This window comes from Ambystoma mexicanum, chromosome 13 (assembly GCF_040938575.1).
Source record: "Ambystoma mexicanum isolate Mex_15411 chromosome 13, UKY_AmexF1_1, whole genome shotgun sequence".
Taxonomy (NCBI): Eukaryota; Metazoa; Chordata; class Amphibia; order Caudata; family Ambystomatidae; genus Ambystoma; species Ambystoma mexicanum.
The window spans coordinates 606,771,999-607,348,714 of NC_090938.1; the positions used below are offsets into that span (position 1 = coordinate 606,771,999).

Here is a 576,716-nt window from a genome sequence, read left to right on the forward strand (position 1 = left end):
AATCCAGCAGAGGGTGGTAAGTACCAGCCGATCACAAATGTTCCTTTTATCCTGAAAATGTTGGCTAAAATTGCTTATGGTCAATATCAGGCTTTTGTTGAAGAACAAGACATACTAGCTACACAACAGTCCGGATTCTGACCCAACCACGGGACCGATACGGCATTGCTTGAAATCTCATATTGCCGGCATAGTCGATGAGGGTAATACGGCTTTGCTGTTGCTTTTGGACCTGTCCGCCACGTTCGATCTTGTTGATCATCAACTCTTGGCAGACAGGTTAAAGTGAGTTGGCAAATGTACCAAAGAAGCAACGGCTTGGTTTAACTCCTTTCTGGGTCCACGAAATATGAGAGTAACCAAGGATAACGCCGTTTCCATCGCTTCTACTCTATTATGTGGCGTTCCTCAGGGGTCGTGTCTTTCGCCCCTGCTTATCTAGTCACTTCTCCTCTGTGCACTCTTGTCGGCCATGGGCATATACTTTCCCAAATATGCCGCCGATACGCAGATTGTTGTTGAACTTACTGGTGAGTATCAAAAAGATCTAGAGCGTAGTTGTTCATTTTGGGCACTCCGCAGCGGCTAAAGAAGCTGGATGTGAAATATGATAACTTCTTGATTGGTCAGCATGTTATTTACGTATCAAAAAACGTAAAACCTCTTGGGGTCTTCTTTGACCCTCAGCTGTCTCGGCAGACTAACTATCTTAAGTCTTTATGCTATTTCTATATTCAGCTCCTCTGGCAGATTCGGCCCCATCTGTCCAGAGAAAATCTTGCATTGATAGCAGCTGCAATTGTGAACTGTAAGCTGGATTACTGCAACAGCCTTCTGATTGGTATATCCCATGCCAATCTTGGAACACTGCAGGCGATCCAGAACAGTGCAGTGCGAGCTGTGCTTGGACTCGGGCGCAATATGTATGTCTCTGAAGCTAGGCGCTATCTGCACTGGCTGCCTGGTCAACAACGGCTACAGCATAAGGAGCTGTCCATTGTGCACAAATGCCTGTATGGCAAGGCCCTGTCATATCTTGTGACCAGGTTAAAAAAGAAACCTGTTGGTCGTTTATTACGATCAAATAACAATATGGCTCTGATCCAACCCTTGTCTATCTTGAAGGGATTTGGAGGAGCCAGTTTTAACTCCTGGGCTCCTGCCCTATGGAACTCCATGCCAAAACATCTGGCTGATAACAGCTCATTAACTGTTTATAAGAAAGAACTAAAAACTCTCTTGTTTGATATAGGCCATGGGTAACGTTTCCTCTCCACCTGCTACTGACACTCATCCCTACATTGTCATCTTTTTATAACATCTCATGATTTCTTTCTTCTTTGTAGGGTGAGTTTTGTCCTCCTATCATCATGTCCTCTTTGAACTTTGTTTTTTGTTGTCTGTCTTTTTTCCTCTCTCTTGTGTGCGCCCTGTGTCCTTGGGGTTAGTGGCGCAATACAAGATCACAAAAACATTTTTTTAAATCACACAGGTCCATATGGAGGTGTAAACAAATCTTCACTCTCATGCGGTCAGGGCCAAGGCAACGGCTGTCGTCTTCCAGATGCATGTGCCATGTCAAACAATCAGCAGGGCAGTCACCTGGGCTACCCCCTCAGCATTCTGCACACATTATTGTCTAGATGTCAGTGCACGATCAGATGCGGCCTTCGGGCAAGCATTCCTGAGGAACCTGTTCTCTTAAGGTCTTCAACGTCTTACCTCCCTGGGGCTTCAATCAATGGAAACTCACTGTAGTGACTAACATACTCCTATTCCATAGTCCCCTTTCCTCCCTACGTCCCACCATCCTCCCCCATAATAAAGTGTTGTTCGGCAGTTTAATCTAGCCGACGTTCAAAAGGGGACTGAGGTGTGGCACCAGAGGGCGGAGTCAGGGGAACGCATGCCCCCGGGCCACGCCCACATGCGTAACTAAGTTTAAAGGGGAAAGACCTTTTTTCTGGTGAAAAAGGTTCCGTTCCTGTCTGTAGCGAGGGACGCCCATGCAGTATGGAGGAAAGGGGACTATGGACTAGGAGTACATTAGTCACTACAGTGAGAAACTTATAATTAATTGAACATCAGGCCAATTTTAGTAAGATACTGGACCCAAGGGCTGGAGTAAAGTCCAGCAAAGTGTCAGCGATAGCCCTGGGGAAGCCAGTTCTACGACTATGCCGCCTGATGGGGGAACTAAATGCATTGGTGGGAGCAGTCTCAAGTGATGGTCTTGGAACTGAGCCACCAGGCATGTGGTTGCTGTTCAAAGGGTTGTCTCTGCTGTGAGAAACCTGAAGGTGTCTCCCTAGCTAGTGCCCGGGGGTCTGTCATCCAGGTGGCCAGGAGACGGCCATCGCTATTGGATCCAGTTCCTGGGGGTGGACCAGTGAAGCGAGGATCACCTGGATACGGAGTCCTCGGGGAGTCTGAGTGGGACACCGACTGGTGAGACGCGGTATTCCCCTTCCTTTGATACCTTTTCCCCATCCTCTCAGGTTGGACATTCCAAACCCCCCCCGCTTTCCAAGACAAACACTTTTGCAAAACACAAAGGACAATAGACTAATACCAGAGCCGTTTACCTGACATGTCCCAATGCAAGTGTCAGGCAAAGTCAGGCAATTGATCAGAATCACACACACCCACACATGATGTCCCTTTCCCTTCCCCACAGGGATAAAAGATGGAGCCAGAGAGCACAGTACAAGCACGGCAGACAGCACAGCAAGATGGCTAATCAGGCGCAGCAGTTCAAACAACGGAGAAAGGTGGCAGGAATCGAGAGAGAGGAGGGAAGTGTCCTTGCCCTTTCCATCCCAGACCCACAGATCTTTTGAGGAAGAAAGCCTAAGACCGCGAACAATAGCACAAGTGTCTTGCAGCAGATGTCAACGGTACACGGGGCAAGCCTACGCCGATAAGCAGGAGCGAGGGAAGCTGCTGGCACCGTGGTACTGGCCTCGACTCCAATGAAGAGGCTAGCCAAGCGGTTCATCACAGCCTGTGAGTCGAGGGGAGAGCCGATAAGAACCGTGCTGTGTTAATTGATAATCGCAAAGTGGCATGTTTTGAACCAAGTTCAAGGAACTGTGAAAGCCACCGGAATAGGTAAAAGTGGTCATACTGAGGGTCAAGCAAAATCACTGTACAATCGAAAGACTTTGATCTACAAACTAAGTGAAAGAAAGGGAAGCGATCCCAAGAGGGGCAAAGTCTAAAGTCCCAAGAAACAGAGTGTTGACAGACGTAAAACCCGATAGAGGGCTGTCCACTGTGAACTGTTTGAAAAGACATTGAGAAAACAAGGGAAGTGAATCCCGCTAAAGAAAGGCAAGAAGGGTCAGAGCCCAGAAGCCGGGGACCCAGGGGTGAAGTCATCACTCAGCGAACATTGGCAACTGAACCTCATTTGTTTGTTAAAGGAACTTTTGTTTTGTTAGTTGAATACCTCAGGTCCTCGAAGGCAAGAGACTTTCAAGGGTAAACGATACTTGGCCATCGACGGTCCTGAAAGCTGCCATTAGAACTGCTGTTTCATGCTGGAGAAACCTGAGACTGTGCTGTGCTCCAAGATGCCACCTTACACCGAGCTCAAACGTGGGGAAGGGAGACCCAGGCTACCGCATCCTGACATATTATTTGAGAACACTTCTTTCTTTTCTTGGAAACTATCCCACACCCTTTCATATATTAGTTGTAAGGTTTGGAAATAGGTTACTTAGTATAGGCCCTTTTATTTGACATGACACCACTGGGACTGCCTTATTTTTCATTTGATGGTCAACGCTTGCTATCATCTTAGATTGCAGTAATCACAATCCTAACTGAAAGGCAGTCCAGTCCCTAAGAAGAGGGGAGCCTATTGCTCAAATGTACTTGCAATACTGGTGCACGCGCTAGTGCAGATGGGCAAAAACGGGGTCTCTTGTAGGGTCTGTAGCATCTCAGGAAAGTGGGTGAGGTGATGCAGAATAAGTTCCCACTATTCATAGAGGGTCTACCTAAAGGGGCAGAACCGGTTCCAGGAGTTGGGAATGGTTCGATAGCTCATGCTATCTATGGAAAGGAGAGGGGCCCTCGGGCCACTTGTGTGTAAAAACAGGTGGAGGCGCTAGGGGCCACCGGTAAGGGTTGTAAGTACTCACTGACCCCTGGCGCCCACCGGACCAAGCTTTGGCAGTCCAGTCTAATTCGGTTGCAGGTTCAAATGCGGCAATACTGCGTCTTTCAGCAGCAAAGTTAAAGCGTTGATTCCCAAATGGTCCAGTGGTGATTTCTCCACTCCTGGTGGATGGACCAGGGCAGTTTCACTGTAGCAGGTTTCAGGGCACAGCTGCAAGGCACCTGCAAGGTTTGTCACCACGGCTGGGCGATACGGTAACCGCGTGCAGTCCGGTTCCAGCGCTCTCTCTTTACTCCAGACCTGGGAGCGCAAAGTGTACGAAATTCGGTGTGAGAGTGCTGTGAAAACAGAGCTTGCGATGTACCAAATTTCAAGTGTCTCCTCGAAACAGCGGCGATATCGGAGCAAAGGTCCTATGCAAGCTGGACAGCCCACTGTTTGGCTGCAGGGTTTGATGAAGTTGCCGAGAATATTTGGTCCCGCTATTCAAATGGGTCGAAGCGTCTTCACAGACATGCTAGTTCAATCAGATGGAGAGGGATACAGCGGGCTCAGGGTGCCAAACCTTTCAGCAGGTCACCAGCGGTTCCTCGACTCAGCTTCTTAGTTTCAGGATACTTGGATCCTATCCTTCGTTCACTGAGAACTCAAGAGATCGACATGGTATGGGTGTTTGGAGCCTTCTCTTATCCAGAATCTCATTCGCACCAAAACGAAGAGGACCCAATGGGAGATCTGCTCACGTACAGGAACACCATACGTGGACCAATCATGGACCACGGTGGTCCCAGGCATTCACAGCACACCAGACTCTCTGCAACCCAGGATGTGTATTGGAACCAGACAGTCCAACCCACATCCTGGAAGCACACAAACAAGGCATGCAGAAGCCCGCAAAAGCTTGGTATTTCGTGGGAGAATGCATGATCTGATATGATATGGCATTTATAACGCACCTATACACAAGTGTTTCAAGGCGCGATGAGGCAAGGGAGGGGGAACAGAGGGAAGACAGAGACAACGATCTTGCTAGGCCAGGTGACATTGAGATTGCACAAGTGCAGGGGCAGGAGAAAGGGGGAAAAGTGCTGGGGGAAAAGGGGAGGGGTCAGTGCAATACATGAGATCAACAGTAGAAAATATATAATAAATAGAAAGACATAGGTGAAGGGAGCGGCCAGCTGGTGGCAAGTGCAAGGGTAAGTGCTGACATCAGGTGTCAAGTGCAGGTAGTGGACTGTAGGGACACAGGAACAGTCCACAAGTGCGGGGGTTGCTAGGGAGACAGTGCAGGTGTGCAACTGGCCGGGGAGGGGACCTGGCTCGAGATCCGAGGATGGCCAGACGACAAGTGCAGATTCAGTTTCATTCAGTTCAGCAGGGTAGAGGAGGAGAGAAAGCAGAAGCAAAGAGGAAGGTTTTGAGGTGCTTCCAGAAACGGAGATGGTTCTCCTCAAGTTTCAAGGGGGCAGCGAGGCTGTTCCAAAGGGAGGCCCCGGCTGAAGACAGAGATCTACCACCAACTTGTTGTGTGGAGAAGCGACTGACCCTGAGGGAGTTGGAAGCGGAAGAGCGAAGAGCTCGAGAAGGAAGATATTTAGGAAGAGAGAGTTGAAGGTATTGAAGCCCCAGGCCCCAGTAGAACTTGTGAACAATGCACAGGGTCTTGAACTTAATCCTCACAGCCACTGGGAGCCAATGCAGAGATTTCAGTCCTGGAGAGATACGGTCCTAGGCTTGAGGCCAAGGACATGTCTCGTAGTCCTGTGCTGGATGAGTTGCAGAGGGCGGAGAGTAGAAGCAGGCAAATGTTTAAAGAGGCTGTTACAGTAGTCCAGCCTAAAGAGAACCAGAGCTCTGGAGACTGTGAGCTTCTGGGGGAAGGAGAGGAAAGGAAGAATACCTCTGAGGGGGTGCAGCTGGTAGTGTGATTTCTTAGAGACGTCTGAGATGCGAGGAGAGAAAGAGAGTGTGGAGACGAAGATGACCATGAGGTTTTTTTGCCTCACAGGTGGGAGCAGGAGGAGGGCCAAGAGAGGCCGGCCAGAGAGCGAAAGGAAAGGAGGGCACTGGTGTGCCAATGAGGAGAATCTCAGTCTTACTGGCATTAAGGCAGATATCATTGGCAGCACACCATCATGCCCAAATAAGGACTGACCTGGGTCCTGGGGAAGGTGAAGGGGCAAGATGGCCAAAGGACAGGACAAAGAACCTCGTGGCATGGCCATTTTGGAGCCAGGCTACCTATTAGTGCCAAACGCTGTAAACGTGGTTTATCTGGCAGGAAAGGGTTAAAAATATATGAAAAGATAAGCTGCCACCAGCCCTGGCAAAGGCACATCTGCACTTCTCCTAAAAAAAAAAAAAACTTTCAAGGGTGTCTAGAGCCTTTAGAAATTACAGGAAGACCCAAGCACACTATACTGTAAGGTACATTGTGCACTTGCAACGTGTTGCAGAAAAGTTGCAACATTGACAAGAACTAAAGGAAACAAAGTCTCCCAGTACTGACTTTCTTTAAGGGCATGTCAGTTTCCCCATAACAAAGTGAACCAAAAGCCCAGGGGAGTGCAGCAGAAGGCTTTGCTCCACTGGCAAAGTCAGACTATGGTGTAAGCAGCAAAACGTTGGCAGATACACAACTGTAGGGAAAACTTCACATTAATGGGAATCTTTCCTAACACTGTTACATCTCCATTCCATATCAGGACTTAAATCTGTGGCAAAGAGGGTAAATCCCTTTCAATTTCTTCACAATCAACAGCTATACCACAGTCTTTGAGATGTTTTATAATTAACACCACTGGATTAATATACTCCCTTACATTGTTGTGGGTTTCAAAACTAGGCATCAGTGCTTTACAGGGTATCATTGTTCAATAATGTGTTGGAAGTTGAAAGGATTAGCGTTGTAGGACCCAGAGAAAGCCACGTTGTCCACAATCCTATCACCGCTAGCTCTACCGGTTACTCTATTTATTTATTCACATTTGTTAAGCGCACAGCAGCCCGTGGGCATTGTGGCGCTGGTTACAGTAGATGTTCATATCTTAGTTGCAGTCACGTATACAGAAGCAGGGGAAGTGGCTTTGTGGCGCTTGTTACAATAGGTGTAGGAAATATAGCTGTAAGCAATGTACAGACAATGAACTAGCAGCTAGTTGAAGAGGGCAGTTTTTAGGTTTTTGCGGAAGGCATGGAGAGAGGTTTCAGCTCTGAGGGCTGTGGGGAGCGCGTTCCATAGCTTAGGTCCCAGATAAGGGAATCCTATTCCACCTGCCTTGGCCCTAGTGATTCGCGGCACTGTAAGTTGGTTGGTGTACCCTAGTCTGGTGGGTCTTGTAGATTGTGTTCTCGCTAGCGTGTCAGAAAGGTAAGAAGGTGCGGTCAAGTTGATGCATTTGTGTGTGGTGGAGAGAATCTTGAAAGTGATTCAGTCTTTTACTGGTAGCCAGTGTACAGTTTTTCTTACTTCAGAGATGTGTTCTCTTTTAGGAATACTGAGAGCTGCTCTGAGAGAGTTGTTTTGGGTGGTTTGGAGTCTGGCTAGATTTTTTTTTTTGATGTACCAGCAAGGAGGGAATTGCAGTAGTCCAATTTGGCTCCTATGGTGGCTCTAGCAATGGTGAGGCAGTTGTCTTTTGTTAGAAATGGCTTTATGGCATTGATCAGTTTGGTACTCAGAGCGGAGGCCAATACAATGGCGCTAACTTGTTTGTCCATGGATAGTGTAGCATCAATGTGGACTCTGAGTGTTTTAACTGAGGACAGGACTGGGATGACACAGTTGTCAATGCAGAAGTTTAGATAGGTCGGACCCCGTTTGGCTAGAGTGGATTTTTGACCAAGAATGAGGATTTCAGTTTTATCCCCGTCAAAGCATAAGCCATTCGTGGCCATCCAGGCTTGGATTGTGGAGTAAATTTGTTGAAGGGTTGATGCGTCTTGGAGATAGCTCCCGGTGAGGGGAGGGAGCACCTGGGTGTCATCAGCATAGTTTGTGTATGTGATCCCATGTGCATCCAGTTTATCAAAAAGAGGCTTTGTAAATAGATTATAAAGCATGGGGGCGGTACAGGATCCCTGGTGGACGCCACAGTGTATGATAGTGGGCTCTGCGTTGGCTATATTGGAGAACACTTTCAGGGCTCTGCCTTCTAAGAAGGAAGTGATCCAAGTTGCTGCGTGAATGGAGAAGTGCACTGCATGCGTGAGGTGGTTGGTGAGGGTGTTATGGTCGACCAGATAAAACGCTGCTGAGAGATCTAAGAGCAGAAGTAGGGCAGGCTTGCCCTTGTCAAGGATGGTGGTGATTTGGTTTTTCAGATCTAGTAAGGCGGTTTCTGTTCTGTGTCCTTTGCAGAACCCCGATTGTCTCTTTCCTAGGATTGAGTTGGTTTCGAGGTACAGTTGGATTTGTCTGTGGGCAGCCTTATCTAATATTTTAAGAAGAAATGGGACTGTTGTTATGGGTCTGTAGTTATTAGGTTGAGAGGGGTCTAGTGTGGTTTTTTTTAGGAGCGGACGTACTCAAGCCTCTTTGTGGCAGTTGGGGACTATGCCTGTTTTGAATGAGGCGTTTATGAAGGCGGTAATAAGAGGAGCGAGTTGCTCAGCGCATTCTTTAATGATTTTAGGGGGGCATACATCGCCCTCACATAGCGAGGGTTTGAGATCTTTAAGGATGTCTAAAACATCTACCTTAGATAATTCTGAAAAAGAGAATTTGGGAGGGTTAATACCTGCAAGTTTGTGATGGGTTTGCTTCTGGTGGTTCTGTTTAGGTAGTGCTTTGTAATGGTCTGAGATTTTGTTCTGGAGGAGGTCTATTTTTTTTTTTTTTTTTAGCATAGCAGCTTGTATGCTGGAGCACCAGGCTTCATCTTTAAAGATTTCGCCAGTGCTGCAAGTGGAAGGTACTGTTAATTATTTAAAGATGGTAAAGAGTTCTTTGGTTTATGAGTTGGCCGAGGAGATTCTAATATTGCAGGCTTCTGATTTGGCTTTGAATATGGAGTCTTTGTATTTTTTTTGCGATGGATTGGAAGATATCTTTAGTAGCGTCACAGGGGTTCGCCTGCCAGGTTTTTAGCGCCTGACGTTTGGAGTTGCGCAGATTTAGGAGCTCTTCTGTATCTATCAACAGGGTACTTGGCATTGGCAATTTGTAAAACTTCTGAGTCTCTGGCTTTGCCCTAAATTGGCCCCCCTGGTCTCTACACTCCAGCTTTTATCCTTCTCCTGCTTCTACACCCCCTCCTCTTATCCTTAATCTTGCTCCTTGATCTACTACACCCGCCTGTTCACTACAAACTCTCTCTACACTGGAACACCATCCTCTTCTCGCAAACATCTAGTCCTGGCTGGCAGACCTTTATAGTGTTGGTAGGAGGGTGATGGGGACAACACATGCTCTAATATTTTACCCTGCTTATTTCTAGATTGGTCACCTCTTTCCCCATTCATCTCCAGGTGAAGGTAATTGTAAACTATTGATGCTCGCCTCCTGCAATGGTCTGGCATGTTCGGATCAGACAGGGGGGGTTTGCCTGTATTCCATGCCACACTACCACCTACCTAGATAATCAGGAATTGGCTTCATGCCCCTGCTCAGGCGTGGCTGCAGGAAAGCTGCAGTTTGTGATCATGTGTCTTTCTGTATCTGCGATTTGTCCCTCAGCCACGAGCCTTGCTGGGACTTGCTAGCTGTGTTTGGACCTGCCCATCTCCGTCGCACTCGGTTGTCTTTCTCCCTCCCACTATCTGCCCATATGTCTGTCTCGAAAAGTCCCATCCCAGCTATTAAGTGCTTGACAGATATCTTAAGCAGGTACAGTCAAAGCTCGGATGTGTTGCAAAATAGGGCAGGTGGTTCCCCCTGACTACAAGGGATCTGCGGTCTCCTTTTTCCGCTATTGATGCCTATGACTTTGTCACACTCACTAGTTTAAACCTATCTGCCCATCCCTATTCCCCATGTTGTTATTGGAGTCTGTCCCAGTACTTTTAACTTCATCTGTGATCTATCGGGACCAGCAATAGCACCCTTTCATAGCATGGCTGTTGCCAAAGTGAACATTTTCTTCCCAATTGAAACAACCTGGGAAGACACCCTGCTTCGTGCCGCAAATGCATCCAACTGTTTGGCAGCAGGGGAAGTAGATGCTCACCGAATGAAGAGGACTGTCACCCCAGTTCTGCATTGTTGTCCAACCAGCAAGGGATTTGAACCCTCCATAGAGAGAATCCAGCAGACCGCCAACAGGAAGCTGTGATGAGAAGGGCACCAGAGATAGACCTAAGAAAACCGTGAACCTCTGGTGACCACCAGAAAAGATCTAGCACCCACAGTCTTACCAATCACGCCAAAGCAACAAACTGAAGATTGCCGCTGGAGCTCTGGTGGAAGCCTCTGCCTCCACCACTTGCACTATCCGTTGGCTATGCCGAACCCCTATGCTGGGTCCCCCGTTTTAAAGAACTAGCCAGTACTACAATGGAAAGGTCAATGTTGGTACCCAGTAATGCCATTGTCCTCAGAAACATGGGTCCCCAGCACAATGCTGGCATCTTGACCAGACACTGGTAGCTGCACCTCCCGTACCAAAACCCCTCTTGAAGTGGGAGACCTGTAGAGCTACCAGAGACATGACCAGCCTTTTGCCATTCCACTTGAACATTTCTTACTAACCATGATGCCCAACAGTTATGAGGGATTCCGGAAACAGCCAGTGCTGACTGCCATAGCAAGGCAACATCCTGATTCTTCTCCAGAGCCCCAGCAGCAAGAAAACCATAATAGCAACATTCCCAGTACCATCCAAGTACACAGCCGTTGCCTGCTGTGTATATTTGTCTAGCCATGGTTAACCTTAACTTTGGTTAACAAAGTATATGCACAAACGTGTGCACAATCTTCCCTTTGCCAAAGGATAACATCACTGCATAAATGAACACTGGTCACGTTCTCTTCAAATGATGCAGGACTGCTACCTGTTCTGTAAACCCTGCTTGGGGTCTGAACGTGATAATGGTGTGGGCTAGGGACTTCTAGCTTTCTTTGAAGATATGTGTCTTTGTTGTACTTCAATCCTCTCTCTCTCTCTCTCTCTCTCTCTCTCTCTCTCTCTCTCTCTCTCTCTCTCTCTCTCTCTCTCTCTCTCTCTCTCTCTCTCTCTCTCTCTCTCTCTCTCTCTCTCTCTCTCTCTCTCTCTCTCTCTCTCTCTCTCTCTCTCTCTCCCGCAACACGCCCCCAACCCCCTCAGGCTTCGATTTCCTGATCACAGCTGCACTAGGTGAACAACATCAGTTCAGGCGATCCTACCAAACAATTGCAGGACCACTACTGCTGGCTATCCTGCAGTGTGTTAATAAAACTCTTCCGGCACTCCTCTATTAATCTTTTCAGTTTCACTTTCCAACTGAGGATGGAATGCCAAAGACAAATCCAACTGCATTTTCTGTAGCCCCCCTTAGTGGCTCCAAAACTGGCTCCAAATCTTTGATGAGCATTGATTGATACTATTACTCCCAAGGTATGAAAACAATGGAGACAATAACCTTGCTTCCAAAAGCACATGTGCTAGCTTGAAAAAAGATAGTCCTCTTTTGTACACACTCAAGGCCACGGTACCATTCTGAAATCGGGTCACAAATATCTTTCGTCTGCTAGGATGTCAGGCAAACAAAATATCCTGCCCCTGTGACCAGGCTTCCTCTTGCATCTAGTTCACCTGTACCACATTACCTTCTCCTTGATATTGTTCTGCCTCTTCATTTATTTGCTCCAGGACATCTGCTGGAACTGACATATGTTTGTGTTTATCCGAGGCTACTATTTAAACAAATTATGTTACTCTATTAAATGAAATCACAGGTAGTGACTAATGGAGACTGTACGTAATGTAAAAGCACTCGCTTTCCCATTTATAATGTGAGGACTGAAGGAGAGAACAAAGCTCATTTTGAAAAAGAATAGCATCCATTTTGCCTGATGTTGTTTCACACATTCTATAGCCTTCATACCTACAAACTTGTGTTGTCAGGAAGAATCACTACAAGTCTCCAGAGTCCTTTATGGTGTAGTTGTGCTGACTGGGATTGGACATTTAAGAAGAGTGGGCCACAGGCTGCACCTGACCATCAGACTGAATTTGAGAAGTTACTCCACCCGGTGTGGACTATGAGCATTAATCCCCACAAAGAACTGTTCACAGGAATCGGGTTTTAGTCGCGCAGATGGAGGACAGAGGTCGTTATCAATCCCTGGAAAGGCAATTCTTCTTCTGGTGATGTAAAAAGCAAAGAGGACACAGAGAATTGGAAGACTACTAGACTTTGCCATTGCAATGTCTGCTAGGCAAATGGAATACCCTGGATGGTTAAACCCATCATGACACTTCTTGGACTTCCTGAATCTAAACCCTGTGTCCTCATTGGAGAAATATCAAAACTTTGTCTTAGTAATACATTCCATCTTCCCAAAAATGTGTCCCCGGTTCCCCATTTCTGGACACACTTTGATTTTTTCTTTAGGAAACTGCTGGCCCTTTATTCACAACTACTCCAGTTGATTTCCAATTAGAACTCCATTGGCTCACAGCCTACTTTATCTACGTTTTACCTTGGAGCCCATAAGTGCAGGTGTGTAACGTTAATGTCCCTTGCAAACTGTCATGTAACACACCATCTCTCTCTCAGACACACACACACACACGCACACCTTAATTGCACCCTCGACAAGCCAATTATGGGTCACCCATGAGACTTGCACAGTAGTGGTGGGTGCCACTATGGGATGATGGGTCCCCAGATTTATCTTTAGGGCACCACTTGCAAAGAGTCTAATGAAAAGGTACTATCCTGCTCTGTACATGCAAACACAGGCTACATTAATGGCCAACAGATAGCATGTACCTGTACTGTCACATGAGGCTCTCTTAATCCTAGTAATGTTTCAGTGGAACAGGGACCACTTGCCATATAAGCTAGTCATTGAATCCTTTGAGAAGACCCCCACCAGAAAAGGTGCTTTTAGATATTTCCAGTAATTTTCCATTAAGCATCCAGCCTTACAATGCACAGGCATAGCTGTCATACAAGCACCAGCAGCGATTATTTCATGCTGTGGGATACCAGAAGGAGCTGCCTCTTGTATAGGCAAACATCAGCAAGTGCCTTCACAAGTGCCTGTTAGGCCTGGGAATGCTGGAAGCTGCTGTTTTCATCTACTCTACTCGCTGTTACTAGCTGTTGCAAACAAGTTGCACCAAGCTCCGCCCACAAAGACCTAAAAACCCTACTTGAGGCATGCACGCATCAGCACGCGCACCTAAGGAAGTGCTTTCACAAGTGCCTGTTAGGCCTGGGAATGCTGGAAGCTGCTGTTTTCATCTACTCTACTCGCTGTTACTCGCTGTTGCAAACAAGTTGCACCAAGCTCCGCCCACAAAGACCTAGAAACCCTACTTGAGGCATGCACGCATCAGCACGCGCACCTAAGGAAGTGCTTTCACAAGTGCCTGTTAGGCCTGGGAATGCTGGAAGCTGCTGTTTTCATCTACTCTACTCGCTGTTACTCGCTGTTGCAAACAAGTTGCACCAAGCTCCGCCCACAAAGACCTAGAAACCCTACTTGAGGCATGCACGCATCAGCACGCGCACCTAAGGAAGTGCTTTCACAAGTGCCCGTTAGGCCTGGGAACGCTGGGAGCTGCTGTTTTCATCTACGCTACTCGCTGGTGCAATCAAGGTCAGCGTTATAACAGAGGGACTATTTTAGCTTAAATATGCTATATGGACTTGTATTTGGACTATTAAATCTACTTATATGGTTAATTTATTATATTTTTTGTTACTTTTTTTGTTACTTTTATAGTTGTACCAAGCTCTGCCCACAAAGACCCCGAAGCCCTACTTAAGGCCTGTTTGGTCGGTGGGGTCAGAGTTAGGAGCGCCGGGGTACTAACAGCAACAGAACCCTTGGAGGGAGGGCATTACCGGTCTGGTAATGGCTTGGGGCTACATTGAAGCCCTCACTTCGCTCGGCCTTGTGACTATCACCCCAGGGGCATTACCAGACCAGTAATGCCCCACACCCCCCCACCCGCCGGCCTCTGGTCCTATTGCTTCAATAATGCCTACTCCTTCCCGGATACTTTAGAGAGTTTCACACTTGGGGCTCTTTTTGTCCACTTAGTACTAATGAAAATAGGATACAAAATTCAACAAGGTATGCCTTTCCTTTGTTTGTCTGATAACATGTTTAATGTCCGTATTAAGTATTGGTAACTTCACTGGACCTTCAAAAGATGTATATGCTGTCTTTCGTTTTGTGCCCTTTTATATGCAAAATAATGGCATGTACCAGGTTACATAAAACATGAAAGCCAATGGTGTGTGTGTGTTAGTTCTGTTGTATGCTCATTTCTGTGTTGGCTTAATTCCGGGGTAATTTCGAAAGTTGGTGATACAAGAATGATCTTTGACCAACAGTTGATGTGATCCATAACTGAGTTTGATTATTTTTCGAGTAGATAATATCTTTTGCTTCCTTCTAGGACTCTTTATTTGTTTTTATGTAAAAGGCTGTTCGGTGACTCGTTGATCGAACACATGCTATGTGCCAAAAGATAGCTCTATTTCAGGATTCATCCAAGCAACAACAAAAATATTTTAACTTTTGTTTTGCTCTTTCTGTCTTGTTTTCTGCCTTACCTCCCAATAATTATCCTTGGCCTCAAGCCCAGGGACCACATCTCTCTGGTGCTAAAATCCCTCCACTGGCTCCCCCATGACTGCAAGGATCAAGTTCAAGACCCTCTGCATTGTCCACAAGGCTTTCTGGGGCCTGGGACCTTCCTATCTGAAACGATACCTTTCGAATGGATTGTGTCCTCCCACGTATTCCTCATCTTGTGATAATTCGTTATCTCCAGCTTCGCTGCTTCGGATAATTCGTTATCTCCAGCTTCGCTGCTTCGGAAAAAGAAATTCTCGGCAGAGGGCGCTGTGCTCGAGGTTGTGGCGTCGATTGTCCCTCGACGTACTCCGTACTCTGTCGACGTCACTGATGGTATAAATAGCTCGAGCCGCGCCCGTTGTTTCAGTTCCGTTTTTCCGATTGCTTCGCTATCGAGAACGGCGCGCTTCTATTTACTGTGAAGAAAATTTCGTCATCTTCGACACCTTCGACACCCAGGACTGTGTTTAAGAAGTGTGCAGATTGTGGATCTAAGATGGCGATCACCGATCCCCACCGTATTTGTCTCTGGTGTCTCGGTTCCAGTCACCGAACCGACGACGGCGGGTCCTGCCAATCTATGACCGAAAAAGCTCTTAGTGAGAGGAGAGGTAAACTGTCAGTGGGGAGGGAGGCCTCAAAAAAGGTTTTGTCAAAAAGACACAAGAAAGCGACTGATTCTAAGGAATCGGATCGCCATAGGCACTCAAAGAGATCTCGATCCAGGAGTAGATCGAGACACTCTTCGTCGTCATCGAAAAAAATGAAGAGGAGATATAGATCTCCCTCATCATCATCATCTTCTTCAGAGTCGACCGAAGAAATTCGTTGTCCGACTAAATCGGATTCTCCCAGTAAGTGGGAAGAATTCCACAAAAAGATGGAGGTTTTCGAGAACGTGGCCCGACCCCCTCGAAAGACCCTCTAAAAAGCCATACCCCTAAAGTCGCTCCATTGGACGACAAAGGGAAGTCCAAGGCTACCATGGCTAAGACCGGTAGCGTCGAGGAATCCAAAAAACCTCGAGTCGGCATAAAACCGTTGAAGACTCTTCGAGAGCCGAGCACTTCTCCAGCGCCATGTAAGAAACACAAGTCATCGAAGACTTTGACAACTTCGTCGACGCCTTGGACGTCGATAATTTCGACGCCAAAGCCAAAAGCGTCCTTGACGCCATTATTGAAGTCATCGTCGAAAACTTCGAGGGATATGCCAATTCCTTCGAAGCAGATGGAAGAGGAAGAAAGGAGATTCACTCCTTTGCCCAGGTCAGACTTTTTCAAATCTATGTCAGCAATGTATGAAGATTCTGCTTCAGAAGAAGATGAGGTTCGTCCTTTGGGAGTTACTTATGGTACAAGACAAGTTCCTGAGGAACTTATTGACCAGGAATCTAGAATGAGAGACCTGAGTGATACTCTACATTCTGAGGGTGGAGTTGACACATCCCCAGAATTAGAGTTCGCAAAACCTGATCCTGCAAAGCATGCAGATGCTGGGTACAGGGGTCTTATGACCAGGGTAGTTGAATATATGGGTTGGGGTAATACTTCACCCATTTTTTAACAAGATGACATGACGGATATAATTGTCAAGGGACCTCATAAAAGATCCTGTTCTCCCTTTCCACAGAGCCCTCCAAAGGACTGTGGAGAAAAACTGGGAGAAGCCAGAAAACTATTGCTGCTGCAGATAGCACTTTTCCAAGAAAATATAGACCGGCTGGAACGGATCCTGAATATTTGAATAAACATCTGACTCCAGAGAGTTTAGTCATTCAGGCAGCATCTACTTCAAAACAAACTGCTTATCCAACTATCCCTCCAGATAGAGAGAATAAAAAAATTGATGCCTGGGCACGCTAAGTTTTCACATCAGGCAGTATGGCACTTAAGTCGGCAAATGTCACCTGTACCCTAGCCAGGTTTACCCATACCCTGTGGGACTGTATTTCGGCAGCGGCTGATTATATTCCGGAAGGCGAGGAAAGGGAAGGCTTCCTGAATATAGTAAAAGACGGGAAGGAGGCAATGGGGGAATGTCTCCAGTCTGGACTGGATACTGCTGATAGTATCAGCAGATCCATGGCTGCAAGCGTTGTGCTACGCAGATTTGCGTGGTTGAGGAAGTCGGGGTTTGCACCGGACGTGCAAGACAGACTTCTCAACATGCCCTTTGATGGCTCGAGGCTCTTTGGCAGAAAGGCTGATGAAAGCCTAGAAAAACTTCAGACCTCGAAAGCGGCAGCTAAATCACTTACCGCCTCTTTGCACCAGCCTCTAAAACCCTATTCCGGCTCATCTTCCTGGAGGGGTCGTTCTTTTCGATACTACTCCTCTTTTGGTAGGGGAAGAGGACAGGCTTCTCAAAGGGGAAAAAGAAACTTCCCTCGTGGAACACGAGGAAGAGGTGCAAAATCAGCCTCAGGAGCGGCATCTGTACCCTCAGCCACTCCTGCAGCTGCCTCCAAATCCCTCTGAGACCTTATTACACAAAACACCAGTGGGAGGCAGGATCTCTCAACATCTGAAGGAATGGCGGGGCATTACCTCAGTTGTTTGGGCACTGGAAACAGTAGCCCAAGGTTACTGTCTCCCCTTTCTAAAAAGGCCTCAGAATCATCCACCGGGAGCCAACTCCGCCAAATTTCCAGATCCACACCTGTGGCAGGAAATTTTAAACGTGCTAGAGAAAGGTGCCATAGAACCGGTACCTGTAGCCGAGAGGAACAGGAGTTGGTATTCCCCATATTCTCTCATCCCAAAAAAGGACGGAGGACTGAGACCCATCTTGGGCTTCAGAAACTTGAACAAGTTCCTCAGGAAGGACAAGGACAAGTTCAAGATGGTGACTCGTTCTCAGATCCTTCAGGCTCTCCAACTCCAAGATTGGTTGGTATCATTGGACCTTCAGGATGCTTACTTTCGTGTGCCAATCCATCCAAAGCACAGAAAGTACCTGAGGTTCGCGATTGGCAATTCTCATTATCAGTTTCGAGTTCTGTCATTCGGGTTGACCTCCGCCCGAGGGTTTTCACCAAACTGTTGGCGGTTGTGGCAGCAAGTCTCAGGAGAGGAGGTATTCACATATATCCCTACCTGGACGACTGGTTAATCAGAGCAAGTTCTTCAGAACAAGCTCAGGAATATCTTTCGATCACCTGCCATTTCCTCCACAAATTGGACTTCTCCCTCAATTTCAAGAAGTCCCACATGACACCATCCCAGAAACTCCAGTTTATCAGAGCAGTCTTGGACACTTCATCGGGAAAAGGCTCGCCTCCCGAAGTGAGAGCTCTCCACATCCAGCAGATGGTAACGAAGTTTCAGAATGCCCAACGTCTACCGGCCTTCGATATTCTCAGGTTGCTCGGCCTCATGGCATCCTGCATTTTCCTAGTACCAGAGGCCAGGTTGAGAATAAGATCCCTTCAGTGGGCACTCCGAACTCAGTGGTCCCAGTTCTCAGGGAATATGTCGGATCTTCTGCAAGTCCCGAGCGCAGTTGCTCAGGATCTTCTATGGTGGGCTTGCAACGACAACATTCTCAAGGGAGAGTCTTTTTGGCAACCATGGCCGGAGATAACAGTAGTGACGGACGCCTCACTCACGGGGTGGGGAGCACACACCAACGATCTGACAATCAGCGGTCGTTGGTCTCCATCGGAGTTCAAACTACACATCAACCTGTTGGAGCTGAGGACAATCAGACTAGCTCTGAAGGCCTTTCTGCCCTCTGTACAGGAAAAGAATGTCCTGATAATGACGGACAACATGGTGGCCATGTACTACCTCAACAAAAGAGGAGGAGTAGGGTCTCTGCCACTGTGCAGAGAAGCAATGCAGCTCTGGTTCTGGGCAATACGAGAAGGAATCTCTCTATCGGCAATTCACCTAGCCGGAGAGAAGAACACGGCGGCAGACGCTCTGAGCAGGCAGAGCACGGTCTCTCACGAGTGGGAGCTGGCTCAGGAAGTCCTTCTGGAGATCTTCGCCCTTTGGGGAACCCCTCAAGTGGATCTGTTTGCCACCGCGATCAACCGGAAGTGCGATCAGTACTGCTCAAAGGAATTTCCTCAAAGAGGAGCTCTGGGAGACGCATTCGTAGTAGAGTGGAAGTTTCCACTGCTGTACGCGTTTTCCCCAGTCCCCGTGATTCCTCAAGTAATCAGGAGGTTGAGAAAGTTCAGGAAAACCATGATCCTAATTGCCCCGGATTAGGCCAGGAGGACGTGGTACCCGGACCTTATAGACATGTCCATCTGCCTTCCAATACGTCTTCTGCAAAGAGAGGATCTTCTCCCGCAAGAGGAAGGTTGGATTCTCTATCCAGAGGTCAAGACACTCAACCTTCACGCATGGTTTCTGAGAGGTTGAGATACAAGGATTGGGATCTTCCGGATGACGTAATGGAAATCTTGCTTTCGGCCAGAAGACCAGCAACAAAATCTTTGTACCGATGTTGCTGGAACAGGTTTAGTAACTGGTGCAAAGACAAGGATGTGGACCCTTTTCAGTGTGGCATCCCAATGGTGCTCTTTTCTACTACATCTAGCTAATCTGGGGCTCCAGATAGGAACAATCAAAGGATACCTTGCTGCGCTGTCCATTTTCAAGCGCTCCTCGGAAGAGGTTTCATATTTCAAAATACCGCTAATAATTCAATTCTTAAAGGGGCTTACTAATGTATACCCTCCAGTACCTTTTCATGTACCAACTTCGTGTAACGCTCATCTGATTCCCGTAGAGGCGCCGGTCTTGACTGGGAGTATACCGTATCTTCAAAGGTGATGTGTAACACACGGCTGGCTCTTTGGGCTGGACCTCTGTGCACTGTATGTCTGACTCGAAGGGTAAGATGTCTGCAGATAGAAAATATGGGATTAAGGAACTGGGTTATTGAATGTCTCTCTCTCTTCTTCCCTTTCTCTTCTCTTGTAGAACCCCAAAGGTTAACGCTCTCACCTTAGGTAAGTGAAGAGCTGTCACTGAAGACCGTAATGCTAACCTGTTCTTTCTTGTCTTTATAGGTGTTGCTGAAGACTGGATTCAGGATGGTAAGCCTTTTTCCTTAGGCCCAGGATCAGATGCAGAAGACACGATGAGCGTTCTGCTGCAGAGGATGCAGAATAACGCAAAGCAAGATTCATCCATCGGGTGTGGTTTAAATAGCCTCCTGTAGTGCTTAGGTGTCTCCTTCCACAGCCACGCCTAGGTAAGAAAAGAGTTCCTGCTTTCCAGAAGAGTTCCAGTGTTCTGAATCTAGGGAGTGGCTCCTGCCCCACCCAACAGGAAAAGTAGTTCCAAACAGAAGAGGATCAGAGGCTCAACTGGCAGGCAAGTAAGCAGCATGGTCTGCTGCAGGTAAGTCCACCCAAGCATTATGAGCCCGGCGCTTCCAGCGCTGGGACTGGGCATATTTATGAGCCTGGTGCCACTGGCGCCAGGACTGGGAACAAAAGGTCCCAATTGGGACTGGTTGGCACTCGGAACCTGGGTTATGGATCTGCTTCCAAGGGAGTTGGGAAAACCCTGACCTTTTGGAAGCAGAGATCATGACACTTGGGACTTAAATTTAGTATTAAAATTCTTGACTTGCATACCTTTTGAGCCTCTGCACTCATGTCCATTGAGGCTTTTGACTCTAAAAACTGTCATCCTTGTGGCCCTATCATCAGCCCGCAGGGTTAGCGAACTTCAGGCTCTCTCATGCAAACCACCATATACTATTTTTTATAAAGATAAGGTAGTCCTTAAAGTTAAACCTTCGTTCTTGCCAAAAGTAGTCTCGGACTTCCATTTGTCACAAAAATAGTACTGCCAACCTTTTATCCTCCTCCTCATCTGGGCAAAGAAGAGGAGAGATTACACAGATTAGAATCCAAGAAGGCTCTTAGTTTTTACATCTCAAGGATGGCTAAATTGAGACAAGATGACCAACCTTTTGTGGGTTATACTGGTCATAAATTAGGCTCATCTGTAACAAAACAGACTATTTCCCGCTGGATCATATTAGCCATAATTGAATGCTACAAATTAGCGGGAAAAGAATCACCAGATGGGCTTCGTGCCCATTCTACAAGGGGAATGGCTACTTCTGCAGCTCTCAAGAGCGGAGTCCCAGCAGCAGATGTTTGTGCAGTTGCAACCTGGAAAACAATGCATACTTTTGTTAAACATTATTGTTTGGATACTGCCTCCTCTAACGAGGGTTTATTTGCAAAGGCAGTTCTTCATTCTGTCCACGAAAACTGAAATTGATACTCCCGCCTCAAAAAAATTGATACTGCTATGGGAGCCTATCACAAGATGAGGAATACGTGGGAGGACACAATCCATTTGAAGAACAAGTTACTTACCAACTGTAACGTTCTTTCGACTGGATGTTCCTCCCACGTATACCTCATCGACCCTCCCATCCTACCCCACAGTACAGTTTACGTTTCTTACACTTTCCTCTTACGAAGAATGTATCGGTCAACGGACACCCCTGGTTGTTCCTCCTAAATATATATATATATATATATATATATATATATATATATATATATATATATTTCATTGAAAAAACAGAACTGAAGCAACGGGCGCGGCTCGAGCTATTTATACCATCGGTGACGTCGACAGAGTACGGAGTACGTCGAGGGACAATCGACACCACGACCTCGAGCACAGCGCCCTCTGCTGAGAATTTTTTTTTCCGAAGCTGGATATAATGAATTATCCGAAGCAGCGAAACTGGAGAGAACGAATTATCACAAGATGAGGAATACGTGGGAGGAACATCCAGTCGAAAGAACGTTACAGTTGGTAAGTAACTTGTTCACCTAAATACTGTCCTTCCCGAGCCTGCTGCTCATCTACCTCCAACCTTCTGTGAGTGAGACGGTTCTCCAAGCAGAGATTTGGAGGAAGATCTTTATCCTCAGCATGGGTCTCCCTCTGGAATAACCTCCCTGCTGACCTCCGTCTTGAGCCGATCTTCTTAAATTCCGGAAACATCTTAAGACATGCCTCTTCTCCTCTTCCTTCCTTACCTCCCCTTCTACCCTGCTAACTTCTCTCTCCTCTCTATCCCTCTCTACTTCCTTCTTTCACACAACTTGCCGCCTGGCCACCGGGTGTACCTCAGAGTCTCACAGGTCCCTAGCACCCTCGCCAGTACTCTCGCACTTGCCTCCGGGCCTGCACTTGCCACATTGCTACTGCACATGGTCAATGACCCATAAGAGTGGCATCTCTCAGCACTTACCCCAGTTCCTGACTGACTGGGCACACTTGGACCCTAACTCTCCTCCCCCTGCACTTGTCTTCCCCTCTGCCCCTCTCCTGTACCTCTGTGCACTTGCACGATCTGAACGGACCATGCCTTGAAGATCGTCTATCTATCTTCCCAGTCTCCCCTCCTTGCATGGTGACGCCTCAATGCACTTGGAAAAACGGCAGAATCGTCGTCAGACCTATTTGCTGTTCTCTACACTGCTAATTGTATTATATGCACTTACTCTGCCTGTGTAGACTTGTACCATCCAGAAATTCAAGGGCTCTGAATGACTGTTGTTTTTTCCCCTGTTCCCTCCCTCCTTGAGCGCCTTGAAACACTTGCCTTGTATATAGGCACTTTGCAAATATACATTACCATACCAATCAAAATATACAAAATAACTACTCAGGTTAGTTCAATATTGTATTTAAAAAAGAATCGTAAACACGTTATTTGCTTTACTACTGCACGTGTACAAACACTTATAGACACAGACTTCACCACCAAGAGGCATATTTCACAGATGCACATTAATGACAACAAAACGATCCTTTTTGTGTGAAATTGTTGTCAACAAACAGATTTAAAAATAACTGTTCAAACAAATGACACAAAAGTGTAGCCTTTTCACCTATTGTTTTACTTCCATTCCAGTACAAATTTCTTGTTTGGCAAAATTGTGGACGTGGGATCATCTTTACAATGTTGACCTGGCTAATTGATTACAAATACTATCTATCTATCTATCAAAATCTTTTTGTTTGCTTTCTTAAGGAATGGAAGCTAATTTGCAACAAACAGATCTTCATATTTTGCAGTAACGTGAATCTGTATTTATTTATTGTTTGCTTATTAGGCGCTTATACAGCAAGTAAAATACCGTTTCAAAGCACCCACAGGGCGAGGGGAGGGACCAAGGGAGTGAAATACATTACAAAACACAATATTTAATAAAAGCAGAGAAGGGAAAAAGAGGAACAACAAACCTACTATGCCTTGTGAGCATTCAGAACATGCAAGTGCAACAAGCAAGAGGGCAGAGGCCGTAAGTGCTGGGGAGTGTGGGCTCATGTGTGAGCCACAGATGAAGTGCTTTGGTTGTTGAGTGCTACATGGCCAGGGACAACGTTAGGACGAAGTGCGAACCTCCAGGGCGGAGGGTGTGCCAAGGCAAGTGCTAAGGGTAGATAGGTCCTGGGCCGATTGGGTGTGGGAGGTCCGGGGCCCCGAGGATGCATAAGGGCCCCAAAAACACCAATCACAGCAACTGTGGGATTAGCAGAGAAGAAGGGAAGGAGGAGGTAAAGAGGAAAGTGTTGAGGAGCTTCCAGAATTTAAGAAAGTCCTGCTCAAGGCGCAGTGGCAGGGGGAGGCTGTTCCATAGGAGGGAGGCAGCTGAGGAAAGCAAAGTTCCTCCTGCCCTCTGTTTAGCAAAACGCTTTACACACAATGAGTTGTTGCCAGAGGAATGTAGTGGTCCAGAGGGAGAGTATTTAGTAAGATAAAGTTGAAGATATGTCATCCCCTCGGCCCTGACAGCCTTGTGGATGATGCAAAGGGATTTGAATTTAATCTGTGCAGCAGCCGGGAGCCAATGAAGATTTCTTAGGGCAGGAGAGATGCAGTCCCTGGGCTTAAGGCCAAGGATAAGTCTTGCTGGTCTATTCTAGATTAGCTGGGGGGGGGTCGCATAGTGAAAGAAGCTAGTTTTAGGAGGAAGCTGCTGCAATAGTCGAGCTTAGAGAGAACCAGGGCTCGGGTAACATTGAGCTTTTGGGGGAAGGTGACAAACGGTAGAATTCCTTTGAGAAGGAAGAGCTGAAAGTGCGACTTCTTAATGTCCTGAGTGCGAGGGAAGAAGGGGAGAGAGGAGTTGAAGATGACTCCAAGGTTTCTGGCTTCAGAAGGAGGAGCAGGCGGAGAGACCATTCTGGAAGGCCAGAGTGGGAGGAAGAAGGAGGGAGCAGGGGTACTGATGGGAAGGATCTCAGTTGTACAGGCGTTGAGGCAAAAATCGTTGGAGGTGCACCAGGACTGGCGGTCTACATTACTTCTTTATTGCACTTTCTCTATGGTCAAATGCATTGTGAAGTTGAAAAGGTGTCCTCTGCTTTATCTTTGGGATGTAGTGACATCTACCAATATAATTTGTAAGTCCAAACGTGCTGAATTGAGCTACCCAATCCACTCAATCTGCTCCTCTATGTGAAGCATAGGGTAGGCATCAATTGCTGGGATTGAGTTTACTTTTCTGAAATCAATCCAAAAGCCTAGGTCCCATCTGGATTTTGATGCAAAACAATGTGAGATGTCGATCACTGACTGACCTCTTCATCACTCTCATCTGTTATGCCTTACATGGCCGTAGTGTCGACTTCCAGCAGCAGAGGTGTAAGCACCAAGCAGTATGACCGATCACTGAAAGGGCTACAGGACAAATATTTGGCAGTGATGTTGTCTATTACCTTTCGTTATCTGGTTTCGCTCTATTAAGGCATACTCGCCGCCCTTTACCGAACACCCAGTTGTTCGGCATCCGTCTTCACATGTGGTGCTCTCTTTCAAGGACTGTTTTTTTTAGACGAAGATCGTTGTGTTCAGTTATCAGGAAGTCAGGGAAAATAGGTATCGCTTTTCCTTCATGGACATTATTGGGGTGGCCCTGTGTAGTAAGAGCTCGGTTTGGCTTTGGATGATGGGTGTTTGGCAATTAAAGTTGCTGAGTCTATAGAAAAAAAAATGTGGGGCTTTTCTTATGGTTTCAGAGTTTCTACCTCTTCCATCGTGAGGTAGAAGCTATGTTTGTGGATCGGTTCGACTACTGTATCACCAATATAGCACTCAAAGGGAAGATTCCAAAACTGAACAACAGGAGGCCAACTTTTCCTCAATAGTTTTCATCCATGGTCAATGAAGTTCTCCAAGTCTAGTCTGAGTTGGAAAGTGATCCTCCTAGAACTTTTATTTATTTATTCATTATTTGTAATGCGTACTATACAGCAACACATGTGTTTCAAGGGGCAACAAGATGGGGGAGCAGAGGAGAGGGAATAAAACAAAAACCTTCTTAAAAGGTCTTGAAACACTTGGAATTGGCAAGTGCTAAAGCATGAGAACAGGAGATAGGGGATGAGGGGGAGGGCATGAAGTGAAGGGGAATGGAAGAAGAGAAAAACAATAGTGTTCCGGCTAGGTCTTGAGATGATTTTGAACGTGCAAGTTCTCAACATGAAAAAAGGGGGCAACGGGGGGGAGGAAAGTTCAAGAGGGGAAGAGGTGAGAGGTACAATACAAACCAAGTTCAAAGTGCAGGAACAAGTAGGTAAACTGCATTGAGGAAGACCAGAAATGCAATTGTGTAAGGCAGGTTTGAGTGACTGCAGTCTGGAAAAGCCTCGCCCCATGGAGTGAGTGGCTGCATCAGGCATACAGATATGCAATTATGGCATTCGGATTGTGCAAGTGCTGAGCATGCAAGCAGGTCAGAGGGGGGGGAAGGGGAATGCAGAGGGGAGGCAGGCGAATACAAAAGTGAGGGGAAATGCAATGCAATGCAAGGGTGGACTGAAGAATGGGGGCACAGTTGGAAAAGCCTCGACTCATGGAGGAGGGGGCTGCATCAAGTATGCAGTTAAGGAAGTAAGGCAGTAATGGAAGTCCTCACCCTGAGGTGCAAGGGCCTACAACAGGTATCGCCTCAAGTAAAATGCAACACAGCACATTTAATTCTAGATGATGCGGCGGGTAAATCACAGTACACCGTCCAGGCTGTGAGAAAAAAACACAGTTGAGGCAGGCAGGAAAGGTGTGATGCACAGCACAGCGTAGGCTGCGAAAGTCGAACAAGATGATGCAGGCAGGTAAGCTGTGGTGCATCGTCTGGCTGTCCATCTGAATTGTACAGTGGGATGAGTGGGGAATCCTGTGGATCTCTCACCAAAACCCTGCTTGAAGTCTCCTCACAGGTGTCCAGGAGAGGGCAGATGCTTCCTGATCACAATCCTGGGGGGGTGGTGTACTGCGGCAGGATCACCTGGGTGGAGACAAGGCCCAGGGTGATGGGCAGATTCCATGGGATAAGACATGGTATTTCTCCTCCGAGAGGGATTCTCTGGCTACTGAGTTAAAGGAGGAACTGGCTTATTGTCACTTTTATATATCTCGACCTTCTGGTGAGGCTGAAAGGACAAACTCCAAGGTTGTAAACCCGCAACATGTTGCATCAAAAGAACAGGTCTTTTGCATCCCTAAAATTAAATATCTTCTTCAATGCCTAAGGTATATCAAAAGGAATGACGGAAATGTAGCCTTTTTAACACCTTATGTCTCTAAAGAAGTTAACCCCACAATACCTCTTCTAAAAATATGAAGAGAATTAAAACCAATATTAAAAGTGTAAAAGAAGTGGAAACCCCTTATTTCTTTAAAATGCACTACGTGTCCCAGAATCACTCAGGAACTGTGACAAAGAAGAGGGCTGAGGAGGCATGCATAAGTAAAGGACCGGCAAATAAGCCTAACAGCATTTGCCGGGCCCAGGCAATTGGCATTACTGGCCTGCACCTGAATCAACGTCACCCCTGAGAGGCATAAAAAGCTGCAGCAGGAAGGAGCAGGAGCTGGAAGGTTTGAGTAGTAGCAGAGGCTGGCATTTCACGAGGAAGTGTGACCATTTAAGGGATGCCGGAACGAGAGAAGAGCAGATTTCACCTGCAGGTTCTGAATTGGTCCTATGTTGACAAAACCTGTCTGGCTATGGCTACATTGAGAGAGACTTGGAGAAGTTAAAAGTTTCCTGAGGTGCGCCTAATCGCTGTCACAGCAGAGCTGAAGTCGTACAGCTACATGAGGCCCATGAGCAGAAGCAAGCCGAGGGAAGTAGAAGAGAAGGAGACTCTCTGTCAACGCTGGATTGGAGACACCCATGCTGCAGAGGGGTGTGGGTCCCAAGAGTGCCAGAAGTAGTAGTAGCAGAGAGAAAAGTCAGTAAGTGAAACCCGCCCGCAGCTGCAGTCTTTTTGGTGCCGGTGAGTGAAACTCCATGCTCCAATGCACTGGAAACTCCTTGCTGGTAACTGTATGCAGCTCAATTAGGTTCTATGTTCATTCTTCAACCATTTTTTGTGGCACTTTTTTGATAAAAAACGTTTGCCGAAAAAAATCATTTATTATTGATTTATTTGGGGGGTTCACCCAATTCCCCCGCCCCTATTATTTATCCCAATACACCACCCCACCCTACCACGTATATGCCCTCCCCTCCCACCCCATATTTTGTCATGTTTTTTTGCCAAAAAGTGCAGTGGAAAAAAACGGGGGATGAATGAACGTCGTGCCCTCAATTAGAAGTTGCGTAGAAGTGAGTAAACGTTGTTCGTTGCTGTGGGAAGTCTTGACAACAAAGGAAATGTATCACCCAATTCAAAGTGCTTGCATATAAGAAAAGCCTTCTCTTTTCCATTGTTGTATTAAATAACTTTACCGGAGTCGTCGCGTGTCTCCTATTAAAAGGGAGAACGCTGGTTTGTAATCACTTGAAAGGTAGCCGCTGACTTTGCTGAATTGTTACAAGAACTCTTACATCAACGAAAGGTTGCGTTATGAATGATGGTGATTCCCGATCCACGTTAAAGCAGCATTCTGTGTGAATGAAAGGAAACACACGTCTTTACAGTCTTTAAAGTTGAAATTCTCCATCAACGAGTGGTCACGTGTACCCAATTCTGTTTCCCTTGTGAAACCTGAATCTTGTAACATTCAGAAGAAGAACTTTGTAATTGTAAAAGTTGCTAAAGTAACGAGAAGAGCAAACATTATTCAAGACAGTAGGCAAATCCTTTCTAACGTGAAACCAGCTCCATTAAGATCTAACCAAATTTATTTTGAAGTTGTCAATTTGTTACAAATCCAGTTTCCTCTGATACAAGGGTGACAAAGTTATCCAAGGCTGGAAGAGTGGAAACACAGCTTTGGGGCTACTGCTGGAAACATGAAGGTGTACATAAAGCTGGGGAAGGGAGCTGGGTGCTTGTTAGAAGAATTGATCAACATTCTGTAAAGCTTAGACTGTTGAAGCTGAGAGAGAGCACCAGTCTAAACGCCAAGTCAGATTCTAGTGGTAGCTGTAAGACAGACAGAAAAGGCAAAGAGGCTGCCCTTTCTTATGGCATAGGAAGGAAGGGTGCTGTGCCTACCTGTGGAGGTTGAGGTGGTTGAAGCGGTAGTATACTGAGAAACAAAGGAGCTTTCACAGTGCCATTAGCAGAAGGGAGTTGTCAAGAGAAAAGCAACCGACTTAGGGGAAGCATCCTGACAAGTTATACCAAAGACGCTGCAGAGGTTACAAAAAGATGGACAGTTGTTGAAGCAGAAGTAGTACTTTTGTTTTGAACTTTGTGAAGTCTATCCTGGAAGGATGTTATCCATGATTACCATTGGTGCTGTTTTCTTTGTGGAAATTGGAAAGGGAACTTTTCAACAAATGGAGAAAGAACTGTTACCAGTGGATTTTTGTTTGGATGAACTTTTATATCTTTTGGCACTTTCAAGAACTGGTTCAAGACTTTGGGCCTCATTACAGGTCAGGCGGTAACCCTGCCGGTGCTACCAGCGGGTTGCCGCTGGACCCGTAATAATTTACCGGCATCTGACTTCCCAGTGCCATATTGGCAAATTGTTAATGCCCATTCCCATAGAGTGCAATGGTACTCTATGGGAGTAGGGGCACAGCGGCACCGGCACCGTTAGCAATGGTGCCAATGCTTCCGTGAAGAGACTGCCTACCGTGGCCACTGGGCCCGGCAGAGTCAGACCTGTCGGGCACAGCGGCCACGGCAGGTAGACACAGAGTTTGCTGATGCGGAAACAAGGGTGCCAGTGATTTTACCGGCACCCTTGTTTCCAGACCGGCAAACTCATAATGAGGCCCTTTATTTTTCTTTGTTAGAGATTGACTTTGGACATTCCTGGGAAAGGGATCTACCCAGGACAGGTGGACGTCATCCAAGTCACTGGCTATTTGGTAATCATTTATTTAAGTTGTTTATGTTTTTCTTTGAATGTTCTATTGTGTAGTGTGAGGTGAGGGCCAGTTTTGTATATGCTATGAGATTTTCCCATAGACCCTAGACTAGGTAGGGAACTCCCTGGTAGTGTAGGCTTAGTTCGGTTTTCTTTGCATTTTCTTTCATTAATAAAATGTCAAATACTAAGAAAACTGCAAGCAGTTGTCTGCCTCGCATTTCTCACCCCTCACAGCTGTGCTGGGATGGAATATTCATAATCAACATACAGATAAAATCCTGCTGATTTTCATCATCCTCAATTAAGAGCATAAGCGTGAGATGTGGGTTTGTTAAACCTCTGGACTCTGCTTTCTGTGGTGGCTATAGCATTCTTAGTCCCGTACTCCCCCGGGTTGGACTTCTGAGTCCGGTCTCTTTGAGTGCCACTAAAGATACCATTTGTGAGAGACCACAAGGTTGTTGGGAATGAAACTTGCCATGTAGGGTTTCGTTGCCGGTGGCTTGCTTTCTCTGTAAGCTTTAATAGCTGGTAATGTTTTTTGACTTACATTTCAGCATATTTTGTGTAGGGCAGGCTCTCAAAATGGTCTGTATATATGTGTTGTGCCAGTAGCACCGAATGGCCAACTCACATCAGTGTGTGTTCTAATTTATTATAATGCATGGGTCTAAGACCTGCACCTGTCCAGATGCTTTGCACTGTGAATCCCATGATCCCTCTCCTTTGACCATACTGGCTAGGGCTGATGGGAGTTTTCATAGAAAACATCTGGAGAGCCAAAAGTTGCAGAACCCTGTCATGAAGAACATCTCCATTGCAGAAGCCTCCTCGAGTAGGGCAGAGTAGCACAGTGAAAAAGTACATGTTCACTGAATGCCACACACACAATGATACTCATATCTGTTACCCCTCAAGTTACTGTCCTCTTCAGTCGGTTACAATTGTATGCCGTTTATCTCCCTTTTAAGCTGCTTTAGGGATGCTTACTCTAAGTTTTAGCATGCATTGCATTCCTTGAATTTCTCCTTCCCTATGTGCTCCAGAAACTCACACACTCTGTGTATAGCATGCTTTTTTTAATATGGCCTTTTTGACAGAACTCTCTACCATTTCCAGAATGCAGTGTGCCCTTGTAATATGGCTCCATGGCAGACAACCTCTGAATCGCTGCAGCTCAGCCGCTCTCCTTGGATTCTCTGAGTTGTGTGCTCACATTGCGCCTTCTGAGTCAAGGATCTATAATCCATTGATGTTACACTAGGCACACAGAATACAACCAGTTAAAATAAGCAGGAACAACGTGACTTACCGGGACTGCAACTCTGTCCTGGTTCAGATTGCTGTGCCCTGGTGTGATGGAAGATCCTATGATGATTGGAAGACCTTCCTAGCGATCAACTCCACTAGCTGAGTAGAACCTAAAGCCAGCGCAGTGGATCACTAGAAAGGGCGCAGCGTTCCGTATTACAGGGAGTGCCAAGATTGTAGAGTTGTGGTTTCTACAGGTCTGTAGATTCTCCTAAAAAGAGGAGGACTGAATTCAGTATGGACCTGCTAAACCAGCTAACCCACAACCTTCTTGCTATCATTAGCAACCAATTCAGAATATCAAGTTATACCACAAGTCTGGGGTTAGATTTTGTGCCAACTGAAAGCGTTTCCATGCGCCTGGTTCCTATTACAATTTTAGCAAATGTTGCAGTTGGTGTGGTTCAAAAAAGGGGCTTGTGACCCCAACCCCTCGGAAAGACAGTTAGAGATAATGCTCCACACTTCAGAAACTGCGCCACACTTTTTGTTAAGCGGTTGATATTTATTGTGTTGCCCCATAGTGATAACACGTGTTTCGACACATCAGTGTCTTTTTCAAATCAGGGCTAATAGTAAAGCTATATTTCAATTCGAAAATGTTCAATTAATTATAACAAACTGTCATGGGATAAATCCCTCCTTTAATGTGTCATTACGGTTCACACAAAGAATAATGTTCTTGTTGTAAATGAAGCACTTTTAGTCTTGGGCTCAATCCCACCTGAAAATTCTGATGCTCGCGCTACAAGCGTCGGGTTTCCTCTGAGGAAAATTTTCGAATGTATGTAGCTTCATGTTCAGGTGATTCTGCACAGAGGAAGATCACGCAGTATTAAGAAATTATATGAACACCTTGCTGTACATGAGACCACAACAGACAAGTTAGAGCTGCGGTGTCCAAAGCCCAGACCTATCAGATATTTATAATGTACTAGTCTCCTCTGACTGGGACCCAAAATCCTATCAGAACAGCACAGACACTCAACTTCCAAAGCCTGGGCCAAACACGCTCTTCTTTGGGTCTCCAAGGAAAGAGCTTAAAAACGATGGCAGTCTGTAACTTGAAAACATTGCATTACAGTGGGACGTGGTAGTTGCCTTCTCTCATCCCCGGAGTACCAGAAATCAAAGAATGTCTATGAAAGAATGACTTGCATTAATTCTTTATTTAATTTGTATTTCTTCATTAGAAGTACATAAAATACTACACATAGTCAATAGTTGGCACCCCTCATTATACCACACATTTTGACGAGGCCGGGGACCCCCTAATTTCCTCAACCACCTTCTTCAAATTAGGGTTATTTGAGTAGCCCATACAGACGTTAAAAACATTGCAGTCAAATCTGATGTGCGCCTGAGTTTCAATAGTGGGGATCCCCAATTCTAATCGTAGTGCGCTATTTGGAGCGCCTTGGAGAAGGCCAACTAGGTTTTTCAATATTCTATTTTGGATCTTCTCCAAAATTGAGCAGTTGAAATGGCCCCAAATCTCACTTCCATATGTCATCATGGTATGGACCTTAGCTTCATACAGTGCAAGGCATTGATCCAACATACGCCCTCTGTACATATAGTCAAATCTAGGCAATCCGCCCAACCTTTCTGCCGCCTTCTCGGCAACGGTCGATATATGCCCTGGCCGTTTCCCATTCTTAGTGAAATGTAATCTGAGGTAGCAATATGATTTAACTGCCTCGATAATTTCCCCATCGAGAGCCCCAGATGAATGATTTAAAAAACCAGGACCTAGGTGTTTGTCCTGTTCAATTTGACCCCATGGGCAAAAGAATATTCCTCAGCATAAGAAAGACTTTATTGAAACCCCCCCTGGTGTCAAGTCTATCAAAAGACTATCAAAAAAAGTCTATCAAAGTCTATCAAAGCAGTGTCACCTGCAAACAGAAATGATCCAATAGTACTACCATGCAGGGGAATGTGAGGGGGGGGGGTGACCTTGGCACCCAATACCTCACAGTTAAAATCAGAAAGATACAGGATGAATAGCATTGGCTCTAGGGCAAAAGCCCTGCTTCACCCCATTGTTACTTTGAAATTGGTGTGTCAGCTGTCCACATGATGATACCCACACAGAAGCATGTATGTCTCTATAACAAAGATGTCATGAATTCAAGAGTTCATCTGGAATTTTTTATGCAACTTGCTTGCCCCAAAGCTTATGCTTCGGAATTGAATCAAAGGCCCTTTTCAGGTCAATGAAGGACATGTATAGCATCCTGCCTCTAATTAAACAATATTTTTAAAAGAAATCAAAATTTAAAAAAAGAATGATTTACTGGATACTGCTCTGCCAGAAAATTCCACTTGAGCAACATAAATACTTAACACTTCTTTATTAATGCCCCATTACATACAGGTAATCTTAATTACTCCTAGTCCTACTCTTCCTTAAAATAGTACTTACCTCTGAGGCCCTGCCTCCATTCTAGGGGCCTTTTCTTTCCCTTGGAGGTATAATACCTCCAATTTACCCATAATCCAGTACAAACCCATTTCCCAAGCTGGATCCTGGGACCTTCCCCGCCCAGGGAGGCAGAGGAGGGTCATCAGTACTGTGATGAGGAAGAGTAGAACTAGGGATAATGAAGATTATCGTAAGTAATCTGGGCATTACTTTCACATCCCTCTGCCTCATCCCAGTACTTACCTCTGAGGCATACCAAACCATAGGAATCTGGAGAGTTCCTAATGGACACACTAAAACCAAAACATCTGCTTCATCCCATCACCACTATGTTTCCCCATAAATGCAATCAACCCTTGCCAACAGACAGCACACATCCCCCAAAGGAACCATTCCTGGGTTATCCACGTTCAGTCTAAAATGCTTAATAAAAAATTTCTGATCAGCCCAAGTGGCGTCCCTGCTTACCTTCTGCAGAGACACCCCCTGAGCATCCACCCCAGGAGGCTGCAATTCCTTGAGTAGAACTCCCCTAAACTTGATCCAGAGTGGACAAACCTGCTGATACATATGCCACTGAAATGATAGTCCAGATCCATCACCTAATGGGCACCACTGAGGCCTTTTTGCCTGCCCCGCTCAACCAAAGTTTATCAATAGGCTGTCTGTCTGAAACTCTTCTAGAAAGGTCGTCCAACGCAGCTCCTCTTACATAGATAGAATGACATGATTCTCCTTCATGCATTTCAGGGTTATGAAAGAAAGTAGGGAGAACCACATCTTGAGATGTAGGACAACACTTTCGGAAGAAAATTTGGGTCACAACGTAGGACAATTGCCTCTGGGTGTACTCACAGAAAGAGAGGGTGACACAACAAAGCCACTATCTCACTCAATCTATGGGCCAAGGTAAAAACTATCAAGAATGTACTTGAGCGTGAGATGTTTGATGCCAATCTCCTCAATAGGCTCAAAGTGAGGAGCCTGTAGAAATATCAACATCAAAGGCAGATCCCATGGATGAAGCCCCTTATAGGATCAGTGGTGAGAGGAAGCAAGACTTTTCAGGAATGTTCCTACAAGAGATTCCTCTTACATGTTGCCCTCCTGGTTTCCCAAGAGAGCATTAATCGCTTCCCACTGCGAGCTTAAAGTTGACACTGCCAGCCCCTTGTCCAATCATTCCTGGAGGAACTGGAGCACAGAAGGGAGACCACAATGAAGATGAGATTCATCCGATCCCCTACAACACTTAAGAAAATGTTCCCTGTGCCCCTCATAGGCTTTCAAGGTGGACAGGGTGCCTGGCATGAAGGATAGTGTCTGCCACCTGATCAAAAAACCTTTGCTCTGTCAACTTGGTCCTTTCCATTTCCAAACTGCCCATTGTATCTTGACGGTTCCAAACCCTTGATCCACTTGCAGAGGGCAAGGCCACCACAGGATCTTCCAAGGCTGACATTGAAGATCCAGAAGAGAAGGAAACCATCCTCTCCAGGGCCAAATGGGGGCCGACAAGAGTACAGTTTTCCCCTCTGCCTCACCTGATCTTTTGTACCACTGTCGGGATGAGAGGAATGGGAGGGAAAGTATACAGAAGAACCTTGGGCCAAAACTGTGACAGAACTCCAAGAAAGTTCTGTATGATCAAACAAACTCCTAAGAGGAGGGGAACCTCCTGCAGAGGTGATCTGCCTCAATGTTCTCCACAACTTTGATATTGACCGCTTCCGGAGAGATCAGATGATTCTTTTCCCAGACTGTATATCCCTGGCCATGGCATTAAGGTACTTAGACCCTGAACCCCTCTGACGATTCACATAAGCCAAAGCAGTGGTACTGTCCAGTCTGACCGGAACGGCCCTGCCTGTGATCAACCAGGATAAGTTCATCAGAGCTTTATAAGCTACAGACAGTTCCCTCAAATTGGAAGACCTGAGAAGGGCCTCAGGACTCAATTTTTCCTGCACTGTCAAGGACCCCAGAGTGGGGTTCTACCAAAGACTGCTGGCATATGTAAGGAACTCATGGTGGCAACAGTAAAGACAGACGCAAGTGATCACAGTTCAAGGGTGTTTATTAAACTGTATGCAGAGGTGAGAAAAACGCCTCATCTAAACCTAACGCTAAGATGGGAGCATGCTACGAACATCAAATAATAATAATGCATTCCTAGTAGCGTCTTGTCAAATAAAACCGGCCTATACTAAAAAACCTATTGCCAATCCTTACCAATAAGTTACAAAAAGAGTGAAGGATAATGTTCACCAGAAAAGAAAGCAGTCATCTCAAAATGATAAGTCAGGATGGTATGGCTGGGTCTCACTTCCCCACATTTCAAGCATGAGACAAGGCGGAACTCCTAAGCACTGCACACTCTTGGGCCTCTCCAGCACGAAAGGTTCACAAGTCTATTCAACGATACCAGAACCTTCAAGGGTCAAGTCTCTTTCCTCAAAGTCTCTTGCCTTAGAAGGCCTGCTGGATCAAAAACAACAAACAAATGTTCTTTTGGTGGTCTTGCACCTTGGGCAATTGTTCTTCACCCCTAGGATCTCCCTCTGCCAGGCTCGGATCCTCCTTGAAAAGTGGGCCTCCCTCCGTCTGGTTCATTGCGACCTTCTTTAACACAGTTCATATATTTCTAACACAGTTCATGATTTGCTCAGTTTCATCAGAAAGCGTGGGTTCCCTTCTGCTAGCTTTCTTTCGGCATCCCTCTGTCGGGTCCATACTAGCCTTATTTCACAGTTAACACTTTTTTCAGGAAGCAGGGTTCCCTACCCCTTTCTTTCTCCTTGCAATGGGTCAGACTTTTGATTGTACAAGGAATTTGACGTGACCCTGGTAGGACCACACTGACATCTCATGCCGCCCTTTCGTAGGGCCTTCTGGTGTTTGGAGTATCAACACAAAACCAAAGGGGCCAGCGAGAGTCCTTTGAATGAGCACTCCTGCGGTGCCTGACCACTCTGCAGCTGGCCCTTGTCCAGGCTTTCCCAAAAGTTCAAACACACACAAGTTCTTTTTTCTCAAGTTCCTTGCATTCGTATAACGTTGCCACTTTGCAACCTTGCACTCAACACAGTTCGGTTTGCTATCAGCTTCCTCCGACTCACAGCTGTGTTCAACCCGCTGGCTTGTGTTGCTTCTGGGGTCAAGGACAGTACCACTCTAGCCATGTGCCTCCCCGCCTGTGCTATCAATGCAGGAGGCCCCTGTGCACCATTGACATTTGTTCCTCCACATGCCAGCTGTAACTCCCTGTCTTATGATTTCCCTTCTGGAGGCTACGTGGGTCTCTGTGGAAAAGGGCAAGTGCAGTTCCCCCTTTGTCATGCCTCCATGTCTCACGCCCTTATCCTTCATTTGAACTGATTGGTTCGGTGTAGCTGTTTCCTCGTGCATTCAGACTTGCTTGTAGTGTGCTCTCCTGCTCCGCCTTTTATCCCTGTGGGGGATGGTAAAGGGCCGTCCGGTGTGTATGGTTGTCAATTGCCTGACTTTGCCTGACCCGTGTGTTGGGACATGTCAGGCAAATGGGCCTGGTGTTCGTTTGTTGTCTGTTACAGTGCAAGAAAGTGTTTGTGTTGGAAAGGGAGGGGGGGTAGAGCTTCTAAATACCCTACAGGATAGGATTGGGAAAAGGTGTTACAAGGAAGGGGGTATTTCGTCTTAACCTTCGGTGTCCCGCTTCCATTCCTCGAAGACTCCTCTTCCAAGTGATCATCCCCCACGGGTCCACCCCAGGAACTGGATCCAATAGTGATGGCCGTGTCCTGGCCACCTGGACGACAAATCTTAGGGGACTAGCAGGAGAGACATATTCAGGTTTCTCATACATCTGTAGTAAGGGTGTTTTCATGGGGGAGTGCTCTAACCCAATTAGCCTTCTGAGGTTCTTGTTGAGCAACCACCACTCCAGATCCTACCCTGAGTCTTCGGTCACTGGGATCCAGGGTTCATAACCTGAGAGTCTGGGCTCTAATGAGTCAGAACATGTGTGACTAGTGGCCTCAGGTGGCGAGTTGTGCCCAGGGAAACAGGAAGATGCAACATGCCATGTGTCCCTGAACCACCAGCAACTGCTTTGCACAGACCCACTATTTCCTGCGAACAGTGGGCAAAGCGTTTTTGAGAAGCAGAACCCTTTTAGGAGGTAAGAAGACCTTCCCTGTCTGGTTTAGAATTGGGCCCATGTGAAGACCAGGTCTTGAAGGAGACAACTGGGATTTCTGCCAATTTATCTGGAACCCCCCATTGTTGAAGAGCCTGACAAAACAGATGATGGTGGTTCTGTACCCTCCCCCTGAGATCTGTCCTGATAAGACAATCATTGAGGTAAAGGAAAATGTGGATTCCTTGTAAGTGAAGATGAGCTTTGTAAACCTCCACGGAGCAGTCTTCAACCCTAAAGAGAGAACCAGGAATTGAAATTGACTGCTCCACACTTCCACAAAGGCATTTTTACATAGCTCTCCTTTTGACCAAATTTTTTTAAAAGGAGACATGCGTATAGCTGACTGAACAGGAGGGGCCAGAAGCACCACTCGATAACCCTCCTGGATCTTCTTTAGAACCCAGGCATCTGAGCACCACATGTCCCATATCGGAAAAAAGTGCCAGACTCTTCCACCCACTGGCCTGCTGTGAATGTCAGGACTTCTGTGACTAGCCTGCAGGCTTTTTGGCTCTTCTGTGGGATTTGAGCCCATGTGATTTTTTTGAAGGACATTGATCTGTTCCTGAGATGGTAGGATGCGGTCTGGAACTCAAGGACTTCTTTGATGTAGATGAAGAGGATTTTCACCGAAGTTCAGCCGCATATTTATCTACATGGAAAACGTTGTGGACTTTTTCTTCCAAGGTGTCACCAAACAGTTTCATTCCTGCAAATGGAATTTTTAAGGCTGTGGATTTCTGTGAGCCCTCTGTCTCCAATCTCTTGTGTGAATATGGTGCCAAGCTGAAACACCAGGCCTCGTTGCCATGGCTGTTAATCATACACCATCATAGGACAAATCTGACACTTACTTATATAAACATGCCAGAATAGGTGCAAAAGCGTCTAATTCCTCCATAGCTTTCTGAAGTTCCTTAAAGTCGCCTAGCACAATCTCAGCCATGTAAGACCCATACACATTAGCACTGAGAACTAAATGAGCCCCTGAATGGACCTTCTTCAGGGCTGAGTTAGCCATGCGATCTACTGGATCCCAGACTGCTGCCTCTTCGGCTGGCCTAGAAGACCTCCCAACAAGGCTGGCAAGGAGGTCATCAATCTCAATAGTATCTGGGATGAGGTCTTCTGTGCTTTTAAGAGGATACAGTTTTGCCATAAATAGTGGCATGTCAATATGTTCTGGATCCTTCCATTCCTTGAGGATTTTATTTTTAATGTCTGAGATGAGAGGAAGCCCCATATTAGAAATATATTTATATTGTCTGATCTTAGAGTCTGTTAACCCCACCTGGGCCACGGGTTCAGAAAAGCCAATGCTATCCCACACCTGGCAAAGCACAGCCTCCACTTTCTCAGTCTGGATACTTCCCTCCTGCTTCATTTTCATAGAGGAGACACTTGAAGATGAGGATGTAGGATTCAACCTCAGCAAAAATGATGATGAAAAACTAGAGGAAGAACTTTTCTTCTTCTTCATACCCTCATGCACATGTATAGCATGTTTCATGAGACTTTTGATCTCTTTCTGTGAGAGGTAATATTTCAGCTCATCTTCTTTTTATGTGCATGTTTCCTCTTGGGTCTGCTATCTTGACTGGAAGAATCCTCAGTGATTCCAGATGCTTTTTCTTTATTTCCCCATAATAGTGACAGGAACTAGAACATAGCAGAATCAACTTCTATAGAATGTTTCTGCAGAGGACGTGGCAACCAGTAACCATAACAACCGGTTGCATCTCCTAAATATTGCTTGGTTCACTGGGGAACCAATCCAGTTCTCCGGAGAGAGCCTGCGAAGCCACATGTGCAGGGAGCCATGGAAATGTAGGCGGCATGGTGGTCCTGGGCCTTCCCCAACATGCCAACCAGACCCAGAAGTCAAGTATGAGAGGCCACCGGGGCCGGCCAACACAGACCCCAATAACCAGTCGCTGCATACATGCCAACCCTCCTGATTTGGGAGGGAGACTTATGATTATTTTCATCAAAAATGTTGCTATTTTTTTTTTTATTTGATTTATTTGCATTGCAATTTTTACAAAAAAGAACAAGGAATTTAGAAACATTCCATTCCATCTCCCGATTTCAACTTTCCTTATTAAAAGAAGAAAATTCACTTCCACAGTGAGTTCCCCTTACAAACCCTTATTGGTGTGCAGTCTACTGAAGAGATGTTTGCTCCTCATGTGCTTGGCCAGTCCAAATATTTTGGTTGTAAGGCCTATGAACTTTGGACTTTGGACCGTCGGGGCCCGGTGCTCTAGATGGATTCAAATTTATTATTTTTGCCCAGATAGCCTCCACCTCGTATTCAAACGGCCAAGCCTTCTGTCCGTAAGATGATGTTCTTTAGGTCGATTGAGGTCAGTTGGCGTAGGTTCGGTATACAGTGGAAAACTTGCATCACAGTCTTCCTGTTTAGGATCAGCTTTTCTCCTTTACCTAGTTGACTTTCTAACTTAAATGTAGGCTTACTTCCTTGATTGGATTTTGTTAGTTGTGGAGTTTGTCTTAAGCTGAGTGCTTTCTCTGGTCTTTGGGAGACTTTGCTCTTCTTTTGTCACTTCTTTCGTCTACTTGTCTGCATTCCCTGTGCTTCCTGCTCTTACTAACCGGAGAACTATAATTTCGTTTCTTTACAGATCGGTTGTTATTTAGTCCTTGTTGTTCAGGGGCCCGTTCTCTTTCACTCTCGCTACTAGCAGAGGTAAGTTCTTGTTGATGTGTAGCAGGGGAACTAGAGGGTGTGGATCTTACAGGGCTCTTCAGTTCGCTCCCTGTGAGATTCCTCCTTTTTTTCGACAAGGTCACAGTGTGGGCTAGTCGGGATCGACTTCTTTATCCGGGAGGTGATTTTGTTCCTCTCTTGGCATGTACTCAAATCGTCCTCTTCCGTCTCCTTTGGTACTGGGAGGTCTAATTCAGAGTTTTCTACCGAGTACTGCGATAAGTCCATACGATCCATAGATTCTTCCGCTTTACCACTTGATGTCCGGGCAGTAGATCGAACTGGATCCCCTTTCTCCCCTGTGTCTGCAGATGTTACTTCTAAGACTATCCAGTCCGAAATGGGCATCCTTAGGGCTGCTTGAGGTAAAGTCCTAACCCCCTTTTTTCCATCAGTTTTTGGGTAACAGCGATGATCTTGTCCTTTTGCTCTTGTGTTTTGTTTGTTCTCTCCTGTACACTTCTCGTATTTCTTTTATCAAAGATCAAGTAGTCTTTATTACCACCTTCGCGTTGGGAGCCTGCAAGGGTAGTTGTTCTGGATTTTAGTGGCAGTGGAGTTTCTCTTGTTATACCTGTTGATGTTCGAAGGACACATCCGTTCTTTTCCCTGGAATGACTAGAGGTTGTCTGTGCTAAGGGCAGTGGAGGGTCCTCTTCGACTTCATTGTCTTCAAGTTGGCAAGTAATATTGGGCTCTGTGTTTTTTTATCTTTCAAGGGAATTTGTGGATTTCCCTTATAAAGGTCAGATGTAAGATCAATATGGGTGCATAAGTTAGTGCCTCTAGACTTCAGGTGCTGCTTTGGGGCGCTTGAGTCATCTCCCGTTGTCTGGCATCCCCTTTCCGCTTGCTTTAGTTGCTCTCTAATTGCATAGATTTTCCCAGAGCTGTGATAAAGCCTTCCAAAAATACCAACTTTGTGTGCATCATGGCAATTAGAGTCGTATGGTCTTCATTGCATCGTTCAACAATTCATAGTTTAAAAAACCGTCCCAAAGCAATCATCACTGTGGACATGATTGATAGTAAGTCGGTTTCCTTGATGAATCATTTGTTCTAGTTTCCTGAGATTAATCTGATCTTGGTTCTCTAGGCCATGGGGTGGTCATATTGGTTTCGAGGCCTTCAGAATTGAAGCCCGTTCCAGAAAACTGGTCAGAATCTCTGTTCTGGTGTCTGGGTGTTGGTGGTTCTGGGTTTCTACTGGAGGCTTGGTGGCGGCCTCCTGCCACTGGTAGGTTCTTGTGTGGTATTGTACAGGTGCCCCGTGGTTTCTCTCCCTCTATGGGGACTACTGTTAGCGAGTCAGCAAGAGTCTGGAAGGGGACTTCATTGTCTGATGCTGTTGACCGATAGGCCTGAACACTATTGGCTTCGGCCCCTTTTTTTTCACTAGTTGGGACCCTTCCAGTAACTAAGTTAGAGACCCATTGTTGGGCCGAAGGGTATTTGTCTCATTCCTCGATACTAAATGTATTTCCCTATTAGACGCATTAGGCGCCTCTTGTATCTCCTCACTGTTAAGGTGGATGCTCTTTATTGAAGGCGAGTTCTGTTGTTTGTGCTCTCTCCTTGGAACGTTTTGATGAGAAAGGCACTTTGCGGGGTTTGCCCGCAGTCTGACTCTCCGTTAATAGGCTCAGTTGGTCGCAACTCTTGTGGAGAAGCCGCTGTTACTTGATGATCATGGGCTGCTGCCATTGGCAGCTGTGGCTAGGTTTGGCCGCCACTATCCAAAGTGTCCCCTACTCCCTCAAAGAGCTCAGCATCTGAGATTTTATGAACTGATTCTTTGAATGACTCATCCATACCAGACTTGTATTTCAAAAAGTATTTCATCAGGCTTTCAGAAAGAAGCAGAGGACCTTCTGGTTTGATTTTCCTGTAAGTTATTTTATTGGGCATCTCTTCCCCTTATCTGTGAGCCTTTCGATTCTGATTTAGTAACTCTCTCTCACTTTGCGTTTTCCCAGCAGTCATCGAACCTTGAGAATTAGCTTTTATTTTCTTTTTCCCTTGAGATCTTTGGGACTTGACAGTTGATTTCAACAGCTTTTTTTCCTATGGGCTGCTGAAGGTCTTTTATCATGTTTTACAGGGGCGGTAACTGGTGCCAATATCTGCGTCTTCGTTGGTTCAGATACAGCCCCTATGATCATGTCTGTGTTGGGCAAATGTCATAAGTTTCTTCTGTGATGGGTGTGTCAGAGCACCCCGGTTAACCAACTCAACATCACTCAGCACTTCCCGTTGGGCTTGTGTAGATCTTTGGGGCTCCCCGTCAATAGTTTCTCCAGTTTCCCCATTTCCGGAAACACTGGGCTGGACTTTTGCGTTCAGTGCATTGGATGGAGGCAGCAGGTTATCTGTAATGGAATTGGATACGTGAATTTGGGCTCTCACTTGCACCTTAAAGTCCTTAACATTAACGCTGGATGCCATTGGGGTTGTCACCTGTAGGTCTGGGCTGATGTCCATTGACACCGACGGAGCTTCAGAAGTAAACAGCTTTGTTCCGTTCAAAGTCTATTGTTTTGCCGTGCCAGCTCCGACAGATTGGGGCGACCCCCTCATCGTCAGGTTGTTAGTTTTGTTGGACTTTAGGGCAATCTAAGATCGGCGGAGCGGCTGCCTCGGTCTCCTCTCCATGATAATGGCATTCATTGGTGTTAAGTGCAAGCGGGTTAACCCCTCGAATGAGTGCGAACGGAGTCCCAATATTTCTCACGATATCCTGTGGATGTGCCACGGGACTCGTGAGCGAAGAGATAGAGAGTGCGGAGAGGGTAGGGGAAGGCGGGGCCGATGGGGAGGTAGACGCAGCCTCTGAACACACTGTGACTTAAATTCCCCCGCCACCCTCATCGCCTGCACTCTCGCTGCTGAATCAGGTACCCGCTGCTCCACCTTCCTCAGTTCGCTCTCTCTCCTTTGTTCTGTCTGATCTCGGCTGGCAAATTGAGAGTCAGGCACAAGGCCCCCATGATCTGACGATGTCAGGGACATATTTGCTCGTTCTCTCTCCTCCTCCTCTCTTCTGGAGCTGCGTAGTGGGCGGCGTTCATCCATTCTGAGCAAGGAACGTTATGAAGTAGTTCAGAGTATGCATGCAGTCCATCGTGCGGCAGCAACAGGCTTTTTGTAGTGTGGGTCCACCCTCAAAAATAAAGACAGCAAACAGACTTCAAAGGCACAGGAGTCTCTGATTCTCTCCTGCAGGACTGTAACTCTGCTATTTTATTACTTTCTCCCACATTAAATATTTGTAATCCCAATTCACTCCATTAGGAAAATTCTATTCTCCCAATTTCTGTTACAACATCTCCCTTCTAGCTGTGGCAAAATGTTGGCATATATGACGCTGTCCCCCTAGCCTGGCAAGCAACCTACATCGCAGGAGGTCACCCGCTGCCATCCAGAGCCCACTTGTCAACCCCAGGCGCAATGACCCAGGCTCATTTCCAATGCTGTGTCCTCAATCAGTGCCCCTTGCCCTGCAGGGGGGCCAAGACGGACTTATTGAGCCAAGCGTTTGTCACTTAACTGGATTGTTAGCCCCAAAGGGCGTCCAGGAGCGCGCCCTTCCTGTACCAAATCCACTGCCCACTGGAGGAGCCGTCCAGGCTGCCACCAACAGTGCTCTCCAGTGCTTATTGCTTTAAGTGGCACTGGAATATGAGCAGGGGCTCATTAAGGGGGCGTGACCTAAGCATGGGGTCGCCTGCTGGCTCATTAGACCACGCCCCCTTGATGAGCCCCAGATGAATGGGCTACAGGCACTGCGGCCAGGCACCCTTTTATAGAGATCAGCACCCTCTCCCTGCATACATGCCAACATGAAGACGCATCATTTCTTCACAGAAATAGGGAGACATAAATGTCCCCCTAGGAATGCATTGGGGAAAGAATTATTTTAGGTGGGTGAACGTGAACAATTGCAGCATTTTTCACAGAATAATCGTGAGTCTCCCGCCTAAATCAGGAGGGTTGGCATGTATGGTGCTGATCTCTGCATTTATTTGCTAAAGGCTTGCCTGGCAGGGGAACGCGCCTAGCCTTTTAACCCTTAATGGTGGCTCTGCCCCTCGCCAGGCTGGGGAGGGGCAGCGTTACCATTAAAGCTGAAATGGTGAGGCCGCTGGAAGCCAAGGCTTTTTTCCTAAAGTCAGAGACTCCTGCGAATGAGCGGGAGCTTCAAGCTTTAGGAAAAAAAAGGCCTCTGCTTCCGGCAGCCACACCTTTCTTCTGTAATGGTGGCGCTGGCCCACAGGCATCTCTTGCTTGAATGGATGCCTCGAAGGTGTGGTGCCACCATTATGGATTATAGGCATTTTTTTATGAAGCCTGGAGCTCTCGCACATGAGTGCTTCAGGCTTCAGAAAAAAAGCCTGTAGCGGCCGGGGCTGCCAGGGGAGATTAGTGTGCCCCAGCAGGGCACCGCCTCAGCAGGGGATTTCTGACCCTGCTGGGTCTCAGTCCTGGCTAGCCCTGGCCACTTAAAGTCCTGCCAGTGCCCCATACCAGAAAGTCTCAAGGGGGTGGGGGATGGTGCCTGGAATGAAAGATATGCTTCAGAGTTAATTACTGAGACGAGGAAGAGGGGAGCGGCGGTACTTCTTGGGTGATGAGAACTGATGGGGGCATTTGTTATTTTGTGTCTGAAATCCCACCCAAATATCCAGTTAGATATCCAACTATGTTCCTTATGTACTATTTCACAAAGTTTTAAACTATCTCACGTTCATGATGTGCACTTAGTTGATATGCAAAGACACAACCACCATTGCAGAATGCCTGACATTTTCATGCAAACGAAGGCAACTCTTAAATAAAAAAAATGTAATTAACTAATTGATTCATCGCCTGCTGAGGCCGCACTTTTTATTTCAAATTGCACAGACACGGTTCAACTATTTTCAATAATGGCCGCCTCCTTGCCTGTGCCGGACCAAGGCACTTTAACTAGAGGCCATAATGTTCGTCTGTTTTTTGTGTCTATCGCATATATTGTTTGGAGACTTCGCTCTTCCCTAGCGGTGTTTTAGATGAGGCCACGCCCCCTGTGTTGATAAACTGGGAAGGATTGGAGCAGGTTCATAATTGACGTCGTTTAGTCGCACGTGACGGCTGTTTTCAGGAAGTGTTAGAAGGTAAGCGATAGAATAGTGGAACCAGAAAGAAACGAACAACTTGTGGGAGGTATAGATAGAAATTCTATAAATAATCCCCAGTCCTGGCTAGACGTTTTAGCGAGCTACCCACCCAACAGCATAGAAGGATGTCTCGGAGTTAGTCACGCCCCCTGGTCCGGTCTTGTCTGAGGTCTTGTTGGCTGGAGGATTTTCAATAGGAACCTAGAGTTCAGTCAGCCACACCTGCAAACGGAGGTGCCAAGGGCTGTTGCTGTGATTTGTATTCAACAATATTAAAGGCAGTCACTCACCCTCTGACGGCCAAGAATAACCATGGATGCATATAGCATACAATGTTTATTATATATTGTGAATATTAGCGTGTTCACACTTAGATAGAATTGTGATTTTTAGCATGTCCACACTTGGACAGAATTGGGAATATTGGCCTGCGTTGCATCTAGACAGGACTTTGAATGTGACTTAGATAGAATTGCGAATATTAGCATGTCCACACTTGGACATAATTGGGAATATTAGCATGTCCACACCTAGATAGAATTGCGAATATTAGCATGTCCACACTTACATAGAATTGTGAATATTGGCCTGCGTTGCATCTGGACGGGACTTTGAATGTTAGCATATCCAAACGTGGGTGGAATTGTGATTATTAGCATGTCCACACTTGGACAGAATTGTGAATATTAGCATGTCCACACTTGGACTGAATTGTGATTATTGGCTTGCGTTGCATCTAGATAGGACTTTGAATACTAGCATGTCAACACTCGGACAGAATTGTGAATGTTAGCATGTCCACACTTAGACAGAATTGTGAATATTGGCATGCGTTGCATCTGGATGGGACTGTGAATGTTGGCATGCCCACACCTAGATGGAATCCTAAGCAATGGCCTGCGCTGCATCCAGACAGAGTTGTGAGGGTCAACAGGTGCCACACTTGGATATAACTGTGAATGTTATCATGCTAAAGGTCAGGTAACCCACTAACCAATATAAGCTCAAACTCTGCATACTTATCTCACTCAAAAACTCACACAACCATCTCTCGCACAGCAAGCCGCACGCACTTCTCAACACTGCAACAACACATAAACTGGAGCAACAGCACACGCGGACTGACACTGATCCAATACCCGCACCAAAGCTCAGTATCTGGTGTATACCGAGCTGAAGCTGCCAACAGAACACCACTCCTCTCACTATCCTACTCCCTCTTCACCTTACTAACCCTTCCCACCTTATCATTTGCAGATCTGCCAGAGCGCCTGGGGACCAATTCCGTTGGTGACGGTGCGCGGTACAAATACCTTTAAAGGGATGGTCTAGTAAAAAATTTTATTTCAAAAATAGATAGGCCACATAAAAAAAAAAAATACTAGCATCCTCCGTTTTAAAACTTCCTATGTAAAATTTTGAGCTATTCAAGCTCAAAATTCGAAAAAGCAAGCACAGGGGCGCAGCCATTTTGTGAAATGGAGGCCCTCCTGTGCTGGCTTTTGCTTTTGCGGCACTAATGAAGGAAAAGCCAGCCAGCTGTAGTAAACAAAGTCTACCGCTGGGTGGCTTTCCCTTCATTAGTGCCGGGACTCGGAGGACGCGGACCGGAGACCAGAGCAGGAAAGCTGCAGCTGAATCTCGGTAAGTGCTATTTATTTTTTTTACAAAAAATAAGCACTAGCTGCGTTTTTTTTTCTAAGTTGTCCGGGCTGGAGGAGCCCGGAAAACTTAGAAATAAAACCGCAGCTTTAAAAACGTTGTATTTATGTTTGCGGTCGCTTTTGAAGCGACCGCAAACATAAATACAACGTTATTGTGTTGGAAAACGCGTTGTATCTGCCTGAATCTGCTTTACCATTTGGGGCTCCAAATGGAAAAGCAGATTCAGGCAGACACAACGCGGCATTGCGGAAAACAACCGCATTTTGTCTGCCTTAATCTGCTTTTCCATTTGGGGCTCTCAAAGGTCGCTTCAAAAGCGACCGCAAACATAAATACAACGTTTTTAAAGCTGCGGTTTTATTTCTAAGTTTTCCGGGCTCCTCCAGCCCGGAAAACTTAGAAAAAAAACCGCAGCTAGTGCTTATTTTTTGTAAAAAAAATAAATAGCACTTACCGAGATTCAGCTGCAGCTTTCCTGCTCTGGTCTCCGGTCCGCGTCCTCCGAGTCCCGGCACTAATGAAGGGAAAGCCACCCAGCGGTAGACTTTGTTTACTACAGCTGGCTGGCTTTTCCTTCATTAGTGCCGCAAAAGCAAAAGCCAGCACAGGAGGGACCTCCATTTCACAAAATGGCTGCGCCCCTGTGCTTGCTTTTTCGAATTTTGAGCTTGAATAGCTCAAAATTTTACATAGGAAGTTTTAAAACAGAGGATGCTAGTATTTTTTTTTTTATGTGGCCTATCTATTTTTGAAATTAAATTTTTTACTAGACCATCCCTTTAACATATAATATTCACAGTGACTTTTGTCGAACGTCCATTGCTACTGTGCGTCCACCTTTATAACCGTAGTCCCTACGATTTTTAAATACATATTCCCGTTAGTTGTCTCCTGGCAGACATTGTTTTTTTTGCATTTCCTTTTTGTTATGACCTTTTCGATGTTGCTTTCACCTTTCCCTTACATCCTAGCTCATACGCAATGTTTTTTTCCCATTTCTGAAACAACTACAAGTTCCAGAATACAGGACAGGCAGGGCCGGCGTTTGCCTTGACAGCGCTCTGGGTGAAACATATTTGGTGCCCTCCCCCACATTAACAATATCTTAACTCCTGTGAAAACATCTATATCTAATACTCTATAACAACATGACATGCCTTGATTTTCCTCCCTATGCTGTATTTCATATAAAAAACCCTCCAAGGCTCAACTTTACGGGGGCGAAACAGAAAGATTTATTAAAACGGGAATAAAACTGAGAAGGTGTTCATAGCAAAGTTTGCTGATTACTGCAAAACTGTTACCGTTAACGCTACTCTGTAGCACAGAGTCTCAGTGGGATTACGAGTGGCCGTAGCACAGTGTTGGTCGCCATTTTTAGAGTCAATAGGCCTCATTACGAGTTTTCCGGGAAAAAAAGAAAATTACCTGCATGCCAGTGATACCGTGTCCGTGTAGCACTGTTGCCGGAATCTACCGTAGACTCCGAGTCAGCGTGACACGCATTCCGGTATGCCGGAAACGATAGCACTGGCATGCCTGTAACGGCCCCAAAACCCCCGATACTGGCATCTTTGATGCCGCAGACTCCAGCACGAGGAAGCTGTAACTACCGGCACTGGTATTACCGTACTGGAAACGTCATTGCGCCGGAACAGGAAATGCACCGGCGGCCATTAAAACACAATCCATTACAATCCTCAATCTGCAGGAGTGTATTTCAAAATCCAAGAACATAGTGGTCCTGTGGAACATGTCAGCAAGGCAAGCTGCCGTCCGTCGCCGCAAACCACGGTTCAGTGAACAGGAACTGAACATGCTGGCAGACACACTTGTGGAGCATACTGATGTGGTTTTCTGTGCTGATTTGTGGCGCCCTGCATAGCTTAGAAAAAAGGCCATTTGGGAGGATGTGGCCCGCAAAGTCTCAGCGGTGGGGGACAACACCCCGGATGATCAGAGCTTCTAGGAAGAGGTGGGACGGCCTCTGTCTCCGTGTCTGCAACCTCCTCACTGCAAAGCACAGCCAGCAGCTGGCCACAGGAGGTGGCGCGCTATCCCCTATCAAACTGCAGGCGTGGGAGTAGACCTTCAGCACCGTCCTCCACATGGAGAGCAGAGAGGGAGTTGGAGATGCAGAGACTGGAGCAGCGACGTCTGATGATGCCAGTGAGTGTCCGTAACCATAATCCCAAAGTCACATCACACATCTTGTATCCCCAATGCCAATGGTCAAGTCCAAATGTCTAGTAAGTGGCACCAGATCCCTGCTGCCATTCCACCCACAGACAACCTCCTTCCACATAAGTACAATGTGCCTGGCAGGAAGACGAGAAACAAACCCCACTGAACCACCCCACATGTGCCATGTATTGCCCACACAAGTACCATCTGCATGCACACAGACACACATCACTGTCCAACTGCTGCCATCTCCGCTGTGCCACCACATGGCCAAAGCCATCTCATGTCAAGATGCACGCATCAATGACACCAGTCGTACACTTGTCACACCCACCATGTGCCTTCCCACAGAGTCAACCTCAATGCAGCAACGTCCACAAGTGAAACACATCTGTTTCACAATCAAACTCTACATGTCACACAGCCCCTGTGCCCTCCATCATGTTCTTGACAATGCACTTGACTCTGAATGTACTAGCATTGATGTCTGTCAGATGGATTCACCCCCATTACTCATGCCCTGCCTCACTGTCCCCCAAAGGCACATCTTCTGACAGCGAGGGTTAACATGCCACCACACCCTGTCCACTGGTGCCAGTTCCACCGGCTCTAGCCAGGAGCCAGGCACTTCCATGGCAAGACGAGAGCGTACCACAACATCTTCTGCACACCCCCCCCCACACCCTCCCTGCCACCAGGTAACACCTGCTGCCCAGCAGCCCCCAACACCTGCTGGCAAGCAGCCCTAGCAGGCAACACCTGCTGGCAAGCAGGCCCATCAGCCGACAACACCTGCGGCCATGCAGGCCCATCAGCAGGAAGAGCCTGAATCCCCAGACCACAACCTGCACGAAGAACCTGAATCTCCAGACCACACGCTGCCGGAAGAGCCTGAATGCCCAGAGCACACGCTGCAGGAGGAGCCTGAATCCCCGCGACCCAGCCAGGCACACAAACCTGCAACACAAACAGAAGGCTCTGGGGCACACAGCACTGTGAAGGCCAGTGGGCCCGACACACAAAGCAACAGTGGCCATGAGGACGAAGCTGTGTTTACTCCCCTAGGCCCTCAGAGCCCACCTCTCTTGCCACTACCTGGACTGTGGCACATAAGAGACATGAAGAGCGGCAGCAGGCAATGCACGCCTTGGTCACCCAGTACCTCACCGAGGCACAACTGACACGGCATACTATGCAGGACACCTTGCGTAACACAGGACGAATGGTAGGCGGAGGGTGTGTACCACCTGGCGAGGCGTGTGCGGGAGGGAAATGGAGTGATGTCTGCTATGGCTGAGTCAATTAACATGTTGGTGAATGCTATAGCCGAACAATGGCACATCACCACCCCACTCGGCCCATACTCTAGCACAACACCGACCAGGTCCATTCAGAGTAGCCCTGTGCGTTGGTCACAGCGACTCAATTGCCCACCAGAGGCTCACCCCATCCTCCAAAAAGGGGGCGAAAATAGGACAGCTACTAGTGCATGTGGAGAGGGAGTAGTTGGGAAGGGGTTGTGGGTGTAATGGGGGAGGGGTAGCGGGTGTGGGGTTGCTGGGGGTGGTAGAGGAGGGGCTGTGGGGGTAGAGGGTCGGGGGTAGTGGTGTAGGGGGTAGTGGTGGAGGGGCAGTGGGGGACGGTGTGTGGGGTAAATAAAACGGGATAGTAGTGTTAGGCAATACATCTGTACATAGTTCATCTTTTTGTAATGCACCTGGTGTTCCAAACAAACATGAGTGGACATTTCTTATTCAGTGTGAGTCTATTTAATAATGTACAGTGCCCAGTGTGACCCATGCCCAGTGCCATGTCTTTAACAGTCCATTAAAAGTAGTGGTCAATTCATTCTTGCCGTCTTGCACGTCTATCATTGCCATTGTGGCGCAGAGGATTTCCTCCATCTTCTTCATCGTCATCCTCATCCACTGGTGGCATCATATCCATGTCAGGGGGCAAGGGGACGTTGCGCCGGATGCACATGTTGTGCAGCATGGCACATACCAGCACGATTTTGCCAACCTTCTCTGGCCTGTAAATGAGGGCTCCCCCGACCTGCTGAGGCAGCAGAACCGGGCCTTCAACAGGCCAAATGTCTGCTCAATGGTGACGCGCGTGCGTACATGTGCACGGTTGTAAGCCTCTGCGTGCCTGTTGTGTGGTTGCCTGATGGGGGTCATGAGCTAGCCCATCGGGGGATACCCAGCATCACCTGCATGGGAGTGAGAGAAAAGGTACTTGTGGTTAATTTGGTCATTCCATGTTAGCACTGGCTGTACAGTGTTAATTGAAAAATGCAACTAGGCACATGGAGTCATAACTGTACATGGCATGTGTCATTGTCTATGAACCTGGTAATTGAACTTGGGGCTGATCCATGGGTGGGGGGATGGGTGCAGTTGCTGTCACATGGCCCAATCAATGTGAACTTACACTCTCACTACAGACCACAAAACACACAATTTGCATTATTGTGTTACCAATGGAAATGGACTGTGCATATACAGTGGCAACTCGCACATTTGTCTGATTTGTTTTTTGTGATACAGTGGTATCCCCGATATGCATTCAACACATACAGTTCTTTATGTGCATATACATCGACACCTTCACGTATATGACTAGGTCACATATCAATTGGTAGTTTTTGTCACGGGTGAGGGGCTACTTTATAACAATACGGCTGGGTGGGTGTTAGCATAGTGGAATGAAGCTACATTTGATGAGTCCTGCATATATTGGTGGTAGTCAATAATTGTGGTTTGCTTCATTTTCATCCTTGATCCATTGTACTTGAAGGTGTCCCTTGAGGTGACATGACAGGCGTACTGATCTGCGGTGTACCTGTGGACTGTGAGTGCAGTGAGTATTATTTGAGTGTGGCAGATGGTTTTCTCTCTGGCTGAGCATCATGACTTGTAAATTGCTTTGCTGGGTTCATGTATTTCATGCATTGTCACTACAGAGTGGTGCATTGTGGTACATCTGTTTGTATTGCGATGTTCCTAATACATGTGCTCATGTGAGCACTTTGTCTGTTAAATGCATGGAGACAAGGCTGTGAAGGCCTTGCACTTCTGCATCCATTTGCTGTGTTGCACATTCTGTTGAATTTACATAACTCACAGCACAGGGCACCCATTACGCTGTGCCTGGTCTTCTTCCATTCAATGTGTGAAGTTTTATGTTGTGCAGGTTGGGAATGATGAGGTTACTTGGTGTAATTCCTCATTTTACCTAGCCTTCTATTGGCCTACCCACTGTCTCTGCACTTCAATGGATACCTGGTAATGGTTACAGGTATTTTGCAGGAGTGATGATGGATTTATGCATGCCGTGTGCACATGTTCTCCTCGTGCATGCTATGCTATGTTTGGACACCCCTCGTGGCCCTGTGGTTAGACTCAACCAGCAGACAGGTTACCTATGCTGTTAACTCCCCCCTCGAACCCCAATTCAACTCCCCTCATGGCCCTGTGGTTTCACTCACCCAGCAGACATGTTGCCTGTGCTGTTAACTGCCCCCCCTCCCCCAATTCAACAACCCTCATGGCCCTGTGGTTTCACTCACCCAACATCCAGGTACGATGTCCAGCGTGTCGTGCCATGTAGCGGGACAGCGTGGAGTTGTGCAGCACCATGGAGTCATGTGTGCAGCCATGGAATCTTGCACAGCAATGTGTAATTATTTTGAGGGCATTGCACACCATCTGTACATGAGGGAATGGTACAGCTTCCTGTTGTTGTACACTACCTCTACTACATGCCGGACAACTATCTCTACATGTGTACAGTCGAGCGCACCTATTACATTAGGCATGTCTGCATGTCTGCAAGCTATTTTGGTTATTCTCCTCTGCAGTCTGTGGTCGGCTAATGTGGTTGTGTATGTGGGACAGGAGTGTATCTAGCACCTGGGTGAGCACACAGGAGAAACGAGGTTGGGAGATTCCATGCAGCTGCCCCACTTTGTGCTGATAAGTGCCTGTGGCAAGGAAGTGTAGCACACACACTACCTTCAGCAAGGGGGAGGGGGTGGATGTCCAGATATTGATTAGGCTCACCAGGTCATCATCTATGAGGTCCACTATAGTGGTGATGGTGTCCCTGTCCAGCCGGTACAGGGCGTGGATCTGAGCAGGGGTTAGATTGAATGGGCTGGCCCTTAGGCGAGAGATTGATGGCTGCCTGCGGGGTACAACTGGCTGCACATTGGGTATATGCTGGCCCATTATCACCCTCCTGCGCCTCCGCTGCATCCTCTGGCTCAGTGACTCCTCAGTGAGTAGCTGTGCAGGCATGTCCTCCAGCTTCAGTACTGCTGGTGCTAATGGTGGCATTGTGGATTTGGAAGGGGTGTGGAAGTGCTCCTTTTGTGCTGTGCCACACTCCACTTGTGCTGATTGTGTGCACCTGTGGCAGGTTTCTACACACCAGATTCCTATCACTGCTTGGTCCGCGATGCTGGTGTTTCCGGCATCATTTTATCCCTTATTACCGGCATCTCCATGCCGGTATTTGCATGTCCGTACACCTCTTAATGTGGACTTATTTGTGGCATGCAGGTGTCGCTGGCATGGCTGTCGCGTGTGAACGCTGATACCGGCAACGGTGTGGACGGCCACGGTGGGTCCCTGCCGATCGCGACTCGGACTACTCCGGTCCGGTGAAGTATGCCGGTACGGTAATACCGGCATCGATTTTTACCAGAACAACATACTTGTAAAGAGGCCCAATGGGACTCTGTGGGGATTTTGGTGGATTTATATCAAGTAGTATTTCGGCCGTTGTAAGTCTGAGTTTTGGCCTTGAAGTTAAGGATTTGCGGTAAGCATCCTGTTGGAGTTAAATCCTTCACTTTAAACCAAAAGTATAATTCAGCGGTGTGGTGAAAGAGACGGTTCCAAAATGACTGCCACTTTTTTGTAAATCATATAGCTGACCTTTCTAATGGACCGCAATGTCTCTTATCAAATGCATTTTGAAGCTGCACGTGTTATACACGCACTTGTTACCATATGTGTGCTATGGATTTAATGAGCAAGGTGTGAATGTTATGCATTGCATAACATTCTTTTGTGCCTGCATAAAAATAGTGCCTACTTATTTTCTGCCATTTTTTTTTTTTTTACACGTTACCGGATTGTCAAATAAAGTACATGTAAACAGCTGGATCCAGTAGACGCCAACTGAGCTATAGCACTCTTGCTGTGATTATCCACTGGTGTGTCATACTTTTACCTGAAGGCTGGGTGCCCTGCTATACATTTCATTTGATTCTTTCCAAATGTGGTTTCTACTGGATAAAGCTGCTCACACATGAGTGTCTATACATCTGCTGAATTTCTATCAATATAGGTCATGGAGTTGTTTCATTTCATCATGTGAATTCCATTATTAAAACCCGCACATTACACCTGGAACCAGTAGAAACCATATCTTAGATGTGAATTGGAAGTTTCACTAGCATAAGGTAGTCACAACTGGCTTAGTACCACTTGAGATCTGTCATGCCACAACCAGCATTTGCTGTGTCTGTTTTTTCACTCTGATGGATACTTTTGTTGATATATGGGGTTTTGTACATCTTCTGAATGCAATTTTGCACCCGGGAGGTGTTGGTTCGGCTCCCGCTGGACCAGGCCTCCCGGCTCCAGTCGCTCCTGAGGGTTCTCTCTTGCTGATCTTGGGCTTCGGCCAGTGACTTTTTGTGTCTCTAGGGTCACATGGCTTCCTGTGTCTTTGTGGTCCCCTGGGCTGGCTGCATTTGAGACCTTTGGTGTGCCACCTACTCTCCCATGGGCGCCCGGTGTCACTTCAATGAATTGTTGATCCTAGTCTCTCCTGCCCTGTGGACGTTGCTTTGCTGGTGGTTGGTCCGGTCCCAACTCCAGAGAGGTTTGCCCTTGTCCCTGGCCTTGCCGATCATTCTGACCACTGATATGATATGGCATTTGTAACGCGCCTATACACAAGTGTTTCAATGATGCCAGTGGACTGGGCTGGGGGGAGCGACTCTCCTGGACTTGACTCATCAGGCAAGGTGGTCTCTTCTGGACTTGGGGAGGTTCTCCAATTGGAACAAATTGGCTGTCGTTTGGTGGGCCCTGTTGGTCTTCCGGCCTTCTATCCTGGGGAAGGATGTTCTAGTTACTGTTGCCCTAGCTTAGATCAACCATCAGGGGGGGCATGGGGTCCCGCTCTCTGGAAAATCTGGCCTTGTACATCAGGTTCTGGGCAGCGGCTCACCTGGTCTCATTGCGGGCGGTCCATATCCAGGAGTGGACAATGTGACTGCGCACCGTCTCAGCAGGGCGTTTCCGGTCTTGGGTGAGTTGTCCTGTCGCCCAAGGTGTTTCTGGAGGTGTGTCGGCGGTTCGGACTTCCCTGGTTGGACCTATTTGCTTCCCCCTGCAACGCTAAGCTTCCCTGGTTTTGTTCCCGGACTCTGTCCCCTGGGCCCTGGGGGATGGATGCTCTTTCCTTCTTTATGCCTTTCCTCCAATTCACCTAGTTCCGCGGGTCATCAGCAGGAGAAAGGTATCACCGGGGGTGTTTATCCTGGTGGTCTCTTACTGGCTTAGAAGGGAATGGTTCCTTTGTCTTCTGCAGAGGCAGTTGGCTCCTCCGTTGACCATCTCCCTTGAGGGTGTGCGTCCCCCTTCTCTCGCTCTCTCATCCAATGGGGGGCCTGGAAACTGAGATGAGGGGTGTGTGGGTATTAGGCCTTTCGGCGGCTGTTCCTGCGACGGTCCAGAGGGCGTGTCGGTCCTCTATGCTTAAGTCTTACGGCTATCATTGGGCCAATTTTCTGTCTTGGTGTTTCCTGCAGGGTTTTCTGGCGCTGGTCTCTGTGCTGCCTGACATTTTACAGTTTCTCAATGAGGGAGCTGAGAAGGGATTGGCTGTTTCTAATCTCTGTTCTCAGAGTGCCGCCATTCGGGCCTTTCGGTTTCCTGGTCCCCTCCGGCGGTAGGCTGTTGAAGGGGATGGTGCAGGATTGGGGGTGGCGCAGGATTGGATCCTCCTTGGCACCTTCATTTTTACAGAAGCCTCTCTTTCAGCTGCTGGACGATGTTGAGCTGAAGTGGTTGATGCTGAAGATTACCTTTTTAATTGTGGTCACTTCTGCTCCTCATCTCGGGGAAATCAGAGCCCTCCTGTGTCGGCCTGTTTCTGGTGGTCTGGGAGGAGGCCTTGGTCCTGTGGTGTGACCTTTCTTTTGTGCCTAAGATCTCCTCTCGGTTCTATCGGTCTCAGGATGTGGTTCTTGCTGCCTACTCTGTTCTGCCCTCTCCTGAGGAGAGGAGGCTTGGCATTGCTTAGATGTCAAGCGGGTGGTCTTGCAGTACCTTTCCCGGACAGAGTACTTTCGTCTCACTGACCCTCTCTTGGTCACCTTTGGGGCGGGGGACTGTGGCCGCAGGGCTTCCACTCATACTACCAGCCGGTGGATTAAGGCCTTGATTATTCTAGGATTTGATTCTGCGGGCCTCTGCCCGGCGGTCGGGTCCAGGACCGGTCCTCTGGGGGGAGGGTGGCCGCTTCCTGGGCAAACTTACAGAAGGTGCCCTTGCTGGACTTTGCCGGGCGACCACCTGGGCTACACTTTCATTTATCATTACCAGTTTAACGTGGAGCGGCACTGTTCCACTTCACTTGGTGTGGGAGTTCTGGTGGCTGTTTCGGGTTGAGGTGGTGGCAGGGATCTTGGTCTTCCTCCTTTTTCTTCCTTAAATAAATTGGTGTTGGGTTGGTTTCGTATTACCCTTGGTGTCTGTGTCTTTTGTGGTGTGCATGGGCACCCTTCCTGTTTCTGCTTTGGTACGACTCAAAGGTAGGTAATGGGACAAGGAAGAGGGACGTGGAGGTAATGCCCGGATCACTTACTGGTAATCCTCATTACTCCTAGTCAAACTCATCCTCGTCCCAGTACGGACTACCCTTCCCTCCCGCCCTTGACTTGGCTTTGAATTTACTGACATGTTTTGGGTAAGTGGGAGGTTATACCTCCTGGGAGGGGAGGGGCCAGAGGAGGCCAGCTTGAAAAAGAGTTCCAGTGAGCATGGGCATACTCAAAGGTACTGGGACGAGGAAGAGCAGGACTAGGGGTAGTGAAGATTACCAGTAAGTAATCCAGACATTACCTCCCCATCCTTGTCCCAGTACTTACTCTCTGAAAGTGCTCCCCCCTGTCTGACTGTCATTTCAACAACCTCGCTACCAAGTTTGACTCCTCCCCCACCCATGTAAAGGGTGGCCACTCACCTTAGTACTTTGATTTTACTTTTTTGTCCTCCAGACTGACGTTGTTTGGTTAGTCTACAGGCCCCTTTATTTGCTATGGTTTGTTGCTGGGCTTCCCGCGAGGATAGCTCAGAGACCAAGTGCACGCCTTGGAAGAACCTCTGGGTATTAAGCGTGTTATAAATAACCTATCATATATCCTGTATATATCACAGAGACATTCACAGTTCAGTAAAGATTCACTGGGTGTGCATCCCTGTGTCCTGTTTGTTCTGAAGCGAATTGGCTGTTTTTCTGTTGCTATACTTTAGAGAGTACGGACTGGTAGAGGTAGGGGGGATATGGCAGTAATGTTCGAATTACCTACCAGTAATCTTCTTCACTGCTAGTACTTCTCTTCCTCGTCCCAGTGGGCCTTGTCGTCCGGATAACTCGATAATTACCATGAAGCTCTGAGGTCAGTGCCCTTTCCTTATAGGGCTGGTGGGGGAGGAGTGAAACTTGTATTTAGGTCATTGCAGTGACTTTTAAGAAGAAGCACCGTTGGACAGTAAGTATGGTACAAGGTAGAGTTGGGTTGGACGAAGAGAAATTAATATTATTGATCGGTAATCAGAGCATTTTATAGCAGCAGCATCGAGAATACGTGGTTATATACATAGGACAGTATGGTGTATAGAATTTATTGAGACAAGAGAACAGTATCCAGTTGGTTTACATACTTCTGATTTTGAGGCACACAGAAGGAAAAAAGTTATGTCCGGGCCACGTTGTCTGGCCGAGTACAGAAGCCAGAATTGGGGCAAACGTCTCAAGATTCCAAAGTTAGCAAATTATCCTCTTCGCAGTACCTCCATTTTAGCTATAAAGGTGATGGATGGATGTCTGCTTCAGAGGAAATTGGTTTGATATCTCGGTGTGAGACAGCCACCAAAGAAGTGATTTAACGGGTAAACTGCCTCAGAGGCTACCGTACATGTTGCCCAGGGGGTGATAAAGCAATTGTAGCGGCACACAGCCTTGTAATACTAAGTGAATAATAAATATGCAGAGTGCGTGTGTTCTATATGAGTCCTTCACTTGTCATATTCAGCATGCCTTTCATATTTGGTAAACTATCAAATTACCTTCTTATCTAAAAACAATACGCTTTGCAAGCAATCATTCTGTTGGCGAGTTATGTGAGACATCCCCAGACAGACAGACATTTTGCAACTTGCAACACTATGTCAGTGATCTACGGATTGAGATGTGCCTGCGGTATTCTTTACGTGGCACAGACTGCGAGGAAAATACAGAAACGATGTAACGAAAACAAAAGCAACATCAGGACTAACAATACTCGCTCACCTTTGGCTAGACACTTTTCAGAGAAAAGACGCAACGTAGCACAACTCAGATTTATGGTACTTGAGATTGTCTACAAATCACCAAGGGGAGGTGATCACTCCAAGAGACTGGATCAAAGAGAACTATATTGGATCGACAAGTTTGACAGTCTTAATCCCCATGGGATGAACGAAGATTTACATCTTGGTGCTTTCTTGTAAACCCTATTATTAAGTCTAGTCAATTGACCCCTAATTGCACAGTTATGACTATGACCGTTCTCTGTTGCCTTCATGTCACCACTTAAACTATTGAAATTTCTCCTGTATCTTAGAATACTAAGTACCTAGGGAATACTTTGAGGAACTGCTATCCAGTTTATACATGCTTATAGAAGATAAACAAGAATTGTCCTCAAATGCATTTTTTTTTTTTTTTAGCATAGGATGTATGTATTTTTTTCATAATTGATGTTAATGTTAAATGTGTTAAATATTAAAGGTATTTATACCGCGCACCAACACCAATGGAATTGGTCCCCAAGTGCTCAGTCGGATCTGCAAACAGGGGGCGGGTTAGGTTAGTCGGGTAAAGGAGGAGTAGGAAAGCGAGAGAAAGTGAGAGAAGTGATATGTTTTTGTTTTTATTATAGACAATATATTTGCAATAAATGACTATACAGAATGTGGCATGAGTGCCCACTGGAAACCCAATTAGATATCCCTTCCCTCTATCACTCCAAGTGAGGGCTCCCCACTGTTTTCAATTGGACTTCTAGTGTCCAGAGCCTCACCCTGCGGTGCAGCACGATGCCGTCATTTTTTTACATGTGACGTCACCATGCGGACGCACAAGGCACATGCACGATTTCCATACTCTTCAGCAGCTTCAACTTGATGCTGCTTTAGGAAGTACAGCCCGACAAGAACCGTGCAGTTTTTCCAGATTCTCGAGACTAGCACCTGACGAGGTAAGCAATGGGCAACTGTCCACTACTATCTTAAGTCACAATGCTTTCCGAGCACCTTATTGATTATTCCACACTACACGCAGGTCACGTGTCCCAGGGCGATTCACTCGACCAGGACACTGGGAATTGCCAAGATTTCTATTCCCCAACGTGGCATGCTGCACATTTGAGGGACTCTCGTAAGATCCTACACCTATTAAAGCCTGAACTTGGGAATTTGGGAACTTGATGCTGCTGCAGTAATCGCAGCGCACAACAGATTGCACATATGCCCAGATTTGAGAGAGTACACCCAACTAGGTAAGCAATGGACATCCGCCAATTATATTTTTTTTGTTGCAACGTTTTTGAGCAGTTTCAATTATTAATTTCTAACACACCCTGGTAACGTTTTGCTAATCGACTGGTGCACGTGTGAATAGCAGCATCATCTGCGACCCTGAATGTGATGTTGGTAGCGACAGACAGGGAGAGTCGCCTCCATTTTGTCACTTGCTGTCTTTGACGTCAGATAGCTTCTTCCTTTCCACGAGTTCACAAGGTGCAGTCCTTCACGATTTCTGCATCTCATATAAAGGATGCCTGACTTCTGAATCTCCACCGGGTGTTGCATGAGCAGTCACTAATTAGGAAGTGTTTAAAGGAAACTGTGAGGACTTTCGCCTGGAGGACGTCTTTTCCGCGAACACCGCGGCTTGCCTGTCCCATAGGCACTAAAAAAGGTGACTGTTCTTTACACGAGTGCCTCGTGAGGATTTACCATATACGTGTATTCTACGTGTACGTGTATTCTATGAGTTCTATGCGCATTTAACTGTAGGCGGTGACACGTTTGCCCAAGTACAATTGCTTCAACATTTTATTTAATTAATGTGATACAGTCTATTTAATAAACTTTACACATATTGATAGCTAAACACATATATAAAATAAGCTTCAAACAAACAAAATAGAAGCAATATAGCAATATGATAAAGAATGAGCCATTTACATATATAAAATCAATCTAAAAGCTCAAGTAGCATGTAAAAAGAAAGAAACAAGAGACAATACAAATTTACACAATAACACCCACACAATTGCTTCAACATTATATTCTGTCTCCCTTTCTGTTTAAGGACTTGGTGTTGTTTCCGCCTCCTGTGGATTGCGACGCCCCTCCTTCCTATCACCGCCTACTTAAACCCTTCAGCCTGCGCACTCGCGCGTGCATTGTGGGAAGTACGGGAAGTACGGTTTACTGTTAACTGTGCGACGTGCGGTGTGCAGGCTGTGGGGTAGGTGTGTGGTTTCCACTTTTATTGATTCCAACTTATTTGGCTTGTGAAACAGCTTATGTAAGATAATTGAAATGGTGAATGGCTTGCGCTGTGGGCGGATGATTCAGAGAGAGCGGTAAGAACACTGATATATTTAGGTACCTACCAATAGTCGAAATGTCTGTCCACAAAGGGAAAATAATACAGAAAGCAACGTTTGTGCCTAATATTCTGACGCGTCGTGCAAGCATGGCATTGGCTGTAGCGACAGCCCTGCCTGGTGCGTCAGACACAGATGATGATCTAATTGAAAGTGCGCAGTCGTGTAAAAATGTCTGTGGGAGTGCTTCAGACATGAGCAATACGGTTTTTCCTGTCTCCTCCCAAAGTCTGTATGAAGGGGATAGTACCTTGGCTCCCGATGATACATTACCATGTGATTTAAACTCAAGTATGCCGTTTGATAACACGCCCCCTATTTTTAGTACAGCAGATCAATCCCTAAGGGGAATAACACAACATCTTGAAACTATCACAGAGGATGAGGTTAACCAATACTCTAGCAATGTTCAAGGAAATACAAACAATGAGCATGCTAGTGTGAATGCGCTCATGTTTGTTGAGCTCAAGAAGCAGTCTAGACTACTGAATGAAATTGTACTTGCACTAAGAGCCTTACCCGAATTGTGCTCTAATATAATGAATGAGTGGGAAGAAAAAGGCAACAAAAAAACCCTAAATCAGGAATTGGTGTATCAAAATATTTGTACAGGTAGCTTACCAACATGTAATCAGGACGCTAGTAGGGCACCGCTACTTATTTCTGATAACACAATTTTGGGCCAGGATGTCCGAAATGTACCTATACTTATATCTGATAATACAATCCTGGACCAGGAAGAAGTACTTGCACAACAGTCCAAAGTAAATGCGTTCTCAGATGGCATGGAAGATGGTGAGATAGGACTGAATATGGTGAAATGACCCTGTGATAGCAAACATTTCTAAAAAAACAAGCGAAAAAAGCAAAAAAGAAAAAAAATCTTTTTCAATCTAAGGCTTTAAACAACAGCTCTCTTAAGTTTGAGAAATCTGGACATGCGATTTGATGGTGATGACCTTTGTAACAACAAGGAACCACGAACAAATTCTATGCCCAGTACTGTCAGAAGGAAGCATATACCATATGAAGGTATAACAGAAATAGGAAATAAACCTGAGAAAGATTATACTGAGGGTGCTAATAGACTAACAGATGCTTTAAAACACAAACAGGTGACAGATAGGATTGATAAAAATCTTAGGCTTATGGAAAGAGGTGTGACTGACATATTTGATATTTTTAAAAATCCAGAAATGCAGTCACGCACCAATACACCATCCTCAACAGGCATCATGTATCCTTGTGTACCTCCTCACTTGATGAATGATAACGTGGTTAGTGTTGAGGATCTGCAAATACACGCTGTATCCGGGCCTGTAGTCAGCGAAATTCCGAATACACAACTAAGAACTGTTACTCAGATTCCTATGGTCGAGCAAGACACGATGAATGTATCCAAGGTGGTTGGACGCGCGCCCCCCCCGAATGGTCTTACAGAGCAAGATGTTTGCTGTATGGTTGAAAACATCTTAAAAAAACAGAGGCTGAGTGTAAATACGGTAGTTTTGCCGAAAGTCACTAAAAATACTCTGTATGATGATAAACTGAATGACATCTTGGCTCAATCTTCAAGTGGGCCTTTGAATATAGACCTACGACCTAAAAATGAAGAATGTGTGCAGACCCAGAAGGGTCTCACTGAACAAGAGGTTTGCCGTTTGGTTGAAAATATACTAAAAAAACAGAACTTGAGTGGTAATGTGGGTGCCTTGTCGAAGGTTACTAAAAACATCCTGCATGATGATAATCTGACCGATACCGTGGCTCAAACATTATGTGACGACCGAAATGTAGACTCTCGACATATAAATGCAGAACGTGGGCAGACAAGTAACCCAGAACCAGAGGCAGCTATAAAAGATGCAGGTCATGGTCTTGAAGGGGTCTCGGAACATAATCTGAGAATTATCGTTGATAACATCTTAAAAAAGAAATATACCACAAGTTATAATGGTTATGCTTTGAATGAACCTAACGAAAATTCTTCTTCAGGGGATTTTGTAGACACTACTCGTATGACTGAATGGGCCCGCGCCTACAAGACATAGTGTGCAGAACGATCCGCCATTTGGACATTTAAGGGCACCGGCTTTTCCAGAGGAGCATAGTTTAATTATGTATTATGTACTTGAAGAAGGTGGTCCTAGTTCTTTGAATAGACCATATATATTGAATTTATTTAATGAAATCCCTGAACTTTGCCTGATAACATCGGCGGATATACAACTTCATTCATAATCTGAGATATGATTATGTAAGGTTGACTATCAAATCTCCCCTGATTAGAGCGCTTCTCTTAAAGGAGGTAGGCTCCTTACAGAGGAGAGGCTTCGATGTTATACCTTACAATAATTCTGGCAACTCTAAGCTGCCAATGTACAATGGAACTCCCGAGATTAGAACATCTAAATTACCTCTAATACAAAATGAAGGGATGGTGGCTATCAATGAAGCTAAGTCCTGTTTAAAGGACATGCAAGAGTGGCGTTGGCTTGCACTGTCCTTACGAGAATCCATTGCACAACTGAAATCGGTCCCTAAACCACTTTAGCACGAGGTCTTATTTCCAAGTTGTATTATGGAATACAAGGGGATATAAACATCTTTTGTTAGACACTGTGCAATGTGTGAAATTTAATGAATATGACTTTGTGTTGTTGCAAGAAACCTGGGTCACCTCTGGCTTGTACATTGATGGTTTTAATACCCTAGGATTAGCTGCAAAAAAAAAAGATAGAGGTAGACCAAGTGGTGGTTTGCTGCTGGCTTATAGAATTCATACGTGTATTAAACTTCTGGATAGTTCTTTTGTACAGGATTGTGCCATAAGAGCTAGTTGTGAATTGATAACAGAGGCTGGAATTGCTCATTTGTTGATGTTCAATGTATAATGGAATACATGTAATGAGAATAGATGTGAATTACATTTTGTCTATCTAAATGAAGAGATATGCAACTGGCTTGATTCATACCCACAAGGTTTTATTTTGCTTGCGGGGGATCTGAATGCGGATTGTTCACCTACAAAAGCTGAACAGTACCAGATACGTGCCTTTTCATCCAATCTGGATAGTAAAAAAACTAGAGGTTGTCAATGGTTGGATTTTGGAAAGAGTTGGGGCATGGAACCAGTCTACACTATCATGCCTACTTGGGCTGCTCGTGGGTCATGTTCCATACTAGATTATATATTTGTGACCTCTCATGAGAAACTGTACTGTAAAAAGCTGGAAGTTATAGAAAATTGTAATAGTGATCATGCAATGCTAAAGCTGGAACTCCCTTGGAGTAAGGGTAATAATGAAACCATGTCCTTTCCTATTCAAATTGAAGCATTTAATGATGGCAAACATGTAAAATGGAATCGTGGCAAAATGGAAAAGGTTAACTACATTTTTTCACAGGACTTTGCATATTCAAACTATGAGAAAAAGTTGATCTGCTACTCGGTCGATAATTTTGGTGATTATATTGAAGATATCCTACATTGTTGCAAGGTGCTCAGAAGTGATAAGACAGAATCAATTAAAGTGCACACACATACATTTGCTGAGACTGTAAAAAAAGCAAAGATCACTTTGAGAAAACATCAGAAATATAAAGAGAAAAGATATGGGGGAATCAGAGAGGAGTCTAAAAATTAGGCAATGTAAACAAAAATATAAGAACTAGATCAAGAGTATCAAAGGCGGGCTGGCTCAAAAAGATGAAGAGGCAATGTTAAAGACCATGCATGGGAATAATAATACCAGTTTTTGGTCTTTAATAAATAAAGACCACAGTAATCAACAGTGTTTACAACTGAACCCCATTGATGCTGGGGTATGGTCCAAGTACTTTGCTTCTTTATATAAGTCTCCGGAATATTGCTTGTGGTCTGAGGTTTTCATAGATGCTGTATGGCAATTGGACACATCCATTCTGAATATCAGAAGCCTAATTAAAAAAGCGAAGCCTACCTCCACCCCGGGTCCCAATCTTTTATCTTTTGCCAACCTAAAAAACAATATTGACCTGTGGTCTAAGATCCTACATTTTTTATTTGTGGACATTTGCCTTAAAAAAAAAAGATCCCAAATAACTGGAAAGTGTCATATGTTTTGCTTCTATTTAAGAAAGGTGATCGTCTGTGTCCCAAAAATTACCGCCCTACTTCACTTATGAATGTGGAGTCAAAAATCTTTGCTGGTATGGTACATGAAAAACTGAAAATGTGGATTGATAACAACAATATCCTTGACTATAGGCAGATTGGTTTTCGTAAAGCCATAGGTACTGATGCTGGAGGTCTGCTGATGGTTGAGTTAATGAGTGCGGTCAAACAAAAAGTTATGAAGCATTTATATATTGCATCCATGGGCCTTAGTTCCGCATTTGATCTCGTTGACAGGCCCACTTTATGGAAAACCTTGTCAATGTTAGGCATAGATAAAGACCTGTTGGACATAATTATTCATCTTTATACAGAAACATCAATTAGAGTCAGACTAAACAACAAAGGAAACATGTCTGATATTATTCCCACTGAGAATGGGTTTAAACAGGGCTGCAGATTAGCTGCAACACTCTTTAATCTGTATGTGTCTAATGCAGGCAGGTCCTTGGATTCTAGTGGTCTAATTGGACCCAAAATTGGAGGCTCAATTGTTAGGTGGGTGTCATATGCTGATGATTTTTTATTAATGGACTGCACAAAAATCGGCCTGCAAAAGCTTATAAATGATTTTGGTTTGTTTATTGAAGAAAGAAAACTGAAAATTAACCCGAGCAAAACCATAATCTCTCCCGTGGGCTGCAAAAGTCCAACTCCATTTTTTTCGTATTGGACCTGTAATGGTGCTAAAATCAAAAGCCAATCTGTCCTAATCTGGTTGGGGTATGTTTTTTCCAGTAACTCCAGTAAAGTAATAAAGACCAGACTGATAAAAAAAGCAAAAGTAGCTCTCAACCAAATAAAAGGCATTGAAAGAACATATGGGAAATTTACTCTCGAACCTTGCATCTTGTTTTATAGGCTTAAGGTGTTGCCAAGATTGTCCTATGGGTGCAAATTTTTCTCTAAAAACATGTGGTCCTTTTTACGCCAACTGGAATCTATGATATGGCGAAAAGTTCTATACTATGTTCCAAATTGTATTCCTTTAGAGCTAATAAGATACGAACTTGGTCTACGATCACTCAATAGTATCATGTTTAATAGAAAATTGGCTCTATTAAGAAAATGTTTGGTCGCTGAAAATGACACAATTTATGCTCATCTGAAACATGCGTCAAATGGAAATTTTATGCTTAATCTAAAAGATGCCTGTGAGAAGAAACTTCTTGATTTGGGTCTATCGGTAAATACACTTATCAAGTTTCCACACAAAGTGAAGGAGGTTGTTTATGCATTTGATTGGTTGGAGAACAATGTAGTTCTGCTAAATTCGAAGCTATACACTGAAAGTGTGTCATATTGGAAATTCTGTCCTTACCCGGAAACATATCTGAAAAAATATCCTTCAAGAGAATTTCAAAACTATTACATGCGATTCAGATTTAACGTTTTAAGCACAAATGAGATTCTCTTTATTCGGGGGTTGAGCTCCTGTGGGACAGAAGTTTGTCGGTTCTGTAAATCAAAAGACGTTGGTGAATCCCTAAAACATTTACTACTGGAATGTCCAAATCTTCGTGAGAAGAGATTGGAAAGCTTTGCACATTTTGTCTATAATACAGCCGGGGTGGATAGAAATAAACTGTGGTGTGAAATGCTTCATGGTTCTTCTATCGCCTTGAAAATAAAAGTCATCAAATTTTTGAAAAACATTTGTATGTTGACATAAACCTTTGGTGCCTAAATGGATGATGCAGAATGTGTTATAGTTTAAAAAGGTCAATGAGTTTGCAAGGTGGTTATATATTTTGGATTGGAGTAGGTTATTTCTGTATGTTGTATTTTAATGAAATTGAAATGTATAAATAATGTATTGTGAAATTTATTTTCTTTAATGAAATCTGTTTTCTGTACATTGTGATATCTGTGTTTATTGAAATCTGTTGTTTTTTTGTATATATTTCTCTTTGTAAAGGTTTGAATAAACCAAAGCAAATAAATAATAAAAAAAATAGAATGTGATGAGGAATAGATGAAGGACTCCCATGAGACCTATTATTCTTTGAATCTTCAAATAGAGAATCAGGTAGGAGAAGACCACCAATAGGTTCAGCTTAAGGCATCATTGAAATATATGTTCTTCACCTCTTACCCTAGGACAGAGGTCTTCAAACTGTGGGGCGCGCCCCCCCAGGGGGGCGCGGCCGCATCCCAGGGGGGCGCCAGAGCCCAGCATGAAATGTAAAAAAAAATAATAATCATTTTTTTAAAATTTTTTTTTTTAGATTGGAGGAAATGGGAAGGGCCAGCTGACATGGTAAGACTGGGCCCTAAAACGGTCTTAGGCACCAATGAAAAAATGTCCAGCAGTTGCAAATGGATATTCAGTGTTTAGTCACAGACTGTTTGAACAGTACCCAAGGGGTTGTTTTTTGTTCAAATGTAAACAAATGGTGATATTTAAAGAATATTTATTCAGCAACAATGGTCAAAACTACTAGCTGCATAGTGAAGTAACTCCTCAAAATGGCCCACATTGGCCAAAAAAGTGGCCCATTTTACTGGCCTAAACTAGCATTTTGCATTTTCGGTACGGTCATCGCCCTATTGCTCTATAGGCCAGTCCAAGCCTTCCGGCTCATCCATAATGGGTGAGGGGGCGTCCACCCACTGGCCACCTCACCCATTATGGAGGAGCCGAAGAGCCAGCCCAGTGAAACACTGAGCACTCCCTCAGCTGCTTTTTCCAGCTGAGGGAGTGCTCCTGGGCTGGCTGAACTGCCAAAGGGAAACTCTGTTTGCCTTTGACAGTTCATTTCCCCAGCCGCACATGATCACTGATCCATGCAACCCTGGGGGTGTTTTGCTTCGCCAGCCTTGCATAGCTCATTGGAAATGCTGGCTGGGGCACTGCATGTATGTATGTATGTGCGAGGGCGTGCGCCTGCGCCTCCTCGCACATACGGGCAGAGCAACCTGGAGCGGGGCATTTTAGCAACCAAGCAAGGTATGTTTATGGCGATTTATTTTTTATTTAAATGTGTATGGATGTATGTATGCTTGTGTTATGGGACTGTGGTGGGAGCAGGATGGGCAGCAGCACTGGGATAGTGGTGGGAGTAGGGTGGGGAGAGCCCAGGGTCTGTACTGGGAGTAGGGTACGGTGACGGCGCGCAAAAGTTCATAGCGATTTCTACATACTGTCCATCTGGCACTTTTGGGGGGGCCCGGCCTGCCATACTTTGCTCAGGGGGGGCCCAGGCCAAAAAAGTTTGAAGACCACTGCCCTAGGCCAAGACATTACAAGAGGCAGACGACCACCCACACCTTCTTTCTTCTTCACTTGGAGGGTGTCCAGGTGTCTCACGAGAGGTTACTGTTCTAACATGCTATGATCTTTTGCTTATAGATAATTGTCATCTTACTGAGAATAGCTAATATGCACTTTCTCCCACTTTTTATGCAGATCCTGGAGTTTAGAAATTTGAAAATGAAATACAAAATACGAAAATGATATGAAATGAAGCTCCTGAAGAAGGGATCTTAATCCCGAAACACTTAGAGTTCATGGTTTTCGTTATTTGGAAGTCGAATTACATGGACTTATTTGTATGGTTTAATATGATTTAAATAGTACAGATAACTTCTGATATTCAATTTTTTCGAATTAAAAACACTTATGAGTGTATTTTGATAACAAATTCATACCAAAACGTTTTTTTATGTGGTAACCCCACCTCCCTAAAACCTTGTTTGATAAACTCACTTCAGTAATCATCATTAGAAATTGTTGTTTTTGACAAACCTAGCAAGTGTGCAGGGGACACGAGAGTTCCACAGACAGTGGACACCGACTTCTTCAATTATGTTGGCCTGGCAAAATGCCTTCCTCAAGGGTGTGAAATTTAACTATAAGCAGAGTATGATTAGGAGCAAAATATTGACCAAAATAGTTTTTTACCTTCAAGTAGCTCCCCTAGCTCGCTCTGATTGGATACCATTTTAAAGCATCCAATTAGCTAATTGGACTGAGATTTGAATAGCAGTTAGACTTGCTGGTTTGCTGCATAGAGATCTTATACTATACTCAGCATCACCTAACCCTTTTAGGACCAGTGCTTGAAATAGTACATCTTTCCATCCTGTAAAAAAATTAGGTACAACAAGTTCAGAGATCTGTCCTGTCAGGTGGGTGTAGGGACCGCTACCATTCAGGATTAATGCCAGAGACAGTTCTTCCCTAGATGCGGGGTGTGATGAGATGCCATCTGGTAAGGTTGTAAGCCCTGGCTTTTTTGATGTTTTATTAATTAATAAAATGATGCAGCTAATTCCATGTCTGAAATGGTAATCAGCCGATCAGATTCCCCTTTCATAAGCACCATGCCAAAAGCATGGTGTGTACCTGTAACCTGCTGCATCAGTATACTGATCTACAGCCCCTGCTCTACCAGTGTCCCAGAGCAGGTTCACAGAGGTCACAGTTGCCGATTTGACAGCTGCAGTGACAGCTAAATCTCTGCAGCACAGGGTATGCATTTAAGTGTCACAGGTTGATTACACGGCACACGCCAGCTATGGAACTCCTTCCCCTACAATGAATGCAGCACAAAATAAAACGCTTTTTATTTTGATTATACTACGAATTATTTTGAGTAGGCCTCCAACCCGTCTCGCACCCAACCATCACAAACACCCCGTGTCACAAGGGACTAGGAACCAGGCTGGTATGTATTTATAAGATATTTTATTCATCTATTATTCAATGTAATTGAGGATAATCAAAATTCAACCGCCACCAAAATTGTGGCAACACAAATGCATTATATCTAGAGCGACCAAGTGGAAATGGGCTGTTACACTCGCTTTTGTTATAATAACAAAACAGGAAAATACAATCGGGTTGAAATAGACTGTTGCATCCGCTTCTGTTTTAATGACAAACAGGAAAATAACAATTCCACACAAAGTGATGGCACCTACAGTTAAGCACTCCCCATGCAACACTCACCCCCAAACATCAATTGGACTTGATTCCTTTGAATGGAAGGCAGTGGCAAGGAGTAGGAATAAAGAGAAAAAATCGGTTTTGGGGTAAAGTCCACTACCGCAAGTTGGGAAGCCAGCAAAGAAAGGGAAAACCTGTTTTTGGAGAAAAATGGAAGAATCGGTTTTTACTATTTCTCACAACTGCTGAGGGACAGAATAGAAGAAAATTCATATTGCTTACTCTTAGGAGATAGGACAAGGTTTAGAGAATACTCAGCACACCAGGGCAAAATAGAAATGGAGTAGGAAAATCGGTTTTCAGTGACTAGGACAGAGGCACATAACAGGTAGACTTCTAGACAAGCGGGATTGCTCAAACTAATGAAACCAGTTAGGGTTTAAACTGACAGATGCAGATACGAATTAATTTGGTACTGCACACAATACACAGACAAATTTGGTTTTCAGCTCACAGTGGGAATAATGTTTTTGGGGCAACTTTTTAATGACTATAACAATTAAATAAAAACACTCGGAACAACATTGTTTATTTGGAATTGCAACGATCTTGATCCATGAATTTCAATGGGGGAATTAATTGAGTTGCTTACAAAAATACTAAGGATTTACACAGACCATTGCAGAGTTTTTAATGGGGATATGCTAACATATACAGGCAAACAAGAGATTCTTCTATGGGGAGATGATTGGACTGCATGGGCAATTGGGGTTTTCAAATGGAAATATTGGATGTACTGCTACACAAATTAAGGGTTTATGCAATTTAGGGCTGGGGTTATATGCTACTTACATAACAAGCCTTAGTTTACGATTCAGGAAAGCCAGTTGAATCTCAGGACACTCTGGACAGATAGGGCAAGGGCTCTGGTCACTCACTCTCAAAGATGGTAAGGTTCATCAGCCTTCTCTCCGTCCTCCTTTTTCTGTCTTCCCCTGGTTGGTGTGTGTCCCTGTCCTAGTACATTCCCCCTTATATAGCAGAAATTACATCACTAACTTTACAATCTAGGGGAAGTACCCTGTAATTATCCCTGCCACTGGGATTGGACAGTTACTATCCCTCGCTCCGCCCCCAGCCAGGATTGTTTCAGGGGAGGAGAGCACCCATCTGTCTTTACCATTTTTTTTCATCATCCTTTGTTCTCCTTACACGTTTTGGCAAAAACTAGTTATGTATCATAACTTCATAATTGTACTAGCATACTAAACAAATATTCAGCTTTAGCTGGTCATGGAGAATTAGATAAGCCGACCGCCCAATCTGTGCGATGTAGCATGGCCATATGTCACATTTCTGTCATTTTCATAAAATGTACAATAGTTATGAATATGTAAATCATCAAGCATATTGCTAATTTCAGTTTCCACCTTTTCATCAAATCTCATGATTGTCACATGTTCAGGTCAGCCAGAAACCAAGTCTAACTGGCCATTACAGTTCCCAGAGCCACAGGTAAATACAATTTAGATCCTTAAAACCGCTTGGAAATTACATGAAAAATGGCATAAAAATGGAAATCAATCCTCTATCAGATGGCCTCCCTGGGCTTGCCTGTGACCAGAGTTGTTTTACGAGTCCCTGTCATGATGCCTACCCCCGGGGAACCAGACCAGGTCCAGCAACCCCGGAAGCAGGCATCAAGTTATTTTGAGCAAGCCCAAATACCCCTGCTAGGGGCTGTTTGGGTGCGGTCCTGGCGCCTATGGCACCAGGCTCATATGGAGAGTCAGTCCTGGCGCCATAGGCGCCAGGCTCATAGAGTAGAACTTACCTGATGCAGACCATGCTGCAAGCTTACCTGATGCAGACCATGCTGCAGAGCTCCAAGCCAAATGAGGCTTGGAAGGGACTATTTTACCTAGGGACTATTTTTTACTCGGGTGGGGCTGGGGAGGAATACTTACCTGGGACTACTTTGGAGGCTATTTAAACCACACCCGAAGAGCAGCACACGCTTCGCGTTATTCTGCATCCAGCAGCGTAATGCACACCGTGTCTGCAAGCCTGCATCCAGTCTTCTGCCACGCCCGCCTCAAGTCTGCAGCTCCTAGAAAAAGGGAGGAACAGAAGGAGAAGAGGTTAGAATAAGAGCAAAACCTTTGATCCTTACCTGAATACCGGATCCACCATGCCTTCGAGCTGGAAGAAAGAAGGATTTTATGCGTGCCGCTTTGCCTGCTGCAGCGCCGCGCTGAACTCGCCGGCCTTCGCAACATCCTCACGATCCACCGCATCCTTCTGCACGTTCCCGCCGCACTCTGGCACCTTAGGGGAACACAAGAACAGCAAAGGTGAGCCAAGGGAATAAACAGAGGCAATAGTAACTACTCCCATAGACTTACCTGATTACCGCCGGGGGTACTATTCCTCTTCACGGTTCGGCGCAGTCTCCATTGCATCCTCGCCGTACCCCGGCCCCTAAGGGGAACAAAAGGACAACAAGGTGAGACAAAGGGACAAACAAGGGGAACTCTTCTCACCCCAATAGACTTACATAATTTTACCGCCGGAGGCATTATTCCCCGAACTTCATATTTTCTCTCCACACCTGAATAAGGGAGCAAGCAACAGGTTACATTCTGGCCTTATTTTATTGAACTGTGTAGGATAAGCCAAATCCTTACCTGAACTTCGTCAGCTACCACGAGGAACTCTTCGCTGGGGTCAAGCTGCAAACTGCAAGGAATCAGACAAGAGTGAAAGTCGGACATGTGAACTCTTACGAACTACATACTTTTCGCAGTCAATATTGTTCTGGAACTCACCAATACCTTCGAGCCAGTGAAGCAACTGGTTATCAACGCGCCCCTGCGCTCAATGCAGGATGGAGAGCTCATCTTTTCAAACCATCAGGTGAGACTATAGGAGGGGACATCAAAGGTGATCTGTGGGGAGAACAGCGGGGGTGGGGGGATTTACGCTCAACTCCACGGGTGGTTAATCCCCTTTCTCCATTTGCAGAAGAATATTCCTACGGTCCAAGCAAACGAAGCTAGGTAGTCCAGTCCGTCATCTCGGCCCTAGGCGTCACATTGGTGGAGACCGCAGCTGTCCAGTTCAGACCGACGCCTCTGTGGGAGCCAGGTGAGCGTAACAGTCCCTTTGAAATTGTCAGTTTGCTCTTTGAAGTGGGTGCTACAATTACTTGCACCATCTTGTCATGTTTCAGCCACATTTTGCCTTCTTTTGAAATCTCTGCATTCCTGCCATCATGTCTGCAGAACAGGGAATTGTGACGCCTCCCGCAGCATCACATTTTATTGCGGGGTTGTTAGAGGAGAGGTTGTAATATCCAGCTGGAAGTGAAGCTTGTCATTGTGAAATTCCTGCCTCAGCCAGAACCGGTTTTTCCTGAAGTAATGTCTCTTCACAGGTTACTGGAGTTTTGTGGGGGAAACATGATATACATTTGCCTTGGTCACCCCCACATCAGGTTCTGCTTCCCTGACATTTTCTGTGTGAGCAGTGATATCTTTTTCCATTGTGGTTTTTTAAAGCCGTTTTTATTTGCAAACACCTGTGCAGGCCATTTTTGCTTTTAATGTTAAAGAAATCTTGTCTTGCAGGTCACAGGATTCTTTAATTCCTCCTTCAGCTGTGAATTACACTGCTGCTTGTCCATTGATGATGATGGGTAGGCCCCTTTCCACATGGTTCTTTAATTTGACACGAAACAAAAGAAAAAGCCAGGCCGTTATTGGCTGCATTGTTTTAAAGGGCTGCTGTTCATGTGAAAGGGACTTCTGTTTGGGGCCTTTAAATGCACATCCACGTAAGATATGCACCCATGTACCAAAACTGATGATCACAAGTAGCCCATGCTGGTGACGGGATAAGCCCTAAAAAAAGCTGCGCCTGAGTTCAAGCATGGTGCATGGCCCTACTTATAATGATTGCAACCACAGCCCACATGTGTCGGCTACTGTGAGTCAGCTCTGATGTGGTGTCGGCTACTGTGAGTCAGCTCAGATGTGGAAGTGATGTGTATTCTGGCCAGATAGTCTGATCTTGCCAAAGTAACAGAAACCTGCATGGCCATACCTCATCTTTGATCTCCTTGTGAGGGTAGCTAACACCCTCCTCCAGACACTGTGGCACAACAGGCAGCTGTCCTGGGCCCGGGCATCAAAGGAGCACACCCTTTCAAAGGGCCTAGCCTCACACCAGGTTGCTGCATTTCAAAAGGCCTTTGATACTAGTGAGAAGGGAAGGTGCGGGTTAGTATAGACAAGAGCGCTCTGTACAGTTGAGGCAGACTTGCATCTTGTTACTCTCTGTGCCTCGCTCTCCTTCCTGTCCCTTCCACTTCCTCTAGAGCAAAGCACTTTGGGTGTGATGCCAGAAGGGCAAAGTCTTTTAATATCAGGAATTGGACCACTAAGGCAGCATACATTTAGTCCAATCACCTGTGGGCTTTTACCTTTACAAGTAGGGGTCTCGTACCACTTCTTTGAATCATCTTTTGGTCTACATCCCTTGAAGAATAGTTCCTTTAGACCCTGCTGGGAGAGCAGCCCTTTCCAGAGTACTCCAGTTGTGAGATGAAGGCAGGTGTTCCAGGGCAGATGTGAGCTATCTACCCTAGCCATCCCCAGGGACCATTGAGCCTGCTGCTGGAGGAAGACCTACCTCTCTGCCAGCCACAGCGGTATCCTGGATCTTACCATGTTGAAGGACCCCTACAGTTATCTGCCAACCTCTCCTTGTTTGGGAGCACAAGAAAAGAACTAATCTTGTCCCTAAGCCGCTGGATTGGGACTCGCATCACCCTGAATGCAAGGACTGCTAGGATCCTAATGTTGTTGCCTTTGAATTACTGGAGCTGTTTTCAAGAACCGTTCCAACACATTTGAACTACCTGGACCTCCTGGTGCTGTCTTTTGCACTCTCTCGATCTTCTACTTGTTTGCACAGCGCTAAGACGTCTGATTCGGCACTGCTTTACCACCAAGAACTACAAAAAGATACTATTGTCTACTAACTATGCCCCTTGGTTCATTTTCAGGCCCTGCAGACTGGTTAGGTCACATTTATCCCTTGTGCACTCAAGAACCTTTAAAGAACATTGTGGCAGGGTTCGAAATTGAGGAGCTGGGAGCTATTTAGCACCTGCTTGTAGCCTAGTAGAGCCTGGTTAGCTTGACACCAACAGCAACTAGGAGCTACGTTTGGCTTCTCAGGCCAACTGGTGCCGAGCAAATATACCTCTGTGACATTAACTCTGTGTGTTTGGGACAATCTATAAATAAGTATTAGGACACATCTATACAACATATAAAGCATAAGAAGTCATAAATAATTAACAAATTGTAAATTTATGATTTTATATGGAAGTTAGATTTGTGGAAGACTATAGTACTAGCTCCTCCATCCTCAGTGGTAGCCCCTGCTCGCTTCTAAATGTAAGATACCCAGGAGCTGTATTTTGCTCCTGCTGATCCAATCTGAATTTCAATCCCTATTGTGGTTCTGCCTTACACCTGAGTTATTACTCATGCTGCATTTTGCTCTCTTTGCTTATTCTGTGTTCTTTCCTGAGGGATGGGTTTTGCATAGCGTTTTTCTAGTTCGTGAGTATTTAGTTAAAGTATATATTTTTTATAGAAACTTGATTGCACATTCCTTTATTTGGACTGTTATACTACGATGTTTGGGTTGCTACTGACCCACATTCACACCCCTCTTGAGTATAGCTATCCCTCGGCCCATGTTACCACAAAAGGGGAAAGGAGGTATAGCTCTTAACTGTGGCTGTTTTACCTTTGATTGTGCTGGCTCTCGGTTTGTAGACGTATGAGGGATGAGTAGGCACTTTAGCCTCTGCTTATCTTTGAACTCTTGCAGCGCAGAAGTCAATTCATCACACAGTGTGTGGGAGTTGAGAAAGCTCCAGTTCCTACCCTTCCGCCTGGTTGAGTGACAGCAGTACCACTGTCTTGTCACTGCATGCCTGCCCAGCACTGTTTTGGCTAGTGTCTTTCTCTTTGTCTTGCAGGACCGATAACTTCAACAACAGCAATAAATCAGTCAGTGAAAGCCCAGAGAGTAACCAAGATGAACAGACAAGAGGCAGAATGAATAACGCCGCAGCAGAGACTAAGTATGCTGCTAAGCAACATGCTACAGAGGGTACAACACAATGAGCTCTAGCAAGGAGTGTCCTACTAAATCCACCCACAAGAAGACAAACCATGCCGGCAGAACGACAGCACAAGTCGGGCCCAGAACGCCCATAGAGACTATTTCTAACAGACCATATGCTAACCTGCATGGGGTTGCAGGGCGACACCTTCACCAATCTGGCATACATGAGCTGTTTTCAGGCCCTTGCACGATTTGAGGTAGTGACTGTTGCTAGCAGCCAATGCTGTAAACCGACAGTCCAGTGGTCTTGCAAAGGAGGCAGGACTTGCAACCCCTTTTGAACCTTTGCCTGTCTCTAGCACCTCCCAGAGGAAATGAACAGACAGCGTTGGCCTGGGTAACCTGCTGAGGAAGAGAGCAATAGAGCAGGAATGGTTTGGATATGAGGGAGGGTAAGAAGCACGAACTTCATTGGGTGAGGTCATAAGAATAGCAGTAGGACCAAGAGACCAGCTGGAGGAAGGATGGATCAGAGGAGCGTGGATGAGATTTATTGAAGGAGTGTTGTGGTGGAGTAAGGATTCGGACAAAGGGTTGGCATGTTGCAACAGAGTTTTATTTAAGAAATAAAGAAAAGAACCTACTACTTCCTATCTTTCAAGAGTTATCCGTACCTAAACAAATATCAATTTGGGTGCTCGTCATCAGGATGTTTGTCCAAATAAAAGGTGTCCGTCTTCTGTACAAAAACCTACTCTAACCCTGCCATAATCTACAAAAGGATTCAGCATCCAAATGAAGCAGGTTTAGTCTTTATTTATTTTCCAACCATCCTTTACACTAGCTTCTGATTCAACAAAGAGAGTATTGTCAGGAGAATGACTCCCTTCTCCTCACCCACCTTACACAACCTTGAGGGCTGTCTTTGGAAAATCTTTGGCAATAGTACTCAAGTCTCTTCACTTCTTCCTAAGGGCTTCTGAAAGCTTGCTTTACAGTTCCAGCAATTGTTCCACGTCTTATGACGTTATGACGATTACCTCCAGACAGCTCTTTTTCTCTAGTTTCCTCTTTAATCCTACTTGGATTATCACTGTGGTGACAAGGGAGAGTCCTCCTGATGTACTCTTGACTCTTCGATCATTTGGAAAGCACTATTTTGACAAGGGAGATTACTCCCAAGGTTCTATTGTTTGGGTGTCATTTTGATGAGGAAGATTACTCCTGAGACTCTTGACTCTTGAGCTGTCCTAAACCCCTACTGGGTCTCCCGCTACTCCCATTATCTGTAGCGTGCCAGGACTGCGACAGGGGTGTTAGGCTAACTCATATTGCTTCCTGCTTCCTTCACTCCACTCCCCATTTGTCCTTGCGGATCCATGGAGACCTGGGCCACACGACCCTGGCACAGTTGCAGGGCCACATGGTCCACCTCCACGAGGTCACACCATGTCATGATCACTGCTTCCAAGGGGCTAGGACCAGCCCAACGTCCTTGGAAGCAGGCCTCTAACCTTCATCCTAGGCACCAGCCGGTCCCCATTGGGACCTTTTGGACCTTGTCCTGGCGCCGGTGGCACCAGGCTCATCAAAATCACTGGTCCCGGCACTGGAAGCGCCGGGCTCATAACATGTATAAAGATGCTTGGGTGGACTTACCTGCAGCAGACCATGCTGCTTACTTACCAGCCATATGGGAATCCTCTACAAGCCGTGACTAGTTTCTTACCTGGGTGGGGCAGGCTCCACTCCCTGGATACAACACTGGAACTCTTCTAGAACAGGAACTCTTTTCTTTCCTGGGCGAGGCAGTGGAGGAAGACGCCTCATCACTCCAAGGCTATTTAAACCACACCCGATTGATGCAACGTGCTTCGCGTTATTCTGCATCTGCAGCAGAACGCTCACCGTGTCGGTTCCAGTCTTCTTTCTTCCGATCCTGAACCTGTGAGAACAAAAGCTTACCTTTCTTGTATCCAGCCTTCAGAAGCACCTGCAAAGACAAAGAAACAACAGGTTAGCACAGCAACCTTCACTCGCAGCGCTTTCCTTACCTGATCCATCGGCAGTTACCAACTCTTCGCGCTGCTCCTCCGCCATTATAAAAGCCTGTGAAGACAAAAGCATAATTATTCCTGTGGGGAATTTACTTACCGGCACCCCTCGAATTCCGGTTTTCTTCCACGCTGCATTCCTGCACCTGAAAGAGAAAAGGAGAGACATTAGGCAGGCTATTTACTCACGCGCCATCGCGCCCTCCACATTTAGGCGCCTGCAAATACTCTGGCGTTTTCCAGAGTCTCTTCAGCATCCAAACTCATACCTGCAAAAGAAAAGAGACAGTTGGAGTGCATTTCGAAGGCAGGCAACAGGCACTTACTTACGCACTCCCAAGCGCTTCATTCCTATGCGCTGGCTCGAACTCCGGCTCTCTTCAAACCACCATCTTCCGCCTCAAGAGCCCTGCAAGACAAAAGGCACCATTTGAAAAGAACATTATACAGAGCCCTATTCCATACTAACGTGCCCACGCACCTAAAGACTGTAAGGACATTAAAGGGGCCCGGAAACTCCCCGTTCGTGCAGTTAACGACGGTTAGAAATCCTCTGAAGTCAAGAGGCCTACGTTTCAACCCAGTTAAGGAACTGGTAACGGCACCCTGCACCAGACGCAGATGGAGAGTCCAGCATTCACCTATCTAAGGTGAGCACGTTGACCTTGGGGCTCCACGGAAAAGTGAGAGGGGGAGAGAGAGAGACACCCGACAATCCCAGGTCATTAACCCCATATTCTTTCACCTGCAGACATCTTACTCTTCGAGTTAGACACACAGTGCGAAGAGTCCCAGCCCCGGAAGCCAATCGAGTCCTGCACTTCACTTTTCAAGATACAGTTACCACCCTGCCAAGACCAGCGCCTCCGTGGGAATCAGGTGAGCGTTACACACCACCATTGTCTTGTTTCCCACTCTTCCACTGGTCAGGAGCTTGGCTTCCACCCCAGTGCTGCGCCAGCCATTCCTGGAGGATCCCGCCGCTGGGGATCAGCATTCTTGCACCTTTGCGTTCCCAGGTTTGAACTTCCCGGGTTGGGCTGGCTTCTCCCTCTATTTCAGACTTTTCGCTATCTTTATTTCCTGTGGCTGGATCCTCCTCAGCGTAAGGTCAAAGCCCCTCTTTACTGTTGAGATCATCTTTATTCTCCTTGTGACCAACCCTTCCAGTACTAGATAAGGCAACCTGTTATTAGTATGCTGGTTTCTTTGGCACTTCTTCATTGGTCATATTACTTTGTGGATCAAAAACAGAAGAGACATTACCTTAACAGACAATAGTGTTATCAGGGATTTCTGACAGTGACTTGGTCCCAAGCGAAAATGGGTCACGGAGTTCCTTCATGGAACGTGAGTCCTTATGCCCATGAGGGTAGTCTCTCCTGTGAGGTCCTACTTTTCACCACTCCTAGGGGGACTATTGCTATCAGCCTCACCTCCCTAGCCTCACAGGGAAGGGCTCCCCCTTGAGGAGAAATGACAAGATCCTGTGAATCGTCGCAGTGTGCAAAGGGACAGAAAGTGGTACCGAAGTTTGAGTATGCTTGAAAGGTGTGTGAGTTGTATTAGTAGTGGGAGATTAGAGAGTGAGAGGAGAGTGACTGAAGGAGATGGTCTCGGTGGAGTGAGTAGCAGTGTGGTGAGTGGAGTGAGTGGTAGTGTAGAGAAGAGAGTAGTGGTAGGATGAGGGGAGTAGTACAACATTGGAGAGAGGGCTAGTAGTAGTGTCGAGACAGAAGTAGTGAAGTGGAGAGGGGAGGGTACTGGGGGTAGTAGAGGGTGGCGAAAGAGAGTAGTAGGGAGTAAGAACGAAGGTTGGAGGAAGTAGAGGGAAGAATATCAGTGGGACAGAAGAGGAAGTGACCGGGGAGAAAGATAAGATGGTGGGTGGAGCAGGAGGGAGGAGAGGAGGAGGAGGAGGAGAAAGGGAAAGTGACAGCAAGACCTAGGGAGAGGAGTAGTCTGGCTTGTTAGGGTTAGAGAAAGGCAAGTGGGGCCCGAGTGTCTGGAAGGCTCCAAAAATCCAATCTAAGCCATCTCTGGGATTCTAGAGCTGGGACCACCTGCACTGTTCTCTGAGGGAGTCTTTGATAGTTAAGGTATACATATAGTAAGACAGACTTTAGATAGTAGGGGTTAACCAACCTCTTGTGACCATCTTGGAACTGAGCGACACCAGGGTTTGAGAGGGAATGCACATTTCTAGATTATTTAGAAGGAGGGCCCTTATAGAGCCCTCTGAATAGTAAAAAAATAACCCTTGAGCTGTCTTCAAGTGTTGGTGTGTTCTTGAGGCCATCTGTGACATAGGGTAAATGTAAGCTTTGATAAACTGCTGTGGAGACCACACTGAGACAGTCAGTTGTAATAGCTCTGAAGCCTTGGTCACAAGTACTCAACTTGAGACCCTCAAGGTGTTTTGGGGTTATACTCTCATTAGCCATAGACAGCACAGTTAGTGGTGAAGCACCATGGGGGTTGTAGTGCAAAATAACTCAAGGGCCACAATTTGAGTATTTGGCAGTTTATACCTAAGGTCGCTATCTAGGGTAAAGAAAGAAAGTATGGTGAAAAGAATGTGAAGCTTCTTGAAATATTTTGTTAACTATTCTTGGGGTAGGGAAGCAGAAGGGATATTTGTATTTATTGTGTGCACAATCTTGTGGGGATAGAGATGCTGTGTTTAGTGGTTATTAATGAGACTGACCGCTATATACTAAGGGTCACATTCTGCTAACTCTCTATATAGTACGGGTCACATTCTGCTAACTCCATAGCAGCCCTGCCCACTTTCATGTGCACCACTCCCCGTGAATCAAAGCACTTCTGGAATGCTTGCTTTTAAGCATAGAAAAGGGAGTACATTTTAAACAAATGTAAGGGAAGCATGGAATCAGAAGTATGACACTGACATAAGAGGTACAAGTTTCAAAACGTTTATTCAATTTTCGGGGTTTGGAAAAACTCCTGCTGTGCCCTATAGCTATGATGGGAGTAGTCTCTACCATCAAATAATAAAGAAAACAGAGTCCTAGTCTGTCTTTGTCAAATTAAAATGACCTATACTAACAAAACCTAATGCCTGCCCTATCTCTTATACACAACATGTGTAAAGGGGAATAATTATGCAAAGTAAAATCAGTGTTCTAACGTAAAGGATCAAAGTGACTGAGCCAGCTGTCCTCCCCGCGTTGGACAGCACGGAGTAAGGCAGCCCCCATAGACAGGATGACGCACTCTGTCTCAGGTTCTCAAAACAAAGGCAGCTCAAAACAAAGGCAGCTCACGTTAAAGTCACTTATTCCAGCATTCAAAAAGTTCATGTAGGTCTCCCTCTGTCTGGCTCAGATGTTTCAAAGCTTTAACAGTTCACACAGGTCTCCCTGATCCAGGCTCGGACCTCCCAATCATAGCACTTGCAGGGGTTCCCTTCCCCAAGCTTAATTCACCTTCGTTAGGGATTCCCTTCCCCTAACTTATCACACTTCTGGTCTACCTCAGTCGGGCTTGGACCTTTTTTGTGATGTCGAAGACTTTCAAATGTGCGAGGCTTTTGTCATTTTATTTATTTTAATGTGTTTTTATTGGCATTTATAAAATACAATTGTTCGCATATCAATTACTTACATCATAGCAAATGTGTCCATGTTGTCATAGCAACATTCCAATATTAACAATAAACAAGATAACCACAAACAACTTTCTTCACTTATCAGGCATTTTAGTACATATCTTTTTTGTGCGGGTGCAGTGTGGCAAGAGGCCCAGTAGTTGTGGATACTATCAACAGTTTAGCAGTGACACCCTAGTTTCCTCTAATTATCCAACAGTCTTATTCAATCCAGTGATGGTATTCGCCGATAGAGGGCATAGTAGTGTACAAGGGGGTTTGTGTCTGATAGGTGAAACATGTTCCAGACCAACAGTTTCCACGCTGCACACCTGTTGCTTCCATCTGTGCCAATTCCGTGTGCCCCCTCCAACCAAACTCTAGTCTCAGCCTCAGCCCAGCGTTCAAATTCTCCATACCAACACGCATATAGTGGGTCCCTAGCTGATTTCCAGGCCATTGCAATGGATCTTTTGGCCCATATGCACGCCATATCCATAAACCTGACTTTATGTTTGTATTTACTGTTTCTGGGGTATGCGCCTAACAAGCATTCTTTCAGTGTCCATTCATGTCTCAGTATCCCAGCCTTCCTGCAGGCTTGTTTTATCGCTGCCCAGAACTTTTGCCCTCGTACACAGCCCCAGAACATGTGTATCAGGTCTGCATCACCCAGTGCACACCAGGGACATATTGGTCGTGTAGTATTGCTGAATGTAGCTATCCTGTGCGGGGTCATGTACATATGATACAGTACGTTCGTTCAGTTGTATCAGCCTGAAGCGGGAGTTCCTTGACACTTCCTTGGGATATATGAATATCCTTTCCCATTCCTTTTCCGTGATATCAGTACCTAGATCCTTTTCCCATTTCTCATTCAGCAGTGTGCCTCTGGGGTTTGGTCCGTCTGTTATTGAGCTATACAGTCTGGACACCGGTCTCCAGTTGTCTCCCAGATTGTGCATTAGTGTTAACAAGGGGTTTGGTGTCGGCTCTTCTGGCCATCCATCCCATTTCTCCCTAGCCACCTTCCGGGCTCTCTGGTACCACAGGAACGGCCCCCCAGGTAGCCCCTCTTTCTCTCGTAGGGATTCAAACTCTCGGAAGGTTCCATCTTCATACAGGTCGCCCCAGGTGTAAATACCACACTTCTTCCAGTCTTTTGCCACTATCACGTATGTGGTGATCTTACAGACATCAGCTGCAATCGGGTTCTCGGAAAGTAGGGGCGCACCATTTTTAGCAGTGTCATAGCCCTATTCCATACCCTTCTGCCCAGTGCCACCAACATGGGAACGTTCCCTAAGCAACCTAAATGCACCCATAATATTTCTTTTAAGTGTTTTGGCGCCACCAGACATGGTAGAAGCTCTGTTTCTGACGTGGCTTCGTCGGATAGCCACTTAGCTATGAAACTGAGCTGGGCTGCAAGGTAGTATTTCTCGAGATGCGGCAGCTGCACCCACCCTCTTTATAGGGCAGACACAGTGTGACAAGTGACAGTTTGTGACGGGCAGTACCCCACAAGAAGTCGCACAGGAGTGTGTCTAATAAGCAGAAGAAAGAGACCTTGATGTGATAATGGACATTGTGAAAATAATACAGGAATCTTGGTAAAATAATCATTTTGGTGATGGCCACCTTACCCATTAAGGATAACAGCAGTTTGGACGAGAATTTCATGTAGTACCGCAGGCCCTGTATTACTGTTGACGTGTTGCTCTCATGGATCTGTTCTGGTGTGTCTAATATTCACCCTACGTATTTAAATGTTTCCAGTTCCCATCTGAGCGCTATTTCCAGTAGTTCACCCTTGTCTTTCCCCTTTAGGCCCGCTATTGGAAAAATGCAAGATTTTTCTTTGCTAAAGCGAATCCCAGACACCTTAGCATAATTCTCTAGGACATCGAGTATCGTTGGGACTTTGAGGTGAGGATGCCTCGGGTACAGTAACACGTCGTCCGCGCATAGCGAAACCAAGTGGTTAACACCCCCTACCCAGATGCCAGCCTCTGGAAACTGCTTCTGCAAATAGATGCCTATCGGCGCAAGCCCTAGTATATATGACATGGGTGATAGCGGGCATCCCTGCCTGGTACCTCCTTCAATGTCCCAGACCGGCGACACCACCATCCCAGATTTAACTCTTGCCACAGGCTTGATATAGAGTATTCGTACCCATTTAACAAATTGTTCTTCGAACCCAAATTCTTCTAACACTGCCATCAGCCATTCCCAGTATAACGAGTCAAATGCTTTTATGGCATCCAGCAAAATTCTGACCTTGTGTGCCTGTGAATCCGCTGTTTGCGCTAGTACGTGTTGTAGCCTGCGCAGATTTAATGCCGTCTTGCGGCCAGGAATGAAACCGTTTTGGTCTTTGTGTACCTAATTTCCAATAACCTTGGTTAGCCGCTGGGCCTGTATAATAGTAAGGATCTTACTATCATAATTTAGCATTGCTAGTGGCCTATACGAATCACATTCATCAGTAGGTTTCACAGGTTTGGGTATTGGTACAACCAGAGTTTCCCTCATACTTCCCGGTAGTATTTCTTTCTTATATGCCTCCTTAAATACCTTGAGGATTATGGGAGTTAGGGCTGACTCGTATGTGTTCTAGAACTCTGGGGAAGTCTGTAGCTCCCTGGTATCTTGCTCGTGGCCAGTGATCTGATCGCCTCAGATATATCTTTTGCTGAAATATCCATATCCAACCCCTCGCGCTACGCCGTGTTCTACTTAGGTAGGCCTATTTCATCTAATGTGCCCAATATGTCTTCCTGCGGAGCCCGGTTTTCGTGACTATATAGGGAAGAGTAAAATGCCATGAAGGTGCCATTGATCGCTTGTGTTTTGTGTGCTGTGCCTGCCCTGTCCTTAAGTTCTTTAGTCGGGTGCCTCGGGTGTTCCCTCTTGCACAGCCACGCTAGTAGCCTGCCTGGCTTATCCCTTTCTGCATGGGCTCGAGTCATTTTAACCTTATAATCAAATTTTGATAACCTCCCCTAGGCGTCCTGACAGTTGCGTCTTAGTTCCAATAGTCTCAGCTCTTCCCCTGCCCCTCCATTCCCGGGCGCTTTTGCTTCTGTCTGATTTCCTCCTCTCACTTCCACAATTCCACCCTCAGTGTTTTCCTGATGCCACCCGCACTAGCGATAACTTCCCCTCGGACCACTTCTTTCATTGCCTCCCACACCGTGCCCCATTCCTTAACGCTACCCACATTCCTTTTTATATATTCTTCTAGTTTACATTGCAATTCTTCCCTAAAGTCAGGGCGTCTATAGGCATGCGCCACATTGGTATGGGGGGGCGCGGACCCAGCATATTCCATTCAAGCATCAGTGGCGAGTGGTCAGAGATTGACATGCCAAGGTATTGTATTGATTCCACATGTGCTAGGTGGGTTCTTGCCAGGAATAGATAGTCGATCTGGTATACAGGCTATGGGGAGAGGAGTAATACGAGTAACCCCTGTCTTCTGGGTGCAGCTCCCTCCATACATCAACTAGGTCCAGTGTTGTGTTCAGTGCCTCGGTGGAGGCTACTGTCTGGGTAGCTGGCGGGTTGGATCTGTCTAAGTTCAGGTCTCGTACACAGTTGAAGTCCCCACCCCAGATGGAAAAACAGTTTAGAAGTGGGACTATCTTAGCACATATTTTGGTAAGGGGTGTTGGGATCCCACAGTTAGGAAAATAGTTAATTATGCATAGTTCAACCTGTTCTACGTGGCCCCTCAGTATCAGATACCTCCCACCCGGGTCAGCGTCCATCCCTAGTAACCGGAATGGAACCGCTGCACTTATCCATGTAAAAACACCCCTTGCATATTTAGAGTAGACCGCTCCGTAACCTTGCCCGCCCCAGTGGTCCTTAACCTTAGCCATGGTGTTTTGTGTGTTAAGTGGGTTTCCTGCAGCAGTGCTATAGAGATTTGTTTTCCTGTGAAGGAAGGATTTCACCCGGTTTCTGCGCAGATACGTGCCCAGGCCGCTAAAGTCCCATGTCAGTACCCTGATGTCAGCTGCCATGGCAGTGTGAGGTATCCCCACGCCCCCTCTCCCTGTTCCTCACCCCCTGCAGTATGCACTCTTTCCTCTCACTTTTTCACTTGGGAGGCCACTGCCTCTGCATATTCCCCCGCCCAGCCAGCGCACGTTTTATCCCATATCCCATATGCCATTGCCTGTGAAGAACTAACAACATTCCAAATAACAAACCAAACCAGGAGGCTTTTGTCATACACCTCTGCAGGACCACTTTGTCTTCAGCTCACACTCTTATGTTAATTGCCCCAGTGTCTCTTGGTCTTGGTAACCAGGACTAATGTCTTGCTGAGGGACTCCCAGGACCCCCTTGTTAATTTGCATATTTAAGTAATTTTGGATGTCACCCTAAGTTACTAGGGGAATCCAGACGTGGACGTCTTGCTCACTTTTCTTGGAGAGGCACAGCTCCACCCTACTAATGAGGTCCAACCAGACCGAAACACATGTCAGGGGTTGCTGTTGGTACTCTTGTTCAGAGGAGAATTGCCTAGCATTTCGGTTCTGGACTGCCCAGGGCAGGACAAAGACTGATATGTTTGGGATATTTCTTCTCTGTGAATGATAGTGAGCTAAAGACTCTGGGTAAGTCTCTCGTAACCAGGACTAATGTCTGGCAGAGGGACTCCCAGGACCCCCCCTTGTTAATTTGAATCTTGGTAGTTCAGTTCACAAGTTAATCTTGACCTTTACGCATCTCAGAGTTCGTTTACTTTGCCGCTTTATAACACACCATTTCACATTTTGCTGAGACTTTCGAGTGGGCTACTTCCTTTCGCCGAACCACTCCACTACTCTGCATCACTGGCTTCACAGTTATCAGCCACTTAAAAGTTCATCACTGGTTGTCTTTCTTTTGCGTCTCATCAGCATGTGCGCAACTTTCACTTGTGAGATACACTGTTGTGGCTTCAATCTTTCTTTGACACAAACCGGCCTTTTGTGTCTTCCACGAACTCTGGTTGTGCGAGTTCCTTTCTTGTCTCTGCGGCTTTGATTCACAAGTCAAGGTTATTACCACAGGTTTGGCCTCTTCTCCCCAACTTTGTTGTTCACCCGGGAGGGTCGATGGCGTCCTTGAAACACAATGCAGGTTTCTTCTTGTTTGTGATGGTTTCCTGTCTGTAATGGCTTTATTCACGTCTCCTTCATGGCTTCCCGGAGGCAACTACCTCCTGCAGGGAACTTCAGGGGTTTCTCTACCCTTTTCTCTAGTACCTCGATTGGTCGCTGTGCTCCAGTAGGTTCGCCTTCACCCCAGAAGATCTGCTCCTTCTCGTGTTCCACCTTGCTCAGAGTTTTTCTCTATGTTCCGCCTTTTATCTCTGTGGGGAGAGCTAATGGATATCAGATGTATGTGATTAAAGTCAAGTGCTTGACTTTTCCTGACCTGATTAGCGGTACATGTCCAATGTAATGCTCGGGTGGGAGTGTGCCCTTCCCCAGAGTGCACTGTCTGTGTAAAAGTGTTCATGTAGGCAAGTGGGTGGGGAGTTGAAGTCTCAAGCTCTCCTACCTGGTAGGTGTAAGGAAGCCATGGTATCGAAGTAAGACGGACACAAGTAATCACAGTTAAAGGGTGTTTATTAAACTTTATCAGGGGTGTGAAAAACACCTATGTAAACCTAAATCTAAGATGGGAGCAAGCTACAACCATCACCTAATAATAATACAGCCCTGGGGGAGTCTAGTCAAATAAAAAAGGCCTATACTAAAAAATAAAAAAAAAACCTATTGCCAATCCTTACTGCTATGCTACAAAATAGTGTGGGATAATGTTCACAATACGAAAGAAGTGTTCACAAAATGACAAGTCGGGTTGTTAGGCCGTGGGCCTTCCTTCCCCATTTTTAGCACAGGACAAGGTGGGTCACTCGAGCACAGCACACTCCTGCGCTACTCTGGCACGATGTCACTGTTTCTTTCATCGACATCAGGGCCTTCTGTACCCAAGTCTCTTTTGTGAAAAGTCTCTTGCCTCAGAGGACCTGATGTACTCCTTTCACAATATTCACGTCAGGCGATTTACTCTTCACTCTGGCTTTACTCTTCACCCTTCACTCCCTCAGCCGGTCTCTGATCCTTCTTCCACCATTAGCCTCCCTCAGTCCGGTTCAGACCAACTTCACTTTGTAGGCATCCCTCAGTCGGGTTCACACTTGCCTCAAACTTCTCGGGTGCGTTACTGTTCACCCAGGATCCCCCTCTTCCTTGCTTAGACCCCTTTTGTACAATTAGTCCCCTCAGCTGGGTTCAGACTAACTTCAGTTTACATACAATCAAAGACTTTCGAGTGGACACGGGATTCAACGTAACCCACCGCAGGACCACTTCGATTTTACAGTTCAACAATTATTCCTCGCTCAGAAGGGGGCGGCTCACCAAACAGAGACCTTCGAGTGAGCACCCACAGGGCGCAGGACCACTCTGTATCTACCTATCTTGGTTTCACAAAGTTCAATTGTATTCCAGTTCTCTTTCTTCATACAATGTTGCCCCTTGCAACCTTGAGCATAACACAGTCCGGTCTGCTATACATTTCTCCAACTCACCGGCTGTGCTGAACTCATTGGCGTTACTTTGCTGTTGGAGTCAAGGACAGTACCACAGTGGCAATTGCTTCTCCCCACCTTGGCTATCAATGCTGGAGGGCTCCGTGTACCTTTGACACACGCTACACCGTTCATCAGCTGCAATCCCTGGTCTTATGTTTCTTTTCATTGATGCTTCTTGAAAGTCATGGTTTTGAGTTGAAAAGGGCAATGGTAATTCCCTCCTTGTCATCCTCTGTGATCTCGCTGCCATTCTCCTCGGTTTAAACTGCCATCTCGTAATTGCTGCTTCCTCGTTTGTTTTGCCTTACCCCAAGTGTGCTTTCATGCCCTGCCTTTTTACCGTGTGGGGAAGGGTGATGGAAGTCGTGTTTGTGTGTGTAATTATCAGTAATTGCCTGACTGAGGCTTGACCCTTGCGTTGGGACATGTCGGGTATACAGCTCTGATGTTAGTCCGTTGTCGCTCACAATAAATTGTCCGTGAGAAAGAGTTTGTGCTTGAAAAGGGGGGGGGGGCGGTTTCAGTTTCTAGGTATCCTACCTCGTAGAAGGGGGAAAAGATGTTATACGGGATACCGCGTCTCACCCTTTGGTGTCCCACTCCCTGAAGATGCCCCATCCAGGTGATCCTCCCGCACTGGTCCACCCCAGGAACTGGATCCAATAGCGATGGCGTGTCCTGGCCACCTGGATGACAGATCCCCGGGGACTAGCAGGTGAGACACCTTCAGATTTCTCACATAGGATTGGGTAAAGGTGTTGAAGGGGAGATACCTCGTCTCGCCAGCGGGCGTCCCAACCCCACTCCCCGAGGACCTCTCACCAGGAGATCCTCTCGCACTGGTCTACACCCAGGGTTTGGATCCAAACACGATGACTGTGCCCTGGCCACCTGAGAGAGAAAGATTGATTCCCGGGGACTAGTAGGCGAGAGACCCTTTAGTTTCTCACACAAAGCAAAAGATTAACTGCTATCTTGACATTGCAATAAGTAACAAGCAGGTGCACAAACATAACCATGCAAAAGCCGTCTCCCAACCAAGTGTCGCATTCACTCAATCTTTGAACTGTGTGCTTTGTGTTTCTCTTTATAGTCTCAGGAAGATGCTTCTTTCAGTGGCTCTTCTGATTGTCGTCCTGGGAGCAGCAGTGACTTTCCTGGTCTGGAATCGCAGGTCACCAGAGCCCAAGAGGTCCCTGTCTAGCCTTGTAAAGCAATGGATCGCACTCCGTCTGATTGCCTGGCATGGCGCTAGGCAGCGCAGTTATCTGGAAATTGATACCCAGGATATCTGTCGAGTCCAGGAGAAGATTCTTCTTCAAAGACTCCAGCAACACCAAGACACAGAATATGGCCGACTGCAGCAGTTCTGTGATATTAAAGGTAAAACACTTTTTGAAAGCCCTGTACGTCTTGCTGCCATTCATGGTCTATCATAGTCATTGTATCTCTGGAAGTCCCCTGTTTTGACCAGCAATGTGCTTGATATGATATTTAAACCTGCATTGCCAGGAAATCACTGCCATACATATTACATATTCTTGACATTGTTGAGATTGCCCTACATTTTCTGTGAACTTGATCTAAGTAAGACACATTTTACCTGAAATAAATAAATCCTAAATTGTACAATAAACAAACAAACAATTGTGCTCTCCTACAACTTGTAGGGTGCATTCTGGAACAACCCAACGTGTTATTCCTAAAATTAGTTTTCTAAACTTGCACTGTATGGAACAGTAACATCAACAAGAAGACTTTAACACTAAAGAACATGTCTAAATTGTTCTAATCAAGAAACAAAAACAAAGTGACTTTTTGGTGGGTGCAAACAAATGCTTTTTATAAATATCCAGGTATCGATATATATTGAATATAAATAGATTTTGATTAGCAGGGGCTAAAAGCACCTCCTTGGAATAGAGCATAGCCCAGTAACCAAGGCCTTTGTTGGGGAGTGAGAAGCTAATATAAAGGGTGCCACAAATGAAACTTCCACATGCGATGGCAACTATAATTTTGTGTTCGTTTTAGATGAACTGTTGCACTTTAAACGTCTTATAGATTTGCCCTAATGCTCCTTTTTAAACATTAACAAATACGCAGACTTCATGTTACTTAGGTATGTTTGTATTAAATCACCCAGGTCACAAAAGCACAGTGTGCTGTGTGCTGGGCTTCTGGGTCTGTAGTATCTAGGAGGCTGATAGAGCCTGCTGTAGGTAAGTGGGTGGGGTGGAATGGGGAAGGTGGTCAGAGATGGACTCACAGCAATGGAGGACTCTGGGGTGGGGTGAAGCGTGTGGGAGCGGTGGGGAGGGCCCAAGAGAGCTTGCCCCAAGAGGGCAAGTTACAAAAAGGCCACACTTGCGGACTGCTCCCTTTTTGTGGTGGAATCAGCAGGTACGGCCTTTTGTAAGTGGCCTATAGACATAGATTTGCATGAGCTGCATGGCACTTGGATGATAGTACTGTGCTTATGCGAGAGGCCATGCTCCTAGTGTTTTCATTCCAACATCTTTGCATTAGAATAAAGTCCACATAAAAATTAAAAGGAGCCAATGGTGGTATTAGACCCTTCCATGTCGGGATCTACTGTTTAGGGGGGCAAGGAGGGGGGTTTGGAGCTGCAGCAAAGGTGATGTACTGTCTTACTCCATGCAATTCCAAGGGTTATTTTCTAAGCAGTCATCCTTGGTGGAAATAATCTTTTTCAGAGGTTGCACGGTCTATGCACCCTACTAGATTTTTTGCCTATTTATTTTTTGTGTGTGCTTTTCTTCAAACCAGCAGGCAATTGATGCATACGAGATCATGAACTGGACCTACTGCATGTCCGTGCATAGTCTTAGATTCCTCCTTTTTTTTTTTAAGTGCTAAGTCTTTTGTTATTGAATAGGAATTGCAGCACTGTGTGAGCCTTACGCTTTTGAATGAACCTCCAACGCCAATTCTAAGCTGCTGGCTCTTGCATTGATTGAGCTCTTCTGCTTTAGAAGTAGCTCACTTTAAAGATGAGGGCGCTTGCCTTCTCTATATCTACTTTAGCTCCAGAGTTAAGTGATCCCCTGCTTCACACTTGAAAGGCTTCTCCTGCTTCAGATCTGAGCTGGTCCCAGAGCTGATAGATCTCCTGTTTCAGCACTCAGCTTGTTCCAACCTTCATAGACCTCTCATTCTAGGTCTGTGTTGGTACCAGAACTTGTAGACCACTTTTTATTTATTACATTTGTGTGGCGCCCAAACCCAGAGGTATCACAGTGCTTATACATAATAGGTAGGTGTGCACAGACAATGTAAAGGAAAAGTTACAGATCAGATTAAATGTACAGATTTATCATATTTATCGAACAGCCAGATTTTCAGGAGTTTGTGAGTTCCACAGGGTTGGAGCTGTGATGCAGAAGCTGGGACTGCCTGCTTGTTTGTGTTTGAATCTAGGAGTTTGGGGAGTGAGGCTGGATGAGGATCTAAGGGAACACACAAGGTCTTAGCAGATATGCAGAGATTGAGGTAAGAATGGGCTTTGTTGTGGACACAGCGGTGCATGATCACTAGAGTTTTTAACTTGATCTGTGCTTTAAGTGGTAGCCAGTGGGCATTGCGTCTCATGGCAGAAATGAGGTCTGAGTGCTTTAGACCCAAAGCTGCCTTTAAGGCCTTATTTTGTAAAAGTTGTAGCTTGGATACGTTCTTGGCAGAGGTGCCCGTGAATAGAACATTGCAATAGTCCAGTTTACTACACATGATTGCTCGAGTGAGAGTCAGACAGTTGGCTGGTGAAAGGTATCTGCTTATGGCAATACGTTTAGCCGTGTAGGCTGTGGAGGAGGCCAAAGCATTTATGTGTTTGGCCATGTTGAGTTCTGAGTTGATATAGACACTAAGTGTCTGTACGTGCTTAGAGGGTGGAATGATGGTGTCATCTGTGGAGAAAGAGGAATAAGAAGGCTCCAGATTTCTTAGATGAAGGGGGAGCACACAATGAGTAGTTTGGTTTACTCATCTTTGAGACACAAGTTGTGGGAGGCCATTCAGTTCTGGATGATGTCGTAGATCTGGGTAATAGCCACGATTTCCTGGGTGTAATTTCCTGAGATGGGTAGGAGGATTTGAGCGTTGTCAGCGAATTATATACATATATATATAGTTTTAACAAATTTTGTTATTTTTTTGGTTCGCAAAAAATTCAGTTTATTTTTCATTTGTTAAAATCACTGAATACCGTGGAGTTGTGGCAGGAAGGAGGTAGGATTGGGTAGCAAGTGAGTGTAAACTGGGTGAGGGTGGGCAGATGGGGGAGATGGGGAGATGCCGTGAGAGGGGTCAGGAAGAGGGTGTGGGTTTAGGAAGAGGCGGCTGTGCCTTAGTAGGCATTGTTGTGATGTGGGTGGGTGTGCTGCGATGCGATGCCTATAGGGCACGTCACGGGACTGAGACTTCCATGCTCGATCTTAAGGCAAATCTAGCGGCTATTGTCAATCTCGGTCATCCTGCACTCCTGATGCTGCTCTATCTTTAGGCCACTTTTGACTTGGTCAACCACAAGCCTTCGGCTACTAGGTTACAATCTCTGGTGGGCTGCTCCGATCTATCAACGCAATGGCTTGACTCCTTTCTGGGTCCACATATCGCTAGAGTTGCACTTAATGACGCCTTCTCCTGTCCCACTCTTCTCACACGAGGTGTACCACGGGGCTACTCTTTGTCACCTACTCTCTTCAATGTTTATATTCTTCCTTGTCTTCTCTTACTTGATGACCTAGGTGTCCTGTATACCAGTTATGCCGATGATCCCCAGGTCATCCTGGAACTCTCTGGTACCTATTCTCTGGATTCACAGGCCATTAACGTCATCTATTCCACCATCCATTCTTGGATGGTGGAAAATTCCACCCTTAATACGGACAAGACAGAGTTACTTGTTGCAGCTTCGAGTCATATGCAAAACAATCTCTCTCCAGAGTATGTGTCCTTCACAGTTTCCAATGCCTCTGTTCCTGTTGCAGAGACTGTTAAGACATTGGGTGTTACATTGGATGCTATGAGGCCACATGTTGCGAAGATCCGTGCCTCATATGGTTGGATTAATAAACATCTTGCCTACTTACGCCCCGTACCTTACTGTTTAAAAAACATGTCCATTCTTGCTTCTGCCCTAGTGAACTCGACGTTAGACTGTTGTAATAGTCTGCTGGCAGGATCGGCTCAATCGTACCTTTCAGCACTTCAGGTTACGCAAAATGGGGCGGTCAGAGCAGTATTGGGCATCTCCAATAGGCAGTCTTATTACTGCTGCCAGGGAGAATCTGCATTGGCTGCCAGGCAAGCACTGTGTATCCTTCACAATCCTTACACTCACTTTTAAGTGCTTGACCCAGATGGTGCCTAGCTATCTCTGTGAATGCATCCATAGGTACGTTCCTACACAATCCCGGAGGTCCTTTAGATCAGGCCAAACTGTGCCAACCCAGGTTTCGTTCAGTCAAGTTTGGAAAAATTACTTTCGACATCTTCGCTCCTGCCACTTGGAATCCAATTCCTTTGGATCTTAAAACCGTCACATCATTGGATGATTTTTTAATAAGAAACTAAAAGCCTTTCTGTTTAAGGCTACTTAGGCCTGTTCTCTGATATCCAGCCAATTCCTTCAGCCATTTTGATTTTCTATTGTTTGCTTGTTCGTTGGTTTGTTTCCTGTGCGCCTTGAGGCCTGCGGGCGATGTGGCGTGTTTCTTCTTTAAGAATGGAAATAAATAACATGTTCTGCTGGCTGTCTAAAAGGGGCAGCGGTTTGCTTAGCTTTTTTTTGCTGTCAAAGTAAAGCCATTTTGACTGCTTCATAGGTCTGATCCGGATTCACTTTTATTGTCATAGTGACAATAACTAGTGCACCTGACGGTTCAATTTAAAGGTGTTTTCCAGATCCCCCCCCCCCTTATAATTTACATATGCCTGGGATAAGGCAAACATTTCCGTTTTATTTAAAATGCATGCATCATTACATCTTGATAGCCATCTGGTGGGCATTTTTGAAATCTACACAGTGTGGCTATTTGTGGAGATTTCGGTAATAAAGTGGTCTTTGGTCTAGTAGATACGCAAAACACGTTTTAGCGTTATGTATATGGTACTAGCATCGTAACCTAGGCAGGGAACAACTCAGCACTGTACAGATTTAAGAAGGGGATCCCTTAAGTTTTTCTTAAGGAGTAACATGTGGGGTGTATTTTGTTAGGAAGGGGTTGAGGGAGCAAGCTGTAGTTACTGAAGGGACCGAGCGCAGGTTTTTTTTTCAGTGTTGGATCAGTTTCTTGACAAGGGTTATATTGCGCCCTTTTCTGCTTTGCGGCACCGTTGGTGCAGGCTTGATGGGGTTCATGGTTTTGACTCTTGAACACAAATGGACGTGTCAAACCATGACCTTGTAATGTCTGTCAACATTGTAAAGATATGTGGGGTAACTATGCTAAAAGAAATATAATGTGAAAGGTACATTTGCATATTCTCACTACTTTCCCAACACGTTCTGGACTTTGCCATTGATTTTCATTTAACTCCACATACTGTGTTACCCTATGAGCAGCTCCTCGTGTACGAGATGCTACAGTAAAGCATTATCTGTACTGAGCGATGTCTATAAATAAATAAACCCACGTTTTTCGCAATATGTACGTGCACGTGCTCAAACTTTGAATCTGTGCCCTACGCCAAACTCCTCATAAAGTCCATGTGACCAAAGCTTAGAGCACTGTGTGCCGCGGTTCTGAAACACCTCACCGTATTCAGCTCTTCAAAATGTCCTCTTTGTTCAAAAACACAACTCAGCGTAGTGAAGCGCGAAGGTGCTATTGTATCTTTAATGTTCAAGATCTTCATTTAAATTCTTCACACTCGGTTTCTTTTTTGGCATGGCGATAAGTCTCTCTTTTTTCTATTATTTGGAAGGTACTCTTAATTTTCCAGATTCAATATTGAGTCTTTTTCACTTTTTCTTTAATGCAGTGTATTTACACCCAGAAACGAGCATGCACTTCAGTACTTTAGTAGATGTCCCAGATTGCAGCATCTGAACTCTGTCTCTCTCAAAATTCTTATCTGACACTTTTGCACGTCTCATATATTTCCCTGAATGCAACACCAGAGCTCTATTTCTCTCAGTTGTTATTAGATGCTGGATTACATTTTCTGTGTTTCGCAGATTGCGCCACCTCAGCTCTATTCCTATCACAACCTTTATCAGATGTATTGGTGTTACAGAATGCCATATGTGAGAGGGGAATAACCTAAGATTTCTCTGAAAGTGCATTCTGCTAATCGGATAGCACTTTAATAATGCTACATGCTGAAAAGTATATTGCAAATATGTAACTGAGCCTATCTGACAACTCCCAGCAGCTGCTTTGTAGCTTGGCAACATGGTATTTACCAAGTGACATGTGCATTCCTGCCAAGAGCTGATTGAAACCAAAGTTCCAACAGCCAAAAATGATAGAATTGTGTGGTCACAGAGCCTGACGGTAGATGAAACTAAACTATAGGCCATGTCTGGTTTTGAAGGAATGTCTCTAGGAATCTACAATTATACTGGCATTCAATCACAGGGCCTTATGTGTATCAGCATCTTGGATGGGTTTCACCCAAAACACCCATTTTGGCCCAACTCTGGAAACCCCTCTTTGATCTCTTTGGGGAGGCTTTTCATTATCACCTGAAAACACACAATCTCCCCAGGGCTTAGCTGGGAACCACTGTTTCAAATGCCTGCCCTGCCAGGACAATGGATAATGCATACAAGGTTAATAGAGACTCTATTATGTAGTGGTGACAGTAGAGAGGGCAGAATTAAAAACGTTGTTTGAGAAGCACCAGTCCACAGAAGGTTTCTATCATCGTGGATTCTCCGAGGGCTCCCGCACTTTGTGTTCCTGCCCACGCCCTGCACACCAAGCACTCTGGGTATGACATCACCTGGTAAATGATTTTGAAACGACAGCCAGGATTTTGACCTTTACAGAAGGCTTGAAGGCGACTAATCTGCTGTAGCAGATTGCTTGTTTAAGTGAGTGAAATCACCACCATCTTGAATCATCTTTGGACTACTGAAGAAGGACTTTGTTGGGGGGTACAGTTTGTCCCAAAAGTCCCCTTCAGTAGAGGAGAAAACAAACTTCTAAGAAGGGAGAAAGACCCTGCCCTCACCCATCCCAGATGAATATTTGGGGTTATGTGGTGGCTGGACAAAGCCTTCTGCAAGCTGAGACTGCTGGTACCCAGGAACCTTCTCATTGGAGTTGACAGCCCATGCAAGTGCTCCTTGGAAGCTATCCTATCTGGGAAGTGCAGAACGAGGACCCATCTTGCCCCTGTAGCCTGGATACGATCTGCCAGCAAGAAGTCGAGAACCAGTTATGGGTGCTGGTTGTCCACCTCAACCTGTTTTTGAGCTGGCTGAACTACTTCTAGATGTGTGTTGGGCCACTGCAAGCCACTGGAGCTTCTTATGACACTCACTGTTTTTCGATCCACTATCAAGTCAGCGAGTCACTGGCTCGACCCATCGCCTGCCTGCGCTCCAGCTGTTTTCAAGCCGATCCCACTGAAGAACCGCATCACATCATTGGACCTCTTTGAGCAGACTCGACTGATTTGAGACGTCGACATGAACATTGTGCCCCTGCTCTTCACGCGGTTCAAGCCCATCACCACTACAGAATAGCAACACGTCACTGAACCGTCTCAATATTGGGAACAACAGACTTGAAATGTCTCTACGCTGATTTGAGCCATTGTAAAGCACCTAAAAGCCTGTCTCGATGTGTCTGTCCACAAGACTAAGACTGTAAGGTGTTGCAAGTGGTTTTGTTCCTTGGGGCTTCCTTAAAGGACCCTAGTCATTATTAAGACCCCACTCTCTGCCTTTTTAGAAGACATCATCAGTAAACTTGAAATTGCTGCTGAAATGAGTGCCTGTGCACCCCTGTCTTCAGCACCAGAGTATCCCCTTTCATAACAAAGTCTGCATATTCTTTGTCTTATTTTACAGGTGTGGGTTGTAGTGTTATTGATTAAATGTGTGTTTTTACTTTTATTTTAAATGAAGTACCCTGTTTGTATCAAAACTTGGGTCGACATTCTTTTATTTTGATTGCAGTACTATTGTTGTTTGGACTACTGTGCTAGCTCACATTCCTCCTGAAAAGTATAGCCTTCCATCGACCCATGTTATACAAGAGGCAAAGGGTGTATATCCTTTGGACTATGTAAGTTTCACCTTTTTGATTGGGATCACGGCTGGTTTAGTAGTAGTTTGGGGCCAAGTAGGTGTTTTATCCAATACCCATCCCTGTGCACCTGCAGAGCAGTACTAATTTTGTCACATTCAGTATTTCTACTAGGTGTCCCAGAATGCATTATCACATCTGTATTACTCGCACAGTTTTATCAGGTAGTTTGTTACGCCTCCTCTGTTTCACAGAATGCAGTGCCAGAGCTCTATTTCTCACAATCTTTGATATATCCATTGTTACTGTGGCGAAGAGACATATCCAATGCAGTCAAAATGGTGATCATCAGTGCATTTATTAAATTTAGTTTACAGTAACATGGGCATAGATGCTGCTCCACAGGGGCTGAAGAGACAGAAGAACAGGGTGAGTTGAAAGTAGCTGACTTAAATAGACATGAGAGATGGTGGGGGATAACATTAGAGCCGGCGAACAAGCAAAGTGGGAGGGCAGAGACCATGCCAAGCAAGCTTCCAAAGTTACAGCGAAGAAGATCAAACCAGCTGTGCATCGCAGCATGAGAACACATCAAGAGTGAACTGCCTAATGACAATTGTTATTATGTCACTGGTGCACAGACAGCAAGAGTGAAGTGACTGAACAACAGCATTTGATACTATGACACCAACAACAGTGTCTGATGTCAGTTGAGTGTCTGCCACCAAAAACCAAACGTGAGGTGCGCTGAGCTTGAAAGAGAACCCAGACAACAGAGTGTGGTGCATTGACAACAAGAGTGAAGTGTCAAATGGGAGTTGTGGTCCTATCACTTTGCAATAGCTGAAAGGTGTGCCAGGGCTAAAAGGCAACCAAGAGTGCATGCAATGTGTGGTGATCCGCTAGACGAATCCTTGGATGTCGTCACTTCTCCACAAGGGGAGCCCTTCCCATTAAGCCAGGGAGGTGCGGCTGGTATTCAGCAGGAGGATCTCATGGGGAAGGATCCCCCCTGTGGGAGCAGGGATGACTACCCAAGGAGAACGCAGTATACTCCAATCCTCCTCACCTACCCCACCCTTGTCCTATAACCCCATGTACATTTGTCATGTAGCCCGAATTGTAAGTACTGGGACGAGGAATAATCTAGTTAACCCAAGGGAGAAGTATAGTATAAAAACTGGGACAAGGAAGAGTCTAGGCGTGCCAAATCGAGGACTAAAGGACAGTTACTGTGACAAGCAGGTAATGTGGTAGCATGAAGAGCACTCCTGGTACCACTAATGAACATTCTAGTGGTTCCTGAATTCCTATTGGTCAAGTCACATTCAAAACAGAACAGGGAAAACAGGAGAGGAAGTTCAGCCCTCCCTGGAGGAGCTGCAAGAAAGTCAGCGGTGTGGTGGAGAGAAACAAGGCGGGAGGGGACATCAGGCGAGAAGGCAAAGTGTCACCCGAGGGTCAGAAACTGAAAGACCGTTCTCACTACTGGAAAGCATCTGACTTGATGACAGAAGAGGTACTGCAGGGTCTGTATCGGTAGAGTAGCCCAGAGGGAGCACACAGCTATGGTGCCACCGTAGCTGGAATGAAGTCAGTGGAGGGCATGCCAGGACTAAAGGCGGGTCCCAGGACCAACCGGAGCACTCAGCAACGTTCCCTAATGGTAGGGGCCAACAGGTGGGGACAGAAGAGAGGCTAGTGGTCGACATATGAAGGGTGGAGATACCATGGGAAGAAGGGCTGTTCAAATAGCCTGGGAAAAAGACTGTGGTAAAGTAATATGTGAAGTAGTACGGGTTTAGGACACACACTCACAAGAAGGAAGGTTCATCAGTCATCTTCTAGTGAACTACACTACAAGCAGAGAATCCTACGGGTCTGGGACCCACACCCACAAGTTTGGAAGACAAGTCTACTGTGGGGAAAAGTAATCCAATCCTCAAGAGACCAAGGGGAGTCAGTCCCCCTGGTGTTGTGAACTGTGAAGTAAGTCTGAGTAAAAGCCAAGAGAGTGTGCGAACAAAGCCCAGGGAGCCCAGGGGAACTGAGTCATTCCCCTGGCATTGTGAAACAATGAGAGCAAGATGCCTGGAGAAGGGAGGCATTCTACAGAAACCCAATAGTTAAGAAACATCTATGGGCGATAAGGGATTGAGACCTGGGGAAGGGAGTCATTCCCTCAGATAAAGATCCCACCTAACAATTGGAACTGTGATCCGTTGCCCAGAAGAAGGGAGCCATTCTTCTAGACCAAGATCATTTATTACCTCTTTAGTTTAGTTATAAGTGTAAGGGACAGAAGTAGGTTTTTGAACAAAGGACAGTGGACTCTTGATTTACATGGACATCCTGACCAAATCCTTAGTATTTTAGGTAATGTAGAGAAACTCCTCTTAGAGTTAGGGGGAAGTACGTTTTCTCTAGTTCTGGTATAATAAATGTTTATGCCAACAATCATGCCACCTGTGTGTCAGTCTCTTCCTTCTGCACCATTACATCTGACAAACCATGTGAACTCTCTGATGTGAGCACTTACGTCCATAAGAGTGTGTTAAAGGTGCTTATTCAGTGCCAGATAGTAGGATGCACCTACCAACTGTGGGAGTAAAGAAGATGCACAGTGAGGGTGGCCCAATGGAGAATAACACAGATAGTCTGAGCCACAGACACAGTGTATAAAGGACTTCACTAGAAATGGTAGGGGGTAACGATACATTGGATGTAAGCCTGGCCCAACACATTGCTCTATGATTAGCTAGAGGAGGGGAGGGACAGAAATAGCACAATCACAAATACGCGTAGTGGGAAATCCCTCGGAATGTGCTGGATCTGGGAACTTTTCCATTTAAAACACATGACCACAATGACAGGGATGTGCAAAGGGGGAGGAGAATAAATGTACTCATCATATGGGAATTAAGACGACCGGAACTGGATGAGGTAACTGCAGGGTGGTCAGCCATATAAGCTGCCCTGCAGGGTAGCTGGGGGGGGTGGCTCTGTACCAGCGTGCCTGTCACATGAACGCTGATGCCCATCGGCAGGTGGCAGTTGGAAAGGAACACTGGAAGGAGTGGCGTTCCTGCGAGTACCAATCAGGCTGTAAGTTCCTAAACTCTAACGAGGGGGCCAGCACAAGTATCTACTACAAAGTCTGCAAAGGTCTGTGACAGTGTATAGGCAGTGTAAAGTTCCAGCGGTCAGCACAAATATTGCTTCATTAATAACAAGATGTTCCGGGGTGGGTTGTGAATAAAATGTGGTGCCACATGGGGAGGTGAGGTGATGTGATACTATTGTACTGATTGCTCTAATGACACTTTCACTAATTGATTTAATCGAGGAGGAGGAGATTGCAAACAAATCAAATCACTGGGAAGTACGAAAAAACAAATCCTCCAACTTGCAAGTGTTTCTCCTGACTTCTGACTATTCTATTTCTTGTTATAAAACTGCTGTTCATGGTGCATTCAGATGTCAGCCTCTCGATCAGAGCTAATCCACTATTCTGTTTGATTTGTGCTCACCAAGCTGTAATGACAAGCGTTGCTTCTTGCCCGGTTTGTGCTCCATTTTTTGAGGACATGGTTTTTATTATGCACTAATTAGTGGGCCCCTGGCTACAAGAGCACCAAGTGTACATTGTCTGGTACATTGAAAACAAAGCTAATGTTGCCTAATTCTAACCTTAAGAGAAACCAAAACAACTAAAGACCAGTGACTGTGTGAAACCAGAATAAATACATTTTTTCTTTATTTCATATGTTAGGTTTGAGGGGTCCTTATTTTAAGCTTTACCTTGCCCAATATTTAAGGTTCACGTTCTATTTCTTCCAGTCTTTAACCTATTCTTTGGTACTTTGATATTGTTTCCCATTATACATCAATTAGACGTAAACAGCCTATGGATAGCACCAAGGTCCCTGGTCCGTTCGGCCATCCCTCTACATTTCCTGGTCCCTCTCTGCTTTAATTGTGAACTTCCACTATTTGTAGCTTGTTTGGCTATTTTCAGCACCCTTCTCCAGCTCACGCTCGTGCTACACTCTCTGATGCTCAGGATCTCCGCTGAATGTCTCCTCTTCCAACAAGTTTCTGGACAGTCCCTCTGGTAGTTTCTCCACCATACCCTGCTTCATGGCTGACCATGGCCTCGTGTGATTTCTGAGGATCTCAGTGGCCCTCGGATCTCCTCTTCCTGGTAACCCACACCATTTCAGACTGCCTCGGGATCCTAGCCCTCTTAGAGTCATCTCTCCACCATGCTCTCTCAGCTGCTGGCTATGTGCCGCCTTCATCACGTCTCCATGTATTCTCCCTCTGTATGTTGTAGCGCTCCTTTCTCGGTTCCATGCAATTGGTTTAGAATGTGTTTTGTTATCCATGTTACCATTGTGTAACCTTTCTGCTCACTGCCATGTGAGTTTGGTGTTGGTCGTATAACGGGAATGTGGCACAGCCTGAGCTACCTGACACTTATTGATCCCCCCATGTCAATCAAATAACCTGCTTGACTGAAAGCAGTCCTTTATGTCTGCACTTACCTTTATCGAGTGCCTAAGTAGAAAGCCCTGCCAGACTGACTCTCAGGGTCAGTCACACCCATCTTAAGCTTAAAAATAAACATAATATCATACACATCAGAAACTTACAATGACACACTCTTCTTTGGCATGTCAATGATTGTCATTAATTTGGCAGGATAACTATGTGCATGGGATTAAAATATTCCAAGCTCACAAACTCATAGGTGTACACAGGTCTTGGGGAACCTACCACCTGCCAGTTCTCATGGGCAGGTCTGCACTATGCATAACGTCAATTCATTTATCTAAAATGGTGACGACCTCACCCAAAACTCATGTAAGTGATACATGGGCAGTCAACTAGAGGCACTAAAGCGGCATCTAATTCTCTTGAACAGCCATATATTTGGGACACAAAGGTGGGATGCATATATTACCTGGAGGGCCACTGACACCTATCTCTCATCCTCGGCGGAGTGAGAACAACGGTGCCGCGCTATTACCAGAGTGGGCAAAGAGGGTGTATTTCAGACAGTCCTTGACTTTTGCCAATTCTGCCTTCTTAAAGGTTCCCTAGATATGTATTGTGACATTAAAACCAAACGGACACAACGCATGCAAATTGCACACAAATTTATTATATTGAAAAAAAGCAATTAATAAATTAGAGTACATAAAAAGAAAAGCATCGAGCATGCAGATATTTCTTCTTACTTCCCTTCACACCCCTTATGCTCTGCTCTGCAAGAGAGACCCTTGCTGAGTTAGCAGACGGCTTCAGGGCTTGGCAGGAGGAGTTCCAAGGCCTTCCTGCTTGCACCAAGGAAGGCGTCCTTCAATGTACTCACTGTCTCAGTGATTAAGTGCTCCAGTACACTTCTTTACTTGGCCTTTCATATGATGCCAATGCCGAGATGTCTTCTGGGATCCTTTTTCCATGATGCCCTTCTTCTGAAGCACGACCCCCCTGCCTTACAGGGCTCTTGGTGCTGTTTACTGGCTCAAGATCTTGCAGTTGCGCCCTGTTGTCCTAAGGGTTTCCTCAGCCTCATACTGAGGCAAGATATTGCAACTTCTGACTCTTACCTTGGGGGAATCATGGGTAGGATTCCCCCACCTACACATGGGTCCTTTTCAGGGCCCTATACTATATAACTATATAACTAAAAAAGATGGTAGAAGGAAAGTCCTTCTCCTACCATGCTGCCAAACTCTGGAGCGCCCTCCCCTCCTATATCTGCCATGAACTTTTCCTACTCAAGTTCAGAAAACAATTAGAAAACCAGACTTTAACAATGAAGCATGTTACAGATGCAAAAATAAATGCAAAGTTCCAAATGCTCTTTTCACTTAGTATGACGTCTCTGTGACAGACCCATGGTGCAAGCCCTGCTGTGGATCAGTGCTGTCTCTGCGGCCACGGGGTGTAGAAGTTAACAGTGGCAGCTTTGATTTGGTGAGAAGAGATTTGCTCTCTTTCCTATAGTTCCTCGTTACTCCCTCGTCACCAATGCAGTGATAATGTTGCTCAGAAAACATCCCCATTATTGACAAATGTGGAAAAACGAAATTGATAATGGATTGCAAAACGAGGTTTGATTTTTGCAATGCGTTTGAAATATTGTATGGAATAATATTGAAATATTCCCGCTTGTTTGAGTAAAGCCCATCATTCAAAAGCTAACCAGAGTAAAAAGTAAAAGATTCCAAATATTTGTCAATCATGCAATCTGCTATGATTTGCTGTGAGGGTGTTCCAAATGCAGTAAATGAGAAAGCCTTTCCTTTCAAGATGTCTGCCATTTTTCGGTGTAGCGTCTTAATGCTCTTCATGTTTTACTACGTTGCATTATTCTATTGGTCTGTGTAGCTTGACTTTTTCTCTATTGATTTCTGGTTTCTTTAGACTCTCATACATTTCGCAAGCGCCACCCCCTGACTCAGTACGGACACTACAGGGAGTATATCCTAAGCGTCTCAAAGGGACAGGGGAATGTGCTGCTTCCTGGGAGGCCGGACACCCTGCCCACAACCTCTGGGACCTCCGGGACCTGCGCCATGCTGCTAGGCACCATAGCTGCCGCTAAGGAATTCTTCCTTCAGGTACTGAGTTCGGAACCAGGGAGCACATGCTGCCCATTGCTTTTGTCTATGAGGTTTTGATTTACATTTTGCCTAACAAAAAGGGACGTTGCAACTCTTTATAGAAAAAAACAGTAATAGCTGTAAGTATGTTGTCATGTGCAATTTATGTAACAGTTGAGAATTATGATGAATCCCTTGGTATTGTCACTGCTTCGATGGGGTAGCCCCTTTGCATGTGGCCTGGGAGGTGAGGCTGCAATCCGATAGTCTCCCTGGTGGTGGTACTCAGCGGGTGGATCTCCTGGGGGGAGAAATCCTTCATGAGACCAGTGATGATGGCCCTGAGAGAACGTGGTATTCACTTACCCCTTTGGTACCCCCACTTTCCTTATCCTCCCACTCAGGCCACTCTGGTCCCTCAGTAGAGTCGAAAGTCTCATTGACAATACTAGGACAAGGGAGACTTACCCTAACTTAAATAACACTGAGACCAAGAAGAGGAAACAAGGAGGCAAAAGCCCACCGTGGAACCAACATACATGGTACTGCTGTCAAGACGTAGCCTCAATCATAAAATAGAAAAAGGGACTCAGTGGTGCATTGAAACAGCCCAGGAGGAGCCAGGAACGAGATGCTTTTTCTGTGGTAGGGGACCCGAAAGCTGGAAACCGGAACGCAGAGAGGCCTGACTCTCTCTCTGAGAGGTCCCAGGGAGGAGGATCTGGCTGGTGGTAGAAAGAAAGAAAGCCAGACGGGTGAAAGCAAACTAAGAACGAAGATAAGCAGCCAGTGACGTGAGGAACAGCCTGGAGCTGCATAACCACGAGAAAGAGAACACAGCTCACAGCAGCAACAGAGAAGCTTTTCTCTACCTCCCGAAGAGATCGGAGACCGCCCCAAGACTTCCCAAAGGTAGGGAATGGGTTGGACTGGTTGTTGGTGCATTGAAGGAGCGGAATGCACTGAAAAGCCTTGTGAACCTATCCCAGAGAGCACAAGGGGATAAAAGAGGAGTCATTCAATTTGATACAGACTTTGTAAACCATGTAAATCTATCTCGAAGAGCAAAAGGGGATACAAGAGGTATTTTACAACTTGAGACAAACTTTGTAAACCAGATAAACACATCCCAAAGAGCACAAGGGGAAAACCAGACGAATCGTACAAGCTGAGGCGCACCTTGAGAGTAAACCTATTTGTAATAGTACCTGGCAGGAGAGTATACCAGGTCTGTCCAAGTGGAAGGGCAGCATACAACAAGGGCTGGGACCCAAAAGTAAACCGGGCACGGCCCATCGGTAAAGTATTTAAGGGTCAAGGACCCACATCAGTGCAAAGAAACCTGCTACCAAGGGGCTGAAACTCAGAAGTAGTCAGGGAGACCCAGAAAAGGGATAAAAACACCAAACAGGAAACCAGCGCAAGATTAAACATCTTTTGGAACTTAAAGTTGTGAAATCAAGTCTGGCAGTTTAGTGAACGTGACTTGATACACTATTGGGAAAGTCGAGTGTCTGGTCTGGCAGGTTAGTGACCCAGGCCTAGGTTTTTGTTTAACAGACAGAGGATTCCTCCAGAAGGTTTGGAGAACTGTGTGTCCTTTTGGTTATAAGTGGAAGCAAGAACCAAGGGAGATTTCACTCCCAGGAGATTGAGGAACTGTGTTCGCTTTTTGTTAGTTTGAGCGTACAAGGTGTGAACATTTAACTACGTTTTCTCTCACAAGAACTGTGCCTTGGTGTCTACATCCAGAATGCACAGGCCTCCTTTTGGATTAATGAGAGATCCTGTCTTTCGTTAGTTGAAAGTGTTAAAAGTCAGAAATGGGTTTAGACACAGGATGGTGTACAATTTACTTACGGATATCCTGACTGAGTCCTTAGTATTTTTGTTGTGGTAAGGCAAGCTAGGCTTTTCCTTTTCTTTTGCTGTTGTAAATAAGTCTATGCCAACCATTTTGCCACGTCTGTGTCAGACTCTTACTTCTGCACCCTTACAGAATGAATCTTATGCATTCTTGTTTGTATATTTATATGAATACATGCCAACACGTTCTTTTTGTATATTGCGCAGAAAGATGAGAGGCCATGCATGCAAAATGAATTTATTTAATCTGTAGTTGAATCAGGTTTTTGTGGCAGCATAAAGTGCTGCCCTAGCAATCCTTCCAGACTTCTTCTAGTGGGTGAAAAAAGTAATCAACTCAAAAGATTGGTTAAATGAGGCACACATAGGAGGCTATTTCTTTCTTTCCCAACAACCTTTATCCTTCGGCTGTATTAGCCTTGTATTGGGGATTCTAACCCTTTTCCCCTTGCCAGAGAAACTTTAGTGTTGCCTTGATCTCCACGGGAATTACCAGGAATGACCAGGAATGACAACAGAGAGCATGGTAGGAAGAAACAGCATTCTAGGCAATACATTAATTTTTACTGTATTTAGTCTGCCCATCCAACCCAACCCTGGCAGGCTCCATCACTCTAAGCCTACCTTTATATTCCCATAGAGGTGGGAAATTGAGCTTGAATAATGTATCTACTTCTCTTGCCAGCCTAACTCCCAGGTATTTCAGGTCTGTTTCACACAACCTGAAGGGGCGCTTAATTACCGTTTCCCATATTGCCTCTGTATCCTGGCCGAGGGACATTAAACCTGACTTTTCCTTGTTGACTTTAACCCCTGATATTTTCCCATAATCTTCTATTTCTCTTATTAGGATTAGTATTGTGAGAGAGGACCATGGGTGGACAATGATAAGGGCCCTCAGCAAAAAACACTGTTTATATTTGTGTCCCTGTACCGTAAAACCCTTTGTCTCCCACCTCTGATTCTTTGCGCTAGTGGCTCTATTACAAGGGTGAATATTTGTGTGGGTAGTGGGGAGCCTTGTCTTGTCCCTCTTCCAAATCTGAATCTACAGGAAGCAAATAGGTTAATAGTTAACCTTGCATTTGGGGTCAAGTATATTCCTCATATCCTTTTTTTCCAATGTAGTCCAAATCAGAACCCATCTATGACTACCTCTAGGAGGTTCTATGTCATTTCATCGACGGATGTAATTTTGATGGTTTTTCTATGAGTATTTTTTACTGAAAATACTCATCAAAATTGATGTATTTTTTATTTTTGGGGAATCCACTCCCCCAAACCCCCATCCCCTATTTTTTATTTGACCTATTCCCGAACCCCCCACCCTTTTTATATACACTTTTCCAACCCCTGGTATATTTTTCAATTCGTTTTTTCGGTAAAATGTACTCGTGAAAAAAACCCATTGAAATTACACCTGTCGATGAAATAACGCTATACCCTCTAAGAACGCCGATTGCACCCTATTGAATGTATTTTCCACATCCATTGATGGCATTACCGGGTTGCTATCCATTTGTCTCGCATGGTTTATTAAGGTAATCATCCCTTTATGTTGTCAGCTCTCTGGTGTGTGGGCACAAAGCCGACCCGGTCCGAGTGGATTAAAGTTGGTAGCACCGTGTTTAGGAGGGTGACTAATATTTTAGTGAATATTTTGACATCTGTATAGGGAGGGAGATCGGCCTGTTGGAGCATATTCCTGGGAATCTTGAGCCTCTCTGGACATTACAACTATTATTGATTCCATGCACGTAGGGGCAATCTTCTCACCCTCCAAAAGTCAATTGAACAGTTCTGCCATCTAAGAAGCCATCCGAACTAGGAATCATCTGTAGAATTGGGATATATAACAATTTGTGCCAGCTGCTTTGCCAAACTTAATTTCCTTTATAGGCCTCTCACCTTGTACTCTGTTGTAGATTACTCCAGGTTTGCTTGTAGGTTCTCTGTGATTTTAGGTAGATGGAATGGGAAGGGTGTGTTGCTGCTGAACCTGGGTTTCCTTTGCACATAACTTCTCATAGTACTCAGCAAAACCTTCTGCTATTCCTCTGGGGTCTGTCCATTTTCAGACTGCCTCATCATTAATCACCTATCGCCCTTCTTTGAGGGCCCTGCTTTCTAATCCTTCTACCTAGAAGGGTACCAGTCTTGTTACCTTTCACGTAGTCCGTCAGAAGTCGTTTTAACTTTTCCATTTTATCCTTTATTCGTTTCACATCTTCTTTGTCTGTGACCTACTACCTTCCAATTATCTTCCAGATCTCCCTCCTCAACCACTACTCAATCTTTTTTGTATTTACTTTTTTCAGTTTTCTTCAGCTATTAGAAATCCTCCAAGGACGCCCTTTGTGGTGTCCCAGATCATTTCCGGCTTGAAACACCTTCATTTATCTCAAAGTAGGTCTCGATTTCTTCTTCTATTGTGTCTCTGATCACTGGGTCCCTCACCAGTATATCTTTGTATTGCTAATGTCCACCCCTTCTGGTTCCCAATGTTCACCTCAATTGAAACTGCACTCATTTGTATGTAATCTGACCATGTGATGGGCATCACTTTTGCACATCCGACCTGGTGGGTGTTTTTCTCTTCTATTAATATTCAGTCTATTTCTGAGAACCTCTTATGGACCTTGGAAAAGGTGGTGTACCCTCTTGTGTCTCCGTTGGTCACTTTCCATGGGTCAGCCCATACATACCTTTTTCTGAAGGTGGTATAGCAGAATGTCTTCTGTTACCTTTTTATTACTTATCCTTTCTCCTATTGTTAATCTTTCCTTATATGAGTTTAGCACCAGATTGAAGTCTCCTCCCTGGATTGTATGACCGTCTGCCCACCTGTTGCACTTCTGTACCACTCAAATCACGAAGTCTTGTTGTCTCTGATTGAGGGCAGGAGGTGTACCAAATGCAATGTATTGCCCTTTATAGTTGCCTTTACTAATTAGAAGTCTGTTGTTGAGTGCCTTTTAGTACCATTAACTCTGTCAACTCCAGTTCCTTGGCTAATCCAATACCCACTCCATCCTTCTTAGTTTTTTGTGAAGGCCAGAACGATTTCCCTTTGGCATGGCATTGGAGATTTCTCTGTAGCACGTTCCTTGGAGCCTTAAGATCTGTATGGGCCATATATTACATTCTCTGATTAACACGGACCTCTTTTGTGGGTGGGTGTTCAGACTCTTCTCTTTTAAGCCACCTTCCACCCCCTTGAGGTGTTGTCACCATCTACCATCACTCCGATAAGCCAACTGCTTGTGGTGTATATTGTACCCTTGTTTAGAGGTCCATCCTGGGTGCCTTAGCATATTACCCATTTAATATAGAGGTTCAGCTTCTCCTCACCTTTTCCCTTCTCCCCTTTCTTTACCTTTTATAGATTAAACCTATATTTTTGGGTTGCAAAAAAGTACCTTTGCTCTTTTACTCTGTTTACCAATTGGAGCTTTCAAGTTTAAGTGGTCAAGACTACCTTTCCACAGGTCTGTGAGTCAAGGTACATAAAGAGGGGATCCTCCCACCAACCTCCTCCTAATAACCCCTCCAGGGACTGTTTAGCTCTAGAGGCTCCACCCAAAAGCATCACACTGTCTCCTCACCCGTATCCCCTTTAAAATGTTCACTCTTCCAGTTAGTGACATCTTCCCCCTACAATGTTATGGGCTCATGGTATCTCTTTGCCGCTTTGACATGCATCTATGGGTCTGGTACTGCCTTCTTTTCTATCAGCTTAACCAGAGTCTCTCCTCTCAGTCCTCCCTCTGTGGTTGTGGAATCGCAATCTTACTCCTTGCTCAATCCCAGGCTAGGCCATCTTCATGGTATTTTTTGTTTATCAATTTAAACTCTTCCCATAGCGACCCTTTCTGGGTTTCCGGTCCCTGCATCCACGCCATCATCGTCCATACATTTGTCCAAGAGTTTGGCCATTAGTTGTCCAATGTTATCTGAGCCCTTCAGTTTGTACCGGTCGTCACCAATTTCAAACTCAAGGGCAAATGGATATAACCATCTGTAGTTCTCCTTCTGCTGCTGGAGTCATGTTGTTATCCCTCTACATTCAGCAAAGGACGATGAATCTTGGAGGAGAATAATTTTCCTTCCATTATAGTCAATGAGTCCCCTTTCCTTTTTGAAATTGGGGAGAATGAACCTGCTTAATTTCTCAGACTACCATTTATCATTTTCCATTCGGCACTTGTGCAGAATTGTTGATTCTGGCGATGTACAGTCTGAACATTCTGGGAATGCAGTCCGGTTTCCCAGTTGGATCCGAAAGCACTGCTGACTACTCAGAAGATCAAAAAAGGTCAGCGTTCTCACTTCATTCTTGCAGGCCTGCTGGTGTGAGCTTTCGAACCGTATGAGTGCTAATCCCTATGTAAATCCAGATGCCTCCATATGGAAAAATCCAGCCTTGAAGTATCAGGGTAAGGTCCTGTTTTGGACAGAGTGGTTTGTGGCTGGCATCAAATACATTGGAGATTTGTTTGAGGGAAACAGATGGTTAACACACACTCAGCTTGGCCAGATGTATGACATGGCAGAATGCTCATTTGCTGAATATAGAAAATTGAAGATTATTATTTCAGCCTGTGTTGAGGTGCCACAATTGACTGTTCAGAGCCCACGGCATGCTTGAGTGCTTCACACCCTGCTTCTACCATGTATGGTTTCTTGAAAGCTACTTGGAAAGGTGATCCAAGGTTACCAGCAACTTGAGCTGAGGACTTGGGAGAGGATGTTAACGTCAGATGTTGGCGGAGGTGCTGTGAGAACACTCGTCTTGTGAGTTTGGATTGGGGCCTCAGAGCATCTCAAACGAAATTGTTGTTTAGGGCTTATTGGATGCCGGAGAAACTGTTCAGGAGGCAGCTGTTGGATAATAACCTGTGCTGGAAGTGTAAGTGCTCCAGACGATCTGTCATTTGATTTGGTCCTTTCCTAAAACGAAGCAATTCTGGGCAAAGGTTTGTCAGAGGTTAAGTCTGGTCTTAAACATCGCGATCCCCATGAATGCTTCGTTACTGATTTTAGGTGATGACTCTTTGCTGGATGATATTGACTTTGGTAATAAGGTTTGGTTGCTGCGCGCATGTATGATTGCTAAAAAATTCATTTTGCGGTCCTGGAAATCAAGTAATTCCTTTAATATTGATGATTGGGTGGAGGAGTTTCTTACTGTTTCAACGTATGAAAAAGCTATTTTACAAGAATACAGATGAAATTGACAAATTTTGGGACATTTGGAGCTGTTTTCTTGAGGTCTATGGATGAATGTGAACTTTTATTCTGGAGCGATACATCCCTAACTTTGAATATTGATTTTATGATTACTTACCTGTAATTCTTTTAAACGATCTTGTAATTACCTTGTATCTATTGCATTGTTTGCTGCATATGTAATTTTCGGTCTTTGGTTTCAATGTTTTCTTTCTTTTTCCTTTTTTCCTTTTATTCTTCTTCTCTCCGTTTCATACACCTCGTTTCTTTCTCTTATATTTGATATTTGGACTTAGTTTATGATGAACTGTTTAATGTGTTTGCTTTGGTTGACTATGCTTGTGGTTAATAGATAAGGAGATGTTTTGTTCTTATTTGTTGTTGTGAAAATAACATTTTTGACCCTAATGAGTCCCCTTTCCTTTAATCTTTTCAGTATCATCGCTACACTTTGTATTTATGACAGCGCGCCACGACTGTTCCCGGGCCCTCTCTCAGCTTGCCTCACCTGTGAACTCTGTCAAATTTCATATTCATTACTCCATCCCCTTGAAATAAGGTGCTCACAATCTTCTGCATTTCTTTTTTCAATAGCCTGAGAGGTTGCATTTTGTGCTTTAGGTAACCCAAAGACCCTTCTATTACATCTTCTCTCTATACTTTCAATATTTTCTCTGTGGAGTTTTTCTGCGACATCCAATCTTTTCTCATATTTGAACTCCAATAAGTCTGACAATTGGTTGTGTTCTAGCACCTCAATTTTATCTTCAGTCTTTTCACTTCTCACTCTGAGCTTGGTAATTGAGGTTTGCATCTCTGACCTTATTGTGCCTTGTATGTCCCTTACATCTTGTTTTGTGGCTGAAATAGAGGCATCCGAGCCCCTGTCTAACATGGTCCTTTTCCTTTCAATCATCACCATTTCTTGTTGTCATGAAAATTCGTCCGGTTTCTCTTTCCAGGAAGATGCTTGCTCATCCACACTCATTAATGGGAGAGTTAAGTGGAGCAGAGCAGCACGTTTGTGACATATAGCCACAATGCTATTGTGCGCTAGAGGATTTGGCATGTTCGGAACCCTCCAGAAGTCCATGGGAGTGAATCATCGCCAACTTCACATGGGTTACTGCTCTTCTTTCTTGCCTGTGGTGTGTCTGAAGGGTCCGGTAGACTTAGTCAATTTCCTTGGGCCGCAGTTGACACAGGTTCCGATGGGTTTGCCCTATTAGGGCATGACCTAGGCCTTGTTCTGTCCTCCGACAGTGTCTTGCTTACCACAGCTGCCGTTCGCAAGTCAAAAAAATCTATGATTTCCGCAACCAGGATAGTTACCTGTGTACCTCCTGCTCTCCCTCCAGAGGGTTTTCCCCGAGGTCCATTGGCTAAGGTCTGACCAGTACAGCTGTGGAGTGCGGCCTCTCTGTGGACAGCTCTCGTTTCATTTTCACTCTTGGGTGCACCACAACCTTATGGTCCTGTGCAGCACGCAGCTGCTTTACTTTACTCTCCTCGACTTGCTTTGCACCCCCACCCCCGCTCCCTAACCTAAGCAGACTGGAGATGTTGTACCTATAAAGGTACAGGCGCAGCTCTCTCTGGCAAATGTGCTCCTTCGGTACTCATCCCAAGTGCGGCCCTCTTTAGTTGCAGAACTGCTCTCTCCACTCCTTGGAAAAAACATGTTGTGGTGCAGCCAATGAGGTGCTGAATATGGGTCGCTCCCACCAGTAAGTCTTGCATGCAGCTGGCAATCATTTTGCTAATGGCCCTGCTTTGCATGCCCACTTCCGGTGGGCTCCTGTGTTGCACAGCTCTGGTATTCAGCCTCCTCCCAGAGACCCATCCGTACTGGGTAAAGGACTCGGAACATTGCTTGGTATCTGGGGAAGCTGCCTCACCACTCTAGAACCTACCAGTCCACCATCCTTTCCCGTCTGCTCACCTTCGTGCAGTTGTCTGTCTGCAGGGCACAGGAAACATGTTCCATTTTGGAGGTGGTGAGAGCTTTCTGTTCAGGCACCCATCTTAGCTGCTCCACATGGTGGTCCTTTTGGCAACTTTCTTAAAGGCACTGAAGTGAGCTAGTTTGGTTAATATGTCCACTACCACTAAGACCACTGCATCTGTCAGGTTTTGGTAGTTTAATGGACATAACAGTCCCATGTGCATGGTCTTGACATTTTGGCTCTGGACCGTACAAGATTGCACATAGTTCACCCGTTTCCTCATTTGTTGCAGTAGCTCTGTGGTGCAATGCTATTCCAGGATGTTTTGCTAGTGGTGTATCATGACACTATTCTAAAGCCATCCCTCAAGTGGCCGCTCATGGTAAGAATGACATTGTTTTCTGGAGAATGCTTTCAAACCCACCAGTTTGCCTGTTGATCCCTGCTGCAACATGCTCCTCACACCTAAATTACCCACACATTGGCTAAAGAAGATATTTACATCAACTCCCATTCTCTGGCATCTGGAATTAAGCCTTCTCTTTGTAGTAGAAATTGATGCCTTGGCTAAGGCCATTGGTGCTTTCACAAAGGGTTGAGGGGTCTGATGGAACTGGCCATCGGAGAAGCATTCATGAAATGGCGAGAATATCTATTGGTGGAACCATAGGCCTGTACAAGTACAGACAGACCATAAACACCTGGGATTCCTTAGAACAATGAAATGCTCCAATCACAAACATTCCTGTTGGATGGTGTTTTTCTCCAGGTTTCCATTTATCATTTCATAACGAACAGGCAATAGACATGGAAAGGATGATGCCTCACCAGGATTAGGAGAACAGGACTCAGCCATGCACCCTGAACCTTTTATTGGATTATACTATTTCTGAAAAAGTATTAATGAATTTCTTGTAGAAAGGGGCAAACCACAAAAACCACTGCACCTTTTTTTTTCATGGAGTTGGGTGTTGGCCATTTATGTACAGGTTCCACCTTGTATGGATCCATTTCACCAAGATACCGAACCCTAGAAAGGCCAATGCATCAACTTAAAATGGTCAATTAACAAATAAAATGTGTTTTTGTAATCTGCTCTAAACTTCCTGTGCAGGTCTCCCTTGAGCTTCAATGGTTTCCGAAAAAATCAAGAAGTCATCAAAGTACACAGTAATAAATGTGTTGAATAGATTTCGAATAATATCGTTGATGAAGTGTTGGAAGGTGGCCGGAGTGGTACATAGGCTGAATGTCTAACTATTCAAAGTGGCCATATCTTCTGTTAAATAGATCTTCTATTCATCTCCTTCTATCATCTAGGCTAGACTATATGCCCCTCCCTGGTTCCATTTAGAAAACATTTTAGTCGTACATAACTGGTCCATGAGTTTCGGTATGAGTGTTAAGGGATAACGTTTTATTTAACCATATTCAACTTGTGGTAGTTCATAGTGGGCCTTAATGACCCGTCAGCTTTTGAAACAAGATTTTACATCTAGATGTTTACTTAATTTTGCGTCTTCCTTCACAATTGGTACAAAGATTCGGCCATGTGGGATATTGGAGTTGGGGACCCGTTGAATTTGACAATCATACTATCTATGGGGTGGTGACCTTTCAGCATCCTTCTCTGAGAATACTTTTTGGAATTCTTGCAATTGTGGGGAAAACTCCTGCTCATTTTGCTCCATTATCACTCCTACCATCTTTTGTTGGCATGTTTTCCCGGGTTGGAGGCTACAGTGTTCCCTACACCATTCGGAGGAAAATTCTGCTTCACTCATACACAGATTGTTTCCTCGGCCATTAAGTGCCTTGTATGACTAGGAAATCTTGCAAGTGTATTATATCATAGCACATTTTTCAAGGTGCCCTGCTTGATCAAGGGTTTGTTTTACTTGAACACATCCACCAACTTTAAAGGTTTCCCCATCCATGGGGCGTATGGGTTCTGGCCATGGTTTTGGTACAGAGGAAATCCCATGGATTCTTTTAAATTCTTAATCAGTGAAGTCCAATAGTGCTACTACTGCCGACCAGCCTACCATGAGGGAGAAGAAAATCTGTAGAAGAAAATGCTATTTACCAGGAGTGTGGCGACTTGATTTTGGCTTCGACCGATGCCCTATTTCCATGGTCACGCTTTGGGGTTTCACGCCACCTCAGGACAGTTCTTTACATAGTTATGCCATTTTTAACAATATATACGTAATTCCCCTGCCTACACCTTTCTCTTTCTGACTCAGGTAAGGTTTGTCTTTCTTTTCCAATCTGTAAGGACCCTTTTCTTTCTTCCACCCTGGTTAACATTGGTAGCCCAGCTCCTTTTATCCATACTTATGCTCTTTTCTTCTGTTCCTGGCCTCTTGAATGAGCCTGCTGTTCAAACGTCAGTGTGAGAATGATTAACTCTGTCATAGTAGTAGGTCTGTTGACTACTAAAGACAACAAGACCTTTAGCTCTTCTTTTAACCTGCATAAAGGGTGGTGGAAGAAGAGGTATCAGTCCACTGTATTGCTTCTTCCAGTTGCTGAAACCTTCCAATGTGTGCCTCCAAATCCATAGAATCTGGCCTTAAACTGAGTATTTTCTTTTTTTTTCTTTTTTTAAAAAAATGTTATAGTTTAATTTTTTTAAACTTTTAATTTGTCTCCAGTTTTCCAAGGTATGCTTTTAACTCATTACAGGTTTGCCAAGGCTTAGAATTTCTTGTAGAAATTGGCATATTGTAAAGATGAGTTTGTGTGATCTGCCGTTAAGCATCTCCATCCATCTCTCTTCTGTCTCCATCGTCTGTTCGCTGATCTTGTAGTAGGTGCCAAATCTGGATCTTTGTTCATTCAGAAAGTTTCTTACATTCCATTAGTAAGTGAAGGAGTGTTTCTGGTTGTTGAGTGTCTGAGCAAAAGCGGCAGAAGTGTTCTGTTGCAGGAATTTGTCTGGTTTTGGCTAGATAAAAGCGGGTTGGTATTATGTTCATTCGAATTTTCAAGTATATTGCTCGCATTTTGGCGTCAGGAAAAATGGTCAGATAGGCTGGTAGCTCATTAATGGATCTGATGTCTGTCTTGCATTGTAGATTGAGGGTGTATTTTGTTTTCTCTTCCAGGGTTTTTATCTAATCGTTTTTCATTATTTATATTTTTGCGTGTTGTGGGCGTAGCGTGAGCATTTCATGCGAAATTTATTCTGTTTTCATAGATTGCTCAATATTGTCTTTCCACTTGGCAAGTACTGTGTTATTCATTGCTTCATCATGGGTCTTCAATATTTGAATTGCCTGTGTTTTCTCGTCAGTGAGGAGCTTGCGGTATAGGTCTAGTTGTTTCCATAAAATGGTTGAGCTGATGGACTGTACTGCTACTTCGTATCTGATCCTAGGCATGGGGAAAGAAAGTGGTAGCTGCAGGATCTTACGCCAGAAGGAGGCTTCTAGTTTTGTCCAGTCATAGTCCATTGCGTTTATCATTGCTTCTGTTCCATAGACTATTGTCGGAATCACCTTTTGTTTGTAGTATGTGGTTATGGGTTTAAATGAGTATTTGCCAAATTTTCGCTGGATCACGCAGCCTTGTCTAGCTAGAGATTGGATTCTTTATTCTAGTTTCAGAGTCCACTCTTTTTTGGATTTGGATTGATTTATGTGGATTCCCAGATATTTTAATGTTGTTACTTCTTCAAGCTGATTGTGATTAAGATAGATTTTTAGTTGTTTCTCGTTGTTTTTGGTCGATTTGGTCAGTTGCATGGTTTTTGTCTTCTTTGTGTTGATGGTAAGTTCATTGAGGTTCATGTAGTTGCTTAGTTGGCTGGGACTGTTTTGCAGGCCTGAAGGTGTCTTATCCAGTAGAATGATGTCATCCGCATATGTCAGGATTTTGACCGGGTTTGAATTGATCTTAGGCGGGTTGAGGGCATCAGATTGTAGATGAATCTCGATGTCTGCAGTGAAGAGATTGTAGAGTGTTGCTGCGAGAGGGCATCCTTGTTTAAGTCCATTTTCAGTTGATATTTTCGGAGTTGTATGGCCTTCTCGTGTGAGTCTTATTGTTATGGAGGTGTTTGAATAGAGTTGTCTGATTGGCCCAAGATGTCATCTGGGCATTTCCATTTTTCGAGTTTGTTCCAGAGTTTTTGCCGAGATATCCCATCAAATGCCATGTGTAGGTCTATGAAGGCTGCATAGATTTTTTTTTTTGTTTTGTTTTATATTGCTTCGTGTTTTATCAGGTTTAGCAAGAGTAAGTTGATGTTTGTCCCGACATTTGGGGTAAAGCCAGTTTGTCTTGTAGAAAAGCGATGTGTCTCGGTTGCCCACTGATTGAGTTTTTCTAATAGGATCGACGCAAACAGCCTTCCTAAGGGGTCAAGAAGTGCAATTGGGCGGAAATTTGTCGGATCATCTCTCGGTCCTTGTTTGTGAATGGGTACGATGGTTGCAGTTTTCCATGATGTTGGTATCCGGTTGACCTTGTTTATGAGCGTCATGATGTTCCTCATTAGGTTGGCCGATGAGTGCGGATCTTTCTTTATCATTGCATTTGATGTCCTGTCAGGACCTGGTGCGTGGGAGATATTGAGTTTTTGTATCATGTCGGAGATGTCTTGATAGTTACAGATTACTGTCCACTTTGTATTCTGTCTCTTTGCTTTGGTTTCAGTTTCTGATGGCCGGGCTTTGTATATTTTGGTGTAATGTTCGTTCCATCGCTGTTCTGTCACATTTCCTGTCAGTTTTTGTTGGTGTGCTCAGTTGTTGTTCAGCAGGTTCCACAAGTCACGGAGGTTGTGTGTTTTGTAGGTTTCTAAGATTGCTTCTGCGTCTGCTTGAAGTATCATCATGCGATGCATTTTAATCCAATTGTTATAGTTTTGTTTTGCCGCTTTTATTTTGGTGAGCGATTCTTTTCTTTTCTTTAGTTGCCGCACAGTTTTTCTCAGTGCCCTTTTCCTTTCGGTAACATCCTTGTTGTAGGAGTGCCGATGAAGCTGTGAGGTTTGTTGTATGGTTGGTTTGTAATACGGTTGAAGTAGCCATTGGTAGTTTAATTCCTGATCTTCTGGTAGGGTGGTTTGTATGAATTGTCTTGTGAGTGAGGTTATTGCTTGTGGAGTATGCATAGTTTTTTCCCAGCTGTACAGACTTCGAGCGGGATAGGTCGAATAGGCTGTGATCGGTGCGGGATGTCTTGTCCATGTACGACTAGTTGGTTATGGTCGCTTCGTGTCGTTGGTATTATGCTTGCTGTTTCAACTGTGGCTCTCAGATCTTTCGAAAGATGGATATAGTCGATTATGGCAGATGATTTGCCTCGGGACCAGGTAGGTAGAGGTTTGTTTGTTTCATCTGTAGGATAGTCGATAAGTAGTAGATTACGGATGTTCATTACTTTTGTCCATTTTTTTGCACGGATTGTTAGTTTTTCATTAGGAATAAATTGTCCGTCTTTTTGCCATAGATGGAGATTTAGGTCTCCGCATATTATGAATTGGATTCCTACATATTTGCAGGCGAGGTTATCAATTGTTATGAAGACACCATCCAAGAAAGCTTCGTTATTGATTGCAGCTGGGTTCCATTACAAATTCATAATTAAAATTTTCCTTTCGTCGTGAGTTATAGATGGGTCAGAACCTGGGCATTTTCTTGTTGTTATTTTTATGACTGTATTTTGTATCCATGGGTTGATGTTTGTGGTTTCCAGTATAGACCATGTGAGATCGATCTTGATTAATGTTAGCAGACCTGAAGAGGGTCTGCCTTTACTTCTTGTTGGGGCTGGGTTGAGAAAATCTAGAAAGCCGTCACAGCATGGAGTGTTGGAGAGCCACGTTTCTTGGAAACAGATGATCTGGTATGATTCAAATTCCGGTGATGAGTCGTTGAACAGATGGGAATTTCCCCGTGTATTCCATGAGCACAGGGTCCAAGTGTTTATTATGTTGTTTGATGGTTATGAGTTGTTGCTCAATTCTGTATCATCTGAGTAGGTTAGGCTGTCTGCTGATCCATACTGTCTGATCGGACGATCGTTATTATAGCTCAACCTTGTTTCATCTCTGTTGTTTGTACTGTCCTCTGGGGTATGTTGGTGTCCAAGTTGGCGATCTTTATTGTTGTAGGTTGCATCAGTTTGTTCTCGTTTGTAAGTGTAGTCTGTGGTCTTCTTGGAGTGGTCGGACCTGATTGCGAGGTTACTTGTGCTGTTGTCGCTCCTTTTGTTGGTTCCTGGGATGTTCTTGTTTTTGTTTTGGTGTAAAGGTGCTTCTAGGGTTTTCTTCTGTGATAATTTCTCCATATTTTGTTTGGATGTTGGACGTGCAGCTGAAACCAAGTTTGTGTAACGCATCTCTTGATCTTAAGATTTGGTCCATGGTTGTTTTATTATGTAGTTTCAGCGATGTTTTGTCATTGGAGTTATCGTCTACAAAGGTGAGTAGGTCGATATCTCTGGAGCGAAGTTGAATCAGGTTTGGGATTGCTTGAAACAGTATTAAGATGTTTGCTCTGTTTAGAACCAGTTTGGTCGACCTGTTGATGATATTTTCTATTTGCACTGTGTAGTTTTCCGTTGACTGAAATGGATTCAGGAATTTTGGCTGGGGTAGATCTGTATGTACTCTCAGGTTTTGGGTTCCGGGGTTTTCTTGCATTGAACTGGTTGTTGAATAGGTAGTTCCGGTGCTACGTCTTGTTTCGTTGGCTAGTGAGGTTGAAGAGATTTCATCACATGCTGACTGGCGGATTGAGACGTAGCTTGAGTCGATCAGTGATCTATCTGAGATTTCTTCGCACAAGATCGTATAGCTGACAGAGTGGTTTGGTTGATATTCGTCAATAACTATTAGACTTGAGTTGTTCAGTTGGTTTTTCGTTTTCATTTTTTCTTGTGTGGGTGGGTCCTCATGAGTCGTCTGGTTGAGTAGGTCGTCCATTTCCGGGCTTCGTTCCTTATGTATTATTGCAGTTGGAGCTGCTGATTTTTTACTTTGGTTTTGTATTGGTGGTTTCGGTTGCTTCGATGTAGATTTCCTAGGTTGGTTTTTGGGTGTTTTTTCTGTAGTTAGATTTTTGGCTGTTTTTTCCGGGACAAGCTTTGGTGTTGACAAATTTCGAAGGAAGGCTCGTGAACCCGTTTGCTTTTGTTTAGTGGGTTTCCTTGTTGGTTCTTTGTCAGTTTTCTTTGTCGGGCCGAAGATCCCAAAGGTATCATTGCCGGTCATGTTTTTTCGGTCATTTGTCGGCTTTGATTTCTCTTTGCATGCGTTCGATGGGTTTGTTTTTTGGGTCGGTGAGGATGTTGAAGGTTCGTTTGGTGTTGATCTGTGTTGATCAAGGTTCAGTTTTTCTGGTATCATACAGGCTGGTATGTTTTCTTTTGTGGTATTTTGAGGTATGGGCATTTGTTGGTGTTGATTTTTGAGCAAAGCCATGAGTTCTTTTGTGAGTTGGATCTTTTCTTCTTTATCGCCTCATGCTATCTCGAATAGTCTTTGCTGCCAAGTTCGAGATTGTTCTGCTTCAAAATCTAGGCATTTTCCTATTGTGTTTATGAAGTCTTCTGTATGTATTTGCTTGGTATGAATCATTGCCAAAAGAGTGGCTTGGTCTCGTATATTGTCTTTTATTGCTTCGTGTCGTTTGAGAAAGGGTACCATGGATTGGGAGACCACTGCTAGCAGCATGTTTTGTAGTTCAAGCATTGTTGTTGGAAGTCTCTGACTTTCGTTGTAGTCATTCTGTGGAGCATGCTTTTCTCTGTCGCCAGTTGTTGGAGTTGGGTAATTTGTGTCGTTTCCTTGCGCTGGCGTATGAAAGGATTCTTCGACATCATACTCGAATTGCGTTCTTTTTTGTTCCTTTTTTATTTTGAGATGCGAAAGATGTGGTGGTTCTTTGTAAGGTCTTCGTTTTTCATGTGATTCGGAGTTCTGCTGGTTGGGTTTATTTGGTAGTGGCATCGAGGTGCAGGGTGGTGTTGCTGATTGTGTTGGATCGCCAAAGACTTATTTTCTTCTTTCTGCACTATTCATGATTGATTCTATCTCAGTAATGTCTAGGGATAGACGGGCTGCTTTGCCTGATGCTGTATTCAAGGGGAGGTTGAGGGGTTCCTTTAGTAGTTTTTGAGCAGCGTGGGTTTGTAGCCACTGTAGTTTTGCCTGTTTCGCTTTTTCTTTTTTGGTCATCCCAGCCATCAGTGGTCCCGGAGTTTTCGTTTGGCTTGATTGTTTAGATGGTTCCTCATTGTCTGTTCAATGTTGGGTGTTCACCGATGTTTGAGTTAATGGCAGAATTGTAGTTGTGTTTACTTGGCTTTCTCTAGTCGGATTGTGGGCGATGTTCGTTCGTGTTTTGGGTTGGACTTCTGTGAGGATTGGGTCTATGACTATCTCGCTCCGTTCGGTTGTGTCTTTCAGTTCATGTTGCGTTTCTAGTTGTCTGTTAACTTGGGGGTTCTCGTTTTCTTCAGTGTGTATCTTGGGGGTTGGTTGGTCAGTTTGATCGTTGTGTTCTGTAGTTTGTTGATTTTCAGTTTGGTCCCAGCTGATTGGGATCTGTTGGTCTTGGATGATTTGCTTTCCTTGATTTGTTTCAGTCAGGTGTTTGGTTTGTGAGCATTCTGGTTGGGGTGAGAATTCACCTAGATTTCCTGAGGTATTTTGTTCCAAGTCTTCTGGTTGTTTGATTATTTCATGGTCTGAGGTGTGTGTTTCTGGATTGTTTTGGGGGGATCGATTTCCGGAAGGATGTTTATTTGAGTTCTTCTTTTGATATGCCTGTTCCATTGTTATTTGTGAGGTGTCTAAATGAAGCTTTCCTCTGAGCCTTGTGTTTGGCCGTGCTGTCTGTTTTTTTTGCAATGAGGCAGACCTGTGGATTTTTGACGTCTCTAGGCGTTTCACCGAATTTGGTATTGGGAGAGTCCCAGTTTGCAATTCAGAGTGGAGATGTCTCTTGAAGCAGCAGTAGAAGAATTGGTGCTGCTTATGGTTTTCTTGTTACAGCGTCTGGGATAGGATCAGAGTGGTGCAGGTCCCTGCAGTCTCCTGTATTCTAGTAGGTTCAAGATCAAATAGGCACTTTGGGCGTTATAGTGCTGCACAGTGTGCTGGGCAGGATCAAAGGGGATGAGGCCCCTGCAGTCTCCAGAGTTGTGCGAGTTTTGCGATTTCTTGGTGTAGCACCTAGGATAGGATCAAAGGGGAGCAAGCCCCTACAGTCTCCTGTATTCCAGTTGTTTCAGATATTCAGATTGGCCAGTGCAGTGCAGCAGAATGTTCTGATCAGGATCAAGGGGGAGCAAGCCCCGGCAGTCCCCGGTATTCCAGTTGTTTCGGGTATTCACATTGGCCAGTACTTGTTGGGGCACCTGGGACAGGATCAAAGGGGAGTAAGCCCCTGCAGTCTCCTGTGATTCAGTTGTTTCAGATGTTCACTTTGAACAGTATGGTGCAGTACAATGTTCTGGATAGGATTGAAGTGAAGGAATTCTCTGCAGTCTCCCCTGTTTTGGTTGATTGTAGTGTTATTTCGGTGAGAGTGTTTTTCGTTTAACCAGGATGGGGAAGTGCAGGTTGCTGTATAAGATCAGAGGGCAGGGGGCTCCTACAGTCTCCTGTCTTATGTAGATTTCAAATGAATCTTAGTTCGCCACCCCAGCACCCCATAGACGGGGTGGCAGAATTCTGCAGTTTTTTATGTTATTGATACTTGCACTGTTCTAGCCGCACAATGGAGCACTAGATGCTGGGCAAGGTCAGGGGGAAGAGAGCTCCGTATATTGTTGTAATAGCGTTGAGGTTTCTTGGTATGGTGGTGGTAAGATGCAGGGTCAAGGGGAAATGGACTCCGCAATCTCCTGCCTAAGTTGCAGTGAAACTTTCCTGATACAGGATGCAATACTGCTTGTGTGAGCACAAAGAAAGATTCAGATGTGGAATCTCAAGGCCAATGGCTGCAGAAGGATTTTCACAAGGTCTGCTGTGTAGTCAGCGCTATAGTAAAGGAATATACCCGCAGATGGCTCCAGGGGGGCGTTGATGCCCCAGCACTTGCAGTCTTCACGAAGCTCAGGTGAGGTCAGCCGTGTTTTGTAGTTTTGGGGGGGCAGACGCGTAGGGCGTGTGTTCGTGGAGCGCTCTGCAGCGTGCAGATACTCGAGCAGGCTCAGCAACGGGTGGGTGCGGTAGCGGGCTCGCGGCTCGCAGTTCAATCGGTCTCAGTAGAGCTGGTGGCCCCGGCGTGCGCAGACGAGGGAATCGGACTCCTGGGACACGCCGGAAGGCGGTCCTCTCAATACGGAGAGAGCTGGAGACCCGCGCAGGGCGTGTGTTCGTGAAACGATCTGCAGCGTTCAGATACGCGGGCAGGCTCAGCAGCATGTGGATGCGGTAGCGGGCTCGTGGCTCGCAGTTCGACCGGTCTCAGTGGAGCTGCTAGGTCTGGCGAGCACAGATAAGGGAGTGAGGCTCCTGGGGCGCGCCGCGAGGCGGTCCTCTCAATACGGTAAGAACTGGAGTCCCGGGGGGAGCACGGGTGTTCCGTCTGAAATTTGTGTGAGAGGGCGGCGGGCAGGGAGGAGAGGTTGCCGTCGCTCACAGCGGGGATCTGTATGCACCGAGGGAGGGGGGTGGCGAAGAGTTGGAGGGACATGCCTGAGGAAAGGGTGGTAGTTGGTTGGGATGGAAGGGAGGGGAGGGATGATCACTCACCGCAAGGAGGGTTGGGATGATGAATTGTTCGTGAACAGTCAGCAGTGAGTTCTTTTTGCAGAAGTCCCTTGATCTTCTTGGGGAGTTGAGCGGGGCGGCGCTGCAGAGCCTGCAGAGCCTAAAGACCAAAAGACTCTGCAGCAGACTCCGCGGCCGCTCCGCGGCTTCCTGGGTATTTTGAAAGCAAATTTGATGGTAATAGAAAGAGGACTAGTAGGTTCTTCAGGCAAACTGGAGCAAAGCAAATAGAGTCCTGCACTGTCACTGTTCCAAAAGACTCTGCAGCAGACTCCGCGGCCGCTCCGCGGCCGCTCCGTGGCTTCCTGGGTATTTTGAAAGCAAATTGTCAAGGAGTTCTCCCCCTTCTCACCTGAGTTGGATCGTTGCTGGATTTCTTGATCGATGCCTTCTTGCATACTGCTCGAGTCCATTAGTGCCTGGAATGAGTTTGGGCGAGCCACTCTGGCCAACCCATCCTTAATCTCCTCATTCAGTCCCCTCCTGAAAAGGGTAAAACTCGCCTCCGGGGACCAATCAGCTTCCTTGACTAACTGCTTGAATCGGGTAACATAGGTGAGCATATCCTGGGATCCTTGCTGAAAGTCTAACAGGCGTTCCTGGGCACTATAGACCTGTTCTGGACGGTCAAACATGGTCTTAAGGGCTTGTATGAAGCCATCATAGTCTTCTAGAAGAACGTCGCCGGAATTAACGAGGGGCGTGGCCCAGGTTAAGGCGTTTCCTGAAAGATGGGAAATTATGAAGCCCACTTTAGCCCTGGGAGTTGAAAAGTAGTAGGGCTTAAAAGTAAAGTCTAAGATCAAAAACACAAAAGGCAGATCCAAAAAATAGAACGGCTGGAATAGAAATACGAAGATCCACGGAAGAATGTTGCCAAGCAAGTTCTTCAACTTCACCTTGAGTCTGCATTATCTCATTCAGTCCCGTTATCCTTGAGTTCTTTGTTTGTATTACTACCCAAGATCTAATCAGTGTGCCATCTTGAAATGGTGTGGCTACAATAATCTACATACTGGAACCTAAAAGGATTTGCTACTGTTTTGTCTCCTGACTATTTTACCACTCAATTTCCACTTGTGCTAGACTTTCCATCCCCTCTCTGGTCATTTCTTTATCCTGATCCTTCTTCTCGTCTTACGAATCCTGACAGGAAGCATTTGGAGAGAACTGGTGGCACGTTGTGCAGTAGGAGCTGGAAAGGGTTTGAAGGAGACCAAAGAGGAGGGGCTAGAACGCCAGAGGGTAAGGCGACCTGATGGAGACGGTGAGGGTAAGGAGGTGAAGGTTGAAGTTACATTGGAAGAGCTGGGGAAAGACAAGTGGCAGTGGCAATAAAGCCCATGGAAGGTTGATGTGAAGTGATAAAGGAGGTGACTGAAGGTGTGTGTTGTGGGAGAGGGTAGAAAAAGTGTTTCAAAATGTGCTTCAAGAAGAGCTGCAAAGAGGGAAGTGTGGATGAGTATGAGGAGGGGCTTGGAGGAGAGAACAAGGGGATGGAGCAGGAGAGTCAAAAAGCTATTTTAGGAGGAGACCCTAGAGTACTAAGGAGGTGCGTAGAGAAGAGGTACAGGAAGAAGGGGTTAGGAGGAGAAATGAAGGTGGCAGAGGAGGAGAGTCACACGGAGGTTAAAGGTGGAGAGATCAGGGTGGTGGAATAAAAGTGTCATATGGTGGTTGGTTATAGGAGTAGAGACCAAAGAGGTGGAATAGGAGAGATCTAAGGCAGTGTTTGGAGAAGACATTGAGTAGGTTGTGGTGAAGATCAGGATCACTAAAGTAATCCAGTGTAGTCACGAGGAGGGTAAGTGTCAGATGAGAAAAGGAGAGCTGAGGAGATGGTTGGAAAAGAAGAATAGTGGTTGAGGAAAAAGAGCGAGTTTAGAGAGCCTGCTAAGAGAAATAGATGGAAAGAATATTAAGGAGGTGATTGGAGGAGGCTGAGGAGGCTGAGGAGGAGAACGGTACAGAGACCTTCCAGAGTTCAAGGTTTTTGGGGTGTTTGAGGAAGAGAGCACAGTGGTTTCAGAAGAGGGTGCTGATGACGTGCTAGAGGAGGAAATAGCAGGAGGTATTAGATATTAGAAAAGGAATGGGAGAACATCATGTGGTGGACAGAGCTTGAGAGAGAGGACATGGTGATTAGAAATTTGAAGAAGCTAAACACTGAGCACACTGGAATTACCAAAGGAGAGACCATTGTAGCTGGAATTCCGACAGCAAAGAAAGAGACTGAATTGGGAAGTAACCCAAGGAGGGAACCAACTTATGAGCTTTGAGAGACTTTTTAGTTGCCTTTGTCCCTTGCATCTGTTGTTTTGGCCCCAAACTGTAAACAACCTCTGAATAAACCCTTGTTGCACTTCATATTTGAACATTAAGCAAAAGCTGACTCTAGTGTAAGTGTACCTCAGGGTAAACGAGAGTGGTTAGAGCTAATTCAAAGAAGGTCCCTATGCTGGTGACACCACGTTCTATGCTGGTAAGATAGTTGAGTGGATCGAGCACTCACTGCTGCAATCTGTGTGTGATCTGCAGGTTGCAGGTTTGATTGCCGGCTAGGCCAACGTAGCCTTTCATCTTTAAATAAGGCTCAGTAAATGAGTACCAACTGCAGTTGGGTGATATCTATGTAAAGTGCTTAGGCATAAGCGCTATATAAAGAACACATCATTATCTCATGTAGAAGGTGACTCATTAAAAAGCTGCTAGTTTAATTAGGATTGTAAGTTACAATAGTTGAAAAAATCAAATCGAAAAGGGACACAACCTGCATTTCTCATGCTGTCATTCATACAAATACATGCATCTCTTAACCATTGATTCATCAATATTTAACAGTTGTTGTCATACCAAAACAAAGAAAAATATGTTCAATCAAAAGGAAATCAGTCCTGTATACAATGAATAAAAACATAATTAAAGAGTAATTTGAGCGAACTTTGGGAACAGATAAAAGTGATTGCTCTGAAATGAATTAACCAAATGCTAATTGCCAAGAGTCGGCTATCTGGTGAGTAGGTCGTCAATAGGCCAGCACACTTAGGAATTCTCTCCCCTCTACTTGGGTAATTTCGAGTTGAATTTCTAGCCCTCTTCCTATGACAGAACTGGAAAGTCTTTGTTTATTTGATCTGGTGGCTGCCTTACTCCATACTCCAACCAGGGTCTGAACTACATGTGCCCATCTGTCAGAGAAGGGGATGTTAAATCCATTTTCTGTAGTTCTATTCTTGTGAGCCTTTCTCATGGACTGGCCAGTGGCAGTTCTCCGGATCACCCTACTTTTCTTGTTTTTCTCCTCCAAAATCTCTCAACAAGCTTCACATTGGTGAGTGCTATGATGAATCACAGGTATTGTTTTGATTACAAGGATACTTGAGAACTTAGTTGCAGTGATACACAGAAATAGACAGTAAGACAATTCAGCAATGTTAGTCTAAATGTAATTATACAGTTATTACCAGATGCCAGCGGCATAGAGAGCTAAGTAGCAATCAACCACAGTTTGTAGTCTCAGTAAGGTCAAGTGAGAAACCTACATGCTAGCAGTGGTGGTCGAGGTCAGATTAGCGGTGGGCATAGTCGGAGAGTGTCACTCAGGGCGAGTGGTTCAAGTAGGAGAGGGTAATCACTTTAGATGTCATTCGATCGTATCCATGAAAGGGCCTTCCGCCTAAAACTTAGGTAAGGTGGGTCCTTTCTGAGTTCTAAAGGGAGTTTGTTCCAAGTTTGGGCGGCTATGACTGGAAAGCTAGTGCCACCAGCTGTGCTTTTTGTATCTAGGCACCATCAATGTATGGGCGTTGGTCATTCTTGTTGGGCGGTTTGAAGTTCTCTTGTTGATTTTATTGGCTAGATAGGGGGGAGCTATATTGTTGATGCATTTGGATGTGAGCGAGAGAGTTTTGAGGGTGATCCTGTCTTTAATTTTTAGCCAGTGGATATTCCTTCTGAAGGTGGAGACATGGGCTCCGTTAGGAATGTTTAAGGCTACTGTAGGAGCGTTATTTTGGAGTGTTTGGAGTTTGTTAAGGATATACTTGTTGGACCCTGCATATAGGGCATTACAGTAGTCCAATCTGGATATGATAGGTGCATTAGCTAGTGTAATGCAGCTAGCCTCTGTTAGGAATGGTCTACATGCTCGGATCAGTTTACAAGTATATGCTGTCAAGGAAGCTAGGGAGTCGATTTGTTTCTTAAATGTGAGTGCTGATCCAAGTAGACCCCAAGGGGTTTGACTGCGGGCATCACTTTAATGACATTATTGTCAATGTTGAATGAAGCATAGTTCGGGTCGAGTTTTTTGATCGCTGTCTCTGTGCCGAGGATCAGAATCTCCGTTTTGTCGTCATTCAGGCAGAGGCCATGTATTCATCCCTTCTCCCCAAGGGGGAGCCTCCCCATTTGAGGCTAAGGAGGTGAGCCGTTTAGCGCGACCCTCCTGCGCAAATGGAACTCACTGGGAGAGACTCCCCCCTTAAAAGACAAAACCCTGGTTCCTGTGAGAAACTCCTTAAGCCACACACCATAGTAGCCCATATAGGATTATCTGCTAGGAAGAATACAGTGTCAGAAACCTGAAGGTGTCTCACCCTCTGGTCCCTGTAGATCTGTCATCCAGGTGGTCAGGACACGGCCATCACTTTTGGATCCAGTTCCTGGGGGTGGACCAGTGCGGGAGGATCACCTGGGTGAGGGGTCTTAAAGGAGTGTGAGTGGGACACCGGTTGGCGAGACACGGTATCCCCTTCACTGTAATACCTTAACCCCATCCTACCAGGTAGGATACTTAGGCACCCAACCTCCACCCCTTCCCAACACAAACACTTCCTCATGGACAGCTCACTACGAGAGAAAACCGACTAACACCTGAGCCGTATACCTGACATGTCCAAATACAATGGTCAGGTAGGGTCAGGCAATTACTGCTGACCATTACACACACCTGACTTCCATTACACTTACCCCAATGGATAAAAGGCGCAGCACGAAAGCACACTCTGAGCAAGGCAAAGCACATGAGGAAGCAGCAGTTCCAAGATAGCAGTTTCATACAAGGCAAAAGACAGCAAAACCGAAAGGGAACCCAAGGAGAGAAGTGCCCTTGACTTTTTCAATGAAAGACTGTTACTTTCATGAACCTTTCAGAATAGGAAACATAATACCAGGAATCAAGGCTGTTGAATCCTGCAGTGTGTGTCGGAGGTACCCGTGGGTCTCCTGCTTCGATAGTCAAGGTGGGGGAGAATAGTTTGCATCCGTGGTACTGTCCGTGGCACTGTCCTTGGCTCCTACAACAAAGCAGCGCCAGTGAAGTCAGCACAGCCGGTGAGTTGGGGAGACTGATACCAGACCGGTATCTGTTGAAGTCAAGGTTGCAAGCGGCAACATTGTATAGTGAAAGCTGAAGAGAAGAGTGTATGAAGCGTATGTGGCAAGCGACGCAAACACAATTAAACAGATGAGTGATTGAACTTTGAAGCCAAGATACGATACCTTAGAGTGGTCTGGCACCACGTGTGTACTCATTCGAAAGTCTCTGTTAGGCATCCAACTGAAAGGTGGCAAAGGCTAAAGAGTGATAAGGAATTGTGAAATCTAAGTGGTCCTGCAAAACCCTATGCACATTCGAAAGTCTTTGATAGTAATAGTATAAAGAAAGTTGATGACAAAGTAGATGAAGTTGGTCCAAGCCTGGTGGCGGGAGATCAGCTAAGAGCTTTGGTTGAAACACGTTTGTGTTAAAAGTTACATTGGAAATTGAAATTGGTCCGAGCCTGGCAGAGGGAGACTAAATGTATATTGTATTGGAAAAGGGATCTGAGTCTGGCTAAGTGGGGTCCAGGGTGAACTGTGAATCACCCGAGAAATAATTGGCCGGAGCCTGCCAGAGGGAGACTAATTGAACATTCTGTTAAAAAGTATCTGTGCCCGGCTGAGGGGGATCTGGGATCTGAGCCTAGCTCAGGGGAATCTGGTGTGAACTGAATCACCTGAGAAATTGTGTACTTGTGAAAATCTGAAAGAGGAAAATAACTGTTTGTTGCATCAGCCCCTCTGAAATAAGACTTTGAAAGTCAAAGAGACTTGGGCAAGGAATGGCCCTGATGCTAATGATTGAACTGTATCCTTGTGCTACAGAAGCCAGAGACTGTGTTAAGCTCAAGTGTACCGCCTTATTCTGTGCTGAAAACGTAGGGAAGCGAGGCCTCCGGCTTGAACATCCCAACATACCTTTTTGTGAATGCTTCTTTCTTTTTCGTAAAACTGTTTCCCACACTATTTGTATTTAGAGGTAAGGATTGGCAATAGGTTTACTAGTATAGGTCCTTTTATTTTGACAAGACACCACTAGTACTGCATTACGATTATTTGATGGTTGTAGCTTGCTCCCATCTGCAGATTTAGGTTTAGATAGGCGTTTTTCAAAACCTTTTTGAAGTTCAATATACACCCTTGAACTGTGGTGACTTGTGTGTCTGTCTGACTGTTGATACCATGCCTTCCTTACAACTGTGAGCTCTGCAGGCAATACTGAAACAACCCAGCCTGAAAAATGAATATAAGATGTCTCTTTAAGAAGAGATGAGTACTTAACTGAGACAAATGCAGTTTCAAGGAGAAGCAGAGAGTATAGAAAGCATGGGAAGCCCCTGGCGGGATAACGCCTTGGAGAGGTGGACCTGAGATGAGCCGCAGAGCCCGCAACTTTCGAGAAGGAAGAGAACACCAGTCTGATACAGTGGAGATTTGGCACATCCAACAATGGAAAAACAGTTTTGAAGCTGGAGAGCGGAATCCTGTAGCAAGTGGTGGCAGGACCACGTCCATATCGTGGTGGGCAGGACACTGTAAGGAAGGCATGGTATCAAACAGTAAGACAGACACAAGTGATCACAGTTCAATGGTGTTTATTGAACTTCAATGGGTTGGTAGGATGCCTATCTTAACCTAAATCTAAAGATGGGAGCAAGCTACGATCATCAAAGAATAATAATGCAGTCCTAGTGGAGGCTCTCAAAATAAAAGGGCCTTTACTAATAAACCTATTGCCAATCCTTACTTCTAAATATAGAATAGTGTGGGATAACAATGTATGCAAAAGAAAAGTGTTCAAGAAATGATCAGGATAGTTGAGCAGTTGGCTTCCCTTCCCCACATTTTCACCACAGGGCAAGGCGGCACGTGCAGGCTTTGCACAAACACTCTGGCTTCTTTGCCACGAGGTAACAGTTCAACACATAGGCATCATCAGGGCCTTCTGCCAGTCTAACCTCACAATGACAGTCTCTTATTTACAGAGGGCCTGATGTAACAAACAAAACGCAAAAGTTCCTTTCCTTTGTCAGGGTTTTTACTTTCACAAATTTCAGGCTGGTCTCTCTCATTTGGGCTTGGACCACAGGTCCCCCTCGTCCGGGCCCAGACCCATTTTATATAATGTTTACAATTTGGTCTCCCTCGTTCGGGCTCGGACCATACATCCCCCCCTCGGCCGGGCTCAGATCCTCTTTTCCACAATGTTCGCAACTTGGTCTCCCTTGTCCGAGCTCAGACCTTGGATCCCCCCTCGTCTGGGCTGATACGAGAATCAAAGACTTTCAAATGTGCAATGGGTTTTGCTTAAACCGTCGCAGGAGCACTTTGATTCACTTCACACAATGTACACTTCACACCAATCATCTACTTTCTTTTCTCTTGTCAGGATGTCGTACAGAGACCTTTAACTGAGCACATTCACAGTGCCGGACCACCCTGTCAATGTTATTGTATCTTTCCTTTTAATGTTCAAATATTCACCCGAAATTTACATTCACTTGCCTCTTTTCACATGCGATTAACAATGTTTGTTCAATCAATCTTTTTACCATGTTGCCACTTGCAACCTTGACTTCAACACAGACCGGTCTGGCATCGGCCTCCCCAACTCACGCTGTGTTGTTCCTTGTTTCTTCTTTGTTCTTGGGTTCAAGGGTGATACCACAGCCTCTCCTGCTTCTCCCCGCCCTGCCTTGGTCAGTTCTGCAGGAGGACCCTCTGTATCTCTGACACACAATGCAGGATTCTTCTGCCTGGTTTGCTGGTCTTACATTTTCTGCCTTGAAGGTTTCTTGAAAGTAACAGCCTCCTGCCAACAAGGTCATGGGTGTTGCCCCTCTCACGGACCTCTCGTCCCTGGCCCTCTTCCTCCCCTCGTTCAGCTGCCAACTCGAAAATGCTGTACTTTCGTGTGTTTTGCCTCGCTCAGAGTGTGCTCTCGTGCTCCGCCTTTTATCCGTGTGGGGAAGTGTAATGGAAGTCAGGTGTGAGTGATTGTCGAATATTGCCTGACCCCACCTGACAATAGTATTGGGACATGTCAGGTTCACGGTTCGGGTGTGAGTTTTTTCCCCCCAGACCGGTCTGTCCGTGTAAAGGTTTTTGTGCAGGAAAAGGGGGAGGGGCGATGGGGTTGAGTTTCTAAATATCCCTTGAGGTAGGCTAGGGTAAAGGAGTTACAGGGAACAGTGGGATACTGCGTCTCACCATCCGGTGTCCCACTCCCCGAGGAGCCCATACCCAGGTGATCCTCCCATACTAGTACACCCCAGGGTCTGGATCCAAAGCCGATGGCCGTGCCCTCGTGTGAGGAGGTACCTGCAACGGACAGGGGGGATGGAACCGTCAACTCCCAGGGAACGGGTGGACATGAGGAGCAATACGAAGACGAGCCCAGCGAAAACAGCAGAAGCAGAAGAACCGCAGCAGAGAGCTGCAGCATGGGTAGTTACTTACAATGTTGGAATCCCAACCCGGTGCGGCGGGCTGGGAGAGGGGCGGGAGCAGTGGCAGGGAAGTGCCCGCGGCCGACATGACCCGCGGCGGAGGTCGGGCGGAGCCAGGGAACAGGAGCGGGAGAGTGCGCGCAGCCGGCACAGCCCGCGAACAAGGTCGGGTGGAGCCTCAGACGTCCGGAGCCACCCATATGTGCCTGGGCCCCGGCGGCACTTCAACGGCGCTGGCGAAAGCACCCTAGGGCTTCCCACTATGCTACAGGGGCAGGCGGAAGTGACGGTGGGGAATCCCAGCCTTAAAGGAGGTGGGCCAACGGCTTCCCCACCAATGACAAACAAGTCGGACAAGAACACTGCTGATTGGTGGGGCTTTGAAACCTGGGTGGAAAACAAAAGCCCGCCGTTTCTAACAAACACTGTCTGTCATATCCACAGGACGCCGAGACGGAGAGTGCAGTCAGCCCAGAGTGGTGGGCCTATCCGGATCTCACGCATTAGGAGACAGTCCGCTTTATCAGGAAAGCATTGGGGAAGAAGAACCCACGGTAAAGGAAACCGCTTGGACTTTCAGTTAATTGACTTTTGGTCTTGAGTTATACAAGAAATAAATATTATTTCAGCAACTCGCCTTGTCTCCAGCCTCATACTTCCACAAGAGGCGACAAAGGTGGAATTGACAGCGGCGCGATGGAGGCATTAATAAAAACCCTGTCGGAAGGACAGCAACAGCTGCAACAATTGGTGCAGCTACAAACCCAACAAGCAGCTGCCGATCGGCAAGCCTTCCAGCAGGCTATGCAGCTACAAAGCACTGTACAAACCACTGCCCAAGACAAGCATCATGAAACCATTTCTAGGCTCACAGAGGTGGTTGCTAGTTCTAGAACTCAACCAATGGTCCCATCCGCCTTACCCCAAAAGTACAAGGACGGCGAGGACCCGGCATTCTTTTTTACTAGTTTCGAAAGAATAGCGAGAAACGCACATGGGCCACCAGAGCGATGGGGGCAATATGTCGCCCCCCTTCTATCCGGCCTCATGCATGGAGCCTATCAGGCGGTAAACCCCACCAGCAACACTCCGTATGCGGAAATTAAGGCAGCTGTATTGGATCGCCTTGGCCTTGATGAGGAGGCCTATCGGATCCAATTAAGGGACACCAAGCTGCGGGCTGGCAAGAGCCCACGGCAGTTATATTACCGCATAAAGGACTTGGCGGAAAAATGGCTGCTGACCCCAACCCCAGCTACGCAGCCGGTCCTTGATAAAATCATCCTCGAGCAGTTTGTGGACGCTCTTCCCGGACAGATGCAGAGATGGGTGAGGCAGCATCACTGGCCATCTCTAACGGAAGCCGTGGACATTGCCTCGGCATATCAAAAGGCTGGGTACCACAGAGTGCCACCCCCCGGAATAACAGCACGCATAGCAGTCCCAATAACTGACCCCCACTTGACCCGGGGAGTCAGACCCCAACAGCTGAGATGGCGACCACTGGACGAGGGCATCCGGAGACCAGACGATAAGAAATACGGGATTGAAGACCAACCCGCTGGGACCAATCCAGGGTATCAGCAGCCTCAATGCTTTGAATGCAACGAATGGGGCCACATAGCCTGATTCTGTCCCAGGAGAAGAACCGCTGAGCCCATGGATATCGGATATCTGAACCCACTACCAGCAGAAAGCCTACCTGGTCCCTATGTGGTGGATATACGAGTCGACGGCCGACCCATACGCGCTCTACTTGACAGCGGCAGCAGGCAAACCGCCATATCACCCACTGTAAGTAACAAACCTAACTTACTTAATGTGTCTATACCTATTAAGTGTATCCATGGTGATATAAAACTGTATCCGATGAAAAAGGTAGCCATTGAAGTGAACGGGGAACTGTCACCCTTAAGGGCTGCTGTCCTGCCTTTTCTGCCTGCCCTGGTAGTCATAGGTACTGATTTACCTAACTTTGACCAGGCCCTAACCGGCCGGGAGGGAAAGGGGGGAAGCAGGACCCGAGCCAGACATAGGAGAAGCTACGACTACCACAGGAACCCCGATCAATAAAAGGAGATGAACTCGTACAGAGTGGCGTCAGGCTAGTTATATGACTAGACCCATTGACTGGAAGATAGACGATAACGAGGAAAGCATTAGCGGAGAGACCCTAACGGACAACACCCTCAAGATAGCTCGAGAAAGGGCAGCCCAAGAAGAGGATCCAGATGTCTCCAAGGGGCCAGGTTTTGTACTGCGGCAGGGTTTGCGATACCGCAAATACAAGGGTGACGATGGGTCGGTTAAGGAACAGTTGGTGCTACCAAAAACCCAACATACCGTGGTCATGCAGTTGGCCCACAACCACCCCTGCGGTGGCCACATGGCTTCGCTAAAGATGCAACAAAACATACTCAAACGGTTTTACTGGCCAGGACTCTATGGCGAGGTAGCCCAGTTCTGTAAGAGATGCCCCACCTGTCCGCTAACGAGCGGGGTAAAACCGGCTAAAGCTCCTCTACAGAAGATGCCCCTTATAGCAGTACCCTTCCAAAGGATCGGTATGGATATTGTCGGACCATTAGATCCAGCCAGTAGAGGATATAAGTATATGCTCGTCATCGTTGACTACACCACCCGCTATCCAGAAACATTTCCCCTCAAGGGCACATCGGCCAGGCATTTATGTGATCAGTTTATACCCTTCTTTGCCCGAGTCGGCTTACCCTCAGAAATCATCACTGACCAAGGGACAAACTTCATGTCGGCACTGCTCCGGCAAGTGTGTGAACGCCTACAAATCAAACAGCTAAGAACCTCTGTGTACCATCCCCAAACCGATGGGTTGGTCGAAAGGTATAACAAAACAAGAAAGAAAATGCTCAGAAGAGTGACAGGACCAGACGCCAAGAACTGGGATAGGGTGATACCTCTTGTTCTGATGGTCCTAAGAGACACGCCCCAGTCCTCTATGGGGTTTTTCCCCTTTGAGCTGTTGTTTGGAAGACAACCCCGTACGATCCTAGACTTGGTTAAAGAGGAATGGGAAGCCACCGATGAAATGACCTTGACCGAATACACAGAAGAGCTGAAGGAACATTTAACCGCACTGAGAACTCTGTCGGAAGCCAACCTCTCTCTGGCCCAGACAACTCAAGAAAGGAACTACAACAAGGGAAGCAGAATGAGGAGTTTCAACCCAGGTGACCAGGTACTCGTACTCTTGCCTACCAGCACCAATAAGTTACTGTCCAGAAGGAGAGGACCATACAAGATCACCGAGGTTATCAGTCCCGTGACACATAGAGTGCACCAACCCGACCGAAGTAACCCGGATCAAATATATCACATTAATCTATTGAAAAAGTGGAACGAACCTCTAGTGGTGGCCCTGGGAACAACCGGCGACATAGACCATCGAAACAGCGAACCCCAATTCTTTGGACCACGTCCAGTGGGGAGATGCACTATCGCCAGCCATGAGAGCAGAACTGTTGGATAAACTGCTACCCCACCGAGAAGCCTTTTCCACCTTACCAGGGCGTACCAAATTGATCGAACACGAGATAAAGACAGAGCCAGGGAAGATAGTACGTCTCAGACCCTATCGGATACCTGAAGCCCGGAGGCGCATCATAAATACCGAAGTGGATGAAATGCTGCAACTAGACATCATCGAACCGTCAAACAGCCCCTGGTCTTCACCTATAGTACTCGTCCCTAAGCCAGATGGCTCCATACGCTTCTGTATGGACTACAGACAACTGAATGCCGTGTCCCGATACGAGGCATACCCGATGCCGCGGATGGACGAGTTACTGGAGGGACTTGGAGCCGCCCTATAGCTGAGCACCCTAGATCTAACGAAGGGATACTGGCAGATCCCTTTACAACCCAAGGATAAGGAAAAAAACGCCTTCTCCACTCCACAAGGACTCTACCATTTCAAGGTCCTTCCCTTCGGCCTACATGGTGCACCAGCCACCTTCCAGAAGCTCATGGACATCATACTACGACCTCATCAGGGGTATGCAGCGGCCTACCTGGACGATATCAAAATATACAGCAAGTCCTGGGAAGATGACCTAACTCACTTAGAAATGGTCATAGCCGATCTACATAGGGCAGGGTTACACATAAATCCCCGAAAGACTATGATGGGGGCTCACAAAACTAAGTACCTCGGACATCTGGTGGGGGTGGTGTTCTAAAACCGCAGATGTCCAAAACGGACGCCATACATAGAATCCCAACGCCCGTGAACAGGAAACAAATACGAGCCTTCCTGGGACTCATCGGTTATTATAGAAGGTTTATTCCCGATTTCTCCTCTGCAGCCGCCCCACTCACCGATGCATTGAGGCTCAATGGAAATCCAAACTTGACAAACAACGAAGCTGCCCTAAGGGCCATAGCCCTGCTAAAACAAATGATCACATCAGATCCCGTACTGTGTTGTCCAGACTTTCAGAAACATTTCTTCCTTCAAACTGATGCATCAGACCAGGGCCTGGGCGCCGTTCTCTCTCAAGACCAAGGAGCGGAGCTACGACCCGTATGCTTCATCAGCTGGAAACTGCTGCCAAACGAGTCGGCCTACTCCACGGTTGAGAAAGAATGCCTAGCCATCAAATGGGCCATTGAGTCGCTAAAATACTATCTGGTAGGACGCCGGTTCACATTATTTTCCGACCATGCGCCCCTCCAATGGCTGGCCCGACACAAAGATACTAACCAGAGGGTCCTCTGCTGGTTCCTCTCTCTACAACCCTTTGACTTTCTGACTTTGCATAGACCAGCCAGGTTTCAGTTAGTAGCAGACTACTTGTCCAGATGTTCTCACTGGCCCGATCGGCCTGAACCCGGGGTGGGTATGTGTGAGGAGGTACCTGCAACGGACAGGGTGGGTGGAACCGTCAACTCCCAGGGAACGGGTGGACATGGGGAGCAATGCGAAGACGAGCCCAGCGAAAACAGCAGAAGTAGAAGAACCGCACCAGAGAACTGCGGCATGGGTAATTGCCATGTTGGAATCCCAACCCGGTGCGGCGGACGTCCCGGAGTCGCCAGCCCGGGCTGGGAGAGGGGCGGGAACAGTGGCAGGGAAGGGCCCGCGGCCGACATGACCCGCGGCGGAGGTCGGGCAGAGCCAGGGAACAGGAGCGGGAGAGTGCGCGCAGCCGGCACAGCCCGGGAACAAGGTCAGGTGGAGCCTCAGACGTCCGGACCCGCCCATATGTGCTCGGGCCCGGCGGCACTTCAACGGCACTGGCGAAAGCGCCGTAGGGCTTCCCACTATGCTACAGGGGCAGGCGGAAGTGACGGTGGGGAATCCCAGCCTTAAGGGAGGCGGGCCAACAGCTTCCCCACCAATGACAAACGAATCAGACATGAACACTGCTGATTGGTGGGGCTTTGAAACCTGGGTGGAAAACAAAAGCCCGCCGTTTCTAACAAACACTGTTTGTCATATCCACAGGACGCCGAGACGGAGAGTGCAGTCAGCCCAGAGTGGTGGGCCTATCCGGATCTCACGCATTAGGAGACAGTCCCCTTTATCAGGAAAGCATTGGGGAAGAAGAACCCACGGTGAAGGAAACCGCTTGGACTTTCAGATACTTGACTTTTGGTCTTGAGTTATACAAGAAATAAATATTATTTCAGCAACTTGCCTTGTCTCCAGCCTTGTACTTCCACACCTCGCCACCTGAAAGAGAGAGATCTGCGGGGACTAGCGGGTGAGACACCTTCTGGTTTCTTACAACACCTAATGAACCATGCCGAGACAATTGGAGAAGGCAGCACGAACCGGTTCCTAAAACCAGCGACCCATATATGGTAGCAGCCAGAAGGGAAGCCGAGAAGGGGAGACCGGCGAAACCACAGAACGAGAAGGCAAACATTGAAGAGGAACACCTGAGCGAAGGCCATGCACTGCAACATTTCCCTGCATGCAGAGAGGTAACGGGGAGAACAGGAGAAGCGGGAGGCCGCCGGAGCAATGTTATACAGAGAGAAAAATTCATCCCAGTAATAACAAGATGGTAAATATAAAACTGTTGAACTGGAACTGTGCAATGCATATAAAGAGAAGAGCGAATACCTCTGTATGGGAAGTAGATAAAGACTGGGAGCAAAGACCAGTGAAAGAAGGGAAAATACCCTGAGTGGAAAAGTGAAGAATGGAGAAAGTATGGCAAACAATCATGTAATAAAGAACAGGAGATAGGACTATCAAGTAGTTAGTATTAGGTCATTTATATAGTGCCTTTATCCCATTAGTATGGCCTCAAAACGCTTGTGGTGGGAACGCCCTTGGGGGACCGAAGTCCAAGGTATGGGAAAATTGTCAGAATGATTAGAATGCCTGTGTGCATTTGGCCAGTGTAGGGAGTTAGGTGGGCTGGCCGAGATCCAGTAAGCTACCCATGACGGTCAGGCGTGTTGATGGCTGCTGAGGTGGGTCAGGAGAATGCGTAAGTGCAAGAGACTCATTATGTGTACATTTAGTCAGAATTTCATAGGCTATTGTTGCAATCTGATGGCTGAGGTGTTGTGCTTTGTGTTTTGCTCTGGTGTATGAAGGCTAATCATTGTGTCCAGCTAGACCGAATTTATTTTGTACGTTTCTGCTGCATTCTGATGCATGTGGGTGGGTAGCTGTGCCTGTGGCAGATGTCCACCTAAGTGGTGCGTGAATACGTACTGTAAGGGTGCAGAAGTAGACGCGGGACACAAAGTTGACATGCCCATTGGCACAGACCTCCTTTTAACAGAAAATAAGCAAGAACCCTACCTGTCCCCACAGCCAAGAGGGGCTTTCCCAGCACAAACAAAACCAAGGATGGTGTCAGAATGTCTGTCAAAAACAAATAGTCCACCTTCCTATGTCCCAAACCCACTTATGTTCCTTACACTTCAAAAGAAAACTATAAAGTAGGCTGCACCCTGACTCCAACAGGATGACGCCCTCCTTCGGGACGATTTTTAGTCAGTTCATGAACAATGGGGGAATATCTTTCTTGCCCTAGCCGTCACTAGGCTTTTCTGTATTGTTCCACACAGATGGGGATGAGGTCTCTCTTTTCCCCATACCTTCTCAGGTGATTTGCTTCTGGTTCCAAAAAACAAGATATATCCCTTCCCCAAGCCTTGCTTAGCCTCATTTGATAGCATCACTGGTCACCTGGCCACCCTCTGTTCTCGAGCCCAGGCCCCCCCAGTTGCACACCTGCACTGCCCCCCCTGGCAACCCTTGCACTTTGGGGCTGTTTCTGTATCCTTACAGCCCCCTACCAGCACTTGACACCTGATGCCTGCACTTGCCCTTGCACCTGCCACCAGATTGCCGCACTTTATTTATTGTTCCTATTTATTGGTTGTACTTATTTACTGTTTATCCTATGTACTGCACTTCCCCTCCCCCTGCCCCTCACACTTTTCCCCTTCCCCACCTCCTCTGCACTTGCCCAATCTTAATGTCACTTGGCCTAGTAAGATCATTTTCTATCTTCCCTCTGTTCCCCTCCCTTGCCTCGTTGCGCCTTTATCACTTGTGTATAGTCGCGTTATAAATGCCATATCATATCAATATTGTCTGGATTTCTGCCAAAGGATAGATCTTCCTTCCTCTGGTCTTCTTATATATTGTGCCAAAGGATCTCTTTTCTTCCCTTGGTCTTCTCTTCATGCTTTGGTCTTCTCAGCTTTGTAATCTCTCTTACTGAGGCCCGGTTCCCTAACCTGCCAGGTGTTAACTTGCATGTACAACTCTGTCTCTCAGTGTTCGGGTCCCAGACCCCTTTCTCAGCTTTGCAATGTCTCTTACTTAAGCCTGGTTCACGATCTTGCCAAGTGTTATCTCGCAAGTACAATTCTCTCAGTCTCTCATTATACAGGTCCCAGAGCCCTTTCTAAGCTTCATAGTGTCTCTTATTAGAGCCGGTTCACTATCCTGCCAGACCTCACTTTGGGTCTCTCTGGTGTGCTCACTCACCCAATATGTCCTTATTTGATCTCTCTGTTTGGCTGCACTGGGATGAGGAAGATGGTTCTGCACGTCCTCCCAACCAGAGCCTCTGGGGGTCTCCCAGTGCTTTCCCGGACCCCCTTGCGTACCTTAAAACTTGGCCCACAGTGCTTGGCAAAACTGGTAAGCTTTTCCATCTTGCCCTGGGCTCTTGCGGTTTGTTCTCGGCAGCTCCGTCATGCTGGTTTCTCCCTGCATGCCGGGTCCCGCCTGGACCACTCAGGTGGCTGCCTTCCTACCACCGTACATCGGGTTTCCCAACCTTCAGCGAACTCTTGGGTCTTCTCTGCCTTCTTGGTTCCCACCTTCCCGTTCCAGGCGTTCAGGTCTGCAGCACGTCCTCTGCTTGGCTTTGCTCCCCAGTTCGATGCACCTCTGGGGCTGGACTGACATTGACAAGAGTCCTTTGTCTGTTTTTATGGCAGATTGACTCTCAAGCCTCGGATAGCTAGGGCTATTAATTGCCATGCCCTTCCTCGTGTCAGTACTTTTGTAGTCATCCATACTCGCTCTTCCTTGTTGCAGTATCTTCTAGCTGATATACAGGGCTGCTATGTATGAGGTAACTAGCAGAAGAAAGAGGAGACCTAGAGGGTAGGAGTGCTTGGGTCCTATTCATGCTGTTCGATGAATTACAAGAATTAATCAAGGAGCTAGCCAGAGACTATTATAAAAGATTGTGTTAGGAAACCAGCACAAGAAAGAGAGACATTGATATAAAAAGACTATTGGACTTCGACGCAGGACATTATTTTGTTTGGGACTTCCTGTCAACAGACAAGCACCTGTAGTTTCTTTACATAGGCAGGGAAATCGCTCTAGCAGCAGGGAAAGATAGGCCTTCTTATAAATGTATTAAAAACAAGTCAAAAGGTCCTTATCGTGTCCGACTCCTTCTTCTGACCCCGGCCAGTGCTCTCAGCAGTTCCCACCTTTTAAACACTCCATCCACTTCAGAATGTGTATGTTGTGTCCTTCATTATGGCGTGCAAGACATTTGACCTCATGGCATAAGGTGTTGATAAACTGGTGATAAGGAACTCCAATTTTCTCATTGCACGTATGTTGGCCACGGGGACAAGTGAGCTGTAACCGCTTTTTGTTCCGAGGACCCCAACCATCTTTTTGCATGAACAATGTGTTTTCATGATCTTTCCTTTTTCACAAGATCATTTTGGATTTCCATGCGAGTATGGTGGCACCAAACCAGGCAGTCCAGCCTTAAATGATTCCATTGCATGTTTGCTATTGTCTTTCAACTTTAAGCCATTGATGCGCTTCTTCTGCCAGACATTATCAATGCTCATCATATTCTATTAGATCCAGACAAGGTGAGAAGTACAGGGATTGAGCAGGCGCTAAAAGCCTGTTTTCAAGGCCTTAACAAGGAAGGGGCATTGGTAGAGGAGAGGAAGCTCAGTCTTCAGACCTATTATAGCAACAAAGACACAAAGTACCCAATTGCATTTCTTTGACTTTGCACCTAGTGTACTTCCTTACTAATCCTGCCCCACCAATAGTAGTGTTACCTTTTTAGTAGCAATAGTATTCCTACCAATAGATGAGGCACTTCTACCTGCAGTAGTAATATTACTGTTATTACCAGAAGACGTGCATTTAGAAACAATGGCAGGGTTACCAATACAACTAGTATTATTAGTACTATAACCAGTGCTAGTAGCAGCAATATTAGCATTAGTGTTAGCATCGGTAGTATTGGTACTACTACAACTGTTAGTACTAACAGTGCAGACAATATTTGAAATATTAGTACTACTACTATCAGTGCTACTAGCACCACAATCAATTGCATTAGTAGTAATATCAGGGGTACTAGTACTGCTTCCACAGTACTACTGTTATATTATGTTAAAGGACATTTGTACCGCGCACTGTCACCACCGGAGTGGTCCCCTGGCGCTCTGGCGGCTCTGAAAGAGGAGGGGAAGTTGAGTTAGTGGGAGGAAGCAGGAAAAGTGCAAGAGAGCAGTGATGTGCTGTTGGCAGCCTCAGCCCGGTGGGTCCGTTGGCTGGGCCTGGGGTGTTACGGCCGGTAGTCGTCGTGTACTGTTGTGCAAGTCTATGTGTATTTTTGTTTTGTTGTTGCAATGTAGTGAAGTTTGTGTGGTTTGTTGTGCTGTAGGTTTTGGTTGTGTTTGGTTTGGAGTTTGAGAGGTGTATGCAGAAGGGGACATTGTTAGTGGGGTTCCTTACTCCTCTGGCCCCCACTTCTATCATGCTCTCTCATAGCACCCCCCTGTCCTCCTTTCACACTCCTGTGGCCCGTACACCTGCCCATGTCAACATCTCAGGTAGTGTGGTGATTGCCAATATCTCGACAATTCCAAAACACTCCTGGTACCTGGCAGTAACTACGGGGCGGGCGAAAGTGTTGGTCGGGTTGGCTGGGGTAGTTGACTCAGTCTCCATGCGTGTCGCCTGTGTTCCAGTCTATCCGGTGTCACCCGTCCAGGTGCCGTGGGAGCTTCTCTTTTGGTTCGTACTATTACATGTGCAGAGGAGATCCCAGACATGGCCTGCACCCCTTCCCCTCATTTCGAGGTATCAGGAGCGTACTCGCCAAGGTATGTGACGTATGAAGAGCAAATGAACCTACAAAGAGCTGCACTGGGACTCTGCCCAGTATACATCAGAAGATCCATACCCGTTGAAGCACCCATAACCAGACAACCCTGGGCAGCACGGTACCCTAACAAACAGCCATACCAGCCGCTGATACGAAATGAGGAGTACCTACATACTGTCCACAAAGAGACCCCGAAAGCCTTAATGGAAGGCCAGTGGAAATGACACAAGGCCTGAACAGATTTGTGAATGAACAAAAGCGGCTATCGAAGACAAGCACGCCAGTGCGAGTAACTACAAAAAATAAATGTAATAGACACAGAGAAGACAGACAATGTTAAAACGTAAGGAAATGGTGCTACAAGACAAGATGGAAGCAACCAACCTGTTTAACGTGTGTAAATAGGCTTGAAACGCAAGATGCTAAGAAATCGATGCTGCTTGCAATGCTTAGTAGAAGATAGAGCGGCAAGCGCCAACCATATATCTACCTCAATAAGGCACATTATACAAGTGCGACTCCATTTTGTAAAATCAGAAATGTACCCAGGCAGCCAGAGGCCTGACAGGCCAAGTTTCGTAACCCAGCCAAAGGCAAGAGAAGGAGCGGAATCGAAACTCAACAAAGAGTGGCTCATGCCTAGGAAATCGAGGTCAACCAGAGAAGGAGAGGAGAGCGTCAGCTAACAAGACTTCCAACTTCAGAGCATACCAACCTGCCTCATGAAGGTCAAGATAAGGGGGCCCCATGCAGGTGGCGAGGCCGAAACAGAATTAAATGCACTAAAAGCTAGAAACTGAAGCAGATTCCTGGTGAACTAACACGTGACCAGCCAGGCGCGAAGTACCACCGCCTGATGTCATCCAGGACCCGAGGATGCCATAACTTTTCCCGATAAGAGACTACAGTTTCGAGGCCATCCTTAGCCAACTAATTGACACATCGCCCTAAAACACTGATCGATGTAAGGGAGGCAGGGTGAACACTTGGGACACCAGGCACAGGGGGGGTCCATTCTGCATGCTGCTAATTAAAAGTGGACATTTATGTCTAGGGGTGTAACCTGGCCAATCACAATGGACCAAGTTATCTGAAGTCCTATAGATATTGTAACCAATAAGACGTCATAGTTGTAGTGACGTCTATTACGCGTGATGTAGAGGGATGGGCGTAGACGCCTACCCGATAAGAGTTATCCAATCCGCATGCCCTATTATCATAAACAGATATAACAACTATACTTAAGTTACCTTTCCTAACCAATAATATTGCATGATGATTTTTTATAGAATTAGATGTCAGTGGTGATGAGTTTTGCCTATAACAATGACTGTTCGACTGAAGTTCGAGGAAGTCGGAGCGAGACAGGTGATCGCAATGCTGCTGATTTCCATTTGTTTCTCTGTTTGATGTACTTCTCATTAAACAGACTTCCCTTTGCCAACTTACTGAGTCCTCATTATTCAGTCTTGTTGGAGTAAGTGAATCCTGGACCCCCTTTCCTCACATGGTGCAGCTATCTTGTCTTACAAGTTCTAGAGGGTGAGCGCTGACCTATGGGCCGTCAGTGATTTCCTCTCCTCCGGAACACATGTACTACTGGAAGTACATGTAATATTACTACTACTTTCACTGCTAGTACTACTGCCAGTAGTAGTCCTATAAATAGTACTAACAGTAGTACTAGTACCCCTGCCAGTAGTGCTGGTTATAATCCTGTTTTTAGTACTTTGTCTAATAGTAATAGTAATGCTACCACTGGTTATGGTAGTAATCCTACTACTACTGATAGTGCGATTACTATAAGTACTATTGGCAGTAGTACCAGTACTGTTTTTGGTAATACTGTTAGTAGTAAAAGCACTATTATTAAGAATAGTACTACTACTTCTGGTACTGCTAATATTTCTGGGGCAGGCTTAGGTCAGTAAACTTGCTGGTTTAAAGTAAAAGAAAAAGAAGACTTGTACTGTGCCCCTTTGCTATGATAGACTACAGATTACACTTCTCTGATATCACTTCCTCTTAAAGTGTCGAAAGCATTTTACAAAACGCAGCATAACCATTGCAGGAAAAATGCCTACAACATTTTTGAAAATGAGATGGATAGGAATGTTTTTTTCCTCTGGAAAATAGACCGATGATAATACAATAACAATTAGGAGAAGTTTTTTTCGTTTTTGTAAAAATCGCATGTTCTGTTTAAATTAAAATTACTGTAGTGTGTATGTGCTTCAGTTTTGGAAGGCCTCTCCTCGGCCTGGGGTTGGGGGGGCTTTCGGGCTAGGAATGCATCCATTTTTGTAGTATCTGTATAGCTCCTCAAATGTTTCTAGATTTAACCATATTTCACCCATTCGTCGTACAGAGGTGGCACCCCTCCTCTACACTTTGGCAGATCTCGAACCTACAGATGCTGTTAATTGCATTTCATTTCATCTACCTTTTTTGTTTCTTTTGCACACAGGGGACAGCAGTGTGTTGGAATGCAATCTTCACCTCCTATCCCGAACTTTATGGAATGCAGAAGATGGCCAGATTCTCTTTCAGCCAACCCAAGCGGTTGTCCGAAGCAGGCCTTCTTATTGGACCTGCCACTACTATTCCAGCTGCAGCCTACGCCAGACACGTGTATTCTACTCCAGCTACTGCCTCAGAGATCACATCCAAACCAGAGGCTCTTTATGTCCAATTGTTGTTCGCCCTTCGGGACCGCAGTCTGGGCATACTGGAGGCCACTAGTACTTGGAGCATCTCTGAGGCTTTTGTGTTATTGCGGAAGGAGTGGAATGCTATGGCAGAAGATGTTTGCATCGGGCGCATAAACCCCCACCTGGCACTACCGGACAGCGTGAGGCAGCAGCTAGACGCTCTGCTGAAGCCTGATGCTCACCGTGCTTGGGAGTTACGGGTTGAGTTTGAGAAAGGCTTCCAAGGAATTGCTAAGAGACTGTGGCCCCGGCTTCATGCAGTCATAGCAGGTGATTCTGGAGGCAGCCCTCTGGATGGGGACAATCTTCGGGACATTTACTGTCGAGGGGTTCCAGTCTACTCCCCCATGTACGCAGCAGCGGAAGGTATGCTTGTTGTTTTCATTATGATCGGTTATGTGAACAGCCCACCAGGTGCGGGCCTTTCTAGGTACTCCTAGGTGCTTAAAGGCATGGTCTAGTAAACATTTTTATTGTCCCTACGGGTCGGCCATGATTTTTTAAGCCTAAGTGGCTCGATTTTAGAAAACTTTCCTATGGACCTTACCCGAGTTTTCGTCCATTAAACGCACGCGAAAACAAGCACCAGGGAGCCGCCATTTTCTGATAATCCTATCTTTTCCCCGATCGCCCTGGCTGACCTGCTTTTGCGGCACTAAATCAATTCCCCTGCCCCTGAGCCTGACATTATCAAAACATTCATATTCCCCGCCTCTCTCCGTGACATTACTGTGCTGCGTAGGCAAACGCGCCCAGTCGTCTTCTACGCGACTCCACACAGAACCCGGAAACCAACACAGACCATCTCACAACACAGCGCACCACAATTCGGAATATGAAACTGTACTTTAAAATCAAACAGCAACACGGTACATTTGGTAAAGTACATTTATTTTACATTAAATGTTTAGAGAATATTCAGCAATTGCCATATGAACTCCGAAAGCCATTTATTTTCTTTTATCTGTATCCGCCATGGTACACAGGGTGTTGCTTTTCATTAAAAGAAGCACTTTGGAAGCACGGTGAACCGCAAGGCTGTTCAATCAACTATGCACTAGTCCATCGTAAAGGTTGATATGTTGCTTCTAGCCACTAGTACAGCGTAAGGGCATGTGGGCCCTTGGCGATCGTCCCATAAAATTGTCAGTGTGCTCCAGTTGTTCACACGAAGCTGCAGGGGTCTACTGTAAAAGCCATCTGCTGGTGTCTCAAACCGATGGCATTAGCAGAAGGGGAGCAAATACCTGTTATGAAAACAAAAAAATTATAATTATTCTCGCCAGCCGATCTTCATTAATATTACTTATTTTATTTATTACAGCCAATCAGAAACTATTTGCTTGCAAGGATAGTTCAATGGAGTATGTTCGGCTCTAAAATCAATGCGAAAAGTAACGAAATAAATCGAGGTCAACACACAATGATAAACGACAGTTAGTCTACATGCGTGAGGAATGATATGATATATGATATGGCATTTGTAACGCGCCTATACTCAAGTGTTTCTAGGTGCGACGAGGCAGGTGGGGAACAAGGGCAGACAGACAACGATCCTACTAGGCCAGGTGTCTTTCTGATCGCGCATGGGGAGGGGGGAGGGGGGTAAAAGTGCTGTACATGGTTAGTTGAATACAAATTAAATAATAGGGCCAGCTGGTGGCAAGTGCAAGGTAAATGCCGGGAGAAGGGGCTGAAGGATACAGAGACAGTCCCGTAGTGCAGATAGGCAGTGCAGGGAAAAGTGGCTGGGCCAAGGACTGAGTTCAGTGAGACCAGTGGCCCTTCACGCCCATGTGCCCACTATGAACACGTTTTACTTGCTTTTCCTAGCTCTTCATTCATTCATTTATTCATGCATCCATTCATTAAATCTTCATTCCGGTATAAAAGCGTGTAAAGATTTACTTACATTATATTTGATATTTCCATTGTGTCTCTTCGTAATGCAGTCTGTAAAACGGACCGTGCTCTTGACAACGATTTTCCGTATACTGAACTAAAATGAAACTCGGTCTAGTTTCTGAATTTTCTGCCTTATCGTCTCTTACGTTATTGCGCACCCCCTTCAAATGTAGTTCTTTCGGCATGGTCCCTGTCTCAAGGTCAAAAAACAATAGACCCTTATACTTCCAGTGCGACTTGTGGGCCTCATCTGGGCGCTGTCCTTCGCATTCTTTATTTGCAACATCACGTAGTATAGGCATCTGTGAGAACTTGAAGTTTAGAATCCGTCTATGTAGTGCGCCTCAATGTGCAAATGCGAACTGGCTTCTCTCCCAAATGCCACTGCCCGCTTGGCTGGCGCGTTCTAAGTGCCCCAATTTTGTCCCCGTTGTCTGCAAGCTTTGCAGCCCAAATTGAGACATTTAATTTTTGGCGGAAGGTCAGGGAAAGTATAAAGTACCACAGGAGTTGAGTTAAAAGTGAGATTTGTTTGTTTTATTATTTGCAACACGCAAGCCTCCCCTCCGTTAACAGTGCGCAGCATTTACATTTACATGAGATGAGACATGAGAAAAATATATACATACACATATGTGAGGTGAATAGAGAGAATTCAAAGATGACACCCAGCTTGTTCGCCACCCATGATGGTGAAGGTAGGGGTTAGGTTTACAGGTACACTGTACAATAACATTTATTTACAAAAAGACAATTGTATTGCAATTATTTAAACCGGGATTTGTACTTCACAATCAGCTGTGCTTCGGGTGGGCATGGCACAGTCGCAATGTTCGGTGGCAATGGATCACTGCTCTGCACAGAAACGTCCGAAATTCCATATCTGTGCTTCTCTAACAAAGCAACAATAAGGCCTTTCACAAAGTCGAACTGCATTTCATCATAGACTGGTTTGATCACCCATTGCTTACTTCGTTTTGAAAACACCTTAGTGTAGCGAGGCATCCTTACTTTACCCCTAGTCCTAGATTGTTCACGTCCGACATAGCTGTTATGGGCCAAGACCGCTAGTAGAGTGCGATGTTTCATGCCCCGAAAGCTAAAATGCAAGCGCTTTGGCCTGTACTTTAGGCACATATTGTGGAACACCTCCAAATCTCCTGTGTGACAGAATTCTGTCAGTCCTCTCAAATCTCTTGATAGAGTTTTGTCGAAAACAATCTTCTCAATGGCTTTGTGTGTCGGTGAAGATGGAATCAACCACTTCTTCTTCCGTGTCTCCTCTGGGGACAAAGGGCCATGTTCACATTGGTGGAAATGTTCATTTGCTGTCCAGCGGTGAACGTTGGTACAGTGGTGCATCAGTGACCGCCATTTTTCAAGTAGTATTTCCACTGACCCCTCACAAGTTTTTTAGCTCCACCAAAGATGGTTGGTGATAGAATGCGACCACTGCAAAATACTTTCAAAACCTTTTTTTTTCCCCTGCAGCCGAGATTTTCTTATTGATTGATTTAGCAAGATGCCATACGTCAAATTGATGTTTAATATGTGGGAACTGCTCTCTCATTGTCTTGGCAATTGAAACGTGTCTATCCGTGGCTATGAGGTCGATGTGCATTCCCCTTGATTGTAGATATTCCACTGATTTTATAAATCCTAGTTTCTCCATGGCCACTGACGATGTACATTGTGTTACCTGCATGACCACCAAACTCACAATTTTCTTACTATCCATGTCCTGAAAGTGGTAGGTGCAGTACTTGGCAGAAAATCCAGGGCTGTCGCACTGTCCATCGCCGGCTAGCCTGAATCGTTTGCCTTCGAATGTACTTGCTAGAGACAATTGTTCAATTTTCCAAGCATCACTAATGGCCGGAAACAGATAATCACGTTGGTATATGTAGTACAGCGCTTTAGAAATGAAATGGAGTCCCACAAACTGAAAGAAAGACTCTAATTTTCTAAAACTGGAGCCACTAAAACGTGATGCAGCTGCACACAGTAGATTGCCTGCTGGCAGTTTCCCCAGCATCGGTTATGCAGACCATGAGAACCTATGATTTAATCTACAGGCGGCATTTATTTTGACGTTACTGCCTTTTATTTGACCAGTCACATTAATCAATGGCTTCCCACATACTTTCCCTCTAATGGAATGCACACATTTCAGCATACTTATAATTTCCATCAAACAACTGTCGAATACAATGTATTTGCTCTCTTTCATTAGACTGTCATCCTGCGTCAAAGTTGTTTCGGCCTGTGACGTTGTGGAGATTTCAACACATTGGAAAGTAATATCGCTGATATCAAGTTCTGATGCGTCTATGGATGCTGCGGCTGGTTCATTCTCTGTCATTTCGACATCTATTACTTCAACATTGATGGGAGAAAACAACAATGTCGACAGGTTTTTTGGTGGCAAATTTTTGGCTGGTGTAGATTGTGTAAATTGATCTGCCACTACTTCAGAGCTATCTTCAATACATTCAATAACATTGTAACGCTCACCTGACTCCCACGGAGGCGCTGGCCTGGTTCGCGCTGCTGTGACCTCTTCTAAGGTGATGCGCAGGGTTCGGAAGACGGACTGGACCGGGCCCCCAAATCTGGCTTGTCTGGCTCGCAGAAGTATCCTTCTGTAGGCGAAAATAGGGGATTAACTGTCTGCGGGGTAATGCAATCAGCCTCCCACTTCCCCTCTCACCCTCCTCGAAACCCTTCTGTGATTCCTCGTAGCGTCTCACCTTAGGGTCTGGAAGGACGAGCTCTCCATCCTGCTTCTGATGCAGGGGCGCGTTGGTATCCAGTTACTTCACTGGATTTTCGGATTGGTGAGAACCAAACTTGCTTGGCTTCCAGGTAATTTTTTTGTTAAGAGGTTCCCCTTGTGTCCATGCATTAATGTACTAATGCTAGTGTCTTTTTCCCCATAGGGGCCGGGGTACGGAATGCCGGGGAACAGGCACCGACCCGAGATGAGAGGTGAAATCCTTGTAGAAATCAGGTAAGTCTTTAATGAGCGTTTTTTGTTAATGTCTTTTCATTCGCTCATTAACGCTGATGTCTTTTTTCCCCTTAGGGGCCGGGGTCCGGAAATGCCAGGATGCGGCGCAGACCCGAAATGAAGAGGGAATGAATCAACAGGTAAGTCTTAACATGGAGATTTTAGCTTTCCTTATTCCCTTCTCTCTCTCACCTTTTGTTCTGGTCTTTTTCTCCCTAGGCGCTGGGGCCTGACTGCGAATCCGGATGATTGCTGCTGAACATGGAGGCGCCCTGTAAAGGTGAGTGGAATGCGGCGCTGCAGCGATCGACGCGATGAGCTTTTAAATAAGTCTTCCTTTTCAGGATTGTCGGCGAGATGTCTCCGGGATGCGGATTTAGCAGGTAAGGACTTTTCCTTCTTCTGTTCTCTTCTTCTCTTCCTTTGCAGGTGATCCAGGATGCTGGCAGGCGTGGCAGAAGTCAGGATGCAGGAGCAGACACGGTGAGCGTCCAGCTGCTAGATGCAGAACAACGCGAAGCACGTGTGGCTGTTCGGGTGGGGTTTAAATAGCCTTGGAAGAAGTTCCAGGTATGTATCCTTCCTCCAATCAGGTATGTATCCTTCCCCGGCCACGCCCGGATGGTAAATTAGTCCCACAGGTAAAGTAGTTCCTTTCAGGCCTCAAGGAGGCCGGGATCCTGCAGCATGGTCTGCATCAGGTAAGTGCACCCAGGCACTTCCATAATGAGCCTGGCGCCTATGGCGCCAGGACTGATGTCTTTTATGAGACTGGCGCCATAGGCGCCAGGACACTGTCCAAAGGGCCCCTATATGGGGTTGCTGGGTCCTTCCTTGGGGACTGGATGTCCGCTTTCAGGGACGCAGGGCTTGAACGGCTCCCCGGGAGCGGGCATCATGACAAACATCTTCTTGTGGTGGTGCGGTCGCACTGTAGCTATGGTCCAATGCAACTTTGCTGTAGTCTCCAAACACAGTTAATTCATGTTCTGGCCATTGGACATGAGCATCTCGAGCCTGAACACGCCTCGCCTCAATTAATAGTTCCTCCATAGTGTACACGGTCTGGCAAGCCACATCTCTCATTCGCTTCACTGTCTGTGTGTGTATAGTTCTGACACCCACGGGTAACTGGAGGAGAGATTGGAAAAGGGATGTTCAGTTTAAACACAAGATGGAGTGTAGTAGAATTGACTGGAAAAAAACATAAAATAGTCCCCAGCACAAACATTTTTTTAAAGTTATGAACTGTTTGTAACTAACCTTTTTTTGTTTTTTTTTATTTGCAACTTTTTTGACTCGACCTTCAACATCTGCACTCTGTAGCTCTGATTCGTTTCCGCATGTCCTCCCTTCCTCTTGCGCTGCAACGACTATATTTTCTGTATCCGCATAGACAGCACGGAATGAGGCTCCATCGTCTCCCTGAAACATAGTACTTTCATTACTATGTATACAAATATTGTTAGCATAAAACACACGTTAGCACGAACACACAGGTACATCTCAATAGCCAAACACGATTTAAACATTGTGTGCAACAATCAAACGACAAGTATTCGACCAGTGATGATCTATTTCGATGGAACTGTCAGTATCCATACCTCTGGCTCTGCATGGACTGCCATGAATGGGTGTATTGGAGAGGAGGCATCCGCATCTCCCTGAAACACAGTACTTGCATTAGTATGCTTTTCAATATTGGAAACATAACACACACTTGGGGTTGAACGCACAGGTACATATAAAGAGATAACCGCAAATGATGCATTGTCCAAAAGAATCAAGGAAAATCTAAATATGATCACATTTCATCGACTTATTTCTCCGATTTATTTACATCTGCATCATCTAAATTGGATGTTGTGATTGTAGTGGAAGCTTCGTCGTCTCCCTGAAACACAGCACTTGCGTTAATAGGGAAGAAAGTATAGCAAATGGAATCACGTTATATGATCACACATGATGGAGCTGTCATTATCCATACCTCGTGCTGCTGAAGAATATCTATGGATGTTGCAAATGTAGTGCGCACTTCCAAAAGCTGTTGCGCCGATTCGTATATGCATGGTCCCGCTTCCACTGGAATTACTTGAATGTCAGGCTCTGCATCAAGTGCAGGGGTTGACGCTCCATCAACTGCCTGAAACATAGTACTTGCATTAGTGAGGATTACAATAGTGAAAACATAACACACACCTGGGGTCGACAGCACAGGTACATATCAACGGCTAACCACGAATGAAACATTGTGTAGAACAATCAAACGATAAGAATTCCAGCTCTGATGATGACGCTCGATGGAGCTGTCAGTATCCATACTTCCTGCTGTTGAAGAACATCTAGAAATGTTGTAGATGTGGGGACGCTTCAGCATCTCCCTGAAAGACAGTACTTGCATTAGTATGGATAACACTAATTATAACTGAAAACAAACACCAGTGGACGATAACTAAGGTGTATATCAATTGGAAAGCACTAACCAAACATTCGATAAAATGATTACACGATAAAATAAAAATATTACTTGACATGCATAAAACAGGTCTGTAGCAGATTAGCCTAGTAAGATTACCTGATACGCGCTAGAAGTGGTTGATAACTGCGACCACGTCAATGATGTACAATGTTCTTGCTTCAGATTCAAGGGATAGTCAAGAAGTTGTAAAGGTAAATTAATGATTGATAATGAAATGCCAATATTAAAAATAGCCATGTAAGGCGACAGAATACTTGTAAAATGCTCAATACAGCACAGTTCCCTGTTCCCATATATATACATTGCGTTTGTGGTTTATGAAATCGAAAAAGAATATATTGGTAAATGTCATTATTCAAAAAACTATACAATCATATCAATATCGAAATTATTACAAGGGATAGAACACCTACAATATCAATTAATCCGTTCGGATACCTACACACTACCGCAAGGCCTACAGCTAAATCCGGACACTTGACTCACCGGTGGCGGAATGTGGACGAATAGAGTGGGAATAGCGTTTTCGAGCAATTTCCGTGTCGTTCGCCGTTTATTCTTCTTTGTTACCCAAGATGTTGTGTACATGTCCAAGGAAAAGTGCCGGCTGCAGGTGCGGTATCGATCACCCCTCTTGTCCTGTAAGACTTGTTGGACTCTACTTTCCAGCTCATCCAGTGGATATCCGCAATGTCTGACCCATTCTCTTATTCGATCAACAGTTTTCGGGAATACATGCATTGTAGTGCCTTCAGATTTCGCATGGGTCTTTGAAGGGCAACTGCTAATCGAACAGGCAGGCATTGTTGATAAATCTGAAAAGTAAATATCGACATTATTATACAATCTTCAAGAATAAAGATTTGATACAAAAGTAAATGAATCATACAATGATCAATGCAAGGTTTGTTTTGGTCGCAGGAACTATACCAGTTCATTATGTGCGGCTTAGTATTTGCATAAGTTGCAGAAATGTATAAATGATGTGACTAAAAACTGAACATGTGACTCATCCCTTGGATGTTCTGTATTGCACGAGAAGGAAGCATGCTTACATCATAGAATAGACCCCCGAAGGATGCAATTCGATGACAATTGACACAGATGAAAATAAATAGATCTATTGATAGCATAGCAATGGAAATTCAAGTCAATAGCAATGAGACCAATGAACATAGCACTATTGGGTACTCTACCCGCAAATAGATAGAAATTTAAAAATCTGCGAAATATGACCAGGATACATGGCCTTACCTTGACCAACAAACAGTTGGATTCAGCAAGCAGAGCAGTATGTTGCGGGAGAATAGGTGGATGGCCACAGGTAGCGCACTGATGGGTATGCTCGAAGCGGTCACAGAAGTTCACGGATAGCACGACGACGAGCAGATTAGCATAGATCTCAGTGGTTCCCAGGTAGCACGTTCAGGAGTTGACTTGCAAAGCACAAAGATGTTCTCATGAGACATATCGAGTGGTTTTTAAAGTATTATAAACTGGGGTGTGTTTGTGAATGAATGACGTATGTCGTGGTATTAGGGGGGCGGCCTGCTTGAAGGGGAGGCCTGCATGGAGACACAGGGGCTGAGGAGGCCATGTGACCGATGGCCCCTTGGCGTGGGACACCTTTTGAAGTGTACATGTAGTTTGGCACCTTGGCCTTTTGCGACCCTGACAGCCCCCCATGCCAGCGCGCATCCACCGGCGCAAACCGCCTTTGATACAGGGGGGTGGGATGGATGGCCCTGGGGCGTGCAGAGAAGGCACAGGAAGACTGCTGAATGGAGACACACTTATGTGGATTGCAGGGGGGCGGCCTGCTTCAAGGGGAGGCCTGGCTGGAGACACAGGGTCTGAGGAGGCCATGTGACCGATGGCCCCTTGGCGTGGGACACCTTTTGAAGTGTACATGTAGTTTGGCACCTTGGCCATTTGAGCCCTTCACAGCCCCCCATGCCAGCGCGCATCCACCGGCGCGAACCGCGCCGGTGGATGCGATATAATATATTTTGATCAATATTTATATCAATGATAGTATATCCTTGCTTATCAATAACAAATGCCACATACCAGAGATTCTTGTGAGCACAGACCCACACTTCAACCGGTGTATTATAGTGGTCAAGACCCTAAGGCCTGTATAATCCAATGGTAATTGTTAGTATAGATATATATGTGACTTTTATAGAGACATAACCTACTGAAAGACTTTGAACAAGTGTTATTTAGTGCATGCATTATCGAGAATATGTTATCTTAGCCTAGATAGATAGTGACCACCCTGTTTCACAGCGACCAGACCTTCACCCATTCGGAGCACAGATGTCTGACGTCCATCCTTGAATGGAGACACACTTGATTCATTCAAAAAATCGAAACAAACGTTGTTAAAATATATGTGGTGTTTTATTTTGTATCTTATTTTCATGACACAAAAATACAAGACTTTAAAGATTATACAGGTCAGGTTGCAGCACAGCGAGAGAAAATCCCCTGTACTGACCGCTGTCACTCGGGAACGTTTCTCTAATGGCACGAACGGCACAGGTGGGTATCACTCTTCGAACGCGGTGTCCAAGCCTCCCGTGGAGCCACCATGTAAAGGAACGATAGGCCACCAGCCTGTACCGCCTGTGAAAAGGAATGAAACAAACTGTTTTTAAATGACCAAGATAAGTTTAATAAACTTTTGTTGTCAATGACAATTCTTGTAACTAATGGCATTCTGCACGGACAAATGCTATCTAGACAATGCACACTATTGAACGACTTACATGCGTTACAATATGTAGATGTAATTTTGGATATTATAGAAGAAAATTAAATAGGAGTGGGATGACAAGCAGAGTATACTTACTCGTTACTCTGATTACGAGGACGAACAGTTGCGCGAAGTTCGTGCATAAGCACCATCATTATTCTCAACACGGCCCGTGTGAGGCAGGCTGCCCTGAAGTCTGGCAGCTCGGTGATGCATTGCGGTCGTGGCTCGCCTTCCGAAATGTAGGCCAGGCATCCCGAGTTATCTTGGCAGCAGCAGTTCTCGTCCTCAGTTGGCATTAGCTCGCACCGATTGCATGTGCACCAGGTGGAGACGCCGTCCATTCGACTAGGCCCAGGCTCTTCATCTGTTGATTCGTCCTGCCAACTGCCGTCCGAATCCCCATCGTTTTCGCGTGATTCCCTTTCCAGTAGTTCCTCCTCGGTATACTCGGGCTCGTACATGTAGGGCATTATTGTAGCCATTGTGTGGTAAACAGAGTAAAATAATTTACCGAGATGGTAAAGGTGTTCATACGGGCTACAAGCGGCGAAGGTAGCTGACCAGAGCACTGAAACGAGTCACAGAATACTCAAAGTAACACAGAGAGAGGAATGGAATCGAAAATCTGCTGCTGTGTGTTGTGAAACGGTCTGTTTATACTTATTGAGGAGAGAGGCGTCCTGCCATTTCCATGGTGACACGTCATTAGCTGAAGCGCAGCGAATGTTGACACAAGACGTGCTTTGGCGTTGGGAAATGGGCGGTACGAGTCTGATGATGACCGTCTCAGGGGCGGGGGATTTGATTTAGTGCCGCAAAAGCAGGTCAGCCAGGGCGATGGGGGAAATGATAGGATTATGGTGCTTGTTTTCGCGTGCGTTTAATGGACGAAAACTTGGGTAAGGTCCATAGGAAAGTTTTCTAAAATCGAGCCACTTAGGCTTAAAAAAACATGGCCGACCCGTAGGGACAATAAACATTTTTACTAGACCATGCCTTTAACATTTCAGTGACTCTACAACCTTTTACTATCTTTGCCGCAAAGTGTTGCAAGTCTTCTTAATTGACTTTTAACATTGGAATTAATAACGTCCTATTCGGTTGACATCCTTTAGTGTACAGGCGAGTCTTAGCAATGCAGTTTTATACCATTACAAAAAGGCTTGCAGTGTTTAGGCTTGAATATGGAGAGACTGTGAAAGGTAGCATCCTGCAAATATTCAGAACACAAGAATGTACAAAGTCCCATGTTAGATTATGTACAGGTGCTTTTAAAACTGCACATGTAACATCAAAGCCAGCTTCAAGCCCATCTGATCTAATACTTGCTGTCACCACTAGAGGAAACTCTTGCCTTACGCTATAAAGAGACTATGCCAATCTGCATAGCTTCGTCTGTTGTCACCGCTAGAGGGAGCTGTTGTTTTAGGATTAATAGTTTTCCTACTGTGTTAATGAAAACCTGCCCTTTGGCCCGTGTACACAGGCTTTCACACTAGTTAAAGGATAGTTCTGGGACTTTTTTTTTATTGTCCCTACGGTTCGGCCATGTGTTTTTAAGCATAAATCGGTAGATCGTAGAAAACTTTCCTATGGACCTTACCCGACTTTTCGTCCATTAACGCACTCGAAATCAGCCGCCATTTTCTGATAATCCTATCATTTCCCCCCATCGCCCTGGCTCACCTGCGTTTGCGGCACTAAATCAAATCCCCCGCCCCTGAAACAGACTTTATCAAAACGTTCATATTCTCCGCCTCTCTCTGTGACGTTTCTGTGCTGCGTAGGCAAACGCGCCCATGCGTCTTCTACGCGACTCCACACAGAACCCGGAAACCAACACAGATTAGCTCACAACACAGCGCGCCACAATTCGGAATATGAAAGTGTACTTTTAAATCAAACCGCAAGATTGTAAATTTGGTAAAGTACATTTATTTGACATCAAATGTTTAGAGAATATTCAGCGATTTGCATTTTTATTTGCTCACGTTCCAAAAAGTTTGTTTTGAGGCACGCGATGTTCCTTTGCTGTACACAGGGTCTTAGATCATCTCACAATACAGCGCCACAATTCGGAATATGAAACTGTGGTTTAAAAGCAAACGGCAAGATTGTCCATTTGGCAAAGTACATTTATTGGACATCAAATGTTTAGAGAATATTCTGCGATTTGCATTTTTCTTTGCTCTCGATCCAAAATAGTTCGTCTTGAGGCAATCGATGTTCGTGTGCAGTACACAGGGTGTTGGTTTACGATAAAATAAGCTCTTCGGTCGCACTGATAATCGCATGGCTGTTCCAACAACGAGGCACTAGGCCACCACAACGGTCTGTATGTTGCATCTAGCCGTTAGTACCGCGTAAGGGCATACTTGTACTTGGCGATCGTCCCATAAAATGGTCAGGGTGCTAACGTTGTTCACGCGGAGAAGCAACTGGCGGTTGTAGAAGCCATCCGCCGGTGTCTGGTACTCGTGACACAGACAATAATGAAGGATGTACCTGTTTTAAAAACATAAAAAATGAAATTAGTCTCACCATCAGATCTTTATTAAAATTATTCATTTTATATATTAGGTCGGGAAATTATTTCATAGCTAGGAAAGTGCAACTGGGTATTATACGTCAAGGGGGGGCTGTAGGATACTGAGACAGTCCCCCAGTGCAGGGGTTGACAGGGAGGCAGTGCAGGTGGAGAGTGGAAGGGCCCAGGACCGAGGTCGCAGACAGTGGACCAGGTGTAGCAGGGGAGAGGGAGAGAGAAAACAGAAGCAAAGAGGAAGGTTTTGAGGTGCTTCCGTAAAAGGAGATGGTTCTCCTCAAGATAGTGCGCGGTACAAAACAATATGCCACATAGAACGAACAAGTACAACTTAACCCGTCTTTAAAGCTACTGTATAGTAATTAAATTGCGGTATAAACTCATCTAAAGAGTTACTTACATTATATTTGCATTTTCCATTGTGTCTGTGCGTAGGGCAGCCCCGAAATACCACTCCTTCTATGCCGACGTTATTTCTTCTAATGAACGAACATTAAATGGCTATCGTTTCTGAAATTTTATTCATTATCGTTTCTTACGTTATTGCACCACACCCCCAAAAAGAAGTCTTTCGGGATGGTCCCGGCCTGTCAAGGTCAAATAACAATAGAACCTTATACTGAGTCGTGGGCCATTCCGGCACCCGAGCAAAAAAATCAAAGCAGCTGACCTTCACTTTGAACGAGCACACATTCCTAGTTAGCTACATTCAGTGTAAGGCCATCTCACAGGACTTGAAATTTACACTCCATCTTTGCATTTTGTCTGCGTGCTTTGCAGCCCCAGAGAACCATAAATACGGAGACATTCTATATTTTTTGAAAAATGATTTATATTACTGTTTGGTTTAATTTAATGCGCAAATGAACAAGGTTGGATAGACACATTGCATGTACACTGACCAATCACTTTTATTTACACAATACATAGCTACACATATTCAATGGGCCTGCGACATGAGGAGACTCGAGAGCAAAGTCACAGGTGACACCCGGGTGGTTCGCACTACTGCACGGTGAAGGGAGGGGCAAGGGTGGAGAGACACATTGCATGTACACTGAGCAATCACTTTTATTTACACATTACATAGCTACACATATTCAATGGGCCTGCGACATGAGGAGACTCGAGAGAACAGACAATCAAATTACAATCATTTAAACCGTGATGTGTATTTCTCAATGAGCTCTTCTTTAGGTGGACATGGAACAGAGGCAATGTTGGGTGGCAATGCAGTTGTCCCCTGCACAGGTTCGTTCACAACTCCATGTATGTGCCTATCTAGGACATCAACAATAAGTCTCTCAATAAAGTCATATTGCATATCCTCAAACACTGGTTTGATAACCCATTGTTTACTTCTTTTTGTGAAGGCCTTATTGTAGCGAAGCGTCCCTAAAGTTCCGGTCGTCCTACTTTGTTGACGGCCAACATTATGGTTATGTGCCAAGACCGCTAGAAGAGTCCGATTTATCATGCCCTCCATGCCAAAATGCAATCGTTTTGGCCTGTACTTTAGGCACATATTGTGGAACACCTCCAAATCTCCTGTGTGGCAGAATTCCGTGAGTCCCCTCAAATCTCTTGTTATAGTTTTATCAAATACAATCTTTTCAATGGCTTTGTGAGTGGGTGATGAAGGAATCAACCACTTCTTCTTCCGTGCCTCCTCTGTGGACAAATGGCCATGTTCACAATTGTGGAAATGTTGGTTTGTGGTCCAGCGGTGAACGTTGCTACAGTGTAACATTACTGACCGCCATTTTTCCATTAGAATTTCCAACTACCCTCCACATGTTTTTGAGCTCCACCAAAGATGGTTGCTGATTGACTTGGACCACTGTGAAATACCTTGCATATCTTTTTTTTTACCTGCAGCCGACATTTTTTTATTGATTGTTTTTGCAAGATGCCAAACGTCAAATTGGTGATTTATATTTTTGTACTCTTCTCTCATTGTCTTGGCAATTGAAACGTGTCTGTCCGTGGCTATCAGGTCGATCACCATTCCCCGCGATTGTAGTTCTTGCAATGATGCTACAAAGCCAACTTTCTCCATGGCCACTGAGGATGTACTTTGTGACACCTGCACGACCACCGAACTCACAATTTTCTTACTTTCCATGTCCTGAAAGTGGTAGGTGCAGTACTTGGCTGAAAATCCTGGGCTGTCGCACTGTCCATCACCGGCTAGCCTGAACCGTTTGCCCGCGAATGTACTATCAATAGACATTTTTTCCATTCTCCAAGCTTCGATAATGGCTGGAAATAGATAATCGGTTTGGTATTTGTAGAACTTAGTTTTCGCAATGAAATGGATTCCCACAAACTGAAAGAAAGACTCTAACTTTTTAAAACTTGAACCACTAAAAAGTGCAGCCGCTGCACAAAGTAGATTGCCTGCTGGCAGTTGCCCCAGCATGGGTTGTGCAGACCATGAGAAAGGATGATATTTTGTACAGGTGGCATGTATTTTAAGGTTAGTGCCTCGAATTGCACGAGTCACATTAATCAATGGCTCCCCACATACTTCCCCACCAACCGAATGCCCACATTTCATCCGAATAATAATATCAATCAAACAACTATCGAATACAATGAATTTGGCCTCTTTCCTTATACTGTCACTCTGCATCCCAGCTGGTTCGGCCTGTAACGTTGAGGACATGTCACTCACATGAAAGGTAGAATCTCTGATATCGTCTTCCGCTATGTTCAGTGATATTGATGGTGTTTCATTGTCGCCCACTTCATTCTCTTCCATTGCAACATCTGTTCCTTCTCCGGCGATGGGTGAATAAAACAATTTCTTCAACTTTCTCGCGGTCTTAGTTTTTAGTTTTTGCGGGTGTGGATTCTGTGAATTGATCTCCGACTGCATCCGAACTACCAGGAGGACATTCACTATCAATGGTTGGATGTGGTATAGCTCCGTTGTCAATCACTTCATATTCTTCCCATTGGCACGATGCATCTCCAGTCTTAAGTCCCTGCCAAAAGGTTTGACAAGCAACATCTCTCGTTCGCTTCACTGTCTGTGTAGATTTAGTTCGTACACCCACTCGCAACTAGAGGACAGATTGGAAAAGGGATGTTCAGTTTAACCCTTTAAGTGCCATGGGTATTTCTCCCCAGTGCCAGAGCCTTTTTTGGTGATTTTGGTATGTGGCCATTCAATGGCTTGTAACTTTTTTGTTACATGAGATATCTCGGCCAAATTTGGCTCCTTTTCTTCCCACATGTAGGCGGTCGTAACGCCACCCAGGAATCCCAGGTTGCTGTAGGGGGGTGAGAGAAAATAAGGAAAATGTGCGAAAATTTTGGGTTTTTTCAAAAAATGCCAATAAAATGATGCACAAAGAAGCCTGTGGTTTTTTCCTTGTAAGAGCTAGGAACAAATGGTTTGCTGTGCTGAGTTCCCCAATGTGTTGGCTTTCAGGAACAGGTTGAGTGGAAATGGAAAAAAATTATTTTGATGGGGATATCAACCGTTTTGTGAGAGGTAGGCGATTTTTGCCATTTTTGCCAATTGGACATGCATGGACGGAATGGAAGAAAAGGGCAGGAAAGCCAAATTGGAGGACAGAAAGGCATATATTTCTGAAAAGTAGACAAAATTCCAAGTTTAGGAAGGGGTGATTTGTATAGGTCAGGCAACAACTAGGTAGGGGAAACTGCCATCGAATGGGGGAAAAGCGGGAAAATGACTGAAAAAAAAGGTATGTGTTGGACATGGTTGGCTTGGTACGGCAATGGCTTCTATGAATTTTGAGAAAAGCAATGCTCCGCTACATTCCCCCGACTCTTGCAGTTAGGAGAGCATACCATTTTTGTAGTGTTTGTACAAAACAAGCAATACCACAAGCCAAACACTGAGCCATGGTACACAGGAGTTTTACGCTCACGGCCTGACCAGACGCAATTAGCATGTGTAAATTGGGAAAACCAATGTGGTGAGGAACGGCAGCCATACATTTTTTGAAAGAGCACAGGCAGACCTTTTCAAGGGTAGGTGACTTGTGCAGGTTACAAAAGTGTATGGTGGCTAAAGCAGCGACTAAATGTAGGTCACATTTGGGAAAAGAAAGGGTTGTGAGACAAAGGGCTCCAGCAAATGGGTCAAAACGTTATGAAAACCACACAAACACAACACATGGCCTACCGTCCCGCGTTCCCACAGGTGTCCCGATGAAAACGGTACCTCACATGTGTGGGTGCACCTACCTGGCCGCCAAGGGGAAAGCCCAAAACACAAGTAACCCCAAGTCTGTTTTCACACCGGAAATGTCACACTCTCCCATCATACAGATATGGGCCTCGGGTGTCCAAGCCACCGAGGAAAACAGGGAACCCCATGCATTTCCGAAAAGAGGACACCCGTGGGAATCCGCAGAGGTATGATATGCCCAAATTGCCCCAGAATTTATTACCCAGACACCCCTGCAAAGTCCGAAATGTGGGGAAAAAAACGCTTTTTCCGCACATTTCGCTCGACGCACCCATCGAAACACGCCCCCAACAACACATGGCCTACCGTCCCGCGTTCCCACAGGTGTCCCGATGAAAACGGTACCTCACATGTGTGGGTGCACCTACCTGGCCGCCAAGGGGAAAGCCTAAAACACAAGTAACCCCAAGTCTGTTTTCACACCGGAAATGTCACACTCTCACATCATACAGATATGGGCCTCGGGTGTCCAAGCCACCAAGGAAAACAGGGAACCCCATGCATTTCCGGAAAGAGGACACCCGTGGGAATCCGCAGAGGTATGATATGCCCAAATCGCCCCAGAATTTATTACCCAGACACCCCCGCAAAGTCCGAAATGTGGGAAAAAATACGCATTTTCCTCACATTTCGCTCGACTCACCCATCGAAACACGCCCCCAACAACACATGGCCTACCGTCCCGCGTTCCCACAGGTGTCCCGATGAAAACGGTACCTCACATGTGTGGGTGCACCTACCTGGCCGCCAAGGGGAAAGCCTAAAACACAAGTAACCCCAAGTCTGTTTTCAGAGGGAAAACTCAGACATTCTGCCGACCGGCACAATGTACAGATATGGGCCTCGGGTGTCCAAGCCACCGAGGAAAACAGGGAACCCCATGCATTTCCGAAAAGAGGACACCCGTGGGAATCCGCAGAGGTATGATATGCCCAAATTGCCCCAGAATTTATTACCCAGACACCCCTGCAAAGTCCGAAATGTGGGGAAAAAAACGCTTTTTCTGCACATTTCGCTCGACGCACCCATCGAAACACGCCCCCCACAACACATGGCCTACCGTCACGCGTTCCCACAGGTGTCCCGATGAAAACGGTACCTCACATGTGTGGGTGCACCTACCTGGCCGCCAAGGGGAAAGCCTAAAACACAAGTAACCCCAAGTCTGTTTTCACACCGGAAATGTCACACTCTCACATCATACAGATATGGGCCTCGGGTGTCCAAGCCACCAAGGAAAACAGGGAACCCCATGCATTTCCGGAAAGAGGACACCCGTGGGAATCCGCAGAGGTATGATATGCCCAAATCGCCCCAGAATTTATTACCCAGACACCCCCGCAAAGTCCGAAATGTGGGAAAAAATACGCATTTTCCTCACATTTTGCTCGACTCACCCATCGAAACAAGCCCCCAACAACACATGGCCTACCGTCCCGCGTTCCCACAGGTGTCCCGATGAAAACGGTACCTCACATGTGTGGGTGCACCTACCTGGCCGCCAAGGGGAAAGCCTAAAACACAAGTAACCCCAAGTCTGTTTTCAGAGGGAAAACTCAGACATTCTGCCGACCGGCACAATGTACAGATATGGGCCTCGGGTGTCCAAGCCACCGAGGAAAACAGGGAACCCCATGCATTTCCGAAAAGAGGACACCCGTGGGAATCCGCAGAGGTATGATATGCCCAAATTGCCCCAGAATTTATTACCCAGACACCCCTGCAAAGTCCTAAATGTGGGGAAAAAAACGCTTTTTCCGCACATTTCGCTCGACGCACCCATCGAAACACGCCCCCAACAACACATGGCCTACCGTCACGCGTTCCCACAGGTGTCCCGATGAAAACGGTACCTCACATGTGTGGGTGCACCTACCTGGCCGCCAAGGGGAAAGCCTAAAACACAAGTAACCCCAAGTCTGTTTTCACACCGGAAATGTCACACTCTCACATCATACAGATATGGGCCTTGGGTGTCCAAGCCACCAAGGAAAACAGGGAACCCCATGCATTTCCGGAAAGAGGACACGCGTGGGAATCCGCAGAGGTATGATATGCCCAAATCGCCCCAGAATTTATTACCCAGACACCCCCGCAAAGTCCGAAATGTGGGAAAAAATACGCATTTTCCTCACATTTCGCTCGACTCACCCATCGAAACACGCCCCCAACAACACATGGCCTACCGTCCCGCGTTCCCACAGGTGTCCCGATGAAAACGGTACCTCACATGTGTGGGTGCACCTACCTGGCCGCCAAGGGGAAAGCCTAAAACACAAGTAACCCCAAGTCTGTTTTCAGAGGGAAAACTCAGACATTCTGCCGACCGGCACAATGTACAGATATGGGCCTCGGGTGTCCAAGCCACCGAGGAAAACAGGGAACCCCATGCATTTCCGAAAAGAGGACACCCGTGGGAATCCGCAGAGGTGTGATTTGCGCCCATCGCCCCAGATTTTTTTACCCAGACAGCCCTGCAAAGTCGGAAATGTGGAGAAAAAAACGCTTTTTCCGCACATTTCGCTCGCCGCACCCATCGAAACACGCCCCCCACAACACATGGCCTACCGTCCCGCGTTCCCACAGGTGTCCCGATGAAAATGGTACCTCACATGTGTGGGTGCACCTACCTGGCCGCCAAGGGGAAAGCCTAAAACACAAGTAACCCCAAGTCTGTTGTCAGAGGGAAATCTCCGACATTCTGCCGACCGGCGCAACTTACAGATATGGGCCTCGGGTGTCCAAGCCACCGAGGAAAACAGGGAACCCCATGCATTTTCGAAAAGAGGACACCCGTTGGAATCCGCAGAGGTGTGATTTGCGCCCATCGCCCCAGATTTTTTTACCCAGACAGCCCTGCAAAGTCGGAAATGTGGGGAAAAAAACGCTTTTTCCGCACATTTCGCTCGCCGCACCCATCGAAACACGCCCCCCACAACACATGGCCTACCGTCCCGCGTTCCCACAGGTGTCCCGATGAAAACGGTACCTCACATGTGTGGGTGCACCTACCTGGCCGCCAAGGGGAAAGCCTAAAACACAAGTAACCCCAAGTCTGTTGTCAGAGGGAAATCTCAGACATTCTGCCGACCGACGCAACTTACAGATATGGGCCTCGGGTGTCCAAGCCAGCGAGGAAAACAGGGAACCCCATGCATTTTGGAAAAGAGGACACCCGTGGGAATCCGCAGAGGTGTGATTTGCGCCCATCGCCCCAGATTTTTTTACCCAGACAGCCCTGCAAAGTCGGAAATGTGGGGAAAAAAACGCTTTTTCCGCACATTTCGCTCGCCGCACCCATCGAAACACGCCCCCCACAACACATGGCCTACCGTCCCGCGTTCCCACAGGTGTCCCAATGAAAACGGTACCTCACATGTGTGGGTGCACCTACCTGGCCGCCAAGGGGAAAGCCTAAAACACAAGTAACCCCAAGTCTGTTGTCAGAGGGAAATCTCCGACATTCTGCCGACCGGCGCAACTTACAGATATGGGCCTCGGGTGTCCAAGCCACCGAGGAAAACGGGGAACCCCATGCATTTTCGAAAAGAGGACACCCGTGGGAATCCGCAGAGGTGTGATTTGCGCCCATCGCCCCAGATTTTTTTACCCAGACAGCCCTGCAAAGTCGGAAATGTGGGGAAAAAAACGATTTTTCCGCACATTTCGCTCGCCGCACCCATCGAAACACGCCCCCCACAACACATGGCCTACCGTCCCGCGTTCCCACAGGTGTCCCGATGAAAACGGTACCTCACATGTGTGGGTGCACCTACCTGGCCGCCAAGGGGAAAGCCTAAAACACAAGTAACCCCAAGTCTGTTGTCCATTCTGCCGACCGGCGCAACTTACAGATATGGGCCTCGGGTGTCCAAGCCACCGAGGAAAACAGGGAACCCCATGCATTTTCGAAAAGAGGACACCCGTGGGAATCCGCAGAGGTGTGATTTGCGCCCATCGCCCCAGATTTTTGTACCCAGACAGCCCTGCAAAGTCGGAAATGTGGGGAAAAAAACGCTTTTTCCGCACATTTTGCTCGCCGCACCCATCGAAACACGCCCCCCACAACACATGGCCTACCGTCCCGCGTTCCCACAGGTGTCCCGATGAAAACGGTACCTCACATGTGTGGGTGCACCTACCTGGCCGCCAAGGGGAAAGCCTAAAACACAAGTAACCCCAAGTCTGTTGTCCATTCTGCCGACCGGCGCAACTTACAGATATGGGCCTCGGGTGTCCAAGCCACCGAGGAAAACGGGGAACCCCATGCATTTTCGAAAAGAGGACACCCGTGGGAATCCGCAGAGGTGTGATTTGCGCCCATCGCCCCAGATTTTTTTACCCAGACAGCCCTGCAAAGTCGGAAATGTGGGGAAAAAACTGCTTTTTCCGCACATTTCGCTCGCCGCACCCATCGAAACACGCCCCCCACAACACATGGCCTACCGTCCCGCGTTCCCACAGGTGTCCCGATGAAAACGGTACCTCACATGTGTGGGTGCACCTACCTGGCCGCCAAGGGGAAAGCCTAAAACACAAGTAACCCCAAGTCTGTTGTCAGAGGGAAATCTCCGACATTCTGCCGACCGGCGCAACTTACAGATATGGGCCTCGGGTGTCCAAGCCACCGAGGAAAACAGGGAACCCCATGCATTTTCGAAAAGAGGACACCCGTGGGAATCCGCAGAGGTGTGATTTGCGCCCATCGCCCCAGATTTTTTTACCCAGACAGCCCTGCAAAGTCGGAAATGTGGGGAAAAAAACGCTTTTTCCGCACATTTCGCTCGCCGCACCCATCGAAACACGCCCCCCACAACACATGGCCTACCGTCCCGCGTTCCCACAGGTGTCCCGATGAAAACGTTACCTCACATGTGTGGGTGCACCTACCTGGCCGCCAAGGGGAAAGCCTAAAACACAAGTAACCCCAAGTCTGTTGTCCATTCTGCCGACCGGCGCAACTTACAGATATGGGCCTCGGGTGTCCAAGCCACCGAGGAAAACAGGGAACCCCATGCATTTTCGAAAAGAGGACACCCGTGGGAATCCGCAGAGGTGTGATTTGCGCCCATCGCCCCAGATTTTTTTACCCAGACAGCCCTGCAAAGTCGGAAATGTGGGGAAAAAAACGCTTTTTCCGCACATTTCGCTCGCCGCACCCATCGAAACACGCCCCGCGTTCCCACAGGTGTCCCGATGAAAACGGTACCTCACATGTGTGGGTGCACCTACCTGGCCGCCAAGGGGAAAGCCTAAAACACAAGTAACCCCAAGTCTGTTGTCAGAGGGAAATCTCCGACATTCTGCCGACCGGCGCAACTTACAGATATGGGCCTCGGGTGTCCAAGCCACCGAGGAAAACAGGGAACCCCATGCATTTTCGAAAAGAGGACACCCGTGGGAATCCGCAGAGGTGTGATTTGCGCCCATCGCCCCAGATTTTTTTACCCAGACAGCCCTGCAAAGTCGGAAATGTGGGGAAAAAAACGCTTTTTCCGCACATTTTGCTCGCCGCACCCATCGAAACACGCCCCCCACAACACATGGCCTACCGTCCCGCGTTCCCACAGGTGTCCCGATGAAAACGGTACCTCACATGTGTGGGTGCACCTACCTGGCCGCCAAGGGGAAAGCCTAAAACACAAGTAACCCCAAGTCTGTTGTCAGAGGGAAATCTCCGACATTCTGCCGACCGGCGCAACTTACAGATATGGGCCTCGGGTGTCCAAGCCACTGAGGAAAACAGGGAACCCCATGCATTTTCGAAAAGAGGACACCCGTGGGAATCCGCAGAGGTGTGATTTGCGCCCATCGCCCCAGATTATTTTACCCAGACAGCCCTGCAAAGTCGGAAATGTGGGGAAAAAAAAGCTTTTTCCGCACATTTCGCTCGCCGCACCCATGGAAACACGCCCCCCACAACACATGGCCTACCGTCCCGCGTTCCCACAGGTGTCCCGATGAAAACGGTACCTCACATGTGTGGGTGCACCTACCTGGCCGCCAAGGGGAAAGCCTAAAACACAAGTAACCCCAAGTCTGTTGTCAAAGGGAAATCTCAGACATTCTGCCGACCGGCGCAACTTACAGATATGGGCCTCGGGTGTCCAAGCCACCGAGGAAAACAGGGAACCCCATGCATTTTCGAAAAGAGGACACCCGTGGGAATCCGCAGAGGTGTGATTTGCGCCCATCGCCCCAGATTTTTTTACCCAGACAGCCCTGCAAAGTCGGAAATGTGGGGAAAAAAACGCTTTTTCCGCACATTTCGCTCGCCGCACCCATCGAAACACGCCCCCCCACAACACATGGCCTACCGTCCCGCGTTCCCACAGGTGTCCCGATGAAAACGGTATCTCACATGTGTGGGTGCACCTACCGGGGGCGCAAAAGGAAAAGGGTAACCGACTGGGAACCCCAAGCCATTCGCCACTGCCCATTTTGTTCATGTGGGCAACCTACAGATTTGGGCCTAGGGTGTCGCAGCCAGCAAGGGAAACAGGGAACCCCATGCATTTCCCAAAAGAGGACACCCGTGGGAATCCACAGAGGTCTGCCTTGCGCAAATTGCCCCAGTTTTTATTAGCCACAATCCCCGACAAAGTGTGATATTTGGTGGGGAAAAAACACAATGTTCACTTTGTCTGGGGTTCTGGGTAATAAATTCTGGCCCGCTTCGCGCAAATCAGACCTCTGTGCTTTCCCACGGGTGTCCTCTTTTGGGAAATGCATGGGGTTCCCCGTTTTCCTTGCCGGCTTGGACACCCTAGGCCCAAATCTGTAGGTTGCCCACATGAACAAATTGTGCTGTGGCGAAAGGCTTGGGGTTACCAGCGGGTTACCCTTTTCCTTTTGCGCCCCCGGTAGGTGCACCCACACATGCAAGGTACCTTTTTCGTCGGGACACCTGTGGGAACACAAGAAGGTATGACATCTGCTGTTGGCGACGTGTTTCGGTGAGTGGACACAGGGAAATGTCTCTGAAATTGGCCGGAAATGAAGACAATTCTCAGACATTTCGCTCTGGCCACCCACCGAAACACACCGCCAACAACACGTGGCCTACCTTCCCGTGTCCCCACACGTGTCCCGATGAAAACGGTACCTCACATGTGTGGGTGCACCTACCGGGGGCGCAAAAGGAAAAGGGTAACCGACTGGGAACCCCAAGCCATTCGCCACTGCCCATTTTGTTCATGTGGGCAACCTACAGATTTGGGCCTAGGGTGTCGCAGCCAGCAAGGGAAACAGGGAACCCCATGCATTTCCCAAAAGAGGACACCCGTGGGAATCCAGAGGTCTGACTTAAGCAAATCGGCCCAGAATGTAATACCCAGAACCACCAGCAAAGACCCACATGGGAGAAGGGTGCCCAAGGCCAGGGATATTACCGCCGACTTTGCTGGAGCCCTGGCTGCCCTGCGTTACAGCTTCTCCCCACCAAGGAGTCTCGGCAGTGTGCCAATACCTCCCCGAAGGGAAAAGCTGTAATGCAGCCCGGCCGCAACTCCAGGACAGTTGGAGGTGATCTGCCCAGACGGGCCATTCCCACCCACACCACCAACAATCCAGCCCCAGTCTCACCCACCCCACTGACAGTGGGCCCTAACCATAGAATAATAAAAAACAGTACTCACATAACGTTGCAGCTGCTCGGGTAGAAAAAGCTGTAAACAAAACAAAGAACATGTGTTACCTACGGTCACACCAGCAAAATGTAGCCCTCCCCGGGGGCAGATAGGGGGGGGGGTTGTCCTGCACTCCTCCCTGGGCTCAGGCGTCCGTTCCTAGGAGCAGATATCTGGTCCCAGGAAGGGCTGCATGACTTGGCACCCACTCCATTGCGGGTGGGGGGGAGGGGGTCAACGCCCCATCCCATTAGAAAATTCCCTGACCCTTTGGGGTGCCCCACCGCCCCCCCTAAAAAGCGTTCCACCATTTTCATTTTTTTCCTTTGGTAACCCAACTCCCCTTGGTGCAGAGGGTCACATTGGTGTGCCAATCTGGCGCCGGGGTGCCCAAACCTTACTGCCCCACCCACTGGGGGGGGCCTGTCCCACCATTTTTGGGGGCCCTCTCCCCCCTCACCCCAAATGGCTGGGGGACACACCTCATGCAGGCCTCCCTGGGCCTCCTCCAAACGGCTGCGTGAGGTACACCCCACCTCCATTTGGGGTGAGGGGGGAGAGGGCCACCCCAAAAGGTAGGGCAGGACCCCCAATAGATGGGGCAGTAGGGTTTGGGCACCCTGGGGGCAGATAGCCACACTAATGTGGCCATCTGCACCAAGCAAAGTTGGGTAAACAAAAAAAAATATACAAAACCACAGGCTGCTTTTTAGGGGGGGCTGAGGGCCACCCTAAATTGGCAGCGCATGATGTACCGCAACAGGGGGTGGCCCTCAACCCCCCCACCCCAAATGGAGGGCCCCACCTCATGCAACCCTCCCTGGGGGCAGATATCTGCTCCTAGGAAGGGGCATCTGACCCCAGGGAGGGATGCATGAGGTGAGGCCCCCCCTATCTGCGCCCAGGGAGGGTTGCATGAGGTGGGGCCCTCCATTTGGGGTGGGGGGGGGGTTGAGGGCCACCCCCCGTTGCGGTACATCATGCGCTGCCAATTCAGGGTGGCCCTCAGCCCCCCCTAAAAAGCAGCCTGTGATTTTGTATATTTTTTTTTGTTTACCCAACTTGGCTTGGTGCAGATGGGCCCATTAGTGTGGCTATCTGCCCCCAGGGTGCCCAAACCCTACTGCCCCATCTATTGGGGGTCCTGCCCCACCTTTTGGGGTGCCCCCCCCACCCCACCCCCAATGGCTGGGGGACACACCTCATGCAGGCCTCCCTGGGCCTCCTCCAAACGGCTGCGTGAGGTACACCCCACCTTCATTTGGGGTGAGGGGGGAGAGGGCCACCCCAAAAGGTAGGGCAGGACCCCCAATAGATGGGGCAGTAGGGTTTGGGCACCCTGGGGGCAGATAGCCACACTAATGTGGCCATCTGCACCAAGCAAAGTTGGGTAAACAAAACAAAATATACAAAACCACAGGCTGCTTTTTAGGGGGGGCTGAGGGCCACCCTAAATTGGCAGCGCATGATGTACCGCAACGGGGGGTGGCCCTCAACCCCCCCCCCCCCACCCCAAATGGAGGGCCCCACCTCATGCAACCCTCCCTGGGGGCAGATATCTGCTCCTAGGAAGGGGCATCTGACCCCAGGGAGGGATGCATGAGGTGAGGCCCCCCTATCTGCGCCCAGGGAGGGTTGCATGAGGTGGGGCCCTCCATTTGGGGTGGGGGGGGTTGAGGGCCACCCCCCGTTGCGGTACATCATGCGCTGCCAATTCAGGGTGGCCCTCAGCCCCCCCTAAAAAGCAGCCTGTGATTTTGTATATTTTTTTTTGTTTACCCAACTTTGCTTGGTGCAGATGGCCACATTAGTGTGGCTATCTGCCCCCAGGGTGCCCAAACCCTACTGCCCCATCTATTGGGGGTCCTGCCCTACCTTTTGGGGTGACCCCCCCACCCCACCCCTAATGGCTGGGGGACACACCTCATGCAGGCCTCCCTGGGCCTCCTCCAAACGGCGGCGTGAGGTACACCCCACCTCCATTTGGGGTGAGGGGGGAGAGGGCCACCCCAAAAGGTAGGGCAGGACCCCCAATAGATGGGGCAGTAGGGTTTGGGCACCCTGGGGGCAGATAGCCACACTAATGTGGCCATCTGCACCAAGCAAAGTTGGGTAAACAAAAAAAAAATATACAAAACCACAGGCTGCTTTTTAGGGGGGGCTGAGGGCCACCCTAAATTGCCAGCGCAGAATGTACCGCAACGGGGGGTGGCCCTCAACCCCCCCCCCCCACCCCAAATGGAGGGCCCCACCTCATGCAACCCTCCCTGGGGGCAGATATCTGCTCCTAGGAAGGGGCATCTGACCCCAGGGAGGGATGCATGAGGTGAGGCCCCCCCTATCTGCGCCCAGGGAGGGTTGCATGAGGTGGGGCCCTCCATTTGGGGTGGGGGGGGGTTGAGGGCCACCCCCCGTTGCGGTACATCATGCGCTGCCAATTCAGGGTGGCCCTCAGCCCCCCCTAAAAAGCAGCCTGTGATTTTGTATATTTTTTTTTGTTTACCCAACTTGGCTTGGTGCAGATGGGCCCATTAGTGTGGCTATCTGCCCCCAGGGTGCCCAAACCCTACTGCCCCATCTATTGGGGGTCCTGCCCCACCTTTTGGGGTGCCCCCCCCCCACCCCCAATGGCTGGGGGACACACCTCATGCAGGCCTCCCTGGGCCTCCTCCAAACGGCTGCGTGAGGTACACCCCACCTCCATTTGGGGTGAGGGGGGAGAGGGCCACCCCAAAAGGTAGGGCAGGACCCCCAATAGATGGGGCAGTAGGGTTTGGGCACCCTGGGGGCAGATAGCCACACTAATGTGGCCATCTGCACCAAGCAAAGTTGGGTAAACAAAAAAAAATATACAAAACCACAGGCTGCTTTTTAGGGGGGGCTGAGGGCCACCCTAAATTGCCAGCGCATGATGTACCGCAACGGGGGGTGGCCCTCAACCCCCCCCCACCCCAAACGGAGGGCCCCACCTCATGCAACCCTCCCTGGGGGCAGATATCTGCTCCTAGGAAGGGGCATCTGACCCCAGGGAGGGATGCATGAGGTGAGGCCCCCCCTATCTGCGCCCAGGGAGGGTTGCATGAGGTGGGGCCCTCCATTTGGGGTGGGGGGGGTTGAGGGCCACCCCCCGTTGCGGTACATCATGCGCTGCCAATTCAGGGTGGCCCTCAGCCCCCCCTAAAAAGCAGCCTGTGGTTTTGTATATTTTTTTTTGTTTACCCAACTTGGCTTGGTGCAGATGGGCCCATTAGTGTGGCTATCTGCCCCCAGGGTGCCCAAACCCTACTGCCCCATCTATTGGGGGTCCTGCCCCACCTTTTGGGGTGCCCCCCCCCACCCCACCCCCAATGGCTGGGGGACACACCTCATGCAGGCCTCCCTGGGCCTCCTCCAAACGGCTGCGTGAGGTACACCCCACCTCCATTTGGGGTGAGGGGGGAGAGGGCCACCCCAAAAGATAGGGCAGGACCCCCAATAGATGGGGCAGTAGGGTTTGGGCACCCTGGGGGCAGATAGCCACACTAATGTGGCCATCTGCACCAAGCAAAATTGGGTAAACAAAAAAAAATATACAAAACCACAGGCTGCTTTTTAGGGGGGGCTGAGGGCCACCCTAAATTGCCAGCGCATGATGTACCGCAACGGGGGGTGGCCCTCAACCCCCCCCACCCCAAACGGAGGGCCCCACCTCATGCAACCCTCCCTGGGGGCAGATATCTGCTCCTAGGAAGGGGCATCTGACCCCAGGGAGGGATGCATGAGGTGAGGCCCCCCCTATCTGCGCCCAGGGAGGGTTGCATGAGGTGGGGCCCTCCATTTGGGGTGGGGGGGGGTTGAGGGCCACCCCCCGTTGCGGTACATCATGCGCTGCCAATTCAGGGTGGCCCTCAGCCCCCCCTAAAAAGCAGCCTGTGATTTTGTATATTTTTTTTTTGTTTACCCAACTTGGCTTGGTGCAGATGGGCCCATTAGTGTGGCTATCTGCCCCCAGGGTGCCCAAACCCTACTGCCCCATCTATTGGGGGTCCTGCCCCACCTTTTGGGGTGCCCCCCCCACCCCACCCCCAATGGCTGGGGGACACACCTCATGCAGGCCTCCCTGGGCCTCCTCCAAACGGCTGCGTGAGGTACACCCCACCTCCATTTGGGGTGAGGGGGGAGAGGGCCACCCCAAAAGGTAGGGCAGGACCCCCAATAGATGGGGCAGTAGGGTTTGGGCACCCTGGGGGCAGATAGCCACACTAATGTGGCCATCTGCACCAAGCAAAGTTGGGTAAACAAAAAAAAATATACAAAACCACAGGCTGCTTTTTAGGGGGGGCTGAGGGCCACCCTAAATTGGCAGCGCATGATGTACCGCAACGGGGGGTGGCCCTCAACCCCCCCCCACCCCAAATGGAGGGCCCCACCTCATGCAACCCTCCCTGGGGGCAGATAGGGGGGGCCCCACCTCATGCATCCCTCCCTGGGGTCAGATGGCCCTTCCTAGGAACAGATATCTGCCCCCAGGGAGGGTTACAAGGGGTGCCCCCTTTCTACTTTGGTTCGGAGGGCACCCCCCCCCCCCCCTATGGGGGGACATCCCCTCCCTTTCATTCAGTAAAAAATCCATGGTGGCTAGTGGCCCCCACCCCTTCCCCCAACCCTGTTTCCCATCATTTCATTTTTATTTTTTATTTTACATTCCCTTGGGGCAGATGGTCAGCCATCTGCCCCAGGGTTCACATACACGTGCCCCCATGCTTTGGGGTCGGGAGGGGGGAGAGGGCTGCTTACTTGAAGCAGCCCCCTTCCCACCCCCCACCTCACAAAGAGATCCATGGTGGTCTAGTGGGTTGCTGGTCACGGATCGAGCGCTCTGCGCCGATCCGTGACCAGCAATGCCTCATATGTGGTGTCCTTGGAAAGGGGACAAAGTCCCCTTTCCAGGGACACCACTTTCTGCTCAATCCCTGGTGGCCTAGTGGGCCCCAGGACCCCAAACCCCCTCCCACCTCCCCCCATCCCTCGGATTATTTTCACGTTTTCTTTTATACATTTCCCTGGGGGCAGATGGTCAGCCATCTGCCCCCAGGGTTCATTTTCATGTGTCCCCATGCTTTGCTGACCGGGGGGGGGAGAGGGCTGCTTACCTGAAGCAGCCCCCCTCCCCCCCAACTCACAAACAGATCCATGGTGGTTCAGTGGGTTGCTGGTCACGGATCGAGCGCTCTGCGCTGATCCGTGACCAGCAATGCGGCATATGAGTGGTGTCCCTGGAAAGGGGAGAAAGTCCCCTTTCCAGGGACACCACTTTTAGGTCAATCGCTGGTGGCCCAGTGGGCCCCAGGGCCCAAAACCCCCTCCCACCTCCCTCCTTCCCTCGATTTTTTTTTTTTTTTTTTTTTCCCCACCCCTGGGGGCAGTGATCATCTGCCCCCAGGGGTCCCTGGCGCTGTGGCCCCATGCTTTGGGGCCACGGGGAAAGGGGGCCGCTTACCTAGTAAGCAGCCCCCCCTCCCCCACGCGTCACAAAAGGATCTTCTTTGATCCGTGACGTTGCTGCCCGCGGATCGAGGCGCCCTGCGCCCGATCCGCGGGCAGCAAAGCCACACAATGGGTACCGTTGGAAAGGGGAGAATCTCCCCTTTCCAACGGTACCCGCCTCGATCTCCGGCTTGAAATACAGCCGGAGATCGAGGCGGAAGAAGAAGGGGACTCACCTTCTCTCTCCAACGCAGCAGCCGAAAATGGCTGCTGCGTTGGAATTACTTTCAGTTTCACGCCGACGTGCGTCACGCACGTCGGCGTGAAACTGAAGGAAATCCAACCCCCGGGCAGTGAGGGGGGACCTCCCCCTCACATAGCCAGGGGGTTGGTTTACAGTTTTGAGCGATCCCTGCTTTGCAGGGATCGCTCAAAACAAGGTGCCAAAAAGGACGAGCTATCTCGTCCTTGGCACTGCGTGTGCACTTCCAAGGACGAGATACCTCGTCCTTGGCACTTAAAGGGTTAAACACAACTTACAGTATTGAACTATTAACAGTGAAAAACAACATAATATAGTGACCAGGACACTAACCTTCTTTTGCTTTCTTTTCTTTGAAACTTTCTTGCCTCGAACTTCAACATCGGGACGCTGTTGCTCCGACTCGTGTGTGCATGTCTCCACTTCCTCTTGCGCTGCAACGACTATATTTTCATGATAAGCACATCCATCACGCACTGACGCTCCATCGACTCCCTGAAACATAGAACTTTCATTAGTATGTATAATAATATTGAAAACACAAAATGTACTTGGGGACCAATACCCACGTACATCTCAATAGCAAAACACGAATGAACGCTTTCTGTAGAACATTCAAACGACAATTATTCACGCATTGTTAATCTAGTTAGATGGAACTGTCAAGATCCATACCTCGGGCTCCTCATAGACTTCCATTGATGATATTATTGAAGATGATGCTTCAGTAACTCCCTGAAACACAGTAATTGCATTAGTATGGTTTTCTATTTTGTTAAAAAGAACAAACTTTGTGCAGGCGTCAACGGCTCATCTAAATAGACCTGCACAAATGATCAGTTGTCTAAAATAAATAATGGATATCTAAATATGATTCGATTTGCTCGATCGTTGGAAGTGTCACCACCCAGAGATCTGCATCAACTACTAGGGGTGATGTTCTTGTAGAAGAAGCTCCGTCATCTCCCTGAAACATAGTACTTGCGTTAATAAAGAAGGAAGTATAGCGGATGTAATCGCGTCATATGATTTTGCTTGATCGAACTGTCAGTATCCATACCTCGAAATGCATAAGAACATCAAGGGACGATGTAACTGTGGTGCACACTTCTGCAAGCTGTTGCGCCGACCCGTAACTGCATGCTCCCCCTTCTTCTTGGACTAATGCTCCATCGACTCCCTGAAACATAGGACTTTCATTAGTAATGAACACAATATTGAAAAAAGAAGGCACATAGGAGGGCGATGACAGAAGGACATATCAATGGCTAAAAACGAAAGAAACATTGTGTGTAACAATCACGCTACAAGAATGCAAGATCTGATGGTCTCCATCAATGGAACTGTCCGGAAACGTACCTCCAGCATCTGAGTGACATCAACGGTTGTCGTCAATGCGTTGGACTCCTCAGCATCTCCCTGAAAGACAGTACTTGCATTATTTTGGATAACAATAATTATAACTGAAAATAAAGACTAGAGGACGAGTACAAGGGTGTACCATTAGGTAAAATAATCACACGATAAATTAAAACTATTGATTTACATGCCTAAAACAAGTCAGTGGCAGAATAACTAAGTAAGATTACCCGATAGGCGCTTGAAGTGGCTGATGACTGCAATAACGACACGGATGGAGAATCTTCCGGCTTCATATTGAGTGGATACATAAATGGGGAAATTATTGTTAGCTAATGCTACACACTACCGCAAGGCCAAGAGATAAATACATAAACTTGACTCACCAGTGGAGGGATGTGGACGAATAGAGTGGGAATAGCGGTTGAGAGCAATTTTCGCTTCGCTCGCGGTGTGTTCTTCTTTATTAGCAATGATGTGGAGTACATGTCTGAGCTAAAGTGCCTGCTGCAGATGCGGTATCGATCACCCCTCTTGTCCGCAAAGACTTCTAGGACTCTACTTTCAAGCTCAGACGGTGGATATCCGCAATATCGGACCCATTCTCTTATCTGATCTATTGTCTTAGGGAAAACATGCATTATAGTACCTTCAGATTTACTATGAGTCTTCGAAGGGCAACCGCCAATGGAACAGGCAGGCATTGTGGAAAGTTCTGAAAAGTAAAGATCAACAATTCTCTATGAATACCAATGTGTTAAAAAATTAAATGACACATAAAAGGTCCAATGCAAGGTTCGTTTTGGTTCTTGGAACTATACACGTTATTCACATGCGGATAAGTATTTGAATAACTTTAAAAAAATAGAAAAATAATTTGACTAAACTCAGAACATGTGACTAGTTCCTTGCATGTACTGTCTTGAACGAAAAGAAATTGGACGCAAAATGATTATGGTACATGGCCTTACCTTGACGAACAAACAGTTAGATGCAGGGATCAGAGTAGTTTCTTGTCGTAGAACAGGGAGCAGTTCACAGGTTGCAAACTGACGAGTTTCCTCGAAGTGGTCACGGAAGTTCACAGAGACGAAGAGCAGATAACCAGCACCTTCACGGGTTGACTAGCAAAGCATAAAGAAGTTCTCATTAGAAATATGAAGTGGGTTATAAAGAATTCGAAACAGGGGTGTGTTTGTGAATGAATGACGTGTATATGTCGTGGCATTATGCGGTTTGCAGGGGGGCGTCCAGCGTGAGGGGGGATGCTTGGCAGGAGACACGGGGTCTGGAGGTAGACATGGGAACAACAACCCATGCTCTATAGACCACTTTGAAGTGTACATGCTATTTGGCACCTCTTGGCCTTTATTGCTCCCTGACAGCTCCACTTGCCAGCACAACTACCCCGGTGCAAAGTGCCTTTGATAGGGCGGGGGGTGGATTGGGGCGGTGGTCGTGCAGACAAGACACAGGAAGACTCGTGAATGGAGACACACTTATGTGGATTGCAGGGGGGCGTTCAGCGTGAGGGGGGATGCTTGGCAGGAGACACGGGGTCTGGAGGTAGACATGGGAACAACAACCCATGCTCTATAGACCACTTTGAAGTGTACATGCTATTTGGCACCTCTTGGCCTTTACTGCTCCCTGACAGCTCCACTTGCCAGCGCAAGTACCCCGGTGCGAACTGCCTTTGATAGGGCGGGGGGGTGGATTGGGGCGGTGGTCGTGCAGACAAGACTCGTTTGCCGCAGGGCCTCACCAAAGAGAGGCCATCTAACTGCATGTAAGAGGCAGGCTGCAGGATCTAGTACATGGAAGGCAGGGGGGTGAGTTTATAAATACCTCAGCCTCCCAGGAGAATATATGGGTGCAGTTCACCCTGGAGACCCTGGATGCCTAGGCAGTTCGTCAGCAGCAGGCTGGCCTGTGGTGGCAAGGCGGCACGGGCCAGAGGGGGTCATCTCTGTACCCGGTGCCCAAAAGGATGATTTATTATGATCAACCATATTGATTATTTACCTATAACCATGTTTTGTATCAATAAAATCCAACGGCCTTTTATTGCCAACGCTTGAACAAAGTGGTGTGGTAAGTATTTTTGGGGGAGGAGGCAAGGCCGGGAGGCTTGTTGCCAACCCGCAAAATAACATATGTATGTCTGCTGCATATGGGTTCAACGGTTATGTGGATTGAAGGTGGGCGGCCAGCGTGAGGGAGGATGCTGGCCAGAGACATGTGGTGTGACAAGACAAGGCACAGGAAGACTATTCAATGGAGACACACTAGATTCATTTAAAAAATCAAAACAACCATTGTTAAAATACATTTTGGGTTTTATTTTAGATCTTATTTTCAATTGAACATAAATAATAAACATTACACATTGTAAAGTTCCGGTTGCAGCACATCCAGGGAAAATCCGCGGTATTGTCCACTGTCGCTGGGGAAATGTCTAATGGCAAGTACCGCACAGGCAGGTATTACTCTCCGAACGCGGTGTCCGAGCCTCCCGTGAAGCCACCAAGTGAAGCAACGATAGGCCACCAGCCTGTACCACCTGTGAAAAAGAAAGATGCAATGGAACCAATTTACATGCGTTCGAATGATATGTAGATGTAATTTTATATGTGGGAGACGACCATGAAATAGTAGTGGCATCACTGACATCACAACCAGAGTATACTTACTCGTTACTCGGATTACGTGGACGAACAGTGCCGCGAAGTTCGTGCATAAGCACCATCATCATCCTCAACACGGTCCGTGAGAGGCAGGCTTCCCTGAACTCTGGCAGCTCGGTGATGCATTGCGGACTTGGCTCGCCTTCCGAAATGTAGGCCAAGCACCCGGAATTTTCACGGCAGCAGCAGTTCTCCTCAGTTGGCATTAGCTCGCACCGATTGCACGTGCACCAGGTGGAGACGCCGTCCATGCGACATGGTCCAGGCTCTTCATCCGTTGACTGGTCCTCCCAACTGCCGTCCGAATCCCCATCGTTTTCGCGTGCTTGCCTTTCCAGTAGTTCCTCCTCGGTGTACTCGGGCTCGTACATATACGGCATTATTGTAGCCATTGTGTGGTAAAGAAAGTAAAATAATTTACAGAGATGGTACAGGTGTTCACAAGGCCTAGAAGCGGCGAAGGTAGATGACCAGAGCACAGAAACGAGTCACAGAATACTCAAAGTAACACAGAGAGAGTAATGGAATCGAAAATCTGCTGCTGTGTGTTGTGAAACGGTGTGTTTATACTTATTGAGGAAAGAGGCGTCCTGCCATTTCCATGGCGACACGTCATTAGCTGAGGCGCAGCGATTGTTGACACGAAACGTGCTTTGGCGTTGGGAAATGGGCGGTACGCGTCTGCTGATGTCAGGCTCAGGGGCGGGGGATTTGATTTAGTGCCGCAAACGCAGGTGAGCCAGGTCGATGGGGGGAAATGATAGGATTATCAGAAAATGGCGTCTGATTTCAAGTGCGTTAATGGACGAAAAGTCGGGTAAGGTCCATAGGAAAGTTTTCTACGATCTACCGATTTATGCTTAAAAACACATGGCCGAACCGTAGGGACAATAAAAAAAAAGTCCCGGAACTATCCTTTAAATATATTGCAAACGCTGGGTAGGGGCTTCTTCTCCATGAAAAGGGCAGGGACTGAGAGGGGCCTATGGCAGGCTTTAAGCTGAGCTTTATCTAGGTGATTTTCATTTAAAAAATGGCTCTGAAACAATGGTGGTAAGCTAGTTTATTGTTTGCATTTTCTTTAAAAATGTTGGTTCTTGAGCATCTAAGTCCGTAAGTGTCTAAAAATCACAAAACAAGGTAGAGGATGTTTTACAAATCGCATGGTTCCTACGACTTTTTTGCTTAACACCTATGTTGAGCTTCATTGGGGGGTAAAGCAAATTGCATGGAATGTGGAACTTGCCCCATGTTTGTGCTTGAAGCTTGTTGTAACGCTTTGAAATATAGACTGCATCTCAAACCCCCTTTACAGGTCTGATTGGGGTCAATCTTTGGCCGGAGAAGTCCGAGCGTCACTACCTGCTGTGCCCTCGGTCTATGTTCTGCGAGTTCATCCCCATGGGAGTCTGCGAGGAGGCCCAGCCGCTCACGCTGGCAATGCACGAAGTGAAGGAGAACGAGCTCTACGAACTGGTGATCACAAACCACGCTGGGCTCTATAGGTGAGAGATGAGCAGATGCCCAGAGCAGCAAAGCCTACAGGGTGAAGGGTGGAGGGATGCTATCCTGCATGCGTACTCATGCAATGGGCTCCAGCATTCTCATGCATGTCACAGTTGTATAAACCAGTATAGACCTGTAGTCGTCCGTCACATCTTATTCCCACGATGTCCACGTTCTGCCATTAGCTAGTGCTGTCTATGGGCAAGCTTTTTACAATATTGCTTTCTTCAAATACGTTTACACATTGATTGTATATGCCTCCTATGCCCTCTGTGAATCCAACCCTGTTTCACATCAGACACTCTGTCACACCTTTTTAATGCCTTAATTCCCTCTGATATATGTTCCTATACAGTGCACTAGGAGAACACTTAATGAGACAATTTCCCAGTGCAAACTTGCTCTGTAGAGTCTGTGTGCACCCAGCCCCTCTTTACACAGCGGACCAAAGACCAATGCAGCCCAGGGACAGCCAATATTTCCTGACCTCTGGTCATATTTATATTATCTTCCCATCTTCGATTACTGTTTCCTACCACTGCTGAAGACAGCAGAAGAACATACTTCGACTGCTGGTGGTGTGGCCGAGCCTTCCGGCCGACCTATACAGTAGAGAGAGTGGGGTCTGGGGGTTTCTATTCTTTTCAAGAATCTTTCCTTCTCCCCTCTCTTTGTCCCTTTGGTTTTGTCGTCGCTTTAATATCCCAGAGCTATGGACAGGACTCAATTTAAATTTTGCCCTTCCTGTAAGGGAAGATTCCCATGGAAAGAAAAGCACCAGCTGTGCAATAAGTGTTTCCCCTTCAATCACGACGAGGCGTCCTGTAAGTACTGTAAGCTCCTACGTCCTAAGACTATCGAGGAGCGTTGTGTGAAACGGTGGGTACCCTACGCTATGTCGCAGGCTGAGTGTAGCAGCTCTGCAGCCGCCAAATGTGATGAGGACCTAAGCGACGACCAAGGTTCCAGTTCGGACCCATTGACCTTACATCGGAGCGCTCGCGCTCCGCGACGTCCGTTCCTGGCCCTGCTAGGCACGACGGAAGTCCTGCTTTGGGGAATGTACATCCCGGCGACAGGGAAGCATCCACAAATCGGGGAACAAAGCACACAACCCCCGGTACTGCCTCTGCGTTACAGTCGAAGCAGACCAAGGTCGCCAACGGGTACGCGGGGTTCCTCGACGGCACGCGCCGATTCACATGATCAGCAGCCCTCCCTGCAACTGCGGCAGCGGCATGCGTCCTGTCATTCTGCAAGTAAGGACACCAGCAGCAAAAGCCATAAGGCAGTCGAGACGCCTCCTAAGAGCGCGCCAATGCTGCATAAAGCCGGGGTTGCGTCAAAATCCACGGCGCAACCGCCTACACAGTCCATACACCTCCCAGTAACGCCGAGCATCAGCGAGAGTCTCACTAAAATCATTTTGGTGGCTAAACAGAAAGACGAGTCTAAAGACCCGTCGATAGACACGTCGAAACACCTGGAAGGGCGGAAAGATTACTCTGAGAGTCCCCAAGCTTGATCTAAAACTCTTAGTGATGAATCTAGATGTTCTAGGGAAGAGAATCTCCAGGAAGAGCCCTTTCCTCCTCTAGACACCTCTGGCTCCTCTTCATGGAACAGGGAGACGTTTGAAAGTTGCATGAACAGACTGGAAAAGTTTGTGGACTTTTCTGAGAGGTTCACTCCTAAGAGGCTTTGTGAAGAGGGCCCTTTTACACCAATAGCAAAATTCCAGAGGCCCTCTGACCCACTCCATGACAAGGGCTTTGACCTTACAGATTCAGAAGAAGTTCCTATTGACCCATATTTACAGGATGATGATCACTTTGATGATCCCACTGATCAACCCCACCGGTGGGAGGACAACCTGCTGGCAGATAACCCACCTTGGCTGTCCCCTCCCCATACCCTGATAACTTAAGTATGGACTCCCCTTCCTCCCCACCACTGCGTCAGGTATCTCCTGTATATGACCAAATGACGTTTAATGCCATTTTAAAGAAGGCAGCAGACCACTTCCAAATTGCCACGCAGGAGGCAGTACCAGATTCGGATTTTGTGGAAGACATTTTAAAAGAGAATCCCCCTGCCAGCCAGGCTATCTCCTTACTTAATTCTATTAAGAGGCGCATTGCCCCTTCACTATTAATGCCTTCGCAGACCAGGGCTGTTAATCCACGAGTGGAAAATCTTTTTTGTCCCCCCCCCCTGTTGACCCCCTTTATATTAGCGGGCATGCCACCCCAGATTCTCTTGTGGTCATGACGACAAGGAAGAGGGCAGGTGTCCCCTTGTCCACAAGCGAGACACACCACCAGACAAAGAATGTAATAATGTAAGAAATTGTATGCTCTGTGAAAGAGTAAATTGTATCTCAGGGCAAGCAGGTGAACCATAACATTCTCAAAAACACTTTAGAGGCTGCAGAGACAGCGGGAAGGACTTTTGGCCCAGGGTACCCTGTTAAAACGTCACACCTGGCTGAAGAATTCTAGGTTCAAACCGGAGACACAGGTGTCATTAATCAACAAGCCGGTAGAAGACTCCAACCTGTTCGGAAAGGCTGTTGATGAGGCTCTGGAAACAGCAACACGAGACTTTGAAGACTTTGAATCAAATCACTCAAAGACCCTTTGAACAGAGTGGGGGAAGTTCTTGCTGCTCCTTTTGTGGCCAGTCCTATTCTCGCCGGCACACAGGATATATCTAAGGTTTGTGATAGAGGACAAACGCCATCAGTTCAAGGTCCTTCCCTTTGGCACAGCCTCAGCCCCAAGGGTGTTTACAAAGGTACTTGCAGTGGCAGCAGCACACCTGCGCAGGCAATCCATCCCAGTTTATCCTTACCTCAACGACTCGCTCATAACCGGGGATTCCTACAGAACATGCCTGTCAAACACTCAAAAGACGATAGACTTCTTATTCAGTTTAGGATTCTCCATAAACGAGAAGAAATCCAGCCTAACCCCCAGCTAAGTCGAGCAGTTTCTGGGGGCCCTAATTCGAACAGAAGACAGCCTCGGCTTCCCCTCCGAGAGGGTCCAAAACATGCTGTTTCAGATCCCTCAGTATGTAGCCATTCAAGAGGTGACGGTATGCAAGGCCATGCGACTGTTAGGGATGATGGCATCCTGCATTTACTTGGTTCCTCACGCACGGTTGCGCATGCGCTCCATGCAAGAGTGGCTCAGCAGCCAGTGGTGTCAGGCCAGCGGACAATGGGAGGATCTAGTGGTTGTCTCGGCAGCCCTCGTTCTCTCTCTGCAGTGGTGATCGAGGGAAAACCTCTTGAAGGGGAAAACCTTCACCACGCCCGCAGTAGAAGCCACTCTCATGACAGATGCATCTCTTACGGGGTGGGGGACTCACCTCCTTCAACAGACGGCACACAGCGTTTGGTCCCCAGCAGTAGCATCCAACCACATAAACCTGTTGGAGCTGTTAGTGGTGTTCAAAGCACTGAAGGCCTTTCAACCATAGTTACAGGGAAAAACGGTCCTGATCCTCACAGACAGCACCACGGCCATGTACTACCTGAACAAGCAAGGGGGCACTCACTCTCCAGGGCTGTCCAAACTGTCGTAGAACATTTGGATATGGGCTCTCGAACACAAGATGTTTCTATTGTCTCAATACGTTCCAGGGGAACTCAAATCTTCTGCAGACATGCTCAGCAGAGACTTCCCATTGCCCTTGAAGTACGAATGGTGTCTACACAAAGACATTGTCTCAATGTTTTTGCAGAGGAGGGCTTCCCAGGGATCGACTTGTTCGCAACTCTGGAGAACACACAATGCCCAGATCACGCCTCCAGGTACCCTCAGAACCGATCCAAGGGGAACGGTCTCTGGATAACATGGTCAGGGAAATTTGTTTACGCCCCCCCCCTCGACTCCCCTACTCAACAAGATTGTGCACAAGATGCACCAGGAACCAGTCACACTGATATTGGTAGCGCCGATGTGGGCACGCCAACCCTGGTGTTGCCATCTGATGGAGATGTCTCGCTCTCCTCCGATGAAACTACCTTGCCCATACAACATGCTATCTCAGGACAGGGATTAAACTCTTCATATATGCCCGCAGACTCTCAAATTAGCGGCCTGGCTCCTGAAATCCTAGAGTTAGGGCATCTCCAACTTCCTCCGAGATGCATGGATATACTTGGAGAAGCAAGGGAGCCTAACACCAGACATTGCTACTCCAATAAATGGAAACGCTTCATCATCTGGTGCAATTCCAAGAGCATCAATCCCATTGACTGCTTCCCTACTCAAAGTGTGCTATACCTAACTCATTTACTAGACTCGGGTCTAGTTTTTAATTCCCTGAAAGTCCACTTAGCTGCACTTTGGGACTATTCCATGTCCCAGCGAAAAGTGTTGTGGTGGAAGATCCCAGTAATTAAAGCTTTCATGGTTAAAATAATTCATTACCACTATTTCTAACCCGGCTCCCGGATGGGATCTAAATGTGGTATTAACCAGACTAATGGGGTCTCCCTTTGAACCTATACACAAGGCAAGCCTCAAGGCACTCACTTTCAAGACAGCCTTTTTAGTGGCAGTCACTTTTATAAGGAGAGTCAGTGAACTACAGGCCCTTTCGATCTTGGACCCTTTTGTCACAATTCACAGAGATAAGGTGGTTCTGCGCACTCACCCTTGGTTTGCACCCAAATTCATTTCTAAGTTCCATGTGAACCAGTCTATAGAACTATCCACATTCTTCCAGAACCCCACTAACATGGCAGAAAGAAGCCTACACACACTGGATGTGCATAGAGCAGTCATGTACTTTCTGGAAAAGACTAGACCACTAAGGGGAAAAAAATAGTTTTTGGTTTCAGTGGTGGCTGGTAGAGAGGGGGACCCTGTCTCTAAATCAGCCATCTCCAGTAGGATTGTTAATTGAATCACACTCTGTTACCCTCTTGCTAAGGGTAAACTGCCCTTCTAGTCAAAGCACACACTACTCGAGGCACTGTGGTTTCCATAGCATTGATTGCAAATGTTCCTCGCAAGTCCATCTGCAAGGCGGCAACCTGGAGTTCCGTACACACCTTTACAAAACACTATTGCCTAGACATTCTAGGTCTGATTCTCAGGTGGGACAAGCAGTACCAAAAGATCTTTTCACTGCTGTTCCTTCTCACATCCCACCTCCAAATCTGGGTACTACTTGCTAGTCTATGCACACCTTGTGATTCAAAGCAGATGAACAAGTATCAGAAGACATGCATTACTTGCCGTAATAGCATTTCTGATGATTGTATCTGCTTAGTCGGACTATATGCACAGCATGTGAATCTAAGCAGATACAATCATCATGAATGCTATTATGTTAATGCATGTCATCCCTTTTTAAGAACGTTTTTCCACTGAATTTTATAGGTTTTTATTAGTGCAACTAAACCATAACGTCCCTTTACCAATGTTTTTTCTCTGGATTGCATGGGTTTTTACCAGGATAACCTTAATTTTCTACGTGTCCCACTGACCACCCCTCTGCTCCCATTCTGATAGCCACACAGTCTGTGGACTGTGCGACTGTCCGCGGACTCCGGACAGCATTCACGCTGCCCAAAAGCAGAGATGTTACCTTACATTGTTGTATCCTGCAATGGGTAAAGACATGTACATGAAATAATAAGAGATATATATGTAACACATCGAAAAATAAATAGGTATACAAATTCTGTACTTGAGAAACCAGAACTATGTTTTCATAGGTTACACAACATAATGGAATGTACCAAGCACAAAGCTGAACTGTACACCTAACAGTATTACCTCAGTGGAACCTTGCATACACAATGAGAAGCAGGTGGAAGTTATTTCAGAAGAAACCCTTACAAAAATAGTAAGTACACTGTATTTCTTACTGTAACTTTACAATGGTCCTCATTACAACTGTGCCGGTCCGGAAACACTGGTGCCGGTAAACCTACCGGCACCAGTGGACCGGCACAGTACGACTCTGCGGACGGGTGCCGTCCTGCCCGCCAGGGTCAGACCTGGCGGGCGGAACGCAACCTGCCTGCAGAGTTTCACAGAAGCACTGGCACCGTTATTAACAGTGCCAGTGCTTCTGTGGTCTCCCATTCCCATGGAGTGCCTGACTTCCCGGCCACCACGGTTGTAATACCTCTGTGTTACCGGGAAGTCAGGAGCCAGTAGTTTCTTTGGAGTCGGGCAGCAAGCCGCCGGTATCACCGGCAGGCTTACCGCCAGACTCAAAATGAGGCTCAATCTGTTATGTGTACATAACTTCTAAGGCATAGCAGTATTGTTTTCTTTCAACATAAATGGCAAGCACACTGGAGTGGTTGCAAGAACACATCCCCAATGTTGAAATGAGTGAAAGAAACAACTCTTTTTAACAGTACATAGTGGGAATGAGGAAAGTGGGCCGGAATTACAAATAAATGACCGTGAAGATGGCCACAGACAGTCCTTAACAGCAAGTGTAGAAAATGAACTAATGAATCTAGCTGCAAAAATGGATGAACTAAATAATAATTTTATACAGTTGATGACATTTGTTAAAAATCATGTCTGATACCACTGCCCCATTTGTACCTGTGTCCATTCACCCTGTCCCTACTAATCCTGTTATGTTATGTTAATCCAACTTGTGAAGCGCGCGGTCACCCAAACGTATCATGGCGCTGAGGTGAGAGGATCCTAGTAAAGCCACGGAAACCTAAAAAAGAAGAGTTTTTTTGGCCTTCCTGAATGCTAAGTAGCTATGAATTTTATTTATGGTCATTGGAAGGCCATTCCACAATACTGTGGCAGCCACAGAGAAGGCACGTCCTCCAATCCTTCCCATCAAATTCCACAAATGAAGGACGCTATGATGAAACCTCTGTCGTTCCTTCCCTCATGAACAGTGCATAGAGAACCCCAATTCCTCCATATGTTTCCCATTCTGCTACCCCATCTCTTTCCAAATAGCTTCTATGTGATTGTTTGAATAAATATGTATGTATGTACTGTTGCGTGTTTTTTTAATTCCAATTTGGAGTCCATGGATGGTGCGACCGTCCGGGCTGTCTGTACCCAAAATGGAGGTGCCACCAGACATCGCGCATGTTTGGAAATGTCTGCTCGTTTGTGTCGCACTTATAATTAGTTCAGGGAATCCAACCCTGTCCTACGGACACGGGGGCGCTTGCGCAACTGACCCGGTTGTGCCCCTGGACACCTCACCTGTCTGCACATGTCTGCTCACATGTGTCACAGTTTTATTTAGTTCAGGGACTTTGGGCCTGCCCTATGGACACTAGCACGCCTGCGCATACCGTCCCCCTTGCTACAGGTGTCCGCAGGACAGGCCTCCTTTCCTCAGCCGTCCGGGGACGTCCTCATGTGACTGAACCCGCACTGTGTGTCGGAAGTACCCCCGGACACTGTCCGTACCCCCAGACACTTAAAAACTGTATCTTTGTCCAATCCACGGTGTTTGAAGCTGAAACTTCCCCCTTGCAGAGGGACCATGTCTTAGTTGATCTGGCAACTTTCTATAACTTTTGGAGTCCTATCTGTGGATCGAAGTGTCCATGGACAGTCTTGCCGTCTGCGGAGAGCCCCTCTAAATGGACCCACTCACTACTGCTCCTTGTGTTTTTGGCTGACCAGGAGAGAGCACCTCCTGCTGGTTCTGCTGTCTGTTGGCTATCTTTACTTCTGTGCATCTTCACATAATGGCTTCCATGGCTACTGCAGCTGCTCGTCCTCCACCACCATCATCTGGAGGGGCTGCAGAGGGGAATAGGCTTGGTGATGCAGAGGTGGATCAAGAGGAGGATGAGGGTGAGGTACAGGAAGTCCCTCTCTTAAGCTCCCGACGTGAATCCTGGGTGTGGCAGCTTTTTACTACCGTTGGGGGTGTACCAAAGGCTCGGGCGGGCAAGGTTAGATGCACTGAGTGCAAGGTTGTAGTCGGTCATGGAAAACCGAGTCTGTACAGCTATGGGACCACCTCCATGCAGCACCACCTCGGGTCCAATCACAAGGCAGCAGTTTGGAAGGTCGTACCTTTCGTAGGGGCAAGCAGGCCTTCGGCCAGTACTGCACCCTCATTATCCGCTCCCGGTACCACAAGGGACACTCCTGTGGGGCAGAGGATCTGTGTGGAAGCCTTGCAAGCCATACAAGACAGTCGACTCATATCTTTCGAGGGTGACAGTGCTCTGTATGTACTGTGACACACCGCTCTTTACAGGGGGACATTTTCAAAGTGCTTTCGAGGCTGCGGTCAAGGAGCATGAGAAACACTGTCCACTACCTGATTAAGGGCCACCCAACATCTTCCTCTGTCCACCCGGCCCTTCGTCCCTGTGGTTGGTGCCCCTTCTCTCCCTTCCCTCCCGTCCCTTGTGTCTCCTGTGAAAAAAAGACCCCAAAAATATAAAACCCAAACAATCAAAAACAAAAAGGTTCTTTTCAGAGCCACCTTTCACAGTTCAAAAATTCAAGTACCACAAAAAAATACAGGCTCCTATGCAGCCTGTGAAGTCCGCAGACAGGGCTGTAGTCCACGGACATCTATAAAATGTGGGTGCTGGTGGCATCAAAAACTTTTGTGTGGGAAAGTGGTGTCTCTGAAAAGAACCTTTTTTTGTATTTTTTGTTTTTCAGAGTTTTTTCAAGTTTTAAAGTAAACTAAGAAACATTGTACTGAACTAAACTTTTTCTTTCAACTTACAAAACAGTAGGCATTTTGTTTTTTCTGTCCTTCCATGCATTTTTTTCCACCTACTGGAAAATGCTTTCTATGTTTACAAAAAGTGCTTCACAGCATTTTTAATATTTTGCAGAAAAAGCTGATTACCAGCATCAGTAAGATGAGATGTACTCCATCTCTGCGGAAAATATTGGCAATGTCAAATTTAATATTTGCATTATCGAAAGACGTCATGTCAACATCTCTCAAAAATGCACAGACCGCTCATGGACAAGGTCGAGTGGAACTCCACCCCACCCACCAGCCCAGTCTAATTCGTCATGTGAAATGACTCATTTGTAATATTCCACAATGTCTAACCTCCACATTCTGAGATGTTTGTAAGAGTTATGATGTAATGTCTAGACGTGCTATTAATATGTTTGCTTGTTTCTGCATAGCCTGTGCTGTACCTATCTCAACCTTCTGCCAATAAACAAAATAAAAAAAAAATGCACAGACCGCCTTGTTTACATTGCGTCTCGCTTTCTCCATATGCGGACCAAACCAAATCTATCTGTGGGCAATGCGAGAAAAAATTAGTCGAGAGTTCGGGAACATTTCCGTCATTTTGCCAAATGTCTCCTTAATTGCAAACTGCAGTGAAATTCCAGTTACATGCCTTAACCTGTTCTCCACAATGAACAACGATAATGTCCAGATGTTGGAGTGTGACCAAATTGACACAAAATGGGAGTCAATCCACCCACTTCATGGCACGCACTCCATACCATTCCACATGATCATCATGAAATCCAAGATTTTCAGCCACTCCACACTGCTCTGCATACACCTGCAACCAATGGATCCACGAGTCCCCCAAAATCCACACACTTCGCCTCCTGAAAGACATAGCCATAGCCATCTGCACTCACTCCTTGTGCCAAACTCTTTCCTTGCAAACCACACCCAGGAAACCGTATTGGCCAATCCCTTGGGCTGCGCAGGCTCATTTCCATGCCTGGCATCCTCAAAAGACCCGGCATGTGCCGTCTGCTGACTACCGCGGTGTCTGCGGACAGATCATCAAATTCAAGGGGGTGGGGAGAGAAATTAAATGCAAGGTTTTTTGTATTTTGATTTTCTTTTTTAGGTCTTTTCAGATTTTATTTGCTATACCTACTCACATGCACTCTACATCATTTTCCAGGAACATTCTGAGTGCATTTTGAATATTGGCAAGAAAGATTGCATTGCCACAATCTGTAAAAGTGATGCCATCACTAAACAAAGTACGTCCACCATCCACCAGAATGTTCTCATTTGGGAAGGATGACATCCCCACAGCATACAAAAATGGACATAGCCCTCTGTTCACAAGCAATCTTCCTGCCTTTTATTGAGGACAAAAGACATAAGTGCATCTCCATAGTGCCCTACTATGGATATGTGAAAAGATTATCTTTCCACATTGAAACAGCTCCACTAGTGCCTTCAGCAATTCTTTCACTGCACTCTGCAAACTTATTGCACTAATATACCCCAAACCGTGTCCTCCACAATGCACCACAGTGACATATGGAGTTTGGAAAACAGACATATTTTTGCAATCTGAAAATAAACTCTTTAAGTTTTGCCCAGGCACACCACACCAAAAAGCCTCCACTCCCGCCAATCCAAGGTTAGCAGAAATGCCACACATTTCTGTGTACCTTTTGCAAATTCCACATTAAAGAATCTCCCACCATCTACACAGTAAGCCTTTTCATCTCTACAATCACAGCCATCTTCCCTACGCAGAGCAATTAAAAAATACCCTCTCTTCCTATAAAGCACTACCTGAACACCTCATTGGCTAATCCCCGCAGTCCCCTTTCCATGCCAGGCATCCTGAAAAGACCTGGATGTGGCACGCCCTGTCCGCGGACACCGTAACACAGAGCAGCCCTTCTTACCTTTCCACTTTAATCTTTGAAGCAGTCCCTTATTGGCTACTGTAAAGCAGTCACACACCCATCCACCAATCACATCCAAAAACTCTACATCTAACTGTGTCATCTCAGTTCAACTACTATAAAAATCTCCAAGATTTCTATTTGCAGAGTCAACCACATCTGCATCCATCAACACAAAGTACAGGTATGCATATATTTTGAAAAGTAAATTTCCAACTCTTTTATGAATGCATATAAATAGGGCTCCTGCCAGTTAACCTGCATAACCTACTCAATAATCATACTCTCGTTTGTCCCACCTCCTGACATAAAGTGGCAGTTACTTACAATGCTGTGTGGTTGAAAATGTTTCTTTTAATGAGCATATTCCTGCAAGTTTCAAAACACATATTTGCAATTTCAGCAGCACTGTTTGTTTCTTTTGTGAAAGAAAAGAAAACCAAATTTAAAACATTTCCACAGCTTGTTTAAGTGCCAGATCCTGTCTGAAAGTTCAATATATTACCAGGACTTGCATACTTGCCCATATTACCCATTACAATGTACAAACTGTTAATTTCTTCTTTCATTCTGTCACTTTTAACACCACTTGTCCCACTAACAAAGTTACACTAAAACTCCCACAATGCAAACGCAAAACAAAGACTGCATGTAAACAAATGAAACATAGAAAAAATGTGTTTAAAATGATTTAGTTCAGCACTATTTCAAGTAAAACAAATAAATGCATGTATACATTTACAACAGCGCTGTGTCTAATTATATATAAATTAATTAAAGAAAAAGGGAAACGCATATTGCAAGAACACTGTGTGTCCAATTTCATTAACTTTCCCACACATGCATACTTGCTAACATTCTCCTTTCTAATCTGCACATGCGTATTGCCTTCTTGATTTTTCTCTGCATTCTGGGACTTGCAGTGCACCTTTTCTTTTTTTCAACTAGATATTTTATTAGGTTTTGAACAAAATAAACAGACATCAGCATTTGCATATCATAATACGACACAACACATTATCTGCATGGGATCCTCGGTCCGTTCAGAGGCTTGGGATGGGGGTCTCACATTCCAAAGGGAGATGTAGCCCCTGCGTGGGGGTAATTCTCAGCCCCACGGGTCAGTCCAGCCAGCGGGTTAGCAGGGGCTTATGCGTGAGACCAGTGAAACGTTCCGCATGGTCCATGAAAGGGGCCCAGACATTTCAGAAGAGGTTTATGTTACTCAGGCGAAGTGTTGTAATCTTTTCCGCTGCTATAATATCCTAGCACTTGGACTACCACAATGGTATGGAGGGTCCCTCTGGGTGCTTCCAAAGTCTTGCAAGGGCTATCTTGGCTGCTGTTAGTAGGTGAGTACATAGGCGGGCCATATGGCCTGATAATGGTAGATCCCCGTCTCCTGTGTCCCCCAGCAGAACGATCCCGCGTTCCCAAGGGACAGAGAGTCAGGTAATCGAGTGGATATGGTTCAGCACGCCTCTCCAGTAGCTTGTTGCTTTTGGACATTCCCAGAGGAGGTGGAAGAGTGATCCCTCTGTGGGCCATCCTCTCCAGCAGTTCAGGGAGGGGGAGGAGCCAGATTTGTGCAGCTGCACTGGGCTGATGTAATATCTGTAGCACACTTTATATCCTCACTCCCTATTGGTGATGCACTGGGTGCTTTTATGTAGTCTTGACCATATCCTGTTCCACATTGATGGGTCCAGTTCGCGCCCTAGGTCCTTTTCCCAGTTGGACATGTATTTCTCCTTGCACTCGGTTCCACTTCTCCAGGAGCTGGTACAGAGTAGAGACTTTCCCTTTAGGGGGGCTGCTGTCAGCGTGAGCTCTTAAGGTGTTAGATTTCTGAAGCCCCATTCTTTGATGACTCGCTGGGAGATCCAGTGAAGGATCTGTGAGTAGTGAAATCTTTCCCCCTCAGCAATCTTGAACTTTGCCTTGCAGTTCTCAAACGTGAGGGGATGACCTCCCTCAAGGAAATCAGAGATCTTCTGAAGGCCTCTGGCCTTCCGGGCAGAAAAGCTGTGATTGCAGAGTCCCGCAGAGAACCCTGGGTTGTCCCACATCGGCATCAGCAGCTCCAGCGATCCTGTGACTCCCCATTTACTGGCAGCTGTCTTCCAGCTCTGAACCGTATTGCGTGTTGCGGGAGCGGGTTTAGGTTGGGGGGGTTTTCCAGGCTTGCATGTGTGGAATGTCGGATAGGGGTGACTTGCACCATCCCTCCTCTGTCGCCAGTGCAGCCGATCTGTGGTTCTGGAACAAGCAAAAGCGTGCAACAGTTGGGCCGTGTGCCTGTATCTAGATACGTCGGGGACTCCCAGACTCCGCATGCATCGGCTGCGGGTCATGATTATGCGGGTCATGATTTTCTTTGTGATGCAAGGTCTTTTCTCCTTCCAGATAAACTTCATTATCTCCCGCTGCAGGGAGTTGAGGTCACTCTCCGTGATGTGAGTTGGGAGCGCTAGGCATTGATAGATCAGCCTGGGGATCAAGTTCAACTTTATCGCCGCAACCCGACCCAGCCAGGAGATCTCTTGGTTATTCCAGCCGCTCAGGTCCAGACGGAAGTCCTTGAAGAGCTGTGGAAAATTGCATTGGCAGATCTTGGCGCTAGTTTTGGGAATGCGGACCCATAGGTGTTTGATTGTAGAGTTAAGCCCATGGGATGGGAAGTCCCGGAGTGAGGAAATCCTTTTGTTGTTCTGTTAGGTTGATCGGTAGAACTGAGGACTTGTCATAGTTCACCTTAAAGCCAGAGACCGCTCCAAAGGCATCAAGCTCCTCCAGCAGGGGTCGTAGGGAGGTGTTTGGGTTAGTGATGGTTAAGAGAACGTCGTCCGCATAAAGTGCAGCCTCATATTCTGTCCCCCCCACAGTGAGCCCTCTGATGTTTGGGTTTTTCCAGACCCTTTCAGCAAACTTCCATGGACAAAGCAAACACTAAGTGAGACAGCGGGCAGCCCAGGCGCGTGCCCCTGGATATGGGGATGACCGCTGATCTAATGCCATTAACTCAGAGCTCAGTGGATAGGGTCTTATAATTTGCCATGGTCCATTTTATAAAGTTGTGGCCTACTCCCATGTGTGTGAGCGTTCTTTGAATGTAGTCCCAATTCACCAGATCAAATGCTTTATGAGCGTCAAGGGAGATAACCAGTAATCCCTCCCCCTTTCTATTGGCGGATTCGATGAGATTTAGCGTTCTTTTGATATTGTCATGTGGGCCTCTACCCGGAATGAAACCTATCTGGTCCCTGGATACCAACTTGGGGAGAACCCTTCCTAGTCTGGATGCTAGAACCTTAGAGTAGATCTTCCCATTCGTGTTCATAAGTGTTATGAGTCTGTATGAGATCGCTTGCTCGGGGTCTTTCCCCGGTTTATGAGCTAATATGGTAATCGATTCAGCCATGGATTTTGTCACCCTTTCCAGTGCTCAGGAAGGAGTTAAATGGGAGTGTTAGGTGGGGGGCTAGGATATGTGCAAACGTTTTATAAACTTTTGTTGTCAGCCCGTCTGGGCCTGGGGCAGTATTTTTCAGGGACTTGATAGCGTCGGAAACCTCTTCTAAGGAGATTAGGGCCTCCAGCAATTCATAGGGGCTAGCGGTGGTGTAGGATCTGCAGGACTGGAGATATTGGTGATGCTGGGCCAAATCCTCCGGAGATGAGGGAGGACCTGTCATGATTGATCTGTGATACCTGGTATTTCCGTCCACCCTCCCTGAGCCGTGAGATATTGTTCCGACTATGCACCTTCTGCAATTTATACGCAAGTATGCGGTTTGCCTTATTACTTTTGTGGTAATAGAAATGTTTTGTGTAGACGAGCGCCTTAGCGAAGCGATCCGCCCAGGGTATCTCCAGGGCGCGCCTGGCTTTTTTCAATTCCCTTTCAGCCTTCCTAGAATTGTGGGCTTTTAGGTCCTTTTCCAGGGCAGCGACTCTAGATTCCAGGGCCAAGGTTTGGATCTTAGAGATCTGGAATTGCTCGGCAGCTACACTAATGAGCAGCCTGTTACGCTCACCTGGTATGCACGTGGACGCCACCCAGCCCTGGTTGGATGATTTTCACTCTCAAACCCTCTCCCAGTCCCTTGGTAAGGCCTCTGGTTAAAGATGGGTCTGCAATATAGGAGAGCTGGATTCAATACCAGATTGTCTGTTTTCACACCTCCCTTGGCCTCAACTCCTTCCTCCCCCTTGGGCCTTCTCCTCACCTTAATATTGTAAGAGGTGGATTCTCCGTCCTGCTCCTTGTGGCAGGGGCGCGTAGATGTGGGGGGGCGAGCAGCGACCAAGTTACTTCACTGGTGCAAGTCCCCTGTGGGAATCCAGGCCTGCTGCGACTCTGTAGGTTTGCTGCTTTACAGTCATTATATGCAGTTCTTATGTTCCTCTTAGTTCGAATAATAATGTCTTGCTTCTTTCCTTTTAGGTATGGAAAGGTATTTTGGTGTTGTCATGTAGTGTGAAGATGAGCATGGGCCGGTAGGCGAAAGCGGGGTGTGCGCGATGCTGTCCGGTGAATAATGCGCGATGCGCGGCGCTGTTTCGCCTTTTATATTGCTAACCTGTGTCTTTTCTCTCCTTGCAGGTTGCGATGTTCCTCACCGAGTGCCGTAATGTTCCAGCAATGATACTAACCAGGAGATGACTACCCAGGTAAGAATTGTGTGGCTTTCTTCATTCGGGAGGAAACGTGAGTAAATGCTTACTAATGCTGTCTTTCTTTCTCCTCTTTCCAGGTTATGGTATTCCAGGATGCATGCAGTGTTGGATGATGGAATTCGTACCTTCAGGTGAGTGGAGCTGAAGTCAGCAGTGGATTGAAGACAGGATACTGTTCCATGTAAGTTTCGTAGTGTTCTTTCTCTCTCTGCAGGTCCTTGGTTTCAGGTAAGCTGGCATCAAAGAACTGGACACGGTGAGCGTTACGCTGCCCACAGCAGAATAACGCAATGCATGTTCTGCTGTTTGGGTGTGGTTTAAATAGTCTCAGGTAAAGTAGTCCAGGTAAAATAGTCCCAGGCCTGCCACACCCAAAAGACTAGACCGCATTGCTCAGTTCCTTGTAACTGAGCTATGTGTGTGCCTCCATGTTGGCTGACCCCCCCCAACCCCTCCAAAGGTAAATAGTCCCAAGTAAATAGTCCCATTCTAATGTTGGTCTTCATGATGGTTATGAGCCTGGCGCCAAAGGCACCAGGACTGACTCCAAGAGAGTCTTGGATGAGGTTTTAAGGCCTTTGATCTGGCCCTAGCTGGAAGGCTGACTTGCCAATGAGGGCCAGGGGCAAGGATCATGACACCCCCCCCCCCATATAACCGGCTTCATAGCCTCCCATTTTGTCTCAACTGGAGTGTTGGGTTAGAGTTTTCCTTAAAATAATTGGTTAATGACTCACCCACTTCTCCCTTAATCATCGCGTCTAGTAAAAGGGAGTCATTAAGCTTCCAATACCTAGGGGGTGGGTTCCGGGCACTAGAAATCGAGAGGTCAGCAGAGACTGGGGCGTGGTCAGATAGCATGCGTGCATGAATTTCAACTTTGCTCAGGCAGGGGAATAGTGCTCCCGTAATCAGAAGGACGTCAATCCGGGAATGTCCTTCGTGCACTTTAGAGTAGTAGGTATAATCACGGTTCTCTGGATTAGCTACTCTCCATGTGTCAACTGTGACTCATTCTCTCAGTAACCTGGCTAGGGCCAGGGCCTGAGCGAAGTCCGGATTGGACGGTGGCAGTGTCTTATCCTTCATGGGGTCAGGGACTGTGTTAGTCTCCCCAATGATAAGGTATCCCAATGCAAATGTTGGTAGCAGCTCTGATAAGAACTTATCCTGGCCTGTGTTGGGGGCATAAATACCTGCTATGGTGATCGGTTGCTCAGCGATTTGCCCTCTCAGTAGGAGGTATCTGCATGCTGGGTCTTTTTTGACTGAGATGTTAGTCAAAGGGAATTCATCTGCATGGAGGATAGCTACCCCCCTATTTTTCTTGCCCGAGGTAGAGAAGTAAGCCTTTCTAAATCGTTTAAATCTGATACGGTGCTCATCAATTGCTAACAGGTGTGTTTCCTGAAGAATTACTATGTCTCCACCCAACGCGGCCAGTCTACTCTCCACTGATTTGCGTTTCCTAGGGTAGTTGAGACCTTGAACATTCCATGTCACAACGCGGACGTCCCTACTGTCATCCGATCCCATGGATTGTAAGAGTGGTCTCAGCTCGGAGCATCGTTGCAATGCGACTAATCTTGGACTTCCGAGGTATACCCATAAACAAGTATCGATGTGTCGTGTCTGGAAATGTCTGTGTGATGAACTGGGTTGCTAACCAGGGGATCCGAGACTCTGAACTGTTCCCGGTACCCTCAACTATCCTCACCCTCTCCACTTCCCCTCCCCTCCAAACCTTTACGGATGAAGGAACACTCCTCCACGGGGTCGCCAACCAACCCTGCTGTCTACTAACTAAGGCCTGTGGGCCGGGGAAATGGTATATTGGTAACTAATGGGCTAAGCATCGGGCTGGACCTATGCCCTCTGTGGGAATGATGTTGTGGGCGCAGGTTAGGGTGTGTTAGTGTGCCCTGTAGGGTGACATGGAATCCCTACAGTGATTTAGGCTTGTCCCACCCTGAATAGGGCAAGGCCCTGTTTGCTGGTGGGCACCCAACGGGCTGCTAGTGGGTTATGCAGGGGGTTAAGGCACCAACCTTCCAAGAGGCCGAAGAAGCAAACAGCAGTTACTGCAGAGTCAACTCTGGTCAATGCGCTTCCGGGGACCTCGGAGCCTACGGCGTCTGGTGGGGACCAGGGGCTGGACGAAGATGATCTTGTTTGGGTTTGTGCTTGTGAGTCTGACTCAGAGCCCTCGTCGGCTGACCCCTTTCCCAGGAAGTAATCCGCCTCTTTTGGGGTGTGGATCTGTCTACGAGTTCCTTCCCATGTGAAGTTCAGAGCAGTATGGAAGCTCCAGCGGTATTGCACCTTCTGCGCTTGCAGCCATTCTGTGAGACTCCGGAGAGCTCTGCGTTTCTGGAGCGTTGCGTTTGCTAGATCTTGTTACAGGTAGATGGTCGCTCCCCTGAAGAGAATTTGCTTTGTGGATCTAGCCTCCTTCATTATTTCGTCTTTAACTTTGAAGAAATGAATTTGCGCAAGAAGGTCCGGTGGGGATGTTGATGCTTGTCTCGGTGCTGTGCGATGGACTCTGTCAATATCCAGATGAGAACTGTCCGGTAATGTTAAGATGAACCTGAGTCGGCTATTGCAGTGGGTATACCCCACAGGGGGATATTGTTTCGCCGAGAGCGATTCTCTGAGTCCTCCTGCTTGGCTTCGAGTGCGTCACACCTTGCTTCCAGAGATGCAGTCCTATTCAAGCCGTGCTCCAATTCGAAGGCATTGTCACATAGGCTGTTCTCCTCCCCTTCAGCGCACTTTTCCACATCCTCGACATGCTTGTCCAGTGAGGAGATATTTCTGGTGACCTCATCAGTGCCTTTTTGGATTTCTTTGGTTAGTGCGGATAATAGTTCTTTGAAATCTGACTTGGTGGTGAATTGGCCAGAGTCCGGGACCACTGGCCCAGCTGATTGGTCGGGCTTCTTCATTTTTTCATGGGTGGGGTTGCTAATCATTGTTGCAATGTCTGCTTGCTTTGCTGATTTCCCACTCTTTGCCATGGTGCACCAGGGGGATACTGGGCTGACTGTAAGAAGTGAGAGTTCCCGGGCAGCGCAGTTGGCACTGCTTGCAGTGTGGGGGAAGGGCCGAGGCGCAAGGGTGCTTATCAGGATCTTCTTGTATCACCCTACGCAGCGGTTTGAGTCCTAGTGCTGCTTATTGCACGATTGCTGGTGCCACGTTGCGCTGTTTCTGCGCATCCCTGTGGTCGTGGGGGATGGTGTGGATGGCGCTGGTATCACACCCCAGGCTTTTTGCTATGCCCTCTGTTCCGCACAGACTGCTCCCCCAAGGGACCCTGGAGTTAATAATATGGTTGTAATTGGAGTTCTCTCAGGGCTTCCTGCTCCAGCCCCTAGGTAGTGCTCCAGCTGGTTCAGGGTTGGAGGGGTGAGATCACTGCTCACTCTGCGGCTGTTGTAAGCCTGAGAGATGGTACAGGTGCCGCCTGTATATCATCCCAGGCATTTGCTATAACTGATAGTGCGGCACCGGCTGCTCCTCGGGGCTCTAGAATTGCTGAGAGGGCTGGCGTTGATGTGGGGGGCAGAGCTGTATAGGGTGCAGGTGGTGCTCTGCAGCCGTCGAGCCCCTCGTCCCCAGGTCTTGCTTCAGCTGGATTGGCAGGCCAGGCAAAATGAAGCCCTCATGCTCTCCGCAAGGGGCCGTTGGCTCTGGAGTGCTCCAGAGACTGTTCCTCGCTGTGCCGGGATCCTGATCGCTTAATCCTTTTGATATGACAGCGGAGACGATGGGGCAACAGTGCGCCCGAGCGGTGAGCACCGTAAGGGTGGTGGATTGCGCTGGTGCACCCCCAAGCCCCCTCTCAGTCGGGCATGGAGGAAGGAAGCCCACACTCAGAGTGGCAATGGGGGATGCCTAGGGGAGCACTGAGAGGCCCGTGCGGGCCAGGAAGGTCTGCGGGGGGACGAAGTGCAGCTCGCTGTGTCCAAGTAGGCTCCAGACAGGGAGCTTATCCTCCGGGGCTCACGGGCATCCGCAGATCGGCAAGGCGTTCTCCCATTTGCTCCGATGGGGATTGCCCAAGAGTGCGTGCACTCAGAGATGTTTAGGCACACCCTACGCCTCCCACGGGATGCTTGCTTCCAACGGGCAGGGGCAGATGGTCCAGCTGCGTTCCACTTATTCCAGATTGATCCAAACTCTTAGTTTGATGGAAATTCAGGCAATTTAGGGGAGTGTGACCCCTCCTCTCCGCGGCCCGTTGTAGACGGCCGCCATCTTGATTCTTCCTCCTCGCCACGGGGCTCAACTTTCGCTGCAAATATTGGAGCCGATGCTGAGTTTCGGAGACAAAGCCCCGGTGATTCGGGTGTAGCGGGAGGTTTGCAGGGCGATTCGGTGGCTCCAAGCTGTAGAAATAGGATCCGATGGCGGGGCTGGGCAGGAGCATTCACAGAGCCATGCTTTCCAGTCGGCTCCCAGCCATGCCCCCCGCAGTGCACCTTTTGTAATGCAAATAGTGCAACCACAACACAAACAAAAGAATCATCATTTAATAAGCAAGTACACATTACAATACATCCCATTGGCAAGCATGCATGTTCTGACAACATAACAAACCTTGACACAAGTTCCATGTAAGTGTTCTACACACATTTTCAATATCCATTTCTTTTTTTTAGAAAAAAGTTACACACCGTACTGCTGAAAATCCACAAAACCACTTTTTACCTTTCATGTCCAGCCTCCCAAAAATGACAGACTTTTAAACACTCGGCATTTTCCATTTTCAATTGTATAAAAATGTCACACTTTCTTGCTACAGCACCGGAGGGCATACTTATCACAGAACCACCAGCCCCATTAGCAACGCTGCTGGTGCTTCCGTGCCCCATTCCAATACAGTGCTATGCAACTCCACTGAAATGGGGATTAACATTTTCCAGCACCTAACTTTCCAGGCCAACAGGACCTGTAATGTCCTGGTGTCACAGGGAAGCTAGCTGCCGAAAAATTATTAGTAATCTGGTGGTAACCCATCTCCAGCAACGGCAGGGTTACCACCATACTCGTAATGACATCCAATGCTACTAACTCTTCTTCCCAACAACTCCTCCTACATTCCACAATAATGTCTTATTGTACTAAAATTACTTCACCATTACCATACATACCCACTAATGTTCTTCTTTCCTAATTGCAGTGAAGAACAACCTCCTGGAAGACAACAACCTACCTCCTAGAAGACAGCAACCTGAAAAAAACTACTGTTCACATCCTACAAAGTAATTGTAGTAATTGTACTAGCGTAGTAGCATTCTTTCTGTTAGTGTAGCCGCACAGTAGCCTATAAAATTCCTTTCAAACCAACATTTGCTTCACTCTTATTCATTACACCGTAGCAGGTACACTCTTTGTATTCTCATCTGAACATCATTATCATAACACCCACTATTATTGTGAAAACATTGTAATGTCCTTACTTGTTCATGCACACTAGCACTCTCTTACGCACTAACCCAAGCACTTCACACATTTACACACACAGCTACTCTTACAAACTTCCCAACCAGAAACCAGCAGCCCATTGCACAATCACCCAGCCCTCTATTTATGTCTGCCCTCATATTCACACTCATTCACAATGCACGCAAATACATTCCAAAACTTTCAAACCCACAACTTCCTTTTTTCTCCAACAGACGCAACAGAATGCCTACTAAAAAGCAGCTCCATAGAAAACAAAGAAGAAATAGAGCAGATAAAAATAAAAACATGCACAATACTCATCCACCTCTAGCTAGCAGAATATATAGCACATATTCAAACATAACTGCTAATACAGTCAGTCAACAAAGCTGAACCAGTTAGCACTAAAAATACTAGGGCCCCCTCTTCCAAAAAGTAAAAATGAATGTATAAAGAATAAAACTACTAATAACCTTACCACTATATCTACCAATGTTAACATAGCCACAGTTAAGCATTCCAAATAAATTATTTTACAAAATATGTTCCACCGTACAGTACTTCAAAATCTTATAAAAACAGCGGAAAAGTCATGCTTGACCCTTAAAAATTACAGCAGAAGACTAACCCTGCAAGCTCTCATTGACAGCGCAATGCTACTCAAAAGAACATTTTTATATTAATTTTAACCAGAATTAAACCACTAACAGAATTATTCTGTAAACTACAAAAAGTACTTCTAAACATGCGCAATGTCAACATAGACACCTTTGCGGACTTCTGTGCAGGTGAATGGATTCACACAAGCAGCGCAGAACCATATTTCAATGAAGAGGCTTGTAAACAAGAACAGAAAAACCCAATTGCCATACATAGTAGTGGCGAATGCTATGAAATGCTAGACAACACCATTATGGTACAAGAAACTCTTTTTGAAAAAACGTCCCCAACAAACTTGCAATCAACTGTTCCTTCCCCCCAACCAATCAGTCCAGTCTACAAATGGCCATGCACCTCAATGTGTAACATACGGAACCAATCCTTCAAATCTTTACGACAATTCCTCAATCACTATGTGAAAGTAAAAGACAAAATTAGAATAAAAAGTTTACAAACCATGGACTCCTGTCCAGTGCGCAATTACACTGGACTGTGAGGACATTAATTTGGCTGCATTTCGGGACCTGCTTGCAAAAGCACCGTCTACCACATCAATATGTTAGCAACACAACATTCCACTATACGGAATCGTCTCCAGAGACTGTGCTATGCAAAACAGTCCTAATTTACAATTGCAACATGTTAATAACATTCTCCTACGTAGGACAGCCAATGAACTCCTTCAACAAATAGACTACATCCAAAGTAAATATTTTGGAAGTGAAGATCACTTAGAAAATTCAGTGACTTTAGAGAACATTAATGGAAACCTTACAATTGCCAATCTTCTAACAAACACGCACAAAAAAGAAATAGCAACGTTTCAAAGCACATCTGCTGAAGTGCCAATCCAAGTATGTGTGTGTTGTCGCAGAACCTTTTTATAAAAAGAGCACAAAAACTGTAGGTATGACTTATAAAATAGAAGGCAATGAGGAATCCCAAGGATTCTAATAAGCTCTATATCTTATAACAGAAAACAAATACAAAGTAACTGACCCATCAATACTTTACGCATACTGCAATTCAAAGCTTGATAATAACCAAATGCCTTCGCGGGCTATCACTATTAACTTGGAAATACCCAAACCTCTCCAGTAGCTTAATTTGTATGAGAACATTATAATCCAAACAGTACACCCATTTCAAGCTATAATACGCCTTGAACCCAAAAGAGCCAAATTGCCTCTTTCTGAATTACTAAAAGGCATTCGTGGCAAAGTAGTTATTTGCCATTAGATCTTAACGAAAATGTACAAACTCTAGGAGTGCAACGACCAATAGATCAATCTTTGATTAGTCTAGTTAATGGTGTACCAACAAAAGACAAGAACATTTGGCAATAACTAGCAGACATAAACAAAGTTAGAAAAGCTCTACAATATCTAAAAGAAAACAATGACTACTACAAAGATATAAACATTGAACAGAACTTAACGGGAACCACCCAAATAATTCAGCATTCCTCACCAACTGGCCAATTTGAACTTGTAGATCCTATTACGGCATCCAATATTTTAGACCAGTGTATAATTCACCCACTACACTCCAAAGACACCATAGACGATGCATTAGAAACATATCAAATGCATCAAGCCAAACGATCTCCAATCAGCATATGGGAGAAAAGTATAGAAGCACAGCCTTTCCTCTACTCTTTCCTACAGGAAAGGGGGAAGATATGATGAAAGATGCACACACAACAGCATCAGAATACTGCTCTTTACGAATGTATTCTGAAGACCCCAGATTCAGACAAAATATTGAATACATATTCCACCTCCTGTTCGAAAGTGAACTAGCAACTCTGTTATGGAGTTGCATACACATTGAAAGCAGGCTCCATTTTTTTTAAACATGTCTGCTACCCAACTACATCAAAAGATAAAAGACAAAGATGAAGTTTTGCAGTCAAGTATCACAAATCTCTTGGCAAACATGCATGGTACAAAAGAATACTGGCTCCGACGTCACACTGATGTATGGGGCATGCTAAGGACCCTTGGCCCACCCACATGGTTTGTGATTTTAAGTTGTGCAGAATATGCATGGGAAGACTTGCACGACTTCTTACGTATTGCAAACCAAAACAAAGAAGGTATAGACATAAAAACACCAGGAGAACTCTGTTCTCTTGACCCGGTAAATGTATCAAGATGCTTTCACCGCTGCATCATTGCCATGTTGCACTTTCTGTAATAACAATGTTTCTTCCCTCATTGAAGTGCAGCACTTCCTTTGAAGAAAAGAATATCAATCCAGAGAAACACCACACATCCACATGCTTTTGTGGATAGAAGATTATCTATCTTTGTGGCAGTGTTTTGTCAGATTATGTCACTCCAAAGGCCTTTTAGTTCTGTTTTCTCAGCTTTGGTTAGGGAGGCTGTGATATATCTTGAAACAGCAGTGGAATTGTCTGCAATATATTGTACATCTATGTTTGCAACCCACAAGAGGGGAATGATTGCATTGCAATCATTGATGTACTTTGAAGCTTTGTTTCTTTGAATGCAGTGTGTGTTTTTAGGCGATTTGCCTTTCACACTGTGTCTAACAGAAGACATGAAGGTGTTTACTTGTCCTTTTGCTGAAACTGGTCCAGGGAAACCAAAGTGGCATTTGGTGTACTGTTTACCTTTTGTTTTTATATCTGCATCAGCAGTATTTGCCACACTTATATTTTTTGTAAGTGTAAAATTTGTGTACATAGCTCACTATGTGTGGTTATGTATTTGTGAATAAACTGCAAAACAGTGGTATCACTGTCATGACCAAATTTAGGATCATCTTCTCTCAGGGGAAGAAGGGTGGGCGCATATCAATCTAAGCAGATACAAGCATCAGAAATACGATTACTGTGAATAATGTATTCCATATATACATTTCTGAGGCTTGTGGAATCTGCTTATCTCACATGCTGTGCACAGGCCGACATCTAGTGGAAGCTGCTGAGTATTGTTGTTTTGCAAACTCGAAACGGGATGTCGACCGGGCGTGCCCAGTAATACTATCCCTAGTGTGACGTCCACTGTACCCATGATCCCTCACATGTCGAGGTCCTTCAGATTGTTTTTTTCCACCCTGCTAGAAGGATGCTTTTAGCGGAGTTCCTCTTTCAGCTGATATCCATTTACATTTACCTAATTACTGATAGTTTCTTCTTTCTATCATTTATATCACCGACTATCGATAAACAGACGCTGGTGAAGGATAAGAAAAACGACAGTCGAGAGACATCAGCGATGGATCCGTTTCGGCCTTGGAAGGCCGCTACCTGCTTCGGCCCAAGCAGTAGGGCGGAGCGGGGAGGTCATTTGTAGAATATATATGCCCCTTTACTTGCACTACATGCCGTTTAAATCTGTGATGGACATGACCCCCTTTAAAATTTGCCCCAAGTGCAATTGGAAATTTCTCTGGGTTGATAAGCACCTCGTGTGTAACTTGCGTCTCCCACAAGACCACGTCGAGGGTTCTTGTTGAGTGCTCAGGCTCTTCATGCACAAGACTTTGAAGGATCGATCTACCAAATGCTGGGCCCACTACGCCAGGCAGCTCGAGGCCATGGAAGTAGAGGGTGCCTTCAGCGACGGCAGCAATGCCGCGGTATCCAAAGGCGACAGGTTAGCTCAGGCTACCCAAGCGCAGGCCCCCGATTCCGGAAGACAGGCCGGCAGCCTTGTTATGGGGACAACACCCGGCAGCGGGAGCAATATCACTCCTTCCACCACTAAGCACACAACCCAAGGAGGAGACTCGACACACGTGTCAAGCGGACACCAACGCATGACGTCCAGGGAAAGGTCGGTAGATTCTCTGTCCTCTGGGCACTCTCGTTCAGATCGCCTTATGACAGACCCTGACCGTCGAAGGACGGTACGTTCGTCATGCGAAAATCTCCCACCGGGGGCCGACCGTCCGCAGACGAGTCTCCGGTTCAACCTGCACCCGAAATTCGACATTGTGCGTCAATTCAGGTACCAGGCCCCAAACAGTCAGGGGACATGCCTCAGGGAAGGGAGAAAGAGCCCAAGAAGAAGTCCTATAAAACACCTCATAGGGAGAAGACCCCCTCATAGGGAAAAATCTCAGGAGGCTAGGCCCACCCCTCATAAGGAGAGACCTCAAGAGGCTAGGCCCAAACAAAAAACCCTTATTAGTTCCTCCAACAATGAAGATTTAGGGATTCCTTCCCAACCATACGTCATCCCTAGTTTGGCACAATGGTCGGTTGAGGATATAGACAGTGTCATGAGGAAGATGTCCTTCATGGCCAACTTCTATGAAAAAGACCCTGCCTATTTTCAAGGTTTCCACTCCACTCCCCCTACCACAGCACCCTCTGGGCCGCAGATCCCTGTTCTAGCTGCTCAACCCTCTGCTAAGAGGTCTCGCCCCCAGAATCCAGTGCAAGGCACAGTCATTGATCTCTATGACCCGGACTCCGACCATGAAGACCTCTCTAGCCAAGAGGCAGCTGACCCTTATTATGGGGATGATGATGACCCTGAAGTTGCCCTGAAGCAAATATGTATCCCATAGATTCAACTGTTGATCAGGATCTCCAGGTAATGGACTAACCCATTGACAACCAACCCCTTCTAAATGAAGTGCTTGTCAAGACAGCAGAGCATTTTCAAATAGAAACTCAGGAGGTACAACAAGATAAGGATTTTGTAGAAGAGATCTTTCGGGATAAGAAAGCTGTTACGCAGTTTATCCGTCTCCTCAAGTCCATTCAGCGAAAGATACAGCCATCGCTGGAGACCCCTAATCTTTTGTGGGCCGTGAACCCCCGCATAGAGAAACTGTTTAGGGCTGCCTCATCTGACCCGCTGAATATCAGAGGGCAACTGAAGCCTGATTCATTAGTTGTAACTACAACAAGGAAGAGGGCTGGTACTCCTCTAGCTTCCTCTGAGGCCCTGCCTGACAAGGAAAGCAAGAGACTTTACATAATGGACAGAAAGGTTGCTTTCTCTGCGGCATTCCAGACTAGGATTGCTAACAATTCTAGTCTGTTGGCAAATTACAACTGCCACAAGTGGGATGAGGTTTCGGCCTTACTATCATCGGCCCGGAACCACTTAAGTCTCAGCTTGCCCATGTGGCCGCAGAACGCAGAGCAGTGTCAAGCTGCTTATTAAAGACCAATCTTGACGCAGCGGAGAACGCAGGCAGGATAATAGTGGAAGGAACTATTATCAAGCGTCACACTTGATTGCACCAATCAGGGTTTAAACCAGAGACTTGATCAACATGCCCGTTGAGCCCAATGTGTTGAGGATTCTGATTAGGCCATATACTTTTTTTTGCAAATTTTGGTGAGGATTTGTCCACGGGGAGCAAAGTTATAAGCCGTCCAAAAAGTGCACTTCCTATGTATGGGTTTAGCAACTTAACCATGACTACTGGGACGGTACCAAGTTGACATCCAGTTCTGAGCCACAACCGCAAGGCATTGTCGGTATGCAAATTAGCCCAAATGCAAACCTTATCTAAGAGGGCAGTGCTAATTATACATAGCTACATCAACCCAAGATAAGACAATTTGCAAGGCTGTCACAACTACATACCTGGGTCCACCCTTATTAGGGATCATCAGTGCAGTATAGACCTTACAACCTTCTGGTTGGAGCATTTGGCCATGTTTTCACAACACCAAGAAAGTTATGGTGGGTTTAAAATGGTTTGGAAAACACCCCTTTCACCTGAAATGTGAAAGTAGGAAGTCCATTTGAGCCAAATCACATATTCCATTCCACAACGCCACCCAGTAGCCATCGCTGGAAGTTCACCTCCAGTTCTGAGCCACACCGACAAGGCTCCTCTATGATATGATATGATAGGTAATTTATATATCGCCTATACACAATGTGTTTCAAAGCGCTTTAAGGTGTAAGGGAGGGAACAACGGAAAATACAATAACATTCTTGAAAAAACTATTGTACTCAGCCTGACGACATTTCTAATAGTGCAAGAGCGAATACATAGATAAGGAAGGGAGGAGGAGAGTGAGAAGGAAATGGAAACAGACAGGCGACTACCGTATTAGGCCTGATGACATTTCTGGTAGAGCCGGTGAAAAACAGGTGAAGGAGAGGGGTGCAGAAAGGGAGGGGAGGAAAAAAACAAGCGACTATCGTACTAAGCCTGATGACATTTCAGATAATGCTGGAGGGGGGGTGTAAGGGGAGAGTGGAGGAGACAGATGAAGTTGCTGTCATACGAGGTCCAGGGATAATTCTGATAGAAAGTGCAAAGAAGAAAGTAAGGGGGGGAGATAGTAAAAGGGAGAGGAGGAGAGAACAGAGAGTAAGCAGTCAAAAAGAGTGGAGAAGCAAGAGGGGAGAGCAAATACAATTGCAGAAGTCAGTAACACATAATGTTGCAAGCCAGGATACAAGATTAAGATGGGAACAGCACGATTCAGGGCCACCATAAGTACCAGATGCAAAGGAAGTCCTGCATGAGAGTTGTCAAACTGGTGACGCACCGTGAATCAATGAAGTCCATAATAGTCAAATCCAGCATCAGGACAGACTCCTGCAAACGTAAGCTGGGGGGAGGGAGCAGGGTAGAAGAATCAAGCAAAACAGGCAACACCTGTGTGCGAGAAGGGTGGGGGCACAAGGGAACATCATGGGGGACCAGAGGGGTTGGGGATGGCCTGTGGGGACAGAGGGAGTAAATATGACTAGCAGTAATGACCGGTTATATATGCCATTCTCTGTGTTGTAGCAACAGTCGCGTGGTGTCACAGTTTAAGGACAATATGCCATAAACTTTTTAAGTTTGTTGAAAAACTCGAATTGCATAATGTACAGTGTTCTATTCTTAGGCTGGCTGGGAATTGGACTGTGGTGAGGGGCATACTTCTACGTGGTGTCTGTATGAAACTAATGGTGGCAACAATAAAGACCAACACAAGTGATCACTGTTGAAGGGTGTTTACTAAACTGTATAAATGGGTTGGAAAAACACCTAATCTAAACCTAAATCGAAGATGGGAGCAAGCTACGACCATCAAACAATAATAAGGCAGTCCTAGTGGCGTCTTGTCAAATAAAAGGGCCTATACTTAAAAAAAAACGATTGCCAATCCTTACAGCTAAGTAAAAAAGAGTGTGGGATAGTGTTCACAAGAAAAGAAAGAAGTGTTCACAAATGATAAGTCAAGATCGTATAGCCGGGTGTCTCCCTTCCCCACGTTTTTGGCACAGGACAAGGAAGGACCTTTGCGCACAGCACACTCCTGGGCATTGCCAGCACGAGGTTACAGTTCCTTTCACTGATGCCAGGACCTTCTGGGGCCAAGTCTCTTTCCTGCAAAAGTCTCTTGCCTTAGAACGCCTGCTGAACCACAATAAACAAAACAAAAGTTCCTTTGGTAAGCTTTCACGTTGGGCGATTGCTCTTCGCCCCTTTCCACCCTCCCTCAGCCGGGCTCCAATTCTCCTTGCAATGTTATCCTCCCTCAATCAGGTTCTCTATGGCCTTTCACTCAAAACATGTCATTCCAAAAAGTCTCAATGTCGTTTTAAACATCTATTCATTGTGGACATCCCTCCGTCTGGTTCACATTTGCCAATTTCACAGTTCACTCAGTGTTATCCAATGTGACAAAGACTTTGGGGTTTGAGGGGTTTTGCTCGACCCTCGTAGAACCACTTTGATAATCCATGCCAGCCTCTCCTAAGGCTTCTTGGTTCTCATAGTTTTAAAAAAAAAAAACACCACACCCCAAAAAGGCTTCAGTCAGAGACCTTCGAACGAGTGTCCCCATGGCCCCGGACCACTCTGCTTCTGGACCTTTTCTAGGGTTTCTTTAAAGTTCAAACACACAAGTTCTTTATTTAACAATGTTGCTGCCTGCAACCCAGGGCCCAGCACAATTCGGTTTACTATCAGTCTTCTTCGACTCACCGGCTGTGCTGAACTGGTGGAGTTTCTAGTCTCGGGAGTCAAGGACGGCACCACGGCGGCAAGTGCTTCTCCCTGCATTGGTTATCACCGCGGGAGGGCCCTGTGTGCCGTTGACACTTCTCGCACCACCTGCCAGTTGGGCTTCCCGGTCTTATGATTTAACTTTCGGAGGCTTCACAGGTCTGAGATGAAAAAGGCAAGGACAATTCCCTCCTCCTCGTCCCTCCAAGCCTCACCGCCTTTCTCCTTCGTTTGAACTGCCGGTCCAGAATGGCTGCTTCCTCGTGCGTTGACCTTGCTTGTAGTGTGCTCTCGTGCGCTGCTTTTTATCCCTGTGGGGAAGGGAAAGGGCGTTGGGTGTGCATAGTTTTTGTTAATTTCCTGACTCTGCCTGACCCTTGTATTGGGACATGTCAGTTGTCTGTCTCGGTGTAGGAAAGTGTTTGTGGTTGGAAAAGGGGGAGGGCTAGAACCTCTGAATATCCTACGGGGTAGGATGGGGAAAGGGTGTTATAGGGAAGGGGCTACTGCCTCTCACCCATTGGTGTCCCACTTCCACTCCCCAAGGACCCTTCATCCAAGTGATCCTCCCGCACTGGTCCACCCCCAGGAACTGGATCCAATAGCGATGGCCGTGTCCTGGCCTCCTGGTCAACAGATCCCCGGAGATTAGTAAGTGAGAAACCTTGAGGTTTCTCACCTGTCCCATAGAACAACATATAAATCAAGGTGCCTATTTTATTTGAATATTAAATGTTTGGTATTGCATGCGTTTTGTATGTAAATTGATAAGTGGGGCGTGTATTGTGCAATATAGTGTGTCACCAGCCAGTCTGTCTCGGAATCCAGCACTGTACATGATGCAGTTTCTCTTTTATTCAACCTGCCCTTATTCCCCAAATTTAAAAAGGACAGGGCAGATTGTTCCTAATCTGTGGTGCCGCCTCTCATGTCTCCTAGCTGCATACACATCATCTTACTCTCGGACCTCTATTTCTTTCTCTTTTATCCACATAATTTGATAGATGTTCGTCCTCACCGACCATGCGCTAATCCTCACCCATATCTATTGCCCTGACAAACACGCCACATTAGCCTTAGTCCACAAACCCCCATCGTAATCTGTATCCAACCACAGTAGCTAAAAAGTGTCAACACAATAACTGCCCATTATCCAACCATATATTTATACCTATAGTTTATCGTCATAAATGTTTGCTGTACACTTCCTCGTAGGTGTCCCCTGTCCATCCTCCATAAGTGCGTACAATCCAACTCCACTAAGGTTTGCCCTAGCCAGCCCTGCCATGTGTTCCCCTATTCAAACCTGGCAGTGCACCCCTAACCAACTCTTTTAGGTGACATACACCTGTAAATGAGCCCTATCCAACAATTGCACTTCATGTCCAACATCAAACAATATATACTGTCCGGCTAACATGACTATTCCCCCTCATCCTCGTTGGTATTTCCTACTCTAGCCCCAAAGGTGCTTCCTTGCCGATCTCTCTCTTCCTGTACCTGTACCTGTTCCTAACCATACCCATTACCCATCCATATCTGTTACCTAACATTTTTCCATATTTCTGCTGAAAGCCTTTTTATCCCCTAAATTTCAGAAGCACATTGTATTAATCTAGATGTGAAGACTCGCCAATGGTAAATCTTTGTAAGCTTCAGCCAACTTCATTAATGTGCATAAATCCCTGTTTTCTGTTCTTAGGTATCGGATTGGAGATGTTGTAAAGGTGGTCGGATTCCACAATCAGTGTCCTGTTGTTGAGTTTATATTCAGGTGGGTACCATTAAATAAGCACTGAGAGGGTAAAAAGCGATTACACCTCAACACCTTGCACACTGACCCTGAATCATGGAATTATTTGCTTGTAAAACAGGGATTTGCGTGCTATTCTGCCCGCAAATCCCCATTTGTCAAACAGGGATTTAGACGCAAATATTTCCGTGAATCAGGGCCTGAATTGGGTCTGCATGTTTGACAGTACAAGTAACCAACCGTATGGGCATCTTGAAACAAATCTGTAACTTAGTGGCAAGTGTTTTTAACCCCTACCATTGGTTGTGATGGAACATACATAATTGACTTTTCACCCAGTATAACCTTCTTAGTTAGAAGTTTAAGTACACGATCAGAGGTGTTGCCTCTTTGCTCAATACCTCAATGGTAAATTCTTTACTGTGGCCTTCCAGAGATATGCGCCTCTTCAGCAATCTATACAACACATCTTTGCCCTCCCTTGTTATTTTGCATAGGCCAACCTCTAGGCCGACTCAGGCAACTTTGTACTTCCCCAATTGCAAGACCCCTCTGCACCATTACTCTGTATCTTATTGCCAAGGGAGTACATTAATGATTCTTTCACCTTGGACAGAATTGTTTGTTAGGCATTTATTTACTGTGACTATAAATGTGCTGATGGCAAGTGTAAGATGGATGCCTGTGTTAGACAGACTATGCCCATCTCCTTTTTCCTGGCCACCCACTGCTACTTGCTTGACCAACATTGCTTAAGAAATGTATTTGCTGGCTATTTTGGGGTATAAAAAGCTTGAAAGTTGTGAAAATCAGTATTTGTAATACTTGTGTCTGGCTGCAACAGTTACCAAAGCAAAGGAAGGCCAATTCTGTGCTCTGTTGCTTGCTGGCTTTGTTGCCAGTCTACATGTGGTGATTGGAATGAAGCACTATTAGGAATGTCAGTGTCAAAGGTGTTGCATAGCATAAAACTGCCGATGCTCAGTGAATGTCATAAAGTGCTGCTGTTGCACGGCTCGGGTATCCGACAGTCCAGGCTCTGTTTTGGGGAATGATTCCTTAGATAAGGATTGCCTACATGTGGCTAACATATCTTAGGTGGGGTAGGAGCGGTGCTCTGAACAGGTTCTTCAAGCTTATTGCTGCTTTTAGACTGTGGTGTAGTAGTGAGTTGGGTAGTTTGTGCAATGTGGGCCAGATCTCTGGCATTGTGTTCTTCGCTCTCATCCCACATGGGGCAGGCGATACCCTTCCAACAGAGACTGAATGCCATTGTGAGGGTAGCAGTCACCTAGATTTTAGTGCATCTGTAGGTTGTTCATTATACAACATATTTATTTATTTTTATATTTATAGCAGTGAACAAAGCCCTGAGGCATCTAGGCGCTAGTTACGGTTACAAGTCAAGGTATGTGGTGACAAGTCAAGGTCAGTAGTTTACAATCACTACAAATAATAAAAAGATTAGTTAAAATTACATATTGTAGGACAGAGTAGATGACATGGACTGCCTACTGGGTTCAAGTTAAAGCGTACAAGTAGTTTCAAGTTATGTGCTTACAAGTCAGAGTTGGTGGTTTGGAATCACACAAAATCATAACCAATGATAAGTAAGTGACATAGTCCATGGCCTTAAACGTGGGCCTTTACAGGGGGGCAGCTTCACCTGCCAGCTCCTCTGCATAGGCTCAACATGTATGGGAGCAGGCCTTTCAGGAGCCAAAGGCGGGAACCGGGCCATGCAGGGCCCCTACCCCATACCAAAGGATACCTCGTCCGCCATCTTTGAAGGGAGCCACTGCCTGAGACCGATTATGGTGCCATCAACAGGGTGCATCCCGCGGGACACCGCCAACTCATTAATGCTGGAGAAGGTGATTCAGCTGGATTGTAAATGCAGCGAGTGTGCGTCGCATATTGGGCAAAATATTTTACTCTGTACCATGCAGCTCTTTGGGAAGGAACTGAACCTAGTATGCACTAAGTAGTGCCAGTTAAGAAACCCAATAGATCATGAGCCCCTTGTATCCAGAGACCTCCTTTAGCAGAGACAGAGCATGTTCGAGAATAGTTCCTTGGCCAAAGGAAGATGAAGCGTTTTCTCTGTCATGATGGAATGAAGCATACCTCCTAGCAAGTATCCTTATTCAGCATACTAAGCCGTCTGACTTTAGGAATTGCTTGTATGATGATAGAGTGAATCTAAGGATGGGGGAAAGTGTGTCATTGGGTGGCTTTGTGGTTCTATATCATAATTGTGCATGTTGAAGGCCACACACAAAACAATGATTTTTTTCTCCTGATTTTGTTGGACCTATAAATGCTGGATTATGACGATTTCAAGTGGGTTTCAACCCCCAAACCTACCTGTCAGCCGATTTCCCCCCACCTGCCCCAATCCTCACACTCTTCCACTCTGGTGGGAATTCCTATAAATCATGGTTTTCACCCCCAGAAGACCCTTTGCTCTGCCAGCCCTCTCATTTCCCTGCAATAACATTCCCCCTCGAACCAAAGAGACAGATACACAAACACAATTATACTTACCTGCTTACTATACCTCTTTGCCTTCCTGCCACATCCCTTCCACGCTATAGTCATTCCCTCTCAACCAACACACAAACACAATAACCCTTACCTTACACGCCGCTACTTCTGTCTTTTGGACCGGCTGTGCTTTTCATCCGCTTTGCACACTCGTGTGGCTGGTCGATTTAGAAAGACAGCTCATAGTGTTCTTTCTAAATCAGCCTTTTCCCCTGAAACTTTTAATTTCGAGTTTAATACTTGGAACAGCCTTTGCCAGAGAGGTTGGACATACATAAAAGATACTGTTCCCTATAATCGAAACTGGTTAGAAATGTGAAAGGATCAATTCATGACCGAATTTGCCAAACATCATGATCCGCTGCACAAATTACCCTAAACCAGCTACTAACCGTACTGTGGGCACCTCTCAAATCTTCCATCCCCACAACTCAGCCTTCACCTTGACTCTCTTTGGTCGAAGATCAGCTTAGTGGCAGAGTTAAGCAGATCGAGCCAGGCTGCTGCCCTTTCCATCGATGTGCCACACTTCTTGCATCCTTTAGTACATATTCCTGAACACATTAAGAAATGCCTGTTGTGTCCCATTGCTGAAGGTCCTTTACCAACTACCAGCTGCTTTCTGGTGTTAATTATGAAATGCCTTTCCGCAACTCCACACCGGAGTCGATTTTAGGGGCTTACTTACTCATAGTATATTGCTATTTTCCAAGGTGTCATTGTGTTAAAAGGAAGTTTATGCATGGTACTTCTGCTTTAAAAGACTATTAGTTCTGCTCCATCTGAAATTGCTGACAGTGCTGAAATGTAGTTATCCACACGCTCATCGACTTCACCCATCTTGACAAGTTGAGACAAGGATTCAATTCAACAGATTACTTTATCCACTGGGCCATTTCTGTTCTAGTCATTAGAAAACATTCCAGTTGACAAAATTTGACTATTCTGGGAGCCAGTTTAGCCATCCCCAGATTACCTTTTTGTGTACTGTCCTTTCCATTATGGACATATGTTGATGTGTAAGTGAACCATTTACCATGTGTCCCATTTGAAGGAGATTAAAGGCAATGTGGTCAAATGTAATTGAGTGCTACCCCGCAGCCAGACCTCATTCCCTCCAGGTTCAGCTGGTGCTCACAGACGTTTATTCTGGGGACTGTGTTAAGAATGAGATGGTGTGAAATGGGATTGTGCCTCTTCTTCAACAAATACAATCTTGACTTTGAAAAAAATCACTCGCAGCCATGAAATGCCCACAAAACAGAATCCTGTTTTGCATGCAGAGTTGTCTTGCCCACTCTAATAGCATGTTGACCACCTCAATCAGGATCATCATGGCCTGGATGGGAGATATACAGAGAGTGGAGGGGCCTTACACATGGGGAGAAGGGTATATGAGGTGAGGTGTAGGAGACGATAAAGTTTTCCTCACCTCATCGGATGATAGAATGCTATGGCAGGGAGCAAGGCAGAGGAGCGGACAGAATAGGAATTGGGATAGCCACCAGTTTTGTGACTGAGTAAGACAACAAAATGCACAATGGCTGTTAATAATTGACAGAAACAAATTGACTCTTAAGGACAACACACAACAGAGTTAAAACTAAGAATTGATGAGTGACACGCTGACAAAGCCACCATCAGGATAAGGTGCTCTCACTAGGTAGTAGTAGGCTAGTGCGATGCCCCTGATTAACTTCCACAATTATGACAGTTCTGCTGTTAACAGAATCAACAGGAGTGTCTAGTTTGCAGACCAGCCACACCAGGAAGAATTGGCGGATGTAGGTGAAAAATGCTTAAATCATTGTCCAACATTGTTTATTCGCGTTAATCAATCTGAGAATTAAGGGCCTTGGTGTTTTAACCAACAGAGAATAAATGTACACTTCTGGAACCACACCTTCCCTTATAACCAGACAACATCTCTGTGACTTAAAGATTTTCCTTAAGAGCAAACCAAGCTGCCTACCCTGCACAGGGGAATGGAAATTCCACTTTATGGATAAGGAGTGGGCAGTTGAATGTCTGACAAGGTCATCTATACAGGAGGGCTGAGGAACTTTGGGATTGAGAGGATGGGGGGGTACCGGCTCTGTGATGCGACAGCTGGAGGTGCTGCAAGTTGTTTCCTCATAACATCCCTAGTCCTTCTTTGGACGGTCCTGAAGTGCATTTTTCCAAAAAGGGAATGAAGCCCAAATATCAATCACAGGGCCATCTGCATCATGTGGGGAGAGACTTATCTGACCCCTTCAACTCGGGGACCACTACCCTCCATGTCTGAAAACTCAAAAGAAATAGGCCCCAGATTTCCTGTTTTACAGTCTGTGAATATGCAGGTATTGTGTGAGCAATTCTGATTCCAGCCACAGCACGAGCCCTGATATAGAATGTGGACAGATGCCAGACAGGCATTATCTCAAGTACTCGATGGTCAACATGGGGACTCGGTGCCAGTGAACAAGCTCACCTGCACATCACCTGATCCCACCATGGTGGACACAGTTTTTGTAACCTCACCCCACTGGGACGACACTTGCTGTTTTTATATACTAGTGCCAGGTTTTGTTACTGTTATTGTTTATGTTGCTGGTATTATAAAACCAACAAAAATATTAGTTTCGAAAGTGTTGCAACCCTATTAAAAGGGTGGAAATAATTATACTTGAAAGTACCCGTTGGGGGAAAATATCTACCAACATCAACCTTGCAGAAACCTTTAGGACATTTCTACGGGAGCAGTTGTGAGGCAGTTGCTGAGTCCTGGCAAATAAGAAAGACTGCACCCAAAGCAAAATTTACAGCAAAGCCTAGACCATGCTCATGAGCAAAACGCTCTCCTTGGAAAGATAACCTCCCTCCAAGTCAAAATCAATGACAAAAAAAACAGTTTACAATCCAACCCGCAACCCAACATCCACCCGAACAAAAACAACCCTAGTCTTCACTCGTTTAAACCATTTAGCTTCTCACCACTATACGTTATTGAAGTTGAAAACATTATCAACAGTCTCAAACCCTCCAACTGCCAGGGGGACCTATGCCCTGCGCCTATCATTAAGGAGGCCTCCCATGATCTAGCTCTGTTAATTACCACTCTCATAAACTCATCCTTCAGCACAGGGATTGCACCTAACAATATGAAGGATGCTTGGGTTATCCCGCTCCTAAAATAAAACAACATTGGATGCTAACATACCAACCAATTACAGGCCAATCACCAAGGTGCCATTTCTTCTAAAAATCATTGATCAAGCTGCTTACCTACAGATTCAAGAATACCTTGACTCCAACAATCTCTTGGTACTGAGGCAATCTGGGTTTCGACCACGACACGGTACTGAAACTGCCCTCATTGACCTTTAAAACTCAAATCGAAGACCTAAAGGATAAGGATAAACTTGCCCTACTACTCTTACTTGACCTTTCTGCGGCATTTGATCTTGTAAATCGCCAAATACTGTGTCAACACCTCAAACTAGCTGCACACTTCTCGGATAAAACAGCCTGGATCAGTTTGTTTCTGGACAACAGATCCATGCAGGTTTTTTCCCCCCTCGCAGCAGCCTTACCTTCACCTGTCACCTGCGGGATACCACAAGGTTCGTGTGTCTCCCCCAGTTTGTCCAATGTGTTTACAAAGCCATTATTCGATATTCTGGACTCTCTGGGTGTCACATACACTAATTATGCTGATGACACCCAGATACTCATCCCTATCACAGGAGACTACATAACAGACTCTCTTGCTGTGAATTCCATCTACCAAGTCATCCAAGCCTGGATGGCACAGCACGGACTCTGTCTGAATGATGAAAAGACAGAGCTCCTCATTCTCGGCTCACACCAAAGACTTCACAAACTAGACCCCCTGTTTAATTCCTTCACCATTGATGGCAAAACTATCAAGGTCTCCAAGGATACTAAAACATTAGGTATTTACATTGATTCCACACTTGCCATGGCCAGGCAAACTAACGCAGGCGCCTCTGCAGCTGCCTACACCTGCAAGTTGATCACAGCTAGTCACCCTTTCTTATCCCCATCCAACTGCACTATACTAGCCAGGACACTGGTACTGTCAAAAATCGATTATTGTAATGCCCTCTATCTCGGCACCAACCTTTGTAACATAAACAAGTTACAAATTATCCAAAATAATTCCATCAGAGCTGCATTAAATATTCCCAGGAACCAACATATCTCAGACACCAGACGTAGTATACGCTGGCTCTCAGTATCACAACGTATCTCCCTGAAAATACTTGCTCTCACTCACAAATGCCTCTCCAACCAAGCACCCAGTTACCTTGCCAACAGATTCCCTCTCCATAGCACTATCAGACCCCGTAGAACTGCTCAGATTAATTGCGTAACCATACCACGCTTCGACCTCCAGAGAGCTGTCGGGACCAGTTTCCTAGTAATGGCCGCCAAACTCTGGAACTCGCTTCCTAACCCGCTAAGAGAGGAACATTCTTTCCTGAGATTCAAAAACATGGCTAAAACCTGGCTCTGCCCAAGACTCACCCCTGACCACTCGCTAGCCCCCAGCCATCGATAGCGACCACCCACCTTAGTGTAAATAGGAAACTGTTCAACCTGCACTTTCTGTGTATGTATATTACTGTAATGATATGTATGTATATAACTATACATTTCTGTAATGATATGTCTGCCTTACCATGTTGTAACCTAAGTGATGCACCCGGATGCTCTTGGGCCTGGTTGCGCTTTATAAATAAAATAAATACATATACAAGGTAAAGAATAGACCAAACACGAAGACCAAAGCAAGGACCTTGTGAAAGTAGTTGGCATATAAAAACCACTGTGACTGTGAGTGACTTGAAAAACAGTTGCATTTGAGCAATGGTCTTGGACTTTGGACATTAGGTCAATTTGCTTAGACCTTGAACTGATTTTACTTTACTCCTCCTTCCTCCTGCTGTTTTGCTTAGAATCTTCCATTTTGAGTTCTTCCCCTTCACACAGACACATTCTACAAATGAATAAAGGCGTTGAAACCTAATTGCTGTGTGCTTGTTCTGTGGCAATGTTTAAATGATCCTTAGTGATTACTGTTTTTCAGATGAACGTTCCACCACTGTTGGAAAGGCACTCTGCTAGACTCAACTGTAAGGTTTTTCCTGTATTTCTAGACAGAGCCAAATGCTAAACATCCGTGGAGAGAAGATCTCAGAGGATATGTTTTACAGCTCCCTGAGGCATGCAGTCAAGCTGTGGCATGGTGCTTCACTGGTGGACTACTGCACTGCAGACAGCAGAATCCTTGGTAAGTCACCTCATATTACTGCTTCGCTACCCAACCAACTCTTAATTGTAGGGGTCCAGAATAAAGTCACCCCAAACCGTCTCTTGCCCACCCACACCATCAGCACTCAGAACATGTTTGTTGCCTGCTGCCTGTGATCAATTCCCTGATAGTCTTGAGAGGTTTGCAAAACATTGGATGGGAGTAAGGCAGCAAAGACTTTCTTAGGTTTTTCCTTTGTAAGAGATGCCCCATGAGTTACATTTAGTTATAACTGACATTGGGTCAGTCAATTAAGTAAAAAATCAATGTGGTGGTCTTTTTTTTTAACCTTTAGTTGCACCTTTTTGACTTTGGGTGTCTCAATGGAAAAAAAGTGGAAGATTCCAGTAGGTTCAGCTTTTCTAAGAAAATGATATGCCAAGACAGTGAATGAGCTGCTCAGTAAAGCAGTGATCTGCACTCACAGGGAGAAAGCCAGATCAGAAACATTCGGCCTGAAAGTTGAGTGAGTGAGTTAGATAAGAGATGACCAAGTGAGTAATGCAGACGTACCTAGATTAGATCCACATCCTATTATTTATATGCGTCAGATTTCTGTAATTGAGATAGAGAGAAAGAGAAGCACTAATGTAGAGTAGCACAGATGTATTGCCACACAATATCAAGGGTTTGACGACTGTACAAATTGATTGTTTTGAATATACTTTCAATGATTGTCAACTTGTTTTAAATTGCCAAGTGTTTCAGAATGTTTTATGTGCAAGAGGGAAACGCTTTATATTGTGTCCCAGTTATTGTCGGTAGGAGTGGTTAGTTTGTCTTACTAGGATAAGGGTCATTGTAATCCACATTTCTCCTTACCGTGCAGAGACCAGATACTATCCGTATGCCTGAGAGTGTGATCGCCGTGATGATGTCCACTGCCTGAACTTTACGGTGTATATGGGTACTACTCAGTTTACTGGGCCCCATCACCCATTATGTGAATTGGCACCCATGGCAATTTGGGATGGGGTGATTCACTGGTTCCCACACAACGCTGGGGTGCTGAGGCCTACACGGCTCATCCTGCTGGAACTGCCCTTACAAGAAATCAGACTCTCATTATTATAATAAAATCCACAGGCCCTGTTAGCCCATGTGCAGAAGCTTACAAAGTAGAGTCAGCCCCATGGCAAATTCATCTTTATCGCAAGTAAGGAGCAAGGCACCAGACGTTGGTCTTGTTGGCACATTCGCAGAGATTTGTGTGTGTATTTTGCATGCGTGCGTCGCTCTGGCAGATCCAAGATTTTGAACCAGTCTTTTAGTAGCTTGTTCCACATTTGGGAGAAAGCCGGTAAAGTTGAATTAGCCACACCTCGGCACATGAATCCTTGGAGACCCATCAAATCCATGCCCATTATCGCACCCAACTGCAAATCCTTGCTGAAAGCCCGGCCGAGAGTGCGTTATGGAACTGCAATACAAAATACACAGAGAATAGTAGTGTGGGTGTTTGGAGTAGTGCAGCAGGGAGCAGACGAGTGGAGGAGTTGGGGGTGCAGGCTTGGAGGGGTAAAAAGCCAGAAGGAGGGGAGAATGCAAGAGAGGTTGGAGAATATGAACACTCAGGCGGCAAGGGGGAAGCAGAAGAGATTGGAGGATGTGAACAGCCAGGAGCCATCAGGCAAGTAAGTAGGAAAATATAAAACCATCATTAGAAAGGAAGGTCAGAGAAGTTCGAAGGAGAAAGGAAAGGTACTTGGAGGAGAGATGAGGAAGTAGGAAGTGAGAGAGGCAGACCGATGTAAGTCCCTTGGAGATATTGGGAGAGTGACATACAGACAGTAAGATAAAATAAGCATGTTTGTTGCCTGGTAGACAAGGGTGGAGGGAGGAGCATGTGGCAAAACATCAAGGACCTTGGATAACAAAAAACAAGTTGAGGGCAAGAGACCAGGTCTAGAGACAGGCCCATGGTCATGAACAAGTGTTGACTCAGTGAAGAGGCAAGTATGATGTGGTTGATGGTTATAGGTTTTGGACCCCAAGGAATGAAGGTGAACCTGATCATGCACCTATAAACCTTCATGGCCTCCCACACCACTGGGAGATGCTGTGGAGCCAGCCTAAGAAGAACCTAGCGCTCCCGCAAAAGTACTGAAGGTACCTTAAAGACGCTACCCAACCAGTGGCACAGAGGGAGAAGCTGCACACCCATCAGCACCAGCTTCGCCGAAGCAAATCAGTGCGAGAAACTGTAAGTTACCCCAGAGAGAGTGCCAGAAAGACACTGAATTAAAAAGCTACTTTGTGGTAAAGAGAGAGAACTGATTTGTGAGTGTGATTTGCATATGGATCGCCTCTCGCAGAGCTGCTAGGAGTGGGGAAGGAGAGACCTCAAGAGATGATTTAGCGAACCCTATTGCCATCAGGAAGAATTATGTAAGGAGCCCCATGTGGACTTGTCCAACACGCTGGCTCATGGACCCTTTGAATTGATGGAATCTAACAATCTGGTTTCTGTCCGCGCCACGGAACTGAAACCACGCTGATCTCTATCTGGAATGACCGCAAAGCCACATCAGACTCAGAAGGATGTGCAGCACTTTTTCTTTTTAACCTCTCCCCATCGTTTGACACCATTAGCCACATGATCCTGCTTGACAGACTGCACTCCTTAGGTATACAAGATTTAGCATTCACCTGGATCACCTCGTTCCTCAGTAATAGGCAGCAAATCACTCATCTCCCCCTTTTCTCTCCTCTGCACACCCAGTAAACACTGGAGTACCGCAAGGTGCCTGCCTCTCTCCCCTTCTCTTCAACCTTTACATGACCCCCCCCCCCGCCCTGGCTCATCCACTCACACAACCTCACTTGCTATAACTATCCGGGCGACACACAAATCATCCTGAGAATTCCTAAACTGACCACCCACCCCAGCCCTGATCTAGCAGCATGTCTCTCAAACATTGACCGCTGGATGACGACTAACCATCTCCTTCTGAACGCAGGTGAAACAGAGATCATTGTATGCGACAAAACTCCTCTATTGCCCCAACCGACTTCCTCCCTCAGCCCCCTCCCCGACAGCCACCACCTTTGTCAAAAACCTTGACTGCGGGAGATGCCACCAGGGGGCGCAGGCAGGATGGTCGCCTGAGCTTCGAGCTCCGTACCCAGCCCCGGGAGAACGACGGTGCTAGCACGGAACGAGGGTCCCATGACCTGCGAGACCCCCACCATACACTGTCGGAGCCTGTGGCCCCCCGCTACACCCGACTCCGGTGCCAATCTGACACCCCTGAGCCGAGTTCTACGGGCCTAAAAGTTCCCGCGGCTCCTCCCCCGCGGCTCGGCGCATTGGAGGAGGCCGCAGCTGCCACGCATACGCGGCCTCGGTTGGAGTGAGGAAGCCACGGGCGAGGAGGAGGCGGCGCCGCACGGAGGAAGAACCCGAGGCCGTACACCCGCAGCGCATCGGGGCTTCCCGCCCCGGCCCTAGATACTGGGCACGGTTCTGGCAGAGCGCGACTGACTTGGCCCAAAGTAGGAGAGGCCTGAATCAGAGAGGGCCAACGGCCTACGGCCCACGGAACGGCAACGCCGCCGGGGGGCCGACGCAGGCCACGTCCCAGAGTGATCCCGGGACCCCGGAGCCAGGTGAAAAGAGAGGGCCACCGGCCCACAGGACAGCAACATCGCCAGGGGGCTGACGCGGGAGCGCGCTCCCCGACTTCCCCTCTTCCGATCCCACCGGGCGGCAACCGGGGGTGATCCCGGGACTCCGGAGCCGAGTAAAAAAGAGCAGTGTCGAGGCCCTGGAAATTGGATGCCCGCCCCCTCTCCACATTGAGCGGACCTACAGGCCACCAGGAGGCCACCGTCGCACAGCGACCCGTGGGGTCCGAGAACCTGGGGGCCGACGCGGGAGCGCACCCCCCCCAATACGCACCCCTCGCCCACGGTCACTAGAGGGGGGCATCCAGGGGCACTTGTGATCCAGAGCCTCCTAGCCGCAAAACCACCACCACAGGGGGAACTGGCAGGTCCGGACAGGCCAGACACGCACTGGGACGACCACGGAAAACACGCTACCCCCCCGCCTCGCCAATAGCAGGTGGCCAAAACAAGCCTCCCATGAGTTGGAAAGAAAACCTGTCGAAATACCAATTTGTGGCCAGCGAGGACGTCATGGCGACCGGGGGCCCCTCCACCCCACCCCCAGACCTGGGTGCTATCCAGAATAATATCCAGACGATTCTGGAGGAGATCCGCGGGATAAGGACGGACATGGGAGCCAAATTGGCGGACCTCACGACTAAAGTCACCACCTTGGAAGATCGAATGGAGGGAGTCGAAAACAATCAGCTCTCCACTACTCTCCTTGAGACCCAAATGAAAATCAGATTCCGGGACATGGAAAGTCGCAAAGAGGAACTCCGGCTCAAGGTGCACGATATGGAGAACAGGGAGAGAAGGAATATCCTGCGTATTTTTGGTTTAGTGGAGGCCGAGGGAGAAACCATACAAGGCCTTGAGGGCAAAGTGCATGACATCGTAAGGATTGTCTTGGGGGAAGACGCTGAAGGTGCGATTCAGTTTGACAGGGTCCATCGGGCAGGAGGAGGGGGCAGAGGCCCGCGTTCGGTCCTGGCCCGGCTACACTATTACAAGGACAAAGCTAAAATTCTGGAGAAAGCGAGGAACCGTGGCAATATTCAATACAGTGACTCCAGGGTGTCCATCTTTCAGGACCTGTCGGCTCTCACCCTGTCAATGAGAAGGAAATGTGGAAACCTCACAAGATGGCTTCAGGGAAAAGGGGTCCGATACCGCTGGGGACACCCCTTCTGTTTGGAATTTGAATGGCTGGGGGAGAAACATCACCTGGTATCTGAGGATGACATTCAAAGGGCCACGGACGACCTGGTCGGCGACCAGGCAGGCCACTCAAGCGGCCAAGATGGAAGAGCCCGGGACCCCCCGAGGGGCCCCGACAGACTGGGACAGCTTAGCGGCAAATCTAAAGTCAAGGGGGCCCGGAAATTTCGGAAAACCAGGCACCCAGGCACCCGTCAAGGAAATCCTATGATGAGCATTGGTCCCAGGATCTGGCAGTAAGGAGTCCTGGGGCCCGGGGGGGGGGGGGGCACTCCTGGGCGCCGCATTGGCGCGACATGCGGCCCGCTGGTTTGGATGGCAGGCAGAACTTTATTAAATGTTAGCTGTTTTGTTGTGGTGACCCACGTAGAAAGTCTGAATTTGGAGTTTACAGGCTGAAGCGGGGGTTCACGGTTCCAGAATTCCACCTCGGTCATTTGCACCGAGGATTTGGTGGGGTAGACCTATATTGATTCCAAGACGTGAGATTCCCTAATACAAAAAAAATCCCGGGGCTGGGGTTAGAGTCCTTGGTGGTTCGTTGACCAACCCTGACTTGTTGGGGGACGTGGACGAACGCCATACATTACAAGGGAAAAGGGGGTGGGGGCAGAAGGGGAGGCTTGGGCTTGGGGGGGGGGTGGAATGATTAGCGAAAGAGATGGGGAGGAAGGGGGGCAAACCAGTTCAAATCACAGATACCCGCTTGGCTGCGGGCTCTGAAACGCAGATGTTACGAGGGGTTCAAGGTGCACAACCTAAAAGACGATAATGATTGAAGGAAGGATAGGCACGCTGAACGTCAAGGGTCTTAACTCCCAAAACAAGAGGTTCCTTACGAGCAACATGTTCCGCAAACAACATCTAACAGTCCTCTTTCTACAAGAAACACACTACAAACGGGGAAGGGAATCCAGAATTAAGGGGAAGGACATTGGTTCCAATTACTGGGCCTCACATGCGAACTCCAAGAAGGAGGGGGTAGGTATTCTCCTGGGGAGGGCGTTCCATCTCACGGGGGTAGAAACTAAGAGAGGTTTTGGGGGCTGATTCTTAGGCGTCAAGGGGTTCTGCGAGGGACAACGCATCACCCTGGCCACCTTATACGCGCCCAATTCAGGGCAAGTGCAGTTCCTCACTCGGATCTTTAATGTCATGGATGAATGGGCCGAAGGGTCCATGATACTGGGCAGGGGTTTCAACCTGGTAGCTGACCCCCGTCTGGACTGGTGGTCTGCAAAGGGAGGGGGGCCGAAGGGGATTTCCAAGGATAACCTGGCCCTGCAGGCCCTCTTGAGAGACCATTATTGGGTGGACGTCTGGCACAGGGCATATCCGGGTCAGGGAGGTTACACCTTTTTCTCTCCCCCACACTGTACCTACACTAGAATTGACCTCATGCTAATCTCTGAGGAGGGGAACGGAGTGGTTCAACAGCCAAGGGTGGAGGCCATAATGTGGTCGGACCATGAATTGCTTGTGGCTGACTGGTCACTGCCTGTCGCCCCAAGATCCTCCCGTTGGTGGTGCAACGACACGCTTCTTAGGGACCCCGTATGCCGGGATTTTATGAAACGAGAAATGTCGGCCTATTTTGAGACGAATGATCATGGCGAGACCGACATGTCCACAGTATGGGAAGCCGGAAAAGCCACTTTTAGAGGTCTCCTCATAGCAGAGGGCTCGAGGTGTAAACAGGAGAGGGGCCTGATTGAGGGAAAACTCTGTGCGGAGTTGGGGGTCTTGCGGGCCAGACTGGGCGTTCCCGGAATAGACAGAGAGGCACTCCTAGAGGAAATGCAGGGCAAAAGACAAGAGCTACACACGGTTCTTATAGGGGAGGTTATTAAGAAAATGCGGTACACCAAGCAAAGATACTATGAACGGGGAGACAGGGTGGGGACTCTTTTGGCACAAAGATCCTGGGGCTGCAGGGTGGAAAGGGGAGTTGCCCAGCTTAGCCATGGGGAAGGCAGGATTCACAGGGGCTGGGAGGAAATAGCGGACTGCTTCGCCGACTATTACAGCAAACTTTATTCCAGGCAAGCAGGCGAATCACTGGAAGGTATCTCAGCCTACTTGGCGGAGCACCCCCTCCCCAAGCTATCCGACGAAGACATGGGGCCCTTGAGGGGGAGATTTCAGAGGAAGAGGTGGAGAGCGCCATTAAGAGACTGAAGGCAGGAAAGGCACCGGGTGGGGACGGCTACACGGCTGATTTCTATAAACAGACCCAATTGATCTTGGTGAAGCCCTTGGCCAAACTGTTCAATCAGATTAGGAGCCGAGACTCCATTCCACCGACGTTTCTGCAAGCCCTCATCACCGTCATACCCAAGTCCGGTAAAGACCAGACTGAATGTGGGTCCTATAGACCCATCTCACTTCTTAACCTAGATGCCAAGATTTATACCAGAATCTTGGCCTCCAGACTTGAGATTTGCCTTCCACTCCTGATACACCCTGACCAAGCGGGATTCGTCCTCAACAGGCAGAGCTCTGATAACGTACGGAAGACACTCCATATACTTGCCACAGTGGGGGTCCGGGACAAGGGGGCTCTCCTACTGGCTCTCGATGCGGAGAAAACCTTCGACAGGGTTAGCTGGGCTTTCATGGGGGAGGTTTTCGCATCTCTGGGGATGGGTCCTAGGTGGCTGGGGTGGATGGCCGCGCTTTACTCCTCCCCCTCGGCTAGAGTGGTGGCAAACGGGACAGAATCGAGAGAGTTCCCCCTCCAACGTGGTACAAGGCAGGGATGTCCCTGGTCCCTGCTAATTTACGCACTAGTAATGGAACCATGGGCAATCTCAGTCCGCAATGACGAGGCTATCAGGGGAGTACAGATGGGAGACATGCAATGCAAAATCTGCCTCTTCGTGGACGACGCCCTACTCTACGTCACCAGACCGTCCCAAACAGTCCCCCGGTTATTACAGGGCCTCACGCGCTATGGAGAGTTATCGGGTTATAAAGTCAATCTGGATAAATCAGTGGCGTTTATGGGTGGGAACCTGTCAGATCCGGTGATGGCCTTTGTGAAAGGGCTCCCCTTTAGATGGACTGAAGAGGGATTCCGGTATTTGGGAGTACAGATTACGCGTGACCTTGAGGAACTGTACACAGCCAACCCCCCCCCCCCTCTGGTACGCAATCAGAAGAGATGTAGAGAGGTGGGCGGGATCGGGGCTCTCCTGGATGGCGCGCCTTAACCTCATAAAAATGGTTCTCCTCCCAAAGTTTTTGTTTCTCTTCCAAATGCTCCCGGTGATAATCCCCAAGACCTTCTTTATAGAAACAAAGCGAGTCCTGCTCAACTTCCTCTGGTCGGGCAAAAAGCATAGGATCTCCTACGAAGTATTGACTAGGGCTAACGAAGATGGGGGAGTGGGTTATCCTGACCTGGAAACGTACCACAGAGCTTCTCAGCTGAGGGTTTTGGTTGATCACTTCTCCCCAGATACGAAAAAACAATGGGTTGCCATGGATAACAGGCCCCTTGCCCCTGTCACAATAGAGAAATGGCTTTGGGTCCCGAGGAAGAATATCCCCAGAAGAGTCCTGAATCATCCAATCTTGAAGGTGCTGTGGTCCCTGTGGGGAGACCCGTTACTATCGGTGGCTCACGACGTGGCCATCCCCGTTGAGCTGCATTTGGGCCCCTGCCTTCCTAGCCAAAATAGCAGAACCAGCGGCGTATCATTCGTGGTTCGAGGCAGGCCTTAGCAGGACCGGCCATCTTTGGGTGAAGGGTTCTTTTCTGCCCTTAAGTGACCTCGAGGAGGCCCTGGGAATTGGTACCCTGTCCCCCTTTTGCTACCTCCAGCTCAAGGGTGTCCTCACCGAGCCATCCTGGGGCAACACCCTCAGGAGGGATCTCACGGAGTTCGAAAAGCTTCTCCTATCTGCGAGGGGCTCTAAGGGGATAATATCTCGCCTTTACAAACTCTTCCTGTTCTCTGTCCCCAGGGATCCTCCACCGGCGCGCACACGATGGGGTAGGGACCTAGGAGAGGAGATTGATGACGAGAGGTGGGCGGAGATGTGCAGGCGGGCCAACCGATCCACGGCCTCCCTCCAGTATCGCCATCAAGCCCTCAAAATACTACACCGATGGCATTACCCCCCGCAGAGGATTGCCAGGATAAAACCAGGGTATAACCCACACTGCTGGAAATGTAAGACCGAGAAGGGGGACTACATCCACATGGTGGGGATGCCCAGTGGTCCAAAACTATTGGGAAAAGGTACATGCCTGGATCAAAGGGGTAGACGGGGTTGAGCAGTCTTCCTGCCCTTGGCTCCTCCTGTTTGGAATCGACATTGGGGAAGGTCAGGAGGGCACTCAGGACCATATGCTCCAAATCATGTTGGTGGCGGCCAGATGCTGCATCGCACAAAAATGGAAACGCCCGGAAATGCCGGGGGAAAAAACGTGGGTGACCAATGTGCGGCCCATATATGACATGGAGTTTCTCACACACTTACTCGATGAGTCCAAGTCCAACATCGAGGAAATCTGGCTCCCCTTTTTTGACAAATATGGCCGATCAATTTAACGCTCCGCGCCTGAGTCGGGGGTCTTCCCCCAGGGGCACAGGACCATTGTACACTGACCAGATCGTGAACTTCTCCCAGTCGGACCCAGGACTTCGGCGCGCCAAGTGACTTGTGTAACGATACATCTGTCTCAGGAAAGTCCGTCAAACAAGCAACTAATGAGATCTCGAACTGTAGGGGGGTGGGGGAGGGACGGGGGAGGGAGAGTGGGGTGTTACGATTGTTTTTTTTTTGTTAACTCATGCTTACACATGCTATGTACTGTCGTACTACATGTATAAAACTTAATAAAAATTGATTTTCAAAAAAAAAAAAACCTTGACTGCACAATGGACTCAGACTTCACTCTGTCTCATCACATCATTAATGCATCCAAATCCTGTAATTTCCACCTCAGGCTCCTGAAGTGTATCTTCCCTTACCTCACCTACCCCCACACCCCGGCTGCAATTATGTCCATTGTTCAACAAACTCCAAAGAGTACAAAACTTGGCTGCCAGAATGCTTCTCGCATTGGGACGAAGGTGCCACATCTCCCGCAGCCTACACTGGCTTCCAATTGGAAGCAAGGCCACCTTCAAATTCCTATGCATTACCCACCATGCGGTGCACAAAGCAGGCTCCAATATCCTACAAGAAAAGATTACGCCTTATCACCCAACTCGCACCATAAGGTCAAGCACTGCCCTCCTCCTAGTGGTCCCCACCTCCAATTCGGCCAGTATTGGAGCGTCAGCCTATGCAACTTTGGCACCAACTCTGTGGAACTCACTGCCTCCCCACATTAGACACCGCAAAGACTACATGTCTTTCCGGAAGGCACGCAAAACCTGGCTCTATGTCTAAAAACACAAATGGGAATGCCGTGAATCACTTGACTTACCACCACAAGCACTAAATGGGCGTAGTACCCCGCTCAATACGGACCCTTTCATAGACGCTCATGCCAGACTATAGCTACCCCCATTACCTGGAGCCCTTGCCCCAGACTTGAAATCCGAATCGCAATGGCACCCATGTCCCAATGGAATTGATTAATTACCTTCATCTGCAGAAATACTTTACGCTCTGAGGCCTAGAGTTATCTATCACCAATAATCTGGATGGACTGTCCTAAACTTGCACCTCAAGCACTAATAGCACTCATGAGCTTGATCAAGGCCATGCAATTAGGCACTACGCTATCAGTCCTAGAAGACACATGCCTGCTAATCCTACTCATCTGGAAATCCAAGAGCAGAACGAAATAACGGGGGGCCGCCTAGCCCTTATTTTGCTAATCACACCTATCAGTGAATGTGTTTAGCAGAACTACCTACCGGGAATCTATCTAGCAGAACTACCAACCCAAGCACTAATGGCACTTATGACCTTGATCATTGCCCTGCAAATATGCACTAGCTATTAGTTCAGGAAATGCCCTTGATTGCTAATCCCACAGATCTGGAAAACCATGAGCTGAACTATATGCCAAGGAACGTTCTAGCATTTATTCTCTGCTAATCCCAACTATTCTGGAATGTTTTAGACAAACTACCTACCGGGGATTCCATTTAGCAGGACTACTGACCGAGGAAGTCTCTAGCACCTATACAGTAACAACATGGGTTTGGGACAGATCTACCTGCCACAATGCGTCGGTCTTCGCCAAAGCAATTTGACACAACCTGACAAAGGGAGGACCTTAGCCTAAGTAGCCCGAACCCATAGGAGATACCACCCCCTCGACGGGCACTGGAAGCTCAAACGGAACAAGGTCCCCTGGAAAGCACATATACACTCAAACTCACCACTACGCTAACTCTTTCCTCTGCACCAGCAAACAATTGAATGCAGCTACAACTGCCAATTAATTCGGCCTAGCTGCACACGTACTCGCACACCTCCACGTTTACCTCAACAGACTTTAGAACGCAGCTATACCCCTCGAAATTGGCCTAGCTGCACACACAGTCTCATTCACAAACACCTGCACGGCCAGAATGTAGATACCCAAGTCCATTGGTCTTGCTGCACACATTCTACTGATCTCACACAACCACTGCATCACAGCTAGCACTAGCATGCAACCGCACACCACTTATCCCACACTGGCTGCACAGATACCGAGTGCACCCAAGCACGTTTTACTACATTATTCTCTCCACTGACCTTGACTGCGGTCCCTGAGAGCGTTCAACCTACAGCGCTTTGAAATTTTACCAATGGTAAAAGGCACTATACAAATGCCCAATAACATAACATAACGTGACTTGGCATAGTACTTGAACTTCTGCAAGCTGGCAAACAAATGAACATACCAACATACAGTAGCTTTCTAAAAAAGTTTACCAAGTGCTTGGCCACTCCAAGCCAATCCACTATTCCTGTAACATGTTACCTCACAAAGGACATGTAAAAGGCTTGTGTGACAGAACAGGGACACCAAGAAGCTGTAATATCCCAAGGGGACATTATAATGGATTGTGTAACAAGGCAGTGAGCCACAAGAAATACATGACTAGCCTCTCTTCCTGCTGCCTGGCATTTATGAAATCACAAACGAGGACACAGTGAACACCTGAGTACATAAAAAGGAAAAGGAGGAACCCATTCTTTTTGCATGCTCTGAGGTTCAAGGGAATTAAGCAAATACACAAAAAGGAGAGGGGGAAGCAAAAATGCAGACTAATTCAACACCTGCCCCATTTCTAGCACACCTGGTCGTACCAGCTGCTAATGGGATCTCTGGTTGTACTCATTCAAAGACTACTTGAGAACTGTGGCAGGTCCAACATTTTCAGATGACCAAAAGGAGGCAGGGGACTTCAAATTTTCAGCAGCCTGCCCAGCCCTGTGGCAAGCTCTTTAGACAGGAGAGGCTCTACACACCCATCAAGCAAGAAGGATGGGAAGTTGTAAACCTAAAATAAAATTTTGGAAACAAGACTAAAGTAGTACTAGAGGGGGTATCAATTCATCTTTCACAAGCAAAGAAAGGGGCGAGAGCGTACCTTATTATAATATTACAGCGCTAAAGGAGATTATTGCCATTGTGACTTCCCAGATGTTGGAGATGATTAAATGAGAGATCATCTTGACAACACACGTCAGACCTCGGCATCCAGCAGATCGTTTGGAGCATGAAACATCCTACCCTGCAACAGGCAATCAAAATTGTGAGGACCCTAAATATGGGCAGCAAATGCATCAGGATTGTACCAAAAGTAGAAGAGCGCAAAATACAATAAAAACAAGGCATCTCAGTGGAGGCCAGCAAACAGAAAGTCTCGGCTATAACCCAAATTAAATGCCAGAGATGACCCAATGAAAACAAAGTCTACAGCTGCAATGGCAAGAAAGGGCAAACCAAAACAGCAGAGTTGGTGCTGCAGCTTGGAGAAGCATGAGGAAAAAAAAGAGTGCACTGCTATAAGGTGCAGATGCATGAAGTGCAGGATGATGGGGATCAAGCCCGGATGTGCAAGAAGTGATTGCAATGGGGCAGGGTGAGAAACATTCATGAAAATCCAGGTAGCAAGGATGACTACCTGTTGATAATCACAAGTAGCAGGGAGAAACTGCCTTGAGATCGGCTAACAATAAATCATTTTACACTCTGGCTTACCCTACTCTATAGTGGATGTTGAGACATTAAAGAAACACTGGACAGAAAGATGTCAGACCTCTGAGAAACCATCGCGTTAATGGATGCCTTCCATTGATGTCCTATGGCTCACATGGGTCACCCTCAAATTCAGACAATGTTCAACAGTCTGCGATTGGTCTAAGGAAGGAAAGGGTCGTAGGCTGTGATGAACAAGCAGCCATGAAGTTCAAATTACTTTCTGCAGAGGAATGCCCTATCCTGACTATTGGGGGTGGCGATGATGTAGTAAGAGATGACTTGTATCATGGAATATCCTGAGGTTTTCTGGAAAGAAATTGACAAGCTGATTGGCTTTAAGCACTGCATCGTGCTGAAATCGGGTGGCTACCTCAAGGTACACTGAATTAGGCCCCTCCCTGTGGTACTGAAGGAAGAAATACACAATGAGCTATGTGAGAAGGGCATCTTGGAACCAGTTGAGTACTCAGAAGGGCTCTCCACAGTGGGCATTGTGAGAAAACTGAACAATACCATTAGAATGTGCCTAGACCGAAGGGATCTAAACTCCTGTATTTGGGAAGGCATCTGCTACCAAATACTGAGAAATTCTTGCCTCTCTGGATCCAGCGATCATATTATCCTATGTCACTGCTACCCTCCAGACAGTTGATGATACCATGCGCATCCTATATGCAGTAGAGCCTTGTTTGGTGGTATTTCTTGGTCTCTCTGCTGTATTTGATGCAGGGAGCCAGGAAGCAGCAATTAACGTTTTGTCCTCCTGCAAGGGCTTGGCTGTGCCTGTACGTGTGTGATTCTCATTCTGTTTGAACAACCAGACAAAATTCATGTAGATGGGCCCACCGGGACATGGCCCCTTTCCATGTGTTGTGTTGTGCCTCAGGGTTCTAGTTGGTCACTGTTACTCTTTAAATGTTTGTATGAAGACACTGGGAGATCTCATTTCCTGCAGTGGTCTGTCTGTACACCAGCATGCTGATGACACAAAACTATATCTTACAGTCTTACCTATGACAGATATTGCTTGTCTGTGGTACCTTTTGTGGACTGTATTTCATCACTGACTAAAATGTAGTTCCACATAAAATTAATTCTGCTCGGTTTCAAGTTTAGCACAGGGACCAGTTCTTCTGCCCTCTCTAACCCCACTCTCTTTCCACACCCTCCTCCCTTCCCGCCCCTCTGCACTTTTCCCCCTCCCATTCTCTCTCTCTCTCTTTCTCTCTCTCTCTCCCCCCCACACCCCCTCTGATGAATCTTAGGTTTACTTCTTGAGTCTGGTCTGACTTTTAAATGCCATATTCCTCAGATCACTAAATCTTTTTTTTTCAGGTTTCTTCATTTATTCCATCATCCAACTTCCACTTTGCTCTTCAAGCCTTAAGTCTACCATGGCTTGCCAGGGTTAATGCCATTTTGATACGAGTCCTGGCGTTCTTAAAAAAACCTTGCACTCTGCAACATGGTTTATCACTGGCTAGTAGATGCTTGTTCACATCACACCCACATAACCTGTAAGGCTGTGATTATGGGAAAAGCTGTTTATTTGGCCGATAAGCTGCAGATCTATGGGTGGCACAGAGAAGCATGTGCAGTCACAACATTCTTAGATCAAACATTCCTAGCTTTTGACATTTTAATGGTATTTATATAGCGCACCGTCATCAACAGAGTTGGTCTCCAGGCGCTCAGGCGAATCTGTAAACAAAAAGGTGGGGTTGGGTTAGTGGGAGAAGAGGGCGTAGGAAAGTGAGAAGGTGGTGTCCTGTTGGCAGCTTCAGTTCGGTTTTCACTGTACCATGAGCTTGGGTGTGAATATAGGATCGAAGCGAGTCCTCGTGTGCTGTTGTTGCGATTTATGTGTTGATTGTTGTTGCTGTGTGGTGAAGTGCGTGCGATTTGCTGTGAGAGAGGTGGTTGTGTGGGTTTTTGTGTGAGTCAAGTATTCAGAAATTTGAGGTTTTGGTTAATGGGGTTGTATGGCTCTTAATCCATGTAGTTTTGTTTAATGTATCCAGTTGTCATACTGGGTAGGTATAGTCTTTCTCTTTCTTATCCTGACTGTCTAGTTTCAAGAGTGATGGCGTGGTTGGTTCCCAGCTAAGTTATTTCAGCTTAGTACACCTGGTAGGGCGAGCATTATCCCTTAGTTTGATAGTGTTGTTATCATTCCCCTGCTCCTTCCTGTTTACTGTCGGTGGTCCATTGGGTAGGAATAGTCTTTCTCTTGCCTTTACTGACTGTCTAGTTTCTAGGGGGATGGTGTGGCTGGTTCCCAGCTATGTTTTGAGTTTAGTACACCCTGGTGCGCGAGCATTATCCCTACTTAGGTAGTGGTGTTATAGTATCATTCCCCCGCTCCTACTTATCTATTTACTGTTGGTGGTCCATTGCTGCCTGTGATTACAATGTGCGACAGGTGTTATTGCTAGGTCATACCTTGCCTGCCTTCCCGATTGATCTGTGGATGTTCTTTGGTATGATTCTAGGTGGTCTATCTTTCAATTGATAAGTGGATATGTTGTAGATCAGTGTATCCTTAATTATATTAGGATCAAAGACTTAGGGAATAGGGGATAGGTTCCCCTCTCAGCCTATTTCCGCTGTGTATGCCCCTATGGGCTTTCTTTCTAGTTATGGGGTGAAGAGCCAGGTTTTAGGAGTTTCCTGAATTGTAGGTGATCTCTTGTGTTCTGTATGTTCTTTGGTAGTTCATTCCAGGTTCTTGGTACGAGGCGAGAGAAAGAGAACCCTCCGTGTTTTCTTTTGATGTATGATTTGGGTTCCAAACGGATGTTGCTACTGGATCTTAGTGGCCTTGTTGAGTGATATACGCTTATTATTCTTTTAAGGAACTCTGTGCCTTGGTTGAGGTTTGCTCTGTGCGTTCTGCACATTGATTTGATCTTGATCCGCTGTTTGATGGGTAGCCAGTGTAGTGTTTTCAGCGCTGGTGTGATGTGTTCTCTTTGAGGTCATTTAAGGAGTAGTCTGGCCGCCGCATTTTGTGTGCGTTGCAGTTTATTTAGGAGTTGTTCAGGCATGCCTAGATATAAGTTTTTGGTGTAGTCTAATCTGGACATGATCGTTTTTCTGCCCAAAAGTCTTTGTGCTGCTGCACTGTATGCATGTTGTCCCCTCCCCATTTCTGTTTGCATATTGCCATCCTCCTTTCTTTTCATGACACTTTAAAAACACATTTGTTCGAGTTATCCTTCAGATTTGCTTTTTTCCTTATTTTCTCCTCATGTTTCTGAAAGTAAGATATCGGTGAAATTACGTTTTAATGATGATGTTATGTAGTTCTTAGGTTATAACACTGTAGTGACTTTGTAACTGCATTTTGCACTGTCCCCAATACCTCTTGTCAGCAACTGGCCCTTGTCTCCAGAATGTCTTATTTAATTCCCCAGAAGTTCATAAAGTTCATGCTGTGTTTAGAGGGCACCTGGGATGATGTATACAGGTATAGTGGGCAGGCAAATTGCCAGCGGGAAGAGCGCCAAGACTGCTGCATGCAAGCATCCTGAGATGCAGAGTGCAGTGCTGTTTAGGGGTCTTGGGCAGTATGGTTTATGGGTTCTTGTGTTATGTAGTTTGGGAGGTCTTTTGCAGTATGGTTTGTATGGTGTTCAGTAGTGCGGTTTGGGAGCTTGAGCTCAGTGGTATGCTGTGGGAGGTCTTGTGGACTGCAGTGTTGGGAGGTCTTGTGGAGTGCGGTGTTGGGAGGTCTTGTGGAGTGTAGTGTGGGAGGTCTTGTGGAGTGCAGTGTGGGAGGTCTTGTGGAGTGCAGTGTGGGAGGTCTTGTGGAGTGCAGTGTGGGAGGTCTTGTGGAGTGCAGTGTGGGAGGTCTTGTGGAGTGAGGTCTTGTGGAGTGCAGTGTGGGAGGTCTTGTGGAGTGCAGTGTGGGAGGTCTTGTAGAGTGCAGTGTGGGAGGTCTTGTGGAGTGCAGTGTGGGAGGTCTTGCCGAGTGCAGTGTGGGAGGTCTTGCGAGGTGCGGTGTGCGAGAGTCTTGCTGGGTGCTGTGCGGTAGCTGCAAAGGGGATCTGGTTCCAGCTGTTGCCATTAAGGCCTGCTTAGAGATCAGTTCTTTCACCAAAATTGTGAATGCTTCCTTTAAAGAAGGATGGGTGCCTACTAGACTGAATGGCTCTTGGATTACCCCTCTGCTAAAACAGGCCAGGATATCGTCCTATTTCAACCACCCCCTTTATACTGAAGATCATGGATAGAGTGGCCTGCAAACAAGTATTGTGCCACATGAAAGATCATCCGATTCTGACCAAAGGTCAGTCAGGTTTTAGACCCGGCTTCAGTACTGAATCAGCCCTATTGGAATTAAAGTCCAATATGATGGCAAATGTCAACAACGGGTCAACTATGTTGCAGTTGTCCTTAGACTTGTCTACCGCTTTTGATTTAGTGGACTACTCTGTCCTGCTGACTAGACTACAGGAGGAGGCAAACTTTAGTGACCAAGCAAGGGACTGGAAGCAGTCCTTCCTATGCAAGCGTTACATGCGAGTTTGCAGCAAGCTAGCGGAAGCAGACCCGGTCCACCTTAACTGTGGTGTTCCCCAAGTAGCGTCTCTATCCCCGGTTCTCTACAATATTTTTACGGCCCCCTCTTCCAATTACTGGAGCAGGAAAAAAATCTGCTTTTCAAACTACACGGATGATTCACAATGCCTCATCCCAATATACTATCATCTGATCCACGAATGGATGGACATGAGTGGGCTGGATTTGAGCTATGGTAAGACTGAACTCATGATTGTGGGGTCCAGGCCTAGAATCTTGAAGTTAAATTCTGAATATGATTCCTTCAGCATTGCGAATCACGCTGTCCCCACCCAAAAAAACTTTTCACTATTGCGTGTGATTTTTGACAAGTCCCTCAATATGTCAGCCCAGGTCGATAGCCTGGTCTCAGGTTCGGCTTATTATATAGGGCTCCTTTCCCACATTTGTCCATATATTTCTCAAAAGGGCTGCAAAACGGTAGTTCGAGCCATTATTTAATCTAAAATTGACTACTGCCCTCTCTCTTGGACCACCAGGTGGGAAATGGAGAACTCTCCAAACTTCAAGTAGTTCAAAACAGCACCATCAGAGCAATTATGGGAATGCAGAGGTATGCGCATGTGTACAAGTTGCGCAGAAATCTGCACTGGCTTCCCTTTGCCTCTTGGACTGATTTCAGGCTGCTCACCATTGCTTACAAATCTTTGGCAAGTCTTTATCCTGCTTATATAGTCTATAGACTAAAAAATAAAGTTAAAGTTCGACCTCTCTGTTATAATAATGCTCAATTGTTGTAGATTCTGAAAGTTTCGCTCGAACTGGTAACAATTGGGGCAATCTGGGTGGCTGCACGTGTTAAATGGAATGCCTTGCCCCTTGAACTAAGAAAGTGTCCCTCCCTGGAGTGCTTTAAGAAGCTTCTCAAAACTCATCCTTTTAGCTAATGCCCAGTTCGGTCCACCCTCTTCACTCTAAGATCTACTGCTTTGTCCGTGCCTGTATGCCTCCAGGCCACTTTGGTTGCACTTAGAAATATTATAAAGTAAAGTAAAAAGGTCTTGTGGAGTGCGGTGTGGGAGCCCTTGTGGAGTGCAGTATGGGTGGTCTTGTGCCGTGCGGTTGGAAATGTCTTGAGCCATCTAGGATGTAATGTAAGTGCTCTTGAACAGCGCATGTCTGCCACTATTGGTGACCTTGCACCGCTTGGCTCTGTAAGAGAAAAGTGTGGTGGGGTTCATTAGTGGGATAGTGGGAAAGGCAGATGCAATACCTGTGATGTTGATGGGTGTTGTTCAGAAGTAACTGGTTCCTGAGTGCCAATCTATCTTTTTTCTATGGGATTGATGGAAGAGACAGGGGAGTAGGTTATCCATAGGAAGAGCCCATGATCTGATAGACTACAGCGCTTTGGGTCTGGTTAGCCACTAATGTGGGAGAGTGTGACATGGATAAAGATGAGAGCTTAGTGGTGGCTTGGTTAGTGTTGGTCTGTTAATGGCTAGCTCTGTGTTGCCCTTCTGTGGGAGTGGTTTATTTGTGTAGTGTAAGGTAATGGGAGAACTTAGAAGGGAGTTGGTTAGTCTAGGTCTAGGGGAAGGCAGGTGTAGACTTTACAAGGTAGAACAACCTGCAGCCCTGCACTCCCAGTTCACTAGCTCCTAATGCCACATCTCTCTCTCTCTCTCTCTCTCTCTCTCTCTCTCTCTCTCTCTCTCTCTCTCTCTCTCTCTCTCTCTCTCTCTCTCTCTCTCTCTCTCTCTCTCTCTCTCTCTTTCTCTCTCTCTCTCTTTTCTCTCTTTTCTCTTTTTCTCTCTTTTCTCTTTCTCTTTCTTCTCGCCCGGAGGTCCCCACACTAAATTGGCCAAGGATCGCCGTACTGGGGCTAATAAAACCAGATTAATTTCTGAGATTCCTCTCCAAGGGGCTAAATATTGTACCGGCCAGGCTCAGGGCAGAAAATGGAGAGGCTTGGCCAAAGACCACATCTACCAGCAGAGCAGAGTATCCTTCGTAAAGGGCTAAAGAACCATTGAAAGCTCTTAAAATAATAGCCAAATCTGTGACGCACATTACCATAGAATGTCTTAAAATGGCGGTGCCTCAGGTGTCAACAATGTCAGCTGTTTTGTCTGTGCCAGAGAGGAGAGGAAAGGAAAGCAGATGAACCGGATTGTAAAAACAACACTGCAACACCAAACTGATGCCACGAACAGGAGCCCTCACATCTGTAAATCATATAACCCTGTCAAGTATTACTCATATCCAGCCCAGCCCCTACCGATTTCCTGGGGATACTGTACGAGAGCATCAACGTGTTGTATATGTTTAAACAGACATGCTAATTAACAAGGCTGGTTGCAGTGCAGTGTGTCTAGTCTTCTCGTGATGGGGCCCTTTCACTAATAGGGTTGGTACAAGTTGGATCATGGTTTTGTGGGCCAGCAGGGAACATAGTCCCACTAATTCTTTTTGTACACTTCGACGACTGGGAGGCTAAATAATTAAGCATTACCCAAGAAGTAGATTGTGTCTAATATTCTGCTTTGACAAGTAGCCCGCGTGGAGCAAACTAAGAAAGAATGGTCATTTCAGTACAACAACCTCCATGGTAGGATGACCAGACGTCCCGGTTTCGCCGGCACTGTCCCAGTATTTGGTGCTCTGTCCCCTTTTCTCAAGATGATGTTCCCATAGAAACTGCAGAGGTCCCGGTTTTCGTGGTAGGTCTTTATAGCTGGCAGGCAGGAATGCACAATATCACAAAGAAGAAATACTGCATCTTACAATTTATGCAAATTAACAAGGGGGATCCTGGGAGTCCCTCTGCCAGACATTAGTCCTGGTTACGAGAGACTTACCCAGAGTCTTTAGCTCACTATCTTTCACAGAGAAGAACTATCCCAAACATATCAGTCTTTGTCCTGCCCTGGGGCAGTCCAGCACCGAAATGCTAGGCAATTCTCCTCTGAACAAAAGTACTAACAGAAACCCCAGACACGTGTTTCGGTCTGGTTGGACCTCATCAGTAGGGTGGATCTGTGCCTCTCTAAGAATAGTGAGCAAGGGGTCCACATCTGGATTCCCCTAGTAACTTAGGGTGAGACCCAAAGTTTCTCCAGCATTGGATCTTTCATGGATTCACATGCTTAGAATATTCCCCGTCGTCAGGCTGGGAGTCCTCCGTAAGTTATATAGACATTTTCCATAGGAAAAATTCTGACACTTTTGTGTCCTATCTTTGTCGTTTTGGGCCGCGCACGCCGGAGCCACTAGGACGTAGGGGTATATATAGCTCCAATCCCTCAGATTTCAACCGTCTTCCAAAGTGGTGGGATTACCTCGCGTATCTGCTATTTGGTTAGGTTGTTCTTTCTACTTCTGCGACTGTTTGTTCTTCTCAAGAGAATGTCTGGAAAGGCGTTGTTTCGTCCGTGTGCTACGTGCAGCCTTAAGAAGGTGTACGAAGGGGATGGTCATATGGACTGCATTTACTGCCTTCATCCTCACCACACGGCGGACACTTGTGAAATCTGTCAGGGTTTCTCCCAGAAAACCCTCAAAGATCGAAAAAGACCCCTGGTCGATTGGCTCAATGACGGAGCGGGTGCGTACCCGGCATCGGACGTGGGCTCCACGGCCTCAAAAAGTACATCGGAACCCCTAACGAAGAAGGCACGTGCTGCCGAAAAACGAACCTCGGAGTCGGCCGAAAAACGACCCTCGGAGAAACATTCGGAGAAACATTCGAAGGCCTCCTCCTCTTCACACAAGACGCCGTCTTCTTCCTCCTCATCTAAAAAGGAGAGAAAAGAACCATCTAAATCCTCCTCAGGAGACCGTCATAAGTCTACATTGAGTCGAGAGGCCGCGGCCAGCAAGTCGGCCCCAAAAGCGGCGGGAACACCTCAAGGCCCTGCGCCACTGGCTTCGCCGACGACCCGCTCGTCGACGCCTGCGTCATCGGCGGCTCCTCCCACATGTCAGACTGCGGCGGTAGGAAACATATCGTCGACGGTGTTCCCGTCGATGGGATGGCAACCGGATGTTTTCGATCCCGTCCCGCCGGAGGCCCTGCTTCAACCAGAGGCGACTTTCTCCATCTCGTCGGCTGACGAGGAACGCGACACGGTCGCGCGCCTGACCAATCTGGGGCTGCCGCCGACCGCGCGATGCCGCTCTTGGGTGTGGGTTCCATCCCTACAACCTCGTCATTACTGAACCCTCAGGCGGTTCTGTCCTTGGAGGTGCTAAATATGCTACAGAAGCTATTACAGCTTTTGGACACACAAATACCCCATCCTAGGGCCCTGACACGGGTACAGTCTATGCCATTCGTCGACGAGCCGGGCCCGGCTCCTCGCTCGGCGGCCAGGATTACGGCCGCTTCCCACCCGCCGGAAGATTGCCCTATCCTGCAAGAAGGAGATCTACTACAGGACTCTGACCGTGAAGGATCAGGTTCAGACATTTCACTATCCCCCTCAAGGGACCCAACTTGGGACTCTGAAGCGGAGATGGAAGCTCCGAGAAGCCCGGCACAGCCATAGCCACCGGACGACATGGGGGCATTCCATGCCATGATGAGTAAGGCGTGTTCGGAGTTTGGCCTAGTCCCTGAAGAGGAGAAAAAGGATTGTTTTCTTTTTCATCATATGGGCAAGAGAAGGAAATCCATATTCACCATCCCGATTTTGGATCATGTCTGGCAAGAGGGCCTGAAGACCATGCGGCACCCGTTCTCTGAACCGGCAGTGAAAGACCGTTTGGAGAAGAAGATCAAGGCTCCGGAATCGATTCCCAAGTGCCTGACGTCTCAACCTTCACCGGAGTCGGTGGTATCGGCGGCGGCGGCTAGAAAGGCCAGGTCTCAACATAAATGCACAACCCCTCCAGACAACGAGGCCAGGAGACAGGACGCTTTCGGCAAGAAGGTGCTGTCCATCGGCACGACTACAGATAAAGCAGCCAACTCCTTGGCGATAGGGAAATGTGGTACCGACTGGCTCCTATCTTGGAGCATTTGCCCGAGGAACATAGAAAGTCTGCCATGTTGCTAGTGCGGGAAGGAGAGGAGTCCTCCAACCATGCTATAAATATTGCTGTCGACCTAGCCGAGTCCGGTTTTAAGCAAATCAATAATGGCGTAGTTCTACGTAGACAAGGCTGGCTCAAGTGCACTACGTTCAGACCGGAGGTGCAATATAAAGTCTTGGATATGCCGTGTGAAGGGGAGCAACTGTTCAGTGAAAAAGTTGATGAGGCCTTGAAGGGCATGAAAGAGGATACTGACACGGCGCGGTCACTCAGAGCCCACCAGAGTGGTAGGAATTTTCGTTCCTTTCGTCCTTTCAGAGGGGCCTCTGGTAACTCCCGGTTTGGGTCATCTAGAGGACGAGGTTTCAGCAGACCCTCCTACTCGTCCCAAGGCTACAGGCGTGCGGCCCAATCTTCTCATAGAGGCAGAGATTACCAAACCTCCAGACGGCAGGGTGCCTACCCTTCGTCGACGAAAGATAAACAAACCAAGAACCAACAATGACATGTTTTAGGACGTCCTGGGGAGCCGAGTGTCTCGTCGTATCGACGAGTGGGAGCGCATAACAACAGACCGATGGGTTTGGGTCACGTTTCATCTGGGCCACTCTCTACAGTTCAAGGGCAAGCCATCACACATTCCACCGGTGTTCTCGGCCCAGCCCCACCTTCAAATACAACTACAGGAGGTGGCGCTTATGCTGCAGAAAGGGGCTATAGAACTGGTCCCGGTGGCAGAAAAAGGACAGGGAGTGTACTCCCAGTACTTTGTCGTCAAGAAACCAAATGGAAAATGGCGTCCCATTCTGGATCTACGAGCGCTCAACAAACTGCTCAAGAATTTAAAATTCAAAATGCTGACGCTTCAGGAGGTGATCTGATCGATACAACCCGGAGATTATTTGTCGTTGCTAGACCTTCAGGACGCATATTTCCATATCCCGATGCGTCGACGGCACAAAAGATTTCTGCGGTTCGTCGTCCGACGAACCCACTATCAGTTCAAGGTCCTCCCGTTCGGTCTAAAATCGTCCCCCAGGACGTTCACCAAATGTCTGGCTCCAATAGCAGCCTGGTTAAGAAAGGAAGGTCACCATGTGTACCCTTATTTGGACGATTGGCTAGTGAGGGGACTGTCTCCGGAAAGGGCACAAGAAAGCCTAGATGCCACCTTGTCCCTCCTGCAATGTTTGGGCTTTGCAGTGAACTTCGACAAGTCCTCGTTAAAGTCTTCAAGGACCTTGGTCTTTTTGGGGGCTGAGTTCCACACACAGTCGGGGCTGGTGAAGCCATCCCTCGAAAGGATTCACAGACTGCAACAAAAGGCATCGGAATGGGAGGTCGACACCAGAGTGTCAGTACGAAGGTACATGTCGTCCTGCATACCCTTGATAGACAACTGTCGCCTCTTCATGAGGCCTCTTCAGGAATTATTGGTGGATCGATGGGCACAAAGTCGAGGACGCTGGTCGGACAAGTTGACCATCAACGGCCAGCTCGTGCAGGCGCTTCAATGGTGGAGAATCTCCATACACCTAACGAAGGGAATGCCCTTACTGAAGCCTGCGTTCCAGAAGACAGTGGTTACGGATGCTTCACTAACTGGGTGGGGAGCTCATCTGGACTCCTTACAGGTTCAGGGTCGTTGGTCATCTGAAGAGTCCTCCCTCCACATCAACCTTCTAGAGTTGAAGGCGGTGCGTTGGGCCCTAAAATCCTTTCTGCCACAGATAAAGGGCTCAGTGGTGAGAATCATAACAGACAACACGACAACAATGTTTTATCTACGAAAGCAGGGAGGAACTCGCTCCAGGAGCCTGTCGACGGAAGCCCAGGAGATCTGGCATTGGGCCCTACAACACGACATACATCTGTTGGCGTTCCACTTACCAGGAGTAAAAAATGTGCAAGCAGACGCTCTCAGCAGGGAGATGAATTGTCTACACGAATGGGAACTGAACAATCAGCAACTGCACCGTGTCTTCGCGGAATGGGGTCATCCGGCCCTCGATCTCTTCGCGACGAGAGACAACAAGAAATGCTCCCAACACGCAAGCAGGTGGCCACAACAAGACTCGCTAGGGGACGCGTTCTCCTTCCCGTGGACGGGCAAGTTTCTGTATGCCTTCCCCCCATTCCCTCTCATCTGTCGGACTCTGCAATGGATCCACAGATATCCTTGTTGGGTGATCCTGGTGGCCCCGTATTGGGCCAGACAAGTGTGGTTCTCCGATGTACTTCACCTCTCAGCGGCAGAACCAATGAGGTTCCAGAAGATCCCCAACCTTCTGTCTCAGGAGAAAGGGACCGTTTGGCATCACGACCCGGACAACCTCAGTCTGACGGCCTGGCTCCTGATATCACCGAGTTTGGCGTGTTAGCGATTCCAGCGGATTGTCGTCGTATTTTGCAAGCTGCAAGGGCACCTTCCACGAACACTTCATACACATACAAATGGAAAAGGTTCTGCATATGGTGCGCAGGTCAACCAGGTCTGGTCCCGCGGGCGATCACACCGGAACAACTCCTACCATACTTGTTGCTCCTGGCAAATAACGGTTTATCTGTTTCATCCATACAGGTGCATCTAGCTGCCATCTCGAGATTTACTCGGAAGAGACATTCCACTCCACTGTTCAGTGACCGCCTAGTTAAACACTTCCTTAAAGGGTTGTTTCGAACCTTTCCTCCCAAGAAGAAGTTTCCACCGATCTGGAGTCTGAACCTGGTCCTGGCAGCCCTGATGAAACCCCCTTTTGAACCAATGTCATCGACATCATTCAAATTTTTGTCTTGGAAATTGGCCATTACTTCTGCTCGTCGCCTGTCGGAAATACAAGCTCTAGTGATCGACCCTCCGTATTTGAGGTTTTTCAGTAATAAAGTTGTGCTGGCCACTAACCCGCATTTCATACCTAAAGTACCTTCCATGTTCCATAAACACACTGCTATAGTGTTGCCTACATTCTTTCCAACACCGTCTTCAGTGGCAGAGAAGACTCTCTATACATTGGACGTGAAAAGAGCTTTAAAATTTTATCTCCATCGCACTCAAAGCTTCAGAGACACGAGACAACTCTTCGTAGCTTATGGTCCTGCAGCTAGGGGTAAAGCGATTTCAAAACAAGGACTATCCAGATGGGTGTCTTCGGCCATTTCTTATTGTCATTCCAAGGCCGGAAAGCCGCTAGAAAAGCGTCCAAGGGCCCATTCGACGAGATCTACATCGTCGTCGACGGCTTTGTGGTCCGGAATTCCGCTGGGGGATATCTGCCAGGCGGCTTCCTGGTCGGTACCACACATGTTTACCCGACATTACTGTCTCGCACAGCAACATGCTGAGGATACACAGATGGGGCTGGCAGTACTAAGTCACCTGTTCCAATAAGGTAAGCCCCAAGTGGGGTGGCATACTTCGGCAACTATGCTTTAAAGTATCGTGTCTTTTACAGTTAACATGCTATAATGTAATGTGTTGCCATAGTAAGTGGGCACTGTGATTGTTGTGATGTTGGTTTGCATACACGCCTCCAATGTTGGGGGATACTGCTATACAATCTATTCTAAGCATGTGAATCCATGAAAGATCCAATGCTGGAGAAGGGAATAGTTTCTTACCTGTAACTCCATTTCTCCAGCATTGGTATCTTTCATGGATTCACATGCGCCCGCCGGCCTCCCCTGAGCATGCAAACGAGAGATCCACCATACTACTTTGTGGGCTGAAATCTGAGGGAGCCGCGGGGGCGGAGCTATATATACCCCTACGTCCTAGTGGCGCCGGCGTGCGCGGCCCAAAACGACGTAGATAGGACACAAAAGTGTCGGAATTTTTCCTATGGAAAATGTCTATATAACTTACTGAGGATTCCCAGCCTGACGACGGGGAATATTCTAAGCATGTGAACCCATGAAAGATACCAATGCTGGAGAAATGGAGTTACAGGTAAGAAACTATTCCCTACTTAAATATGCAAATTAACAAGGGGGGTTCTGGGAGTCCCTCTGCCAGACATTAGTCCTGGTTACGAGAGACTTACCCAGAGTCTTTAGCTCACTATCTTTCACAGAGAAGAAATATCCCAAACATATCAGTCTTTGTCCTGCCCTGGGGCAGTCCAGCACTGAAATGCTAGGCAATTCTCCTCTGAACAAGAGTACCAATAGAAACCCCAGACACGTGTTTCGGTCTGGTTGGACCTCATCAGTAGGGTGGATCTGTGCCTCTCTAAGAATAGTGAGCAAGGGGTCCACGTCTGGATTCCCCTAGTAACTTAGGGTGAGACCTAAAGTTACTTAAATATGTAAATTAACAAGGGGGGTCCTGGGAGTCCCTCTGCCAGACATTAGTCCTGGTTACAAGAGACTTACCCAGAGTCTTTAGCTCACTATCTTTCACAGAGAAGAAATATCCCAAACATATTAATACACATTAAGATTAATTTAAGACAGTGTTAGATTGTGATAAATTAATTATAATTTGTGTTTCTTTGAACAGTAACACTTAAACCCCCTTCTCCTCCAAACGCTACTTAAGTGTAGTGCCTTGACAGCTACTTTCAAAAGTTAGTGTTTTTAATGTTAGTTGCCATGTCCCGGGTTTTCTACTTTTTAAATCTGGTCACCCTACTCCATCCATGGTCACGGCTCCCGGTGCATTTGATGCAAACCAAACCCTAATGTGTAAACTGCAGGCTAGTGTTGGAGAACTCCTACCGCCACATGAACTGCAACACGCCTGTCCGGGCTGCCCCAGCAAAGAGATGCCGTGCTTCTGGCAGAGCGTGTGGTCTGCAATGAAACAGCTTCCAGAGCAGCCTGTCCAGTGTCCACTAATCCTCACTTTGCACCAGGTACCTACAATTTAGCTGATATCAATTGCAATAGATTGGGAATAGAAAGTAAGCAGCATTGCTTCGTATTCAGCAACCTAACTGGCCCGGTGCGGCAGTGCCATCCAGCATGTTCCCTTCATCTGCAGTAATGAGTTATTGGGAGGTTGGGCGGGGTGGGGGGTTTATGTGAATGCACCCGTGGATGCCTTTTGGCGGCCCGAGATTAGATTAAAGGGAAACTCACAAGCGATCAATCTTCGGAGGTCCGCTTTGATTGCACCATTAGAACTGATCTTGTCTTGCAGTGTTATTAGCAAGTTCTGTGCAAGGTTTTCCAATTTAGCGTTACCGCGAGGGTGCTCGCTCGCCACATTTCACAGCTGCACAGGGTTCAGAGGACCTATGATGACGTTTTAAAGAGGTGTTAACCGGTATTGTGTTCTCCCATTATCAATGGCTCTGAATGAATGGCGTGATGTGGGGATGTGTAGCAGTCGCTACACAGTTAAACAGGAGGGCTTTTGCAAAATGAAATGCATCCATTCATGACTAACGAGGAAGCTGAAGAGCTCGGCTTGGAAAGGACATTGTTTTTACAGACCAGGTTTACAGCTCTCCATTGTGAAGTGTTTAACTGTTACGCGAAGAAAAGGGGGTTCAGCACAAAACAGTATGGATACCATTGCTCTAGCTATCTGTACAGTGAATCTAGAAATGAGGTTTCCAATGCATGAGGGAGTGGTTCCGTGCTGTGGCACCTCACTGCTCAGGATTCAAGCCGGTAAATTTGCTTGAATAAACTGTGGTGCATACAAATGGTTGCTAGCTACGGCTACTTTTTGTTGCTTTAACTCGGCCTATAGCTCCTTCAAAAAGCAGAAGAGGAAAGTGGCAGTGGAGAGCAAAGAAGGGAAGCAAACATCACCCACACATGCTAAATGCCAAAACATAGCAGGTCCCGGATGGCTGCACCGACAGGACTGTGCTGTAGCACCAAACACCCACCCACACCCTGTTCTGTTGGTGGGCTAGCTGGGTGGTGCTCAGTTACACTTAGGTAACCACCTGGGCTGCCTGTGGCTTTTGGGGGTTGGTCGCCTCTTGTGCCGCAGCCTCTTATGCAGGGGCTTGGTTCCCCTGTCAAATATCTGCATCAATCCCACCCTTTTTCCAGCCCACCTCCCTTCGCTGCACATGCATATTTTGTGTTAAAACGTTAGTGTGGGGGCAGGTGGGACTCGGTTCATATTACTGGGACTCTCCACCTCACACTGCAGAGCAGCTAATAATGGGACTATTGATTGTCAGGGATGGACTCCTGATGTGGATTCTCGGGAGCGGGGGGTAGTGGTGGGAAGTGGTGATGAGTGCCTTGTGCATCATAAAGAGGCTCACGTTTGCCAATGGCATAAAGCGATGGTAGAGGTGGACCACGTCTGTATAGCCTAATGCGGGGTTGAAAGGACAATTTAAAAAAGTTACATCATGTGATCACCCAGAGCCCCTTTACGGTGTCAAAAGGAGCACCTTGATATTTTCATGTATGAAACGAAGCACTGTGTTCATTCATGCTTGGGATGGACAGGGTCAGTCCGTAAAAGTCCACTCCGAACCAACGTTATTTTAGACAGTTCACTTAACTCTCTAAAGTAATGTTGGTTCGGTTCCAATTTCAAACATAGGCATATATTACCTACCTTGGGTGCACATGGGGGAGGGGTGGGGGTCACACAAGCAGGTGGTGGCGTCCTGGCAGCTCCAGTTCCTTGTAGAGAGCACCAGGGCCTGCAGGCACGGGGTGTCTCTAACACCTGCTGCTGCCTACTGCGCAAGTGCACATGCAAGGGAGAGACCCAGGGCAAGTGCGTTTGCCCCCGGGCGGTGGCTCGGCTGCCTATGCGCAAATGCAGACTGTGCAGCCACGGACAGTCAGCAGCAGCAAGAGTAGCAGCCCAGGAGGCAGCGATGTTCGTGTCATGGTGTGTTTTTTATTCTATCTAATCACGAACATTGCTGCTGCCTCCTGGCCTGCTTTTACTTGTTCCGCCGTCAGTAATTTCCATTTCCCATGGAAATAATGTTCAGGGATAGCCTTTACTTGTAGCCCTGTGATTTTCATCCAGGGCTACAAGCAAAGGATCCGGGGCTATGGCCCCTCTAGCCCCCCGCCCCTAGCGCCACCTCTGCTTTCTTGCACTTTATTAACCCTTACCCTCTGTCTCCTCTCTGCTCTTACCTCTGTACGCACCCCATTTCCCCCTTTCTCATCCTCTGTCATCTCTTTCCAGCCCCCCTCAACACTTCTTTCTCTCACCTCCCCTGTTTTGTCTCCCTCCATCTCTTTCCCTCTCCTCTTACCATTGGCTCACGTTCTCCTCTTTTTCATTCATCCTTCATGTCTCTCCTCACTCCCATTTCTCTTGGCTGATTTCCCCTGCTTGTCCCCTCGCTTCCCCTCGCATGCAGCGCTGGTCATTGGGCCGGCTCTCGCCGGATCCGAGATCCGCCACCATTTGTGTCATGAACCATCGGATGAGTCCTTTCTGGACTTCCTGGTCCATGACCCATAGGGGCTTGCACTCAGCAGTACTCCCAACATGGCCGCCGAACGCGGAATACTGTTTACCAGTTTCCGCGCCGTATGCATTACGTTCTATAAAGCGGACATGCCCCCGCATCCCTGCGCCTCTCAACGCTACCGCTTGCCGTGGCTTGACGTGTGCTGCCGTAGTTCGCATGTGTTTTTCCTTTGATTCCTGGTTCCCGGTTCCCCTAATTCCTCCTCCTTCATTCCCCCTCCTTTTTGTCCTCCTTGCATCCTGGATTTCTGTGCACTCGTCTTCCGTGTGCACTCTTCGCTGTCTCCTGGATTTCCTCAGAGTTCCCGGACATCTGAAAGTTCCCAGGACTCTGAACGCACGCTGGAACCCGAGGACCTGCACACTGGGTTATACAAGACCCGAACTCTATGAAAGAAGACTCCATCGAAGAACTCCAACAAACAACAAAGACAGGTGAGAAGGGGGGAAACCTGTGATAGATTGAGACGCCTACAAACTGATAAAGATACAGACATGGAGGTTGCAGTTCAAGACCTCATGCGCGGCATGCAAGAGTTAACCACAGAAGTTCAGAATCTCAAGGCTGAGAATGCTGCATTAAAACAACTAGTACTGTTACGTGATTCCGCGACCAAGGAAAGTGTATTGCGGGGCGGAGTAGTGGATAAATATGATGGCTCCTCAAAGAACCTTTGTGGCTTCCTTGATTCATGTTTAGTGCACTTTACCTTTAAGCCCTACTACTTTTCCACCCCCAGGGCAAAGGTGGGCTTTATGATTTTGCATCTCTCCGGGAATGCGTTAACCTGGGCTACGCCCTTAGTTAATTCTGGAGATGCCCTCCTGGATGATTATGATGGGTTCGTACGGGCTCTAAAGACCATGTTTGACCGCCCAGAACAGGTTTACAGTGCCCAAGAACGTCTATTGGATTTCCAACAAGGGTCCCAGGACATGCTTACCTATGTAACTCGCTTTAAGCAACTGGCCAAGGAAGCAGATTGGTCCCCGGAGGCCTGTTTTACTCTATTCCGAAGAGGACTAAACAAAGAAATAAAAGACGAGCTAGCCAGGGTAGCTCGCCCAGGTTCCTTCCAGGCCCTTATGGACCTCTCTTTACAAATAGACTTTCGAATCCAGGAAAGGAAGGCAGAAAAGAAGAAAACAAATATGCCTTACCAAAAGACCTCTATAGTTCTCCAGCATGGGGTCTGGCATGGATTCACATGCTCATGAATATTCCCCGTCGTCAGGCCGGGAATCCTCGGTAAAGAAAAAAATCAGTATCAGTTTCGTTTCTGATCTGCCTTTCTTAGTAGTAACCAATCACTGATCTCTGGGTCATACTGCCCCCAGCCAATGACTGCCCTCTACCTAAGCCCCTCCCCTTGCAGCCATCCTCAGATTTTTACAGCACATTCAAGTGTTGAGTCCTCGTGTTTTAGCTCTCGAGCTTTTACTGCGTTTTTGTGTTTTTCAGGATATTTTTCTAATTTTTTCGGTTAATCGAGCCTCAAGCGCCACCGTTTCTACTTCCGATAACGGGGACCCGTTTTGGAATTCTTCTACGCCCCTCAAGGGTGAAGTTTTCATCGATTTACGCTTCTTGGAGGATTCCAGAAGATCTGTGGCCTACCTCAAGGGACATGGCCCAGGACAAGGGAAGCTCGACGCCCGGATCCAAGCTGTTCAGGAGCTGCCCAGGATGCGGATTGCAAAATGTTTTCAAGGAGGATGAGCATTCGAGATGTCTCTACTGCCTTCATGAGGACAAGACTCACGTGGAGGAGGACTGTGCGTTCTGCAAGAACCTGTCGGAATGGACCAAGCAAGATCGTCGTTCCCGCCTCGCTGCCTGGCTGGAGAAGGGCACAGCAGGTGAGAAAGTGAAGAAAAAGTCTGAGCGGTCATCTAAGTCCTGTGAGGGTGCCCCGGCGACAGGGGCCCAACAGAAGGCCAAGCACCGCGAGTCCGTGGGCACTGGCAGCACCGAAAGGTCGGGCTCCTCAGCTACCAAGCAGGGAACGACTTCCCTGGCACGATCAACCACGAGCCAGCGCTCTGGTTCGGGGAAGAGGAAGTCCGAGAACCCGGGTAAGCTTCTGGAGAGGCCCCGGTCGATCTCGAAGGGAGTCGAGGGGGAGCGAGGCGATGACCCTCCCCCAAAGCGAAGGCCCAGGACGCACCTAAGGTGGTGAGGGCCTTGTTCCATCCGGCAAAGGCCTCTATCGAGGTTGTCGCAGCGGCCCTGGCGAAGCCGGCAGAGGCTACGCCAATGGAGGCGGCCTTGGGGCCCAGAGTTTCCCTGCCCCCGCGGAGGGAATCCTCTTTCCAGACCATCGTTAAGACCCCCGTGAAGACCCTGGCAGAAAAAGAGGGGGGATGGCCAGTGTCCATTACGCACTCGGATTCAGCCTCCGAGGAGGATCTGGTGGAAACCGTGAAAGGCCTCAACGAGAGGTTCATAGGCCTCAACGAGAGGTTCGAAAAGGTTCGATCCCAGGGTAAGGTTCCCGCTGATGTGACCGACGATAGCGACGACGAGGGCCCAGTGGAGCAGCCATCCTGTCCGTCGCAGCCATTACCCGAGCCCCAGGATAGTTCCGCGGCCATTTTGTTGGCGATCCAATCCTTTTGTACTGAGATAAGGACGAGGTTACCACGGACCCCGACGGAGGATCCAGAACCAGGCCTGTCGGGAAGCTCTCCGAACAAGCGGAGGAGAGTCCACCCCGCTCCGCCCTTCGTGCCTGCGAGGCCTGTGGACCCCTCATCCCCCTCGCCGTACCCTCGGGAGGATACGGCGACGGATACAGCGACGGGGACGGACGACGATGGCGGCGATGACACAACGGACATCCCGTCATCACCCCCCCTCGGGGCGTCTCCGCCCGATGAAATTGGCTCTTTTCACGCCATGATAGCCAGGGCATCCGAGCTCTTCCAGCTCTGCCCTGAGGAACAGAAAAAGGAAGGTTTTCTTTACCAACGAAGAGAGACCAAGAGAAAGACAGTCCTCGCGGTGCCGTTGCTTGACGACATCTGGGACGAGGGGCTGGCTATCCTCAAGAACCCTTCCACGACAGCCGCCAAGAGGGACAGGTACGAGAAGAAGTACCGGGTTCCCGATGCCGCCCCCTTGTGCCTCAGGGCCCAGCCCACGCCGGACTCGGTCGTCTCGGCAGCGGCCAAGAAGAAAGCAGCGGGTGCGGCGGCTTCAACTTCCACTTCCCCGCCGGACAGCGAGGGCAAGAAGTTGGACTCCATGGGACGACGAGTCATCTCGTCGGCGGCGACGACGATTAAGGTGGCCAATGCCTTAGTGATTTTGGCCCGTTACGACAGGGAGCTTTCGTTCAAGATAGCTCCTCTGCTGGACTTCCTACCGGATGACAAGAGGGCGGAGGCCCTACAGAAAGGAGAGGTGGTGTCGGATCACGCCATAACGGTGGCAACGGACATTGCCGATACCGGATTTCGCCAACTGGGCAACGGGGTTTGCCTCCGACAACGAGGATGGCTCAAGGCGACGGACTTTCGCCAGGACGTCCAAACCAGAGTGTTGGACATGCCTTTCGACGGCAACAAGCTGTTTGGAAAGACGGTGGATGAGTCCCTCCAGGCCATCAAGACAGACACGGAAACAGCCCGAGCCCTAGCAGTCCTTCAGCAACGGCAGCCCTTCCGGAGCTCTGGAGGCAGACAGGGACCCTCCAAGGGATCCACCGGCGCCTCTTCTACCTACCACCAGGCGGCCCGCTCCTCGTCCCAGGAGGCCTACAGAGGCCGTGGCAAGCAGAGAGGGTCTCGCCACCGTCGGCAAGGAGGCCAAGGCGGCAAGGCCTCTTCCAAGCAGGACTGAAACGGCCGTAGCGTCGGGCCCCCATCGAAGCACCCTGGTGGGAGGCCGGCTGACGAAGTTCGTCAGCGTGTGCGAGTCCATCTCCACCGACCGTTGGGTGCTGGACACTCTGGCCCGCGTACACTCGCTGGAATTTCAAAAGAAGTGTCCTCACATTCCTCCCGTGGCCAGGAAGGAGAATCACGTCCCTCAACTGCTGTTGGAGGTAAGGGTGATGCTCAAGAAGGGTGCCATCGAGCTCTTCCCCAAGAGGCTCCGGGGCTCCGGAGTATACTCAAGATACTTCCTCGTCAGAAAGAAGACGGTCGGTTGGCGCCCCATCCTGGACCTGCGTCGGTTGTACAAGTACATCAAGGCACAGAAATTCAGGATGGTCACCCTCCAGCACGTGCTGGGACAGCTGGAGGAGGGCGACTTCTTATCGTCACTGGACCTGGAGGATGCTTACTTCCACATCCCCATTCTAAAAGGACACAAAGTGCCTCAGATTCGTAGTCCAGGGGCGTCACTACCAATTCAGAGCCCTGCCGTTCGGATTAAAGTCGGCACCCAGAATGTTCACCAAGTGCCTCGCACCTGTGGCGGCGCGGGTGCACCTGCAAGGGATCCACGTCTACCCTTACCTGGACGACTGGCTAATCCGTGCAAGGTCAAGAGAACTCGCCTTCGAACACACAGCGAGGACCGTCCGCCTGCTCACAGAGCTGGGATTCGCCATTAACTACCCCAAATCCCATCTGGTCCCGTCGCAGGTGGCACTGTTTCTGGGAGCGAAGCTCGATACAGTGAAGCGATTGGCATCTCCGTTGGAAGAAAGGACGAAGGCCATTTTGGGCAAGGTGCAGCGCCTGTTAGCCACGGATGTGGCCGGAGTGAGGTCCATCAAGTCCCTCCTCGGGATGATGTCCTCATGCATCTACCTTGTGCCCCTTTGCAGACTTCGGATGCGTCCGCTTCAAGAGTTCCTTGACGCCCGCTGGATTCAAGCGGTGGGCAGCTTCGAAGACAGGATCCCGCTCGACGAGGAGTTCCGTCGGGCGATTCTATGGTGGGGTGCCCGTGCGCCCCTCTCGGCAGGCATGGACTTTCAGCCCCCAGCGCATCAGGAGACGGTAACGACGGACGCCTCCCTGGAGGGATGGGGGGGGGGGCCCACACCGGAGATCTCCACGCAAGAGGCATCTGGCTCCCAGAGGAGAGGTCTCTTCACATCAACATCCTGGAGCTACGAGCCGTGTTCTGGGCGCTTAAATCGTTCCTTCCGTCCCTCAAGGACAAGGTGGTGAGGATCTTCACCGACAACACCACCACAATGTTTTACATCCGGAAGCAGGGAGGCACCAGATCCCCAGCCCTATCCAAGGAGGCCCAGAATCTGTGGCACTGGGCCGTCGCCCAGGGGATGTTTCTGGTTCCCTTCCACCTGGCAGGAATAAAAAACACCATCACTGCTGTGCTCGTGCCACGAGTGGGAACTACGCCAGGACCAGGTGGATCGGCTCTTTCAACGGTGGGGCAAACCCCAGATCGATCTGTTCACGACGGCGACGAACTCCAAGTGCCAGAGGTTCGCCCAGCCGAGGAGCATGGGCGATGCTTTCTCGTTCCCTTGGGACGGCCTGTTCCTGTACGCGTTCCCTCCGTTGCCGTTGCTGCTCCGTCTCATCAACCAGCTCAAGAGGTCCAGGTGCAGGATGATCCTCGTCGCACCGGCGTGGCCGAGACAGATCTGGTTCCCGGACCTTCTGTACTTGTCAGCGTCCCCACCTATCAAGCTGGCGACAGACACGGATCTTCTCTCCAGAGAAGGAGGTGCCATTCTTCATCACGACCCGGAGTCGCTGAACTTGCAGGCTTGGCTCCTGCAGCACTAGAGTTTGGAGGATACGATATCCCGGCTGACTGCAGAGAGGTTCCTGCAAAAGCCAGGGCGTCAACTCTCAAATGCTATGGACATAAGTGGAAGAGGTTCTCTGTCTGGTGCCGTGCACAGAAGATTAACCCTCTGCGGATTACGGCCCCTCAAGTATTGCCGTACCTACTGTCGCTGGCCAAAGCTGGACTGGCTCACGCCTCCATCAAGATACATCTGGCTGCCATTTCCCGATACACCAGAACTACAGGACGGGCGTCCTTGTGGTCTCATCGCCTGGTGAAGGAATTTATGAAGGGACTATTCCGATCGTTCCTGCCGGTGAAGGCCCCTGCCCCGGCGTGGAAGCTCAACGTGGTACTGACCAGGCTCATGAGGGGCCCCATTCCAGCCTATGCATTCGGCGCCGTTGAAGTTCCTGTCGTGGAAGACAGCATTTCTTGTGGCCATCACCTCTGCACGACGAGTGGGAGAGATCCAGGCCCTATCTTGCAAGCCTCCATACTTGACTTTTCATGACACGAGGGTGGTGCTGAGGACGCACCCCTCCTTTATGCCCAAGGTGCCGTCAGACTTCCACCTCAACGAGCCCTTGGTGTTGCCAGTTTTCTTCCCGTCGCCTTCGTCTCCGGCCGAGTGGACTTTGCACTCGCTGGATGTGGCTAGAGCGCTGAAGTTCTACGTGGACCGCACGAAGAGTTTTCGGAAGACATCACAGCTGTTTGTGAACTTTGGACCTGTGAATCAAGGGAAGGCTCTCTCGAAGGCTTCCATTTCCAGATGGCTCTCCGGCTGCATCATGCACTGTCACCGGTTGGCAAACCGACTGCTGCCCGGCCGTCCGAGAGCCCATTCGACCAGAGCGATCGCTGCTAACACGGCGTTCCTGTCTGGTGTGCCCCTGCTGGACATCTGTAGGGCTGCTACGTGGAGGTCGACATACACCTTCACAAGATTCTACTGCGTCGATCGGGACTCCAGGGAGGAGTCCAGGGTCGGCCAAGCAGTGCTGCGCAACCTGTTCGCTTAAGGTGTGAGCCTGGTGAGGAGGTAAGAGATGCTTAATGTTGAGTTGTTGTATTGCTTAATGTTGAGCCTGTTGCCACCTCACATGGTTGTGCATGTGTATACTGCTATGTATTCTTATATTCATGAGCATGTGAATCCATGCCAGACCCCATTCTGGAGAAGGAACAAGTTACTTACCTGTAACTGTTGTTCTCCAGCATTTGTGTGGCATGAATTCACATGCGAACCCTCCCTCCTTCCCCTCTGTGGCTCTTCACTTGGTCATACTGGCACTTTACCTGCTACCAAATCTGAGGATGGCTGTCAGGGGAGGGGCTTAGGTAGAGGGCAGTCATTGGCTGGGGGCAGTATGACCCAGAGATCGGTGATTGGTTACTACTAAGAAAGACAGATCAGAAACTAAACTGATACTGATTTTTTTCTTTACCGAGGATTCCCGGCCTGACGACGGGGAATATTCATGAGCATGTGAATCCATGCCAGACCCATGCTGGAGAACAACAGTTACAGGTAAGTAACTTGTTCCAATCTCCCTCTAAACCCGAGCCCACTCATGCCCCGACCACAGACCCTGAACCCATGCAACTGGGGGCCTTCCGCGGACCCATATCCCGCAAGAAAGATTGCGACGGATCCACACTGGGCTGTGTATGTACTGTGCCTCAGATAAACATCTTGTGAGAGAATGTCCTTTGGCTCCTCCACGGCGTTCGGGAAACGCCAGCTCCCGATCCTAGATGGAGCACAGCTTTGGGAGAGAGATGTTTGCTCCACATCTATTCCATCCTTGAACTCTCCTGGACAAAACAACCTTGTGATCTTGCAGGTTTTCTATCGCCATCCAAGAAAGAAACTTACCCCATTCAGGCATTAGTGGATTGTGGAGCCATGGGGATTTTTATAGATCAGGATTGGGTCACTACCCACCACGTTCCATATGAAACTCGAGACATCATGCAACCTGTAGAGGCCATCGATGGACGACCTCTCTCTTCAGGACCAATCACCCTGCAAACCAAAGAAATCCAGCTCTCGATAAACCATCATCAAGAGATGATCAAGTTTGACATCATAAAGTCTGCCCATTACCCAATGGTACTGGGTATGCCCTGGTTACAGAAGCACAACCCATACATCAACTGGGCACCAGGATCCTTGTTTCTTGGCTCCGAACATTGCATGTCTCACTGCCTATCCCTGGATTCCTCGTCAAGATCCTCTGAAGGTACGCTGACAGACCAGCAAGGCCCACTCACGGTCTCAAATATTGTCCAGGTCCCCAGAGCCTATCAGGACTACACTGATGTGTTTTCAACTGCCATAGTTCAAGCCCTACCCCCTCACAGACCTGAAGACTGCGCTATCGATACTGAACCCTCGGCAGTAATTCCCTTTGGAAGGATGTGCATCCTATCAGAACCAGAGAAAAGGGCCCTCCGAGAATACTTGGATACCAACCTAGAAAATGGCACCATACGACCATCCAAATCCCCAGCGGGAGCTTTGTTGTTTTTCGTTCCCAAGAAAGATACTAAGGAGCTTAGGCCTTGTCTTGATTATCGTGGTCTTAATCAATGCACCCTCAAGGACCGCTACCCATTGCCCTTAATCTCAGATATCCTGGAAGCGGTGAGAGGAGCCGTAATCTTCACGAAATTGGATCTCAGAGGTGCCTACCATCTGATCCATATAAAGTAAGGTGAGAAATGGAAAACGGCCTTTAGAACACCCTTTGGTCACTTTGAATACCTGGTCATGCCCTTCGGACTCGCCAATGCCCCAGCGGTCTTCCAATGTTTTATGGACCGGGTGTTCTCCGATATGCTGTTCCTCTTCGTCATAGTTTACCTGGACAACATACTGATATACTCCAAGGACCATCTTAAGCATGAAGAGCATGTCAAGGCAGTCTTACAACGGCTACGTGAACATAAACTCCTGGCTAAACCCGAGAAATGCCTTTTTCATGTCTCTACTGTTCACTATCTCAGATTTTTCCTTAGTCCAGAAGGAATTGGAATGGACCACTCAAAAGTAAATTCCATACTATCCTGGCCTGTTCCAACTACTGTGAAACAGATTCAATCCTTCCTGGGGCTTGCCAACTTCTACCAGATATGCATACCTTCCTTTTCGGAGATAGTTCAACCGATCATTACATTGTTGAAGAAGGATACTCCCTTCCTCTGGACCGCAGCCCAAGACGAAGCTATCCAACGTTTGAAGTCGGAATTTACACAAGCCCCCATCTTGGCTCAACCTGACATTGATCGACCTTTCCTAGTGGAGACTGATGCCTCTAACTACGCCATCGGAGCAGTCTTAAAGCAGGAATTCGAGGACAAGTTGGAACACCCCATCGCTTATCTCTCGCGGACCCTAACTCCTAGCGAGACCCATTATTCTGTTCTGGAAAAGGAATTGTTGGCCATCTGTCAAGCCTTCACATAGTGGCGTCATCTACACCTGGGAGTTAAACATCCTGTTCAGGTCCGTACGGATCATCGGAATCTCCAAGTCCTACAATCCATGGAATGTAGGAATAGTCGTCAAGCCCGTTGGGCCTTCTTCTTTGCCCAATACCAGTTCCAAATCCATCATGTACCTGGAACACACAACATAATTGCTGACGCCTTATCCTGACGTCCCGACTACGAAACTCTTGAAGATCGATCCTTCCCAAAGATGTTTCCCCATACAATTTTCGTAGCTCAAGCAATCACTCTCCTGGAAGACATTCAGATTCAAACCCAGTCCTCTGAGATCTGGAAGGAATTTACTGGGAAGAATCGATGGAATCTTAAAACAAAGGACGGGTATTTGTTCAAGGACAATGCCTGGTCATTCCCACACAGAGACTGCGACAAAGGATTACAAGCCTCTGTCATGATACCCTCCATTCAGGACATCGTGGCATTACCAACACTCCGTTTAATACAAAGACAGTTTTGGTGGCCAAAAATGAAACATGACATCCAGCAGTACATCCAAGCCTCTGCAGTTTGCAATCAAATCAAGCATGATAACAAGAGGCCAGCGGGTCTCCTACTCCAACCAACGCTACCAACAAGGCCCTGGGAATTTATTGCTACAGATTTTATTGTGGAACTACTCCTTTCCAGGGGATACACAGCTATCATGGTTACCATTGATTTATTCACTCACATGGCTCATTTTACACCCTTGTATTAATTACCATCTTCCTCAGAACTCTCTGGAATCTTCCTGGAACACATAATCCGACTTCATGGACTCCCTTCCAAGATCATATCAGACAGAGGTCCTCAATACATATCTCAATTCTGGAAACACTTATGCCGTATACTAGGAATCCAACGTTCCCACTCCTCAGGTTATCATCCACAGACCAACAGAGCTACAGAACGTGTGAACCAAACCCTGGAGCAGTATCTTCGTTGTTTCACCACCAAGGTCCAGGCCGAATGGTCTCTTTTAATACCTGTGGCTGAATTCGCCTACAACAATTCGGATCACTCGGCTGCCAAGACCAGCCCCTTCTTCTGCAGCCAAGGATTCCACCCTTCGGTTCTACCATCCCTTCTCCCACATCCTACACCAGTTTCTACAGTCAACTCCTGGATTGAAACCCTCATCAACGTACACAAGGAAGCCAAAGAACACCTCGAAAGGGCCAGAGTTAACACCAAGCACTATGCAGACTCCAAAAGAAGACCAGCACCTTCCTATGCAGAGGGTGATAAGGTTTGGCTATCCTCGAAACTACTGCCTCGACACTAATGACCTAATAAGTTGGCTTCTCGGTACTATGACCCTTTTCCCATAAAGGAAATCATTAACCCAGTGGCCTTCCGACTCAAATTACCAGACTCCTGGAAGAGGACCCACCCAGTGTTTCACACATCTCTAATGAAACCATACGTCCAGACCTCACGGTCTACCCCTGTGGTAGTCGACGACCAGCTAGAATACGAAGTGTCCCGAATATGTGACTCCAGGTACAGACGTGGTCAGCTACAGTATCTGGTGGAGTGGAAAGGCTATCCACCCAGTGAACGCACCTGGGAATCGATCTCAAACCTAAACGCCCCGAGGCTACTTCAAAGGTACCACCTTATACACCCGGGCAAACCCGGGGGAACAGGCCTTCGGAGGAGGCATGCTGTCATGAACCATCGGACGCGTCCTTTCTGGACTTCCTGGTCCCTGACCCATAGGGGCTTGCACTCAGCAGTACTCCCAACATAGCCGCCGAACTCAGAATACTGTTTACCAGTTTCTACGCCATACGCAATACGTTCTATAAAGCGAACATGCCCCCGCAGCCCTGCGCGTCTCAATGCTACCGCTTGCTGTGGCTAGACGTGTGCTGCCGTAGTTCGCTTGTGTTTTTCCTTTGATTCCTCGTTCCCGGTTCCCCTAATTCCTCCTCCTTCATTCCCCCCTCTTTTTTGTCCTCCTTGCATCCCGGATCTCCGTGCACTCGTCTTCCGTGTGCACTTTTCGCTGTCTCCTGGATTTCCTCGGACTTCCCGGTTATCTGAATGTTCCCAGGACTCGGAACGCTGAACGCACGATGGAACCAGAGGACCTGCACACTGGGTTATACAAGACCCGAACTCTACGAAAGAAGATTCCATCGAAGAACTCCAACAAAGTCAGGTGAGAAGGGGGGATACCTGTGACAATTTGTGTAGCCGGATCTCGGGATCCAGCCAGAGTCAGCCGCTCCAAACCCCTACTCTGCGCTGGGAAGGAAAAAAAAACACAAAAAAAGCACACGCGAGCAAACTGTAACTTCCTCTGGTGACCCCAGGCAAGAGGTCACAAGAGGAAGTTACAGTCCTCAGCCACAACCCGGTCCTCAGCCACGAGCCAATTTATTTATTTATTTATGCAATGTTTGTCGGAAGCTTGGACCCGATAATTTATTTATGCAATGTTTGTCAGATACCTGTATCCGACAAGCATTGCATAAATAAATAAATATACAGGTATCCTACAAACATTGCATGAATAAATACCCCTATTAACATCACACACGATGCAGCCATCCAACTGCTTTGAGAGAGGAGCTGCAGGAGCTATGCTGGGTGTGGTTCAAGTAAAGGAAAACGTTGCTTATGGCGAACAGAAATCACCCTATTTGAATAGTACCCAAGGGGGAGTTTGTTTTAAATAAAATGAGATGCAAATTGTGCATTTTAAAGAATTTTTACTCGGCAACACTGGTCAAAACTATTATCCGCATAGTGAAGTAACTCATCACCAGTGCCATGGAAGTGGTTTAAAGTGGAATTGATATATAGGGCCTCTTTCCAAGTGCTCCGGTCCAGAATTAACGCAGCCGGTTTAACCATACTGGCACCTTTTCTGCGTCCGCCTAATCATGACCTGCGAACCCAGAAACAGCACCACCTCCAAACGCCACCGCGGAGTTAAAGCTCCCGTAAACTCTGCCTGCACGGAAACTCCTCTGTTGTCGGCAATACGAAACACCGCGAGCATCACAACTAGCGCAGACATGGAAACACCGACAACAAAATGGTAAAACCGTGATCACGGTGGCGGTACTGCCGCCACAGCGAACATGACGTGAAACTGTGCCTGGTGTCCTGAATCAGGCCACAGGTGCACCAAATCAGCCCAGCTGGACCCAGCAGGCCACTGGGTGCGTACAAAAGGGCCACACCCAGCCCAACTCAAAACAGAACCATGCAGGCAGCAGCTCTAGTAGCATTGGGACTGGGCCTACTCAACCAACAGGCAGCACTGCACATGATGGCAGTAATGTTGCAGAGGAGGAGGCAGAGGCGTGGGAGGCGCAGGCGGTAACCAGCTAACCCTGTACCCATGGCAAATCCCATTGTCCAGCCGGCAGCACCCCGCAGGCAGCCTGCAATACCACGCATCAGGGCCTCACCCTGGAACCTCACCCCAGGACAGATCCACACATTATACCGGCTGGACCGTCCAACAATCCTGTACATCACTGGCCTGATAGAGGATGACATCAGCAGCCACATAGACACCCCCCCCTCCTGAAGGTCGTGTCTGTACTGCACTTTCTTGGCACCGGTACCTATCAACACACAGTCGGTGAGCTGCACGGCCTATGACAACCGTGTTTCTCAATAATCCTGGTTCAGGTACTGGATGCCCTGTTGCGCCATGTGTCTGAACAGATTGCCCTACCCCGTACCCTCCCCCAGGTGATTGCCACCAAGTTGGCCTTCCATGCCATAGCAGGCATGCCAAATTGCATAGGTGCACTCGACTGCACCCACATTGAGCTGACAGTACCACGTGCAATTGAAATGGTGTTCCGCAATAGGAAACAGTACCACTCACTGAATGTACAGATGATATGTGATGCAACGTTAGTGATTACACATTGCTGCGCACGTTTCCCGGGCTCAACCCATGACTCAATGGTACTGCGGAATTCAACATTGCCATGGTACATGGAACGCTATGCTGGACAAAGCACATGGCTATTGGGTGAGTACAGCTGCCAATGCTCCGTACCTGTGTAAGTGGGGTGTGTGTGTGACCATGGCAATGAGCTACGTGAGTGGGCTGCTGCGACTGCACCTGCATCACCCCCCACCCATCCACTGAATAGACAGCAGAACCCAAACTTCACAAAGCAACACATGACGGGTAGCCACAGTGTGGCCGTACACACCCTGCCACCTGATACACGCAGCCTGAACTCCCGCTGGCACACACACCTGGAGCCACAGCAAACCTCCCCCCATAAAATGCAACACAGCACTCACAATGCACATGATGGCTGTACATGAGACGTCCTGCATCTACTATATCATCACTGTGGAGTGACCCTGCCATGTGTGCACATCACTGCACAATGCCATACTCACAAGCCACATGCACACCAATGCATTGGCCAATGTCCAGCTGCCAACCCCCACTATGATGGCCATAGAAGATTAACACCCATCAGTGAAAACACTGCATGACACATCCGCATGAATGCACAATGACACAAGATTGCACTGAATCTGATGAAGACATGATACTACCAACACTGACAAGTCTCCCACATCTACATCCCATGTAGGAGATTCCGGGTATGCACTCATACCATGGCTGATGACGCCTGTACGGAGGCCAAGGAACAGGCATGAGGAGGCGTACAACAGGGCACATGTCCGCACACGTGGCATGATTGAGAGGACATTTGGACTACTGAAGGCCCGGTTCCGCTGTTTAAGCAGATCTGGGGGATCACTGCTGTACAGCCCAGTGAAGACGGGTAAAATTACGCTTGTTTGTGCCATGCTGCACAATCTGTGCCAGCGCAGGAACATTCCAATGCCCCCAGACGGAGATGATGAAGATGGGGATGGTGACGGAGACGGAGATGGGGATGGGGTTGGGGTGGCACAACCACCTCCTGGGGGTCCACTAGATGGACAACAAGCACGGGATGCACTGATTCGCATTTACTGTTGAGAGACAGCACATCCACAGCATTTCAGGGATATGGTGATGCCACTAAATGAATAAAGTGTATTTCCGTGGCCAAATTGTAATTGTCCCTACGGGTCGGCCATGTGTTTTCAGGCATGGATCTGTCGATTGTAGGAACATTTCCTATGGACCTTACCTGACTTTTCGTCCACTAAACAAACGATAAATCAGGCTGCTGTGCACCGACATTATGTGATAATCCTATCACTTGCCTCATCGCCCTGGCTGACCGGCTTTTGCGGCACTAAATCATATCCCCCGCCCCTGAGCCTGACATCAACAAAGCATTCATATTCCCCGCCTCTCTCCGTGACGTTACTGGGCTGCGTAGCCAAACGCGCCCAGTCGACTTCTATGCGACTTCACACAGAACGCGTAAAACAACACAGATCATCTCACAACACAGCGCACCACAATTCGGAATATGAAACTGTGGTTTAAAAGCAAACAGCAAGATTGTACAACTGGTAAAGTACATTTATTTGACGTCAAATGTTTAGAGACTATTCAGCGATTCGCATTTGTCTTTGCTCTCGATCCGCAAAAGTTCATCTTGAGTCACGCGCTGTTCCTTTGCGGTACACAGGGTGTTGGTTTACGATAAAAGAACAACTGTGGTCGCACCGATAATTGCAAGGCTGTTCCAACAACGAGGCACTACCCCACCGTAACGGTTGGTATGTTGCTTCTAGCCGCTAGTACCGCGTAAGGGCATATTCAGGTACAGACGTGGTCAGCTACAGTATCTGGTGGAGTGGAAAGGCTATCCACCCAGTGAACGCACCTGGGAACCGATCTCAAACCTAAACGCCCCCAGGCTACTTCAAAGGTACCACCTTATAAACCCGGGCAAACCCGGGGGAACAGGCCTTCGGAGGAGGCATGCTGTCATGAACCATCGGACGCATCCTTTCTGGACTTCCAGGTCCTTGCCGATCGTCCCATAAAATGGTCAGGGTTGTGAAGTTGTTGACATGGAGCTGCACCTGGCAGCTGAAGAACCCGTCGGCCGGGGTCTGGAAATGATGGCATTGGCAGTATGGAAGGATGTACCTGTATTAAAAACATAAATTAGTCTCTCCAGCCGATCTTCATTAAAATTATTAAGTTCATTTATTGGGCCTGAAACTATTTGCTAGCGAGGATAGTGCAACGGAGTATGTTACGTTATTCCCACTAACCCACCCCCTCTCCTCTGCCTTTTTCAGAGCCGCCTGAGCACCAGGGGACCACTTTGGCGTTGTTAGTGCGCGGTACAAAATGCCACATTGAACGAACAAGTCCAACTTAACCGGCCTTTAACGCTACGCTATTGTTAATATATTCCGGGATAAAATCATCTAAAGGGTTACTTACATTAGATTTGCATTTTCCATTGTCTAGGCGTAATGCAGTCCCTAAATACCACTACGTCTTTGCCAATGATCTTTCTTATAGTGAACAAACATGAAAATCGGTCTCGTTTCTGAAATTTCAGCCTTATCATCTCTTACGTTATTGCACCCCTCCTTCAAAAGAAGTCTTTAGGCACGATGCCTGTCTGTCAAGGTCAAAAAACAATAGAACCTTATACTGCGAGTCGTGGGCCACTCCGGCCCGCGAGCAATAAATCGAAGCAGCTGACCTTCACTGTGAACGTGTATACATTCTTACTTTGCAACATTCTGTTTAAAGCCATCCCTGAGAACTTGAATTCTACACTCCATCTTTGTATATTGTCTGCGTGCTTTGCAGCCGTAGAGAACCATAAATATGGAGATAATTGTCTATCTATGTAAAAGTGAGATTTATCGTTTGTTTAGTGGACGAAAGGTCGGGTCAGGTCCATAGCAAATTTTACTACGATCGACCGATTAATGTTTAAAAACACATGGCGACCCATAGGGACAATAAAAATTTAGGACCGGTGGGTCCTAAATTAATTGTACTGCATATGAAATGATAGATGTCCACTCATTATGGTACTTTTCAAAGGTGTTGTATTTTCGATAAACCAGGTAAGAAAGTGCATTGGGTAGGTAAACTGTACACCCGTGCCCACCCACCACCCAAACGTACACACCCCCAACCAGGCCCCAAACAACTAACCCCCTAATGGACCTCCCCCACCACCCAAACGTACCCAGCCCCCTACACCCATGGTGTCCCCAAATGCCATGTTGATTGGCATCCCCACATGCCACTATTAGCGGGTGCGCTTATGCGTTGCCGTGTCCTTGCTGGCGGCTCCAGTCACCCGACTAGAACGCCTCCGTGTCCTGGCAGTGGCAGAGCTGGATGGGGTGGTGCTGACTGAGGTGACTGTCGGTGTGACTGTGGGCAAGCGCCCTTGAAACGCCTGCTGGGCTACCAACATTGACTGAGCAATGCTGGATTGCACACTGTTCCCTTCCCTGACATGGCGTGCCAGGGTGACAATGGTGGCCGCAAATCGTCCAATCGACCTGGAGAGCCGCCGCACTGACGTAGCATTGCTCTCACGCTGCCTGGCCTCCTCCCGCTGATGCACGGCCTCCTCACGCTGCAGCCTGGCCTCCTCCAGCTGACTTTCCACCAGGTGCGTCAGGGTGGCCAGTTGTTGCTCAAAGTGCTGCAAGCGTGTACTGAGCTCAGACATGGAGAGAGTTGGGGAGCGCATGGGGCTGTGCAGTTCTTGGGGGCTGAACTGTAGGCCATGGATGGGTGACACCTCATCCAGGTTTTCCCCCTCACCCTGTTGTACTGCTTCGGCCTGCATGGCCGGCCCACTTCCATCACTTGATGCAGCCTCCTCAGCTGTGCAGATGGGCTGCGAATCATCATCCGGGGCTAGGGTGGGTGCCTGCATGGGGATGGTGGCGTATGCTGGTGTGCCTGATGTAGCCGGTGTGCCTGATGTAGACGGTGTGCCCGATGCAGCCGGTCCTTATGTGCTGGAGCAGCTAGCATCATCCTCCTGGGCAGAAGTGCTGAGTTCGGCGCATGCAGGTGGCCGCTGCGTTGCCTCTTGGCCGTCGCTGTCACTTGTCACGACTGTGGGGATGCAGAGGGCATGCTGTTAGTTGTGTCATGTTACTAGATGTGTCCATCATATGCATCCAACATGATAATCCATGACCACTTGCATGTACACACTTGTGACTATTGATGCACTGAGGTGTGTGTGTGGGTCTGCTTTCAGTCAGACACGAACTGTGTGCATTTCCAGGGTTCATGCTTTGGGGATGTGTTACTTGTCATCTGGCCAGTCAGTGGGTCTATTGGGTCACTCCTGCCCTGTTGGGGGGGTGGGCATTGTGAGTGGGTCCATTGGGTCACTCCTGTCCTGTTGGGGGGGCATTGTGAGTGGGTCCATTGGGTCACTCCTGCCCTGTTTGGGGGGGGGCATTGTGAGTGGGTCCATTGGGTCACTCCCATTCACACTTATGGCTTTGTACTATGTGCACTTATCAGCATGTGCAGGTGGGCTCACTCCTGACTCTGCCTCTCCTATGCCGTGGATGCCTTTGAGGTGCATGACACTGCTGCAGCGCTCCTCCCATGGTTGCAACTTGAGAGGGGATGCAGGGCCTCCACCAGTGCCAGTGCTGTGTTGGCGGTGTGCAGTCATGAGGTTGCGCACCCGGAGCCTGAGGTCATCCCACCTCTTATGGCAGTCCTTCACAGAGCGTGTGGTCACACCGACAGCTGTGCACTTGCGCGCTGCCTCCGCCCACACCTCCTTGCGCCGTTGCTGAGTAGCGCGCCGCTGGTCTGCACTAAAGAGCATTTCCGCATGCTCAACAATGTGGTCCACCAGAACTGTGAGCTCAGCCTTACTAAAGCGCGGCTTTCGCTGTCTGCGTGCTGGTATCCTCGATGCCATTAGATGAGTTGTCAGTCTTAGGGAGGTAATCTGACCTGTGGTGTCTGAGGATGGCAGTGGATTGTGCTTTGTATAATGGCCGCCTCTCTGTTTCCGTTTTATTCCCCAGCGGTCATGCTGTTTCCGCTTCCGGTGTTGGTGTTTCCGCTTCCGGTGTTTCTGTGTCGGCGGGGGCGGACATGGGTTAAGCACCGTTTTCTGTGGCGTAAAGTCCATGTGCGTGGGTGTTTACATGACGGCGGTGACTCTGTTTCCGCCTCGGTGTGTTGCGCGCGACCCAAGTGCCGTAATCGGCCCTTATTTCTGCAACCTTGTGGTCGCGGAAGTGGAGTAACCGTCGTCACGGAATCACCGGATTCAGGCACGGCCGACTCGTAATGAGGCCCATAGTTTGGAAAAGAAGCAGCATGAAAGAAATAGTGCCCAAAAACTTCCCAATGCCAAAAATTCGCTTTGAACTTGCTCTTCAATCATTGCAATCTATAATCCTATGGAAACAACTGGATTTGTACAGAAAAGTGATACATCTTGAACAAATACCAGCAATTGACACACTCTGAAAAAAAGACAAAGCCATGAATGTCACAGCACTGAACAGCTGGAAAATTGACATGGAGAAAAAAAATGGCAGCAGAGGAGATATCATCAGAGATGCTGGTTTTACGCCCTCAACATGCCAAACGGAAGATACAACGAAAGGACTGGATAAAGACACTCTAGCAAAAAACACTCTATAAATGCAATTTGACATGCGAAATAGAAACGAGAACACTGAATCAATTGCCGGACTACTTAATTCTATTCCTGGACCAAAAAATCTGTGATTTATTTTTGAAATTTTCGCCTAAACATACTTCCCACAAGAGAACTCCAAGCTAAAATGAAACCAATTCCAAGCTCGAACCAACACTGTCGATTCTGTAATCAACTAAGAATAACAGAAACATTACACCATATAGTGATGGAATATCCAGCCTTGACGGACAAAAGAATCCTGCATAGAACTTTTTTGGAATAGCAAAAAAACAGATGGACCCAAGGGAAAGATGGGCACAAATTTTGATTGGACAAGAAAAAAACTCTTCTTCACAATCGTACAGATTTGGAACAACATATTGAAGATCCCGAGCATAGATCCAACGGAAAAGAGAGCCCAACAAAAAAGGACAGAGAATAAGAATTCTGGAACATTTAAGAAGTTTAAAGATGTAAAGTATAAAAGTATAAATGAAAAGTTTGACAACAAACTACATCATTTTAATAAAACATTTTTTTGGTTTTAAATAGTGCTGTTTTAAACTATTATTTTGGACATTTTCTTTGATCAGAGGTCAACTGCCAGCTCTGGCCCCCTTAACCCGTCCTCCTCGAGCACCACCCCTTCCCTCCCCCCCAAACACCGCCCCCACTCCAGCCCTTGTGGACTCCCCACCCAATTTGTTCCCATTTTCTCCACTGCTCACATTTTGGACTGTTTGGCAGGGAGCAGCGCAGAGCCCGCTTTGTTTATTTTCAGGGACCTTTCGCCAAGGCACCACCGTACAAAGTTATACATTCAGTGCAGCAGAACAAGGTAATCAGGACAAATCATACAGGCAAGGCAGGCTTTCACACAGGAGGAGGCAGAAGGTGAATAAGCCGGGGACTTGCTAGGCTGAATGTAAATAACCTAGACGGTGAACAGGATAAGATGGTGATGACATGCTTGAGACATTCAGATGCATGACTGGAGATTACAAAGCATACAGAAAAGCAGTATTTCCTGCATGATAAAGGAGTTGCATGACATGTGGACAGGAGACTTCTTGATGGCTTTAATGTAAATAACCGTGCGAATGAACAGGATAAGATAGTAATAGCATGCTCGAGACACTCAGATTAAAGTCATAGAGAATAGGCAGTGTTTCATGCGCAGTAAACAAGGCGAATGACCTGAGCAGAGGACTGATGTAGCTTGATGACGGGAATGTAAATAACCTTGAGGGTGAACATAATGGCATGTTCGAGGCATTGAAATCCATGACTGCAGATACCCAGGACAAGCCCTAGAGAAAAGACAGTATTTGTCAGAATGTACCAAAGTATTAACTGAAAAGGATACAATACTCAAAAGGATACAGGAGGTAGGGTCTTCCGGATCCCTGTTCACACGATTTGATAGTTGTGAAGTCAATTGAAGACCTTCCAAATGATACAACCCTCTGGCTGATAAAACAGACAGAGCGATGGATCACTGGAAAGGGCGTGGGTAAGGTATAGAAAGCCAGCCTAGGACAAATTAAAGTATCATGAATAACTGCTCCAACCTGAGTATAATGAATTAGATAATGACAGGAATGTTCACACTGACCTTTAGTTTAGGGTAGAATAATCCAGAAGTCTCTTGATGGATTTGAATGAAGAACAAACGACAAGGAAGGGAAAATTAGTAAGGGAGACTTATCCCGAACGGAACGAGGCTCACGCTAGATACGGGTTGAATTCACCACAGGATAGCGTCCAAAAGTTCAGTTCAATGTCACCTTCCAATAATCCTTGAAAAGCTTCCTTCCCACTATAGGGATCAATCCTTCTGTTAATTCCACAGAGGCAGGAGTTAGAATTAGCGCTCTTTTTAAGGAAAAACAAAGTACACGCGGTTATAAACAGCCGCGAATAAAATAACGTTTGAAGACAACGTGCGCGTGTGGATTTTACACGCGGGCAGGATTCACGCAGTCTGGGCCAGCCGCGTGTGAAGACAACGTGCGCGTGTGGATTTTACACGCGGGCAGGATTTACGCAGTCTTGGCCAGCCGCACTTGAAGACAGAGAGCGCGTGTGGATTTTACACGCGGGCAGGATTCACGCAGTCTGGGCCAGCCGCGAGTGAAGACAACGTGCGCGTGTGGATTTTACACGCGGGCAGGATTTACGCAGCCTTGGCCAGCCGCACTTGAAGATAGAGAGCGCGTGTGGATTTTACACGCGGGCAGGATTTACGCAGCCTTGGCCAGGCGCGCTTGAAGACAGAGAGCGCGTGTGGAATTACACGCGGACGGTGTTCCCGCAGTCCGGAACAACCGCGTTTAAAGACAACGTGCGCGTGTGGAATTACACGCGGGCAGGATTTTCGCAGTCCGGGCCAGCCGCGTATGAAGACGGAGTGTACGTGTGGATGTACACGCGGGCAGGATTCCCGCAGTCCGGACCAGCCACGCTTGAAGACAGAAAACGCGTGTGAATTATCACGCGAAGGAATAGCTCCAGGAATCAGCGTGTGGCGGAACACACGCTATTGAAGGCCCAAAAGTAGCTGTAGAAATATGCCAGGATGCAGATCAGAGGTTCAGCTACACAACGCCAATAGATTCGATCAGAAGCAGCGAGTGAAGTTTCTACGCTGCTTAAATACGTAATACCGTAGTTCACGTGACGAAGCAAAGTCACGTGAAGTTAGCGACGTGAAAAGTGCCAACGTCGTTTTCCCGGTAACGTATCGAATAACCTCCATTTGGAATAGAACGGTCTAGCTGTTCTACGAGCGTAGCGTCCAGCATGCATGACAGTATTTCGCAGCCCTGGAAACGGAAGACAAATGACCTGGGGAGGGACTGAATATAAATAACCTTGAGGGCGAACAGGATAGGCTAGTCACCATGTCCTTGCGCCATTCAGATCCCCGATTGGAGAAAGCCGTGCACGAGGCAGCGGTTATCTTGGGAGATGGAGGCTAGCATTCTGAATGAAAAACACTTCAGGATTTGAATTTCGCAGCAACAGCTAAGAGTCGGTTTTATTTCATGCAATGCAGAAAAAAAAATTCGACAGAGTCACCCAATCTGGCAGAAGCAGCTCTCCCTCAGTGAGGTGCAATATGCATTTATAGGTTATTCTACCTACAGACAATAGTTGGATACATCTGGGGGGAGGTGGGTGTTAAAAATGCCATCACATTGTTTTACAGTTCTGTCATGGCGCCCGCACTCTATGGGCACAGACCATTGTGGAGCAGATGACGGGTTATCCGTTCTGGCACCTGTGAGCCGCCTGGGCCTCGGGCCTCCGTTGGGCACCCAGGTGGCTCACGGTGCTTTGGCGGCATCCCCTCATGTTGGCGTTGGCCACCCTGTTGAGTCGTACATGCTTGTGTAGGGGACCTCTGGCTTGGTTCCCCGCATGCACACTCCGGTGTACCTGGTACGTTATCAGGGCAATGTAGACTAAGCCTCCTTCCTGCATCGACATGGTCAGATTAGACGCTTAACTTTACCACAGTGCGTCACAACCTTTTTTGGCGCTGTCCAATTTTCTTGTTCTTCTTTCTTGCTCCTTTCCCCCAATTCTGTGTCACTCTGGTACCTGCTCTGTTATTCCATCCTGACCTCTATGTCCCCCTAGCGCCTTGCTTTCCTTTTGCCTTGCTCCACTTCAGCTCTCCGACTCCATTGGAGTGGTCAGCCTTGGCCACCTGCCTTAACAACAGTCACACATTCACTTTTAATCGTGGGTGGACTCCGTTGCATGGTGTTGGGAGAAACTGCTTCACCTTGGTTCCGGGGCTTACATGCCTTTTCCCAGTCCGGGCAAAGGAGCCCTCCATGCTGCCTGCCTCTTGTTGGTTATATGTGATTTTAACGCTAGGATAGCATCTAAATACACATTCCCATTCATTCATTAACCTTTATTTGATATAGGCTTTTAGGTACATCATAACACATTGCAAAATACATATTACAGTTGTATAAACATAAAATAACATAGGACTATACAAGCAGGTACAGTCATCCCATAAAACAATCAGTGACCCGTATTCAAGTGACTGGTATGTCTAACTTTTAAGCATGACCCTCAGTTACAAAAGTACAATTGCATAATCACGCCCTCTAAGGCAACTGTCATCCCTCGCTTGGCAGTGCTTTGGCCCTCTTCAACCAAGCCCAGTCAATGTATTTGGAGACAAAGTAAGCCACATTTAAATCATCAGATCTACAAAACTGCAGCGCGTCACTAGTTGACGAGATGCAGAATAACTAGAACATGGGTTTCAGATGTTTCCACGCTAGCGTCACAGAGCGGACAAGCAGTGCTCATATTCCTGTCCCAATGGCTAATATAATCCCTCACTGTTAGGCATCTTAATCGAAGACGCATGTACAGGGCACATGCATATGCTGGGGCGATTACACCCAAATAACCCTCAACCCCCTGTGTCTGCTTGAAGTTGTCATAATCCTGCCCACTGGCCAAAGCTAGACTGGTGGACTTGTATCTCTCAAAATCGGCCTTCACATCACCCTCCATAATAGTTGGGTTATTCCAATAAACTGACAGACCCAGTACAGCGAGCCACTCTCTTACGTGGGTGAGCCAACACATTTTATGCCAACCCTCCAGTGACATAACATGTTCTAAGGCCTCTTGGTATTTCCCCAGCTTCTGTCTTCCCCACATCCGGAGCCAGTAATATACCAGTCTAATCCCAACCTCTTCCCCTAGTGGGGGGCGATCTCACTCCATGCGAACAGTCTTGCTAGGTGTACTTTGTGGCAGCAACAGGGTACTTTTCAGAAATACATATATAACAAAACTTAAATAACTAAATAGACGTACCTATTCCATCGAGCCTAATATATGTCCATGCAGTCTGTTTGTATAGTCTTAGACTGCCATCTAGTGGACCTTTTAATAATTTGTGTCCCGTTTTTGTTGGTTTTTAATCTTACATTAAACCCATCTTACATTCTACCGACATTTGCTTTACAAGTAACCTTTACTGGGGGACAGACACCCCACGAACCTCTGTGACTACCATCTTTTAACCCTCTCTTTTCTAATTAAACTTTTTTTTACAACTAAAACTTGCGACCTGTATTTAAACATTTATACCTCTATTAGTTATTTTTTGCCCTTTTTATTAACCAAATTAAATATTTTGTACTCTTTGTTTTTTTCCTGCAACGAAATCACTGGTTACCCCTCCAGTCCACTAACACTGTCTTTTCCCAGTGAAAACCCTGTACTGTGAAACTGCTTAGCAGGTGTAAAGGTGCAGCGTGAAGCGTGACTTGAGTTCTCACATTAAGGCTGTCCTTGAAGAAACATACAAAAAGAGGTCTGGGAGCCCCTCTACCAAGAACGAACACGGTCAAATAACCTGCTCTTTGGGAAGCTGCCCACTCTGGAGGGTCTGAAACCACGTTTTAGCTCACTGGATCTTTCACAGAGGAGAAATATCCATTTGCATATCAGTCTTTATCCCACCCGCTTGTGCAGTCCAGCGCCGGAATGCTAGGCAATTCTCCTCTGAACAAGAGTACCAACAGCAACCCCAGGCCTCATCAGTGAGGTGAAGCTGTGCCTCTCTAAGCACAGTGTCCGAGGGGTCCATGTCTGCATAACCCTGGGTAACTTATGGTGAAACCCCAAGTTCCTGAACCTACAAAAAGAGGTCTGGGAGCCCCTCTACCGAGAATGAGCACAGCCAAATAACCTGCTCTTTGGGAAGGTGCCCCCTTTGAATAAGTAGCCATTGGCTGAGTGCCGTGCCTCTCTTGTACCTTTTTATGAAGCCTGGTGGCATGAATCCGCGCTTGCATAGCCTTGTATCTCTTCATTCCTGCTTGATAGGGTCACATGTTCCTAATGGAAGCATCTGCCTACTTGCTTACCGCTATATCACATGCCAAAGCTTTCTCATGCTGTCTAAAGAAGATCCTTGTTCTGACGACCTTCCACATTTTAATAGTACACATAGGGTGGGATTTAGGGCTTCTGAATGCCAACCAATCAGAGGGCTCCTGACACTGTGTTTAAACATGTTTTCCGTTGTTTATTCTTAATACCAATGATTTCATATAGACAGCAGGAGTACACATTAGAATATTTTTTCCACAGAAGGGAGACGCTCTGTGATAATTCAAGGATGTGTGTCGGAAATTAATCTGTTCCTGGTTACACCAAAGTTATTTTTTAAAATGTCCAGGACCCATACTGAGGGTATTGCATACCTCTGCCCTCGCATCTCTATTGCTGTTGCCAGGCCCTGTGCATTTGCAGTTGGTGGTTTTAAAAATACCTGGTTGTAACCAGCTGCTTTATGGACCTTTCCTGTCAAAACAGTGACACCTGCTTCTCTTTCATCATGGCATATCAGGAGCAGAGTCTAGTGTGCTGAGAACCTGCTGAGCAACGTGGCCTTGCTATCCTTCACTGCCAAATATGTCCCATTTACAGCAAAGCGATACTGAACCTCCTCAGTATGAGTGTGTCCAGTGCTGTGTGACTATATTTCTATTGGGCACCAGGTATCCTTGCCCATGGAATGCCACATGCATAATTGTATGCTTTTACACTATAATACTTAAAACTCATGATACTAAAAAGGGGCAGCGAACAACATGCATCCATGAAGTAACCAGAGTTGGCAACATATTAATGGCAGATTATGTCATTAGCGTAAAGGTGAGTTTAATATCCAATCAGTTTTTGGAGCGGGCAAACCAAATAAGTAAGGGTGTTGAAAAACTCAAAATCCACACACCAAATTTGGAAATTGTAGCAAGAGAAAGAGTCAGTTTATTACAGTGCAATGTAATGCACTAATCTGTAGCAACCGGTCTAAACTAAAAGTAGCAAAACCACTCATTGAATAGATGAGAACCTTTTATATATGTATGTTGGTGCTGCCGAGGGGCCTGTTATCAGATATGCTTCACTTGGTCTTGATAATAGATACAACTCCTGGCAGGATGCAGTCTCTCGCCTTAAGGGAGTAAACTCCAAATTGTGCACCAGCACAGTCTCTTACATTTGCCTCTTTCACTGCTCGCTTAGCACAGTCCTTCTGAAAACCTGCCTTCTCGGTGGTGATGTTGAGGGCTACCTGCCTCCTTCTCCATCGCATAGCATTCTGGGCTTTTCCATCTGCAAATGCAAGTCCTGCCTTAATCCTGTTGCCAAAAGTCTCTTCTGTACCACTTAACGGTTTCAAGGACCACCAAGGGGAGTCACCAGTGGGGTTAGAGTTAACAGGTGCTCCTTTTGGGAGTAGCGTTACTCACATAAAAAATGTCACAACATTACAAAATGTCAGTAGTTCCTTCCACGATGAGAAAAGTTCCCACCAGCCCCATGGCGTACCCTTGTCCAGTGGATTTTCAACATTACGAGGAGAGCAGTGTTCTTAGCCTGTTTATTCCATTGTTTGAGGCAGCAGGGCCTTGGCGAACAGCTGAAAAATCTAAGTGTGTGAAGTGTCCTGCAAATGTTCGTAGCACCTCTTTCAGGCACAGTCATGGTACCACTCATCCAAAACCTCTATGCCTGTTGCCAGCACTTCGTACCACTTGAACTGGAGCTAGCATCTCACTGCATGCAAGTAGGCAGTCTTGTTATCTTTAAGTGTGAGGGATTCTTGGGGGAGGGGCAGGTCTGCACCTCTCTTGTAAGCAGACTCTTGCAAGCAGCATACTTCCAGCTCTGGCAGTCTGTGAGGGTTTGTGTAACCACAGAGCAATTGCCGATGAAATTCCAAGTGGGAGGCACTGTCCTTGCAGCCTCAATGTCTGATGTCTACCAGTGAGTGGTGGCCCCAACAAGTATGCCAGACTGTATCTCACTGATCAGCTCTAATAAGGGTGAAACATGTATGCAGTTGACTGCAATCCTAAGAGCTGTCTTTCTTGGGTTGAGAAAGCTATATCTAAAATAGCACTGCCCTCTAGACACACAGACAATTTTCTGGAGCAAAAAAGCTTGCATTTGAGCTAATTTGCATACCCATAAGGCGTTCCTCATGTGTCTCTGAACGAGACTAACTCCCACGGTTGCTACGGTGTGGCACTGTGGCATGTGGGCCTTAGCTGAAATGGCCACATGCCACAGGCAGAGTTATTTTTTCAAGTTTGTATATACCCGCCTCTCCCTCCATGACAAAATCAGACAGGCAGTCTAGTGATGGCAGGAGCATGAACTGGAGATTGCAGGCGTGGGGGTGGATCCCGGCCAGCGGAGACTCGGTATGGCTGTTCATGCAGTTTGTGATGGGGCCTGTGGGCAATATTATTATGGTACGGCCCAGGTGCCTGAAACAGAAATGGAGTCTGTTGTTGGCTGTGTGCGGGCTGTTGATTGATGTTAATATAGGCTTTTATATACAATGCTTATGGTGCCTACAAAGTGCTGGGGGTCATTTGCAAGTGTGAAGATATGGGCAAGGAGACATCTTAAATATTGTATTTTGCCTAGATTGGAAGGTACAAGCAAGGTATTCTTTAAGGTTTACGTTTTCTGTCCCCATGAGATACTGTTCCAGCGGGGAGTGGGGGTGTGGGGGCCATGGTGCATTTCTTGTCGAAATTGCATGTTTACATGCACGATTGCATGTTACTTAATGACCCAATGCGGACCAACTAAATAGCGTTGCAACAACATTTTTCTGCTTACTTCAATGGGAGGTTTAGAAGGACTGTGATGGCTTCTGCCCCCGGCAGTTTGCCAGCAACGTTCAATGCCGTTCAGCTGCTTGTGTGGCCTAGCTGAAATGGCATATTCTACTTTCAAATTTCAGGTTGAAGTGTTTTTTTATGCTTCCTTTTTTAACTCACCATAGCATTGATGGTGTTTGCTATGTACAGTAGTAATATGGAAGTGAGGGATGATCTACAGGGGTGAGCTTGGGTCAGTGTGTGATCTGTGTTGGAGGCTGTGTGGTGCCTGTCATTGTCTGACAGGTGGAGTTTAAGTTCGTTCTTAAATAGCTCCACTGTTGGGCTACCTTTTTATATCAGTAGGGATGGCATTCCAGTGAGAGGGGCAAGTAATGTGAATGAGCAAAAGTGGAAGTAGGCACAGTGGAGGCAGCGGACAGAAAGACTGTGGAGAGAGAAATGCAGAGAACAAAAGGTAGTGGAGGGACAGCTGCAATTGGTTGGGTAAAGGAGGGATGATACAGAGGATAGACTTGTAAATGAGGGGCAGAAATTTGAATAGAGTAGTTCTGCATGGATAGGCATCCCGCACAGTGGGGTAGGATCTCGGTAGATTGTAGAGAGGGCAAGTAGCAAAGTTGAGGACTTTCTCAAGAGGAGAGTAGGACTAGAGGAGGACACACAGGAGAGAGAAGACTTGAACAGTAGTCCAATTTGTTAAGGATCAGCTGAAAAGAAAAGGATTTGGGCTGAATGGTGTGAAAGGTGGGGGCAGGGTTTCCTCATGTTATGTAATTTAACCCTAGTGGCTTTGGCAGTAGCCATGATGAATTGTTGATGTCTTGGATCGCTTTCAGAGAGGAGCCCACGGTTGCAAGCCTTGGGTGCTGGAGTGAGGACTTCAGGAGGAAAGTAGGGGGCATAGAGAATGGCTATGGCATTGAGGACATTGAAATAAATAACTTCTGTTTTAGAGGAGTGGAGCATTAGATAGCATTAGGCTTTGCAATGGCAGATTGCTGTGAGGCAGCTGCGAGGCAGTTTGGTGATGTGATCTGAAATGTTTGGGATGAATAATGGGAAGAAAATGATTTGGGTACTAAAAACAAAGAGGTGGTAGTGAAAGCCAAAGGATGAGATGACTTTGACTAGAGAGCTGGTGTCTAGAGTGGAGAGTAGTGGCGTGAAGGCATCAGAAAGTAGACCCAGACAACCGAGTAAAGTTTGTGCCACAAACCTTTATCAAAATCAAAATAAGGTTGGGAAAAGGCCTAATTGCCCTTTGCTAAAATGGGATTTCCCTGCCTAACTGAAACTAATGGTAGTCTGTATCAGGAAGTCCAAAGTAAATGTCTTTCGAGTGTATTGTGTCCTCCAACGTATTCCTCATCTTAGATGTATTCCATCCAGCTTTAGCTACTTTGGACAAGTTTTCTCGGTAGAGGGCGCTGTGCGTCGATGTCGTCGAGTCGATGGCCACTCGAAGGCCTCCGCCGAGTGTGATGTCATCGGGTGTATAAGTAGCACATGCGGCACCCATTGGCCTCAATTCCGTTTTTCCGCAGTTTACGTTGCTTCGGAGATTCGGCGCGCCTCAAGTTCTGTGAAGAATAGTAAAATAACGAATATGTCCTCGTCATCGACGCTGCCCACGACCCCGAGATCGGGTTTCAAAAAGTGCAAGTTGTGCGGTTCAAAAATGACGATTACAGACCCACACCGAGAGTGTTTGTGGTGCCTCGGAAAAGGCCAAGACATGGAGGCCTGTATGAAAAAATTGAAGAAACGACGCCACAGGTCCCCCTTTACCTCGTCCTCGGACGAATCCCAAAAAAGGATGAAATGTCTTACTAAACATTAATTATCCGAAGAATGGGAAGCAGTCAGGGTCAAAATGATGGAGGTGTTCGAGAAAGCGAAGCCTCGGTCCGCGCCTTCCTCGAAGCCGGCTGGGAGCGTCATCGCTGCCACACTTGTGCAACCTCGAGCCCGGATATCGAAAGAGGAAGGATAGAGAACCTTCCAGGACGCCGAGCGAGAAAAGCCGCTCGAGTCGAGTCGACCGCTCAAGGTCACTCACGCACTCCGAGACCGAACACACCTCGAAGGGCAAGCCTTCGAAGAGCGCCTCGACGCCCTCGAAGCCGGCGCCTTCGAAGATGGGTATTACGCCGATGCCTCTGTCTACGTCGACCCCGAAGCCCTCAACGCCGAAACCTCCAGTTCGGCAAAATCAGCCAGAAAAAGGGAAAGAGAAGGCTACAAGACCTGCAATGCCTTCAGGACCCATTAATACTCCTCCTCCACCTCTCCCAGAAAAGGTTTTTAAACCTCTTCCTAGGAAGGAGTTTTTCAAGTCCCTGACCTCCATTTTTGAGGAACAGGAAAAATCTGATGAGGTGAATGTACCTTTTGGGCTAGAATATGGCAAAACCCCAAATGTCCCAGAATGCCTGATTTCAGAAGAAAGCAGGATGAGGGATTTGGTTAAATCTCTGCACAATGCGAGTGGTATTGATGAATCTCCTGAAAATGATTTTGGTAAACCGGAACCAGGAGAACATGCCAGTCAGTCATACTGTCAGCTAATGACAAAGGTAATAGATTATTTAGGATGGGCCAGACCTCCAGCCCAATTCATCCAAGATGATCTAACAGACATATTGGCTCATGGTCCCACTGAAGACCCAATACTACCTTTTCACGTAGCCTTGCAAAATAAGGTGGCCAAAAATTGGGAGACTCTGGATTCTATTCCGCCAGTGAATAAATCCCTTACTTCAAAATACCGCCCTGCCAGTAGCGACCCCGGATAACTATCTAAACATCCCACTCCCGAGAGTTTGGTCATACAGGCAGCCACAGCTTCTAACAAACTGGCGTACCCTTCTATCCCTCCGGACAGGGACGATAGGCGTGTGGATGGCTGGGCACGGAAGGTATTTTCAGCTGGGAGTATGGCGTTAAAATCCACCAACTCCACATGTGCCTTGGCAAATTTTTCGTACACTCTGTGGGAGTGCATAGCGATGGCGGCGGAGCACATACCAGAAGGGGACAAAAGGGAAGGATTCCTAGCCATCGTTAGAGATGGAAAGGAGGCTATGAAGGAATCCCTTGAATCTGTATTAGACACTGTAGATAGTGTGAGCAGGTCCATGGGCACTTGCACGGTAATGCGCAGATTTGCATGGTTACGGAAGTTGGGTTTCGCACCAGACGTGCAGAACCGTCTCCTGAACATGTCCTTTGACGGGTCTCACCTTTTTGGCAGCAACGCTGACGAGAGCCTTGAGGTTGCAGACCTCAAAAGCAGCTGCCAAGTCTTTGGGAGCTGCCATCAGGCAACCTCAGCCTTTTCGTGCAGCAGGTCAATCTTGGAGGGGACGATCCTATCGTTACTACTCCTCATATGGGAAGGCGAGAGGAATGGCCAGTCAGAGGGGCCAGAGAAAGGCCACTTGCGGTGGACGAGGAAAATGTGCAAAGCCAGCTTCAGCTACAGCCTCTCTGCCATCAGCGGCTGCAGCAACCGCTTCAAAACCACTTTGAGGACTTGCATCACAAGACACCTGTAGGAGGCAGGCTGTCCCAGCATCTGCAAGAATGGCGAGCCATTACTTCAGATGTTTGGGCTCTAGAAATAATAGCCCAAGGTTACTGCCTTCCTTTTCTAACGCAACCTCAAAGCAATCCACCAGGGAGACACCCTTTGCAGTTTTCAGACCCTCTCTTACAGCAGTACGTTTTAACCCTGCCGGAGAAAGGTGCTATAGAACTGGTACCTGCAGCGGAGAGGAACAAGGGATGGTACTCCCCGTATTTTATGATCCCCAAAAAGGATGGAGGACTGAGACCCATCCTGGACTTAAGAAACTTGAACAAGTTCCTCAGGAAGGACAAGTTCAAGATGGTTACCCTTTCTCAGATCCTTCAGGCCCTTCAACTCAAGGATTGGTTGGTATCATTGGACCTCCAGGATGCTTATTTTCATGTGCCAATTCATCCCAAGCACAGAAAATACCTGAGGTTCGTAGTTGGCGACTCACACTATCAGTTTCGAGTCCTGCCATTCGGATTGACCTCCGCCCCGAGGGTCTTCACCAAACTGATGGTAGTGGTGGCAGCGCACCTCAGGAGAGGGGGGGATTCACGTCTACCCCTATCTGGACGATTGGCTGATCAGAGCACATTCTGCAAAACAGGCACTAGGTCACCTGAAAGTCACCTGCCACTTCCTCCACAGACTGGGCTTCTCCCTCAATTTCAAGAAGTCACAAATGACACCTTCTCAACGGCTCCAATATATAGGAGCTGTATTAGACACATCCCTGGGAAAGAGCTCACCTCCCAGGTTGAGGGCTCAAGACATTCTTCTGATGGTTTCCAAATTCCAAAATGTCCAAAATCTTCAGGCATACGACTTTCTATGGTTACTCGGCCTCATGGCATCCTGCATCTTTCTGGTGCCAGAGGCACGTCTGAGAATGAGATCCCTTCAATGGGCTCTAAAGACTCAGAGGTCCCAGTTCTCAGGTCGAATGACGGATCTGCTCCAAATTCCGGACAAGGTTCGTCAAGATCTTCTATGGTGGACTTGTTCAGAGAATATCCTGAAGGGAGAACTTTTTTGGCAACCATGGCCGGAGATCACAGTAGTGACAGATGCCTCACTCAAGGGGTGGGGAGCTCATGCCAACAATCTGACAATCAGCAGAGGTGTTCCTGTAAGGTCTATTTGTGAAGCAGCAACTTGGTCCTCACTGCATACTTTTTAAAATTTCTATAGCCTGGATGCTTCCCAGTCTAAGGAGCTGCATTTTGGTAAAGCAGTACTATATTCAGCCATTTAAGGGTATGAAAAAATCTAACCCCTCCTCCACAGAAATTGTCCATACTGCTTTGGGAGTCCATCTAAGATGAGGAATACTTTGGAGGACACAATCCACTCGAAGAACAAGTTACTTATCAACTGGTAACATTCTTTCGATTGGATGTTCCTCCAACGTATTCCTCATCGCCCTCCCAACCTACCCCTCTGTAGATTTTTCCGGGTTATTGCCACTCTAACTCTCGCAAGGCAAATACCTATCTGCCGGCACAGTCTACACAATGAGAAATCAATAAGGAAGGTGGGAAAAACAGAACTGAGGCCATTGGGCGCAGCACGTGCTACTTATACACCCGATGACGTCACCCTCGATGAAGGCCTTCAAGTGACCATCGACTCGACGACATCGACGCACGGCACCCTCTGCCGAGAAAATGTTTCCAAAGCAGCTAAAGCTTGATGGAATACATCTAAGATGAGGAATACGTTGGAGGAACATCCACTTGAAAGAATGTTACTGTTAGGCAGAAACCTGTGCAGTTCCCTCTGGGACCACTGCAAAAGATTTAAGACTACAGGTGTTTGGCAGTAAACCCACTTGGTAGCAGTCTGTACCACACAGATTCACTTGGTAGCTGTGGCTGAGCAGTCAGACTTCCCTCAAGAAGAGTTAGGCAGTATACAGAGTATTCACAATAGGTCAAAAGAAAACGGTACAACAAGTAAACCCTGACCAGGGCTTGGTGTAAAAATAGATATAATTATTTAAAACCACATCTAGAAAAACACACAGGCACTAATAGTAAACAATTCAAAAACACGGTCACTAAAAGATATACACTCCCTTAAAAGAATATTAGACAAGTCTTAAGTAAAGTCCCACTTATTTTCAGACAGCGGTGAGCGCTTAACACCGATGGCACTCTAATAATTAGTTTTAAAAGGGAGAGAACAGCAGAGAATAAATTGAAACAGATCCCAACACTTTTACAAGAACACACAAGAGAGGAAGGCAAAGTAAAACCGTGAAGTTAGAGTTCAGTAGGCCGGATCCCCTTTAAGAGGATCAAACGAAATGTGTCCAAGGTCACACGGTTGCAGTGCACAAGAGTCTTGCATAGGTTCAAAAAAAAGAGTTGGACCAAAAGAAAGGGACCAGTTAGAAGGTCAAGGCGGCCAGCCCAGTCCAGAAGGTTAAGGGGTTATTATTACCTTGTAGCAATCTTTAGAAAGGGAGGCCTGGCGGACACGGTACCTTAAAGTGGTGAGAATACTCCAGCGGTGGCAGTTGTTCCTGGCAGCGGATGCAAGTCGGTGCTTCGTCTGGGGGAAGAGAGGATCTCGTCGGGGAGGAAGACAGGAGTCCGTTGCACTGCCAGGGAAGAAACCAGCCGCGGAGTTTCTCAGGTACAAGGAGCGGTCCGTTGGTTCACGGTCCAGTGGTAAGTGGCTATCCGGCTGCCGGGGTGCTTGGCATGGGCAATTCGACCACAAGGCGGGCTGGGGTGCGTAGAGAAGAAGGTAAACTGGTTGTGCCCACCAGTCAGGGGAAGAAGCCTCTCCAGCCGGGAGATCTTCTCTGTCGTCGGGAAGTGGTGAGTCGGTTCCGCAGGGCTCCACCGGTGGTGTCGTCGTGGTAGGTCAGCTCAGCTTCTCCCTCGTCGGATTCTCAGGTCCTGTGGCGACTTCTGAAGTTCCAGTCCCCAAAGCCCTTCTTTTATGCAGCATACCCCCATTCACTCAGCCTAGCTGCCAATCAAACATGCTAAGTGGTGAGCCGTCCGGCTCACCACTTGGGCCAATCACACAAGAGTGCGACTTGAGTTACCAAGGCAACTCAGTCCAGGGTGCCTAAACCCCCTCCCACACCCCCTGTGGTACCCAGACAGAGTGGCACCACTTTTGGAGGCTTCTGTGGAGAAGCCCGCCAAAAAAGTGGAACAAAGGGCTCGACTTGGGTTGGAGTCACAGAAGAGAACACAAACGCCATTTTAGAATCGAGTCCTGGCAAAAAATACCAACCGGCGAATTAATATTAATTAAATAAACCGGCAGTATGTTCGAAGCTATGAGAATTAAATAATTAAAGTTGGTAGCCTCGAACAATGGGAAAATCCCATAGGGAAATATTTGCGGTCGAATATAAAAAGTAGTATCCACTGCCACCAGCCAAAACTCGATCAGGGGGGACGGAGACGTGCCCCCTCAACTAACAGACCCCGGGGCAATCGAATTGTCCTGACCAGCACGTCCACAATATGATGGTTTGTACTGGTTTCTGTTAATAATTTGGGACTAGTAAAGCCAATGGTGACTTTACATGCCCTGGGAGACAGTAGTCAGTCCCAGGGTATGGAGTCTATGGTGGGGTGTCACTATGACACCCCTGTGTTACTGCACGGAGGGTGCTGTGTAACACACATAGTAAAACACATGAGACTCTATGGAGTAAAGGACCCCATAGCCCATAAAACACATTAACAGTCAAAGGAACACCATAAATCATGTCCAAGAGTGGGAGAAAGAGAGTCTCACTTTTGGCAGGAGAAAAAAACAAACTCCAGAAATCCAGCAAAGCTGCTGGGGGACTCACTAGGTTAGGAAATTCAACCTAAAGAGAGAATTCTCCCTAACACTCGCCCCCCCCCCTCCTCCAGACTAAGGGACAGGAGGATTTAATCCACTCCTGGATGAATCTCATACCTCTAGTCGATGACATACATCCTAGAGAGACCATCAGCATTTTTGTGGTGACACCCTGACCTGTGCTCAATGGTGAAATCAAACCCTTGCAGGCAGATTGACCATCTGAATAGTTTTGGGTTTTCCCCTTTCATTTGCATTAACCATCTTTGTTGGTCAGTCTGAATGACAAAAGTAGAACCATACAAGTATGGCCTAAACTTCTTCAGAGCCCACACAATAGCAAAACACTCTCGTTCAATGGTTGCCCACCTTGTTTCAGGATCCTTCAGTTTTCTACTGATGAAGCAAATGGGGTGCTCCCTAGCTTTCCCATCCAGTTGACTGAGGACTGCACCTATTCCTACATTTGAAGCATCTGTTTGCACAATGAAAGTTTGGTGGTAGTCAGGAGCTCTGAGTACTGGGGCGTGGCAAAGAGCCTTTTTCAGGGTTTCAAAGGCCAGATTGCGTTCCTCATTCCACCTAACCTTTTTAGGGAATTTAGGAGAGGAGATGACATTCAGTGGAGAAGCTATGGACCGATAGTTCTCAATGAAATTCCTGTAATAACCAGTGAGACCTAAGAAGGCTCTCACCTGGGTCTGAGTAGTAGGTGTTGTCCAATTTTGCACAGCTTCAATCTTACTGGGCAAAGGCCTTATTTCACCACCTCCTTCCTCATGTCCAAGGTAGACCACTTTACTCTGTCCAATCTGGCATTTACTTGCCTTTATGGTCAGACTGGCCTTTCCAAGAGCCTGCAAAACATATCTCAGGTGGTCCACATGTTCTTCCCAGGACTTGCTGGACACTGCTATGTCATCCAAGTATGCCATGCAGAAGTCCTCCATCCCATTCAGAACCTGGTTTACCATCCTTTGAAAAGTTGCAGGTGCATTTTTCAGTCCAAAAGGCATAACCTTAAACTGGTATAAGCCAACTGGGGAAGAAAATGCAGTTTTCTCCTTGGCATGGTCTGTCGGGGCTATTTGCCAATAGCCTGACGTCAAGTCAAATGTGCTGAGGAACTTGGCTGCACCAAGTCTATCCACCAACTCATCTGTCCTTGGCAAAGGGTGGGCATCAGTCTTGGTGACTGCATTAAGAGCTCTGTAATCCACACACAATCTAAGTTCTTTAGATCCTGCCTTTGGTACTAACACAACTGGGCTAGACCATGGACTAGTAGAGGGCTCTATTACCCCGAGATCAAGCATCTTGTTGACCTCACCTTTGATGTGGGTTCTGACATTTTCTGACATTCGATATCCTCTGCTTTTGACTGGCAGACAGTCACCAGTGAGTATTTCTTGCTGTCCCCAAGGGGTCAAGCCTGGTGAAAGTGAGAACAGAGAGGCAAACTGATTTGACATTGATTTGCACTCTTCCTGTTGCTCAGGTGTCAGATTTGAAGAGAGATTTACTCCTTCAATCTTTTTGTCTAAAGGTAAGCCTCTGAAGAGATCAGGAAGAGCTTCACTCTCTTCTTCTTCCTCTGATGATGCTAGAAGCAAAGCTCCTACATCAGGTCTGGAGACATACGCTTTTAGTCTGTTGGTGTGGAAGACTGTTGGAGCCTCCTTGGGGTTGCCCAAGTCCACCAGATAGTTGACCTCTCCAAGTTTACCCACAACTTTGAAGGGTCCCATCCACTTGTCTTGCCAGGCCCTCTGCCTTGTTGGAATCATAACGAGAACTAGCTGGTCCTGAGTAAACTCGACCATGTTAGCCATGCCATTGCTTGACCAATGCTTGTCCAGCTTTCAAGTTATCACTTGCTTCTGCCATCATTTGTGACATTCTCCTTCGGAGACCTATCACATAGTCAGTCACTCTGACTGGTTTGGGGGAAGGAGCACTCTCCAACCCCTCCTTGATCAGGGCCAATGGACCTCTGACCGGATGACCATAAATAAGTTCAAAGGGAGAATACCCTACTCCCTCCTGAGGGACTTCTCTATAAGCAAAGAGAAGGCATGGCAGTAGAAGGTCCCACTTTCTTTTAAGGGGGTCCTCTAAAGCACCTATCATGCTCTTCATGGTTCTGTTGAACCTTTCAACCAATCCATTTGTCTGAGGGTGGTATGCGGTTGAGAACTTGTAAGTAACTCTGCAGGTTTTCCACATGGCTTTCATGTAGTGGGACATAAAATTCGACCCCCTGTCAGAAATTACTTCCTTAGGAAACCCAACCCTGGTAAAAATACCAAGGAGGGCCTTAGCCACAGCCGGAGCTGTAACAGTCCTCATAGGAATTGCCTCAGGGTATCTAGTAGAGGGTCTACTACAACACGTATAAACCTGTTGCCTGAGGAAGTTGGAGGATCAAGGGGACCAACAATGTCAATCCCTACTCTCTCAAATGGGACTCCCACTACAGGGAGAGGCACTAAAGGTGCCACATTCTTGGAGCCAACCTTACCAGAAGTCTGGCAGGTGTGGCAGCTCCTGCAGTATTTATCTACTTCAGCCCCCATCTTTGGCCAATAAAAGTAGAGTGAGAGCCTTTCCTTAGTCTTCTTGAAACTCAAGTGACCAGCCAAAGGAATCTCATGGGCTAACTGCAAGAACTGTGGTCTGTTCTCTTCGGGTACTACAAGTCGTTTGTTGTCCCCAGGTGCAGACTCTGTTGGTTCACTGTAGAAGAGGCCATCCTCCCAGTGTAACCTATTTATCCCAGGCTCCTGCCCTTCAGCCTGAGCATCTGTCTGGTGGCAAAGACCTTCCAGGGTTGGACATTCTCTCTGTCCCTTACTGAAGTCTGCCCTGTTGGGTCCACCTTCTGCCAGTAAAGACTGCAGCTCAGGATGGTCAACAGGATCCAGATCTCCAATGAGTTCCTGGCCTTCCACTAGCTCTTCTTCAGAGTCTAGTTCAACTACACAGGGTTGTGCCTCCCTCTCAGCCTCAGCTGGAGGGGGAGTTACTGGTGTAACTTTGGACAACCTAGGGGAAGTCCGTGTTGGCTGCACTGGAGTGCTGGCTGTGAGGTTCTTATTAGAAGTTTTAGGTTTCCCTTTTGCTTCTAGTTTCTTAGACACAGCAGCTGACATCTCCAGTGGAGCAGGAGTGATCTCTTTCTTCATCATCTCCTTGGGAGTACCTCTCATGGTTCTCTCCCTTGCAGGTCCGGTGAGCTCCTGTAACCTTTTACTAGGAGGTCTGGGGGTATGTGACACTACTCCAAGAGTTTTCAAGTCATTACCCTGCAGAACCCTTCCTGCACCTCACTTTGTATGCTGACAGGTATCTTCACAGTCATGTCATTACACTGGATGAGAACTGGAAATTGGGGAAGCATCTACACAGGCCCTCCAGCTAACTTGGTGAGCCGTTTGGGTGCCTTAGCAACATCCTCAGCCTGAAAAAATGATTTGTCCACCACAGTTATGCTGGCCCCAGTGTCCCTAATGGCAGAAGTCTCCTGACCATTCACCTGGACATTGTCATTATAATACTCTTTAGTATTATCTGGGATAGAATTATAGACATCTAAGTTCTGTTGTTCCCACAGACCCAGAGACACTAAAGAAACACTGGCTGAGACTCCAATGGGTTCATCAGCCAGTAATAGAAAGTTTCCACTTGCCATTTGTACTTCCTCCTCTGGAGCGAAGGTTGAGACAAGCTGGACCCCTGAAGGTTTACCCTTACATCTGGGATCTCCTTTCACATGGTCAGTAGAGCCACAAACAAAGCATTTACCAAATGCTTTCTGGAATGGTGGCTTGTTCTGACCTCCTTCTGGTTTGGCACCAGGGGGCACACTAGCCTGATTTGGTTTTCCTTGTGGCTTACCCTTTTGGTTTTGTTTGGGGCCCTCTTTGGAATTGGAATTATTAGAATTCTCTTTGTTGTCCTTTTTTGGCTGTTTTCCCTCATCCTTTTTCTGAGTAGCCCCAGAATCCTTGTGAGTGGCCCTGTTGGCAACCCACAAGTCAGCAGCCTTAGCTAACTTCCTGGAATCTAATTCCTTTGAATCAGCCAAGTGCTGTCTGAGCTCAGAAGAGCAGGCATCCTAAATTGACTCCAACATTACAAGATTCTTCATTCCTTCATAAGTGTTAACTCTGTAACCCTTAATCCATCCCTCTAAGTTTTTCAAACTTTCACTCACCTAGGTAGCCCAAGGGGTACCATCATGCTTTTTGAGGGTCCTAAACCTTTTAAGGTACTGGGAAGGGGTCTTCCCAAATCTAGCTATCAAAGCTAGTTTCACACATTCATAATCCTTCTTATCCACCTCCCCCAACTCCATTACCACATCAGTTGCAACAGTGGTAAACCTAGAGAACAACCAGGGAAGTAACTCATTCCCTGTGATGTCCTGGAGCCCATGATTATACTCAAACATTTTTAACCAATCCAACACATCCAACCTATGTTCATACATACCCACTAATTCCTTAGGCATCCAGGGTCTTTTGGGACTGGAACTCCTAGAGGAACCAGAGGAGAGAGAAGCATTTTCCACAGACAACTTTTTCATTTCTGGTTCATGATTAAGCTCTATTTCTCTGAGTCTTAACTCAGCTTGCTTCTGCTCAGCCTGGGCATTCATTCTTCTGAACTCTAGCTCTTGGTTTCTTTCAGATTGAGCAATAAAACGTTTGTACTCTAATTCAAGCTTAATTTTTTCAAGCTCAAAATAAGCAGGGTTACATGTAGGACCTGGTATAGGCCCAGTAGGTACAGTAGGTAAGGCAGAGAGAGGCTCAGAGTGGCTACCTTCATTAGGTATACTTTCCTCTTCTGACTCATTATCAAGACTTTGATTCAGATCAATACCATCACTGTTTTCTACATTTGCGGGGGGGGGTAGATTCCTCTGTACCACCCAGACTTTGGTTTTCTAACAATCTTTCTATAAGTTCCATTTTCTTGCTCTTCTCAGAGAGATTCTTATGTCTACACAATACTTTTAAGCAATCAGCAGTTTTGGCAGACAATGATTCTAAGGTATAACTCTCCATAGCAGACATAGTTAGAAAATCAGCTTTTTAGTGCTAAGCTCTGTGGTTAGTTGTCCTAAAGTGTTCAAAAAGCACTCTAAAGTGTATACTCAATACAAATCCCACCGCTGCCACCAGTGTTAGGCAGAAACCTGTGCAGTTCCCTCTGGGACCACTGCAAAAGATTTAAGACTACAGGTGTTTGGCAGTAAACCCACTTGGTAGCAGTCTGTACCACACAGATTCACTTGGTAGCTGTGGCTGAGCAGTCAGACTTCCCTCAAGAAGATTTAGGCAGTATACAGAGTATTCACAATAGGTCAAAAGAACACGGTAGAACAAGTAAACACTGACCAGGGCTTGGTGTAAAAGAGATATAATTATTTATTTAAAACCACATCTAGAAAAACACACAGGCACTAATAGTAAGCAATTCAAAAACACGGTCACTAAAAGATATACACTCCCTTAAAAGAATATTAGACAAGTCTTAAGTAAAGTCCCACTTATTTTCAGACAGCGGTGAGCGCTTAACGCAGATGGCACTCTAATAATTGGTTTTAAAAGGGAGAGAACAGCAGAGAATAAATTGAAACAGATCCCAACACTTTTACAAGAACACACAAGAGAGGAAGGCAAAGTAAAACCGTGAAGTTAGAGTTCAGTAGGACGGATCCACTTTAAGAGGATCAACCGAAATGTGTCCAAGGTCACACGGTTGCAGTGCACAAGAGTCTTGCAAAGGTTCAAAAAAAAGAGTTGGACCAAAAGAAAGGGACCAGTTAGAAGGTCAAGGCGGCCAGCCCAGTCCAGAATGTTAAGGGGGTATTATTACCTTGTAGCAATCTTTAGAAAGGGAGGCCTGGCGGACACGGTACCTTAAAGTGGTGAGAATACTCCAGCGGGGGCAGTTGTTCCTGGCAGCGGATGCAAGTCGGTGCTTCGTCTGGGGGAAGAGAGGATCTCGTCGGGGAGGAAGACAGGAGTCCGTTGCACTGCCAGGGAAGAAACCAGCCGCGGAGTTTCTCAGGTACAAGGAGCGGTCCGTTGGTTCGCGGTCCAGTGGTAAGTGGCTATCCGGCTGCCGGGGTGCTTGGCACGGGCAATTCGACCACAAGCCAGGCTGGGGTGCGAAGAGAAGAAGGTAAACTGGTTGTGCCCACCAGTCAGGGGAAGAAGCCTCTCCAGCCGGGAGATCTTCTCTGTCGTCGGGAAGTGGTGAGTCGGTTCTGCAGGGCTCCACCGGTGGTGTCGTCGTGGTAGGTCGGCTCAGCTTCTCCCTCGTCGGATTCTCAGGTCCTGTGGCGACTTCTGAAGTTCCAGTCCCCAAAGCCCTTCTTTTATGCAGCATACCCCCATTCACTCAGCCTAGCTGTCAATCAAACATGCTAAGTGGTGAGCCGGCCGGCTCACCACTTGGGCCAATCACACAAGAGTGCAACTTGAGTTACCAAGGTAACTCAGTCCAGGGTGCCTAAACCCCCTCCCACACTCCCTGTGGTACCCAGACAGAGTGGCACCACTTTTGGAGGCTTCTGTGGAGAAGCCCGCCAAAAAAGTGGAACAAAGGGCTCGACTTGGGTTGGCGTCACAGAAGAGAACACAAACGCCATTTTAGAATCGAGTCCTGGCAAAAAATACCAACCGGCGAATTAATATTAATTAAATAAACCAGCGGTATGTTCGAGGCTATGAGAATTAAATAATTAAAGTTCATGGCCTCGAACAATGGGAAAATCCCATAGGGAAATATTCGCGGTTGAATATAAAAAGTAGTATCCACTGCCACCAGCCAAAACTCGATCAGGGGGGACGGAGACGTGCCCCCTCGACTAACAGACCCCGGGCAATCGAACTGCCCCGACCAGTACGTCCACAATATGATGGTTTGTACTGGTTTCTGTTAATAATTTGGGACTAGTAAAGCCAATGGTGACTTTACATGCCCTGGGAGACAGTAGTCAGTCCCATGGTATGGAGTCTATGGTGGGGTGCCACTATGACACCCCTGTGTTACTGCACGGAGGGTGCTGTGTAACACACATAGTAAAAACACATGAGACCCTATGGAGTAAAGGACCCCATAGCCCATAAAACACATTAACAGTCGAAGGAACACCATAAATCATGTCCAAGAGTGGGAGAAAGAGAGTCTCACTTTTGGCAGGAGAAAAAAACAAACTCCAGAAATCCAGCAAAGCTGCTGGGGGACTCACTAGGTTGGGAAATTCAGCCTAAAGAGAGAATTCTCCCTAACAGTTACCAGTTGCTAAGTAACTTGTTCGTCTGTGTGTGTCCAAAACCTACACTTGCCCTCACAGCTACTTGTACAAAATGTGTGGGGATGTCGGTGTCAAAATGAGAAGTGTTCAACCAAAAGATCAGAGCTTCTTCCAGCTCTTGATTGGAAAAACGTTCTCCCTTCCACGGGATTCAAGACAGTTCACTTTACCAAAAAAAGCTGCGGGGTTCCCTTTCCCATGCTTTCAAGTCTCTCAGTGTTCCAAAACACCACAATTCCTTGGGATATTTCCCAGCTTTTTAGGCTTCTGTGTCTTTCACCAAGTTAATTTCCTTAAATTCAAAATACACGGGCTTTAGCAAGGCATTCAATCCCAAATTTATAGCTGAGATAAGTGGCTTTTCCTTTAGTTGGGTGTACTCGGTCTAGGCGCACCACACGGTCCTCCCATTACAGGTCATGCAACCAACACAACTTACTTGCTTCTTTTCCACAGTTATCCTGCCATTGCTTCATCTTAACAGTGGTTTTGGACTTTCCCTCTTGCAGCTTTCTCAATACTTGTTTTACCACTATTCACTTGTTAGATTATCAAATCTTGTCAAAGCTTGTCACTGCTTAATCTTTCGAATTATACAGTTTCTCTTATTTCTATGGCACTTGCCAATGCTTGTTTTCTTCACTTTACACAACTCAGTTTCTTATTCTTATGGCACTTGCCAATGCTTGTTTCTTCGATTTTATACAATTCACAGTTCCTTTGGATCAGAGAGTATATTATACTTGCTTTCAATCCAAGTGGCATTCAATTATAATTGCTTTCTTTCTGTTTGATATTCAAAATTAGATTCACTTTCCTCCAATCAGTCACATTAAATAAAGCAAACCCAAATTCCCAGTTTACCCTCCTGCTTGGAATTTGCACCCCGTTCACAGGTTTATTCACACTTTCAAAGTTCACTGCTTTCTTGGCACTTCTTTTGCCTTGTTTCATTTCATTTACAATCCGGTATTCACATCCTTTCATTAATTTCTTTGAACCTTCAGGTTATAATAATCATCAATCATCTGTATTTTAAGCTGGACTGACATTCCGATTGCCTACACGGTCCCTTGCTCACTCGCGAGCAATCCGACCTGCATAAACCATGCGGTTCGCACTACAGCATCCCGGAGTCATTCAGCCTGCTTTGACTCACTGGGTATGCTGACTCCGGGTGCTACTCTCCGTGTTGGCAGGCTCTCTTTGGCTGTTGCTGCTCCTGGCTTGGCACACCTCTCTTCCAGGGTCTCCGCCCCTTCAGGTAACCGGAGAGGGAGTCCTCCTGACTACTGGAGGTCGGCAGACCAACCCTGCCACCAGAGACCTTCAAAATGCTCCAGCCACAATCCGCTTCTGCTGCAACGACTCTGCAGCTTCTTGGCTCTTCGGACATGCATCTCCCTGCCTTCACCTCCGGGTTCTCCTGCAAGCGTTCCACAGGTGATCTCATTAGCCTCGCCTGAGCGGGCCTTTTATACCACCCCTTTGGCCTCTGTTGCAGGCAATGTTCTTCAACTGTATAACGGTCTTGGTACTCGCCATCCCTCTTCCTCGTACCAGTACCAGAGTGGTCGGAGTTAATAAAGGAAGGAAGGATGTATGTTTCTATGTTTCTTCTTCCTCGACTCAGTACCAGATTGGTGTATATTGGAGGATGGTTTTCTGACAAAATAGGGAAGAGATTGGTAATAGCCTATAAAAACGTGCGGGACGTTTGACTCGTTATAAAAAGGAAATGGGGGATACCATGTCTTTTCCAAGGGTGCCTCACCCCCTGGACCTCAAAATCTCCTCCACCCAGGGTGTCTTCTCTCGCATATCCACCCCCAGGGTCAAAATACGAAAGCGACGGCCTTTCCCTGGCCACCTGGGAGAAGGATATATTGGGGAAAGAAGTGAGGACACCCTCAAGATTTCTCACAGTGGACAGAGCCTGGGGGTACTCCCAGTGGGGAAAGGTTTGGGAGAAGAGCTGTTCGAGTTCCAGGAGATGGAGGAGTAGTAATCGGAGAGCTAGTAGGCTACACGGTACAGTGCTATGGTCCTTGAACCCAAAAGGAGGATGCATTTGGATGGGGAACAGATAGTCTAGTAGCCTGGAAGAGCTGTGAGAGCGGTGAGCAGTGATAAAAGAATTGGGTACATTTGTGAGAACAGCTTCGGTAGAGAGTCTGCTCTGGAATTCTGATTGGAGGGGATTTCATAGCAAGTGAGCATCAAGATATAGCTATATGGTTGAAGATTACCTGATCAAGGATTTTAGAGTGGTGACGAACAAGAGACTGGTCTGTAGTAGGAGGGGTTGCGTGGTTCGGCTGTGGGTTTCCTGATTACTGGGATGACAGTGGCAATTTTGTATCTGTGGTAAAGGAGCCACTGGAGAAGGAGAGGTTGAAGACGGATGGATGAGCAGGTAGTGGGAGGTGATGGGCACAATCTGCTTAATAGTTTGTGGTGAAAAGGAGTCAGTGGTGGCACAGGAAGGGTTGGCAGAGGAGGATATATGAGTGCAGCCTGGGAGGTGGGACAGAAGTGGGTGAGGCAAGGGTGGGACTGACAAGCGATGGGGAGAAAGACTGGCGAGGGAGAGACAGGAGGGTGTACAAGGGGTTCGGAATTTTTGTCATTTTAGCGAATAAATAAAAGGCAAAGGAATTGTTGGAGAGAGGGGAGAATGGTAAGCGATTTCTTGGAGGAGGAAGCACAGCCTGGAGGGTCATGGAGAGTTTGTAGGGGTGGGAGTGAAGAGAGGATATGTGAGCAGCGTAGCAGGCAAATTACTTTGTGGTATGCAATATATCGGTGGTCACTGTTTTTACATATAAAGAAGCTCTCAACGCCATTTAAACCATGAGTGCGTTTTCTAAGGGGGTATACCCTGATAATTAAATCACTCTTATGGGCTGACAATTCTGGCCGCACTTGGTTTGAAAGAAGCTGAGATTTGAGCACAGACTGACATTTCTGCACTTTGCCACGTTGCTTCATAGTTCTGTCATGAATCAAGGCGCAATTATTTGTGAAAATGTGACTTTCGTATACTAAAATCGTGCCTTGTTTTGTAGACCATACTGAGAAAGTTCGCAAGTCACAGACTATCTAGACAATATTCTTTTTGTAAATTAAAAGGAACGTGTTATGTGAAAGGAGAATGACTCCAGCGTCATTTTCTCCAGCATCCAGAAATCGTCCAAATTCCAAAATACTAATTGATGTCAGCCACAAAATGTCATCTGGGTTTTACTACTGGGTTTGAAGCTTTAAACGCACCCAAACACAGACTTTCAGATTGCTGTTCATAATGCGCAGAAGAAATTGGAAGTTGTGGGGGAAAAAAGCAAGCTGTTTTTGTGCAAGAAACCTGAAAATAAGCTTGCTACAGCCTTTCAGGTTTGCTTGGCTCTCTTCGGTCACAAACCTTTCCACGCAAATATCGTTCATGAAAAGAGAGAGTAGGTAGTGTACTAAACAATGCCAACAGAATCTGAGAAGGCAAACTCTCCCACAGAAGACAACATAGATGATTTGTCCAGGATCACTGTATCATCTGGTGGCAGAGCCGTGGTATGAGCCTCAACACTTCGGTTCCATACTTTAGAATGTGGCTACCTAATCACCTTTCACGACTAACACTTTATGCTCTTCATTGGGGGCGGCTGCTTATGTTGGGGGACCCGAGCTCTAGACCTGCACCATACTGATGCTATGCTAAATTTTATAACTAGAGCTAACTGGTGCAAGTATTTTGTTTTGTAGCACAGTATATTGCCTCTAGAGTATCACGTTCATCAACTTTGGAGACTAAAAGCTTTGTTGGCTTGGCCAGAATGTTGGTATTGTAATCTGGCATATGAACACACATCTCTGCAATTAGTGCCGAACTCATGGAGCTACCTTCTGAACCATTGTGGCATACAAATGTATCAATATGCTTTTCAACTGTGGTTATTTGAAGAGATCAATATATTCCCCACAGAAATGTGAAAATGCCGCATGACTTGTAGTGAACATAAAAAAAACGTATGTACTACAGTGAAAGCAAAACGCCTTACAGGATTAATTGATCAGATCGGAATAAACTTTTCAACACCAGCCAGGAAGCAGACTCTGAACATCAGCTGCGCACTACACAATACCATGACGGGGTTTATTTATGTTCTGTTAAAAATGGACACGGACCTCTTTGTATCATGCAGCTTGGTTGTGGTGGAACCCCCGAGGCATCTTGGGGGGCAGGGACTTGTGGTCCCTTATCTCTCCCATAAATGCGTTTCTGGTCAATTTCTTCTCTCACCATCGTGGTGGTGGTGGTGGTGGTTTCGTCATTCAGCAGCGCCATTACGTTTACATTCCCCTACAGGTTATCCCTTGCATGTTTAGTTTGCAGTGTTGCTCTTTTAAATACACTGCACAGTTTTTTTAGGCCTCTGCTAATTTGTCTCGTTACATACCCTGTGTATTTCCATAGTATCAACCCAGCGTTCCAATATATATTTGTTTTGCCATTGCAGGGCCCTTCTCCGGAGGCTTGGACCCCCACTACGAAATATTTGTGGAACTGAAAGGGGTCCGAAATTTGTCTCAGGATCAGCGCTACAAGGTAAGGTACATACCACGTGGGTTATGTGCTCACAATGTGATACCCTACGAGGCTAAGTACTAATTGTTACCATGACGCTTTGAGTCCAGAAACAAGAACATTCACAGTGCCTCCCTGATCTAAGTCCTTAAAGGAGGTAAACTTGAGTGGTCGGTAGTGAAACCGACGACACGCAAAAAGCTCCCAAATGTAAAGGAAATCTAGATACAGGTGATAAAACACAAACAGATACAGGAATGAATGAAGGTCTCGGAGATTAATAATCTTAAAGGTCTTCGTTGGTAGGTAAGCGTGCATGGTGGTTGTAGAATTGGAGGTTTTTTGTTTTGTTTTTTAAAGGCAAGGTTTTTGTGTTTGTTTTTTTAAAGGTAAGGTGGGGCCCTTGGGTATGAAGAGTCCTAGTGGGTGTGTTCCATTGCATGGGCCCTTAGCTGTCACTGCGGAGTTTTCTCTCCTCGTCTGGGTGAAACCCTCCCCACAGCAGCTAAAGAAGCCAGCTTCACTGGACCGGACACGACACACCACAATGCAAGATTAAGAAAAGAGAAATAGAAACTTATTTTCCTCTAAAAAATAAAAAAAACTCTAAAAGGCATGCATTTGTCTTGAATTGACACAGCCAACCACCTGCTGATATGTATCGCTCACTTTGTGTTTTTTACTTATGGAACACGGTGTTTAATTATTCATCAGAAGACAACATTTCAAGTTATTAGCCAGGCATGAACTCTCACTTGCCCTCTCAATTCTCTATAAGCACAAAACAGACCATTTCTTACTCTCCATTAGTCCAGTATCTCTTGCAATTGTCTATACACGAGTGCAAATGTTAATGCATTGTAATACACCTTCTTTCTAATCATCAATGATTTGTACTATGGATTTCGGTTGTTACTGGATGTAATCACTTAATTTGAAGTTTCCTAGAAACAGAAAATGCACGTTGGTCTTGGGAGGATTGCCCAGGGGCAACACGCTCACCTTGGAAGCAAGATGACACGGTGCAACACAGTTTTGATCCCCGGGGCCGGGCTTAGAAACCGTTGGGGAATAAAGTGCATTATAAATAACCAATTACACTTATGTTAAAGATGCCCTTGTTGGTGAAGCTGGGACATTGAAGGGGAAGCCAGTACAGCGATTGCAACTGAGGGTTGCTTTCCATATATTAGTCTCACTTGGGGACAGGCGGTTTGATATGGCACTTTATCTTCATTTTATTATTATTATAATCAATATTTTGTAAAATAAAAATAGGCACAACACTATATAAAGTTCAAAAACGTGAGTAGAACTCAGGGATCCTACTGGATTAATGTACTGTGAGAAACCTAGGGGCATAATCCTATTAAGACTCCGAGAGTCCTCTATTCAGGTGGCCAGGGGAGGACCATGGCTCTCGGATTCCAACCCTGGGGGTGGACGAGCGAGGGAGGATCACCTGGGTAGGGGAATCGGGAGTTGCCTTCATGGCAACACCCCAGGCGAGACAGGGTATTCCATCGGGGTGATAAAAGAGGAGGAGGAAGTCCCAGACACCTTCATGGGATACATTGATTCTCGTCACCCTGATCTGGGTCTTATTTTCCCTAATCCCAATCCCGTCATCCATGACCCAAGAGGGAGGAAGGAAAGAGTCAATTGCCCAAGGTGGGGAAGGAAGAAAAAACAAGTAAAACAAAGACGGGAGTCTGATATTCATATCCATTCGTCCTCTACCAATCTAGATCACAGGGAATACCATCAAGACTCATGTTTTTATAATTAACCATCAGGAATATGGAATGGGGGCAACCATCTCCTTTAGGGAAAAACAGGCTATAGAATTTCCCTATGTCCATTGCCGATTCCCTGATAGAGTAGTAGAAAATAGATCTATCCTCCAAAACTCTTTGATCAAACCCTCCCCATTTTCCACCAATACTGTGACGAGGAAGAGGCAACCAGGAGCAGTAAAGATTACCCATAGAAACAACATGGGGAAAGTAAGGGAAACCTACTATAGAAAGAACTCAATTGTCCCACTTATTGAGTCAGGCAGGCTCAGGCATTTAATAATGACCTTTCACATCTGACTAGGGATGTCACAGTATATATTTTTTGACGGTATGATAACCACCTTGTGAAATGATGGTATACCGCGGTTATCTCGGTATAGCTCATGTCACCAAACCCTGATAGTTTAAAGGGATTACTACTACACTACTGGGTGTGTGTCCTATAATATCAATTGCTTGCGCCGGATTTTGCTGCGATTTCCACAAATGTTTGTAATTAAAGTCTGTGCATATAAAATGACTGGCAGATTGCAATACACTCCTGCATTATATCATATGCACTGGCTGTATGGGGTTGTAAGGCCTGCTTTCGGAAGTCACTTTTAGGGAGTTGAGGTTGACTGCACCTCCCTTTCATTAAATGATCTTTCTGGGAGCTATCGTTTTTAAATGCCCTCAATGTATGCATTATTCACAAACTCTGAATCTATGATGTTTTGCAGGTGTATCCTCTTATCCTGTCTTTGTTGCAAATAAGCTAGCTGCCTAAATTGCTTACTTATAGTGCTATATTCTTTTAAAATGAGTTTTCTGTGCTGAATGTGTGACTGTAAGCAGCACCCGCTCTAGACATTTCATCACCAGGCTAATGAGGCCCTGCATCCCAGCTACAACAAAAGTAAGTATTCGGAACGGAAAAAGTAGTGCAGGCAGTGGTGCAACAACCATTGAGCAAATGGGTCTTAGTCCCCCACCCCCGAAAATTGTTGGCTAGGTTAATTTGACCAGGCTCACCAACAGGACTATTAGCACGCAGGACTGAAGCAGACTTTAAATGGTACCGGGCTGTACTCTTAACAAAGGCCCTAAATTACTAATGTAAAGCAGTTCATTGTTAGCAACTGCGTGCCTATGCATACATTTTTACTCATTTGAAATGGTGTTGGAATGTTAGCACTTGCCTATCAGGGGAGTGATTGCAAGGGTACAACAGTACTTAAGTGTCCGGTTTCAGACATCAAGGTGAGAGTTAAATACTTTTAGCATTGAACTTCACTCCAATCTCTGACGTTAGCACCTCTACCAACATTTGAAGGATCCGCCCCCAACATGAAGATAGTCTAGTGGAACCCCAGAGTGCAGGGATTAGCATTAACCATGTGAGTCAGGGAGGCATGCCACTTAAAAGACCACTTGGAATTGAAGCTTTCTCACGAAGGTGGCCACTGAAGCGAACATGCACAACATTTTAAATGTTGTTTGCATTTTCAGTCACATACACCCCCCCCCCTTTCAAAACGGGGACTTATGCTTGTGAAGAACTGGGAGCCCCAGAGAATCGCCCACCTTCATTGCACCACTTCTGTCATGCTGTTTTAAATGATTTTCTGGAATGAAGTAAGTTTCAAGGTGTCACATCCCTCTGTTTTCCTATTGGTATTGTTTAGAATTATGTTTTTGACAGGTCTAGCCTTGCCCAGTAGTTTATTATCTGTCTGGTGTATTATAAGTATCATGGAGCAGACCAGCGCTAATGACACAAGCAATTCTGATCTTTAAAATCGTACCCATCCCATTGATCATGCAACACCTACGCACTTGTAAGCAGCGCTGTCTATTTGGGAGAGACCTTAGTCACTGGCAAAACAGGCCAGTGATGCAAGCTATTTTAACAGTGTAATGCATGCTTATAAAGTTGATTTCATGCCTGGCTGAAGATTTTTGGGGGCCCATTTCAACATCATGGCTGAGGGCCCCCCTACTTGGAGTGGGAAACAGTCTGAGGCACCCTGCGGCACATATATTATAATGGAGATAAAGAAATCCAGCCGGTAGTTAATAGCCGCCGATAATCATGAGACAGCCACGAGGAAGCTGAAACACTAAAAGGCCCCCTGAAAGGCTATAAATCCTTTGTCAGCAAGTGGCAGATGTGGTGGAACCGATGTTAAAAGGCAACAAGGTGATGCCACTTATTCCTATCACAGGGGAAGGGACAGCCAAAAGGGTATCAGCAAACACCCTGGAAAGAGATTGCAGTAAAACACACTTTTAAAGCACCAGAACGAAAGAAATCTAGAAAGGAATCTATTGATGTGTTATAAACCTGCTGACTGGCAACATGGAGGCAGCTGATGGGCCCCCTCAAGGGTACTTTCAACTAAAAGTCCCTGGTTGCCTTCGCTGCACTTCGGAAATGTATAATTCTGCAGACACATACCAGCTAAAGGGCTCCCACAGACCGACGTGGTAAATCATGTGTACTGGTCAAGAAGCTTTCTACACAGTTTAAACCCCTAACCCACTCCAAATCTCCCTTTACCTTCAGTCTGTCTGCTTGAGTCCTGTAAGTCTCCCATATCGGAGTCCAGTGGGTGTGCCGACTCCTCTTATGTCTGCTGTCACCAGAAAATATCCTAATCAGCTGCTGTGCTATAATATGGATTCAGGCTATAATCACCAGGCATTGGCAGCCAGATAGGGTATAGTCCAGTCATAGTATCCACAACAGTAAGACCGCACTTGGCTTTGCCTGGCTAGTGCAGCCCAAGCAGCCAAGCCCCCAGAGCTGCCATTGCAGAGAGCTCTTGGAATGTCTGCTGCTAATGCAGGGCAAAATAGTTACATTAGGCTCATGGAGAAGGGGTTGCTGAGCAGCGGGCCTCCTGGCTGCTCTCTCTCACTCGGTGTCATGATCCGCCATCCATGGAAGTTATGGAATCAATGGAGGAAGGGTTGAGCCGTCTTCGCTTTCGTGAAAGCACATGCAGCATTCTAGTGTTTCTTTTCCCTTGAATATGAGATGTTTAAATACGCGTCGGAAGAATCACTCAATGCGTTGCAACCCTGCGCTTCCCTTGGGGTTTACACGCTGATCGAGTGTTCCTTTCCTCTGCTGTGTCCTCCTTGCCCCTCCTTTGCCTACCCTCCTTGCGCCCTTTCCCTTTGGCTCCTTTTCCGCTACCTGCTGCGCTTTTGTCCTCCCGCGTTTCCTTTGGAGCTCGCTTTTTTTTGCACTGAGCCCCGGTAGCCGTTTTGGGTGCCGCGGTCCCTAGCGGTACTTTTTCCTTCTTCCTCTTTTGGCTACACGTAGCGCGCATTCCTTCCTGAATCCTGTGGGTGAACCAAATCCTGGTTTACTTACCATTTACTCACCTCTCGGACCTCCTGGTCCATTTCTGCTGGGCTTTCAAGATCTCTTGGCCAGAGAAGTCATCATCCAAACATCCCACGTTTTTCCAGTGCATCTTGGGAGTTGTAGTTTCCTTCTACTACCAGAAGAGCCGGAAACTATCCTCTAGCAGTGTCTTCTGGAATTCAGGATATCATCATCATCCGGTCCTATTCAGGGTTTTTCAGCAAAGCTTTTCCCTGATTGTGGGGTGGTCTCACTGGAGGACCCCACTGCCGGGTATATAGCTATAAGGCAGGGTGGCTTCCAGAAGAGCTCGTCCTAAGAGCTACCAAAAAAAAAGCCTGATAACACCTGGAGAGAGAGAAGAGAATTATCCATCGAAGGATCATCCAATGACGTGACCACAGGTGAGGAGGAGGAGGTGGGTGAAAAGATTAGTGAACCAGCTTGTTTACCTTCAGAGTCTGAGACTCGGCAACACCTACAATACTTTTGACTTGGAGAATAAAACAAAAGAAATGCATGCACACTTTAAACTTGCCTTTCCCTTAACGAACATGAGGCTTGCAGCCATCCTTTCCACATCGTGGTCCTGAGAGCTTGCAAGCAAGTGGAAATGACAGAACTAGCTCTGTTATCTGATCTGTGGGGTGATTTACTATTCACCACGGCCGAAGGCCCTGGGAAGTTTGGGTGCTGCCCATGGGAAGCACTGTGAAAGGAGCACAGTTTATGATTTCAAAATAAACTATTAGGCAAAATAACAAACACGAGGATGTGATGTTCGTTTAATCGACCATTTCACATGAGCACTGCCTGTTGCTAATATACAACACAGAAGGCTCCCATTGAAAGAAGGCCAGGTAAACTCTACCTCTCAGCTCGGCTGCGAAAGGAGCCACACAGTTCTCATTGTAGCCTTCATGTGCAAACCAATCGCACGGTAAAACCGTATGAACCAGGTGACGGTTATTAGAACTTCATGAAAGTGCTCACGGTATGTATACCGGTATACCTATGTACCGTTACAACCCTACATCTGACTCCACTTGACTGTTTTTTCAACTATAAAAGGTGTGGTTTTTCACAAGGAGGGGAGCGAGCTGGGGATGATATCTGGCCCCGAGAAGCCAAGGAGCAGAGAGCAGCAGGAGTGGAAGCCTGGAGGAGAACGGCGTGCAGAGACGCTGGCCCTGTGTTTGTGAGGGTCTGCAGCGTGGCTCAGGAGCCGTGCCCCCAAGGAGCCGGAGCAGCCTGTGTCCTGCTGGTGGCGTTCGGTTAAATGCTTGTTCCCTTGGGACATGTGCCTGTCTCAAAGGTGTCTGAGGGACAGGTGGTGAAACCCTAACCTCAGCCCTGTGTATCCAGAGGAACTGCTTGTCAACACGACGCTGCCCGGTGAGTAAGAGAGAGAAACTCGGGAGCATGCGTTTGACTGGAGCGGAGCGGGAGAGAGACACTGGGCCTCATTACAAAATTCGCAGTAAAAAACAGCCATTACTGGCATGCCAGTAACAACATGTCCGTGTAGCCTCAATCCCGCAAACATTGGCTGATCACGAGTGAGCGAGTATGCGCATACATGCATGCCGGTAACGGCCGTACCGGCATGCCGGTAACTACCTTCAAACCCCCGATAGCATAATCATAAAATGCGCACATAACACCTCCGCCATCGGCAAGCCCCAAATAGCGGTACCTGTAATAACATAGTGGTATAAACGGCTCCGTTATTACCGGACCCGGAAGTAACGTCATCATGCCGGAACGGGAAATGCACCGGCGGCCATCTTTAAAAACACAATTCACTACCATCCTCCACAGACTGGACCTACTCAGGCTAAACTACAAACACACCCCAAAGAAAATGTCAAAGGCAACCCAGAAAGGCACTGCCTGCCTGCGGAATCCAAGATTTAAGGACGAGGAGCTGAACATGCTAGCAGATACCCTTGTAGAGAATGCAGACGTGGTCTTCTGTGCTGACATCAGGCATCCAGCACAGCTCAGGAAGAAGGAGATCTTGGAGGAAGTGGCAAGGAAAGTTAGTGCATTTGGCACCACTGCACGCACAGTGCGAGACTGCAAAAAGCGCTGGGATGACTCGAGGCTAAGAGTGAGGAATATCCTGTCGGCCAATCGGAGCCAGGGGCTGGCAACAGGTGGCTGTTCCCACTCACCTATCAAATTGGCGAGGTGGCAGGACATGCAGCACATTGATAGATGTTGAGTCCATCGAAGGAGTCGATGGAGCGGAGTTTGGAGTGCCATCATCAGCAGATGAAGGCGAGTGTCCCTACAAACACCTGACAACCAATGATCACAGTTGACCAACAAATGTGACAGTGATGCGAGCCAAGACATGGCCCATCATACACACATACACATATCCCTGTAGAGATGCTGGCCCCACCACTATCTCATCCAAATGCGTGCTGCATGCTGCTCTCATACACAAAAACACACCCGACACACAGATGAACTGCACGTGTCACACAGCACGCAAGATACAACACACCCATAGGCCCCACAGCAGAGACCATGGTGAACATGTGAACACATGAGGGATGGCAATTCCCCCCCCCCCCAACCTTGCACGTACCCAGCCTGCCGCAAAAACAGGCATGCAGTTAATCACATGGTGCCAACTGCACAAAGACCAATGCATGCATGATGCAAGCATCACCATCACTGATGCCCTGTCTCTCTCTGTCCCCCACAGGTACGGATGCAGACACCGAAGAATGTGATGGAACTGCACAAGCCACGACACCAGCCAAAAGGCCCAGGGGCCAAGATGATGGCACCAGGCCATCCACGTCGAGGGGAACAAGGATGGTCCAAGTGCCACGCAAGTCAGCAAACAGTGCCCAACCAGCCACGCAGCCACCTAAACAGGACCAGCAGACACCTGCCCCTGCACCCCTGGAGACACAACCCACACAGGTTGAGGCCACATATGCGGAAAATGACCATGAGTGCTCACAGTCCGCTGCCACAAGCTCAATAGGTAAGACGGCTGCATCAGCACTTCATAGTGGCGACGAGGAAGGGGTCCATACCATCACTTAAATACATCCGTTGTGTAAAATACCTCACATGAGTGGACATTGCTTCTTTGGTGTGTGTCCATTTATTGCTTTACAGTGCACTGTGCCCATATACCCCCACACCCAGTGCCCAGTGTCCCACATACATGGCACCCTCTTCATCCCAGTACATCAGAATGATTGGTCGATGACCGATTGGTGCACAGCACGTCCCTCAAGTGTATCGCATCCTGGCCGATGTCCAACATCTACTCTTTCCTCTCCTTCAACTTCACCTGGTGATGGCTGGTCCATGTCAGGTGGCAGGGGTACGTTCCGCCGGAGGCACATGTTGTGCAGCATGGCACATACCATGATGATCTTGGCCACCTTCTCAGGCCCGTAAATGAGGGCGCCACCCGACCTGCTGAGGCAGCAAAACTGTGCCTTCAACAGGCCAAAGGTCTGCTCAATGACCACATGTGTGCGTGTATGGGCACGATTGAAGTCCTCTTCTTGCCTGTTCTGCGGATTCCTGACAGGGGTGAGGAGCCACGCCTTCAGGGGATAGCCAGCATCACCTGCATGCATGGGAGCAGAAGAAGGTATGTTTAAGGATACTGCTCAGTTTCCATATGTGCTCGGCCTGTACATCGTTCATGTTCACATGCAGTATTCCGTTGATGGCAGCTATTGACTTCACATCTGCACAACTATCTGCCCTGTACAGTACTTGCCAATCCATGGTGCTGGCCTTGGGTGACGTACATGATTTAGGGACCTTGACATTGGAACCACCAGCCACCCAGATGGATTGACAAGGTCTATGATGTACACACACGTGAGGGCTGTGTGGCAGGGCATGACTCCAGATCCATGTTGGGCAATGTTTGATGCACTAGGCTGCTGTACTACATGATATTGCTTGTTCAGACTATGATGCATATGGGTCATTGTAGACGCCATGCACGTGCCCCTCGACGTCTACACAATCGTCACATTAAATGGCACAATGTGAATGTTGGTAGTGTCTGCCAGTGTTGGGTAGAGTACCTTAGATGACGCATGGTGTCGACTTGCATGTTGGTACTCATGTTCTGTGGGCAATGCCCACGCCTATCGCACCGATGTAGGTGTTTCTCGCTACTTGATGTGATTACTTTGATGCATCCTTGTTGCATGTTTGCTGCAATTTTTTTATCAGCACATGCTGCCATGGTTCCATGTAATAATGTCGCCAACGGCCATTTTTCGGCGATATTTTTGCATGGCAACATTTTTGTGACGACATTATTGCATGGAACATGCGGGGGACACCCCCGCAACCCCCAAACTTTTTTTTTTCTTTTTTTTGCCCCCTGTACCCATATATATGGTCACCCATAAAATATCGCCACAACATTTTCACAGCAATATTATTTACGGCGACCATATATATGGGGATAATATTACCTGATACCGTTGCCATGGTGTTATGCAGTGTTGCTGTCGGGGAGGGGCAGTGACAGCGGAAATACCTGAGGTGGAATTGATACTGCGCACTCATGAATGCTTGTACTGCGAGGTGCTTCAATGCGGTCATGTGTTTTCAGCTTCATGGACATGTGATGGTGCGTTGTGGTGCTGAGGGCATGGTCAGGTAATGTCTGGTGGACATGTTCTAGGGTGTGTGCTGATTGTGTGTGCAACATTTACACATTGGTGTGCAGCCAGAGTGCGTCGGACTCCATTGTCTGTCATGCATCATATTTGGTTGATTATGGGAACAGTCTTTGGCAGCATGGACAGTGTCCAGACACCCCATTGAGGCCACTCCCATTGGGCAGAGGGCAGTCTCCTTGCGTATGCATGTACGCCCCCCCACAACACTCTCCCATGGCCCAGAGGGCAGTCTCCTTGTGTATGCATGTACACCCCCCCCAAAACTCTCCCATGGCCCAGAGGGCAGTCTACTTGCATATGCATGTACGCCCCCTCAAAACATACTCCCATGGCACAGAGGGCAGTCTCCTTGCGTATGCATGTACGCCCCCCCAACACTCTCCCATGGCCCAGAGGGCAGACTCACCCAGCAGCCAGCCACGTTGTACGACATCTCCTTCCATCTAGCAGGGTAGTGAGGAGTTCCTGTAAGAGGATTCAATTCAGCACTACAGCCAAGTTAACGCCTAGTCTAGAATACTGAATGAAAACCCTTATTGATATATCTTTAGGTCCAGTTCATGCGTCCTGGATGACTACCCTTGTATAACACCCCTCTCTTGGAATCCCCCTGACCCCACTGAGCCAAGAAGTAGTTCTGTTTTGCAAGTTTAAAAGGTTTATTTGATAAATTAAAATATATATATCACACTTTATAATAAATTAATAATTGAATATCACACTTAATCTGAGATGGTAAATATTAACAACGGAGAATCTGGCACTAGCACACTTCTTTATAATGACTAATGAGTTGACCTGAAATGGATAAGGTAGCACACTGGTAAATAGGAACAAAAGTATAATGTGGTAGAGGATGCTTTATGTAGCTCAGGTGGATGCAATATGCAATGAATGCAGTACAGAAAATACGCAATATGATTCAACCAGACAATGTAATCACTTTTCTCGGGCTATTCCCTCCCCCCCTCTTTATGCAATGCAAGGAAATGGAAGGAAAACACACAGTCCTCAGAAATGCAATCAACTGTAATTCAGTTCAATCCCAGCAAGCTTACAGAAAACAGATAGGAGTTTTGAAAACACAGGCAATGCTTGGATATGTGCTGGCAATGAATGAGAAATATGCTAAATTTGCTTTTAATTCCCTTATAGAGGTTCAGGGTGAGTGGTATCTAGTTAATATTAGTCCAGGCTCACACTAGCAATGATGCAGGGATAGTTAGCAGGTTAAACGAATTTCTGGCCAATGGAAAGCAAACAGCAGCAGTTTTTACATGTGAAGAAATTGCAAATCGCGGTAAAATTCGCGGATGCGCCGAGCGCTATTACAAAGGAACCGCAAGGACTATCTCTACCGTTTTGGGGTCCTAGAAAAGCCTGGGATCTCAGCTTCCAAATGAAAGTTATTGCAAGTCTCTAGCCCAAACGGTTGCGGAGATATGAGTAATTTAGTAAAGGTCGTTTTTGGTTTTGTAAATTTTAAACGCACACTTTTTCAAAATGACAAGTGACAAATTTTTGCAGCTAGAATGACAGGTGACAGCTAGGAGGCAGTTCTACTTAGGTTAAATAGATTGAATTAGATGAATTTAAACTAAGAGATGTGTTCTGAGTTTTGCTAAGTACTCACAAGAGATTTTGAACAGGAAAGCGACTTGGTCACGGACTTCAGTCTGGTCAGGTCTTTCCGGGTTCTGCTCACAGCGCCTGGCCTCTGGAACTGCTCTTAGGGGTCTGGTCTCTGCTAGGCACCGGTTCTTTGGGTCTCTCTGCTCTGGATAGATTGAAGTCTCTAGTTTGGCTTTCTGGAGTTTGATGGAGGTAAGTATGGATTTTTCCGGCAGAGCTTTCAGCGGCAGATGAAAAATGAAAACCCCTATCTGTCCTGTCTGTCTGCTTTTATGTGTTTAGAATGTGGGTGTGTTCTAGCATCACTGACCCTACCTCTCTCTCAGCTTCTAATTGGTCAAACTTCCATTCCTCCGCTTGATTGGCAAACTGAACTGTGAGTCAGATTGATGTCATTTTACAGCCTGCAGAAAGTCCACTCCTCCTGTCAACTTACACACAAATCTAGATTTGAAACAAATACATATTTGCAGAGGTACATATTGTTTTAAAATCATATGCACCCATCATGCATTACAGGAGGTATCCCCTGTTCAAACTCTGCTCTTCCTGGGAGCTTGCATTCAGAACTGGCACATATTTCACTTTTTAACTGCTTTTTCAATTTCCGACATGGACCCAACTTTACATACATGTGTGCAGGGGGTAGGGACATTAACTGATGAAGTTTCAGATTTTTAACATGCACACATTTAGAGTAATATCCACTTTTCCGCTAAAACCTCCCCGAACATACCACCGGTTCCTACCACGTCTTAAACTGTGGGCAGAAAAATCACAAGAATTATGGTATCATTTATAAAATTTTCACATGTCCGCTCTATGAATTATCCCCCTTTTTATAAAACCATATCCTTGCTGCAGGGGTGTGTCTTTTCAGGTCACATGGTACAGAAACCAGTCTTTCCAGTTTCTGCCAAGCCAGCTTGCTTCTCACAGGCAGTGCTCCTCCCAGCTTCTCCAGGAGGAAGCCACTTTTTACGACTGCGGTAATAAAAAACCTTTGCCTGAGTGGAGAGGGCTTTGTTCACTCTCTGGCAGAGCACAGGAAATTCAATTATCAGATAGATGGCATATCCTTATCCTGGGCAGCAAAAGGAAGGTTGGCCTGGGAACACAGTGGTGACTCAGGTTTCACTGCTGATGGGTAGTTGCTAGGCAAAATCAAGTTCCTTAAGCCAGACCTTCAGCTAACTTTTTGTTGCTTTTAAAATAACTTGTAATTTTACACATGCAGCTAGAATGCTGATTCTAAGTGCAAAACTATGACATTTCAACAGTTACAAAGGCATGTGACACCAAACATAGGTCACTCATTTAATCTAAACATTTTTGATTTTAGTGTCTTTAAATCCAGTGCAACTTAAACTGCTGCAATCCACAGCTCAGCCAGTCTTGTTATAAACCTTGTCTTATGATCTTCATTTCCCAGATTCTGTAGGCACACAAAACTCCATTCTGCCAAATGTCTGCTGGTGTTCAGTGAATATTTTGCACATGTTGCAAGGTTTGAAATAGGCATTTTGCTTGCCTTCAGAAAAACACACAGAGTGGTTTTAAAACGCCGGCTTTTGGATAGTGGTGAGTACTGGTACTGCACTCATTTTTGGGATTTAAGAAATGAATTCCCCACACTTCTAGGTTGCATTTGGCAATCAGCATTGCCATTCCCAATGGTTTCAGACTACTGTGCGGGTAGTCCCATGGTGGTTTTAAAGCGCTTTGAAGCTAACCGGCGCTACTGTTTTTCCTTTGGCAACCCATTTCCCTCATGGCAACCCGGCCTTTCATTCTCGCACTGGTGGGTGGCAAGTGAGGCAACCATTTTGGTGGGCGCACAAACTGCGCAGCTTTCCTGGATTTCAGCGCACATGTGGGTTTTCCGCCATCTTGAATTTCCTAAGCCCACAGCACCAAATGTTGTAGCAGGATAGCTTAAACGTGGGTCAGGACACCCAACAAGTCCCCCCCACGCGACTGCACTTTGAATTTGAGTCGATGGGGAGTCGCGTGCACAAGGGTTTTGACCCATGCACCGGTCTGTCCGCATAATCTTCTTCCTCTTCTGTAGATGGCACAGTTCAGCATCTTCTTCTCCATCCGGTACTGATCGATCGGTTCTCCTCGCCGGTCCTGATGGGAGTATTGGGCGGTACCCCGAGCCCGTTGCGTCTCAGCTCCCGGTCTCCGGATCGTCCTCCTTGGCCCGTCTCAAGGTTTTCTTTCTCCTAGGACGACAAAGGAAGAGCGGCAATACCTATTCATAGACGTTTTTCCACCACCGTTGAGATAGTGGGGCAGCATATGCATTTTATCATAACGAAACATTACATTCTTATTTTGAGAAAAAAAAAACAGTATAACTAAGAGACAGTTTCATGCAAATCACAATATTTTAGAGACTAGATGTGGTATGTTTTATGGTTGGAACTGAATTAGTCTGAGACAGTGCCTGCTAGGATTCCAGAGGATTCCTCCAGTTGTTGCAGCGTGTGCCTGGGATGGCAACATTTCAACTGGTTTATGTGGACCCACTTGTCTTCCCCCTCTGCCGAACCGCCTTTGGGGATGCGGATCTTGTAGGCCACAGGGGAGATCTTATCGACGATCTCAAAGGGTCCCTTCCATGTAGGCAAAAATTTGCGCTGCTTGGCCTGGTTCCTTTGGAAGTTGTATAGATAGACCCGGTCTCCCACCTGATATTCCTTCCTGGAAGTTTTCAGGTCATAATGGGTCTTCATGCTATCAGCCGATCTTTCTAGATTCCGCTGAGCATAAGCAAAAGCATGTTGAAGGTGTTTCCTTAAATTCTCTACATACTCATGAGTAGTGGAGGCATTTATCAGTGTCTGCTCTTGGGTCCTATAGAGCAAATGCTGAGGAAGCACCATCTTGCGCCCAGTCATCAACTCAAATGGTGACATTTTGGTTGCAGATGAAGGGGTAGATCTGATAGCCATTAGGACCAGAGGTAATCGGATATCCCAACTTGGCCCAGAATCTGCCACAAACTTCTTTAATATGCTCACAATTGTCCGGTTATATCTCTCTACTGCCCCAGAAGAAGCTGGTCTATAAGCAATATGCAACTTCCTTTTGACCCCCAGTATCTCCCACATCTTTGTCATTACTTCACTGGTGAAGTGGCTACCTCTGTCTGATCTGCACAAATGGTAAATCTAACCCAACGTCTCGGCTCGAGCCCCCACTTTGTAAGAGGATTCAATTCAGCACTACAGCCAAGTTAACGCCTAGTCTAGAATACTGAATGAAAACCCTTATTGATATATCTTTAGGTCCAGTTCATGCGTCCTGGATGACTACCCTTGTATAACACCCCTCTCTTGGAATCCCCCTGACCCCACTGAGCCAAGAAGTAGTTCTGTTTTGCAAGTTTAAAAGGTTTATTTGATAAATTAAAATATATATATCACACTTTATAATAAATTAATAATTGAATATCACACTTAATCTGAGATGGTAAATATTAACAACGGAGAATCTGGCACTAGCACACTTCTTTATAATGACTAATGAGTTGACCTGAAATGGATAAGGTAGCACACTGGTAAATAGGAACAAAAGTATAATGTGGTAGAGGATGCTTTATGTAGCTCAGGTGGATGCAATATGCAATGAATGCAGTACAGAAAATACGCAATATGATTCAACCAGACAATGTAATCACTTTTCTCGGGCTATTCCCTCCCCCCCTCTTTATGCAATGCAAGGAAATGGAAGGAAAACACACAGTCCTCAGAAATGCAATCAACTGTAATTCAGTTCAATCCCAGCAAGCTTACAGAAAACAGATAGGAGTTTTGAAAACACAGGCAATGCTTGGATATGTGCTGGCAATGAATGAGAAATATGCTAAATTTGCTTTTAATTCCCTTATAGAGGTTCAGGGTGAGTGGTATCTAGTTAATATTAGTCCAGGCTCACACTAGCAATGATGCAGGGATAGTTAGCAGGTTAAACGAATTTCTGGCCAATGGAAAGCAAACAGCAGCAGTTTTTACATGTGAAGAAATTGCAAATCGCGGTAAAATTCGCGGATGCGCCGAGCGCTATTACAAAGGAACCGCAAGGACTATCTCTACCGTTTTGGGGTCCTAGAAAAGCCTGGGATCTCAGCTTCCAAATGAAAGTTATTGCAAGTCTCTAGCCCAAACGGTTGCGGAGATATGAGTAATTTAGTAAAGGTCGTTTTTGGTTTTGTAAATTTTAAACGCACACTTTTTCAAAATGACAAGTGACAAATTTTTGCAGCTAGAATGACAGGTGACAGCTAGGAGGCAGTTCTACTTAGGTTAAATAGATTGAATTAGATGAATTTAAACTAAGAGATGTGTTCTGAGTTTTGCTAAGTACTCACAAGAGATTTTGAACAGGAAAGCGACTTGGTCACGGACTTCAGTCTGGTCAGGTCTTTCCGGGTTCTGCTCACAGCGCCTGGCCTCTGGAACTGCTCTTAGGGGTCTGGTCTCTGCTAGGCACCGGTTCTTTGGGTCTCTCTGCTCTGGATAGATTGAAGTCTCTAGTTTGGCTTTCTGGAGTTTGATGGAGGTAAGTATGGATTTTTCCGGCAGAGCTTTCAGCGGCAGATGAAAAATGAAAACCCCTATCTGTCCTGTCTGTCTGCTTTTATGTGTTTAGAATGTGGGTGTGTTCTAGCATCACTGACCCTACCTCTCTCTCAGCTTCTAATTGGTCAAACTTCCATTCCTCCGCTTGATTGGCAAACTGAACTGTGAGTCAGATTGATGTCATTTTACAGCCTGCAGAAAGTCCACTCCTCCTGTCAACTTACACACAAATCTAGATTTGAAACAAATACATATTTGCAGAGGTACATATTGTTTTAAAATCATATGCACCCATCATGCATTACAGGAGGTATCCCCTGTTCAAACTCTGCTCTTCCTGGGAGCTTGCATTCAGAACTGGCACATATTTCACTTTTTAACTGCTTTTTCAATTTCCGACATGGACCCAACTTTACATACATGTGTGCAGGGGGTAGGGACATTAACTGATGAAGTTTCAGATTTTTAACATGCACACATTTAGAGTAATATCCACTTTTCCGCTAAAACCTCCCCGAACATACCACCGGTTCCTACCACGTCTTAAACTGTGGGCAGAAAAATCACAAGAATTATGGTATCATTTATAAAATTTTCACATGTCCGCTCTATGAATTATCCCCCTTTTTATAAAACCATATCCTTGCTGCAGGGGTGTGTCTTTTCAGGTCACATGGTACAGAAACCAGTCTTTCCAGTTTCTGCCAAGCCAGCTTGCTTCTCACAGGCAGTGCTCCTCCCAGCTTCTCCAGGAGGAAGCCACTTTTTACGACTGCGGTAATAAAAAACCTTTGCCTGAGTGGAGAGGGCTTTGTTCACTCTCTGGCAGAGCACAGGAAATTCAATTATCAGATAGATGGCATATCCTTATCCTGGGCAGCAAAAGGAAGGTTGGCCTGGGAACACAGTGGTGACTCAGGTTTCACTGCTGATGGGTAGTTGCTAGGCAAAATCAAGTTCCTTAAGCCAGACCTTCAGCTAACTTTTTGTTGCTTTTAAAACAACTTGTAATTTTACACATGCAGCTAGAATGCTGATTCTAAGTGCAAAACTATGACATTTCAACAGTTACAAAGGCATGTGACACCAAACATAGGTCACTCATTTAATCTAAACATTTTTGATTTTAGTGTCTTTAAATCCAGTGCAACTTAAACTGCTGCAATCCACAGCTCAGCCAGTCTTGTTATAAACCTTGTCTTATGATCTTCATTTCCCAGATTCTGTAGGCACACAAAACTCCATTCTGCCAAATGTCTGCTGGTGTTCAGTGAATATTTTGCACATGTTGCAAGGTTTGAAATAGGCATTTTGCTTGCCTTCAGAAAAACACACAGAGTGGTTTTAAAACGCCGGCTTTTGGATAGTGGTGAGTACTGGTACTGCACTCATTTTTGGGATTTAAGAAATGAATTCCCCACACTTCTAGGTTGCATTTGGCAATCAGCATTGCCATTCCCAATGGTTTCAGACTACTGTGCGGGTAGTCCCATGGTGGTTTTAAAGCGCTTTGAAGCTAACCGGCGCTACTGTTTTTCCTTTGGCAACCCATTTCCCTCATGGCAACCCGGCCTTTCATTCTCGCACTGGTGGGTGGCAAGTGAGGCAACCATTTTGGTGGGCGCACAAACTGCGCAGCTTTCCTGGATTTCAGCGCACATGTGGGTTTTCCGCCATCTTGAATTTCCTAAGCCCACAGCACCAAATGTTGTAGCAGGATAGCTTAAACGTGGGTCAGGACACCCAACATTCCGCAGCACCATAGCATCATGCGTGGATCCTGGGTATCTGGCACAGCAATGTGTTATCATCTTGCTGGCATCACACACCATCTGCACATTGATGGAGTAGTATAGCTTCTGGTTGGTAGTCCCACCTCCATGGCATGTGGGACTACCAACTCCACGTGGGTGCAGTCGAGGACACCAATTACATTGGGCATGCCTGCCAGTGCATGGAATGCTATTTTGGTGTCATTCGACTCCTGTGGTGTCCGTGGTAGGGATATGTAGGCCCTTGCATGCTTTAGGAGTGCATCCAGCAGTTGGTTTAGCATACCAGAGAAACATGGTTGTGAGATGCCATGCAGCTGGCCCACTGCGTGCTGGTAGGTGCCTGTGGCCAGGAAGTGGAGCAGAGATGCCACCTTCAGCAGAGGGGGGATGGTAGTGCGGATGTTGATTAGGCTGACCAAGTCCTCGTGTATTAATTCCACTATGGTGGTGATGGTGTCCCTGTCCAGGCGGTACAGGGTGTGGATCTGTGCTGGGGTGAAGTTGAATGGATTGGCCTTTATACGTGGAATTAGTGGCTGCCTGTGGGGTACAACTGCCTGCACTGGTGGGATTTGCTGGCCCAGTCTCACCCTCCTTCTCCTCCTGCGTCTCCTCTGTGTTGCCTGTTGTACTGCCTGCTCAAGGAGTAGCAGTGCAGGCATGTCCTCCCGCTCCAGTATGGCGAGTGCAAGTGGTAACATTTTGGTCTTGGAAGGGGTGTGGTGTTTGGGTGTGCTCCTTTTGTGCAGGGCCTGGCTCCATTGCCTCCACCTGTGCTAATTGTGTGCACCTGTGGCAGTTGGGTGCACAGCAGTTTCCTATTAACGGGTGATCCGCGATGCCGGTATTGACGGCATCATGGTGGCCCTACTTACCGTATGTGCATGTCCGTGCGTCTCGTGATGTCCTCTTCCTTGCGGCATGCCGGTATTACGGGCACGGCAACCGCGCGCATACCGGTATGGTGGTGCACCGCCACAGCGGGTCCTTGTCGATGCCGGTAGGACTGGCGTCTAGGGTTGTGATACTACGGCCCAGGAATGGATGCCGGTATTACCTTACCGGCACCGTTATTACCGGACTGCCAAACTCGTAATGAGGCCCACTGTTTTAAAGCGGCACGGAGCGGAAAAGTGAGATAAAGTCTACGAAGGACAGAAAAGTATAAGAGATAATCAGAATTCGAGAAATAGAAAGAAGGGAGCTGCGCTGGCGGCGCGGAAGAAAAGTAAAGTGAAAGAGAAAGAGTAATTTCAATGTGCAAAGAAGGAAAAGTGGAATGAAGACTAGGAGTGCCAAGTAAAGAGAGGACAGTGTGTCAAGTGTGCAGGAAGCATGAGAAAGAAACAAACAAGTCCAAGGGTGCACTTTAAGGGAAAATAAAGTATGTAAGGTGCGGGAGAGGCATGATAAGAAAGCAAAGGAATGTGCAAAAGTGCATGAGAAAAAAAGAACAATTAGTGGTGCAGGAAGCACCTGAAGGTGAAAGGTTTAAAAGCAGGAGCAAGGAATAAAGAGACAGGGTTACAGTTCGGAGTGGTTACGCCTAGGAGGAGCCAAGAACCAGGCTGTTTCGAAAGTCTCTGATTCTACCACACAAATGAAGTATCTGTGGAAGAACTGAAAGGAATGGTAGATCCTGACAAGCTGAACTTTTGTTTGAAACCAAAAGGGCCTAAACTTGGGGAAGGGAACCCTGAGAGGCCTAACCAAGTTGGAGACTTGTTTTGTAGTGTTGAAAGGATTGGAGCTTGGGGAAGGGAACCCTGAGAAGTTTCAATAGGAACTGTTCTATTTCTTTTGTGGTGTTTGGAACTTGAACAAGCTGAAGCTTGGGAAAGGCAACCCCAAACGAACCAAAGACGCTGAAGGTATTTGAGAATATTGCAAGGGCTTAGTGGAGGAGGTTTTACAAACGGCCCTTTTTGATTGAACTCCTTTTTGTGACATAGACAAACTCTACACCTGGCGAGAAGACCACCTAAAAACAACATTGGTTTCCTATTTCCAGTTGAACCACTGTTTTCTTCCTTTCAAAGACTTCCTTTCACATTTTTGTAAAGAGAGAGGGCAAGCATAGGTTTAGACACAGACGGACTCTTATTTTGGACTATCAGACATAAACGGCCTTTAGAAGCATCAGTTAAGGGAACCATCCCATTAGAGTTGGAGCCAATTAGGCATTACACCAAACAAGGAACCTTGGTAAATAAAGGTTTTCAAATTCACTTCTTTGAGTCTGTGTCTCTCTTGATACCACGCATATCTCACAGCACCAAGACCTATCAAACCACTCATCCCTTTTCTGACATGCATGAACTGTGAGCTCTGTGTCAGTAAAGAGAAAGAAAATGAGAATCTGTGCGAAACGACTTCACCCAAGGACCATCCTTTGGAAAGAACTATCTACAGAGCAAAGAACCTCACTAAGTTTAGGAAGGCCCTAGAAACTGAATTGCTTAAGCAAACCTTTCACTAGCATTGGGCACACTACGATCAGTTTGATGATACAAAGACTTTATTTTCATCAGTACGTCACCCTGAACGTCTTCCACTTTAATGAGACTCAGGATTGTGAATTTTGGTGGTTGGGAATGGGCCTCAGTTGTATCATTTTTATCCTTTACCTCCTTTGTTCAAATTATTTTTCCTCTTTGGTTTACAGCTGTGCCTTTTTTACAGCACATTGTTTTGCAAAACATTAGGTTAAATCCATACAATTCACAATTGTCTCTGTAGAGTGACGCATGAATAAATCTAGACTAGGTCACCAGTATACAGGAGAATTTTTATACACATTTTCATGATGGCTCTGCACGAAATATATGCCAGCACTGCTACGTTAAAGCACATGTTCAGGATGCCTGTTCCCATAGCATATGTCTGCATTGCCATTGAGCATTTTTTTGATGTTGGTGCCCACAGTATATATCACCATTGCCACTGGAAACCACTCTTACCAGGTTACACCCAAAGCGGGTTTCGTCATTGCCACTGTAAAACACTTTCATGATGCTGGTGGATACAATATATTCGCTCACTACCACTAATTAAATAGTCCCTTTCTAGAATGGCTTGGCAGGCGAACAATGTTCTGGAGGGTTGCCCAGAACAATTGCCAGAGGTTTAAGATCAATTCTACACCATCCAGCTATCACCTCTTTTTTGCTTTATCACCCCGAGTGGGGCGTGTATGCCCAGACAAGGGTGCCTTGCCTGCTGGGCCTAAAGACCCATGCCACTCCTCACTGATGATGCCCAATGAGGCCAACACATGTCTGGGGATGCTTGTGGTTTCTTGCATAGCAGTTAGTGATGGACTGCCCCTTTCGGGGTGGGACCAAGTCTGATTTGCATATGGTCTTTCCCCTTTCTGTAATGGCCTGGCAGGAGAAGAAGGATGGTCTGGAAGTTTAAGATTCATTCTAAACCTTCCAGTCATCACCTCTTTTTCACAACAATAAATCTGCATTGCCCTGGGCACGCAAACACACATGCTCCAACCCACCCATACACGTAAATTTGTATGCATTGTGGCATGTCGGAAGAAGTAGGGGGACACTTAAAGGACTTTTTTTTGGGTGTTTATTAAAATAATAAATATAAGGCTTATTGCGAGAGGGTTACCCCAGCCTATACAAATAACTAATGTTTCTCGTCAGAACGTCCAAAATGAATGGGTCCACAGTGCAAAACTAGTTCTAGCTGACCCTAACACTACTTTAACTTAAATGATACTAGAAGATTATCTCCCCTCTCTGGGTATTCTCTTATGGCAAAGTCTCTGCATCAATCAAAAGTTATTTTCAGTAAGATAGCTTCAGATAGTTTCTTGCCACCTTCTGGACAAGGTCTTGTAATTCTTTTACAATGCACTTGGGTTTGGACTCCCCTATTGGGACAGTTGTTCCCTAGTTCTTTTGCATACCATTCTGCTTCTTGTAACCCAGGCCTTTTTAGGTTGGATATCCTTTGTAGGGACTTGACCTCCCACCCCCAACCCCCCTTAGGGGTTGTTCAGTTAGATTATCTTTCCACTTGTTTGGTTCACTTTACTTCACTTCCCATTCATATTTATAAATGTCTCCCTCATCCCCGGGTGTTTGTGTCAACTTCTTAATACCTCCTCTTTCAGGCGTATCCGTTATTCTATTTACCACAGTCACACAGTTCATCAGGGAGCTTCCCCTGATTACGCTCCTCTCTCTGGCTCGGTGCTTCGCCTCTCCTCAGCATGCTCACCTCATTCAGCCTCCTCATCTCCGTTAAATGCACGTTTCTTTGTAAAGAGATCGATCCTCCACCTTGGTCATAATGGGGTATTTTAGTTTTGTCTTCAGCCAAGTGTGTGGATCTTATAATGTTCTTCATATCTGATAGTCCCATGTATGCCATCATGGTGGGTGGTCTTGGGAGTTCATCACAGGAACAGGAGTCCTTGTCCTCCCAGTGAGGTCCCACTTGCCCAGACCGTTAGGGAGGGTCTTGTGGAACGGGCTCACCTCCCTAGCCTCAAAGGGGGAGGCTCCCCCTTGGGAAGAAGGGAGGGATACCCTTGATTTGTCACAGCACTTTGAGGAACCTGAGGGCGTCCTCACTACCTTCTCCCCAATATCCTCTGTCCCGGTGGCCAGGGAAGGGCCATCACTTTTGGATCCCAACCCTGGGGGTGGGTCTGCGAGCGAGGATCACCTGCGTATAGGAGACTTGGGGAATGGAAGGGGGATGTCCTTGGGTGAGACGCGGTATTCCCCATTTCCATTCCATGATGATCCTTCAGTCCCAGCAGCCTTTATGGGGTATTGTTATCCTTTTCCCTTTCCTTCGTTCAAGGATGACTCTAGAAACAGCCATCAATATAGTGGTACTAGGAGGAGGTTAAATAAGAGAATATCCGCCAGCAAGACATGGATCCCCCTTTTCCTTGTGACAACCACCCTTACACTCCCCATGCCTTTTATAGGCTGTTGCCAATCCCATTCTCTCATTCCCTCTCTATCACACCACTATAGGACTGGGACAAGAAAGAGGCAACTAGGAGTGGTACACACTAACATGTCATTTCACCACTCTGGTACTTAGATGAGGAGGAGGCCTGAAGGCTGTTGTGAGGGTCAGGCATGTCCAGAGAACACCAGTAACTATGGTCAGGCAAACAGGCTTAAGGACTCGCAACCTGTTAAGTGGTTGCAGGTGCATAAAAGGTTGAGCCGACAATCAGAGAGGGTAGAGCAGCAGGAAAGAATCCAGGTTGGGTGTGTCGGGTCTGTGAGGGGAGAAATCCTGTCAAGAAGGAGGCTGCCGAGGACGGTCCTGCCTGGAGGCTAGGACGCTGGCAAATATCCAGGAGAGACCGCTGTGACCCTCCCACAGCCTGCCCGGGCCTCAGCGGTTAGCGCCTCCTTGATCAGGTGCCCACAGCTCGATCTGTGGGGCATAGAAGAGACCCCAGTGGAGCAAGCTACCGCATGGTCCGCAGGCTCAGATGCCGACAACCCAAAGAGAGGTTTCTAAAGTGCGAGCACATCTCGCAGCGCTACAGAGACGTGGACGTGGAGCAGAGACCATGGCAAGAAGATGCCTCGGAGGAGCTACCAGCGACCGGTAAGTGAACAAAAGGGAACACTCGTACCAGGGTGCTCCTGGGGCTACTGCAGAGCAAATGTAATTTCTGGGTGAACAAAAATAGATATGCAAGCAAAAGTGAACCCAAAGTGAGGGGTTATACGCGCAAGTTGAACTATAAGAGAAAGCCTTGTGAATTAAGAATGATTGAATGGAAAGAAAGGATGTGCGAAATACACATAATAAATACTGAAAGGCAATGAACGAATCCTATGAAGTAAAGTGAAAAGCAAGTGATGAACATTTATGAAGAGTGTGAAAGTAATGTGGTGAAGGCAAGTAGGCACCACAGAGAGAACATTGTTGTTGAACACATTGTGGCAAAGCCAAGAGACTGGCAAGGAGAAACCAAAGTGAAGGTGAACCAAAACACAGGGCTGTGGCAGAGAAACCTGTGTGAGCAAGAAAGCCTAGGGTTATTGTTTGCGTGACCTGAAATGGGTGGACTGTTTGGTCCAACAACTGCGCCTACACCAAGGACCGGTCTGTGAAAGCCAAGGAAACATACAGACACGTATGGCAGAGATTGCAGAAGTGAAAGCAGAAGAGAGCAATCTGTGTAAACTATTAAGGAATCACAAGGAGTGTGAAGTTGACCTGGAACTGGTTTTGAGTATAAAGAGACTAAAACAAAGTGTGAACTGGAAAGTTGGACAAGCTAATGTCTCGGGGAAGGGAAACCTAAGACCTTATGACCTTTGTTGTTGCCTTGGGGAAGGAAACCTCGAGGCCCATTTCGAACTGTTATCCTGTTGGGGAAGGGAACCCCGAGACTTTGTGGAACTGCTTTGAACTTGGGCAAGGGGAGCTGCAACATAAGCCAAGAGCTGGAAGAAGCTCAGAACTTCATTTTGGAACACTTCTTAGTTTGTTGTTGACATTCCTACACATTGTTTAGCTTTAGTTGTGAGGGCACGGATAGGTTTGGGACACAGACAGACTTTTAAATTGAACTTACTAACTCAGACTATCCTTAGTTTCTTTAGGTAGGGAAATCCTGCCTTCGCATAGGGCAAGTTAGGCCTTACACCATCCTGACATTTAAGTTAATAAAAGTATCTTGCTTCATGATGCCTTCACAGCACACACATAAAAGGATTCACGTACATACACATGTTCAGACACGTGCATCTTTCCCTCTAATGCACACACACACACACACACACACACAGATTGCACATATGTTGTGGCTCTGAAATCTCAAAGGCTGACACTTGCAATCAGCCTCAAAGCAAGGTGGCAGCACAAACGCATGCTTTCTATCGACTGGGGACCAGTCTATCAGCCCATTCTGGGAGAGCTGTATGCTCCTGCCAGGCATGTCCCAGATTGGCATGCTGTAAAGGTCAGTATTTCCTCAGGGGGAGAGAGCGTTCCGGAGCATGTGCTTTTATACTTTGCCCAATCACCACCGTAGTTTCAGAGAGCCTAGGCTTGTCCATGAAGTAGTGTACTGTGCCCATGCCAGAGGTATCCAAACATTGATCTGCTGGAGGAGAGAACATGAGCAAGGGGATGGTAAAAGGATGGGAAAGCAGGAAAATTGTGCTTTAAAAAAGAAAGGGATGCAGCACGGTCAGAATACACTTTGATAGCCTGGGAGCATTTCAGTCATGTAAGATGGAACATATTCCACAAAAGAGAGGAAGCCGCTATGTCCTAAAGTTTTGTGGTAATCTGGTTGTTCTTCCAAGGTAGATGTGGAAAACTGGAAGTTATTGTGAAACATAATGTTGATGCATGACAGGCCTGAGTGTACTCCGGCAATCCTGGAAGTTTGGTGGCTTATCTTTATACATTGTACTGCAGTTCAAACTCCAGAATGTTTATTCTGTGACTGCCATGACTGAGCAAGAGTGGCGTAGCCACGACTAGACTGTAAAAAAGGCAATGGTTTTGTTAACAGAAGGGAAAGGAATGGAATGGTCAAACCAGTATGGTAACATTGAGGAAGGCTTTGCACCAAAATGTTAAAAAGGTTATTATTAAGAGTTTGTTATGTGCCATGTTCTGCTAGACTTTACTTTAGTTCATGGTAAGATAGGGTTGGGTCTTACTTGGGAGCAGGCTATCAGAATATAGTAATACACAGCCACGTACAGTGAGAAAACATAGCCTGAGCGACCTATGCAGGCCGAGTTTATTATATTGTGTGAAAGACAGAAGGGAATGTGCGACAACTAGGGCAGGCATGAAGCGAACGGCCAGGTGTCTGTCTTCCTGTTTGCAGTGACTGTCTGGGTCACTCCTGCTATGTTATGTTAATATGCTTTGACTGTTATCTTAAGGCAATGACACAGTTAGTTGCTTGTACAGAGCCTTATGCCACCACATTGCCACCTCACAATCTTTCAGGTGGCAACACAACAATTTGTGGTTGGTTCCACTGCTCGGCTGCCCATTATGGGTGAGCTGCCACTGCAGCAGAGTGAATGGTGTGTAGCTTATGTCAACTTGTGGTGTTTGCTTGAATGGCCTTACAGTGACCTGGGGCAGCTTCCGAGTTTTGAGGATAAATATGAAAGTAGATGGTGGTTAAAGGGGAAAAGGGGCAACAAACAATTATAATGCTTGACCAAAGAGGGCAGAGTGAGAGGGCTTCCAGGCTTTCTGAGACATTGGATACATGATGGCTTCTGGCAATGGTCCAGGGGTGCATAATAAACAGGACCATGGGTGATTATCAGCACCTCCAATGCTGGTAATGGACTGGATTTCCCTGGATTGTGAATTCTTCAAACATCATCGCGTATCTGCTGAAACGAGATGCCCTCACTGTCCTGCACCCAAGGACAGACAGAGGGACAGATGTTTCAGTGAGTTTACCCTAACATTCCAATACTGAGGCTGTCCTAAGGAGTTATACATGCTTCATGCTTACATAGTAAGGCTAGGCTGAGTTTTGTGATAAATGAAATGAGCTCCAAGCCCAATGCCCATTATGTACTTAGTGATTAAACCATTCAACCCTTTAATGACACACATACTTGTTAAATATAAAAATCTATGGTCATTCATATGTTGGCTAAATGCTCTTGAATTGTATGCAAAGCAGCTAGGAACCCTCAGTGCTATCTGACCCCTTCCTTTTTTTATACAGGTGTTTTGAAATAAGTACTTAGAGGTGCAACAGACTGTCCATCTTGGAATGATAACCTTCCTTCTTTGATGAACAAAGCTTTTCAAGAAAGCCAAATAAAATCAATACAAAATGACTTCTAGCAGAAAATAATTAACTTGGTCATTGTAGGTTTTGATAGGGTGTTTCGCTAATTTAAATGTATAATGTCCCTATGCCTTCATATAATGGAAGTGATTCTTAGAAATGGAAATGGTCAAATGCTTTTTTTTATGGTGGTTTACAATGTTAGTACTATTAAATAGCTTCCTTTCTATTACAATATCCTCTTTTGACAAAAATACATACCATTTTCTCTCCCAAACTGTCCTTCCTTCCTTCTTGGAAAGGTTCACCGCCAGTTTCAAACCAGTGATCTTTCTCCATGCAGAAGGGACATGGTCTAGAGGTTCGTGCTGGACTGCGTCCACTGGTGTCCGTGTTGATTTACATATGACTGGCCCTCTTCTGTAGCTACGCAGACAGGCTAGACAGTAGTGGTGTAGAAGTTTGCCCAGAGCAATGCTAGTGGTAAAGATTAATTTCAAACCTTCCGCTCATCACATTTTACTTAAATAATAAGAAGGTTGGGAAAAAGGCCTCACTATCCCTACCTCTGAGGGGATTGCCTGTCTCAACATTACTAACTAATGGACCAGTCATTGTCAGGGTGTCCAAAATAAAGTCCACTAGCCTGTGTCCAAAAGCTATTCCAACCCTCACTGGCCCGGGGGAGGAGTTATGGCGAAGCTAGATATTAACCAGTGCACAGAAGCTTTTTTACTTCCTTATTGCCTGTTTCTAATGTAGTGGTTTTTGGGGTTAAAGTGGGCTTATGACATCCTATTTAATGTCAAATGCCCGGTTTCCCCCCACCAGCTCATACCTTACTTCTCAACGCTGCTGGCCGGTCCTCCCATTTGCCGCAGTTTGCTGCTCTCCTTTAGTTCCTGCTGAGCTTCTGTGCAGTGCACGGTTCTCAGGTGCTGGAGGTTGCGCTTCATCTTGCGGCGTACTCTTATGTAAAGTTCTGCTTCCGCCCTGCATGTCGTACCCTGGGGGACTGTGCTTTTCTGTGGTGGAACGCTGCGCTTCTAGTGCAGACTTGTCTTGTGTAATATTATGGGGGTCTTGTGCTGCAACGCTCCCCAGAGGTATGCTATGCTTGTCCTGCTACGTTGGTGCAGCTGCACCGACTGTCACAGCACAAACGCCTCCTTTGCTTCCAAGTGCAAGCTCCTTCTCTCCTACGAGTGCTGTTCGCACCCGTATTGTGCGCCCTGGAGTCCACGAAATGCCAACTTGCACTCTGGCACCCCTATTGGTGTCGATAAACCGAATGCGGCACCACTTCTCCCAGCCCTAGTTTTAACCAGCACTGGTGAAGTGATTTCCCACTTGATTGGGTAGGGATTCAAAAGTTTGCTGTGGTTTCAGCTGTGTTTCACTTATTTATTTCTTGCGGTACCGTTTCCTGTATAACTCTCACGCTTCTCTCCAGCTACAATTCCTTCTTCTTGTTCTTTCTTCCTGACTCCTCTCACTCCCCCATTTGCTTTTTCTACTGTCGCCACATCTTCTGCTCCAACCCCGGTTCCTACTGCTGCTACTACTAGTTATTTTCCTCCTGCCAATGTGTCCACTGCTGCCACTTCCACTACTACACCTACAACAACCACAACACATACTTTGGTTTCTGGGTCTTTTTATGCCACAGACAGTTGCCCTTGTTTTATAACCACTAGACTGTGGCCAGCAGTTCTGGTCCTCCTTCAATAGCTTCTTCGTCCCAGTACTACATTCATTAAAGGTTGCTGTTGTTTTACCGAACCTCATGCCCTGTGGTGTTTGATTTGTATTACAGACAGGAAAAGTATGCCAAAGGTTTTGTACCGGTTGTATGGTTAGAATGGGGATAGTGTGTGTTGTCTCAGGCAAAGGGGTGATACCCCTGGGTTCACCACACCTACTTTTATCTAAAAGTACCAGATCTACCTTTAAAGTACATTTGCAAAGCAATTACCACAGGGAAGCATTATAACTTTACAAGTTAACATTTATTTTGTTGACTATTCTATCCCAACAACATGTAACACCCTGCCCTTTTGTCTAGTCCATCCTAATGTTTTAAAAAGCTCCAGCGTCGCCCTAGTTAGAAAAATACTGTTAATAGCTCTGTGAGTCAACCTAATTAACTTAAGTCCTATCTAGGTTAAACATCTGAGAGCCCTAATAATTTATTGTTGTTATTGACAGTGCACCGGATAACACGATAATTAGGGAAGGCCATTAGAGCATTCTGCAATGTTACACCAAGAGCCCTCAATTTACAGATGAACGTGCTTTCAGCCTCTGTCTGCAAATGCATTGTTATGTAGCAAATATCCTGGTTTGTTAAATTCATCCATAGGCATGAGACCACTCATTTTAAAATCAGATTTAGCAATTAAAAAAGATCAAAGTAACAAAGACCCAGTTCATAATTAATCGACTGCAAGGGTTCTAAATTCCTAAAGTCTTTCTCCACCTTGTTGCAGCCCTGTCTCCTAATGATTTCCATCCTCTCCCAGATGCCTAATCTTAGATATTCTACCTCTGTGCAATCGGTCTTCAGAAACTTTTTTTTGTTAACCAGAGAAGCAGAGTAGCTCCGCGTCAACTCTGCCAAGAGCTTTTGCGTGTCCAGATGCCGGATGTAACATCTGGGCCAGTATAAATCTTGTAGTTGCACCCAAAGAACTCCTTATGTATGTGCACTCAGTGTTCTTTGAGAATGCCACTTAGCTTTTCCAAATGTTCCTGTCTCATGCCTAACCCTCCGAAGGCCTTGGGCTACAAGCCCTGCTTGGACTGTGGGAGGCACATGTGCATGTCAGACCCCCATATCATAGGCATGGATCCATGGGCAACATGGAGCCAATCTGCGCTCCTAGGCCGTTGGGCAACTTGCTGAGAAGCTCTTGACCTACTACCACAAGGGTGGTAAGAGAGCATCTTTCATGTCACTGGTTGTGGTGTCAAAGAAGGCTGCAGTGGAAGAGCCTGTGAAGGAACATTCTCCAGTCTGAAAGAACATGAAGAAGCATAGGGAGAGATCCTGTTCCCGCCAGCAACTCCTCTAGACACTTGTGAGAAACCCGAGGATATCTTTTTTTTTTTTTTTTTTTTTATTGTTGCATGAATAGTTTACATAAAACCTTATACAACATAAAGTACATTTCAAGCAAATAGCAAAATATATTTCATTTTACGAAGAAAACATTTTTAACACATTTATCAACTTTTAAAATCATTCCCAGCCGTAAAGTCAATATTCCATATGTTTATATACAAATTACATTTCATATATCATTTCATGTACCATTGGATCTATCTAGTCTCTACTCGTTGAATTCATTATTTTTAACTTCCAGTTCCTCCTGAATATTAAGAAGGAGTGAATTCAATGCGAGGATTAGGGAGATATTTACACCCCACATGCAGCGACTCCAGAACAGATTCTTCGACATTTCCCAGTCCCCCTCAAATCTATCTGCCAGGTAGAGAGATCTTTTATTCCCAAAATGGGTGCATGTCAAAAGAAGGTGCCTGAGAGTTTCTGTCATGTCGGTCGCTCCACAAAATCGACATGCGAGATTTTTAAAATTATCCTTCGATCCTTTTTCTCTATGGTTCCAATGGTAGGTTCTTTCTAGAGTGGGCATCTGATTTAGTCTGAAACGCATAAATGTATTTCTCGCCTTCTGGCAAGGAAATCTTTGAATATATAGAGGAATTGATTCCCTTGCATGCAAAAATTTAGCATACTCCTTGTAGGTAACATGGGACTCAATATCATTTACTGTGTCTACCCAGTCTGACCTAAATAAAGATTTTTTGACTAGTCCCGGTCGTTGAATCAGATCGTCCAAGCAGAGTCCCAGCGATTCCAACAACAAGAGCATTCTATCGCTGAAACTCTTAATGGATGGTACCGTCCCTGTTTTGACAACCCTATTCAACAACTCGTATAAGGTATTTATCGGAGGATCATATATTTTTCTAAAAGAGGAGAGTTGCCTCCACAAGTATCTGGCTTTAAGTGATATGAGACATAACTCGTGCCGAATAATGGAATTGGGGATAGCCCTAGAAAGGCCCATAGCTTCCTTCCACAATTTCCCCTGGATCACATTAAGATGAGAGCTCAAGTCCTTTGTACCAATATCCAAACCGTATAAAAGAACCGGTTCACATTTCGCAAGGTAGAATCGTCTAATAGGCAGAAGCGAAAATTTACAGACCTTTCCCCTCAGAAACTTCATCTGATTCTTTAGTTTAGCTGTTTTATTCCCAAGATTCAGTTTCCACATCTTTAAACTAGATTGGTTGGAAAAATTATAACCTAGATAGGTTATGGCCTGAACCTGATCCACTGAGTTATCTCCCATCTTCCAGATACAAGGTTTGGCAACTCTTTTCCTAGAAATTACAATCGTTTGGGATTTCGAAGCGTTGGGGGAGAGATTATTCGCCAGAGCGTATTGGTAAAAAATATCCATCTTTCTGCGGAGGCCCCTCAGGGTACGATCAAAGAGGATAAAGTCATCTGCGAAGGCCATCCACTCGATAGCCAAGCTACCCAACCTGACCGGAGTAATAGAAGGGCCCTGCCACAGGTCCTCCACATCGCTGACGTACAGGTTAAAGAGCGTGGGTGCAAGGGAGCAGCCCTGTTTGACCCCAACCTCAGTAGCAACTGCCTCGGAAAGGGAGCCTTCTTGAGATAAGCGTACCCTAACGGTGGTATTCCTGTGTAAGAGGGCCAAGATTTGGACAATCTTGCGTGGGACGTTCATAGCTAACATTTTTGTCCACAATCTAGCTCTAATGACCCCATCAAAGGCATTAGAGAGGTCCAGGGAAGCCATGTATACATCTCCCATTTTAGTTTGGTGGTCTGTATCCCTTAAATGAGCCAAAATCATCCCATTTAGGTCGGTTCCCAAGCCCTCTCTGAAGCCCACCTGGAATTTACTATAGCAGGCCTTCCCTCTAATAACCTTATTGAGGTCCCTCAAGAGCAAAATGCCAAAGACTTTGCTCGCTGCATCTAACAGTGCAATAGGCCTGTAGTTCTGTGGATTTAGGGCATCCCCTTTTTTGTAGATTGGAATTATAATGCTCTGCGACCAGGTTTTAGGGATAGTGTGATATCTAAATACATCATCAAATATGGGTTTGAGTAACTTAGCCCACATTTCTGGGGCCGCCTTTATAACAAAGGGGGGAATACCATCGGGGCCCGGTGCTCTAGAAGGTTTGAGCTTGTTAATGGCCCATTTGATATCTTCTATATCCCACAAACACTCACTTACAACCGGAGGGCCCAAGTTCACATCCTGTTCCCTAGCGAGATTCTCGGGTAGAGCGAACTTTGCTTTATAAAAGAGAGTCCACACATCCGCTTGAATGGGGCAATCTAATTTGTCTTTCGAGGGCGTTAGTATGGAATTGATGGTAGACCAAAATTTAACCTCTCTGCCCTTACATAGATTATACATCATCAATTGATGTGTTTCTTGGTAGTGATCCATTCTAAGAGACTTGATAACATTTTTATAGTTCTGAATTATTTTTTTCTTTTTCAGCCTAAATTCCTCGAGAGGAATAGATCCTTTTTTCAAGGCTTTAATTTCCCTATATTTAGTATGCTTGGCTTTTTGAATTCTGGGATCAGCCACCCGCACCCTCAGTGTCGGCACCTCCAGATCTCTGGCCCTACTAATTTTATAAACACACGACAAAATAATGTTATAGTAGGAACCTCCCAACTCAATGTCATCCTCCCTGATACTTTGAAGCTGCACCTGTGACAAATTTTCCAACACCATGGTATTAAATTTCTTAATTATTTTCTTATTCCAAATAACTCTTCTCCCATTGTTTCCCACCTCTAAACCTTGCAACATGGGATTGACAGAAATACTCCTGACGGGGATCAAGAGAGAAAAACATAAGGGAACGTGGTCGCTTAATTCGACCTCCATATGTGATAGTTTTCCACAGGCTTGCTTCCAGCCATTAGATACATAGAAGAAATCAATTCTAGAGCTCTTACTTCCTCTTTTCCAAGTATGTTTAGGAAGATTCCAATCTAAGGCGTAGTCTAAAAGACCCAAATCCCAGTTATCTAAGTAGTTGTCCCACCTTATACCTCTTTTTGTCGTCGTACTAAGAAGTCTAGGTAATACCCCTCTTTCATTAAGCACCGAACCATCGGCACAAGCTGAGTTGAAATCTCCTCCCAAAATAATGCGATTTCCTAACCCTTTCTCAAACCAATTTCCCAAGATTATATCTAGAGAGTCCTCCACTTCCTCAATGTCTACTTTTAGCGGATTCCAGTAGAGGTTCAAAAGGAGAATCGGCTCTAGATTATTCTCCCTAGATAACATAAGAGCCAGGAGCCAGTTACTCCTAAATATCACCTCACCTTCTAACCCCAAATTGCGCTCGATTGCAATAACCAGGCCTCCGCTGGGTCTACCCAGCTGACCCCTGGTAGCTACTGAAGAAAAAGTGTAGAAACCTTCTATGTGCATGTCTGAAAGCATCATAGTTTCCTGTAAGAAATAGATACGGGGGCGTACATAGTTTTCCCTTTTATTCAAGAACGTGTTGAGATTGATTCCCCCACAAGAGTTCCAAGAGATCACCTCAATCTCTATATAGTTAGGAACACCTTTTGTCTTGTCTAAATGTTTCCAGGGTTTTAAGTGCCGGTTGTAACCATGACCAATCCTGATTATTATTCAGGAGGCTTGAAATCAATGCCAACCCTGGGCCCAAGTTTTCAAATTTATTATTATCAAGTTGAATGATTTGTTCGATTTGACTGTTATTCGGTTCCTGATATTCAAGAAAATTATTGGCCTCTTTCTTATCTGCTAATGAGAGTAGATCATAGCCCAAAGAATTAAGATTTTTTTCTTGGGCACGCACCATATCTGCCACCATTTCTGAATGAAAGCAACTTACCATTCTGTGGTTGTTGCAGTTGGGAAGAGATATGGCATCTATATCATCTGTAGTTATAGCTCGTAACACAGGGATCTTTTTAAACAGATTTAAAAGATGAGTTCTGTTCAAATTAACATGTGGGTCTGTTATGTTATTGTTAATCCAACCCACTATTTTCCCTGTACAGAGCTTAGTAGGGGCCTGAATCACAGTGGATTGTTTCTTTGTATGATCTACTCTAAAAGGGCTCATAGCTTCATCTTCCGGATCTTGTGTTTTAGGGGGTTGTATATTTTGAAGATTTCTTTCCATAATATTAGCGGTAGAACTACTAGCCCCCCCACACGATTCGGTCAACCCCCTCGACGGTATTGGCATTAATATTTACAGCCGGCTGAATTTCTTGGGAGACCGTGGGGAATTTGACCTGTTGTGTGCCTAAAGATGTTCTGGCATGTTTAGTGCTAATTATTGCGCCAAAAGCTGTCATCTTGGTTTGTTTGGTTTGAATAAGTTCCAATCCGCTTTTCCTTATTAGCATCTATAGTAGTTTCCCCACAAGCCACCGGGCCTTTATTTTTCTTGCCCTGGACTGAATTATCTTCCTTATGGGCATTCTTGGGACCCCCCCTCACTTCCGTCTCTTCCGGACACACGATGTTTCTAATTCCTTTAAGGTTGGTATTTCTACCTTTGATTTTCGTATTGGGCATGTTTTTACTTTTTTTAAGTGTCCTCCCTTGCTTTTTAGATTTATTTCGCTTACCCACTGGGGATTGGGGCACCTCATTTATATTGTAGTCGGAGATATTCACAGGCACTTTTCCGTCCTTATTACTCTTTGCCTCCAATTCCATCTCTAGAGTTGGTGATTTATTATCTCTATATTTGGTCTTGTGTTTGCTTTTTAGCCCTTTAATTGGTGTAGTGTATTGAGGGGATCTTGTATCTTCACTGCTGATGTTCAATAGTTCTATGTCATTGAGGGATACTCTCGTATGCATCTGTGTACTATGGTTATCTAACTCCTGATCTTCGGAGCCTCCTTCAGTTGCCATCATTATGACATCTATGAGTGTTGAAGGACTATCGGGAGAAACCATCTTCTTTCCGTAATTATTATTATTGTCCTCGTTATCTTTTTGGCCCTGGGAATCGCATTCCCCTAGCTCTCTCTTAGACGAAGTGGGGCGGTCTCCTGAAAGCATAGCTTCCAACAGAGTGGTAATTTTTGCATCCATGGTAGTTAATCTTATGTCCTGTTCCTTTCTAAATTTGTCACATCGACTCTGTTCTTTAATGATGTGCTCCTTCATGGTCTTGCCCTCTACTATTCCCTCCAAAAATGCCAGACGAGACACCAGCTGATTGAAAGCCGCCTGTTGCCCTATCATAGAGCCCGCCATGGTCTCTTGAGACTCCCCCAGTGTTTTCAAGGCCAGATTAAGACTAATGTGTAGGTTTGATAGGAGTGGTAACAAATAATCTCCATTCTCCTTCCTACTTAAACCAGGTGTTTCTTGTTTGTTTTCCTCTACTACCTGGATTTCTCGTAGAAATTGCTGGGAATCCGTGGCTTTGTCTTCCATTTGCACTATAATTTCCTCCCCTTTATCTGTTTGAGTAGAGGCTGTTTTGTTGTGTATAGGCGAATTGACCATTTCTAGGGGCAATTTAACCAAAGATTGTTGCGTACCCACTAGTTGATTCCCAGTTATGTAGTTGTTTTCATCATCTGGATTAAAATAAGAAGGTGCTCCCTCCTATAGGCTCCTTGTCCCCTTTCCATTATGCACAGATCTACCTGCTGGAATCTCTAAATCCACAATTTCTTTAAGCAAAACACCCGTAGCATCTGCCATAGTAAAGAAAGAGTCATCTAAGTCGCTTTCCCCAATAGGTTGATTCGGATTATACTTAGGCCGACTAGAGGTCCCTTTAGGATGGCCCTCCCCCTCATTTAGTTTAACGGTTTCTATCCTTGGAGAATTTATGGGAGACTGCCCAATATCGTTATTCTCCTTTCCGAAAATGAATGTAGCTGGCGAAATATGTGAAAATTGCATGAATCTGGGTGGGTTTATACCCTTCCAGGGTAACGATTCTGAACTTTGTCCAGCTTGTGATTTAGTATTCAGAATCTTCCTCTGAAGAGGGGTAGAAGCGTGATAGCGGACTACCTTTTTAATACCAATAAAACTTTGTTGGAGGCATTCTTCATCTGTAAGTTCCTGTCTGAATTCTGGTTTGTCCTTATGGACCCCATTAAATTCAGAATCTACTGATTCCATAACCCCATTACCAGGGGCTACGTTATCGGCCACTACGAGGTCGGTAGTAGAGGAGCTCCTTTGACCCCCTTCAATACTTAAAATAGACTTTTCTTTAGTCTTATCCACAATTAAAATAGGATTAGGCATATTTCCAGTGAGATTTGTGTGCACAGATGTGTCGCTAAGCCTCCCTAAGCCGGGTTGATCCTCCATTGTAGGTGCTTGGTTCTCAACAGTTTCAAACCCACTTCTAAGTGCGGGCATGTTAAAAGTAGATACACAGGTATTAAGTTACTTACAGAGGGGAGCACAGCTCGCAGCCTCTAGATATAAAAAAATGATCCCTCCGAAAAGGCTCTGAGTAAAAGCAATAAAAACAGTAGCTGGGAACAAAAAATATGCGATTAAAAAAGCATATAATGTTTATCAAGTACTTTTAAAATCAATATCACAATCGTATGAAAGCATCACCTTGGGAACGCCCGATGGCTTGAGGAGCAGCCAGAGTCCGTCTCTCCTCCCCAGTGTCCAGCTAAGAGCAGCAGTTGACCCCTGTAAAAAATACTTTATAAATGAGACCCAGCCGGGCTTCCTGCGCCACCCAGAGCCAAACAGCAGCAAAACAGTACAGCTAAAGACAGACTGCAACGCCCTTTACTCCGCGGACGGGCTTAACGCCGCAAGGGTGGTTTGGGCTGGTCTATCAGGCTGCACAAAGTCACGTGATTGCCCACGTGATCGGCGGTTAGCTCCGCCTCCTCCAGGAGCGAGCGTGCCTCAGCAAGAGCCCTCCGTGGCTCGCAGTGCCAAGGATACAGTTTCCCAAAGAACGTTCGTGCAGGTGTAGTAGCTCTCTCCTCTCACAGCAAAATGCACCACAAGGGCGGTTTGGGCTGGTCTATCAGGCTGCACAAAGTCACGTGATTGCCCACGTGATCGGCGGTTAGCTCCGCCTCCTCCAGGAGCGAGCGTGCCTCAGCAAGAGCCCTCCGTGGCTCGCAGTGCCAAGGATACAGTTTCCCAAAGAACGTTCGTGCAGGTGTAGTAGCTCTCTCCTCTCACAGCAAAATGCACCACAAGGGCGGTTTGGGCTGGTCTATCAGGCTGCACAAAGTCACGTGATTGCCCACGTGATCGGCGGTTAGCTCCGCCTCCTCCAGGAGCGAGCGTGCCTCAGCAAGAGCCCTCCGTGGCTCGCAGTGCCAACGATACAGTTTCCCAAAGAACGTTCGTGCAGGTGTAGTAGCTCTCTCCTCTCACAGCAAAATGCACCACAAGGGCGGTTTGGGCTGGTCTATCAGGCTGCACAAAGTCACGTGATTGCCCACGTGATCGGCGGTTAGCTCCGCCTCCTCCAGGAGCGAGCGTGCCTCAGCAAGAGCCCTCCGTGGCTCGCAGTGCCAAGGATACAGTTTCCCAAAGAACGTTCGTGCAGGTGTAGTAGCTCTCTCCTCTCACAGCAAAAACCCGAGGATATCCTCCCTCCTAAAACCCCTGGATTCTCTTCTCAGGTGCCCAGGGAAAGGCCATCGCTTTTGGATCCTGACCCTGGAGGTGAGAAGCAAGGGAGGATCACCTGGGTGGAGGGTCCTCAGAAATTGGGAGTGGGGTACCCCCAATGGGAGACATGGTATCTCTCTTTCCCTGTAGATGACCAACTTAACCCTCCCCTGACCTTTGTGGGCTACTTCAAGACCTCCCCCCTCATTTCCCCACATTTAACTTTTGAAAGTATTTGGACGAGGAGGAGACTGAGAATAATGAACACTACACCTTCATTTTACCACTCTGGGGCTGGGACGAGGAAGATGCCTGCAGAGTATGGTGAGAGTCAGGCATGTCCCTTTGATCATAGTCAGGCAAACCTAATTAAGGGTCCACACCTGCAACCCGTTAACTGGTTGCAGGTGCATAAAGAGAGAGCCAGCGAACACCACAGGGAGAAACAGGGAGAAACGAGGAGGCCTGTGGGGATGAGACCAGCAGGGGGACCCGTTTCCCAAGGAGGCAGCTTTGTTGGGACCTATGGAGGAGCCAGGACACCTGCCAGCAGCACAGAGAACCTCTACAGCACAAGGTAAGTCAGGCCATTGGGCTGCTACTTGTGTGGGAGACTCTGCTACGAGGAATCAGCAGCCGGAGCTGCATGCAAGTGGGAGAAAGAAGGACGCCGCCCGCATCCATACAAAGGCAGCAGGGCTACCGGTGGAAGCAAGGCGGCCCGGTATGCGAGTGGGGCACGCAGGAGCTAGCTGTCCGACTTACAGAGCAGAAGAGAAGCACCAGGAGCCACTGAGGAACAACACCAGGAACCTGTGAGTGTCGAAACAAGCTATTCAAAGGCCGGGGCGTTCCTAGCCGGCTGCGAATGCATATTGAATACCAAACTGAATAGAAACCTGAAATTAACCATATTGTAATCCATATTGAATTCCAAACTAAGGGGAAACTTGAAATTCAACATATTGAATGGATGTGGAATACCAAACAGAGTGGAAACATGAAATTAAGCATATTAAATATTGGTTGAATGCCTGACTGAATGAAACCTTGCAATTACACTTATTGAATACATAATCAAGTAACCCTTTATGGCCAAAGCAAGTAGCAGAGGACCGCCAAAACGAAAGTGCCTATATGAAAGCAATTAATGGAAAAGAGTGCAGGTGTGAAAGAGTGTCATAGAAAGGTGGGGCAGGAACAAGACCACCACAAAGTGAGCTTTATGAATAAATGTAGCGCGGCAAGGCCAAAGACTGGCAAGAAGTGTGTGACACAATGTGGCAGAGCCAAGAGGCTAACCACGAGAAGCCAGAGGAGTGTAAATACCGCACATAAAGCCAAGAGGCCATTGAAGAGAAACTAAAAGAATGCGACTCTGTACCCTGGGGCAAATCTAGAGGAACCTGTGTGGGATGAGACCATAGGGATCCAGGTTGCGCGATATGTGATGGGTGGACCATGTGGTCTAACAACTGTGCGTAGACCAGTGTGCCCTGAACTGTCATAATGGACAACAAACTAACACTAGAACCACAATTAAACGCAATAATCAAGAAATGCTTCTTCCTCCTGCACAGAGTAAAAAGGTTCCTAACGTTCCTCTCCTTCACCCATAAAACACTCACCATCATTTCCCTCATCATGTCCAGAATAGACTATGGCAGTAGCCTATACCTCGGAATGCCGGAAGCCCTGGTAAAGAAACTGCAGCGTAACCAAAATGTAACAGACAGACTTCTCCTGAGACTGCCGCGAAGGGAACACGCCACCCGAGTGCTAAGTATGCTAAACATGCTACATTGGCTGCCGATCAAACAACAAATCACATGGTCAGGAGGTAAAGTCAAGTCCACCTCCTGGCGCCTCGGTCCGAGCTTACGTGCTGCTAAAGGGAGATTGCCAACCAATTATAGTGGGCCATATAACGAAAGGGCCTTCTAGTTTGAGAGCCAATGATATACTGTGTACTTAATAGTGTTGGAGATGACATGTTGTAGAAGTTGTCCACCTGACAGTTGATAACCAATCACAACCCAAACCCTTATAGAAAGAATACTTGGATGTTCCCCGTGAACCTATCACAATCCCTCGTAGGTTTTTCTCATTTGCCACGTAGTATGACGTCACATCTGATGTATTTTTTGTAAGAAAGACTGATTCTATGAGAATTGCGCTGAGAGACTCGCGCGAACGCCCTTTGATGTCTGTTGTAACTCCCTGTTTTAGATAATTGTTAATAAAACAGCAACCTTTGCCATCTTCCTGAGTTGGATCGATTATTTGGTGTCAGTTATTCTGAATCCCATCCATTGCATGCACGATACCCAAAGGGCCTTACGCTCACGTGGTAGCAGTGTGGATGGTTTAAAGATCCTAATTAGTTTGTCTCCAGAGTTTCAGACAATCGAGTATCCTCTGCCATTAGGCAGAAGATCGCATGGTTTCCTGTGGAGAGCAGCCGATAGAAATAAACTTAGGAAAACCGGTACGTTGGGCAGGTCACCCTTTAATGAAATCCATGTCCGGTTTCCATGGCGCTCTGCGGACAGAAGGCAAAGTGGTTGGATGGAAGGAGCCATCGATATCGAAGGCCGCGAGTCGATTAATGAACGAATGGTGAGTAGACTAAGAGGAATGGCAAATGAAGGGGATGGATTGTGAACATTTTTGAGTAACTGAGTGAAGAAATAATAGCGCCTAGAGTCCTAACTCAAGGGAGTTCAGAAGGTTAAGTCTCAAACTCCAGTGGGGGTAGAGTGAAACATATAATGCGTAAACAGGTTTACGTAAGGTGACGTCTCAAACTCTGTATAGGGTATTAAGTAAAGGCGAGAGTGTGTCAGGTTCACTAGTCTGTATGTTTGTTGAGTAAAAATATGGAAGAGCGATAGAAGTTGTGAAATAATTGAGAAAAAGTTGAGAAGCAAAAGTGATTAAACCTAGCGGAGAGGTTGGTACCAACCCAAAGGTAGAGATAGCTAGTTGAGAAATTAGAGGCTTGAGCAGCGATTGATGTTGGATGTTCATATTTGTTGTTTTAAAGGCGTTGAAAAAGTGGTGATTTAAGCAAAGGTATAAAGGTTATTTCGTAAGTCTGGTAAGTATTTACATTCAATTGAGACTTGTCATAATGGCAGATACTCCTCTGATGCATTTATTTAAAACATTGCCAAAGCACATGCCCAAGGTCAAAGAGTATAGTGCGTAATGTGTGAAAGGCACAGCAGATAAAATGTTCATGCCGTGGCCACAAGGGGGGGATCACGGTCAAAAGCGGTATTGCAACAGATGACGAAATACTTGCACGCTGCGTACACGGGGAAGCAATTCGAGAAAAGGTTAGCGATTCTAGAGCTCCCCTTACCTCAGCCAAAGTGACAGACGCTAGTGCTGAAGAAATAGGGTTGTATCCTTTAAAGGAGTTGAAAGCGACGACTGGGTATCGTAACCCAATTTCTGATGCTTGTTAATCTGCTTAGAATCACATGCTGTGCATATGGTCCGACATCCAGTGGTAACCGCGCAGTATTGCATCTTGTCTTTCGGGGACCGAAAGGGGACATCGGCATAGGCGTGTCTGAAACACTATCCCTATCTTGACGTGTGTAGTACCCAAAATCCCTCACGCGTCGAGGTCCCTCAGATTGTTTTTTTCCGCCCAGATACTGGTCGCCCTATAGCGGAGCTCTTCATGAGACATTCTTTATCTACCGAATTGTCGGTTAAATCCCTGTTAAGTCACTTCGTCTATCAAGAACATCTCGACGAAGACTACGGGGGAACCGCCTACGGCTGTGGATTCCGGCATCTAAGATCCGGCGTTCGGATCTCCACGTGGTTGGGCCTTCTGGCCGGCCTACACAGTAGGGAGAGTGGGCTCGGGGTTTGTCATACTGCTATGATGTCTTTCCTCTTTTCCACTTCTTTCCTTTTTGGTCTGGTCACCGTTCCCTTCTGCTATGGAAAGGACTCCATTTAGATTCTGCCCTCTGTGACTGCGGAAAGACGAGGACACTTTGTGTACGCTTGTCTCCCCCTAGAGCACTAAAGCGGTGTTCAGCGTTAAACTCCTAAACCTAATTCTTTAAGGAGCGCCGGTTGAAGCGGTGGGCCGCGTACGTTATGTCACGCGTGGAGCCTCCCTCCCCTGCCACGTCACCAGCCGAGAGTGACGGGGGTACATCGGATGACCAAACGTCCAACACGTCCAAATGCATCACACTATGTTACACTCTTGCAAAGCGAGAACTGCCCTTCAAGCCTAGAGCACATTCTACTCGAGGCACTGGGGCATCCATAGCATTAATTGCAAATGTTCCCCTAGAGACCATTTGCAAAGCGGCAACCTGGAGTTCTGTACACACCTTTACAAAACACTATTGCCTAGACACTCATTCTAGGTCTGATTCTCAGGTGGGACAAGCAGTACTAAGACATCTTTTTTCTACTGTTCCTTCTCACAACCCACCTCCAACTCCGGGTACTGCTCGCTAGTCTATGCACAGCATGTGATTCTAAGCAGATTAACAAGCATCAGAAGACATGCATTACTTACCGAAAAAGCATTTCTGATGATTGTATCTGCTTAGATTCACATGTGCCCTCCCTGCCTCCCTGCTCGGGGTGGAAGGAACATAGACGTCTTACTACTTTCTCTCTTCATGTACTCACTCACTATAGCCTTGGGCTCCCTCATGGCAGAAAAAATACAATCGGAGGGACCTTGGCGCGTGAGGGATTTTGGGTACTACACACGTCACGATAGTGTTTCAGACACGCCTATGCCGACGTCCCATTTCGGTCCCCCGAAAGACCAGATGCAATACTCCGCGGTTACCACTGAATGTCGGACCATATGCACAGCATGTGAATCTAAGCAGATACAATCATCAGAAATGCTTTTACGGTAAGTAATGCATGCCATACGAACCTCCCGCTAATAGCAGCAATGATAGTCCAGAAGAGAATAAGATAAAAGAAGAGATCGAATAGATCATACAAGACAAAGAAGAAGGGAATGAACAGTCAAATATTTCAACAGAAATAGAAAGGGAGATTAAGAGATGGAAAGGAGAGAAGGATAAGCTGACGAGATAGCGTTTGTGCAGAACGAATGGATGGGAGGACAGATATGACTTAAACTAGATGGGAAAAGCATCGAGGAAGTTAGACAAGGAGAAGATAAGGACGAACAAGATAGACGAGACAAGGAACGAGAGAAGAGATTGAAAGAAGGCGAGCACAAAAGGAAGAGCAGGGAACGATGAGAACAGATGTATCAGGAGGAGCAAGAGAAAAAAGAATGGGCAGAAGAACAAAGAAAGTATGACAATAGCCAGAGAGCGATAGAAGATAGAGATAGAAGAGAAAGCAAGAGAGAAGCGGAGGAAGCTCAAAAACGAAGGGATAAAAGAATACATAGATGAAGGGAAAAAGAGGAAAGAAGGGAAGGAGTAAGTAGAGAAGAACAAAGGCAAGAGGAAGAAGGAATCAGAAGGGATGCAAGAAAGCAAAGAGAATTAGATGAAGAAATAGAACCAAAAAGAAGACAGCAGGCTCTCGATACTGGTCTCACTCGTAAGGAACCGGTAGGACCACGCCCAGAAATACAATGGGATCGAGAAGAAGAGTTCCTTCCGATAAAGGAAGCAACATCAGGGGCATCTAGAGTAATACTGGAAGAAGAAAACTTTGATGCAGTGAGCATCGGAGAAAGGCTTATCAAGAATTAAAGGAAGGTAGCAAGTATGAAAGTCGTGGGAAGAGGGATCAATTCCTAGAATTTCAATCACGAAGCGAAGAAGTTCAGTTCAGTCACGATCAAAGAGCATTGTCCATAAGCAGACTGAACTTGGACAAAGGTGAGGAAGATAATAGTCACACTAATTGGGGACAAGACATATCAGATGAGGAAAGAGACTCCAGTTTTGGGGTAGGAGAAGAGAGCGAGTGCGCCTTTGAAGGATGCCTGCAAATAGATAAAGAAGTAAGATGGTCGGATCTGGAACAACCCAAGGATAGGATGCCAGATCCCATAGCATATCCAGAGCGTCCCAGAGGATGATCATATAGAGAGAAAGGAGAATCGTTGCCATATGTGAGCAGGTTAAGGCCGCTACCGACAAGCAGGTGAACAGGGATGATTTTCCCTGCCATGGATAGAATAATGATGGGAGCTGACCCTGGGTTGGGGTTTATGCAGTTTTTCTAATTGGAAAAAGGGGCAACAAGACCACAGACCACAGTATATGCCATTGTCGCAGATGGACAAGGATAATTTGATGTGTAAGCTCATGAGTTTGTCTTCGGGCACTGGAAAATGGATATACGAATTAGAACAAATGACAGGAGGAAACACGCTGGCCATAGGGACATAAAAGGTCTCCTGGCAGCTATTCCTGGAGTAGAGTTGATGACATATGGAGGAGAGCAGAGTATTCAAGTGTGACAGCACAAAACACAGCACTGTTTAATAATTGCAGAGCAGATTTGTGGAGGGCTCTCAGGGCACAGTATCACGATAAATCAGATATGGGTGCAATTATGACGCATAAGATGAAGTAAGATGAAGACCCTATTGCTTACATTCAGGACATTCAAAAGAAATGACAACCTGAAACTCACAAGCCGTGGGAAAAAACGGTGGCGTTATTTTACTACATTTTATGCAAGGCAGATGAAGAAACAAGTGGGGATGGAAGCAAAACCGTCGGCTGAGATACAGCTGATGATAGTGCATCACTGTCGGCTATTGTAAGAGAAAAATAAGAAGAAAGATGAGACTAGGAAAATCGATGAAGCCAAGTTAGTTCAGAAAAAATAGACAAAATTTGCCATAGAATGGGCGATATTGACAACCAGAGAAGGATTGAGAATGCAGGAAGCAGTTGGTGCGTCGCAGGCGAGTAATCGGCGCCAGATGGATCAAGGTGGATATGGGTTTGTGCCACGAGGCAGGGGTATGGGCTATAGAGGTGGAAGAGGTGGATTCCAAAGTAATTGAGGAAGGTTTCAGAACCTACCGAATGAGAATCAGAGTGACCAGGGAGGATATAACCAAGGGGGACTTGTCAGCCGAGCACCCTCAGTATTTATGACTTGTGGGATGACGGGGCACATTGCACGTGTATGTGGGAGCCAAGGGAATGTACGGAATGGCGATTTTCAAGAGGGGGGGACAGCTTATCCTCCATATAGCACACAAAATAGAGAAGGGTTCGCCCACAATCACACATTGTATCAGACACAAGTGCAGCAGATACAGCAACAAGAGCGAGTGCAAATGAATCCACCGCAAGGGCAGTCACAACAAGCCCCTATGCAGACACAGCAGTATGCAAACACAGGACAAGTGTTGACACCCAGAATAGGAGGTGTCACTGTGGTGGGATGAAATCCTTTCACAGGGACAGGAATGAGCCTGTACCCACAATAGGGCCCTGGCGTGGCTGACTTCTTTCTTCTCTGATCGACCCTCCCAGGTTCAACTTGGGTCCTTCCTCTCCTCTATCTCTACCTGTGGTGTTCCCCAGCGGTCTAACCTCTCTCCCTGGCTGTTCAACCAATACCTGGCACTTCTTGCCCACTGCTTTGCGGCGCTCTGCCCCAACTTCTAGTGCTATGCGAATGACACTCAGCTAATTTTTAGCCTACCCTCAGCCACCTCTTCTCTCTCTCTCATCTCTGACTGGTTGTCCACCATTCATGACTGGTGTGCCGCCAACGATCTTTGCCTTAATGCCAGTAAGACAGAGATTCTCCTCTTCGGCACACCTGCTCCCTCCTTTCGTGTCACTCTCTGGATGGCCTCTCTTGGCCCTCTTCCTGCTCCCACCTGTGAGGCTAAAAACCTCGGGTTCATCTTCGACTCCACACTCTCCTTCTCTCCACACATCTCTGACTTCTCTAAGATGTCACACTACCAGCTGCACCTCCTCAGACTTATTCTTCCTTTCCTCTCCTTCCCCCAGAAGTTCACTGTCTCCAGAGCTCTGGTTCTCTCTAGGCTGGACTATTGCAACAGCCTCTTTCTAAACCTGCCTGCTTCTACTATCCACCCTCTGAAACTCATCCAGAACAGGACAGCAAGACTTGTCCTTGGCCTCAAGCCTAGGGATTGTATCGCTCCAGGAATGAAATCACTGCACTGGCTCCTAGTGGCTGCGAGGATTAAGCTCAAAACCCTCTGCATTGTCCACAAGGCCTTCTGGGGCCTCAATACCTTCAACTCTCTCTTCCTAAATATCTTCTTCCTCAAGCTCTTTGCTCTTCCGCCTCCAACTCTCTCAGGGTCAGTCGCTTCTCCAAGCAACGAGTTGGTGGTAGATCCCTCTCCTCGGCTGGGGTCTCCCTCTGAAACAGCCTCTCTGCCACCATGAAACTTGAGGAGAATCATCTCCGGTTCTGGAAGCACCTCAAAACCTTTCTCTGCTTGTTCTCCTCCTCTTCCCTGCTGACTTCCTGGCTGAAACTGATACTGCACTGGTTACCTGGCCACCCTCTGATCTCGGGCCCAGGTCCTCTCCCCCGCCAGTCGCACACCTGCACTGCCTTCCTGGCAGCCTCCACACTTGGGGACTGTTGTTCTGTTTCTCCACAGTCCCACTACCAGCACTTGACACCTGATGTCTGCACTTACCCTTGCACTTGCCACCTTCTGGCCGTACTTTTACTGTTTATTTATTTTTGTTATTTATTTGTTATTTATTCTATTATATCCCATGTACTGCAGTGTCCCCCCCCTGCACTTTCCCCTTTCCCTTGCGCGATCTGAATGACACCTGGCATAGTATGATCGTGGTCTGTCTTCCCTCTGTTCCACTCCCTTGCCTTGTTGCAACTTGAAACACTTGTGTATAGGCGTGTTATAAATGCCATATTATATCATATGATATATCAATAGAACAGCTCACAGGGTGACTTGATGTGTTCAGTACCATCTGTGACGCCAGACCCCCAAGAGGAACCAAGGGTTGATGTTGACGATAAGAGGCAAATCCTTTTCTTTTCTAGTAGACACTGGGATTACTTTTTCATGTATACAAAGGGGAAAATATCCAATGTCGGAAATTGCCATGAATGCTCAAGGGTTCTCTGGAGCTACGAGTCGAGTTCCTTTTACTATGAATTACCAGTGTGATATGTCTGTTCCTTTGTTGTATTCATGACCGGCACCGGTTAACATTTTGGGAAGAGATTTGATGACAAAACTTAACATGACGATTTCATTTACTGATCAAGGAATAGTGTGCTCCACTCCAGGGATACACTATTTAAATGTGGGTGAATTTATACTGGTATTCACAGGGCAAGTGGCTCTGTGAGGCGTTCCAGTGGATCCACAGATATTTTTGTATCGAGTGAGCATTCTACTGACATGGCTACCTGGCCTAGTGGGAAAAATTGTGAGGATACCTGATGAGTTTTTGTTCAGGCCGCGAATACCCATGGACTAAGAGGGGGGACAAACTGTCCATATAGAATTAGAAGCAGCCATAGTACGAAGGGAAATGGCAATGCTCGAAGGAGTAGATGATGAGGGTAGCCCATGGAGGACAGTAGTAGCTCTCGAAGAAGGGTACAGATTGACTGACATTATTGATGACAACATGTTCAGGGAAGACCAAACAGACGATGAAGTGGTGTTCTTTATGAGCATCACATATTGGCTAAGAATAGAAAAGAGGGAAGTTCCACAGCGAATGGCGATAATGCGGCAGCATCCAGCATTTTTTCAGGGAGACTTGGAGAAGGTGCCAACCGTCCTTTGGACCACAAGCCCTTATGATGTACGTTTATTAAAGGAAATAGGGGAAGTTAAAATAAAACTGAAGCCAGGAGCGATTTTACCTCGAGCAAAACATTAGCATATGTCTCGAGAGGCTGATGAAGGTATATTTCAGACCATTTCAGCACTGATGAAACAAGGGTTTCTGGTGCCATCAGTATCGTCGTGTAATACCGCAGTGTATCCAATTAAAATAAAACGAATGGAGGGTTGTGGAGATTTATACAAGATATGAGAAATATTAACCAGTTTGTAGATGCAGAGTTTCCTCTAGTTCTTAATCCGTCGACGATACTGTGCAGTATCTCGGTGGAAGCTTGATATTTCACAGTGATTAATTTGAAAAATGCGTTTTTCTCGATCCCGTTGCACAATGACTCACAAGATTTGACTTCCTTTACATTTCGCCAACTCAACTTAAACATATGTGTTTGCCCCAGGGGTACTGAGAGTTCCCATTGATTTTCAACAGTCCTACAGATGGATTCAGGCAATATTGATCTTAAGAGTGCAGTGATACAGTGCGTAAATGACATTTTAATTTGTAGCACCACGGAAAATGAGGCAGACAAGATTCTATTCAGTTGATGACTCTTCTAGCAGACAAGGGATATAAAGTAGACAAAGGGAAGTTACAATACTGCCAAGAAGAGGTGTTCTACATAGCACAGCTGATTGCACATGAAGGAAAGAAGGCGACAGCTGAAAGGGCTGAGGTGATTATGAAAACCTCAAAGCCAAATACAGTGAAACAGATGCAACAGTTTTTGGGGTTGTACAACTATGTTAGAGCCTGGGTGTTTGATTACAGTACATATACGAGACCCGTTTTGCAAGTTTTGAAGAAAGCACAGGTGAATAAAGTAAAAATAGAATGGACAGAGGAAATGGAGGAAGGGTTTGAGGAGCTGAAAAAAAGCAATTTGTACAGCCCCTGTATTAGGAATTCACAATTATGCGGAGGAATTTTATTTGTTTTCGCACACAAATGGGACAGTCATGACAGCGGTGCTTACACAGAAAACTACATTGGGGTACAATCCTCTAGCCTATTACAGTGGAATTTTACACAGAGAACTACATTGGGCTACAAGCCTCTAGCATATTACAGTGGGATTTTAGACCCAGTTATGAGAGGACACTTTCCTGGCGAACAGTCATGGGCAGCTGCGGTGTTCGCAATTGAGAAGTGTACACGTATTGTCATGGACTGCTCTATGACTATCTTCGTGGAACATGCTACGTTTGCCTTTTAGAAAAACCCAAAGGTACATTAACATCCCAAAGAGCTTCAGCTTATGAAGTAATGATAATGAACCCAACAATTAAGATTGTAAGATGTAAAGTACTGAATCCTGCCACGTTTATAGCCGAGCCAATAGGAGAAGGCGATTATGTGCATAACTATGCTAATTATGTAGAATTTTATGATGATATACCCTGTGTGAAGGAAAATGCTTTGGCGGGAGGGAATATTCTCTTTGACGGTTCTTCAAAAATGTATCAGACTTGTGGGGAAAGGCATTCAGGCGCAGCGGTAGTTAGACACAGATTAAATGGAGAATTTGAAGTTGTATTAAGTGCAAGGCTACCGTTGCAATTTTCAGCGCAAGCAGCAGAATTAGCAGCGCTTATTGTCACGCTTGAGTAACACAGAGGGCAGGAAGTGACGGTGTAAAGTGACTCCACCTACGTGACGCCAACCGTACACGCAGGGCTAGCACGTTGGAAAAGGAAGGGCTACCTGCGTGCGGACGGCACTCCAGTGCAGTACGCATCCTTATTGGACCAGCTTATTAAGACACTGCAACTCCCAGTAGATCTAGCAGTCATTAAATGCGCAACTCATACTAAACAAAGAGATTAGTGATAGTGCAAAAAGGGTTTAGTAAATTATCAATAAACCAAATAATGGAGATTCAAGGGAGTGCACCGCAGGAAGAGCAGGAATTATGTAAGCAAAGGGGGTGTTCTTTATCCCCCACAGAAGCATTATGGTGACAAGACAGCACTGGAAAGCCAGTGATACCAGTAGCGTTATTAAAGGCTGCTCTTGAATAGCTGCATAACCCTGCGCATTTCATGAGGGAGAGTCTTGCTGCAGCGATTGCGGAAGTCTGGTTCTTTCTGAATTTGTTGGAGCAGGTTGCACTATTTATGGTAAACTGCATTGTGCTTCAAAAGGGTACTGCTGGGCATACACTGAGAACAATTAAAGGGGTAATACCTTGACTGAAATGGTCAGTTTCAACATTTACATATCGACTATCGATATTCTGCAGGTGTGTAATGGCTATAGGTATCTATTGGTCGTTGTGTGTCCCTTTTCTGGGTGGATTTGAGGCAGGTCCGTGTACACACCCTGATGCCACTTGCTCAGCGAAGTTTTTAGTGCGTGAAATCTTCCCCAGATGGCGTGTGTGTGTGTGTGTGTGTGGGAAGTGCCGAGATCCGATAATGGGCAACATTTTGTTAATGAGGTATTTGAACAGATGGATCTTCGATTGAAAATGAAACATAATGTTCTTCTGCTTCTCACCCGCAAGCGAACGGGTGAGAGACTCAATGCCCCCCTTAAGGAAAGGATTGCCAAGATTAAATTGACTTTGAAGAAGGGAAGGGATGGCTATATTGCTATATATATATTGGCTATATTGCCTACCCCTAGCGCTATATTCCCTTCGGAATCAGCCAGGTTCAGACCATCACCTCACCCCTCACGAACTAGTGATAGGGCGGCGTATGAGAATGCCTCTTACACCTCCGTCTAGAAGTAGAAGTGAAGCCCAGAGTGTAGCTAAAACTTTAGGTGAGCAATTACATGATTATTTGACATGTATGACCTCTAGCATCTCTCATTTCAGATCAAGTCAAGCACAAGGGGGGTTGGTCTCAGAACACAGAAGAAGACAATTCAACAACCAACCCAGTTCAACTACTATCCGCACCTAAGTTATATGTTGGAGACCTAATATTTATCAAAAACATTACGAGGAAGTGGCATGAGCCATGGTTTAACGGTCCCTTTTGTTTTTGAGGAAATAACCTCTTCAGCTGTAAAAGTCCAAGGAAGACGAGCTTGGCTTCACTTAGGGGATGTAAAAGCTTATAAAGCAGAGATCCGCCCTCCTTCCATCGCTGATCCAGAAGCAAGGCAAGAAGAAGAATTTCAGCATGTGCAGACTTGATCAATGACGAAGAAGAAGGATGATAAACCAACAACCAGTGAATGATACAGATTTAGCTTGGACTAAAAGTCAGTTGATACTCCTTATATATATTTTACCAGGAGTACAAAGACTTGTAGCAACTTTTAGTAGGCCGAAAATGAACTTTAGAAACACCTTGATGTATCAAAGTTATGCCTAAATGTCAGTTCTTGATAGGAAACAATATCAGTATCCCGATTCATTTTGTGGTGCATACCGGTTATAAGCAGTTAAACATATGGTACTTAGTGAGTAATGTGCATCGGCTTGTGCTTGCTGTTTTTGTATTTATACGTCAAGTTTATCCTGCTCTTGTCAGAAGAGACGTTGATATTCACACTTTTTTACAGGATCTTAAGAATGGCCCTTTGATCAGAAGGCTCCTCATTGCGATAATCGAGTAAATCTTACATTTGCAAGTGTAAAGAAATTTGATGATTGTATTAAAAATGAAACATGAAGAAGCTGGCACGGTTCTAGAGAATGAACAAGTGCAACAAGCACCAGGGTGGCGCAAAGGCTGGATGCCAATTTTGTGCATAATATATGCCTGTGCGATCACTCTTTTTGTCTTTCTGTTTCTTATGTTTCGCAATCACTATCATGTTAGTACTCCTGCTGAATCAGAGGCCTCTATGGGTCTCCCCACTGTTAGAACTTTTTTTGATTTGCTTCACGATCATTACACAAACTTTGCATATGGGAGATTTAAGAGAAATGCAGAGGAAGATAGTGAGGGGTAAATACCTATCTAGATAATGCAGTACACTTGGGTAATAACATGTGGAAACAGCACATGAGGAAGGTGGGAGATAGAACATCTAAGGAGAGTTGTTACATATGCGCCCTCATACCCTATGCCATGAATACAGTGCAAACTTTTATTTCCAGAGAAGTCCCAGAACATGATGCCAGATGCCTTGTTCATCTTGCAGCATGTGTGACTAGAGGACAATTCCAGGGAAGGTGGGCTACTTTGCGATGGAGATCGAAATGGTCGTTTCCATTCCAGGATGATTATATCAAGACTTCACAGATGGAAAAAGAACCAGAATCGGAGAGCAAAATGCTTGTGTATCCTGCCGAAGCACCAGAAGAGGTAGTCATTAAAGACATGAAGAGAATGGAATGCACCAATATAACAAATAGCTGGATCGCCTTGGTATTGGGAACTAACTTAAGTCTTAGTCTATGGACTAAGTCCAATACTGATGTTCTGTGCAGGTCATCTACTGAAGTCAGAATATGTGCAAGAGGTACAGACAGGTACAGACAGTACACAATGAATGTTTGAAGTTATGGGCTATGCATGCCAAACTACTGACATTAGTAGAAGATGAATCCGTTCCAATGGTTGTGATTCCATTGGTGAATGCGACATTGTGCTTCCGAAGAGAAGGACAGAATCATGTGAGAGACAACAAAGGCTGCAATAGTACAGTTGATGTTTGCAGGATGGGAGCAGGGACAGCTGTCCGCATGGATCGATATTGGGCTTGTGGGCCGAGGGCCTACATGACGCTGCCTAGGGATTGGGGAGGGACGTGCTCCTTGGTGCTTATTCATGTTCCAGCATTGAGTGACCCGAACATTGGAGAATTTCCAAAAGTAGATGCCCATTTAAGAAAAAGATTGCTTGAATTTCTCAGTCGAACCAACCAGAACAGAGAATTACTTCTCAGCCAAGTCAATTGAAGCGCATGATGCCATTCCGTATGAGCACAGTTTATTCAGCAAGACTGCTTCAATATTTACAACTATCTTCATGCCTGGGATCCAGACGGTGGCTCATGCCAAATGGTGTCAAATTACCAGATGGGAGCTCCTGCAGACAATCAACACCACCATAAAGGTATTCAATGCTTTCAAGGAAGAGCTGAGGGCCATACCACTAATGACCCTGCAGAACAGATATGTCCTTGATATGATCACAGCAATGGAAGGAGGAGTTGTGCCAAAATCGGGCCATCATGTTGCACATTCACACCTTCTCACGATGACGAGAATGGGACCTTGACAGAGGCCATAACGTTGCTGACAATCCTGCATACTAAGATGGAAGACGAGACAGAGAACATTGCAGATGACAGTTGGTTTGCGTCTATATTCTCAGGGATTCCACAGTGGATCGCGAACATCTTCAAGTTTCTTGGAGCAGTATTGGTGATTGTGATGTTTGGATTCTGTGAGATCAGGATAATAATTGTCCAATGTAAGAAGACAGCAAAGAAAGCAGTAGGAATGAAGATCATGATCGATGTTGAATCAGGGTTTGGACCCAAAGGAATTGACTGATGAAGATGTCAGAATAAACATAGAGGCCAGCACCGTAGCACCTGAGGAAACAAAGTTCATGTATCCAAAGAACCATAAGTAGTATGTGGGACGATGGGTCTATTGTAATCTGAATGGACAGTGCAACTACATACCTGGGGTCTAGCTAAATCAGCCAGCACCCTGAGAGGGGTAATACAGATCTGGACTCCGAAGAAGCACTTCTTCAAGTGAAAATATCAAGATGTGGCGACCGGTTAAGAGGTGGTCAATGACTCAACCAGAGTGGGGAATGTAGAGGAGCAGTTACATGCCTCTGCAGGAAATCCTGCCCCCTTACCGCCCGTATGTTGGAAGCCTGAAATTGTGCTATGCTTGATACCAGCAGTTGTGATCATACCATGGCGAATATTCGAAAGAAGGTACCCACTGAGAATACCTTATCAAATGCATCCCCGAAGAGATGACAATCTGAGGGAGGAACTCCCTGAAGGAGTATGAAAAAGAGAGAAAGAGTAGCTAGTGAAGTCACAAGAGACGAGCGTAATGCCCTGAGAATGCTGGCTGAAGAGAATGCATGGATCCTATAGATACTGATGATGAAGTTAAGAATCGAGTAAACTTTTATAGGCGAAAAAAAAATGATTGCACGTGTGAGAAGCACTGCAGAAAATGCGAGTCGTTCAATAACTGTACAGATGCTGTAATGCAAGTAGATTAAGTAATCTTAGAAGCTGCCTATGAGTAGTGAATAGACTGCAGGTGAAGCTGGCATTATATAGAAACTAGACATCGGTGTCATGATTGTATTAAGCCCGGACCCATTAAGAGGAAAGGCTGAGAACTGTGTCGCAGCAAGAATAAGAATGGCGAGGCTGTTTGTCCTGGTGTCAAAGCTGAAGCAGCCACGACTGGTTATCTATTCTTGAAGGTGGCAAACGTGAGAAGTAAGGTGGAAAGAAAGAACACCATGCATGGCAAGTGTTATTCATTTAAGACCTTGAAATGCTGAAAAATTGACCAAATCGTGGTCTCCTGTCACATGAGCCAAGGATGGAAATAGAGTTGAGCGTGGAGTCCCAGGACGACGATAGTGCGTGCTCGCACTCCCTTATATTCCCAGAGACAAGAATACCTTGCAAGGTCAAGTTCAAAGACAATCTTCATGGAAGAAGAAATGGGTGATGAGAGATGATGGGCTAATTGGGTGGGAGGTAAAGTCAAGTCCACCTTCTGGCACCTGGGTCTGAGCTTATGTGCTGCTAATTGAACTAAATGTTCCAGACTGGCACAAGCGTGCCAACCAATTATTGAGGGCCATAAAATGAAGGATCTTATAGTTTGAGAGGCAATGATATACTGTGTACTTAATAGTGTTGAAGATGCCATGTTGTTAGAGGTAGACATAAGTTGTCCACTTAACAGTAGATAACGAATCACAATCCAACCCCTTATAGAAAGTATACTTAGATGTTCCCCTTGAACCTATCGTAACCCCTCGTAGGTTTTTCTCATTTACCACGTAGCATGATGTCACGCCTGATGTATTTTTTGTATAAAAGACTGATTCTATTAGAATTGCTCTGAGAGACTCGAGCGAACGTCCATTGATGACGGTTGTAACTCCCTGTATTAGATAATTGTTAAAAAAACATGAACCTTTGCCATCTCGGTTTTGCCAGTTGGTTTATTTGGTTTTGCCAGTTGGTTTATTTGGTTTTGCCAGTTGGTTTGATTATTTGGTGTCAGAGTTATTCTGAACCCATCCATTGCATGCACGATACCCAAAGGGCCTTACACTCCGCTTAATAATGTTTGCCTGTAGCATTGTTTTCACTTCCTCAACCACTATTTGTTTTCGTGCTTCTGGAAGTCTATATGGTTTCAAATGGACCACTTTTCCTGTTGGAGTTCTAATATAATAAGTACCATGTACTCTCCCTGGTTTCTCATAGAATACATTGGGGAATGAAATAATAAGGTCGTTCAAATCTTCTTGTTTCTGTCTAGATAGTTCTTGGGGAATAAGCTCAAAGTTTTCTATCTCATCCGGTACCAAACAAGACAATATCGAGGAAGTGGCAGCAGAAGGATTTACTTTCCACTCCTTTCAGAGATTTACGTGGTAAAGGTGGGTCTTTTGCTTTCTGTCAGGTTGGGCTATTTTATAGGTACAGGTTCCTGTTTGCTCTAGCACCTCATATGGTCCATGCCACTTTGAGACAAGTTTTATTTTCAGAGGTAGGTAAGAGAACTAATACCTTCCGACCTACTGAAAAAGATCTCAAATTCACCCTCTTGTCATAGGTGTACTTCAGTTGGGCTTGAGCTTTCTCCATGTGAGTGTGGACTAGACTCTGGATGAGTTTCATGTGCTCTCACAATCTGGTAATTGTCTGCGAGCGGGGAATCGGTGCCTCTTCTCTCTCTTCCCAGGTCTCCCGGAGCATGTCTAAGATATCTCTTGGTTCTCTACTGTAAATTAATTCAAAATGGGAGAATCCATTGGATGCTTGAGGGGTCTTTCTTACTGGAAATGGGGCCCATTGGATCATGCGATCCCAGTCCTTCCATCCTCATCTACCAATTTCCTTAAAATCATTTTAAGGGTTTTGATAAATCTCTCTACCAATCCGTCCGTTTGGGTGTGGTAAACTGAGGTTCTTAAGGCAGAAATATTTAGTAATTCCTTGATTTCATCCATAAGTTTGCTCATGAAATTGGATCCCTGAACCGTTGGGGAAACCAACCCTAGAAAAGAATGGTAGTAGGTGTTTTGAAATGTTCTGGGTTGTTTTGTTCCGCATGGGGAAGGCCTCTGTAACCAGGTAGCGTAATCAATGATTACGAGAACATATTTATTACCTTGTCTAGAGGTTTCCAACGGTCCAATGCTATCCATCCCAATTCGAGAGAAAGGGACTTCTATTATTGTAAGGGGCAGGTAAGTGAATATGTGCGCTGGTTCTCTGGCATATTTCACATGTCTGAATGAAGTTCTTTATCGGGCACTCAGGAATTTATTCTGCCCCTCATTTACGAGTACTACAACCTGTGAGGGGAACTGGTTACAACGCATGCAGACATATGGTTTTTACAAATGTGGTAATTGTTCCATGTGTCCATACGCCCCGGAAGCCAAGGAAATCAACTTTGGTAGGACTTGGCACACAGTCAGTGGACACATTCATTAACTGTAACTCCAAATATGTATTTTACTGTATTATTTACCTATGTGGAGCGCACTTTGTGCCCGATTCATGGAAGTGTTTTATAATGGTGCAATCCCATAGGAAAACGTTCCATGAATCAGGCCCTATATTGGTAGCAGAATACATGTACTTAAAATTAGGATTAGAGAACATATGAGTACCATTTCCAGCCAAAATGCCAAATATCTGCTTGCTTTTCATTGTCAATGTCATCACCAGATGGATGACACTGGATATCCGCTTTGTTGGCTGACCTCTGCCACCTTGCCACCTAGAGGGAGTAATCGATTATTGAGGTTGCGACAATTAGAATCCCTCCTTATACGCAAGCATCAAACTGCCTACAATGGAATTAACACAGACCATGAACTTTCCATGTTTCTGTAACGCAGTTGTATTAGAAGACCCATGTAATGAATGTTACAGTTGTAATTATTTCATATGAGCCGAGCCATTCATTTGTGGATGGGCGTATGGTCAATTGATATTATAACAAACTGTTCAGAGTTGTATACAAGGGTTATATGGAGCTCATAATACTGATTAAGGTGATCTTGTGTTGGCTGCTGTGTAACACCGCAACAATGACATAGAAGTGCTTTCTGCTAACTATTTTAGTCAGCGCGAGGGATCAGTTAGTTGGCCGTGTGTCTTTACACAGGGCAAAACGCTTGACAATGAAATAGTAATGCTTGCTGCTAACTATTTTAGTTGAATTATTAATTTACACGTTGAAAATTGTTTACAAAATTTGAAAGGGATTTTAAATTCTTTTTAACCTGATTGTGTAGGGGAATTGAATTTACTGTAACGTGTGCTCAGAGCGCACTTTTGTAGCCTTTCTGAGTCTTTTAGGCTTTTTTTCCTCCTCTGTCGCCCGCGGTCGTGTCACGCTGTCGCAAAGCATGTTTGGGCCTATTCGGGGCAGTTCGGTCGACGTGGAGGACTGCTGCCAACGTAAGATTAGTAGGTCTACTGTTTGAAGCTTACTTGTAAGCTGTATTGTCAACTATAGTCTATTTTAATTTATCGCTTTATCTAGTTTTTGGACACTGTAGTGTATGTGAAGTGGCCTAAAGCTACAACAATGCCGATTTATTTTACTGAGGAATTGATTAAGCTGCAATTAAAGGGAGAGGGAAAAATCACCCTGCGGACACTGAATAAAATCAGGCACCTGGGGATTTTTAACAATAATAACTCATTAAAGGGGGACTCTACTGCCCTGTTACAAGCTGCCATGATCAATACAAGGTCTGCCATAAAAAAATGCTGCTGCAATCAATGACCTTATTATATCCATGAACCAGGACATCCTGTTTATAACGGAGTCCTGGTTCAATGAAGTCTCAGCTGCACATTTTCATCTCCTGGTGCCGGAGAACTTTCTAATTAAGTGGGCAAACAGAGAGGGGGCAAGGGGAAGAGGGGTGGCTATTATTGCTCGAACCTCCTTGGAAATGCTTTCAAATCTTAAATTGGGATACACAGTCTCAACTCCTAAGTTGTACTTTGCATACATCCCATAACTGTTCTTTTCATCTGGTGCGGTGTTACAGATCTGCAGGCCAAATGGGTTGTTTTTTTTACAAGGGCTTGACTGTTATTTGGGAGTAGAAGCTCTACATTGTCAAACCATAATTATCCTGGGTGATTTTAACATCTGGTGTAATGTGTTGGACAACCCTAAAAACCTGCATCTTAAGGACATTCTGTTCTTCCATGGTCTCTCTCTATTGACTAATGGTATATCTCATGTATGCTCATGTATGAGGTCATTGTCCGGACATAATTATGTTCAGAGTCGTCAAATTTGCTATTCCAAATCAGTTAAAACAATATGGAAAAGTTACCAGCCCCATCACTCATCTTAACACGCAGTAAGAACAAAATGGACTCTCTTAGGAGTTTGGATTTATTGCAAGTTTTTCAGCCTATTCATCCAACTCAGGATGTGCCGAATTATACACCAACCTTATGACTTGTTTACAATCAAATTGGGATAAATTGGCCCTATTACCCGTACTAATAAAACTAGTTGTACGAACAACCAATGGTTTAGTGAGTGACTGAGGACGAAGAAAAAAGTATATCTTTGCAGGGAAAAACTATGGTTAAAATCCAGATCTTCTGCTGACCTACTTGAGGTTAAGTGTAGTAACAAACAGGGTATGTTGTTGGGATAAAGCAACAAAAGGAGAGCACGGACAAGCCGTTGGATTCCTTTGAACCGTTAAATATAGATCAAGGATGGTAGCACAAAAGCAACGGTTTTGTAGGAAAAAATATTTTTAATACTTGAAAAAATCAAGAGAAGGTGGGTCACTTCTAGTTCAAAAAGGCATGGTAATACAGGAAAAGTAGCAACTCCAAATGGGGTAAGTGCTTCACTGTTCAGAACTGGGGATTAGATTCTGGAACTGTGAGATGATGGTCCGATGTAGATCGGGGTAGCTGTCCATTTTCTGTGTTCTGTGTAGTTTCTTCAATGGTTCCCGTGGGTAACAGAGAAACAGAGGTGTTGACCGTTTGGAGATGCACAAAAGTTAAAACACAGGGGAGACTTCTTTAGCCAAGGGGCCAAGAGATGGGAGAGAGCTCTTCTAAAAATGCACCCTCATAGCATCTGGGGGTGTACTGGAAAGGTTGTTCATGCAATATCTGGTTCCTTCCTATTGAGATATTTGCTGTAGGTCATGAGAGCCCTCATGACCTGTGGGGTCGACCGGTTTCAATGGCTAATAGTGATTTAAACCATCTTCTTCAGGACCGTTGTTCAACATAAGGAATCAATCAAGGTTTCAGAGATATGAAACCAGGACAATAGCTGGTATACGTCTGCCTGTAGGCGTCTGCTCGTGGCACTGCTGCAGCTCGGGTCGAGCTCATCCCGAGCTGCAGCAGTGCCACGAGCAGACGCCTACAGGCAGACGTATACCAGCTATTGTCCTGGTTTCATATCTCTGAAACCTTGATTGATTCCTTATGTTGAACAACGGTCCTGAAGAAGATGGTTTAAATCACTATTAGCCATTGAAACCGGTCGACCCCACAGGTCATGAGGGCCCTCATGACCTACAGCAAATATCTCAATAGGAAGGAACCAGATATTGCATGAACAACCTTTCCAGTACACCCCCAGATGCTATGAGGGTGCATTTTTAGAAGAGCTCTCTCCCATCTCTTGGCCCCTTGGCTAAAGAAGTCTCCCCTGTGTTTTAACTTTTGTGCATCTCCAAACGGTCAACACCTCTGTTTCTCTGTTACCCACGGGAACCTTTAAAGAAACTACACAGAACACAGAAAATGGACAGCTACCCCGATCTACATCGGACCATCATCTCACAGTTCCAGAATCTAATCCCCAGTTCTGAACAGTGAAGCACTTACCCCCTTTGGAGTTGCTACTTTTCCTGTATTACCATGCCTTTTTGAACTAGAAGTGACCCACCTTCTCTTGATTTTTTCAAGTATTAAAAATATTTTTTCCTACAAAACCGTTGCTTTTGTGCTACCCTACTTGAGGTTAAAACAGCATTAAAAAGCTATAAAAAGGGCATTGTTGTAGCCAAAGCAGATTGTCTGCAAAAACAAATAGATCTTGCCCTAAATAGACCAAACGCCCTATTCAAAACTGTAAAAAACGTTAGTTGTCCTCCATGTACTATTTCGTGCCTTTTTCCTTCTTTATCCCTGGCCAATGACTTCAATGCTTTCTTTACAGGAAAGATTTATTTGATCAGAGCCAATATAGATCTAGAAACTCTACCAGGATCTAGTACTCACCTGAACACCAATACGAGGGTTGAGCCAGATCAGACATGCCCAAAGTTTGATTTCAAACCTGTGGAATTGGGCACGACTAGCAGTCTTATGTCCAAATTAAAACCCACCAACCACAACTACGATCTTATCCCTGCATATCTAGTTAGAAGAAATGTGGAAGTCCTAAGTGCACCCGTGTTGACTATTGTAAATGCCTCGTTAACAGAGGGTTGCATCGCTAGGGAATTAAAAAGGACCTATATCACACCTTTGTTAAAGAAAAATACATTAGATTCTAAGTTATACTCAAACTATTGCCCAATTGCAGGCTTATCTTGGTTGGCCAAGATTTTGGAAAAGATTGTCACGATCCAACTGCAAGCTTTTCTGGAGGACTAGGGCATTCTGGATTGTACAAATTAGTGCGGGTCATGGGACTGAGACGGTATTATTGACAGTCTGTGATGACAACTTAAAGGCAGCCGATGAGGGTGACATTAGCATGCTAGCTATATTGGACCTCTCGGCTGCCTTTGATACAGTAGATTTTGAGATACTTATCTCAAGACTCTCTGCCACGACCCAGATCTCTGATGCCTCACTGCAATGGTTTATCTCCTTTCTAAATGACCGATTCCAACAAGTTAAGCTGGGGACCTTTATTTCAGACTTTTTGGGAGTTAAATACTGAGTACCCCAGGGTTCTTCATTGTCGCCATTGCTCTTTAACATTTATATTCGTCCTCCGCTGGACATCTTTGCTGAATTTGGACTTATCTACCATTTTTATGTAGACGACACGCAGATCTACGTGCGGCTAAATGAACCCATGGAAACCATGCAGAGGGTGCTTGCATGTGCCAGTATAAGAGCTGGATGGTTGCCAATAAGCTCCAGCTCAACCCAAATAAAACAGAGATTATCCTGTTTGGCCCTAAGAAAAAACTGGCAACAACTTTATCACATGTGCCCTGTCCTGAAATGTTTGATGCCTCTACATCATTTGCCTCAAAAGTACAAAACCTTGGTTGTACTTGGCAGGCAGATTTAAGCTGTAATTTGCAGATCAATGATACAGTTAAATCTGTATATTACCAACTTAGACTTTTAAAACAGTTATTACCGTTGATCTTACCTAAAGATCGTCCCTTGATGGTCGGTGCCTTGGTTAATTTGAGGCTCGACTATTGTAACGCCTTGCTTATAGGTGTTCCGAAGAAGCAAATTCAGCATTTACAGGTTCCACAGAATTCAGCCGTTACGTTGATTTTTTTCACTGCCACGCCGCTCACATATTTCGCAACCTCAGAGAGATCTCCATTGGCTGCCTATACAACAAATGGTGCTGTTTAAGACCCTCTGTTTGGTTTTTAGGTGCATCAAAGGGACTGCCCTGAGATACTTGGCGTCAAATGAACACTGTCTGCATTCATCTAATCAACAGCTTTTGGTGGTCTCCACTCAAACTCTGTTACATGGGGTGACAGGCGTTTTTCCTATACAGGACCAAGAGCGTGGAATGCTTTACCACATGAACTCCGAAACATTAAGTCCTTGTTGGAGATTAGAAAAAAATGAAAACCTCATCTTTTGATCTAAAATATGGTAGTCGATGCTGGCTTCTGCTCTTGTGCTGTTTCACCATCTGTGCCCAGATGCAATCTTTTTTTGCCTGGTTCCCTTTGCGGATTTGCACTATACAAATTTTCAAATACATACATACAATGTTGCAAACAATTATTTTTAGAGATTTGGCAATCTCTGTTATTTGACAATAGTTCAGCACAGCATCAGTTTCCCTGATAACCTGTTGCGGTAATCGTACAACTGTTTAAGCATCTGGGTTCAATGTGTGACTTCTAATTTTAACCACTGTGAATCACAATTTCTGCCTTCTCTTTGCTTACTATGTGGGTATGTTACCCTTTGTAATTAATATTGGCTTTGTGGTTCCCACTTAACATTTGGCTAGTAGGCATTTAAGTATGCGCATCTTTGTTGCACCGGCAATGTACTTTTCTATTTTATGCCTTATGGGGTAATCTGTTTCTTCTATTTCCACCAAGATGGTGGATCCTACACGCTGTCTTTACTTTCGTGCAAGTCTTTGTAGCGTTTGCAACATAAGATACAGTGTTGGGAACAGCTCCTTTGGGGCTGTGTACATGAAAGCTGAAAAGCAGTAATCTGAGAGGTGAGCACATACAAACAATGATATATGTGTCTGTCTATGTATGTGTTGGGATATGAATTCACGGATGTCACACCACGTTCCTTTTCTTAAATTTTTCTCCTTTCGGTTTCCCTATCTCGTCGTAACTCTGTTTACGCTGACTATACAGATTGACCTGCCGCACTTGCGGGCTCATATATAGGTCGTACTCCGGTAAGCTTTTTGCCTTTTATGTATCATTAATAGTATGTTTTATAAGTTCTGCCGTGCCGTGACTATTGTGTTGTTGCTAATGTAGTCATCTATATTATTATTGGCTTTCTAGGCTTTCCTTGCACATTAGCGAAGTTTAAAAAAATGTGAATGGTAAGCGAACTTGCTACACGGTTGGTCCGTGTGGTCATTTGTAATGTATGTTCGGACATTATGGCTAATTTAAGTGGACTCGAGACTTGTCAAAAGCAATCTTATCTTGTTTCTGTTCCTCCCATTGCATTTTTTTTAGCCTATAATCTGTTCAAGTGGGTGCAATAGGAATACTTTCAGGTATGAATGACGCCTAAGCTTGTTATCTGAGGCTCTTTAAATTGGAATGCGCACAAGGGACATTTGACTTTACCGGTCACATTAGGGGTATAATTTCTTGGTTCTTTTTAGTTCACTCTACATATGCATTGATAATAATTTGCATCAGCAATCTGTGATTAAGAAACTTGTCCATGCTTTAAGAAGAGTAGCTCCATATGTTGGCTCATACTTGCGTCCTCATGAGAGGTTTGAGAATTTACATGTGATATCAGTTGCGATAGTTGTTATGGTGTTGCACGGTAGCAATGCATTTACCACGCTATTGCAATGGCATGTTTAGATATGAGTGCTAACTAGCCGTATTTATGAGTCTAATTGCAATGGTCTTCATAACATGGTTCTTGTTTTCTCATCTTTTCTTCCCTGCTATTTACTTGCAATTGGAATGTCATAGGTGCATCCTTTATAGTATGTTATTATTTCTGTACATGATTGTGTTTACACTGTTGCACATTTCATAATAATTCTTTTTGATTTTTATATTTACCTTGAATGTACATTTGTATATTCATGAACTGGTTCTTTTCCCCCAAATGCCCCTGGATTCCCGTTGCATTCTTTATATTATATCATTTGGTTTCAATTTATTTAAATTTGTATATGCACATTGTTCTGTCAATCATTGTGCGTAACATGTCTTTGTAATTACCATATTTATGTTACTTTGTGGATACTAGCATGGAAAAAGACCTGCTGGTCGAAACACATGTCAGCTACATTCACCTTTGTATATTGTTCATAAATTGACTTTGTAATTGCACAGTGTGGTTGTCCATTTGTGCATCTCAATTTTTCTGGGACACCTTGGGCAAAGGGTCCTCCTATACACAACCATCCGCAGCAGCTACACACCGGGTTAGTATTGAGTTTCTGTTGCATAAAGTGGCGTTTGTCCTGACGAGCGCATTGGGTTCCAGTCTTTTGCCCCTTTGGTGCTACCGAAATTCTTTGTCAACATGGATACCTGGCCAGTAGAATTTCCCAATGATGTGAGCTTGGGTTTTCGACTGTCTTAAATGTCCCCCTGTCAAATGAGAATGTGCAATCTCTAGCACGATCTTGTGATGGATTTTGGGTATTACTGGGTTTTACTTAGGCCTTCTTTGGAGGTTTCCTTTCTATATAGCAACGCCTGTTTCTGGAAGAAAAAGGGGCGCCACTTTCCTTGTCCTTCTCCCTCAGGAATCACTTGTAAGAAAGCCTCTGTGAGTGCTGGATCATTTTGCTGGGTGAAGGCTAGATTGGGAAGGATGGTATGTTGTTCTTCCCTTTTTGCCTCGGTGATAGGTGTTTCATCAGCCTCTCCAAAGCCTAAGCTACCTCTCTGTTTCCTCTGGTTCACTTTCTTCCTTAAAACGGGGAAATAGAGCCTTCTCAAGTATTCCCTGTGCTATTTTGTCCCCATGTTGTATTTCAAATGGGGCTTTGCCATGGTTCTGCAGGAGAACCTTTGTCTCCCCGAAAGTCTGGATCTGTGACACTTGCTTGGACATCTAGACCAAACATCCAAGCCAGATTTTGGCCAATCTTATATAACAACCTGCAGGGGATATTAGGACTAAGTCCGTGGGAATCATCACTCTTTTCCCATGAGGGAAATATCTGCTGCTACAGATATCAAAGCCTATGGATTCTTTTGTGGCGGTAGAGGGGTCTGAGGCTCTGTGACTAAGTTTCTGGAATTTTAGTGTCCCACAATTTGTTTCAATTGAGTTTTTACCCTCCTGATACCATATGTTTTGGGGGGCATGGTATCACAAGTATGACACTGACAGAATGGGTACAATTTGTAAAACCTGTATTGAAATGGTAGGGGCTGGAGAAACTCCTAATTTGCCCTATAACTAAAATGTGAGTAGTCTCAACCATCAAATAATAAATAATGCAGTCCTAGTGGAGTCTGTCAAATCAAAATGGCCTATGCTAACAAAACCTAATGCCTACCCTCTCTCTTGTGCATAAAGTGCAAAAAGGAGAAAGGTAAGCACAAGGAAAAATCTGTGTTCAAAAGAATAAATGTGGCAGAACCAGCTCTTCTCCCCACGTTAGACCTCACGGAGTAAGGAGGTCCGTGTAGGCAGGATGACATACAATGGCTCGGCTTCTTACATAAGTAACCGTTCCAAAAAGTGGATTGAGGCCAGCCTGGCCTTCCACGTTAAAGTCTCTTTTCCTGATCTAAAAAATAATGGCTCATCAAAAAGTTCACAAAGGTCCCCCTCTGTCAGACTCAGACCTCTCACGATAAAGTTCAACAAAACTTGCAAGGGGTCTCCCTTCCCCAAGGTTGTTATACTTTGGTTCTCCCTGCATCGGGCTCGGACCACATTCGGACATCAAAGACTTTCGAATGTGCGTGGCTTTAACAGACCACCACAGGACCACTTTGACTGAAGGTTCACATTTTAACTTTCACTCTCCCCTTTTCTAGGAGTCAATTTTGTTTTTCTTAACATTTGCTGTTCATTCGCTTCAAACCATGTACCTTTCACAGAGACTTTCAAGTGGGCTACTTCCTTGTTCTGGACCACTCGTCACTTAGTATCGCTGATTTTGCAGCTGTCCTCACTTCAAAGTTCATTCACAGGTCTGTCTTTCTTTGCATCTTACAACACACACGTGCAGCCTTCACTTGCGATATAATGTTGCTATTTCAAACTTTAACACACACCGGTCTCTCGGGTCGCTTGCCAACTCACCGTCTGTGTCCGTCTTTTGCTTGGTTTTGTGATTTCCAATTCACGAGCCAAGGTTAGTACCATAGGCTTGGCCTTGCCTGCCCGACTCTGCCGTTCACCTGGGAGGTTCGCTGGCATCCTTGAAACACAGTGCAGTCTTCACTTGTGGTATATGGCCTTCTCCACATGTTTTCCGCAGCCTGTCAGAGGCAATGACTTCCACTACGGAACTCTTGGGGTTTTCGACCCGCTCCTCTCGTCCCTTGGTCCTTCGCTCTGCTCCAATAGGTTTGCCTTCGTCCCAGAAGCCCTGCTCGTATTTGTATTGCTCAGTGTGTCTTTGGGCTCTGCCTTTTATTCGTGCGAGGAGAGCTAATTGGTATCAGATGTATGCACTTAATCAAGTGCCTGACTTTTCCTGACCCGATTAGCGGAACATGTCCAGTACGATGTGTGAAGGTTAATGTTGTTACTCTGTCAACCTCTTCCTCAGCCCAGTGTTTGTGTAAAATGTAGTGAGGGGAGTTGGGACCTCGGAGCATCCTAAAACATAGGATGGGTTGGATAAACAAAATAGCGGGGAATACCACATCTCACCATCGGCTGCCTCACCCCCACTCTCCGAAGACACCTCACCCAGGTGATCCTCGCGCACTGGTTCACCCTCAGGGTCTGATCCAAAGGCAATGGCCGTGCCCTGGCCACCTGAGAGATAGATCCCTGGGGACGAGAGGGCAAGACATCCTCTGTTTTCTCACAGTTGGTACTCCATTTACTTTCTGGTCAGACAGAGGTCTACATCACATCATAGATCTAAGACAGCTGAAATTTTACTGTGCAAGAAACGTTTCAGGATTGGCACCTTTGGCCCAGATCTTCCGGGCCGTCAAGCTGCAGGACTGGTTGTGTCCCTTGACATTCAAGATGCCTACTCCAATACTGAAAATCATTTCAAGCACAGGAAGTGCCTGAGATTTGGGGCTGTTAACACCCACTACCATTTTTGAGTTCTGCCATTCGGTCTTACCTCGGCACCCATGGTCTTCACCAATAAGATTCATGTCTTCCCCTACCTGGACAGTTGACTCATTCAAGCCCTCACCCAGACCTGGTATTGATTCAGTTGCTACACGACTGCAGCCTTGTGCATGGTTCTGGCTTCTCCTTGAACTTCAGGAAGTCCCATGTTTCACTGTCGCTGTCCCTCCAGTTCATCAAAGCAGTCTTGGACATTTGTTTGGCCCTGGATTTTGCCTCCAAAAATCATATAGCTAATATCTTTCAGATGACCTAGGTCTTTCAGTCACAAAGGATGGTTCTGGCCTTTTCCTTTCAAAGCCTTCTGGGCCTCATGAATACTGGTGGTGCCAGTGGCCCAGCTATGCATGAGGTTGACTACTTCAGTAGTGCCAGTCCCAGGGCAACATGTTGCAGTCTCGGACTGTGTGTCTTGAGATCTCCTGTGGTGGGCCTTACGTTGAAAATGCTGAGAGCACTCGAGGGCTCATTCCCAATGTAATTCTGCTAGTTCTCAGGAAACTGGAGGTTCAGATCCATGATATTTCTGATTGCTCTGGACTGAGCCCGAAGGACAAAGCCACCGGACCTTCTCGGCCTGCCCATCTGCCGTCCCTGGCAATTCCCAGTGAAGGGTGGCCTGTTGTTCTCCTCGGTAGGCTGGGTCCTCCATACCAGCCTCAGCAGCCTGAACCTTCATACTTAACTGCTTAGACCTTGAGGTATAAGGAGTGGGACTTGTTAGACAATGGCCTGTATGTGCTCCTTTACGCTCTGAGGACTGCCGCTTACTCTGTCTGTATCAGAAGGTGGCATACATTTTCGTCTTTGGGTAGGGAGACGGGTATGGACACTTTGAACTGTCTGGCTACCTATGTTCTGGATTACCTGCTTTCCTTGGCCTGGCTGGGGCTACCTGCCTACTATTTATTTATTTATTTTATTGTTTTTAGTTGAATCATCAACTTTTACAATATACATAATAACATATTAGAAAATTCACAATTCATATTTAAGTACATATTGAAAATAAAATTATACATTAACAAAGGCAATTATAAAACCGGTATAAGCCAAGATTAAAACAAGAGTAATAACAAAGGAAAACCAAGAGTGAACCAACAGAGAGCATTTCCTTGGAACTCCGCCTAAGGTAAACATTTGTTTATCAGGTTTCTCACCAAAAGATCAATTGTAACATTTGCAGATGCTAGTATATTATAAATGCTTTGCAACCATTTTTTTTTTTTAGCAAATACTCGATTAGATGATAACATATCAAATTATAATGTCTTCAAAAGAGTTAATGGATCATTGCACATAAGACATTTTCTGAATAAAGCACATAAACGCCAATGATACTGAGCAGCTAATGAAATCAGACCCAATTCATAGCTAATCCATACAATCGGTACCCCCTGTGGTAGGTGTAGAATTTGTCTCCAATATAACGCTTCTAGTTTGTCAAATACAAGATCTTCAACCACTTCCAGAGCTTCCATACCATATAGCAGAACTGGGGTGCATTTTTGGATGTAGTAGGTCCATGCTGGCATTATAGAAAATTTGCTGTATTTTCTCATTATGATTTTAGTATGAGATATTGTTATTAATACCTTTTGCTATAATCTTATGTGTACATCCTGTATGGCCCACTTCATAATATTACGAGATGTCTTGTTAGGAGCATTCATAAGAATTTTAGTTTTCTCCAAATGTATACTTAAATGGTTAGTTTGTATATATTGGGACAGGACAATTAATAGATTTTGGAGACCTATCAGGCTTTTAGAGCACAGCACAAGGTCATCGGCATACAACAATGCTGCAATGGACCTGCCATCCAGTTTTGGCGCATCTGTTATTTGGTTCATAAAGATTTCTTTGATATCATAAATAAACTAAACAGAGCAGATGCCATTATGCACCCCTGTTTCAAACCCCTCACAGTTTTGATCAGCGGCGAGAGTAATCCTTCTGCATTTAATCTTATCTGAATGGTAGTGTCTGAGTGTAGTGTAAAGATAATGTCTATCAATGTTTCTGGACAATTAGCTATTGATAATTTAGCTATTAGTAGAGGCCTAGATATTGAATCCTAGGCAGCATTAAAGTCAACAAACGCCAAATAAATTGGCTGTTTGTTTGCTCGTGCTTGACTCTTAATTGCACTTGTGCAAGTTAGATTAATTGAAATTCCCATGCCAGGCACAAACCCAGTTTGATTTGGGTCGTGTTTATGGCAAGCTTTGGTCCATGAATTAAACTCCTTCAGGACAATTCTAGCAAAAATGTTGCTTGATGCATCTAACAATACAATAGGCCTATAATTACTGGGTTTAGATATATCACCCTTTTTGAAAATAGGTACCACTATCGTGTTCCGCCAAGAATCGGGCCAACTTCTATGAGTTACAATAGTTATAAAGATTTTATCAAGGATGTTAGCCCATAGTGACGGATTCGCTTTGAACATGGAATTGCTTAGGCCATCCGGGCCAGCTGCTCTAGATCCACTTGAGTGCTTGATAAGATCTTCTATAGACATAGGAGAAAACTCCAAGTCCCATGAATTGGCTTCAGGAAATTCATAAGTTGGTTTCTCAAGACCTGCATCACTATACAGTTCAGAAAAATGTTGTATCCACTGCCATTCCATGACCCCATTTATTTGACAGAGATTTTGTTTGTCATATTTAGCATCATTTAATAAATGACCATATTTCTGTGGTGCTTTTATTTTCCAGGGTGTACAGCATGCGTTCACTATCTGCTTGAAACATTAGTGCCGCTCTTCCTCGAATCCAGTTTTTAAATTTGGTTTTAGCTCTTATGATAGCAGGAAACTGATCTACGACTGGTAGTAGTCGGGTTGCTCTTATTTCTTGTCTTAACTCGGTTTTACAGAGTTTCACTACTGGATCAAATTGATGTTTGTGGCAAAAAGCATTTTGGTCATTTTTCCTGAATATCGATCTATATTGATTCATGATGATGGCATGGGATACACTGCTATCCTCTGTATGTGTTTCTAAATCATTTTCCAGCATATTTAAGTTCTTCTCTGTCCATCTAAAATGTGTCTTCGCGTTTTTGACAGTTACATTTTGCTTCATTTTGCTTGAAGTGGCGGTTCGCTGTTGTAGTTTCCACGGCCATGTCATTGTAAGCAAGTGATGGTCACTATTTACTTGGTGCACAATCTTGAACTCTTTGATTAAATTAAATAAGTGATTATCCATATAAATGTAGTCAATGATATTACCTATGAGTCCACAATGCCACGTCTCCTAGAAGTGATCCATTCCCCAATCTAAAGTTGCTGTCAGCCGTAAACATTATCCATCTCTTAGCCTGCATTGATTTTAGAGTTTTCTGGTGAGAGATGCAATTTCAATTAATGTCACCGACAATTATAGTGGCAGAGATATCTTAGAGGCCAATATCAAATCCAAAAGTTGTTTAAGGGCACTATAAAATGTATAGTCTGTGATGCCAGCAGGATTTCTGTATATATTAATGCAAAGACCGAATGTTGTAGTTTGATCTTAACAATTAATAGGAAATTATTTGGCGCGGTCCATAGCTCAATGGTCATACCACTACATTTCTTGACTGCAACTAATAATCCTGACGTTGGTCTACCCTTCGGCGCCTTGACTGCTGGTAGCAGAATAACATCATGATTATTCCAGATGGGAATGTTTGTCAGCCACGTTTCCTGTAGAGCTACTATATCAAATTCCTCTATACAGTTTCCTTTCTCCATTTGCAAATTGGAATGCCCACGAGTATTCCATGATGCCAGACTGATGTTCTGTGACCAGGTCTCTGATTGTTATGCGTTTGTATTGTATGTTGGCTCAGGAACTTGCTTCTGTTGGTATATTTGGGCCGCATGCTTGATATTCAGAGCTATTTGTTGTTCCACTTGTCCTTTAGCATGAGGATCTTGAGCTATAATAAATCCTAGCTTGAAAATGTCCATTTTAGCTTTACACAGTGCATTCAGCACTACTCTAGACGGTATCCATCGATGTACTATCGAAAGGTCTTCATGATTCAAGAATTCTATCTGGTCAATATCTGATGTTGATGTCTTCTAGTTCTGGAATCTCTCCGAGAATGTTTAAGACACAGGTACGACACAGATCAAATTTCGTATATGGAGCCGCACGACATTTCATTATTAATGAATATCTTTTTTCCATCAACTTACTTGTAGTTTCTTTGTTACCAGCTCTGGGTGTATTCTGCAATGTTTGATCATGGTTGGGTTGATCTCTACTACTCAGTGCCTGGGTGCCACCTTCTTTGCAAGATGGTAAATTCTTCCTGTCTTCATGATCATTTTTAATTACTTTGGAGTCATTTTTGTTTGTGCATGCTGATTCACTTGTATGGAAAGTTCTCTCTGATGTATTCATAAAATTGTTGTTTTTGAAGTACGCATCCAGACAAGATTTTATGGATAATTCAATGCAAGAGTGTTCTTGAGGTAAATCCCTTGTAGCTTGTATTGAAATATTTTGGTTCAGACCGTTGGCAGAAAGGCAGGTCATTTGGGTCTGCCCCTCTCTACCTGAAGGACGAACCGGGTGGTCATTGTATGCAGATTGTGAAGTCTCCACTGGTTTTGTTTCTTGAATCCGCGCATTATTGATGTATTACTTCTCTCTCATGCTATGTAAGTTGGATAACTCAGCACTTATACTGGTATTAAGTTGTAAATGCGTTGTGGCAGTCTCATTTGTTCGATGTCCATTCATATACGCATCTACTGCTTGCCTGATGTATTGTCTCCGCTGTTCAAGTGATACATCATTTACTCTCACCTGTGACTCCTTCAAATTCATTTGGTCATTTCCCACTGCTGACTGCTTTTTACACGTTCCTATATTAATTATGCTATTTGATGATCTCAAGCCACTATCTGGTGGCATGTCTTCATTCATATGTACTGAAGAAGGAAACATTCTATCTGGTTTGTTCGATACTAAGTCCATACCAATACCTTCATTCATTCTTTGCATGCTTAGATATGCCTCCACTTCTTTTCTAATATCTTGTCTTCATTGTTCGTAATAAGCATCCTGAGTGGCTCCTTTCTTTACTTTAGCATTATTTGTCTGATTCCCATTACTGTTGTTCTCTTTTAGCTCCTTTAGCTCCTTTAGCGGATTTCTCTCTACGGGTAATGTAGTTCCACAAGTCTTCATGTCACTAGCTGCCTGGCGTTCGTTTAGAGCATCCACCAGTTCGTTCAGGGGAGCATGCGTTAATGTTTGGTTTCCTTGAGGCAGATCAGGACCATTGTCACAAACTTTTTCATACTGGCCCAGGGCTGCCACCAGTTGTTTATCTTTGGCACCCTGTAATTTGCTTTTCCGTGTTAGATTCTTTTTTTCCAATTTTAGCTTCCACACTTTATCACTCAATTTCGGTTTAGGTTGTTATCTTTTTTTGTTTTTAGAAAAGATATCAAAATGGGCTTCATTTAAAGGTGTTTGAGTTGAATCCGATATATTCTCCCGCGAACCTGGATCTATGCTAATCCAGGAATTATTTTTACACACCTCTTGTTCCTCATTTGGATCTATGGCGGATCTATGGCTGTCTTCTCCGCACCAATAGGAACAATCACTTGTTTGATGAAAGGAACTGCTGGTGGAAGGCCATCCCGAGTTTGCTTATGAGTGTCTGGTGTTTTGAGAGCTAATAAATTAAGACCTTGATTCCCTTTTTGAATCACTTGAACATTTTTAGCTTCTATGTCATCCGCAATCCACTCTGCAATGCGTTGTATTGATTCCGATTGTTTCGTTATGTTTTAATCTAATGATTCAAACAACTTTAAAAGACTGGAAATTGTCATGTTTCCAGCATAGATGGTTGCATGGGGGACCTGATTGCTTGGGGCTTCACATGGGGAGATATATTGCTGCGCGGTGTTGGATGCACATAAAATATTGCTGACACCCCTGCGGCTATTGAGCTATTTGCACTAAGCGTGGACGTACTTAATGCCTCGGAATTGTTGGACAAATCATAATTTCCGGCATGTATGGAAATATCTGGTATTACAAAGTTGGTATCCGGGCTTTCGTCCACTACCCCATGAATGGGAATGTCTGCCGGAGGTAAATGGGGAGGGACCCATGTTGTACCTAGTAATGTGTCGTCTCAGACGACTAAACCCTTATTCACGTTTATTTCTACAGGGTGTACTTTTGATGGCGACAGACAGTTCTTTGAACACTCGTCAGTGTTTAGAGGCTTATTCAAAGAGTTCACTTCAGCGCCTAATATTGGCTGAAAGGTATCAGGAAAAAACCTATGAATCTCTCGTATTGGAGTAGTTAGAGGACGTGTAACTGCCGTTAAAGTAATAACTTTACGAGAGGTTTGTGTAGCACTGCCTCCTTTTATGGTTCCCCCCTCCCCTGATCTGCGGGGTAGATAAGTCAGCACGCATGTTTGTTTTAAGCGTATATAGGCGCTGCCGCATACTATGAAAACACTTTACTTGCAACGATACGTTATTGCATAAAGTATCCGAAATTCATTCATACACTAATGAATCTGAGGACCGCCCAGAGTGCCCAGCAAAGAATTCCGGAGCCACAAGCACACGACGCCGCAGCTAAGTGGCAAAGTGGTCCTTTCCGGTCCTTGCCTCGGTGCGTGCGCGTTCCAAATTTATGAGAAGAAAAAATGCTGAAAAAGAGGGGCGTGGCCAAGTCTTTAAGGTGAAAGGCATCTAAAACAAGTAAATACAAGTATATTAACAACTATCCTTAGTATAAATATACTTAGTAAACTGTAAGAAGTCCATTAGAAGTCCATCTCCTCTCCACAAGGCTGCAAATGTATCCAGGGAAAAACACTCAAGGAGGACTGAAGGAGTCATCTGTGGCAAAGTGGTCCTTTCCGGTCCTTGCCTCGGTGCCTGCTATTTTGCTCTTTAAAAGGTCCCCTGAGCAGGACTCTTTCTTCACCATTCCCACTGTTTGGCAGCTTTTGTGTGGTTTGGTTAATCATTTTCTCCCTTGCCTTTTTGCTGCTCCTGTGTAAGATTTCAATTTGGTTTTGATTTTCCTTATGGGTGCTCCGTTTGATACCCTGCATCCATGTTCTTTAAGACTACTCGCCCTTAATCTGATTAATCTGCTGCCCATGTGTTCCGCGAGATGGGTGAGTGAGCTCCAGGCTCACCCTGTTAAGCTTCCATACTTGGTGTTCTCCAAGGAAAATGTGATTTTGAGAGTAAGGCAGTTGTTCCTGCGCAAGGTTGTGTTGCAATTTCATCTCTTTCAGAAGGTCCTTCTTTCTGTGTTATTTCTTTCTTCTGTCTCATCCTTCTAAGATGGAGGAAAGGTTCCATTGGCTGGACTCTGTGCATTCCCTCATGTACTATGTCTCTTGAGCAAGGGACATCAGTAAAGATGACTAGTTCTTGTTACATTGGTGCCCGTTCGGACAGGGCTGTTAAACAGATCATGTCTAGGACCAGCCACTGTATCTCTGAATGTTGCAGTCTGGCTGGGAAGGATGTTTCTGATGGTCTCAAGGCTCATTTATCCAGAGGCCTGACAGCCACCTCTGCCCTGCACAAGGGCAGAAGGGGTGGATCTCTTCTTTGGACATGTGTCGAATGGATTTGTGGGCTTTGCTGCAAACATTTGCCAAACATTACTGCCTAGATTGCCTGTTCCTTCTATGGTCAAGCAGTCCTCTAGAGGTTTCTGGTGTAGGCGATGGTCTTGGCGCTCTCCTGCAGTTTTCTGTACTCTTAATAGAAGTCTATCTAAGATGAGGAATCTTTGGGTGTACAAATTGCTTACTTCCTGTAATGTTCTTTCTGATGGATTAGTCCTTCCTTCCACAGATTCGTATTGCTCTTCCAGCCTTCCTCTCTTGGTGAAATATCGTACACGTCACCTGTTCTGCTGTCTCTCGGCTTCTGAATGCAAGGGAAAAAGGTGGATCAGAGGGCTTAGGGCATGAGAAATCTGTGGGAGGAAGGACTAATCCATGAGAGAGAACATTACTGGAGGCAAGTAATGTGTTCTTCTGCTTAAACTCTGTACCTGAGAACCATACAGAACGCCCATCTCCATTATCATGTTGTAACGTTTTTCTATAGAATAAGTGAGCTGTCACATACTATATTTATATTTTGTAATCCCACGTTTTATAGGTACAGCCTCCAAACACTGATCTGAAATATGACTCTCCCATAACCCCATACTGGTAGGTCACACTACAGTATCTGAAACTTGACTCAACCTCAACTCTGCACTTGTTCAAATGCCACATGTTTTAGAATCTGGCTCTCCTCAACCCTATGGCCTTGGCTATGGGAACAATCATTTTTAAGACGTTTGAGCAAGAAAATAGCATAAGAACTATTGTTACAGGGCCCACTACAAGTAGAATTGATTCTATCACATGTTCGTATTGCCCAGCGTAATGTTACTGTATTGTTCGACCTTGCAGAGGATGAAGGGTTGCATCACCCCTCTCGCCTATAGATTACCTACAGCCAGGAGGCAAGCCCCTAAAGTTCTTTGTTGGGTAAATTATATTAACCCTTTCTCTGCTTCCTAAAAAGATGTTTCTATTGGAAACATCAATAAAACACGTTAGAATCCATGATTTGTGTGACAGTCATGGTCCTCACCGAGGACATAGCGAGGACTCTGCAACCTGGGAAAACTGGCCTACTGAGGCCTTGGGGTTGGAGCTGTGAGGTATACTGAGGTGGCCAAGGGTGAGAGTCAAAGAGGACTGGCCTTAGTCTCTTCAATTATCTTGCATTTCCTAACCACCTTTGATCTATATGCCATTCTCTACTGCTGCGATGCACTCCCTGTTCTGTGCTTGTTCCTCCTTCTGTGTCTGCCTAGGGCCAACTTGGTCCACCGGAATCTTCCTAAGTTCCCTGGGTAATCTCCAACATCCTCCATCTGCTGTTCTCTACCCTTCTGCTGATCATCAACAACCTCCTTTCACTGGCGTTCAGTTATAGCCACTTCTTTCTGCTTATGCTGTCTTACCCTCCTCCTGAGGTTTATAAATGTCCTCTTTCAGATGATCAACCAAAATCTCCTTTTCAGCTTCACCAACCTCTGCCTGATATTCACCCTCCTTATCGACCTCACCACTCACTTGCTGATGCACAACCTCCCCCTTTAGCAACTTCACCAAACTCCTCCAGATGTTTAACCTCTGCCAAATAAACTTCAACCACCTCTTCATTAACCCCACAAATCTTCTCCTAATGTTCAACCACCAATGTCATTTAACCTACCGCCGCCTGTTTAACTGCCTCATCGACCTGAACAGCCACCTCCTATTGTTTAACCACCTCCTCTTCATCAGCCTGACAAACCTCCTCATGATGTTTAACCATCTCCGCTGTTATCAGTTTGACCAACTTCCCCCTAATGTTTCCTAGCTTTGGCTCCCCTTCAACCCTTGCCTTCTGTTCCATTCCTCCTTATAAATCCTTGGTTACAACTCCTGTTCACTCTCCTTTTGCTCCTTCCCCAGCCTTCTCCAAAACAGCTTCTATCTCTTGTCTTTGGTCTCCTGCTACTACTCCAAACACTTGCACTGACAGTCTGTGGCTGTGTGCTTTTATACTGCCGTGTTGCCACCATCAAGCCTCTCTCTGGTGAAAGGGGATTCAGGCGGTTAGCTGGGATGGGGATTGACTATATGTCTTTGACCCATAAAATGGCCTACAGCACTGATAATGGGACTTGGGATTGACTGGTCCCTCCCCTCTGGCGTTGCTCTCTCTGGCTGCTATTCCATATTCAAGCCTCTTTCTGAGATAAAGGAACTCGGGGATGTCCTTTCAGATAGCTGGTGTAGCTAAAGGATGTTGTGCCAGAGACACCGTGGTGATGGCTTTGACTTTTGAGCTGGACTTGGTGCTGGCTAGTCCCTCGTCTTGTGCAGTATTCCCTCTGGTTTTCATACCATAATCCTGCCCCTGATGTGGACTTCCTTAGCCTATCTGTTCTTAACTATATGAGATGGAGGCCTTTTACGATGCATGGCTGCTGCTCTTCAAGTCTCCTATCCTAATTCAGTCACCTCTCTTTACCTCTGTAGATTTATTTGGGAATCCTGCAACCGCTCAATTGTCACAGAGGCTGCTGGCGCTGCCAGTTCTGCAGGACCACGGTAGCTCGATTCCTTTAAAGGTTTAGTAGCTAGATAGTTCCTATGAAAGCAAAACCATTGTGCTTTGTGGAGATCTTGGTATCCTTTATCCCACGTGGTCAGTACTAATCGGGTGTGTAGGGGTTGTGCCCCTTAAAGGGACCCTGTTGCAAGTTGGCACCGTGTGACTCTTACCTGCCCTCGGACGGGGCATAAGGGTGACTGTGGGATCCTCCACACACAACCCATGGGCCAGTGCTGGAAACGGAAATAATTTACTAAAAGTGTTCTTTGCACACTCCGTCCAAGGCCATCACACTCCTATAACACAGCAACAATGAGCTCACACGGTACTTCTCCTTTGAGCCCCTGACCTCCCTCTTCCAGCCCCTCCTTTCAACTCAGTGACGCCCTTCCTGCTGAGGGCCCTCTCCCCATCACCAATCCCGTTGACCAACCAATCCATTTTGCCCCAACTTGCCATTCTCTCCCTCTCGGAGTACCACTCCCTCTGTGATTCCCCCTCCATTTTCCAAGCACTTAACTACTGCCTTGGAGCACAGAGCCCACACTCTGATTTCAATTACCTCTCTTCCCCCTCCACACCTCTACTGCCACTGTCTGGGAGCCCCCTATGGACTTTCTTATCCCGCCACCTACCCCATATTGCCCTGGAGCCCCTTTCACTCACGCCAACCCCCTCAATGAGTTCCTTTTTTCATAGTATGCTCGGAGCACTGTTTCCACAGACTAACGCCCACTACTGCTTTAACACTTACACAGAGCACTTCCCTGAAGCCGAGGTTTAGAATGATGGCAGCTTACATGTGATTGAAGGTAGAGAATGCAGGCGAACAAACGCAATTGGAGATTACACACTTGAAACTAGCCCAAATTGTAGCCACCAGAGGATAATGGCACTTAACCATGTCATGCATTTCAGTTCTGTACCCTAGACTTTCAGGGTCCAAAGCCAATCACTTACCCCACATGCTACTCCTTTCTTGCAGGCACTAGCTCGCATGTAGACAGAGCCGTGACACCGTGCTTAGGTACGCTAGCTGTGACGTCTAGAGGTCTGGGTTCATGCCCCGCCTCTAACCTACCATGCTGAAAGTGCTGTGTGCAGCATGGGAGCCAGGCTTGGACCGGAGAAAATGGGCACAGCTGGCGCAAATCTGTCGTGCACAACTACACTGGATGCGTTTCTTGCCGGGTGACTGATTCTCCAAGAACCAGCGAGGCTGATTGTGCCAGATCTCTGTTCTGCAAAAATGTCAATGCCAACGGCAGCTCTGCGCTGGGCCTATCTATCGCCCTCTATCTTGGCGAGCAGTATTGTCCCCCTGAACCCCCCACGGGAGATGACAGAGTCTGGCTGAGAATTTCATCAGTCTTTTGAGCCTGACTTTCAAGGTACTTCTCTGCCCGGGTGCTATTTTCTTAGGCTTTCCCCCTTTTGATTTGTGGATATATGAAACCCAGATTACTGTGGGAAGTAGTGCACGCCTTTTTAACAAACAATCGTGTGGATAAGCACGAAGAGAAAATATCATTTTATTACAGAATACATAATCAGTGAATACGATTAAAAAAATGTGAGGGTCAGGCATTTTTGGATTGAAGTTTATGATGTGTGTGCTAGGATTTTGAGTGACGAGTCTGTCCTGGATTTTAGGATTATGATCCTGGGTGATGATTCGGGGTTGGCTGATGTCAGCTCTGCCCTTAAAAAGTGTTTTTTTAGAGCTACCATTGTTGCAAAACGGTTGATTCTTTGTGGATGGAAAGGACAGATCCCTCCCTCATTTGAGGAATGGGTTCAGGAAATGCACTGTCTGTCAAGAACTGAAAAATTGATTTACAAATTGAAATGTAAGTTGTCGTTGTATGAGAAGATCTGGAATATGTTTAATGATTTTTTTAAATTTTGATGTTTACATTTTTCCTTCTGTACTATAATGCTGTTTCTGTATATACTTGTAAATACATTTTTTAAAAAAATGCAATGCCTCAAAACTGATTATGAATCAGTAAGGGGAACTGTCCTGAGTCTACACTTGTTTCACTCTCTGAGCCTCATCATGACTTCTCATACGATTAAGAACAAAAACTTCACTTGCTGATGTCTGACTTTGTTTATTAAGGACTTCGTGGGCCGTGCAACATTGTAGATTGTGCTCCGTAATAAGAAAAGGATTCGAGTCTGTTCTTGTTATTAGTATGCTGTTCCTTATTTTGTGCAAAACAGGAACTTGGTTTTCTTTTTGCATATAAACCCTTAGCTCATATATGCGTTTACCCCAAAGCCCATCCTAACCGCTAGATGGAGGTCCTTGTCATGTGCCCTTTTAGTCCACCGCACCAGCATTCATTAGGGCAGTAATTCTGCTGCCTTTGAATTGTGCCACTCCGAATGCTGCCACTCTAAAGTCTTGACACATTTGACTTTTACTGCTGTGAGGTTTTGCCGCTTTTAATTTTTTATGCGGTGTGGTTTCACCACTCGGAATTTTGCTACTGTGAGGCTTTCCATTATACTTCATTTTTTCTGCGATATCTAGATGTACAGAGAGGAGGACCTGCGCTGGTGGAGTGTTTGTGTTAGCTGACAATTGTGCATGTGCTTATGAAACTTTGTAACTCGTAAGCCTAAAGCATTCTAATCTCCGCCCTGATACCTTCGGGTCTGGCGCGCGCTACAAATAAAGAAACCAACAAGCAAGCTTGTAATGTGCTTGTTGACTGCATGTTAGCCTTTAATGCAGGTGTTCTGCATGTCACGTGTAACAGAGCCCTCAACTGTAGACAGTTGTCCTGGGGATTGATAGACTATTTACAATACCCTTGGCCCTTCTCGTGCTGCAATCCATGAAATACAGCTGAGCCCCACCAAATCATTCAGTCCATCTGTCACATAGCGACTGATCTAGCACTTTTCATTGCCTTTGCAATATGCGCTGCATGATTTTAAAGTGCTTCAACCTGGTCATAGCAACTGATCACAGAATGTCAATTACTGTTCACTCGCATTGTATTGCTGCTTTTATTTACATGTTTGCACAGTCTATGGTCTTCTGAAGGGCGTTCATCCCCTGCAGCGCTTTGAGACGATACCAATGGCACTAGGCATCAAATAACATAATTTGAGATTCCCTTAAAGCTGATGTTCTCCTACACCATGGGGTTAATGTTGTGCACTCCGCTCCAAAGCAGTGTGCCAGTTTGGTGGCAATGCGCAGCCCCTCCCACGTTGACACAACTAGGCTCTAAGCACGTCTTTACATTAATAATAATCTGCACCTAAATGGGCTGTTGGGCGCAATCTAATTAGAACAATGATTCCCAGGCAGATAGTCCCAGTAAGCGCTCCCATCAGTCCATGCCGATGCTTTCCCTGCTGTAATTTAATTAGCGCCAGAGGAGATTGGATCGTTAATTAAGGTGGCAGCCACTTTCGGGTCCCTCTCGCCATTTTTCCAGGAGATGATCAGCTGGAGGAATCTTCCTAATGAAGTTTGGGGGCCCGGGCGGCCTAGACGTGAAGCGAGGTGGGGGCTTGCTCTGTTATCCTTCATCTGCATCTGGAGCGGATAATCCAACAGGATATTTCCTGCGAGCAAGAACACAGCAAGGTCTCTTCTTTCCCACCCAGCATTAAACTTGCACAACGCGAAAACTTTTTCTGAACACATTTGTTCTTGATCCGTGTTTCATCAAAACCTGTTGGATGCCCTGGCCATTCTATTCACTTTCCTTTATTTGTGCGACTCGGAGCAGGGCTGCTTTTGGCTGGTTCCGTTCCTTGGTGGAGGGAAGGAGGAGAGGAACGACCCCTGCAGAGCCCCATGCCGTAGGTCCATATGCACACATAACACGTTCCCCTCAGAAATAATGGTGCAATGAGTCATACTCGAGGAGTCACCCACCCAGCCTGTGCACTTAGAGAAGTTAGAATTGTTGCTGGACAATCCCTACACCCAGAGAGCACCCGTTTCTCACGAACCTCAAGCTGGTGAATTCCAAGGATACCAGGATCCTCGACTCTGTAACTGGCTGTCAGTGTTCCATGCCGATCTCTCTGGTGACATAAGTCTTCTGTGAAGAAATTGAGCAACCAAAAAGAGGCTGCGACATAACTGCATATGCATGTAAATGCACCCTAGGCATTTGTAGGGCAGGGTTGGTTGGCTGCATTTTGATGCCACCCTGCTCACTACAAAGACATCCCTGGGTAAATGTCATGGGTATTTCCTCAATTGCTGAATTCCTGCAGCATGTGTGGCGGGGTATGCTCCTGCCCCCGGGAACCCCCAAACAGCATGAGAGCACAGATCATTGCTCTCTAGAAGTGCTTTCCAAACATTGCTTACGCTGAGCACCCCTTCGAGTAAAAATAATGTTGGCGGCCCCCCTGCCCCAAATGCCAAATCTGCCGATATTTTCTATTAAAAGCAGCCCCCCTCTTCCTTTTTGAAAGAGCCTCACGCCCCTTACCCTTTAGACCTCTGCAGGGTACCAGTCCCTCAGAGTACTGAGGACCACTTCCCTACAAGGACAACACAGGCTCTCTTTGTATCTGTATAGCGCCCCGCATTTTGGGGCCGAAGTGTAGGTTGCGAAAAGGATTAGGTTGGGATTGTGTGTTTTGTGGCTACCAAGAACAGTACTGCCCGGTTTTTCTCTTCTACTCACATAGGCACTTTTCCAGTGACGTGTTTCTCAGTTGGGGTATTTCTGAATTGGCCCAGAGGAGACATCACATTCAAGGCCCACTTTTGGGGGCCTCAAAAGTATTACATGTTTGCATGGGATTTATAAAGTGTAATCCCATCTTGGAAGCAGCAGGGTGCTGTACATAGGGGATGCCCCCAGGGACTTACAGTAGCCTGCAGGGGTAGCAGAGGGACTTGGAATGGGTGGAGGAAAGAAGGACCTCTGTGCAGGAGGCTTACGTTTGCGAATAGGGCCTTCAGATCCTTCATGAAGTGTAGGATGGACGGGGGCTAATGTGATCTGCACTGATAACTCTTTCCAGAGACCGTGTGCGTAGCAGCAAAGGGCCTGCTTCTCAGTGCTTCCCTTCTGTAGTTCTCGGTTTCCAATCAGGCAATGTTGTGCCTTCTGGTTGTGCATTGGACTACTGAGATGGTGTGTTTTCTGGCCAGATGGTGAGTTTCCTGCCCAGACCGTGATGTTTTGGTTGTTACTGCTTTGTAGGTGGTGCAAGATGTCTTGAACATGATGAGAAGATTAATTTGCATTACCTGAAACTAAACCCTAAGAAAATGGAATTCCTTTTCATGTCCGCAGCACAGTTCAACCAGCACATTGAACACTGGATGGTTCCGAAGTCAGGATTTCTCCAACTCCTGGTATGAATGCCAAATCCTTGGGCTTTGTGCTCGACACCAGACTCTGCCTAGATCTTCACATCAAACACGTGGTAAAATGGGCTCAATTGGACATAAGCACAGTGATACAGGCTACAGTCCTTTCTAGGCTCTACTATGGAAATGCTCACCAGACCGTTGTGAAGGCCACCCAGCTTGATGTAGCACGTCTGATATTAGGCACTCGTCATTTTGACATCATCACTCCTGTTTTTGTTGTACTACACTGACACCCAATTGATGAAGGGCATGTCTTCAAAACAGCCTGTGTAATGTAGCTCACAATTCCCAAAGTACTTTGCCAAGTAGCTTGTGATCTCTGGGGGCTGCAAGGTGCTATAAATCAAGGAAATTATTCACCTAGAAATGTAAAAAGTAATCAAACGCTGGCATAGGCTGCGCCCTAGAGCTCTGCAACTCGCTGTGAGGAATTTGATTATCCTCATAGTGGATGTGCGCTTGCCTGGGCTTTTTTGAAATTTTAAATGAAATTGAATGACGGGAGATCAAACTCCGGAAAATGTGTGGGGCTAATCTGCACACATTTTCCTATGCTCACTGCATGACATACACATAGACCTGTACTCTGGGTGGACACAGTCTACAGGTGCAGTCCCCCATGCCATATTTAGTTGAGATATGACAGCCAGGAGTGTACACCTTGTCATCTCCAGAAGGGGGAGGCCCAAACCTTCCCCTGCAATAGGCCGCATAATTGACTAACAAAAGCACCATGGATCTGCCATGTCATTTTGTCTAGCCCGATTCGGCCGAAAAGGTCGACTAAAAAAAGCTGATTGCGCATTTGGTGCGCATGCGGCATGGTAAAAAAGACCTTACCCCATAAAACCGAACAAGGGGAGCAGGGAATGCAAGTGTCCCTTGCTCCCTTAGTTCAGTATAATGGGTCCCCCCGCATACATTGAATGCACAGCAGGGGACAAACAACCAAAATCCCAAAAGCTTGAGTTACAAAATGCGAACAAGTGGGCTTTGTAATTTTGTAACTCAAGCTTTTGGGATTCATTTTTTCAAAGTAGATCTGTTGAGCCGTGTGGCTGGTGGCAGCGCTCACATACTAATCGGAGTTTACTTCAGACAGGCACACATGGGGCCTGGCTGTAGAGGCAAACAAAGGAGACCTGAAACCCCAACAACCTTTCATATGCAACTGTCAACCTGATGTCAGCTCCCGCCCCTCAGTATCGATTGACAGTGAAATGTCATGTCTGGGACTGCGTGTTTACAGTAGTCATCTCTGCAGAGAGACCCCATTCAGAAGGTATGAGTATGTGGTTTGACGGAGCCAGAATGTCTGGTCTCGCCTCTGCTTCAAGGGAGACCTGCCGCTTTAATCAGGAACCACAGAGAGCTCCATTAACCAGAGCGACCCTTTGATCCACAACAGACAGGAAGATGGGTGGGACTTCGTAAATGCTTTCACCCCTTTACCTTTTCTGTTGCAAAGCACTCTGGTTATGATCTCACGCGTACAGTAGATTGTTGGTGGGGACCCAGGATTGATTCGTTAAGGTAGGCTTAGCCTACAACAATCCCTGTGGTCCATTTGGCTTTAAAAGATGGCCAAGCCCCTCTTTTTGGCAGATCATCTGAAGGCTTCACCAGAAGCAGAAGGAAGAACTCATCATTGGGCCCTGGCTGAAGGTACAGCCTGCCTTACATCTTCCGCCAGTGAAGGAAGGCCAGGACCTCCAAGAAGGAAGCAAGATCCCTCCCCTAAACATCTCCTAGGGAACAGAGGGAGATAGCAAATCCAGAGGACTCTCCACCAGCTCTACAACCAGTACCCAGCAGCACACCGCATTCCCTGCTAGGCTCTGCAGCAAGCCTCCTAGGTGGGAAGTGCTAGAGAGTCTCTGAACCAAACCAAGGACAAGGCAGCTGCCTTCAACACTCTCCTCAGCTTTGGGCTGTCCACCTTAAAGGACAACAGAAGCCCAGTGAAGAAGTTAGGAGGAGTGCATCGACAAGCATCAACCGACGTCCGCCTTAAAGGACATTTTCGAGCCAGTCGAGCCCGTTGAGCTGCAATCGATTGCACTGCTGACTGTTACGCCGCAGTAGCTAAAGCTGTCTGAGACGCCTCGACCAGGGCTTCAGAACTGCCAGCACTGAGACGATTCCTGACCCTGAGCTGCCATGTAGGCCAGCCTGCAGCTGTCAGTCCAACTTTGCTCACTAAACTGCCTGCCGCCTGATACCCACAGCTGTCTCCCGTCTTGAACTCTGTTGCAGAAGCCGCAAAGCGCTCTGAAACCGACTTGACACTGTCGAGCACCAAGAAATCCTACAGCACAAGGTACATTGTGGTTCTGTCCCCTGATCCTTCTCCGAAGGCCTCGAGTGACATTTTACAACCAATTGCTCCCTTTGTGTTTAAACCAACTATCCTTGAACTATTGCGATTAATGACTATACCGACTACCCTCCTGTCGGTGTCCAGAGTGCACCCCTTTACCTTCTTTGAAACTATCTGTGCTCTGCATTCCTTTACAGGTTGGGTTGTATTTTGTAGTGTGCTAGAACAGTCTGTTGTGATAATAATAAACTAGATATTTTCATACGACGTTTACTGGACAGTCCTTTTTATCATTGGGTAATTGTATTTTCGCTCTGTTGTAACTAACCAACGATCCACAACTTCTTGGTGATAAGCCAGCCTCTCCGTCCACCTTACTAAAATTGGACAAGGATCATAATTTGCTTGTACTTCAAATCTGTACGGGTCACTTATGGTGCACTAGATGTGCGGGGCTGATTGATGGTTTAGAAACGGATATTCATCCCTGGGCCTGGGCCCCTTGTGCCCCAGAAGTTGATTCATCACAATCACTTCCTCCTGAATTACATTATGCTCCATCTCTCGTTTTCAGTCGAGAGCTGAAGACTTTTCTCTTGAAGAAACACCTGGCACACAGTTGCTTGTCTGACAAGCTTCCTGCTATGGCTATGAACCAGTAGCTACTAATGATTGCTGAATTATCCCTGACAGTGGCCTGGTACTATTCCTATCCTGCTGTCCCCTCAAACTTTGCTTCTTAGTCCCAAGATGCGCCCCCCCCCATTGCTTAGTGTTCGGCCCTCCCTCCCTTATGTAGTGCTCGACCCCCCACCCTTAACCAATGGTGCTAAGGCTTAACTGCTAGCCATACCCCTTTATCTTGTCACCCCCCCAGGCCACCCCCCGTGATCCCTGGCCACTCCCATGGCATGTGGCTCAACTTTTTTGCCCCTACCTTCCTTTGGTCACACCCTTTGAGAATTGAGGGATAATTGGCTAGCTTGCACGAAATTGCCGCTTTTCCCCTCAATAGTGGCTTTATAGCTGTTCCCTTTATTGGCAACCTATGGATATGTCTCAGGAGCAACAACCTGCTCACTCCCCTGATGCCCCAGTGTCCTCCACTATTTTTCTGCAAGTCTGCTTGCATCCCTAGACCAGCCTATGAATTCTACCTTCAGTTTCCTCCCCTTGATGTCATGACTTGCCTCCTTCCTCCACTTACCTCGACACGAATAGTACTTCCAGTCTATCCTCCCACGACCCCCGGTCTTCCATGAAGTCTATAGTCTCTCCTTTTCCTTTATCCTCCTGCTCTGTATTTAGGATACTGTATTCCAGCGGCGGTTAGTGACTAAGATCATTATCCAGCCTGATTTGTCACTTATAACTATTATTTAGACTTATTTTTCTAGATATACACCTGTATGACTTTCTGTACAGCGCTCTGATGCGATTTGGGCATGGCTCACACTATCTAGAACTATGCAAATAAATGATGCAAACTTGAAGAGGTAGCCAGTGCAGCTCCTTGTGGATGGGGGTGATGTGGTCGAATTTTCTTGGTCCCGGGATGAGACGTGCTGCAGCATGCTGGGTGACTTTCAGTGTGGCCAATGTGGCATCTGCGACTGCTGTGCTTAGGTAATTCCCTCTATACACGTGGCATCACTGACATCTGTACCTTTGGAGGGGCAGTCTGAGATCTGGGCATGGGGAAAGTGTGTGTTCCATGATGAATACTGGTTATAGCTTTGGTTAGGGGTGGTGCCATAAATCATGTTTTCCCATTTCTTGCGGCCCAGGCAGGAAATAGTGTGTTTTTCTAGAGTGAGTCTTGAGGTGGATACCCGACAGGCGTTAGAAATAGAAAAAATAAAATGTCTTTACTTACAGAAAAGCTGAGTTTCAGTTATTTCCTTATTTTCCTTGATACATTTCAGCTGTTCAGAATTATAGTTCCATACTCCCAGTGCCAGACTAGAAAAGCCTCTGCCACCTATACTAGCCTTCTTAAATGTGCGATTTTTTTTATTTTTTAAAAGGAGGGCATCTGGTGACCAATGAACACATATGGGTCTGTATTGTGTGAAGGAGCGCCATCGGGAATTACCGTCTTTGATTGTACCAGGCAGGGCAAGCCATATGGAGGTGATGGGTCGGTTGGTGTTATGCTTTTCGAGTTAAAAACAGCATACCTCGAAACACAAGTTATGCTGTTTTAAGGGAAAATGGTCTACTTTGGACCTTTGCACACGTGGATCCCTATCCCAGTAGCTGAAACTTTAGATTCCATATTGGAAATAAGCTCCCGTGATGGAAGTTGTTGCGCCAGATGTAGCCAAATGTTGACATTTCCCAACAATCAAAGTAGTCTGAGGAAGGTCCACCATCTGGCCGGATTGGCGAAGTGATAGTCATACATCTGATAGTCATGAATCTGTGGGTGATGGGCGAAATATTACTAGGAAGTGAAAGGCTTGTTAAGCAGATGTCTTGCATTATCCATGCACAGTTAGAAAAAATTTGCTCTTTTAACACAGATGTGGATGTATTACCCAGCTAGTCACCGGCTATGCTACATTTCTCTCCAGCATGATTTTTGGTTATAACTTTGTAGGTATCTGGATTGATTTAATATGTGGTGGTACAAAGTCATCAGTAAGCCAAGATCATTTGTCCAACAGCAAGTCCAATTGCATATCAGCTGAAGAAACTAGAAATGACTATCTCCTTTTTCTTTGTCGAGCGTATTTTAATTGGCACACTTGATTTAGTTATCTACCTAACTTATCATCATTTGTATCTATAAAAATCTTCATTTCATCAGTGATAAGAACCTGCGTGTGTGACGCCTCTGTGTGCACTGAGAGAATATTCAATAACCTCTGTGCGTCTTGTGAGGGAATATTCAATAGCCGCGGTGTGTAGTGTGAGAGGATATTCAGTAGCCTCTGTGTGCACTGAGAGAATATTCAATAGCCTTTGTGTGTCGTGTAAGAGAATATTCAATAGCCCTCGTATGTAGTGTGAAAGAATATTTAGTAGCCTCTGTGTTTACTGTGGGAGAATATTCAATAGCCTCTGTGTGTCGTCTGAGAGAATAGCCTGTAGTGTGAAAGAATATCCTGTAGCATCAGTGTGTACTGTGAGAAAATACTCAATGGCCCCTGTGTGTCATGTGAAAGAATATTTAGTAGCTTTTGTGTGTACTGTGAGAGAATATTCAATAGCCTTCATGAGTAATATGAAAGAATATTTTGCAGCCTTGCTGTGGCGAAGCGACAAAACACATGACAAAAAGATAGCGTTCTGAAACTTTATTATTAGAATTGGGATGCTGCCTTCACAGAATGGCACTCAGGCAGTCCATTTTTGCCGGACGGCAGCTCTGTCTTGTTCCAACCTAATTCCCCCCATTGGCTGTATCACTAATGCATCCCTATCGCCGTCCTTCCTCCCCTGGGATCGGGAGGAGGCTTAGTGAGAGGGTGGTTTTTTATACAAATCAGCCACACACTTGTCTGTTTAAATCGGATATTCATGTGTGCAAAACCCATATGTGTTTTTCATATGAGTACCCGGGGTGGGGGGTCCGCCTCCCAGCCAATCAGGAGGTTCAGAACTGGTAAAGCCCCTGCTCCGAGTCTCCTCGGAAGTGGGAGGCCGCCACCTTCCCCGCCGGGAATCGGGTAAGTGCGCCTGGCCTCCCTTTCCCTTACACCCCCCCCAACCGCCAACCTCAATTTCCACATACCCCACCTACCCCCTCGCCACTTGCCTTGTGGTCCTCCATCCTTTGCTGGCGCCGGAAAAACTCAGTGTTCACGGCGCATCTTCTTCCCGGCAATGGCCGCCATGGAAAGGGAGATGGGACTACATGTAGTTCCCTTCACCCCGATCCTTGGCGGCCATCTTGTTTTGTAGTTGTTTTCCAGTTGAGAAACGGCAAACATGCCATTCTCCAGCATGGGGTCTGGCATGGATTCACATGCTCATGAATCTTCCCCGTCGTTAGGATGGGAATCCTCAGTAAAAGAAAAAACATTTTCACTTACAAACTGTATTTCTCCTTTAAACCAATCACTGTCCTCTGGGTCATACTGCCCCTATCCAATGACAGTCCTTCCTCTAAGCCCCTCCTCTGGCAGCCATGTTCAGATTTTTACTGCCCGCTTCAGTGTTGGGAGTCCTCATGTTTGCTCTGCGAGCTACTTCTACGTGTTTTCGACAGAAAAAGGTTCTATTTTTGTTCCAAAAGAGCCTGTGTGCTCTCTTCTCCATCTGTTGAAATCAGGGATCCATTGTCGGTGAATTTCAGCGCCCCTCAAGGGTGAAGATCGTTGAAGATTCTAGAAGGCCTTCGGGCATACTTCGCCCACTGACCATAACAGAGGAGAAGGAGGGAAGGTCCCTCTTCAAGCCCTGGACCAAATGCGGGCGACGGAATGTGTTTGTAGAAAACAAGCACCTGCAGTGTCTCTACTGCCTGCATCCAGACCATAAGGAGGTGGAGTGCGGAATATGCCTCAAGTTCGAGGGGATTGGGTCCTCGACGTATTCCATATCTATGACCGTAATCACCATAGTTGTGCTGCTTCGGAAAATCTTTCTGCGTCCTGCATCAATGACGTCGATACGCTGTCCTCGAGGGCCTCCGTCGAGCCGACGTCACCGGATGTTATAAGTAGGACGCACAAAGCCCGTAGCCTCAGTTCCGTTTTTTCCGCAAACGTGTTCGCTTTGGCGATCTCGGCGTGCCTCGATTCTACTGAATCCTGTTCTTTCGGTTCTTCTAACCTGTTTCTTCGTTGCATTTTGTATGATGCCTTCGGCATCTTCCACCCCGTGGTCCGAGTTTAAGAAGTGTCGGGTGTGCGGGTACAAGATGTCACTGACGGATACGCACAACGCTTGCCTCTGGTGCCTCGGGGAGGACCATGATACGGACGACTGTGTCGACTGCCAATCACTCACATAGAAGGCCTTGCAGGAGCGTAAGAAGCTGCTGTCGGTAGGTAAGGTGGCCATGCCCCGGAAGTCGCGTTCCACTGGTCTTTCGACGGACGATTCGAGAGGCGACTCTCTGCATCGTCGTCGTGAGTCCGGGGGTTCTCGGTCTGGGAGTCGGTCCCGCCATTCCTCTGCCTCTTCGAGGCACTCCAGGAAGCGCCGTCAGAGGTCGCCTTCCCCATCCTTGTCCGAGGACTCCGCCCGTCGGCGGGATGCTTGTCCCAACAAGCATTCCACTCCTGAGGAATGGGATTCCTTCCAAAAGGAGATGTTGGCGATTTTTCAATCGCAGGGCTCCGGTCCAGCCGCGCCGTCTAGGACGCCGTTCGTGGCCGTGCTAGAGACACCGCTTGTCCGCCTTCGGGCTCGTGCAGTCGTCGCGACCACCGGGCGCCTTCGAGGTCCCCGTCGGACAAGGATGGTCTCTCTAGACATGCCCATTCCAGGTCCCGGTCCTCGACGCCCTCGAGACCGCGAGAACCTGTGATGTCTTCGAAGAAGACATCGACGCTGGCGGCGCCGAGGTCATCGACAGACTCTCTCGAGGCTCCGTCTCCGAGGAAGTCGTCAATGCCATCGGCGCCCAGGCTGTCGAGAGAGAGACACGCTCGGGGCTCTGCCCTCGAGGCCTGTGTCGACGCCGTCGAAGCTGTCAGCGCCTCGCTCGAAGCCGATTCCGTCGATGCCCTCAACGCCTTTCGAGGCGGCCTTGTCGGAGGTAACCCGTGCACGGTGGCACCCCCCAGAAAGGTGCTGGCCAAGGCTGAACATGTTTTTGGGCCTTCTTCTGTACCCTCCTTCCAGCCTCTGGATTATATTTCTGAGGTGGATGAGGGGTCTGAGGAAGGTGAGGTTCCTGATGACATTGTTTCTGGTCCTAGTCAACTTGAGGACCTGCGTCAGTCGCTGCACGACGCCAGTGGTCTAGACACCTCTCCAGAGTTTGGTAGGCGGGAGCCTGGCACACATGCCGAATCCTCATACCGGCGCCTCATGTCGAGGGTCATGGATTACCTGGGGTGGTCTGCCCCCCCCCCCCCTGGGGATTTTCAGCAGGATGACCTGACTGATATCTTGGACCAAGGTCCTCCAACTGACCCGGTGCTGCCATTCCATATGGCCTTGCAGAGAAGGGTGGCTGCGGCTTGGACTTCTCCGGAGAGCTGTCCTTGCCTTGAGCAAGTCCTTGCCGAGGAAATATCGCCCAGCCAGTGGCGTCCCCTGCTTCTTGACCACGCACCCTACTCCTGAGAGTTTGGTGGTGCAGGCGGCTACGGCCCCAGCAAAGCAGGCGTCATACCCTACCATCCCTCCTGATAGGGACGACAAATGTTTTGACGGCTGGGCGAAGAAGGTATTTTCTTCTGGGGGTATGGCACTTCAGGCTGCCAACTCCGTTTGTGCCTTGTCTCGTTTCACGTACACTCTGTGGAACTGTATTTCCCTAGCGGTTGATCAGATTCCCGAAGGGGAGAAACCGGATGGTTTCCTTGCTATCGTGTAGGATGGCAAGGATGCAATGTGTGAATCCGTTCAGTCGCGTCTGGACATGGTTGATTGCGTCAGCCGGTCCATGGTGGCGAGCATCGTAATACGCAGTTTTGCGTGGTTGCGGAAGTCGGGTTTTGCTCCTGATGTGCAAGCCCGGCTCCTCAACATGCCCTTTGATGGTGACCATCTTTTTGACAGCAAGGCTGACAAGAGTCTTGAGAGGTTGCAGACCTCCAAAGCTGCAGTTCGCCAACCTCTGCCTTTTCGTCCTAGGGGACAGCAATGGAGGGGACGTTCCTTTCGATATTACTCGTCCTTTAGTAAATCGAGAGGAGCTGCAAGTCAAAGGGGCAACCGTAGGAGTGCCAGAGGTGGAAAACAAGGTACTCGAAGTGCCATGGCCACGCAAGCTGTTGCCTCTTTACCCTCAGGCACTGCCGCAGCCGCTTCAGCTCAGTCATGAGGCCCATGCTTCTCCGGTTGGGGGAAGGCTGGCGCAGCATCTTGTAGAATGGCTACTGTCTTCCTTTCCGGCAGAGGCCTCACGACAATCCACCAGGGAATCTCTCTTTGAAAGTCCGGATCTGCTCCTTGCGCAGGAAATTCAATCCCTGCTGGAGAAAGGCGCCATAGAACTGGTGCCTGTAGCGGAGAGGCACAAGGGATGGTATTCCCCTTATTTTTTGATTTCAAACAAAGGCGGGGGATTGAGACCCATCATGGACTTGCGCGGGCTGAACAAGCTCCTCAGGAAGGACAAGTTCAAGATGGTTACTCTTTCTCAAGTCCTCCAGGCCCTTCAACTTCAGGACTGGTTGGTGTCTCTCGACCTCAAGGACGCTTATTTTCATGTGCCGGTCCATCCCAAGCACAAGAAGTACCTGAGGTTCGCGGTTGGCGATTCGCACTTTCAGTTTCGGGTCCTGGCGTTCGGATTGACCTACGCCCCGATGGTTTTCACCAAGCTCATGGTGGTGGTGGCAGCGTATCTCAGGAAAGGGGGGATTCACGTCTACCCCTACCTGGACGATTGGTTGACAGAGCGCGCTCTCCTGAGCAAGTCCTGGATCATCTGTCCGTCACCTGCCACTCCCATCACAAGCTGGGCTTCTCACTCAACTTAAAGAAGTCCCACTTGACGCCACCTCAGCGGCTCCAGTACATCGGAGCAGTGCTCGACACGTCCCTAGGGCAGTTTTTTCCTCCCCAGGTGAGGGCTCACCACATTCAGCAGATGGTGCACAAGTTTCAACATGCCCAGAGTCTCCCAGCGTTCGAGTTCTTGAGGTTGCTCGGCCTCATGGCATCTTGCATTCTTCTGGTGCCAGAGGCCAGGTTGCGGATGAGATCTTTGCATTGGCCTCTCAAGCTCCAGTGGTCACAGTCCTCCGGCAGGATGTCGGACCCCGTTCAGGTGCCACCCTCGGTCGCCCAGGACCTTCTGTGGTGGGCCGTCGAAGGCAATCTGATGAGGGGGGCTCCGTTTTGGCTACCCTGGCCGGTGGCGATCGTGACGGACGCGTCCCCTATGGGATGGGGAGCTCATACCAACGAGCTGACAGTCAGCGGTCCTTGCTCTCCGTCGGAGTCCAGATTCCATATCAATCTGTTGGAGCTGAGGGCCGTCAGGCTTGCCCTGAAGGCTTTTCTGCCGACTGTGCAAGGAAAGAGTGTCCTGATTCTGACGGACAACACAGTGGCCATGCACTACCTCAACAAAAAGGGGGGGGAGGGTCATTTCGTCTGTGCAGGGAGGCGATGCAGCTCTGGTTTTAGGCCATCCAGCAGGAAATTTCAATCTCACCAGTTCATCTGGCCGGAGACGAAAATGAGACGGCAGACGCTCTGAGCAGGCAGAGCACGATCTCTCACGAGTGGGAGTTGGCTCAGGAGATTCTCCTGGAGATCTTTGCCCTTTGGGGGACCCCTCAAGTGGATCTCTTCGCCTCCAGTGTCAACCGGAAGTGCGAAAGGTTCTGCTTGTGGGAATTTCCTCCCAGAGGAGCCTTAGGAGATGCATTCGTAGTGGAGTGGTCCTTCCCACTGCTGTACGCGTTTCCTCCAGTCCCCGTCATCCCGCAAGTGCTGCAGAGGTTACAGAGGTTCGGTTCCCGGATGATCCTCATTGCTCCGGCATGGGCCCGGAGGACGTGGTACCCAGACCTTCTCGATTTGTCCATCTGCCCTCCATGTCGTCTTCCCTACCGAGACGATCTGCTGTCACGGGAGGGGGGTCAGGTTCTCCATCCAGAGGTCAGATCCCTCAACCTTCACGCTTGGCTTCTGAAAGGTTGAGGTATAAGGATTGGGACCTCCCTGAAGACGTGATGGAGGTGTTGCTTTCGGCCAGATGGCCGGCAACAAAGTCTCTGTACCGTTGCCGTTGGAGAAAGTTCTGCGACTGGTGCAGGGTTAAGAATGTGGATCCTTTTTCATGTGACATTCCTGTGGTTCTGTCTTTTTTGCTTTGTTTAGCCCACAGGGGCTTGCAAGTGGGTACCATTAAATGTTACCTGGCAGCGCTGTCCATATTTAAGCGCTAGACTGAGGAGTGTTCTTATTTTAAAATCCCTTTAATTTCTCAGTTTCTGAAAGGGCTCACTAATGTGTTCCCTCTGTCACCTTTCCAGGTGCCCGGTTGGGATTTGAACCTTGTTCTCAAGTTTCTAATGGGTGCTCCATTTGAGCCTTTACATTCTTGTCCTTTGAGACTGTTAACCCTGAAAACTGTGTTTTTAGTTGCGGTCACTTCCGCTCGCAGAGTGACTGAGTTACAGGCACTGTCAGTTAAGCCAACCTTCACTGTGTTTCATAAGGACAGGGTTGTCCTTAGAGTTCGTCCTTCCTTTCTTCCGAAAGTTATGTCGGAATTTCATTTGAGCCAGAAGGTCATTCTTCCGGCATTTTATCCTCCTCGGCATCCTGATAAGGATGAGGAAAGGCTCCATAGGTTAGATCGTAGGAGAGCTTTAAGTTTCTACATTTCACGCATGTCCCGGGTCAGAGTGGACGATAAGCTTTTTATTGGTTACGCTGGAAGGCGTTTGGGACAAGCTGTGACTAAGCAGACTTTGTCTAGATGGATTGTCTTGGCAATTTCTGAATGTTACCGCCTGGCAGGTAAGGACCCTACAGTAGGCTTACGGGCCCACTCGACTAGGGGTATGGCTGCCTCTTCTGCCCTGGAGAGGGGTGTTCCTATTCGTAACATCTGTGAAGCAGCCACTTGGGCTTCGGTCCATACTTTGTACCTCACTACTCCCTAGATTCTATCCATGGGCAGGATCTGGCCTTTGGCAAGGTGGTCCTTTACTCTGCAATTTGATTGGGCATTCTAAATTTGTATATTCTAAATTATTTTCCCACCTCCTTACGTTGGAACTGCTTTGGGAGTCTGTCATAGATATGGAATACGTCGAAGGACCCAATCCCTTCGAAGAACAAGTTACTCATTTACCTGGTAACGTTCTTTCGATGGGATGGTCCGACGACGTTTTCCATATCTCTCCCTCCCTGCCTACCCCGCTACAGAATTTCTTAGGTGATTGCAGCTTACGTTTCCGCAAGGCTATCTGTGGTCATACTGGCAGAAGATTGCTGCCACACGTTCTGGGAAAAAACTACAACTGAGGCTACGGGCGTCGTGCGTTCCACTCATAACATCCGGTGATGTCAGCTCGATGGAGACCCTCGAGGGCAGCGTATCGACGTCATCGACGCAGACGCCGAAAGATTTTCCGAAGCAGCACAGCTGTTGTGATTACTGTCATAGATATGGAATAAGTCATCGGACCATCCCATCGAAAGAACGTTACCAGGTAAGAGAGTAATTTGTTCTTCTCCAAGAAGACAACGAGGGACAGGCACTGTAGACTGGTGGCGTGGCTTAACTCTAGGGCCTCTGCCCCGTGCTACGAGCAGGGTCATGCCTCACCTAGGACCGGCCGGTCCGAGTATTCCACCTCAATGAACCTTTGGTGTTACCTGTTTTTTTTTCCTAAGCCTTTGTCCCCGACTGAAAGGGCCTTCCACTCACTGGACATTGCTCGTGCCCTGAAGTTCTACGTGACATGCACCAAGAGTTTTTGGAAGACTTCACAAATGTTTTTGAACCATCTGAAGGCCTTGTCCAAGGCTGCCATTTCAAGGTGTCTCTCCGGCTGCATCACACACTGTCATTGGTTGGCGAACTGACCGCTGCATGGCCGTCCGAGAGCTCACTCCAACAGAGCGATCGCTGTGACGATGGCCTTCCTGTCTGGTGTGCCCCTGCTGGACATCTGCAGGGCTGCTACGTGGAGGTCCATGCACACCTGCACAAAGTTCTACTGTGTCGACCGGGAGTCCAAGGGGGTGGAGTCCAGAGTCTGTCAAGCAGTGCTACGCAACCTGTTCGCTTGAGGTGAGTCTGTTCCAGAGGTAAGAGATAATTGCTTCTGTTGAGCCTTGCCACCTTATGTGGTTGTGTAATGTTGTACTGCTGTGTGTTCATTAATCGTGAGCATGTGAATCCATGCAAGACCCCATGCTGGAGAAGGTTTAAGTTACTTACCTGTAACTATTGTTCTCCAGCATGGGTCTGGCAAGGATTCACATGCAAACTCTCCCTCGACCGCTCTGCGGCTCTTCATGGTCATACTGCCACTTTACGTGCTAATCAAATCTGAAGATGGCTGCCAGAGGAGGGGCTTAGAGCGAGGACTGTCATTGGATGGGGGCAGCATGGCTCAGAGGACAGTGATTGGTTTAAAGGAGAAATGCAGTTTTTAAGTGAAAGTGAAACTGTTTTTACTTTTACTGAGGATTCCCAGCTTGACGATGGGGAATATTCATGAGCATGTGAATCAATGCTGGAGAACAATAGTTACAGGTAAGTAACTTAAACCTTTCTCAACCTGAGAAAAAAAGTATACAAATTAGTATCCCGGTACAACGTGCTGGGATTCTAATAGCAATATACCCCTTGCTTGTGGTGGGGGGGGTGTGTATTACCACCAGGTAATGCTCCGGGGCTAACGTTAAAGCCCTCGCTTTGCATGGGTTTCTAACTATACGCCCCAAAGGCATTATCTGACAGGTAATGCCCCCCTGCCCCTGCTCGGGGTGTATTGCTCAAATAATGTTGAAATGTCTACTGTGTGTTTGTGCGCCTGGTATTAGATTGAATACAATGGGCCTCATTACGAGTTCGCTGGTGAAACGCCAGTAATACTGTAACATCACCCACGGAACCGGAAGCTTGCCGGAAGCCATCTTAAAAAACACATTCGACTCTCAATCTGCCATTTCCTGTTGTCATCCAGTGCGAGAAAACCATCGGGATGGAGGCACAAAACATGTCACAGTAAAAGGTGGCATGTGTCCCTGACGTCTGTTTCAGGAAACTCAAGTTCTCTGAGGCGGAACTGACAGCATTGGTGCACTCAGTCAGTGATTGAAGTGAGCAGGAATGGTCGGGAGTGGTGTTCCGCTACTTTTATTTTTTTTCTGTTTACCATTCCTCTACTTTTAACAACCATATTCACCATTCTATATAGAGGAGTTGTCCATTCATGTTCCTGTGCAGGTGTAAAGTTGTAATAGGAGCCTTAGTTACTAGTCAATTAGACTATTGCAATGCCTTGGCCCCAACACCTTGTCACATGTTGCACTATGCTTCCCCTACCCTCTTCCTTGCCAAGGCCACTGTTCCACTACTTTTTTCGGTACACTTATACCACTGGACGCAGTTGTCCAGCATGCCAATGAGCTGTTTGGGGCTGGAAACCGCAAAACCAGCCAACAGCGGAAGACAGCCATATGGTGGCAGGTTGTGGACAGTATGACAGCCGTGGGGACTGTCCCCCGTACAACCAAGGACTGCCACAACTACTGGGATAACCTGCGTCAGAGGCTGTGCAAAATCATCGCCACCTACAGGAGGGAATCCTCAGCCACAGGAGGAGGAATGGTGACAGCTGTCACCTTCATGCCCTGTGAGGAAAGGTGCGGCTCCATCCTGCACCTGGAGAGATTTGAGGGTGTTGGGATTGCAGAGGCAGGAGCTGGGACCAAGGTGATGTGGTGGTAAGTACAAACCACTCCATGTAAATGCTATTCCTGCATCCAAATACATGCATCCCCAGGCAGAGAGTCCAACACATCTCAGACACAGAAAATGTTTCAACAAAAAAGGGTGCCTGGATAACCCCTGATCCCCCCAGGTTTCTTACACATACTATGCACATACACTGATCAGGGTAAACGCTTTGGAAGACACTGCTAGGACTCTAACTCTTTATGGAAACTTTGAATCCCAACGAACTGTGATAAAGGTACAAAAATATTTTTTTCTTTTTTGTACACCAACAAAGATAACTATCTGACAGCCTACATAACATTGCATAAATCATACAAACATATCTGCTTCATGACAACAACCATATACATATGATAAGTGAACCTACACAAATAATACTATCTACCTAATGTTAGCTTTTACACAGGAGAAACAGCTTTTTAAGTCTTTGGAAACTCAAGTTCTTGGGTATTGTTATCTTGTGGTCACTCTTATTCTGTGACAGATTCTGAGCATTTTTTTATTCATTTTTTATTTTAAAATGCTTTGGCTCACATTCAGACCTCTCATCTTATTTCCCTTTACTCTAATAGGCCCACATATACGTTTGTTAGATGTTTTTGTCGGCTGTCGTTGGCTTTCTTTTGTGCTTTTCGCCTTTGCTTTGGTTTGGTATTCTTTAGTCTGTTTGTTCAGTTAATTATGTTGTTCCAGAATGATATTAATGCGAAGATTAGTTGTTTTTCGTTTCCTGCTATCATCATTGCCCAACAATCTTCTGGGGTGAGTGCCTTTGTCGATTTCATGAACCATTGTCTGGATAGCTGTCTTTTTTCGTCGAGAGCAGGGCAGATCATGATTATATGGTGTAGGGACTCTGTTGTCTTTTTGTTTTTGCAGAATTTGTAGTATATTTTTGTTTTGGGTATTTGTTTTCTTGCTGCCATTATTTCTCGTCTTGGGAGGATGTTTAGGCGCAGTCTCATAAACGTCTCTCTTATTTTTGAGGAGGGGAAAATTGTCAGATATGCCGGTAGCTGGTTAATTCTTCTGGAATCGAGGGCACAGTGCATATAGTGTTGGTACTTAAATTTGTCTTGTATAGTCTTCATCCAATCATTCTCTTTTATTTTGGTTTTTGCTTTTTGATGTCTTTCTAGCAGCATTTCCAGTGAGATAGCTTGTTCTTTTCTTTTGGCTTCTATCGCTGATTTCCATATTTGCAAGGGTTTCTTCTGTATTGTTGCTTTCGTCAAATCTGAGTGTTTCAAGCGGTGGTGCATAGCTTGGGCTCATGATTTTCCTGTATAAATCGAGTTGCTTCCATAATACAATGGATTCAAGTGATTGTAGGGCGAGTTCGGCTCTTATGCGTGTTGCAGGCAGGGACATCGGTAGGTTTAGGACTTTTCTCCAAAATTTTCCTTCCAGTTGCGACCATGTGGCTTTGTCGTTGTTTATCATCGCTTCTGCTCCATAAATTAATACTGCTGTTACTTTTTGCTTGTAGAAAGTGACTATTGGAGTGAGGGAAAATTTTCCATATCTTCGGTGTAGTATTTTAGCCTGTTTCGCTAGTGAGGCTGTCTTCTCTTTTAATAGCTGCATCCAATCTTCTTCTGTGGGGGATTGGGATATCCATATTCCTTGATATTTTATTGTTTTTACTTGCTCCACTCTGTCTTTTCCTATGTAGAAGGAGAGCGTTTTTCCATTTCTTCTTGTTTCCATCTTCAGTGTCATGATTTTCGTTTTTTGTGTGTTAATTTCCAGCTGGTTCTTTCTAATATATTCATCTAGTTTTGACAAAGCTATCTGCAGTCCTCTGGGTGTTTTTGCTAGCAGCACTATGTCATCAGCATATATGATGCACGGTATTGCAGTGTTATGTATTTTTGGTGGATTCATTTGGGGAGTGTAGATTTTTTCCTCAAGGTCTGCCATGTAGAGATGGAAAAGTGTGGCGGCCAATGGGCATCCCTGTTTCAGCCCATTCGATGTTCTTATTTGTTCTGTTAGGGTGCCATCTTTTGATAGTCTAACTCTTATGTTGGTGTTTTCATATAAGAGTTTGCAGGGTTCTTGGGTATATTTGTTGGCCTCTCTTTGATTCGTTTTTGTCTGTTTGATGGGAGTGGTGTTCTTACACTTGCTTGGGGCTTTTCTGCAACTTGGGTGAGTTTGTTGTGTCTTATTCTCCGGCAACTGGGTGGATCAAAGGCCTAAGGCCCGCAGTCTCCACTTTCAGTTCATTGGGTTGGATTCTTTCGATGTTTTCTGCGCAATCTTTCGGTTCCTTGACCTTGCCATTGCGCCAAAGCTGCCAAGCAGCCTAACAGTACCAGCCCTTCTGCCACCAGGGCTTACGCCGCGAGGGTGACAATACGGCCCTTTTCTAGGCGCCAGTGTTGTCATGTGACACGATCACGTGCTCCTGCTTGGCTCCGCCTCCCTCAATGCGGCAAGAGCCGCTCTCTCGCAATGCTGCTGGAGGGGGGAGCAAGATGGGTGTTCAGGTGAATTCAGGCGCCGTAAAAGGGGCTTCTGCAGGTCCTTCGCAATTCGGGGTCTGTTTTTCTTCAATACGCCACTCGGGCGACAATACAGCCCTTTTCTAGGCGCCGGCGTTGTCGCGTGGCACGATCACGTGCTCCTGCTTGGCTCCGCCTCCCTCAATGCGGCAAGAGCAGCTCGCTCGCAATGCTGCTGGAGGGGGGAGCAAGGTGGGTGTTCAGGTCAATTCAGGCGCAGTAAAAGGGGCTCCTGCGGGTCCATGGCAATTCGGGGTCTGTTTTTCTGCAGTAACTTCACTATCCAAATGAAGCAGCATGTGTTGCAATCTTCAAGGATATATACCATTGTAATCAGCCACTGGTGTTCTCCTCCTACCGGATTCTGAGCATTTTACTTTTGTGGAGCTCATTATTTGTGCTATGAGCTGTTATTCTGATGATGTATTGCGGGTCGACACTCAGTGTTTCCGGCTTGGGGCTCCTTAGAGCTTTAGCTTTTGACTGCCTTCATCAGGACAAATATGTAACTTGGTGTTCCCACCTGTGGAATCCTGTGTACCATTTCTGTGAAATGAAAAGGACCTAATCAACATATGTGGTCTTTCTAAAGCCAAATTATTTTTCAGAGACCAATTTATTCAGTCATATTTTTTCTAAGGGGTCAAAAAATGATCAAAAAGTGGCAATACTTGGATTATGTACGCCAGCATTCATGATTCGCTTTGCATGCAAGCTCATTTGTTTCTTGTGATATGAAGTCCTGTGAACACATAGAAAGCACTCTTCAAATCTAATAAATGAATACTGCATCCTTGATTATCTCTAGTTATGTTCTCTCTCGCCTCTTCATTTAGGTATGAATGTTCAATATGAAAATCTCACTGGCAATATGAATATCTGTGAAATAGAGTATCACGTGATGTTTCAACAACTCTTGTTGTGCAAAACCGTTTACAAATGCTTTATTTCCTTCTTCCGCAATGCAATATCTTGCAGCAGCTGGTTTTAGTGTAGCGCTTTATAGTAGGCAAAGGCAAATTCATTAATTCTCGTGCTTATGTTTGAATCGATACAACCCAACCCTTAGGCAATAAACAAAGAACAGCAGGGCCATCAAAAGCATATTTCCTGACATATGGCACGAAAAGACAAGTGGTTTATGGGCAAAAATATCTAGGTTACACGTTACAAGGGTTTCAGTGCAGTACATATCACAAAACATTAACTTAATCAGCACATCAGCTTATAAAATATCATAGATCTATGCACATGTGTCGCCAGCCGCTCAAGGGGATTTATCGTCTGAGTGGGACAAGATCGCCTGAAGGAGAGCCTTCCATGCCTCCAGATTCATATTGGGTTCCTTCATGCCATTCTGCAAGGCCCTGCACCATACCATTGTCTCTGCCGTGGACAACTCAATCAATCCTTCAACCATACAGTCTAGCAGGGACCTGCATATACCCCCCAGGACATGCGTTTGGCGAGAATGCAGGCCCCGTCCATAACTTTAACCACATGTGTAGACTTATCTGGTCGGGGATACACAGCCAGCAAGCATTCCATAGGGGTCCAGTTATACCGCTCCACACCCGACGCCTCCAGTGTGAGCTAAATTCGGAGCCAGAAAGAACGCACGCTAGGGCACTGCCAAAACATATTTAAGAAATCTGCAGGTTCTTCTCCACACCACGGGCATCCAGTAGACGCCTTTTGATTAAAGCGTGCAACATTGTGCAGAGGCATGTACGTCCTATACAGGAAATCTAACTCCAACAAGCGAAATCGTGCATTCCTTGAAGCCTTTTTCACATACAACAATGCTGCATCCTACTGTCTATGCTCCAGTACACAATCTAGGTCTGATTCCCATGCACCCCAGATCCGAGTAACTAAAGCACTTGCACCCGCAAGCAGGCTCTGATATATATGTGTCACAGGTTTTGACCCATCTTCCAGGCTATATAACATGGACAGTAACCCACCAAACTTGGCCTCCTCTGGCCACACAGGCCACTGTACCTTGGTCAAATGAGTAAACCTCATGTTACCTAGCACCTCCGGTACCTTCAGGAGATTATATGGGGGGTTGTGCATATATAAGACAGTCGCCAGCATACAATGAAATCAGATGGTGTGTCCCATTGATCAATATACCAGCCTCGGCAAACTCACAACGCAGAAACACTGCTAACCAATGTCAGTATTGTCACAGGTTTCCCACATTCTCCCCTGTCTGTGTTGTTTGTTCGAGTTCTTCGATGAAGTCTTTTTTCGCACCGTTCGGGTCTTGTATAACCCTGTGCGTGGGTCCTCGGGTTCCAGCGTGCGGTTAGAGTCCCGTCTCCAGGGAACGTTCAGATGTCTGGGAAAAAAGTCCAGGAAATGGCGAGGAGTGCACTCGGAAGGCGAGTGAGAAGCAAATCAAGGAAGGCAAGGTGAGGATAAAAAGGGAAGGATGAAGGAGGAGGAAATTTAGGGGACCGGGAACCAGGAATCAGTGGAAATCGCTGTACGAACTACGGCAGCACACGTCCGACTACTGCAAGCGGTAGCGTTGAGACGCGCAGGGCTGTGTCTGCTTTGTAGAACGCAGAGCAAACAGTGTTTCACATTCAATGGCCTTGTTGGGAGTACTGCTGAGTTCAGTCCCCTATGGGTCAGGGACCACGAAGTCCAGAAGGGTCGCGTCCGGTGGTTCATGACAGCATGCCTCCTCCGAAACCCAGTTCCTCCGGGTTTACCCAGGTGTATGAGGTGATACCTTCGGAGTAGTCTGGAGGCATTTATGTTTGAGACTGGTTCCTAGGTGCGTTCACTGGGACTGTACCCTTTCCACTCGACCAGATGCTGTAGCTGACCACGTCTGTACCTGGAGTCACATATTCTGGACACTTCGTATTCTAATTGATCATCGACAACCACAGGGGTAGATCTTGGAGCAGTCCTGGAGGAGTGGACGTATGGTTTCAACAGAGAAGTGTGAAAAACTGGGTGGATCCTCTTCCAGGATTCTGGTAGTTTGAGTCGGAAGGCCACTGGGTTAACGATTTCTTTTATGGTAAAAGGCCCATAGTACCGGGGAGCCAATTTATTTGGTCGTAAGTGTCGAGGCAGTAGTTTCGAGGTTAGCCAAGCCTTATCACCCACTGCGTATGAAGGCCCTGGTCTTCTTTTGGAATCCGCATAATTCTTGGTGTTTGTTCGTGCCTTTTTGAGGTGTTCTTTGGCTTCTCTGTGTACGTTGATGAGGGTTTCAATCCAGGAGTCAACTGTAGGAACTGGGGTAGGATGTGGGAGTATGGATGGTAGAACTGAAGGGTGGAATCCTTGGCTACAGAAAAAGGGGCTGGTTTTGACAGCCGTGTGGTCAGAGTAATATGCGAATTCAGCCACGGGTATTAGAAGTGACCAATCGTCCTGGACTGTGGTGGCAAAACAGCGAAGATATTGCTCCAGGGTTTGGTTCATGTGTTCAGTAGCTCCATTGGTCTGTGGATGATAACTTGAGGAGAGGGCACGTTGGATTCCTAGTATACGACATAAGTGTTTCCAGAACTGAGATATGTACTGAGGTCCTTGTCAGATATGATCTTGGAGGGTAGTCCATGAAGTCGGAATATGTGCTCCAGGAAGATTCCAGCGAGTTCAGAGGAAGATGGTAGTTTATATAAGGGTGTGAAATGAGCCATGTGAGTGAATAAATCAATGGTAACCATGATGGTTGTGTATCCCCTGGAAGGTGGTAGTTCCACAATAAAGTCCGTAGCAATGAATTCCCAAGGTCCTGTTGGCAGTGCTGGTTGGAGCAGGAGACCCGCCGGTTTCTTGTTTTCACACAGGTTTGGATGTAATGCTGGACGTCATCTTTCATTTTCGGCCACCAAAACTGTCTTTGTATTAAACGGAGAATGTTGGTGATGCCACGGTGTTCTGAATGAAGGGTGTCATGACATAGGCTTGTGATCCTTTGTCGCAGTCTCTGTGTGGGGATGACCAGACCATTATCCTTGAACAAATATCTGTCCTTTGTTTTGAGATTCCATCGATTCTTCCCAGTAAACTCCTTCCAGATCCCAGAGGACTGGGTTTGAATCTGAATGTCTTCCAGGAGACTGATTGCTTGGGCAACAAATATTGTATGGGGAAACATCTTTGGGAAGTATCGGTCTTCAAGAATTTCGTATTCGGGACGTCGGGATAAGGCGTCAGCAATTATATTGTGTGTTCCAGAAACATGATGAATTTGAAACTGGTACTGGGCAAAGAAGAAGGTCCAACGGGCTTGACGACTATTCCTACATTGCAGGGATTGCAGAACTTGAAGATTCTGATGGTCCGTGCGGACCTGAACAGGATGTTTCGATCCCAGGAGTAGATGACGCCAATCTGTGAAGGCTTGACGGATGGCTAATAGTTCCTTTTCCAGAGCAGAATAGTGGGTTTCGCTAGGAGCCAGGGTTCGCGAAAGATAGGCGATGGGGTGTTCTAATTTGTCATCAAATTCCTGTTTTAGGACTGCCCCGATGGCGTAGTTAAAGGCATACGTTTCCACTAGGAAGGGTCGATCAATGTCAGGTTGAGCCAAGATGGGGGCTTGTGTAAACTCAGACTTCAATCGTTGAAACGCCTCATCTTGGACTGCTGTCCAGTGAAAGGGAGTATCCTTCTTCAACAATGTAATGATCGGTTGTACTATCTCCGAAAAGGAAGGTATGAATTTTCGGTAGAACTTGGCAAGCCCCAGGAAGGATTGAATCTGTTTCACAGTAGTTGGAACAGGCCAGGATAGAATGGAGTTTACTTTCTAGCGGTCGATTCCAATTCCTTCTGGGCTAAGGACAAATCCGAGATAGTGAACAGTAGACACATGGAAAAGGCATTTCTCAGGTTTAGCCAGGAGTTTATGTTCACGTAGACGCTGTAAGACTGCTTTAACATGTTCTTCATTCTTCAAATGGTCTTTGGAGTATATCAGTATATCGTCCAGGTAAACTATGACGAAGAGGAACAGCATATCGGAGAACACCCGGTCCATAAAACGTTGAAAGACCGCTGGGGCATTGGCGAGTCCGAAGGGCATGACCAAGTATTCAAAATGACCAAAGGGTGTTCTAAAGGCTTTTTTCCATTCGTCACCCTCCTTTATACGGATCAGATGGTAGGCACCTCTAAGATCTAATTTTGTGAACACTGTAGCTCCTCTCACCGCTTCCAGGATATCCGAGATCAAGGGCAAAGGGTAGCGGTCCTTGTGGGTGCATTTATTCAGACCACGATAATCAAGGCAAGGCCTAAGCTCCTTGGTATCTTTCTTGGGAACAAAAAACATTGAAGCTCCCGCCGGGGATTTGGATGGTCGTATAGTGCCATTTTCCAGGTTGGTATACAAGTATTCTCGGAGGGCTCTTTTCTCTGGTTCTGGTAGAATGAACATCCTTCCAAAGGGAATTACTGCTGAAGGTTCAGTATCAATAGCGCAATCTTCAGGTCTGTGAGGGGGTAGAGCCTGAACTATGGCAGTTGAGAACACATCAGTGTAATCCTGATAGGCCCTGGAAAACTGGATGATATTTGAGACCGTGAATGGACCTTGCTGGTCTGTTCGCGTATCTTCAGAGGATTTTGACAAGGAATCCAGGGATATAGAGTGGGACATACAGTGCTCTGAACCAAAAAAAAGGATCCTGCCGCCCAGTTGATGTAGGGGTTGTGCTTCTCTAACCAGGGCATACCCAGTACCATTGGATAATGGGAAGATCTTATGATGTCAAATGTGATCCTCTCTTAATGGTGGTTTATAGAAAGCAGGATCTCTTTGGTTTGCAGGGTTATGGGTCCTGAAGAAAGAGGTCTTCCATCGATAGCCTCTACAGGTTGCATGATGTCTCGTGTTTCATATGGAATGTGGTGGGTAGTGACCCAATCATGATCTATGAATATCCCCATGGCCCCACAATCCACTAATGCCATAATGGGATAAGCTTCTTTCTTGGAGGCGTTAAAAAGGCCTGCAAAATCACAAGATTGTTTTGTCCAGGAGAGTTCAAGGATGGAATAGATGTGGAGCAGACATCTCTCTCCCGAAGCTGTGCTCCATCGAGGATCGGGAGCTGGTGTTCCCGAACGCCGTGGAGGAGCTAAGGGACATTCTCTCACAAGATGTTTATCTGAGGCACAATACATACACAGCCCAGTGTGAACCCGTCGCATTCTTTCTTGCGGGGATATGGGTCCGCGGAAGGCCCCCAGTTGCATGGGTTCTGGATCTGTAGTGGGGGCAGGAGTGGGCTCAGCTTTAGAGGAAGGTTCTATGGAGGTCTTTTGGTAGGGCATTCTAGTTTTCTCCCTCTCCGCCTTCCTTTCCTGGATACGAAAGTCTATTTGTAAAGAGAGGTCATGAGAGCCTGGAACTGGACGAGCTACCCTGGCTAGCTTGTCTTGTATCTCTTCATTCAGCTCTCTTCGAAAGAGGGTAAAACATGCCTCAGAGGACCAGTCTGCTTCCTTGGCCAGTTGCTTAAAGTGTGTTACATAGGTAAGCATATCCTGGGATCCTTGTTGGAAGTCCAATAAGCGTTCTTGGGCACTGTAAACCTGTTCTGGGCGGTCAAACATGGTCTTGAGCGCCCGTACAAAACCATCATAGTCATCCAGGAGGGCATCACCCGAATTAACTAAGGGTGTTGCCCAAGTTAATGTATTCCCGGAAAGATGTGAAATCATAAAGCCCACCTTTGCCCTGGGGGTGGAGAAGTAGTAGGGCTTAAAGGTAAAGTGCACTAAACACGAATCGAGGAATCCACGAAGGTTCTTTGATGAGCCATCATATTTATCCACCACTCCGCCCAGCAACACACTTTCCTTGGTTGCGGAATCACGTGACAGGACTAATTGTTTCAATGCAGCATTCTCGGCCTTAAGATTCTGAACTTCTGTTGTTCACTCCTGCATGCCGTGCATGAGGTCTTGAACTGCAGCCTCCATGTCTGTAACTGTATCAGTTTATCGGCGTATCAATCTGTCACAGGTTTCCCCCCTTCTCACCTGTCTTGTGTTTGTTCGAGTTCTTCGATTAAGTCTTCTTTCGCACCGTTCGAGTCTTGTATAACCCTTTGCATGGGTCCTCGGGTTCCAGCGTGCGCTTCGAGTCCCGTCTCCAGGGAACGTTCAGATGTCTGGGAAAAAAGTCCAGGAAATGGCGAGGAGCGCACTCGGAAGGCGAGTGCGAAGGAAATCCAGGAATGCAAGGTGAGGACAAAAAGGGGAGGATGAAGGAGGAGGGAATTTAGGGGACCCGGAACCAGGAATCAGTGGAAATCGCTGTACGAACTACGGCAGCACACATCTGACTACTGCAAGCGGTAGCCTTGAGACTCGCAGGGCTATGTCGGCTTTGTAGAACGCAGAGCGTACAACGCAGAGACTGGCAAACAGCGTTTCACGTTCAGCGGCCATGTTGGGAGTATTGCTGAGTTCAGTCCCCTATGGGTCAGGGACCACAAAGTCCAGAAGGGACACGTCCGGTGGTTCATGACAAGTATGTACAGCATTGGTGACAGAGGGCAACCCTGCCCTATTGAAATTAACTGCACACCCATCTAATAACAATAGGGTGCTGATGCTTTTGCATCAGCGCCTATTGAAAAATGTGCCACCCCCTTGCATGACCAGGGGTGTGTGGGAGGCACCACATTTTTGTTTTTCTGCCCGGGGCGCTGCCGCCACCAAGGCCGGCCCTGGTGGAGGTACACCTTTTTTATAGTGAGTGCTGTGTCTAATGTCTTCTCCTTGCAGAGATGAACAGTAGAAGGATTGAATGGTTATAGGGGACTGTTCCAAGGGGTGGCCATTTTTTTATGATGCTGTTATTCCAATGGATTCCCATGGAATCCGCCTGCTTTTTATACCTGTTTAAAAGCAGGCAGATTCCATTGGAATCCGCTGGCGCTTACATTTTTCCCCAAAACATACTGGAAAACAAAGGCGTAAAGACGTTTTCACCTGCTGTTTCACTTTTGTTTTACACAATATGTTGAAAATTATTGCGATTGCACATAGGAGAAGCTTTGCACGTATGTTATCGGTCCACTTCATGCAATTTCCTGTGGCCACTAGGCACTAGACTACCACAACCCATTTCACACGACCCCCGTTAAATGTTCCCACCGGTGGGGAAAGTGGATATGGGTCTAGGGTGGGAGGTGCTGCCCTCCCAGCTCCTCTACCACCCCTCTGCAGGGGAGGGAGCCTCTGCTGAACCTACTGTGTCCTCTCATACCAGCCTTGGGTCTACCATGCCATGCGGCATGCCCATGCATGCTTTAGACCTCTGAGGAATTCATCCAGCTGGCATGATCGGGAATGACAAGCCTTCCTGCCAACAAGTTTCAAACTCGGAAGATTAGGTTTGCTGCAAACTGGTAACTTCCTAGATTTGCTACGCAGGAGGATTTTATTTTAGGGTAATTGCAGCGTGCTTAAGAGCCACAGCTCTAACCGACTTGACCGGTTTCAAGTGCACACCAGGAACCCATATGCCAGAAGCTTTGCAAAGGGGGTTGAACATTGACAGAAGACTTTGTTGTTTTGGCTGCCTTTTTCCCCGCTCCGACAGACCAAACCTGCTCTTGCAACTCGGGCTTCTTCCAGCGTGTTGATTGTTGCTTGTTGTGGGCAAATATAGGAGAATAATTCAATACACCGCCTTCCTTCTGCATGTGTTGTCCTGAAGAGGGTTGGTCCCAGCTTGTGCCGGAGACCGCTTACAGGCCGAAACTCGAGTTGACATTTGCATTGTTTTCAGTCATTAGGCTGCATTATGTACCAGGTTACATTTCTGTAAGATATTGTAATTTGTATAACTTACCAGCAAGACCCTTTCATTTACCTTGGAAATGGTGTACAGGGTTGGGCTTGTTGTTCCTCAGTAGATTATCTTTGTAATCTCTGTACCCACACAGGGTCAGAACTGTATGCATCGGATATATGTCATTGTTGTCCTTTTTTCATTTCTTATTTTGTACTTTTTTCCTAGTTTGTTGATTACTTTTGGAGTGAATGTGATGTGATTGCTATATATGAATTAGGTGGTGTGGTGTTTCCTTTTCCTTCCTACCATGTATTGATTTTTTGTGATGGTTTTCTTTGACTTTTTTAATTTTTGTTTCTGAAAAAACAAATTCTTGACACTAAATTGATTTTGTACAAAATATTTTTTACTGTGTCAATCCTCTTGGTCTCAGGTTTCCAAAAGAAATCCTTCATATTACTGACCTGGGGATTACTTTTTGCGTGTTTTCTAGAGAAGCCTTCGCCCCCTGTCTATTCTTGGCTTGACCATCCTTTTTTGCTTGTTAAGAGCCGGAGGAGATATATCCTTAGGAAAAGTAGGTGTTTATGAGGAGGGTAATACCGGGACAGGTCTTGCCGTGTAAGTAGATGGTTTTGGTTGGGGACAGTAGCATATACAATTAAGTTATTGCTGAAAATGGGGCGGCGGGGGACTCGGAAACTGACCAGAGGCAATCAATCCATGTGCAGGAACTGTTTGCGATGGGTGATGTCTTTAAAAGCTTTCTGGTCTTTACCTCTTTTAAAAATATATTTTGTAGTGTCACTTCTTTGCAAAAGAAACACATGTATTCTGTGTCTGTGGCTGGATCTGCTGCTATATTGCATTGAGTAACGATGCCTCCCTTCGAGGCGAGGCCAAACACTGCAGTTCGGCGGATTTTCTTAATTATATAAATGATCATGACAAATGCCTGCTGGTTTAGCACTTTTTCTCTGAAAGGCCAAGCGCTCCCTTAGCTGGTATTACCATCAGTGACGTCACTAGGGTTGGTGACAGCCAGTGCAGTAATTTATGGTGTCGCCCACTCCCCCGTGGCGGAGCTACCGCATCGGGTGTCACAAATGCCTTCCCCTAGTGAAGCCGCTGTCCTTTAAATCACTTTGCAGTACCTTTCTTCTGTTCTTATTCTAACCATCACTATAGATAAATCTATGTTGACAATGATGCCCTTTTTAGCCACGCTAAACATATTTTGGCATTGCGTTTGCATCCCTTTTAGGTGTCACCAGTAAAGGAATGACTGTGAACCGATCCCCATGCTGCCATGGCTTTTCAGAGTCACATTATTCTCTGGGTGCTAGACAACCTTAGTTTCATGTCCTACCCTAACACAATGGAAGTTACCCTCCATCGCTTTGAATTCTAATCACACCCATTGCCTGTGACAATCACAGTAAGGAGCCCTTCCGTTAAAAAAAACACCCCATTCATAAACTCGATCCCATCATGGTTGTCCCTGAAGCATGGTGCAAAACCATGAGGTACTTTAATTATGTTGAAGAAGTACCCCAATATGACTACCCAGATTCATCATCTGACTGTTTCTACTTCTGATTGGTCAGCCATGCCAGCCCTTCCATATTCCACTCAACACATTTTGAGCAAATTCCATACTGGTTTTCATCCAAAAATGTTTCAAATTGGCATCCAGCTATTTATAAGACCCACCCTGCACACCGTGCCATGGGGAAGACATTGAGACTTAACACATCATTAAAACAAGCATTTACAAAGCCAACCGTTTTGGCTACTGAGTTGGCATTGGCTAGGCATTTGCCAACCACTGCTTAATGACAGTATCTGACCTGATGAAAACAGCCGAACCTATGCATGTGCATAGGATAGGAGTGCCTGGCAAAAAACATACCGAATTCCAATGCACAAGCAAAAACTGTTGTCCTTGTTAGTGCTTGTTCTTAACAGGAGCTGCAAGACACAGATATACATCAAGTTGCTGAAGGCACACTTTAAGGCATTTCTATTACACCAGTAGCAAATTTGCAACTGCGCTTAAGCCATTAACTCTTAACAGACTGCTTAGAAATAACATTGGCATGCCAAAATTTGAAGTTACTCTGAGATGAAGCTAGCTCATAGAGATCTCAGAAGGATGCGTTTTGGGTGTTGAGGGGCAAGTAGTGGGTGGGAATGGCCAAACGGATTAGAACTGACAGACATGGAGAGCTAATAGCTGTCTCCCCTCTCATATGTCGTTTCCCTCTCTCCAATGTAAAGTTTTGGCATAAAACACTACCTTATAGCCAGTGGCGTCACTAGGGTTTCTAGTTTTAGCTATAGCTAAAACTAGAAATGTAACAGCTATAGGAAACTGGGTATGGCAGTGTGATATACTTGGTCAACGACACCTGTTCCAAAGGGCCCTGAAGGAAGGAAAAAAACAAAAGACAGAGGAAGGGACGGAGGAAGAAATGGTGGGAGGAATGGCGGGAGTGAGGAAGACGGGAAGGTAAGAAGGAAGAAAAGAAATTGAGTGTTCTGTAGTGCTCGGAGGTGTGCATGCCGTATTTGGGAATTTTCGCATAGGGCAGCATTAATAATAATTTCACAATACTGGCCCTGTCCTGCACTTACCTGGTTGGTTATGCGCCGAGATGCCTATATTGACTGAACATTGCTTTACACACACGCACCTAACTTTACACATACACATGACAATACAGTCCTTTGCATGCAGGAATTGCACATTCCAGCCCAGAAACGAGTGTAGGGTGTACATTCACACAGGACTATACAACCCCTAAGCAACACAAGCACTCCACATGCCCCTGATTGTGAGTGGTGTGGTGTCGAGCAGCAAGGTCACACAAAGAGCTAAACAAATTAAGAGGTTCTCTCTTTAAAATATGTCAGTGTGAATATGTATGCCAACCTTTGCAGCATGCAATTAACATGCATGCTGGTCAGAGAGAACGTGAGTTGAGTGCTGGCTCCTGATAGCTGTGCGCAGCCTACTGTGTCAGATTCGAATCCTGGCAGGGTCAACTCAACCTTTCTTCCTTCCGAGGGAGATTGAGTAGCACTATGATGAGGTTATAACAGCATGCGTGTGGCTTAGACAGTCGACCCTAGATAGAATGCAGACAGCTCATCGGGTTTGTGCTCTTGAAGCTCTGTAAGTGATTACTTTCTCCAACGTTTAGAAACATGCCCGGGAATATGATAGTGTAATATCTAATAATAGGCGATTTTCCATTCAAGAACTGAGATAAGAAATGAAGTTCGTTTTAAAGCCCAAACAAACTAGGCCTCTACACAGAGTGCACTGGCAGGCACAAAGTCCTGTTTAAATGCTGGATTTGAGAGCGAGAAAACCCAGCACTGATCGTTGGCTGCACCTTTGAGCAATACAAACGTGCATTACGTGCGTTTGTATTGCTCAAAGGTGCAGCCTATATAGGGCAGTTACGAGGGGCGTGGGGAGATATTCTCGGCTCCCCTGGTCTCACCCCCTGCATGGGTGTCACCTGGTGCGGTCTGCACCCTCTAGTCGAGCCAATGATTACGGCATCCGACGGTATATAACGCTCAAACTGCAGGGTTTTGCAAACGACAGAAAGATTGCCGACTTTCAAATGCAGCGTGAGTCGGTTCTATCCCGGATATTTTGACCTGTCTGTGACCAGAAGGTTGGCCACACTCTTTGCTGCTGGCCCTATCTTTCTATAGACCCTCAAGTAGACCGTGTTTGGGCCTAGGATTAGTGAAACTGTAGCCGCCCGCTGCTTCCAGCGGGAGTATTCCAACATGCAGACTGGGAACACTTGTTGGTTTCTCCGTAAGAGTTCGCTTGGCCACCCTGTGCTTAGGAACTAGCGGGCGAAGGACTTACTCGCCTGGCTAAGGTTTAGAAATTCGTCGAACTCGAAACCAGCAGAGGGCGCACGCAGACCATTTATTGGCCCATCCCATCTCTGATTATCCTGTGTTTATTATACTGTAGAGTTTCTCTCAATAACTAACCTGCACCTAGTCCGTTTTGAGGTCTTGCACAAACACACGCTGTTCTTAAACGTTTTTTGACAGTTAGTAGTAGCCTAGTAGTAGCGCAGGTACTTGGAACTGGACGTTTGGGAGCGAGGCGCCCTGTGAGCCCCACCCATTGGACGATTGCGTCACTCTGCACATACTCCAGTAGCCTATAAGGGTTCCATGTGATTTTACCCAAGATTTTTATTTTTTTATTCGAGGCATTTTTTACTGAAACATTTTTACTGAAAAAATACCGAATTTACACCCCAAACACCCTCTTTCTGCATGTTTTCTAACGAACCAACTTCCTCCCCACCTGTTTGAACCCCTTACCCCGTCTCACCCTATATATATATATATGTATATATATATATATATATATATATATATATATATAATATACTTTTGTAAAAAAAAAATCGGTCTTTTTCAGTAAAAATGTTTCGGTAAAAAATCCTCTGTAAAATGGCTGGATACCCCTATAAGCGAGTGTCAGAACCCTCAATTGCTGGAAGACCCACCCGAACGTGTCCAGGTACTCTGTGGACACTGCACCGTGCATCTTGTATTCATCTCACGGGAAGCGGCCATTTGACACCAGCAAGAGGTCCCTGATTGGGCCCTTAGGGCATGGGTGTAGTCGGAGCAGGACGATTTGGCACGCCCAGTTCGGCGCTGGGACGTTTCGCTGCTGGGATCTTTTGGCGCGAGGGGCCATTGTGTGAGATTTACTTAAAAAATGAAAAATTAAACTCGTGATTTACTCTCCTCTGACATCAAAAATGAAACGCGTGCTAAAGTCATGGACACACACACACTGGGCATTGCCGCAAAGCAGTCCGCCTTAAGCCTTGCCACCAAGTCAACTACCAGCTCAGGATGTGTTTGCATCTGTACGTTTCAAGAACACGAATCAGGCGGTCTGACTTTCAAATCCCCACTGCAGTAAATTCTGTGGTCTTCGGCCAATTACGTTCTCTTCCTATGTGAAACTGGCCCATCCGTGAGGTGTGCTTCCCCCATCCTTGTTACCCGCCCAAACACGGCAATGCACTTTTACCAGGACAGGCTACAATATTGTATTTTTCCCTTTATACACGTCTTTCCTTTATTTGTATAAAGTCGCAAAAGATTGTTTAATAACAATTGCGTAAAAGCCTGGCCACATAGAGGAGGAAAGAGTTAACTGCACAGTATACTCGTCAGGTGCTAAATCCAAGGTCAAAGATTCAATGCCGGCTTCTTAGTTAAGAAGCGTTATGTGATCCTGCGCGGATAGCATTATTTTCCAAATCATTATTTGCCAAATAATCCTTCTCCGAACCTGGGAGCCTGTAGAAACGGGTACTGCGGGTTGGCGTTCCTCAACAATGGCTGTCATGTACTCGAGCCCATTACAGGCAGATCCAGGCGGGCATGCGAGTCTGGGATCCCCTATCTAGCATAGCCTCACGATGGAGAAGTTACCCTACCCCAGAGGGGGTGGTCAGAACATGCGGGACATTAACGCACCACATCCACTTCAGAACCGCAATCCTAACACACAAGCCCTAAAAGTGAGCAGAATCCCTCTACAAAAAAGCATTCCACTGGCAATAGAGTAAACGGAACGCTTATTCACGCCAAGTTTAAAGTTGGTACGCGCACAGTATGTCATAGTTGCCCAATGGTGGGAACGGATGCAATGGATTATGCAGTGGTGTGTGTCTATAAACAACTACAGATGCACTGCCTCCTTGATTAACAGCGATGTTCCACACATTTCATGCCAGCCACTTGACCCAAAATTCATTTCAAATGCAACACGTTGACAGGCACATTACCTGTCAACGTGCTGCATTTGAAAAGAGTTATGCTTTTAAATTTGGCGTGAGGGAGTTTAGATGTGGCTGCAATGTCAGCCACGTCCAAACGTCCTCGTGCCAAATCGGCAGCGCCAGAAAGGCTTCTGCGCCGAAATGGGTGCGCCGAACTGGCCGCCGCGCCAAACCGGCCTGCGTCGAATCGGCGGTGCAAAAAAGGGGTGTACCGTGGTGTAGTCGGTATTGCTCAATGGATTTACCAAGCATGGGTCTTCCGAAGACGTTAGGCACAGCGACAGAGCCCAGCTCCACTTTTTTGAGTGGGTTCGGGGGGTTGAGGAAGGTGGGCTGGAGGACAGTTTTAAAATGTGTGTCACAAGCGGGACAAAATTGTACTTGATTATCAGTGACTATTTCAGTAAGAAATCCCTCTCTATAAAAAATGTCTTCAAGGAAAGACAACATCTCTATGGTGGTAGCTTCTCAGAGTGCTCTCCACTCTAGCTATTTGGAATGATAATCTATCATTACTACCAAATATTTGTACCCCTCACCAAGCCAATCGGCACTTTTTCCCATGGTTCACTTGGTACCTTTACAGGGGAAAGAGGTACTTCCCTCACACATTTTCCCTTGTCACTTTTCTGCACACTCCTTGCAATTTCAAACCTTTTTTTCAACCTCGCTGTCCTTGGCAGGCCACCAGAAAGACTGTCTCAAAAGTCGCTTGGTGCCCCCCATTCCTAAATGTCCTTGATGAGATAAATTGACTTACTGGGGTCTAATGCTATTAGAAGGAACAACTTTGTTTCCCCTTCTAAGTCTACCCCATCTTCTGACAAACTTAGCTCTTCCCTTACCTCAAAATACCTGTCATAACCCCTGTCTAAATTGTCCTTATGGGGCCACCCTTCCATGTCCAACTTTTCACCTTGTACAATTCAGTATCCTCTCTGTCCGCTTCTATCCAAAAATTTTTGCTTACAGCATCATAGTCTATACCAGCAATAACCAAATTCTGTTCTTTGGTTTTCAATATCGTCTTCACTCTCCACCGGTAACCTCGATAAACAGTCCGCAACTACATTCTCCCTACCCGGTATATAACAGATTGTAAAGTTGTAACCTAACAACCCTACAAGCTACCTGGCTATTTTGGGTGAACCATAGGCCCAATCCGAACTGCTCATAAGATGGACCAAAGGTTTATGGTCTGTCTTCTCCTGGAATATTTGACCCCATAAAAAGAACTTGAAATGAAGTATTGCCCAGGATACTGCTAATGCCTCCCTCTCAATCACAGAGTCATTTCTCTCAGCCCCCCTCAATGGCCTTGAGGCAAACGCTATAACATGCTCTGTTTTGCCCGAGTCATATTGTGTTAACGTGGCACCCAAACCCAGCATGCTGGCATCTGCAGATAGTGTAGTTTTTCTCCCTGACACAAATCCTCCTAGAGATGGGGCCTTGGCAAGTCCCTCTTTTATTTTTGTGAATGCTGCCTGGCAATCCTCAGACCATTTAAAATTGGTCCCTTTTTTGAGTAGATCCCTTAATGGAGAAGATATGGACGCAAAACCTTTGACAAATTTATGATAAAATTCCGCAAGACCCATAAATGATCTTAACTGATCCTTGTCAGTTGGTGCAGGAGCTCTGCAAATACTTTCTACCAATGTGCTCTTCGGTAAAATACCTTCACTAGAAATCCTGTGTCCCAAATATTCTACCTCCCTGACCGCAATTTTGCATTTATTTATTTGCACAGGAATACCTGCCTCAATCTAGTCAACACACACCTCAGTGACATCTCATGCTCACTCTCACTTTCTGCATACACAAAGATGTCATCTTGAAATACAGTTCTCTTTCAATGCCTCTTAACGCCTCCTCCATTACTTTCTGGAAGACCGAAGCAGCTGACGCCAATCCAAATGCCATGCAGAGGAACTTATAAGTGCCTTCTGGAGTGACAAAAGCTGTAAGATGTTGACATTGTTTCGTGAGGGGTACTTGATGGTAAGCCGCCGATAAGTCAATCACTGAAAACCATTTAGGTTCTCCCAAGGTAGCCAGTCTCGCCAATAATAGGCAAGGGGTGTCTCTCAACCAGAATGTATTTGTTTAATCCCCTAAGATCCACACAGTCTTAATTTTCCGTTGCTTTTGGTCACTAGCACCACTGGGGAAAGCTATTCCGTACCCCCAATACGCTCAATAACTCCCTTTTTGATTAGCTCAGATAGTTCTTCACACAGTTGTGTTCAAAGTTTAATGTTGTGTTCAAAGTTTTTAAGTTTCCCTAACTTTTCTGTAAATACTTCCGGAAACTCTCTAGACCATTTATCTTCCATTTCCGCTATGGTCACCGATTCTGGAGCACTAGCTTGTACTCTCACACCTAACTTTCTCTGTTCTTCCCAGCCTAATAATGAGGCACCCTTTTTGGCAACCAAAATGCATGAAGAGCATCTTCCACCTTTATAACAAACTTGTGCTTGAAATTGTCCCACTATATCGATAGCTGATTAACCATACCCACAGGGTTGGACATTCGCTGGTTTGAGATTGTCTGGACCCATCCTCAAAGTGTTCTTCAGGGTGTCCTCTGATATAATGGTCCATGGTGACACTGTGTCCACTTTCATTTTTAAGTTGCACCCTTCAATCATGAACTCATCAATTGGTCCATTCTGTTCTCCAGAAACCGCTGAGATTTGAAAAATGTGCCTCAGCGTAACTTCCTGAGTGGGTGCCGGTGATGATGTACCCATGCTCATCCGAATCATTTCGGCACTTTGTTCCACCAAATTGATTGACGAGTCTCTACATACATTTGCAAAGTGGCCCTTGTGTTTACATTTGAAACACTCAGCGAACCTAGCCGGACAAGTAGGACAATTAGAACCATGCTTTGGACTGTCACATTTGGCACATCTTTGGCTCCACCCATCTCTTCTATTAGTGCCAGCATTCAGTTTTCTTCTTGGGCATACCGCACACACAGTATTTGTCAACCTTCATTTCTTTAATATACTGTGTAGTTTGCTCGATACTTCTGGCAAGTTCAATAGCTTGTTCCAGTGTGACATATTTTGCTAACAGCTCTTCTTGTATTCTCATGCTGTTGGTACACCTCACAAGTTTTTTTTTTAAAGTTTTTTATTAATTTTTACAAACAAACAAACAATAAACCAAACAAGTAGTGCATGTTCCAACAGTTTCAATACACTTTTTTTGAACTTCCGAACCACTACTCCCTCGACCCCTCCCCCTTTGCGAGTCTGTTGCATTGAACCTTCAGTTTCCACACCCTGTAGTTCGGTCACCTCCTCCCCAGGCTCAGTCGGGTCGTCCAATGACCCAAACAGTCCAGCTATCAGTGATTTCCAGGCCATCAGGGACTCATTCTCCTCCTCCCCCCCCATTGCCACACGCTTCTTGCCATGCCGTGGTTTTGGCTTCTGCCCATTTTTGCAAGTCTTTCCACCACACCTCTATCCTCGGCACATGACATGACTTCCATCCCATGGCAATCCTTCTTTTTGCTAGCACATAAGCCAGGTCCCTTAGTTTGCTTACGTGCCTGAGTTTCTGTGGTCTTGGGAACCCCCCGAGCAGACAGGCCCACACCGTATCCACTACTATCTTGACCCCTCTTCCTTCTAGTTTCTCCTTTACACCCCTCCAGAACCTCTCTATGATTGGGCATGACCAGAACATATGCACCATGCCCGCGTTCTCTTCGTCACATTTGGGGCATGCTTGCCGACCTGCATTCTCGAACCTCGATATCCTCCAAGGCGTCATGTAAGCCCTGTGTGTTATGTACAACTGTATCTGTTTGAGCCTCGCGTTTCTAGACACCTTCTTATGATACCCCTGTGCTCTTTCCTACATCCCATCTCCGATTTGGGTCCCAACCTCCGTTTCCCAGTCCATTCTCAACTGCGTGACCTCCTTCCCCACTTTAGACATCAACATCTCATACAGTCTGGAAATCTCATGACCCCCCTTAGCTATATCATATATCACGTCTATGGTGGCATCCAATTCTTCCCCCAGCACAGTTCCAGGCCACGTTCTCTTGATCCTCCGTACCATTCTGTGGTACGTAATGTACTGGCCTTCATGCAACCCAGCTACTTCCCGTAGCCCCTCAAAAGTAACACTAGAGCCCTCCTGCCAGATGTCCCCGATCGTTGCCACCCCAGCCGTTTCCCAGTGGGTCCGGAGCATCAGTCGCAGCTGAGCGTCTGCCCCTGTCCATACTACCAATGGTATCTCCGATGAGCATGGGGACGGGTCCACCATTACACCTCACAAGTTGATCCCTAATTAAAGAATCAGTTAATGTTTCGAAATTACAAGTGTGACTTAATGTTCTGAGAGCTGCAATGTAAGACTCGACAAATTCTGATGCTTCGTGTGTTCGCTGAAAAAATGTGTGACGTTCAAACGTTACATTTTTCTTGGGCTCAAAATGTTCCTGAATCAGCTTTAGGGCCACCGAGTACTCGTCTGTATCTCCTGCTTCCTCACCAGGGGTCCTTGACAGGCCATCAAATATGCAACGTCCTTCTGGCCCCAAGTTGTGCAATAACAGTGCCTTTTTCCTTGCTGCACTGAACCTTGCTCCTCCTATGGCCACTAGGTAGTTTTCAAATATGCCCTTCCACCTGTCCCATCTGATGGTAGGACGACCTGGCTCAGCTAAAAAGGGTGTGGGTGGTGGAATGGCTGCAGCCATAACTTCTGAATCACAGGCTGACAGGATGTTGTTTCTTGTGGTATTTTATAATGTCCTCTTTAGAATCGTTTGGCTATGACACAGTCTCAATTGCATAAGGGGAGCTAATGATTATTGACTGATTTGAGGTAACAATCCAACGTTCTGCAGTCTTTGTTGGGCAGAAAGCTTTTCTTTTGTGAGAGCTTTTCCTTTATGATGTCACTGCCCTGCTATGGCTGAAGCTGATAATTGTCCTCGTAATAGTTGCTTCCTAGCAACCTACGTTACAATGCTTGTTAGAAATGGCTGGTAGGATAATCTAGAGGCTAGGCCACGCCCCCTTCCAGGCGTATGTATTGGGGCTTGACTCACGCTGCATGCGCGAGCTTGAGCCAATCAACCACGCCCCCCCTCACGGGTGTGCGTTCTGGGGAAAGATCCACTCTATCTTGGACGAGTGAGGCCAAGCGCGCGTTCTGGAGTTGGCCTCGCGCTGCGCTGCTTAGGGCGAGCGTGTATAACCAACGGGCCTTGACTAGATCAGGCCCCTCCTCAGCTTCCTGTTGATTCACCACAGGTGTCAGTCCCTCTGTGGAGTAATAGCGGGTGCCGCACGCCCTCCGCCCGCTGTCCCCAGCCACACCTTCCAACCTGTTCCTCGGCGCCTGCTGTCGCGTTCCTTCTACCGTCCCCTCGACTTGCTGGCAGGGGAAACCCACAGCCGGACCGAAGCGGGATCCGTGAAGTGGATGCTGCAGTGCTCTACACGCTGGTCGAAAGTCCTTGTCGCCAATTTTGGATTGATGCAGTGGAAGCAGGAGGTTATAAAAGGATTTATTAAGTGAAAACCTTAACGACAGCAGGCACTGCTACACAGCCACTCTGCCAACTGTAAAACACACCATTCCAGAAGCCCTACTCCAAAGATAACATTCTATACAAAGCCCCTGACTTCATAATGTGAACCAAAGCTGAACAGTAAGTGAACATGAACTGCAATGTGAAAGACAATGCATATTCACACAGTATGAACATTAAATGTATAAAAGTATATATACACTAATAAATATTGAAAGTATCCTAAACCTAACACACTCCTCAAACAACTGTTCCATTACAGCCGACTGCCCCCTCTTGAGCCCCTTAAAATCACTAGTCCCGTCTCCATTCTCCATCATGACAAAACTCGTGTCAACTGCTCCCTGCTCGGAGGATCGCCGCCAACAGCAGGTGTTAAAACTTCCATGAAACACACGCTGAGTTCCACAGTAACGCTGCGTGCAATACCGCATTCCAGAACATTCGGCTGCGCTGCTGCCAGAAACACTTGTGTGACATCATCATTTGTCCTTCAGCACTGGAAGGCTCTGGCTTCTTCGCTGTATCATCTGGGCCACAGCTTACCAGGGCGCCCGCACCTCCTTCTGTGACAGAAAATCCACAGACGCTGTTACTCTTGCTGCACTGCCTGGCCGCAGACTTGCTTCTCCGTGAATGGAACCGCTGCCTGCTCCACCCGGACACAGACACCGTGCTACTCCACTCAACCAGGACCCACCTCACCTCCAGCAAGCACCGGGACACCTTACTCCTCCTCTCCTGCAGTCTGCTGCTGGCCGCACAGCAGCCAACTTAACTCCTCCTGCTCCACCCCAGACACAGCCACTGTGTGGGGAAACTGCTCCTGCGCCGCCCGGACCGCTGCCACTAGGCCACCCGGCACTTATCCGGTCTCAGCTACTTATCTCGGGCTGGACCAACTCGCTACTGGACAGAGTCCAAACTCTCTTCAGGCCCCTATTAGCACAGGGACCTGACCTGCCACAGCTGCTGGACAGCAACCGCTTACTTGCACAAACCAGCCTGCAAGTTGTCGCTGGTGACTCCTCGGATGGGTTTCTTCAGGGTCAGTGCCTCTTCCTTATCTGCTGCCCCACAGCAGCTCCATCCTCGTTGCCAGTGAATTAATGGAAGATGGGTTCTTCCCACTCAAATGCAGTTCTAGACATCAGGTACGTGCATTGAGTATATTTGTGCTCAATTGTACACTATAACTCTTAGTGTAGCACAGGGAGAATAACACTGGCCCAGCCACACACCAGCTCAGGTCACTCTAACTGTCCCCCTCACACATCATCATTTAAACAGCACCAACACTCCAGGACACCATCACATTCCACAGACAGCCACCACACTGATATGTAATGTACAACAAACCAGAACATTACTACAGTGTGCTTGCCGAGCATGGTAAAGGGATCAGATCTCAGTTTGAGGGCCTGTGCAGCCGCACTGTTTGACTTTCAGGTGAGAAAAGCAGAGCAGGGGGGCCACGTGGGCGTTTGTCCCTTGCGTGTTAATTCCGCGCCTGCCCACTTTCATTGTAGCACCTGCAATAGTCTGCCCGGATCTTCAGCCATACAGAACCAAGATACGTCCGACCACCGGAATCAGACCAAACCAAACCAACTCAGAATGAACGAAACCGAACCCAAGGTCCTGGCCCAAGAAGGAATGTGATAAGCTTCCGGACGTCACTTCAGGGGCCCGCCCTCTTGGGTAGGTGGAAGCAGCTGCATTCTTCTGAGGAGGGCATAGCCCCTATTAATGTGACCCTCTGGCGTGGAATAATAACGGGCTGGTTGCAACCTCTTTTGAACCCGAGCCAAGTTGTAGTGTTGTAGTAAACGCTTGCACAGATGACAGGAGGCGTGATGACTGGCTGGATGTCTTTTATTGCAAAGTGGACATCTGCCAGGAACGTGTAAGTAATACAGAACCTGAAGGCTAGGCAAACGTGCCTAATAACTGTTGCAGGGCTGTGGGACTAAAATGTCTCGTGGTGCGAGCCCCCAGGCCCTAATCTCGGAGGAGCCGGCAGGACGCGTCTTGCCGCGTCCTCTGGTGCTCCCGTAATGCGCGCGAAGCGCGCGGGGGCGGTCCTCGCCACCAAAGCGAGATCTCGCGAGAGTTGGTGACTCTCGCGATATCTCTACACACCTCCCTTTGGTAAGGAAAGAGGAAGTTCATTGCATAACATAGTCACTGTATCTCACCGGTCTTCTGTGCTCTCTTCTCGGCCGGTCACCCTTTCCAGTGCGATCTTCCTGTTGCTCCTGTTCGGATTCTGGCATGGGCGATCCCGGTTCCATCTCTGTTTCTTCCCTTTCTTTGTCGTTTCTCTCGGGGTCCCGTTGTTCCCTTCGCTCATTGTCTATTCCTTCTTCGGCATGTGGTCTCTCCGGGGTTCTTGCTCTTTCTTGTCTCTTCTGATATAGGGCTACTCTTTCCAGATTCCAGGTGCGCCCGTCCTCGGTGCGGACATGGTTCGTTCCCCTGTGGACCACTTTGGTGGGTCTGCTGAACCGAGAGCCCGTGATTTGGTCCTTTTTTGGTAGTCTTATTTTGACCCAATCTCCCCCTCCAATGTCTGACGCTTGCTTGGTTCTTCTTCTTTGGTCACTCCATGTTTTCATGCGTGCCTTGCTGTTTTCAATTCTCCACACCACTTCTGACATGTCCACTGCTTCATCTTCTCTCACTTTGGATAACCATGGTGGTATGAGCGTGGAGGCTGCACTCCTCCCTCTCAACATTCGAAACGGGGATATTTGCGTTATTCCGTTTGGAGTGAGTCTGTGGGCCGCTATGGCCTCCTTGGTAGTTTTTAGGGGGTCCATCCCAGAAGCCGTGGCTAGTTGGATTGCTCCCTTAATGAACCTGTTGGCCCTTTCAACAAGCCCATTGGCTTGGGGATGATACAAGGCCGCCTTCTTTTGGCCTATATTGTGCTTTCTTAGGAATTGTTCCATGTCCCGTGAGATCAGTTGTACCCCATTGTCTGTTACTACTTCCTTGGGGAGGCCTTCTCTTTGAGAAATTTCCGTGAGGACTTCAATTACCGTCGCTGTGGTAATGTTTGGGACGAACTCAGCCTCGACCCACTTGGATAGGTAATCAACCAGCACTATGCCGTACCGATGTTCTGGTGCCATCGCTTCCTGAGGTCCTATAAAGTCTATGCCCACTTTTGACCGCACCGCTTCTGGTACTTCTGTGGGAATTAGGGGTGCCTATCTGAGTTTCAGTCTTTTGTCGCTATTGAGGCACTCATGACAGCGCTCTATCATGGTGCGAATCTCTTGGTCCATGGACGGCCACCAGTAGGCCTCCCGGACTCTGCGCCGGGTCATCGTGTTTCCCAGGTGACCAGCGTGGGCTCTGCATAGAATGGTGCTCCTCATGCCTACAGGTGGGATTATCTGGTCCGTCTTCATTATTATTCCGTCCGTTTGAGATATCTCTTCGGCCACCTTCCAATAGGGTCTCACACCTTCTGGCACCATTTTTTCACCTGGCCACCCTTCCTTGATCCACTCACGGATTTTCGCCATGGCCGGGTCTTTTCTGTCCTCTTCCAGCCAATGTTTCTCGCTGAGTTCCATATAATCAGGTGCTTTTATATCGGTGATAGATGCCACTATGCATTCTCCTTGTAGAAACGCGGTGGCCTTGTCTTTACCTTCTGGCAATCTAGACATGCAGTCAGCCTGGGAATTCTTCCACCCTGATATGTGCTGCACTTCAAACGTGTATTCTTGCAGTTTTGCTGCAATGCGTGCCAATCTGGGTGTGGACACTTTGGTACCTCCCGGGCTGAGCATGTGGATGAGGGGTTTGTGGTCTGTCACCAATTTGAATTTCGTGCCCCACACATATGTTCTAAAATGTTCTACCGCCCATGCGCACGCCAACATTTCCTTTTCTATGGTAGGGTAGTTCTGTTCCGCCGAGGACAAGGCCTTCGAGGCAAAGACTACCACATGCTCCGTGTCCCCCTTCTTCTGCGTAAGAACTGCTCCTAGTCCATATGCACTGGCATCCGTGGTGATGACTGTATCCCACTCTGGGTTAAATGGCTGTAAACACGGCGCTTCCATGATGTGCCGTTTTATACTTTCAACCGCCTTCTTCTGGGGTTCTTGCCACGAGAATACCGAACCTTTTTTGAGTAGGTCACGGAGTGGTGCTGAGGTTTCAGAGAACATGGGGATAAATTTTGCGTAATACTCTGCCAGTCCAAGAAATGATCTTACTTCGTCTTTGCTGGTAGGTTCCGGTGCTTTTATGATTGCATGCATCATATTTTGTTTGGGACTGATCCCTTTTTCTGAGATTTTGTACCCCAAGTATTCGACCTCTTTCACTTTGAATGCACATTTTTCATGGCGTAGCCTCACCCCTGCTTCTTGCAACTTGGTCAGGACAGTTTTCAATGTGGCGTCATGCGTTTGTTCATCCCCTGCGTACACAAGGATGTCGTCCTGGAAATATGCGACATTTTTGACCTTTCGTAACAAGACATCCATCATGCGTTGAAACGCTGACGCTGCCGACGATAACCCGAATGGCATCTTGGTGAACTGATAGGTGCCAAATGGTGTGATGAATGCTGTGAGGGGTTTTGACTCTTCATGCAATTGTATTTGGTGGTATGCGTTTCTCATATCCAGTTTTGACAACATTTTGGCTTCCTTCATCAACAAAATGAGTTCATTTATGCTCGGTAGTGGTTAGTTGTCGGTGATGACCTCTAAGTTTAAACTGCGAAGGTCTATACACACCCTTAGCTCTTGCGAGTTCGGTTTCTTTATCAGCACTACTGGGCTCAGCCATTCTGACGCTTCAACTTCTTCAATGACACCCTCCGTTCTCATTTTGTCCAATTGATCCCTGAGAGTGTCTCTTGCGGTTGCTGGCACAGGCCTCACTCGATGTTTGACTGGGACGGCATTCTTTTTGAGCATTATTTTATGGACAAAGCCCTTGATGTGACCCGGCTCCTCCGAGAAAAGTTTTGGGGAGTCAATCTTGACAATGGGCCCATTCCTCGCGCAGACAGACAGTACCTGGTCTTCTGTGCTGGGGTCCAGTTTGATTTTGAGCTTGTCTTGGTCGTCCCATCCCAGTACCGCTGGGCCTTCGTCGCTGAAATACACTCTGGTGGTGGTTTCTCTTCCTTTAAACTCCACCTTCCCTTTGATATATCCCAGTAGTTCAACTGACGCCCCTCCAAATACTGTGGGTTTGTGTCGTGTGGTGAGAACTTGGACCTTTTCTTTTCCCACCATTTCCTTATATGTCCGTAGGGGTATTATGGTGAGGTCTGAACCAGAGTCCGCCATAACTCTTGTTTCGCGACCGTCAATTTTGATTGTGCAATGGGGCTTTTCTCTTCTTGCCCTTGTGCTCTTTACCATAATGACTGTGGGTCTCCCCTCATCTTCTGAGGACGATTCTCGCTCCCTGTTGTGATCCGTGTTTACACTGGTAACTTTCTTGTTCCTCCACCGACATACCAACGAGAAATGGCCAATGCGTTTGCAGATGGAGCACTCCTTGTCTCTAGCTGAGCACTCCCTATCGAACGCCAGGTGTTTCGTGCTGGTGCACCTGTGGCTTTTCAGAGGTTCTTTCTTACCTCCTCTCCCCTCTCTTGTGTCGGGTGTCTGTCTGTCTTTCTTTCTTTGAGTGAAATGTGACTGCTTGGATTTCAGCAGAACTCTGGGTTCCCGTGAGTTCTTTTCGTCTTCCCGCCGTTTCTTCAACCGCTCTGGCAATTTCGATCGCCTTCTCCAGTTGTAATTCTTTCTCCATAATGAATTTATCTTGAACTTTTCTGCTGTTAGTGTGGACTGTCAACATGTCGCAGATGAGGCTCTCAGCATTGTTGCCGAAACTGCACAGCGCCGCCAGTTCTCGCAGCTTGGTGACGTAATCGTCGACAGGTTCAGATATTTCTTGTCTGCGGGTGTAAAAGCGTATTCTGTGCAACACCGTGTTCTCTTTACTGGCAAATCTCTTCACTATTCTCCTAACTGCCTCCTTAAAGACGTCATCGTTGTCCCCTGCCACCGGGATCGGGGTGAGACTCTCAAACACCCGCTGTCCTTCCACTCCTAGGGCATTAAGTAACATAGCCCTACGCCGTGCCGCTGAAAATCCTGCCCCTCCTAGCGCCTCTACATACGTTGTGAAAAGGGGTTGCCATTGCGGCCACGGGATGGCGGGTTTACCTGGAGTTTGCAGGAAGGGAGTGGCGGCGTCGCTCCTTGCATGTTCCCACGTGGGTTGCAGTGGTGATCCTCGTCGCCAATTTATGTAGTAAACGCTTGCACAGATGACAGGAGGCGTGATGACTGGCTGGATGTCTTTTATTGCACAGTGGACATCTGCCAGGAACATGTAAGTAATACAGAACCTGAAGGCTAGGCAAACGTGCCTAATAACTGTTGCAGGGCTGTGGGACTAAAATGTCTCGTGGTGCGAGCCCCCAGGCCCTAATCTCGGAGGAGCCGGCAGGACGCATCTTGCCGCGTCCTCCGGTGCTCCCGTAATGCGCGCGAAGCGCGCGGGGGCGGTCCTCGCCACCAAAGCGAGATCTCGCGAGAGTTGGTGACTCTCGCGATATCTCTACAAGTGTCTTTCTTGCCTAGGAGGCTAATTATTTCTGTGTCTCTTTTTCGGCGTCTGCATATGCTATTGTGTGTGGATGCGCACTCAGGGTGGAGGCCTGGAGTGGTGGGGCCTCCCCCGCCTCTCTCCACAATGCAGCCGCGAGCCTGAGCTGTTAACGTAGCTACGTCACTCGCCTCCTCTCATTTCCTTCCTCCTCACCTCTTCACCCTCTCCCTAGGTCTTTGTTCTCTGAAGCCAAATATTTCTGCCAATAGTAAAAATAGCCCTTACAGTAGCGCAGCTTCCTGCGCGTCCATGCCATGCCTCTTGGCGCTTTGGGACCTGCAAGAGAGGCACCAGTTGGTGGGGGGAAGGGGCAGACGGAACAGAGCACCAGTCGCTATCGGCTCTGCGAGGCAGGTCGGAGGAGTAAGTTGCCCGCATACGAGTGAGCACAGGCCGTGTTTGTGGACGCTCAGACAGCTGCAATGATTATAAATAGAACACAGGAGTGATTGCATTTCCATTGGAATGCCTTCATTGCATAAATAATGTATGCTTTGTTCACGGCACTTTTAACAAAACTCGTTTTCCGGCCAACGAACCGGTCGTTTCATTGTATTGTACACGCCAGGGGGGTGTGTGTGTGTGTATCCGGTGTGAAACGGGAATTATCCTTTTCTCTCTGAACCAAGCATCTCGCGATTTTTCTGGTTCTAGTATTTTGTGTGAACCAAGGTTTTTGTTTTTTAATACACGCAGAAAGCCGCCTCTTGTTGTTTTTTTCCGAGAGGGCACACATTTGTGTCATGAGTTTCTCCTCTTATGCAGTGTAAAGGAGGAAAGGTGCTCTGGCCCGCTTTCAAAACTTCAGCGCATACAAGGGTTCATGTATAAATATATATTTTAATGGCATGTTATGGTTTGCACAGCAACCTCTTAACTTCAAAGGCTATTGACAGTGGAGTGACTTATATAACTAAGGAATGCACAGTACAGAATTAGGACGGGCACCTCTAGGAACAGCACTCTGTGCAGTGGCCCAGTTGTGACAGTAGAGCATAGCCCAGGGGAGAGCCGGCCCCTGCCTGCCACTTCTGCGCTACTGGAGCTCTTAATGCATCCGCCAACCGAGCCGCCCTGGCAGGACCTCACTATCCAGTATCTGGAACAGTCCCTCAAGTTGAGCTGGTAAACCAATTTCCCCACTTAAACTGTAATGTATAATTGAGTGACCATTGTCTGGTAAGTGTGCACTGGATATGCGCTAATGTTTTCCTAAAAGCAGTTGTGGTGATTGTGTCTGCATATGACTCTGCCCACCCCTCTGCCTTGCAGAGCTCCTGTTAGCTTGTCATCATGGTTAGCAGATCACAGTTCAAGCCATTCTTGGGGAGACACCTACAGTGCCACAGAAGGCATCTCTGCAGAGTTGCCAACAGGCTTCTATTTTGGTAGGGGCAGTTCCTTCAGAAACTGCAATTTCCACAAGCCATTTTTTGTTTTTAATAGCAGTATCCTATTTTATTGTTTGTTTATTAAAGAAGTTTATCGTTTTGAACAGAAACGCTGCATATGTTATCACAAACAGGGAATGGCTGGAGCAATCCCTTCTCTGCGTCCTTTGCAAACGTATTGAGTGATTTAAAATCGGGTTAAGAGCCAGATGTTTTTTGGGGGCGGGGGTTGATAAGTAATGGGGCATTGCATTGAATGGGGACAGTAAGTACATGAACCAGAGGCTATATGCAGCATTTACCAGAAGACCGATATTTACAGTCCACTGAACTGGAGGCTTTCAGCCCTTTAAGACAAGGTAGCAATACCCTTGAGATGGATGGGGATGCAGAAATGACTCAAACATCAATAATCAAAACGACTCAGTTGGCAAAAGGATAACTGTTTAATATCAATTATCTAAAACAGGGAGTACAACGGACATCAATAGACGTCTCAGCGCATGATCTCTCTATGCATTTAAAAAAGCTTACTTTTATAACAAAAAATCGTCATTGGTGACGTCAACCTACATATTACTAACGCCACCCTACGTGGCAAACTACAAAAACCTATTGAAGAAAGTGATGGGATCTAAGGGAATATCTGAGTATACGTTTCATACTAGTCTATGGCAGTGAAAGAAAGTGATTAATTTCTTATCAGGTGGGGCAACTAAGCCCTCCCCTTAAACAGGTCACTAGGAACGTCGCTAAATACACAACTTCCCATTGGCTACACATACAATAGGACCCTTAATCACGCGGTCCCCTACCATTGGTTGGCACTCTAACCTGCGTCAGTACTTTTCCACCTGCGCTAGCAGCACGCAGGCGGAGCTTCCAGGTGCTGGTGAGCTAGTCTTAACCATAGCTTCCCACCAATTAGCATAATCATTTGTCATCACTTCAGTGGTCTGCTGTTCATTAGGACTTTGAACCTGTCCTTGGGAGTGTTCTTTGCTCTGGAGAATTCAGGGCAGTGAAGGCATGCTCTGCCCTCATGCGTAGGTGTGGTCGTCCTATTCGTCCAACTTCTCTCCACGTGACTGAAGACCACAAAATGAAGCTTCTAGTGCATTAAAATCCTATTTTCCAATAGACCTGTGACACCTTCCTTGTTTTTGTCTATGCTTCTGAACTGAAGTTTCGTTCTTTCACACGATTTGTATCCAATGTCTGCCCACCCCAGCCTGATGTGGGCTTGGCTTCTTGGCTCATTCAGCCTCGCCTTTCTGAGATTCACTTTGTAATTCACTTGTTTTCTAACTGCGACACACTGAAAAGGAGGCCTTCCTTCTTTAGCTCTGCTCTGCTATAGCACGTAGTGGAAACATCCATTCTTTACTGACTCCAATATATATGTACATATGGCGCATGCCACAATCTATTCACTATAAAGCTAGCCTCAAGAATACTTTGTCTGCTTGCGTTCTTTGCATATGTACACGTGTAAAACAGCTTGATATTTGCATCCGTCCTGTAGCATAAGTTTCTTCATCTTGATCCCAAGATGTTACTTATCTTTGATACTTTCTTGATACCTTATAGAATATCTGCATTCTCTAATCTCTGCCTCTTTTTTATGTACGTCAGCTCGACTCTGTGTGACGTCACCATTCTTCTTTGCCATTCATTTGCTCTGCTTGTTCCGGGATTTAATTCAAATGGCCATCATATTGTCTCATATGCAGGCATGGTTTTCTCAATGGGAACCTTGCTTCCAGGATTCTCCTTGGTATCAGTATTTTCACTGCTACTGCAAGTGTCTAACACTCTGGTCCCAACATGCAGGCAAGATGGGCGAGGTGGTTAAGGTGGGGGTACTTAGCTCCTTCTGTACACAGCATTCATGGTATGGTACAGTAAGGGAGAGCAATACAATAAAAGCAGCAATGCCACTATGAGGCACCAACTATTTGCGTGAGTTAATCTTTTGTTTCATACTTGCCCAAGTCTGTCTGATTTAAATTTTGTCCCAAATACATTTGAAAAAACATTTGATTTGGAATGACGTTATTTATAGTAACTATAGTAACTCATACTCACCATGAATTTATATGAGTAAGTGAAGAGTAAGTCTGAGTTATTTTGCATAATTTTAGTTGAGATTAAGTCAGGTTTACTACTGGAATTACGTGACTCCGGTTTTCCAATCCATGCATTCGAAATCCAGCTGTAAAACCACGCAGTGAACATTCTATTGTCCAGACACTAAGATCACTGAGAAGCCTGCCATAGGATTCAATGGGCACACCACAGTTGTCATTGTATTCCAGCGGCGTGGAATATTGTTTGCAAAGAGGCAGTCTCTGAAGCTGAAAAGGCATTCGTAAGAGCTGCTGGAAGCAGTGTGGCGAGAAGGGCGAGTGTGGGATGATTAATGGATTGATGAGTGAGGGGGCGACAGAAAAGTTGTTGGGTGTGTTCCTGGGAGAGAGAGTAAGAGGGTGAGGGGTGGATGGATTATTTGTAAATCAGAGTAAGTGAGGGGAAGAGTGTTTGATGAGTGGGTACATGGATTTGTGACTTAGTCAGAAGGTGAGGTTTGGATGCATTGGTGGGTGAGAGAGAGATTATTGGGTGGCTGAATTGTTGAGAGTTGCTTGGGTGTGTGCTGGATAGATGGATTGGTGTCAGTGGTTGTTGGATAGATGTTATGGTTGATAAACGTGAGCAAGGGGTACATGAAGGATGGATGCAGGAATTAGAGACTTCATGATGGATGGATTAGTGAGAAAGTGAGCAAGAATGAATGAGCATATGTGTGTGTTGGATGTCTGCATTGGTCAGAGTGGCCAGCTGTGGATGAATGTACGTCTGGAGGAATGGTGTTTCTTAACCGGAGAGCCCTTCACCAATGGAAATAAAGAGAGAAAAAGTACATGAAGACACAAACTAATTTAAGACTATAAATCCAAGAATATCTGTTCATAGTTGACCAGTATAAGTAGACAGCAGGCCTTGAGTAGGAGGAAAGTGCTGTTAAGTAGTCATGAGTCTGTTTCTGTTTACGTGCGGGCAGTTCCTTCCCCGTTAGAAACCGGAACCCTTTGTGTACAATTGTTTAACACATAGCACCTAGCAGTTGTGCATTCTCACCCGCAGCACAAGTCCATGGCGTATGTTGCTGTGCTGGAGGCAAGCATTCGTTAATACTATTCATTGTTATAAACCGTGCTTTGAGAGCAGACATTGTTGGCCAGTTATAAGGTCCCGATGAAAGGTTGCTGGTGCTCGCTACTCTCTTAACGAGATTTTCTGATTTCATGTTTTGGTCATTGCTGCAAGTACAAGCTTTTCATGGTTGCTGTTGTCCTGCTCTGCCATCCGATGTGGTTAAATAATACAGGGAGTACTTGAAACGGTTCTATGTTCATTTTTCGACATTCATTTTTTGAATGTTTTTTTTCCAATTTGTTTTTCTTGGAAACAAACATCAAAAATGTGTTTTTTCTTTGTGGGGGGTTCCACATACCCCTCTTCCCCAATTAATGTAACTCTATTCCTGACCATCACCCTTTACATTCCCCTCCCCACACCCTCCCATGTTTTTGATGGGATTTTTCAAGGAAAAAATCAGCCAAACCCCCATCGAAAAAATGACTTTCGATGTATGAACGTTGTACTTTTGAAAGGACAACGTACTTCTGTTTTTTACTTAATTAAGCAATATTACCCTAGCAGGGAAGGCATTACCTGCCCCAGTAATATTGCTATTAGCACCCTGGCACGTTGTACCATAGCAGTAACAGTGGTTTTTATAAAGTTGAAAAACGTGTTCGCCGTTTATCAACTTAAAAAAAAAAAGACAAAATAAGATGGCCACCATGGATCGACGAGAAAGGAACTACACATAGTCCCTTCTCCCTTTCCATGGCAGCTTGTCGTGCTTCAGAACGCGCCGGGAACACTACTGTTCCCTTGTCGTACAAAGGAGACGAAGCAGAAGGCAGATGCAATCCCTAGGCAGGATGCATTTACAGTTCCTTCCAACTGATTACTGATTTTGGGTGGCAGGTTGATGTAGTGGTAGAGTGATGGGACATAAACCAGAGACAAGGGAGCAGATATTAAGACATGACATACATTATAGGGCTAGAGTCATGAAAGCTGGAAAGGACGAATCGGCATCTTTACAACCGGCACATAGGTGTGTGGATTAAAAGGAGCGGGGTAGGGAATGGTAAAAGGGAGGCAAGGTATAAGGTCCTTCCCAGGATTTCTGTTTGACAGCCATCCTGGACTAGCACATGTCCAGTCATAGATTCGGACAGACAGGTGCAGTAGCCAATTCCTCAATGCACCAACATCTCAAGAACACAAGTCTATGTAATTTTTCAAAAGGATACCAAAGACCAAGAGGTATATGTGAGGAGCCTGGAATGATACTCGGACACAAGGGGTTCATATTTTGGTTAAAGACTTTTATTAAAGAAAAAGGGGGGTTGGGGAAATGCCTCCCTGTCCCTGCTCTAAAAGTATCAAAAAGCAAAACTAAGGGTCTGTTAAAGTCAGAATGTCCAAAACAAAATGGTTGTCCAAAGTTCTATTCTGGCCCTCACACTTTGACAAAATAAACTCTTAGGTGCAAAGGGTAACGTTCCTTGTCTTCAAGTGTTCAAAAATTGTCAAAGTTCAACAAAAGAGTTAAAACTCCAACAAAAAGGTTTTTTCCTCATGGACAAAAGTTCACAGTTTTAGGGAGAAGCTCCATCCCTAGGTTCTTTGCATTTAACCTCCTGTTTCAAATGAATCACCAAGTTGCCAAGATGACTTCCCCTCTCCCTGTAGCATAAGGATCTTGCTCTCTTCCCCAAGGGTTCTCTTTACTTCTAGTTTCAAAGGCACCTTTCCTCCCAGGGACCTTTCCTTCCCTTTATACACTTTTGTTCACAGTTCACAATGTTATTTTCCTTGAAATCCTTCTGTTAATACGCCCCAACCACAGCTCAAGGTTTCCAAAACATAATTTTCCCTTCAGCCACATCATCATAGTTCATAAATGGCTTTTTCTTTTCACATTTTATACAACAGACACATTTGCCGTCCCCTGGTATCCTGCCAGGATTTTTATATCTAAAACATTCAACACTTTGTAGTACCAGGGGGAAATGACTCCCTTCCCCTGATGTTTGACAGGCTGGGTTCACTAACAGGCCTAACACACCCAACACTGTCACTTGTCTTGACAAAAGTTCACAGGGCCAAACAGAATATTTTTCTTCCCTTGGCCTCCCACAGGCTTTGTCTTCCCTGTCATGTATTTTGTGTTTCTCATCCGTTACGAGCTTCCTCTTGTGTATATTTCTTTCCTTTCGTTCTATTTTTAAGTAACGACCTGGTTGCGCCGGCCACCCCATAACTCGTTCACTTCCCCTGGGCTTACCGGTTGCGTTTGGCATCTCCTCTTCTTTGTCTGCTTTGTAGAATTGGCTCAGTGGGGACCCGGCTGTGTGCAGTCTTACCACTGTGCCTCTTTCCTCGATGCACGGTTCACGCAGCGATTCCCTTGCTCGCGGTACACCGCCAGCGTGCCTTCCCTCCTCGTGGTGTTCAGCTCTGTTACTGACTGGCAGGCAGACCCGTGTCTGCAGCTGTCTCCGTTCCTGCTCCTTCTCCATCGCCTTCTCTTCGTAGACTCTAATGGGCCTCGCCACTGCAGGGTAAGAGAACAAACTATCCTGCCAGTCTGGTGAATTCAGTAGATTGAGAGCCCCAGGTTTCCTCCTCAGCTGGATGGCTATCTCTCCCTCTGCTGGACCAGTCTTTCTTGGTGTCTGCAGGTTCAGAAGACTGTGAGCCCCATCTCTCCTAGTCAGTGGGCAGCTCCTTCTCCTTCTGCTGGGTCAGTCTCTCCTCCATGCCTCTATCAGCAATTCCACTGCCCCAAGTAAGCGTCCCGGTCTTCCCTCTTCTTGCTTCTTTGGACTGGCTTCACCCCTTCCACAGGGTTTGCCCAGGGAGGGCTCCCCTCACACTTACAGAGTCTTTTATTGCTTTTATATTGCTCTGGCCAATAGGATTTGGGGAAAGACTATACCGCTGGTAGTGGTTATCATTAGGACTGATCCTTGTTGCTCCTTGCCTCTTTCTTGTCTCAGTGGTTGGAAAGAGACTAGACTACTGACAGTGGTTCCTATTAGAAGTGATCATCATTCCTGCATCCCTCTCCCTCGTCACAGTACTGTGAAAGTAATCTTCATTGAGGTGACTCTTATTCTTCCTCGTTCCAGTACTTTTTAGTGGAATGGTAAGAGAGGCACAATTTATGAGTCTATTAGGGGAGGGTTTGTTCTTAGGTTTATAGGATGGTGGTTTAAGGTCCTTTGACTGGTGGGAATACCACGTTCCATCTAGTGAGTATACTTTACTCCCATTAGGATTGTCTCCTACCCCCCCCCCCCGCACCCCACATGGAGCTCCCTCGGGCAGCCAACCCCAGGGTCGTAGCGGCTGCCCTTCCCATGCCATAGGGGGAGACACTCTCCCAGGGAAAATATTGGTGATCCATCACACATCCTTGTTTCAGGAAGCACAATTTATGATCACTATTAGCCATTGGCTAGTGATATTTGACTCTTGGCGAGTGAGAAACAATGTGGTATGTGTATGCATAGAATTGAGGTGGCAAGTGTTTTAGTTATGGTTGGCTAGTAGCTTGCAACTTGAATTTTTGCACCTTGCTTATTTAATGGACATCTCGGCGTGCCCTTATCACTGCCATTTATCGCATACTGCAACTTTTGCTTTTAAAGTGGGATGGGTCAAGTGACCATGAGGTGAATGAGCAGACATGGGAAGGCAAAGTCTTGCCTGTTCTCCTGGCTCAGACAACAGAAAATTCAGTGGCACTGCAATCAATCTAGCACAATGACGCCCTTTCAGGGGTGGAACCAAGCCTGATTTGCATATGATATTTCCCCTTTTGTAATGGATTGGCAGGCAAAGAACGACGGCCCAGAGCAATGGCAGAGGTTAACATTTAGTCTAAACCTTCCAGCCATCACCTCTTTTGTTTAGCTAATCTAACACAAGGCACATAATGGGACGGAGTGCATGGAGTATGTACTTGCAGGAACATATGTACCATGAAAACATTATTTATTTATTTATTTATTTAAAGTATGTTCACAGCCATTTCTGGCTTTGCATATACAAACATAGATTAAAACACATTATCACACATTCTTCATTTGTAAAAAAATAACATACAAACATATCTTCTAACGCCTTTAAAATTGTTAAAATTAGTTCATAAAATTTCATCATATGGTATATCAGATTCGTGTCATTCCCTTCCATCAGTCTTTGCCAAGTGGTTTCTCTCTCCTCAATTAGACTAGAGTTCTTATATCTTAGAAGATAATTTTCACAAAGACAAGACTTTCACAATGACATAGCAAGTGTTTAGCAGTTTCAATTTGCTCCATGCCACATAATCTGCAAAACCTTATGCTTCTCTCATAACCCAATTTTGCACCTAAGATCTCCATTGTGTCACAACGGTTAAATTTGAATACTAATCTGAATCTGAATACTAATGAAAACATTATTAAAATTGTTACAGTTTTAGAGATTTAAAAAAATTCGCTGAGGTTGCAATGAGTCTTGGAAAAGAAAAGGAGGAAAAATGACTAAAATGAAAGCGGTCTAAAGGCCGTTTTTTTAAAAAGGCATTTAAGTCCTAGAAATATCAAAGGGTTGGTTTAGTATTGGGTCATTTCAACTAGTAAAGTGGGATGGGGGAGCATGTGCACTTGCCTTAACAGGCAGTATCTGCAGCAGCTCCTGCAAAGTGCCCCCAGCTCTCCATTAGCTCCTCCGAGTCCCCAGCTTGTGCGACGGCTTTTCGCAAATGGAATCCCTCCACTCCTAGTATTCAGTGGCAGCTGTGATCTTACTGTTCAGTCCAATGGCAGACATCTTTCGCGCATCAGCTGGATGGAGAGACTACGCATCATCCCGTTAGGTTACCAATGGCTTTGATGTTGGTACCTAAAAATCACAAAATAAACCCATTTTAAAAAAATGATCTAGCTTATTTCCATGACGTCTGCTTTTTTGACATTTAAGACGTTTTATTTTTTGTAGACCGTCAAATGTTCTTCACATTGCGAATAATGAGCTGCATGTCTGCATCAAACAATGACCAAGACTATGTGAAACTGTCACACATTTTCTTTTGTTATGGTGTGTTTATTATTGTATTCAATAAAATAATTCATTCCAGAGGACATTTCTTAGCTCATAAAAAATGCATTCTCATGATTGTAGGCTGCCATTTATGAGTTTATAAATATGTCTAACATTTAAAAGTAAGTATATAGTAGGATGGAAGGCCTTCTTCACAGACTGCCTATCACTTGATTAACAGGGCTCCAGCCCTGCCCCATCCACAAAGCACACACCACCGTTCCGTTTGTGGTGCGGTTCTAGAGTCCATTTATGCCATTTCCACCACAAGGTATTGTAACGAATAAAGAGAATTCTTCCCCCCTCCCCAAGGAGGAGCCACCCCATTAGGACTAGAGAGGCAAACCCGCTAAGCTTAACACCCCCAGGGGGCAGGTGGATCCCACTGAGGTCTGACCCCCCCTCCTCCCCATTAGAGGACAAGCCATCCCTTAACAGGTTTATGTGTTACCCTCCCTTGTCTCAGAAAGCTAATATCTTTATTGGCTATATGGAGATTGCAAGAGGACAAGTGTGTAAATATCCCTGGAATATTGGCTGGTATGGTTTCTGACCCTTTACTTTTGCCGTGCTTGCATGAAGCGCAGGACCAATGGATTGTCCCATCTCCTGATAGTCAGGATCATAAAGGTCCAGTGAGACGGACACGAAGAGGGAGAGCAGGAGAGAGGCACCAGCCTGCGGTGTAATGCAGAGGAGGGAAGGACCAATTTGAGGCAGAGCCAGGAAGCAGCAATATTCACAAGGCATGGAGAGTGGAGGAGTGAGAAAGCCAGTGGAACAATGCTGACCGATACAATGTCGGGAGCTGGAGAAGCTGTGCCCTGCAGAATAGAAAATAGACAAGGTGGTATAGATAGTGGTCGACCGGGGTATCCAGTGATGTTACCAAAATGTTTTACTGAAAATATATTACCGAATTATTTTCCTGGTATTTAAAAAAAAAATGGAGGGGTGGGGTAAAAGGGGTAGTTAGGGTGGTGTTACAACTAGAACAAAATGTGAGGCTTGGGGGGACACCCCCAAAAAACAAAAACAAAAATACAAACAAAATAAATTGGTAAAATCAGCACGGTAAAACACATTCAGTAACATCACATGGAACTGTCGACCGGCACATGCTGGAACCGATGCCCAAGTCCCGTTATGGACGGACGGGAAGAACCAGCGCCAATGAACTGCCTAGAAGAACGAAGAGAAGCCAGAGCCACGGTTCTCCATCAGCTGAGGAGACCGCCTCCCCCGAGGAACATCGCTGCAGCAAACATGGAACCGGGATGAGGGCAGACTCGCCTAGCCATACCCCAAGACTGGCTGAGTAACCAATTTGTTCAAGAGGGCCTGAGAAACCCAATTGCTCAAGAGTGGCTGAGAAACCAAATCGCTCGGAGGGGAGCGAACAAATGCCCCAAGAAGTGGTGTGAAACCAGAGACTCCCTGGAGGGGTAGGAACCAAAGGGGTTCCGAACAGAGCCAGAAGAAGTCCAATCATCCACAGAAATTTGAAAGACTGTTGGCTCACTTCAAGCCCTGGTGTGCAGTATATAAATGTTTAATGCAACTGTACATGCAGCGCTGTTTAGAGGAGCGTCAAGATATAAAAATGGCACATTCTGACCCTGACTACGATAAGCGAGCACCACTCAACATAGTTAAATACTCACAAAACAATAATTTCTAGTTACAATCTGATATTTGGTGTATGCCAAAAAGCCTGAATTGCACTTTTTCAGCTAAACCATACAACAAAAAAACGGGGGCATCCCCTCCAGTATTTGGCTACATCCATATAGTGAAGACTACAGTATGTTCATGTAATAGTAATCAAGTAATCCATCCAGCTTGCCTCTTTTAGTACAGGGTCTTGGTTTTTATTCACAGTGCTTCATTGTTAGTGTTCCAGAGGCAGAATAAGTGGCCAATGCATTTCGGACAACTTGTCCATCATCAGGGCTAACTCTACAGGTATTACAGAATTGTGTCTCATTACATTTACATATTGATAATAAAACACTATGTCCGACCATGCCGTTCTAAACATGCATGCCTGTTTACAAGCTAAGCAAAACAGTGACCCCCAGAACCTATGTTGAAATACATGGTACATATACAATAAAAAACAATGTACTTCCCTTCATTAACTCTTATTCCAAAGGAGGATGTCCCCAAAAAATAAAACCCTTCACTATCTTGACTTCTTTAAAAAATGGTATCTCAGCAAGAAATGCTCACGGAAGAAGAATTGCTGAAAAAATATATATGTACAACAAAATGTTTCCTACATATATAGACCTATGCTCGAACATCTCACTAAAAATCAATAAACCATCCTTACATGCCTGCTCAACAGTGTAATTTACTCATCCTAACATACAAGAAGTTTGCTCCTAACAGTGGAATTGCAGCAAGCCTTTGTGAGTGTCAGTGGCGTCTTCTATTTATTTAGGTTTGTAAATCGCGGGTTAAACCGTGACGTGTGATATATATATATATTTCTGAGGCTTGTGGAATCTGCTTAGATCACATGCTGTGCATAGGCCGACATCTAGTGGAAGCTGCGGAGTATTACAGTTTGTTTTTCGAAACTCGAAAATGGGCGTCGACACAGGCGTGCCAGTAATACTATCCCTAGTGTGACGTCCACTGTACCCAAGATCCCTCACGCGTCTGGGATCCTCAGATTGTTTTTTTCCGCCATACTGGTCGGAAGCATCTTGCGGAGTCCCCTGGCCTTAGCCATACTTTTGCTAACTATTTAGGTTTAAAAATTAATTTTTAACATCCTTCCCCACCCCAACGTCGACCCTCGACACTCGACGACGGCTGGAGAAGACATCGACCGTCGGCTGCTGCACGACGGATCTGGGCCTCGGAAGGCCGCTGGCCTCGGCCCGGGCCTAGTAGGCCGCTGGCCTCGGCCCTGCAAGTAGGGAGAGTGGGGGGTGGTACATACTCTTCACTCTTGGTATATAGGTACACCTTATATATTTCCTACACTTACCAGCCCGCTGCCTCAAGGTGCGTATAGAGGGTACCCCTTTCCAATTCTGCCCCAAGTGCAACCGCAAATACCCTTGGGTCGACAGGCACGCCACGTGCAATCTCTGCTTGCCAAGGGACCACCCCGAAGCGAACTGCAGAGCGTGTAGTAGGTTTAAGCCTAAGACACTTAAGGACCGTTCGACAAAGCGTTGGGCCCACCACGCCAGGCAGGCGGCCATGGCAGCGGAGGGCGCCTTCAGCGATGGCAGCGACGCCGTACTTTCGGACGGCGAGGGCACTACGGCGTCGAAAGACTGCCGAGCGCAGGTCCCCGACCTCAGAAGGTTGTCCGGCAGGGCGGCTATGGGGAAGACCCCCGGCGACGCAAGCGCTTCACACCCTACACACACTAAACACACTAAACCCAACCGAACCTCGACGACGTCGATTTCTCGGAAAGAGGCACAGATAGAACGGTCCGACTCGGTGTCCTCTGGGCGCTCTCGATCGAGATCGCCTCATGACGCAAGGCAATCATCCACTCTTGCCAAGAGTGCCTCGCTCCCTAGATTAACGGAAGTTCGATCGTCGGGAGACGAAGACGACTTCCACCCCCAGCCCGCGCTCCAGGAGACCGAGGCCGCAGTTAACACCAGCGAGGCCCCACGCTCGAAACAAGATACTCGACGCCAGGCGTCGAAAGCCTCTGGGGCCTCCAAGGGGCAGGGAAAACATTTTTCCACGCACGGGGAGGGGGGGAAACAGCGGAAAGCACAGCCTTCCACCCCTGTAAGACCATCCTTCCACCCTAAGCAGACAGACACACTTAAATCTACTGGGACATTAACATCCAGCAAGGGTACCAAAGTCATACCCTGTTCCAAAGAATGGTCCAGTGAAGACATAGACAGGGTCATGTCAAGGATGTCTTCCTTAGCTGATTTTTATAACAAAAACCCAGAACATTTCCTTTCGTATGACCCCCAAGGGGCCACACCCTCAGGCTCCTCTGATCCTATCCCCCTAAGTAAAAAGGCCCGGTTCGAAAGACCTGAACCCTTCGAGGTGCAGCCTTACTCTACTCCATACTCTACTCCACACCCCAGATACCAAGGACAGCCTTTCCCTGAAGGGGACCAGGAGTTTTCAATTATGGAGGAACAAACCGGGACTGAATACTATGCGGATGATGAGGACCTGGAGGAGGTAGAAGATGAGCAGGAAATATACAGAGTAGATTCCCCGGTAGAGAGCGAAGCCCCAGTTACCGACTCGCCAGTTGATAACCAGCCCCTCCTTAATGAAGTTCTCGCTCGCGCAGCAGAACATTTTCACATCGACACCCACGGTGTACAGGAGGAAAGGGACTTCGCAGAAGAGTTGGTGGGAGAGAGGAGGCCGGTCGCTCAGACCATCCCTATCCTTAAATCCATCCAATGTAGAATAGATCCATCCCTGGTGAATCCTAACCTCACCAGAGCCGTCAACCCCAGAGTCGAAAAACTTTTTCGGGCAGCCCAGTCTGACCCTCTTTATATAAGAGGACATCTTAAACCAGACTCCCTAGTGGTTACCAACACTCGGAAGAGGGCTGGGACACCCTTATCGTCGTCAGAAGCTCCTCCCGACAAGGAGAGCAAAAGACTGTACGGGTTTGGCAGGAAGGTAGCCTCAACGTCCGCCTACCAAGCAAGGATTGCAAACTCCACCACCCTGTTGGCTAGTTACAACTGCCATCAATGGGAAGAGGTCGAGGCGCTCATAGCCTCTGCTCCTGAACCGTTAAAGGGCCAGTTGGCTCGGATCTCGGCAGAAGGAAGAGCCGTGTCTGGTTGCATATTAAAAGCAACTTTCGACGCCGCGGACAACGCAGGAAGATTGATAGCAGAAGGTACTGTTATCAAAAGACATGCGTGGTTACGGCAGTCGGGGTTCAAAACAGAAACCCAGGCTTCATTAATAGACAAGCCGGTGGAACCCGATCTATTGTTTGGGAAAGCGGTCGAAGACGCACTTAAAAATGCCAAGGACGAGTACGAGACTCTCAAATCCCTTGGCCAGCTTACCAACAAACCCCCTAACCAGAGGGGGAACAGTAATTTTCGTCGCCCACGCGGCCAAAATTCACAAAGAGGCAACTATGCCCAAGGACAGGGTACACAATGGAACAACAACCAGCAGTCTACCCAAAGTTACGGCAGGGGTAACAAGAGAGGTCGTGGAAGAGGCAGAGGCAGCCCCAACAAGGGAGGTGGCACGCCTCCACCAAAGCAGTGACGCTCAGTTCAGGGTCCCTTCTCATGCAACCCCAGTAGGGGGACGCATTTCCAACTTCACCCAGGCTTGGGAAGGGATCACCTCAGACAGATGGGTGCTGTCAACAGTGTCCACGGGATATTGTATAGAATTACTGCAGCGTCCCCGGAACCACCCTCCACGACAAAGAATACACTCCTTAGAACATCAGAAGATCCTTCTCGAGGAGATCGCCATTCTGCTAGAAAAGGACGCGATAGAACTCGTCCCAGGACACCAGGTAAACAAGGGTATCTATTCAACTTACTTCCTTGTGCCAAAGAAAGATTTGACAATGCGCCCAGTATTGGACTTACGGCCTGCCAACAAGTATGTCAAGCCCCAAAAATTCCGTATGACCACGCTACAAGAGGTAATCCCCCTCCTAAAAAGGGGGGATTACATGGCAACCTCGGATATGAAAGATGCTTATTTTCATATTTCCATGCTCCCAGCGCACAGAAAATACTTGCGCTTCAAAGTGGACAGTCGCCACTACCAATTCAAGGTACTGCCCTTCGGGATAGCTTCAGCACCAAGGGTATTCACCAAGGTACTGGCGGTGGCAGCTGCACACCTACGCAGGGAGGCAATCCCAGTGTACCCTTATCTGGACGACTGGCTCATAACGGGGGAAACCCCAGGAATTTGCAGGTCAAACATTCAGAGGACTATCGACCTCCTCCACGAATTAGGCTTCTCTATCAACGAGAAGAAGTCAAGTCTGGTGCCAAGCACCTCAAAACAGTTCCTAGGAGCAATCCTAGATACTCAAAAAGGGTTGACCTTTCCCTCGGAAGAGAGAATTCGGAATATACTACTGCAAATTCCACATTATCAGTCAGGTCAACAAATAACGGTACGCAAAGCAATGCGGTTACTGGGCATGATGGCGTCATGCATTTACCTGGTCCCCCACGCGCGTCTGCGCATGCGTCCCATGCAGGAATGGTTGGCGAAACAGTGGTCTCAGGCAAGTGGTCAGTGGGACGATCTAGTGGTCGTTTCGCCAACACTCGTACTGAGCTTACACTGGTGGACAAGAAAGAATCTCGCAAGGGGAAAACCCTTTTACGATCCCGAAGTACAGGCAGTGGTGACTACAGATGCATGCCTGACTGGGTGGGGAGCTCACCATCTCCACCACACAGCTCAGGGTCTCTGGTCTCACTCAGTAGCCAAGAACCACATCAACCTGCTAGAGCTTCTGGCAGTATTCCGAGCGCTTCGGGCGTTCGAGCCCCATCTGCTAAACTTGTCGGTGCAGATCCGGACGGACAGCACGACAGCCATGTTCTATCTGAACAAACAAGGAGGGACTCGTTCGCCAAATCTGTCCAAGCTTGCCCAGAAAATCTGGATATGGGCACTCAGACGGAACATCTTCCTGTCATCACAACATGTTCCAGGGGAGCTCAATTCCCTAGCGGATGCCCTAAGCAGAGACTCCCTCTCAGAGGAACACGAATGGGTCCTTCACAGAGATATCGTAGAAAATCTCTTCTCTCAGTGGGGTGTCCCCACTATAGACCTATTCGCCACAAGCGAAAACAAACAATGCCCAGGATTTGCATCCAGGTTCCCCCAGCCAGACTCCCAAGGGAACGCCCTGTGGATGAACTGGTCAGGGATGTTTGCGTACGCTTTTCCACCAACTCCTCTCATCAGGAAGGTGGTGTACAAGATGAACAAGGAATCGATGACGCTCATCCTAGTTGCTCCCATGTGGGCGAGACAACCATGGTTTCCACACCTACGCAGGATGGCGGTGTGCGAGCCCATCAAACTCCCAGCCTGGTACAACCTACTGTCCCAGCAACAAGGTCAAACAGTGCACCAGGAACCCAACTCAATGAACCTGGCAGCATGGCTCCTGAGGTCATAGAGTTTGGGCATCTCAATTTACCACAGAGGTGTATGGACATCCTAAAAGAATCCAGGAAACCAAACACAAGGCACTGTTACTTTGACAAGTGGAAGAGATTTGTTATTTGGTGCCAGAATAAACAAATCAACCCAGTTGATTGCACTCCTTCCAACGTTGTAACATACATGCTCCACCTGCTGGACGCAGGTTTGGTTTTTAACTCTCTGAAAGTACACCTGGCAGCCCTCTCGGCTTACACCACATCCCATAACAAAGTATCGTGGTGGAAAGTACCAGTAGTTAAAGCCTTCATGGAAGGAGTAAAGAGACTTCACCCTCCTATTTCGAACCCACCGCCAGGATGGGACCTCAATGTGGTGCTAGCTAAGCTCATGGGCCCCCCTTTCGAACCCATGCATAAAAGTAGTCTCAAACACCTGACTTATAAAACGGCCTTCTTAGTAGCCATTACCTCTATAAGAAGGGTCAGTGAAATTCAGGCTCTGTCAGTGCAGGATCCTTTCTTTACTATCCACAAAGACAAACTGGTTTTACGCACACACCCTAGGTTCTCACCTAAATTTATATCTAAATTCCATGTAAACCAGTCCATCGAGCTTCCGGCTTTCTTCCAGAACCCGCAAAGCTCAGCTGAGGTGAAACTACACACCCTTGATGTGCGTAGGGCGGTCCTCTACTATGTAAATAAAACCAGACCGCTAAGGAAAACAGATCAACTGTTTGTCTCCGTAGCTACAGGCAGAGAGGGGGATCGCGTCTCTAAAGGCGCGATCTCGAAGTGGATTATCAACTGTATACAGCTGTGTTACTCTCTTTCTGAAAAAACTCTGCCTTTTACGCCAAGGGCCCATTCTACTAGAGGCATTGGGGCCACTCTGGCTTTCATTGCAAATGTTCCCCTCGACACCATTTGCAAAGCAGCTACTTGGAGCTCTATTCACACTTTTACTCAGCATTACTGCATTGACACTCATTCCAAGGCAGATACACAAGTGGGACAAGCGGTTCTAAGACACCTGTTTGCTCATGACCCTTCTCACATCCCACCTCCTTCTTCGGGTACTGCTCGCTAATTTATGCACAGCATGTGATCTAAGCAGATTCCACAAGCCTCAGAAGGGATACATTACTCACCGTAATCGTATTTCTGATGCTTGTATCTGCTTAGATTCACATGCGACCCACCCTTCCTCCCCTCCGAGAGAAGGCGCATGATTGCTTGTAGTCTTACCTTTCTGTCTATCTGCTTGGATTATCTGTACTCACGCTACTCCTCATGCTTCCTCATGTCAGAAAAAATACAATCTGAGGATCCCAGACGCGTGAGGGATCTTGGGTACAGTGGACGTCACACTAGGGATAGTATTACTGGCACGCCTGTGTCGACGCCCATTTTCGAGTTTCGAAAAACAAACTGTAATACTCCGCAGCTTCCACTAGATGTCGGCCTATGCACAGCATGTGAATCTAAGCAGATACAAGCATCAGAAATACGATTACGGTGAGTAATGTATCCCATATATATATATATATATATATATATATAGCACGGTAAGAAGTAAAGAGCAAGTGAGTCAATGTAAAACATGTTGATAAGAAGACATGTAAATAGAGAAATTAAATGACAGGTTGAAGAGCAGAGAACTGGATAATCTAAATGCAACAGACGCATCTAAATTCAGATCCAGTTTGCCGATTATTAGAATTCAAAATCATTTGAATCAAAAAACATGTGGGTAAAGACCAACATTCAGTAATCACATAGGTGACTGTATAGGTGATACTGTTGCAATTTATTCAAACAGTAAATCAGACTGATAACATGACCAGTCTTTTCACTCCCTCTATCAGTGAAACTTGTCCTGATGCAATCGATCTTTCAGATGGACAAGTTACAAGGTGGCATTTTTAATCGGAATGTTAACATGTTTGTTTGTAGAGATCAAAAGATAACTAACTTTATGAGAACCATGCTAATCATGGATTCAATCCGTGAATCTCAGACTGATAGCATGTCCCTGCGAAGCGCGCTCTCTCATTGGTGAAACCAATTGTCTCAACGCAATCAAACTTTCAGTTGAACATGTTACAGTGTGGTGTTCTGTCGCAATGATCACAGTATGAGACAATGTCCTAGCTTTGCAGGTTACCATTTCTCATGAATAATAATCTCACGTTACACTTGAAGTGTATACAAAAACCACAAATGAAGCCAATAGTATCGATGTGGCACTCTACGTTGATACAAGTAGAATCTATCCATAATGCAGTCATCGAGTACAGTGAGGAGAAAACCAGAAGTGCTAGCATTCAGACAAGGATGAGCATTCACTGTTCAGATTGTGCTTCATTTTCCCCTTGGACACTTATGTTATGTTATTAAGTATTTATACTGCACCCATCTCCACTGTAGTTGTCTTACGGCGCTTGACCTTCTCCGAAAAGTGCCACATTGTGACCCTGCCAGGGTGTGATGAGACCTTGGTCTTTGGATATAAAAGAGGAGGAGGTGATGGGAAAGGGGGAATTATACTGAATCATTATTGGCCGTTGAGTAGTGTTCCGCAGAATGCAGCCGGCATTGGGTTAGTAATACAGATTCTGCGGCTTGTGAATCTGTTTAGATTCTCATGCATTGCCCATTCTATATCCACAGCAACACCTACTAACAATGTGAATATGACTATTTGCAAAAGCAAAACGAGGTGGAAGGAAATGCTTTATTGTTTTTACCCAATTGTTACTCTGAACAGCATTCCATTACTTGTATCCACTGTTTCCTACCCAACTGCACTTACCCTGCACAGCATTCCATTATGTGTATCCACTGCATCCAACCAATTTGCACTTACCCTGCACAACATTCCATTATGTGTATCCACTGCATCCTACCCAACTGCACATACCCTGCACAGCATTCCATTACTTGTATCCACTGTTTCCTACCAACTGCACGTACCCTGCACAGCATTCCATTATTTGTATCCACTGCATCCAACCCATTTGCACTTACCCTACACAGCATTCCATTATTTGTATCCACTGTTTCATACCCATCTGCACTTACTCTGCACAACATTCCATTATGTGTATCCACTGCATCCAACCAATTTGCACTTACCCTGCTCAGCATTCCATTATTTGCACCCACTGCTTTCTTGCCACTTGCACTTTGTCTCCATAGCATTCAATCCTATTATTTTTTAATCTGCTCTATGGTATAATAGTAGGGGTCCACCCATATGCAAATCAGTCTTGCCACTGCCTTGAAACGAAGTATTCCCTACAGAACTTCTAGGTCCCACCTCCGACCGCAAGCCACCCTCCAATTGTAGTGTCTTAACAATTTTGCATGAGACTTCCGTGAGAATCCAAGGCCGGGTTTGGAGGTGCCCTAATTGTTTGCAATTTGTTTTGACTATAAACATACATCTGCAAGAAGCGGGTTGATCTAAGTAGATTAATTAGTAGGGCTGTGAAGGGGCCTGCTTGGCAGGGCTGAATCTGACTTGTATCTGAATCTGCTGCAGCCCTGCCGTCTGGTAATTTACTTTAATTCTCCACATTGTCTTGTCCACCCCAGAGCGGAAAATCTTTTAATTTACTTGTCTTTTTCTCACTCCTGCAGCTGGACCAGTGCCTCCAGGAAGACATCCCCATGTACAAGGCGCTCCGGCTTAGAGGGAGCATTGGACATGCCGGAGTCCACCTTGTTCAGTCTGGGGCCTTCGCGCAACTCCGCTACTTCATCGGCTCCGAAGCTGTGTATGACCGTCTTCAGATGCCAAGAGTCCTCAAAAGGAAGGAGCTTGCAGAATTCATGCAGCGACAGATTGTCTCCTGAAGACATCTCAAGGGCCACTCAACCTTCTCTTTGCTTGCCATGCTTTTCTTCTGGTGCAGGACAGATTGCGGCACCACAAAGAGAATGGACTTGGTCCAGTGGGGTGGATGAAAGACATGAGGGTTCAGCATTGAAGTGGGCGGATGGAGTATTTTGCATCGTTACACTCCTACTGACCCTGCTAATATGCATGGACTTCTAATTGAACCCATCCTTGTTTCCTGCCATGTTGTACTTGGCCTACAGGAATCGGGATAACCAGAGCTTGCCATGAGGAGGCACACTTGGTGGCCATAGCCATGCCCTTCCTTCCCCCATCACACTGATGTGGTGTCCTCCCGCAGTGACAAAAACAAGCTCTTCCTCCTAGTTGTGGCTTGAGGACTGCCGGGCTCAGCCTATTTTCCCGTCTTCTGTACTGTACTCTTCTTAATGCTGAAGACTTTAACCTCATTTGCTCATTGCCATCGATTACCTGAGTCTGTACTGCTCATTTAGTAGCTCACATGGAGTGGGTTGGGATCACAATGCCTCCATTGCAAAGTGACGGAGCAGAGCCCACCACGATTTAGGCACAACTCAATCCTGCTCGCCTAGAAGACTAGGCTCTTGAGAGTAGAAACATTGGGCAATCTTTTTGTTCATCTGCCACATTTGGAGCTGGGGAGTTACCTCAGGGAGGCTAATGCGCCGGCTACAAACATCTTCATGCAGCTTGTGGTGTAAAAGGTTTGTACCCTGGCATGGTTGTGATGCCTCTCCCAGCCTTAGTGAGGTTAATAAAAGCAATACCATTTGAATTGGGTAACAGTAGTGCACATATGTTTTGTCTATTATTATTAAATAGAGGACAAAAGAAATTAGGTTTTTGTTTCACCTTAAAATTCTGCTGCATGTACTTTTACAGACAGTTGTTCTGCTTTTCTCACACAGTACTTTGTGTTAAGTGGGGCGACTGAGTCCGAGGCTGAAAGTCACACCATTCTAGTTCTGCATTTTACCTGGAAGTAAAATCAGGATTTTGGGACTTAGAAAAGATTTCATTCACTTGACGTGACCCTGGATTAAAGTCCAGTGCTAAAGAGAGTGAAAAGACACTGACCCACCTACAGTGAGGGGCAAGCCTAAAGGTGCTAGTCTTTAGCTGAACTGGTTACAGATGTATACAACTTGAGGCTTTTGGACACTTCTCATGTTTGTAGCTGTAAGTGATTTGCTCGTGTTTCAAATGTATTTCTAAAGTCACTTTCTATGCGAATGACTACATCATGAAACATTACAATCAATTGTTTTTGTTGAGTCCTCTTTTTCATTTTCTCGCAATCTTTCTAAAATTGCACCAATTTTGGTGAAATTCGACATTCAGGCACCTTTTGTGATGAATCATTGAAGGCACCAAATGTGCTGAAAATTGGCAGAGCTGCAGCATTGTTTGAGGTGTGCATTACACATTACACAAGTGGAGATACACATACATGTATTTGAGGTATATTCAGGCTACATTTTTGCTCACCAGGAGCACAACATAGGTGTCTTGAAGTGGAGTTGGACCAACAGAACAGACTAACAGGTACATAAAACATATCCGTGTTTAATGTGGAATTTGCAAGGACTGAGGCAGTGAAAATGGCAGCAAAAGCACAGTGTAGCAAAACAGTAGGATTGCATCTCCTCGATCACTTAGTTCTCAGCCCACCCCCCTCCCTGGGGCTCTGCTCCATTATCGGTTTATGTAATTAAGTCACTCACATTCCCTGCACTTCTTTCTTGGCACTCTGTCGCCAGAATGTTTGTCACCTGCCTCTTGCCCTTTCAGTGGGGAAACCCTCTCAGAGGTTCACGGTGGTCCAGCAATTTAAGTGCACAGAAAGCCTTCAATGCCCCCATTGGACTGGGGCTTCTCTTCTGGGCCAGGCAGGGCTGGTGTAGCGGTATGGGATTTCCTACACTGGCCCCTCTGCAAAGGGCAGAGGGACTTTGACCAGCTAAGGCTCTTTCAGCTCACCACCACCTCCTACTAGTGACCTATCCTTCTGCCCCAAAAAGCCCCCACCGGCTAACTTCTACCTGCCTCACAGCGTTCTCGTTCCTAAGATAATTGCAATATATTTTCTCTTCCTGTAAACTATCTTCCAACTCCTCTCTCTCCCAGTCTTTGAATGCCTCAATCTTCCTCTCCTACTTCTTTGAAGCTCTATTGCTTACTCATACCTACAACTTCCTTGTGTGCCTCCCTTCCTCCACGAACACGTCCTTTCCACCTTTACTTGTTGGTTTCCATAGACACATCTTGCCTCCCCCGAGTTTCTCCATACTTACTCTTTGTTTCTCGCATCTGCCAGGGACATTTCCACTTTCTCTTCTTCTCCCTGAGTCCCTGCCTGAGATCCTTCTAGAGTCCTTCCATCTCTCCCTCAAACTCCTCCTGGCAGCGCCCTCCATTGCTCTCCTCTACACCATCCCCTCCAGGGACCTTCCTCCACTTCTCTCATCACTTCTAGTCCTCCCCTTGCGACCCTTCTGCACTTTCCCCCTTCCAACTCTCTCTCTTCTTTGTCTGCTACTTCTCCTGGCTTCTGCTCCTCAGGGCTCTCATTTGTCGTTTGTTTAATATTAAGCAACAGTCTCGGTTGTTTATTTGAGTTGAGGACTCTATGCAGAGCGGGTGAGAAAAGAATTGACTACCCCGTCTGCTACACATTAGATTAACACCCCCCTGGCCCCCTGGCAGACTCCAACCACATAATCCATTTGTGATGGACTTTGATGCTCTGCTGTGTGTGGGCGGACTCGGAGCATACCATGGCAGAGAATACCACACCCAGTTACACTGAACAACAGATGAAGGAACTCATACAAGGCCCATCATTATTTGATCTCACAGGCCCTAACCAAACCAGCGACCTCAACTAACACAGGTGACAATTTACTTAAACTGAAGAAGTGCTTTTGCACTGAATTACATGGCCACTTCCTTTGGGAATACCTCAATGCGAGCATAATACCAGCTGGACTAGTAGTTCGCAATGAACCCTGCCTGTTTCTAAATGATAAAGAATACACTACCAACTTCAGCTTCATACCAAAGAAGTGCAGCAGGGTCTTTATGGTCCTTGACATCACGACAGCACAACGAATCAGTGCAGGAATTCAAAAAGCATTAGATGAAGAAGACGAAAGAATCAGCACTAATATACTGGTTACAAACGCAGGAGATCAATTGCAAGAAATAATGCAATTTGAAATCTTTAAATCCAACACCTTGACCAGGTGACTAATAAATTGCAAAAGGACATTAAAGAATTTAAAACTGAAGTAATCTATCCTTATACAACAGATGATTACATACATTTCCTGAATAAACAAGGATCCTCAGCATCACAGAAAACAGGTAATAGAAGGAAGTGGGTAACGTGTTCAGGATCCAGTAGTAATTCTTCCTCAGACGACGGCTCAGAGTACAACCCAAGATCTTTCCTGTTCATCCAATTTGACCACCAACCATCCCCTCCTTTTTTAGGCAGTCGGGCAGGGGGCAGGATAGGGCCCACCCCTCTTATACCAGACAACCACAATACCGGAGGAGACAATTCCAATAACTAGCGAACATATTGACTTACCAATATTCAATCTAGCCCAGGTAGAACTCACTCCAGCTCAGATTTCCATCCTCTCGAAAGGACTCTAATTTGTGCCAACAACAAAAGCCGGCTGGTATAACACTGAGTTGGAAATCTGTCGGTTTCTGTGCACAGTTGGTCTACGTACATTCTTCAAAGACCAGGAAGAAAGAGAAATGGAACCATACACATAGCTGCACCCTAAGTCCTCCTTCTCTCCCCTTGACAACCAAATTCCTAGCGATCTACTGACATTTGAGAGATGCATCTTAAATTATATAAATAAAATAAAGAATAGGAGAGTCCATCTACATCACAATATTGCGATAGAAGAAAGAGAAGCTTTGAAGTAATTGTCTGAAAATCATGATTTAGTAATCGAGCAAGCCGACAAAGGGGGCGGCATTGTTATTATGTCTACCAATCAATACAAGGGCATGGTCATGTCATTGCTTGATGACAGAGAGAGTTACAGCACCCTCAGGAAGGACCCTACCAATTTTGTGTCATTTCCTTTGCTCATGAGCGGCAGTGGATTTCCGACAAATAAGCTGTTTTCCTCAAGACATCCCAAGGCAGGACACTGTGCATGTACGCGCTGCCTAAAGGCTGATTGTGTCATGGTGTGGTTCAATCTTGGAGCCCATTTGCACATTTGTGGATGCCTTTTTAAAGCATCATGACTGACTCATACCTCAGGGATACTACCCACATAATCCAAATAATCGAGAATCTAGATTTTAATCCCATGATTGTACTCCCATGACGCAATATAATATCTGGTAACTATGGATATAAAATCCCTTTATACCAGCATTCCGCAACTGGCAGCTATTGAATGAATCTACGAGCATTTAACTGAGACAAATCTTCAGTCTAGCGTCCCTCCCACCTTTATAGTCGAGCTCATGATGACATTAGCTCTTTACAAAAACCTTTTTGTTTTCGAAAACCAATTTTATCTTCAAACAAAGGGAACTGCCATGGGGGCAGCTTTTGCGCCCAGCCTGGCGGTCCTCTATATGGCAACATATGAGAAAAATGACATCTTCAACATACAGAACCCTTAGCTGCCACATGTGAAATGTTGGCGCAGGTATATCAACAACATGATTTGCATCTGGGAAGGCAGCGAAGAGGATCTTAAGACCTTCTTTACCTGGTTAAACACATGTAACGACGACATCCAACTCACCATGGAATATGACAAATTAAACCATCCACTTTCTGGTTCTGAAGATCAGCCAGCAGGACGGAAAACTGCAATGCAGTTTGTATCGGAAGCCTACAGACCAGAACACCCGTCTACATTTCTCCAGCAATCACCCCACACATCAAAGAAAATTTACCCTATGGGCGATTTCTGAGATTGGGCAGGAACTGCACATCGTTTGATGACTTCTACGAACATGCCTCCTCCCTAGATAAGAGACTCTGCTATTGGGGGAAGCCGAAAAAACTACTGGCTAATTCTATCAAAAGAGACCGATTTACGGACAGGGGAACACTACTCAATTCACAAGAGTCAAGACATGAGGAACAGGACGATCGATTAACATGTCATCACACGTGGTCCCCAGACTTTTGAAATTAAAAAGATTTTACATAAATATTGGCTGCTGGCATGGCTAAACTTACCAGATGCACCGGTACCTCCTTTGCATTGAAACGGTCACGCAATTTACAGGAATATCTGGTCCACTCAGAGTACATTAAAGAGGCTCCCAGAGCGGGCATCTGGAATTTATGTACCATAAAGGGTCACTATCCGTGTGGTATGTGCGTGCCATACAAATCTACCAGAAACATGCAAACATTCCAAATTGGCACCAGAACTTGGACCCTCAAAGACATGACTAATTGTAAGTCCAACCAGGTGGTCTACTGCATTAAATGGCCCTGTGGCCTTCGATATGTGGGCCAAACAATGAGAAGCGTCAACACACGGATATCGTAACACAGATCTAGAATCTGTTGCAAAAATCTGACTACCCCATTAGTGGATCACTATATGGAAGCTCGCCACACACCTGATGATCTGGTTTGGTGGGTATTGGAAAAAGTGAAGGGGGGTCCCAACATACAGGGACGCCTTCTAGACTTGGAATGCAGGTGGATTCATAGACTTGAGTTAGCGGCGATCTCAACAAACTATTTTACCCCTCCCCCCCACCCCCCCTACATAGGAAGATTTACCACACGTTTAGGACGATCTTCATATTCGGCCCTCCACAATACTCCCCTATTTTCTGGACCTTCAAATTGAGTAAGCTTATTTTATCCACTTCGAAGCCACCATTGCCTTTTCAAGCCTCGGCTATAGGTCAGGACATTGCCCTCCACCTGCGCAATGACAGCATTTCTATATTTATTTAGACACAGGGATATTTACAGACAGTACATTGGCGTCTGCTTCCAGCCCGTTCCCCTTACTTGGCCAGCAACGCCATTTATTTACTTGCATTTTTACACCAGGATTCTTCTTCCACTTGGCAACTCCTTCGCAAGCATTTTTACTTAGTGGCTACTAGTATTTCTCCCCATAGCCACCCCAGTACGATCATTGCGAGGGCACACTAACGCCGTCCAGATGTTCCTTTTGCAGTTACCATTTTACTTTCCCAGACTGCAGACTCACACTAGCTGGCCCTTGCATTCTCAGCTTCCCATTGGCCTGTAGAGCCACACCCACTTCCAGCAAGCCAAGGTATGGGTTGCCCTAGCAACGCCTGCGCGACATACCAGTTTGCTCCCGCATACGCAAATTCTTCTCCTTGCCCCTTTTACGTATACAGGCTTTTCACCATACGTGGCATTGCAATCGGATCTAACACGCGACCGGGACCCGCAGGACCTAGCCACTTCAGACGAGCACTTCACAACACGCCATCACTGTGATCCATTGACCCTGCAAGCATGGCTTTTGCTGATAGGCGTTCCACGCTTTCCTGTGTCTACAGTCCCCTCAGTTACGCATGGGCACATAGGGGGCATTATCTATAATTATGGACAGTGCTCATCGGCCCTCTTTCTTGCCTTCTCTCTATCCAGAACTCGCTGCAAGTGACATTTGTATTTCACGATAACGCCTGGTTCCTGGACTACACTCAACTGTGAGCCTCCATTTCCCCACGTCGCTGGTCTCCTATAGGCAAGTCATACTTGCTCGTACTTCTTGATTACCCCACTTTGATACTAGGGGTAAGCACTCTGAGGCATTCTTTGCTCTCTCTGCCCCTCCTGTAAAATGGCACAGTGCACCATTTTACTTTGCTATCCATGTGGAGCTACCTGCCACCATCACGCAGTACACAACAATTGGGCTGCCATGCCTGCCTGAGCCTCTCCCTGCTAGCAGAACTTCTCTTCTACCCAGCACCCAAGAATTGGAGCATATGTGTTCCATGGTAAACTTTCCCTATGGAGGTCCATGTTCCTTATATATATCCATCAGGGTCTTTACAGCTACGCCCTGATGAAGGTGCCTTCCAACACCTACATGCCGCTGGAATGTGATTTGTATTGGGGGTCCGACAAAGTTTAATCCTTTGATCAACATCTCTCTTTCGGATATTAGATTCCCCCCTGTAGCATAGGCAGACCCCTTTCATGTCCCCTTCCAAATTCTCTCTAAAACCAAGGAAGGACACGTATTCAAAAAAGAAAATAGAAGCAACTTAGCTTCCAACAGTCTAAATACAACTGCAACATTTTTGATTAATCATTTTTGTTTCATCTCTCGCTCCCACTGGCAGTATTATTAGACTTAATTGCCTAGTTAGCCATAACTGTTGTTTCTTTGCAGAAATTAAAGACATTGTTTCTGAAATTAAGGGAACAATCCGCGAATCTTTTGATCAATCAACTTTGTGTAACAACATTTCGTGGAATTTCGTATATTTAGAATATTTCTCCTCATCTTCTTTAATTCTCTGTAAACCTTTATCTTTTGCTTTGGTTTTACACACCATTATCACTCGGTCTCTCTCACTGTCTTGTTCCTTCAAGTAATCACTATATACTTTTGCACTGTAATTATGCCCACTACACAGAATTAATTTGTATTGTATCTGAACTTTTTATGTTTTTCAATGAGCCACAATCAACAATGCTGTGCCTTTAAAATGTTAATAAATCAATATTTATGTTCCAGTGAGTACACTCTAATGGTCTGTATGATTTTTCATGGACACAATTACCATTGCATTGAATAAGAGTTTGATTACATGTTGATGCAACAAGGTTCTAAATTAATAACCACATTGGCATCATCACTGGCAGCAGTACCTATCTGTATTTTCTGCTCCTCAGTAGTCTCCTCCAGTCAGCCACAATGCTCTCTGAAAGCCCACAGGTGTTATAATGGGTTGGCGCCTTCCTGGAAGACACGTATCTATATCTTCCCTTTTATTGTGTTCACATGGGGATTGGAGCATTTAATAGGGCTCATTATGAGTGTGGCTGTCCGGAATGAAGAGTGCTGGTAGCAACGTACCGGCACCCATTTTAGAACGCCACACTACAAGTATACGGGCGGGAGCACCCACCTGCAGAGTTTTCACAGAAGCATCGGCACCGTTGGCAGCTGTGCCAGTGCTTCCGTTTCCCCACTCCCATCAAGTCCTATGGGGCTCCATGGGATTGGGGATTAACATTTGCTGGCTCCTGACCTCCCGATCCACGAGGACTTGTAATGTCCCGGTGGCACTGGGAACTTGGGTGCTGGTAAAGTGTTGAGTCCAGCGGCAACCCGCCGGAAGCACCCGCAGGATTACTGCCGAACCCGTAGTAAGGCCCATAGTAGTGAACAAAATATCAGTTTTGCTAATGCTTGCCAGGCATTGTGTGTGGCAGTGGGTAGCAAGCCCATTTGAGTGGTAACCACCATCTTAGATTATTTCCATCCTTCAGCTGTCATTTGGAGGTGGGGGGGTTCTGCATTCCCCGCTCCTACTGTGTCTCATATGGGCGGTTCAGGCAACATGCTGGCTGCCACGCTGAGTCTGCTTCTTTGCTTTGGCCAGGTAAGCAGCCTCATGTATGGGTGTACATTTGCAGAAACTATTTCTCGCTTGCTACATGTCACAGATTGGATATTTGGGACCAAGCAGTACTCCAGTACCAGATACTCAAAGTTCAAATTATTTTAATATGGACTGTATACAGGGATGGGCCAACTTCAATAGAAACAGGATCCTCCCTGTGAGGGGTCAGCAATGTGAGGCAGACAACTTGTTGATTGTTCGAAATTTGCCTTATATTAAATTATAAGTTATTAAACGCCTCACTATCCCAAAATATATGGCAATTCAAATGACATCAGCAATTATATTCACAGTTTCTTGATTACCTTTTAGTAAAGTGGGTGAGCTCCCTTCCCCAGGATTCAAGGTAAATTCATCTTCAATGTTCAACAAAAAGAAACAAGTAAATCCATGTAGGCAGCAGTCTCAATTAAGTTCCTGTGGGTTCAATGTCAGGCTAAAGGTTTGTTAACCAAAGTTGCAGCAGCAGCAAAGCTTCTCCTCTTGGTGATTAGACTCTCCACTTAACCACAACAGCATCAATATTATTCCTAGCCACAATGCTTTTCCACAACTTCCAGTTGTCCAAGAAGAATGATCACAATGTAATGGAAAGACAGCTTCTGCAAATGTTAGTTAAACACAGTTCTTGGTTAACAGTTATTATTTCTCTCTTTACCGTAGGTATCTTTGTCAGGATGACTTCACAGCACTTCTACTTCCATCTCAACAACTTCTACAAAAGTCATCCTACATGGCAAAAAGTAAAACATATTGGATGGAGGGTAATGTGTATGCTGGAGAAGCACCGCATTGCAATGGCATGGAACACAAGTACCGGGCCGTAAATAGAACTGTGGTGGGCTGATTTCAAGAAATGGACGATAGCTGAAACGTCCGTGTGGACCAGAGCGATGCAGAGGGGGGGAGGCAGAAAGTGGGGCCAAGATACTTGTATGGAACTCCCTCATACAAGATCTGTTTGGAAGCACTGAAGGGCACCATACAGCAGACCCCGGGGGGCCAGTGGAAGACTGACCAGCCGGTGGCAAAGTGGGAGAGGGATTCTCAGCAGGGAGGGAAGCCAGAGGCAATGGGCAAACCGGATGAGGCCTGATCCAGAGGATATGGACAATAAGAGGTAGAATATTGAGGACAGACATGGAGGAAGCCAAGCCAGCGCACCAAGAAGATGGATGACATAGTGCGGAATCCAACATGTAGTGCCGGTTGTAGTGTGATGTTTGTTGGTGTTGTTGGTTGTTATGTGCTGTAAAAAACAAAGAGTTTAAAACAAAAACAAAAAATAAGAACTTTGTATGCGGTTTAGGTAGGTGTGGTTCGTCTTTGCTTGATTGAGGAGTGCATGCATTGTGAGCACCATTGATGATAATTGTAGGCCATCAACCCTAATTGTTCATTATGTTGTTGCAGGATATGGTTATCTGCAAATCTAATGAAAATGGTGGAGTTTCCCTGTCAGGAAATTAAGTGAGAGTTAATTGTAGAGGTGGAGCCAATTACCCCCACCCAAAGCTGCTCCTCCATGCTGCCTACATGGTGGGAGCCAGAGTGTGAGACACATGCAGCACCAGTGAAAATACCTCTACCAAAGAGAATCCTGGAAGTAAGATTCCCATTGAGAAAGTTATACATGCATACACGATAATATGATGGCCATTTGAATGAAATCCCGGAGGAAGTGTGAAAACTGAGCAAAAGAGAAGATTGGTGACGTCACGACAAAGCAGAGCTGATGCACTCAAGAGATGCAGAGACAAGAGAACATATATTCTATAGGCTCTAAAGAGGAGGTGTTAAAGATGAGCAACATTTTGGGCTCGAGATGAAGATGTTCATGCTACAGAAATAATGAAGAAGATATCAAGTCATTTTACAATTGTACAGATGCAGTAACGCAAGTAGACAATGTATTCTTAAAGGCTGGCTACGTAGTGAATAGATTGCGGTGATGCGCCAACATATATACATAGGAAATGTAAGGACTATGGATGAGGCCACAACGTACTTAAGCAGAGCTGGATCCAGTGAGCAGAAAGGCTTTTCAGTGTGTCTCAGTTAGAAATTGAAAACTTAACCATGGAGGTGAATCAAAGAAAGGCTTGGTTGGCCTAGGACCAGGAAGTCAAGGACACAGTGGGCCTGAATGTTTGTGCAATGGTTATAGAACGTGTGAAAAGAACAAACTCCTCTCTTAGGTGAGGAGCGAGAACATTGAAGACGTCAGAGGTTCATTATTTCATAATAATTTAAATGCAGCAAGAATGAAAACGTGGTCTACAGTCACACGGTCAGATGAAAATAGGCACTAGGACGAGCTGTATCAAAACCAAGAAGACAGAGTATGCCTATACTCCCTCATATTCTCCAGTACAGAGAAGTTTCCAAGGCCAAGTTCAAAGCCTTAATTGACTAGCAGGCTGCAATAGTGATGATAGATGACAGGCTAATTGGTGGGAAGCTATGGTTATGACCAGCCCACCAGCACCTGGGTGCCAGCCTGCGTGCTGCTTACGTGTGTAGAATATGACAGAGGGGTACAAGCGTGCCAACCAATTACAAAGGGCCACATAATAGAGAGCCCTATAGTTTGTATAACTAATGGGACGTTGTGTATTTGATGTTTGTAGAAACCTGCACTAGAGGAGAGCTTAGTTGCCCCACCTGATGTTAGAGACCCGATCACCTTCCCTGACAAGTATGGAACTTAGATGTTCCCTGAAGTCTATCACCTTCCCAAGTAGGTTTTTGTAGTTTGCAATGCAGATTGACATCAATAATGACAAGTTTTTACTATAAAAGTTGTTTTTTTATGATGTGCATTGAGTGTGAAGATTGAGCGAATTCGTTGATGTTCGTTGTAACTCCCTGTTTTAGATAATTGATATTAAAACAGACGCACTTTGTCAACTTCCTGAGTCAGTTTGATTATTGATGTTTGAGTATATTCTGCATCTCCATCCATCTCAAAGTATTGCTACCTCGTCTTAAAGGGCTGGGTTGGACACCCCAGTTCACGTGGTAGCAGAGCTGATGGTTAAAAATCCATCGAACTAGTAAGCTTTGGGCTCCCGGAAATATTAGATGTCCTCCGCCATTTAGCTGGAGGAATGTGAAGCTCCTTTTATATAGCAGCCACTAGTTAAAAAAAACATGCAATACAGGTGGGATACCCTCCTGACTTCTACAAGAAGCTGAGCGAACCGAAGTTTGAATCGGCTGGTTGAGGAGGAGGTTGAGGCTGGTTCAGGAGGAGGCGATCCCGAGAAAACGCAAATGAGGAGTAGACTGGGTGAGGTGGCAAACTGAATGTGCACTGAGTGGGGAAGAGTGATAACGGGGATGGAGTAATGGAGGGTTGGTTGATTGGGGGTATTTTAATTTTGGGGTATAAAACGAGGAGCGTCGTAGTTTAAGGTATATAGATGAGGAGCAATCTATATGATAAACCCAGTATCCTACATCAAGGACGTTTAGAAGGAACTTGTCCTATAGTCCAAGTGGACGTAACTAGGCTACGAACGATCAAGGATCATTAAAGAAGACAGTTCATACTCCATCAGAGTCATTATTGGGGCAGGAATGGTCACAAGGAGCGTTGACGGAAATATATGTGGGCCGGCCAGTCTGTCAGTTTGTATATTGTGTATGGTGTATGTGGCAAAGAAATGAAATATTGAAAACAAGGAAGAAATAGACTGTGGTGGAAACATTGTGATTTGAAATTTAATTATTTATTTATATAGTCAACTGATAATGTTCAGTGAATTGGTAGATTGAAGTAAACGTGATAGAGGCTTGGAGCTGCGACGATTGGTGCACGCTCATTTAGTATTATTTTTCTGGAAAGCATTTCTTTGTGTGAAATAATGTTAAGTTGTGACAGTCGATTGTGACTGAGTCATGATGGAGGATATTATTCTGCTTATACACTTGTGCAGACAGTTGCCGAAACACGCACCCAAGCTTAAGCAGTACAGTGCAGAATGAGTTAACGGTACGGCAGATAAAATGTTCATGCCATGGCCACAAGTGGGATCGCTGTCTAAGGCAGTTTTGTAACATATGATGACATATTTGCATGCAGCATACACAGGGAAAAAAGTTACAAAAGAGGTTAGATAGCTTAGAGCTTTGGAAGATGCACCAGGAGGAACAGGAAGACCCGCCTCCTGAGGACTGAATGCTTAACTAGTGTAAAGAGGGGGGTGAAGAGCCTTCTGCTCGACCTACCGCGCCTGATGTAAATGGCGGTAGTACGAAAGATGAAGAATTATACCCTTTAAGAGAGCTTAAAGCAGTGACGGGGTGTAGCAACCCAACATATAAGTGACGTGCATGTAGCAGCGATGAGAGTCCCGAAAAGACTCTGAACCGGGGTTCTCGACCCAGCCCTTACAGACGAGGTAGCAATACCTTGAGATGGATGTGGATGCAGAAGATACTCAAACATCAATAATCAGACTAACTCCGGAAGTTAGCAAATTTAAAGCTGTTTTATTTGTAAAACAGGGAGTTTCAATGAACATTGACAATTCATTCAATCTTTTCGCTCTCTCAAAACACATTATATAAAAAAACAATCTTATATAGTAAAACTACAAAAACCTATTGGAGAAAGTGATTGGGTCTAAGGGGAACCTATAGGTATAAATTCCTTACTTGTCTAAGAGAGTGATAGGGTCTCTAACATCAGGTGGGGCAACTAAGCCCTCCCCTCAAACAGGTTACTATGAACGTCATCAAATACAGAACGTCTCATTGGTTATACAAACTATAGGGCTCTTTACTACATGGCCCTCTATAATTGGTTGGCACCCTTGCATCCGTCAGTACTTTTCCACATACGTCAGCAGTACACAGGCTGGTCTGCAGGTGCTGGTGTGTTGGTCTTGACTATAGCTTCTCACCAACTAGCATGACATATATCATCACGACTTGCGGTCTGCACATCAATTAGGGCTTTGAAATTGGCCTTGGAAATGTTTGCTGCTCTGGAGAATAAGAGGGAGTATAGCATGCTCCGTCTCCTTGCGTAGGTGTAGCTGGCCACAATTGTCAATTTTCAGCCATCCACGTGACTGAAGACCATGGTTTTGAGCTCTGGTGTATTTAAAATACTATTATTCAATGAACCTCTGATGTCTTCATTGTTTTCGTGCCCGTCTTCTGAACAGAAGTTTGTTCTTTCAGACGTTTGTAGCTACTGTCTGATCATTCCGGCCCAGAGCGGCCTTGGCTTCTTGGGGCTGGTCCAGCCTCGTCCTCCTTTGATTCACTTCTGTAATTCGATTGCTTTTCAGCAGTGACATACTGGAAAAGCCTTCCTTTTTCTGGTCCAGCCCTGCTAAAATGCATAGTGGAATCGTCTATAGTTCACTCACTGTTATATATAGATATGTTGGAGCATGCCGCAATCCATTCACTACATAGCTAGCCTTAAGAATCCTTTGTCTGCTTGCATTTCTTTACATCTGTATACGTGTGAAATGACTTGATATCTTCATCATGTTCGTAACATAAACATCTTCATCTCGATCCCAAAATGTTACTCATCTTTGATGCTTTCTTGATGCCTATAGAATATCTATGTTCTCTTGTTTCTGCATCTCTTCTGGGTGCGTCAGTCTTGCCTCGCGTGACATCACCAATCTGCTCTTTTGCTCACTTTTCACACTTATTTTGGTATTTCATTGAAATGGCCATCATATTGTTGTGTATACAGGTATGGCTTTCTCAATGGGAACCTTGCTTTCAGGATTCTCCTTGGTATTGGTATCTTCACTGGCACTGCACGTATTTCACATTCTGGGTCCCAGCATATAGGCAACATAGGCGCGATGCTTGAGGTGAGGGTACTTCACTCCCTCTTTTCAACACCAGAAAGAGATGTGATTCCTAAAGTCCCACAGGACAAGGAGATAAGTGATCGACCAGGTATGTCTCTAGACATATAGAGAGAAATAAAAAGATGGAAAGGAGAGACAGATAAAGCTGATGAGGTAGCGCTTCTACAGAACAAATGGATGGGCTTTCGAATATTGCTCAAACGTAATGGAAAGAGCGTTGAGGAAGTAAGACAAAAGGAAGATAAGCATGAACAGGATAAGGAAGATAAAGAAAAAGAGAAACGATTGAAAGAAGACAAAGCCAAAACAAAGAGTAGACAAAGGCGGAAACAGTTGTATCAAGATGAAAAGTTGAAAAAACAGGAAAGAGCAGAGGAGCAAAGGAAGTATGATAATAGACAAAGGGCAATCGAAGAACGGCAAGAAAGAAAAGAGAGGAAGAACAGAAGTTAAGAGATAAAAGGATACAAAAGACGCAGAGATGAAGTGCGTAGAGCAAATGAGAGAAGAGTGGTGAAAATACAGGAAGAGGAAAGGGAAAGGGAAGAAGCAAGGAAACTAAGAGGGTTTGACAAAGAAATAGAACTCAAGAGAAGGCAAAGGGCACGCGACATTGATCGCATAGAGAAAGAGTTGATGGAACCTAATCCAGTAGTAGCATGGGAGGACATAGAAGAATTCTTCCCGACACATGAACCAATGCCAGGTCTGTCTAGAGTAAATCTACAGGACGATGTTGATATAAAAAGCATTGGAGAGAAAATCGATAAGTTTTATCATGAAATGAGGACCAAAAGTGAATCAATAAATAAGGGTAAAAACGATTGATTTGAAGGTGCGCAGTCGCAGGGCAAGCAGGGAGGTTTGTTCAGCCTAGAGCTTCAAGCCTTGTCTTTGGACAAGCTGACTCTGAATAGAGATGAGAAAGAGGGAAGTCCCACTAGTTGGGGGACAGGATATGTCACACGAGGACAGAGAAAGCTTCTGTGAGGAGGGGAGGAGGGAGCTAATGCATGTTATCCTGAGTGGTGTTCTCCGACAGACAGGGAAGTGAGAGGGTCAGATCTGGACCTACCTAAATCGAGGACGCCAGAGCCCTTGGCCTGGCCAGATCAACCTAAAGGACGATCCCATAGTGTGAGGGGGGGGGGGGGAACTCGCCACCTTATGTGAGCAGACAAAGCTCATTACCAGGAAGAAGACGGTGCGGAACCATTGTCCCTGCTGTGGACAGGTAGGCGATGGGGGATGAATGCGATTTTGGGATCTTGCCTTGTTAGAAAAAGGAGTGGTCAGAGCACAGTATATACCATGGCCCCAAACGGATAAGGATAATTGAAGGTGTAAACTCCCGAGTCTGACGTCGGGTGCCAAAAAATGGATATATGAATTAGAGAAAATGACAGGAGGAAATACGCTGGCTATAGGGGACATTAAAGGTCTTCTAGCAGCTATACTTGGGGAGAGAACTGATGACATTTGGTCAAGAGCAGGACACACAGGTGTCACTGCCCAGAACACTGCTCATGATGGAGCACCGTTTAATAATTGTAGGGCGGCAGTCTGGAAAGCGCTTTGAGTACAGTATCCTGATATGTTGGATATGGGTGCCATAATGGCACGTAAAATGAAGGAAGGGGAGGATCCATTGATTTACTTTCAGAATTTCCAAGAGCAGTGGAGCTTGGAAACGCAGGAGCCGTGGGGAATATCTATACCTGTATTCTATCATATATTATGTCAAGGGCTGCCAGACAAGGCGCAGAGACAGCTCAAGAAGCTGGTGGGTATGGAGGCAAAACCATGGCCGGAAATACAGCTCACCGTTGCACATCATTGCAGACTGTTGCAGGAGAAAAATTAAAAGAAAGAAGATGGTAGGAAGCTTGAGGAGGCTAAGTTGATACAGAATAAGCTATTGAAGTATGCTATAGAAGGGGCAATGTAAACTAGTGGAGAAGGGTCAGGATTGCAACAAACAGTAGGTATGCTGCAGGTGAATAAGGAAACTTCCGTGGAATAGGAGGCTTTCAGAATAATCAAGGGAACTTCCAGAGTAACCAAGGTGGGTTTCAGCCTATGCAGAATGATAATAAAGGCATGCATGGGGGACAAATTAGAAGACTTCCTCCTGTATTTTGGACATGTGGAATGATACGATATATAGCACGAACCTGTGGGAGCCATGGGTATCTGCAGAATCGGCCGTTTTCAAGACAGGGGACTGCTTATCTGCCTGCATATAGCTCGCAAAATAGGGATGGGTTTGTCCTTGATCAAACAGTGTATCAAGCACAAGCGCAGAGAATACAACAGGCTTTGCAACCACAGCAAGCACCATTGAATCCGCCACAAGGGCAGTCACAGCACGCACCCATGCAAATACAGCAGAGCACAAACACAGTACAGTTATTGACTCCTGTGATAGGGGGTGTCACTGTTGAGGGTGGGAATCCTTTCACAGGCACAGGAATAAGTATGTACTCACAATAGGACAGCTCACTGGGTGACTTGATGTGTTCAGTACTATCAGTAACGCCAAATCCTCAAGAGGGACCGAGGGTTGACATCACGATAGGAGGCAAATCTTTTTCTTTTTTGGTAGACACAGGTGCAACTCGCATGTGGGAGGGGAAATGCATATAATCAGGTAATGCCATGAATGCTCAATGTTTCGCAGGAGCTACAAGTAGGGTTCCTTTTACTAAAGAATTGCCCTTCTCTATAGGAGAATGCAATATGTCGGTTCCATTGTTGTATTCAAAACAAACACTAGTTAATATACTGGGTCGAGATTTAATGATGAAGTTGAATAGGACGATTTTGTTTACTGATGAAGCCATAGTGTGTTCAACGCTAGGAATACATTATTTAAATTTGAGCAGATTCATTATGGCATTTACAGGACAAATGGCCATACGAGGGGTACCGTTGGAGCCAGAAGTATTTCATTATGGGGTATGCATATTGTTTACATGGCTTCCTGGTTTAGCAGGTAAGACTATGAGAATACCTGATGAGTTTCTCTTTAGGCCTAAGGTTCCCATGGATGAAGAGGTGGGACAGATGTTTCCCTTAGAGTTACAAGCAGATGTGGTGAGAGGGGTCTTGGCTATGGTTATAGGATTTGATGATGAAGGCAGATCATGGAGTACAGTGATTGCTATTGGAGAGGGTTACAGATTAACTGACGTAACTGATGAGGACATATTTAAAGATGACCCCTCCGATTACGAAGTAGTGTTCAAAATGAGCATTACATATTGGGTTAGGGCAGAAAGACGCGAGGTTCCACAAAGAATGACGATAGTGAGACAGCGTCCTGCATTTTTTGATAAAGACATGGCAAAAGTGCCATTTTCTTTATGGACTACAGGCCCCTGTGACGTAGGCCTATTGAAGGGAGTTGGAGAAGTCAAGATTAAACTGAAGCCAGGAGCAATTTTACCTCGAGCATGACAGTATCCCATGTCTCGAGAGGCAGACAACGGTATTTTTAAAACAATGTCCGCCATGATGGATGAAGGCATTTTAGTGACGTTAGAGTCACCATGCAATACCGCAGTGTATCCTGTAAAAAAATCGAAGGGGGGGTTGTGGCATTTAATTCAGGATATGTGCCCGATTCAAACAAATTAGCTTATTGCTTAGTATAAAGTAAACGTTTTCCTCAGCTTATCACCCGCAAGCGAATGGGATATGTGGGAGACTCAACGGTCTGCTCAAGGAAAGGATAGCCAAGTTCAAGTTAACTTTGAAAAAAGGATGGCTGCATTTCCTACCTCCTGCATTATATGCATTGAGGAATCAACCAGGCTCTGACCATCACCTCACGAACTAGTAATGAGGAGGCGAATGAGAACGCCTCTCACGCCCCCATCAAGGACTAGAAGTGATGCCCAGACAACAGCAGAATTATTAGGAGATGAGCTATGGGCCTACTTAATATGTATGACTACAATTATCTCTGTCATTTCATATCAACTCAAGCGGAGGGGATGTCAGTCTCAGAACACAGATGAAGACCATACAGCAACCGGATCAAGTGAACTATTATTACCAAGATTGTTTGTGTTTCCCAGAGATCAAATTCTGATCAGGAGCTTTGTCCGCAAATGGCATCAGCCCAGGTTTAATGGTCCTTTCATTGTACAGGACGTCAAGGACGTCACTTCATCAGCAATGAAGGTGCTAAGAAGACGGGCTTGGATATTCTTCAGCGACGTGAAAGTCTACACTGCAGAGGCCGCTTCACCCTCACCCCATTCAGAAGCAATTCACAGAGAAGTTGTTCAGCATATGCAGACTACATCTATGACGAGGAAGGAGACTGTCCAGTAGATAGATAAAGAGTTAATTGGACTATGGTTCATTCGAGACACTCTTTGTAGCTGCTAAGCAAGGAGTGAAAAAGCTATTGTTCTTGAGCCACAGGAGCTTGCTGACATTGGACTGAGACATATTGAAGTCTTGAAAGGAAAAGAAATGCCAGACCTAACGTTTATCTTTGATGATTGGAAGAGGGAGCAGTTCCCCTATTCCTTTCTGACTGAGTTTGTCTTTGGAGGTGCCCATTGTGGTGCCTAATGGCAACGTTCATTGGATCATTCATGCTGTTTTCCTTTTCATTATTCGTGCATATCCTTCATTGGTTGGGAGAACTACTGACGTTCACATGTTTTTGCAACTTCCTAAAATGGTCCATTCGTGAGAAGATTGCTGTCAGCTATCATAGAGCAAATACTTCAGCTACCTGAGTATAGTACAGAAAGTACATATGGTCCTGTCTGACGAGGATGCGCACAAACTGCTGGGAATGGCCTTTTATTTCTTGATTGAAGTCCTGTGACAGATAGGTCTAGCCTTCCCTTTGGGGGAAGGTCGGCTTTGCAAGTTTGTCATGATTCTTTGATACCTTCGTATTATGCCAATAGGAAGAGACCTTATGTGAATGTACCTACACCAGTAGCACATGTAAAAACACTGTTTGCACTGACAAATGTCCCTAGAATTCCCCCATTGAGGAGGAATTATGCATCATGAGATGATTATAGAAGATCATGAGGCAAGAAGGAGACCTAAGAGAAGTACAAGGGAGGATGGTCATGAATTGAATGATTATCTAGACAGCACAGCACATTTGGGGAACAACATGTGGTATCAGCATATGAAAGAGGTAGGCAAACAAACCTCAAGGAGGAATGCTATGTATGTGCACTCCTGCCTTATAGTATGTGGAAATCGAAGCTAGACATAGCCATAAAGATAGATGTTCAGACAGCACACTGCCTATCTCATATTGCACTCTGCTGCACAAGAGGTCAGTTCATGGGTCGAACAGTCTTTCTAGAATGGCTAACAGAATGGACAGATCCAGATGAAGACGATTATGTGCACGACACAAAGACAAGTGCAAGAGCCCACACCAGAAATCATGTGATAAGATATGAACAGCCAGGAGTGAAATGGGCTGGAATCAGATGGGAAGTGAACAGAAGGCTTGAGAGTCCAGGAAAATCAACAGAAGAAATCTGAAGATGGAAGAACAGTGGCCAAATGCAGATTTGGGGATCAGTACTTTCTCCAGATGGATGGGAAAAAGGAGTGGTTATCTGCAGAGCGTGGATAGCAATTGGAAGCTACAAACCGACTATTGACATTGTAGAGAATGGATGGAAGCCATTATGGCTGAGGCTTGCTAATCTACTGACATGAGTTGAAGATAAAGGAGGGCCCTTGCAGATAGTGCATCTGGAAAGTGCAAAGCTGTGTTTCAGAAATAATGGCACAAGAAAACTTGGAGAGAATCAGAATTGTGGTCAAGTCTTTGATGTGACAGGACTGAGCATCGGAACAGCCGTGATAATGGATCACTACTGAGTTTGTGGATCCAGAGTTTACATGAAGCTGCCCAAGGATTGAGGAGGACTATGTTCTGTAGTAAACGTTCATGTTCCAGCATTGGTGATTCCTAAAAGGGACCTCAACATTGGCGAGTTCCCGAAAGCAGATTCTTACCTGAGGAAACAGAGATCTGCCGAACTCATGAATCGAATGAAGAGCGAGCACTATTTCTCAGCTAAGTCAATAGAAGACGTTGACTCAATCCCGTATGAACACAGATTGTTTAGTAAGACTTTGATATTCATGATAGTCTTCATGTCCAGGATCCAGACAGATGCAAATACTAAGTGGTTACAAATTACCAGATGGGAGCTTTTACAGGCGATCAACACTACTATAAAGGGCTCCAATGCTATTAAGGAAGAGCTGAGAGCCATACGACTGATGACTCTTCAGAACAGATACGTCCTGGACATCATCACAGCCATTAAAGGAGGTGTTTGTGCCTAAATTGGAGAATTATGTTGCACGTTCATACCTTCTCATGATGATGAGAATGGCAACTTGACAGATGCCATTTTGATGTTGATGAAGTTGCACGTCCAGATGATGGGCGCAGTGGAAGACATTGCTGATGACAGTTGGTTTGGAGCCATATTATCATGGGTTCCACAATGGATGGCAGATATATTCAAGTTCCTTGGAGCCTTGATAGTGATGGTATTGCTTGGATTTTGTGTGATCAGGATAATAATCTCACAATGCAAGAAGACTGCAAAGAAAGCTGTAGGAATGAAGATCATGATTGATGTTGAATCAGGATGGAACATCAAAGAGCTGACAGATGAAGAAATCCAAGACTATGTGACGGTCAGCATTCATGCACCTGAGGGAACGAAGTTCCTGTACCCAAAGAACCACAAGAAGTATGTAGGGAAATGGATTTACTGCAGTCCAAGTGGACAATGTATGCTCATGTCCTGGAGTACTGATGAGCATGTGAAATCCGCAGGATGCCTGAAAGGAGTCTTAAAGACATGGGTCCCAAAGAAGCATTTCTTCAGACAAGGATGTCTTGATGTGAAGGTTGATGAGAGAGTGGTTGATGAAGCGCCCAGAGGGGGGGGGTAGTGTAGAGGTGGAGCCAAGTATTCCCACCCAAAGCTCCTCCCCCATGCTGCCTATGTGTTGGGAGCCAGAGTGTGACGTGCAGTACCAGTGAAAATACCTATACCAAAGAGAATCCTGGAAGTAAGATTCCCGTTGAGAAAGCCATACATGCATACATGACAATATGATGGCAATTTGAATGAAATCCCAGAGGAAGTGTGAAAACTGAGCAAAAAATAACGTTAAAAGATAATAATAAGATTTTTCTTTTTTTTGGTCACGAAAAAGCAAAGCTGACGCACCCAGAAGAGATGCAGAGATGAGAGAACATACATATTCTATATGCTCCAAAGAGGAGGTGTTAAAGATGAGAAACATTTCTAGGTCAACATGAATATGTTTATGCTACAGAAATAATGAAGAAGATATCAAGTAATTTTGCAATTGTACAGATGCAGTAATACAAGTAGACAAAGTATTCTTAAAGGATGGCTACGTAGTGAATAGATTGTGGCGATGTGCCAACGTATATACATAGGAAATGTAAGGACTATGGATGATTCCACAACGTACTTTAGCAGAGCTGGATCCAGCGAACAGCAAGGCTTTTCAGTGTGTTGCAGTTAGAAATTGAATACTTAACCATGGAGGTGAATCAAAGAAAGGCTTGGTTGGGCCAGGACCAGGAGGTCAAAGCCACTGTGGGCCTGACTGTTTGCGCAATGGTTACAGAATGTGTGAAAAGAACATACTCCTGTCTTAGGTGAGGAGCAAGAACATTGAAGACGTCAGAGGTTCATCATTTAATAGTATTTTAAATGCAGCAAGACTCAAATGTGGTCTACAGTCACGTGGTCAGATTAAAATGGACACTAAGACGAGCTGTATCGAAACCAAGAAGACAGATTATGCCTATACTCCCTCGTATTCTCCAGTACAGAGAACATTTCCAAGGACAAGTTCAAAGCCTTATTTGACTAGCAGGCTGAAAGAGTGATGATAGATGACAGACTAGTTGGTGTGATGGGAAGCTATGGTTATGACCAGCCCACCAGCATCTGGGTGGCAGCCTGTGTGCTGCTTACGTGTGTGGAATATTACAGCGGGGTACAAGGGTACCAACCAATTATAAAGAGCCACGTAATAGAGAGCCCTTTAGTTTGTATAACCAATGGTACATTGTGTATTTGATGACATTCGTAGAAACGTGCACTAGAAGAGGGCTTAGTAGCCCCACCTGATGTTAGGGACCCAATCACCTTCCCTGACAAGTATGGAACGTATACCTAGATGTTCCTTGTAAGCCTATCACCTTACCAAGTAGGTGTTTGTAGTTTGCAACGTAAATTGACGTCAATGATGAGAAGGTTTTACTATTAAAGTTTATTTTATGAAGTGCATGGAGTGTGAAGATGGAGCAAATTCGTTGATGTTCATTGTAACTCCCTGTTTTAGATAACAGATATTAAAACAGACACACTTTGCCAACTTCCTGAGTCAGTTTGATTATTGATGTTTGAGTATATTCTGCATCTCCATCCATCTCAAAGTATTGCTACCTCATCTTAAAAGGCTGGGTTGGACACCCCAGTTCATAATGTTAAATGTTTTCTTTGTACATGGAAGGGAATTGTGATATAGTACAATTGATGTTGGACCTACCGTTGTGTAGAAGGTTTTTAACAGTATACATGTATTTTATGTGTTTTTTGTATTGAGAATTAGAAACATAATAGGGATCATCCACTGATACAGTCAGGTCCTGAAGAAGATGGACATCAGTTCTAATATTGATCTAGATTGATTTTCCATCAAAACTAGAAAAAGTGAAGATCTACATTAAGCAACGAGGAGCTTTCTAGGAGAGTTCTTATTGTTCCTCTTAACTACTTCTAGTAGCCAACTGTTCAGAGTGATGGATTTGCACTTTAAAGATTACAGTTTGAATCTGTACATATGGTGATTTTGGGTATAATGTATATGTATCAGGATAAACATTGAGCAATCTGAGGTTAATGTATATATATTGTGGTTGCTTTTGCAGCAAAAGGATAATAGGCAAAAATAATGTGCACAATTATCCATATTTGCACAATTTATGTCCTTTGTACTATATTTGATTTTTGTAATTTGTGGATGAATTTTGAGGTATGAATTATGTGTCTTTGTAGAATTATATTTTTATAATATGGTTTTTCCATATATTATTAATATATGAATAGTATTATTTACACATCTGTCTGAATGGATCCATTGTCTTTTTTTTACTGCCCCCACTGACAATTTAATTTGAAAATAAAAATTACTTTTGAGACACTATTTTCTGTTGTTTTTGACAAAAATGGAATATGCACTTGATGCGATACCACCTGAACACAGATTATTCAGCAGGACAATGATGTTCTATATGTCAGTCATTCCAGGAGTTCAGGCCAATGTGAATGCCAAGTGGCTCCAGATCCCCATAGAGGAACGGTTGCATACTATAAACTTGACCATCAAGGGGTTTAACGCTATCAAAGAAGAGTTGAGAGCTGTCAGATTGATGACCTTACAGAACAGATATGATCTGGATCTTCTCACAGCTATGGAAGGAGGCGTTTGCACCGAGATAGGGCCATCTTGCTGTACGCGTGTGCCTTCCCACGACAGAGAGAATGGGACACTAACAGAGGCAATCATCCAATGATCAGACCTACATGCAAAAATGGAGGCAGTGACAAACCCAATAGAGGACAATGAAGATTGGCTGACATAGATCTTTTCTTGAATACCATCATGGATGGCTAGTGGACTGAAAGTGCTAATAGCAGCCTTAGTCCTAGTATTATTTGTCTTCTGCATCAATAGAGTAGCTACAACGCAGTGCAGGAAGACTACTGAAAAGATGATAGGGATGAAAATATTACTGCGCGTGGAGATGAAAGCTGATGGAAAGACACATACTCTCGTGGTGTTGCAATCACACCTGAAGCAGTGCCCTGTTCTCGCCAAATACAAGATTCTCCTTTTCCCCCGGATCCACACAACTATTGGGGAAGATGGGTGTGATGCAAACCTCGTGGAGATTGCTGTTATATGACCTGGAACTTAGACAAGCAGGTGAGGTACCATGGACAGCAGAGAGGAGTGGCAAAATTATGGATCCCAAGGTCGCGTGTCAATAGAGAAGGTTGTCAAGGAAGTGTGGTTGACTTGTTGACCAGATGGGGGATTGAAGAGAGAGACCTAAACATGGCTCTTGTTACACCCATCCCACTCTCAGCCCGGTGACAGAGAAACGAGAGATATACATCGCTTCTGGGCCCTGCCTCCCCATCACTGATGTATCGCAGGTTTGAGAAGCGCTACTAACTCAGACAACCGTTCAGACCATACCCGGATGATAACATCAAAGAGATACAGCTGCCATCAATTGAACAAGTTCACTGACTGCAACTTCGAAGAACACTGATGCTGTCACGATTGACATCATTACATGGATACGCTAGACATGAAGCACATAGACATCTCTGCACGAAGTTACGCAGATGTTTAGCTCTATTGCTGATTGGCACAAAGAATATGCTTATGACTCACATAAAGTACTGACACAAGTATATTTTTTCCTACGTGAAAACCGCAAGCCGCATGAGAATACATGTGAACTGCTTGCTGATGCTTAACTGCAACTAACATGGATGGCCATACAAATAAAGATGGAAGCCATATGGACATTGGAGTGAATGGGGGAAAAACAGGAATAACTCAACACAGAGAAAGGCTGACAGGATGATCCTGCTGAAGCATGCGGACTGGGCTTCCAGCACGGACACTGTGCACAGCCTCGCCAAGGACACAGAGAAGGAAAGTTTCAAGTTAACAGAAGATATAGGATACCTGCAGGGAACACAAGTCGAAAAAATCCTCATAATTGCAAGCAACAGAAATCCATTTTGTGGTCACACACACGTGACCTGAACCTACAAGACAGAGCCTATTCATTTGAGCCAGAATTAGGTGTCTGTTCCCATCGAACCAAAGGCAGTAGGATACAAAAGTAATATAGGTTCAAAGCCGAATGTTCTGTCTCAAGGCCTAGGAGATGGTAACTTATTAGAAATATGCAACACCTTCGGGGTTGTTCGCACTATCTTGAATAGTTGCCCTTGGCCTGGTAACTGTTTAAAGCTCCCAAGGCTGAAAAGACCCTTTCTGCCCAATCCCTAATCACCTTCCACGCTAAGCTTACTCTAGGTTGCACTGGCCAATCACCTTCCGCTAGCCTGTAACTTTGTATTTGCAACACATAGAGGTGATCCGAGGAGGGGCCACCAGTTATGGCTTGCCCAATGATTGTACTAATCCCTTATAGAATATATATATATATGTATATATATATATATATAGTTCACCTTGATAAACAATACCTTACCCTGTTAGGTTTTGGGATGTAAACTTATTTTTGTTACATCACGGGTTAACAAAACTGGATGACAGGCGCCTGGAGAGTAAGAGCACTTGGAGAATTTTGCGTTGTTCATGCTGCATTTCTTGTTGTGGAATTGTTAATATAGACAGTGAGCTTTGTCCTATGGCTGGGTCTTCCGTTCTTAGGACAGGGGATTTCCAGGACCTAGTTCCCCTTGCATGTAAACGGGGAGACTGATAATACTTCCCTTGCCACTATTACAAGACTGATCCAGGGGGACTCCCACAGGCAATGGAAAAAACCCAGAGGAATCATGTTGATAATAAATATGGTGATCCCTTTCTATGGTATTGCCAGGCTGGGGGGTTGGGAGGGGTGTGGGCGTGCGGTCAGAAGGAGTCTTCTTATTCCTCCTCTGGGCCCTACTTAGCAGATCGTGGCACCCGGCCCTTGGGACTCCTTGAGCCCCTAGTCCCCGATAATGGCACGGGACTTCACCACATGGGCTTCACTGATTCACACCACGTTTCACACGGTGAGATTTGGCACCTGTTGTCAATTATTGGAGGCATTGTCAAGATCAATGACTGTAAATGACTATTGCGTCTGCATATAGCTTGGTTTTTGTTTTGACAGCTTTTTTTAATGCTAAACAGAAGTACATTTATCTGAAAGCATATTTGCACTTTTATAAGGATTAGCACGACCACATGCAAAGTTTAAAGATTAAACTGTCCACTGCTTTTTGTCAAGACCAGGGTTTATTTTCATACGTCTATCTTCTTAGCTGGAATAACAAGTGTACAGCTTATATACTTCACAGGCCTGGCTGGAGTTGGGACCCTCTGCTCTAATGAGACACATGTTTGCCACCTATGAAGCACCAGTACGACTGATGCGTCATTCGCATCAAAGTTTTCCTGGTTGTGTTACCAGCTGAGTTTTCATATGCTATAATCTTATTAAGTGCACATTTTTTTAAATACAAGTTCTGGGTCAATTCTTACGTGGACTTTGTCACGTTATCGGAGACTTTTCTCTATTCCAGGCATTTCCCTATCTGGTCACGATGGTCAGAGGGGCTTTGTTCTTCCACCACTCTGGAAGCATCAGGTACCTGATGGCGTTCTGCAGAACCTGGAGGTTACCATTGCCTAGTGTGACGTTCTGTCAGTCCTAGCACCTTGGCTCTCTTCATGTTGCTTTCTAGTATCTACAATGCTATTGCGAGTTAAAAAGACTGGATCAGCCTTGACTTGGACAATTAAATATTGCTTCCGCTAGTTGCAAGAATCCATCAGTGCATTCTAAACTTTCTACTGTTTTATATTTTTAGGCTTACAAGGTGGCTGAATTTGTGCACCGTACAGGTTGACACAGGTTTTGGCATGTTCCAGGCTTCCATTTTCCCTGACTTATGCAGGAGCCATTGCACTACCGTGCAACAGATCCAACGTGTGAGGCTGCTACAAACAGATATGCTACCTACGGAATTGTAGATCAGGAGACCCTGACATGACCTTTGTGTATGTATCTGGTCTCTGGATTTACTAAGCTTTCTCTGTGTGGTTGCCTGTGGGAGTCCACCAATTTAATGCCATTCCTTTGTCCCATGAGCCCAGACCAAGAAGAGTGAGAAATGGGGTCCTTGGATCCTCTTAGGGGTGGACGTAAGATAATTCACAAAGAAATACACAGCAGCAAAACCCCTAGAGTACACAGAGGGCCAAAACCTGGAGTAGTTGAAATCTAACCATGAGGCAACAATTGAATGATCCCTCCTTCAGAAAGATGCTGAAGGCCGAACATTTCTAAGAATCGTTTCACTTTTAAATTACTTGACATTGTGGAGTTAAGGCAACCGGACGGACACTAACAACTATTAAATTGGAATCTAACTGGCTCGTTTTCCACCTGCCTTAGTCCACTCCTGCCTCTCTTTTGTTAACTCGGTCGATTTTCTTCTCCCTGCCATCCTTCTGTCACAGCTGCATCCCATCGCCCAATATTATGTCCAGGTGTTTTTAACCTTTCCGGCAGCTCTGATCTCAAGTGGCTATCCACCTTCCTCTAATTACCTTCCCTCTTTTCTACCTATGTTTAGCTTACGTGCCTTTTTGTACACTGTCATATTTAGGACGCTGCAACTCATAGGCTGAGTAGTGTGGGCTCCCTTTGCTCCTGTTACCTGACCCCCTACCTGAGAAATAACGTAGCAGACCATTTTTGTTTGTGGAAAAATTATAGGCCGTAGGCAATTTATTTTCTTGCAGAAAATACATAATACACTCATATATCACATAGTTATGCTTTTGGACACATTGTGTCCAGTCTGGAGATGCCCAAGGCTTCTCCTCCCAAGTGTTTGTTACCCTTGGGCCTCTGTTCCTGGGCACATGCCACCACACCTGAGTGGGTGTCACCTTGGCCACTCAGGTCCCCCCCAAAAGCACCTCTATTTGCATCCCTGCTCCTCCAGTGCCCTAAAAATGTTGTCAGAGAACACCCCCATTCCCTTGTTTGATAGGTGCACCCCGTCCTGGTGAAACATTTCTGGGTTGTTTTGGGAGAGACCATGTTTTATGAAGTGGAGCCCTGTGCTCTTACAGTACTTCTCCACTGTTTTATTTAATTTCTTTCTTGCTGTTTCGATTGACTGCCTCCGATGCGCCCCATACCAAATTCTTCATGCTATTACTTCAGACTAAAGATTTTGGTCTTCCACCAGCTGTGTGCTATGTTGTGCAGAGATTCGCAAATGTTTCTCTATAATTCTCCCCTATTCGTGCTGACCAAATCATTCCCCCCGAGGTGTACAACTAGGTACTCGGAGGGGGTAGGGGGGGAGTCCCTGGAGCCGATCAGGTCCGACAACCTGTCGTGAATGTCCTCCCAGTGCATCCCCGGGAGGCCCCACCAGGATGTGAATGTGATTTTGAAGTGAAGTCCTTGCTTCACTTCCTCATTCCACTTGCCTGCCTGTGTCACGAAGGAGTGCCCCACTATCCATGCCGATTTGTAGGGGGTTGTCTCTGTGGAGATAGGGGAGATAGATTGTTCATATCAGATCCTCTCTTATGTACTTTTTAAAACATTGTGATTTCCACCCCCAATCTTTTTAACCCCTTTTGCTCCTAGGCCCCCTGCCCAAGTCGCTGCCCCTATCCTGAATGAGTGTGTACCAAATTCAGCTGGGTCCCATCCTGCTTTGGCTACTCCCTGTGTCAATACCGCCTGAAACTGGTACCTGCTGAGTGCGCTGCCATGCCTATGTATTAATAGTTGCCCGCCGACCTCCGGTCGGATATCTAAGAATTCTTGGGTGATGCATCTGGGACAGTGTTCCTTCTCTCTGATGCAATTGAGTTTTATTGCTCTCCCCTTACCTGCCTGGTCGGTCTTGGATTTCCTTAACATTATGGACATGCCCTTGGTTCCCATGCTAATATCGCTCTTTGCCAGGCCATCTCCTGCTATTGTGTTCTGCGCCACCAATTCCCCAATTCTAAATGCCCAATATTAAGCCAGCGCAAATGCCCTGAAGAAAGCCGTTTCATATGTGCTACCTTATATCCCAGGTAATACTTTTAGCAAAATTACTAGTTTCCCAAAATTTAGTGGCCTTCTGCTGTCCGGCTTCCTCCCCTCCAACTTTGCCCAACCCTTCATTGCATATTTTATTCTGGGGATGCTCGTTTGATCCGCCACCCCGGCCACCTTTGTGCGTCTAAGTATGCTGCTGCCCAGCTCTTCTTTTTTTTCCTTTGGCAAATGCCCCTTCCAAAAATTCACACATTTTTTCTGTTGAAATTTTCCCCACATCTCGCACTCCTGCTTCCACCAACACATCTTTTACATGCTTTTCGTACTGTTTACCCGTTTTGTACGTTAGGGCGTTCCTGGTCAGCTTGTCTATGACCCGTTCTCTTTCCTGTGGTTTTCCCTTGTCTTTAGAGTTGGCCTTGTAGTCAACCGTTCTTTCCTTTCCAGTGCTTTTAGCGGTACCCATGCCTTCCGTGGCGTGGACGTCTCCTCCTTGTCGGCGTCCGGTCTCAGCTCCCTGAACTTTCCCCACTGAAAACGAGATAAGGCATCAGCCACCACATTTGCTTCCCCAGCGATGTGCCTCGCCCTTATGCATATATTCATTTTTAGGCATTCCAGTGTGATCGCTCTCATTAACTCCAGTACTATTGAACATGTTGTGCTCCCCTTGTTTAATACGTGCACTACCGCCATATTATCTGACCATACTGTCAGCTCCTTGTTGTTCAGCTCCTCTCCCCATGTGCACAATGCTACCCAGATTGGGAAGAGCTCCAATAGCGTTATATTCTTTGTCCATTCCGCCTCCTGCCATGCTTTAGGCCATTTTTCTGCACACCACCTTCTCCCCAGTATTGCGCCAAAACCAAAACCACATGCCGCATCCGTGAATAACACCCTCTTCCCCTCCTCGTTTATCGGTATGCGCCATATCACTGACCCATTGATAAACCTCAGGAATTCTGTCCAAATTTCTATGTCCCTCTTAATTCCTCCTCCTAGCCTGACTCTGTGGTGGCCCATCTTGGCCCCTCTTGTTCTTAGCTCAATGCTCCTCTGAAATACTTTCCCTTGTGGTATGACTCTTCCTGCAAAGTTTAGTTTCCCTGCCAATGCTTGTAGTTCTCTCACCGTAGCCTTGTTCCTCCCTTTCAGCTCTTTCATTGCTTCTAGCAGGTCTGCTACTTTGTCCTCAGAGATCCTGCATACCCCTTGTCTTGAGTCAATTTCTATCCCTAGAAATTGGATAACCTGTGTTGGGCCCATTGTTTTTTCCCCAGCCAGTGGAAACCCCCATTCACTTGATATCTCTACAAATGTGTCCAGAGTCGCTTTGCATAGTTTTGATCCCTTGGGCCCTACGAACAAAAAATCATGCGATAATGTACTATGCTGGCCTCCCCCATCTCTTTTGTGACCGCCCATTGCATGAATGAGCTTACCCTCTCGAAGTATGCACATGATATGGCGCAACCCATAGGTAGACATTTGTTGATTTAAGTATTTGCCCTCCCAGTTCATACATAGCCATCTCTGCGATTTGCTGTTGACTGGCAACAGCCGGAAAGCTGACTTGATGTCCGCCTTTGCCATCCATGCCCCTTCTCCTGCCTTTCTGACCAATTCCACTGCTTCCTGAAAATCAGAGTAGTTTACTGATGCTTCGCTTTGTCATTGACAGACTCCCCGGGTGGGTATGATAGGTGGTGGATTAGTCTGTATTCTCCCTTCTCCTTCTTTGGCACTAGCCCTAGTGGTGAGCATATGAATTCTCTAAATGGTAACATGTCAAAAGGGCCCCCAATCCTACCCAGCTCTATCTCTTTCTGGATTTTTTGGGTCACTATCTCCTTGTTGTCTATAGCAGATTTTAAGTTTTTTGGAATATTCTGTGATCCTCGCCCTTTGAATGGAATGTTAAACCCTTCCTTAAAACCGTGTCTGATCACTTGTGCAGTTTCTTGGTCTGGGAAAGATTGGAGCCACCCTTCCATCCTCTCAATTTTTACTGGTGTGGCCCCCTTCCTGTCCCAGGACCTAGTTACTTTTCTCGTTGCTTCTGTTACTGCTTCCTGCTGCCCTTGTGCATTTGGAGGTGCTATGGTCACCTTTGCATTTCTCGCACTTGTGGCTGAATTTGCACTTCCAGCCCCAGCTGCATGGTACCCCTTTCTCAAAGTTTCGACATTGCCCTGGCTCTGCCCGCCCTGTCCCGCTGTTCCCGCTGCTGCCTCCCTGCGTTGTAGGTGGCAAGCTGCTCTGCCACCCTCTCTGTGACCCATACTGCTTGCTCCGAAAATTTTGATCCTTAGCTCTGTCGTAGCTATTTTCATATCTTCTGTTATTGTATTTATAATCTGATCTGTAATCATTCTGCCAATACTGCCTCCTCTGATGCCCTCCGGAAGTTCCTTTCCTTGGTTTCCCATTTTTCTTTCAATACGTTAAAAATGTATAGGTTAAAATTTTCTTCATCCCACCCCATGTCTGGAAAACAGTCCATCTCTTTTCTGAACTCGTGGTCATATTCCTGCCATGCATCCCCCCCGAATGCCCTGTACACTTTTAGCTCCCTCTGCTGATATGCAACCAATGCTACTCCATCCTCTGGAAATTTCTGCAATATAATGGTGGACATTATCTGAAAGGCTGCCATCCAGTTATCAAAACTTCTTACTACTGCTCCTCTCCTCAGTAGGCCTTTCTCATCCTCCCTGATGTCCTCCAATGCCACATTCATCCCCCTTTTTTGACAATCTAGCAGTGTAGAAATGTCAAATCTTTTCTCCATATTTTCTCCTTTACCTTGTCATTTATATACGAAGCCATTGCTTTCATGGACCTGCCCTGTGCGTCCTTCCCCATGGTTGGTCTGCCATACTTTGTCATGATTGGTCCTTGTCTGTTGTGGCTGTCGCTGCTGCCCCTGATACTGGTGTTATTCCTATTGGTGCTACCGGTTGTGGAGTGGTACCTTGCGGTACTCCCTCTGTGTTCGATATTGCTGGTGCCAATGGTGGTGCCACCCCATGCGGTGGGTACCCTGCCACTGGTACCGTTGTTGCTCCTACTGGTGTTACTGGTTGTGGGTTGGTACCTTGCGGTACCCCCCCTGGATTTGGTACTACTGGTGCCCCCTGTGGTGCTGAGACGGGGGTTTCTATGGGTACCGCCCCCGCCCCTGTCCCTCTTTGCTTCCCCTTGCTCATTACACCTCTCCATTTTACCCAAGCCCTTAGGTGATCCCTCTCTTCATCCTCGCTGCTCCCTCCCTCTGATGAAGAATAATCCTTCTCCTCCCTGGGTCCCCTATTGCCTCTGCCCCTTCTGTCATTGGTTCTGGGCAGCTTACCCGTTCCCGTGACACAAGTTTTCAACATAGCAACAATTTTATTCCCCACATCATTATTCACAGTACCTCTGTTTTTCTCTTTCTTCTTCTTCTTCCTGGGTGCCTCTGGGTGGTCATGCGCTCTCCTCGGCTCTTCTCTCCTCCTCTTCTGTCCTTGCGGCACTTTGTCTTCTCCTTCGCTGCTGCTGGGTTCTATGAACAGCAAAGGTGACATTGCCTTTGCCCTCTCCTCTTTTTGCATCACCTCCAGCACCCATTGTGCCCCATACTCCTCCGCCTTCTTTGCCCATTTGCTGAATTCTTGGGCCCTTCTTGCTCTTTCTTCAGTCATCCTTCTTGTCTGAATTCTTTCTTTCTGTAGAGTTTGCTTCTTCCTCTCTTTTCCTTTTGCCCTGCTTTGTTTGTTGATTCCTTGGCTTTTTGCTCCATGTTCCCAATGAATTGGACTGTCAAATAAAACAAAATTCCTGCCCCTTTAAGGCGTGTTTGTGCTATGTAGCCTCACTGCTAACTCGCGCTCCTTCCTCGTGGTTTTCCGTGTTTAACCTTCCTTCTCCGTGCTGTTTTGTCTTTTGCTAACCAAGCTTTGAAAATTCGGCTGCTTCCCAGTGCTTCGCCCTTAATGCGCCATGGTCTTGATTGTTATTGTTGTGCCAATGTCTTTCGGTGTTTCTGCAAACCCGAGCCGTGCCCCTCCTCCGTTGCTGTTACTAGGCAACGGCCCGGGGAAAATTATCACCAAGTCTTTGCCCGGCTGTTAATTGTTCTGGTGGGCCCTCCTCCCTGCTCCGTTCTATTCGCTGCTTGCCTGTATTTCGGAGTTCCCGCTCCGTCTCCCTGTGCTTCTATGGACGCTGCGTGGCTGGGCTGGGTACGGTCTTCCACTCGCCTGCAAGCTTCCGGCTCCCGCCCTGCTTGTCTTCACCGCGGCTGGGCTGCTTCACTGCCTCTACGACGCTTCCTTCTGGCACGCCGGCTGATTCCCTTGCAGCCGGCCTCCTGCTCCCGAAACGCCTTCTCGTACCGCGCTGTGCTGGATCTTCACTGCACTGCGCCGCAGCAAGGCCTCCGACACGCCGGCTGGTCCTTCGCTTGCCGCAGACCTCCGGCTCTCTTCTCTGCCTCAGCGCCTGCCGTCCATGCTGTTCGGGCAAAGGTAGGACATGCGCTGCAGCTTACACTTCACTTCACAACCTGCGACCGACAAGAGAAAGCCAATAACATAACCCTGCAAGAGTTAACGTTTCCCCTTTCCCTTTTCCAGGCCCTAGGAGCTTACCCAAGAGAGGTGAGCTTCTTACCTGATTTGTGCCTTGTTCCTTTTCCTGGGGTTACTTATACCCCCAAACCCCTTTGTTCCTGCCTTGGGGGCCGGGGCCTCCCCCCGGCACCCTGCTGTTACGCCTGACACCTTTCACCCTGAGTTTCCTGGGCCCTTTGTGTTGCGGGCGCCATTTGGCCGCCCCTCCCCACAGTTTTCCCACTGTTCCCCCCGACCCTGCACCTAAACTCCCAGGCCCTTTATCGTGCCGTCCTCTGGACGGCCCAGGGCCTGGGGCACAGGATGCGCTTTCCAACAGGAAGTGGAGTGGGAGAGAAAGACGGATGGGGGCACACATATAAAAGGCCATTTGCGGTTCTTGAAGCAAAGTGTCAGAAGTAGCCGAAATGTGGCAATTGTGTTGCTGTGTAGAAACGAATTATGCATGGCCAATGCTAAGGGAAAAAGCGACACCTCTCATAGAGCATTGTGTCACCGGAACTCATTAGGCCAATCCTGAGGTGTCCACACATTTTGACATTCTGAGTGAAAAGAGGCCTTCTTAAGGGTGATTTTAAGCATACCTTACCTTAATGCTCTTTTTAAAGCCCGGCACAGAGTGTGGATCCTTAATGCAGGCTTCCCTAGGAATACGTGTTAGATCTGGACTTCATCCGCTCTGCATGTTGTTCTCTTCCAAGGAGAGAATTCTTGATAACTATCCGGCAGTCTGAAAAAGATACACCATTCATAGGACATTGGAAGCCTCTCAGGCAGTATATGTCTGTTCTGAGGAACTGATTGCCCCCTAGAGTGAATGTTAAGCCCCAGGGTCAGACAGAGCTGGCCTTAGGGGAGGGCAGGCCGGGCGACCGTCCGAGGCGCCATGCCCCCCCCCAGGGCGCCATTAGCCCCCGCCACGCCAGCTCGAGGAAGCCTTTCAAGGGCTCCCCCGAGCTGGCATAGTGGGAAAAGGCGCGGCAGGTGCCCCTTTGTTATTAAATGCACCGCGGCAGCGGGGCGCATTTAATAACAATAGGGTGCTGATGATTTTCATCAATACCCTATTTACTTGCTTACCTCCTCGCTCTGACACGGGAGCCAGGCATTTGCATTGGAATAGGGCGCTTAAGCACCGTATTGCCGTGTTAACTCCCTGCGAGGTGCCGGAGCGAGGAGGTCAACAAAAAAAAGTGGCACATCCTGAGCCCCCCCTGCCACCTGTTGACCAGGGGGATGCAGGCAGAGGGGGGCGCCAATTCGCCCAGGGCTCTGCTGCCCCCAAGGCTGGCCCTGGGGTCAGAGGGTCAGTGTCGGGGTCCAATACTTGCCACATTCAGTGGCAGCTGGTGATTTATTTTCCATAGAGGGGACGTAAATATTTCCCGAAAGCATAAACAAGTAAATTGGAGGGAGCCCTACCCAACCAGGGGTGGCTCGAGGGGACGAGGGAAGTACCACCCCTGAGAAATGTGTTAAAATAATGTGTTAAAATGATGCATTTTTACAGCACACGTTTTGAAAAAAAATAGTTAAGCTATAAAATGATAAAATGTTCAGTCAGTCTGTAAGATAAGGCATGAAAAGATCTAATACATTCCCGGACACCAACACAATACAGGATCATTTTCATAAAGCCTTTGTCCACATTAGTACGCAACGAGGGTCAATGAGCTTGCAAAAGGCAAGCTTATTGGCTCGCTTGGCTTAGGAGCACGGCTGCATCCCGGAGTTCTTTCCGTGAATTGCCACCATGGAAAGGGAGAAGGGACTGCATGTAGTCCCTTCCCCCTTTCCATGGTGTCCATTTTGTTTTTTGACTTTTTTTTTTACATTTGTTTTAATGGCTTGCTTTTTTTCTCAAGTCGAGAAATGTTTGCAGCGCCGTTTCTTGACAAGAAAAATTGCTCTTTTTTTATTGATTTTATTTCAACAACCAACAAAAACCAAACTTACAGTGCATGTAATAATATTTGAATACACATCGCATTATCCGTGTCCACTGTTTCACCCGTTCCCACCCACCCTCCCGAGCCTACTCTCCCTCATGTTCTGTTTCTCCGTCTTGCAGTAGGGATCCCTTTCCTGTTTGATCCCGGTCACTTGCTTCATCAATCATGAGCCCAAATAATTCAGCTATTAGTTGTTCCAAGCTATCAAGGTTCCAGCCTCTTCATCCCCCCCCCACCCCAACATTGCGTGCTTCCTGCCATAATGCAGTCTCTGCCTCTGCCCATTTCTGTAGATCTTTCCACCATACTTCTATTCTTGGTCTATGACATGTCTTCCACCCCATGGCGATTCTTCTCTTTGCTAATACATACGCCAGGTCTTTCAATTTACTCACATGCTTGAGTTTACGTGGTCTAGGAAACCCTCCTACAAGCACTGTGTCCACCACCATTTTGATCCCTTTTTCTTCCATCCTATGTGCTATTTCTCCTCAAAATCTCTCTATTATTGGGCATAACCAGAACATGTGTACCATTCCGGCGTTTTCTTTGTCACATTTGGGGGATGACTTTTGTCCTCCATTGTTAAATTTGGCTATCTTTTGGGGTGTCATATACGCACTGTGAGTTATATATAATTGTATCTGTTATAATCTAGCATTTCTTGACACTTTTTTGTGCTATCCTTGAGCACGCACCCACATCCCATCACTCATTGGGGCACCCACTTCCTCTTCCCAATCCCGTCTAAGCTGTACCACTTCCTTCCCCGCTTTGGTCATCATCAGCTCATATATTCTAGATATTGCATGTACCCCCTCTGCTATGTCATATATTATGTCTATAGTGGCGTCCGGTTCATCTGCTAGTACTATTTTGGACCATGTCTCTTTAATTCGCTGCACCACCCTATGGTATGTGATATACTGCCCCATATGTAACACCGTTTCCTCCACCAGCTCCTCAAAGTCCTTTATACTCCCCTCTTGCCACTTGTCGCCCATTGTTGCTATCCCCACCGGTTCCCAGTGCTTCCTAAGCGTTAGTCTTAGTTGCTTGTCTTTTCCCGCCAGAGCGACTAATGGAACCTGCGGGGAACACGGGGATGTATTCTCCATTATCTGACAGGTTCTCCGCCATATCTCCCACCCAAGTGTCATCATCCTTGGGTGTCCTTCCATATCCGATCTGGGCACCCACATCATTTCTTTTAGGAAGAATGGGGCGCAGTCCAAGCAGAACAGCCTGGATTCCGAGGTCGGCTCCTCAGAGAGCCATTTACCTACATATTGTAGTTGACTTGCTATATAATACATCTCATAGTTTGGTAATTTTATACCCCCTTTTTCGTGTGAGTTGTGTAGCTTCCAAAGGGCCATTCTGTTCCTTGTCCCATACCAAAGGAATTCCCTGCATATGCTGTTTAGTCTGACAAAGAATCGCCTAGGTGTCAAATATGGGATGTTCCCAAAATAGTGCAACAGTCTCGGCAGGACCACCATTTTAAGCATTGCCCCTCGTCCCATCATCGCCAGGGGGAGCTGCATCCAGAACTTCATGCTATTTTCAATATTCTTGATAGCTTTCTCATGTGTTGTGTTGATGCTCTGCTTCCACCGTATGATATGTCTATTCCCAGATATCGGAAATTGCTGACCTCCCATGGTATCTGCAGGATGGGTAACTGTTCTAACGGGATACCTTTATATCTGCCCAGTGGAAATGCACAAGAATTTTTGGGGTTCACAGCTAAGCCTGAAAGCTTTGCAAATCGCTCCATCACTTCCAGGACATACTGGGGGTTTTCTTCAGGATAGCGTAAATACACCAACATATCATCAGCTTACAAGGAAATTAAATGCTTTTCCCCCTTTATGGTAATGCCTATTATGTCATACTGCTGCCTCACGTATATCGCCTGGGGCTCTAAGGCCAAGATGTACAGCATGGGGGACCACGGGCATCCCTGCCTAGTGCCCCTGCCGAGCTGCCAACTCTCTGATATCGCCTCTCCTGTCTTAACCCTGGCCAGCGGCTCGCTATACAATAGTTTGGCCCATCTGAGATACCCCGGTCCTATTCCATAATTGGTCAGGGGCGCAATCAGCCATGGCCATTTGACCGAGTCAAAGGCCTTTATTGCGTCCAACAAAACTATTGCCATCTCACCCGCATCCCCGTTTGCATGTTAAATGACTCGGTGGAGTCGCCTAAGATTGTTGGATATGTTCCAGTTGGGGGACATAGCCTGTCTGGTCGGGGTGTATTAATTTATTAATGACTCTCCTCATCCTGTTTGCCAGGACCGACGTCAATATTTTACTGTCCTGGTTCAACATCGACAGGGGTCTGTAGGAGCCGCACTCACAGCCAGGTTTATTGGGTTTGTGGAGTGGTATGATAATCACCTCTCTTAGGGACTCTGGTAGTCTTCCAACTTCTTATGCCTCATTTAACATCTCTAGGAGCGGGGGGGGAGGGTACCTAATTTTTGTACATCTTCTAAAATTTGCCGGGGAGTCCGTCAGACCCCGGGGTCTTACTAGTGGGTAGTTGCCTCACTACTTCTTCCAATTCCTCTAGAGTGATCGGGGCATTTAGCTCTTCTCGCTCTTCTGCGCTAATTTGCGGCAATCCAATATCCTCCAGTGTTTCCCTTATTTCATTGCTGTCGCTGTCCTCCGCAGCTCTGTACAGGATACGGTAATAATCTATGAATTCCTGATTAACTCCCTCTTTAGTGTATACTATACACCCATCATCTTTCGCTATCATTCTGATTGTAGGTCTGGGAGTCTCGCTTTTGTATAACCATGCCAGGACTCCCCCTGGTGTGTCCCTCCTGCATGCTGCCTCTCTGTATTTTTTATAGTTGCGGTTGCACAACCTTTCCCAGTATCCTGCACATTTCTGTTGCAGCCTTAGTATTGCTTCATTATCTTCCTTAGTGTTACCTCCCCTTTTCAGTGCTTTTTCTAGCTCTGTTTCCGCTTTTTGTAGTTCAGCCAAAATCCCTCCTTGTAGCCCCTTGGACTTGGCTATGGCTATCCCTCTCACTACTACTTTAAAGGCTTCCCAGAGCATACCCGCTGTCTACACACTACCAGTATTGATCTCGAAATAGCTTATTATTTCCTCTCTCATGTCATCCCTAAAAATATTATCTTTCAACGCTTCTTCTCGGAGGCGCCATGTCGGTATCTTCGCTCTCGGTGGTCGATATTGCCATACTAGTATCAATGGCGAATGGTCTGAGAGGACCCTCGCTTTGTATTCTGCCTGCGCTATTTCGGTCATTAGTTCATGTGCGACAAACACATAGTCCAGTCTAGTGTGTAGGTTCTGAGGGGCTGAATAGTGCGAATATTGTCTATCCTGTGGATGGTGTGACCTCCATGCATCCTCTAACCTGAGATCCGCTAACAGAGACTGCAATGTCCTGGCAGCTGGGGCGGGTCTATCTATTTTGGTATCAGATCAAACTATTTTCGGGTTTAGTACACAATTTAAGTCTCCTCCCCAAATCACCTCCCCCCCCGAGGCTCACGCTGAGTTTACCATATAAAGTTCTAAAGTATGCCGCTGTATCCTGGTTCGGGGCACATGTATTTATGATACATATTTCCTTATTTTCCACCAACCCCTTTATTATTACCATCCTCCCGTCTGGCTCGACCGTGGAGTGCAGCAACTGAAATCGGACATGCGGTGCAACCCAGGTAATCACCCCTCTGGCATAGGCTGAATATGATGCACCCACGACTGTCCCCTTCCACTTCTTTCGGACCACCTCCAGCTTTTCTTGCATTAAGTGAGTCTCTTGTAGCAAAGCTATGTCTATTTTCTGCCTGCGCAGGTACATCATAACCTTGTTTCTTTTTAAATAGCTATTGAGCCCCCTAACATTCCAAGTAACTACTTTAAGGTTTCCCATAACATATTAGGTTCCCGCTCTTCCCTCCACAAGTGCAGTCCAAGTCTCATCTTTTCAGGGTGTAGGCTCGTACCCCAACTTAAACTTCCCCCAACCATTCTAACCCCACCCTCCTCCCTTACCAACCCCAACACACTCCCCAACTTTTCCCCAACTTCCCCCTACTCCAAACCCCTCCCCGCCCCAACTTACCCTTCAACTCCCTATGCCCTCTACCCTTCCCCAACTGTTGCCCAGCTCCATCCCTGGATCTCAGGCACCCCTGCATCTAGCCCTTTGCGGCTATTGCCGTACTTGCCGCTCAGCAGGGAGATATCGCACTAGTGGCGGTCCTACTATTCTGATTCTCGGGGGTAGGGTATCTCCGTCCCGTTGCTCATTTCTTCTAATCAAGTCAAGCGCGCCTCAAGCGGCCCATATTGCATTGCACTGTCTATATTCCAGTCCCACATGTTCAAAAGTCTCATGTTACAATGTCTCATCACTATGACTGCTGGCCTTGCCATTGTTATCTTTTCTGCTATCTCCACTCCCGGCCCCCCCTGCCCGCCATTTATCATGCATGGCTATATAATCACTTATCGTGTTCATCTCGGCCTCGCTCCACATCTTGTTCCGGACAGCCATTTGCGTCCAGCCATGCCGCCGCTGCCTCCGGGGGTGTCAAAAAAGTGCGCCTTGCCTTTGTGAAAAATCTTGAGTTTTGCAGGGTACAAAAGCATGTATTTAAATCCGGCTCTGCACAGTCTTCTCTTGATCGCCACATAGCTGTAACGCTGTCTCTGTACCAGCATGGTGTAATCAGGGTATGCAGTGATGGTCGCAGACGCTCTTGTTACCGTCCCTCCTTTCCGGAAGAATTCCAAGATCTTCTCTCTGTCCTTGTAATTAAGGATCTTTGCTATAATTGCCCTTGGGGGGCTCCGGGTTGCCGTTTCCTCATCAGGGCCCTGTGTGCATGTTCAACTGTGAACCCCTGGGAGAGCTTGTTTGCTCCTATTTCTTGTATAATCATGTTCTCCACGTAGTCCGTGGGGTCTTGGCCTTCTTCCCCCTCTGGCAGGGCAACCAAGCGTATGTTATTGCGTCTCGCTCTCCCCTCGGCTTCTTCTGCTCGGTCTTCCAGGTTTGCCACCTGCTGCTTCAGTAAGTGGACTTCCTTGGCATTGTTTGCGCTAGTGTCCATGTTGATTTTCACTGCGCTCTCTAGACCACTAGTTCTCTCCGCAAGTGCTCTCACGTCTTGCCTCAGCAGATTGACCTCTATACCAACCGCATCTATCTTCGTTTCCAGCGCGGTCCTCTGCTCTGCCATCGTTATTCCCCATGAGGCCTTCACTTCCGTGATGGCTGTTAGGATCAAATTGTTCTCGCCTGACGATGCCACCGCTGCAGACGCAGCAGCCGTACCCTGCGTTGGGGTGGTGGGGGACTGCTGTGGTTTAGTGAAGATATCAATTGTGGGCTGCTTGCTCTTGGTTTTTCCTCCCCTCACCGACATTTTCTGCTCTGGTTTAACCCCAAAGTCCAAAGCAACCATCCTGAGCATGTGTGTGCCTTTCATGCCCAGATAATGTTGTTAGTACCCCTATTGTTTGATTCAGTCCCTGCCTTGAGACCGGTGTGTTGGTTTGCTAGCCAGAGGTTTAAATGCCAGCTGTTCCTGGCTAGTGGCCTTGCAGAGGCTCCCAGCACTCTGCCATGGGGTTACCTTCCTTCATATCCCCCCAACTGTGACCCTAGCTTTCTTTCTCTCTCTGAGCATACACTTGCTGGTCACTGTGTCGGACTCTCTGCCCCCTTATTCCGCCTCCACCGTTTGTGGTGGCGTTTTTCCTCCAGAGCCTCAGCGGTGATGACTGTGTGCAGTTCTGGCTTCTCTTGCACGCTCCTCTGTGGGGTGCGAGTCTTGGCGCCTTACTGTACATAGTTGTACCACCGGCCCCCTATATCATGCACTTGCTGCCCCCAACCTCAGCCTGACCTGTGGCAAAGTGCCTCCACAAAGCATCACTGGGACTGCCCAGTTGATATATTCCTGTCCATTGGGACTCCGGCCATGGGGTGCCTACCCTGCCTCTGCCATCAATAGCATCCAAACTTTGGCCCCCTAGCACCTCCGCTGCATCCACAATTAGTGCTGTTTGGATCGCTGCATAGCACACAGTACAGGAGGCTCAGCTCTTCCGATGTGCCGGCTGCTTCCCTCTCCGCCCTGTTATACGCTCCTCTCCAGTGTGCGTCTCCCAGGCCCCGTTCCGACACGGCCGTGAGCCGTGTACCTGTCACATAGACACTGCTCTGTGTCCCAGTCTCCTACAGCTTTTCGAGCGCTCTTAGTCCGGCGTCCTGAAGTGCCTTGCCACAGTGCGTGTTGGCAATGCAGCCCTGACTCCAACTCTCTGCCTGGCTTCCCGGGCGGTTCTTCCTCATCCGTTTCGGCTTGAACCTGCTACTCTCTCCTCCGGCACTATGCCAGACTCTGCCTCACCTCTGTGATGGTTATTTGTTCTAAGCCACGGCCGCCGCACCCGTTCTTGTACTGCTATTCCGATTCTCTGCGAGTGTGCGCCGAGCCTCTCATGCAGTGTGCGCTCTGTCCGTCTTTAGGGCAATGCACATGCCATTTCATTATTATGTGCATTCACACGGCAGGGTTGTTTCCATTTATTTCTCAGCCTCTGTCCGCCTTTGAAATCCCATCGGCTTCACGTTGTGACTTCACCCGCTTGTACAGCCACTGCGACAGAATGTTGCAGTCAACTCCCGGCTCGCGCAACAGTGTAGGTCCGTCCCCAGCTCAATCCTTTGTTAGAAGAAATGAAAATGTCCCCCGTTTCCTATGTCGGGATCCGTCTTCACACTCATCCATGTAGCCTCACTGCCACCTCTCCCCTCTCCCTGGAAACACTATCCTCTTCGACTCCTGGCTTTCCTACAGCAGTGAGTACATTTTTGGCTCGAGTACACCCATTTTAGCATCCATATGGCGCAGGATCAGCATGCGCACTAGCAGACACGTCCTATCACATGGCTGCTTGGCCACGCCCCCAGAAAAATTGCTCTTAGTTCCGAGTTACTAATGGCAATATAACCCTGAGAGGGGGGGCATTACTGGTAGGGTAATGCCCCCGGGGCCATAGTTAGAAGCCCTAGCGAAGCAAGGGCTTTAAGGAAGCCCCAGGGGCATTACCCTAGCGGTACGGCTCCCCCTCCGAGGGTTATATTGCTTAAATATATGTCAGTATTCTTACAGTGTAAGAAGACATTTTGATCACTTTATTTATTATTTCAGAACAAATAATACAAAAGAAAGGTAACATCAACATATCCATAACATCAGGGATTTGCACTCAAATTGTAAGATGCATATATTTGCTAAGCAATCAAACATAACAGTTTTAAGATTCATAAAATTAAGACCTTAATAAACTACTACAAAGCTCTATTCCACAGTAAAATGTCAGCTATCCAACTGCAGTAAACAATAGAACATCAACAAAAACAACACAGAACACCATATAAAAATCACAATAATACCCCAACTATTTCATGCAGAAAACAATGCATGTGGTTAATGAGCATCACATGTATAATTCATTAAAAGAACCCCAAATTCAAAAATAATGCCCCTCTCGTTTTTGTTTCATTAGCATTACTTTCTCATAGTTAGATAAGGTGCCGACATCTAACAGCCACTCATCCACATTCGGCTTTTTCCTTGATTTCCAGACTTTTATTATTTGTTTAGTCGCCATTACCAATACCCTATTGATGCAATCTGTTCTCACTTTGGCCTTGTCCCCTCTCTCTCTCTGTTTGATAACAAAATTGTCGAGTAAGAAGTGCGTGGGAGTGAGTCTCCCAGTATAATGTCCAATCTATTCAAGACTTCACTCCAAAAGGTGGATACCCTTGAGCATGTCCACACCATATGGATTAAGGTGCCCCCGCTAAGACCACAACCCCAACAGGTATCGTTATCCAACAGTCCTTGCTTGGCCATTCGAGCAGGGGTCCAATACAATTTACAAATAATTCGTTGTCTAATATACATGAGCCCTAGATTCATTTTTGACCGTACACCTATACGGAGGAGACGCTCACAATCCTCACTAGGACTGTCCATACCAAGCTCCTCCACCCAAGCCTGGCAAAGTTTTTCCCATGCTTCCCTATGTGAGTTTTCTATCAGCATTAGTTTCATGTATGTTGAGACTGTACATGGGAGAGAACGGATAACCTCACAGATCGAGGGTCTCTCTCTCATGGGGTCCCCTAGCATTCCCTGCCATTCTGTCAAAAGGAATGTTAGGACCCTATAACGTGTGCGTTCCCTACCCCCAATCCTGAAAGATTCTCTAAGACCTTTGAAGATCATATGACCACCCTCCCAGATGTCGCGTATCCTAAATATGCCTTTTCTGATCCAACTTTGCCAGCATAAAGTCTTGTTTGCTATTTCTAGCCCTGCATTATGCCATAGAGATGCATTGTAGTGTATCCAGATGTTTTCCCCTCTGGCAGTCATAAACCTTTGCAAGGCCCCTCTAGTAGTAGTCTTAGTGGGTAATCTCACCGTAGAATTTGGCATTGAGTACATGTCACGTAGAGCATAAGGCGAGAATTGTTCACTCTCAATAATCTGCCAATAGGGGACATATTTGCTAACTTCAGAAAGATACAACGTTGATTTTTTTTTTTAGAACAAATCCAGTGCAATAATTCATTAGGTTGGGGTAGCCAAATCCCCTTCCTTCACAGAGTGTGCTAAAATATGCCTAGGAATCTCAGGTCTGTTACTCTCGCCCCAAAGAAACTCTTGAAAGACCTTATCAATACTAACGATGACCTTCTTGGTGAATTTCAAGGGGATAGATTGGATAATGTAGAGCACTTTCAGTAGAAGAACCATTTTAATGGCATTCATTTTTGCCCATAGTCCCAGCATTAAGCGACCCCATTTTAATATATCTCTACGGATTTCTCTAAACTTTTTGAAATATTATATTCTGCCATCTTTTTCAGGTCACGAACCAAGTGAATTCCTAAATACTTCATTGCTCCCATCTTCCACTGACAACTCCAAGAACCCATATCACTCCTAGGTTGTCTGATATTTAGAGGAAAAACCACTGTCTTTTCCCAGTTTATCTTGTGGCCAGATAATAATCCCACCTCCTTGAACATGCATTTAAGCTTCTTGCTCCTTTCCAGTGGGTTTGACAAGATGATAGTCATGTCATCCGCATAACACCAGATGTTAACTTCACTATCCCCAAATTTGAGCCCATGGAGGCTCTGCTCTTGTTTTATATATGCAATCAATGGTTCTATTGCTAAATTAAAAAGGTATGGTGACAACGGACAGCCCTGTCGGGTACCTCTGGTCAGGAGAAATGGAGACGACATAACGCAATTGACCCAAACTCTAGCACTAATAGATGAGTTCAGCATTTGGATAACTCTTATAAAAGTGTCCCAAAACCCATTTTCCTAAGTGTGTGGTCCAAGAAGTCCCAATTGACCCGATCGGAGGCCTTTTCCGCATCCATAAAAATGAGAAGTGTATTCTGAACCTTTTCCTTCGGGAGTCCCATTATATCTATTTGTGTCCTTACATGGTCATACCTATATCTACCCTGCATAAAGCCAACCTGGGAGCGACTGATCAGATCACCAATGCACTTATCAAGCTGATTAGTCATTATTCTAGTAAATAATTTAAGTTCAACATTTAATAACGATATTGGTCTGTAGTTTTCACATTTTTTATGGTCTTTGCCTGGTTTCGGGGTCACCACAACGCAAGCCTTTTTCATCGTGGGACATACAACCTCATCAGTCATGAAACAGTTGTAATGGGTATATAAGAACGGCATCAATACATGACCCAGCGCCCGGTAGAACTCAACCGGAAGACCATCTAAGCCTGGTGATTTACCTGTATTAAGCTGTTCGATGGCTGTCAGTATTTCTTCCCCCGTGATGGGACCATCAATAGTTGTAGCTTGGTCATCAGACAACCTTGGCAGTGTGATTTTATCAAAAAACCTATCCATATCCTCAGATGTTGGGAATGGATCTTCCCTATATAGTGATTCGTAAAATGTCCTGAAACTTTCACATATCTCATCCTTCTTAACCTTATGTTCTCCTCCTTCACCCTCTATTTTCTGGACAAAGAAGTTATCAATTAAACCATGCAGCCTATTTGCTAACAACCTACCATTCTTGTCCCCTTGTTCCCAGAACTTCTGTCTCATGAAAAACATGCCTTTCTCATACTAGCTGTCCATCTCCTGTCTAAGGCGTTTCCTCAATCTCTCCACATTAGCCTTATCTTCGCTACTCCTTGTCATTTGTTATTTCTTCTGGCCTGTCCTCAACTCACTCTCCAAGCTCTTAAACTCAGCCATTACCTTTTTCCTCATGCGGGCCGTGATGTTCATCAGCTCCCCCCTAATAGCTGCCTTAAAGCTGTCCCAGACCATTACATTGGAGTAAATTCTTTTAGTGACTCAATCGCTCCCTGTTCTTGTAATATGTACGTTTCCAGGCGCCACTTAGAAGATCCAGACCATTCCATTCCCATATTCAGTCGCATCGTCATCAAGGAGTGATCCGAAATACCTCTTTCCTTAATGTCTACATTAGAGGCCTTTTCAACAAGTCTATCCGAAATCAGGAAATAGTCAATCCTTGAATATGAATCATGGACCGGTGAAAAAAACGAAAATTCTCTCTTCCCGGGGTGCATGAATCACCAAGCATCCACTAAGTCTAGACTATGTAAGAACTCATTGAACGCTTTGCTTGTGCTCTCCGCTGTGCATCTGCAATGGGCAGAACGATCCATTCTTCCATCAAGAACACAATTAAAATCGCTCCCCAGAACTGTGTATTCTCCATTCATTTCACAAAAGTGTCAAGAAACCGCTCCCTCCTGCACACAGACCATAAATAGACCCTATTGTGATTAATCTACCTTTGTATTTGGCATCTATCAGTATTGCCCTCCCATCCTCATCCATCACTACTTTCTCCATGCTCAAATTCTGAACCTTACGTAATAGTTTTCCCACCCCCCTCGCTTTGGTACGGTGACAGTTTAAGAATACTCTAGTATACAGAGTGTTTTTAAGGAGGTGTTTGGATTCTTCCAGTAGGTGAGTCTTCTGTACAAGAGCAATATCAAAATTATCTCTCTTCAATCTAGACAGAACTTCCCTCCTCTTCCTAGGAATATTAAGGCACTTAACATTCCACAAACAGATGTTTAGTTCACCAAGCTAGTGCCATTCTCCAAAATGGATCCAACCGCCTGGTTCAATTTTCCTACCTCGAGACAGCATATGAGGGGGCAGAAGATCATATGTCGTATAGGCATTCACAAGACAACAGACAAAGACAAACACACATAACCTACTAAAACGCATACAAAATATGCATAACACAACACCCAGCGCCCTTGCAAGGTGATATTGAGTCACAATATGTACAAATACAGCACTTTCCTGAACTGAAATTACTCCAAAGCCTGCGCCTGGTTCTTTATTCATAAAATATAAAAATATTCACCGCTGCTCTACCCTCGCCAGCCCCTGTTAATTGTTAAACACGGCAGCATTTCCAACCTGAGTTTATTAAGCTAATCACCTGTACATCACCTTAAACCCCATATCCTGCAGTGGCAAACATCACTGCTACCTGTGCTACTTTGCCATCTATTAATCTTTACACAAGCCCTCATAGCCCATCAGCTAGGCCCCTTTAATAAGGTAGTAACCACCTAGCAGATCAATGAAAACTGCACATCCATATTGACTGTGCTCCAACACCTATGCGACCCGTGATATATCAGACCATCTCCCGGAATGGCTCACTCACAGTATATATTCAACATTGAGCTCCACCCACGCCTAGCAGTTTATATGAACAACACAGTATGAGTTCCCCAACCCAACATGTTACCCACCAAAGCAATCAGTTTAGCCCACAGTCTAATATCATTCACCAGCCATATTCTCATTTTTGTTTTTGCCCTTTGTTGAAGATCCCCTTAAAGGGCCCGACTAAAATGCCAGACACATGTATTATCACTGTTGCCAAGAGTTTCTTTCACGTCACGGCTGCGGGCGTACAGAATCACCAGCGGCTCTCTTGGCTTCAAGTTCATGAATTACATCACTTTGATTGCGCCTCAAAGTGACTTTGAGCGTTCAGTAATGGAAAACATGGCAGGCGCTTCAAAAATGTAACAGCTTCCAAATAGAACGTATCCTGACTGTCATGAAGCACGGGACATTTACATTTGTCTTAAAAGCAATGGTATGCAGGGAGCTGACGATTGTTAAGATCCAACAATCTGACAGGAATTGCCTCAATAAATCAGCCGTGCAACACTTCAGCAAATAAACATTGAAGCCATGCGCAATGAGAGGATCAATAAAAAGCAAGCAAGCTGTGGTTGAGGGTAACAAAGCAATAAGTCTGCACCCAACACTAGCCCTCTGTAAACCACCTAACTGCATCCAATGTTGGCGGCCACTTTGGAAATGAGCGGCATGGCGTAATTTTAGGAAAGCACAGTTATCCCAAGCCTCCGTTCTCCACCTGCGGATTATTGCAGCTTGTTACAAGCATCCCGTAGTGCAGTGCTATTGTCAGCAAAATGTGTCTTGTGTAACTCTCAGGGAGCAGGAGTCGGCAGATGAATACGGATAATTGAGTGAAGAAGGTACGAGATCCCATATGCCCGCCCAGATGCTCGTATGCAGGATGCATGCACATTAAACTCCATTCCCACAAAACAAATTCCTTATCAAGCCACCGCCGAAATGAGTCACGTCGCATGAGCCGCTTACCACGCGACTGACAGAGCGTTTAATTTGCTGACTGAAATCAAAAGGCAACGCCTCGGTCTGTTGCCTCCTCTTACCATTCTGATCCATTTTGAAGCTGGCTGTGCATAATAATGCCAGTAAAGCCACTGTAAGAAAACATGTCCATGCTGGCTCTGCCAATATATGCCAGTACCCCTCTGCAAGCACATTCCTACACTATTGACACCGTAAGAGAACATGCCCATGCTTGCTGTGCCATTGTTGACGAGTAGCTCCTAATGTCACAGATGGCCTACAGCTAATAGCTTAATTATGTGTAATCTACAAGCTATTTGCTGCCAGAGAAGGTGTTCTCAATGCAGTGGAAAACGAGTGGCGTGCAAAGCCTACTCTGGTGTTGCTTGCTGGTTCACCCTCTGAAAAACCTTTTGGGCAAATCATCTAAGAGTTTAGAAAGGAAATGAAACGTAATTCGTGTATCGATAACTCTCCCAGGATCTAGCTCGATTTCTTCTCCCACACCTCTCTCAGGCGTTTGACAGTCGATTAAAGGAAAATGGAAATACCTTACACAAGCAGTCAATCCGAAAGCCATTCACTTACTAGTGGTATAAACGTAATCGCGGGACCCCAGAATCTACTGCAACATGATCAGAGAGGAGAATTAAAATGCATGATAGGGTAAGGGGTGAAGGAAGAGATGCAGCGGCATGTTTGAGCACACGAGACAGAAAACCAAATTGAGCAATTGCATTCGGTTCAATGCAAAACCCATAAGGAAAGCTTACTTTGGGACGATTTGCATTATCAACAAACGACAGCACTGTGTTTTTGTGCCCACATAACTAGTTATGTTCTGGAAGGGCTGCCAATTATTTCTGCCCACTTTTCCAGGTCTGATCATCATACATATGGGTGAATAATCTGGAAAACCTCCATCAGCACAAACCACAAACAAGGCGACCATTTTCTTTTTCATGGAAGCTGAAAAGGAACATGTTTTCTAAAGGAGAAAAGCCGGCATCTCAGTTCAGAGGCCTTCTCATCACTTGAGTGTGTGGCATCCTTGTCTATTGGGTATTCAGTGATAGTATTGCTGGTGAAAACATTGAGGAGGACTCAATATTATTTTTTATTGCACTATCCATCACTTCCCCAACTAATTTAGCACTGGAGTTTGTTTATATAATTGCTCCAGTCCTAAAATATGCTGCAGAGGCTTTCTAGTGCCTTAATACAAATATATCGTGTCACCCTCGATGTCTTCACCAGCGATAATATCACTGGTAACAGTCTACTGTATACAAACTGGGCCCTCATTTGCCAGAAACGTTTCCATGTTTGTAATGGGGAACCAGCCTAGGACCGCACACCGACTACCAAGCATCTGAAACACACAGGCCTGGCTCATATTAGGCCACTCTTGGTTTGCCAAGCACTCAAAAAAAGTCAAGGTGCAGGAATAAGGGAGGATTGTTGCTACATGAAATTATATTTAATATTGCAAGAGAGGTTAGCAATCAAAATGAGCTGTGTGCAAGAATTAAGTGAAAAGGTATTATTGGTGAGTAATGCTGAAATGAGCTCAGTTTACGTGTTCAGGTGATTTGAAAAGAGCCGTTTGGCACGCACATATGCTGGTGTTAGTGGACAACTGCGCCGGAAGACACGAGTGAGCCGGAGCCTTTATTGGGCTTGTTTGGAAAATGTGGAGTGAACGGACTGAACATGCGTATCAGGTAATAATGTCCCCATACATAATGTCACCAGGAAAAGCCATTGGTGACATTATATACTTATTTATTTGCATTTTTAAAGCGCTCACACAGCCCGGAGGCATCGAGGCGCTGTTACAGGAATTGTTTGTTAGTTGTATAATTGTTTTAGTTGCGTATTTATAACGCGCTTAAATACCCAGAGGTGTCTAAGCGTGGACCTGGGGATCGAACCTGTGTTGCTTCGTGTCGTCTTGCTTCGAAGGCGAACACGTTGCAGCTGAGCTATCCTCCCGGTGACATTATGTAGAGGGATGGGTTGCGGGTATGTCCCCTGCTCCCCTTTTTTAAAAATAAAAAACATTTGTGGGTTGCAGGGGGGTGGCGGGGGTGTCCCCCGCATGTTCAATGTAATAATGTCTCCGCAAAAAACTGCGACTTTTTTGTCAGGAGACATTTTTGCGGGGACATTATTACATGGAACCCTAAACATGTCCGCAATCGTCATCTGCCAGAAACTTCTGCGTTGCAATTGCCGTTTATCACTTGCAAAATGGATGGTTTCTAGAATCCGCTGCAATGAGTCATGCCGATGCTGGCTGCATGCATACATGGCAATCAAACTGCAGATTTGCTGGGCGAGCAATTGGGGTGCAACCATCCCTTTAATAAATATTGTGCCACTGCATCTTTTTGTTAGGTCTGAATCTAACATGCCACAATGTGCGTACACCCCGGAGCGATATTTTGAGGCAGAAAGTGGCAACTGGATTTCCGAATTTAGTTGCATTGGGTAAGGATATTTTATATATTTGAAAGTAAAAAGAACAACAAAAATGTGTCCATGTTGTTCAGGTTTTACTGCTGGAAAAACGTGAACAGCATGGATGTGTTTCTGTCTGGCTTGCATGTTATTCTTTTCCCCAAACTCCCTCCTCTACCCCTGCAAACACTGTGCCTCCATACAGAGCCGCATTAACACTTGTGCGCTGTTCACCCGCTGACTGCGTACAAATTGCACAGCACACTGTGAGAAACCTGAAGGTACTCTCACATCTACTCCCCAGGGATCATCTGTTTAGGTGTCCAGGGAAAGGCCATCGCTTTTGGATCCCAACCCTGAAGGTGGACAAGCGAGGGAGGATCAACTGGGTGGAAGGTCCTTGGGGATTGTGGCATGAGTACCTGAAGGTGAGACATGGTATCTCTGCTTTTCTAACACTGACCTACCCTCCCTCAGCCTTTATGGGACATTGCCAATCTTATCCCATCTTTCCCTATAATTTCCCACCAAGTACTGGGAAGAGGAAGAGGCAACTAAGAGTAGTGCACACTTCCTATTGTGGACATCACTCTAGTACTGGAATGAAGAGCAGGGGCCTGAAGGCATCCAGTACTGAAGATCAGGCATGTCACACTAATAGGCTCATACACGGTCAGGCAACTGAGTCTAAACCCCTTTACCTGCAGCCTGTTAATGATGAACAAGTGTATAAAAGGTGGAGTCCAAACCCATGCAGGAAGAAGAAGAGAAGAGGAGAAGAAGCGAATCTGCTGTGTTGGGAAGAGACGAGATAGTCAAGACGCTGGCAACAATCCCAGGGGATCTGCCAGAGGAACTTTGCAGGACCGGGAGCCTTCATCCGTACAGCAGAGGAGCACGAAAATCAATCCGCCCCCAAGCCCGGGTGCAGCTGGAGCTGCAGAAGCTGCTGGGACCAGAGGGGGCGTTGACCGCATGTGAAGCGCAGAGCATAGAAGCTGTGTGTGTGCAAAGACGTACCCGGCGAACTGGCAGCCTGTTTCCCAGTGACAAAGAAGTTGAGCGGGAACAGCAGAAGCCGCCGAAAGGAGCCACGAAGAGCCGGTATGTGTCAAAGGACACTGGGGAAACCAGAGTGCACTGAGGGGACCGCAAAGAAGTAATGGTCCACGAGCACAAGCAATTGCTAAGTATAATAAATCCTGAACTGAAAGGAAACTGCTATTTGAGTGAATGCAAGTTAAGTATATTGAATAACAAACTGAAAAATAACTACTTAATTGAGTGAACGCAATTGCATGCTGAGTACAGTGAATTCCGAACTGAAAGAAAACTGCTATTTGAGTGAAAGCAAGTGAATGTTGAATATATTGAATACCGAACTGAAAGAAAACTGCTGTTTAAGTAAACTACGATATGCGGAATGGTGAATGAACATTTAAAGTTAAACCAACATATCGAAAGGCACACTGCCAGTAGAATACAGTATGAAACTAAAAGAATGTAAGTGTGGAAAGTGAAAGCCCAACGCAGAAGAGCCTATGAGAGGCCCAACAGACTTATGGAGACTTTGGTTACGCAACCTGTGATGGGTGGACTGTGCGGTCTGACAACTGCGCCTAGACCAGGAAGTCTCCTCTTCTGAACTTTACAGACATCAGGAATCAAGCCAAGGAAATGTATGGGGTTACTGGATGTGTGACCTATGATGGGTGGACTGTGTGGGCCGACAACTGCGTCTAGACCAGGAAACCCTGAGTGGAGAACAAGCTGTAAAGAACTGGTGAAACGAACCAGAAAGTGGGTCAACCGGACTCAGTGTTTTCTTTTAAACTCTGAGCGGAGGAAACCATTGTGAGTGCTATGTTGAAGTCTTGGGGAGGGGAACCCTGAGATTCAGGAGAAGGCTGGGGAAGGGAGTCCCAGGATCTCCTTATTGTGTGAACTGTGGCCCATTTGAACTTGGAGAACGCGGTCTTGGGGACGGGAGTCCCGGGACCTCAGTATTGCATGAACTGTGGTACATTTGGACTTGGAGAAGGTAATTGCCTTAATTTGAAGAATATTATTGCAATAAACCTCTATTGGAACTGCATTGAACTTGGGAATAGGGAACCCAAGAAGAAGCTTGTCCTTTACTTTGAACACTTGCAGTTTTGCTGACAAGATTCCCACACCGTGTTTAGTTTTAGCTGTCAAGGCAAGCATAGGCTTTGACAGAGACAGACTATTATTTTGGACTTGTAGACACATGATTCCGAATTCCACTTTCACCACGGGATGCTCACACTGTTGTCTTTCTCTGCTTCCAACTGCTCAAGAAACCTCTGGTGTCTGCCGTGATTCCCCACTCCGAGGCAAATGTCGCGGCCACTGTTTGCGCCATAAAAGCACTCTGCCTGGTGTGAGTGGATAGATCTCCTGACCACTGTTGAGCCCCCAAGCATTAGAAAAGTCTTTAGTATTGAGGAGCGAAACACCAGTCCATACGCCATGGTTGCCATCAACCACAGGGGAAAGATCTGCTGGGAGAGCCTTCTCTCTGTCATATTAGGGCGAGCTGTTGTGTTTGTTATCTACCATAGGCTAGTGATTTGCTGTGAGTACCTGCTATCCACCATAGGAGAGGGAGTTGCTGAGGGTGCCTGCTGTCTGCTGGAGGAGAGAGGGCTGCTCTCAGTGCCTGCTACCTGCTATGGCTTTCTGCTATTTACTATAGGAGAGAGAGGTGCTGTCACAACCTGCTACCTGCCATAGGAGAGAGAGCTGCTGTGAGTGTCTGCTATCTATTAGAGGAGTGGGGGATGGGGGGATAATGTGAGTGTCTGAAGTCTGCCACAGCAAAGACAGCTGCTGTGGATGTCTGCTAGCTTCCTATGAGAGTGAGCTGCTGTGAGTTCCTGCAATCTGCTGTCGGAAAGAGAGCTGATATGAGTGAGTGCCTGTCACCCGACAAAAGAGAGAGAGCTGCTGAGAGAGAGCTGCTGTGGATGTCTTCTAAGTCCCATAGGAGAAGTCGCTGCTGTGAGTGTTTGCACCCTGCTACCAACCCTAGGAGAGAGAGTTGCTACCTGTCACAGGGAGACAGCTGCTGTGGAGGCAATTGCACTAGACCGTCACAGGCCAGCGTTCTATTTTCTGGCATCGGAGGAATCCACATCGATGCCAGCTGTGTGCACACGATTCTACTGTTTGAAGAGTTCAGATATGTGGCTTTGTACGATACTTTTATATTTAAACATTGGAAGTTGAATGGCTAAAACTGGCGTCTCACAAAAAGTTATTCAAATACAAACAAAAGTTCAGTCGCTAACAATTTATGAAGTGAATTCTAATGATTACTTGCCGGTTACTTCCTATGTTCTGGATGTAATGCTTTAATTGCATACATTGTGATGTCGAAGTTGAGTGGGATGATGTAAAATGTGTGAGCGTGTTTGTGTTACATGTATAACATGCTTATCAGGCTTGTACCTTTAGAAACAAGCATGAGGTTCTGTATTGTGCTTCAGCTGAATGATTGACCTTTATCAGCCAATAGTCTGATTATATATGATATGATAGTTTATTTATATAGCGCCTATGCACAATGTGTTTCAAAGCGCTTCAAGGCCATGGAGGGAACAAGGGAAAATACAATTACATTCTTACAGGCCATGAACAGTAAGGATGTGAAATTAACTATCGCACTCGGCCTGGCGACATTTCAGATAGTGCAAGTGCTAAGATAGGAAGGAAATAGGAAACAGGCGACTACCTTACTAGGCCTGACGACATTTCTGGTAGAGCCGGATTATAACAAGAGGTGAGGAGAAAGGAGGGAGAGGAACAAAACAAGCGACTATCATACAAGGCCTGACGACATTTCAAATAGTGCTGGATTGGGGGGGGGGGGCATGTAGTACGGAATGTAGTAAGACTATGACACACAGTAAACCCCTTCTTGCCGGGATGCTCTGCATGTGGCTTTCCTCATTCAGCCCTCGGGGGGCCTTGTGGACTCTCTGGTCACGACTGACCTGATCCTGTGCAAAGGTGTCAGCCGCTTAGAGAGCACTCTTATATGGGGGGACACTGGGCTCAGCATATCAGTCCCCACTCGCGTCTATAACTGTGCATGGACCTTTCCCAGGGTTGTTTGTGCCCACTGCGCATGCTCATCCCCACTGCATCACTTGTCGCCAGTGCACGTGCGCTCCGCTTTGCCCAGAACTGGGGACGCGCTTGCCACCCACATCTGACTGAATCTCTGCTCTTTTGATCTTGGATTGATGCACAAGGCGTTCTTGCACAGTGTGTTGATGTGATGTGAGTGGGTACTGCTGTCTCGCCTGGCACCCCGCAGCCTATGGTGTCCCCAGCAGTGAAGACACTAGTCGACCACTTAATCGAAGAACTGCAATGATCGACTTGTAAACAACTATTGGTACCGGGTGCAAGATCCAGAAGTAGCAGATATGGGTTAGTGGATACGTGTTCAAAAATAAATGCAGCACCCCATACTATAGCCGTAGGCGTTACACACAAAGCAGATGCGAGTCGTACCAGGGGGGCATGACAAGTCTATTTACTACATTATCAATTTGGTCAGCTTGCTTAGGACAAGGCTACACTATTAAATCCACATGTAGCCCAGTGTACTACACTATTAAATCCACATGTTGCCCAGTGTAGTACACTAGTAAATGCACATGTGGTCTAGTGTACTAAACTATTAAATCCACATATGGTTGAGTGTACTACACTAGTGGCCCAGAGTACTACACTAGTAAATGCACAGGTGGACTAGTGTACTAAACTGTTAAATCCACATGTGGCCCAGTGTACTACACTAGTACATGCACATGTGACCTAGTGCACTACACTAGTAAATGCACATGTGGCCTAGTGTACTAAACTATTAAATCCACATGTGGCTCAGTGTACTACACTAGAAAATGCACATGTGGCCTAGTGTACTAAACTATTAAATCCACAAGTGGTCGAGTGTACAAAACTAGTAAATCCACATGTGGCCCAGAGTACTACACTAGTAAATGCACATGTGGGCTAGTGTACTAAACTATTAAATCCACAAGTGGTCGAGTGTACAAAACTAGTAAATCCACATGTGGCCCAGAGTACTACACTAGTAAATGCACATGTGGCCCAGAGTACTACACTAGTAAATGCACATGTGGCCTAGTGTACTAAACTATTAAATCCACAAGTGGTCGAGTGTACAAAACTAGTAAATCCACCTGTGGCCCAGAGTACTACACTAGTAAATGCACATGTGGCCTAGTGTACTAAACTATTAAATCCACAAGGGGTCGAGTGTACAAAACTAGTAAATGCACATGTGGCCCAGAGTACTACACTAGTAAATGCACATGTGGCCTAGTGTACTAAACTATTAAATCCACAAGGGGTCGAGTGTACAAAACTAGTAAATGCACATGTGGCCCAGAGTACTACACTAGTAAATGCACATGTGGCCTAGTGTACTACACTTGTAAATGCACATGTGGCCCAGTGTGGCACCACGCCTGTCAGGAATGTATTGGATCTGGGTAAGCAGCGTATGACACGCATGCACGATATAAAGTCTCTCATAAGTGAAGAATGTGTACTGCCCCCATCACAGCAGGGTGCAATCCTATCGCTACAGCTGCCATATGTGGTCTACGAGAAACAATAGCCACACAGACCCGCCACAGCATTCAGCCCACACTCACTGCTGGGGCACATCTGATATTCTCATAGCGAAACCGAATGTAATGCTGACTACCTCGCAAGTGTGGGTGCACATTCCAGAGCAATGAAAAATCAGAAACGAAAGAAGTTGCAGAGTGTGAACAGTGGTGGTCAAGCAGATTGTACACGTGGTCAGTGACTGGTCGGCAATGCTGCATGTGAACATGGCATGCTGGTTATAGTGGTGCGGCGTTTCCTCGGGTGTGATGTCATTTCCGCTTCCTTTGGCTGTTCGTGCCCGTGATTATATTTCCAAACGATCTGCATTCTTTAGGGAGCAAGCCATTGCATTTACATCATTTACACCTCTCCTTCTCAAATGTATTTCTTCGAAGTTAGCGATGCCATCCAATTTAACGGCATTTACACTAATCTCCTGCATTTTCCCAAAGTAAAAACCACCTGACGGCGCTCCGTAACACCCAAACTGGGTGGAATTACAATAGTTCTTTCTGCCCAATTTAGCTGAAAGGGATAGTTACAAAAAGTCATTTTGGTAATTTGCGCTTAACTCCCAGGACAGAGGTGTACTTACTCAGGATCACACTCTTCAGTCATATGTAGAGGGATGCCAAAATTAGACTGGTTATCTTTCTGCGTGTCGAAACATCCTTGCGCCTAAAGGTCTCTGCATCCTCTTGGTCGCGGCCAACAGGGCGTGCCGAAATGGAAACTGCGGTCAAACAGCTGTGCCAAAATGCCCGGCGCCCAAATGGCCGCACCTAAACGTCTTGCTCCGAGACATTAGGCTCGATGAAAAAGGTAACTTGTTATTTTTTTTAAAGTTTAAGTTTTGGTATATATACATTTCGATCACATATAACCCCTTGCTTTACTTGGCTCTGTAAGAAAAAAGGGGTGTTGCGTTAATTAGTGGGACATTGGGAAAGGCAGGCGTGAGACCTGTTGTATTCAGGGGTGCAGGTCGGAAGTACCTGGTTCCTGAGTGCCAATCTGCTTTCGATGGGTTTGGAGGAGACAGGGGAGTATGTTATCTATAGGGAAGAGCCCAAGATCTGATAGACTGCTGCATTTTGGGTCTGGTCAGCCACTGGTTTGGGGGAGTGCGACAGGGATGGAGAGGAGAGCTAAGTAGTGGCTTGGCCAGTATTGATGTGATAATGGCTAGGCCTATGGTGGTGCTCTGTGAGGGGGTTTGGTGTGTAGTGTAAGGTGGTAGGAGATCTTAGAGGTGACTCTGTTAGTCGCTGGAAGGCTTCATAACATCTTATAAGGCAAAACCACCTGCAACTCTGCATTGTTACCCCTGTCCATGTGCAGACAGATCCAATTTCTCTAGCTCCCATTTCTCTCTCTCTCTCTCTTTCTCTCTCTTTCTCTCTCTTTCCCTCTTCCCCTCTTCCCCCTTTTCCTCCATCTCTCCGGCGGATCCCAGCTGTTGGTCTGTTGTTCAAAAGGTATTTTGGCATTATCTCTGCAGACTGTATTGCCTCAATGCGGTGCTGATTGGAGAGGTGAGTGTAAGTGAGGGGTTAGAACAGGGGAGTTTACATCAGTGTTTCTGAATGCTTGTTGGTTGGCTTTGGAGAGCATGGCCATTGGGTGCGTATTCCATAGCCAGGGTGCTTGTACTGCCAAACCTCTGCCTATATTTAGAGGTGTGGACAGGGTAGGGCCTGAGTGGGCATGGCCCACCCAAAGTCTGTAAATGCCCACTCGGCAGCTCTGTGCTGGCATTTACAGATGTTAATGTCACTGCAATAGACCCAACTACATTAGCTTCAGGCCCCACTTGTTAGAAAATCCTGGCTACGCCCCACTGCCAAATGTTCTATGGATCTGGAGCAGTTTCTGGGCAGAAGGGGACGGGGCACGCCGAGGGGTGTTCTGCTATATTTTGTTGCTGAGATATTTTTGCAGCCTCCTCTTGCATTTGAAGGTGAGAGAGGGTATTCAAGGAGTTAAGGTTGCTGAGGGGGAAGCTGCTGTACCAATTTGAAATGCGGTGAGATGGAGTTGCCAGAGTCTTGCCAGGTGTCAATCTTGCTATCCTGTTCTGGACCTCTTGGAGTCTGGCGAGTTGAAGTTTGCGGAAGACAGAGGTCGGACGAGTTTGCTTAGTTGAGTTTGCAGAGGATTGTGGGTTGAACTCTTGTAAGGGCTCCATGTGGAGGCAGGGTCGGACTGGGTCATAAAATTGTCTCGGGCACAGAGTTGCAAATGGCCAGTCATTCATTTTGTAAGAGGCTGTTTGATTAGTACCCAAGGGGGTGTTTTTTCTTTAAATGTGATGCAAATTGTGCAATTTAAAAAATATGTATTCAGCAACACTGGTCAAAACTACTAGCTGCATGGTGAAATAACTCAAACTGGCCCATATTGACCTACACAGCGGCCCACTTTGATCAAAAGACGGGCCCACACTAGTATTTTGTGTTTTGGGTTCGGGCATTGCCCTGTAGGCCAGCCCGTGCCTGTGCGGGTGATGGGAAGGGTGTGTTGAAGTGAGAGGAGAAAGCAGTGGCATGAGCTTATGGTGGCACCCATCTCTAATCTTTGTGTCCAGTCGTTACTGAGGTCCGGTTGACTTGTAGGCTTTTTATTGTTGTGCTTGGAGTAGTCAACTGAGCCAAGTGGAGTGGCAGAGATTGATGACATGAGAGGGAGTGGTGCATGTGGCTTTGAGGAACAGGAGCCTGTTTTGTGGGCGTTAGGCTGCCGACTAGGCATGAGGATTTGTGTGTGCAGTGTCAGGTGGCAAGAGATTGAAAAGGTGAGTTGGTCAATAGATCAGGATGCCGGACATCAAAGCCGCCATGATATGCGAAAACAACTTTATAGTTAGCAACTTCCTGGTATCATGGCCTTCAGAAGCATATTGGACCCACGTATTTAGGGGATTTACCTGTCCTCTTTAACTAGATCCTGGAGTCCCTCTGTCACCAAGAGAAAACTCCTGTTGAAATAGATCAGTGGAGGGATCTGCTGTTCCTTAGATCTGAAAGTGACCTGCAACCATCATCTAATCCAGGTATGGCTGATTCTGGCCTTCGTTCATCTAAGGCCAATCAAATGTTTACCCTTGAGTTGGGTAATGGGAAAAGCTCCTGTTTATGTACCAAGGTTAAAATCCTTCATAGAGAGGGCACTGAGTTCCTTTTGATTGGGAGCAATTCTGTCATAATCATTCCACAGGTTATGAGTCTTGATCTCTGTGTTTCAGGAAATCCTACTGCGTACTCCAATCTCCAGACAGATGACTAATACTGGAGACGCTTGGCAAGCAAAACGACATGATTTCCGGCAGAGACGTAAGGGTGGGCCTTGTCTTCCTTGATCGCACAGTAGTGTTCTTTTTAAGGGCATAAGAAAATGCCTGGCTTAATACCTGCTGAGCCGGACAAAATGGCGGCCAGAAAGTTAATGTGGAGTGCGGATTCTGTGCCGCTGGAGTCGAGGGAATTACTGAAGAGGACATTCTTCCGATAATAATTTCATGGCATTGCGTGGCACACATGGGCGTATTTTTAGGGGGTACAAGGATGTTTGTCCCCGACAACTTTTGTGGCACCTCATTTTGTCCCACTCATTTGGCAGGGGCCTGATTCATTTAGATGTCATGTTCCCCCCAACGGTTTCAGCAAAGTTACTCCACTGGTGGTACATGGCTTGTATTATCCCCTGTTATGCATTCATTTTTAAATAGTTGTATGTGGTCAAAGCCATAAAGACAGCTCCACATTTCAATTACATTTTATTTAAAACAATGACAGACAATCTTTGCTGCAAGCCCAGCACCAACTCAAATATTGAAACATTGTTTTATCAATTCAAATACATAAGCAGAGATTCCAACTCAAGAATAAAGTCAATAACACACAATTATAGGATTGTCACCCTACACAAATTGTAGCATCAGGCTCCTTGCCTATAAAGCCAACACTTTATATCCTTGGTGTTAGAAATTTGAAAATACAGGCACCTGAGATACAGCAGTCTGTCCAGTTTTGGCGCAAAAGCCTATTTGCAACATGGCTCCTGATTCACAGAACGTTTTCCAATGGAGTTTTGCTATTATTATAAAATGCTTCTGTGAATCAGGCCCATAGTCCCTTGTGCGGACCACACCTTTTGCCACGATAGTAGTAAACGTTTAGTTCAATTCAATTCAATTCAGTATCAGCAAAACAGTGTTTTTACGATGCAGGTGCTAAAATACAATTCATCACATGAAATACAAAAGTACATAATGGAAGTTAAATATAAAAATACAAAATAGCCAACATACAAGAAAATTGATTACAAAATAATTTGCGACACATGTTCCGATGAGCTAGGCTGGGTAGGAAAATGGAGTCCATGTGGACTGTACCCATCTTACATCAGTGCCCTGGCACATAAGAATTGCAGCCCATGGGCCCATTTGTTTTCAACGGACGGACGGATGCAACCATTTTTTATTCTGAGGTGCTGCACCTTTAGACAAAATAAAATAAAATGCAGAACAATCGCAGAAGATGCCGGTTATACCGTTTATTGGATTAAATGAAAACATTACGCAGCAATGGTACAACGCTTTTGATTTGCAGTGCCACAGGCTTCTTCGACAGATGTTGCAGAGTGAAATGCAGCAATGGTACAACGCTTTTGATTTGCAGTGCCACAGGCTTCTTCGACAGATGTTGCAGAGTGAAATGATAAGTTCAAGAAAGCCACAGTACAGATCATTCTCAAGATGAAGGAAAATGAAACATTGTAAACTTCATTGGCCGAAGGAACGCTGTGCATGGAATGTGGGTTTGGAATTGCTGTCTCAAATAACAGACCATAAAAGTCCTGGAAACGGCGATCACAAGTTTGCCAACAGTACACATTCTGAGAGTTACATTGAACAAAAAAGAAACCTTTTCACACGTAACCGTTAAGGTAGGCCCAGGCCTTCTTACGGTGGGCCCGGCTAGTTTCCTAGAATTACTGAGGTTATTTTAAAAGGCATATTGAAGTGAGAGGTTTGAAAACACATATCACATAGAGTCTGAACAAATTGTTTTGCCTCCTCTATGTAGTGCTAGGACATTGTTATGTTACTTTGCATTTATATAGTGCCTTATGTATCATTGGTATGATCTCAAAGTGCTGGTAGGTTGAATGCCCTCGGGAACCGTAGTTCAAGTCAGTTGAGAGAGAGACAGTCATAAAGTGTATGGGCGCACCAGGTATGTGTGCAGCCGGTGTGGTGGTTGCATGATAGCTGCTTCTTAGCGGTAGGTGTGGTGGTTGGGAAGTCAGGTATATGTGTTCATTCTGGGGGGTTGACGCCCAGACTGTTTTCCGGCTGGGTTAGACCTGAGGAGAACGCTTAAGCTGGCTGTGTGTGCTCAGCTTGGTGTGTTTAATTAGGATGATGAGGAGTATGTGGCAAGTGTTAGTATGAGAACAGCTATATTGAATGTGTCATAGTATCGCTGTGTTCTATTTGAGTGGTGGTGTATAGAGTAAGCATGGCATTGTGTTATGGTGGTTATCAGTTGGGCGTTTGAGATCGAGCATTCCATCAGTACCATCTATTCCATCCATTTTATTCACTCTGTCTTTTCATTCCACTTCTTCTGTTCATACGTTTCGACTGGTTCGTCATTTAATTTACTAGTCTTTCCATCCATTCCATCACTCAATTCTTCAACCACATAAACTAGTCTATCCATTCCGGGGTTCCATTTCATCCTTCCCATCTGTTTAGAGTGTTCCATCTGTTCCATCCATCCAATTCATTCGATCCGCTATGTGTGTTCCACTCACTCGATTAGTTACATCTGCTCAATCCGTTCCATCCGTTCTATCCTTTTCCTTCACTCTATCTGTTGCATCCACTACATCTGTTCTATCGGCTCTATTCGTTCCATTTGCTCTATCTCTTCCATCCACTCCATCTGTTCTGTCCACTCCATCTGTTCTATCGACTTCATCTGTTCTATCAATTCCATCTGTTTCATCCACTCCTATTGGCTTTGTTTAATCTGCTCTATCCGTTTCATCCATTCCAACTTTTCCATCCACTACATCTTTTCCATCCACTCCATCTGTTCCATCCACTCCATCTGTTCCATTCACTCCATCTGTTCCATCCACTCGTTCCGTTCCATTCACTCCGCCCGTCCCTTCCATCCACTCCATCCGTTCCATCCACTCCGCCCGTTCCATCCACTCTAACTGTTCCATCGACTTCATCTGTTCCATCCACTCCATCTGTTTCATCAACTCCATCTGTACCGTCTACTGTAACCGATTCATCTACTGCATCTGTTCCATTCACTTGATTTGTTCCATTTGTTTTATTTGTTAATGCTAATCATCTTTCCATCTTTTCAATGTGCTCGTTCATCTCATCCGTTCGATCCACTATCCGTTCTATCTGTTCGATCCTTACCATCCACTCTGTTTGTTCCATCCATTCCATCCACTCATCTGCTCCATCCATTTCATCCGCTCCATCCACTCCATCTGCTCCATCCACTCCATCCGCTCCTTCCGTTCCATCAAACTCCATCTGTTCCATCTATTTCATCCGTTCCATCCACTCCATCCGTTTGATCCACTACATCTGTTCCATCTACGTCAACCGTTCTATCTACGTCAACCGTTCTATCTACTCCTTTCGTTCCATCTTCTCCTTCCGTACTGTTCGTTCCTTCCATTCCATCACTCCTTTCGTCCCTTCCACTCCTTCTGTTCCAATTTGTCCATCTGTTCTATCCATTCCACCCGTTCCATCCGTTCCATCCACTCCATCCGTTCCATCCACTCCATCCGTTCCATCCACTCCATTCATTCCATCCACTCTACGTGTTTCATCCATTCTATTCATTTTATCTACTGCATCCGTTCTATCCACTGCGTCCATTCTATCCATTTTATCTGTACCATCCATTTAATCCGTTCTGTCACTTTGTCATTTCTATCATCATTTGTAGTGAATCCAAAGCAGCTGCTAACGTTTCTTGGCAGTGGTCGAAGTGTACGATTAAAAGTAGTGGAACTATGTTTCCTGCTGGCCTGCTCCGCTCCCCACAAACCCCATCGCATGCCCCCTTGCACATTCAATACAATACCCCAAACAAACACACCTGCAGTGAAGTCCACATTTCAACTTCTTCCTACACTTTTATTTTAAAACGAAACAATTCCGAAACGGTTTCTTTTTCAAATAAAAGTATAGAAATGGTAAAACGCAATAAAAAAAAGTAGAGGAGCCCGCTCCCAAGCGCTTCCGGCCACTTCGACCACTGTTTCTTGGCTGGTATAACATATGGCACTACAAATATGCATAGCCCCTGTTTTCTCGTTCCCTTTTCTGACCTGGGTGAGCACCGTATTATAAACACTCTGAGCCAGGGACGGACCACACTGGCACCACCACACCATCCCCGAGCAGCTGCTCTGGTGAGGTGCTCAGCAAGCTGCAAATTAAAAGATTAGTAATTCAGGAGATGGGCCGCACTGCTGAGTTTATATCTTAAATGAGGCACAGTACGCCAGAGGGGGAATATTGGTGCCCTTAGGGCTTTTATATAAAAACCCTTACTTCCTTATAGGACTGAGAGAGCCCTTACTCTCCTTATGGGCTATGGGAGCACTTACTCTCCTTCATTTTCCTCCGTGGTGGGGGTGTTTTCAATGAATGGCTCTCAGAGCCTTTGTTTCCTTCGTGGTGCTTTTAATGTTTTTGGGGCTCTGGGTGCCTTGATTCGTTGACCAGGCTTTGTCAGTTTGTATTTTTCCTGTGTGGTGATGGTTTTAATATTTTTGAGGCACTGACAGCCCTGAATGCTCATCAGGGCTACCTGGGAGGGTTAGGTTTAATTTATCCTCCGTGGTGGCGCAGAGAACTCATGTTTGGCCCCGCCCACCTGGGCGGATCCTTCCCCCATCACCGGCAGCCCGCGCTACTCCACGGCTCCTCCAAAGAGGTGACAGTTCCTTCAATACATTTTTTCCATTTCCAGCACTGCGGTCTGTAGACCTCAGTCATCAAGCTGCTCTGATGCACATACATAGAACCTGTTCTGTCTGGGATAAAGGTCCTAGGAGCCCCTGAACTCCAATGAAGGCACTTGACTCAGTAAAAGCTTCAAAATATTACACTGAAGCCCAGGCTCAGGCCATTGCTTTGTATAATCTCTGCAGCCAAATGAAGATTTAAATCTGAATATAATAGCTAAGGCTTATGTAACCATTGAGCATCAAGAGATCACTACTTTCATAAAGAGACCTAAAGGTTTTCCCTCTGTAACTTTCCTTTAATTAGAGCTATGTGTGCATTATGATTCCAGATGTTGATTGGGGCACATGCATGTGCTTCATTAGAATCCTGGCGGGGGGAGCCAGCCAATCAGGTGGCTAGGAACGCAGACTTGAACCAGCGGTGAATGCCTGCGTTCCATGCCGCCTGATGGCCGACTCTCCCCGCCGCCATCTTCCCGCCACCCTCTGCCCCCTTATTTTTATCATTTTTATTTACACCCCTCACCCCCGCACTGACCTTATTTCGGCTGCAGCGGCCCTCGCTGGCACAGCCGCACCTTCCACTATGCTCTCGACGGCAGTTATGGAAAGGGAAGAGGGGCTCCGTACGGAGCCATGCATTCCCTTTCCATGGCGGCCATGTTGGAACAGTACTACTAAGACAGACGAGAACACAAAGAAAGAAAATGCAGCATTTAAATAACAACCATTAGTTGGTCATTGTCCCACACAACATGCAGCTCTAAGCAGCCTCCCTCTTCCAATCACCCACTATTCCCATTTCTTAAGGGACACACCTAGAGCTATAGCCACAGACCCCTGTCCATTACCTGTGCAGACATTGGGCCTCATTACAACACCGGCGGTAACCAATGGCGCTATTAGCACCATGGTTGCTGCCGGTATTGTAACGAGTCCGCCATGGTGCAATGGGGAATTACCACCCCATTCCAAGGTTGGCGGGGCGGTAATTCCCCATGCACTATTGGCCCTTCCCCATTCCCATTTTTGCCCCATAGGGCTCAATGGGAATGGGGAAGCCCGGTAATTACGGTACCGCAAATTGCGGTACCGTAATTACCTTCAAGGCCCCTACTTTAACGACTGGTCCAGACCAGCCGATAAGGTCGGGAGCCGCAAAGGGACCTCGTAATTAGGCGCTAAGGGGTTAACGGCGCCGCAGCCTTTTACGGCGCCGTTAACCGGTTAGCGCCAGGGTCGTAATGAGGCCCATTGTGTCTGCAGCAATACATGCTTAATTGCAGAAGGCACATATCAGTGCCGAAAACTGTGCTTTGTGACTGCTTGACAATGAGCGTTATGTCCTAGGCAGTCTATATAACAGTAACCCAGCACCTGCAAAATAGCTTTGCATGGTGTGCCACTTGCGTGTTGCTCCCTCAACCCAGGTTCAAATCCACAGGAGGGAAGAAGTTACTAAATACATAAAGGTGCCCATCAATGCTGTCCTGGAAGGTTCTCTAGGTTAAATAAAGTAAGGGAGCGTTGTACCTTTTAGTTCCCGCCTTCTGCAGTGATGAAGCATACAGAAGGCAGCCTGTTTACTGATCTTTCTCTTCTGGCATTGCTAGCTTCCAGTCTCGTGATGATGTTGCTCCTGGGATTGAGTTGGCCTCTGGAAATGGCTGGCTTTTCAGGCAGCTACAGCGGCACTTGAGTGTAAGATGATGTGGGCTGAGATGTGAGTGCAGCTTCCTCAATGTGGGAGAGATGTGGGTCAATGTCCTGCTCTCTGCTATGAATATGGCTGCAGCATGATTTTGGGAGTGTTAACTCCATGAAGGTCATATTGGCTATCTTGGCGATATGTGGTTTGAAGGGTAGGTTGTTGTAAGCCACTGGTATTCAAACCTTTTTTATACTCAGTCCCCCCTTGAGTAAAAATATTGTTGTCGAGCCCCCCTTCAGTAAAAATAGCGTTGCTGGGACCACCAGATGCCATATCTGCTTATATGTTCCATTGAAAGCAGTCACCATACTTTTTTAAGACCGTTGCACCCCCCCCGCACCCTTTGCCACCCTTCGGGCCCCCTTGAGGGTCCAGCAACACGATGAAACTCAGAGATTCGGCGCTGCCGGCTACTTTCAGAGTGATTGCCTAGAGGTTCACGCTGGGTAGCCAGGACTGGATGTGTGTTGGCTTTGCTAGGTTGCCGAGTTTCAACTCTGTTTTTAGTGGGGTTGAGTTTTTCACTAGTTGGTCGGCACCAGGATTAAACGAGCTTGAGACTGCGTTTCAGCCATGAGATATCTTGGGTACAGGGTGCCATCCACGTATTAATGGATGGAGATGTCGGGGTTGTTGAATAGATTGGAGATGTCGGGGGGGGGGCAGGATGAAATCTTGTGGGATACTGCATATAAACTGGGCACCACGGGTGCCAACCTTTCACTTTTGCTACAGGGGCAGACATTTCCACACTGAGCGAAGGGGGGGAGCAGTACCCATACACAGGTCAAAATGACCCATTTTCGAGCACATTTTCCTTCAATAATTGGGGGGAAAAAGCCATAGGAAACAAGCTAGAACCCAAGCAGAAATAGCTAATGCCAGGGTAACCCATTAAAAGACATTAAGGGCCAGAAAATCGAAATTTTCTGGACTGACTTGGCTAAATCTAGTAAAGGCAGCGGTAATAGGCAATCAAAAATCCTACTGGGGAACGGTCACAGATGGCCTGAATGCCAACCACAAACCTCTATACGTCACGACAGACTTGGTAGGCCAAGCCAAATGGATGCAACATTTTTCAGCACTTTATAACGGCCAAAGTGATAACTGTGGGCAACGCAAACTAAACATTGACTAAATTCCTGAAGGGAATGAGGAAATACCGAAGCCTAGACATGATCCTATAAGACTTTCCATAAGTGACGTAGGAAAGGTATTAATAGGTATGATTTACGATTTAAGATACAACTCAGTCAAATCGGGGCATTCAAATAATAAATGCTTTGCAGTCTCAGTGATGTCCCTGTTTTTACATATACGACACCACCGGTCAATCCATGGTATTTGACTTACAGTCCCTGTAACTGACAATACCGGCAGATGATCCAATCTCAGAAGCAATATAAAGCGTCTCTGTATTGGAGACGGAGATAGGTTCAGATACAACTGCAGCTTCTTAAAAGTATATAGCAAATGGGACCCAGATTTATACTTTTCCAAACCATTCAGATGAGCATAGTTCTCAAGCCAGTCCCATAGCTCAACACGCCTAACAAGGGCGCGTTTCTTTTTGATGATATCATTCCCCTTACTCCGTATCCAACATATTTCCTCAAAGAGCATTTCCATGCTTTTTTTTTATTGATAAGTCGTGGATTCTTTGAGTGATTCCTGTTTCATGGCCCTTAACAGACTGTTATTGGTATAATTACTCATTGTGATATACAGTTCTGCATTTTATTTTTAAAACAATTGATTTAAATGACATAAGGCCTAACTCCAAACTGATTATGGCCATTGGGATACAACCCGGGAGACCTAAAATCCTCCTCCAATATTTGCCCTCTATGATCTTTAGCCACCTTAATAATATAATAGTGACTCCAAACCATAGGTTATCATAGGTGCCAATACCTTGGTAAAGAGCTGTCGGGCGGCCCAAATGGTATATCCCCCATAGTCAATGGTGAATCGATGCACCATGGCCGTAATCTGCGCAGCTCTAGTAATGCGCTTTAATAGGTATGGCGAATGGCAAGTCAGCAGTGTCAGACTCGGTCCTGATCGAGTTTTTCAAACAGGAAAGGTCTGTGTGTTTGCCAGTAGCCACTTTGATATTTAATATCATATTACAACAAAAGATCATTCCAAACAACTGGAGGGAGGCAACCATAATACCAATCTTCAAGAAAGGCAATAGATACGATCCTGCATGCTTTCAGACAATTTCTTAACTCAACACCACAGCTAAGTGGTTTGGCCGGGCACTGTATGGAAAGTTAATAGATTGGGCAAAAGAAAATCGAATCCTGTCAGAGTACCAATATTGCTTCTGGAAGGGCTTGGGTACAATTGACCAAACCATGAACCTAAGCCTCATCCTGGTTAGATACATGCAAGAGAGCAAAAGCATGATATACCTCAGATTCATGGATCTCTCAGCGGCATTCGACTGCATAAAACATGAGAAGCTCAGGACAGTTCTGCGCACACCTGCAATGCCTGAGCAAATGATCCAAGTCTTGGTTGAAATGCATACAAACCCATCAGCAAGAGTGAGGGCGGATAACTCAGGGAAATTAACCCGGGCATTTTGAACGACTCGAGGAGTGTATCAAGGTTGCGTTTTAGCACCACTACCTTTCAATCTTTATATAAACTCATTATCATCTGCCCTGTCCAAATTGACAAGTGACGCCCAGAAGATGGCAGGTCAGAAGATATGCGTGCTTATGTACGCTGACGACATCCTATTGGAAAGAACTAAAAATGCATGACAAACATTGGTTACTGGGTTAAAAATGTACATGGGGCAAAAGGATTTTAAAATCAACATAGACAAGCCTAAAGTAATGTGCATCGGCAGAAGCAAAGCAGTTGGTAATGCAGTATCAATTGAAGGTAAGAAAATGGACTGGGTAAGCTCTTTCTGCTACCATAGTGTTGCCATTTCCTAACACCTTCAGGGGGACAGGGGGACTTGAACATTAAAAAGCAAGTAACCAAAGCATCGTAGATAAATGGATCAATCCTAACATGTGGTAAGAAAATAAGAGGGCTACCCTTAGACCACATTGCATGCATTTATAGTGCAAAATCAGTGCTGTTGATTGCGTGCGGAGCGGGCATTTGGGGCTATCGCTGCACGAAAGAAGCACAAGTGAATGAGAACCAATTTCTCCAAAAAATAATGGCTGTGTGCCAGGTTTTCCTGAGCTATCTACCACATGAAAAATGTGGCCTGAAATACATTGAGTATATGTCCTTGCAACCATTGCTCTATTGGATGCGACTATGGGAGAACTGACACTTAACATTAACTAGACGACTGGCAGAAGACATTATGATTGAGATATCGGCAACATATCACCCTGGCTACAATGGAATTAGCCACATTTTCCATTTATAATTGATCGAATTGCACATTTGACTGACTTTGACCATTCGATCGATTATAAAATATAACGAACATGTGGAGTGGGGGTTGCAGTGGTGTCCCATGTTCGGTATTTTTGGCATTGGGGGGCTGCAGGGGTGTCCCCCGCTTCCTCAAAATTGAAAAGGCGTACCTGCAGCATCGGATCTGACAGGCGTTCATTAGGGTGACGGATCTGATGCCGCAGGGGTGCTGACGACGTGGAGGCAAGCAAACGGGTAAGTAGGGGAGACTGGGTGGGGGCGGCCACATTTCGGGTTCATATTTATTGGGGTTGTTTGTTCGTCTGATAATTGTTCTAATGCAAGCAGATTTATTGCAGACAGTTCACTGCGAACAATTATCAGACGAACAAACAACCCAAAAATCCTGCCACAACAGCCTCCCTAAAGACTCTTGGCTTCTTAGACCTTTTAACAAAGAAGCAAATTCTTAGTGATGATCAGCGGAAAACATTGGTGGAAAGTTTTTTCTTTCCTTTAAATTAAATTGCAGGAAGAAAATGTAATTAAAGAAACAAAGTGTACAATTTTACCACAAAAACATATCGCATGTGAGCAACCCATATTATGTCCAATGGTTTAAAAACCAGAGCAAAAGGGCCATCTTTCTTTATCTCAGAACGGGCCTACTATTTGCAAAAGGCACAGCTTTCCAACCTAAGATCGATTCTAGTAAAGTAAGCACGTACAATGGAGATGATTCATAACACGTTATACTACTGTGCCCTGTCTATGTGGATATAAGGAAGATAATCCTTTTCCCACAGTTGAGGATACACAGAAGGAAGACAGCCCCTCCTCAACAGGTGAGGATTACGAGAGAGATTATGAGTATTCTATTGATTGATTCTGGTTGGAATATGTCTAATCCTTCCCTCTCCCTTCCATGCGATGGATTTTCTTACATGTTTTTCCTTGATGGTTTTTTGATTGGTTTATGCATTTTTGATCTTCCATGGACATAAAATCAAGTTGTTTTGTAACATGCCGTGCCTTGAAAAAGATCCATAAGGGGTCAAAACACTTGCCGGCAAAGGCGGCAAAGGCAAAGACTATATCAATTAAACCTGATTATTTAGACCCAATATGAGACTGTAAGGTTGTGTAATTTGGTCTCTGCATCAACTTAATACATGTGACAGCGCATCTCCCATGGAACAACATCTATTTTTTGCATTTCTGAACTAGGTTGGGGTAACCTATCTGTTCTATTGGTTTACGTCAGTCTTTCATCTTTTCCTTTCATATATTTCTTAAAGGAACTAACTCGCCCAAGCACGCATTTACGTGGTACCCCATATCCCTGTTTGGCTTCACTAGAATAGTCTCATTAGTATGTGTAAAGAAGTTAGGTGCCACCACACAAGTAAGTTTGCCCCTCCCACACTGTCTCTGAAGTTAGCACCTCTCCCAGCATTTGAAGGGTTAGCCCCCTAGAATGTTATCCCTAGGCGCACCCCTGACATTCAGGGACAGTCCTTGAAGAGATGGGGGAGGGAGCAGATTAGTAGCCTTGCAGCAGACAATGTGCATTCTGTCTTATTTAGATTATATCAATGAGAAAGTTTTGATGGTTCCATAGTTCTCCACTGATTGTGCAATAGGGATCCAAGATGGGAATTGCATGGTCGCAGCCCCCATTTCTGTTGCTGTGAACTATGAGGCGGGTCCTATTGCAATGAGGGGCCAGCGAATGAGACACAGATCTTTAAGCATGTCGAGCTCAGATTACATTTAGGTTTAATATCGGTTATCTTCATGGCGGATCATGTGTCTACTGTGTGAGAACCCCGCGATGTACCCTGTGACGAGAAGGAGGGGAAGGTTCAGCAGGGACGGCTTTAGGCCCGTGCGGGCAGGACAGCCGCCCGGGCCGTCACTTTAGCCCTCCCGCCACCCCAGCTCGGGGTAGTCTTTCAAGGGCTCCCCCAAGCTGGCATGTTGGGTGATGGAGCAACAGGCACCCTATTGTAATGAGGTGCGCCCTGCTCTTGTGCTGGATGCACAAGCAGGAGAGCGGGGTGCCTTTTATTACAATACAGTGCAGCTGCCAAACCAGCACAGGGCAGCCTTTGAAAGGCAGACCTATGCAGGTGTGACAGCCGCGCTGTATTGAAACGATTAACTCCCCACTTGTTCATGGGAGCGGGGAGTTAAGCACTTAATTAAATAGAGTTCCGCTGCTGGTTTTGAGGCAGCTTTCTGTTTAGCTTTGACAGAGTCCGGGACAATGCAACAAAATGTGCTTCGCCCCAGGCGGTGTTTGCAGGGAGGCGGTGGGGTCGCCAAGTTTTGTTGACTTGCCCCAGACACTGCCATAGCCAAGGCCGACCCTGTGGTTAAGGTAGTGTGGAGGGAGTCAATGATGATTGCAGCACATGTGGCCGTCACAATGATGAATTGAAGTGGGCTGGCCGGTTTGGGGGTTTTGGTAGATGACGAAACAGACATTTTAATATGGCAGAGAACGTTGGTGTTAGAGTTGCTGACCGATGCTGACGATCGATGGTCACTGGTGAACATTCAAAGGAGAGCTACAACTATTCCCCATGTATTTGTGCAAGCGACCAAGGATAGCGAGGGAGCCCAAACCAAATGCCCCCTGAAAAAACTTTCAGATAATGGCGTGATGTAGTGCACATTTTTTGCACAGAAATTAGTTAAAAGTTCATACAGTTTACAATCGGTTCTGTAGGGTAACACAAGAAAAATTCCAATCGGTGCAAGGTCACCAGTAATGCAAGGGGGATTTAAACAATACCAAATCATTATTCCCCTGCCCATTTTGGTTAACACTGCCACTGTAAATAAAACACATGTTCTGCACCCACACTATCTGTCATCATTGCTACAGAAAAACACGTTCATAATGCTGGTGCCCACACTGTATATATATTCGTAATTGGGCCCTAGGTGTGGAACCGTCCTTGCTAACCTCCGATAATGAATGTGGTATCTTAATTTAATGTACTGCCAGGTCACAGGATTGGGTTGAGGTGAAGCCCACACTGCCTTTGTTGTACGATCAGGGGTTTATCCTGGATACCTAGCGATTTGTTTGATATTTCAAAAAGTGGATTTGCCACACACACACACGGCTAACGAACCGAGACGCACATCTGCATCCACATTGAATCTTATCAAGGGTATATTCCAAGCCCAGCCGTCATCCTTTGGACTGACCGCTCTTCACCACTCAACCCCAACTGGGGCATCTAGTTCATACCACCTGCCTTGATAAAGACCCACGCGGTCGAAACATGTGTCGGCTGACCACAATTGGGACTATGAATCCACATGAAACAATTGATAAATGAATTAAAATTGCACTTTTAACCAGACTGTATATATTCTAAGAGAGCAAGAGTCAGGCTCGGCCGCGGTGGCATGATAAGTGTTGGTTTACCTTTATTGTAAAATTAATGAGAGGTTGGGAAAATCCTGTCTATCCATATCTCAATGAGGGGTTTCTCTGCCTCAACAAAACTAAGGAACGTCTGTGTCAGGATATTTAAAAAAATAAAGCATCCTCAGTACTGCGTCCAAAACCCTAAACTGACCCTTACATAATAAACTAACTACAAGGTGAAAATGGGGATTACTATGAGCTATAGACTCAGAGCTTACACTTAAAGTTCCAAACTTAAAGTTCTAAGGTGTAGAAAGGAAAAGAAATAATGTTCCACCAGGAAAGGGGGTTTCCCTTCCCCTAGATTTCTTGTAGTGGCTTTGAATATTACATCATCACAGTTCCAGTGTATCCAACTCTGAGTGGCTGTCCTCTCCTCCTCCCTCCTGGCCTCGACCACTCAAATCCTTCTCCTTGGTGACCTCAACATCCAGCTGGATGCTTCCTGTCCCTCCTCTGGACTCTTTTGCGACATCTGGAATTCTCTCTTTCTATTTTTCCTTCTGGCCTGACCCACACTGTAGGACCCACTCTGGATGTTCTCATCTCCTCCAACCTCCCTCTCTCTAATCTTCTCACCCCTCTCTCTTCTGGAGCGATCACTTTCTCCTTTCCTCCCATCTCTCCCTCTCTACCCCTCAGGCCAAGCCAGCTCCAGGACTGCCACCTACATTCTCGGTCATCCGGCCTATGAAGCGTGCTTCAGTTGAGGCTTTTTGCTGCCACTTTCTCGCCTCCTCTTCTACCTGTAGCTGACTCTCATCCTGACACATCCCTTTCCAAGATTCACTTTGCTATCTCTGAAACTCTTGATGTTCTTGCCTCTGTAATGAGGATCCGCTTGAAGCCCAAAGCCAAGTGCAACTCTTGGTACGACTCTGACCTCGACACCCTTAAACGCAAGTGTACGGTGGCTGAGAGGAAATGGCAGGCATGGTGAGCATCCCCTGACAAACTGGCCTGCCGCTTGCTCCAAAGGCAATACCAGCCCTCTGTCTGCACTAAGAAGAGAGCCCACATCCAAGCCTGTGTCTCTGTGTCTCTGCGGCATCTTGCACTCGGCCGAACTCTTCAAAATCTGCAAGGAGCTGGCCAATCCTGCTCCAGTCTTCACTCTTCCTGTTCCCTCCCAAGTCCTCTGACATGCCTGGCTTCTCATTTCATCTCTGAAACCCAGGACATCCTGACCACCCTCTTGCCCTCTCCTCCTCTTCCCGCTTCGGCCCCCCTGCAGCCACCTCTCCTCCTTCTTTCTCGTCCTTTCCTCTGTTCTCCCCTGACAAGATTTCTAGACAAGTCTGGTCTATGAAAGTCTCATCAAAACAGGTTCTTCCCTGTTTGAGCAAAACCATCAAGGACCATATTGACACCCTCGCTCCTGCCCTGGCCGACTTCTGCAACCTCTCCTTCGCCATTGGAGCCTTCCCCTCCCCCTTGAAGCAATATCTTGTGCACTGTCTTCTCAAGAAACCCACAGCCGACCCCTCCTGCCCGGCTAGCTATCACCTGATCTCTATCACTCCTTTCCCAGGCAAACCCCTGGAAAAACTGGCCATCTAACAGCTTAACCTCCATACTGATTCTGTTGGTTGTCTCCATGACCATCAGTCTGGCTTCAGAGCAGCCAGAAGAACGGAAACTGCTCTCCTGAACATTTGTGAAGACCTGCACTCCAACCTTGATTCTAATCTCCCCTCTGTCCTCATCCTACTTGATCTTTCTCTGCCTTTGTCAACCATGCCATCCTGCACATCCGCCTCTGTGATAACCTGGGTATCACTGATCAGGCCCTGGCTTGGCTGACCTCTTTCCTCTCCAACCGACCCTCCCAGGTCCAACTTGGGTCCTTCCTTTCCTCTATTTCACTCTCTACTTGTGGTGTTGCCCAGGGGTCGAACCTCTCTCCCTGGCTTTTCAACCAATACTTGGCACCCCTCGCCCATGGTGTTGTGGTTCCCTGCTCCAATTTTCATTGCTTTGTGGATGACACTCAGCTCATTTTCAGGCTCCCCTCTACCACCTCTTCTGCCTCTCACATCTCTGATTGTCTGTCTGCAATACAGTAGTGGTATGCCGCCAACGACCTCTGCCTTAATGCCAGTAAGACAGAGATCCTCCTCATCGGCACTCCTATACCTTCCTTTGCTGTCACTCTCTGGCCGGCCACCGTTGGCCCTCTTCCTGCTCCCACCTGTGAGGCTAAGAACCTTAGGGTCATCTTTGATTCCACGCTTTACTTTTCTCCACACATCTCTGATGCCTCTAAGAAGTCAAACTACCAACTGAGCCTCCTCAGAGGTATTCTTCCTTTCCTCTCCTTCCCCCAGAAGCTCAATGTCTCTAGAGCTCTGGTTCTCTCTAGGCTGGACTACTGCAACAGCCTTTTTGCAAATCTGCTTGCTATTACTCTCTGCCCTCTGCAACTCATCCAGAACAGGACTGCAAGACTTGTCCTTGGCCTCAAACACAGGGATCATATCTCTCCAGCCCTGAAATCTCTTCATTGGCTCCCAGTGGCTGCAAGGATTAAGTTGAAGATACTGTGCATTGTCCACAAGGCCTTCTGGGACCTGGGACCGCAATACCTTCAGCTCTCCCTTCCAAAATACCTTCCTACTCTTTGCTCCTCCACCTCCAACTCCCTCTGGATCAGTCACTTATCCAAGCAACGAGTTGGTGGTAGATCTCTTTCTTCGGCTGGGGCCTCCCTCTGGAACAGCCTCCCCAGCCTCTCTGAAACTTGAGGAGAACCATCTTCAGTTCCGGAAGCACCTCAAGACCTCTTTGCTTCTGCCTTCTCTCTTCCTCTCCCCTGCTGATCTCTTTCTGTTTCAGCACTGGGCACCTGGCTACCCTCTGAATCGGGCCCAAATCACTGCCCACCCAACTGCATACCCGCACTGCCTCCTGACAACCCTTGCGCTTGGGTCTGTATCTGCAACCCTATAGTCCCCTTACCTGCACTTATTAGACACCCGTTGTCTGCGCTTAATTCTTGCACTTGCCACCTGCTGGCCGCACTACCTGCTGTTGTTTTGATCACATGTTCAGCACTTCCCTCTCCTCCCTTGCCCCTTGCACTTTCCCCCTGCCCTCTCCCCTGCACTTGCACGTTCTCAATGTCACTGGGCCTAGTAAGATTGTTGTTTTATCCTCCCTTGTACCCCTCCCATGCCTCGTCATGCCTTGAAACACTTGTGTATGGGCACGCTATAAATACCATATCATATCATATCATATCATATCATATACAAGTTCTCTTGAATTACAATTATCCTTAAAGAGATCTAGCTTCTCCCGTTTCCATTATCACATTTTACCACGATTCCACAGATGGGTTGTGACTCCTGATCTTTCTTAGTTGTTTTTTTTCTTTCCCTGGTTTAATATTCTGCCTGGGTACTGCAGTTTATTCCTATAAAGGGGTATGGGTCTCCCCATTGATTGATTACTATTCCACATTTTCATGGGGCGGGTTCTTAACCACTTTGTCTCCTTTCACTTCCCTTCTCACTTCTATTTTCACTTCTCTTCTCACTTCTCTTCTCCTTTCACCCCTGGTTTACTCTCCTGCCAGGGTGTTACAACTTTCTTACTTGGGTGTGAGTCCCAGACTCACTGTTTGCTTGCCGGTCTTCATTGCTCTGTTTTCACTCTCTTTTGTATCCATGAAACAACACTTCTCCATTATTCGGTCACTGACCCTTCTTCACAAGCTTTGTATCAATTGCACTGTCTTTACTCAGCTTTTAAACAATGTTCATTTCTGTATTAATTCTACTGCCTTCACTTGGGCTTTTCACAATGTTTGAACCACTTCAACAGCCTTTATTTGTACGTTTCACAATGTTCGTTTCTGTATTCCTTATACTGCTCTCTCTTAGGCTTTCCATAATGTTTCTCGTATCTGTATCAATTATGCTACCTTCTTCAATTGGGCTCTCTCGCCTTGGGTGTGGTACGCAGTATTCACCCTGAAGCACCCCAGTAACCCATGTTTTTTCGATGGGCTTACTGGTGTTTCTCTGCGTCTTCGATGTTCGTCGTGTTTCTTCGCCCTTTTCGCTTCTAGCCCACTGACTGACAATGCGTCCCATGAGCCGTGTTGTTCCTGCTTGGCCGCCTTCTTTGTTTGTCAGCTCCAACTGCCCGTGATAGGTGCATATTGAACTTCTCCCGGCTTGGCTCTGCTGCATGCCGTATCCGTCAGCCTCTGTAATGCGCTCTGCACTCTGCTCGCCTCTGGGGTACCAAACAGCGTCAGAACAAGTCAGATGCAGAAGCAGGCTCCGTCTTTCTCTCTGGTTCTGTTCAGCTTATCTTGCTCACGTGTCCCAACCAACGCTGGATGGGTCGAGTCTCTGCTGGGTTCAGGTGTGTCCCTTTTGAATCTCCCGGCACCTGTTTCTCTTCTCCAAACACTAGAACGCGGCATTGGCTTCCCGCTTCTAGTGACCTTCCTTACCCCATCACTCTTCCTCGTCTCAGTGCTGTTGGGACAAAATCTATAGTTAGCTAATTGCTTAAGTTGAGCCTTCTCAACAGAACTATGACTAGCATACATAAAGGAGAGGGCATCACACACGTATATTTTAGGAGTTTCAGATCTCATTAGTTTATGCTTTTGGTGGGTAGATTGGAGTCTTTTCCTTCCTTTCATTATATAGGGATCACTAATTCAAGAATGAAACATATTAGGAATTTTAAAAGGGGAGGCAGAATTGTGTTTAGAGCATGTGGGGGGTAGTTGGTGTTAAAGGTGAAAGTGGATACCATGTCTCATCTGGCGATGTCCTTCGACCCCCATGATGGTCGTCTCGCCCATGTAGTCCTCCCTCAGATAGCCACCCCTAGGGTTGGCATCAGGTAGCTTCTGCCTTTCACTAGCCACATAGAGAGAGACTTTATCTGGGAAAGGAGTGATGACATCGCCAGATTCTTCACAATAATCATTACCACTGTTAAACACATTCATAGTGCTGATTTCTAACCTAAGGGGTAATTTGCTTAAAAGTCTAAATTGAATGGAGCGACGGTAAAGTGCACAATTAAGTGCACTGCAGTCCCTTTGGTGCAATTGTCAAGGTTTTCACTACAAAGTGCAAACAATGTATGTAAAACCTGATGGACCTGGGTTTACACAACTATTTTGCACTTCTCAGTGCAAAGAAGTATAAATGCCTCTCACTAAGTGGTGGGAAGGCTTTCCATGTATTCCAATATATTCCTCCATCTATTGGTAGGTGCTAAAAGCTGACAGATTCCATCGGAATCCAATGGTTTTCCACCAGGATGAAAATCATATGCTGGCGGAAAATCATTCCATTTTGGCAAGCAGCTGATCACTGATACAAATACTACACAGATGTGTCTCACATGATGTATGCCATGGAGAAATCAATGACCACATACATCGGAGGCACATGTAGTAGTGTTGACACGCATTCACCTGAAGTACATGTACAGCCTCAAACACCCTTATGCACACACCCATCAGACCTACAGATGTCGGACAGCCATTTGATGAGTAACACATGCATCAGCAACCACGGTGTGTGAAAAGAATGCAAACCAGCTACAAATCAGGGAGCACAGACATTCTTAATACAAATACTGAGCATGACGGGGACCGACACTGGGATCATCAAAATCCCTGAGCAACAAACACCATCACTGTCAACATAACCACACCCAACACTCCTGTGATACCTATAAAACATCATCAAAGCCTCAACCACATCCACAACACAATCCCAAACACATATGAGTTGTGCTTAGAGCCCTTTGGGTAACACGCATGCAGAGCATGGGATGCAGGATAACTCCATCACCAAATAATCAAAGCAACACAGGAAGTTGGCAAATGTTTCTGTTTTATTATCACTTGTCTAAAAGAGGGAGTTACAACAGACATAACGGATGTTTGCTCGAGCTCTCAATTCATTTTACACAAAAAATCACATTTATATAGTAAAAATTCATCTTATGTGATGTCATACTACAAGGCAAATAAGAACAACCTACAAGGAGTTGTGATAGGTTCAAGGGGAACATCTAAGTATACTTTGTATAAGGGGTTGGGTTGTGATTGGATCTCTACGGTCAGGTGGACAACTCATGCCCACCTCTAGTGCAAGTCATCTTCAAAACTATTAAGTACACAGTATATCATTGGCTCTCAAACTATAAGGCCCTTCATTATATGGCCCTCTATAATTGGTTGGCACGCTTGTGCCATGTCTAGAACATTTGGTTCACTTAGCAGCACGCAAGCTCATACCCAGGTGCCAGGAGGTGGACAAAACATTTACTTCCCCACCCAATTAGCCCAACATCTCATCGCCCATGCCTTCTGCCATGAAAAGTGTCTTTGAACTTGGCTTTGCAAAGTATTCTTGTCTCTGGGAATATAAGGGACTGCAAGCACGCACTATCATTGTTCTAGAACTCCAAGCTGAACTCTATTTGCATCCTTGGCTCACGTGACAGGAAACATGATTTGATCAATTTTGCAGCAATTAAATGTCTTAAATGAATAAAACTTGGCACGCTTGGTGTTCTTTCTTTGCACCTTAACAAGGGATGATTCAGCTTCTCTCATTTGCCACCTTCAAGAATAGATAACCAGTTTTGGCTGCCTTTAGCCTTGACACTAGGCCAGACAGCTTTGCCATTAATTTTCACGATATCAGCTAATTCTTGCTCCAACACAGTTCTCAATGTTTCCTCTCCATGCGTCTGAGCTTACTAAATTCATGACACTGTGTTAAATAGCAGGCAGGACACGTTGTATAAGTTAACAAAACAAACAGCTTTATTAGGTACACTTCTCGTGCTTTTGTTGATCAGAAAGGTCCGCACTGCCCAATTCTGTATAACGTTCGCCGAGTGGCTGTCCTGACGTAAGCGCAGCCCTTCTGTTTCCAGGGCTACCCCGTTCGGTGTCCAAGGAAAATGCAAATGTTCAAAAGAAAAGGAAGAATAAACACCACGTCCTTTTCTGTCTCAGAGTCCTGTTGCCTCTCAGGACTTCAATGCAAGGCCCCTTTGTTCCTCGGAAGCTTGCCTTCTTGAAAGTAAAACGTAAAAGTAATTTTCAGCCGAAGTCATGCACTGCTTCCCCATGATTCCTCCAGTGCTGAGGGTTAGTGGGACGTGAGTACGGGCACCTCTCCTTTCTTTTGCTCCCCGTACTAGTACACCCATTCAAGCCCTGTGACGTCCTCGATCCACTCCTCGTTCTGCAGTCAGGTTAGAAAAAAGAGACCGCCCAGGAAGAGGTTAGTGCAGGTTTTGAACCTTACATTCCCCCTCCCCACCCAATTCCAGGTGTGCCTAATCTCCTTGACTCTAGTTGTGGAACCTCCCACCTTTCTTCCCTGTTTCTTCGTGTTCCCTGTTCCTCCCACTTTTCACCCGGGTTTTTTCCCACTTTTTTGGTCCCCCCCTTGTTCTGAATGCAAAGCCCTCACGGATGTAAGGTAAGTGCAAAGTTTTCGTGCTGTTTCTCTTTATACTGTGTTTCAGTTTTCAGACTGATGTGCATTGCTTGAAGAAAGGCATGCTGGGATTGGTAGTCCTCCGTAAACCATGGCAAAACTCTGTTCTTAAACGGCTTTGCAAAAATTCCTTTTTCACTTTTCCCATCGTCATCATGGGTTGATTTAAGTCCCCTGTTATGTCCATTTCCGGCGCGCCACTGTGTTCACCACGGCCCCTTTCAGACTGCACTATAGGTTTATCCTTGTCACCTGTAAGCACCCCCTTGGAGTCCTTCAAGTCAGCCTCACACACCGATGTCTAGCTTCTATACAATGGTGGCACCGCCTGCAGTCTGTTCGCTACATATTGCCAGCTTCTTTGATAATTTAGTCTGCTTGCATTACTGCATCTGTACAGTTATTGAACGGCTTGTATTTTCTACAGTCCGTCACACACATGCAATCTTCTTTTTGCATATGAAAGTTTACTCGATTCTTTTACTTCGTCACCAGTTTCTATAAGGTCCATGCATCTTCTTCAGCCAGTGTTCTCAGTGCGTTACGCTCGTTCTCGCGCTTTTCATATTTCTTTCGGGGAGTTCCTCCCTCAGATTGTTGTCTCTTCGGGGAATACATTTGGTAGGGCTTTCTCATAGGGTACCTTCTTTTGTATATTCTCTAGGGTATGCTCTCAACTGCTGGTGTCAAGCATGGCACAATCTCTGGCTTCCAACATACAGGAGGTAGGGGCGCAGAACTTCCTGCAGAGGCATTCAGCTGCTCCTCTACAGAGTAGTGGGGCCATACACATCAACCACATCACATGTAAACATGCATCTTCAGTGCAACATCCATGCCCACTGCAAGGCACAGTCATCCTCGTCACACATAGTGAAGCATAGATCTGTACAGGCAACACACATTGATACATGACCAGCTGTGCAAGGAACATAATGCAGGACAACACTGACAACCAAAATGACGAACAATACCAATGCCATACAACCACCACCACCCTCACCCGTATACAGCCACAGATGCACATGACAGTCTGCACACCACACAAATACACGTACCAAGCCCATGCACGTGCACTGACTACATGCATGGACTGAGAAGGCCACAATGAATATATCCATAAATGATGAGCCATCGGCGCATGCCTGTGATCCAGACACCTGCATACAGCAGCAATGTGCACACGTTAGCCTGAATTCTGCATGCACAGTGAACAGATGCATGTACAAATGCCACACAGAACCTTGTCACCACCCAACTATGATAGGCTGATAGAGGACACATGAATCCTAAGAAGCATACCACATGACTATGTCACATACACCCTCAAAAACAGACCAGGGTGACATGCACTACAAAGGATTTCTGCACACACACATACACGCTGTAGAAAGTGAATATCCCCCCAAAAAATCAAAATAGCCACATGACTCAGATAGAACAAAAAACAAAACTGTATTGGAAGGGAAACGGAACAAAAAGCATGGAACAAATAATCCAAAATAAATCTAAAGGAATCCTCCTTCAAAAACTAACAATAATGAGGCCAACACACAAAAAATAAATGTCAACAGTCACTGCTGTAGTCCACGTCCTAACAACTCAAGCTGCAATGCTGCTTCTGACCATGCATCCAGTTGCTGCAGACATGCCTCTGTGCTGTCCCTGAGGGCCTCTAGGGTCTCACGAGTGTACTACTCAATTTGCTCGGCAGCCCTCCTGCTCTCCCCCACAATGTCAGCACGTACCTCCTCCACCCTTGCACGTGCTGCATCCCTGGCCCTGACAGCTGCCTCCTCTATAGCCTGCATCCTTTCTTCCTCCTGCTGCCACATCTTGTGCAGCTGGCATGTTGTGGACACATGAATCCATTGCCTTGCCACCTGCCTCCCCTGCCAGAGCAAGAATGCTTGCTGTGCCCTCCGTGCCAAGAGCCACCAGCATGCTTGCGTCTGCTGCCGCAACTGCTCCTGTCACCTGGCATCCCACCACTGGTACTGGGCATCCCTCCAGAGAGATGACCGATTCCTGGAGGGTAGTACTGCCCCACCACTTTCCTCAAATGCCATGTCCACCTGCACTGCCTGATCTTGCGTGATGGACATAGCAGAGCCTGGTCCCACTGGAATTCCCCCTGTGGCCACTTGCACCTCCACTGGATGTGAAGCAGGCAGCAGGCAAGCAAATGGCTGTACGTGGGCATAGGAGCCTGGGGTGGCTGCCAGCATGGAGGCCACACCTGTGGGTGCCTGATCCACAGTAGCTGAGGTGGAGGTGGGTGTCACTTGTGTTGCCTGTTCCATGTTGACCACACCCAGCAGTGCACCAGCCATCTGCAACCGGATGTGGCACACCTGCCCATGATGGCTGATGAGTTGGCCACAGATCACATCCATGGACTCCAGTGCAGCCAACTGCCGGCCATGGCCCGATGTGAGCATGGGCAGCACGGTATCCTGAATTGCCTCAGCAGCACTCACTGCCGAGGTAGTTTGTGTTCTGGTGTCGACATATGTGTGCAGCCCTGTAGACGATGACCCTGAGACAGTATGACTAGCAGACCCAACCAATGAGTCCTGCACAGCGTCCTGGCCCAGGCACATGTCCCCAGCCTGCACATCGGACAATGTATCCTCACCAGAGACCATTGTCAGGCCCCCAATTGCACCCTCCACCACACCTGACTCTGACACCCCAGATGGCACCTATGTGGCAACCGGCCTGTCTGTTGGGATAGCAGAATCCCCATGGGCCTCAGCCCTGAGGACTCACCATCCAGGTCCATGCCAACATCCCTCATGTCATCCCCAGGGCCATCAGAAGATGTTCCCTTGGCAGCCACCTGCCCCCAGATGAGGTGAATAATGGTATCTGTTTTCATGGTCTGCGCAGCCTCTGGGAATGCCTTGGTCCTGAAACTGTCTCGTCCTCCATGCTGGTCTCCTCATCTGCATGCAACACTGGATGGGAAGGGAGAGAGGAGCGGCAGTTCAGCATGTGTGTACACATGTGCATGTCCGAAGTGTGCCATGGTACCATGCCGCAATCTCATAAACAAATGGCACGGCCAAATCAGAAGACGACTGCAATGAATCACCCTGAAAAGACAGACATGTGAACAAGAAATACAAGATGTCAACCCCCTTCAAAAGCATGCATGGATCTGCAGAGAGCGGACATTTGCCACCCCACTGGCACAACAGTCACCATGGCCAACTTGGAACATGGATGGGGCATACGTGAGTACTGAAGCATATTACCAAGACGTACAGTCATCAATTTAGCACTATTGACGCAAACAATCCTTACCCTCCACTGACGCAGGATCCTCTTCCCGCATGTGACCATGGTACATGGGCATGGGTAAGGTGGACATGTCAGACAACATGCTCCCCACCATAGACTTCCACTGCCTCATGGCAAGTTAGCAATCCATCACCCATCCCAATCAATGGCCATCCCGGGCACAATACCCCCTCACAGGCATCAGATCAGCCAACAACTATGCACCTGCACCAAATGAGTCACCCAAACCCTCAAATCCACCAAAGGTCAACACACATCCTGCAACGCAGATTGTGGCCTGGGCACATAGTCATGAATTGGACCACATGTGTCCATCCGTAAATATACTACAGGGAAGTGACCGGGAAGGGTGATTGTCCCTTGACCTGTAACACATGGCTCCACACCCTTGATGTTCACATACAACTGCACAAGGCCACAGCGGAATATAAGGACACCCTTGGCACATCCTCCCAAGGTCCTCACGCCCTTAGCACCCACACAGAGTGCAACCATGCATGCAACTTTAAGATACACAACATTGCCATGTCCATCGACAAGCGGCCTCCCAAAATAAATTCCCATCACATGGCATACACATACTGCCCCATTGGACTGACAGTGTGGACTCACCTGTGCCTGGATCTGGTCTTGCAGTAAGAGGACGTGAAGATCCGTGTACACCCCCTGCAGGATTCTGAGATGGAGAGGTGAAATCCTATGGAGCCTGCCCAAGTGCACCTCTGCAGTGGGTCCTGCCTCAGTGGCTGTCCTGGCCTTCTTTTGGCACTAGATTCTCATATAATTGCATCTCTTTTTAATGTTTTCAGGGGTTCATATTGCCACAACCTCAACAATAATGGCTATTGAGATGTCCCAGCAGATCCTCCTGCGACCAACCGCCCAAGCTGCTGCCCCTGGTGGAACAGGGCATCATAGTTCTGCAGTGCCTGTTCACATAGTATGGCAACTTCTGCCCCCGAAAAGTTAGCTGCCCTCATCCACGCAACCCATGAGGTGCGGGTGGCCGATATGTTGATATTGATGCTGGTGGACTGGCACAGGGTCTGGGATGCACCTGTAACAGAGACATAATTGTATCAACCTTCAATGTGATGACGTACAACAGTCCATTTGATGCCCACGGCACGTGCCCACACTTGATGACCCCAAGTATGCTCCCAGGACATTGTCCCCCATGCCTGGCCAAATATTGATTCAGCTGTACACGGTCAATCAGCCACTGCCAATGTCAGAAGTGACACCTGGGCAAGGACCGACACACACACACACATGCAACACAACGACCAGCTGTACATGTCTCTGCAGCCCAACCAACTCAGGCACCTTGACAGCACAATTCATGCATCTGCTGCAGCAGCTCCCATATGCATGAGGGTACAATTGGTTGCTAACTACTGTGAATTGCAAAAGTAATCATGCAACATGTGCACATCATTGCATAAGTAAGCACTCACCTGCAACACACTGTGCTCACCACAACAGTACCCGCTCCCCAACATCCCACCACCACCTTCCTGCATGCACCCACAGAGCCACCAGCTGCCCTTTTGCTATTCTCCAACTCACTTGTACAGAGTAGCAGCAGGCAGCAATGAAGTGAATTTTTATCAATGTGCCAGTGGCAATGTGCAACACACTGTCAAAGAAGTCCACACCTGAGGGATTGCAGGAGTATGAGAGCAGGTCAAGATGGGTCATGAACCAATGGCGGGGAGCTTTCTGTGGACACATGCAACTTCGGATGCCAATAGAAACCGGGCCGTGGCACTTCAGTCACACGCGTCATGCCATGGAAACCATGCATGCGTTGCTACTAAGAATATGGGGTGCATGCGCAGCATAATCATAATGGTTGGAGGACACGGAGCACTTCCTTGATCGCGTTACGGGTATAAGCAGAGAATACGTGGCACAAGTGCAAAACAACAGGTATTGCAAATATCCATCTTCCAGACTCCTGACATGGATGGAAGGGGAACTGAGAGGGCTGGGAGAGCAGTGAAGTGGAGGGGACCAGCACCAAAACGTGCCAGGGGGAGAGCCTAACCACCACATGCTGGGGATGCACCACTAGCACAGACAGGCACTAGCGCAGTCACTGCAGGTGCCACAGGTACCCCAATGACCCAGGGACAGCCACCAGTCACTGGGAATGGGCAGAGCCGAAAGAGGAAATTTACAGATGAAGAATTACAAGTCCTCACGGACTATGTGGACGAACTCCAGTCTGAGCTGTACCCCTGGGCTGGAAGCACCCTGACACTGGGCCAGCATCAGTGGAAGTGGCAGGGGGTGACTGACCTGGTGAATGCCTGTGGGGTGGAGAGGCGCACTGAGAAATAGGTGCATAAGCAGATGGATGATCTAACAAGACGTACTAAGGAGAAGCTGGGTGCAAGTGTGTCCTCTGCACAGGCGACTGGTGGTGGTTCACTGCAGATTGAGGATGTCACTCCTTTTGAGGCGATATCCTCTGGCCTCATCTCAAATGAACAGGTTGTTGGCATCAGAGGCATTGACACATTTGGACATGCTGCAGTTGAGTGATATGTGTGACTGATGCACATGATCACATGATCATGACATCACTGTGCATGACAAAGGATGAGTGATTTGGTGTTGCACAGTGGAATCCACTTAATTGGATCGATGTTCCAGCTGTACATACATGTGGGTCCAATCCACATGAAATGCAGTGTGGCTGGCGGATGCGTAGAGGACACTTCACTGCACCTTACAGGTGTAAATGTGAATGGCATTGCCTACATGTCCAGGTGCTGCATATCACTGAGCACAGCATCTGTGCCATGTCTGTGTGGTGTGTACTCTCATTGTTGTGTGCACTCACATTGCTCTTCCACTGGCAATGGCTCATGCATGTGTGTGGCATTCAATGCTCCGGTCATACAATGACCCAGGGACAGGTGCAATGCCAGTGTAGTGGGGGGGGGGGACATCAACTGCAGCACTTATGCTGGTAGCATACAGCATGGCCTTGTATACTCAGGATGCTGGGGCATTTGGACTCTCCATGTTCAGTTGAACATGGAAATATACAACAGTGACCTCGGTGGTGCAGGTGTGCGTTTGTCCCTCGATGCAACCTTGACTGTAAGCTTTGCAGGCAGGATGACTGTCACCTTGGCATTGCCTGTCCACACAGGGATAGTATTACGCTGATTACGCTGACCACTGACTAAACATGGCCACATCCACACATGTAGACTTGACTATCTGTTGGATGGGTTGCAAAGTTCGTATTCAACTTGGCCGGTCTCTTGCCGCCTAGGCACACAGGTCTTGCATTTGCAACTATGCCACTGTGTCTCCATTTCATGCTCCTACCAGCATCATTCACCTACTTGCACGTCCCATTGACCATCTAATTGTGCATTTACTACGCATTCTAGCCCGGCAACATGTTGTCATGCCTTTAGCCTGTGCTGCCAGAACATCCATCTGTTGCTTGCTCTGTCAGTATGGCTACATGATGCTGGCCACGTGTGTATACTGTAGCAGACACAGTGGCGTAACACAAGATGTGGGGGCCCCCCTGCGAGCCATGCTGAGGAGCCCCCCAACTCAGCAACAAATCAAGGGTCGCGCCACACACTGGGCCAGCCTAGATTATCACACTTGCGCAATACGCACAAACGTGCTGCTGAACGGATATGCCACACACTGCACTAGGAGAAAGATATACATATGCGTTTTAATATAACATACCGCAATGTCTGAGAAAAATTGGCTAAAAAGCCAGAGTGTTTGCAATTGTTTTGTAGGGTAACACCAATCCAATAGATGCAAGTCACCAACAGAGCACAGGAACATTAAAGCTTTGCTATTAAAAATGCCATGCCACAATGAAAACATGTCCAACTGGCTGCACAAGGTAGACCAGTGTCGACATGTAATAACACTATAGTAAAGCTTTCCAGGCCACATTTAGACATGTCTAGACTGGTTGCACCAAAATGGCAGTCGAAGCAATAACAATAATCAAGAATAGAACACTCATTCAACCCTGTGTCTCTGTGGCCTCTAACAACACGGCCAAACTCTTTAAAATCTGAAAAGAACTGGTAAATCCTGTTGAAGTCTTTACATCTCCTGTTCCCTCCCAGGCCCTCTGTATGGCTCAGTCATCTCACTTCTACGCTAAAACTCAGGACATCCTGTCCTCCAGCTCCTCTTCCTCTCCCTCTTCCTCTTCCTCTCTCGGCCCCCCTTTGGCCATCTCTACCTCTCTTCCTTCTTTCTCCTCTTTCTCTCTGACAACACCTGACAAGGTTTCTAGACAAGTCCGATCTATGAAAGTGTCATACAAACAGGTGCTCTCCTGCTCCACCAGAACCATCAAGAACCATATTGACACCCTCGCTCCAGCCTTGACCGATTTCTGTAATCACTCTTTCCCCTCTCCCGTTAAGCACTCCCTTATGCACCCACTCCTCAAGAAGCTTTCTGCCGATCCTGCCTGCCCGGCAAACTATCGCCCAATCTCCATCGCCCCTTTCCTGGGCAAAATGTTGAAAAAGCTGGCCATCTCCCAGCTTACTCTCCACACGGAATCTGTTGGTTGTCTCCATGACCATCAGTCTGGCTTCAGTGCCAGAGACACGCAAACAGCTGTCCTGAACACATGTGAAGTTCTGCTCTCTAACCTTGATTCCAGCATTCCTTCTGTCCTCATCCTCCTTGATCTTTCCTGTGCTTTCGACACGGTCAACCATGCCATCCTGATCAATCCTGATCAATCGACTCCATGAGAACCTGGGCAGCACGGATCAGGCCCTTGAGTGGCTGACCTCCTTCCTCTTGGACTGCCCCTCCCAGATCCAACTCGGTCCCTTTCTCCCACTCCATCCTCTCACTCTAGTTTTTCAACCTCTATGTGGCCCTTTGACCCACCTGATCTCTACATTCTCCTCTAACTTTCAGTGTTATGCGGATGACACTCTGCTTTCCTTCAGGCTCCCCTCAGACTCCTCTCATCTCTCGCTCATTCCCGACTGTCTATCCGCGATTCAGGATTGGTGTCCCTCCAACTATGTCCGCCTTAATGTCAGTAAGATGGAGATCCTTCTCATTTGGACTCCTGCCCCTGCTTTCCCTCTCTCACTCTAGCCACCCGCCTTGGGCCCTCTTCCTTCGCCTTCCTGTGAGGCAAACAACACTGGTGTCATCTTTGACTCCACTCTCTTTCTCTCCTCACATCTCAGACGTTGCCAAGAAGTCCCACTACCAGCTGCTCCTCCTCAAAGGGACTCTTCCCTTTCTCACTTTCCCCCAGAAGCTCACTGTCTGCAGAGCCCTGGTTCTCTCTAGGCTGGACTACTGCAACAGCCTCTTTCTAAATCTGCCTTTGTCTACTATCCAGCCCCTGCAACTAATCCAGAAAAGGACTGCAAAACTTATCCTTGGCCTCAAGCACAGGGATCGTATCTCTCCACCCCTGAAATTTCTCCACTGGATCCGAGTTGCTGCAAGTATCAAGTTCAAGACCCTTTGCATTGTCCACAAGGCTTTCTGGGCCCGGGGCCCGCACTACATCCAATGCTCTCTTCCAAAATATCTTCCTTCTCAAGCCCTTCGCTCAGCTACTTACAACTCTCTAAGGGTTAGATGCTTCTCCAGGAAGAGAGTGGGGGTAGATCTCTCTCCTCTACAGGTGCCTCCCTCTGTAATAGCCTCCCTGTCCCTCTCAAGCTTTAGCAGACCACCTGAAGTTCTGGAAGCAGCTCAAAACGTTCCTCTTCTCCTCTGCTTTCTCTCTCTCCCTCCCCTGCTGGCCAACCTGACCTACCTGTCTGCTGTACTGACTGGTTGCTTGGCTACCCTCAGAGTCTCACTGAGTCAAGACTCTTTCTTGATCAGTCACCCTTGCACTGCCTCTGTTCCTATCATGCACTTGGGGCTGTAACTGTAACCCTACAGTCCCTTGTTCTCCTTGCACTACCCAGAGCTGTGCTGCCCTGATAGCACTTACTCAGAGCATTGCTGCCCTGTTTTTCCCCTCCCCTCTCCCTTGCACTTCCCCCGTCCCTTTCCCCTTGCGCTTCTCGTTATAGCACTTGCACGATCTGAATGACACAAGTCCTAGTAAGATAATTTGTCTTGTCCTCCCTCTATCTTCCATCCCTTGTCTTGTCGCGCCTAGAAACACTTGTGTGCAGGTGCGTTATAAATGACTTATATCATATCATTTGATCACAGATGCCCAGAAAAATATACAATGCTGCAGTAAGAAACGGCTGACTGGCAGCACCCAAATGGCAGTCTAGCCAGGTAATTCACTTATCAGGACCCATTAAAAAAAAGTCATACCAAACTGAGGAATGACTAGACTGGCTGCACCAAAATGCCTCTCTAGCCACTAATACCACATATCATGCCTGCTTAGCCTGGACATAGACAGCCATTATAATTTGTTGTATAATCCTGCCCCCCCACACATCCCCTCTGCCTCCCACCCCAACCTCCAAAATCTGCTCCTTGGCCCAGAATTACCTCCACGTCCCTCTTCCTTGCCCTAGAGATTACGGTTGAGGCTCCTTGCCTCATAGGTAAGTACTGGGATGAGGAAGAGTGGGACTAGGAGTAATGAAGATTACAGGTAGCTAAATCAAGCATTACTTCAATGTACCTCTACCTCATCCCAGTACTTGTGTATGAGGCAGAGTGCCATATACACAAGTACTGTCTCATACACACTGGGACGAGGAAGAATAGGGCTAGGAGTAATGAAGATTACCAATAAGTAATCCAGGCATTAAACACAAGTATTGGTGCAACACTATTGAGTTGACTGGGATTCAACCCTCCCCACCACCTCCCCCCTTAAATGTTGGGCTATGTTGACCAGACCTGGCTGACCTTCAGAGCAGTTGCCAGACAGAAAAGGACACAGATGTTAAACGGCACCTGGGTTTCTCTGTTAACAAGAACCCACCAATTACTAACATAAAGCAATTCACTGTTAGTACCTGCATTCAAATGCCACATTTTTTAGGCAATTGAAATCGTGATGTGGGTTTAATACTTGCATGCCAGGGGAGTGATTGGAAGGGTAGAGAGGGAACAGGAGACCACTCATTCTCACAGCAGTCCATAAGTGGGTGCTTTATACCTTAAAGGCGAGAGTTAACTGCTTGTAACATTGAAGCTGCACTAGAATAGTCTGATAAAAATGCATAAAGAAATTAGATGACCCAAACAAATAAGTGTGCCCCTCCCCCACTGCCCATGAAGTTGGCACCCCTCCCAACATTTGAAGGGTTAGCCCCCGAAATGTAGGTTTTGTTGCGCCCCTGAACGCAAGCACACACACCATTCACCATATACACACACGCACACCCAGCCATCCATACATTTAAGTGTGCATTCTTTCACCATACTGGCACACGAAGGCCGCCACCCATAAAATTATGTGTGCACCCTTTCAGCATACAGGCACACACGCCCAGGCACCCACCCATACATTTAAGTGTGCACCCTTTCACCATACACTCGCACAGGCAGCCACCTATACATTTAAGTGTGAACCCTTTCAACATACACTCACACCCGCACACATCATGGGGTTGAGGGGAGCCCTAACACTTAAAAAAAGAAATTGGGCCTCATTACAACTATGCCGGACTGTAAATGACGGTGCTGGTAAGCTCACCGGCACTGTTGTTTCCGGGCTGGCATATTACAGCTCTGCGGGCGGTTGCCGTCCTGCCCGGCAGGTCAGACCTGCCGGGCAGAACGGCACCCACCCGCATAGTTTTCCCCATTCCCATAGAGTCCGATAGGACTTTATGGAAATGGGGACTTACCATTTGCCGGCGCCTGACTTCCCAGACCGCCAGGGTTGTAATCCCCCGGTGTTACCGGGAAATCGGGCGCCTGTAAATCATTACGGATCTGGCGGCAACCTGCTGGTAGCAATGGCACGGTTGCTGCCAAACCCGTAATGAGGCCCATCGTTTCTTTTTGAAGTCACTCGGACTTCATAAAGAAATTATTTCTGTTACAGAAATAATTTCTTTATAAATGCAGAGGGAATTCAAAAAGAAAAAAATGTTTTTATTTTTTTTCTACAAGTGGGGGCCCCTCCCAGGACATGTGCTGGCGGGGCCCCCCCCCCGCACCGCGGGGGTTGCCGGGGCCCCTGTTAAGCCAGTGAGCAGACATACACATGCACATTTTGACATGGGCATCCAATCATGGCAAGGTCATGACTGCTAGGTATTCAATGGCAAGATGATGGTGTCTGCCAGTATGCGACATGGCACTTGCATGTCCAGATTATGTGGTGCAGAATCATATGCATGCTACTGTCAGTGTACAACATGTGCATCCTGGAGGCTTACATGGTATGTCGTAGTTGCACAGATTATGCTTTAGTCATTCATCAATTTTACACTGCTATCATGTTGGTTCTATTTGGGGTGTCTGGGGTGTCATGCTGCTCCTGCTAGGGTTGGCATGGATTTAGGACAGGACTATGGATCCGTTTGGGAATCTGTTGCATGTGTCTAGGGCATTTGTGCTGCATGCATTTCATGTGAGGCATGGATGTATATCGAGATGTAGCCCTAATTTGTGTTGTCTTACTTTTTGTCTGTGACTCTGCAGCTGAGGGAGAGCAGGTGCCAGAGGGCTCATCAGGGGATGCACAACCAGGCAGCAGCAGTGGCCAGGCTGTTGTGCATGGCAAGAACCCGCAGCTGTTGCAGGCCATCCTGGGCATAACTGCAGAGGCATCATCAGGTGGTAAGGATGAGGATGATGATGTTGCAGAGATTTTGAGGCAGATGGTGGCTCAGCAACCAGTGAGCAGTTCCGATCCCATGTTACTCCTTGAATTCGTGGAGGAAAGTGAGCCTGAGGGCACCAGGCGACTGTGGCCTTGCCCGTGGTGAGCCATGCATCTTCAGATGGCACTGTGCCTGAAACATTGCCCACACCCGCCTTGGTGGCAGCAGAGGTGTGTGCTGGTAGTGGGAGGCATGTGGACCCACAGGCCGTGCCTGTGCAACCACTCAGGCAGAGACACATTGCATCATCACGTTTTCAGTGCCCACGTACACGTGGGGGATGTATGCCTGCTCCATGCCTTGACTGGGACAAAGAGGTGATCCTTGAAATCGTGCAGCAGGGAGAGGTAATGCAGGAGATCAGCAGGGATATGCATCGCCTCGCTGACAATATCTTTGCACCCAATACCACAATGTCCAATGAATATCAGCTCTTTTGTGGGGAGGTCTCTGCCTTGGGGGCATGCCTGCATGAGGAGATGACCTCAAGGGAGAGTCTGTCTTGAGATGGCTTCCCTGAGGGACACCATCAACGTCCAGATGGATGCATCAAGGGGTGGTATGCAGGCAGACATGAGTGAGACAGGGAAGGAGAGTCACCAGGGCCTTGTTGCAATTGGCAGGCTGTTGCATGCCTCTGTGTCACGTGTGGCAGCAGCACAGTATGACGAGGCATCTTCCTTGCATGGCCAGGGGCACCCTTCCGATGATGATCCATCAGGTGGATCATATATGGGATTTAGCCAAGTTAGGCTATCTTTTGAGTTCCCTGCACTACATTCTTATGTTACCTCTCACCACGCCCCGTCCTCAGCACCCACGCTGATTAGGTGCACGGTCATGGATATTTTTCTGTACATTTTTTATTTGCTGTCCAAGTTGGGCTCATTTTATTTCTTTGATGGACATTGCCATCTTGCATCGTGTGCAGCTGGCTCTCTCACGGTGGAAATTTGCAAGTGATGCGTAAGGCGGTATGTTCAGACTAACATGTTCAGTGACGTTAACTGGCATGCTGGTTTCCCAAGTGACATGATTGGACATACAGGTAAACATAATGCGAACCCATGATGTGCATTATGAGTGGGATATGTGTGCCAGGGTAAATACACTCGAATGGTAATGTATCTGCTTTCATTTCAGTTCACTTTGCACAGTCAGCTCACACCCGTCCTGTGAATGCAAACAAGACACCCTCCTTTCATCCAATCCCCTATTCCCTCTGCTGGACACTGAACCTCCTGACACAAATGAGGAGGCTCTGTGTTAGGTGGAAGTGACGGGGATACACAGCACAACGGCAGTGACGTGAGGTAAGGTAGTGCACGCCAGGCTATCTGGTACTGAAGTGATGTGGCACAGGTAGGGTTGTGCATGAATGTACCTTTCTGGTGTTATGTGTGTGATTGTCACAGGCAGCTGACATGGGGTGGTACCATTTTTATTATTCTGTACATTGTTTAGGAATCTGCTGCATACTGGTGGTAGTCTGTCCACTTGTGGTGCTTCTGTGCATGTGTTTCTGATGTTGGCCCATACTCTGACATCTTGGTTTGTTCTTGGATTATTAGGTGTCATTTCCTGTGTTCCTTGCATGCATGTCCTAACATGATTGTTGTCAGTTAGCCAGTCCATCATTCATGTGCATCCGGCACACCTGAGTCTTCTACATGGGGGTATTTTTTCGGTGACATGCAGCAGCATTCCTTGTACTTTTCACATGTTTGCATGACCGTGAGTTGTGAATTTTGCTCTTAATTTCTTGAAGGGTGCAGAGCAAAGTCCAGCTTGTGTGCTAAGTCACTTTGCCATGCCATGCTGTACACCTACTGGGGGGATGCTCCATGGCCCTGCAGCCCATTGCCACCCTATGGTATTGCCCCCACCCACCTCGCCCTGTGTGCCCAGTCCATGGCTGCCCTATGGACGGCCCCTGGGAGGGAGCCGTGGAGGCCCCTGTACTCACGTGGCCCTGCAGATGAGGCACCAGCACACCCAGTGTGTAGTGAGCTGGCCCACACCCACCAAGTCAGACACTGCACATGCATTGTCAGCGGGTGATTGTAGTGACTCAATGTGGGTTGGTGCGCCATGCTCCTAGTTTGTGATTGTTTGATGGCTCATGTCCATGTTACTTTGATAGTTGATGTGTGTTGCCAAGTGACCCTGTTGTCTGCATTTGTATGATTGTGTAAGTGACTTTGGTTATGCAACGTGTAATACTAGAAACACTGCACATGTTTTCATGTTTTTCTATGAGTTTGTATATGGAGGATGTGTGTTTTTTTTTTTACAGATATGAGGCACAGACCACATGTCCACCCTGGTATGCCAATCTCAGGTAGTTGTGTATGGCCCAACTGGACTTGCCATGTTTCATCATCAATGTCATTCAGGGATGTGGCTATGGTGTAACTTTCACACTGGATGTTTTTCATGTGAAGTATTTCTGGACAAGCTGATTGCGCAGGTGTTGGCCTCTCACCCTTTGGCCTGCTATTGGTATAGGTACTGCCTGTGGCTGCAGCCCCTACTTCTCATGCAACTCTATTGGTATGTCACGATGTGTGGCTATATTATGCAAGATGCAACATGCCAATGTGATTTTACAATGCAGAGCTGGTACATACAACAGTACTCCACCTGAATGGTTAAGGCAGTGGAACCGTGATTTCAGCACTCTAAATGTCTTTTCAATTATGCCTCTGGTCTCAATGTGTGCTGTATTGTAGCAGGCCTCTGCTGGTGTGGTGGGATTTCCGATAGGCGTCATCGGGAATAGTGATAGCGGATATGCATTGTCCCCTGTGGTTGACAAAAACTGTATTTTGTTATGGGATGTGATAGTATGCTGTTTTACTTCTGTATTACCTGTCAGAAACTGGGTTTATGGCCTGGGCGAATCCTTTAGAATGTCTTCAGTTTCCAGTTGTCTGCACACTTGGACGCCTAGATTGCGACCGAAACAATCATGCAGAAATAATATTTCACCCAATTGCGTCCTATGGGTGTGTGCTAACTACGTATTGTTTTTAAGAAAAAAGAAACTTTCTCAATTCTTTGTCCAAATTGTTCTTTTTCCAAATATGAATAGTATCCTTGAGAAGATTTAAATAAGGTAACACGCACTGGATAAAACGAGAGGAATTATTCCATCTGCAGAGAGAAAGGACTCTAAGATGAAGATCGCATTCTCTCCTGAAGAACCATGGGTATAGTCCATGGGAAAACACATGTTGAGAGTAAGACAGAGAGTAAGACAAAACATTGAAGCAAAGTTGGATGATAATAAAAATTTGGACAAAGAATTGAGAACGTTTGTTTTTTCTTAAAAACAATAAGCAGTTAGCGCACACCCATAGGACGCAATTGGGTGAAAGGGTGATGGTATGGTAGTTTGTATTGGATGTGGCCCCCACCCCCCAGTGGGTTTTTGTGTGTGCGTGCGTGCTGGCTGATACTCACCAATTAGCCACTTGTTGCCGAACGTTCCCGATGACAGGGCCTGGTGGAATGGTGTAGTATGTAGCTGTTGTGGGTGCTTCCAGGGTAGTCTGCATTCACATGCATTGTGTGACGCATGGCATCGCAGATGACTTGCACGTTCAGCGAATGCCAATTATTTCTGTTACGATATATGTGTTTAGTGGCTCGTGGGGCTACAGTGCAACACGTGTGCAACCAAGTACCCGCAGGAACTGGGCAACTGCATAAAATTCTTGTGCCACTCTTTGCCTTGCATGCACATTGCATGGCATGTCTATGTGGCTGTGCACACGTGCAATGATGCAGCTTGGGACCTGCTTAAGGAAGCGTGATTGTGTAGGCTGTGAAATTCCCCTGACAATGGCTGTGGTCTGGTGGAATGTGCCGGTCCCCAGGAAGTAGAGTGCAGTTTGGACTTTCACCAAGGGTGGTATTGGCTGTGAGCACATGGTTCGTGACACCAGGTCATTCTCCCACTCCCTGACCAATTCATGGAAGAAATGGAGGGGGAAGCGATATGGACCATACACTTCCTCGTCGGGCATGCCAAATATTTGTGTGTGTGTATGGTAGAGTCTGGCCCTCCTGCAGAGACGGGCATATTGGCAAGCTTTCACTACGATTGCATGGCAGGTTCCAAACACGTGTATGCGTGGCGCAGTCTCACCTTGTGCCTGGTCATGGCTGGCGGTAGGATTTTTGTGCTTTTTTGTTTGCACTGATGCAGTGGTGAATCTGTAAATATGGGTCTGTTTTCATTTCACGGGGCATGTTTGTGCATGTGCATTATCACGGTGCCTCCTGCGCCACACTCATGTTATCTCTCATTTCTCTTATTTAATCAGGGCGTTTGCATATTCCACCCCCTTATTGGTCTTTGCACTGGCTAGTCCCGCCCAACTCACGCAAAGATTGCAGGCATGGCGCACGGAGCAGGGAACCTGTGCACAGGCTGATCTGTAAATCGACTGATTTATTTTTGCATGGCGCATGGTGCCTTTTTTTGGCGCAATTTGCTTATGTGCCGTGCAAAACATTGTGTAGATCAGGAAGTCTTGTGGGGACACATAAATAGAGACCTCTTGTGAGTAAATCAACAGGATTGTGTTGGGTCAACAAGGCATTTGGATTAGACCGCAGGGGTAACCATTTTCGAGGAGACCCTTGCCCCAATTCTTCAACAATGTAGGGCTGTTTTACCACATTCTGATGGAGCAACCAGGGCAGTGGTAGCTAGTGTCAATATGCCTCCTTTAGCTGAAAAGTTCTAACTTACTGAAATGCCCTGAAATGCCCTGAAATGCCCATGCTTCAGCTCCATACAGACCAATAGTTTTGGTGTAGCATCATAAATAAATTTTACCCTATTAATTGATTGGTAGCTTGTAAAATTGGTCAGACTGAAACAAATGTACTTTTTTTGCCCACATGGGGACGCCTGCACCAATTGTCGGAGAAGACACTGTCCTGATATATTCAAGGTGTTTATGTTTTTAGAGTGAAGGAATAGGAGCTTGGGGATTTGCTTCCTACGAGCAGTACTTTTGACTTTCATGCATTAATTATGAGATCTCTTGAAGTCATAAAGTCACTGTATTTATTAATTAGGGCCTAGGGAGCTCTTGGTGTTCCTGTGATGAAGACTGCATCCTCAGCATAACTTAACACAGGAAATTGCACCCCAGCAGCAGAAGGGACATCTGCCTTAACAGCTTTTAATTTTGCTTCTAGGGCACTTTTATATCAGTTAAATAGAAGGTCGACAAGGACATACCCCTGGCGGACCTCTTTTGTGATCGTAAAGAACTCATTGCCTCACCTCCCAAGCCATAGTGCAATGAGGCTTCAGAACTATGGTGAACCAATGTAGGTATGGTCAAGGGATTGGTATTACCCAAATTGTCCGAACACAATTGTTCGATGCCCGAATTGACCGAATTTCAAGGGTACGAGTTGACCTTTGCACAATTATTTTGTTAATGAGTTTTCATATACAAATAAACATTACATTTACTAATAGACATTATGAAAGGTGCCTCAACCCCCGGAACCATCAAGCGCTGACAAGGATCATAAAAAAGCAAAACCACTAGCAATGTTAGGTGGCATTACAGTGACATATATATGATTGCACGCCCCCCAGGGGTATAGCTGTTCAAGAAAGCATTAAACCAGTCAGCGGGAGTCCTCCCATTTCTGCCAGATTTTGTGTGCCTTATCAGGGCATCCTCTAGCAGTGTACACTCTGTGTTCCATTGCAGCGCATATGTCCACACCTGTAGGCCATTGTTCATAACTGAGTGTCGTCTCTGATCCCCACAACTTGCAATGTTCCTCCTAAGTACTGCCATGGCAGTCGACAGAAATAACTTCTCATATCGTGACAGATCGCTTTCATCATCCATCCGTAGCAACACCTGTTTTGGTTCTCTTGGTATCGGTTTACCCATGACCCTTGACAACTCATCGCAGCATGCCTGTCAGTACTGTTGTATGTTGTCACACTCCCATAAGATGTGGAAGAAGGTACCTTCTTCACATTTGCAACGCAAGCATCGTGGATCTGGATTTCTACCCCATCGGTGGAGTGCCACCCTGGGGTAGTAAGTACGATGTAGGATCTTAAACTGAACCAGCCTAAGTTTGGATGATATGGTTATCTCACAGTGGTACATCTGTGTAGCAATCCAGTCTTCTGATTGTAACATTCCCAGGTCCTGCTCTCATTTGGCTTTCAGGCTAGTTAATTCCATTGTGGCAAAGGAAGTGATCGCGTTATACATGGTTGAGGTGACTTTGTGTTTGATTTGTTCCAAGACTATGTTGCGTTCCACCGGGGTGTATTCGGGCATGTTGCTCATGTCTGGCAGGTAGGTTGCAATGCGTGTTTCATTTGAGTATAGTGGTACTGCTGTCTGGGTGGGAGGGAGAAACCAGACTGTAGGGTTTCAAATGTGACCATCTTGCCCTCCTGCATAACATCTCCAATCTTTGCTATTCCATGTATTATCCAGGTAGACCATCTGTGGAGCTTGCTTATTTCTGGGAGGCATCTATTGTTCCACAGCGGTTGTACGGGTGTCAATTTCATGTCCCAACCCATGTACTTGTGTGTTTCCACCCAGATTTGTGCTAGGAGCGATATCATGGATGGGGCATCCCCTTAAACAGATCGCGGTACAAGAGTTCCATAGGGGGCATTGTACTGTTAGTGTTTATCACTCTAATATGTGGCAGAGTCGCGTCCGCGTGTAGCATGTCGTTCACAACCGCCATCTGACTGGCCCAATTATATGTTTGTAGTCTGGACAGCCCGATGCCTCCCTCCCAAATGGATCTTTGGAGGGCGCAAATGCTATACGCGGGTGATCTCCACACCATAACAGTTTCTGGAGGACGCAATACATTTTTTGAAATTCATGCTTTGGGATGTATAGCAGGGCATTTTGCAGAATGTACAAGAAATGAGGAAGGGCAATCATTTTGGAAAGGGCTGCTCTGCCTATCAGAGTTAGTGGCAGAGAGACCCAGTGACTGGTGTCCTCAGAGAATCTCGCTACGATTGGTTGTAAATTCACAGGTATGTAGTGTGTAAGGCTTTTCGTGATCTGTACAGCTAGGTACCTAAATTGTTCCATTTCAATACCGTAAGGGCATCCTGTTGGTATTGTAACATTCACCCTCCCCCCCATCGGGAATAGTATAGATTTGGACCAATTAACGCATAGCCCGCTGAAAGCTCCATACCTCTCTAGCAAGTGTGTAACTATTGGACAGGAGTTGATTGGATCCCTTAAGTAAATCAACAAATCGTCTGCATACAGTGAGACTTTGTCCCCCCAAGTATTCGACCATCGGAAGCCCTCCCATAGCGTGTATCCCTCAGTAGTATTGCAAGGGGTTCTATAGCAATTGCGAAGACGATGGCTGACATGCCTTGTACCTTTCCCCAAGATGAAGGGGTCCGTCTGCCAGCCATTAACTCTGGTCCTTGCACTCGGGCAACTATACAGGAGTTTCACCCAGCTCATAAATTGATGGTCGAAACCCATGCGGTGCATTATTTCCCAAATAGCCTCCCAGTGCACCGAATCGAAGGCTTTTTTTAAATCAATGGCAAGTAGTGCCAGTGGGCTCTGAAGGTTGTTGGCTCTTTCCAAAGCTGAATGTAATCTATATAAGAAACCAAATAAACAACCCAGGGAGGGATGGGTCACACGGAACAAAAATCCTAACTCAAAAGAGGGATAAATATGACTTCAATCATAAGCACCAAGGAGAAGATAGGCCAAGTCAAGGAAGATATAAAAATAACATATTTTATTAATAACATATCAAAAAGCCATTAAAAGAATTAGCACATAATGCATCATAAAAGTACATGTAAATACACAATTCATTTTAATACACAATTCAAATTAGATACGAAAAAGTAAAGTGCATGCCTCACAGTAACCCCTACTGCAGTTAGGGGTGAAAAACAGCATAAAAATGATTGTGTACTGCTGTTCGAAAAAGGAAGGGGAGGAAGAGAGGAAAAAGGAAGAAACTACCTGTAAGGTAAGTCTCTAGCTAAATACTCACAGTCCTCATAACCTATTGATGCATACACACCAAACTGTCGAATCAATGTATACATAAGACAGTCAATAGGTTATCAGTAAGTATAACCAACCAACATTAGAAGTACAAAAAATACTAAATGCTGAGTTGACAGTTAACTCTGTCAGTCAAGCTTGCACTGTAGCAGATGTAAAATTGCTAAGTGCAATGCTTCATAACATTTCCAACTTTAAAACCAACCACCAGTAACTTGTATGATCTTAAACATTCTTCTGAATTGCATGGTATCACTAATAAATATTAGACAGTAGTTTCGACGATCTCCAATATGTCTAAGACGTACCTCTCTAGAGAGAGAGGAACGAATTGACAATCGTCTTCTTCAGGACTAGAAAGAAACGGTTCTATATCATTAAATCAACATTAATTGTAATAGTAATGGATGAAGAACTTGATTTTCTTCCATCTGTTCTTCCATATCAGAAATCTTCTTCTGTAAACATTTGGAATCCTTATATTCTGCCCCTATCTGTAATCTATATAGGTTCATACGAGTTGATCTCTGAGGCATAAATCCACATTGGTCGGGTGGACTAAGGATGGAATGACCTGTTGTAGGTGGTCCGCTAGTACCTTTGCTAGGATTTTTGTTTCGCTATTTATGAGGGAGATAGGTCTGTATGAGCTACAGTTTTCAGGGGGTTTGCCTGCCTTGGGCAGTACTATTATTGTGGCCCCTCTAAGGTCTCTGGGACAGGGAGCTCTGGTCCTGTGCATTTCAGTACATGCGTAGCAGGTGCAGGACGCTCTCGCTTGCCCCTATCTTCTGCCATAGCTCTACCGAGATGCCATTTGGGCCCAGAGGTTTCCCGGATTGGAGTCCTGACATGGCTGCTATCACTTCCTCCTCTGTGATTTCCTTCTCCAGTAGGCTTTGCTGCTCAGTACTAAGAGTGGGGAGGGTGATGTCTGCCATGATCGAATTATCTATGGGGGAGGTGGGTGCCCTATATATAAGCACCAAGGAGAAGATAGGCCAAGTCAAGGAAGATATAAAAATAACATATTTTATTAATCACATATCAAAAAGCCATTAGAAAAATTAGCACATAATGCATCATATAAGTACATGTAAATACACAATTCATTTTAATACACAATTCAAATTAGATACGAAACATTGAAGTGCATGCCTCACAGTAACCCCTACTGCAGATAGGGGTAGAAAACTGCGTAAACATTATTGTGTAGTGCTGTTCGAAAAAGGAAGGGGTGGAAGAGAGAAAAAGGAAGAAACTACCTGGAAGGTAAGTCTCTAGCTAAATACCCACAGTCCTCCTAACTTGATGCATACACACCAAATTGTCGAATCAATATATACATAAGATAATCAATAGGTTATCAGTAAGTATAACCAACTAACATTAGAAGTACAAAAAGTACTAAATGCTGAGTTCGAGAATCATATCCGGCCTAATAGCCTGGAATGATCAATTTGTTAGCAGTTAACTCTGTCAGTCAAGCTTGCACTGTAGCAGATGTAAAATTGCTATGTGCAATGCTTCATACCATTTCCAACTTTAAAGCCAACCACCAGTACCTTGTATAATCTTAAACATTCTTCTGAATTTTAAGGTATCACTAATAAATATTAGACAGTAGTTTCGACGATCTCCAATATGTCTAAGACATACCTCTCTAGAGAGAGAGGGCCAAATTGACAATCGTCTTCTTCAGGACTAGAAAGAACGGTTCTATATCATTAAATCAACATTAATTGTAATAGTAATGGATGAAGAACTTGATTTTCTTCCATCTGTTCTTCCATATCAGAAATCTTCTTCTGTAAACATTTGGAATCCTTATATTCTGCCCCTATCTGTAATCTATATGGTTCATACGAGTTGATCTCTGAGACATAAAGCCGCATTGGTCCGGGTGGACTAAGGATGGAATGACCTGTTGCAGGCGGTCCGCTAGTACCTTTGCTAGGATTTTTGTTTCGCTATTTATGAGGGAGATAGGTCTGTATGAACTACAGTTTTCAGGGGGTTTGTACGCCTTGGGCAGTACTATTATTGTGGCCTCTCTAAGGTCTCTGGGACAGGGAGCTCTGGTCCCGTGCATTTTGGTACACGCGTAACAGGTGCGGGGCGCTCCCGCTGGCCCCTATCTTCTGCCATAGCTCTTCCGGGAAGCCATTTGGGCCTAGAGATTTCCCGGATTGGAGTCCTGACATGGCTGCTATCATTTCCTCCTCCGTGATTTCCTTCTCCAGTAGGCTTTGCTGCTTGCTCAGTACTAAGAGTGGGGAGGGTGATTTCTGCCATGATCGAATTATCTATGAGGGAGGTGGGTGCCCTATACAGGTCAGCGTAGTAGGCGGCAAAGCCTTCCGCTATGTCCTGATCCGCTACCAGTGGGATCGAATCTTCTGTACTTAGTCATCTGACATGGCTGTGCCCCTCATCCCTGCGTTCCAACCATGCCAACATCTTGCTGGCTTTGTCTCCTGTTTCGTACACCCTAGCTCGTAGCACTCTATGCACTTTCCTGGCGTTATGCAGAGCTATGTTCTGAAGGTGTTTTTGTGCCAATAGTAGTGCCCGATGGGTTCAAGGCGTGTCCTGGGCTAGATGGGTCTCTTCTGCATGTTTCACCTGCTGTTCAGCTTCGTGTATCGTGGAGAGGTGTTTCTTTTTATGCGCAGTGGTCCAAGAGATGATTTCGCCTCACAACACTGCTTTATAAGCCTCCCAAACTACATCCAGATCGGATATGGTCCCTGTGTTTAGCTCAAAGTATGATTTGGTTGTATTCTGGATCTTGTCTATTAGCTCTGGGAATCCCAGGTAGTAGTTGTTAAGTGCCAGTGGGGCGGAGTCGGTCTGGAGGTGCTGATTTCCAATACCAGGGGGGAGTGGTCAGAGACCCCTCTGGGGAGTAGGTATGCCTCATGTGCTTTATGTATATCTGTAGATGGGAGAAAAAAGTCTAGTCTCGAGAGCGAGGCATGTGCCCCAGAGTAATAGGAATATTCTCTACCGTAGGGGTGTAGATTTTGCCACACATCCCGCATCCCCAGGGCATTTGCTAATATAGCCAGTTTGGTGCTTGTGGTGGGGTTCCTGCCGCATAGATGCATTCAATCTAGTTCTACGTTCATGACTTCGTTGATGTTGCCTCCCATGATCATGACATCCAACGTGTCCTTTGTGATCAGGGGAGAGATACCAGTAAGTAGCGAGGTTAGCAGGGTTGGCGACACGCTATCATTGCAATAGATTGGTCCCTGAGCGTCCCTGTTATGTAAATATACTTGCTGCCTATGTCCTGGGTGACATTGTTTAAATGAAAGGGGAGTTTCTTATGTATTAATATCAGTACTCCACAGGAACCCATAGTGTATCACTGATTAGTAGTTTGTGCGCTTGAATAAGGTACAGTTTGTGCCCGATAGATGTGTTCGGTCAGGAACACCACCTCTGGTATATGTCTGTTCAGAAGCTGCATGACTAGTCGTCGTTTGATCCCGTTATCCAGACCATTTACGTTCCAAGTCATGAACCGGAGGGTTCTGCCAGTGGTGTTACATGTTGCCATGACCATTGGAGGTGGGAGTATTGTGTGCTGTAGTATGTATCAGGAGGAGCCCTCGTTTCTGACGCATTGTGCTCGGCTGTGATGGCATACAGAGGCATTGTTTCCAGTTATGTGAGGTGTTACTAGTGGAGAGGTAATGCTTGTGAGTCGTCGTCTTGCCTTTAAACTTGAATATGTGCTTTGTTTGATGGACCTGTATAATAACTAATCTAAACAAACCCTGTACCACCCACCCTATACTCCACCCAACTTCAAGCATCGGTCGCCCGAACAAAGGAAAATTAGTAATCATCAACCGGACGACTTGCAGACAGTAAACCGTAACGTAATCAAACACCCCCTCGGCTGGACGGTCTTGGGGGTAGTGACTTTCTCTGATGGAGAGGGGGGGGGAGATGTCGCTCTCCCGTGGCCGCACTGTGATAACATCTTTGGAACAGACCAGGTCGGCGGGTGGCCGAACCGAACATAACATCCTGCATCTTATCACTTACTACCGTATGCGGAAGGACCAACTGGAGCCTGTATTGGCGATCAGTCCCCAATGTCCCTCGGCAGCTCCTGTATCTGCGCCTGCGGTGGTGGTAGCTGCTGGTCCGCAGCGGCTCTGGGATTTTTGTTCCTGTTGCTTTGAGGTGTCGACCCGTCTCCGTCTCTGTGTTGCTCAGCCCAGAACCATGCCTCCCTGGGATCGTTGAAATGGACCATAGTTCATTTGTAATATATCTTAAGCTGGGCAGGGAAAAGCAGTCCATATTTAACTTCCAACATGTGTAGCTATTTTTTGAGCTGGTCGAATGATTGCCTGGCCTTCTGCACCTCCCTTGTGTAGTAAGGGAAAAAGGCAATCTTGGAGCCATTGAAAATAATCATGCATTTGGCACGCGCCCGTTGAAGCAGCGCATCGCGATCCCTATAATTCAGGATTTTAGCTATTGCGGTCCGTGGCAGAGCGCCGGGCATTGGTCTCCCCGTTGGCATAAGATGTGCTCTTTCAATTGAAAAAAACTTTGAGAAGGAATCTGGTTCAAATAGGTCTGTGAGCCATTGTTCGAGAAAGTGTTCCATGCTAGGGTCTTCTGTCTTTTCGGGTATGCCAAGTATACGTACATTGTTGAGTCTTGATCTCCCTTCTCCCTCCTCAACCCTTTCCTCCAATGTCTTCAACTTGGTTGAGACACTGCACAGTTGTTGTTGCAGGTTGTGCATTCCTTCCTCTATGTCAGAGATGCATTGTTCAGCCTCTCCCATACATTCGGTCAGCTTCTGCAGATCATGGTGAAGGAGGGAGACGTCCATGCTTCTCCCATCAATTTTTAGTTGAATAGTAGAGCGGGATTCCGCTATTGCAGCCATAACGTCCTTTAGAGATAGCGTGTGTTCTGTTTCAGCCACCGCAGAGGACAGGCCTTGGGGTCGTGAGCCTGCATAGAGGATGTTGCATACTGGTCGATTCTGTTTTGCATATATTGTGTCCTCAGTTTGTCCCCTCCCATGATCGCTGCCAGTTTTCTGCACTTGATAGACCGGAGTGATCAAACATAGCACGTGTATGCGTTATTGTCTGTCGTGGTTAGTGGGGGATCAGAATGTCTCGGCCTTAGTTTGCGTGGTGTAGGGCGTCTTCGGACCCGTGGCCCTCCAAGCCTTGAGAGGTTGTTCAGCTTTTGCTGGGCAGTGAGGGCCCCACCATTGGTGGCAGTACCTGACTGATTTGCATATGGCTGGACCCCTTTTGCAATGGCGCAGATGGGCTAAAAACGGTGGTGTGGAAGGTGGCCCAGAGCAATGCCACTGGTTCAGATTCATTCAGAACCTTCCACCCATCACTTTTGTGCTTATTGTTTGTCCCACTGTGTGAGAGAGGGTATGCCAGACATGGGTCCCTTGCTCGCTGCGCCATAGGGAACCAAGCTGCACCTCACTGAGGAGGCCCAACAAGGCCGAAACATGTCTGGGGTTGCTTGTGTTTCCGTGCAGAGGGGACCTGGCCTAGCAGTTCGAACTGGGCTGCTACAATTGGTGGCAGTACCTGACTGATTTGCATATGGCTGGACCCCTTTTGCAATGGCGCAGACGGGCTTAAAAACTGTGGTGTGGAAGGTGGCCCATAGCAATGCCAGTGGTTCAGTTTCATTCATAATCTTCCACCCATCACTTTTGTGCTTATCAAATAGGTCTGTGAGCCATTGTTCGAGAAAGAGTTCCATGCTAGGGTCTTCTGTCTTTTCGGGTATGCCAAGTATACGTACATTGTTGAGTCTTGATCTCCCTTCTCAGCCCTTTCCTTCAATGTCTTCAACTTAGTTGAGACACTGCGCAGTTGTTGTTGCAGGTTGTGTATTCCTTCCTCTACGTCAGAGATGCGTTGTTCAGCCTCTCTCTACGTTCGGTCAGCTTCTGCAGATCGTGGCGGAGGAGGGAGACGTCCATGCTTATCCCATCAATTTTTAGTTCCATAGTAGAGCGGGATTCCGCTATTGCAGCCATAATGTCCTTTAGGGATAGCGTGTGTTCTGTGTCAGCCACCGCAGAGGACAGGCCTTGGGGGTCGTGAGCCTGCATGGAGGAGGTTGTATACTGGTCGATTCTGTTTTGCATATATTGTGTCCTCAGTTTGTCCTTTCCCATGATCGCTGCCAGTTTTCTGCACTTGATAGACCGGAGTGATCAAACGTAGCACGTGTATGCGTTATTGTCTGTCGTGGTTAGTCGGGGATCAGAATGTCTCGGCCTCAGTTTGCGTGGTGTAGGGCGTCTTCGGACCCGTGGCCCTCCAAGCCTCGAGAGGTTGTTCAGCTTTTGCTGGGCAGTGAGGGCCCCACTCTACAGTGCATGCAGGGAGTGGTTGTCTCAACGTCGACGGCCGACCTGATGCTTCTCCGACTGCTGCTATTAAATCGCCCGTGGTTTGTTACAGTCCTATTATCATTTTGAGCAGTTATAGCGCATTGGTGGCGCGGTGGAATTCTGTGGGTCTGGGCTCAGCTTTAAAGTCTCTGGCTTTGTAGCCGGCTGCTAATGAGGCTCTTCATGGTAGAAATAGTCTCACACAGGCAACCGGCTCCAGTTGCTTCGCAACGCGGTTCTGTGAGTTAGGGCCGCTGATCACACTCAGCTACTACCAGCGCTGTGGTCTGTGCCGCTGCCAACTAGGGCCAGTGCTGCAGTGCTAACTGGTGTCCTCAGGTCAGCGACTCTGTTTGCTGCAATTGTCTTGTGTCGTGGTGTTTACGCTTCAGTGGCTGTGCGGATGAGAATTAATATTGTGCGGCTGACACCAGTCTCCAATTCATGACCAGCTATACGTGCTTCCCAAGTACTGGCGTTGCACTGCTACACAAGTGGGCCAACCATGTCTCCAAGAACCTGTTGTCTGGAGGTCTTTTTCCCTTTTGTTCGTATTACCGCTGCAGGGTAGCTGTACGACCGTGTTTCACCACCCTCCCTCCGCTCTAACCTCAGATTAGGATGACATCGGGCCAGGGGACCCCCCAGGCTCTGTGATATACTGGTCAAAGCTTGTGCTGTGGGGGCCCAGGAAGGGGCACTCACTGGTTCGGTCAGCCAGATGGCCAGGTGCTGCAGTTGTCGATCAGAGTTCCTTCCACTCTCTCGCCACTCGGCAGAACGATCAGCGTTACCGCGTTTGGATGAATGCGTTTGGATGAATGCGTTATGAGGCTCTCGTTGAGTGGAGCTCCAGTCCAGATGTCAGCCCTCCGTGGTCCTCGCATTGGTGATGACCAATGCCTGCACGTTCCTCAATGCCACTCCCATCGGGCTTCAGAGGTCGCGCTCCTCAGGCAAAGGTGCCTCTGGGCGCACAATGAGCCTCTGCCCCGAGTCTCCATCGCCGCTGTCGTCCCAGGGGAGCTCCGCAGCGGGGATTAGGGTGCACCTCGGGGGCCCTCAGGATGTTGCCTCTCCGTGCGTCGCATCACTCCATGCCCGCTTCGGTTGAGGTCAGGGCCAGCAAGGTTCCTCCAACAATCAGAGTCTGCCACTAAACTCTATTCGCAGTGTGTGCACCGCGCTGTGTCAGGCACAGCTCGCGGCCATCTTGTGCGCGCGATCTCCAGCTCTGCGCTGACTTCCACACGCCTCAAACTCACACTAGCAGGTGCAATTTTCTCCGGCTTTTGGTCCGTTAATGCCTCAGGATGTCGGCTGTCAGTTAAGGTATCTAAGGCACCCACAGGATTCAGAACACAGGCGATAAAAACAGAATGTTAGCTGCAGCTACGGGAGCAGAGGGAGCTCACGTCCGCCTCATCGCGCTGCTGGCCACGCCCCTCGACCTTTGCATGATTGGCCATTTACATATATTACATGGCGTGCGGTAGCGACCATATAGTTATAGTTATGGTTAAGTTGCTAAACCCATAGGAAGAGCACTTTCTGGGCGGCTTATAACTTCGCTCCCCCTGGACGAATCCTCACCAAACTTTGCAAAATAAGTACATGACCCACTCTGAAAATGTTTGCAAAGTTTGGTGAGGTTTGGTCATGGGGGGGACAAACTTATAGCGGGGGTCCCAAAATTTCTTTTTTTCCCATAGTCCTAATGGGAAAAAACTTTACTCATGCCTACAGCCCAAACCGCTGCATGGACTTTCACCAAGTTTGCGGCAGGAGCGACGGCTTGGTCCTGAAAGCGTGCTTTTGTTAATTTGGTGTAAATCTGTACAGTAGTTCTTTTTTTTTAAATGACCAAAACGTAAGGCAAAATAAATTAGTGATATCTATGTCCGCTCCGTGGACGCACTTCCCTGTTCGGTCTGTGGACAGGACTCTGATTGGCTTAGAGGGAAACATGGTGTCCACGGACATCGGATGTGCCCACTGATTGGATGGTGAAAAGCGTGAAGTGCATTAGATTTTTGGAAATGGCCACCATCTTGGATTCCGCGGACATCACGGTAAAAACATATTAAAAAACACAACATTGCACTTGTCAAACTTATCAAATAATCTCTGGGGAGGTGAGGGGTGATGAGGATGGTATGGGATATGGCTGCAAGAAGCAAAACAATGGGTGTTTTTCACTGCGAAAGTCTGCGAAGTTCTCAGACACCTCAGCATTGCAGTTCTTAGATGGCTTATAACTTTGGCGCCGCTTAATGGAACTGCATAAAATTTCGCAGTGGTATTCCTGAATGAGTTTGCAAAGTTTGGTGGGATTCTGTCAAGAGGGGGCAAAATTAGAGAGGGGTCCCAAAATAATGTGAAGGCTTATAAATGAGGTGCCATTTGACGAATCTACACTTATTTTGGCAAACTGATAATAGATCTAGATATAAATGTTTTTGTGAAGTTTGGTGGGATTTTGCCAAGAGGGGGCAAAATTAGAGGGGGGTCCCAAAATATTGTAAAGGCTTATAAATGTGGTGCAATTTGACGGATCTACACTTATTTTGGCAAACTGATAATAGATCTAGATATAAATGTTTTTGCGAAGTTTGGTGGGATTTTTTCAAGGGGGGCAAAATTAGAGGGGGGGTCCCAAAATAATGTAAAGGCTTATAAATGAGGTGCAATTTGACGGATCTACACTTATTTTGGCAAACTGATAATAGATCTAGATATAAATGTTTTTGTGAAGTTTGGTGGGATTTTGCCAAGAGGGGGCAAAATTAGAGGGGGGTCCCAAAATATTGTAAAGGCTTATAAATGTGGTGCCATTTGACAAATCTACACAAAGGTTTGCAAAAAGATTATAGATCTAGATATAAATGTTTTCGTAAAGTCTGAATGGATTTTGTTTCTTGTTTTTTGTCATAATGTAGGTACAAAAAATAGTGATATACCTTTGGTGACTGAGGTGTAGCCTGTGTCCATGGGCAGTGGCCAGATTGTCCGGGTCATGGAATAAGGTCATCATCCGGACAATCGGGCTACTGGCCATGACCATAAGGGACAACACATGGGGTTAAAGTGGCCATGTCCACCTGGGACTGGCTATGTGGTAAAGTTATTCGAAGGTAGGATAGGTTTGAAAGGGAATAAAAGTGCTTGTGGTAATATGTTCATAGGGTTTGGCAGCCTGGCTTGGCAAGGGAAGATGGGCTGTATATGGAGCCCTGCCTTCTCTTTCCATGTTGGCTGTCTTGGAAAAGGATTTTCCTTCCTGTAGGAAGGATAATCCTTCCTTGTTACAGTGGGACTCTGCAGGCGTCCCACTATAGGAAGAAAAATCTATGTTTTAGCACCCTGGGTTCCTGCTTTGGGAACCAGGGGTGCTAATGGCCTTTATCCCCCATTTCAGGGGCTGCAATGGACGATAATGGTACGTAAACCTCTTTATTTATTTATTTATTTATTTATGTATAACGCGCCAAAGCCCGCAGACATCAGGCTGTGTGGTTACAGTATTTGTTGAGGAAGATGAGGTGGAGGAAGACAGCTTACTACTTGCTGAGAAAGGAACAACCTTTCTGAGAGCATTACAGTCATTGGATTTTTCAGACCCACATCAGCAAGGCATTGTGGGTTTTACAAATTAGCTCGAATGCAAGCCGTTTGCTCCAGAAAATTGCCTTTGTCTTACAGAGCAGTGCTACTTTATACATAATTTAATCAACTCAAGACAGACATTTCTCAAGACTGCAGACAACTACATACAATTTTACAGCATACAGCAATGTTCTAGAGCAAATGGCTAATTTTTGAGCTAATTTGCATACCCACAATGCCTTGCTGATGTGGTTCTGAACTGTAGGTGTACTTCCAGCGATGGTTACTAGGTGGCATTGTGACCTGTGTGACTTGGCTCAAATGCAATATTTCACATGTATCCATAGCTCAAATTCCAACAAAGTTATGCTCCAGTAGCCATCACTGGGAGCTTAACTTCAGTTCAGAGCCACACCAGCAACGCCTGCAGCGTAATTACAGGTCTGCCAGTCTGGAAATAAGGGTGCCAGTAGCAACGTACCGGCACCCTTTCCGCACGGCAGACTCCAACTCTGCTTTCCAGAAAGCAGAGTTGTCACGGAAGCACTGAAACCGTTATCAACAGTGTCCCAACTCCCCAGTCCTATGGGCTCCATGGGAACGGGGACTAACATTTTCCACCGGCTAATATCCTGGGCCGCCAGGACTTGTAATGTCCCGGTGACACCAGGATATCATGCGGCGGAAACAGTGTTTCAGTCCAGCAGCAACACGCAGGTCGCACCGGCGGGCTACCGCCAGATTTGTATTGAGGCCCATTGTGCTTTTCTAATCCAAGCCAGACAATTCTCATGTATATGTGTTTCACCCTTATTAGAGATCATCAGTGCATTATAGTCTGACATCCTTTTGTTTGGAGCATTTGTGTATGTTTAAGAAACACCAGCAAACTTATGGTGGGTTTATAACTGTGTGAAAAACCCTTCCACCAAAAATGTGAAAGTGGAATATGCCATTTCAGCTAAGTCACTGTTAGGCAGAAACCTGTGCAGTTCCCTTTGCGAACACTGCAAAAGATTTAGGACTACAGGTGTTAGCAGTAAACCCACTTGGTAGCCGTCTGTACCACCCAGATTTACCTGGTAGCTGTGGCTGAGCAGTCAGACTTCCCTCAAGAAGAGTTAGGCAGTATGCAAAGTATACACAAAAGTATACACAATAGGCACTCAGATACAATAATACAAGCAAACACTGACCAAAGCTTTGGTATCAAAGTATATAATTATTTATTTAAAAACACACTGTTTCAAACACTCCAGCACTCTTATTGTAAAACACTCTAAACACAGTTACTATTATAATATATACAACCCTTATACCTTATCAGATAAGTCTTAGTTAACACCACTTATTTCCATACAGAGGTGAGCGCTTAACTATAGATGGCACTCCAATAAGTTCATGAAGAAGGGAGGGAAAAAGACAGAATATGGAAAGATACACCACTCTAAGATTTAGGAACACTATTAGCAAGGCAGAAGAGCAAAATTCACTTGTGAGCCAAAGTCCATAGGCTGGGCCCACTCTTAGAGAGAGCAGAGCACAAATGCGCCCAAGATCACACAGTTACACTAGGCTTAGAAAGTCTTGCAGAGAGTTCGAAAAGAGTTTAGGGAGGCTCAGAAAAGTTTAGCCAGGGTGTCCCAGGCTAACCCAGGTTCGAAAGCCGGGGGCTAAATCTACCCCGTACAGTCGGTGGCAAGGGAAGCCAGGCGGGACACGGTACCTTAAGTGGGAAGGATCCTCCAGCGGTGGCAGTTGTTCCTGGCAGCGGTTGTAAGTCTCGGCGTCGTCTAGGGGAAGAGAAGATCTCGACTTGGAGGAAAGCTGAAGGTCGTTGCACTGCCAGGGAAGAAACCAGCCGCAGAGTTTTTCGGTATTACCCTTTATTTCGCGGTCGTGGCAAAACATGGTATCCCGGTTGCCGGGGTGCTTGGCACAGGCAAGGCGGCCACGAGATACGTCGGGAAGGCGAAAAGACGGTGAAACTGGTTATCCCCACCAGTCAAAGGAAGAAGACTCTCCGGCGGGAGATCTCCTCTGTCGTTGGGAAAAGTGGTGAGACGGTCCAGCAGGGCTCCACCGGTGGTGTCATCGTGGCAGGTTGGCTCAGCTTCTCCCTCGTCAGATTCTTAGGTCCTGTGGCGACTTCTGAAGTTCCAGTCCCCAAAGCCCTGCTTTTATGCAGAAAACCCCCATTCACTCAGCCTAGCTGTCACTCAAACATGCTAAGTGGTGAGCTGGCCGCCTCACCACTTGGGCCAATCAGGACGAAGTGCGACTTGAGTTGCCTAGGCAACTCAGTCCAGGGTGCCTAAATCCCCCTCCATCCCTCCTAAGTACCCCAGACAGAGTGGCACCACTTTGGAGGGCTTCTGTGGAGAAGCCCGCCAAAAAGTGGAACAAAAGGCTCGACTTGGGTTGGAGTCACAGAAGAGAACACAAACGCCATTTTAGGAACCGAGTTTTGGCAAAAAATACCAACCGGAGAATTAATAATAATTAAATAAACCGGCGGTATGTTCGGGGCTATCGTAATTAAATAAATAAAGATAGTAGCCTCGAACAATGGGAAAATCCCATAGAGAAATATTCGCGGTTGAATATAAAAGGTAGTATCCACTGCCACCAGCCAAAACTCGATCAGGGGGGACGGAGACGTGCCCCCTCGACTAACAGACCCCGGGGCAATCAAATTGCCCCAGCCAGTACGTCCACAATATGATGGTTTGTACTGGTTCTGTTCAGAATTCAAGACTAGTAAAGTCAATGGTGACTTTACATGCCCTGGGAGACAGTAGTCAGTCGAAGGGTATGGAGTCTATACTGGGGGGTCACTATGACACCCCTGTGTTACTGCACTGAGGGTGCTGTGTAACACACATCACAAAAACACATGAAGCCCTATGGAGTAAAAGACCCCATAGCCCATTAAACACATCTAGAGTCAAAGAAACACACTCAAATCATGCCCAAGAGTGAGGGTAAAAGAGTCTCACTCTTGGCAGGAGAAAAAAATAAACCCCAAAAATCCAGCAAAGCTGCTGGGGGACTCACTAGGTTAGGAAATTCAGCCTAAACAGAGAATTCTCCCTAACAGTCACCCATTTCATAGCTATTAGAAAGCTAGCTGGTTCGGGTTGTAAAAACTATGCATAAAATAGCACTTCCCAATTAGATAAAGAGACTTTTCTGGAGCAAAAAACGTGCACTTGAGCTAATTTGCATACCCACAATGCATTGCTGTACACTGAAAGTGGCACCGTGGCATGTGTGTCGTAGCTGAAATGGCTTACTCTACTTTCACATTTCAGGTGGAAGGGTTTTATTTAATTTTTAGAACCCACCTTCAAGTTACTGGTGTTTGCTACATATACACCCCAGTGCTCCAACCATAAGTAACATTGATGATCCCTAATAAGGGTGGTACATGTATGCAGTTCTATGAGAGCTGTTTGTCATGGGTTGGAAAAAAAATACTATGAATTGCCTTGTAGACAAATATGTTATCCTGAATCAAAGTCTTGACATTTGAGCTAATTTTCATACCTACAATGCATTGCCCATCTGGCTCTGAACTGTTTGTGACCTCCAGTGATAATACTGTGACGTGTTTAACTTGGCCAAATTGGCTAATTATGCTATATATAACAGTTATGTTTGTAATTGAATTTTCACAACATTGTATTGCTAATAACCTTTGACTCACTGGATGGTTTGGGATACATTTTCTCCAACAAAATTCTTGACACGTGCTCCCCCCCCCAACTGAATATGTAGGTGAAAAGGTGTTAAACAGTCCAAAGGTTAGTAATAACATAATACAAATATGGTTTTGGTGTAGTCCCATTCGTTTTCCCATGGAGCAAAATGGGCTGCCATTGAACATGACAAGAAAACTCAAATTGTTGTCTACACTCCGAAAGGCAAGCGCAGTCATCGAATGATTTGGAAAATAGAGCGCATAAGTCTCGAGGTGGTTCCCAATTACACATATCTGGGTATCCTATTTGACGGATCGTCGACCACTCAATCTCAGTTAATGAAAATTGAAGTTAAAATTCACGCAGCAATTCGCCAGACTCGACTCATTATGTATAAATTTGGGAAATTTTCCATTGAACCTGCCTTGATCTTCTGGATACAGAATGTCATCCCTACCATTTTATATGGTTTAGAAACATACAGTGCAATTGATTCGGTGCTTTTGAATGCTTTGGAAGCAAAATTTTGGCGTGCTTCTCTAAATCTGCCACAATGCATTCCAGGCCCGATCATTCGATATGACTGGCGCTTATGCAGCTTGTTCAGAAAATGTTTATTATCTGTTCTTGATAATTCAACCTTAGCTACAGTTGCCAGTTACTTGATGTCATCCTCTCATCTGTTTCCGAAAACATGGTCTAAAAACATCCTTACCATATTATTAAATGCAGACATTTCTATTGAAACCCTTGTTACCGATCCGGATAGAGCCAAGAAAAAGCTCTACATGATGGATTGGATTGACACTAGAGATCTGTGTTTGAAGTATAAAGACTTTGATCCATCTGTTTTTTCGGCAAAACGCTACAGAGATATGGCCTTCTACTTATGTAAATCTCCTTCTCCTGCCGTCAGGAATGCATTGTTGCGCATGCGTTTTAATTTATGTCCTATCCGTGAAATTCAAGCCCGCAGGAAAGAAATCCCGCGGGAATCTTCAGGGTGTCGTTTTTGCAATAATGCAACAACTGTTGAAACCGTGGAGCATGTCATTGTAGATTGTTCTGAACTCATGCACTTAAGACAAAGTCACTTTAGTAAACATTTGCCCTACTTTAGCCAGATGAGGCATGAGCATAGATGGCTTGCTATTTCCACCACCAACTGTATGAGTATAAGACTGGCCACAATTAACTTTCTGCGAGCCTTAAATTTACTAAAATAGTCTGATTCCTAATGATAACTGCTCTTTGGAACTGTGATTGTTATACTCACTCATTGCTCTTTCATCCGATTGATAATTGCAAAATCCAAATGTAACTATTAGCATCAGTATTGATGTTTTGCTATATGGTGTGATCTGTAGGGATTCATAATTGGGTGTGATGTTTAACTAACAATTCTTTTCCCATGTATAAAATGTCTGCGACATGAATGTTAAACACTAATTCTGATATATGAATATATGAAATTTTTGCCTTCATACTTTTTTCTTTTTGTCTTCAAACTCTTTGTGTTCAGAAAAGCTCTTAATTTTTAATTGACTTTTTTAGTGTTGCTTTTAAGTTTTCATTTTTTACCGTTATATGCGATGATAATTCAAGGATGACTTCATGGATATGTGAAATTGAAAAAAAATGCTATCTTTTATGATTGTATGTTTTATATTTCATTGCGTTTTATATGTAAACTTTTTGATAAATTGTTGTTATAAATTGAAAAAAGTTGATTAAATTCAACTAAATTCAATAAAAAAAAAAAAAATAAAAAAAAAAAATTAAAACCGCTGGACGGATTAGCAGCAAATGAGACACAAGGCACAAAGCAATGCAGATGTTACATTTTTGGTTTGGTGTCAATCCCTTCAGTAGTTATGTTTAAAAACTGGACAGAAAAGGGGGTGCCTATGTGAGGAATTCGACCATCCGCACGGGGAGTGTGCGCTCGTCTGGTTTTTTTTGGAGTTTTGGAATGAAAATGAATGATGGGAGATTAACTTCAGAAAATGTGTGGGGCTAGTCTGCACACATTTACCTCTGCTCATTGCACAACAAACACATAGTCAACTGTACTCCAGGGGGACACAGCCTACAGGCGCAGTCCTGCCTGTCACATTTTGCTGGAATGTGACAGCCACAGGTATATCAAAGCATCTCAGGAAAGGGGAATGCAACACCTTCCTCCAGGCCATGGCCAGCCTAATTAAAATATCAAAGGCCCCATAGATCTGTCCTCTCTATTGTCTAAGTTCTGCTAGTGGCAGCGCATACTGATGAGTTAATTCAAACAGGCCTGCGATAGGCCTGAGCGCAGAACTGACACAAGGGGGCAGGACACTAACACCTCTTTGATATGCAATGTGTCAACTTGAAGCTAGCTCCCACCCCTCTGTATGAAGGTCAGTGAATGGCATGTCTGGAACAACTGTTTACAGTAGGCAACCCCTGCAGGGTACCCCCTTTCAGAGGGAAGAAGTATGTGAATTGATGGAGACAGAAGTCTGTTTTCGCCACAACCTTCAAGGGAGAACTGCGCTTTGATCAAGAGTCACAGAGAGCTCAATTAACCAGAGAGACACTTTGATCCACAACAGACAGGAAAATGGGTGGGACTTAGTAGTACATGTTGTCACCCCTTACCTTTCCTGTTGCAAAACACTCTGATTTGACCTCACACATAACAGAAGATTGTTGGTGGGGACCCAGGATTGGTTCCTTAAGGTAGGCTCAGCCTGCGCCAATCACTGGGGCCCATTGGCTTTAAAGGAGGGCTGAGCCCCTCACGTAGCAGATCACCGACGACTTTGAAAGAAATAAGAAGAAGGACTCATTTGGACCCTGGCAGAAGGTACAATCTGCCTTACAGCTTCCGCTAGTGAAGGAAGGCCAGGATTTCCAATAGGGAAGCAAGACCCTTCCCCTAAACATCTCCCAGGGAACGGAGGGAGATACCAGACTCAGAGGAACCATCCAGCAGCACCAGAACCGATGCCCAGCCAGCACACAGCATGTCCTTCTAGGTTCTGCTAGCAAGCTTCCTAGGTGGGAAGTGCCAGAGAGTCTCTGAACAAAGGATAAGGATGTTGCCGGGAAACACTCTCCTCAGCTTTGGGCCGTCCACCTTAGAAGATGACACAAGCCCTACGAAGAAGCTAAGAGGAGTGCCACAACAAGCATCAACCAGCGTCCGTCTTTTAAAGACATTTCTGAGACAGTCAAAACCTTGAACTCCGACCAGCTGAACCACTGACTGTTGTCACGCTGCAATCACTAAAGCCATCTGAGACGCCTTGACCAGTTTTCCAGATCCGCCAACCAGCACAGAGAAAATGATTTTTGACCCAGAGTCGCTGTGTAGGCCAGCCTGCAGCCGTCCGTCCAGCCTCACTTGCCGAACTGCCTGCTGCTTGATACCTGCAGCTGTCTCCCTCTGTCGCAGGAGCTGCAAAGCATCCTGGACCGACTCAACGCTTTCGAGGATCAAGATCATTCCAAGCACCAGATACATTGTGGTTTGTCCCGCAGGTCCTTCTTCGAAGGCCTCTAGTGACATTTACACCCCTTGCTCCCTTAGCGCTGAAACCAAATAACCTTGAACAATTAAGACTGATTGCTTTAGCAACTACCCTCCTATCAGTACCCAGAGTGCATCCCTTTCCTTCGTGAAACTGTATGTCCTCTGTCTTCCTTTACAGGGTGGGTTGTATTTTGTAGTGTGCTACAACTGTCTGTTTTAATATTAATAAAGTAGATATTTGTATACAACCTTGACTGGACAGTCCCTTTTGTCATTGGGTAATAATTGTATTTTCGCTGTGTTGCAACTAACCAACGATCCGTGCCCTTGCGTAGAGAAGCCTGCCGTTCTCTCCATGTTACCAAAATTGGACAAGGAGGTTTATAATTTACTTATGTTTACAATCTGTTCGGATCCCTTCTAGTGTACTAGAGTGGTGGGGCTAATTGCTGGTTTAGAAACAGATATTCATCCATGGACCCTGGTGCACCGAAAGTTGATTCGTCACAGCTTCCCTCGGCAAAGAATTTTTTATATACGCCATGGTGCACTGCAGCACTAAGGATTCTCTGAAATGAAAAGATGCCTTTTTGTAACCAATGATAGAAGTGATTCCTGTGGTAATCCTGCAGATAACCGAAAAGGGCTTAAAATGATGCTTGGAGGGGTTAAGGGGTGGTTTCACATAACAGTACGGGTGGTGAGAGAGAAAGGGGGACAAATGGTTAGTTGGACACTTTGGGGAGATTTAGCGAGCCTGTTTTGAGGCTGAACATATAGAGGAATCTCATGGGATACCTCATTGAAAGATGTGTTTGGAAAATATGGTGTGCAATGGGGAAAGAGTATAAGAGGTGAGGATCATGGGGGATTTACACAGTGGAGGGGGGTGAGGAGCCTTAAAAGCAGGAGGGGTGCCCATGGAGAGTGGCAGTGCTAATGGGGAAGACGTTTCTATTTTTCTAGTATTTGACAATTAACTAGTAATCGGCAAATGACGCATTGCTGTTGGAATGATCATAGTTGCCAACATTTTCCATTCCAGTCTATAGGTGCTTATCCAGTCCTGGTCTTTTCCTTTGCATTCTGGGACCTGTAGTTCTGCTTTTCCCATTATAAAACTCTGTCTACACCTCCCAGAATGCAAAGAAAAACCATAACTGGATAATCACCTACAGATTGGAATGGAACATGTTGGCAACTATGGGAATGATTACAGTGGGAATGAAAGGGGTAGTCACAGCGAAGATTCTTATGTTTCCATGCGAAACAGCTGGGGTAAACTATTGCGGAAATGAAAGAAGGGGAAAAAGGAGAGGGGATAACTGAGCAACTGAGCATGACCAAGGGCTATTGCCAGTGGACCATGGTATGTTAGTCTAATTGTAACAATCACGACAGGGGCCATGACTGGTGGGATTGTGTTATTTACTTGTGAGCAGGATATGGGCCACAAACATTTATCCTAAGTGATGCAATGTGCACAGTGGCCATGGCCAATAACCATGGCCAGTGGCATGTAGTTCATTAGTGGAACATGGACAGTGGCAGCAGTCGAAGGCCATGGCTGGTGAGATTACATTATTTACTTCTGGGGGCAGAGGGACAACGGATGAGCTATAGAATAAATAAACCCTTGAAATTCAGTATAAATCCTTCAGTTAAGAGACAGTTAAGATCACCCACCTTACCCATTCTAAGCCCCTGGATTTCAGCGGGCTTGACACATGACGAAAATCATAACACAGAGTCACCGTCAAACTCAGCCCATGAGGACATACATGAAATCACAGCATGGATCTACCATGAGATCAAAAGGAAATCATGGGAGACATCGGCGTAAGTTACGATTGTCATAATGTCCCATGCCCACTGGCTTTCATGGGTTGTGTTGTGATAAGGTAGGTCATCTTAACTCTATCTTAACAAAGGTTTTAATATAGAGTGTGTGTATATATATATATATATATATATATATATATGTAATTACACAGCCGCGGTAGTGGCTGTGTAGTTATGGTTAGGTTGCTATACCCATAGAAAGAGCACCTTTTGGGCGGCTTATAACTCCGCTCCCCCTGGACGAATCCACACCAAACTTTGGTTGGGGGGGGGGTCCCAAAACTTATTTTTTTCCCATAGAGTGAATGGGGAAAAAACTTTGCTCACGCCTACAGCCGAAACCGCTGGACGGATTTTCACCAAATTTGTGGCAGGAGCAGCGGCTTGGTCCTGAAAGCATGCTTTTGTAAATTGGTGAAAATCCATCTAGTGTTTTTTTTAAAAAGGACCAAAAAGTAGGTCACAAAAAATGTGTGATATTGTCAGGACTCGACCGTGGAAACTTTGGCATTACTGGAAGGGTAAACGCTAGGTAGCGTCACCATTGCACGGTCTAGTCCTCACCCATCATGGCTGCCATGTGTATATAACCAAGCTCCGCCCATCAACCTGTGCATTGTATCTGCTTTTTCTGATACGTGCGTTCCACGGCTAACCTCGTTTAGCAGCCTTTCTAGCCCTCTTTGTCTCATCCCTCGGTCTTCTCTTTGACCGCTTCTCCTCTTGTGCTCGTTCTTCTTTGCCTTCCGGCATTCTGCCGTTTCCACTTGTTTTGCTTACCTATTGGTGTTCTCGCTTTTCATACTAGCGGCTACTTTTCCTGACTCCACCTCCTTCGCTACTCTTCGCGTTCTTATCTATTCCTTTCGTGGTTCGAGCTGTTCTGGTAAGTGGGTTCTGTATTTGGGTTTCTTACCCTGTCTCCTTCTCCTTCTGTTTGTTTTCTTAGTTGCTCTTACATAATTCTTAACCTTTTCCACGTAGTTCTGCAGCCTTCTGCCACCTCGGATTATACATTGTTTCCTGCTGACTCGAGAGCTCCCCAACACCATAGGGTTTTTTGGCGCTGATCTGGCTTTTTCCCTGTTTATTGGGGTTTGGCTCCTCTGGGCACCCCGAGACAGGTCCCAATCCCTGTCAAGGTGGCCTCTGAGGGAGCCAGACCTTATTTGCATGACAGGAAGTCCAAGGAGAAGCCAACCAAGGATTCTTCCAAGTCTTTAAAGAAACTGCCGTCCTCTTCCAAGGACAGAGAGACGGAAGCAACAGGTGAGGAGTCGGGGGAGGAAGGAGCTCGGCCTGACAGATATCTATGTCCACTCCGCGGACACACTTCCCTGTTCGCTCCGCGGATAGTGTCCCGATTGGCTAATCGGCTTGTGTCATGTCTGCGGACATGTGACGTGTCCACTGATTGGATGGTGAAGAGCGTGGAGTGTGTTACATTTTTTGGGAACGCCCGCCATCTTGCATCCACGGACACCCGCGGACAGCGCGGTGACAAATGGTGGAGAAATACAACGTTGGCAAGTGTGTTGGTGTGTAAGAGCGTTTGAGGAGGGTGGGGGAGTAAGAGATGGGTCAAATGCTGTATTTATTTAGGTGCAGGCACCCCTGTTGTGTTCGTCTTATCCGCGGACAGCCGCGCTGTCCGGGATGTCTGTAATTGGGCAAACGGGGGTTTTGTCCGTACTGTTCGCATGCAAGTTAAAACTGTTCTAGGAACAGGCGCGGTTTCCGGGATGTCCTTAAGCAATCAAAATGGAGGTGTCCTAAGGACACTATATCTGTCTGTGCTGTACGCAAGCAAAATAAAACTGTTCTTAGAACATGTTAGGTGTCCGCGGACATAAAAAATGCCCATACTGAATGGTTAAAATGTTTGATTCTATGGCTGTGATCTATGGGTGTGATATGCTGCGGTGGTTGTGGCCAGGGTCTAGAGTCTTGGGTGCATGGCCAAAGGCCCTGGCCACAACCACCGCAGCATATCACAGCCAGAGATCACACCCATAGAATTGAATATGTATGAAATATTTGCAAATCTAAAGTTTATGTACTGTTTGATTTGTATAGTTTGTATGTGAAGTTTTGGGTACATCATGCCATTAAGATTGTAGAGTTTGGTAACAAGCACTGCAGTATAACATATCCATGGAAGTAAACATTTTGCATTGTGGTGTATGGTTATATGTTTGCTACATTGGTTGTGTTATGGAGCAGTATTTATGAGTTGTACTTATTATAATATACTTACTGTTTGGTTTGGTAACTGGAGCACATATATTCTTAGTCAATTTCTGTGATAAAAGAAAAGATCATGTTAGTGTCGGTAGTTTGTAAGGTCTTATAACATTGAATAATAGACATTGTTGATTCCTTTCGACCCTCATATTTAGTAGATTACAAACCAGTGTACTGTGAAATTTGCTCAGTTTCTGTGTTTGTTGTTAAATCATTGGGTCTGTGAGAAAAAAAAAATCCATGTTGGATTAAAAAAAAACTTTTTATCTTTTGGTACAGTACATTTATTGTTGTGTTTTCAGTGTTTATTTGTTGTTTCTGGCTAATGTTGGCTTGTTGCAGATTGTTAGATACTTGTTGTTGAATTGTAACCGATTATACTTTTTATTTATATTCTCAAATTGTTAATCTATCTGTTGGGTTGTTGCAAAATCTTGAGGCAGTTAGATACCTGTTGGCGTATTCTAACTGTTTATTTCTTGTTATAATTTAGTAGTAATGATATATCTGTTTGGTTGTTGCAGAATCTTGGAGCAGTTAGATAGCTGTTGGCGTATTCTAACTGTTTGTACTTTTTAAATAGAAGTTTTATTAATGTTTATGCACAGATTAGTTATTAGTGGTATTGATTTATTAGTTTGGTTGTTGAAAATTTTTGGAGCAGTTAGATACCTGTTGGCATATTCTAACTGTTTATAGTTTTCTAAGTTTTGTTAATGTTTAAGTACAGATTAATTATAACATTTTGGTTTTAAGAAGATTAATTAAGCGTTTATAAGATTTGCTGGTAATCTCTGCTTTAGATTAATGTTACTATCATTACATTCGAACCATCCACAATTCTTTTTTATATATGCAGTGTAGTGACCTGCAATGGTTGTGGCTCCTGTGTGGTAGATTATACCTATTGCTGTGAATGTTTTCTTACCAAGTGACACTTGACCATGTGTCAATCCAATCAGCTTGCAGTTGTTTTTGGGTACCATCTGCATTGTAGCGTAGAAGCATTCATATTACGTATTTACTATGTGTTTGTATTAGTAAGGTGGAGTTATTATCTGAATTGCAGGTAGTACATAATCTGCCATGGTTTGCATTTTGTACAAGTTGCTGAAATGGAACGGATTCACAGTTAGGTATGGATACATACACAAAACGTTCATTAGGGATTTGTTCATATTGCATATTGTTGCACAGAGTGCAGTGCATGTATGTTTCCACATGTATGAAATCTGGAAGATTTCATTTATAGGTATGTTTTTGTTTTCCAGTACTTGTAGCAAGTACATTAGAAATTCTTGTGGATTTTCTTGTGAGTTTATAGTGAATTTCACCATTCCAGCACAGTAGGAAATTCTTGTCTTATTCCATGAACACTGTAGGTGTTGTCAGGATTGTTGGTTTCATTTCTATGAAGGACTAACATTTGCAAACACAATTGGTCTGTACTGTGTAAGTAAATGTTGTTAATAATTGGTGGCAATTGAAATAGAATATTGATTGCTACATTTGCGTAGCAATTTACACCAGTTATATTTGAACATTTGAATGGACCAGATAGTTCTGTGTCCAAGTCATTTTTCTGCAGTGTGTGTTGCTTCTTTAAAGAAGTACCTGAGTTACTCCGAGTAATATATTGTTCTTTGGTTGTACTAATTAATGAAGTATTAGTTTCTTTTACTCTCTCTGGAGGATTTGCAGTGACATCCTGTTGCATTTTTGTTTGAACTTGTTTTCTTTTACAACGTTTTGCTCTTTGTGGAACAGGATATGTTTTTAGATGGGGGTGTATAGTGAACGTAGTCTATTGTATTCTAAAATGCAAGGAATATCAGCGTTTACTTTACTAGCATCAAAGTTGATTAGAAATAGACCGTCAAGTGTACGTAAGCGTGATAGTGCTACGTAGCTAATGCCTTCTTCGAAGACTGTGTTCCCAATATCTATCAATGCTTTATCTAAGGTAAGACCTTGTGATTTGTGAATGGTGACTGTCTGTGCTAGAGTTAGAGAAAATTGTTCTCTGCGTACATACATGTCTTTGAAAAGAAGGAATCGAGCTGTTGAGCGCCCGATCCCTTTTACTTCTGAAAGTTTGTCAAAGAGAATATTGACAAACGGAATGTTGTTGTCACGTGGGTATGTTTGAAAGCCAACAACTGTACCCAGCGCTCCATTAACTAGTCCTTGCTCCACGTCAAGGTTACGTTTAAGCATTACTCTACAGTTTAAAGATAATTTAATATTTTCTCCAAACCAACTGTGTTGGAGATTTAATTTTCTAAGCTATTTAGTCTTGTTGTGGCTTGTTGACACATGGGAAGTGTCATACCATGTACGTCCAGTTTGTCTGTTGCAGAAATTTCAATTATTGGTTGCATTTCTTTTTTCAGCATTGTTTCATTGAATTTGGAACAGCTTGCAAGAGTTGGCATCAAGGACATAGAGTTGTCATTTTTGTGTGCTAATTGTTCCATGACATCAGTAGCACATGAGTTATGGCCATAAAGTGCATGGATGTGGCAGGTTTTTAATATTGCTTGTGCTTCTTGAGATAGTACACCAACTCTAATACTTTTTAAAATGTTGACGTAGGTGAGGTCTGCAGACTGTCGCATGTTTTCTGTTAATTCTCTGTATTGGAAATGTTGCCAAAGGTTGACATTTCCTATGCTGCCAACAGTTTTATGGCAGAGTTTGTGTCCTAAGGTTTTAAAAATAGGTTCACCTTTCACTGGTGTCAATTGAAGAAGATCTCCGAAAACAATAATGTGTTTTCCTCCAAAGAGCTCTTCGTAGTTTGTTTAAAGTACTTTTGTAATCTGAGGTGAATCAAAGCCAATGTAACGCTCACCTGGTTCCCACGAGGGCGCTGGTCTAGTCTGGATTGCTGTGGCCTCTTCTAGCATGATGCGCAGGACCCGGAACACCGATTGGACAGGACCTCCAAATCGTGCTTGCCTGGCCCGTAGGAATATCCTTCTGCAGATGAGAAAGGGGATTAACAGTCTGCAGAATAGTGTGCTAGCTCCCCCCTTTCCCCCTTCGTTCCTCTCTAACTTCCTCCAAACCCCGGTTTAAGCTCACCTTATGGTTTGGAAGGATGAACTCTCCATCCTGCTTCTGGTGCAGGGGCGCGCGTTCGTCCAGTTACTTCACTGGTTTTCAGAATGGCGCTGGCAAAATCCACTTGACTTTCCTGAGCGATGCGCCGTAAGTATGAAAGTTCAAAGTTCAAGTGAGGCCCCCTTTATGTTGTCTTTCTAACCTGTGATCTGTCCTTTATTTCAGGTGCAGAATGAAGGCGATGCGTCGAGGGGTTAAACTGCCGAGGTGAGTAGTGATGAGGGCGATCCCTCTAAATGTCCTTATCATTCCCCAGAAATGTCTCTTGTCCTTTCCCCATAGGGGCCGGGGTACGGTACCTGCCAACGGGGCGGCGCTGACCCGAAATGTGGAAGAAAAGCCGGTAAGTATTATGGCTGTTAATCAGGCTTTCCTTCTGTGTTCCTTCTGCTCACCTTTTGTTTCTTCCTCTCTCCCCTAGGTGCAGAGATGTGGCGTCCGATGCTGATAGCCGCGATGGAGCCGGGAGATGTCTCGAGGACAGGTGAGTGAAGCGTGGCGCTGCAGCAAGCAACGCAATGCTTTTAAATGGAAGTCTTTCTTCAGGGATGCTGGCGAGAAGATTCCGGATGCAGGTAAGAAGTTTGAAATACTCCTTGGTTTTCACCTTTCTCTTCTCTACCTTCCTTGCAGGTCTTCCAGGTTCGAGGCGGGCGTGGCTGGAGTCCAGGAGCAGACACAGTGAGCGTTAAGCTGCAGGAAGCAGAACAACGCGAAGCATGAGCTGCTGTCGGGGCGTGGCTTAAATAGCCCCCAAAGAAGTCCCAGGTATGTATCCTTCCCCAACTAGGTATGTATCCTTCCCTGGCCACGCCCGAGTGAAAAAATAGTCCCTATGAAAAAATAGTCCCTTTCAGGTCTCAGGGAGGCCTGAAGCGTGCAGCATGGTCTGCATCAGGTAAGTGCACAAAACACCTCCCTTTATGAGCCTGGCGCTTATGGCGCCAGGACTGATGTCCAACATGAGCCTGGCGCCAAAGGCGCCAGGACTGAGTCCAAAGAGCCCCTATAAGGGGCCGCTGGGCTTTTACCCGAGGGCATGATGCCTGCTTCCGGGGGTGCTGGGCCTGGCCTGGTGCTCCGGGGGTAGGCATCATGACAGCACTCCCCCCCCCAAGGCCCCTCCCAAGGTCGTTCCTTCTGGAGGTTTCGGTTTGTTTGGGAAATTCCGATGGAACCTTTTTACCAGCCGAGGTGCATGTACGTGATCACTGGGTTCCCAAGACCTTTCCTGAGGCCCGTACCCTTTCCAATCAATTAGATAGAAAAGTTTTGATTTTGAGATCTTAGAATCCAAAATGTTCTTCACCTCGAATTGAGGCTCCCCATCTATCTGAATCGGTTCTGGTGGCTTTGGTAATCTGGTTCCTGGGTGCACTGGTTTCAAAAGTGACACATGAAAAACGGGGTGAATCCGCATGTTAGCTGGTAGATCGAGCTTGATTGCCACTGGGTTGATTATAGCTTTGATCGAGTAAGGGCCTAAATACCTTGGATTAAAAGTTCGAGGCCCCTTGAGTGATAGGTGTTTGGTAGCCAACCATACTTGATCCCCTATTTGGTATGGAGGCGCCTCTCTTCGATGCAGATCCACATTCTTTTTGTATTTCCTTTTCCCATGTTGCAAATGTGCAGTTGCATCCTTGAAGGCTTAAGTAATCGTAGAATGCAAATGGTCCACTGCGGGCATTTCAAGGCTCAGAGGTGAGTCCAAGTCTGAAGTACGAGGGTGATGTCCATATAGGGTATAAAAGGGGCTCTGACCAGTTCAAGAGTGTATCGAGTTATTGTATGCATATTCAGCCACCCATAAAATGTCCTTCCAATTACCCTCCGATTGGTGCAACATACATCGTAGATATTGTTCAAGGGTCTGGTTCGTTCTCTCCGTCTGACCATCGGTCTGTGGGTGGTGGCTGGTCGAGAGTCTTACGTCGATTTGTGCCAGTTGACAACACTTTTTCCAAAAATGAGAAATAAACTGGCTTCCCCGATCGGAGACTAGTATGGATGGGAATCCATGCAAACGGATGATATTTTTGAGGAATTCCTTGGCAAGAACAAAGGCTGAAGGTAATCCTTTCAACGGAATAAAGTGGGCCATTTTGGAAAATAAATCCACCACGACCAGAATAGTATTGTAACCATTACAAGAGGGCCGGTCCGTGATAAAATCTAGTGACAGGGTGTGCCAAGGTGCTGGTGGAATGTCTAAGGGCTGAAGAAGACCGGCGGGTCTTGTCTTTTGACCTTTGTTTTGGGCACAAACTCCACAGGACATCACGAAAGATTTAATATCCTTTCGCCAGGAAGGCCACCAGAATTGTCGTTTAACCTTTTCCTCTGTTTTGGCAATGCCAGGATGTCCTTCCATCAGGGTATCATGATGACGGGAAATAACCAGTTCTTGCAATTCCTTTTCTGGTAAAAATAAGCGTCCTTGGAAGTAAGGTAAGCCATCCTTGACTGAAAAGTTAGACCCCCTTTTGATCCAATCCTGCAAGGCTGAAGAGTCCAGGAATTGTTTCACTCGTGCTTGAATGTCTTCAAGGGTTTGTAAAGTGGTTATCCCCAAAATTCTTTGTTCGGGAATTATCGGCACAGGTTCTGAGTTTGTGTCTATTTCTTCCATTCCAATTCGGGATAGAGCGTCCGCCTTACCATTCTTATAGCCGGGGCGGTAGGTGATTACAAAATCGAACTCAGCAAAGAACAAAGCCCATCGGAGCTGTCGAGACGATTGAGCCTTGGCAGTTTTTAAATATTGTAAATTTCGGTGATCAGTGATCACGGTGATGGTATGCCGGGCGCCGAGGAGATAATGCCGCCAAGCCTTAAAGGCGGACTTAATGGCTAATAGTTCCTTATCGGTGATCGCATAATTTATCTCCGGCGGCGAGAACTTTCTGGACCAAAATGCTACGGGGTGCAGTTGGTTGGTTTCAGGGTCTCTCTGAGACAGGACAGCTCCCATGGCTAAGCTGGACGCGTCGGTTTCGACTATATATGTGAGATCGGGACGCGGGTGCTTCAAAATAGGTGCGGACGTGAACTTAGCTTTCAACTCCTGAAAGGCCTGTTCGGCTTCCTCAGTCCATTCAAAATGTTTATTTTTTCGCAAGAGTGCAGTGATGGGTTGCACCACACGTGAAAACTCCGGGATAAACCTGCCATAAAAGTTGGCAAAACCAAGCATGCTTTGGACACCTTTCACCGAACTAGGTGATGCCCATTTGAGGATGGCATCCACTTTCCGTGAATCCATTCGGACCCCTTTAGGTGTCAGGATGAATCCGAGAAACTCAACCTCGGTGGTATGGAAAACACATTTTTCCAGCTTGGCAAACAGTTTGTGCTGGCGCAGTTTCTCTAGGACGGCCCTGACATGCTTTTTGTGATCAGATTCCGAAGAGGAGTACACAAGAATGTCATCGATATACACGACAACACAGACATCGATGAGTTCCCGAAGGACATCGTTCATGAAGAATTGGAAGGCTGCAGGCGCGTTGCACAACCCGAAAGGCATCACGTGGTATTCGAATAGTCCATATTTTGTACGGAAGGCCGTTTTCCATTTGTCGCCTTCTTTTACTCGTACCAGATGATAAGCCCCCCGGAGATCTAACTTGGTGTATACGCAAGCGTTCTTCACCTGGTCAAGGAGTTCAGGGATCAGAGGAAGAGGGTAACGATTTTTAACAGTTATCTGGTTCAATGCGCGGTAATCGATACAAGTTCTAAGGTTGCCTTCTTTTTTAGGCACGAAGAACAAAGCTGAGGATGCCGGGGACTTTGACGGGCGAATGAAACCATTGGCGAGGTATTGATCTAAATATTGTCTCAAATGCAGATTCTCTGGTTCAGTAAGGGCGTAAATCCTGCTACAAGGGGGTTGTGCACCGGGCACCAGATCGATTTGGCAATCGTACAATCTGTGGGGAGGTAACGTGTTGGCCTGTTCCTTTTGGAAGACGTCCTGAAAGTCTTGGTACTCTGGAGGTAGTTGCACGGGGACAGAGGTTACTGATGCTAGATTAATCTTTGGATTTTCTGGGTAGCAGGTTTGTGCACAATCCGGGAAGGTTATTCTCTTCGCTCGCCAATCAATTCGAGGATTATGTGTCTCTAACCAAGGGATTCCGAGAATAAGCTGAAACTGTGGAGCCTTGATTACATCAAACACAACTGCCTCCGGATGGCCATCCGGACCTACAAGTGTCACCTCAGCTGTGGAATGTGTTACCGGTCCAGAGGCAATTTCGGTTCCATCTACTGTGGTGATGACATCTTTGTTGGTTTTAGGACGCAGAGGGAGTTTTATCCTAGAGAGCAATTCTCGATCGACATAGTTTCCTATAGCCCCACTATCGATGTATGCCTTTATAGAATGCAACCGTTTAGGCTGTTCCGGATCTACAAGGACCATTGGCACAATGAAATGCGAGGTCTGAGAGTTCGTTTTCAAGCTCGGCAAGCGGACCCCTACGCTTGCCGGGCGTGGTCGTTTCCCGATACAGAGTTTCCATGGATTTTATCAGCGGCTCCTACCACCTTCTTGGGCGGCTTAACCGGGCAATCTCGTAGAAAGTGTCCAGAGGACCCACAATAAAGGCATAATTGCATCTGTCGTCTTCTTTCCCGTTCTTTTTGAGTTGGGGGTCCTTTAACCCCTCCGATTTGCATAGGCTCCGAGCCATCATCCCCCTTGGGGTTAGCGTGGGTCTTGGCCAACACCCGGGTTTCAAACTTGGACCGATCTGCTTTTCTGTTTTGCAGCCTGTGATCCAATTGGACCACTAAGTCTATATATTCAGTGCATTCTTGGGGCGGATTTACAACTTGTGCCAGGACATCTTTAAGTTCTCCGCGTAGACCTCGATAGAATAACGTGATTCTTTTATCCTCTGGCCAACCAGTTTCCACAATTAGTCTATTGAAGGTTGCAATGTAGGATAGAAGGTCTTGATTGCCCTGTCGCAGAGATAGAAGTTCGTCATCCAGAGCCTTTCCCTGGGAGTGTCGAGCAAATAACCTTTCCATGCTTGTTTGAAATCCTTGAAAATCACGAAGAATCGGGTCATCTTGAGTTACCAGTGGGACTGACCAATCGGCAGCACAGCCGCTGAGATATGACAACACAAAGGCTACCTTGGTCTGATCATTAGGGAAGGCCCCAGGTCTGCATAGGAAGTGCAAACGACACTGATTCATGAATACGGCGAATCGTTTGGGGTCCCCAGCAAAGCGTTCAGGTGGGGCCAGTGGCATGTTTCCAGGTAGATTAATCTGCACCGGGTTACTGGAAACCACAGGAGCGGGGTTCCCCCCGGAACCGGGTAAAGGAGTTTGTCCAGCTTGACCTTGCAAAAGCTGTGTAGCCAGGTCATCAGCTCTATCCTTTATTACAATCACTTCCCTCCTGAGGGCACTAGTCTCTTGACGAGCGGCGTGTACTTCGGCCCGTAATTCCCCCAGTAATTGGGCCAACTGGTCAGTTTCAGAAGTTTCCATAGCGCCTGGGTGGGAATTTGTAGGAAGGCTTCGCGTTCTGTAACGCTCACCTGGGGGCGTTCCCACGGGGGCGCTGGTCTAGTCTGGATTGCTGTGGCCTCTTCTAGTGTGATGCGCAGGACCCGGAACACCGATTGGACAGGACCTCCAAATCGTGCTTGCTTGGCCCGTAGGAATATCCTTCTGCAGATGAGAAAGGGGATTAACAGTCTGCAGAATAGTGTGCTAGCTCCCCCCTTTCCCCCTTCGTTCCTCTCTAACTTCCTCCAAACCCCGGTTTAAGCTCACCTTATGGTTTGGAAGGATGAACTCTCCATCCTGCTTCTGGTGCAGGGGCGCGCGTTCGTCCAGTTACTTCACTGGTTTTCAGAATGGCGCTGGCAAAATCCACTTGACTTTCCTGAGCGATGCGCCGTAAGTATGAAAGTTCAAAGTTCAAGTGAGGCCCCCTTTATGTTGTCTTTCTAACTTGTGATCTGTCCTTTATTTCAGGTGCAGAATGAAGGCGATGCGTCGAGGGGTTAAACTGCCGAGGTGAGTAGTGATGAGGGCGATCCCTCTAAATGTCCTTATCATTCCCCAGAAATGTCTCTTGTCCTTTCCCCATAGGGGCCGGGGTACGGTACCTGCCAACGGGGCGGCGCCGACCCGAAATGTGGAAGAAAAGCCGGTAAGTATTATGGCTGTTAATCAGGCTTTCCTTCTGTGTTCCTTCTGCTCACCTTTTGTTTCTTCCTCTCTCCCCTAGGTGCAGAGATGTGGCTTCCGATGCTGACAGCCGCGATGGAGCCGGGAGATGTCTCGAGGACAGGTGAGTGAAGCGTGGCGCTGCAGCGAGCAAGGCAATGCTTTTAAATGGAAGTCTTTCTTCAGGGATGCTGGCGAGAAGATTCCGGATGCAGGTAAGAAATTTGAAATACTCCTTGGTTTTCACCTTTCTCTTCTCTACCTTCCTTGCAGGTCTTCCAGGTTCGAGGCAGGCGTGGCTGGAGTCCAGGAGCAGGAGCAGACACGGTGAGCGTTAAGCTGCAGGAAGCAGAACAACGCGAAGCATGAGCTGCTGTCTGGGCGTGGCTTAAATAGCCTCCAAAGAAGTCCCAGGTATGTATCCTTCCCCAACTAGGTATGTATCCTTCCCTGGCCACGCCCGAGTGAAAAAATAGTCCCTATGAAAAAATAGTCCGTTTCAGGTCTCAGGGAGGCCTGAAGCGTGCAGCATGGTCTGCATCAGGTAAGTGCACAAAACACCTCCCTTTATGAGCCTGGCGCCTATGGCGCCAGGACTGATGTCCAACATGAGCCTGGCGCCAAAGGCGCCAGGACTGAGTCCAAAGAGCCCCTATAAGGGGCCGCTGGGCTTTTACCCGAGGGCATGATGCCTGCTTCCGGGGGTGCTGGGCCTGGCCTGGTGCTCCGGGGGTAG

At 46.4% G+C, this 576,716-nt stretch overlaps 1 protein-coding gene across 6 annotated transcripts; it reads left to right on the plus strand.

Moving 5' to 3' along the window:
• The first annotated feature begins 44,871 nt into the window (after nucleotides 1-44,871).
• Nucleotides 44,872-455,629, plus strand: GHDC (GH3 domain containing). 6 transcript variants are annotated; one of them, XR_011283072.1, is made up of 10 exons: nucleotides 44,872-44,956; nucleotides 89,329-89,618; nucleotides 103,895-104,091; nucleotides 145,707-146,316; nucleotides 181,599-181,788; nucleotides 212,868-212,939; nucleotides 220,631-220,764; nucleotides 297,498-297,586; nucleotides 443,901-444,845; nucleotides 453,445-455,625. XR_011283072.1 is itself a non-coding variant. In XM_069634466.1 (10 exons), the coding sequence occupies exons 3-10, from the start codon at nucleotides 89,339-89,341 to the stop codon at nucleotides 305,727-305,729; spliced, it is 1,860 nt and encodes a 619-aa protein (XP_069490567.1). In that variant the 5' UTR covers nucleotides 44,892-44,956; nucleotides 51,608-51,670; nucleotides 89,329-89,338; the 3' UTR covers nucleotides 305,730-305,812. The 6 variants fall into 6 exon arrangements, 5 of the variants coding, with proteins under 5 accessions (XP_069490570.1, XP_069490568.1, XP_069490569.1 ...); XM_069634466.1 differs by lacking the exons at nucleotides 443,901-444,845; nucleotides 453,445-455,625 and adding exons at nucleotides 51,608-51,670; nucleotides 305,442-305,812 and having other exon boundaries at nucleotides 44,892-44,956; XM_069634469.1 differs by lacking the exon at nucleotides 443,901-444,845 and having other exon boundaries at nucleotides 453,445-455,629.
• Nucleotides 455,630-576,716: the final 121,087 nt, after the last annotated feature.

Excerpts from the sequence above, each read along its gene's own strand:
- GHDC (XM_069634465.1), top strand. The coding sequence starts at position 89,339 with ATGCTTCTTTCAGTGGCTCTTCTGATTGTCGTCCTGGGAGCAGCAGTG. Across the intron at positions 220,765-297,497 it reads TGCAGACAGCAGAATCCTTG|GGCCCTTCTCCGGAGGCTTG; the intron begins GTAAGTCACCTC and ends TTGCCATTGCAG. Across the intron at positions 297,587-305,441 it reads CTCAGGATCAGCGCTACAAG|GTACGGATGCAGACACCGAA; the intron begins GTAAGGTACATA and ends TGTCCCCCACAG.